Here is a 535,424-nt window from a genome sequence, read left to right on the forward strand (position 1 = left end):
TCAGACTTCTTCCATGATAGCTCAGAGCTCCAAGAGTGAATGCTCCATGAGACCCAGCTGGAAATCTGCAAGCCTTGCTATTAACCTAACTAGGAAATTCCATTTTCTTTTCTTGCAGTTTATACTGTCTTTTCACTTTTTATGGTGAATTTGATTGACAGAAGTTCTGAATTTTAATATAGTCAAATATATCGATCATTTCTTTTATGGATATTTTATGTTTGATAAGACAACTTCCTGACTGTAATGGGCTAAAGATATTTACATAAAATTTTAAAGTTTTGCTCCTGACAATTGTGTTCTAAATTTATTTTAGTTCATTTTTCTGTATGGTGTCAAGTAAGGATCCAATTTCAATGTTTCCAAAGGAATGCCATTTTTTCTAGCTTCTAGCTTTCCACACTAATCTACCACATCAACTCTGTGATATGTCAAAGTTATATATATGTGTTGATTTCTTTATGAACACTTTTTTCTTGTCTCTTACAGTTTCTATTCTTATGCTAGTACCACACTGTCTTAATTATTTTTGAGTTCTTAGTAAGTTCTGATCTGGTAGGATAATCTGTTCCCATTCTTCTACAGAAGTGTCTGTTATTCTTGGCCTTTGAGTCATTTGAGTAAAATTTAGAGCACTTAGCAAAGTTTGACAAAATTTTGGAATTTGAGTGTAATTATATTGGGTTTATTTCTGGATTCTCAATTCTCTTCTTTGGTCTATATGTCTATCATCATACCAGACTGTTTTGATTACTTTAGCTTTATATTTTGAGATCAGGAAGCATGAATCCTCCTACTTTGTTCTTCTTCTTCAAGATTGCTCTGGCAATTTGGGGCCCCTTGAAATTCCATACAAATTTGAGTGTTGGCTTTTCATTTCTGCAAAGAAGGCTGTTGGAATTTTGAGTGGGATTGCATTAAATCCATAGATTGCTTTAGAAAATACTGCCATATTAAAAATCCATAAACATGGACTGTCCTTCCATTTATTTAGGTCTTCTTTAGTTTCTTTCAGAATGTTTTATAGTTTTCCATGTACAAGTCTTTCACTTCCTTGGTTAAATTTATTCCTAAATATGTTATTCTTTTAGATGCTATTGTAAAAGTCATTATTACCCTAATTTCCTTTCCAAATTGTTCATTGCTGATGTATAGAAATACAACTAATTTTTTGTGTTGACCTTGTATCCTGCCACTTTGATTAATTCATTTATTAGCTCTAGTAACTTTCTTGTGGGTTCTTTGGAATCTTCTATATATATATAGGATCATGTCATCTGTGAAAAAAGATAATTTTACTTCTTTCTTCTTGATTTTGATATCTTTTATTTCTTTTTCTTGCCTAATTGCTCTGGCTAGAACTTCCAGTACAATATTGAATAGTAGCAGGGAGAACAGACATCCTTGCGTTGTTCCTGATCTTTTTAAGAGGAAAGCTCTCAGTCTTTCTCCATTGAGTGTGATGTTAGCCCTAGGTTTTTTGTAAATGCCATTTATCAGACTGAGGAATTTCCCTTCTGTTCCTAGCTTGTTGGGATTCTGTGTGGTGTGGAATCACAGTACCAAAAAGCAATTTGGCCTTTGGGTCCTGATTCCTGAGTCCCCCTGGGCTGAGCTTTATCTGGGTTGGCTGGGGAGCCCCACCCAGTCTGACCTTTACCAGGATTGGCTGGAAGGCCACACCCTTTAGTTGACTTTTACACAGATTGGCTGGGGGACCCACCAGTGACTGATAAAAACCCTAGAACAGGAGGTTCAGATGGGATCTCCTGATCAGGAGAGCCAGGAGAGGAGTGCAGCGTTGGACACCGGGTACTGTGCTATGACCCCACAAAACTGGGTGCGCCTGTGATGGTGAAGGAGGCAGCTACTGCAAGGGTATTAGAAGAAGCAGAGAGGACGAGCAGACCCAGACAGTGGAAGCAGAGTGTAAAGGCCAAATCCCAACTGAGAGCTCTAACTCTCTGACAGCTGGGGCACCCTGAGCAGGAGGCTGCCAAGCAGGGGGCTGCCCATAGAACTGAGCTTTTCTGAGCATTGTCCTGGAGGTAGCCAGGAGGGGCTGAGAGCCAGCTGAGAGGAGCAGCCAACAGCCAAGCCTGCTAAGTAATGTCACTGAGTTTCCTGTTTTAAAGTTTCCCGATGGGTGAGAATGAATGTCAATTTTCAGGAAGGGTTAGTGGGTTCCCTGTGAGACATAAGTGGATCCCCTTGAGAAGTTGGGGCCCCATGGTGGGACCCCTCCCAAACCTCATCTTATGCATATCTTCATTTCTGTTTATATCCTTCTCTGCTATCTTAAAGTTGTTACTGAAGATATAGTCTTTCTGTGAGTTCTCTGTGACCATTACAGTGAATTATAGAACCCAAGAGAGAAAGAGTGCTATGAGGAACTGCTGGTGTCCAAAATGGTGGAGAAGTTGGACAGCAGCGGGATATTTGACCTCTGCTTCATAAGAACCACCTTTGTCCTGATTCTTATGGTCAGAGTCATTATTTCAGTACCATGAGTTGGAATCAACTCGACGGCAACGGGTTCGTTTTGATTTTTTTTACCACGCCATTTGCAAGTTAGAGAGTTCACATGATTCCCCTCACTCCAGATTGGTCACAAATTAGGCAGTTTCTGAATCTCCCCACTTTTAGACCAGCAGGCCCCACTTACTACTTTGATCCATTCAGACCCTGCTCAGCTGTGCCATTAATCTGTCTGTATACACATATGCCAGTTGCCTCAAAATTACCAGTAGCAATAAGACTGCTAGGATGAGGACTCTACTATCCAATCTGATTGGGTTGCACACACAAAGACACTTTCCAAAGTGTTGGCAACTGAAAGCAGTTATTATCCTTCCTAGAAGGTAGACAGTAAATAGCAGGAACAGATTTGAGGTACACTGGCCCACTCCACCTTGAGTACCCCACTTAGCATCATGAGAGGGAGCCACTTACGCCTAAACAGGGAACTGCTCACCCTTCCCAAATTACCTTGTCCATTTCTGTGGCACTGGGTAGGCACACCATAGATCAGGCGTCAGCAGGTGTGTTGTCAGGTGCAGCGTAGCTGTCTTCATTCTAGCTCTTGCTCTCACCCTGTCTCTCTCCAGGGTTTTTCTTGGCTGGGTCTGGCTCCTCTATGCTCTCCAGCTCTCGACCAGCAGCTTTGGGACAATTCTGGGCCAGTTCTAGGGTTAAGCCAGCATTATGACAGTTGTTGAGGCAAAACTCTTTTATGGGCAACCCCTATATGTTGTATAGCCAAAGCTCTGAACCCAACCTCTTGACTCAGGACAAGCCCCCCTCTCTTGGCCCTTACAACAGGCTCCCTCTCAGACCATAAACGCTTGGCTTTAGGGTTACAGCTGTCAGCACAGCCACGGCATCTGCCACTGCCAAAGGCAGGCCAGCTTAGCCTCTGTGCCACTTGCTCTGCTCAGGCATCCACTGATGTGTTCCAGGGCTGCAGCTGCTTCCCCTTTACAGCACATCCAGCTCTGTTGGTGACCTCCTGCCTGGGGGTGCCCAGCTCTACTCGTGGGCTGACTTTGCCCACCACTGCCGTCTCCTCCATGGGCCAACTTGCCTACTGCCATCGTTAGCAGGCCACATGGCTCCCGCAGCTTGCACTGCACCGGCCTTCTCTGCCACTGGGCCACCCTGAGCCTCTGGATCTCTTGACACCAGTTCTGCTGCTGGGCCATTCTGGCCTTTCAGGGTTATCAGTTCAGTGTTACAGCCCTTGACCTGTATTATAACTCCTTTATTTGGGTCTAGGAGTTTCTCAGCTCAGGAACCCTGGCTCCAAAGGACAAGCTCCTCTCCAGGCTCTTGTTGATCAAGAGGTCCCCAAAAGGTCTTAAACGCTAGCAAGCAGCCATCTAAGATGCATCAATTGGTCTCAACCCACCTGGAGCAAAGGAGAATGAAGAACGCCAAAGACGCAAGGTACTCATGAGCCCAAGAGGCAGAAAGGGCCACATAAAGCAGAGACTACATTAGCCTGAGACCAGAAGAACTAGATGGTGCCCATCTACAACTGATGACTGTCCTGACAGGGAACATAACAGAGAACCCCTAAGGGAGCAGGAGAACAGTGGGATGCAGACCCCAAATTCTCGTAAAAAGACCAAACTTAATGGTCTGACTGAGACTAGAATGACCCTGGAGGTCATGGTCCCCAGACCTTCTATTAGCCCAAGACAGGAACCATTCCCAAAGCTAACTCTTCAGACAGGGAATGGACTGGACTATGGGATAGACAATGATACTGGTGAAGAATTAGCTTCTTGGATCAAGTAGACACATGAGACTATGTTGGCATCTCCTGTCTGAAGGGGAGATGAGAGGGTAGAGGGGGTCAGAACCTGGCCGAATGGACACGAAAAGAGAGAGTGGAGGGAAAGAGTGTGCTGTCTCATTAAGGGGCGAGCAATTAGGAGTGTATAGCAAGGTGTTTATAAATTTTTGTATGAGAATCCGACTTGATTTGTAAACTTTCACTTAAAGCACAATAAAAATTAAAAAAAAAAAAAAGAGGGCCCCCAAAAACCTCTGTGACATTGGCTTTCCTAGGAGGATCGAAAACTGATCAATCCTTTAGTGAGAACTGTAAGCCACTTAGGTGGATAGCAAACCAACCAATCCTCTCAGGTGGGTTGCAAGCCCTACCAATTATTTTGGAGGAATTGCAAATCCAGGGCCAGATTTGCAGTTCAATCGATTTCAATAAGAGAAACCCATTGCACCACAGATCCTGTCACATACTTTCTCTGCATCAATCGAGCTGATCATGTGGTACTTTTCCATTGTTCTACTAACATGGTATATTAAATTGATTGATTTTTCTAATCTTATGTATTTTTTTCTACTTTTGTATTCCCATTAAGTTAAAAAAAAAAAAGAATACTTTCAATAAATAAGTGAATGAATTAGAGAACTTAAATGTTAAGCAAGGTTATGGAGTACAGCTTTCTGATCTAAAACATTCTAGCAAAATTGTTGAAAAAAATAAAACAATCATATGCTTTCAAAAGTCCGAAAGATGAAAAATAGTGATAATCATAATGATTAGAACTTATTGAGGTCCTACTATGTGTGAATCCACAAGGTGTTCCTTAGAAACCATACGGGGCATATTTACACATTTCTTAAAGAGTTTTCAACCCATGGAGAATCTTCCTGTTTTGGCCTTGCTGGTTTGCCAAGTGGGTGCCATAGGCACTGTTGCTCCTTGGAAACCAACTCTGTCCTACAAGGTCACTATGTGTCAGAATCGACTCGATGGCAATGGATTTGGGTTTTATGGGGTTTTTTTGGTACTAAGTGTGGAGCACTAGGGTAGAGCTTTCCATGAAATATTTTATTTACTCCTCTCAACAATGTTATGATGAAGGTATTTTTGCTTTCATTTTATAAATGATGGAATTAAGAATCAAAGAGATTAGGTAACTTACCCAAAGTCAAATAAATTAGATGAGGAGTGAGGTTGCAAGCCCGGGCAGTTTGATTCTATCCAGAACCCCCACACGCAATCACTATGTCTCTTTGGTAGGCTTGGTGGTGTGTCTTTCTCATCCTTGGGAAATCTCGGTTGTTTAGTGGTTGCCAATACCTGAAGTAAGATGATGGAAACTTTCTCTCACAAAGCAAAACAATATCCTATTCCCTCTCCTCTTTTTCCAGAGTTGAGTTAGGAATTTATGTCCTCAAAATCATTGCAGAATGGGGCTGAATTGATAATAACGACCTCAGGCTAGCCTTTTATCCAGGATCCTCTGTCTTAGTTTCCTAGCACTGTTAGAACAAGAACACCACAAGTGGGTGACTTTAAAGAACAGGAATTTATTATCTCACAGTTTGGGAGGCTAGGGGTTTGGCAGAGGCTCTAGGAGAAGATCATTCCTTGTCTCTTTTAGTTTCTGGCAGCTGTAGGCATTTGTTGGCTTGTAGGTGGATCCTCACGTGATGTCTTCCCTCTGTGTGTCTCTCTGCCCATTTCTTATCAACACTCAGAAGGGATTAGGTTTAGAACCCACCCTACTCCAATATGCCCTCATCAATATAACAAAAGAAAAATCCTATTTCCAAACAGGGTTACATTCACATATACAGAGGGGACATATCATTTTGGGAAACACTATTCAGTCCTTAACAGCCTTTAGGGCAACCATCTAAAGGTCTACAATCACCCATTTAAAATGGGGCATTCCTTCATGCTATGCCATGTATGAAAAGGAGATTTCACTTTACTTGGTATTCTATGGAAAGCTGGCCCCTGTTACTAGATGAGATAGCTAAAATTTGCCAACTGCATACTGTCCATTTCCTTAGATTTATTAATTAATTATAATTCAAACATTATAAATATATGACGAGGAAGAATGATTTGAATGACAACTCTTCAACAGGATTTACAAGGCCATACAAGATCTGGCTCTGCTTTCCTCTTTATCCGTACTTCTCCCCATTCCCTCATCAATATCTCCATTCAGATGGGCTGACTCCAGCTTTCCAAACCTGCCATGCTCCAGCTCATCCCAGGGCCTTCTCACATATTGTTTCTCTCCTCTTGGGGCAAATTCCTACTCAACCTTTGAAGCTCTCTTTGATGTCGCTTCTTCCCAGAATTCTTTCAGAAGCCTAAAAGGCCCTGAACTATGGTCACAATCCACTTTACAGTGTTATCTTACTTTTTAAAAGTGAATGTGAACCAACTTATGTATGCATTTCTTAAAGAGTTTTCAACCTATGGAGAATCTTCCTGTTTGGGCCTTGCTGGTTTGCCAAGAGGGTGCCATAGGCAACTGGACCATGATAGAAGCAAAGCAGGCAGGAGCTGTCATTAATTCACATAATGTTAAAACGGCATGTGTAAATTGAGTGCTAACTACGTGCAAGGCTCTGTGCTGTGTGATTTACGTATTCCCTCACAATAACTTTCTAAAACAAGTACGATTATTTTCCCTAAGTTAGAGATGAAGAAAATGAGCTTTATAGAGTTTAAGTAACTTAGAAAATTGCACAGTTAGCAAGAGACATAGCCAGCATTTCAGCACACATCTATTACTTTAGATCCCATCTTGTGTTGCTAGAACTTCCGTAAGCAGTAAGAAAACCTCATGAGGAAAGGCTGAGACCAAGCCACCGTGGAGATGCCTCTGCTCACTTATAAGAGATTCCCAGACCCCTCTGGGTTTTCTTTACACTCCTATCTGTAACCATGATTCTAGTTAATAAAGGGCTTTATGCAAATTTTCTGTATCCAGTCCTAGGACAAGGAAGATGCTCTTCTTACCCTTCTACACCCTTCTCACTTCACTCCCTGGCTTTCCGCCTTCTGGGCCTTTCAGGGCCAACCCTGCCCAGCTCGCAGAGATCACTCCCGGACAACCGGCACAGGGTGCAGTATCTGAACTCCTGTGATCCTCGGCCTCTTTCAACTCCTAGGAACCAAGGAACAACACATGCTAACAGCCCACTGAGCAGGACCAGCGATGGACTTCCGGCTCCACCGGATGTGCCCGGGGCTACTGTGTGTAACGTTTGCCCGCCATTTTGGACTCATCCCGCAGAGTTCCCGGAGGGACCCTCCGTAACCTTCAGTGTGCAGCTGTGGCTGGAAGCAAATCCAACCAGCCCCTAAGTGAGGCTTTTCGTGGAGATTCAAAGAACTTTATGCCTATGTAAACTTCCTTGAGTCGTTTCAGGGTGTCACTTTTATCCTTTTCTGGAACTCAGGTCAGTTAAGACAGGCCACCCCAACAGCTATTCCCACATTCGCGTAGAAAATGGTTTTCCCCCTTTAATGATTCTTTATTCCCTTAATGATGGCCTATTGTTTTCTTAAAACATTCTGGGGGGTAAACATCCTGAGGTGGGTTTATTTTATAAAATAGTTTAAGGATAGGCCATCCCTGAGGCCAGTGAAGATAAGTGACTTGCTGAAAGGTATTGCTGAATTAGAGACCTAGGAATTAGCATCCCGAGGGCTTAATAACAATAGCCAAGGCTCTCCTAACAATGCCCTGAGGTAGATTCTATTAATATCTCCATTTTATGGATGAGGAAACTGAAGCTTAGTTTAAGTAAAAAGTTCAGAGTTATTCAACTGGTAAGTACTACAGCCAAAATTTCAGTGCTAGACTGTGCTTACACCAAAGCTCTGCCTTGCTTCTGGGCCTTCATATTTGCTCTTCTGTGTGCCTCAAAAATTTGTTGCCACTCCTTTCCAGGCTTATTCTCACATATTCTTTAGGTCTCAGCTTTTTAATCCCCTGCAAAGTGTTCCCGGGCTTCCCAAATCTGGCTTAGATGCTTCTGGGCTGGACTCCTACCACCTCATATTAGTACCAAAACTGCAGTGGAGTAGGGTGTGGTAGGTTGTAGTTAAGAGAAATTCGTTACTTTAGAGAGCTTCTTTGTTTCCTTCTTTTCTCTCTCTCTTTCACTGAATCAGACACACACAGCGGTGCTTTAGAACTTTTCATTTAAGGGCATTTTCTTTTGGCCAGAAAAACTATTAAAATCTTGGCTTTTTTTTGTTTGTTCATTTTCTAATTACTGAGTAATGAGATGACAGAACCCTCCTTATCCCACAGCTAACAGGATGCTGGCACATGATAGGAGTTTAATAAATACTTGTTAAAAGGATAAGTAAATGAATGAATTCTGCACCCTACTCCCCCGCCAACTCTCCTCTATCACTCATGCTTTCTTTGTAACGAATGATATTGTGGAACCAAAAATTACTCTAACTCAGCTTGTTGTTGTTGGGTTGTTGTTGAGTCAATTCCAATTCATGGCAACCCTATGTGACAAAGTAGAATTACCCTCATAGAGTTTTCTTGGCTATAATCTTTATGGAAGCAGATCACCAGATCTTTTCTGCTATGTAGCTGCTCAGTGGGTTTGAACCACCAACCTTTCAGTTAGCGGCCCAGCCAAGTACTTAACCATTGCACCGTCAGGGCTATTTGCTTAAACCTTAATAAATTGTATATTAAGTGGGAGTTCCTGAGACCACAAATTGGCTCTCAGAAACAGACAAAGTCCAGTCACAAGGGAACTATTCTCTGTTGAAGGAACATGTCTTGAATTGAGTTCCTTCTAACTTGGGTTTACAGCTTCCAAATACCATTTAATCATTCAGCAAATGTGTATTGAGTTCCCAGCATGTGTCAGGTATCAGGCACTGTTCTAGAACCTAGGGATATAACAGTGAACAAAATCCAAGAACCAGTCATTTTACTGGAAGGAGAAAATCAAGAAGTACAGAAGATAATTTTAAACTAGTTAAACCAGACCAGTTGCCATCAAGTCAATTGTGACTCATGAAAACCTTATGTGTATCAGTAGAATAGTGCTCCATAGGGTTTTCAATGGCTGAATTTTGGGGAAGTAGACCTTTCTTCTGAGGCATCTCAGGTTGGATTCACCCTTCCAATCTTTGCACCCTTCAGGGACTCCAGTCTCAAGTGCATGGTGTGTTTTTCAGTCATTGTGCCTTTGCTCACCTGGAATAACTTAATCATACTGAATTATTGTTTTCATGTGCCCCTGAGTGCTTTGGTATTTTATATTGTTGCACCAATATTTATAAGAGAATTTGGGCTATGATTCTATATATATTCAAAATTTTTCTAATAATTTAAAAACCTTGCTTTGTTATGATTAGTTCTGTTGTCGTGTAATTTTATAGTTATGTCCGTAGTTGTAATCATTTTCTCACTTTTAATTTTTAGAGTTTTTCTTTCTTTTTTTATTTTTTAAGAGACTAAGAGCTATATTCCTAGTCATTGTATTTTTTATTTTTCCATCTCCTCATCCCCCCTCCCACCAGCCCCCGGTAATCACTACTTTTCTCTTGTCTTGTTGGATTTGCCTATTCTAGATACTTCATGTAAGTGGGATCATACTGTATTTGTTCTCTTGTGACCTGTTTTACTGAGCATAACATTTTCAAGGTTCACCTATGTGCTGGCATCTATCAGGACTTATTTCTCTTTATGGCTGAGTAATACTCCATTGTACATATATGCCACATTTTATTTATCCATTCATCGGTGATGGACACTTGGCTTGTTTCCACCTTTTGCCTATTGGGAATAGTGCTGCAGTGAACACTGGTGTACAGGTTTCTGTCTGAGTCACTACTTCCAACTCTTTAGGGTGTATTATCTTCTCTTCTTTACTGTCTGCCAGAGATGTATCTACTCTTCTCCTACAAGACAAGTTTTGGATTAATTTCTTGACCTATATTTTTCTGCTTTCTAATTTATTTTGTCTGTAAGTGTTCAGAAGTTGTTCTTCCGCTTGTGGTTGATTTTATTTTATTTTTGTTGTTTTTGTTATCCTTATTAAATGAATTACCGAATTTATTTGTTCAGTCTTCTATAGCAGTGAAAGGATTTGATTTTGAATTCGCCTCTGACTAAAATTTGCTTTACTCTCTAGTACTTGGATATGTGTGTAAGGGTATATACAAGTCCCGAAAATTTACACACTTCCCTGGTATTAAAAGGGAAAGAGAACTTTGCTTCCCTACTTGCTTTTCTTTTAGCATTTCCTTTAGAAAACGTGTATTCGTAAATCCTTTGAGATGTACATAAATCTTTTTGAAGCTAAATAAACCTCTCACATTTTGCATTCCAGGACTATCTTTCTTGGGGGCCTTGGAGCCACCTCTAAAATGTGAACATGAAGAAGGAAGGTGACCTGTCTCCCTGTCTCTGTGGGACTTTAGACTAAGCACTTGGCTCCAAGCTGTAACTGCCTACTTAACGAAAAGATAGGAGAAGTTTTATATGTTCCTTTGGCTGAAGGCAATTAACGTGTATGTAGAAGATTGTATCTGCCTGGCTGTATAAAACGATGAGCTTCTTTTCTGTCTTTGCAGCCTCTTAAGCGAGCTACCTGTGATGTGTATCATGGTTTGGTTTCGTGCTTATTCAATAATAAAACCATTTCATTCTTTTTTACATTTTGTGGAGAGGTTTTACTGAGTTGGCAGGAGATTTTATTTTTAATTATTTCCCCAACAGTGTACTTCTGCTGTTTTATAAGCTGTTTGTTGTTGTTATTCTTATCTGAACACTTCTGTGTACGTTAAAAATCAATCTCAGAGTTGTATGTTATGCTCTTAATCTGTCATTAATTGTTACAGTCCAAATTTTTGAAATCTCTTAAGAACCTCTTGAAAACCTTGTGGGATTTCCATGCAGGAGACCCGGGTCCGATTCCCAGCCAGTGTACCTCATGCACAGTCACCATCCTGTCAGTGGAGGCTTGCGTGTTGCCATGTCGCTGAACAGGTTTCAGCAGACTTTCCAGACTAAGATGGACTAGGAGGAAAGACCTGGTGATCTACGTCTGAAGATCAGCCAATGAAAACACTGTGGATTACAGCAGCCCGATCTGCACCCATTCTTGGGGATGGCGCAGGACCGGGCAGTGTTTTGTTCCTTTGTGCATGGGGTCACCATGAGTTGGGGGTCGACTCGACAGCAGCTAACAACAGCAGTGTAGTTGCGATTGAGATTTTATTGTGATGATAATTACATTTTCCAAGTGGGTGTCACTGGCATGTACAAACACCTTTGATTTCTGCATGTCGGTCTGTGTCCAGCAGCCTCCTGAGCTCTGTCTTCTTCTGTGGCTTTGTCTGTGATTGTCTTGGATTTTCTATATAAAGTATCATATTATCTGCACGTACTGGCAGTTTTGTTTCTTTTTTTCCCATGTTTATTCAGATTTTTTTTTCTTATAAAAGTAGATTGACAGGGCACTGTTGAATAGACGTAGTGATAATGGCTTTTGAGTTAGTTCAGGTCCTCCAGGAAGCAGACATCATGACAGGAAAACATGCAAAAATTTTATTAGGGGACGTTCAGAGGAGAAACAGTGGGAAGGGAGCCAGGAAGACATGTTGAGCCATAAGACCACAAAGCAGGTTTGACTCTGAGTGAAGGTTGTGGGGAAGGGCCCTAGACCACTGTACACTCTCTAGAAGGCTCCGCAAAGCTATCAGGGAGTCCTCTAGCCAAAGCTGACTGTCCAGGAGTGGCTTGTGTCCAAGGAACTGGCCTGCCTTCATATCCCTGCCACATTCAGTCATTGGAGAAGAGCAGCAGCGGGAGGCGTAGCCTTGTCCCAAAGGCTGTCTCAGAGTTTTAAGGGTAGCGTAGTCAATTGTGTAAACCCTGGTGGCATAGTGGTTAAGTGCTATGGCTGCTAACCTAAAAGGTTAGCAGTTCAAATCCACCAGGTGCTCCTTGGAAACTCTCTGGGGCAGTTCTACTCTGTTCTGTAGGGTCACTATGAGTTGGAATCGACTCGATGGTGATGTTGGCTTTTTTTCTTTTTTTAGTCATTTGCACTCCCTGGGCTGGAGGTCTGCAGAGCGCAGTCTCATGTGACCACCACACTGTAAGATCATTTGTGACGTCAAAGAGAATGCTTATAAAATAGCACCGCTAAATACCAGGTTTGGAAACATCCCTCTTTTTCCTTATTTGATTTTCCTGAATCTATGAACACGATTACATTAATGACGAATCATGCCAATGTTAACCACTCTTGCATTCCTGATGTCAGTCGTACTTGGTACTTTTTTTTTTTTTTTTTTTTGAGGAATGTTGCTAGATTTGATTTGCTGGTACATGATTTTGGAGGGTGGCAGGATGTGGGCCCAGAGAGGCTAAGAGGCTAGACCCTACGAGGGCCACCTCAGGGGGGCATTGCATTCAGAGGGAGAATTTTAAGCAGGGAAGTAACACAATCTGACTTAGATCATAAGAGGTGCAAGGTCAGAAGCAGGGAGACAAATTCAAAGGCCATTGCCGTAGTTGGAGGAAGATGCTGATGGCTTGGTAAAGGTGAGGGTGATGAGACATGGTCTCATCTAGATACACCTTGGAGGTGAAATGAGCAGAATTGATGTGGGGTTTGGGGACAGTGTCCTTAGTAGGTGCACATGGTGATCTTGATGGCAAGGGACAGAAATCTGGACCAAGTCAAAGTCTCCAAAGCCTAGCAGGAATAGATCTAAACCCTGAGGTTCTGGGCTCCATATCACCTCATCAGTGCATGAGGGCTCACAGTCTCATGCTTGCAAGACCAGCCTGTGGGTTCTTCTCACAAATGGAGGGTGGAGCCTGTCTCTCAGTCCCCTTACTCATGTGATGGATGCAAAAGGCTTGGGTGTTCCAAGCTGGTCTGGGAGGGTGCTGAGCAAGAGGAGGTCTGAGAAGGTCCACCTTATTCTGCCCCAGGTTTGTGGAGATGAGCACCCCAGCCCTACCCACGCTGTTGGAGCTGGCAGCCCACCGCCTGTTGAGCAATGAGCCTTCTGCTCCACCTGTCTTGCAAGAGTTCACAGTCGACCTCTTCCCACCAGTGCTCACTGCTGCCTTTGCCATGGGACACAAGGAGGCTCTGAAGGCGCTTGTGCAGGCCTGGCCCTTCCCCTTCCTCCGACTGGGCTCTCTGATAGTGCAGTGGCCCAACCAAGACAGCTTGCAGGCTGTGCTTGATGGGCTGGAGGACTCCCCTGTCCACAAGGCTTGTCCCAGGTAAGGGGGGGTGCTGAGACCAAGGCATGGGCACAGGGAGCCAGAGGGAGACTGGGCTAGGACCCAGGGGAATATGGGGTTAAAGTCGGCTAGGGGCACAAATGAGGCATAAGTGAGGAATCTATAAGGTCCCTGGGTGGTGTAAATAGTTTGCACTCGACTATTAACCTAAAGGTTGGCAGTTCAAATCCACCCAGCAGTGGTATGGAAGAAAGGCCTGGCAATCTGCTTCTGTAAAGATTACAGCCAAGAAAACCCCATGGAGCAGTTCTACTCTGTCACACATGGGATAACCGTGAGTTGGAATCAACTCAAAGGCAACAGGTTTTGTTTTGTTTTTATGAGCTTCTGGGTTAATGGTTGATGATATAGTTGATGAGGATAAGGGATAGGGTTTTACCTTCTGGGGATAGGGGTACAGGTGGTGTGAAGAATGGAGACTCAACAGGATCCCAGATAAGGAAGGGAAAAGCCATTTAGAGAGGGGAGGATAGGTGGGCTGATGCTGGCATCTGGGAGCCAAGGGCCAGGATCCTGTTCCTGGGACTCATCTTACCCTGGCCTTGCAGGTCTCCCCCGGATATCATTATCTCATCACTCCCTTCTACTCTCCACAGGAGGTCATTGCTGAGGGTACTGGATTTGACACTGGCCTTTGAGCAGGTCCAGTGTAAAGGGGCCTTTGAGGCCTTGGCCAAGTTTCCATTTTGGTTACCATCCACAGTCAAGGCTGAGATGCCAGAGAACATGGCTAAGCCCAGGCCAGTGGAGGGCGTGAAAGAAGAACTTCGGGGGGCCCAGGAGCCAGTGGAGTTACACGTCGATCTTTTCCTAAGAGGCCCTTTCAAATTAGATGCATTCCTCTGTGGCCTCCTGGCCAAGGTGGAGCAGAGCTGTGGGTCCCTTCGACTCTGCTGTAGGAAATTGCACATTGAGGAAATGCCATTCGATAGCCTTGTGGGAATCCTGAAGACACTGGACCTGGATTCCATCCAGGAGCTAGAGGTGTTTGATTGGTTCCGGGCACTGTCAGAGCACAGCCTGTTCGTCACCCAGCTGGGGAGAATCCGCAACCTGCGCAGCCTCAAGCTGGCCTACTACCACTGGGCCTTCCCCCCAGAGGGCGAGCAGTCCTCCATTCACTTCCTCTCCCATCTCAGCCAGCTGCACCACCTCCAGAAGCTCCACCTGTCTTACTCCTACCTGTCAGGCAACCTGCATCAAGTGCTCAGGTGGGCAGGGTCCCCCAGAGAATCCCTGGAATGTGCCAAAGTCAAGTCTGGGCAGGGAGCAATATAGACGATGGTACCCATTCTTAACCCCTCATGGAATCTTGCATGTAGACTGGGAGCCTGGGGTCAGAGGACACTGAAGGCTGGATCTGCTTAGGAAGACAAAGATTTGTTGGGAAAAAAGTTGCATATGTTTATCTTCTCAACAAATCCTTTGGGGCACTGCTGAGTGCCAGCATCGTGCTGGGCCCTGAGGAACCACAGACAACATGGGCTGCCCTGGAGAAGGGCATGAGGGCTGTGGCATGACAAAGGAGGGAAAGGAGTGTTTCCCTCCATGTACACCTCCCAGTGGGGGGCATTCTGTTTACCGGGGCCTGAGTGGTAGCTCCCCAAACCCAAACCCTAGCAATAATAGGTACATCCTAGACTTCTATGGTCAAGCCAAGGTCCGCGATCACCAACAAAAGACAAGACTCACAGGCCGTAGATGGAACAATGCTTTACTCATATAGAGAAGAGACAGAACAAGGTCAGTTTCACTAGTGGGCACAGGTCCCCACACTGCCAGTGGGTCACTCCCTGTAGCCCATGCAGGGTGGATGTTCTGCACACACACCCATCATGCCACAAGTGAAGGACTCCGTTCCCTCCCTGATGGGAACAGATATAGCAGTGGGGTTGGCCAGGTGCCATGTGACACCATACATATAAGGAGAACAAAGAGGTACTCATTAGGCCAGAAACTAGGGAAGGACTCTCCCTGAGAAGGAAGGAGAAACCAAGATAGAGCGAGGCTCAGCATCTAGCCTCCATTTTCAGGGAATGTTCCAGGCCCAAGGATTTTGATTATGCAGCCTGGTGGGAGGCACAACTGACTGTGCTCACAACACTTATCGAATAAGTTCTTCTCATCAAATAAGCAGCAATATTGGGTACCTATGAAGTGGGTCTCCATTTCACCAAAGAGAGACTTAGAAGGCTTCAGTAGGGGATGAGGCCAGTCCTGTGGCACCAGGGGACATGCTCCTAAACCCAGAGGTAAATGGCTCCTCCAGATGAGCTGCCTTAGGACAAGCCCACTTGGGCAAGCAGGTGCTCCCGATGGGGGCTGGGGCCCTCCCCTGAAAGCCGCCCTCTCTCCTCAGCTGCCTACAGACCCCCCTGCACACCCTGGAGATCCGTTCCTGCACACTTCTAGACACTGATGTCACCTTCCTGTCCCAGAGCCTTCATGCCACCTGCCTGAAGAAGCTGGATCTGAGTGGCAACAACCTGTCCTACATGGTGCCAGGACCTCTAGCGGCCTTGCTGCAGGCAGTGGCTAGGACATTGCAGCACCTGGACCTGAACCACTGCTGGCTGAAGGACACCCACCTACAGGCCATCCTGCCCACCCTGTGCTGCTGCGTCCACCTCAGATCCCTGGGCCTCTCTGACAACCCCTTCTCCCGGGCCAGCCTCCTGGGCCTGCTGGAGTGCACAGCCTCACTGATGGAACTGAAGCAGGTGCTGTACCCCATCCCTGTGGAGTGCTGTGCCTACGTACATGGCCTCTCATGGGGGCCCGTGGACAAAGGGAAGCTGAGCGAGGTGCAGGTCGAGCTGCAGGCACTGCTGCAGGCCATGCAGCGGGCTGACATGCAGTGGAGACCCCCGCCACCCTCACCCTTGCCTGGGACTCTCGCACAGCCTGAATGAGGGCGGGAGCAGGCCTAGGGCTGGGGGCAGCTGGGAGCACTGGGAAGCAGACCTCCTCCTGGGTGCACACTGTCTGATGGGTGCTCTCACATAAAGGACACTTCCACGGGGCTGCCTTATGCTCTCCTGTCTCCTGCATCACCGCCCTTCCTCAGCTCAGAGCCCACCTGGCATCACTCTTCACACTGTGACTCCAACTGTGTAGCTACAGAGACTCTCCTGAGAGCACCAGGCTTTCCTGGCCACTCGCTCTCTTTCTCTTCCCTTTTGCCTCTGACCTTCCCTATGTACTGGGGGTTAGAGCAGCTCAGGGCTGCCAAGAGACGTGGCACTCGACCCCACATGCCCACAGTCCATCTGCTGATGGTCACTGAGATGGTGCTGGGCACAAGTGCTGCTGTCCTAGAGCTGGGCAGGCAAGTGGCACTGACATAAAACCATGCCCCACACCAAGCATAGGGCGACAGCCAGGGAAGAATCCACAAAGCAGAGCCGAGGCTAACTCAGCACAGGGGAGCTGGGGTGAGGCATCGTGGGAAAGGCAGCGCGAGTGAGTGGCTGCACTTTGGGTCTGGGCTTAGCCACAGAGAATGGAAGGCTAGGGACCCACCCAGCACCATGTAGGTGGGATGTGATCAAGGCTGAGATGGATGGAGAAACGGGAGCCAGGGGCCAAGATACACACCAGAGGCCCACTGACCAGCCTGGGTCTAAAAGGACACACAGGGCCAGTGGGAGCCAGAGAATGACACTATGTGTGGGGGGATGAACAGGCGTGCAGGCAGGTGGGCAGCCCCATGAGCTGCAGAAGGCACCAGGGCCTGCTTCTCTGGACTAGGCTGGTGTTAGCATCTTTTTTCTCTGTCCTCACTGAGGCTCAGTCTTAGGCCTCTGGCACAGCCTGTGCAACTTCTGGAACCAAAGGTGGGGAAGGAAGCCACATTTAGTGGAAAAGGTCCTCCCAGCCATCACTCACTGGGCTCTATCTTGCTCTCACGAGTAGGCCTTGTACCAGATTTCTCCCTTCCTCAGCTGCCTTGAACCCAAGTTAGAATAAAGCCCAGTAGATTCCGCAAGTGATTCCTATACAGGACGAGGAGAGGGGGCTGTGCTTGGGACACAACAGTGGCAGTCCTTGGTACACCCACTGCAGAGTTCAGCCAAATGTACAGTTAGAGGGAGCACAGTCCATGCAAGACTGCCGCCCTTACTCCTGACATCAATGGCAAATTCAAGAAGTTCCAAAACCACCCTCAGGTTTGGTAATTCCCCGGACAGACACAGAATTCACTGAAGGCTGTCCTACTCTCTGTTAGGGTTTATTACAGAGAAGGGATGCACCCAGGGAAGGAAGTATATAGACAGAGTCCAGGAGAAATACCAAACACGGAGCTTCCATCATCTTCTGTCTGTGGAGTCATGGACAGCGTTAACTCCTCCTGGCCACAACCTGCAACAGCAAGCAGGGAGTACTGCCAACCAAGGAAGTTTGCCCGAGCCTCGGTGCTGAGTTTTCACTGAGGTTCGGTCACATACTGCCTTTGTGACTGACCTTTAGTCTCTAGCCCTTTTGGAGGTCAGGCTGATACCTTTAGTCTCCGTTCCCTCTGGAGGCTGGAATGGATTCCACATGGCATCAAGTCGCCATCATAAATCTTGTTATACTGTCTGGTGGCCAAGCCCCCCAGGAAAACAGAGCCCCTCGTACCAGGCAGGACATTCCAGGGGCCTAGAGACCACCTCCCAGTAGCTGAGGACAAAAGGCAGGCCTGTCTTTGGGTGGCTTGATGCTTTGCTGCACACCCACTCTCTTCCATGCCCCAGCATCACATGCGGAAAGCCAGCTCAGTGACCACAAACAGCAGGTGGTCGTCAGCTCCATGTAGCTAAGTGCCTACTGTGCAACAGAGACTTTTACAAATGCTGGAGATAGAGCAAAAATAAGACGAAGTCCCTGCCCTCTTGGAGCCTGCACTCTATAGTGAAAATAAACAGGGTCACAAGTGAGGGGCATGTTTTCAGGCCATGATGGGGCCGTGGTGAAAGGAAAGGCACACACTTCTGCAGCAGTGGTAGAGGGGATGTTTGAGATGGAGAATCGGGCAAGGCCCGTCTGGGCAGAAGAGACATTTGAGCAGAAATCTGAATAGGGGCAAACACTCCAGGTAGAGGAGCAGAAAAGTGCAAACGCCCGGAGATGAAGACCAACTTGGCCTGTTTGAGGAGTATTGTGACATACAAAAATAGACTGGGTGCTTCAGGCACATCTGTGCTCTGCTGACAATTTAAATGCTACCCCAAATCTTGACCATTGGTAATTGCTTCTAACCCCATACAATTTGCCCCTCTCTGGGTGTGGCCACATTCATGTTAATATCAGGCGTGATAAAATCCCATCACTTCCTATGGACCTTCTGGTGACATGTCTTCCCAACGGTGTGTCAGGGCACTGGTACCACCGGGCCCGTGTCTAGTAAACCTTGGCTGTGCTGCCAACTTTCCTTTAGACTTGCTCCCCTCCTTATCCTTTCTGGTCATGTTCTCTTTGTCTGAGTCAGTGCTCCTGTTTAGTCAGATACTGAAGGATGCTTGCTTCCGGAAGTTTCTGTACCAGATTTCCTCAAGATTATGAGACCTTGCTGCTGCTGCACTGAGGTAAGTACCATGTATCACTAGACAGTAAGGACAGGGAGGGCAGATCCTTCTGTCTGTTTCAGCCACTGCTGTATCTGCAGTGCCTGGAACAGCTAGTTGCTCTTGTCAGGTGCCATCAGGCTGGCTCCGACTCATGGTGACCCCATGTACAACAGAATGAAACGTTGCCCAGTCCTGCACAGTCTCCACGATTGCTGGCACGCAGCCATTGTGTAGCGCCTTCAATCTAGGGGGCTCATCTTCTAGCACTCTATGAGACAACATTCTGTTGTGACCCATAGGGTTTTCCTCACCTCACTTTCGAACTAAGTCTACCAAAAAAATCCACTTTACTAAAACTTCGGAAAAGTAATTTTAAGGTCTGCACAATATTCCATTGTATCAGCGTCCCCAGCCATTTAAGAATTCCTCTAGCACTGTTCAGTTAAAAACCCGTGCTCGCCAACAGAGAACCCCTGAGGGAGCAGGAGAACAGTGGGATGCAGACCCCAAATTCTCATAAAAAGATCAGACTTGATGGTCTGACTGAGACTAGAAGAATCCCGGCAGTCATGGTCCCCAAACCTTCTGTTGGCCCAGGACAGGAGCCATTCCCGAAGACAACTCATCAGACATGGAAGGGACTGGACAATGGGTTGGAGAGAGATGCTGATGAAGAGTGAGCTACTTGTATCAGGTGGACACTTGAGACTGTGTCGGCATCTCCTGTCTGGAGGGGAGATGGGAGGATAGAGAGGGTTAGAAACTGGCAAAACCGTCACGAAAGGAGAGACTGGAAGGAGGGAGCGGGCTGACTCATTAGGGGGAGAGTAAGTGGGAGTATGGAGTAAGGTGTATATAAGCTTATATGCGACAGACTGACTTGTAAACTTTCACTTAAAGCACAATAAAAATTATTTTATTAAAAAAAACAAAAACCAGTGCTCTCTAATTCGATGGCCGCCTGTCACGTGTGACTGTCAAGCAGTTGAATTGTGACAGGTCTGAATGGAGACGCACTATAAACGTGAAATACACACTGGATGCCAAAGTCTTATAAAAAAATGTTAAATATCTTATTAATATTTCTTACATGATTGCATATTGAAATAATAATATTCTGGATATACTGGGTTAAATAAAATAACATTGTTCAAATGAATCTTATCTGTGTCTTTTTACTTCTTTTAATATGGCTTCAAGGAAATTAAAACTTATACGTGTTGCTCACATTTATAGCTTGTATTTTAGGTCAATTAGGCAACACTAGGAAACCCTGGCGTAGTGCTTAAGTACTACAGTTGCTAACCAAGAGGTCAGCAGTTCAAATCCTCCAGGCAGTCCTTGGAAACTCTATCGGGCAGTTCTACTCTGTCCTATAGGGTCGCTATGAGTCGGAATCAACTCGATGGCAGTGGGTTTGGTTTTTTGGTTTAGGCAACACTAGGGAGCCCTGGTGATGCAGTGATTAAGAGCTTAGCTGCTAACCAAAAGGCTGGCAGTTCAAATACACCAGCTGCTCCTTGGAAACGCTCTGGGGCAGTTCTACTCTGTCCTATGAGGTTGCTATGAGTCGGAATCGTCTCGACGGCAACGGGTTTGGTTTTTTGGTTTGAGCAGCACTACTTCTGGCTTAAATAAACCATAAATAACAAAGATTCATCTTTGTTGCCATTTCCATTCTTTAAAAAATTTCCCCCTTGGTAATGAGTTTTCTCCTTCAAGCTATTAATTAATATGGTGACTTCATTATAAATTTCTAATGTTGAACTATTTCTGCAGCTGTGGAATTGAATTCATTTGCTGGTGTTGTGTATTATTCTTCTAACAGGCTGCTGGGTTCTAGTCTCACTGTTATTAGGATTGTTGATGAGAGGGTTTTTTTCCCTTTTCCCCTTTTATTTACTAATGTTGGAGGCAGTGATGACTCAGTGGTAGAATTCTCACCTTCTGTGCAGGGGACCTGGGTCTGATTCCCAGCCAATGTACCTTGTGAGCAGGCACCATAGATTACTGGACAAGCCAGGTAAGCACAGGCTTACCGGTGCCCGTGCTTACCTTGCTTATTGGGTGATCTGTCCCTGTTGGCAGTATTGCCACAAGACTGGCCTCTGCACTTAGAAAAATTAATTTTTCAAACTTCACATAATAGTGAAGTACTTGATTTACAATTTCTTTGCTGGTAAGCACTTGCTTACCTTGCTTCTTGGGTAATCTGTCCCTGCTACCACCTGTCAGGAGAGGCTTGCATGTTGCTATTATGCTGAACTGGTTTCAGCGGAGCTTCCAGACTAAGAGGAACTAGGAGGAAAGGCCTGGTGATCTACTTCCAAAAATCAACCAGTGAAAACCTTACGCATCACAATGGTCTGATCCACAACCAGTCATGGGGATGGAGCAGGACTGGGTCGCCATGAGCGGGGAAGTGGTGGAGGACTTCTCAAAGGCAGTTCACAACAACAATTTATTGATGTATTAGAATACAATGAAGACTTGGGAGCCCACTGACTAGCCTGAGATCTCCGGCAAGAACAATGACTTACATCACCTTTGTGCTCCGCTTCAGTCTAGCCTCTACCTCTCCACCTGCAGAAACCTCTGTTCGGAATTTTGTTTACCATTCTCTTCTTCACCACAAATGCACACGTGTGTCTAAACCCTGTAATGCATTGTTCCATTTTAATTGTTTTTGAATTTCACAAAAAGTTTATGAAGCTATGTTTATAGTCTTGGGACTTGCTTTTTTCACTCAGCGTATTTCTGAGACTCATCTCTATTGCTGCTTGTACAGCATTCGTTTTCACTGCTGAAAAAGATCGTCACGTAAATTCAGCCTGTGAATTATGCCATTAAATTCATTCTCCTGTCCACGAGCATTTGGGTTATTTCATGTTTCTGGTTACTACAAACAGTGCTGCTCTGAACAGACTTCTACCTGTCTCCTGGTCTATATATTCAAGAGTTTCTTCTAGATTTGGAGCCCTGGTGGCAAAGTGATTAAGCACTTGGCTGCTAATGGAAAAGTCGGCAGATTGTACCCACCAGGCACTCCGAGGAGAAAGATGCGGCAGTCTGCTTCCGTAAGAATTTAAAGCCTTGGAAACCCCATGGGGTAGTTCTACCCTGTCTAATAGGGTCACTCGGAGTCAGAATCGACTTGCTGGCAATGGGTTTGGTTTTTGGTTTGGTCCCAGATTTATATGGAGAAGTAGAACAGCCGAGTTGAAGGTACCCAAATATTTAATTTTGCCAAACTGTTTTCCCACGGGCAATGTATAAGAGATCCTGATGATCTCTTCAAATCCTGTTGATTTGCCAACAAGTGGATATAACACGCTATCTCACTGGGATCTTTATTTTACATTTCCCTGTTCATTAATGAAGTTGCACACTTCTTCCTATGTTTATTGGGCATGTTTATTTTATCTGTGAAATGCCTGTTCATGTCTTTTGCCCGTTTTTCCACTGAGTTATCTTTCTCTTGTTGATCTGCAGGGTTCTTTATATATTATGGATACTAATCCTTTTGAAAAAGTAAAGAGGGCTCAGCCACAGGGCTCCCTGCCAGACAGCACAGGGCAGTTGTACAATGTCGCAGGTTGACTAAGAACACTCCTGAGACACTAGGGCTGACCTCTCAACACTGCTCTGGGTCCAGGCCTCAGATCCTGGCCCCAGCTCTGTCCCATAAACCCCTGTGCTGGGTTAAAATTAGCAAAAGAGCTCCAGTGTTGCAGCTCCACCAACCGCTTGCACCTCTCAGATCCAACCTTAGTTCTGGCCACCAGCCTGGTCCTCTGATATCTGGGGACTGAGTACAGATAACAGGGTGGCAGGAATGGAGATGGGAAGATCAGGAAGGAAGGGGTGGTGCTTGGATGGCAGTGCAGGGAGGAATAATTGGGTCTTAATTGCATATTTGTGTTGTGGTGGCGGTAAAATATATGTAACATAAAATTTACCACTTTGAGTACATTTTGAAGACACTGCTGGCAGGATTTGTGGTTGGGTAACACGTGAAACCACCACCTGTCTGTCAGTGCATGGGACTGTGGTGGCTTGCGTGTTGCTGTGATGCTGGAAGCTATGCCACTGGTATTTTAAATAGCAGCAGGGTCACCCACGGTGGACAAGTTTCAGCAGAGCCTCCAGAAAGATTAGAAAGGCCTAGTGATCTACTTCTGAAAATTAGCCAATGAAAACCCTCTAGATCACAACAGAACATCGTCTGACTCGCTTGCTTTGGACATGTCATCAGGAAGGGTCAATCACTAGAGGAGGACATCACGTTGGGTGAAGCAGAGGGCCAACAAGGGTGAGGAAGACCCTTGGTGAGATGAATTGACGCAATGCTGCAAGGATGGACTCCAAACATGCCGGCAATCGTGAGGATGATGCAGGATTGAGCAACATTTTGTTCCATTGTACATGAGTTTGTCGTGAGTCAGAATCAACTACATGGCAGCTATCTTATCTCTGTAACATGTGAAAGAAGGAGAGAAGTCCAGCACGCCTCCAAGATGTTTGGCCTGAGCAGCCAGGAAGATGGTCTTACCATTTTACGGAAATGTGGAACCTTCCTAGGGGAGCTTGAAGCCAGGCCTCGGGAGTTCTGTCTTGAAAGCAAAAGCTCACTGTGACTCTTAATTTCTGGTATTTTCCAACCTTAATTTGACCATAAAACTTTTCCTTTTCCAAAGCATCTCTCAGGGTTAGTATTCCAGTAAAGGCAATTGAGGAAAGTATCTACATAAAACAAAGGAAATCTGTGCCTGTGTTATTTAAAAGATACCAAAATGAGGTTGGAGCCCTGGTGGCGCAGTGCTTAAGAGCTTGGCTGCTAACCAAAATGTTGCAGTTCGAATCCACCAGCCGGTCCTTGGAAACCCTATGGGGCAGTTCTAGTCTGTCCTATAGGGTCGTTATGAGTCCACATTGACTGGACAGCACATAACAAGAACAAAATGAGGTTAGGAGTCCCTGGGTGGCACAAATAGTTAAACACTTGACTACTAACTGAAAAGCTGGTAGTTTGAACCCACTCAGAGGTGCCTTGGAAGAAAAGCCTGGTGACCTGCTTCTGAAAGGTCACACCCCTGAAAACCCTACGGAGCACTTCTATTCTGCACACATGGGGTTGCCATGAGTCGGAATGACTCAATGGCCACTAACACAATAACGACAAAATGAGGTTTTGAGAGATATTAAGCCTTCCAAATCCTAATGTTCTAACACAAAAATCACTTTTATTTTTCAATGTGTCTTCAGATACATTTGTCACAGTTCATTCATTCATTCCACAAATGTTTTACAGCATTGAAAGAAGCCTGCTGAACACACATCTGTAGTTTTTAATGATTTCAATTAACAGCATGTGTTTTCATGTTTATTATCCAATGTTCTTTGTAATAACTGTCATTAATGCCATTTGAATGGGATGGATGGGCTTATCGACTCGATGGCACTGGGTTCTGGGGATGGGCTTAGGGAAAGATTTGGGAACCCCCGGCAGATCGGGACAGAGAAGGATGGGGCTGAAAGTTTGAGGACCCCCTAAGGACTGCGCCGGGAGGGAATAGGGCAGAGAGTTTGGGGACCCCCTGAGGACCACGGCGGAGAGGGATGGGGTGGAGCGCTTGGGGATCTCCTGAGGACGGCGGCGAGGAGGAGGAGAGGTGGAGGGTTTGGGGACCCTCAACGGATCACGGCAAAGAGGGATCAGGATGGAAAGTCTGGGGATCCCCTGCCGATCGATCGCGGCGGGGAAGGGGCCGGCCAGGCCTGGCTGTGCTCCCGGAACGCGCGGGCTGCGGAACCCGCTGTATAGGCCGTGCGGCCGCCGGAGGGCAGACGTGGAGACGCTGTCAGCGTCCGGACCGGAAGTAGGGTTGCGGCGGGCTGCCCCGGGAGCACAGCGGGAGCTGGAACCGCGGCAGGGCTGTGGGTGAGCGGCGGGCGGCTGCCGGGGGCGCAGGAAGGCGGGAAGCGCGGACCTTTTCCGGGCGTGGTTCCTGGGCACCAGGGGCTCGGGAGCGGGGCTCGGCCCGGGGTCTTTGCATTCTCACCGCTTCTCCCTGGCGAGGGTGACCCCCTCTCGGGGCTTGCTGTGGGGGTTCAGGGAGGTAGGGACCGGCCAGCGCTTCGCTCAGTCTGTGCGGATCAGGCGCTGCGTGAACGCTCTTCGTGGGCTCCTCCAGCAGCCCTTTGAGGTGGGCTCTGTTGTCGGAATCGCACGGTCGGGGCCACCTCCTGGGCGCCCGACTACTTGAGGACGCCCAGGCGCGGTTCTTCAAGCTGTTATCCATAAACAAAGCAGGGAGGGTACTTTTGTGAACAAATTAGGTAGAATCCCGGAGCAGTAGCTGTTCACCGAGTGATAAAGGAGGACCATGGCCTCGTCTTGCCTCTTTGTCGGTCCACCTTTGGGAACAGAAGAGGCCAGCCCAACGTGGGCTTAATGGCAAGTGAGCACTGGGGTTCCTAGAACCTTAGCCAAGGCGTTGAAATATAGAGGTCACCCGATAGTAGCTTGAGCTGTTCTGAACCTCAGGTTAAAAAAAACTGCAAGACTTGGTTATAGGCAAGATTAAATAAAGTAGTGTTTAGAGCATGCCTGATACAGACAAGGAACTTAGGAAATGGTCATTGCTTTCCCACTCTTCCTGATTCCACAGGTATTTGGTGAAGTTACTGAGGCGGGAAACCCAAGGGCCGTTAATGTTGTTTGGGCCACGGTGAGGCCTCCACTCCTGAGCTAAGTCCTCTTGTTTGTAAGACACTGACATAAAAGAAAATTTCTGCATCTTCGAACCATGTCTCCCAAAGTAAGAACACACATACCATTGGTGGTATTGTTGTTTGAATTGACAGGGCAATAATAGGCTAACTTTCTCCCTGTTTAATTTGCTGTCAGTCTTCATGATTAGAGTCCCAATTTGGCGTGTCTGCCTTCAGCACCCCCTTTGTCGCTGTGTTGTTACTTGCTGTGGAGTTGGCTCCGACTCGTGGTGACCTTATAACACAAGGAAACAATACCTGGTCTTGCACCATCTTAGTGGTGGTATGTTTGAGTCCAGTGTTTGGTTCTTATGTCAGCCCATCTCATTGAGGGTTTTCCTCGTTTTCACTGACCCTCTGCTTTACCAAACATTATGTCCTTTTCTAGCAATTGGTCTTTCCTGATGACGTGTCCAAGTAAGCAAGCTGAAGTCTTGCCACCCTTCTAAGGAGCATTCTGTTTGTATTTCTTGTAAGACTGATTTGTTTGTTCATCTGGCAGTCCACAGTATGTTCGATATTCTTCACCAACACCACAGTCTGAATGTATCAATTCTTAGATCTTCCTTTTTCATTATTGAACTTTCACATGCGTATCAGGTGATTGAAACGATCATGGTTTGGGTCAAGTGCACTTTAGTCATCAAAGTGACATCTTTGCTTTTTAGAACTTTGGAGAGGTCTTTTGCAGTAAATTTGCCCAGTGCAATGCATCATTTGATTTCTTTACTGCTGCTTCCATGGGCATTGATTGTTGATCCAAGTGTTATACATAGGATTTTCACTGGCTAGTTTTCTGAAGCAGATTGCCAGGCCTTTCTTAGCACTTGCTGATTTCCCTTTTTGAAATGAGGACAAACTTTTGGCAGGCAGCAAGATCAACCTTGACTTACCATGTAGGTTACTGTCAAGAAAGCTATTCCCGGCCATGGATTACAGGCTTTCAGTTCCTACAATGCAGTAAAATTTTCTTTTTTATACAGTTAAACTTTAAAAAACCTAAAACTTAAGTAAATAATAATTTCAGTAAGGCAAAAGTGTGACGGCGGTATATAAATGAATGAAGGTTGAGAATCATTGCTTTTAAAGAGGTTTTGTTCTCATTGCCTTCCGTTTTGAAAATGGAGATGTGCCTTACTGGAAAAATAGGAAGACCTCAAAATTTTAAAGTTAATCAGTTAAGTCTGCAGAAATCTTTTGAAAGATGAAAACTGGCGCCATTTAAAAAAAAAAAGACCAGGTTGGAAGTGAGGAAGTCTGAAGTTTCAGCTCCAACTCAACAAACTTACCAGGCTGACCTTTGGAAAATCACCATCTCTAAGTCTTAGTTTGTTCTTTTCCTTCAATGAGATGGTTGTACCAGACTATCCAAGGCCCCATTTGCTCCAGGATTCAATAATTCCGTGTTCTTAAAAGAGGTGACATTTTTTCCTAAAATCAGTGATACTCAGAACATGACAAAATACTCATGCTATTGAAATGCATTTTACCCTGTTGAGCTAGAATTTGTATTTTTTTAGGGCCAAAGCTACTGAACACAGGCACAGGAAAGCTGCTGAAGACAGGCACGTGTCCGAAGTGGAATAGAGGGATAGACAGATGATCTGATGGATGGGAGGTGGCCTGACAGGTGGGCAGGCAATCTGATGGGTAGACAGGTGACCTGATGGGTGGACAGGAAGACTTTGACAGGTAGACAGGCAGCCTGATGAGTGGACAGGTGGCATGACAGGTGAACAGGTGCTATGAAATTGGGACCGATGTGGACATGTGCGTTTGTGTGGACTGCCTAAGTTTATCCCTATTCCAAGATAAATAAGGTAATCCCACTTTAAGATGCACAGACAAAATGTTTCTATCTAAAGGAACTTATTAGTTTTTAAATTACTGAAAAACTTTGGGATTTGTAGGTTGAAGGGGAGTAATGAAGATGTAAAACTTCTACGAATTTTGAGGCCATAGGAAAAAAGAACACTGTGAAAAAGGGACTCTTTGCAATACTCTTACAAATTTAAAGTTAGCTTTTAAATTGTAGAAGTCTAAAAAGGCACTTTATGATTAGCTTTGCAATAATATACATTCAGTCATTCATTCCACTAGTACTGACTTACCACCTACTGCTCACCAGTAGAGCAAACAAAACAAAGCCCTGTGTAGAATAGTGGTAGTAGTAATAGTAGCGTTAGAACCTGTCTGGCTTCAAGGGGGAATAATGACCCAGATCAGCCCAAAGCTGATTCCTGTGAGGTAGAGGGGAGACGAACCTCCACCCTCCAAACTTTTTGCCACTTCTGACAACAGCCGTCCCTCCCTTGACACTCTGTACTTCTGGGTTTGATAATTCCTTGCAGTGGCCACACAGAACTCCAGACCATACTTCTGGGTTTGATAATTCCTTTCAGTGGCCACACAGAACTCACAGACCATACTTACAGTTCAGTGGTTAATAAGAAAGTAACGGGGTACAACTCAGGATCAGGAAGCATGCAGGCAGAGTTTGGAAGGCTCCCCCAAAGAGGAGAGCACATCCTTCCTTTCTTCAGTGCAGGACAGCTCTCAGCACCTCTGGGCCCCCTGAGAACAGGCCTCTCTGCCTTAAGCTTCTCTGCCACCAGCTCTGACGCCGAGCCCCTTCCAGGTCTGTTGCTGTCTTCAATGTTACAGCCCTTGACCCAGGTTACAGCTCTTTTAGGAGGTTCCTTGCCTCTTCTCTCTGCTTTTCCCTTCTCCCTCTTTTCTGCTGCTTCTTGCTTTCTATCTTCCTGTTTCTTTCTGTCTCAAAAACCTCAGCGGGGTTGCCTGCACATATGTATATTTATATGTACAACTCCTTGTTAATTTCAAGGCATGGCATCTCCCACCAGGGCCACACACTAATTCCCTCTAAGTAGGCCACAGATACTTTATTTACGTGGTAGGCTATAGTAACCTCATCTGCATAATCTATCGACCAATCCCTGGAAGATGCGTACCAATCACAGGGCAGTCTGCAGCCCAGGCCCAGACAAAAAGCATCAAACATCAGGTTGTTTACAGCTTACCCAGGGAATGTCAATCAACCTGGACAAAGTAAAAAACCCTCTGGGGTGGAAAACTAGGGCAAAGGTAACTTCTCAGTGTTTAGGGAAAAAAACATCTCTCAAACTTTTTCCAAAGAAGGGAGGCAAAAGGCAACGTAAAGGAACTCATTTCACCATACCCCTGCTCACCAGGAGCTTAAAAACCAAAACCAAACTGGTTGCCCTCAAGTTGATTCTGACCATAGCGACCCTATAGGATGAAGTAGAACTGGCCCATAGGGTTTCCAAGGAGTGGCTGGTAGATTCAAACTGCCTACCTTTTGGTTAGCAGCCAAGCTCCTAACCACTGTGCCACCAGAGTTCCTTGGACACACACACACAGATTGAAACTGTATCAAGCACAGTGGTAAGTGTTCCAGAGAAAACAATGTTGCTATTTTATATAGAATGCTCACAGAAGCAATAGGGAGTAGATTAGCACTTGGCTTCTGCAGCGAACAGGCCCAGGTTCAAATCTATGGACCGCCTCTGGTGCTCTGGTCTCTCTGACCCCCCAGTTTCCCACTACATACCTGCCGTCACAGTACAATGGCAGTGCCTCTCCCAAGGACACTGGAAGATTACCTAGTGCCTGGCTTGTCATCACTACACCATAACCTTGTGATCCAGAAGTGAGAAAATCTGAGGAAACATTTTAGTACAAAACATTTTTCTAACTTTGGAAACGATGGGAACTCAAAACCCTCGCCTAACAATCTCCTTTTGCTGCCGGTTTTCTTTTTTGACTGCCAGCTTCTCTGGGTGAGAGGAGAATCAATGGGCCTTCTTTGAACCTTACTCCTGGACCACCAGCTTTGGTAGAACCCAAACTTCCTGGAATGGAGAGCTGAGGCCAGGTAAAAACAGATTTTTCCCTTCAACCTTGACCTTTGGTTGTTCATTTGTTCACTCAGCAAACATTTCATGAGTGCCGGGTGCCATAAATACAACAGAGGACGAGGCACAGTCCACTAAGGGGAAAGGCCAATGAAGCCAGGTATGGTTCTCAGGGTGGGAATCAAGCTAGGGGGTCAGAGCAAGACTTCTGGGAAGAAGTGGCACCAAGGTTTAGAGGGTCCTAGACGGAGTGCCATGACACATACAAATGAGGTGGAGGCATTTGATCCCAAATTCCAGGAGTAGGGGCACACAGCAGGGCGGTGAGAGGTAAGGTGGGACTGCAGCCTGCAGATTGCCAGTGCTATGACGAAAAGAGCAAATTTTGATAGGGATGGTGTTGAATCTGTAGATTGTTTTGGGTAGTTTTGACATCTTAACAGCAGTAGGTCTTCCAATCCATGAACACATTTATGTAGGCTTTTTTATTAAGAGAAAACACGTTATCGATCTCATCGTGGTCCTGCAGTCCTTTAGAGAGAGGGACAGGTTGACAGCACAAGTCAGCTCTTGAGCTGCTTCTCCTGGAAATTGTTAAGAGTAATGGAAGCCTCTTCAGTAAAGGTGGTCTCATTGCATCCTTCTGAATGACGCCTTTCTGTTGTTGTTAGGTGCCATCAAGTCAGTTCCGACTCATAGCGACCCCATGTACAACAGAATGAAACGTTGCCTGGTCCTGCGCCATCCTCACAATCGTTGGTGTGCTTGAGCCCATTATCCTAGCCACTGTGTCAATCCATCTCATTGAGGGTCTTCCTCTTTTCTGCTGATTCTGTGCTTTACCAAGTGTGACGTCCTTCTCCAGGAACTGATCCCTCCTGATAATGTGCCCAAAATATGTGAGATGTAGTCTTGCCATCCTTGCTTCTAAAGAGCATTCTGGTTGTACTTCTTCCTATACAGATTTGTTCATTCTTTTGGTAGCCCATGGTACTTTCAATATTCTTCACCACCACCACAATTCAAAGGCGTCAATTCTTCTTCGGTCTTCCTTATTCATTGTCCAGCCTTGGCATGCATATGATGTGATTGAAAACACCATGGGTTGAGTCAGGCGCACCTTAGTCTTCTTTACAACACTTTAAAGAGCTCTTTTGCAGCAGATTTGCCCAACGCAATGCGTTTTTTGATTTCTTGACTGCTGCTTCCATGAGTGTTGTTGTGGGTCCAAGTAAAATGAAGTCCTTGACAACTTAAGTCTTTTCTCATTTATCATGATGTGGCTTACTGATCTAGTTGTGAGGATTTCTGTTTTCTTTATGTTCAGGTCTAACCCATATGGAAGGCTGTGGTCTTTGATCTTCATCAGTAAGTGCTTCAAGTCCTCTTCACTTTCAGCAAGTGTCTTAGTCATCTAGTACTGCTGTAACAGAAATACCACAAGTAAATGGCTTTAACAAACAGAAATTTACTCTCTCACAATCTAGTAGGCTACAGGTCCAAATTCAGGGCATCAGCTCCAGGTGAAGCCTTTCTGTCTGTGTTGGCTCTGGAGGAAGGTCTTTGCCATCAATCTTCCCCTGGTTGAGGAGCTTCTCATGTGCAGGAGTCCCAGGTCCAAAGGATGCGCTCTGCTCCTGGTGCTGCTTTCTTTGTGGTATAAGGTCCCCATGTCTCTCTGCTCACTTCTCTGTTTTATATCTCAGAAGAGATTGGCTTAAGACACTATCTGATCTTGTATACATCTCCTCAATATAACTGCCACTAATCCATCTCATTACATCATAGTGATAGGATTTACAACACACAGGGAAATCACATCAGATGACAAAATGATAGACAGTCGTACAGTACGGGGACTCATGACCTGGCCAAGTTGACAGATTTTTTTGGGGGACACAATTCAATCCATAATAGTAAGCAAGGTTGTGTCATTTGCATAATGCAGGTTGTTAATGAGTCTTCCTCCAATCCTGGTGCCCTGTTCTTCTTCATATAGTCCAGCTTCTCAAATTATTTGCTCAGCATACAGATTGAATAGGTATGGTGAAAGGATACAATCCTGACGCACACTTTTCCTGACTTTAAACCAATCAGTATCCCCTTGTTCTGTCCGAACAACTGCCTCTTGATCTGTGTACAGGTTCCTCATGATCACAATTAAGTGTTCTGGAATTCCCATTCTTTGCAATGTTATCAATAATTTATTATGACCCACACAATCGAATGCCTTTGCGTAGTCAATAAAACACAGGTAAACTTCTTTCTGATATTCTCTGGTTTCAGCCAGGATCCATATGATATCCCTGGTTCCACATCCTCTTCTGAATCTGGCCTGAATTTCTGGCAGTCCTCTGTAAATACACTGCGGCAGTTGCATTTGAACTATCTTCAGCAAAATTTTACTAGCGAATTAATGATATTGTTCAGTAATTTCCACATTCTGTTGGATTACCTTTCGTGGGTATAGGCATAAATATGGATCTCTTCCAGTCAGTTGGCCAGGTAGCTGTCTTCCAAAATTCTTGGGATAGATGAGTGAGTACACATAGCACTGCATCCGTTTGTTGAAAAATCTCAGTTGGTATTCCATCAATTCCTGGAGCCTTGGTTTTTCCCAATGCCTTCAGTGCAGCTTGGACTTCTTCCTTCAGTGCCGTCAGTTCCTGATCATATGCTACCTTCTGAAATGGCTTAACGTCAACCAGTTCTTTTTGGTACAATGACTGTGTATTCCTTCCATCTTCTTGTGATGCTTCCCACATCGTTTAATATTTTCTGTGTAGAATCCTTCAGTATTGCAATTTGAGGCTGGAATTTTTTCTTCAGTTCTTTCAGCTTGAGAAATGCTGAAACCCTTTTGGTTTTCTACCTCCAGGATTTTGCACATGTCATTATAATACTTTACTTTGGTCTTGTTGAGCCGCCCTTTGAAATCTTTTGTTCATCTCTTTTACTTCATCATTTCTCTCTTTTTTGCTTTAGCTACTCAGTGTTCAAGAACAAGTTTCAGAGTCCCTTCAGGCATCCATTTTGATCTTTTCTTTCTTTCCTGTCTTTTTAATGACCTCTTTTTTGCTGTCTTCATATGTGATATCCTTGATGTCATCCCACAACTTGTCTGGTCTGGTCAATAGTGTTCAACGCAACAAATTTATTCTTGAGATAGACTCTAAATTCAGGTGGGATATGCTCAAGGTTGTACTTTGGCTCTCGTGGACTTGTTCTAACTTTCTTCAGTTTTAACTTGAACTTGCATGTGAGCAATTGATGATCTGTTCCACAGTTGGCCCCTGGCCTTGTTCCGACTGATGATATTGAGCTTTTCCATCCTGTCTTTCCACAGATGTAGTCAATTTGATTCCTGTGTATTCTGTCTGGCGAGGTCCACGTGTATAGTTGCCATTTATGTTGGTGAAAAAAGGTATTAGCAATGAAGAAGTCATTGGTCTTGCAGAATTCTGTCTTGTGATCTGTGGCATCGTTTCTATCACCAAGACCATATTTTCTAACTACCAATCCTTCTTCTTTGTCTCGAACTTTCACGTTCCAATCACTAGTAATTATCAGTGCATCTTGACTGGATGTTTGATCAATTTCAGACTGTGGAAGTAAGAAAAAAAAAATTTTTTTTTTTTTTTTTTTTGAAATCTTTAGTTCCTTGATCTTTGGCCTCAGTGGTTAGTGCATAAATTTGCATAATAATCGTATTAATTGGTCTTCCTTGTAGGCATATGGATATTTTCCTACCAGTGAACTTCTAGATCTTGAAATGTTCTTTTCAATGATGAATGCAAAGCCATTCCTCCTCAATAGTCATTCCTGGCATAGGAGACCATATGATTGATTCAAAATGGCCAAGAGCAGTGCATTTCAGCTCATTAATGCCTAGGATGTTGATGTTTAAATGTTCCATTTCATTTTTGATGATTTCCAATTTTCCTAGATCCATACCTGGTACATCCCATGTTCTGATTATTAACGGATGGTTGCAGCTGTATCTTCTCATTTTGAGTCAGCAAATGAAGGTCCTAAAAGCTTGGCTCTATCCACTGAAGGCATTGGGACTGGGGTTTTTATCCACGTCGTTAAGGTCAACTGTACTTTGAGGAGGCAGCTCTTCCCCAGTCGTATTCTGAGTGCCTTCCAACCTGAGGGGCTCATCTTCCAGCAGTATATCACACAGTGTTCCACTGCTATTCATAAGGTTTTCCCTGGCTAATTCTCTTCAGAAATAGATCGCCAGGCCCTTCTTTCTAGTCTGTCTTAGTCTGGAAGTTCAGCTGAAGCCTGTCTGCCATGGGTGACCCTGCTAGTATTTGAATACCAGTGGTATAGCTTCCAGCATCACAGCAACATGCAAACCCCCACAGTACGACAAACTGACAGACACGTGGGGGGATGCCTTTCTAGCCCTACTTTATCTTTCTGGTTTTATTTTCTCTTTGTGTTTAAATCCCTTGTCTTAGTTCTTTTTAATCAGTCACATACACATATGGGACTAAATGTAAAAGGTGCGAAAGTGAATGTGGTGAGCATAAGGCTCCCTCAGCCCTGATCACCATACCCTGACCGCCCGCCACACTCGGAGATGCTAAATGTACGAGCGTATGCGTGCGTGTACATGAGATCACAGATGGCGCTAGCTTTGTACGTATCGTTCCACACCTGCCTTGCCTCATGTCATTTATCTCAGTGACCTGATCCATGATGGTACTCCCTGAGCAGATGCAGCCCTTTCTAACTGCCATGGGGTATTCCATTATGTCGATATGCCATGCTTTTATTTAACCAATTCCCTAATGATGTGTATTAGCCTCCAGTTGCCATCTAGTCGATTCCAACTCATAGTAACCCTGTGTGTCTCAGTAGAACTACGTTCCACAGGGTTTTCCATGGCTAATTTTTTGGAACTCGACCAGCGAGCCTTTCTTCCCAAGACATCCCTGGGTGAACTCGAACCACCAACCTATCGGTTAGCAGCCAAGCATGCTAACTGTTTATACCATCCAGGGACTCCCATTGATGTGTATTAGGTTGTTTCTAATCTTTTATTTTTAACAATAATGCTGTAGAGAATTCCCTGGTCATGTGTTTCATCATGAGCCGAGCTGTGTCCGGTCCATGGTCACCCCAACAATGCCCTTGACCTCTTTCTCCGGGTTCACTGTGCATGTGGACAGTCTTGCTAGTGCCTGGCCGCTCACTTCCTTGGCCTTCTGTCCTCCTTTGACCTCATCCTTCACCCGCCTCAGATCCCTCTCCCAGGGTCAGCCCTAGACTTGGCACTGCCACTGCCTGAGCCCCTCTATCATCTCCACTGAAAGCACCTGTCCTCTGACACTTATGTACTTTGACCCCCACTCCCTCCCTCTTGTACCTCATTTCCTATAATTTTTGGATCCCACTGGAGCATACCTTCTGTGAATTCTTCTCCATGTCTTCTCCTCCCCTCTCACCCAGCTTAGAGTGAGAGTCCTTCATCATAATCACTACTCTCAACTCTTGCTCCTTTCTCCCTCCCTCATGCTCACCTGGCAAATCCCATCCCAGCTAACTCCAACTCTCCATCTGCTGTGGGCTTGCACCAAGACCAACATGCAGCCACACCAGCCAGCACCCCTGTAAGCCACCACCACTGCTGCCCAGCAGGCCCGGTCCACTTCGCTAGTCCATCTGTTCCCACAGCCCTAGAGGACTCCTCACACTTCTCCCCTCCAAAACTTCCAGGACCCACTGTTCTTTTTGTGTGTCTGTGTGTGTTGAAAATGTCCGTAGAAAACGTTTGCCAATACAGCAGTCTCCACATTCCCAATTCAGTGACACTGGTTACATTCCTCACGTTGTGCCACCGTTATCACTGTCCTTTTCCATAATATTTTACCACCATTAACATGAACTCAATGCCCCCCAACAAAAACTTCCCCTTTCCCCCTCCCTCACACCCCTGATAACCATTAATAATCTTGATTTCTATATATTTGCTGGTTTCATTTACGTAAAATCATACAGTATCTGTCCTTTTGCAACTGACTTATTTCACTCAGCATAAGGTTTTCAGGTTCATCCACGTTGTGGTATGTGTCAGGACTTCATTTCTTATTCAGCTGAGTAATATCCCATTGTATGTATATGCCACATTTTGTTTATCCATTCATCTGTTGATGGACATATCAGTTGTTTCCACCTTTTAGCTGTTGTGAAAATTGTTGCAGTGAACATTGGTTTACAGGTTTCTGTTTGTGTTCTTGCCTTCACTTCTGGGTATATACCTAGGATTGGGATTGCTGGGTTATATGGTAGTTCTGTGTTCAACTGTTTGAGGAGCTGCCCAACTGTTTTCCACAGTGGCTGCACCATTTTACATTCTTACCAGCAATGGATGAGCGTTCTAGTTTCTCCACAACCTCACCAACACCTGTTGTTGTTTTTAATCATTGCCATTCTAATGACTGTGAGGTGGCACCCACTGTTCTGCTTTTTGATTGGAGAGTTATTCAATTTACATTTAAGGTAATTATTCCAAAACAATTTTGAAGAACAAAGTAGAAAACCTCAGACTTCTAACTGCAAAATACATTATACAGCTATAGTAATCAACACAGCTTGGCATTGGTTTAATGATAGACACATAAACCAATGAGATAGAATTAAGAATCCAGAAATAAATCCAAACATCTATGATCAATTGATTTTTGACAAGTGAGCCAAATCCATTCATTCATTGGGGAAGGAAGTCTCTTCAACAAGTGGTGCTGACAGAACTGGATTTCCACATGCAGGAAAATGAAACAAAATCCATACCTCATGTCACACACAGAAACTAATTCACAGCAGATCGAGGACCTAAATGTTAAATCTAAAATCATAAAGTTCTTGGAAGAAAATTTTGGAGCACAGCTTTGGGACCTAATTTTTTCAATTATAGATTATCAAATACATCTAAAGTAATTACCGATAAGACTGAGTTCTGCCATTTTGCTATTTGTTTTCTATGTGCCTTATACTTTTTTGCCCCTTATTTCCTCCATTATTGCCTTCTTTTGTGTTTAGTTCATCTTTTGTTGTCAACCATTTTCATTCCTTTCTCATTTCCTTTTGTGCATATTTTTTAGATATTTTCTTTGTGGTTACCATGAAGATTATATTTAACATCCTAAATTCCTAACAGTTTAGTTTGAATTGATACCCACGTCAATGAAACATGAAAACTCTGTTCCTGTATAGCTCCTTCTGCTTTTTATGTAGCTATTGTCATAAATTACATCTTTATACATTGTATGCATAATAACAGATTTGTCATTACTTATGCATTTGTCTTTCAGATCATGTGGGTCATAAAAAGTGATGTTACAAACCAAAAATGCAGTAATACTGGCTTCTATACGTGCTCATGTATTTACCTGTAGAGTTTCACATTACTGTCTAGTACCTTTTATTTCAACCTCAAGGCTCCCTTCAGCATTTCTCAGAGTCCTTGGATGGTTCAAATGATTAGTGCACTTGACTGCTAACTGAAAGATTGGAAGTTCAAGCCCACCCAAAGGCACCTCAGAAGAAAGAATTGGCAATCTGCTTCCAAAATATCAGGCACTGAAAACCTCATGGAGCACAGTTCTACTCTTAACACGCTGTCATGGATTGAATTGTGTCTCCCAAAAACATGTCAACTTGGTTAGGCCATGATTCCCAGTATTGTGTGGCTATCCTTCTTTTTTTTATTGTAATTTTATGTTAAAGAGGATTAGGATGGAATTGTATTAACACCCTTACTAAGGTCACAGCCCTGATCCAATGTAAAAGAAGTTTCCCTAGAGTGTTGCCTGCACCGCCTTTTATCTTAAAAGAAATACAAGGAAAGGGAAGCAAACAGAGAGTGAGGACCTCATACCACCAAAAAGGAAGCACCGAGAGCAGAGCATGTCCCTTGGACCCAGGGTTCCTGTGTGGAGAAGCTCCTAGTCCAGGTGAAGATTGACAAGAAGGATCTTCCTCCAAGGCCAACAGACAGAGAAAGCCTTCCCCTGGAGCTGATGCCCTGAATTTGGACTTCTAGCCTACCACACAGCGAGAAAATAAATTTCTCTTTGTTAAAGCCATCCACTTGTGGTATTTCTGTTATAGCAGCACTAGATGTCTAAGACAAACCCATAGGGTCGCCAGGAGTTAGAATCATCTCAACAGCAACTGTTTTTTTTTACTGGTAGGGCAGATGTAGTGGTGATAAACTCCCTAAGTTTTTGTTTATGTGGGAATATCTTAAATTTTCCCTCATTTTTGAAGGACACTTTTGTCAGATACAGAATTCTTGGTTGATAGTTTTTTTCTTTTACCATTTTAAATGTCACCCCACTGTCTCCTGGCCTCCATGATTTCTGATAAGAAATCAGCTGTTAATCTTATTGAGGATCCCTTGTACATGACTGGTTACTTCTCCCTTGCTGCTTTCAAAATTCTCTCTTTGTATTTCCAGAGTTTGATTATAATGTGTCTCAGTGTGGATCTCTTTGAGTTTATCCTATCTGTAGCTCATTGAGCTTTTTGGGTGTGTAGATTGCTGTCTTTCATCAAATTTGGGAAGGTTTTGGCCATGATTTCTTCAAATATTCTTTCTGCCCCTTTCTGTCTCTCTTCTCCTTCTGGGACTGCCCATAATATATACGTTGGTTCATTTGATGGTGTATGACAAGTTCCTTAGGCTCTGTTTGTCTTCATTCTTTTTTTTTTTCCTATCTCCTACTTAGACTAGACAAATTCAGTTGTCCTATTGTCAAATTTACTGATTGTTCAACCAGGTCAAATCTTCTGTGAACCCCCCTAGTGAATTTCTCATTTCAGCTCCAGAATTTGGTTATTTTAATAACTTCTGTTGCTTTATTGATATTTTCATTTTTTTCATATATCATTTTCCTAGTTTTCTTTATTTGTATTTTCCTTTAGCTCTTTGAGCATATTTAAGACAATGGTTTTAAGACCGTTGTCTAGTAAGATCAATGTCTGGGCTTCCTCAGGAATAGTTTCTGTTGCTTTATTTTACATGTAAGTGAATGAGCCATACTTTCCTTTTCTTTGTATGTATGCCTTGTGATTTTTTTGTTGAAAATTGAATATTTGAATATTATAGAAAAATAACTCTACAAATCAGAGTCTCTCTCTCCCCTAGAGTTGCTCTGTTGGTTTAGTGACTGTCTTAGTTATCTAGTGCTGCTATAACAGATATACCACAAGTGGATGGCTTTAACAAAGAGAAATTTATTCTCTCATAGTCTAGGAGGCTAGAAATCCAAATTCAGGTCACGAGCTCTAGCGGAAGTCTTTCTCTGTCTTTTGGCTCTGGGGAAAGGTCCTTGTCATCAATCTTCCCTTGGTCAAGGAGCTTCTCAGCTCAGGGACCCCGGGTCCAAAGGACCCACTATGTTCTTGGTGCTTCTTTCTTGGAGGTATGAGATACCCCCACTCCCATGTCTCTTTGCTCACTTATCTCTTTTTTGCCTCAGAAGAGGTTGACTTAAGACACAACTAATCTTGTAGATTAGTTGTGTCTTAACATTAACATTACTGCCTCTAATCCTGCCTCGTTAACATGGAGGCAGGATTTACAGCACACAGGAAAATCACATCAGATGACAAAATGGTCAACAGTCATGCAATGCTGCGAATCATGGCCTAGCCAAGTTGACACACATTTTTGAGGCACATAACGCAATCCATAACAGTGACTTTTCCAACCTAATAAACTTTGGTCTCTATGCAGTTGCCTTTCCTAGTTATTTTATGTAAGTGAGATCATACAATATTTGACCTTTTATGCCTGACTCATTTCTCTCAGCATAATGTTTGCAAGGTTCATCCATGTCATAGCACGTATCAGAGCTTCATTTCTCTTTATGGCTCAGTAATATTCCATTTTATGTATATACCGCATTTAGTTTATCCATACATCTGTGGAAAGTCACTTGGGTTGTTTCCATCTTTTGGCTGCTGTGAACATTGGTGTACACATATCTGCATCTCTGCCTGTAAGTCTCTTGGGTGCATATGTAGGCGTAGAATTACTGGGTGATATTGCAGTTCTATGTTTAACTTTTCAAAGAACCACCAAACTTTTCCATAGCAGCTGTACTATTTTACATTCCCACCAGCAATGCACAAGGGTTCCAGTTTCTCCACATCCTCACTAACACCTATCGTTTTTCTTTTTTTGTAATGGTAGCCATCCTAGTGGGTCAAAGTCATTCTTAACTTGCTATTCCATATCCCACATCCAGCCCATCTCCATGCTGTCGACTCTGCCTTCAGAAGCTACCCAGACCCTGACTTCTCACCACTTCCTGCTGCCACCAGGGCCTAGCCACTGTCCTTGCTGGGGTCCCTTCTATGAGACAGCCAGATCATCCCACTCCTGTGCAAACCCTGCACTGCCTCCCAGCCTTTGCAGAGCAACCCATGGTCCTTTCCACAGCCCTGAGGCCCTGCATCCTGTGTCTCTGTTCTCTCCCTGGCTTGTTCCCTCACTCAGCTCCACTGATTGCCTCGCAGGTTCAAACACACCCTTGCCTCCCCTGGTCTCTCTGCCTGGACACTCTTCCGCAGCTGCCACAAGACCCACTCCTCCCTGCACCTTCTGACCCTGCTGACTTGGCCCTACCTGGTGTATGTTGACCAGCTGCCCCCACACTTCAGTGTGAATACCGGAGTACAAGGACAGGGAAGTGCCCAGGGCTGGGCTGCCTGTACCCTGGGCTGTTCCAGGCTTGTCATAGGTAGTGAGTGAATAATTGAGGAATGATTGGATTCATTCCTGAAAGTGGAATGGCCAGGGGTGTGCATTTGTAGTTGCTCCAGGTCAAGGTTGTACCAGTTTACTGGCACCAGGTCTACCTGCATTTGCCGTTTTCCATACCTCATCCACTCCATGTTCTCAGACTCTGGATCTTTGCTAGTGTGATAAGTACAAACTCACTTTAGCTCTAATTTGCCCTTGTTTTAGGAATGTTTTTGAGCACCATTTCCTATTACAAAGGGCTAATTATCTTCTTATACAAGCCAGTTACCATCGAATCAACTCTGACTCATAGAGACCCCATGTTTGTCAGAGTAGAACTGTGCTGCATAGCGTTTTCAATGGCTGATTTCTTGGGATTAGATTGGCAGGCCTTTCTTCCAAGGTACCTCTGGGTAAACTAGAACCTCCAACATTTCAGTTAGTAACCAAGTGCTTAACCATTTGCACCTCCCAGGGATTTCCATTTCATATTACAAAGAAATAATTTCCTCATTATATTAAGGCTCCTAAAAATCAATAAGAGAAAGAATAATTGGGAAAAAAAATGGGTTAAAAATATGAATTGACGCACATAAAAAGACCAGACTTAATCGTCTGACAGAGACTGGAGGAATCCCTGAAACTTTGGCCCCCAGACACTCTGGTAACCCAGAACTGAAACCATTCCTGAAGCCCACTCTTCAGACAAAGATCAGACAGAACTATAAAACAAAAAACACATGTGAGGAGTGTGCTGCTTCGTTTAGTCAGGTACAGGAGACCAAATGGGCAGCTCCTGTCCAGAGGCAGGATGAGAACCCTGGAAGGAACAGGAACTGGTTGAATGGACACAAGGAACCCAGGGTGGAAAGGGGGAGTGTGCTGTGACTTTGTAGGGATTGCAACTAATGTCACAAAACAATGTGTGTATAAATTTTTGTATGAGAAATTAACTTGAGCTGTAAGCTTTTACCTAAAGCACCATTAAAATATGTATATATATGAATAGATAGTTCACAGAAAAGGAAACCAAATGCTTTTAAACATGAAGAGGTACTTCTGAGTTTTGAATGATGTAGGTTTATTTTCTGTATTGAGATTATTTTAAAAGTTCATGTTTTCCTGTAGTGTTTTGTTGTTGTTTTGTTTTTTTTTTACTCAAATGTCTGCTAAATCTGGAATATGTCTTGGTAGAAGATGTGAACTAGAAGTCTAACTTTTTTTTCCAGAATGTTACTCAGTTGTCCCAATACCAGTATTTTTATTTATTTATTTATTTATTTTAATAATGCTGTATAAAGGAGTCCCTGGGTAGAGCAAACAGTTAAGTGCTTAGCTACTAACCGAAAGCTTGGTGATTTGAATCCACCTGGAGGTGCCTCAGAAGAAAGGCCTGACAATCTACATCCAAAAAATCAGCCATTAAAAACCCTACAGCACGTGACTCTACTCTGACATACATGGGGTCACCATGAGTCAGAATGAACAGCAACTGGTTTTTTTTTTTTTTTTTAATATTTATAAGCATCAATTCTATATTTACAATGATCAGAAAGAGAGGAAGGGTTCATATGTTTTCTTTACTCAGCCAGCAGGTATTGAATGTCACGTGTCAGACACAGAGCCAGTTGTTGCAAATGCCTGCAGTGGCTCAGATAGTAAGCCACTCATGCTCTCACGGGGAGACAAGACAGAACCTGACTGTGGCCTGACCTGCAACGGGTTGTAACGGGTCCATTGCAAGAGCATTGGACCCAGAAGGAAGCAATTCATCCTACCAGCGAGTGTTGGGAGAATTCTTTAAAGAGGAGTTGGCGCTTGCGCGAGGCCTTTGGACAGCTGAGTTTCGTTCTCCAATCATGGTGGGCATGCCAGGCAGAGGGCACAGAGGCCAAAAGTATTTTTTCTGTAGATGACAGTGTCCAGTTTAACTTGGCCAGAGTACAACCTGCCAAGTGAGAGGTTGAATGGTGGGGGCGACAGAAAAATAGATTGGAGCCCTCTGGGAAGGCCTTGAGGGCTTTGTTGGGGACTGGGTCCTCCCACCCGTGGCTCTTAGGCCAGACTGTGTGTCAGAGCACCCTGGGGCCTGGCCTGGATACCTGCGTTTTGTGAAGGACCCAGCACATCCTAATGCTCAGCCCAGGGGTCAACAGGACCGATGCTGTCCCTGTCCTCCCCACAGGGTGAGTTCACTCAGGTGGAAGGACGAGCGCCGGCAGGAGGGCCAGCAGCTGCCCCATCCCAGGCCTGTTCGTCCAGATCCAAAAGCCCTGCCTCTTCCCAGCATGAACATGGGGACAAAATTGAGGTCATTGGGCCTACCTCTAAACCAAAAAGCCAAACCCATTACCATCAAGGTGATTCCAACTCATAGTGATCCTATAGGACAAAGTAGAACTGCCCCGTAGGATTTCCAAGGCTGTAGTCTCTACAGAAGGAGCCCTGGTGCTTCAGTGGGTAAGCGCTCAGCTGCTAACCAAAACAGTCAGTGGTTGCAACCCCCGCTCCGCTCTGCGTGAGGAAGATGTAGCAGTCAGCTTCCATAAAGATTTACAGATTTGGAAACCCTGGGGCAATTCTACTCTGTTCTATAGGGTCGCTATGGATCAGAATCAACAGCAATGGGGTTTGTTTTGTTTTTTTAATCTCTACAGAAGCAGACTGCCACATCTTTCTCCCTGTGGAGCAGCTGGTGGATTCGAACCACCGACCTTTCGGTTCGCAGCCAAGCTCATTAACCACTGTGCCTCCAGGGTTGCCTCAGCGTTCTCCAAATGAAGTCAAATTCCCTGGGTTGTCTTTGAACTCGGGCCATTATTTGTACGTCAGATGTCTTCACAATTTTCTTACTTTTCTTGGGGTTTTTGTTGTAATTCAGTCTTCCCCTTCGTAGAGTAGGCTTGGTTGGCAACACTGCTGTTTTCTGAGTCTTGTCTTCTCTGTAGGAGTCGGAGTTGGCAGTGGTGCTGCAGCCGGAAGAGCAGCCTGTGAACGCTTTCCTCACTATTTATCCAAAGCTGGAGTGTGAGGGCTGAAGCCTTGGTGGCTCTAAGACAAGATGAAGACAGTGTTCATGGTTGCAGAAAAGCCGTCCTTGGCCCAGTCCATTGCCAAGATCCTCTCTCGAGGTAGGCAGACCACCCTGTTATTGTTGTTGCCTCATGGTGACCCCGTGCACAGCGGGCCGAAATGCTGCCCAGTCCTGTGCCCGTGACTGATTGCAGATTGGACCATCGTTATCCACAGGGTTTTCAGCAGCTCATTTTTAGACCACCAGGCCTTTCTTCCTAGTCCACCTTAGCCTGGAAGCTCTGCTGAAACCTGCCCACTATCATAGCAAGACTCAAGCCTCAACTGACAGACGCTGGTGGCTGCGCATGTGGTGTATTGGCCGAAATTGAACCCACTTGGGAGGCGGGAATTCTACTACCGCACCCCCGCTGCGCTGCTCTCAGACCCATCCTAGCCTGTGCTTGTTTTAGTCTGTAAGCCTGGCCATTCCTACTTCACGGAGTATTTCTTTTCCCAAAGTACAATTCCACTGCTGGGGCAGATTCAGTGTAGGTCGGCAGACACTAGTGAGGCCTCTTGGTATGAGTCAGTGTGGGAGGCACTTCCCGCCCCAGGCGTGTGACCTGTCAAGCACATGCCAGGGCTGGGTTCCTGAGAGAACAGGCCCAGCTCACAGTGTAGTGGAGGTGTAGACAGGTCACTGTAAGTGGGCTGGGCCACAAACTATAGAAACTAACCTGGACAGACTGAGGCAGAAAAGGAAGTGATGGAGGAAGAAGACACAGCCCAGGCTGTTCCCCCATCTGAATCTGATTCGGCCAGTGCCACTGGTACTGTCACCACTGGGCACGCGCCACTATCCCCTGGACTCTTGACTCTGCTGTGGCTGCGCCACTAACCCCAACAGCACCTGTACCTTTACACCACTCGGGAGGAGCCAATGGGCCATGCCTTGGCCTTTTGTACTCCTAGAGCCCAGGGAGCTGGGAGAGCGTGGCTGCTCCTCACACCCACCTTGGCACTGGGGTGCTTGATGGTGTCCTGTGTCCCATCCTGTTTTGGACTTCCCTGTGGACAAGAAGGGTATTTAGGTGCTGGGTACCAGAAATAGTAGGCATCGGCCTTGGCCTCACCTTGATCCAGTGGGTGGGAGAAAGGACCCCAGTACAGTAGGCTGAGAAGTTGGGGTCCAAGACGGGAGATGAGATGGGGCATGGGATCCCAGTCCCTAGAGCAAACACCATAGGACTGGATAACCAGTGACGTTTGAGTGAAGGGTGGAGAATGGAATCCAGAGTGAAAAGAGCAATGGAGAGAGAGTGAGTGTTTGCTCTTTTGCAAAAGTTGGGGGCAACTTGCTCCGAGCCCACCCAGAATGCTGCACAGTGAACCGAGGAGGAGGTCAGTGGCCACTCTGGGGCGGGAGGACTGGCCCTCTGGAGGCGGTCTGGACTAGGCTGCTTCGGTGTCCACAGCTCAGCTGGGGTCACTGTGAGCTGCTTCTTCCCAGGGAGCATGTCTTCACACAAAGGGCTGAATGGAGCCTGCTCAGTCCACGAGTACACCGGGACCTTCACTGGCCAGCCAGTCCGCTTCAAGATGACATCTGTCTGTGGTCACGTGATGACCCTGGATTTCCTAGGTGAGCCCCCCACCCCTCTCCACCCCTGAGGGAGCCCCGCATGCTGCTCCCTGGGTGTCTTAGGGAAGCCAGGGAGGGCTCCGGGCAGAGAGTTGTATCCAGAGCCATGAGTTCCAAGGCCATCAGGTCATAGAGCAGGGATTCAGGGTCCCTGGGTGAGGTGTCCATTACCTAGGCACCCAGGGTCCCAGTCCCCACTGTATCCCTCCATCACCGCACGGGCCCATGCATGCCCTCCTGTGGAGACGGGGGTGGTGGTGCCCACCTCAGGAGGGGCCTGTCCTATGCAGGTGTCTGGGGGAGGGCCACGCTCCTGCTGAGCGTGGCTGTTGTCGTATCCTTATTCACTTATTTCCTTCAGAGGCCCGGGCTAATGGTCCCTGGGTCTAGAGGATGAATCCCTGGTTGACGAGAGTATGCCCTGGGCTTGGGCTCTCGCTCTGCCAGCTCTTGCCTGGGGTCAGGGTCCCATGACTGGGCCTCCACAAACCCATATTTTGTGTGTGAATTCCATCGACTTCCCAGGGTTGGTTGAGGGTTTGGTGTGAGGGGAAGGGCCTGGCGCACAGGAAGGCCTCGGTAGTTCTTGCTGCTAAGCGATGACAGCAGTGACAGTTGTGTGGCCAAGCATTGAGACCCTGAAGTGTAGCACCAGTTGGCAAGTGGGAAGTCAGAATTTAAACTCGGCTCCATCTAACTCCATTGTCTCAGGCTACAAGAAACAGGGCCTAAAAGAAATCCAGAGGGCAGAGAAAGCAGGAACGTGGTGTTAAGTGCAAAAGTAGCTGGGTGTGAGGCCTGAAGAGTTTGATCCTCCATGGGGTCCACTGAGTGTCTGCTGTGGGCTGGGCCCAGTGCTGATGTACTAGAGAGTTACAGGAAATCCAGGTTGGGAGAGAAGACACAGGCATGGGTGGGGTGATTAGGTGCTCTGGCAAAGGAAGCCAGCCGGAGAGGTGGTGCTTCCAGCCACAGGAAAAGTTCCAGAAACAAACTTGCAAGTAGCAGCTCCTGCCCAGAACATGCTTGGCTCCTGGGATGGCTGTGAGGTGCAGTGTCAGCCCAGCAGTGGAACAGAAGGAAGGCATGGACTTCCTGAACTCAAGTCCTGGCTCTGCCTCCAGCCATCTGGGCAACCGTGGGCCCATCACTCTCCCACCCTCCCTGTCCTTGTTTATGAAATGAAAACACTACCACCCTCCTCCTCAGGTTGTAAGGTTGTGAAGCGAAGCCTGAGTAGGTTGTAAGACGGGTGACTCGGATGTCACTGTGGCTCTGCTTGCAGGAAAGTACAACAAGTGGGACAAAGTGGACCCTGCCGAGCTGTTCAGCCAAGCGCCTACGGAGAAGAAGGAAGCCAACCCCAAGTTGAACATGGTGAAGTTCCTGCAGGTGTGTGGGGCAGAGCCAGGGGACAGGCATACCAGGGGGCAGTGAGGGTAAAGGTCCCTGCCCACCTTTACTTAGGTACCACAGCCCATGAGCCCTTCCTCCAACTTAGACCAGTTCCAGTTGTCATCGAGTCAGCTCCAGCTCATGGCAACCCCAGGTGTGTCAAAGTGGAGCTGTGCCCTGTAGTTTTTCAATAGCCAAATATTTAGAAGTAGGTTGCCAGCGCTTTCTTCCAGCGTACCTCTAGGTGGATTCAACCTCCGTTCTTTCAGCTAGCAGCTGAACATGTTAACGTTTGCACCACCCGGGGACTCCCCACCTTAGACGGGGAGCTCCTCTTCGAGCAGCCTCTCAACCTTTTCCGTGAGTGCCCCGTACTGGCCTGTGAGGCCCCCTCCAGGCCTGCTCCTCCGCCCGTCACCATCGGGGACCTGGCACCGGTGTCACCCTGTTTTGGAGAGCAGGGATTCCACTTTAAGATAGAGTTTGTTTTCCAATTTTAAAACAAACACATGCTCATTATATAAAATTGGGAAAACAAGTAAAGGAGAAAGAAGAGCAGCCTATCATCACACGGCCCAAGACGAGCACTGTTAGCTTCGAGGGTTAATTCATTCCAACCCCTTTTCTGTACAATGTTTTCTAGGGTTAAGATCGTATTGCATAGATTTTTTTTTTTTTTTTTTGAGTCTAAAACAGCAATTCTGAACTCAGTTCATTCTGAGCGGAGCAGCCAGCCCGGCGCTGCCTGGAGCCTGTGCTGGGCGCACCAGTTGTTACCCGTTGCTGTTGAGTTGACCTCAGCTCGCTGTGACCCATGTGTGTCAGAGCAGAACTGTGCTATGCAGGATTTTCAGTGGCTGATGTTTCAGAAGTAGATCGCCAGGCCTTTCTTCTGAGGCACCTCTGGGCAGACTTGAACCTCCAACCTTTCTGTTAACAGCTAAGCACATTAGTTGTGTGTACCTCCCAGAGGGCGTAGTCCTCCTAATGAGACCTGGGGCCGTGGTCTGCTGTCTGTCCCGGGTGGGGCCTGGGCTGCCGGCTGGCATTGCTGGGGTGTGGGCATGAGGACTTGTCACACGCTGATCTTGTGTATTGTGCAGGTGGAGGGCCGGGGCTGTGACTACATCGTGCTGTGGCTGGACTGTGATAAAGAGGGCGAGAACATCTGCTTTGAGGTGAGCGCAGTGTCCAAGTTCATCCTTACGTTGAAGCCTTTCTGTCACCTGCCCCCAGCTGACTCTCGAGGTCACATCATTCCTGGGGCCACAGTAGGGAATAAACTGTGTTGGCTTGAGAGCGCCTCTTCTCTCCTTTGTTCTGGAAGCCCTGTAGACGCTAAAGTGCGAGCACTTGGCTGGCATTGATTAAGTGTGACTTCACTCATAAAACACTGTACAGGTCAGTGTAGAAGGGCAAGAAATGTTCTAGGCTGATGCAGAAGGGTTTCTTGAGAAGAGGGTTGGTTTCCAGAGCCTGGGGCCCAGCATGATGCCTCTCCAGTATGTTCCGCAGATGCCGATGGCAGCGGTTTCCTTCACTCCTTCAGAAAGCCTCATCTCTCTCACTTCCTGCCTTCCCTCCTCTATCCTATCACCCTTCCCTAGGGAGCCCTCCCCGCAGGGAAGCAGGAGCATCGCTGTGAGCACCTATGCCTATGCTCCCTGGGCTGTGGTGCCATCCCTGGGCCATGACTGTGGTTTCCTCACCTGGTGCCTCTCAGGTGCCAGCTCCTTACAGTGGCAACTATGGCTGTGTGCCCCCACTCACACAGGGCTGCATGCCCTCATGTGCTCACGCAGGGCTGGCACACCCTCACACAGGGCTGGCACACCCTCACACACTCACACAGGGCTGGCACACCCTCACACACTTACACAGGGCTGGCACACACTCACAGGGCTGGCACACCCTCACACGCTCACACAGGGCTGGCATGCCCTCACACCCTCACACAGGTCTGGCACGCCCTCACACACTCACACAGGGCTGGCATACCCTTACACACTCACACAGGGCTGGCACATCCTTACACACTCACAGGGCTGGCACACCCTTACACACTCACACAAGGCTGGCACACCCTTGCACTCATACAAGGCTGGCATACCCTCACATGCTCACACAGGGCTGATACACACTGACCCAGGGCTGGCACACCACTGAGACTCAGCAAGTGTTTGTTGAATGGATGGAGGCCAGCACAGATCCAGTGGGGCAGGGACCTTGGGGTGCCCCACTTCCAGGGCCGCACCCTTAGCAAACATGTTCCCACTGGGCCCTGTCCTGGACACTCCCCTATCCCGGCAGGATGGTCCCTCGTTGGAGCCTCTGTACTGGGCGTGGAGAGTAGGGTAGCACATGGGCCATTCACCCCAGACTGAGGCCACTTCTTACCATAAGGAAGCTGCCTGATCGGGTGCCCACGGTGACACCCCTCCCACCACGTGGCCACCTTAGTGACTCAGTTCTGGGACCCCACAGGCAGCAGCAGCATCCATCTGCTCCTCCCAGTCCCCACCCACAGCCATCTGCTTTAGCCATGAGCTGCCAGTGCCCACTCCCCAGCTAGGGTAGCCCTGCTACCTCCCCACCCTTCTTGTCCCATCTCTGTTCCTCCTCATCCTCTTTTATTTCCTTGTTCCAGTGTCTTACAACCTGCCCTCCCCTCTGAGCACCCTCTTCTAGAAGGCAAGGAAGTGGGTCAGGTGGTGGGTTTGGCAGTATGAGGCTCTGGTGCCCCTAGCAGCAGCATCTCCTGGTTTGGTGGGAAGAGACACAAGAGTGGAGAGAGGGCAACAGCTTGAGGGGCAGGAGGACAAAGCAGGTGTTTGAATGAGTCAGTGGGCAGAAGGAAAGGAAGCCGTGTGCGGGAGATACTGTGGAGAGGTGAGGCTCCTGCAAAGAGGGGGAGAGGGAAGGTCTGCAAGGTGGGGGCAGGGCCACACACGGTGGAGGGCTCCACCTGCACCAGAGTCACCTCACGACCGGAGAGAGGGAGCGGGAGGCAGGTGGCTGATGCCGAGGTAGAATGACAACAGGTTGCCCCCGCCAGGTCCTCGACGCAGTGCTGCCTGTCATGAATAAGGCCCACAGTGGTGAGAAGACAGTGTTCCGGGCCAGATTCAGCTCCATCACAGACACGGACATCTGCAATGCCATGGCCCGCCTGGGCGAGCCCGACCACAATGAGGCACTCTCGGTGGATGCCCGCCAGGAGCTGGACCTGCGCATCGGCTGCGCTTTTACCAGGTGGGTGCCCCCAGTGTCCCCACCCCCCATAGCCAGAGCTGTGTCCTGTGTGCCCCAGCCACACCAACCTCCCAGCCAGAACCCTGGGTACCCCAGCTGCCCTGCCACCCCAGCCTGAATGAGCCCTAGGTACCCCGGCTGTTGCCATCCCCCTAGTCTGGACGAACCCTGTGCTCCCTGTGCTCCGTGACCACCCCCGTAGCCAGAGCTATACCCCTACATGCACCGCCCTCCAGCCAGAGCTGTGCCCTGTGCCCCCTGCATGCCCCGCCCCCCAGCCAGAGCTGTGCCCTGTGCCCCCCTACATGGCCCGCCCCCCCAGCCAGAGCTGTGCCTGTGCACCCTCACATCCCCTCCAGCCAGAGCTGTGCCGTCTATGGTCCCTGGGCTTCTAAGAGCCCCTGATCAGCAACTATGTGCTAGGCACAGTTTTCAACATTTTGAAGAACCTAAAGAAAATTGTATATTTAGCTGAAGTAAGATCGCACAGGGGAGGGGGTAGGGAGTGGAAGGTAATAAAAGGGGTCCCTGGCCCCAGATGGTAGGAACCTCTGCCCTTCTCTCATTTTCTTTGACATGCCCACGCACACGCCAGTGGTTCCTCTCTGCCTAGATTCGGCCTGTCCTCTGTGGAGGCCGCTCGGTTTCTGGTTGCTGCTGACGCCATCTTCTAAGCAGGAAGCGGCTGTTGCCTGCCTCCTCCCTGCGCCCATAGCACCAAGCCTGGCCTCGCACCAGCCTGAATGGCAGCATCTCAGTAAATTCATGACCAGATCTCTCCCCCATCTCTCCTTCTAGGTTCCAGACTAAATACTTCCAGGGGAAATACGGTGACTTAGACAGCTCTCTCATCTCCTTCGGCCCTTGTCAGACTCCTACCCTGGGGTTCTGCGTAGAGAGACACGATAAAATCCAGTCCTTCAAGCCGGAGACGTACTGGGTGCTGCAGGCCAAGGTTTGCTTCCCATTCCCTTTTGTTGCCGGGCTCTCCAGGTTTGAGGTGTGGGTTCTGAGAGCCTTCATCAGCAGTATCATCATATAATTACATCATAAAATTGGTAACTGATGTTTATCAAGCTCCTTTGTGTACCAGGTACTCTGCATGCATTATCTCATTTAATCCTCACAGCAATGTCCCCATTTTATAGCTGGGGAAACTGAGGGCTAGAGAAGTTGTAACTTGCCCACATAGATGCCAAAGCCAGGATTTGAATCCAGCTCATTTGGTCAACATGACAACAGAAGTGCCCCCACTGCTGTGTGATGGGCGTTCTGAGCACCATCCCCATGGCTGGTGCACCCTCCCTGGGCCAGGAGTGTGGGGACCCCCAGCTTTCCCTCCTCTGTCCCTGTACTTCACTGCCTACAGTCCCGGAGCCAGGCGTGGGCCTGGTGCCCAGCACAGAGCAGACTCAGACCTCACAGGCTGAGAGAAGGCCTTTGAAACCATCCCAGCCTGTTCTCCTCTGAACCCCCAAAAAGAAGTAGTGTCAGAGCAGCTGCCAGCAGGCATGCGCCCAGAGCTGTGCTAGTGCTTGGGGATGGCAAGCGTGCACTGCAGGCCCTACCATGTGGCAGCACGTGTTGATGGCCACTACAGGGCACAGTGGGACACAGTGAACAGGAGTCCATAGCTGCAGTGAAGCTAAGTGTCTGCATAACAAATGGGGGGTTGAGGCCCGTGGGTCCCCACCTTCTCAAGTGTGAGGCCCCTTTTGTCTTTAGAAGTGTTTCTTGCCTCCACATGGTGGTAGCTATATTTTTAATATCCGGTGATTGAGGTCATACCCAAAGAAAGAAGTACTGTGAGTTCACCAATGCTTTAAGGCTATTATGTGTTCCACCACCACAGCAGCGTCCACTCCCTCTTGGAACGTGGCGCATGAATCTGGATGTGGTCACTTACCAGCTCCCAGGGCCAACTCCACGTGCCCTCACAGCCCCCAGGGCCGAAGGCACAAATGTGGACATCATGCATGGGAGGGAGGCAGAACATTGCCTGCAGGGGCCCAAGCCAAGCCCCTAGCCTTCGTGGGGACAGCAGGGCTGAGCTAGCCCTAGGCCACTTGAACTTGGATTTGTGAGAACATGCTCAGCTCTGGAGGGGAAGCAAGGCCACCCAGTGGGGTCCAGCCCGCTTTTGTGTCCAGGCCCAAGAACGGGACCGAATGTTATAGGCCACTGGTTTTCAGACTTTAAAAAAAAGTTTTAGTACCCTCTTTTCAAATAAAAACCTCCATGGGAGCACCTTGTAAGATTTAAAACCTAAGATGGCACTGCCCTGGTTGACACAGGGTTGGGGGCCCTCTGGGTGGGGCCTCACCTAGTGCTAGCTATGAGGGGGGCGATGGGCAGAGATGGCACAGAAAGGCTTGGACGCTTCCAAGGATAGCCAGCCTTCACTTCAGGCCACTCCCAGGAAGACCTGCCTGGTTTCGAGAATGGACCTATAGTGAGAGCAGCTCTCTCTTGGGCAGAGGCTGGGCCTCAGCTTGCGGATCCACGCTCCTGCATAGATGTAGCCACGGGACACTAGAGGCTGGACCAGATGGCCCAAAACATGGACCACCTGCATCTACCCCGTCTCGTCCCTGGCACTGGGAAGTCACCTGGATACTTTTTCTCACCTCTCTTTTTACCCTTCTTCCTCCAGGTGAATGCTGATAAAGACAGAACTCTCCTTCTAGACTGGGACCGAGTGCGAGTGTTCGACCGGGAGATTGCACAGATGTTTTTAAACATAACGAAGATGGAGAAAGAAGCCCAGGTGTGCCTGCCGTACCATACCTGTCACATTTCAGCTTTGGCGGGGGGGAGACTTGGGAGCCTCTGGCTGGAGGAATAGCTCGTAGCCCAAGGCCACATGTTTCTTCCCTTTCTGAAACACAAACATCTTTTGGGAAGAAGAATGGTTACTCACATGTACCCAACACAATGTTTTTGTTAGTTGCTGTCAAGTTGCCTGCCGGCTCATGGCGACCCCAAGTGCGATGAAACAAAATGCTGCCTGGCCCTAAGCCATCCCCATGATCAGTTACAGATTGGACCGTTGTAATTGATAGGGTTTTCACTGGTTGATTTGTAGAAGGAGATCACCAGGCCTTTCTTCCTACTCCATCTTAGTCTAGAAGTTGTGCTCCAATCTGTTCAGCATTATAGCAACCAGCAAGCCTCTGCTGACAGACAGGTGGTAACTACATGTGAGGTGCATTGACCAGGAATCGAACCTGGGACTCCCACATGGAAGCCAAGGATTCTACCACTGGAACACCACTGCCCTCACCCAATACAATAGCTACAGTGTATTGCATACCTGCTCAAGACTAGGCACCATCCCAAACCTGTGACCCTGCTGGTCCTCCTACCCTCCCTGTCCATGTGAGCCAGTGGGCATGGTCTCCTTTTGGCAGGACTCCACACAGATGTCACTGCTTTGTGACATGTGAGGGTAACAGCTGTGGAGGGACCTCTCACACTGCCTCACTTGCCCAGAGTCCCAGCCAGCAAGGGACGGATCTGGGATTCCAGCTTCATGGCCTTCTATGGCTTTCTGTCTCTTACTCCCACCACCGTCTGTCAGCTTGAGTCGCCGTGAGTCAGAGTCGACGCGACAGCAACTGACATGCCTTACTTGGGTGGGGTTTCTGTGAGTTAGAAGGAGCTGCCTGGCTGTCGGGCGGGGCTGATGTGGCCTGCACAGGGGTGGCTGCGCAGCTAGTGCACGTCTGTGGCCATCAAAGCAAATGCCCTGCAGCCGTGAGAGCGGCCAGGTTCCTTGGGGCACAGCCTGGCCGCCTTCGGTTCCTTCCCTGCCCTCCTCAGGCCTTCCTTGGGTGCCCGCTCGCCCACCCAGAATGGCTGCCATTTCAGCAGTATTCACATGTACATGTACAGTGACGTCAATTATGTTAATCGTGTTCAACCATTTTTCCATTACCTTTAGCAGAAACTCTGTCCCCAAAGCATTGTGTCTTCGTTTCTCCCTCCCCCCAGCCCACCCCAGTAACAACTCTGCAGTCCCATCTCTGGACTCCTCCTTATTCCTTCAGGTGTCCTCTTTCCCTGGAAACTGTGCCCCCACAGCATTGTCACTCTTTCCCCTTCCTGTTGTTGTTGCATGCCATTGAGTTGATTCTGACTCATAGCAACCCTATAGGACAGAGCAGAACTGCCTCATAGGGTTTCCAGTGAAGCGGCTGGTGGATTCAAATTGCAGACCTTTTGGTTAGCAGCCTGAGCTCTTACCTGCTTTACCACCAGGGCTCCTTTCAAATACCCAGTCATGTCTTTAGACCACTGTAAGAGGCAGGGAGGCCAAGTGGATGAAGCCAGACCTTTTGCCCTCATGATGGATCCTACCCTCTAGGTGGAGGCCACCAGCAGGAAGGAGAAGGCCAAGCAGAGGCCCCTGGCTCTGAACACTGTGGAGATGCTCCGGGTGGCCAGCTCTTCTCTGGGTATGTAGGGACACTTCTCTGAGGTCCTGAAAGACTTACGGTGCAGGTACACGGCCTTGTTCAACGCCAGTGCAGCAGTTGTTGACACCCAGGGTATGGGGCATGGAGCTGACTGCTGGCTTCCACTGAGCCCCACTCCTCTGTGCTTTGTGAGGCTTTGAAGGAGCCTGAACCCTGTGTAGATCGCATTTGTCGTCAGGTTCCGGAGTAAAGCCAAACCTATTGCCGTCATCGACTCCAACTCATGGCGACGCTATGTGTGTTTGAGCAGAACTGCTCCATAGGATTTTCTTGGCTGTAATCTTCATGGAAGCAGATCACCAGGCCTTTCTTCTGTGGAGCCACTAGGTGGGTTTGAACCACCAACCTTTCATCATTTAGCAGCCAAGAGTAATCTATTTGCACCACCCAGGAGCCCAATTCTGGAGTAGGAACAAGTAAATGTGAACAGGAGAGAGGATTCCATTTCACAGAACTGTTGGTTAACACTCAACAACTTCTTAGGATTTATGGGGGGAAACCCAGCCTGTGTCAGATACTGTTAAAGATAGAAATGACTCATGTGAAGACACAGTGGCTGTGGCCAGGACTGAAGACCCAGGAAATTGTCTGGCAGTTTGTGTCCTTCCCCTTCATGGGCTTTTCTCACGCAGGCCCTCCTGTGTCCCTCATTCCCTTGAGTCCCCCCAGGGGCATTTAAGCTGTGGGGGTCCCAGCTCTGCAGCCAAAGTCTACTGCAAACCCTACTTGGCCACTTCCTTCCTTATCCCTGGAACCTCGTGCGAAAATGGGGCTGATGGTGGTTCCTGTCTCTCTGGGTGGCTGTAAGGGTTAAATGATGTGAAACAGTACTTCCAGACAGTGGAAGACTGCAGTCATTTAAAAGGAGTGAGATAGAGCTACATGGTGTCATCCCCCACCCATCTGTCAGTTTATCGTACTGTGGTGGCTTGTGTGTTGCTCTTATGCTAGAAGCTATTCCACTGGTATTTCAAATACCAGCAGGTTCACCCATTGTGGACAAGTTTCAGCAGGGCTTCCAGACTAAGACAGATTAAGACAGACTAGGAAGAAAAGCCTGGTGATCTACTTCTGAAAATTAGCCAATGGAAACCTTATGGCTCATGATGAAACAGTACATTTTAACAGTAGCAGTGATAATGTTTTTTAATCCCTAAGAGGGGCACCTGCTGTGAGACCCCAGAGCAGCATCAGTAGGTACAAGGAAGAGGGCCCAGCTAGGGTTGGAGGCCAGCGAGCAGGGCCCATCTCCTGTGGTTGGCTGGGAGCAGGGTGGGTGCCATCTTAGGGTCTTGCCTCCACAGTGCTGAGAGGGCCTGGCCTGGAGAGGTGGGACCTCTGACCAGATGGCAGCTTGTGATGATCGTGGTAGTGGCACCTCTACATTCACAGCCAGGCCTTGGGGGCTGTGGGTAGGGTCCTGGGAGAGCGGCGTCAATAGAGGGGCTGGGTGCAGGCTCCTGGCCATCCCTAGCATCCAGGCCAGCAGAGGCCTCCGTCTCCTGCAGGCATGGGGCCACAGCACGCCATGCAGACCGCAGAGCGCCTCTACACACAGGGCTACATCAGCTACCCACGCACTGAGACCACCCACTACCCCGAGAACTTCGACCTGAAGGGCCCTTTGCGGCAGCAGGCCAACCACCCGTACTGGGCTGACACGGTGAGTGGGCTGGGCCTCAGAACCCCTCCAACCACCCCTCTGGGCCAAGGCAGTGAGCAGGCTGGGCCTCAGAACCCTTTCAGCCATGTGGCCAGACCCAGAAGTGGCAGTGGTCCCCCTCCTGGCAGGAGAGCAGTGAGTCTAGGATGAGACATTACCTGGTCCTCTCTCCACAGGTGAAGCAGTTGTTGGCAGAGGGGATCAACCGCCCACGGAAAGGCCATGATGCTGGCGACCATCCCCCCATTACCCCTATGAAGGCGGCCACAGAGGCTGAATTAGGTATGAGACACGCAAACATACACACTCAGGCTTCCAGGGAGGCAAGGGGTGCGGCCACCATCAATGGCGCCAGGCCCTGTTGGCTATGCAGAGAGGTAGGAAGGCTAGCGAGGGGCCAGGATGGCTGCTGAGGGACAAGCACGAGGTTTGCACCTCCCACTGCCCACAGCAAGGGAGACGTAGACAGGAAGAACACAGTGGAGTGCCACTGGACAGTGGAGGGGAGGACACGGCCCCGAGAGCAGTCCATCTGGGAGCGGGGTGGGAGGCTGTGTGTGTGGAGGGGTGGGCCATGGTGGCAAGGAACCTACGCAGCACGGAAAAGTGGCTTTCTTTTTCTGTGCGTGTCCCCTCTTCCTTCTGGGGCTTTGGCGCAGGCCTGGCTTGACCCCCCATGGAAGGAAAGGGTGAAGAGCCACGAGGGCCTCCAGCCAGGCCCCATGACTATGTGGAGGGCACCAGCACCCTCCCGGTTGCCACTGCAGTCACTCCTGTCATTGCAGGGGGTGACGCATGGCGGCTGTACGAGTATATCACGCGGCACTTCATCGCCACGGTGAGCCATGACTGCAAGTACCTGCAGAGCACCATCACCTTCCGCATTGGTCCCGAGCACTTCACCTGCTCTGGGAAGACCGTCATTTCACCAGGTGACACACGCAGACTGCACGTCACAGGCGGGCAGAGACCTGGGGGTGGGGCAGAGGCCTGCCAGGCCAGGCCCAGACCCTGAGGGACAGCACTCTCTGCAGGCTTCACAGAGATCATGCCCTGGCAGAGCGTGCCCCCGGAGGACAACCTGCCTACCTGCCAGCGGGGTGACACCTTTGCCATCAGTGAGATGAAGATGCTGGAGAAGCAGACGAACCCGCCCGACTACCTGACAGAGGCCGAGCTTATCACGCTCATGGAGAAGCACGGCATTGGTGGGTGTCCCCGTCCTGCACTGCTTCCAGCAGGCAGCCCCTTGCCCGAGCTCCTCCCAGTGGGAGCCTGAGCTGCAGGCTCCTGTGCTGAGGGCCACTCACACTGACCCACCCCGGGGGCAAGGGCAGCCCCAGAGGCCACCTGACTCATTTACAAGGGGAAACCCCAGAGTCAGTCGGGACCTCCCAAGACTGCACAGCAGCCAGGCCTGTCCCCTCTCATGGGAGCCGCTTCAGTCAGAGGCGCAAAGTACCTGCCCCAGGGACAGCACATCCCCACAGTGACAATCAGTGTCCCCATGCAAGTGGGTGGCAGATGCATGCTGTCAGCTCCCACCTGCAGTCAGTTGCCTGTGCGTGCATCTCCAGGGGAGATGGGCGTTACAAGTCCCTGCCTATGGGCCATGACTGTGGCTGGGCATGTCAGTGGGCATGGAACTGGCTAGCAGGCCCTCTACCTAGTGGCACTCCCTGGGGGGTACTACTACACAGTCCCTGACATGAGCCTCCTGGCCAACCTGGCTGACAAATTCTGGAGGGCTGTGGCCACAGTGGGTTTGGGACAATTAGGGCTGTTGCACGTGGGCTCTGCCCACTGTTTATTGGTTGTGTAAGTAAACTTGGCGGAGCACCTCCCTTTAATCTGGGGTCCTGGTAATGGGGCCTGGGTGGGAAGCAGGGCCTGGGCCTGAGTGTGGGCGCTGCTCCCCCAGTGCCTCTGGCCTTTCTTCTGTCAGGGATGGCCCTGCATTTTTTAGGGATCCATGTCCATAGTCCAAGCCTAGTGACCAGCATGAGCTGCAGTTGTGGCTGTGACTGAGGATGGCACTGGGCACAGCGATGTGGGGTTGTGTGAGAAGGGGCCATCGGAGCCGCCACTCAGGGCTGAGGCAGAGCCACCCACCTGCCAGGTGCGTCCCACTGCGAGCTTTTGGCCCCCAGTCCTTCACATGTGAAGGCCTAGCTCAGAGCCACCTGGCAAAAGGTGAGAGGATGGCATCACGCACTGGCGCACGGCAAACATACTGTGAGCATTTGTCTCCTTTTCATCCCCTTGAACGCAAATCATGGTCTTCAATTCTGTCTTCTCTGCCAAGAAGCAGCTCCCTCAGGGTGGGGTGCAGTGTTGACAGCATCATGGGGACCTGCCCATGGTCATGGGGACCCTGGAGAGGGTTGGCAGCAGTGGGTCAGGCTACCAGGTTTGGAAGGGGAAAGCTTGGCAGCATGCTGGGAATCTTTCTCCACAGTCTTGGTGTGGGTCTGGGCCAGAACCAGGAGATTTTGGACGGTTTGTGGGCCCCAGGGAAGGAGAGTCCCAGACTCAGCTTCCATTTCAACATGTGGTCCCTCACCCTTCTGTGTTTCTAAAATTACTGGCCAAGTAGTTCAACTCCATTTGGGTTTTAGATGGACATTTGACGTCTTCACAGATGGGGCATGGGCTCCATGGCAGTGCAGCCAGGTGGGCTTGTGGCCAGCAAGCACCTGACCCAAGGACGGAGACGGGCAGCAGGGACCCACGGGGTCCGAACAGCCGCAGTCAAGTTGCTGCCATGTCATGCTGTCAATGCTGCTCTTACAGCCAGGGAGGCTCAGTGCCCAGTCTCCTGGGTGACATCCTCACAGAGGCAGCAGCCCAGGTGGTGAAAAGACTGCTTGCGGTGCCTGGGAGCCCTACCCTCCCTCAGCTACACTGGGTGTGGGGGCAGGGGGTGGAGGGGACATTTATAGGGCAGAGAAGCGGGGACGAGCCATGTGTGCAGCTGCTGGGCCACAGGGTCGAGGCAGAGAGGCCATGGACATGGCACTGACCAGACTTACGGGGTGAGCTCTGTGACCTTGGCCACGTGACCTAACCTCTCTGAGCCTCCACATCCCATCTGTAAATGGGAACAAGCACCACTGCTGTGCGGGTGGTTCTTGAGGTCAGCGAGACAATGATGAGCACGCTGCACAGCGTCGGGGTGAGGAGGCTGGGCACAGGGGCCCTCGGTGGGGGTGACCCTGAGCACATGGTCTGACGGGCGAGTGGGAAGGCAAGGAGGACCAGGTCTTCCTTGGGTGTTCCAGGGACGGACGCCAGCATCCCTGTGCACATCAATAACATCTGCCAGCGGAACTACGTCACTGTGGAGAGCGGGCGCCGGCTGAAGCCCACCAACCTCGGCATCGTCCTGGTGCACGGCTACTACAAGATCGGTGAGTCAGGATGTCCTCCCCCACCTCGGGCTGGCCCTCTCCCTGGCTCTCCCGACGGGCACAGCCTCACCATCCCCCAACCCCCAGTGCCAGGTACTGCACCAGGTGCCCCTGGGGCCTGCCCAGAATAGGGCTCAATGCATGTGATGAATGAGCCCACCTGTAGCAGGCACCTCAGCAGGGGCCAGGCCTGGCGTCCTCACCGCAGTGCTTGTCTCCACTCTGTCCCCGGGAGGGGTAGAGGAGTGCAGGCTTGGGCATATCTGTGACACCGCCCTTGAAGGCCCCTCTGCACAGGACTCCAGTAGGAGGTCAGGAAAGCCCTGGTGGCAGCATGGCAGCCAGCCTGGTACCGTCCAGCTCTGTGGGCAAGAGGCCCAGGGGAGCCAGGGGACTGGCCAGAGCTGGAGGGGGAGTGGCAGTGGCCTTTTCCCTGCCTGCTGGGGCCACAGCCGCTCGGGTCCAAGCTCCCGCCATGCCCTGGTCCCGCCCGCAGATGCAGAGCTGGTGCTCCCCACCATCCGCAGCGCCGTGGAGAAGCAGCTGAACCTGATTGCCCAGGGCAAGGCTGACTACCGCCAGGTGCTGGGGCACACCCTGGACATCTTCAAGAGGAAGTTCCACTACTTCGTCGACTCCATCGCCGGTAAGGCCTGCTGCTCCATGCCCCTTCCCAGAGGTCCCTTGGTCAGGCCACCCTGTCTGCCCCTTGCCAGACAGATGGGGATGCCTCACTGCTGGTCACTGTCAGGACCAATGCACGGCAGTGTCCATGGCACACACAGGGCTGGGCTGGCCCAGGGCATGTGCTTCCAACGGGCTGCTCTGCCGTCCTGTCTCTGGCGGCAGAAGCTCCACTCTGGTGGGGGGACTGTGTATTCCCTGAGTGGACCGTGCATTCTTACCCACGGGACTGTGTACTCACGCAGGGAGACCGCACGCCCACCCTCGGGGATTGTGCACACCCACCCATGGTGACTGTGTACTCATCCACAGGACCGTGTGCACTCACGGCAGGGTGCTGTGTATACTCACCACAAGCACTATGTATATTCTGACTTGCCCAAATAGGCGAAGGGTGGAGGGTGGGTAGGAGCTTTTCCTTTCCGTCAGCGCAGTCCACTGAGCATCGTCAGAGAGGTGGGAAAGCTCTCCTGACAGCTGTGCCCAGCATACCTGAGCGCTAATGTCAGCTCTGAACCTGGAGGCCCCCTTTCCCATGGCAGGGCCTCACGGCTGCCTTTCCTCCCTGGCTCTGTTTGCTTCCAGGCATGGACGAGTTAATGGAAGTGTCATTTTCACCCCTGGCCGCCACAGGCAAGCCCCTCTCCCGCTGCGGGAAGTGCCACCGGTTCATGAAGTACATCCAGGTGGGTGGGGGCAGCGATGACCCCTCTGGCCTGCAGAGCTCTGACTACACAGACTTAGCAAGTCCTGGCCCCTTGAGGCCTCTGCTTCCTCTTTAGTCATCCAGGAAGAATGTTCCTTTTCCTGGTTGGCCCACAAGAGTGGTCGGAGGCCTGAAGCAGCCTTGCCCGTAAGCACCTCCAGGAGCCCCTGAGCTATTAAACCACCTAGAAGCACATCGCCCCTTAGGGGCTCAGACACGTAGACGCACATTGTCTCCCAAGGGTGCCTAAGCTGTTAAACCACCTCGGCGCACACTGTGCACTTTCAGCCCCGTAGTGGATATTAATGTACATGCATGAGTTCCCTTTCTGCACGAGGTGGGGGGGCAGGGGCCCTGAGAACGCAGGCTGGGGGCCTGGCCTGAGAGTCTTCGGGGCAGCATACCAACATTAAAAAGGGGGTCCGAGTAGGGAACACCGAGCAGCCCCCTGCCCTAACTCTGCACGTTGCCCTCAGGCCAAGCCCAGCCGCCTGCACTGCTCACACTGCGATGAGACCTACACCCTCCCCCAGAACGGCACCATCAAACTCTATAAGGAGCTCCGGTGCCCGCTGGATGACTTCGAGCTGGTCCTGTGGTCGTCAGGCTCACGGGGCAAGAGCTACCCGCTGTGCCCCTACTGCTACAACCACCCGCCCTTCCGAGACATGAAGAAAGGTGAGCATGTCCTGGGCCTCAGCCACCCCCAGGTATCTGCGGTCTCTGCAGCGCCAGCCTGCCTAGTACCACGCTGGCCCAAGGCAGAGGGCTGCCCCTGCCCACCCTCTGAGTGCTCACTGGAGCAGAGCCAGGAGGGCACTGGCTCGGGCACTGGCTCAGGCACTGGCTGTCAGGCCACCACTCTAGCCAGGGGCTAATTAAGTGGCAACTGGTCTCTGTATATGCTTGACATCCGGGCCAGGGCACGAAGTGCCCACCTGCTGCTGGGGCACATGAGAGTGCAATAGACCGGATGTCCACCCAAAATTGGATTCACTGTAGTCAGTGCCCATGGCCCTGCCATTCTCCTGCTCCGACTGAGGGTGTGTGGTCAGGCAGTGCGGAGGCCACACCAGGGCCTGAGGCCATTCAATTCCCCACCCCCCACTTACAACCGAGCTGCCCCTTTGCACTCGATGTGACCTCTCGAGTGTCATCACCCCACATTGCAGGTGAGGAGCCAAGGGCTAGTGAGAGCCGGGCATCTGCCCCAATTCACGGGGTGGGGCAGGAGGAAACAGCGGGGTGGGTACTTGGGCACTTGAGCGCCATCGTGGGTAGCACGGCCTAGGTCCAGGCTGCCAGGTAAGGCCCCTCCCTAGTGTCCTAGTGAAGTCACTGAACCAAGCCTCCAATTTGATATTAAAAACAAAATTTATTGAAGGAACGATACACAGGAGAGTACACCTTCACTTTGGCTCTAAGGGCACGCCCTGCCTTACTGGAAAACAAAGAGTTATTTAACAAATAGAGTGAGTACAGGTAACAGTTTCACAGCAATGGCAGGAAAGGAGGTGAGCTCTGCAAGAGTGGCAATTAACTGAAACTTTGTTTACATCAGTTTCTAGTCTCAACACAAATCACTAGTACTTGATACAATTTAACTAAGGCAGTATTTCTAAGGTGAAAAGTAGAAACAATTCCAACAAGGAAGCTTAGTGATATGGAAGCTTGGTGATGCATTTGCAGCTTGGCCAACTTAGTTGGAGTCTTTGGGTGCAGAATTGACCATGAGTCAGGAAAGTGTAAGTAAACTCTGCTAATTTAGCTGAGAGAAAAAGAGATGAAGCCTAGGCTCTTGCTGAGGAACTTCTTTTCAGGTAGGTAAAACAACACGTTTATCTACAGGCTCTAAGTTACGTTAACAACTCAGTGAAGGTTTTGCTAAGGCCAGCTGTGGGAACACTCTTAACAAGCACGACTGAGCTGACTGAGCTTTGTTTTTCAAATGACAGACTTTACCCAAAGTCAAATGTTATCGTGAGAGTAGAGGTAAAACCCCCAGGTTAATTTCAGAGTGGAGTGCTTAATTTCAGTTCCGAATTCCCCCCCAATTTTAGACCTACTGGCACCTCAAAAATTGAAAAGTTCCTCGCACACTACCCTCTAGCAGCTTCCAGAGCAGCTGGCCCTTGCATGTGACCCAGTGGAGCTGATGGTCACTGTGAGCTGCGGAACCGCTGCGGAACCACAGCAGAAGGACTGAGGGACTGGTGTTTGCCCCGGCAGGGTCCTGAGGGTGAAGGAGACTCCAGAGAAGCAGAGATAGGGGCTGTGGCAGGATCTTCCAGACCCCAGGGCCAGGATGAGCAAGGATCTCCCCAGAGTAAGGCAGAGGAGCACTTTCTGCTGGGATGGAGGACCCTGGAGTGTTGAGATGCTAAGAGCCACCCCAGTGGCTGCGGTGGGGAGGGCCGGCGGGACAAGGCCGGAAGTACATTGCAACCTCCCCATCCACAGGTATGGGCTGCAACGAGTGCACACACCCCACCTGCCAACACTCGCTGAGCATGCTGGGTGTCGGGCAGTGTGTGGAATGTGAGAGTGGAGTGCTGGTACTGGACCCCACCTCAGGCCCCAAGTGGAAAGTGGCTTGCAACAGGTGCAATGTGGTGGCGCACTGCTTCGAGAATGCCCACCGCGTACGTGTGGCTGCTGACACCTGTGGGGCCTGTGAGGCCGCCCTGCTCGACGTGGACTTCAATAAGGCCAAGTCCCCACTGCCCGGCGGTGAGACGCAGCACATAGGTTGTGTCTTCTGCGACCCGGTCTTCCAGGAGCTGGTGGAGCTGAAGCATGCAGCGGCCTGCCATCCCATGCACCGTGGTGGCCCGGGCCGCAGGCAGGGCCGAGGGCGGGCCCGTGGCCGGAGGCCTTTGGGGAAGCCCAGCTCCCGGCGGCCAAAGGACAAGATGTCAGCGCTGGCTGCCTACTTCGTGTGAGGGCCAGTGTGTGCCCTGGTCCTGGGTGGGACAGCTGCCTCATCATGGTTGTCCTCTGGGCACTGAAACCATTAAAATACATTTTTTTACCCTAGAGCAAAGATCCCAGGCCTTGTGCTGGTCAAAGCTCTCAGAGACTTGACTCATCCCTGGGGCCTGTGGGGCCCTCCTCTTCCTCCTTCCCTGCCTGGTCTCCTTCACTCCCCTCTCCCCCTTCCCTGTCCCTGCCTCTCCCTGTATCCCAAGCACAAGTCCTTCAAGCCTCCTGCTCCATCTGGCACAGGTGGTGCCCACAGGACGCCCCACATCTGGAGGCGGAGTAGATATGGTCAGCAGTTCAAAGTATATTCAACCTGTGGCCACACGTAGGAGGCCATGAGAGTCATCCCCCCGAAATGTGTTGTGGGAGAGAGGCCCAGCCAGGAAGGACCCTCTTTGGACAGGCTTTAGGAAGCCCCTTGCCTTCTCTCCAGCTGCCTGTGTAGCCTTCAGCCCTCTAGACCCCCATGGTTTGTGCTTCTAGTTCCCAGCTCCGTAGCTCAGAGCAGGCGCTATCTAGGACCCCTGCACAATAGTGTGAGCCAGGCTCTGGCAGCTCTTGGGGCCTCTTTGGCTCCCGTTCTCACAACAAGGCCATTGTGTTTTAGACAGGGACAGTAACGTACAAGAGAGAGTGCAAGGGTGCCCCTAGAAGCTGTCACGTGCCAAGTTTAGGAAAGACCTGTAAGCCCAGCTGGCAGTCAGCTGTCATCTGTGACCACTACCCCTTCCCATGCTCCCCACTCCGGCCACAGCTGCCTAGGGCAGCATGCACTGTCCACCTCCACCCATCTGTGCTTCACCCTGTGGTGGCAGGAGTACGGTCCTGTGGAACCCCTGTGCAAACATCCCGGGACACCATACACAGCCCCCCTCTTGGTGCAGGCTCAGTTTACATACAGCATGTGAGGCTCTGATGAGAACTTCAGTAAATAAACCAATGTGCACACTGTCACCACCAGAACCTCTGCCAGGGCCAGTGAACATCCCTGGTGCTCCCTGGGACACCATTTGGGAAACCGCTGCAGAAACAAAGAAAATATGCAGTGAGACCGATGGGTATCGCCTGGGGAAGACCACCCCAGGCTAGCTCCCTGGGAAGCTGTGCTGCAGCCAGGCTGACAGGAACTGTGCACCTGGAAGGTCTGGGGGCTGAGCTTCTCCAGGTGGGGACCCCTCCTACCATTCCACCCCTCCAGTCAGATCCCAGCACACAGACCAGGCCATGCTCAGGAGTGGGGAGGGTCCCCGCACAGGCTGTGACTCTGCAACCTCATGGCCATCACTATCACACATTGAGGACAGAAGGGCCTGGCCCCAGGACCCTGCAGTGAGGCAGCCAAATAGGCAGTGGAGTTAGGGCTTTTCGGGACTCAAACACAGACATCACATTCCTAACACCAGGATTTGGCCACGAGCAGGGCTCTGCATAAAGTGTCCATCTGTCTTTCTCTGCCACTAGCCCTCATGTAGGAGTCCTGTCAGGGCCCTTGGCTGTCAGATTGGATTCTGCACTCCTGGACCCTTCCATGTACATCACCACAGCTGCAGGCACAATAAGGACACAGAAGAGGTGGCTCAAGCCTGAAGTGCCTCAACAGCTGTGTTGGCCGTGCCTTCTCGTGCCCTGGGGTCTGGGGAGGGCGGTGACTGCAGGCCACCTGCTGGAAGAGCCACAGGGTGAGCCCTCCAGACCAGGCCTCTGGTCTCATGGTAGTTGGATCAGCTGGACACAGACTGGCTCCCTTAAGAGAACTGACCCTGTCACCTGAGGTTCTGGCACTCTGGTGCTGTGGGTGCTCCTATGTGTTTGCTCAGTTGGGTGGAGCACTCCGTCCCGGGGCTGATGGGCAGAGGAGGCAGCTGTGACCTGCAGATATGAGCCCCCTCTCCAGCCCTGCCCCAGGTCAGGCCTTTTGTGACCTGGAGGAAGCAGCAGCCAAGGGAGACCCCTGGTGCCCTCTAGAAGGCGGCACTGCTGCAGGCGGAACCAGGCCTGCTCACACTGTAAGCAGCCCTGCAAGTCAGGGGAGGGGTTGACAGCTCCTTCCCCCGAGGTCACAGCCATCATTGGTGGTTGGAAAGCCTAGAATGATGTGAACCATCTCTACCTGACTCTATCTGGCAGTGTGTGAGGGGATGGAGGAGGAAGGTGTTGGTGATGGCCAGAACACGAAGAGCGAGCCAAGGACACAGGGCAGGGTTTGAGGATGGACATTCAGACATTCTGAGTCTGAGGGAGTTTGGCAGAGGGGGTGGGGAAGAGTAGCATCCTTCAGCTTGGAGCTGAGGGCTTAGCACAGACTTGGTGCCCAATGGGCTGTGACGGCAAGAGACTCCTTCCATGAGGGTGTGAGAGGTGGAAGGGGTGACCCCAGGCATATCCTCTGACAAGGGGTGAGCCCCAGAGGATGGCCGTGCCTCACTGAGCCATCATTGCTGAGCTGAAGCCCCAAATGCAGTCCGCGGTGTGGGACAGCCCCTGCTGAGGGGGTGCAGGTGTGCCACCTTCCGCTTCACTTCACAGTGGGCTAGGCCCTGTCACAAGTACCACCTAACTAGAGATGAGGCTCTAACTTTCCTTGAACCTCCCACACACACACACACACACACACACACGCGCGCGCGCCGACATTCTGATGCAGGCAATATCCAGGCACACTGAAAAACACTGCCCGAGGCTCTCACAGCACCCCTACGAGATAGGTTGCTTTTGTCTCCACTTTTCTGGTAAGGAAACCAAGGCTCTGCCGAGCGGAACAATATGCCCCAGGTCACAGGTTATAAAAAGTAGCCCCAAGCCTTGCTCAGGGTCATCGCTCTGACAGGAGGTTGCAGGATCTTGGAAGGGGTGAGCAGGAGAGTGAGGTGAGGCCACCTGCTTTCTAAGCCCAGACTTCCCCTGCCCTTCAGATCCACCCTCACTTGGATGATTTCCTTTAGCTCTGCCAGCTGCTAGTCCTCTAGGTTCCTGGCTTCACCGAACAGTACTGGCTCCTGCCAAGTAGACCCTTCTTGGTGGCGACCCCCTTTGTGTCAGTAGAACTGTGCTCCATGGGGTTTTCAGTGGCTGATTTTCCAGAAACTGATTGCCAGGTCTTTCTTCCGAAACACCTCTGGGTGGGCTCGAACTCCAGTCTTTCAGTTAGCAGTGAGCACATTAACCACTGCACCACCCGGGGACTCTAGTGTAATTACAAGGGTCCTTAACAAGGGAGGAAACCCTGGTGGCGTAGTGGTTAAGTGCTACGCCTGCTAACCAAACGGGCAGCAGTTCGAATCAGCCAGGTGCTCCTGGGAAACTATGGGGCAGTTCTATTCTATCCTATAGGGTTGCTATGAGTCGGAATGGACTCGAGGGCACTGGGTTTTAACAAGGGAGGAGGGATTCAGAATAGGCAACCAGAGAGATGGCAATGTGAGAAGGACTCAGAGACACTGCTGGCTTTGGAGATGAAGAGAAGGGCTACAAGCCAAGGAGTGCGACAGCCCCTAGAAGCCAGAAAAGGCAAGGAAACAGGTGCTCCCCTAAAGCCTCCAAAAGGGAATCCACCACCCCCCCCCCAACCCACACACACACACCTTGACTTTAGCTGGGTGAGACCGGGTGAGAATTCTGATCTACACAACTGTAAAATGATAAACTTGTGTTGTGTTAAGCCACTAAATATGCGGTGATTTGTCACAGGAGCAATAGGAAACTAACGCAACCCCCAAAAGTATGGGGGCCCCAGGCCCTGGGCCTACTGGACCTTAAGTTCCTTAGCCCGGGGCGGCAGGTTTGCAATCCTGCTCTGCCATTCACCAGGTATTGACTTGTGCAAGCTGCTTAATCTCGGGGCACTGAGAAGTAGGGATCACGGCCGCTCCCCCTCAACCAGGTCCACTCAGCGGCGAGTGGGGAGCCTCCAGCACCCGGGTCGGCTGCCCCGTTTGGCGGCGGTTCCGCGCGACGCTCCCGGTGGGGACCACCAGGGGGCAACAGAAGCCGGCCCCGCCCGGGGCCCTACCGCGCCTGCGCGCGCCCGCCGTGGCCGGGACGGGAAGTGGGCGGGGCCGGCGGAGCAACTCGCGGCGCGGAGCCCGCGGAGCGCAGGTGAGGCCGTGGGCCTGGGGTGCGGAAGCTGGAGCGGGGCTACGGGGGGCTGAAGGGCCGGAGTCAGGGTCCGGGGCTCCGTGGGAGGCTGAGCATTCCGGGGGAGCGGGATGGGGAGGCAAGGAGGCCAAGACGGGGCCAGATGGAGGCATCCAAGAGTCCGTGGCGGGGATGGGGCACTGAAGAGCGGGGCGAGAGCCAGGGGAGCTCGAGGCGGGGAATTGGGGAACCGGGAAGCCAAGGGCGCGGAACCAGGGCTCCTCGAGCCGGCGGGGGCGTGACCGCGCCCAGGGTCAAGCGGGAGACGAGGGCCGGAGGCCGAATGGGGGACCTGAGAGGTGGCGCGCCCCCATTTGCCTGGGGGCTGGCCTCTCCCATCAGCATCTGGGCCGGACCCACTGCCCTGACCCCTACCCAGCAGCCCCTGCACCATCACGGGTCCACACTCCTCCCAAAGGGGCCCCCTTGCGTGGCTCCCCAGTGTACATGAGGCGTATGTCCTAGTTTAAGGGAGAATTGATAAGGGAGAGGCCCATGCTGCGAGATGAACCAGCCCCACCGCTACAGCTGTGTGACCTCGAGTGAGCCCGTTAATCTCTGTGTGAAAGAAGGAATGTCACCTAACTAGGCATGTTAGCGCAGTTAGTGATTGTGGACTCCTGCGCACCTATCCCCACGCCCCCTCCCTGCTGAATTCCCTGGAACTGGTCCCTGGGCTGGGCTGCGCTGGGCTGGGCTGGGCTGGGCTGGGCTCCCTCCACGGAGAATAGAACGTGAGGCTAACTCTGAGCTCATCTCCAGCTACTTCTGACCTTTATGCACATATCCGCCTATTGTCAAATTCCACTCTTTTCCTCTTGTAATCAAGGTGGAAGTGACAAAGGCGCTAATTCCGGTGGCCAGAGAGTCCACTCCCACTCTTGGCAACCCCCTGTGTGTCAGAGTAGAACTGTATTCCATGAGGTTTCCAGTGGCGGATGTTTCAGAAGGAGATCACTGGGCCTTTCTTCTGGGGCACCTCTAACCCATTAACTGTCTACCCCACCCAGCATCCTGGCTTTGCCATTTCCTATCTGTGATCTTTAGTGGGTTATGTACCCTCTCTGAGCCTATCTTTTCAGCTGCAGCATGAGTGTGGGAAAGTAGTTCTCAGCATGGTTGTGTAAGGTAAACAAAAGGAATGCCACCCAGAAAGCTGTAAACTTGTTTGCAAGTTCATTTTTAGAATTCCTTTGAGAAATTGCCTGCAGGCAGCTCTGGCTTTAAGACCTGTCCCTACTGTCCACCATGTTCCCTGAACTATTTTAGCTTCCTCTTAGAAGGCGACATCCATGAGTGGTGCAAACAGTTAACATGCTTGGCTACTAACTAAAAGGTTGGCAGTCTGAGTTTACCCAGAGATGCCTTGGAAGAAAGCCCTGACGATATGCTTCTGGGAGGTCAGAGCAGTGAAAATTCTGGAGCATAGCTCTACTCTGACACACATGGGGTTGCTGGGGTAGGAGTCGGATTTGGGTCTGGAGGGGAGTGGGCAAGAGAGGTGGAACCCAGACGATCCTGGGTTTCTGCTTGACGCTCACTAGCCCAGGAATCCAGAGGGTGGAGGCAGCCAGTGAGGGCAAGGAGGCCAGCTTGCAAAGGGCAGTGTAAGTGCCGAGGCGGTGGTTGGCACCCGGATGGGGGTTCTGAGCTAGGAGAGGAGGCCTGCTTTGTGGGGTGGAACGGAGGGATGGAGTTGCACTTTCGGGTGTGGAGGAGCAGAAAGGGTGAAGGGCTCTGCGTGCCCCATCCATCTCCAAGCCTCAGCATCATCTCCAAGGTGTCCTGGCTCTTGGAGTGTCTCAGGCGACGCTGAGGCCTGGCAGCAAGTAAGCCCTCCGTGTTCCTAAGGATACAGGGACGGAGGAGCCCAAGGCGGGAGCCGGGCCAGCAGTGGGGCCACAGTCTGGGGGCCACCCCACCATCTTCAGGGCTTCTCCCAGCCAGGGCTTAGCACGCATGCGCAACTCTGCCTATCGGAGAGGATGTAGCAGGCTTGGTCATGTCCCCAATGCACTCCTGCTGTCCTGGGGCAGCCCTCTGCCTCTCTCCCACCCACCCTGAGTCCTGCAGGGCTCTCGGGGGCCTAGGGTGCCTGTCTCCTCCCTACCAGGCCTGTCTCCTGGTCAGCTTCACCAGCTGTTTCCACTTGCCAGCCGTGTTGCTCTCTGCCCAGGCTCCTCTCCTTCCCTGGACCTGTCCTGGAGCCCTGACAGGTACCCCTTCTTCAGTCCCCCTCTGGTGGCCCAGTGGCATCTCAGAGCCCTTCCGGACCTGGGTCCCTGGGAGCAGGCTGAACGCCTTCACTTGCGGTCAATAACCCGGCCCCAGTGACCCACTACTGCTCCACCTCCGGCCCTCTGCTCCCTCTATACCTGAAAGCCCAGCTCCCTTCCTCCATCCCACCGCTCAAAGGCGGCCTCCTTTCCTAGCTCAGAACTAGCTCAGAACCCCCACCAGGGTGCCAGCCACCACCTCAGGCATTCACACTTCAGGAAGTCCCCACGGCCTCTGCTCCCATGCGACTTCTCAGGCATTCACTTCCCCTCTCTGGCCTGGGTTGTCCCCACTGCCTGCTTGTGAGCCCCCTCCCAAGCTATGAGGGAGTGGGCTCTGCCCTCTGCCTTAAGGTCTGGCCTTAGCTCGGCGCCTGCGTGTTTTGCCCATGAGAGAAGGAGAGCAAATAGGACCCATGCCCTCCGTGCTGCAGAGAGGTTGAAAGAGCTGGGTGCCATCTTTGGTGTTTGCTGACTCTGATGTTTCTCCCTAGAGCAAGGCCAACTGGAAACCCGCCCACCCAGCGCCAGCACAGGCGCCCAGGATGCTTTCAGAATGGCCTCTGGTGCCCCACAAGAGAGCAGCCAGAGGGCCAGTGGCTCAGAGGAGACCCAGGGGTTCCTGGACGCCTTCCTGCGGGACTTCCCGGCCCCACCAAGCCCAGAGGGCCCTCTCCCATGGAAGGCCCCAGGGATGGTGCTGAGCCAGGAGGAGGTGCAGGGTGAGCTGACTGAGCTGGCACTGAACTTCCTGGGCAGCAGGTAAGCCAGGCACCCACTCATGAGGGGTAGAGTGGGCCGGGCCTCTCCATCCTGCCAACCTTGGCCATTCCGGCTGTCATTGGGCACACTTGGACCTGTGCCAGCTCTGTCACTGATGTTCATTTTGTCACAGCGCTGAGCGGCAGGGACTACTGACTCATTTTACAGTCAGGGAGACAGAGGCTCTGGCAGGTTAAGTCAGAGTGGTGTTGGGTCAGTCTAGGAGCACCACAGGCAACATGGCCCCCCAGGCACCATGGCCATGAGTGGTGCACCCTGATTTACAGACAAGGAAGCAGAGACACAGAGAGGTGACACAGCCCACCTGACAGATTTCAGGGAGATCAAGAGTAGGTTGTCCGCAAACTGCCCGTGCACTACATCCTTCTGGGCTGGTGTCAGGGGAGCCCCTGCTGGGCCTGTGCACCCACACTCAGTCCGCAAGTGTTACCCCCCAAGAAAGATGACAGCAGGCCAGCCCTTTTCTGACTGTCACCCAGACAGCTTCAGGGCCTCGGAGTTGGGCCATTCCATGTGGCACAGGCCACACGGAGTCCTGGGGACCTAGTCCCTCCCAAGGGGGTATGCCCTGGCCCCAAGTCCCAGCATCACTCTCAGGTCACCTGCAAATCCCCTAAAGCAGTGATGTGGCTCTGGCCGTGGCTGGTCTAGTGCTTTGTACACTGGCCAGGCCAGCCTTCAGCCTGTCCACAGATGCCAGTGCTGCCCGCCTGCTCCCTGTACACTGGCGCCTCAGTGTCCCACAGTGTGTGTCATCTCCGTCCGTGCACACCTGGATGCCTGTGTGCAAGAAGCAGGAGGCCCAACAAGGAAAGACTTGCTGTCCCTCTGCACAGCATATTAGCCGTGCCATCCCCGTGGCACCACGCCCTTCACACTGAGCTCAGCTCTGCAGGGCCGTGTGGCGGGGATAATGACGGGCTCATTTGCCTGTTTTGTTTTGCACTGAGGAACTATTTGTCAGACAGCCAGTGTGTGAGGCAAATCCCCACTCTGGTGAGGCAGCGTGCACCAGGCCCCGGGGCTGCCATGCTGAGTGTGTGGAGGTGGCAGGGGCAAGGAGGGTGAAGAGGGAGCGGCTGAGGTGGGCAGTACTTGGGAGGATGGAAGCGCCTTCAGGGCCCTGGTCACACTGCAGCCCCTGTCTGGACCCTCAGGGAAGATGAAGACCCATCACCCCATTGCTACTGTGGGGCTTGAAGGCTGTGAGGGAAAAGCCAGGGCCAGTCAGCACCCCAGGGTCTCAGGCAGCAACAGTGGTCTTTATTAGGGCCATATGGACGGTACTGTGTCCACTGGAGATAGAGGCCAAGACAGGAGTCACAGGGGCAGACCTGCCCTGGGGGTGGCAACGCTCAGGGCTGGCTGAGCCTCTGGGTGGGCAGCTGGAGCCTCAGGGGGTCCCCACTCCCAGGAGGGCAGAGCGGATGGCGAGCAGGAAGGCGTGAGGGGGGAGGGGTCTGGGGCTTTGCCTCACAGAGTGCAGATGGGAGAGGGGTGAGGCAAGGAGGGCGAGAAGGAGCATGGCCCAGGCAGTGGCAGCAGCAGGAGTGGATGACCTGCCCCCGCTGGGGTGGACTGGGCTGAGAAAATGGGTGTCCTCCCAGAGGACTGCAAGGGGCATGGGCCCCAGTGCAAGCGGGTTTTGGTTATGGTGGGGGTGTTGTTGCGAGCAAAATGCCCAGAACAAAGAGGACTTGTGTGAGTTGGAGCAGGTTCCGCGAGGAGGCGGCAAGCCAGAGTCTGGCTGGGACAGAGCTCCAGGCCTGAGCCCAAAGTGATGGGGTTGGCAGAGAGCCCGGTCAGGCCCAAGGGGATAGTGCCGCTGCTGGCCATACCCAGCGCCGGGAGCTCCCATGGGCTTCTTGGACCCCGAGGGACTAGAAACGGTCCATGAATCCACTTAAAGCACCTTAAAATGTAGTGTTCTAAAAATCTCATATTTTCCAGCCTTCTTAGCGGACTTAACTTTCAGCGTTTTTTGTTCCTTTCTAGCGTTATTTTTTGCACACAGACAGGAGTTTTCATCGGTATGGTCATGGCATAAACATGTGAGCGTGGCATGTTGTCTCACAAGCCCTTTGAGTGTCCATCCATGCTAACAGGCTCCAGCTCGTGCCGAGCTCGTGCCAAGCTCGTGCCAGCTTGTGCCAAGGGTGCGGTGGTGCGCGGGTGTATGGTCCACAGACTTTTTGCAGATGACAAACGAAATGTTCAGCAAGGACATGCAGAGGTCAGATCGTGAGTTCCGGCCGTGATGGCTTGAGTCCTGCCTTCTCCTCGTGGGGTTAAGGGATTTGTGTTACACCCTTGGGTTCCTCAGCAATGTGGCCTCACACCATGGTTATTTATATATGTTTCCACCTCCTTGGAGGTCCCCTCTGTGGGCAGGACGAGGCTTCACGGTCCTGCGGCCTTGCCCACATGTCGACATTTACTGGAAAGTCTCTTGGAGGTCTCTGGGAGCCCCACCCTGGAGGGACCGGAGTGGGGCTGCTTCTCACTGTGCAGAGACCAGGACAGGCGGGACTCTCAGGTGCTCCAGAGTTGATGAGGTGGGTGGGGTGCCCCAGAAGCAGGATGCGGGTGGCCCTGGCCAGCATTGTCAGGGTCTGTGCAGCCAGAAGCTGACCCCAGCGGCCGGGGAGGGCAGCAGGAAGCTGCCTATGACCTCACAGGATCAGGCGTCACCTCCTCCTGCTCTAACAGGAAACGCCAGCGGTTGTCACTGCTGGGGGTTGGTGGGGAGCTCATTTCTCATGTCCTGGCTGGTTGTCAAAGACAGCTCCAGAAGGTTCTCTCATTGAGTCACTCTCTCATTCATAGTGGTGGATTCTTGAGACCTCCCGTAGACACACCACAGAGAACATTAGCCCCCAGGGGATGTCACCTGGCCCTTCTGGGCTGTTGGAAGGTCCCTGCCGGCCCTGGGCGTTGGGGGCAGGCACATGGTGAATGAGGCCATCCCGGGGGGTGGGGATGCAGGTGCGTCCTGGAGAGTGTAGGGGCACCAGGAGGAACATCAGGGAAGGCTTCATGGGGAGGTGAGGGGCCAACCGGATCTGGGGGTGCAGGGTGGGAGCATGTAGAGGCTCCGGGTGTCTTGGAATTCCAGATAGTCCTGCCCCCTGGCTGCTTCTCAACCACAGCAGGGTTCAGCCCCACAACTTCCTCCCCTGACCTGGCCGCCCCTTAACCCGCAAGCGCCTCTCTCTTCTTAGACTGTCTCCTTGCAGGATTCTTCTTCACTTCAGCTTATTCCTCCACCTGCTGCGGGCTTCCCCCCTGCTCCTCTGGTGACAACAGTGACTCCTAACACAAAATGCCACGCAGCCATTCAGCTTTGTCCCGCGTGGCCTGCCGATCAGGTCTGAAACAGTGGCAGAGTCTTATCTGGGGGGCCACTTTCCTGGTCACCTCGTTTCTCTCACTGACCCCTCTGCTTCCTTTTGTCTCCTGGGGCTCACCTCCCCGCCCCCCCCGCCCCCCCCCCCCCGGCTTCCACTCCACCCACGCCTGCACTGGTCATTCCCCAGCCCCATCTTCTGTCCGGACCATGCCTCAGCCTGCCTCCTGGACCTCCCCACGGTCAACGGGACCTGAGACTCATCAGGAGCAGAGCTTGTCACAGCGCCCTCAGCCGCCCCTGCCGTCCTTCCTCCCGTCTGGTTGGCTGACTATGCCGCAGCCTCCCCAGTGCCGCCCAACTGGGCCTCGCAGTCTGTCCCTCATACTGCTTTCCTCTGTGTCACCACCACCCACCAACGTCCCTGCAGTTCCTCCTCAACACTGAGGCCAGAGAGCCATAGAAATGCTGAGCGGTCCTGTCACGTTCTCCTTCAAACAAGCAAAGTCGGTGGCGCTTGATTGCCAGGAACGTGGCCTGCCACCCTCTGCCCGCCGTCCCTGCTCACAGTGCCCCCTTGCACCAGCCGCCCTGGTGACCTGCTTTGTCAGGGACCTCTGGGGCCACATAGACTGCTCCTATTGCCGGACCCTCACCCACTATGCAGCCTGGTGTACATGAATGCCCTTTAAAGTGCAGGCCCCATCTTCTCGAGCCCCCCCCCCCCACTCCAGCTCCCCAGTACCCCTTCCCCAAGCCCTCAGGACTCCCCTCTCCCCTCCCCAGCTCCCCAAACTTCCCAGGCCTCCCCTCTACCCCCACCCCACTACCCAAACCATCCAGAGCTCTTCCCCGCCAGCTCCCCAAGCCTCTGAGGCTTTCTAAGCCCCTCTCTAAGCTCTCTGGGTCCCCCAACCCCCTTAGGGCTCCCCTTTCCCCCTAGCCCAGCTCTCCAAGTCCCTGGGGCTCCCCAGCCATTCTCGGTTACTCTCCCTCCTCCTCTCCCTATGGCCTGTGGAAGAGGCTCTGTGACCAGATTGGAATCCAGGTGGCCTGCTTACCTGTCCTCTGGGTCAGTGGAAACAGTTCACATCTTTGTGGCACCCTCCCACCACGCCCAGCTCCACACTGGCCCAGTCAAGGTTGTTGTGTACATGAACATGTGTTCTGCTATGATGATAGCCACAGTCACCTGCGTGTTGTGTTCCTGTCCTGACTCCCTGAGGAGCAGAGGCTGCGCGTGTCCATGTGGGTCCCTGTGCAGTGCAGATGGGATACCCTGCCTCTGGAAGGGGCTCCCTGAGGGGAGAGGGCAGGAGGGTCTTTCGGGGAAGGTGGTTGTGCTCCTGTCTCACGTCCTGTCCTGTCCTACCTTTCGTCCCTAGGAGGGCTCCGCCGGTGCTGGCCTCAGCCCTGGCCTATGCGTCCGTTTCCCAGCTGCTGCAGATGGATCTCTCAGAGTTCAGGAAGCCACCCGGGCACGAGGAGGAGGAGGAGGGTGACGAGGAAGAGGACAAGGCCCGTGTGACCCGTGAGTCCCTTTGCCTCTCAAGTGGCCCCAGGCTTGCCAGGCCTTGTTGCAGAGTAGACAGGACTGGAAAAGCCAGACCAGGGGAGGCCGTAGGGGGGACACTGGTTTTGGAGCTGTCAGGGCTGACTTGGTCTCCACATCTTTGTCCTGTTGTCCTAGTTGAGGTGCGGTTGGGAAGCCCATGGATCAGGGGTGCAGGGGGGCTGCTCTGAGGGCTTGTGAGCAAAGGGAGGAGGTGCAGAGGGTGCAGCCCCCATGCTGATGGCTCACAAGTGGCAAGGTTGCAGGATGGAGGTACAGAGAGCACGACTCCGCATGTGAGGCCAGCACGGTGAAGCACAGACATGCATGGTCAGACTCAGCCATGGCACCGGAGTGCAGTGAGCGCAGGCACCCCTGACATCCGCTCACTCCTGTTCCAGAATAGCCCAGAGCGTGAATAATGCTTTTCTCATTCTCCTGTGAGGAAGCCAAGGCGCTGACTCACAGCAGCGAGGCTAAACTCAGATGCCCTTTCCACTCTGCCCCAGCCAGCATCTGCCTGGATGAGTGAGGCCAGTGGTGTCCTGCCAGCAGGTTTGCGGTGGGTGGTGTGATGGTGCAGCTGTTGGCATGCAGGGCACACACCTTGCGGCCCCCACTAACCCAAGTTGGGACCGTGAGGCAGAGGCAGTCAGCAACGTCCCTGGGTGCTGCTCCAGGAGGGAGGGCTGGCCCCCAGCAGCATCTCCTGAAGGCTACCGGTGCACAGACACAGAGTTAGAAAAACCCAGGAATCCGTGGAGCCTGCAAACCTGCAGAGCCAGTACGTGCCTGTCGAATCTCATCATAAAAACATCAGGCTCTTATTTCACGCGTCTTTGTTTCATTCTCCTAGTAATTTGTTCTTATTGTACTTTGTAAAAGCGTTGGTCCATGTTAGGAGTCCCTGGGGGGTACAAAATGGTTAAGTACTTAGCTGCTAACCAAAAGGTTGGAGGTTCCAGTCCACTCAGAGGCACCTCAGAAGAAAAGCCTGGTGATCTTCCAAAAACTCAGCTGCTAGAACCCTCATGGAGCACAGTTCTACTCTAACTCACGTGGGGCCGCCATGAGTTGGAGTTGCCTTAACGGCAGCTGGGTTTTAGTTTTGGTGCCTGTGGGGCTGGAAGTGCAGAGAGTGAGGGAAGCTCGGCCCAAGGACCATGCGGAGTTGGGGGAAGGTCAGTGCGGAGGCAGCCTGTGACGACATCATCACTGAATATTCCTGCAGTGACAGGTGCAGCTCAGGGCACAAACAGGGCTGCATGGCAGTGGGGTCTGGAGGCCTTGGATACAGAGTCGGGGTCTGGGGCCCACTGAGAACCACGTTCACCCTGTCTGCGGGCTGTGCTGGCCTCTGGGGTATCACAGGCCCCAGCAGAGGTGCCTGACTTCAGTAGGTGCCAGGCCCATCTTCTTCCCGTGCCCGCCCTTCTCCCCGCTCCATCCAAGCACAGTACACAGCATCTTGGGTTTCCTGGAGTCCGTGGGCGGCTACAGGCCTTGGTGACAGGCAGCCATTGTTCTCTGCAAAGCCAGCAAGATTCCTCCTAGCAGTGCTGCTCCTTGGCTCCACAGCCAGAAAAAGGGAGCACCCCCTTCCTAACCCTCCCCACCTCGCACAGGCTGATTCCTCTGCCTGTCCAGACAGGAAATCAGGGTCACCTGCTGGCCAAAAGGAAAATTGCACAGCTGACTTTGGGCTTCTCTAACTAGAGGAGTCCCTGGGTGGTGCAAAAGGCTGAGTGCTCTGCTGCTAACCAAAAAAGTTGACAGTTTGCACCTTGGAAGAAAGGCCTGGCGAGCCAAAAAAAAAAAAAACAGCCATTGAAAATGCCACAGAGCACAATTCTACTCTGATATACATAGGGTCGCCATGAGTCGAGTCAACTTGAAAACAACTGTTTTTTTGGTTTTGTTTCGTTTTTAACCAGAGGAGACCTCCACTTGGAGTCCCCAGCTGGCTTATGAGGTGGGGAGGGGCAAGCTGGGAAGGAATTTGCAGCTTACCCCTGCCATGGAGGCAGAGGCCAGAATTCCTGATCCATTAGTGGGAGGCCAGATGCGGTAAAACCTGTTACCCTTCCTAAGTCCTGTTAGGAAAACCACCGCCAAAGGGCGAAGAGCCCTGACTGGAACCTCTGTGCGGAGCCTTGTCTCTGTGCAAAGGCCTGAGGAGCTGGGCTGGGCTGGGCTTTCCCTTCTGCTGCTCAGGTTCTGACTTTTAATTGCCCTTTGCTTGAGTAGAGAGTAGAGTTTAAACTCCAGGATGGAAATAGTGGGTGATAGCACTGCCTAAGGCAAGAGAATAGAACAGCCTCCGAGTCACAGGGCTGTGGGTTTTAGGCCTGACGAGAGCACAGAGTTTGGCTTTCCAGAGGGAGAGTGCTTGTGGTCCTTGCCTGCCTTGTTTTCCTGGGCCCAAGTGATTGGAGCTTGTCCGGCTGATCCAACTGTATATGTCATTTCCTATCCTTTTCTCACTTAATAGCATGGCGTAAGCATATTACATGCTTTTGTTGTTGTTACTGTTACTGTTAGTTGCCATCAAGTCAGCTCCAACTCATGGCTACCTTATGCTTGAGTCTGTGGTTGTGGCTAGTGTGCCAATCCATCTCATTGAGGGCTTGCCTCAATTTTGCTGACCCCCTCCTTTATTAAATAGGATGTCCTTTTCTAAGCAATGGGTCTTTCCTGATGATGTGTCCTAAATAAAAGAGCTGAAATCTCGCCATCCTCACTTCTAAGGAGCATTCTGGCTGTATTTCTTCTAAGATTTCTTCATTCTTCTGACAGTCCATGGTATATTCAGCGTTCTTTGGCAACGCCACAATTCAAAAGTATCTGTTCTTCTGTCTTTCGTTGTCCAGTTTTTGCATTTATATGAAACGATTGAAGCTTGGATCAGGCACACGTTAGTCATCAAAGTAACATCTTTGCTTTTTTTTTCTTGGTAATACTTTATTGTGTTTTTGGTGAAAGTTTACACAACAAATTAGGCTCCCATTTAACAATTTCTATACATATTTTTCAGTGACATTGCTTACATTTTTTACAATGTGTCAACATTCTCATTATTTCTGTTCTGGTTGTTCCATTTCCATTGTTCTAGTTTCCCTGCTTCCTCTTACCTTCTCATCTTTGCTTTAGGTTAAATGTTGACAGTTTGGTCTCATACGGATGATTTTTTTTTTTAAGGAGTACAGTACTCACGGGTGTTTTATGTTTATTTTATGATCCAATCTGTTATTTAGCTGAAAGCTGACCTCCAGAAATGGTTTCAGTTGAGTTTAAAGGGTATCTCAGGGTAATAGCCTCAGGGGCTACTCTTGTTGCTGGGAACTCCAGCTTCTGCTTGGTGCTACTCCATAGGGGCCAAAAAGACAGAGATCGAGTTGGGCAGAACGAAAAGCAACTTTATTGATTAGCTAAGCAGGGAGACAGTGGGGCTGTGAGCTATCCGAGACTGCCTTGTGGGCAGCTTGTTGAGGCAGGTTTATATAGGCAGGATCAGTTTCACAATACAAAATTGAGCCCGTGCAGGTGCAGAGTGTTTTAGAATGAGTAAGCATTTTCCAAGGCCCAGGTCTAATTCCCTGCGCACGAAGAAGTTAGCCATTTTTGTTCATTAGCATGTTAGCTTTCTACCCAGGGATGAAGAATTTACCATGCATGAGGCAGTTAATGAGCTAAAGGTCATCTGGAGTGCCAAGAAGGGGGACAAGACCAGTTTTAGTGAGCCGTAACTGTTTCTGTTTAAGAAGGTTCTGAGGAGAAAAGAAAGAACGCCAGGAAAGGGCTGGATGAGGGGCTGACTTGAGGTTAAGAAAAAATGGCTCTGTGGCTCTAGCCCTGTATTATTCTGGTCTCTACTGGTCCAGTAAGTCTGGCCTTTTTTAAGAAGTTGAGTTTTGTTCTACACTTTTCTACCAGGACCAGGTCCAGGACCATCTATTGTGTCCCTGGTCAGAATAATCAGTAGTGGTAGCTGGACACCATCTAGTTCTTCTGGTCTCAGGGTAGATGAGATCACAGTTCGTGTAGACTATTAGTCCTCTAGACTATTTTCTTCTTTGAGTCTTTGTTTTCCTTCTTTCTCTTTTGCTCCAGATGAGTAGAGAACAAAAGTTGTATCTTAGATGGGTGTTCACAACTTTTTAAGACCCCAGATGCTACTCACCAAACTAGGATGTAGAACAAAAACTTTATGAACTGTGTTATGCCAGTTGACCTAGTTGTCCCACGAGACTGTGGTCCTAAGCCTTCAAACCCAGTAAACCAATCTCGAGAGGTGTTTATGTTTAGGAAGTACCTGTAACTCTACCTTCTATGTGCTTTATTATGTATATTAATATATTTGCAGCGCACACATACATGTATGTACATATGCCTACAGATACACTATACACGCACACATATATACACACATATACTTCCGTAGCTACATATATGAATATGTATTTACTTACGTAATCACACATGTATTTTTGGTTGCAATTGCAATTGTTGCAAAATTATATATGTTATTAAAAAAAAAAACCAAACCTGTTGCCATCGAGTCAATTCTGACTTATAACAACCCTCTAGGACAGAGTAGAACTGCCCCATAGGGTTTCCAAGGAGCCCCTGATGGATTCAAACTGCCGACCTTTGGGTTAGCAGCTGTAGCACTTAACCACTATGCCACCAGGGTTTCCTGTATATGTTATAGCATTTACCAAAAAGTTTCTTATTCTTGTGTGTTTCTTGGTGTCATCATTTACCTTGGTCAGGTTGCACACACTTCACCCACATTCATTATTGGCTTTCCCATCACCACAAATAGCAAAGCCTATTACCTAGAGAACGATTCCCCTTTCTCCCCCTCCTATCCATGGTAGCCACCAATGAACGTTGATTTCTGTATATATACTATTCTTGTCTTTTTATAAAAGTGGGGTTATACAATATTTATCCTTTTGTAATTGACTTAATTCAGAGTCTAATGTTCTCCAGATTCATCCATGTTATATTTCAAGAACTCATCATTCTTCTTTGTAGCTGTGTAATATTCCCTTGTATGTATGTACCACATTTTATTTATCTGTTCATCTGTTGATGGGCACTTAGGTTGTGTCCATCTTTTTGCCATTGTGAATAGTGCTGCAGCGAACTTAGGTGTGCGTATGTCTGTTCGTATCACTTCTGTTAGGTCTCTTGCGTATATAGCTTGGAATGGGATTATTGGATCATAAGATTGTCCTAGTTATAGTTTTTTTGAGAAAGTGCCATACTATTTTCCATGGTGGCTGTACTGTTTTACATTCCCACCAGCAGCGTATAAGGGTTCCAGTCTCCCACATCATCATCAGCATTTGTTGTTGTCTGTTTTTTTGATCAGTGCCATTTTAGCAGGGGTGAGGTGATATCTTTGCATCTTTCTAATGGCTAATGATCGCAAACATCTTTTCATTTGTTTCTTGGCTGCTTGAATGTCCTCTTTGGTGAAATGTGTGTTCATGTCTTTTGTCCAGTTTTTAATCGGGTTGTCTTTTTGTTGTTGGGTTGTTGACGTTTTCTACATATTTTAGACATTAGACCCTTATTGGATATGGTGTCCCTGTAGTTTTTTTTTAAGTCTGGAGGTTGTCTTTTTACTCTTTTGATAAAGGCTTTTGATGAACATAAATATTTAATTTTTATGAGGTCCCAGTTATCTAATTTGTTTTCTGCTATTCTTGCATTTATACTTGTGTTCGGTAGTTTATTTCTTCTAAAGATTAGGTCCCAGAGTTTTGCCCCTAAGTTTTCTTCCAAGAACTCTATAGTTTTAGGTTTAACATTTGGTCCATTTTTAATTAGTTTATGTGTGTGGTGTGAGGTATGAATCCTGTTTCATTTTTCTACAAGCAGAATACAGTTTTGCCAATACCATTTATTAAAGAGACTGTTTCTTCCCCATTGAATGGATTTTGACCCCTTGTTGAAAATCAGTTGTCTGTAAATGGATAGACTTATTCTGGGTTCTCAATTTTATTACACTGGTCTGTGTGTCAGTTGTTGAGCCAGTACCAGGCCACTTTGATAATTGTAGCTGTACTGTCTGTTTCGGGGTCGGGGAGTCTGAGGCATCCTACTATGTTCATCTTCAGTATTGCTTTGCTATTCATCGCTGCTTTCTTTTCCATATGAATTTGGTGATTACTTTTTCCACTTCAAAAAAGAATGTTGTTGAGATTTGGATTGGGATTGCATTGTATTTATCAATCACTTTGGATAGTATTAGAGCCCTAGTGACGTGTTGGTTAAGAGCTTGGCTGCTAACAAAGATGTTGGCGGTTTGAATCCACCAGCCACTCCTTGGAAACCCTACAGGGCAGTTCTACTCTGTCTTAAAGGGTTGCTATGAGTCGAGATCGACTAGACGGCAATGGATTTCCGTTTCTCTCTCTTTTTTTTTTTTTTTTGGTTGGGTAGTAATGACATTTTCACAGTATTAAGTCTTTCAATCCATTAGCACGGAATGTCCTTCCATTTAGTTTCTCATAATGTAGTAATGTTTTGTAGTTTTCATTGTATAAGTCATCTACATCCCTAATTAGGTTTATTCTTAGGTATTTTATCATTTTGGGGGCTGTTGTAAATGGTATTGCTTTCTTGATTTCCTTTTTGGAATTCTCCGTTAGTGTAAAGGATTCTTGTATGTTGATCTTGTCTTGTACCTTGCAACATTGCTGCATTCTTCTATTAGACCCAGAATCTTTCTTATGGAATCTTTGGGATTTTCTGTGTATAGAATCATGTCATCTGTGAATGGGGATAGTTTTACTTCTTCCTTTTTGATTTGAATATGCTTTATTTCTCTTTCTTGCCTGATTGCTCTGGCTAGGAGTTCCAGCATGATATTAAATAAGAGTGGTGATAATGGACATCCTTGTCCTGTTGTCAAGGGGAAGGATCTCAGTCTTTCTCCGTCTAGAATAATGTTGGCTATTGGTTTTGCGTATACGCCCTTAATTATGTTACAGAATTTCCATTCCTTTCCTATTTTGCCAAGAGTTCTGTTCTCTATGTCTATGATTTTGTCATTTCAAAATTTTTATATAAATAGGATCATTCAGTTGTAACCTTTGAGACTGGCTTTTCCCTGAGCATTATTCTCTGGAGATCCACCCAGGTCGTTGCACGTATCAATAGTTGGTTCCTTTTCATTGCTGAGTAAGGATTGCCGCCTTCCATGCAGAAGACCCGGGTCCAATTCCCTGCCAACGAACGTTGTGCGCAGCCACCACCCATCTGCCAGGGGAGGCTTGTGTGGTGCCCTGATGCTAAACAAGTTTCAGCGGAGCTTCCAGGCTAAGTTGGGCTAGGAAGAAATGCCTGGTGATCTCCTTCCAAAAATCAGATCACAATAGTCTAATCTGTGACCGTTCATAGAGATGGCTCAGGACTAGGTGATGTTTCATTCTACTGTGCATGGGGTCGCATGAGTCAGAGACCAACTTGACAGCAGCCAACAACAACAGTGTCCCATGGTGCGGATGCAGCGTTAGCCTTTCACCCGCTGAAGGACAGCTGGGTTATTTCCAGTTTTTTACTGTTACAAATAAAGCTACTGCAAACATTCGTGTGCAGGCTTTTGTGTAAACTCAAGTTACCATTTCTCTGAGATAAATGTCCAGGGGTGCAGTTGCCGGGTCATTTGATAGTTGCATGCTCAGTTGTAAAAGTTGTTTAAAAACAGTTTCTTCATCAAGAAAATAGATCATAATTAACTTATCGCACTATCGTTGGGTGCGTGTTGTTTCTAATTAATGCACAATTATTAATAATTCTGTAGTCAATACTTAAATTATTTTTGCATTTCCCGTTACTTTAGGGTGGGTTCCTGTGAGTGGAGTTGCTCCATTTCAGGGTATCTTAGTTTCTTTGTCTTCTGTAACAAATATCATAAGTGGATGGCTTTAAAGAACAGAAATTTATTTTCTCACAGTTTAGGAGGCTAAAGGCCCGAATTGAGGGTGTCGGCTGTAGGGGAAGGTCCTCTCTCTGTCAGCTCTGGGGGAAGATCCTTGTCTCAGCACTTGTAGCCCCGACATTCCACAGTTCCTTGTTGATCCACACATGGCATTTATCTTCCCTTGTTTGTGCTTGTTTGTCTCTGCATCTCTGCTGCTCTTTAGATCACTCAGAAGAGATTAGGTTTAGAACACACCCTACACTGATATGACTGCATTAGCATAACAAAGAAAACCCTCTTCCCAAGTAGGATCACATCCGCGGGTATAGGGGTCAGGACTCCAACTCTCAATTCTGGGGACACAGTCCAATCTCTAACACAAGTGGAAGGTTCTTGGTACACATTGCCAAACTGGTGTTTTAAGTGCCGACGACACAGGTTGTCTTGGTTTATCCAGTTGGTGGCTCAGAGGTGTGCCCACAGATGATGCTGCCTGGCTGGGCGGGGCCCGTACGGGCCTGTGCTGGGGCTGTCTAGAGAATGGGGGGAGCGGGGAGAGTGGCGGAAGCCTGAGCTCACTCTGGTAGGCGCTTTTCTAACCATCCCTCATCGTGCCTGGCAGTGCTGGATGCCGGGGACCTGGCACGGAGCTTCTTTACCCAGCTCTGGAATGTGTGTAGCCAGTGGCAGAAACAGGTGCCATCAGCTGCCAGTACTCCCCAGCGACAGTGGCTGGTCTCTGTCCACGCCATCCGGAACACACGCCGCAAGATGGAGGATCGGCATGTGTCAATGCCGGCATTCAACCAGCTCTTCGGCCTGTCTGTGAGTACTCCCCTCCAGGGCACAGGGCCGGGCAGGGGTGCATGGGTACAAACTGCGTCCCCAGGACTCGGGTGCTCGGTGGCTTGCAAGACACTTCCAGGCCAAGGACCTGAAGAAAAGGGAATGGTTTGCCCAAGCCTGTTACTAGGGAAGGGCCCCGGATGCCATGTTCCCTTGGTGGGTGATTGTGAATCCCACTTGGTCCCAGCACTGGGAGCTGTCCGGGGCATCTTCCTCACCCTACACCCCCAGCAACTCTGTGCAGACAGTGAGACCGAGGCTCTGAAAGCGTTGTCCTTTTCTGAGCTCTCCTGTCTCCTAAGTGCTGGAGCCAGGCTGGCCTATCGGATCCCAGAGGCCACACGGATTCTCCCAAACCCTGTACCTCCTGGGCAGCTCTCGGTCAGGGTATGAGGCCAGCAGGTTTGAAAATCCCACCACCTTCCCCACCAGGACCCTGTAGACCGTGCCTACTTTGCTGTGTTTGACGGTCACGGAGGGGTGGATGCTGCAAAATTTGCTGCAACGCACGTGCACGCCAACGCTGCCCGCCAGCCAGGGCTGACCCTGGACCCTGCAGGTGCCCTCAGGGAAGCCTTCCGGCTCACCGACGAGATGTTCCTCCAGAAAGCCAAGCGAGAGGTGAGAACCGCAGGCGAGGGCACTTGGGGACCCATAGCACCAGGAGAGGCTCAGCCTCCACAGAGGGCAGGAAACCCCAGTGAATCACTGCTGGTGACCATGTCGCTCCTGTTCTCACAATAAAGGGGGCTCCTTTTTAACTTGAGTGGGTGCAGCACAGAGCTTGCCCCTGATGTAGAACACCAGCCCCTCAGCAGCCTGTACCTGCCTCGCTGCGTGGGGAAGGCAGCCCCACCTCTACTTTTCGGGGCAGGGTCCCTGTAGGCCACTGTCGTCCACTGGGAACATTCTGTCCCCGGGAGTTACAGCCACCTCAAGAAGAAGCAACGTACTAGGCCCCTCCTGTGTGAACTTGCCTGAGCTCACCTACCTGAGTAAACTCACCCCCTTGAACCTTAGCCACACCCACAGAATTGCATGGGGTCCTCCCAGTAGCCCTGTGAGGTAAAATACCAATATCCCCTTCATTTTAAACATTGTGAAACTGAGGCTCAGAGAGCCTAAAAGACTTGTCTGAGTTGATGCAGCTTGTCAGTAGCAGTGACTGGATCAGACCAGATTGTGACATTCGAGCCCGAGCTGTGAACAGGCAAGGGCACAGCCGTCATACGCCCAGAGCTCAGATCCTAGCGAAATCCACAGAGCCAGCTTCTGCACCTTCACAGACAGCTGCATATGGCACGTAGAGGTGTATGGGGTGGGGAGACCAGTGAGCAGCTGACACCTCAGCCCCCCTGGCCACCAGCGCCCCCAATAGGGGAAGAAAGGCTCTAGACTTGGGGTACCTCTGGGGTAGAGAAATGTTTCTCTGAAACAGGCATTTGGTTTTGTTTAGGTTTTTTCTTTTTTTTTTTTAACAGCTTATTGATACATAATAAACCGTACATATTTAAAGTGTACAGTTTGATAACTTTTGACTTATGTACACACCCAATGACTGTGAGGATGGTGCAGGACCAGGCAGTGTTTTGTTCTCTTATACGTGGGGTTGCTATGAGTTGGAACCAACCCAACGAGCTCCTATCAACAACACACGCAGAAGCCCTCACCACAATCTAGATTACAAACATATTCGTCACCCGCAAAGGGTTCTTCCTGCCCCTTTGCCATCCCTCCCCATGTGGCCGCAAACCTGCATTCTGTTACTGTAGGTTAGTTTGCATCTTCAGAGTTTGATGTTTTGTGGATAAACTTTGTGGATAAGAATCAGCATGAATCCAATCCCCCAAATGTGGAGATTTATGCAGTCCCTACGTTCCAACTTCTCCATCATTTCTCACACCAGCTGCCTCACGTGGCATACTCTCTCTCTGACCTGAGCCACCTGGAGCTAGGAGAGATCTCACAGGTGAAAAGCATTCTGTTTTTAAGACTGCCAAGTAGATACCCTCACTTTCACCTGCTGGCTTCCCCGTCTTTGGGTTTGATGATTTGCTGAAAGGACTCACAGAACTCACGGATAGTATTATGATTATAAATTTATTACAGCAAAAGGATACAAATCAGGATGGTCATAAAGAAGAGACATAGGCAAGGTCTGGGAAGGTTCTCAATGTGGTTACCTTCCTTCACCAACCAGGAAGCTCTCTGAGTCTTCAGATTCCAGGCTTTTATTGGCCAGCCCTGCATGGTAAGCTAAATCATGCCTACTAAGGCTAGTTGGTATCAGCCTTCCAGGTGAGTCTTTTCTGGTCTGGCCAGCCCCCACTCGCCAGCACAAATCCTCAGGTGTGGCCTGGAAGTCTCAGACCAAGGCACCCCAGTTACTCTATGTGTTATTTCTCGGGAACCAAGGACAAAGGCCACCTTGCTTTGCATAAAGTAGAATTCTTTGCCCCACAGATGTGAATGGAATCATGCAAAGTGTGCTCTTTCTCCGTGCAGCAGGATCGATTTTGAGACTCACCTATGCTGTCACAGGTGTCAGCAGTCCCTCCCATCTGATTGCTGAACACTGGTCCAGTGCCATGCAGGCCGGGTGGGTGTGTGCAGGAACTCGCCCATCCTCAGCCCCAAGTACCCTCTCTTCCTGCAGCGGCTGCAGAGTGGCACCACAGGTGTGTGTGCACTCATCGCAGGAAGCACCCTGTACATTGCCTGGCTTGGGGACTCCCAGGTCATCCTGGTGCAGCAGGGAGAGGTGGTGAAGCTGATGGAGCCCCACAGGCCCGAGCGACAGGTAAGTTGCTCCACCACTGCAGCCCAGGGCAGCATGCAGGTCTGCCCTGAGTGCCCATGCTGGGTCCCTAGCCCAGGGAGCATGGAGGGAGCAAAAGGTCAGGAAGCCAAGTGTTTGCTGGGGCAGATGAGAGGGTAAAAGAGGCCCTGGGCCACCTTCCCAGGAGGCTGCTGGCACTCCTCCAGAGGGAAGGGCTTCCTGCCAGACTTGAATGACTAGGGGACCCCTAATACTTGAGGTGTCAACAGCCAGCATTCTCAGGTGAGCCATTCCCAGAGCTCGGTGTGTCGCCATGACCATGGCCCCTCTGCCCTGGGGCAGCCCAGTGAATGGAGTCTGTGTACACAGCCTTACCACGTATGCAGGGCCAGGGGCAGCCGGCCACACTCAGGCAGCCGGGAAGGAGGTGATGCTAAACCTAGGCAGGAAGGAAGCCACCACACAGGGACCCCAGGACTCTCCGGAGGACTTCAGCAGGCTCTGTGCCCCCACAAGGCACACACCAGCCAAGCCTCGGTGTCGTCACCCGAGCCTGAGGGTGATGTTCCTATCTTGGGCCCCATCTCACAGAACTGTCCAGTCCCTTTGTTTCCCAAGGTCAGACGGCAATAGTTTAGACATCAAGAAGTGCCTGTGTGTCTCCCCTGTCCTGCTTTCTTCACCCTGCTCTGCCCTGGCTTCTCCCACTTAGCTGTGTGCTTGACGGATCGTTTGCTGTCGACATGTCAGGAGCTTCTTGGCGTCCATTACACAAATGCACCAGGCATTCACGTGCCAGTCAATCCCTTGTCTGTGAAGATTGACATTTTTTCTGGTCTTTTGGTACTAAAAGCAGTGCAGCACTAAATAGCTTTGTACAACATTGTGTTGTTCAAGGTCAAGTATATCTGTAGAAGATACACATTCCTAGAAGTGGGGCAGCTGGGTTGGAAAGTATACACATTCATAGCTTTGAAGGGCTTGCCACGGCGCCCTCCTTAGGCTGTGCCAGGGTGATTGGTGCCGGCATGGCCGAGAGCCCATTTGCCTACAGCCCTACCCAGTGTGTTGTCAGCTGCAGGGTGTCTGCCCGTCTGAAAGGTGAGAATGGCATCTCGGCCAGTGGTTTAGTTTGCATTTCTCTTACTCAGCGAGGTTGAGCATCCTTCCGAACGCTCAAGGTCATTATCTTGCCTACTGCTGTGAACTCTCTGTTCCTGTCCTTTGCCCATTTTTTCCATAAGCCATGGCTCTTTTTCTTACCAATTTATGGGAGTTCCTGGGTACGGTAAACGGTTTATGCACCCAACTGCTAACCTAAAGTTTGGTCGTTTGAATCCACCCAGAAGTGCCTTGGGAGAAAGGCCTGGCGATCTCCTTCCGAAACATCAGCCAGTGAAAACCCTGTGGAGCACAGTTCTACTCTGCACACATGGGGTTGCCTTGCGTTGGGGTCAACTCGACAGCACCTGATTTTCTATAGATTAGGGAGGTTGGCCCCCTGTCTGTGCAGTGATTTCCAGATACTTTTCCCCAGCTTGTCACCTCTTTGTCTGTGTTTACGGGATTTTGCCATATAGAAGTTTTGGGTTTGATATAGTTGAATCGAGCAGTCTTTTATTTTGTGACTTGTGGATTGGGAATGTCCAGCAGGAAAGAGCAGGCAGCAGTCATGGTAACAGTCTAGCACAATAACATCCCTTGGCTTAGTGGCATAATTCACAGCCTTTGCTACATGTTATTCCCCATTGCACAGAGGGGGAAACTGAGGCTTAAGAAGATTAAGTTGCCCAAAGCACATGGCCACCCCTGCCACCACTACCACTGAGGGACTCACCACCTGGTCCCTGGTAGGCCCTCTTGCCCCAAGACCTGTGGTCAGGTGAAATGTGGCCCAAGTTGGGGTTAGATGCCAGCCACTGGCTCTGTGCTGCACTGGCTCCCACCTGTCTGCTCCCACACTTCAAGCTTAGTGCCCAGCGTCTCCCCTGAAGCCCAATGGGGACTTTTCCCTGGTGGCATTTTCCAAACACTGCCTGAGCTCCACCTGTGTTCAGTCATGGCTCCATTCTCCCCAAGCTTTGGGCTCCTCCTCCTAAAACAGGGCTCCTGGGAGGTTTGGGGTGTGGACCAAGTGGGCTGATGCATGTGGTGGGTTGAGAGCAGGGCCTGGCACAGGAGGAGCCCACGAGGGTCCTTAACCTGCAGCCACACCAGACTGCAGAGACAAGAGCCCAGCTCGTGTAGGAGCTGCGACTTCTGCTTCTCCCACTCTGACCCTGCTCTCAACCATCACCTGCACAGACCCAGCTAAACATTTACCCATAACAGTGGTTACGAAAGCAGGGAAGCTGGTCCAACCTATCGTTGTTAGTGCATCAAGTCAGCCCCTGACTCATGGCAGCACCATGGACAACAGAACGAAATGTTGCACAGCCCTGCACCGTCCCCATGATAAGTTGTGGATTGGACCATTGTGATCCAGATGGTTTTCACTGGCTGTTTTTCGAAGTAGATTGCTAGGTCTTTCTTCCTGGTCTGTCTTAGCCTGGAAGCTTTGCTGAAACCTGTTCAGCGTGATAGCAGCACGCAAGCCTCCACTGATAGATGGGTGGTGGCTGCGCATGAGGCACCTTGGCCGGGAATCAGACCAGGCCTCCCTCATGGGAGGTGGGAGTTCCACCACTGAACCACCACTGCCACGCAGGAACAAGCTAGTGAGCAACAATAAAAGTCAGTGTCCAAGAGCTGCTGAAATCAGTTCTCAAGGAATATATAGGGACCCCCGTGTCCCATCCTACAGCTATTTGAGCAGTCTGTCCTTCCACTGGATTCAGTTCCAGCCCAGCAAACATTTAGCACCTACTGATTACAATAGTCTGATCCACAGCCGATTGTAGGGGTGGTATAGGATTGGTCAGCGTATCGTTCTGTTGTGCCTGGGGTCGCTATGAGTCAGGGCTGACGTCATAGTGGCCAACAACAACATCATGTGCTGTGCCAAGGCAGTAAGATAATAAACTAGGACTACCTTCCTCCTTCTGGTGATGCTCAGTCTAGTAGGGGCAGCGAGGCTGCCACGTGAGGGTGTCAGAACCTGGGCCTGCAAGTGCTGGGGAAAGATGGGAGAGAGAGAAGTGAACTGAAGTGAGGCATGTGGGAAGCTGCTCAGCAGCTGCCGAGTTTGATGGCATGTGTGACTTCAGAGGCTGGGTGGCCCAGGAGGAAGATGCAGGCCAAGGCTCAGGTCAGGGCATGAGGCAGCGCCAGAAGTGTCTGAAACGATCAGATCCCTAGAGGTTGGATCGAGGGTGAAGCCAGGAGAACCCCGTGGGCTGTGTTGTCATGGGTGATCTATGACAAGGACTGGCCTGTGAAGCCAGCAGCTCAGGGCTGACATTGGGCAAGGGGGCAGGGCTGAGAAGGTAGGTCTGGGCCGAGGCTCCGTTGTTGATGGAGCAGACGGGGAGTGTGGGCCAGTAGGAAACCAGGAGAGGCTTCCAGGAGGTCCAGCAGCCACAGTGTGCTTCGGGCAGTGCGCCGGTGAGCCAGGTCTTGAGCATGTGTGTGAGGTGTGTGTATGGAGTGCGTGTGTGTGTGGTGTGCACATGTGCTTGCATTGTGTGGTATGCATATGTTTGCTTGCGTGAGCTATGGGATTTGTGTGTGCGTGTGAGTTGTGTGATGTGTGCACGTGCGTGTCCCTCCATCTGGCTGCGTCTGCCCAGCCCCGTCCCCCTGCCAGACTTCCAGCCTTCTTCTTTGCCTTCCCCCCTTGTGCTGGTCCTTCCCTTTCTCCATCACAGCTCTCAGACCGCAGTGGAATCCCAGACCTGTAGGGAGCCTCCCTGGCCATGCTGTCCTGCCCCCTTCACAGTGTAAGAATGCCCTGCCCACTGAGCACTGCTCTGCAGAGGGTCTGGTGAGAGCTGCCCCACAGGCCACAGCAGGTGCTCAGGCTGTCTGTGCTCTCCCACCTGTATTCTGGTCCTTCCCTCCCCAGCCTTCTCACAGAGGAGGCCCAGCCTGGGGCCAACAGCCCGTGCCTCTGCCCCGAGTAGGTGGGGATGGGGGTGTAGAAGTGGGTCACATCCGTAGAAACAGGCATCTCTTCAGGTGAAGGGCCCACCTCTGTGGCCCGAGAGTCTGCCCAGAGGACATTGCCCCCTGTGGCACTGGGAGGCTTCTGGTTGAGGAAGGGGGTCTCTGACCTCTTGGGCAGCTGACCCCCAGCGGGAGGGCAGGCACAGAAATGAGTACCTGGGATCACCAGGTGAGACTGTGCTCCTTTATTTAATGAGAAACTGACAAGTAAGAGGCATGAGACACGCCCACCTCTAGCAGCTCCAGTGGACAGGGAGATGCCTTGCCCCAGGGAGCCTGTGGGCCATGTTCTGCTCGAGGGTGCCGTCGTTCCCACCCTTCAGGGGGATTTGTATGACCAGAAGTTTTTGGAGGAACTGACAGCCACGTCCAGCCTCTGTCCTGGCCTCGCTGAGGAAGCTCTGCTGTCCTCGGCAGTGCGCCAAAACCATTACTCAGGAGGAGCGCGAGTTGAGAAGGAGGGAAAATGAGCAAGCCCAGGGCTGCTTGTCCGGGGCGTGCTCAGGGTTTGCCAAGCCTTGGCCTGTGGCCACATACATGTCGTGCTTCACCATGTTGTCCAGCAGCTTGCAACAGACGGCAGTTATCCTCATGTCAGGGGTGGAAGCCGAGGACCTGTTGTCTGACTCTAGGGCTCACACTCTTTCTGTGGCCTTGGGAGCATTTCCCCGACAGCTCAACAATTACCGCTCGGCTATTAACCCAAAGTTGGCAGCTTGAGTCCACCCAGAGTCACCTTAGAAGAAAGGCCTGGCAATCTACTTCTGAAAAATCAGTCATTGAAAACAACCCTGTGGAGCACAGTCCTACTCTGACATACGTGAGGCTGCTGTCAGCCTTTTTTTTTTTTTAATGTTCAATATATTTTGAATGTGGTGACGCAGTGATTAAAAGCTCAGCTGCTAACCAAAAAAAGGTCAGCAGTTGGAATCTACCAGCTGTCCCTTGGAAGCACTGTGAGGCAGTTCTGCCCTGTACTATACGGTTGCTATGAGTTGGAATCGACTCGATGGCAATGAGTATGGGTTTTTTATATATACATACATTTTACCAAAATAAAATAAATTTTTTTTTAAAGGTTAGGTGTCCAACTCTCAGCAGTACCCAGGACATGTAATAAGCACTAACTCTGTGCCAATATGTATTAAATATATTGATATCATATATCATGTTTTATATATATTTCTGAGTCCCTGGGTGACTCAAATGGGTTAAGCACTTGGCAGCTCAAGTCCACCCAGAGGCACCTTGGCAAAAAGGCCTGGCGATCTACTTCCGAAAGGTCCCAGTCATGAAAACCCTATGGAGCACAGTTCTACTCTGAGACACATGGGGGCGCCTTCAGTCGGGGTGGGCTCTACAGCACCTGGTCACTGGTTTTCAACACTCCTCAGAGGTACAGTCGCTGATGGCAGCGTGTGTTTATGTTTGTGCCACGATTTATTTAGCTGTTCCTAAACTGAAGAACACTTAGATTGTTTATAATTTCTCACCATTTTAATAATGCATAATTTGGGTGCATCTCTGGACCTCCCAACTGTCTCCCAGTGCTGTGGTTTTGAGCATTGTCTTAGAAACCGGCTTGGTTTTTCAGTCTAGGCAGCAACATGGCAACACCCCTGACTCCACCTTTCTTCCCACAGGACGAGAGGGAGCGCATTGAAGCACTGGGTGGCTTTGTGTCCCACATGGACTGCTGGCGAGTCAACGGGACCCTGGCCGTCTCCAGAGCCATTGGTAAGAGGGCATGGGAGCTGACCATGACTCCCCCAAGAGCGTAGGACAAGACAGCAATGCATGCTGGGGAAAGATTTGTGATAGACTAGGTATCTTAGTATCCTGGGGCCGCCATAACAAACCACAGCAAACAGCGCAGCTGAAAATAACAGAAATTCATTCTCTCACAGTTCTGGAGGCCAGAAGTCCAAAATGACAGTGTCACAGGGTTGGTTCTCTGGAGGCTCGGAGGGAGCATCTGTGCCGTGCCTCTCCCCCAGCTTCCAATAACTACAGGAGCTCCTTGGCTTGTAGCTGTATCACTCCCATCTCTGCCTCATCTTCCCTATGTGCATGTTCTCTGTGCTCTAAATCTCTCTCTCCTTATAAGGACACCACTCCTGAGATTTAGCGCCCACCCTAATCCAGAGAGCCTCACCTTAATGTGATTACATCTGCAAAGATCCTGTTTCCAAATGAGGTCAGGTTCACAGGTACCAGGGGTTAAGACTTCAGTGGATTGTACTGGGGGACACAATTCAACCCCCAACACTAGGGTTATGTTATAAATCAAATTTGGAAGGGAAATCTGGCAAATGCCTTAAAAACGTTGATCTCACACAAATGTAGTTTGAATTATAAATTATCTTTTCATTAAATGCAAACAGAAATCTGTACACCAATGTTCATTGTAGCACTTTTCACAATAGCCAGAAGGTGGAAACAACCCAAGAGTCCATCCAAACACAATGTGGGATGGCCATACGATGGAATATTACTCAGTCATAAAGAGAAATAAAGTCCTGATGCATGCATGCCACAATGTGGATGAACTCTGAAAACATCGTGCTAAGGGGAATAAGTCAGGCTCAAAAGGACAGATATTGTGTGATTGCACTTGTATGAAATATCTAGAATAGGCAAATACCTAGAGAACAAAGCTTATTATCTGTCACCAGGGGCAGGAAGGAGGGGAAAAGGGAGTCTGCTTAGGGGACACCGCGTTTCCATCAGTGGTAGTGGAATAATTTGGAAATGGATAGTGGTGACAGTTGTACAACATGATGAACGTAACCAATGCTGCTGAAAGGTATGCGTAAAAAATGTTGAATTGGCAAATGTCATATATATTTTTACCACAATAAAACAAATTAAAAAAAAAAGTTTCCCTCAGAAAAAAATCTAATAGGAAACTCTTGGCTAGCTACCGTATGTGTTGGGAACTAATTTTTTTAAATAGTCCATAAATCAGGCTTTCCCCACCCCATCCTGTTTTCTCTGTATCCTCTCACTGTAGGTCCCTCAGCTCAAGGCCCAGCAAGTACACCTAGAGATCACCCTCTTCCACCATCACCCCCTGGATTTGGCATCTGTCCCTCCCATACACTAGAGATGTTCTGTCCTTGCCAAATGCAGTGCCTTCTTCACAGCCCTTCTTCTTGCTGCTTCCGCCCTGTGTCTCTGGACACACTGGGAGCGAGAGGCTGGGAGGATCTGGGCTCCCGGGCCACACCGTGACACGGACTTCATTCCACAGCGAGTGGGCAGCAAGGGCAGCTTCCCACGAGGGAGTGACATGGCTAGTGAGCTGCCAGCCGCTCTGGCACTGTCAGAGGCGGGCACGCATGGGAGGAGGGAGACCAGCAGGAGCCCTGGGATCCTGGGTCAGGGCAAGGGTGGTGCCCACGGAAGAGGAGGTGAGGAATGGCGGCCCTTGCTGAAGGCTATGTGGGGCCTGAGGGACAGAGAATCAGGAAGATCCGTGTTTGGCCTGTGTGCTTGGAGGGGTGCCGTTGTCTGAGTTGGGGAGGCTGCAGACAGCAGGTGTTTGAGAGGAGAAGCGAGGGTCCTGGACAGGCTGGGTGGAGTTGTCATCCGGCATCCAAGTGGAGCTGTCCGCTGAGCAGTGGCAGGGTGGCAGGAGCGTGGGGACTGGGCTGCAGGCAGTGACTGGAGCACTCAGCTTGAAGGCAAGGGCCACTGTCAGGGGGCCGTCCTGGGCTCCACACAGTGTCCTCTCCCTCCGCCCCTTTTTTCCATTCCACATTTATTTTGGAAACTGAGGAAAAAGAATTGCTGTTCCCATCCATGTGTCGGCAAAGGGTGTGGCCCAGGGCGTGGGGAGCCAGACAAAATACATAGCCAGCAGATTTCAGTTCTGAAGAGTCAGCTTCTCTCAAGTCCAGAGGGCGCCTATTCCTGAGCTCACCCTGACTGCTTTCAGGCTCCAGCTCCACTGGACGTGAGGAAGTGATTTTGTGGAGCTGAAATCTGCCCAGGTCTCATGTCCTTACCGGATCCTGTCGAGTCGACCCCGACTCATAGTGACCCCATGTGTGTCAGAGTAGAACTGTGCTCCATAGGCTTTTCAGAGTCCGATCATTCAGAAGCGGATCACTAGGTCTTTCTTCCAGGGCACCTCTGGGTTAGCAGCCAAGTGCGTGAACCGTTGCCCTACCCAGGGACTCTAATTGCCCTCCGGGACACCAGAGGAAGCCTGTCATATCACCCCATTCTGCTTTCTGCATAGCAGTTAACACAATATGAAGCCATCTTTTTCATCTGCAGTCTCTCACTGAATGCTCTGTGATAAACAGTGGTCTGTGCACCTGCAGGGCACCGAGTGGGTGGGGGACAGGACAGGAAAGAAGCGGTAATACATCCAGCCCCTGACACCAGACACTGTTCTCTCCCATACCTAGGGGATGTTTTCCAGAAGCCCTACGTGTCCGGGGAGGCGGACACGACCTCGAGGGAGCTGACCGGCTCAGAGGACTACCTGCTGCTCGCCTGTGACGGCTTCTTTGACTTCGTGCCCCCCCAGGAGGTCACTGGCCTCGTCCAGAGCCACTTGGCCCGGCACCAAGGCTGTGGGCTTCGTGTTGCTGAGGAGCTGGTGGCTGCCGCCCGGGAACGGGGTTCCCGTGACAACATCACCGTCCTGGTGGTCTTCCTCAGGGACCCCCAGGACCTGCTGGAGGACGGGCTCCGGGAGGTGAGGGATTCGCCCTCTGACCTCTTGGAGCCTGAGACCAGCACAGCCCAGAGAAGCTAGGGGGCCTGAGCCCTGTCCCCCTGGCCCCACCCTGTGACTCTTCCCCGTGGTTGGTTTAGGAAAAGAGTGGGGAGGGAGCCGCCATGCAGTGCATTCCCCAGGACCCCCGCTGCTGGAGGCGCTTGCGTCATGCCTGTCCCAGTGGCTGTGGAACTGCATCACGTTTTGGGGGGCGCACCCCATGGGGTAGCCACCAATCTCAAAAGAAAACCTAGGAAGAGATCTCACCAAAGAGAAGCTGAGTGGCAAGTGGCTCCACACTGTGCTCCCAGCTTCTATCGAGGGCGGCAGGCACGTGGGGCCATCCAGGCAGGGTGTCCAACACAGGTTTCTTGCGTGCACCCCCACCATGGCCATGGCTGAGGGAGGGCTCTTTTGGCACATATGCCTGGTGGTGGCCTCTGGTTGGCTGTTCGCGCTGGCTTCCCAGAGAGGAGACAGTGTCCCCACTGGGAAGAGCAAGTGGCTTGCAGCAGCCTCGGGCCTACGGGGCCTCTGGTCCCCATGCCTCCTCCGTAGTCAGCCTAGGAACCAGCGACATGTGGGTGTCGTGTGTGTGTGTGTATGTGTGTGTGTGTTGTCCAGGGGAAAGTCTTAACTCAGAAGCAGTATTTCAGGTTTTGTCTTTGTCTGTGCCAAGGTGACCTGTCGTGTCATATAATTTAAGCAGAACTCAGCATTTATTTTATTCCTCAGAAAACTTACGTATTTACCTTTTTCTTTTTTTTACACTGTATTTAGGGGAAACTTTTTTGCAGTGTTACCGAACTTTTTTTTCTAAATCAGGATCGAAACAAACCTTTTCCAGGTGGTGTTGATAAGCCACTCAAGTGCCTTAAACAGCTTCCGGTGGGGCTGAGACTGCTGGTCTGGTGGATTCCAGTCGGCCTGGTTAGGTTTTTACAGCAGCAGGACTCCTGTTGTAGCGCGTGGTTTTAGCCAGGATTCTTTACGGTGGAGTTCCTTCTGCCTCTTTGCGATACACCATGGTGGTTAGCCGACAGGCCAGATGCCCGCAAGTGCAGTCCTGAGTGGCTGGCAGGAGCCAGCGCTGTCACAGGAGGCAGGGAATGTGGGTTTCTGGGGTGACCGCGGCCCCCTTCGGCCCCCCAAACTCTCTTGGCCCTACTGCTTGTGTCCCCGGCTGGACCCCAGGCAGAAGGACCAAGTTCTGTGAGGGGGGCTGCTCTAGGTTTCTCCCACAGCTGTTTGACTGGAACGTTCCAGAATTTCTTACATCACCGTGGTTGGTTTCATTGGGAAATACGGCTTAGGATACTCTAGCAAGCCAGGGTCCAGCCTGTGGGCCTCTGGCTCTGTGTGGAGGTGGCACAGATGCCGCTGAGGGTCCTGGCAGCTCCGGTGGGTTCTGGTTCCCAGTTGTTGCCCGACCCCTGGGCTGCAGCCCCTCATTTCTCCCTGGGGGCTGGCAGCCGTCCTGCCTTGCTCTGCCCCATAGCTGACCAGCACAGGACATGCCCTGACATTTTCGTAGCTTCTACCTTTCACCAGCTGTGAAGAAACCTCATGTTTCCTAGTGCACCCTAGGATCCGACGAGGTCGGGGTGACTCGGGAAGCACACAGAGTGAATAGGATGTACATGCAGTCAGCAAGTGGCTATGCAAGGGCTCCAGGGAGGTTTCAGAGGCTACCAGAGGGACAGGTGGCTCTGGGAGAGGACTCAGCGGTGGGCAGGGCTGGGATGTGCAGAGTGACTTAGCTGATGCTTCTGGAGTGTTAGGGGAGGGGAGGCTAGAACACCTTGGAGGCATTTGGAGTGCACCCCTAGACAGTGAGGCCAAGGCAGGCTATGCAGGGATACTGGTCCCAGCTGCCCCTGAGGGACCCCCGGAGAGGAGGCGGCCAAAGTGGGAGGCTTCACCCAGCTTCCAGGAAGGTGAACAAGGTCTTTGAGAGCCTCTCCTGCCAGGTGGGGGGCATTCGCTCCTCGTTCCTGTCAGGCTGACAGAGTGGGCCTGACCACTGAATGCCTTGCCCAAGGGCTCATGATAACAGTACCTTCAACGTAGATCCAGTTAGCTTGGAGAATGCCTGACCACCTGGACCAGCAAGGCACTGCTTGGCCTAACTTGGCCCCACTGCCTTCTGGGGCTAGAAGCCAGGGCTCCATGTCCTCTCGCAGCACAGTGCTGGGCCAGGCATGGTGACGAAGCTCCGTCCCCACCAGCCAGCTTGTCTGCTGATGGGCGTGACCTTGACTGGGGAGCAGTCAGGCTTCTGCTTTTCTCTCTTAGCTCATCGTGTTCCTTGTATTGCTGCCACAGTGGAGTTGCACCCCGGGGAGGTTTGAATCACACCACTCAGAGAAGATGTGGTTTGGTTCACGCCCTGGCCCAAGGATCTATCAGGAAATGGCCTCAGCCAGACAGGGAAGCCCCTTGTCCAGGCACCATGGGGAGGTGGTGGCCAGCTTGGCAGAGGCCTTCTGCTGCCCTTGCCTTGGGGTGGGGGTGGGTATTTTCTCCCTCTGCAGGGGCTGGCCTTTCCCATTTCAGCCTGGGGGTGGGTGGAAGCCAGGTGTTTTCAGGGCCACTTCCTCTTACTGTAGTCCAGGCCCTCCAGGCCACGGATATCTTACTGTAGGAGCTGAGCCGTGGGTGCGCCTCTCTAGGCCTGAGTTTCCCCTTTGTAAGACTTGGAGGTCACAGAGTCTGCAGCAGCTGCACCTCCTAGAATTCCAGAGGTGCAGAGGCCACTGGGGCAGAGCCTGGGGGTGTTCCCTCCCCCACCCCAAGCAGGGAGGGATGATTAAGTATTAGTGTCTATTCTTAAAGTTCAGTGGGTTGGAGAAGCTACAGATGCCAGCACCTTATATGGAATACAAAAGCTGGAGAAACAGGGCCCTGCTCTTAAAAGTACAGCTGATTCCAGAGAGTGAAGGCTGCAGGAGTGGGAGGTGTGGGCAGCTAGCAGGGGTGAGGCTGGGGGGGCAGGCCTGCGGGGTGCCTATGGGGCAGGGCTCTGCTGGAAGGCTGTTCTAGTTAAGCTTCCTAACCTCCAGGAAGCTGGAGTCAGATGCAGGCCCCAGCCTAGAACTAGGAAATAGGGCTGTCTCAAAGGGGGCAGAGCGGTCTTGTGTGGGCTCCACGAGGTCTTGTCCGCCTTGGGAAGCAGCCTCAAAACACTGGCTCCAGTTCTTGCCCCCTCCCCTGCAGTGTATGGGGCATCCCGGCTACCAGGAGCCCAGTGGAAGCAAATGGGCCTGTGTAGTCCGCTCTACTTTTCGTTTGATTTTGTCTCTGAAGCCAAAGTGGGGCTGTGAGGGGGTGGGTCTCAGAGTTTTCACCTCTCCTCTGCAGCACCCTTCCACACCACACCCTGAGCTTTGCCAAACATGCCGAGCTTTGCCAATCCATGCCCCGGCAGCTGTGCCGGTTTTTCTGTGCCATTTCAGTGGGTTTCCTAGGAGCTGTGTTCCCATTTTCAGGGACAGGTTGGTCCACAGGAGATAGGCAGCGACCTCCCAGGAGGCCCACTGTGCTGAGTTAATAAACTGAATTCAAAAACCCTGCCACTGAGTCGTGCCTTCTCTCAGCTCCGTGCGCTGGGCCCCCTCCTCTCCCGGGGTGTATGAAGCCGCTAGGCTGCTGGCACCAGCTCACAACAGGGTACCTTTCACAGGTGCAGCCTGAACTCTGGAGGGTGCTCTGTGGAGGCCCCAATGCAGGAGCCAGCCACCGCTCTTGGGCCCCAGAGTGCACCAGCCCTTGAGGCAGGAGGAGACAGCGGGACTTACCACCGAGGATATGGACCCTCCCAGCCCCCTTGACAACAGCACCTGTGGAGACAGTCCCCCACAAACAAGCACCAAGCATCACTGCCACCATTGGCTTCACCAGTGCATGTAGGGCCATGCTTGCCATCCACATGGGCCAGCAGCCTGGAGCAGGGCCCTGGGGAAGGGCACCCTCCTCCAACTTGGGGCAAGTGGGGAACTCAGACTGGAGCTCAGGAGAGAAAACCCACAAGCAAGTTGGACAAGATGTCACCGCTGATCATTTCTGAGGGTGGGATTATGGGTGATTTTTTTATTCCCTTTAGGCTTTTCTTAAATTCAAATTTTCATACAATGTGCATGTTTAAAATGGTCTTACAAAAAGACGAAGGGGGGTTAGGCTCAGCAGCAGAGGGAAGAGCGATGCCTGGCAGTGTTCTGGGTGGACGGAGAACTCAAACCCCTGCTGAGAGTGAGCAGTGTGGCAGGTGAAGAGGCAGCAGGGTGGCGGGGGCTCTGGTAGGAGGGTGGGGGATTGGAGAGGCTGGCCTGCCTCTACCTGGTCAGGGCTTCTGCTCCAGCTAAAAGGGCCTGGGAGCAGGGCCTGTGTGTCCCCTACTGACCAGAAGAGGTGGACCTCACAGTGGCTGGCCAAGCACTGCACGGTGCCTCAGGCCATCACATCAGCTGGACTTTAAGGGAGCTCCCCGCAGGGCCCACACACCTGCCCCTGGCCCCCAACCAACGACCTTCAGAAGGAAGTCCCTTCTTCAGGGCATGCGCTGCAGGCCTCCAGGTGTCCTGGGAGGTGTGGATATTTTGGCATCTTGTCCAGAGACTGCAGAGGCAGCCAGTCCTCTAGCAAACACTGTCCAGAAGCCGGAACTGGAAGTGACAAAGGCAGCAACGCCCAAAGCAGGAGGCCAAGCTCAACGACACCGCAACAAGGTGGGACTCAAGAACATGGGACACAGCGTCCTGGGCCAGCAGGTCCCCCGTTGTCCCCAGTCACAGGCCTGGGCTGGAAAGTGGGGCCTGTCCATGCCCTCACCTCCAGCATCCACCTTCTGGTCCTCTGTGCCTGGGCTCCTGTCTGGAGCAGAGGCAGGAGACCCCTGCCGGTGGTCCTCGCTGACTTCTCCGCAGGGGACGCGCGCAGAACGGCCTGCGCAGCCAGCAGGTGGGGACCGGCCCCGACGCCGCCCTGGCCTTGCGCCTCTCCCGCCGCCGACCTTTCTCATGTGTGGGCCGGTCTGCTCAACTCCTCTCAGCCTCCCGCTTACCCTGCCCGTGGGCCGAGCATGGTAACGGCAAATGGGGGTCACTCGAAATCGCCCCGCCGAGGGCCTGCCGACTGCTGCCACGGCCGGGCGTCTGCTCCCATTTTGTCGGAGGGGCGCAGCCTCGGGAAGCCCTGGACTCGCTCCAGGCCGGTCGCCTCCGCGTCCAGCTGTCTGCCTTCCCCCGGCTCCCTCTCCCCCTCCCTCCCGGCTCCCCCCTTCCCGGCCTCCCTTCCCACCTTCCCCCGCCCGCTCCTCCCTTCCCATCCTCCCCCGAAGCTCCTAGCAGTCTGCCCAGCACAACCTCGTTTTAAGTATATGCTGTCTTGATTGTTCCCTAATGAATTGGCTGGTGTCTGAATCTCCCTGACACAGCCAGATGGTGACTCTGCTCGCCCCAGCTTCCCCGCTGTCACCTATCAGGGTCACTGGGGGAGTGGGGCACGCACCTGTCAGACCAGGCGGTCAGGATGGCAGTGGGTGGCCCTCAGCCTGGGCAAGGGCGCTGGAACCCGGGATCCGAAGGTTGGGCAGAGCCAGAGAGGCCGAGGCAGGAGTCCAACTGAGAGGGTCCAAGCCTTGCCCACACTCCCCCCAACCTCCAACGTGCCGCCATCCATCACTCAAGGCTTGATCCTCACGGTACAGCACATCTGGGTGGGCTCTTACCACGTTTAAGATAGGAAATATATGACACAAACACGAGAATCTATGTAATAGGTAAGATATAATGCCTAATAATTAAACAGTCTGACCACCCAACACAAAAATAGTGTTCCAATAATATCAAAGCCCTGTGCATAGCTCTCTAAGAGCCCATCCCTCTATTTACTCCCCCACCCCAGTAACCCTTACCCTGACATTTTTAAAGCATTCTATAGACGATTTCTTTATAGACATACCACATATGTACAGATCCCTCAGTTAGCTGAGTCTCAGTTAGCTGGCGCTGCTGTAACAGAAATGCCACAACCGATGGCTGTAAAGAACTGAAATTATTTTCTCACAGTTCTGGAGGCTAAAAATCCAAAGCAGAGTCTCAGCCCTGTTGATTCTTTCCTCGTCTGTAGCCCCCAGTGTTCCTTGGTTTCTTCGCTTGTAGAAGACCCTCATATGGCAATCTGTCTTCCCCCACGACTGCTTCTGTGTCTAATCAACCCTCTTTATAACCCAGCAATGAATATATTTAGGACCCACCCTCCACTGACATGCCCTCATTAACGTATCGAAGAAAACCCTATTCCCAAATGGAATTACATCCACAGGTATATGGGTTAGAATTTACAACACATTTTTGGGGGGGGAGCACAATCCAACGCATAACACCTACATACTGTTAGTTTTGCTTGTCTTTTAGCTTTGTGAAAATGGTGTTTTACTGTCTGTGTGTTTTCATCACTTAGCATCATGTTTCTTAAATTCACCCATGTTGTGTGGGTTTCTGGCTTTTTGCAGAGACAGCTGCTACAGACATTCCCAACAGGTCTGCCAGCACTAGTGACAAGACTGTCTCTAGGGTACACACAGAGTGAAACCACTGGGCAGGGTTAGCTGCACGATTTGTGGGACCCAGTGCAAATTAAAATGATGGTGGCCCCTTGTTAAACTATTGGAGTCCCTGGGTGGCACAGATGGTTAAGCACTCAGCTACTAACCGAAAGGTTGGCAGTTGAATCCAGCCAGAGGTGTCTTGGAAGAAAGGCCTGGCGATCCTCTTCCGAAAGGTCACAGCCAGTGAAAACCCTATGGAGCCCAGTTCTACTCTAACACATGAGGCCGCCAAGAGTTAGAATCAACTTGATGGCAACTGGGTTTGGTTTTTGTTAAATCAATAGAAATTTCAAGATGGCAATAGCAAAACATTAAACCATGGGTGGGCCTTTTTCTGTGGGGCTGCCCTGTCACTAAGCCCTCATCCCCACCCTTTGAAGTCATGCAGAGGGCTTGTGCCGTTCATCTGCCCTCTAACAGTGCATTGAGTCTGCGGTTCCATGCCCTTACCAGCAGTTGGTTCCATCAGACATTTAAATTATTGTAATGCATGTAAAATGCCATCTCATTGTGATTTTAATCTGCTTTGCCGTATTCAACCCAGAGGGTGTGCACAATTATGTGTCTATCCACTACTCACTTATCAACATGGTTATGTTCCAAACACCATGCTGTTATGGGAAAATCAGCATTATGCAAAAATGGAGGCTGACCACATCAGATCACAAAATGGAGGATGACTACATCATTATACAACTGCCAAACCACTGAGAATCATGGTCCAGCCAAGTTGACACATAACCTTAACCATCAGAGCCAGTGTTACTCTCACCTTGCACCTAGATGTTTGTTACTGCCATATGTTGTTAATGCATAAAATAGTCAGATGGTAGATTTTTGACTATTGTCGTAAATGCAAAGTGTCGGATATTGAGACAGCTGATAAGTGAGGAGTAGGTATATTGACCACTGGGTGATTTTCTAAAGACCAGAGTTGGATTCTAGTTCTACTCTTGCTCCTCAATGACCACATGGGCTTGGGTAGGTCATTCCCCTCCTGGGCCCTTGTTTTTCTCACCTGAACAGTAAAGATACACTGTTTTGTCATTCTCTGCTACTAATGAAAAGGTTGATGGCGCAAATCCATCCAGAGGCAACGTGGAAGAAAGGCCTGGTGATCTACTTTTGCAAGATTATAGCCAGGAAAATCCTGTGGAGTACAGTTCTGCTCTGTAACACATGGAGTCACCATGACTTGGAATCAACTCAATGGCAATGGATTTGGTTTTGGTTTTAAGATTATGGTAGAAGTCCCTGGCTGATGCAAATGGTTTGCGTGCTTGGCTGCTAACCAGAACGTCAGTGGTTTGAGTCCACCCAAAGGTGCCTTGGAAGAAAGGCCTGGCATTCTACTTCTGAAAAATCAGCCACTAAAAATCCTACAGAGCACAGTTCTACTCTGACACACATGGGGTTGCCATGAGTTAGAACTGACTTGACGGCACATAAGTGGACAAATATACATAGAAATATATATGTTCTATGCACACATTTAAAAAGTTAAAAGGAATTACACTACAATGTGATTCATAATTACCGCCAGGTGGTTGAATTTCTTTTTTTTCTGGCATATGAAATTTATTACTACCACATTTTTTTCATCAAAACTTATGATCTTGGCTTCTCCTTTCTGCTTTGTATAAGACCAAAAGAGAGAGATTGGATACTTTGACAACCTTAAAGCAGACTCCAGCAATGTCACCAACAGCATGACCTTTGTGATCAAATCCAGTGACCAGAACGCCATCTTTTTCCTTGATAAAATTCAGGCAACCATCATAGCATACAAACGCTGTGATTTTCTTGCCATTCTTGTCCAGCTGGGCTCTTACACACTTCCTGATGGCAGAATTTGGCTGTTTGGCTTCAGCTCCCACTTCTTCCAGCACATTTCCTTTTGCATGGGAAGCGCCTCCAAAGGGGTTGGCCTTTAAGGCTGTGCCCAACATGGGCTTTCTTGTACTGTTTATCATGCCACTTCTGGTGGCTTCGGAGCTTCCCGGTAGTTCAAAGACCTTGACACTTACCCACCCTGCTGGTGCTGCTGGCCTGAGCAGAAGAAATCTATTGTGTTTTTTGTATTACTTTCTGTGTTTTCCAAATTTTTATAATGAGACATTTTAATTTTAAAATCAGAAGAAAAAAAGAAAGCTTTAATGTTATTTCAGGAAATGAAAATATATTCACGCATTCACGAATCCTTGCTGAGCGCCTGTTTCAGGTCACAGGCTGATTTTAGATTTTGGGATTGCGAAATGCTGTGGCCGGAGGCCCCTCCAGGGGGCCATTCTGCTGCAGGCAAGGACAGCCTCCGGTTCACAGGCCAGCAAGTGAGGGGATGACCCCACGTGGTGGGCAAAGGTGCTTCCTCTGCGAAGGGAATTGTGTTGGAGGCAGGCCCAGGAGAGCTGGGGATGAGTGGTGCAGGGTGGCAAGCTCGGGGACAATTACAGGAGCAGTCCAGACCACATTCTAAGCCCATTGACAGCTGCTGCCGGGCCGGGCCGCAGACCAGCTAGCTGAGCGAAGCTTCTCAGAGTTCCCTTTCCTGCAGATGAGAGGCCAAGGACACCTCTGATCTGGGAGGGATGGCAGACGCCTGGACTAGAGGTTTCAGTGGGTCAGAGGGCCTACCGGACTCCCCCAAGGGCCCCTTGAGGAGCCTGAAGCTGGGGAACCAAACCATCTGGAGGTGGATCAGAGCCCCATAGAGTGTGTCTTCTGTTTATTCGATTAGCGAGCGTCACGTAAGACCCGTGCCTGCCTCAGGAAGGGGAGACAGACCCACAGAACGAAGAATCCTGGGAAGAGCAGTGAGTGGGATGGTGGGTACCGAACCAAAAACCAAACCAGTCGCCGTCAAGTCGACTCCAACTCATGCGTGTCAGCGTAGAACTGTGTTTCATGGGGTTTTCAAAAGTAGATCACCAGGCCTTTCTGCATAGGTGCCTCTGGATAAATCCAAACTTCCAGCCTTCTGGTTAACAGTCGAGCACATTAACCTTTGCACAACCCAGGGCCTCCTGGGCCGTGGATGGAAGTGTGGATAGAATCACAGGTGAAGACCACGTGGCATTTCATAACTGGGAAAGGGGCTTCGGAGGAGCATTCTGGGCAGAAGGGACAGTGAGCAGGAACGGTGCCCTTCTGCTCTCTGCGACTGTGGCTGTGGCACTTCACCCCCTGCAGCTACATCTCAGCAGGGCCTGTGGGCACTCAGAGGGCACCAGGCTGGAAGTGCAAGGAAGCCCTGGGCAGGACACACTGGGAGTTTCTATCTTTAAGATGCTCCAGAAAGGGCAAACCTAATTGTGATCATTAAGGTCCTGTGTCAACTTGGCTGGGCCATGATTCTCTGCGGTTTGGCAGTTATGGTATAGTTTGACAGTCGTATGATGATGTGATCACTTCCGTGATGAGACTTGATATAATGGGATCAACTTCAAGGTAGAGATCTGCTGTGAATAGCCAATCAGTTGAAAGGGAGCTTCCTTGAGGGGGTGTGACCTGCATGGAATATAAGTGGGCTTTCAGGGGAGGCTCTCAGTCTTTTGCTTGCACTGCATCCTGCGGCTGGCTTCTGTTTGTCTGGCCTCTGGTTCTTGGGACTTTGAAGACTGTGAGTCAGAGCCCTGCTGTCTGACTGACTTGCGGATCTTGAGTTGCTCGAAACAGACTCTTGGGAACAGGCAGAGTGGTTAGGAGAATCTGAAAGGATGAAAGGGAAGGCTTCTGAAGAGGTAACAAGCAGCTGATCTGAGGGTAAGCTGTGAGGCCGCCACAGAGAGGACGCCAGTAGACTAATGGCGGGGGTAAGGGGGGAGCCATGGTTGTTAGAGGTCATGGCTGCAGACCAGATGCCTGTTCTGAGAGATGATGACTCTAAGCCAAGAGGGTCACAGGGAGCTTGGATGAACCCTCGAGGAGTTGGGGAGGGAGCTAGCACTTCTTGAGTGCCTATTGTGTGCCCTGGGTGATGCAAACAGTTAACACGACCAACTGCTAACCAAAAGGCTGGAGGTTCAAGTCCACCCAGAAAAAAACAGCCATTGAAAACCCTATGGAGCATAGTTTTACTCTAGCACACATGGGGTTGCCATGAATCAGGGTTGATGAGTTGGGGTTCACTCAATGGCAACTCTTTTTCTTTTTTCTTCTGATTCTCTGCACCAGGGCCTGGGCTAGGCAGGCCAAGACTCATTCAGTTATCACTAGAGCCCTGATGGTCATCTTGATCCCTGGGCAGAGGGGGAGGCAGGTACTCAGGGCGAGGCAGCCGCTCAAGGCCACCATGGGCATACAGCCAAATCCAGGAAGTCAGAGCCAACCACTGCCGTCTTTGGTCAGCAAGCTGCGTTGCCAGGAAACCTCGGGGTAGCAGGTATGGCTTGTCTGTGTGTGCTGCGTGTGAGGAAGGTGCTTGGCTGCCAGTGGTGCAGAGTCAGGTTGGAAAAAAATCTGTTGGAATTCAGACGTCTGTGTGCGCTGGTAATGAACCTAACGTGCTTTACTGAAACCTGACATCTCAAGAGATGGACACTGGCTTAATTTAGTAGGTAAATGTGGTGTCAGCAAAAGATGGGAGAGTAGGGAGCATGTCCCCCCGGTGCGGTTGGGACAGGGGTGTGGCATGTGGATACTGATAAGCAGACCAGGGGCCTTGAGCATCGCACCCAAGGTTTGTTCTCTTTTCTGCAACAATCATAAGCCCTGAATGTCCCTGCGAGTGGAGGGGGAGAAGGAATCACATTCATACCTTAGAAGACCCCTCTGTGGTGGGTGGATTGGTTGAGACCATTAGGAGAGAGTGCTTTGCAAACTGTCCACTAGACCAGGCTGTGTTTGCCCCCCATGCCCCTTAGAGTCCTGGTAGGAAACAAACAGCACATGCGAATCAGACAATTTGAGTTTAATAAAGCAACTGTTTAGTAAGGTGTATGGACCCTGTTGGTGCAGTGGTTAACCTCTTGGCTGCTGACTAAAAGGTTGCCGATTGGAACCCATCAGCTGGTCCGCAAGAAAAAGATGTGGCAGTACGGTTCCGTAAAGATTACAGCCTTGGAAACCCTACAGGGCAGCTCTAAACCAAAAAACCAAACCCACTGCCAGTCAAGTGGGTTCCGACTCATAGCAACCCTGTTGGACAGGATAGAAATGCCCCATAGAGTTTCCAAGGAGCGCCTGGTGGATTTGAACTGCAGACCTTTTGGTTAGCAGCCACAGCTCTTAATCACTATGCCACCAGGGTTTCCAGAGCAGTTCTGCTTGGTCCTAAAGGGTTGCTGTGGGTTGGAATCGACTCCATGGCAATGGGTGGGTTGGGTCTCCTAGGATGCGGGGGAGGTAAGCCACAAAGCTTGGTGCAGTGCCCATCCAGTGACAGCAGGGGGCGGTGACCCTCCCTATGCACAAGGATGAGAGGAGGAGCAGTGTGGAAACGGCCTCTCCCAGGTGCTGTGAACTTCATTGAGGCTTGTGGCCAGCCAGGTGCAACCCTGCAGGGAGGGAGCGAGGGGATAAATACCCTGAAATAACTCCTCTTCCACCCTGCAAACTCCTTCCAGCCTTCCATGGTCAGGCTCAGCCAAAAATCCAGAGGGCCAGCAGCTGCTGGTGTACAACAGGGCTCAGAGGGTGGACAGAGGCTTGAAGGGCAGATGGAAGGCAACTAGCCCAAATAAAAGTTACCTTTCAGAAAATGCTTGAAAGTAAAAGGATACGTTGTGTACATTCTTAATGGATTCGCATGTGCCTATTTAAAAGATTAGATTCAGATAGACATAGATGGCTATTGTGGAGTTGACTCCGACTCATGGCAACCTCACATGTAACAGAATGAAATGTTGCCCAGTCCTGCGCCATCCTCACCACTGCCGGTATGTTTGAGTCCATCGTTGCGACTATTGTGCCAATTCATCTCACTGAGGGTCTCCCTTGCCCTTACTGGCCCTCTGCTTCACCAAACATGATGTCTTTCTCCAGCAATTGGTCTGTCCTGATAATGTGTGCAAAGCAAGTGCGTTGGACAACATTCTATTGTTATCCATAAGGTTTTCATTGGCTAATTTTTGGATGTAGATCGCAAGCTTATCTTCCTAGTCTGTCCTAGAGTGGAAGCTCCACTGAAAGCAGTCCACCATGGGTGACTGTATTGAAATGAGTTCCTTTATGTGACCTTTTGCCTTGGTTCTTTGGAAAAACAGCTTGAGAGATTTTTCCTCTAGGCCCTGAGGAGTTACCTTTGCCCTAGTTTTCTACCCCAGAGGGATTGTTACTTTTAACATTTCTTGGGCAAGCTGTAAACATCTTGACTTTTTGTCTGGCCCTGGGCTGCAGCCTGCCCTGTGATTGCTATGCATCTTGCAGGGATTGGTCAATCTACTATGCAAATAAGGTGACTACAGATTATGAAAATGAGGTGACCATAGCTCACTACACAAATGAAGTGTCTGTTGCCTACTGAGAGGGGATTGGTCAGCTTGTGGCCCCTTCTGGGAGAGGCCATATGTTGCAATTGACAAGGAGTTTTGTATATATATGCAGCCAACCCCACAGAGGTTTTTGAGACAGAAAGAAGCAGGAAGACTGGAAATGGGAAGAAGCAGAAAGGAAGAAAGAAGAGAAGCAGCAGAGAGAGCGGAGGCAAGAAACCTCCTAAAAGAGCTGTAACACAGGTCGAGTGCTCTTAACAACTGAAGACAACAAGAGGCTCCAAAGGGGCCCAGTGGCAGAGCCGGTGACTTCTGGCCTGTAAAGGGCCAGATGGCAGAGTTGGTGGTAACAGGCAACAGGGCTGAGAGAAGCCTGTCCTCAGAGAGACAGAGGAGACCTACACAGCTGAGAGAGCTGTCCTGCACTGAAGAGGGAAGACTTGGCCTGCATGCTTCCTGACCTTGATCCTGAGCTGTAGTCTGTTGATCCTGGTCCTGAGTTGTACCATATTACCTCCTTAATAGCCCACTTAACTATAAGTATGATCTGTGAGTTCTGTGTGGCCATTGCAACAGATTATCGAACTCAGAGGAGAAATGGAGAGTGCTGTGGGAGGGATGACTGATGTCAGAATTGGTAAAAAGTTTGGAGAATGGAGGTATTTCTGACCTCCACTTCCTGGGAATCAGCTTTGAGCTGATTCTGGTCATTACCCCCCTGAAGTTAGACAGGTTCTGACATTAATACTACTCCTACTGGCATTTTACAGTAACCCTGCTGGTATTTGAAATACCGGTGACATAGCTTCTAGCATCATAACAACGCAAAAGCTACCACAGTGGGACAAACTGGTGGGTTTAAAAGATTGCAGTAGATTTATTATGTTCAGGCCTGGAAAAAAAAGCCATGAAAATATATAGAACTATCCTAGTTTGATATTTAGAATTATATAAATATATATGTGTGTGTATTTCTAAAGGCATGGGAAAAGTCTTCTTAGCTCTTAGAGATGGAGTTGGAGCAGGGACTATGGCCATTCATGCTTTACTTATATGCTCTGCATTATTGGTATTTGTAAAAATAAGCATGAATTATTTTTGTGATTAAAAACAATGGTAAAGAAGAAGAAGAAAAAAAGAAGGGTTATTAAAAATCACGGGAGTGAATGGGCTGAGGAAGAGGCTACGGCAGGGAAAGCCATGACAGACACCTGCCACACAGAGGCCAGGCAGGCAGCAGTGAAGACTGAAGGAGGAAGGGAAAAAAGGAGAGAATGGAAGGTTTTGTTGCAAAGTGCTTAAGACCTTCCTTCGCATCTTCCCTCTCTTTCTCTTCCTCTTCCTTCCCTTCTCTTGAAGATAACAGCATGGCTAGGAGCCAGGAAGGCAGGTGGTGTGCTTGAGAGACTGGGTGCATACAAGAGGATTGAGCAAATAGGTAAATATATGGAGACTAATGGGAGCTGGGTTTCTCACTGTCGGAGAAGGGAATTGCATATAAGGGAAGGAGAAAGTCTAGAAAGAATCCTGAGGAATTGGAGATAACAGTGTGAACTCTTGTTTTATACATATATTTATTGTTTATATAACTCCTCACTTATCGACTATCTTGTATTCTGACATTTTGCAATTAGAGTTATAGTAAAAAATCTACTGTCTGACTATTTTGCTCATTAACAATGTATGTCTGAAGGTAACAAACACCAAGGTGCGAGGCAAGAGTAATGCTGCCTGTGATGGTAAGGTTATGTGTCACCTTGGCTAGGCCATGATTCTCAGTAGTATGGCAGTTATGTAATGATGTAATCGTAATCATCTTCCATTTTTGTGATCTGATGTGGTCATCCCCCATTTTCGCATAATGCTGACTTTCACATAAAAATCTGGTCTTTGGAACTTAACCATGTCGATAAGTGAGGGGTGGGAATATGTTATATAACATATATAATGTTTATGAAACATAGCGTATTGGGCAAATCTGTTGCAAAAGCCTCTTTAAGGTGTTAAAAAGCAAACATGTCACTTTGAGGGCTAAGACACGCCTCACCCAAGCCGTGGTATTTCCAATTGGCTCATACGCATGTGAAAGCTGGAGAATGAATAAGGAAGACCAAAGAAGAATTGATGCCCGTGAATTATGGTGTTGGCAAAGAATATTGTATATACCGTGGACTGTCAGAAGAACAAATCGGTCTTGAAAGAAGTGAAGTGAGAGTGCTCCTTAAAAGTGAAGATGGTGAGACTTTGTCTCACATATTTTGGACATGTTATCAGGAAGGACCAGTCCTTGGAGAAGGACATCATGCTTGGTGTGTATTATGTAATTTATAATGTAAATAAAACATACATGTAAATACACATATACATATTGCAACCCTAATACCTTGCAACATGTTTTCTTCTGTTCAAAATGAGTGATTGAGAGCTTGACATAACTAACACCATGATGATGCTCTAAGTAATCTATAAGCATTTTCTATTGCACCAGCTGCACTAGTCTCTTGTAGAGGCGAGCAGAGCCCTCTTGGCTTCTGCGGCCTTGGTCTCTCTCCTCTTCTTTGTTCTCTTGAGAAATGGCCTTCAGCCTACAAGACGACCGCTAGGAAGGCTGCCTGGAGCTTTTGATCTGCAACTTTCTTTCTTGCTCTTATCTCAGTCAGAGTGGACTTGGCAGGCCAGTTCTGCTAGCCAAGAAATTCTTATGTAAGGTTTTTTCAGCCTGTTACAAACATACAGATTAGAGACCAGATGTCTGACCTGCATATCTTTAGTTTAATAAAGAGTTTCTTGTAGTTGTTTTGTGATGTATACGACCATCTGTGGGCTACATGATTAAAAACATTAGGTAATTCTTGCCAAAATTATATATAAGCTCTGATGTAAAAATTGCTCTTTGGGACTCCATAAAGGCAGCCTGTGTTGCTGCCGGGTCCCCGGTGATGTATACATCTCCTGAATAAACTTTCTCACTCTTTCTGACTTGCAGTATGTGTCATTGGCTCACCTGCTCCAGAGCACAGACCCTAATCAGGTAACAATATATGTTATATGTTTTTCCCATATGTCTGTGGGTTTGTTGTGCTGTGGTGGCTTGTATGTTGCTGTGATACTGGACGCTATGCCACCTGTATTTCAAATACCAGCAAGGTCACCCATGGTGGACACATTTCAGCAGAGTTTCCAAACTAAGACAGACTAGCAAGAAGGACCTGGTGGTCTACTTCTGAAAAAAATGACCAGTGAAAACCTTAGGAATACCAGCAGAACAATGTCTGATATAGTGCTAGAAGATGAGCCCCTCAGGTTGGAAGGGACTCAAAATATGACTGGGGAAGAGCTGTGTCCTCAAATGAAGTGGGCAGAATCAAGCTTTCGGAATCTTAATAATGTAGATGAAATCAAACTTTTGGGACCTTCATTTGTTGAGGTGGCATGACTCAAAATGGGAAGAAACAGCTGCAAAAATCCATTAATAACTGAAACATGGAATGTACAAACTATGAATCTAGGAAAATTGGGAGTCATCAGAAATGAAATGGAATGCTAAAGATTGATATCCTAGGCATTAGTGAGCCAAAAGGGACTGATATTGGCCATTTTGAATAGGACAATCATAAAGTCTACTATGCCAGGAATGACAAATTGAAGAGAAATGACATTGCACTCATCATCGAAAAGGACATTTCAAGATCTATCCTGAAGTACAAGGCTGTCAGTAATAGGATAACATCCACATGCCTACCAGGAAGACGAGTTAACATGACTATTATTCAAACCTGCACACCAACCACTAATGCCAAAGATGAGGAAATTGAATTTTTTTACCAGCTTCTGCACACTGAAATTGATCAAACATGCAATCAAGATGCATTGATAATTACTAGTGATTGGAACGGGAAAGTTGGAAACAAAGAAGAAGGATTGGTAATTGGAAAATATAACCTCGGCAACAGAAATGACACTGGAGATCACATGATAGAATTTTGCAAGACCAAGGGCTTCTTCGTTGCAAATACCTTTTTCAACAACATAAAAGGCGACTATACACACAGACCTCACCAGACCGAATACACAGGACTCAAATCACTATATCTGTGGAAAGAAATGATGGAGAAGCTCAATATCATTACTCAGAAGGAGGCTGGACGCCAGCTATGGAACAGACTATCAATTGCTTATAAGCAAATTCAAATTGGAGCTGAAAAAGTTTCTTAGATGGGTTATTTGCTTCCTCTCCTGCTTTTCTTTTGTCAATTTGGCCAGTAAGTTGTCAATTTTATTGATCCTTTCAAAGAACGAACTCTGGTCTTCTTGATTATTTCTATTGCTTTTCTGTTTTCTATTTCATTTAATGATACTCTAATCTTTGTTTTTTCCTTTCTTTTTCTGATGACTATGGACTCCTCTTGCTGCTCTCTTTCTGTTTGTTCAAGTTGTACGGTTAATGTTTTGATTTGGGTCCTTTCTTTTTTTTTGAAGTGTGTGTTTATTGCTGTAAATTGCCCTCTGAGCCCTGCTTTTGCCGTGTCCCAAAGGTTTTGGTAAGATCTTGCAATGGATTGAATTATGTCCCCTCAAAATATGTGTCAACTTGGTTAAGCCATGTGTGGTTGTCCTCCATTTTGTGATTTTCCTGAGTGTTATAAATCATAATCTCTGCCCGTGGTTAAAAGGATTGGGGTGGGAAATAACACTCTTGCTCAGGCCACATCCCTAATCCAATATACAGGGATTTTCCCTGGGGTGTGGCCTGTACCACCTTTTATCTCTCAAGCGATAAAAGGAAAGGAAAGGAAGCAGAGAGCTGGGGACCTCATACCACCAAGAAAGCAGCACCAGGAGCAGAGCGCGTCCTTTGGACACAGGGTCTCTGTGCCTGAGAAGCTCCTGGACCAGGGGGAGTTTGAGGGCAAGGAATCTTCCTCCAGAGCTGACAGAGAGAGAAAGCCTTCCCCTGGAGCTGACACCCTGAGTTTGGACTTGTAACCTACTAAAAAAAAACCTACTAGACAGTGAGAAAATAAATTTCTCTTTGTTAAAGTCATCCACTTGTGGTATTTCTGTTATGGCAGCACTAGATAGCTAAGACAGATGTATTTTCATTCTCCCTTCATTCTAGAATTTTTCTTATTTCATCTTCGATTTCTTCTGTTACCCAGTGTTTTTTAAGTAAGGTGTAATTCAGTTTCCATGTATTAGATTTTTTCCCCTTGCTCTTCCTTTTATTGATTTCAACTTTCATAGTCTTGTGATCAGAGAAATGCTTTCTATTACCTCAATATTTTGGATTTTATTGAGGCTCGCTTTGTGGCCTAAAATGTGGACTATTCCGGAGAATGATCCATGTGCACTGGAAAAGAATGTATACTTTGCCGCTGTTGGGTGTGTTCTGTATATGTGTATGAGGTCAAGTTGGTTGACTGTGGCAATAAGATCTTCTGTACTTTTACTGACTTTCTTTCTATTTGTTCTGTCCTTCACTAGAAGTGGTGTGTTGAAATCTCCTACTATTATTGTGGTACTATTTCTCCTTTCAATACTGTTAGAGTTTATTTCATGTATTTTGACACTCTGTCATTGGGTGCATACGTATTTATTATGGTTATGTCCTCTTGGTGGATTGAGCCTTTAATCATTATATAATGTCCTTCCTTATCTTTTATGGTGGATTTTGCCTTAAAGTCTCTTTTATCTGAGATTAGTATTGCCACTTCTGCTCTTTTTTGATTACTGTTTGCTTGATAAATTTTTTTGCATCCTTTGACTTTTAGTTTTTTTATGTCTTTGTGTCCAAGGTGTATCTCTTGTAGACAACATATTGATGGGTTGATAGGTATGTGTTTACTGCTGTCATTTTGTTGTTCTTTTGTGTGTGTGTGCGAGTGTGTGGTGTTGATAGTTTCTTTGTTCAGCTTAATTTTCTGTGCTGATTCTGTTTGTGGGTATTCTTTTCATTTCTTTCTTTGTTGATTTTGTGATTATTGAGAACTTATGTTTTTCTTTCTTATTTTGGTGAGTAGATTTGTTAACTTTCTTTGTGGTTACCTTGAAATTTACCTTTATCTTCCTAAGTTTAAAACAGTCTTTCATTTCTTGATATGCTTTGACTTCCTTTTCATATGAAAGTTATTGTTATGGATTGAATTGTGTCTCCCAAAAAACATGTGTCACCTTGGCTAGGTCATGATTTCTAGTGTTGTGTGATTGTCTACCATTTTGTTATCTGATGTGATTTTCCTATGTGTTATAAATCCTACCTCTATGATGCTAATGAGGCAGGATTAGAGGCAGTTATGTTAATGAGGCAGGACTCAATCTACAAGATTAGGTTGTATCTTGAGTCAATCTCTTTAGGGAGATTTAAAAGGCAGACTGGAATAGAGAGACATGGGGACCTCATACCACCAAGAAAGTAGTGCCAGGAGCAAGTGTGTCTTTTGGACTCAAGGTCCTGCACTAAGAAGCTCCTAGACCAGGGGAAGATTGATGACAGGGACCTTCCTCCAGAGCCGAGAGAGAGAGAAAGACTTCCTCTGGAGCTGGTGCCCTGAATTTGTACTTTTAGCCTACTAGACTGTGAGAAAATAAACTTCTGTTTGTTGAAACCATCCACTTGTGGTATTTCTGTTATAGCAGCACTAGATAACTAAGACAGCTGTATAGCTACACCATTTATTCCCCCTTTTTGTTTTGACGTTGTCATCACATACAGATTGATGTCTCTGGTTCCCTGTTTTCAGTCTTTTAGCTCTGTTTTAATTTTGGGAATTATCTGGGTTGGTATCTGGCTGATGCTCTCCTATGTCCTAGTCTCATGTTGCTGGTTCTCTGTCCAAAAACAAAACAAACAAACAAACAAAACCCAAACCTATTGTCATTGACTTGATTTCCATTCATAGTGACCCTATGGAATGGAATAGAACTGCCCCATAGGATTTCCAAGAAGTGGCTGGTGGATTTGAACTGCCAACGTTTTGGCTAGCAGGCGAACTCTTAATTACTGTGCCACCAGGGCTCTCTCTGTCTAAAGGACTCCCTTTAAAACATTTCTTATACCTATACAAAGAAACCTACAAACTACTAGTGCGAGAAACTAAAAGGGACCTACGGAAGTGGAAAAACATACCTTGCTCATGGATAGGAAGACTTAACATAGTAAAAATGTCTATTCTACCAAAAACCATCTATACATACAATGCACTCCCGATCCAAATTCCAATGACATTTTTTAATGTGATGGAGAAACAAATCACCAACTTCACGTGGAAGGGAAAGAAGCCCCGGATAAGTAAAGCATTACTGAAAAAGAAGAAGAAAGTGGGAGGCCTCACTCTACCTGATTTTAGAACCTATTATACAGCCACAGTAGTCAAAACAGCCTGGTACTGGTACAACAACAGGCACATAGACTGGTGGAACAGAATTGAGAACCCAGATATAAATCCATCCACATATGAGTAGCTGATATTTGACAAAGGCCTAGTGTCAGTTAATTGGGGAAAAGATAGTCTTTTTAACAAATGGTGCTGGCATAACTGGATATCCATTTGCAAAAAAATGAAACAGGACCCATACCTCACACCATGCACAAAAACTAACTCCAAGTGGTTCAAAGACCTAACATAAAGACTAAAACGATAAAGATCATGGAAGAAAAAATAGGGACAACGTTAGGAGCCCTAATACAAGGCATAAACAGAATACAAAACATTACCAAAAATGACGAAGAGAAACCCGATAACTGGGAGCTCCTAAAAATCAAACACCTATGCTCATCTAAAGACTTCACCAAAAGAGTAAAAAGACCATCTACAGATTGGGAAAAAATTCTCAGCTATGAAATCTCCAACCAGCACCTGATCTCTAAAATCTACATGATTCTATTAAAACTCAGCCACAAAAAGACAAACAACCCAATCAAAAATTGGGCAAAGAATATGAACACGCACTTCACTAAAGAAGATATTCAGGCAGCTAACAGATACATGAGAAAATGCTCTCGATCATTAGCCATTAGAGAAATGCAAATTGAAACTACGATGAGATTCCATCTCACTCCAACAAGGCTGGCATTAATCCAAAAAATACAAAATAGTAAATGTGGGAGAGGCTGCGGAGAGATTGGAACTCTTATACACTGCTGGTGGGAATGTAAAATGGTACAACCACTTTGGAAATCTATCTAGCATTTTCAGAAAAAGTTAGAAATAGAACTACCATACAACCCAGAAATCCCACTCCTTGGAATATACCCTAGAGAAATAAGAGCCTTTACACAAACAGATATATGCACACCCATGTTTATTGCAGCACTGTTTACAATAGCAAAAAGCTGGAAGCAACCAAGGTGTCCATCAACGGAAGAATGGATAAATAAATTATGGTATATTCACACAATGGAATACCACGCATCGATAAAGAACAGTGACGAATCTGTGAAACATTTCATAACATGGAGGAACCTGGAAGGCATTATGCTGAGTGAAATTAGTCAGATGCAAAAGGACAAATATTATATAAGACCACTATTATAAGATCTGGAGAAATAGTATAAACTGAGAAGAACACATGCTTTTGTGGTTACGAGACGGGGAGGGGGGAGGGGGGAGAGGGTTATTTACTGATTAGATAGTAGATAAGAACTACTTCAGGTGAAGGGAAGGACAATACTCAATACACAGAAGGTCAGCTCAACTGGACTGGACCAAAAGCAAAGAAGTTTCGGGGATAAACTGAATGCTTCGAAGGTCAGCGGAGCAAGGACGGGGGTTTGGGGACTATGGCTTAAGGGGACTTCTAAGTCAATTGGCAAAATAAATTCCATTAAGAAAACATTCTGCATCCCACTTTGAAATGTGGCATCTGGGGTCTTAAATGCTAACAAGCGGCCATCTAAGATGCATCAATTGGTCTCAACCCACCTGGATCAAAGGAGAATGAAGAACACCAAGGTCACACGATAACTATGAGCCCAAGAGACAGGAAGGGCCACATGAACCAGAGACTTACATCATCCTGAGACCAGAAGAACTAGTTGGTGCCTGGCCACAACCGATGACTGCCCTGACAGGGAGCACAACAGAGAACCCCTGAGGGAGCAAGAGAACAGTGGGATGCAGACTGCAAATTCTCATAAAAAGACCAGACTTAATGGTCTGATTGAGACTAGAGGAATCCCAGCGGTCATGGTCCCCAAACCTCCTGTTGGCCCAGGACAGGAACCATTCCCGAAGACAACTCATCAGACATGGAAGGGACTGGACAATGGGTTGGAGAGAGATGCTGATGAGGAGTGAGCTACTTGTATCAGGTGGACACTTGAGACTGTGTTGGCATCTCCTGTCTGGAGGGGAGATGGGAGGGTAGAGAGGGTAGAAACTGGCAAAATGGTCATGAAAGGAGAGACTGGAAGGAGGGTGTGGGCTGACTCACTGGGGGAGAGTAAATAGGAGTATGTAGTAAGGTATATATAAGTTTATATGTGATAGACTGACTTGATTTGTAAACTTTCACTTAAAGCACAATAAAAATTATTTAAAAAGAAAAAAAAAACATTTCTTATAAGGTTGGTCTGGTTTTTTACAAATTTCCTTAATTTCTTTATATCTGGAGCTGTCCTGATTTCTCCATTGTATCTGAGGGAGAATTTTGTTGGATATGTAATTCTAGGCTAACAATTATTTTCTTTTAAGGTTTTACATATGTCGTCCCATTGCCTTCTTTCCTGCATGGTTTCTGCTGAGTAATTGGAGTCTTATTGGTTCCCCTTTGTAGGTGACTTTTAATTTTTCCTCAAGCTTTCAGGGTTCTTTCTTTGTCTTTGGTTTTGCTAAGTTTGATTATAATATATCCTGTAAGTGTCTTGCTGAGCTTCTTCGATAGGTATCTTCTCGTTTTTCATAACGAAGGAAAATTTTCTGTCAGCAAATCTTTGACAATTCTCTCTGTGTTTTTCATTGCGTCCCCTTGTTCTGGAACTCCAATCATGCACAGATTTTTCCTCTTGGTAGTGTGCAACATAATTCTTAGGGTTTCTTCATTCATTTTTCTGATTTTTCCTCAAACAAATTGGTGGCAAGGGATTTGTCCTCAGTTTCACTAAGTCTGTCTTCTAGTAGTTCAATTCTGTTCCTATATCCTTCTGTTAAGTTGTCTATTTCTGAAATTTTGTTGTTAAACTTTTGGATTTCTAGTTGATGCTTTTGTATGGCTTCTAATTGTCTATTTATTTTGTCATTTTGTTCTTGTATTGTTTTCCTGAATTCTTCTATTGTTTTGTCTGTGTTTTCCTTGATCTTTTTCTTGATCTCTTGGAGAACCCTGCATATTAGTCTTTTTAATTCCTTCCGCGTAGTTTCATTGCCACTTCTTCCTCTGAAAGGTTTTCTGGTTCTTTATTTTGGTCACTTCCTGGAGACATTTTGACCTACTTCTATATGTAATTTGATATCATCTGTTTTTTTCCAAGGCATCAAAGTGTTATTATATTTTTTTGATTTACTGTATGTTTGCTACGTTTTGATATATCTGAGTAAGTGGGGCATTGGTGCTATTGTGGTCGCTAGTCTGGGCACACTGGAAATCTCACCTCCTGTCTCTGTGTGGGTGGGGTAATGACTGGGTATGTGAGCACTGTTCTCTATTTTCTGGTCTTGTGGGGTTGCTGAGGATGTAGCTGATGTTTCTGGTGAGATGATGTGTCTGTTCAGCTGGTCAGCTAGGCATAGGTGCAGTGAGCATTCTCACTGATTGCTGGGTTGGGTGTTTTGTGTATGCACTGTCGGTTGCTGGGTATTCTGGTTGAGGGTGCCCAAGTCATCATCAGTGTGTGGCATGGAAACTCACCAATGGTCCCGGGCAGTCCAGGCTTGGTAGGAATGGTCAGAGCAGGCATGAACCTCTGGTCTTAGGAGCATGATTCAGGGGGTAAAGCAAGGGGAATGCTGCCAGTCCATGGGTGCCTGGTTGGAGGGCATGTCCCTGTCCATTAGAGTGCACCATGGGGGAGGGTTGCCACCAGTCTTCAGGCTCCTGGTGAAGATGGCTGGGGGGAGTGGGAGGTGCCACTTGACCACGGGTCCTGGCAAGGGTGGCTGGGCATAGGAGTGCATGGGTGCCTCCACTTGCCAGGTCAGGGAAAGGAAGGAGGTGGGTGATAGGCATGTACACATGCAGGCATGCAGTCGCTGATGCTTGTCTGGTGGGGGGGAGTGATGAGTGGGATGGCTTGTGAGTGCATGCGCATGTGACCAAGCAGGCAGGAAAGCCAAGGTGGATGGTCCAAGCCATGCCGAAGTGGCCTCCTGGGACTCGGTGGGATGGATGGGTAAGATGGGTGGGGCAGGCAGCTGAAGCTGTGCCAGAGCGGCCTTCTGGCTTTCAGCAGGACAAGACGGACAGGAAGGGAGGGCAGGTGGGCAGGTCCATGCTGGAGCAGCCTGCTGGCACTTGACGTGGTCAGGTAAATGGGAAAGGTGGGGTGGCGAGCCAAAGCTGAGCCAGTACAGCCTGCCGGCACTTGGAATGGTCAAGCATGTGGGAAAGGAGGGGCAGATGGCCGGGTCTGTGCTGGAGCAGCCGGCCGGTGCTCAGCTTGATCTGGTGGGCAAGAATGGCAGGGAAGGCAGCTGTGTCTGCATAAGAGAGGCCTTCTGGTGCTTGGTTTGAACCTGCAGGTGACAAAGATAGGCGACCAAAGCCATGGCGGTGCAGCCTGCCAGCATATGGTACAATCAGGCCACTAGTTGGAGGGGGCAGGTAGCTGTGTCCATGCTGTAGTGCCCTGCTGGAGCTCAGTGAGGTTGAGCAGGCAGGAAAGGCAGGGCAGGTGACCAGGTGCAGGGAGAAAAAGAGGGGTCTCATACCATGGTCCTTGGCAGTCTGGGGAGCAGGGATGGGAGGTTCGTGCCACTGTTTACCTTGTTTCACTCCGTGTGTGTCTTCTAAGTTTCTCTGTGACCTGATGGGAATTCCATTGCTTCTTGCCCAGGATCGCTGCTGTCTTTGTCTCCAGATGACCACATTGTGCCGGACAAGTTAGCTAGGCACCTCTGCTCCATCCCTTCTTGTTTGCTGTTTTCAGTCACTTTCTTCTTCCATTTGACGTTCAATTTAGTTCTTTATCCCTTAATTTGGTGCTCAGGGTTCCAGGATTGATATCTATATCTCTTTGACTAGGTTTTTCAGGCCTTTGCTGCAGAGAGATAGCATGGTGCATCTGAATAGTCCACCATCTTGATTCTTCCCCTGAAGCCAAATTCTTGAAGATAGAACAATAGAAATTATACGATCTGAAAAACAGAAAAAGACTGGAAAAAATGAACAGAGAGCCAAGGACTTGAGGTACAAAATGAAAAAGTGTAAGATTTGTGTTACCAAATTCCAGAAGGAGAAGAAAAAGCACAGAGTGCAGAAAAGAAATATTTGAAGAAATAATGGCTGAAAACTTCCCAGATTTAGTGAAAGATATAAACCCGCAGATTCAAGAAACTCAGTTAAGCCAAACAGAATAATCCTAAAGAAACCTATTCTAAGATACATCATAATCAAACTGCTGAAAACTAAAAACAAAGGAAAAATCTCCTGAAAAGTAGTGGCAAATAATGTGCCTTACTTAAAGGGGAACATTTGAATGACAACAGATTTTCCGTCAGAAACCACAGAGGCCAGAAAGAAGTGGAATTTTTTTTTTTTTTTTAATAATTGTGGTAAAATATAAATAACATAAAACTTTCCATTATAACCATTTTAAGTATACAATTCAGTGGCATTAATTACATTCACAATGTTGTGCAACCATTGCCACTATCTGCTTCCAAAACTTTTTCATTGTCTCAAACAGCAACTCTGTACCCATTAAGCTTTAGGCTCCTGACACTTTTGGGATCCACACAGGAGACTGGATTATTGTCAGGGCTGTGGAGAGTGACACACATTCGAAGCAGCGCAGTCAGCCAGCATCTTTGACTTGAGCATGACTGTTTGTTTCCTACATGGGTCAAAATCCGATGGACAATAGATTTGGTTGCTATACAACATATGCACTTCCCTCATTTATGTCAGCAATTACCGAACCCTTCCAAACTGTTTCGAAGCCCTGACATTTGGGCTGTTTCCACCTTTTGGTGATTGCGAATAATGCTGCTATGAACATTGGCTTAGAAGCATATGTTTCAGTTTCTGTTTTTAATTCTTCTGGGTATATACCTAGGAGTGAAATTGTTGGGTCATATAGTAATTCTATGTTAATTTTTTTGAGGAACTGCCATAATGTTTTCCATAGTAACTTAACAATTTTACATTCACAACAACAATGTATGAGGGTTTTAATGTCTCTACACTCTCACCAACACTTCTTATTTTCTGAATTATTTTTGGTTGACAGCTGACCTCTTAACCACTGTGCAGCCAGGGCTTCTTAAAACCAAACAACAAACCAAAACCCAAACCAGTTGCCATCGAGTCAATTCCAACTCATAGTGACTCTATAAAACAGAGTAGGACTGTCCCAAAGTATTTTCAAAGCTGCAAATCTTCACAGCCACCACATGTTTGCCAGTTTGTCATACTTTGGTGGCTTGTGTGTTGCTGTGATGCTGGAAGCTCTGCCACCAGTATTTCAAATATCATCAGGATCACCCACGGCAGACAGATTTCAGTGGAGCTTCCAGACTAAGACAGACTAGGAAGAAGGACCTGGTGGTCTACTTCTGAAAAAAACTAGCCAGTGAAAACCTTGTGACTAGCAGTGGAACATTGTCTGATATAGTGCTGGAAGATGAGCCCCTCGATTGGAAGGCACTCAAAATACGACGCGGGAAGAGCTTGCTCCTCAAGGTAGAGTCAAACTTAATGACATGGATGGAGTCTAGCTTTTGGAACCCTCATTTGCTGATGTGGCACCACTCAAAATGAAAAGAAACAGCTGCAAATATTCATTAATAAATGAAATTTGGAATGTATGAAGTATGAATCTAGGAAAACTGAAAGTTGTCAAAAAAGAAGCAGAATGCATAAAGATCGCTATCTTAGGCGTTAGTGAGCTGAAATGGACTGGTATTGGCCATTCTGAATCAGACAAATGTATGACTGTCTATGCCAGGAATGACAACTCAAAGAAGAGTGGCATTGCATTCATGTCAAAAAGGACATTTCAAGATGTATCCTGAAGTACAGTTCTGTCAGTGATAGGATAATATCCATACACCTACAAGGAAGACCAGTTAATATGACTATTATTCAAATTTATGCACCAACCACTAATGCCAAAGATGAGGAACTTGAAAAATTTTTACCAACTTCTGCAGTCTAAAATTGATCAAACATGCAATCAAGGTGCATTGATAATTACTGGTGATTGGAATGCAAAAGTTGGAAACAAGAAGAATTGGTAGTTGGAAAATATGGCCTTGGTTATAGGAACAACACCGGTGATTGCATGATAGCATTTTGAAAGACCAATGGCTTCTTCATTGCAAATACCTTTTTTCAATAACATAAATGGCGATACCTGGACCTCACCCAGTGGACAAAACAGGAATCAAATCCACTAAATCTGTGGAAAGAGATGATGGAAAAGCTCAATATCATTTGTCAGAACAAGGCCAGGAGCTAACTGCAGAAAAGACCATCAATTGTTCATGTGCAAGCTCAAGGTGATGCTGAAGAAAATTAGAACAAATCCACAAGAACCAAAATATGACCTTGAGTATGTCCCACCTGAATTTGGAGGTCATCTCAAGAATACATTTGACATATTGAACACCAATGACCAAAGACCAGATGAGTTGTGGGATGACATCACGCATGAAGAAAGCAAAAAGTCACTAAAAAGACAGTAAAGAAAGAAGACCAAAATGCATGTCAGAAGAGACCTCTGAAACTTGCTCCTGAACACAGAGTAGCTAAAGTGAAAGGAAGAGTTGACGAAGTAAAAGAGCTGAACACAAGATTTCAAAGAGCTGCTTGAGAAAACAAAGTGAAGTATTATAACAAAATGTGCAAAGACCTGAGCTAGAAAACCAAAAGAGAAGAACACACTTGGCATTTCTTAAGCTGAAAGAACTGAAGAACAAATTCAAGCCTCAAGTTGCAATTCTGAAAGATTCTATGGGCAAAATACTGAACGACACAGGAAGGATGAAAAGAATACACAGAATCACTGTACCAAAAAAAATTCGTAGACACTCAACCATTTCGGGAGGTAGCATATGATCAAGAACCAATGGTACTGAAGGAAGAAATCCAACCTGCACTGAAGGCATTGGCGAAAAACAAGGCTTCAGGAATTGAAAGAGTACCAATTGAGATGTTTCCGCAAACGATGCAGTACTGGAGGTCCTCATTCAGCTATGCCAAGAAATTTGGAAGACAGCTACCTGGCCAAGCGAATGGAAGAGATCCATATGTGTGCCCATTCCAAAGAAAGGTGATCCAAGAGAATGTGAAAATTATTAAACAATATCATTGATATCACACGCAAGTAGTATTTTGCTGCAGATCATTCAAAAACGGTAGCAGTAGTATGTCGACAGGAACTGCCAGAAATTCAGATCAGATTCAGGAGAGGACATAGAATGAAGGAATATCATTGCTGATGTCAGATGGATCCTGGCTGAAAACAGAGAATACCAGAAAGATAGTTACCTGTGTTTTACTAACTATGAGAAGGCATTTGACTATGTGGATCATAACAAACTATGGATAACATTGTGAAGAATGGGAATCCCAGAATACTTGTGTTCACGAGGAACCTGTGCATAGATCAAGAGGCAGTTGTTCAAACAGAACAAGGGGATACTGTGTGGTTTAAAGTCAGGAAGGGTGTGTGTCAGAGTTGTATCCTTTCACCATACTTATTCAATCTGTACGCTGAGCAAATAATCCGAGAAGCTGGACTATATGAAGAAGAATGTGGCATCAGGATTGGCAGAAGACTCATTAACAACCTGCAATATGCAGATGACACAACCTTGCTTGCTGAAAGTGAATAGGACTTGAAGTACTTACTGATGAAGATCAGTATGGATTACAACTCAACATAACAAAAGCAAAGGTCACCACAACTGGACCAATAAGCAACATCATGATAAGTGGAGAAAATATTGAAGTTACCAAAGATTTCATTTTATTTGTGTTTTAATTATCTGGTGCTGCTCTAACAGAAATACCACAAGTACATGGCTTTAACAGAGAAATTTATTCTCTCACAGTCCCGTAGGCCAGAAGTCTGAATTCAGGGCATCAGCTCCAGGGGAAGGCTTTCTCTCTCTGTCGGCTGTGGAGGAAGGTCCTTGTCTTCAATCCTCCCTTGGTCGAGGAGCTTCTCAGGTGCAGGGACCCCAGGTCCAAGGGATGTGCTCTGCTCCTGGTGCTGCTTTCTTGGTGGTATGAGGTCTCTCTGTCTCTCCGCTCACTTCTCTCTTTTATATCCCAAAAGAAATTGGCTCAAGACACAATCCAATTCTATAGATTGAGTCCTGGCTCATCAACACAACTGCCACCCACCCCCCTCGTTAACATCATAGAGGCAGGATTTACAATGCATAGGAAAATCATATCAGATGGCAAAATGGTGGACAATCACACAATACCAGGAAACATGGCCCAGCCAAACTGATACACACATTTTTGCAGGATACAATTCAATCCATGACAGCTTGGATCCACAGTCAACACCCATGGACACAGCAGTCAAGAGATCAAATGACGTATCACGTTAGGCAAATCTGCTGTGAAAGTCCTCTTTAAAGTATTGAAAAGAAAAGATGTCACTTTGAGGACTAAGCTGTGCCTGACCCAAGCCATGATATTTTCCATTGCCTCATATACATGTGAAGGCTGGACAATGAATAAAGAAGACCAGAAAATTGATGCCTTTGAATTATGGTGTTGGCAAAGAATATCGAATACCATGGACTGCCAGAAGAATGAACAAATCTATCTTGGAAGAAGTACAGCCAGAATGCTTCCTAGATGCGAGTATGGCAAGAGTTCATCTCATGTACTTTGGACATGTTATTGGGAGGGAACAGTCCCTGGAGAACGGCATCATGCTTAGTAAAGTAGAGGGTCAGTGAAAAATAGGAAGACCCTCGAAGAGATGGATTGACACAGTGGCTGCAACAATGGGTTCAAACATAGCAATGATTGTGATGGTAGCACGGGACCAGGCAGCGTTTTGTTACGTTGTACGTAGGGTTGCTATGAGTCGGGTACTCAAAGGCACCTACCAACAACATAACAAATCTTTACTGAAGTGAACTACCACATTTTTCTTCCCCAGAGGGGCTGATGGGTTCTAACCACCTACCTTTTTGTTAGTAACAGAGTGCTTAACCACTGTACCACCAGTGCTCCTAAACCAAACAGTAATTAAACTTAATCAGTAATGAATGCCTGCCTGGAGCATTATGCTTTTCTAAAGAACTATCTATAAGGAATCAAATTGACAATGGCAACTGGAAAGATTTAACAGGAAACTTAGAGGGCAGTGAGTTTATGTTAGTGAGGAAGGAACAATTCAGAAAAGGAAGGTGAGAATGTACAACTGGAAGAATGTAATCCATGTCACTGAATTGCGCCTGTAGAAATGGTTGAATTGGTGTATATTCTGCTGTGTATGTTCTCAACAACATCAATAACAACAACAAAATAAAAGAATGTATTAAAACAGGAAAAAAAAAAAACGAACCTATGGAGCAGTTTTACTCTGCACACATGGGTTCACCATGAGGCAGATGCATCTCCATAGCAACTAACAAGAAGTCTAACCTTGGATCATCTTCTTTTCTGACATTTTAATTTTGCTTATGTTTATGATTCTTTGTTGTTTCCTTTCCATTTAAGATTGTAAGTAAAGTGTCCAGTAGACTCCCTGGCACATAGCGAGTGCTCATGATTTTTGCCATATGAATTACATTTTTTCCTTTATTAATAATTTTTATTGCGCTTTAAGTGAAAGTTTACAAATCGAGGCAGTCTCTCACACAAAAACCCACATACACCTTGCTACACACTCCCAATTACTCTCCCCCTAATGAGACAGCCTGCTTGCTCTCTCCCTCCACTCTCTCTTTTCGTGTCCTTTTCACCAGCTTCTAATCCCCTCCACCCTCTCATCTCCCCTCCAGGCAGGAGATGCCAACATAGTCTCAAGTGTCCACCTGATCCAAGAAGCTCACTCCTCACCAGCATCCCTCTCCAACCCATTGTCCAGTCCAATCCATGTCCGAAGAGCTGGCTTCGGGAATGGTTCCTGTCCTGGGGCAACAGAAGGTCTGGGGGCCATGACCACCCAGGTACTTCCAGTCTCAGTCAGGCCATTAAGTCTGGTCTTAAGAAAATTTGGGGTCTGCATCATTTTTTTCCTTTTATCTCTGGTTTTACATTCTACAGTGACTGCTTTAAAAATTTTAACTGAAAAATTATATTATTTTGAAAAATAACTTTTGTCTTCAAAGACTGAGCACCTTGCTTTTGCTACCCTCTTTCTTCCTTCCTGGTTTTCATGACAATAATTTAGGGTTAAAAGCCCTACGATTTAAAAAAAAGAAAAAATCCTTTCACAATTTCTGTCTTTCAAATTGTTTGTTACCATAGCAACAACAATTATTTGGACTTATCAGCCTCAGTCTCTGCTGAGAGGTGTTTTTATTTACTTATTTCTCTACCTTTACATAGTTTCAAGGGTCATTGCCAGTTCTTTCTCTCTTTTCATGATTCATGTCTCAGTGACTTATTGTACAATTCTGAGCAATTTTTGCAGAAAAGGGACTTAACTGCATAGTGTATTAGTCAGAACTCTGTGGTTTCAAATGGAAGAAACATCTCAAATTGTCATCAGGAATTTATCTCCATCTCTCAACTCGACTTTTCCTTGTCACTTCTTCATTCTCAGAAGTTGTTTCTCACATCATGGCATGTTTGACCCCATATTCATAACCACTCCCCTAGCACCCAGCAGAAAGGGAGCACCTGTTTCCCAATAAAACCAAACCAGTTGCTATTGAGTCGATTCTAACTCATGGCAACCCCTTGTGCATCACAGTAGAGCTATGCTTCATGAGGTTTTCAATGGCTGATTTTTTGGAAGTAGATCACTAGGCCTTTCCTCTAAGGTGCCACTGGGTGTTATTGGAACCTCCAGCATTTCAGTTAGCAGCCAAGGGACCCTTTCCTATTAGTTTCTGCAAAAAGTCTGGGGTTGAGCGTCATTGACCAGGATCAGATCACACGCCCATCTTTTAAACCAGTGTCTATGACTCTGATTGGGGAGTCATGAGTCACACGCTTACTCTTGGAACTTAGGGGTAGTGTTAGCCTTCCAAACCACATGAGAGTGCCTAAGAGTCAGTTCACCAAAGAAAAATTCGGTTGTTGCAGCCAGGAGGAGGAATTGATGCTGAGCAGGCAAAAATAACAAATGTCCATTGTTTTTTAAGATTCTGCAGATCTGTGAATTGTCACCACTCTAGAGATATAATAAAGAAGACATTCAGATGGCTAGCCATCCATCCAAGCTAGACCTTATACTTAGATGGTGGCTTAGCATGGTCTCACAGTGTTCTAGAGCCTGGATCTCACCTTTGCACTTCAAAAATTTGTTGTTGTTGTCACCGTAGCTAGATCACTGTTCCCTCTGGGCCTGGGTCATGCTAATATAACTCAGTAACTGTATACCTAAACTCCATCTTAGAATGAATAGTAACTGCCACAGACCTGAACAGGGCTGTCTGTCCTCTGGTCAGCACATGCTCCCTGTCAGAAAAGCAGAAGTGAAGCCACTTGTGGGTTGCTTAGTGCCAATGGAACCTGGAGAAAATTAGTGTATCACAGTTGTATCATGCCATGATGGTGTGGTAGTTTAAAACATGTCCATAAATGCTGGAAGAGTACAGAGAGAGCATGCTACAGGGAGAGAGATCTGTATGTGCAAAGACCAAAAGGCAAGAGAGAAGTTAAGACTAAGCTAGCTTGACAGGAGCATCGAGGGCAGAGAGCAGAGAGTAAGAGGAGATTAGGTTGGAAGGGTGGTCAGCAAAGGCCTCACTCTGAGTGTAATGAGGAGCTATCGACTTGCTCTAAGAAGGAGAGTAACTGGTCAAATTTCTTACAGAAAGAGCTTTCTAGATAAAGTGAGGAGAAGCAATTGGAGATGGGCAACCGTGAAAGCTGGGAGAGGAACTGAAAGGCGGTTGCGATAGCCTAGGTGAGAGAGCAGAAGAGAGAGAGTATGAAGCTTTAAACAACATAGAGGCAGTGGGGATGAGGCGGCTACATTTAAAACAGTGCTTCAGAAAGTTTAATAATATGTGAACAAATCACCTGGGAGATCTTAAGATGCAGATCTTGATTCAGTAGGTCTGGGGTGGGACCTAGGATCCTGCATTTCTAACAAGCTCCCAGATAATGCTGATGTTGCTGGTCTGGAGACCACACTTTGAGTAGCAAGGATTTAAGGAACCTTAAGAAATAGAATTTACGGGAGTGTGTTACCAGTGGGATGGAGGCGTGGCGGGGAGCGGGCGGGGGAGTATTCGAAATAAGGTAGAATGAGTTGTTGAAGATAACGCCCAAACTTCCAGCTTGAGTGTCTGGATGGAAGGTGATGCTATTTGTCCACAGGCACAAGCTGAGGAACAGGTTTGGGTGGGGTTGATAATAATGACTGATAACCTTTATTGGGTACTTACCATGTGCCAGGCTGTTTACATACGTTATTTATGCTGCACAACAAATTTGTGACGTACAGGTACCTCTTAAGTGAGAAAACTAAGGCCAAGGTCCTACAGATCCTAAGTGGAGCAGTCAAGATTCAAACCCTCCGGCAGTGTGAGTACACAACTTGTGCAGTTACCCAATGGCATTTTGGATATGTGGAGCTGAAGCACCTTTCCCACGTGAGGCGTCACATCAAACTGTCCAGTGGGCAGGTGGACAGGATGACCTGAAGTTCAAAACAGATATTTTGAGCAACGGGGATATTCTGGGAGGAATTAAGGCAAAGGAGTGAAAGAAATCATCCAGGGAGGGTATGTAGGGTCACAATTTACCCCTTTGGGGGTGCTATCAATCTTATTCCTTTTTTTTTTTTTTTTTTGGCGTTAATATTGCAGAGGAGGAATCTGAAGAGAAAGTTTTTAGCTTTTTTATAACTTTGTTTTTTGATTGGATGCTGTGTTTGTTCTTTACACTTGAAATTTAAGAATTTTTCCAAATTGTCTTAGAGTTCGTTTCTGCTTATTAGTTTTTCTGAATCCCAGTGAACTCACTTCCTTTCCGCCTCAGATCTTTTCAGTTATATTAATTTATATTACCTTTTTTTTTTATTAATGCCTTTAATTGATTTGTTTGGTCTTCTTTTGGGGGATGCCTATAGTTTGAATCTCCATGATGTTCTCCACCTCCATTATTTTCCCTCTTAAAGAATTTGATTCCTGTGTTCTGTATTTTTGAAAATTTTCTTGAGCTTATCTTCTATCTTGCTGATTTGATTTTGTGCACTGTCAAGTCTATTTCTCATTGCTTTGGCTGTGTTTTTTTACTTTGGTTATTGTGGTTTGGATTTCATGGTACTCTCCATTTATCTTGGCCTGTTCTTCAAAAGATGGAATGTCCCCTTCTAATGAAGAAAAAAAACTAAGTGTTTCCTAAAATTGGGTTCTGTTTCATGGACTAAATATATTTCAAAACAGAAATTTTTGGCTTTAGCACTTTATTCCTTTTCTTGCCTGCGACAATCTTTTCTCACAGAGTTAAAAAAAATTGTTTATTCAAATTTTGAGATTGACCAGTTGATCTTTGCTGATGTGTGGAAGTCCACAGTTGGTGGCTCTTGGATTGCATGTTGGCTTGGGAAGTGATTCAGAAGCAATGGATTATCTTCTCACTGTCTTAGCTATTCTTGGCTTCTACCTGCTTCAGGATTCCAATTTTTATTTTCCAATCGCTGGTGTTTGTGACTATCTTTGAGCCTCAGTGTGTCCGTCTCATTTTCTCTAAGTCTTCATGTTTTGTTTTTAGCATTTCCATCGTTGGATGTATATTTCTGGGTGTCCGTCTACCAATCCGGGTCTCAGTCTCTAGAGGCCCAGTGTCTTTCTCTGATGTCTCAACCCCACTACTCCCTAAGCCCTTACTCTGTTTTATATTTCTCCATAGTACTTATCCCAATGTGCATATTACATATATTTGCATGCCTCTTCAGTCTAGAATATAACCTCTATGAGGGTATACTTTTTTTTTTTCAGTGCCGGATCCCCAGGAGCATGGTAGGTGTTCAACAAATATTTATTGAAGGAACCTCTGTCTGACTCGCAGATCCTCTCAGAGTCTGTCGTTTTGGTCTCACATTTGTTTTACACTTTCTCAGTATGTAAATGTCTCTTTCCATCTCGGTCAGGCCTTTCAGTTTCTGTCCTTGCGTCGAAGCCTCTAAATTTGTGTGTGGGCTACAGATTCGCGGCCTGTCCCAAGCCCGGCGATGTGTGGCGCGTCGTCGGGCCTCATGCGCTGTCCCGGGTTGTTCTCTGGTTCTGTCAGGAACCCCCGCTGCAGGGCTGTCTCTGCTCCTTAGCGTCTCTCCTCACGCTCTGTTTTGTAGGACCTCTCCCGACGCCTCCTTCTCCTTCGGCGTCTCAAGGGCCGCCTCCGGCGCGCAACTCCCCCACAGCCACACGTGACCGCGCCGGCGGCGCCTCCACAGCCGCCGCAGTGCTCCGCCCTAGCCGGTCGCTTTCGCCAGCCACGCACGCCCCGCCCCCTGGCCGCGGGGAGCCAATCCGCGCGCACGCTGCTTGGCCTCTCCCCGGCGCCCTCCTCGGCGCGCGCCCCGCCCTCCGCCCGCTCGCCTGCCCGCCCGTCAGTCAGGCAGTCGGTCTGAGCGGCCGTCGGCTCTCCAGTTCGCCTGAGCGGCGGCCTCCATCGTCCTTTACGGTCAGCGGCGGCAGCTGCACCGGCTGCAGGCGGCCCCTCCGGGAGGCGCGGCGGGAGCCGAGCGGCAGCCGCGGAGCGTCGAGTCCAGCGCGGCGGAGGCGGCGGCGGCGGCGGCGGCGGCCCGGCAGCCAACATGGCGGCGGCGGCGGCGGGCGCGGGCCCGGAGATGGTCCGCGGGCAGGTGTTCGACGTGGGGCCGCGCTACACCAACCTCTCGTACATCGGCGAGGGCGCCTACGGCATGGTGTGGTGAGTGTCCGCGCCTCCCGCGGGCCCGGCCGCCCCACCGGCGCGGACACAGCGGCGGCCTCGCCCGCCCTCGGCCTCTCGTGCCGTGGCGACCCCGACCCCGGGCTTGGTCGCGCGCCGGCCGGGGCCTGGGCCCGGGCGGGGCCTGGGCGTTGCTCACGGCGCTTATCTGGCCGGCCTTTGCTCGCCGAGAGGAGACGGGGGGCGGAGGCCTGGAGCCCTGGCCCCCCGGACCCGGCGCAGCAGCGGCTTTAAAGCCCGGTCCCCAGGGAAGGGACGAAAACGTCGCCCCTCCCTCCGTCCCTCCCCAGTTTGCTCGCCTCGTAGCCTTCTTTTTGACGTTCGATTTTAAAACCGGGAATTCCTTCCGATGCTTGTCAGTGGAGGTGGCGGTGGCCTTGAAAGCGGTTCGCCTCGGCTTGTGTGCAGAAAACCAACATAATTTATGATTTTTCTTCTCTTGCTTCAGTTTTCCACGAACGGCCTTCATGAAATATTTTCAGTGGTGCTTAATGGTGCTCTCCTGCGCAGGCTTTCTAAAAAGCATTAGTGACACCAGTGTGGGTTATGGAATATTTCAGTTCCTAAGTTTTAAAATGGATTTTGATATCGTACTGTTAGCGTTTCACGAAGGCCAAGTCAGCCTCGCCCTCTTGATCTATTAAAGAACCTTTTGGAGTTGGGCCTAATTTGACGTTTTTTTTTTCATTACCCCAAGTGCGCTCTCTTAACTGCACGAATGCATCGAGCTGTTTTAGCAAAATGACTGGGCTTTTCTCGTCAATATTTTAGCGGTCAGTATAAATATATGCAGCCTTAACGGGGTTCTCGTAGAACCACGTATAGTCAGTCTCCTTCATCTTGATCCAGATCCCTCAGAAACGTTTGTGGAATGAGAGGCTGTGTTGTTTTTATTAGCCCGAACTAGCTGTAGTGTTTTGTGCTGAGGAAGACTTGTAGAAGTGTAGCCTTCCTTACACCTAAATCTTCTTGTCTGTGTTTATGTTTGATGAAGAAAGCAAACTGGTATTTATTGAACACTTTGTGGCAGGTATTGTGCTAATTACTTTATCTCATTTTATTTGAACAGCCACCTTGAGAGGGAGGAAAAGGCAGCAGTATCCGTCTTTCATAGGAGCGCCGGTGGTGTGGTGATTAAGCACTTCGCTGCTAACAGAAAGGTTGGTGGTTCGAACCCACCAAACCCTCCAGCCACTCCACTGGAGAAATATCTGGCAGTCTGCTTCTGTAAAAATTACAGCCTTGGGAACCCTATGGGGCAGTTCTGCACTGCCTTACAGGGTCACTGTGAGTCGAAATCGACATCACACAGTGGGTTTGGGGTTTTTTTTTTGCATCCCTCTTTCAGGTGAGAATGCATTTCTAGGTAAAGTCAGTTACGAAGGTCATACAAGTAAGGTGTCAGACTTCAGATTCAGTCTGAGATCCAATTTCAAATGCTGCTGCTCTTTCCATTGCACCCTGCTTCCTTAAATAGTATTATTAATAATTTCAGAATTCTAGCATGTTTTACTGTTACCAGCAAGTCTATTTCTGAAATGTATTCAAATTTGAATGATTATAATTTTAGAAATGACATAGGGGCCATGTTTTATGAAGTTACTTAGCTAGGTAGAAAGACTAGTTAAAATTATTTCTTAAGAGACTTTATTGAATCTTGAATATCTTCATTCTCTGCAGGAGCAAAATGCTTCACAGTATATAACTGCGAAAGTTAACATGAATTCATGGGGTTAGGAGCCAAAAAAGAAATTAAATTAGGTCAGGCCTAAAAGAAATAAAAAAAAAAATAGGGCCCTATAAAGTACTGGAGTCTGCCCACAGCATTACGTCTGTGTCTGCATTTCGCTGCCATTAACACCTGCTGGTAAGTGTGCCAGTGAATGTGTCTCATGAGAGGCTCAGAATTGCCGACCACATCCTTTGGCCCTTCTTTTTAAAATTCACTCATCTAAAATGTGGACTGGAAAATCTTTACATTTCTGTTGAAAGTTATTTTTCTACCTGATAAAATTTTTATCAGTTTGAATACGATTTAACTATTTCTATCGCTGCTGTTGTCTTGTTTGACCTTCCGAGTTGTCATTCAAGTGAAATATTAAGTCCTCTTACTGTGACTTTCCTTTCCTAAGTAAAACTCAAATATAAATAGAATTTGAATCCTGGGTCTTAGCTTTTTACCTTCAGGTTGATAAAATACACTAGTGAGAATTTGATTTTCTACACAGCATATTATTAGCATATAATAAATGTTGATTAACTGTTGGGTTTGTGGAGGGTTTCTTGGTTGAAATGTTAATATTTGAATAGTGATCTTTTAAAAAACCTAATGTTCCAGAAGGATTTTTGGGTATTCTTTAGCAGTTTTTGTCATTTCCTGAGTCAGGTCATTAGGCATTGTGCCTGTTCTGTGCAGAGCCCTTTCCTAATAATTGTGTGGAGGATATAAAGATGGAAGAGTGGGATTTGAGTTGGGCCTTTAAGAGTGGGTGTGATTTTGATAGGCAGATAATAGGAGCAAGTGACAGCTTGAGCTGCAGAATCTAATCCTGGAAAAGTACTACTTAAGTGGCAAGCTGTGTAGGACTCTGAAGGCCAACTGAGTTTGACTGTAATTTTGTGTAACTGGGAAGCATCACCATTTTTAAAAGAGACAGTCACATAGTTAATTTTGATTTTGGAGGGGATGATAGAAAAAAACTGGAGTGGGAGAATCAATTAGGCTGTTAGAACCATTTGTTGTTATTAATTGCCAGTTGAGTCGATTTCTCCTCATGGCGACCTTGCGTATAACAGAACAAAACATTTGCTGGATCCTTGCCATCTTCATAATTGTTGGTATGTTTGAGTCTGTTGTGGCTGTTATGTCAGTCTATCTCCTTGAGGGTTTCCCTTGTTTTCATTGGCCTTTTACTTTACCAAATATGATGTCCTTTTCTAGTGATTGGCCTTTCCCGATGACAGGTCCAAAGTAAGTGAGTTGAAGTCTCATCATCCTTGCTTCTAAGAAACATTTTGGTTGTATTTCTCGTAAGACTGATGTGTTCATCCACAGCGCATATTCAGTATTCTTCGCCAACACACAGTTTGGACATATCAGTTATTTTTCTGTCTTCAGTTTCATTATCCAACTTACAACCATTTACTACCACCACGAGTTGCCATCAAGTCAGCTCTGACACATGGTGATGCCATGTGTGTTAGAGAGTAGATCTGTACTCCATGGGTTTTTCAGTGGCTGAGTTTTTGCAAGTAGCTTGCCAAGCCTTTCTTCCAAGGTGCCTCTGGGTGATCTTGAACCTCCAACCTTTTGGTTAGCAGGTCAGCGCATTAACTGTTTGCACCACCCATCTGGAGATGCAGTACTACGATGGCAGAGGAAGGTAGCAGATGGAAGTGAGAGACCTGGTAGGGGTAGACTCAGTAATGGGGGCTCTCACCAGAAAAGTGATAGATTGTGGCAAATATGGGTAGAATCAGGGAATAATGAGGCCTTAAAGGGTAAGATGCCAAGAGAGGTGGGATTTAGATTTGAGAAGAATTTCTGAGACAGAACAAGACTGGGTTCTATGATTGATTAGATATGGGCGTTTTTGTTAATTCCAAGGCTTGGAGCTTGGATGGTGGTGATGCCATTATCAGAGAGAAGGAATACAGGAGGCAAAGCAGGTTTGTCAGGGAGAAATCCTGAGTTCTGGTTTGGACTTGTTAAGTTTCTGGTGCCTGTGGGCTATTTAAAGAATATTGAGAAGGCATCTTGAAATTTATAAGAGGGAAGCTGGAGGTGAAAATTCATGTAAACAGTGATTGAAGTTTTGAGTGGATGAGCACAGATTCTTATTTGGGGTCATTGGCTAGGTGAAATTGCTGTTAGAAGTTTTTGTATGTTCATTCTTTTGGTAAACAATACATAATGTTCAATAGATTTTCAGAGAGGTCCATTATTCCCAGAAAGGTTAAGAACCACTGAGGTAGAACAAAAAGACCAAGGAGGTAACTCTCGCAAAAAAAAAACAAAACATTTTAAGAGGCAGGTAAAAGAAGAGGAACCTGAAGAGGACTGCAGTATTGTATAAGAGGAAAATGGGAGGGGAAAGGAATGAGAATAGAGAAATGGAAGCCATATGTTTGATCATCTTACTGCCTAAGATAAGAAGGATCTATTTTAGATAAATTGAGTTTGAAATATTGTTTCTGAATGTGACAGAGAGGTCCTGGGGTCATCCCCATAGAGGTATTAATTGAAGCCTTGAGAGTGGATGGGAAGAGGAAAGATCTGAGAAATGAGTCAAATGAATGCCTGCCATTATGTGTCAGTGTAGGGCAAGTTAGGAGAGAGGGCAGAGGAAGTCAGAGACTGGAGACCCAAGAAGGCACATACGTTACCAAAGGAGCCAAGGGAGATGGGCAGTAAGGGACTGGTATTGAATACTATGGAGGGAGGGCAAACAGAATGAAGCTGAAGACAGGCTGCTCTTGGATTTGTTGATTTTCAGCTTTCCTAAAAAACAAAACAAACAAACAAAACAGATGGTTCCAACCAAAATTTCATTGTGATCATATTCCCGATGATATAATATTGTGACCTATTAAAGTTTTTGTGATTACGACAGGCCAGTAGAACTACCATTTATTCAACACTTTTTTTTTCTTTGTAAATATATTAACTCTAATTCTCTTAAAGGAAACAATGGTGGTATGGTGGTTAAGAGCTACAGCTGCTAACCAAAAGGTCAGCAGTTGAAATCCACCAGGCACTTCTTGTAAACCCTATGGGGCAGTTCTGCTCTGCCCTATAGGGTCACTATGAGTTGGAATCGACTTGACAGCAATGGGTTTTTTAATCCTCTTGAAACGAAAAACCAAACTCACTGCCTTTGCAACCTTATCCTCTTAACCACACTGCAAAGATGATTACCTTTTTTTTTTTAAACTTACAAGGAAACTGAGATACAGAGAGGTTAGTTACCTTGCGGAAGGGCATACACTAAGGAAGTGATACAGCAGCCCAGTCTGTCTGATTCCTAAGTAATACTCACCAAAGATCAGAGTTGAGGAAATAGATGCTTTCAGCAACAGAAAGGATCTGTTGTCTCCTTTTCTTTGTATCACTTTTAAGCCTTCTTTTAAACCTTCCATGCAAGATCATTCACTCAGAAAACATTGACTGAGCAACTATTGTGTGCCAGGTTTCACATGGTCCCTGACGGTTAGTAACTCTTAGTCCAAACGGTGGGATGGAGTTGAGCGGTAATGCAACGATTATACCAGTGTTATACAGGAGGAATATGTGAAGTGGCGTTAGAAAAAGAAGGCCTGAGTGACATGGGAGCTGTCTTTGTGGGGTTTCACAAACTTTTCAGCAAGGTGTTGATGTATGACTAGGAACTTGCCTTTGAGAGTGCGTTTTAGGCTGAGGGAAATGTACGTGGGAAGGCACAGAAGTATGAAAACAGCACATAAGGTTAGCGAAACCACAAGTTGATCTTGTAGATGAGAGAGTCATTGGATTTTATAGTGTTGCCTTCATTGTCTTATACTTTCTACCCACTCTTGCTACTAGTGGTACTCTGTGGGGGTGATTCTACCCTACTCCCCCTAGGGACATATGGAAATGTGACGGAGACTTTTTTTTTTTTTTTTTGGTTGACTTGCGGGGGTGCTATGGCCATTCAGCATGTATGTGGGGGAGGCAGGCATGTTAAATGGCCTGCAGTGCATGGTGCAACCCCTCCATAAGAACTGTCCTGCCCAGAATGCCAGTGGTACACCCCCCTACCTGAGAAACATTGGGCCCTATTCAAGTTCTTCCTCTGAGACTCATCTCCTCCGTAAACTTGCCCCCCTTTACTCCTGCTGTAGCACTCCCTCTCTTGAACTCTACTGGGTATTTGTACCACCTGTTTGAAAGGCAGGAACAGCAGTGGTATATATCATATATGAAGGCCTGGAGACAGAGATCTGGATTCATATTCTTAGTTTGGCTTGCTGTTAATTTAACTGTTAATAAAGAAGTCTCGTGTATTCTTTGGGGCTCAAAGATAAGGAAGCCAGCCTACACAAGCAACAGAAAAATGTTTTTGAACAGTGTAGAGTACAAGAAAAACTCAGAACAAAATTAAGTTTTATATTATTACCATACATAATGTGCTCCTGATAGCAGCTTATAACTGATATGCCATTCCCATGAATTTAATTTGTATAATCTAAGTTCTCAGATATTGATAAAAAAATTTTATGAAAAGCATCCAGTTGAGCTTCCTAGGAACTGTATATAGTTTATTTCTCACCTTGCTCACAGTAATGTACCCATTCATTAAAAAGCAGCTCTGGTTCCCCGGCACGCATCCAGCGCTTCCTGTGTCCCTGCCTAGCCCTGATGCTGTATTTCTCCCCTTTGCTTTTCTCTCCTTCACTGCTGGGGAGAGGTGCCAGCGCCACATCCAGAAGCTATGTGCTGTTTTCTGCTGCCACTAGACAGGCCAGCTGGCCTGAGCTGACTGCTGGAGGGCTTTAGGCAGCAGGAATGGCCCATGTGGTACCACAAGGAAGGGAGAAGAGATTCCAGGAGAATTCTGACCCCAGGCTTTCTGGAATTCCGCGCACAACTGCAGGGGAAAGCTTATAGGCAGCTCAACAAATTTATGAGCTTCTGTTTCATCGTCTGTAAAATGAATGTGTTGAGCTATGACTATAATAGTTTCCTCCAGGCTCCTTTCAGAGGGGCTTTAGGCCTTTACCCCAAATGGAGAAACCTGTGTAGCACATCCTCTCCCCTAACTGATACATTACCTCTCCCCGCTTCCTTCCTTTCCTCTCTCCTCCCTCCCTCTGTTTTTTTCTTTCTTTTTCCCTCTCACGTTTCCTCCTTCTACCCTTCGCCCTCTTTCCTTTGTTTTTTCTTTTTTTTTGTCCATCTATCTTCATATGTATACCTACTGGGATTAGCAGGGTAAGAGTTTCTTTGGGAAAAAAGTTCAATTGCTTAAAAAACATTGGGAAACCATTGGGATAGATGTTCTTAGATTCTCAGTCTTATGGTAAGCTCTGAGTCCTGAACTGATGGCCGTTAGGAGCTGGGAAGTGGAGTATAGGGGTGTGGGGGTGTCTGCATGGGATAGGCCATGACCAACTGGCTAACATTAGTGCATGCCTGCCTTGCTATAGGTGCTGTGCTTTCAGATTTGTTCTCATTTAATCTTTTTTTTTTTTTTTTTTATAATTGTGCTTTAAGTGAAAGTTTACAAATCAGGTCAGTCTCTTCTACAAAAATTTATACACACCTTGCTGTATACTCCTGATTGCTCTCCCCCTAATGAGACAGCATACTCCTTCCCTCCACTCTTATCTTTTTGTGTCCATTCGGCCAGCTTCTAACCCCCTCTGCCCTCTCATCTCCCCTCCAGATAGAAGATGCCAACATAGTCTCACGTGTCTACTTGATCCAAGGAGCTCATTCTTCGCCAGTATCATTTTCTATCCTGTTAAGTCCAGTGCTTGCCTGGAGAGTTTAGCCCTCAGTTTTGAGACATTTTTTTTTTTTTTTTCCACTGTCCAGATGAGGTACCCAGGGCTCAGGTAACCTGTCCAAGGTCACACAACCAAAACTATAAAGTAGATCTGAGATTTGTATAGACTCCAAAGACTGTGACCTTTTTTTTTTTTTTTTTAAATACTGTAGACTTTACTCTGTTCTACGAAGCTACCTGGAAACACACTTCCTACAGCCTGGATTCTTGAATATGTTGGCATTAAAGTGTAAAATGATGACTGTCATAGCAGATGACATGGGCCTGATGAGGAGAGTGGAAGAGGGAACAACTGAATACTTCAAAGGGTTGAGGGAAGTAGGGTTTAAGCAACTTAGTTTTTATCAAGAGGGTAGTGTTGATATTTTTTCTCACCCTTCTTACTTACCTTCACCAATTCCTTGATTTCCCTTCCTTTAATAAACATTGTTAAATACCAGCTGTGTACCTGTCCTGTATGCTAGATGGTAGAAACACAGTGGTAGTAGTCCTTACTCTCATGGAGTTCACAGTCCAAGAGGGATGTAATAACCTTTAGTGAGTATGATGAGGAGCAGAATGTTGCCAGAGGATATTAAAGGTGGCTCTAAGATAGTCTGCGGAGTAGTCCGGAGAGTTTCTAGGTGCAAGTAGTGTTTAAGCTGGAACCTGGAGAGTGACTTGGAACTAGCTGGAGTGTTTCAGATTGTAGATGTACAAAAGTAGAGTGGGGGAAACCTATTAGGAAGTATCTGCAGATGAGAGATTGTGGTAGCTTGGACTAGGGTGGTGGCAGTGGGTCTGGAGAGAAGTAGAATCATGGTTGTACGTTACAGAAACCTCCTGGAACTAGCTTGAGTAAAATGAAAAGTTCATGATTAAGATCTGGGGGTCTTTGTCTAGATACTCAGGGACAGGAAGTATAGTTAAAGCTTCAGGTGTGGTTGGAGCCAGGAACTGGAAAATAGTCAGACCAAGGCAGTTACTTTTACATTTATAAAATCTTTTTATGTGCTGTTTCTCTGCATAGCTGGATTTTTTTTTTTTTTAAACCACTTTTTACCACTTCCCCATGCACTCGGCCGAACATAGCTGGCCCTAGCTTCTCGAAGGTATGTGCCTTCAGTTCACTTGACAACCAGAATACTCTTGAGTCCAGTTTCTGGGAGAGGGAATCTGACCCAGCTTGGGGTAGTGTCTACCTCTGGTCTCATCAGCTGAGGCCCAAGGTGGGGTCAGTTAATAAGGCAAGGCATCTCTAAGGTGGCCAACAGATGCCTCTCATTGACTGCTGACTGACTAGTTTAAAGTTCTTAATGCCATTTCCCCTGCTCTTCTCCAGAGTGAAACTGTTCCCTGCTGGTGGAGCCTGTGGAGAAAGGAAGGAAGGAGAGGACTGGAGAAACAGCAGGGGCCAAAGGGCTTTGGGTTGCTTTTAGGTCTGTTCTGCCTTTCTGTTTCTGTCAGTTTGGGGTTATAGCTAAACTGAATGTAGTATTTAAAACAGAATGCATTCTCATGGCCCCCAGACTTTCTGGAGCCATGGAAGTTGGATGAACCCCTGAAACTATTGTTCTGAGATAATCTTTAAACCTTAAACCAAAAAATCCCCTGAAATCTTCTTAAAACAAAACAGTAGTCTAGCTTAACTAGTGAAAAATGCCTGCCTTCAGCATTATGCTTTTTTAAGAACTATCTATATGGGATCAAGTCAGCAGCAACTTGAAAGATAGGAAGCTTAGGGGGCAGTGAGTTCATGTTAATGGAAGAGAAACAACTCAGAAAAGGAGGGTGAGAGTGGTTGCACGACTAGAAGACTATAATCAATGTCACTGAATTGTACATGGAGAAGTGTTGAATTGCTGTATGTTTTGCTGTGTATATTCTCAATAACAACATAAAAAAAACCCCAAAATGCGTTATCTAATATTCGGTACATATATAACATTAATGATATATATGTGAGTTGTGCAGCCTAACAATAAACACCTGAGAACCCACCACTCAGTGAGTGAGTTCTCAACCAGATTTTCTTAGACAACCATTACTGTGTCCCTGGCCACACCACAGGGTTTTGTCTTCTTTCTGGGAGTGTGTATGGTAGAGTGAGTGAGAGCATGAGTTTTGACCATTTATATACCTGTGTGCAAGTTTCTCAACCTGAGCCTCGTTTTCTCACCTGTAAAAAGGGATAATGATACCCATCTCTCAGTGTTACGAGGATTAAATGAGATCGTGTACATGACACAGTGGCTGCAACAAGAGGCTCAAGCATAACAACTGTGAGGATGGTGCAGAACCGGGCACTGTTCCGTTCTGTTGTACACAGGGTTGCTATGAGTCGGAACCAACTCGACAGCATCTAACATACAACAGCAACGTGAAGTGCGCTTAGGACTCAATGCCTATTTATGCCGTTAATGTTATTACCTTGAAGGAAATGGACCCAGTAAGACCTGGGCCCTCCATAACCTCAGTCTCTTTGAATATCCCCCTGGAACACAAAGCAGCATGTGTAGAAGTAAAGATACTAGACCTTGGAGCCAGACAAGTTGTGCGTTGAACTCTAGTTGCATGATCTTGGGCACTGGCACTCCCGTTCTTTAAGAGTCACAGCATCTTTTCTGTGCCAGGCCCTGGGCCGTTTTCCTGCCCTCCCTTAAGAGGGTTACTATGTAGTGTTGAAGACAGACCGATAAGGAAGTAAATGACTGTGTAAGGTGGTATGTGCTTTGAACAGAGTAAAAACCACAGTTAGGAGCTGTTCAGGACAGAACAATTAACTCCGCCTTTGGCTCCCAGTCACTAATTAGTTCATCAAATAGTGTATGTACAGGCACTGTTCTAGGTGCTTGGACATGAACCATCTAGCTCTCAGGGATTTTCTAAGCTGTGGGATGCCTGGCAGAATGGGAGTGGCTTGAAGAGAGCGTGGTGGGGGCTGGAGAGGGTTGGAAAGGCCTTGGGGACCCTGGGACCCTGGCCTTAAGCTCCTTCTAACGAGTTTCCCTTTATTTCTCTTTTTGTAACACTTATCACAAACACAGGTCTAAAATACCTTTTTCAAAGTCTGTTAGCATGTCATTTAATTTTAAAAGGTCCTTTCTGCTTTTCTGCATTTGAATTGAATAAAAACTAAAAAGAAAGTAGCTTATGCACAAACCTATTTTTTAAGTGAGTTATTATTGCTGTTGTTATTAAACGGACACGAATCACCTCTGACCAGCTCCTACAGTAAGCAGATCATATTTGTTTTCTTTCTTTTTTTTTTAATAATTTTTATTGAGCTTTAAGTGAATGTTTACAAATCAAGTCAGTCTGTCACGTATAAGCTTATATACACCTTACTCCATACTCCCACTTACTCTCCCCCTAATGAGTCAGCCCTTCCGGTTTCTCCTTTCGTGACAATTTTGCCAGTTTCTAACCCTCTCTACCCTCCCATCTCCCCTCCAGACAGGAGATGCCAACACAGTCTCAAGTGTCCACCTGATACAAGTAGCTCACTCTTCATCAACATCTCTTTCCAACCCATTGTCCAGTCCCTTCCATGTCTGATGTGTTGTCTTCGGGAATGGTTCCTGTCCTGGGCCAACAGAAGGTTTGGGGACCATGACCGCCGGGATTCCTCTAGTCTCAGTCGGACCATTAAGTCTGGTCTTTTTATGAGAATTTGGGGTCTGCATCCCACTGTTGTCCTGCTCCCTCAGGGGTTCTCTGTTGTGCTCCCTGTCAGGGCAGTCATCGGTTGTGGCCGGACACCATCTAGTTCTTCTGGTCTCAGGATGATGTAAGTCTCTGGTTCATGTGGCCCTTTCTGTCTCTTGGGCTCATAGTTGTCGTGTGACCTTGGTGTTCTTCATTCTCCTTTGATCCAGGTGAGTTGAGACCAATTGATGCATCTTAGATGGCCGCTTGTTAGCATTTAAGACCCCAGATGCCACATTTCAAAGTAGGATGCAGAATGTTTTCATAAAGCCATAGTCCCCAAACCCCCACCCTTGCTTCGCTGACCTTTGAAGCATTCAGTTTATCCCGGAAACTTCTTTGCTTTTGGTCCAGTCCATCTGAGCTGACCTTCTGTGTATTGAGTATTGTCTTTCCCTTCACCTAAAGTAGTTCTTATCTACTAACTAATCAGTAAAAAACCCTCTCCCACCCTCCCTCCCTCCCCACCTCGTAACCACAAAAGCATGTGTTTTTCTCAGTTTATACTGTTTCTCAAGATCTCATAATAGTGGTCTTATACAATATTTGTCCGTTTGCCTCTGACTAATTTCGCTCAGCATAATGCCTTCCAGGTTCCTCCATGTTATGAAATGTTTCACAGATTCGTCACTGTTCTTTATCGATGTGTAGTATTCCATTGTGTGATTATACCACAATTTATTTACCCATTCATCCATTGATGGACACCTTGGTTGCTTCCAGCTTTTTGCTGTTGTAAACAGTGCTGCAATAAACATGGGTGTGCATATATCTGTTTGTGTGAAGGCTCTTATTTCTCTAGGGTATATTCCGAGGAGTGGGATTTCTGGGTTGTATGGTAGTTCTATTTCTAACTGTTTAAGATAACGCCAGATAGATTTCCAAAGTGGTTGTACCATTTTACATTCCCACCAGCAGTGTATAAGAGTTCCAATCTCTCCGCAGCCTCTCCCACATTTATTATTTTGTGTTTTTTGGATTAATGCCAGCCTTGTTGGAGTGAGATGGAATCTCATCGTGGTTTTAATTTGCATTTCTCTAATGGCTTTGTTTTCTTTTTTCTTATATCTGTTCCCTAAAATAATTTTTGAGAATTTGACGCCATATCATAGTTCTTCCCTCATTTAGGAATTATATTCTATTGTAAGAGAAGCTGTGGTTGACAAATAAAACTTGATGGGGCACTTTAAGCAAAAAATTAATAGTTTACTTCTCAGCCAGTCCAGTCTCTACACAAATTCAAACTTTTTTGTTTGCTGCTCTAATTTGCAGTGCTGTTAATTATAGCATTGATGGATTTGTATTTCTAAGCCCAGTGGCTTGCAGAGCCTTTTGCCCCAGGGATTGGAGGGTTGGCTGATGAGTGAGTGGGCTGCAGAGCCTTAGAATTCCCTTCAAGGCAGATGAGGGCCAAGGCAAATTTGAGAGAAGATGAAAACTGCAGCTCCTGCCAGTTAATAAAGTCCCACATTTTACAGTTTGGACTTTAATATGGGTTAACAAGCTTTTTCAAAATACTCGTATCCCCCTTAGAGGGTGAAGCCTCATTCACTTTTTTTTTTTCAATTGTGCTTTAGGTGAAAGTTTACAGAGCAAATTAGTTTCCCATTTGATAGTTTGTACATACAGTGTTTTATGACCTTGGTTTCACCCCCCACAGTGTGTCAGCACTCTCCCCGTTTCTGCCCTCCTTTCCCCATTTTCTTTCATCCTAATTTCCTGCCCTTCTTGCCTTCTCGTCTTTGCTTTTGGGCAGATAATGTCCTTTTGATCTTGTATAATTGATTGTCCTCTGGGAATGACTTCACTTCCAGGTTGAGAGGGTAGGGTGTCTTAGGGACCATAGTCTTGGGGGTTCCTCCAGTCTGTCAGACCAGCAAGTCTGATCTTTTTTGTGAATTTGATTTTTTTCTACAGTTTTCTCCTGCTCTGTCTAGGACTCACCCTCTGTTGTGATCCCAGTCAGATCATTTGGTAGTGGTAGCCAGGTACCATCTAGTATTTCTGGCCTTGGTCATGTAGGCTGTGGTTCATGTGGTCCATTAGTCCTTTGGACTCATTGCTCCCTTGAGTCTTTGGTCCCCTTCACTCTCCCTCCCTCCAGACAGGAAGAGACCAGTGGTTGTATCTTAGATGACCACTCACTCACTCACTCACTCACTCACTCACTCACTCACTCACTCACTCACTCACTCACTCTTTTATACTAGACTGATTATGATTATTTTTTTAATCCTTTCTATTCTAATTTTTAAAATATTTTTTATTGTGCTTTAAGTGAAAGTTTACAAATCAAGTCAGTCTCTCATGTAAAAACTTACATACACCTTGTTGCCTAGTCCCAATTACTCTCCCCCTAATGAGACAGTCTGCTCTCTCCCTACACTTTTTCATGTCCATTTCGCCTGCTTCTAACCCCCTCTACCCTCTCATCTATCCTCCAGGCAGGAGATGCCAACATAGTCTCAAGTGTCGACCTGAATCCAAGAAGCTCACTCCTCACCAGCATCCCTCTGCAATGCATTGTCCAGTCCAAACCATGTCTGAAGAGTTGGCTTCGGGAATGGTTCCTGTCTTGGGCCAACAGAAGGTCTGGGGCCATGACCATTGGGGTCCTTCCAGTCAGACCATTAAGTCTGGTCTTATGAGAATTTGGGGTCTGCATCCCACTGCTCTCCTGCTCCCTCAGGGGTTCTCTGTTATGTTCCCTGTCAGGGCAGTCATCTGTTGTAGCCAGGCACCATCTAGTTCTTCTCGTCTCAGGATGATGTAGCCTCCTGTTCATGTGGCCCTTTCTGTCTCTTGGGCTCGTAATTACCTTGTGTCCTTGGTGTTCTTCATTCTCTTTTGCTCCAGGTGGGTTGAGGCCAATTGATGCATCTTAGATGGCTGCTTGCTAGTGTTTAAGACCCCAGACACCGCTCTTCAGAGTGGGAGGCAGAATGTTTTCTTAATAGATTTTATTGACTTAGATGTCCCCTGAAATCATGGTTCCCAAACCCCTGCCCCTGCCACGCTGGCCTTCGAAGCATTCAGTTTATTCAGGAATTTTCTTTGCTTTTGGTTTAGTCCAGTTGTGCAGACCTCCCCTGTATTGTGTGCTGTCTTTCCCTTCACCTAAAGTAGTTCTTATCTACCATCTAATTAGTGAATACCCATCTCCCGCCCTCCCGCCATCCTCTCGTAACCAAAAAGGAATGTTTCTTCTCCAGTTAAGCTATTTCTCAAGTTCTTAGTATATAAAAAAAAAGACTGATTATTATTATTTGTGAATTGACCAACCAGCAAGCAGAATGAGTCTGTCTCTAGCCTTCTTCTGTTTTTTTTTTTTTAATAGCTTTATTGGCGTACCATAAAATCCAGCCATTGCAAGTGTTCCATTCGATGATTTTTAGAAAACTTAGAGTTGTGCATCAGTCACCACAATGCAGTTTTAAAAACATTCCTACCACCCCAGAAAGCTCCCTCTTACCATTTGCAGTCAGTCCCTACTCCTGCTCTCACCCTTAGGCATTCACTGATCTGCTTTCTGTTTTGCCTATTCTAGAAATTTCATAAAAATGGAATCATATCAGATACAGTTTTTGTATCCGGTACTTTCACTTGTAATGTTTTTGAGATTCATCCACATTGGGAGATCAGTAGTTGGTTGCTTTTTTTTTGTCAAGTAGTAATTAATTGGATAGCTGTACCAAATGATGAATATTTGGAATGCTTCCAGTTTTTGTCTGTTATGAATAATGCTGCTGTGAACATTCATCTACAAGTCTTTGATACATGTTTTCATTTCTCTTGAGTTAGATGACTAGGAGTGGAATTGCTGGATCCATATGTTAAGTGGTGTGTGTGTGTTTGGGGGGAGGTGGTGGTAAAATAATCTTACTTTAAACTGTAATGAGACTGCTACTTAATTAATTGAACAAATATGAGTACCCTCTGCCCAGGCCACTGTTCCATCACTGGGAATGCAGTGGTAAACAAAACTAAGTCTCTGCCCTTGTGGAGCTTGCTTTTCTGTGGAGAAGGCAGGCTGTGGTGGTGAAGTGCTCTGAGGAAAAACAAAATGGGTCAAGGTTGTAGAGTGGAAAGGAGAGAGAATTTTTTTTTTCTGTGATAAAAAAAAAAATTAATGCTGCGTAGTTTTAAAATCTTGAAGCACTGAAATGTATAGAAAACTTGTAAGTACAGTACAAGGAAGTTGCTTTCCCTGCACCATTTGAGAGTAAATTGCTGATACAATGCCCCATCTCACCTGAAATACATTTGTATATTTCCATCAAAGAAGGACACTCTTTCTTGGGGAACCATGATACAGTCATTGCCATTAGGAAATTAACATCGACACATTAATACTCTCCACTCTTTCTTTTTTTTTTTTTTTTTTTTACTCTTTAGATTCCATTCAGAAGTCTGAACTGGATTATAGTCACATGTTGCATTTAGTTGGCATGTCTCTGGTCTCCTGCAGTCTGGAACAATTCCTCAGACTTTTTTTTTATTTACTTTCATGGCCTTGACACTTTTGAAAATTGGTGGGTTTTATCTTTTTAAGAAACCGTCAGACTATTTTCCAAAGTAGCATTTTTCGTTTCTGTCAGCAATGTATGAGGGTTCCAGCTTTCCACATCCCTGCGAGCTCTTGATTTTGTCAGTCTTTTTGATTATGTCTGTGGTTTTTATTTGCATTTCCTTGATGACTAATGATGATGAACATTTTTATGTGCTTATTAACCATTCGTATATCTTCTTTGATAAGGTATCTAATCATATTTTTTGCCTGTTTTTCAAAATCCTCTTTTCCCATTTGACTTTGATATACATAGTTAAGCACTCACCAGATTTTCCTTTAGAGCAGAGATAGCCAAGAGTTTGATGCATAATTCTAATCTACACATGAGACAACATCAGACAAACCCAGTTTAGGGACGTTCTACAAAATAACTGGCCTGTGATATTCAAATATGTCAAGGCCATGAAAGCCAAGAGAAGGCTGAGGAATTGTTCCAGACTGAAGAGTCTAAAGAGGAGAACTAAATGCGATACATGATTCTGAACTGTCATAATTGGCGAAGCGGGAATGGAGTCCGAAGATGAGATGGTAGTCGTGTGTCAGTGTTAATTTCTTGATTTTGATGGTTGCATTGTGGTTATGGAGGAGAGTAGTCTGGTTTTGTTTGTAGGAAATGTTGGGGGTATTAGGTATTGGGGGAAACGAGGCATCATACTGGCAGACTCACTCTCACACACTTCAGGGCGTAAAAATTGGTTGTACTGTTTTTGTAACTTTTCTGTAGTTTATGATTTAGATCCTTTCTGCTAAAAAGTCTCTTTTAGGAAGGCACTTGCAGGAGGGTGTGCCGGAATTTGGGGTAAGGCATCTGACAGAAAGAACACTGGCTTGGGAGTTAGGAGACCTGAGTCTTGGTCCTGCCACCACTGACACATTGCCTAGGCTTGTGGAAGTCACTTTCCTTCTGCTGGTTTTCGTGTTTCGCACCTGTAAAATGAAGGGATTAGGATGACCTCTAGGGTCCCTTCTAGCTCTAGTGTATTGTTACTGCCCTCAGGGACATTGCATGAAATTTACGCATATATGTATATATACATATATGTATATATATATATGTACATACGCATATAAGAACTCAGGTATAGATTATGTTTCACTGTTTCTGGAGAGCTGCCTATTTTAGTGTAATTTACAGGAAACCTCTGGATAATTATTATTGAGATACAAGAAATGGGAAAACTTTAGATTAAAAAAAACTAGCAAACTGATTTACTTTAATGTTAAAAGCCTGTAAAAATGGTGTGGCGGGTGTGTCTGACCTCCTCTAACTTCACAAGGGGGAGGAGAATCAAGATCAACAACCCAGAGCTGGTTCTTCATGAGCCAGAGGTCAGACGTACCTCTACCCTCCAACCTTTTTACCAATCTGGCATAATCTGTTCCTCCCAAGGCACTCTCTACTTTCTGCTGGCTTTGATAATTCATTGCAATGGTCACAAAGAAGTCACAGGCAGTGCTCACACTTACGGGGTTTATTAGACGACTAAAAAAAATCCAAATCAAACCCACTGCAGTTCAGTCGATTCTAATTCATAGCGACCCTATAGCACAGGGTAGAACTGTCCCATAGGGTTTCCAAGGAGCGGCTTGTATATTCACACTGCTGACCTTTTGGTTAGCAGCTGAGCTCTTAACCGCTGCACCACCAGGGCTCCATTAGGGGAGTAAAAGTTTACAATTCAGGATCAGGAATGACTTGGGATACAGTTCCTTGGTCAAGACAGCTTCTTGGCTGTGCCCACAGGTAGGCCTCTCCCTAGCTCTTACCAGCAAGTGCCCAGGAGCACCCGACGTTGCCAGTAACACTCGGCCCAAAGGCGCGCAGCTCTCCCGCTCTGTAGATTGGCATGCCTAGCTTCGCTGACAAGTGCCTGGAGGCAGTCCACTCCACCAGGAAGCCTCCTGCCCGAAGGTGCTCAGTTCTCTCACTCAGTGGGTCAGCATTCCCGCTGTAACCGCCCTGCTGGGAAACCCACTACCGTCTCCCACCAGCCTCTCGGTACTGCTGCCACAGCTTCTAATCATTTTACACTGTATCCGATATTACAGCTCTCTCTGTCTCCTGGGCCTAGAAGGTTCTCAGCACAGGGAGTCTGGGTTCAAAGGATGCACTCCACTCACGTCTCTTCTTCCTTGGTGGTAGTGAGGTACCCTCTGCTCTGGGTTTGACTCTCTTTTAAGCCTAGCAGGGGAGGAAAACTGACCCAGTCCCTTCATACACCTTATTTGCATGGTCCCATCCACACAGGGGTTCCACACACTTCATTTGCATTATTAGCAAGCTGTCCAATCCCTTGGTAGGCCACAGGCATGTTATTTGCAAAAACCCAGAAAAACCCAGTGCCATCGAGTTGATTCCAACTCATAGCGACCCTATAGGACAGAGTAGAACTGTCCCATAGTTTCCAAGGAGTGCCTGGTGGATTTGAACTGCCGACCCTTTGGTTAGCAGCTGTAGCACTGAACCGCTACTCCATCAGGGTTTCCTGTTATTTGCAGAGTCCTACTCAATCATTTTGTAGCAGTCACAAGACCATGGTGATAAAGGCCATATAAAAGGGATTCATCGCATTGCAAAGCCCAAAGCTAAACACTTGAGGAAAATGACTGTATATTTAATGCTCTGATAGTAAACTTAGAATTTCCTATTACTGCACCTAAGTAGGAGCCCTGGTAACGCCCTGGTTAAGCACTCGGCTACTAAGCAAAAGGCCGGTGGTTCAAATCCCCCAGCTGCTTTGCGGGAGAGAGATGTGATAGTCTGCTTTGGTAAAGATTACAGCTTTGGAAGCCCTCTGGGGCAGTTCTCCTCTCCTGTAGGGTCACTGTGAGTTGGAATTGGCTTGATGGCAATGGGTTTGAGTTTTGGTTTGGTCCCAGAGTAGTTCATTACTTCAAGGGATTAGATTATTTATTAGTAGATTATTTGTTTCCTAGTGACTGGAATGAGTGTTAATGCTGCCATGTTGGTATTGGGGAAAAAATACATAATGAAAATATAGTTTCAGAGAGGAAAATACTTGAATAGAACCAGTTAAAAGTAATCCCGGAAAGGAAATAACCAGGTACAGTACTATTTATAGAAGAAAAAATTGCAGCTGCACAGCTAAAGAAAATAAAGCAAAAAACAATTACTTTCCCAGTTAAGTCTTTCCCACTGAACAAAATAGAGAGTAAAACATGTAGAATTCACCTTGGCCACAGAGTTTGAGTCAGTAGCTAAGTCCTGAGTACTGCTGCTTACTGCTTTGATTTGTTGTTGTTAGGTGCCGTCAAGTTGATTCCAACTTCTAGGGACCCCATGTGTGCAGAATAGAACTGCTGCATAAGGTTTTCAAGGCTGTGACCTTTCAGGAGGAGGCACCACCTCTGGGTGGGTTCGAACCACCAACGTTTTGACTAGTTGTTGAGCCTGTAACTGTTGGGTCTTCATTGAAGCTTTCCTTCCCTTTTCAATCTATTAATGCTGAGCCTATCCTCAAATAAACTAATGCCTTTCCCATTAAATCAACTTTGTTTATATCCCATAGTTGAGACAGACCTCCCCCCCAAAAAAGATATATGTGTAATATTTATATATACATATCAATGTACACGTTTGCCACAAGTTTCTTTTTACTGCAGGACCATATATACATATACAAATATTTGATTTTATGTTTCAGACCAGTGAAAATCCAGTTGTTAGCATGCTAGATTAAGACTGCCCCCAAGAATGTTCATTACCTAATTGAGCCATTCTACTTATCAGTATGAATTGTTAGTTTTCAAGCATTCTTTCAGGACAACCCTGATTATTTATCATTCATTCAAATGACAATAAAAGTGATATTCTTCAGAAGTGTTGTAAATTCTTTCTGTTTTTAGTCCAAGGGGAGCTGGAAGGAAGAGGCATTTGTAAATCTGTGTCCATGCTGACATAACTGCCAGGAACAGTCATTTATCCCATGCCACCAAGAAAGTATAAGACAGAGATATCCACGAGAAAGCCAAAGTTTTATAGTAACTTTAGGGGTGCTTCTGGCTACCCCAGCAGGGCAGAATTTAGCATTCAAGAACTGGTAAATGTGTGTCTAGCATCCTAGAATTTAATGCTTACTTTTAAGGGTTGAATCGTGTTCTCTGTTGAAATCCTAACCCCTGTAACTGTAAATGGAAACCTTGATGGCGTAGTGGTTAAGAGCTATGGCTGCTAACCAAAAGGCTGGCAGTTCGAATCCACCAGGTGCTCCCTGGAAAATCTGTGGGCAGTTCTACTCTGTCCTATAGGGTTGCAGTAAGGCGGAATCGACCCAATGGCAATGGGTTTGGTTGGTTTTGGTTCCTGTAAACAGTAGTCCTGGTTGGGCAGTGGTTAAGTGCTCGGTCAGTGGCTTGAACCCACTGACTGCTCTGCGGGAGAAACATGTGACGATCTGCTACTGTAAAGATTACAGCTTTGGAAACCCCATGGGGCAGTTTTACTCTGTCCTATGGGGCCGCTATGAGTTGGAATGATTGTGATGGCAAAGTGTTTGGTTGTGGGTATTTTTTTGTGTGTGTGTGTGAATATGACCCTGTTTGGAAATAGGAGGTTTCTTTTGTGTTAATGGCGCTATACCAGAGCAGAGTGGGTCCTAAACCCATTCACTTTTGAGTTATAAAAAGAGCAGAATAGACACAAATATCCATGGGGGTAGGGGGAAGATAGCCAACATGAGAAGACCAGTCTACAAGCAAAGGAGTGCCAAGGATCGTTAGCAGACACCAGACACTAGGAGGGAAGCTCACAAAAAGAATTGGTAGGCCTGAGACCCTGATTTGGACTTTTAGCCTTCAGAACTGTGAGAAAATAAATTTCTGCTCTTTAAAGCCACCTACTTACGGTATTTCTATTATAGCAATGCTGGGTAATTAAGGCACTTACCTATAAAAATGTAAAGTTGTAAGATATTTTTGTCATGTATGGTTCCTGACTTCAGCAGGGAGTCTAGTGTTTCCCCATTAAGTAAGACGTTGGTGTTGGGCTGAGGTATTTTATTTACTTCCATCACCTCCCATTTTAGTTGTTTTAACATAAATGGGTAAATTTCATCAAATGTGTGTTCTGTCTCCATGAATTTCTCTCTTTAGCAATACTAATATGAGGATTGTATTAATGGATTTCCTTTGAACCCGTACATTTTTAGACTAAACCCTGCTTGGCTATGTTGTAATCTTTTTTAAATGTGCTGTTGAATACTATTTGCTAATATTTGAAGATTTTTGCATTGATATTCATTAAGTGAAATTAGTCTTTTTGTACAGCTTTTGTCAGGTTTGGGGTTTACTGTTACACTTGTTTCCTGAAATGAATTCAGGAGTTTTTTTCCCCTGTGTTCTTAGATAGCATTTAGCATTTATTTTACAAACTAAACACGCTCATGTAACCAGCCAGCATTCAGGTCAACAATCAGAACCCTAGCATCCCAGAAGTCCCCATTGCACTCCCTTGCGGTCCTCGCTTTCCTAAGATAGCCTCCGTTCTGACTTCTAATAGCATTGATTCATTTTATTTTGCACTTCATATAAATAGAATTATATAGTATGCTTTCTTTTGTGTTTGGCTTCTTTTACTCAATGCCAAGTTTGTACGGTTGTGGATTGTTCACTCTCATTGCAGTATAGTATTACATTATATGATTATTCCACAATTTATTCATCCATCCTGCTGTTGATAAGCATGTGGGTTGTTCCCAGTTTTGATCATTATGAATAGTGCTACCATGTACATGTGTACATGTGTTTTGGTGAACATATGTGAATGTTTCTATGAGTATATACCTAGTAGTGGAACGGCTGGGTCACAGGATATGCATAGGGATTCACTTTAGTAGGTATTGGCCGGTTTTCTAAAGTGGTTGAATCAAATTACACGTCCATGAGCAGTGCATTAGACTTTAGGCTGCTCCATGTCCTCATCTACACTTGGTATTTTCTGTCTTTTTCATTTTAGCCATTCTGGTGGGAGTAAATCAGTATATATTAGGTGTTTGGTTTTTATTTCCGTGATGATTTTAGCTTTTTGTTATGTTTATTAATCATTTGGCTATTTTCTTGTGAAATGTTGAAGTTTTTGCCAAATTTTTCTATTGAGACTTCTGTCTTCTTTTATTGGATTATAAAAGATCTTCATATATCCTGGATATGAGTCCTTTTTTGGGGATTGTGTATTACAGGTATCTTCTCAGTGCTATGAATGCCTTTTTATGCTCTTAATGGAGTCTGATTCATTTTTAGATTATAGTTCTCTAGTGAATTTTGTCATCTATTTTCTTGAACATGTCAATCACAGCTATTTTAAAGACCATCTTTGATAACACTGATAATTGGGTCATCTATAGATCTGTTTTTGTTTATTTTTTCTCTTGTTCCTGTTTCTTTGTAGGTTTGGTAATACTTGAGCGAATACTAGACATTTTGTATGAAAACAGTAGAGGCTGTGGCTGACGTTTTTCTCCAGAGGGTTCACCTTAATCACCAGTAGGTAGATAGAGTGAGAACAGATCACTGTAACCCAATCAGAATGAGCTGATTTGAGGCTTGGTTGCAGTTTTTATATGGCTTTATCTAACTCCATTTTTTGGTTCTGTTTTGCTCCTAGAGTGTAGCCATCCATGGATCCTAAATGAGAGCCTCAGATGTTTACTAGGGCTTTTAACCCTGATGGATCTCAAATTACAATTTCTGTCACTTTAATACTGTAAGATTGCAAGAAATTCTTTTTTTCAGATAGCTTTTTGCTTAACCTCATGTCCACGATTTTTAGGTGTGATGAATCAGGCAGAGTTTTGCTGAACTTCTGGGCTTCCATATTGCTGGAAACAGAAGTTTAGAGCATTTTCTTCATTATCATTCTTTTTTTTCTTTTGGTATAATACCGTGTGTATTTTTGGTGAAAGTTTACACAGCAAATTAGATTCCCATTTAACAATTTCTGTATATATTGTTCAGTGACATTGGTTACATTTTATACAGTGTGCCAGCATTCTCACTATTTCCATTCTGGTTGCTTTCTTTCCATTAATCTAGCTTCCCTGCCCCCACTTACCTTCTTATCTTTGCTGAAAGGTTGGCGGTTTGAACCCGCCAGCCACTTTGAGGGGAGAGATGTGGTAGGCGGCTCCCATAAAGATTTACAGCCTTGGAAATCCTATGAGGTAGTTTTACTCTGTCCTATAGGGTCGCTATGAGTTGAAATCAACTCTGTGGCAAAAGGTTTGGATTTTGGAGAATGGATAAAGATTGCGAGCATCTTTTCATGTGTTTGTTGGCTACCTGAATGTCCTCTTTGGTGAAGTGTCTGTTCATGTCCTTTGCCTGTTTTTTTTTTATTGGATTATTTGTTGTTGAATTGTTGAAGTTTTCTATATATTTTAGGGATTAGACACTTAACAGATACGTCATTCCCAAGGACTTTTTCCCAGCCTGTTATGTTCTTTTTTTACTCTTTTGATAAAGTCTTTTGATGACCATAGTATTTAATTTTTAAGACACCTCAATTATCTAATTTGTCTTCTGTTTGTGCATTTTCTCCATTTGTGTTTATTTAGGTAGGTCGAGTATTTCTAGAAATTTGTCCATTTCTCCTAGGTTTTTTAATTTGTTGGAGTATAATTTTTCGTAAGATTCTGTTATGATCCTCTTTATCTCAGTTGGATCTGTTGTAATGTCACCAGTTTCGTTTCTTATTTTGGTTATTTGCATCTTCTCATTTTTTTCCTTTGTCAATTTGGCTAGTGGTTTGTCAGTTTTATTGATCCTCTCAAAGAATCAACTTCTGGTCTTGTTGGTTCTTTCTACTCTTTTCTGTTTTCTATTTCATTTATTTCTGCTTCGATCTCTATTATGTCCTTTTTTCTGGTAACTTTGGTCTTCTTTTGCCCTTCCTTTTCTGTTTGTTCAAGTTGTCAGGTTAAGTTATTGATTTTGGACCTTCCTTCTTTTTTAATGTATGCATTTATTGCTATAAATTTTCATCTGAGCACTGCTTTTGCTGTTTCCCAAAGAGTTTGCTATGTTATTTCATTTTTTTTTTGATTGTAAGTATTTTTAAATTTCACTTTTGATTTCTTCTGTGACCCAGTAGTTTTTTAGTAATGTCTTACTTAGTTTTCATGTATTTATTTTCCTTGCTTTTCCTGTTATTGATTTCTAGTTTTATACCATTATGGTCAGGGAAGATGCTTTGTATAATTTCAATCTTTTTAAATTTATTGAGACACGCTTCGTGTCCTAAAATATCAATTGTAGAGAATGTTCCATGTACATTGGAGAAGAATGTGTATTGTGCTGCTGTTGCATGGTGTGTTCTATATATGTCTATGAGGTTGATTTGATTAGTAGTGTTATTTAGGTCTTCTGTATCTTTGTTGATTTTCTTTCTAGTTGTTCTGGCTATTGTCAAAAGTAGAACTATTATTGTAGAACTGCTTATTTCTCTCTTCCATTCTGTTGGAGTTTATAAATTTTGGAGCTCTGGAATTGGGTGCATATTTATTATTGTTATCTCTTCTTGGTAAATCGACCCTTTAATCATTATATAATGTCCTCCTTTGTCTCTTATAATGAACTTTGATTAAAATCTTCTTTTGCCAGAAATTAATATTGCTACTCCTGCTCTCTTTTGGTTACTGATTGCTTCATATATATATATATATATATATATATTTTTTTTTTTTTTTCATCCTTTGATTTTTAACTTATTTATGTCTGCATCTAAGGTGTGTCTCTTGTGGACAGCATATTGATGAGTCATGTTTTTTTGTCCATTTCTGCCATTTCATTTGTTGACATTCAATATGATTATCAATAGGCATGAATTCACTGCTGTTGTTATACTTTTTTTCTGTTAACAGTTTCTTCTTAATTTTCTGTGCGGAGTTCTTTTTGTTTATGAATTTTCTTTTCCTGTCATTTGTTATTCTTATTTTGTGTTTACTGAGTCTTTTTAATTTTCTTCTTTATTTTGATGAGTAGACTTATTGATTTTCTTTGTGGTTACCCTGAAGTTTACTTTTATCCTCCTATATTTAACACAGTCTTATATATTGAAATTGCTTTGACTTTATTTCCATACAGAAGTTCTATAACTGCACTGTTTTTCCCCCCTAATTTCACCCTTATTTGCAAAAGACAGTTTTGCTGAATATATGATTCTTGTTGACAGTTTTTTACTTTCAGGTCTTTGTATATGTTATCCTGTTGCCTTCTTGCCTGTATGATTTCTGACAAGAAGTGAGCACTTAGTCTTATTGATGCCCCTTTGTAAGTGATATTCGTTTTTCATGAACTGCTCTCAAAGTTTTTTCTTTGTCTTTGGTTTTGGAAAGTTTCATTATGATATGTGTTGGTGAATTTCTTTTGGGATCTATGCCGTACGGGCTTCATTGAGCTTCTTGGGTGGAAACCTTCTTGTCTTTCATGATATTTGGGAAGTTTTCTGCTATCATATCTTCAAAAGTTCTCTTTGTACTCTTTTTTTCTCTCTCTTCCCATTCTGGAATTCCTATTATATGTAAATTATTCCTCTTGATGGTGTCCCATGTAAACCTTAGGCTTTCTTTATTTTTCTTCACTCTTTTTTCTGATTGTTCCTCAAACAAATTAGTATCAAGGAATTTGTCATCTATTCCTCTGATTCTTTCTTCCATTGGTTCATTTCTACTTCTATGTCCTTCCATTGAGTTGTTTCTTTCTGATATTTTATTGAGAGTATGTTCGTTTCTTTTGCTCTAATTTTTTTTTTTTTGGTTTTGTTTTGCTGTATCAGGAGCTTTGCTTCTTCTTTCTCTTTAGAATGCCTTTCTTCCTTTCTATTAATTGTTGTTATTTTGTGGAACTGTGACTTTGGTGGTGTTGGTTGACTGGGTGTGATTTTCTCTCACTAGTTGGTATGGTGAGTCTCACATCCGCGTGAGTCCTCTGTTGTTAAGCATGTGTGTCTTCCCTTACAGGATTGAGTGAAGGTACAAGAGCAGGTCCCTTCCCTTATATGAGGCAGCAGGTGTTGGGTGGTCAGAGTTCCTCCTCAGCTCTTGTGGGACAGTGTGATCCTTCTGTGTTGGTGCTAGCAGTTAGTACATCTATTGGAGAGTAGGGCAGGTCGTCTTCATAGCCTCAGGAAGGCAGTGCTACCCAAATAGACAGGATAGGCCCTCTGTGCGTGCACGAATTGGTGTCTCAGTAGGTGGTGGGAGATCAAGGGCTCTCAGTGCATGTGTGGTCGGCCTGCAGGAATTGGCTGGGTTTGGTATGGGTGCTGACGCAGGTGGGTGGTCATTGGGTGAGGGCACAGGGCTCACCCGTTCATTGTTGGGCAGGGGCACAGTTGATGCCTGTTGGGATGCGCCAGGTGATTGCTGATAAGGGGGCGTGCCTACTGGGCCATGCTGTGTGTTCATTGGAAGGGTGCATGGGGACGTGCCTGCTAGCACTGGGCTAGGGTGTGGGGCATGCCTGCCAGTTGCTGGGTGATGGTGCGGGGTCCATTTCTGGTCCCAGTGCAGGCGTTGGGGGGGATCGCACCTGCTGGTCTCTGGACTGGGGGTAGGGTGCGTGCCTAGCTATTGATGGGCAGGGGCGTGCCTGCCTACCACTGGGCGGGGGTTCAGGGATTGTTCCCGCCAGATACCAGGTGTGTAGCTTGGAGAGTGTGCCTGCCTGTCACTAGGCATGGGTGCAGGGATGCTCCTGCTAGGCTGCACCAGGCTACCAGTGCTTGACCTGATCAAATGTCGGGGAGGCTGGCTGTGTAGGGGACCTCTAATTGTTACTCTGTGGTTTTAATATTCAGTGGGTGTTTCCTGTGCAAATGGTCAGGCACTGCCTCTGGTAAGTAGGCTCACCCCTAGTTCCTGGCTCCCTCCCTTCTCTGTGGTAGTCAGTATCACTGGTGCCCTTGCCCACCTTCCTGTACTTTCCTTTTTTAGGTGTGGCTTATGTTCTGCTCACCTCGTTTCATTCTAGGTTTGTTTACACAGTATCTCTGCCTCCTATTGTGAATTCTGTAGAGTTGCCTTCTTGTACTCCTCACCTAGGAATGCTGCTTGCTTTGTCTCAAGATGGCCACACTCCTCAGGGCCAGCTGGCAGAGCATTGCTGATCCTTAAATCTCCACATCTGCTATTTTTGTTCAGTCTCTTTTTCCATTTGGTGCTCGGTCTAATTCCTCAGTCTTCTTTTTGATGCTCAGGGTTCCAAGGTTGCCATCTGTATCTATTTCACTTGGTTTCTCAAGTCTTTGTTGTATAGGGATACTGTGGTGTACCTATCTAATTCGCCATCTTGGAGTCCTCCGTTTTCGTATCATTCTTGCACTTACCACTATGTGTTGTTGTTAGGTGCTGTCACGTCAGCTTCAACTCATAGCAACCCTATGTGTACAGAACAAGATGTTGTCTGGTCCTGTGCCATCCTCAAAATAGTAGGTATGTATGAGCCATTTGTTGCAGCCACTGTGTCAATCCATTTTCACTGTGGCCAGACATATATTCTAGTGATTGCCTTTGCCTCTCCAGTAACCTGGAATGTTGGAACTGGAAGAAGTCTTAGAGACCGTCTTCAGGTTGTCCGGTGATTGTCAACCAGGGAGATTTGTAAGGGATGCTGTGAAAACTAGAACACTGGAAAGGAAGTGGACTTATTTTTCCTGTTTACTCTAAGAACCTGAACTTAGAGTACTTTTCATTTGTATGCACAAATTGCCGATTTCTGGTGATCATGAACTTTGTCTAATACTGTTCCTTTTAGGTTTGGAATTTTCAAAAATGGGGGGAAAGTTATATTTCCAGGCATGAGTAGATGTCTGGGAAATAGAGTTGTGGATGTTAATTCGATGACTGCTTAGCAACAATCACTATGTAAGGAACTCTGTATTGTATTATAGAATTAGTAAGATATGGTCCCTGTCTTCAAGGTCATTCCATGGACTCCTTGCACCTGAGTTAGAGAGGTCTCGCAGAAACTCTGTGTAATACATTCAGAGTTGCACTTGGAAGCTCTTCTACGCTAGCAGACCCCTTCAAAGCCTGGGTTTCCCTCTCAGGCTCCCTTCATTGCTGTAGCTTTTTTGTACTAATTCCAGAAAGGCCCATAAATGCCACCAGGAACCCTGAAAGCTACCAGTTACAGGTAAACATTAAACAAGGGAAAAGTAAATGGAGGTGGGCAGGAGGATATTTCAGTTTCTGTGGAGGGGGGACTGGCTTATACCTTTGATTACATATACAAGAGTTAGGATCCACACTTGGGATAATTGGAATAAAGATCATGTGAAAGTAGATTAATAATGCAAATGCTGTCTTTTATGTCATGCTTTATACTTTCTTTGTGGTAAAAATATGTATATCAAAACATTTGCCAGTTCAACAGGTTTTACATGTACAATTCACTGACATCGATTACATTCATCATGTTGTATAATCATCACTACTATTGCTTTCCAAATTATTCTACCACCATTAATAGAAACTTGAGTGCCCCCCAAGCAGTGACTTCCCCTCTGCTCTTTATTGCAGCCACTGCCAATCCATCTCATTGAGAGTCTCCCTCTTTTTCACTAACCCTCTACTTTATAGAGTATGATGTCCTTCTCCAGCAATTGCTCCCCCTTGATGATGCATCCAGAGTAAGGCAGATGAAGTCTCACCATCCTTGCTTCTAAGGAGCATTCTGGCTGTATTTCCCCCATGATGGAGATATGTTTTCTTTTGATAGTCCACAGTATATTCAGTATTCTTCACTAACATTATAATTCAAAGGCATCAGTTCTTCTTCGGTCTTCCTTTTTCCTTGTCCAGCTTTCGCATGCGTATGAGGCATCTTAGTCATCAGAGTGACATCTTTGCTTTTTAAGATTTTAAAGAGGCCTTTTGCCGCAGATATTCCCAGTGTGATGTGTTACTTGATTTCTTGACTGGTGCTTCCAGGGGCATTGATTATTGATCCAGGTAGAATGAAATCCTTGACAATTTCAAGTTCTTCTCTTATGCCACCATTACCACTGTGCTTTCCCATATTATTCCACCACCATTAGCAGAAACTCAGCACCCCCTAAGCAATGACTTCTGCTTTCCCCCTCCCTCGCATCCTTGGTAATCATTACACCCACTCCTCACTTAGCAACGTGGTTAGGTTCCAAAGAATAGGCTGTTATGTGAAAATTGGTGTTATGCAAAAATGGAGGATGACCACATCAGATCACAAAATATTATGTGGGACATATATGTCCCTTTGGACCCAAGAGGTGGAAAATGTAGGTGGCCAGACATATATCGTTAATGTGTTAATGTGTACAATAGTTAGACAGTAGATTTTTTACTATTGTTGTAAATGCAAAATGACAGATAACGAAATAGTCAATAAGTGAGGAGTAGGTATTTAAAAAAAAAAAAAAAAAAGGTATAGTAAGCTTTGGTCTCTATACATTTACCTATTTTATGTAAGTGGGATTATACACTGTTTGTCTTTTTGTGACTGATCCTTTATACTTTTAAGATTGCTTTCATGTCTACCATAACATATTCACAATTTTGTAGGATAGGTATCTCTGTTAAGCACATGGGGAAACAGACCCAGGTAAGCGTGGTGGCCTGTCCACAGATATAACAGTCAGCAATTCAGCAATAATCAGGACTGAACTGGAGGATTTTTTATCTGAGAAGTCCAGCAGTGAGAGACAAAATTGATGTAGGAGCAGCCTACTTTTTTTTTTTTTTTTTTTTAACTGATGGAGAGATCTCTCTGTGTTTCTGTAGGATATATTAGCAGTGTTAGAAGAGACAGTTGTGGGAGGAAGGCCTCAGGGAAGGAAGAAGGAGCAGGCCACTGGCCTGTACTGAGCCACAGTTGTCTCTATTGCTGTTGTGCATGTTGTGGTCTCGGGTGTGAAGGCAAGAGGAGCTGTTCTTCCTGAGCTCAGGGGAAGAAAGCAAGGGTGCAGAAGTGACCAATGTCTCTGTAAAATCTGGCCAAGATTAATGTACGCCAGGTGGCCTTTGCTTCTGCGTGAAGGAAGAGGTGAGGTTGGGTATCTGCCAAGAGTGTGTGAGGGATTAAGGGCCTGGAAAGTGTGAAGAAAGTTTGGGACAGCAGTTGTACATTTGAAAGTCAACTAGAGCTAAATCAAAGGACTGGCCCTGCTCCTTGTTGGTCCTTGAGAGTGGGGGCTTTGTTCCCTGCCGTGTCCCCAGTACCTGGTACACTGACTGCTCAGTAAATATTTGTCTAATCAGTCAGATGAAATAATACCAGCGATGGTACCTTGAGGCTGGTCAACTCTGTGCTGTCCTCAGAGTTTTCACCTTCTCCTATTTCTATTCATGTCTCTATATTATTTGAATACATGAATGAAAGAAGGAGTAAGTTCCTCACTGAACTATAAGCCTCTTTAAGAGCAGCAGAGAACACACCTCATTTATCAGCATAGAAACTACGTTTTAAATCTCAGCTCTGGCACTGATAGATGGGTGACTTAGAGCACATCATTTAACTTCTCGGTCTTATTTTACTCTTTGGTTGAGACTGGTATCATGCCTTTAGTGTTGAAATGACTACCTTAACTGAATCACCGTATAATTCGCTGAGCAGTTTTTCTTGCATTCCGATATGGGCTAGAGAATAAAACACTGGACCGAATGACCGCGGGAGACAGGCTGGCAGGACTCTGTGTGAGCAGGTAACTTCGCGGAGCTCGTTCCTTGTAGGGTTGTGTTGTGTAATCAGTCAGCCCTGGATGCTTGGCAGCTAAAGTAGAAGTGACTCATTCAGCAGGCAGTGTTTTAAGCGCTTTTTGGGATAAAAATATGATTAAGACACAACGCTTACCTTAGAGGGGCCATTAATAAATATGGTACGGAGCTTACAACTTTGAAGTCTGTGTGTTTTTCCCCTCTCCAGGTATGCCCTTTGTTCCTATAAAATTACTCTTAAGCCATGTGTTCATACCGTATTACCACTGTTAATGAATTAATGACATTAAACATCACGAATTAAGGAACATTTTATTTTTATTCCCATGTGATAGGTTTTCCAGTTATTGCCAAGATTGTTGTTGTTAGTTGCTGTAGAGTTGACTCCAACTCACGCTACCTTATGTATAACAGAATGAAAACTTTGCCCAATCCTGTGCCATCTTCAGTATGTTTGAATCCACTGTTATGGCTGTTATGCTAATTCATCTCATTGAGGGTTTCCCTTGTTTTTGCTGACCGTGTCCTTTCCCAAACATTTGCTAAGGCTACCTGTTGCCATCAAGTTGATTTCCGACTCATAGCGACCCTATAGGACAGAGTAGAACTGCCCCATAGGGTTCCCAAGGAGCAGCTGGTGGATTCGAACTGCCAACCTTTTGGTTAGCATCCAAGGTCTTAACCACTGCGCTACCAAGGCTCCTGTTTGCGAAGACTAGACTTTGTAAATAAATAATACTCATCATCTCATATAACATTTATGATGAGTGGCAGAGTCTGTACTACACCAGTTACAAACAGGATTTGTTTGATTGTTGAATACTTTGGGGAAAAGCTCTTTTTAACAGTTAGCAGGTGAGTCCGGGGGAATTTCCATTTTCCTCAGCCTTGTGAAGGAAACCCTGGTGGCGAAGTGGTTAAGTGCTACAGCTGCTATCCAAGAGGTCAGCGGTTCAAATCTGCCAGGCGCTCCTTGGAAACTCTATGGTGAGGTTCTGGTCTGTTCTATAGGGTCACTATGAGTTGGAATCAACTCGACGGCAGTGGGTTTGGGTTTTTTTTCCAGCCTTGTGATGGGGGCTTTAGCAGCTGCCTGATAGTATTTATTTCAGGTGTAGGCCTTATGGCAGGGCATACAGCCTCCCTGAGAACAGGGAAGGTGGAGTGGAGGGAGCAGGGGAGAGGACAACCTGCTTTGTTTGTGCGGGTTGGAGAGGTGATTTCTTCCCAAAGAGGTCTCAGAGAGAATTTTCTGCATATAAATCGTTCTTCTCTTTGTTCCTAGAGTTAATATGAACTTGATTTTTTTTGTAATGGTTTTAATGTGTATGATGAAACTACCAAATTGCTTTGTGGTGTTCAGGTTTTTTATGAGAGACTTGTAGCTGAAGAAAAGCATATTGATGATGGGTTCAGTTATTATTACTAATAGCAATTATAAAGAAAACTTTAACTGTTTAAAAATGTTTTCCTGAAATATGCATACAGCAAAATGCATGTATCTTAGTTGTTCAGCCCAGTGAATTTTCACAAACTAAACGTACCTAGGTAGCTAGTACCCAGATCAAGAAACAGAATATGATCAACATTCCAGAAGCCTGCCCCTGCTTCCTTTCAGTCACTGCCCGCCCCTCACCTACCAGCATAACCATTATCCTTACTTCTAACAGCATAGATTCATTTTGCCTGGTGTTGTATTTTATATAAGTGGAATCATATGGAGTGATTCTTTTGTGTCTGGACATTTCTTTCCCGCAGCTTTGTGAGAGTCATCCATTTTGTTGTATATACTTGTAGCTTAACGTTACTTTTTAATGCATACTGCTGACAGGCTAGGAAAGGACTTTCCTCATTTTCTGTAATTGGCCCTGTGGCTTTGCAGCACTGTTAACTCTCCTGTTCTAGAGAGAAGTCTTTCACTGGTCTTAATACTCTCTCCATTCCTTTTATAGAACTGACACCTGCAAAGTTTTTCATTATCGTTTTTCCTGATTTCATTGCTGTATTCTATTAATAATATAATCTGTTATTGTGTAACAAACTACCCTATGATTTAGCGGCTTAAAACAACAACAAACCCTTACTATCTCACAGTTTCTGTGGGTCAGGAATTCAGGAGGGGCTTGCCTGGGCAGTTCTGGCTCAGGGCCTCATGAGGTTGCAGTCAAGATTTCAGCTGAAGTTGCAGACATCTGAAGGCTGGGCTGGGCTTGGGGATTCATTTCCAAAGGCTCAGTCACACAGCTAGTAAGTTGGTATGGTTGTCGATGGGGAAGAGAGCAAGCCTCAGTTCCTCCCTCTAGAAGCCCCTCCACAGGCTACTTTTGAGTATCCTCACTGCATGGTGGCTGGCCAGGCTGGCTCTAAGAGAGAGCATCAGGCGGAAACAATCTTTCTGTGACCTAGCCTCAGAAGTTAGACGGCATCACTTCCACCACATTTTATTTGTTAGAAGCAAGTCACAAAGTCTGACCTGCATTCCAAGGGGAGGGGGTTTTTTGGAGGTTAGGGAAGTCATCTGTTTTATAGACTGCTATTTTTTTTTTTATCTAGTGGAATTGTAGCCAAACCCAAAAACCAAACTGTTTTGTCGAGTTGATTCCAACTCATAGTAACCTAGTTTTAAAACTCTTTTAAACAGAATAGTTGTTTTAGTGGAAGAGTTGGAAACTAATGCCCACTACCGCGGTACTGGTTGTAACAAAGCTGTGTTAAAAGGAAAGTCTGTTGTTACAGCGCAAGGGTAGTTAGTATTATTTTATTTGTATACTATATTTATAAATACCAACATTGTGAGGGGAATAGGTACCTGGAGCTTAATGTTCAGTGATTCTGTCTTCTGTAATCATTTGATTGCTATGTCTATTCCTAATTAATCTGACCTGTTTTTTAAAAATACGCTAATAATTCTTTGGGTTTCAAGCTCTACTGTATGTATGTGTACATCTAAATATTGAGCTACATACACTCTGACTATATCGCCAGGGCTCAGCAGAGCTATAAAATGATGCAACTCAAGTAAATTATCAGATGGATCAGAAGTATACACTTGCTGCACTTAGTTGGGTTTTGATCATCTGCAGTGTGCTTCCTGGTAGCCTCTGCGCTCTGCTGTAACCAGAGAGCCTTGCCCTTTGCTGAAGACCAGAGTTCCTTTTGCCCTTCTCCTGTCTCTGCCACTTTATCATCGCCAGACACATGCCTGTACCCAACACATCTGCAGTACTGAGTTCTTATTTCATTAAAATCAGAAGGTGGTGGTGTTAGGTACCATCGAGTTGATTCTGACTCATAGCAACTCCATGTGATGGGGTAGAACTGCTCCATAGGGTTTTCTTGACTATAATCTTTATGGAAATATATTGCCAAGTCTCTCTCACAGAGCTGCTGGGTGGGGTTCAGACCGTCAACTTTTCATTTAGCAGCCGAGCACTTAACCATTGCACCACCAGGGTAACCTGTTGCCACCAAGTCAATTCCGACTCATAGCAATCCTATAGGACAGAGTAGAACTGCCCCATAGGGTTTCCAAGGATATAATCTTTACAGAAGCAGACTGCTGCATATTTCTTCTGTGGAGCGGCTGGTGAGTTTGAACTGTTGACCTTTTGGTTCGTAGCCAAGCACTGTGGTTCCAGGTTTCCTTACCACCAGGATTGGAGCCCATTAGCACTGGAATCGATTCTAAGGGTGGAGACTGATTGTTCAGGCGAAAGTCTCATACAGGTCTACAGTCCCTTAATCACAGTTCAGGTTTTCAGAGCTTTTTGGATTTCTTTTGTAACACCTTTAGGGCAAAACCTGACCTGAACTGTCATGAGGCTATTTATAGTCCTTATTTTTCCCATTTGGTGTGATTATTCATCTGTTTTGCTGCAGAAATTTCAGTGTGTGGGATTGCTGGGTACAGCAGCACCAGACCTTGCCAGGGATGTTGTGTGATGCATGTATATGCACTGTATTACCTTTTTAAAATGTGAAAAATATTAAATTCCGAAACACCCCTGATTCCAAGGGCTTCAGGTAAGGACTCATGAATTCGTTGTTGTTGTTAGGTGCCATCAAGTTGACTCCAACTCATAGCTAGCTACCACATGTATAAAAGAACAAAACATTGCCCAGATTTACGCCATCCTCACAATTGCATGTTTGAGCCCGTTGTTGCAGCCACTGTGTCAGTCTATCTCATTGAGGGTCTCCAGCTTTTTCACTGATCCTCTACTTTACAAAGTATGATGTCTGTTATGGATTGGATTGTGTCCCCCCAAAATAATGTACTGTGTGGTTGTCCTCCATTTTGCGATCTGATATAGTTACCCAGTGTCTTGTAAATCTGACTTCTATGGATGAGGCAGGATTAGAGGCAGTTACGTTAATGAGACAGGACACAGTCTACAGGATAGGTTGTATCTTGAGTCACTCTCTTTTGAGATATAAAAGAATCGAGCAGAAAGGAAAGGGACCTCCTACCAACAAGAAAGAAGAGCCAGGAGCAGAGCATATCCTTTGGACCTGGTGGGGTCCCTGTGCTGAGAAACTCCTAGACTTAGGAAGATTGATGACAAGGACCTTTCCCCAGAGCTGCCAGAGGGTGAAAGCCTTTTTAAGATTTTTTTTTTTTTCGGTTTGGTGAAAATACACTCAACAAAACATACACCCATTCAGTAGTTTCTACATTTACAGATCAATGCCATTGGTTACATTCTTCACATTGTGTCACCATTCTTATTATCTCTACCCATATTGTTTTCATTATCATTAACTTTTACTCTCTGTACCCCTTAAAGTTGTCATCTGTGCTTTAGAGTCATTGTTGTCGTTTGATTAAACCAAAACCAAACCCAGTGCTGTCGAGTCGATTCCGACTCATAGCGACCCTGTAGGATAGAGTAGAGCAGTCCCATAGAGTTTCCAAGGAGCGCCTGGCGGATTTGAACTGCCAACCCTTTGCTTAGCAGCCAGGCTCCGTTCATTTCTTCCGGTCTCATGGCAAAGGAGGTAGTAGTTCATGGAGGCAATAAGATCTGTAGACCCTTTCTTTCTACTATTCCAGGGTCTCCTTTTTCTTCTATTGCTCTAGGCAAATAGAGAACACTTGTTGTATCTTGGGTAGCCACTTGGAATCTTTTAAGACCTGAGGTGCTGCTCACCAAACTAGGAGGTAGAACAGAAACTCTATTAGGCCAGTTGACTGGACAGACTCAGGAAGCTGTGACCATAAAAACTTTGGAACCAAGAAATCAAATCTCATGAGGTGTGTTTAGTTGTACCTAAGTAGTATCTACAAGTGGCCCTTCCCCCTTTTGGGCTGGTGGTGTTGTAAAATTATATGTAACATATTTACGATTTTGCCTTTGTTTTTCCTCTGGCACACAGCTTAGTTTTATCAGTGATATTAGTTAGGCTGTATAATCATTACCCTTTAGCACCAGTTTCCCATCACTGTAGATAAAGCTTCACTGTTTCCCTGGGAATGATTCCCTCTCTCCCTCCCCCTTCCCACTCCTGGTAACTACTAGTAACCTTTGGTCTCTGTATATTTACCTGCTCTTGTCGTTTCATATACGTGATACTATGTAATGTTTGTCTTTTTGTGATTGCCTTATTTTGCTCAACATGTCTTCGAGTTAATTTGTGTGGCAGTGTGTTTCAAGACTTCAGTTTCCTTTCAGGCTGAGTGTGGCAGTGTGTTTCAAGACTTCAGTTTCCTTTCAGGCTGAGTAAGTAGTCCGTTGTGTGTATGTACCATATTTTGTTTATCCATTCTTCTTTTGATGGGCATTTGGGTTGTTTTCACCTTTTTACTGTTGTGACTACTGCTGCAGCGAACATCCGTTGCCATCGAATCAGTTCAGACTCATAGTGAACGTAGGTGTACGTATATCAGTTCCTGTCGCTACTTTTAGGTCCCTGTGGTGCTGTTTAAGATTTTAAAGAGGTCTTTTGCCACAGATTTGCCCAGTGTAATACATACTTTTCCAGAACTCAGTACAGTTTGTAATCCTCAAGTAAACAATATAATTTGAAAATTCATGTCAGTTTTTCATTGTGGAAAATGTAGAAAAGTACATATAACATAAGAAACGTTTACCTATAACGATACTGGAGACCCTGGGTGGTGCAAACAGTTAAGCGCTTTGTACTAAACCAAAGATGGGTGATTCAGATTGACCCGGGGCACCTTGGAAGAAAAGCCTGGTGATTTTCAATAAAAAGATCACAGCCAAGGAAAACCCAGCGGAATGCAGTTTTGCTCGAGACACATGGGGTCACCATGAGTTGCAATCAACTCAACAGCAACTGGTTTATGTCTGCTACCAACATCCTGGAACTGTTTTCCCTAATAAAATTGGGGTTATGTAATTTGCTATTCTGGTTCTTTCACCCAGTGTTATATATGTATTCATTTTCCAGGCTATTAAACATTCTTTGAAAACAATCACAATTTTAATACCATGTTGTCTGTCATTCATACATTTAAAAAAACAATGTATTTAAGTGCCAAAATAAAAAGGGTATAGCTTTTAAAAATAAAATTTTAATTTTAAAGTAGTTTGGATTTACAGAATTGAGAAGATAGTACAGAGAGTTCCCGTATACAGGTATCATCTGCTTTTCAAAAGTTCACTTTATACCGCTCTGCTTTTACAGAAGATCTTCATTAGTACCTGCTTTTGCTAAGGGAGGGAAATCAGAAAAGGATTTTCGCTTTTACGAAAAAAGGCGAAAAGTGGAAACAGCATTCAGTATTTGTTTTGCAGCGAGCTATCAAAGAGACAGAGTGCACCCTGAGAAGGGAGAGTGGCGTAGCCCCCACCTTGAGCCTCAGGCCCTTCCCCAGCTCCCTGAGGGTGGGAAAAGGACAGCGCAGTGGGTCTCCAACCAGCTCTTCCCACCCATCGACCCCCTCCCTTCCTCCAGCACACTCCTTCCCCACCGCACTTCTTTTGTGCACTTACCCTTTCTCCCTTTCTCCAGGATCCTGGTGGGGCATGATCCACTGTCTGCAGTCTCCCAGAGAGCCTGGACAGGCAAGCTGGGGAGGTAGTCTTCACCCTTCTCTCTAGGAGAGGAAGTCTGCAGCAGAGGCACCCCAGAGCTGAGGCCAGTCCTCCCCTTCCCCCCTCCCCCGCCAATAGCGTGCACCATCTGTCACCTCTCAGCCTCTCTCTGTGGGCCTCAATTCTAGGTGCTGTGAGGGTGGGGGAGCAGCTGATCTGGCCTCTCCATCCTGGCTTCTTCCCAGGTGCCCCTCAGCCTTTGTCCTTGCCTCACCCCCTTGCACCTAGCCGTGGCCATCCCTGGGCTGTCGGGGGGTGCCTCGTAGTCCCTTCTGTAAGGCCAAGATGCTGGACACTCTGATGAAGGAGATGGGGAGAGTGGTGACCTGGGGGGTGGCAACTCTAACCTGGGAAGGGGATGGCCCTCAGGATCTGTGTCCTAGTTAAGGGATGTCTCTATCCTAACCAAGCTCCTTCCCTGGGAACTACACTAGGCATCGAGCCGCCATAGCTTTAAGTTGTATCTGTGAGCATTTGTGCTTTATCTTGTTTTATTTATCATATCATACCTGCTTTTGCTATAATGTTATTTTAGGTTTTATGTGTTATTTGATATGATTTGGTAGGTTATTTTTTGGGTCTGGGAACACCCAAAAAATTTTCACATGTAGATTAATGGTAGTTGCTTCTTCAGTTTACGCCATTTCACTTTACGAAAGATTTCATAGGAACGCTCTACTTTTGGATAGTGGGGGAAGCTTGTACTCCATACCCAGTTTTCCCTATTATTAATGTCTTATATTAGTATGGTTCACAGTAAATGAACCAATATTGATAAATTATTAACTGAAGTTCATTTTTTTCAGATTTTCTCTGTTTTTACATCATAACCTTTTTATATTCCACTTATATTACATTTAGTCATTGTGTCTCTGTAGGTTCCTCTTGGATATGACAGTTTCTAAGCCTTTCCTTATTTTTGGTGACCTTGACATTTTTGAGGAGTTCTTGTCAGGTTTTTGTAGACTGTTCCTCAGTTGAGTTTTGTCTGATAGATACATATTTTGTTTCATGGTTATACTGGGGCTATGGGTGTTTGAGAGGATGAACACAAAGATAAAATGCCATTCTCATCACCTTGTATCAAGAGTACATACTTTGAACATGACTCAATGTTCATGTTAGTTTTGATCAACCGGCTGAGGTAGTATGTGTGTGTTAGGTGTCTTCATTCTGAAGTGGCCCCCCCCCCCAGCTTTCTGTATTGTACTCTTTGGAAGCAAGCCATTAAACATAGTCCGCACTTATGGAGTTATGCTATACTTCTTGAAGGTGGAGTATCTACACAAAGTATCTGGAATTTTTCTGCACAGGCGATCGGTCTCTTCTCATTTATGTATATCAGAATGAACTCATGAATATTTACATTACACTTTGGGTTACAATCTGACACTATTTTGTTGCTCAAATTGTTCCAGCTTTGGTTATTGAAAGGTCTTTCAGTTGGCTCCCATGAACCCTTGATGACATACCTACTTTGTTATTTATTTATTTATTTAGTACCTTACTTTCTGGTACTACAAGAGGCTCCAGGCTCATCTTGTGTATTTTCTGCTCCCAGGGACTTAACTTGTTTTAGCAGCTTACCAAACCAAAAACCAAACCCAGTGCTGTCGAGTCGATTCCAACTCATAGCGACCCTATAGGACAGTAGAACTGCCCCATAGAGTTTCCAAGGAGCACCTGGCAGATTCGAACTGCTGCCCGTTTGGTTAGCAGCTGTAACACTTAACCACTATGCCACCAGGGTTTCCTTTAGCAGCTTATTGAGATATAATTCACATACAGTATAAATCACTCATCTAAAGTACACATTTCCGTGGTTTTTAGTATATTCACAGGTATGTGCAAATATTACCACAGCCAATTTTAGAACATTTCCATCACTTCAGAAAGAAACCCCTATACCTATCTTCCTCCTGTGTTTCCCTCATCCTGTCTTCCCCTCACCTTCCAGCCCTAAAACCAAAAAAAAAAAAAACCTGCCGTTGAGTGAATTCCAACTCATAGCAACTCTATAGGACAGAGTAGAACTGCTCCATAGGGTTTCCGAGGAGCGCCTGGTGGATTTGAACTGCCAGCCTTTTGGTTAGTAGCCAAACTCTTGACTGCTATACCACCAGAAATCTTTCTGTCTCTGTAGATTTGCCTATTCTGGAAATTTCATGTAAGTAGAATCATAATATGTAGTCTTTTATGACTGGGGTCTTTCACTCAGCGTATTGTTTCCAAGGTTCATCCATGTTGTAACATGTATCAGTACTTTATTCCATTTAATGGCTGAATAATATTCCATTGTATGCATATATTGCCATTTATTTATCCAGCTTGGATGTTTGACTTGTTTCCCCCTTTTGGCTGCTCTGAATAATGCTGCTGTAAACAGTCATGTACAAGTTTTTGTGTGGACATGGTTTTCATTTGCTGTTTAACTGATTAACGAACCGTCAGACAGTAGTCCAAGGTGGCTGCACCATTTTACATTCCCACTAGCAGTCTGTGAGGGTTCCAATTTCTCCACATCTTGGCCAACACTTTTTATTACGTGATATTTTAGTTACAGCCATCATAGTGGATATATAGGTGGTATCTCATTGTGGTTTTGATTAGTGGTCCCTGGTGACTAAGGATGTGGAGCATCTATCATGTGCCTATTGGTCATTTGTATATCTTCTTTGGAGAATATTTGTTCAGATCCTTTGCCTATTTTTAATTGGGTTGTTTGTCTTTATGTTGTTGAGTTATGAGAGTTCTTTATTCTAGATAGAAGTCTCTTATAAGACATATGATTTCCAAATATTTTCTTCTATTCCGTGGGTTGTCTTTTCACTTCCTTATAGTGTCCGTTGAAGCACAAAAAAAAAAAAATTTTTTTTTTTTTTGGTGGCGGTGTTGCTGTTGCTTTTGGTGTCATATCTAAAAATTCATTGCCAAACCAAAGTTATGAAGATTAAGCCCTATGCTTTTTTCTTTGAGTTTATAGTTTTAGCACTTATATTTAGGTCTTTGATCAATTTTGAGTTAATTTTTGTATATGGTGTGAGGTAGGGGTCCAACTTCATTCTTTGGCAGGTAGCTATCCAGTTGTCCAAGCACTGTTTGTTGAGAAGACTGTTCTTTCCCCCAGTGAATGGTCTTGACACTGTTGTTGAAAAAAGTTGGCCATAGACACAGGAATTTGTTTCTGTATCATCAATTCTCTTTTATTGATCTGTATGTTTGTACTTAGCCGGTACCACACTTTTGATTGCCATTGCATTGCAGTAAGTTTTGGAATCAGACAGCGTAAGTTTTGTAACTTGGTTCTTTTTCAAGATCTTTGGCTATTCTGGGTCCCTTGAAATTCCATATAAATTTTAGAATCAGCTTGCTAATTTCCACAAAGGAGACAGCTGGGATTCTCATAGGAATTGCGTTAGATCTGTATACATTTGCAGTGAACGATCCAAAAATAAAGAAAACAATTCCATTCACAACACCATCAAAGAGAGTAAAATATTTATGGGGAAAAGTCTCATGCTCATGTATCAGAAGACCTAATATTGTTAAGATGGCAATACTCCCCAAATTGATTGAATCTTTACGGGAGCAGATCACCAGGTGTTTTCTCACATGGAGTCACTGGTGGATTCAAACCATCAGCCTTTTGACTAGCAGCTGAGTGCTTAACCATTGCATCACCAGGACTCCTTCCATAAAGATTACAGCCTAGAAAACCCTATGGGACACTTGCACTGTGTCACATGGGGTCACTATGAGTCAAAAATTGACTGAATGGTACCTAACAACAACGATAGGGAGAAAACATCCCATTTTTCATCATTAAGTGTGATGTTTAAAAGAAAGACAAGCAAAACCATTGCTGGTGAGTTGATTCCAACTCATGGTGACTCATGCATTCGAGTAGAATTGTTCCATGGGGTTTTCTTGACTGTAATTTTGATGGAGCAGATTGCCAGGCCTCTCTTCTGCAGCACTGCTGGGTGGGTTCCAACTGCCAACCTTTAGTAACTGATCGCAGACCACTTGTGTCCCCTGGGACCTATAAGTATGATGTTAATTATGGGCTTTTTCATAGATCCCCCCTTTGAGGAAGTTGCCTTCTATATCTAGTTTGCTGTGTTTTTTTTTTTAATCATGAAAGGGTGTTGGGTTTTGTCAAAATTTTTTTTCCTGCTTTATTTTTTCGGTTCTTGAGAACATTTTTCCTCTTTCAGATTTTGAGGACTTACGTATTTATGAAGAACACAGCTCTGTCACTTACAATTGGTAATTGGTCAGTTAGAGCTCCTTTGCTTCTATCCCCCAACAGAAACTAGAGAATTCTCAGGAAAATGGCCTTTGTCTTCACTGCAACTTCCAGACACTGTTTCCAGTTCTAAGGCTCAACTATTAAATGGCCTCCTAAGTGACTAGGGATTTGTACAGGATTTCTTTTTTATTTAAAAATTATGTTTTTATTTTTCTGACATCATATTGGTCAGTTTTATAATAAAAGATTTAAAAACCAACAAAGAGAATCCTTTTGCTGTAAAACAGTTACTGAAAAGAGGTTTTGTTTTATTTTATTTTTTTTACCCCACCCAGTGCTTTTTCATTGACTAATCTAGTCTTGAACTTTGCCTGTGTCCTGCCCCAGAATCTGAAAGAGAGGAGAGCCTTTGGGCTTCCCTTTCACAGCCAGAACCTCTCAGGATTGATTGGTCTCTCCTGCTCCCCTCTGCCTTCTCATACTCTCGGGCTGGCCTCTTTTGCTTACCGCATCAGACCGCAGAACCATGCCTTCACTCCGCTGCTTGGGCAGAACTCAGAACCGATGCCATGCACGCTGCTTCATGTGCTTGGGCTTCCTTGATTTGATCGTTCTGTTTTGGTGGCTTTTTCCTTAAAGCCTACCCCTCCCCCCCATCAAAGATTTTGTTCTTTCTGGAGCATTTGATGTTTTAGACTACTACTTTTTAAAAAGTATCTCCACTTCTTTGCTGAAACAAACCTGGTTTTCCCAAGTCTTGGACCCTTTGTTCTTAGTTCTTTGGCCCTCTTCTCTTCTTTCCATACAGTCTCTCTGGGTGACCTCATCCAAATTCCTGTCTTCAGCTACTGATTAGGACTGATGATGATGACTCTCCCATCCTAAAAATAAAACAAGGCCAAACCCCAAATACCCTTCCACGCACTACCATCCTTCTGTCTCTTCCAGGTCACTCCAGATGCGTTGGGGGCAGTTGTCTGTTCTCTATGCTTCTACCCTTCTTACTCTGCCCTTTTCTGTGCAGGATCTTCCTTTTTTTTTAAATACTATATTTTTGTTTTATTTTATTATATTTTAATACTATATGATTATATCCAATTTTGTAATGTTTTTATATGTCTGTGAATCCCACATGTAATATCAGCATAACCTTAAATTTTGTTAAAAACAGGTCACTTACATAGCTGTGCCCCACATTTTGGGCATTTGGATTGCTTCATTTTTTTCCCACCATTTCTAAGTGATGGAACTCCTCTTTGAGTAATTTTCTTGAAACCTATTTCCTAAAAGCAGAATGACCAGGTCAAAAATACAACTTTTGTAGTATGTTACCAACCATATTACTCTCAGAAGCAGTAGTTGAATTTATGCTGCTACTGTTGATCTATAAAATAATCTTTATTTGGTTTTCCTGTTCCCTTTTGCTGTGACAACGTGGTTTTATCGTTTTACTCATAAACAGATGTGAGATAGTAGCTTGGAATTGCAGGTAGAGCCTTGTAGTTGTCTAGTTTTTGGTTTATTTGTAAGGTTAAACTTTTTTCTAAGTTTTACTTGTTTGTCTGGTGTTTGAACTATGTTCAGATTTTTAGACCATTTATCCATTAGAAGTTGGGCATTAATCTTGATTTTCTGAAAGCTTTTTTAATATTTATATAACCAAATTTATTGATGCATGGTTTGCTTCAGAATTGGTGAGATAATACTAAGGCTTTCTTTTGGTTTAGCCTTTAAATTTGTCTGGAAATCAGTTGTGTAGGTTCTCTTTTCACCTTGATAATGCTCTTTGATGCACAAAAGTTTTTAATTTTGATGAAGTTCAGTAAATAATTTCTCATTTTGTTGCTCATGGTTTTGATGTCATATCTAAGAATCCATTGCCTAATCCAAGGTCTTGAAAATTTACCCCTATGGTAGCTCTTACATTTAGGTCTTTTTATTTGGAAACTCTATGAGGCAGTTCTACCCTGTCCTATAGAGTAACTATGAGTTGGAATTGACTCAGTGGCACTGGGTTTTGATTGTGGTAAAATACGCATAACAGGATGTTTGCCATTTTAACCATTTTTAAGTGTACAGTTCAGTGACATTAATTGCATTGACCATGTTGTGCATTCATAACCACTATCCATTTCCAAAAGTTTTTCATTGCCCCAAACTGAAACTCAATACCCCGTAAGCAATAACCTCTTATTTTCTCCTCCTCCCAGTCCCTGCTAACCACTAATAAACTTTTATGTCTGTCCATTTGCCTATTCTAGATATTGGTCCTTGATCGATTTTGAGTTAATTTTTGTACATGGTGTGAGGTAGGAGTTCAGCTTCATTCTTTTGCATGTGGAAATCCAGTTGTCCCAACATTATTTGTTTTCCGCATCAAATGATCTTGGCACCTGTGTCAAAATAAATTGCTATAGATGTATGAGTTTATTTCTGGACTTTCAGTTCTATTCCATTAATCTGTATGTTTCTCCTTATGTCAGTTCCACAGTTTTGATTACTGTAGCTTTATGGTAAGTTTTGAAACAGGAAATGTGAGTCCTCAAACTTTGTCCTTTTGTTTTGTCTATTTAGGGCCAGTAGTTTGCTTTATCAGTATTTATTAGATTGCTTTCTACATTGTCTAATTTCACATGAGTTGTCATATTAAACTTACAGATATTTACTTACGTCTCCTTGACTCTGTTCCGTTGGTCTGGTTTATTATTTTTAACAACCTGGCTTTGTAAAAAATTTTACTATTATATTCCCAGGTATCTGGAAACCCTGGTGGCGTAGTGGTTAAGAGCTACAGCTGCTAACCAAAAGGTCAGCAGTTCGAATCCACCAGGCACTCCTTGGAAACCATATGGGGCTGTTCTGTTCTGTCCTGTAGGGTCGCAGTGAGTTGGAATTGACAGCAATGTTTTTTTTGTTTGTTTCCCAAGTATCTATTTTTAATACCTTGAATCCTTGTTGGTTTTCCTACTCTGGTGGCCAAGATAAAAAGTATCATCAGGATGCCATTTATCTCCCTCTCTTTCATCCCCAAACCTTGAGCCTTTTTGTTTCCCTGCCCTGTGTTGGTTGCTATTAGCCGTCTAGAGTGAAGGAATCCCTCAAGTTGTATTTTTTTTTTCCTTTAATTATTTTTTTGTGTTTTTGGTAAAAGTTTACACACAAATTAAGTTCCTATTTAACAGTTTCAGTACATATTGTTCAGTGACATTGGTCACATTTTCTATATTATGTCAACATTCTCATTATTTCCATTCTGATCCGTTTCCATTAATCTAGCTTCCCCCTCCCGCCGCCCCCCAATCTCATCTTTGTTTTAGGATAAATGTTGACTGTTTGGTCTCATACAGATTTTTTTTTTGAAAGGAGTATAGTACTCATGGGTGATACTGTTTATTTTATGAGCTAACCTGTTATTTAGCTGAAAGGTGACCTCCAGGAGTGGTTTCAGTCCAAAGTTTAAAGGGTATCTCAGAATGTTAGTCTCAGGGGTTCCTCTAGTCTTTACTGGTCCAGTAAGTCTGGAGTTTTTTAAGAATTTGAGTTTTGTTCTCCAATTTTTTCCCGTTCTATCTGGGACTGTCTGTTTTGTTTCTGGTCACAACAATTGGTAGTGGTAGCCAGGAACCATCTAGTTCTTCGGATCACAGGGTAGAAGAGGCTGTGGTTCGTGTAGGCGGTCAGTTCTCTAGACCAGTTTCTTCTTTTAGTCTTTGGTATCCTTCTTTCTCTTTTGCTCCAGATGAGTAGAAACCAATAGTTGTATCTTAGATGGTCACTTGTAAGCTTTAAAGATCCCATATGCTACTACTTACCACACTAGGATGTAGAACATGAACTTTGTGGACTGTGTTGTGCCAGTTGACCATGTTGTCCCATGAGACTATGGTCCTAAGCTTTCAAAGCCATCAAACCAATTCTCTGAGGTGTTTGGTTATGACTGGGAAGTATCCATGGCTGTGGCTCCTATGTGCTTTATTATATATATGAATATATATGCAGCACAAACAAGCATGTATATGCATATGCCTGTGGTTGCACCAGAAACCCTGGTGGTGTAGTGGTTAAGTGCCACAGCTGCTAACGAAAAGGTTAGCAGTCCAAATCCACCAGGCGCTCTTTAGGAACTCTATGGGGCAGTTCTCCTCTGTCCTGTAGGGTCGCTATGAGTCGGAATTGACTTGATGGCAATGAGTTGGTTTTTGGGGTATGGTTGCACCTATACGTGCATACATATACATACACATATGCCTTCCTGTACACAAATATGCATACATATCTCCCTATGTAACCACTCACTTATTTTTTGGTTGTTACTGCTATTGTTTCAGAATTGTATATGTTATAGCATTTACCAATAACATCCTTTATTATTATGTACTTCTTAGTGTCATTGTTACCTTGGTCAGGTTGTGCACACTTCACTCACATTCAGTATTGCCTTTTGCATCACCAAAAATAACAAGTGTCTACTGTCTAGAAAGTGATTCTCCTCCCTTTCCCTCCCATCTCTGGTAACTACCAAAGAACGTTGATTTCTGTATGTGTACCTACTTACTTTTGTCTTTTTTTAAAAGTGGGATCATAAAATATTTGTCCTTTTTTGACGGACTTACTTCACTCAGCATGTCCTCCAGATTCATCCGTGTTATGAGATGTTTTGCAAACTGATTATTCTTCATAGGTGTGTAGTATTCCATTGTATGTATATATCATGTTTATCCGTTCATCTTTTGATGGGCAGTTAGGTTGTTTCCATTTTTTTGCTATTGTGAATAATGCTGCAGAGAACATAAGTGTGCATATGTCTATTCATGTCACTGCTATTAGTTCTCTAGGATATGTACCTAGGAGTGGGATTGCTGGATCATAAGGTAGTTCTATTTCTAGCTTTTTGAGGATATGCCATGCTGTTTTCCATAGTGGTTGTACCATTTTACAATCCCACCCGCAGTGAGTAAGGGTTCTAGTCTCCCAGCAATCTTACCAGGATTTGTTTTCTGTTTTTTTTATCAGTGCCATTTTTGCAAGAGTGAAATGGTACCTCCTTGTAGTTTTGATTTGCATCTCTCTAATGGCCAGTGGTTGTGAACATTTTTTCATGTGTTTGTTGGCTCCTTGGATGTCCTCTTTGGTGAAGTGTTTGTTCGTGTCATTTGCTTGTTTTTCAATTGGATTGTCTTTTTGTTCTTGAGTTGTTGAATCAAGTCAGACTCTTAAGGTTAGCACCTGAAATAGCAGAAAATGAAAGGAATTTTTTTAAAGGCCATGCTTGTTTTTTCTTTTTTTTTGGAGATATAATTCACATACCAAAAAATTCACCCTTTTAAAAGGTTACAAGTTGTGTAACCATCACCACTTCCTAATTCCAGAACCTTTCATCACCCCAGAAAGAAAGCCATTAACGGTCCCTCTCCATTCTCCCCCCATCCCCTAGCATTTTTTTTTTTTTTTTTGAGGAGCGTGTGCCCTTTTTACAGTAGAGAACCTGTCCTACTTGATCTTGTAACTCTTTGGAGTGTGTATGTGCTTTTTTGCATTCTTCCTTATCTTTCTACACGCAGTATACTGTTGTGTTATCAGGATTTACTTTCCAGAGTCGTTAATTGCTATTTGTTGTTGACACTATGAAATTAACTTGGAGAATGTCATCTTTACTGATTTTTAGTTGAGTTCAAGGGTGTGTGTCTTTTTTTTTCTTTCTTTCTGCATTCTCCAGTCTTTTAATTTTTTTTCCTTCTTGTTATTTAGATTTTGTTATTTCTCCCTTTTCTGAGCCTCTTCCTCTTAGGTTTAACTCTTACCAGTAGGCATACTCTGTTCTTCCCTTCTTGTCAATGATACCCTTTTTTGGTTTGTTTTCAAATCCAAAAAATATTATTTGATTATTAGCTATGGTTTCCAAACGGTTACTCTTTTAACTCTTTTCTGTGGCCCATATTGTAGATTCATTACCTTTATCTGTTTTCTAGCTCTGATGGTTTCCCCTGCATTGTCTTCTATTTAAACTGCCTGGCTTCTGTCATTATTATTGTTAACCATCTGATGATTGACATTCTGATTGGCTCATTCCCTTTTTTTTTAATCCCGTTTCTGCTGTTTGCTGCCTCCAGAGGTATTTTAAATTCTTCTCTAATGTGTTATAGTTCTGCAGTTACTTATTCTGATCTGTTCTTATTTCTCATTCCTCTTATATTTACCACTTTCAGCATACTTAGCCCAGTTCCATCTTTATCTGTCTCCCTTTTCAGACTTTTAGATTCTTCTGCCAAGGCTTCTCCTTTTGTCCTGGGCCTTTATAATTTGTTTTTGGTTACTGCTCCTAGGCCCTGGGTTGCCCTTTAAAATTGCTTGCTGTGCTCCTTGCAGTTGAGTCTTATCTTTGTTCCTTGTTTGTAACATGTTTGTTTATTTTGCTGTGTTATGCAGGAGGAGGCATTCTGTACCATTTGTCACTTAGCTGTCTTCCCAAAGTTATGTAAGATATTGTGGACACATTCTTGTATAATGGAAAGAACGCTGAGTTCAGAGGAAAGACCAGGGGTTGAGCCTAGCTTTCTCATTGGGTGTCTTTGTCCAAGTCTGTGGTAGCACTTTAACTCTTTTGAAGTTTTATATAGTTGTCATGTTCTAAAATGTTAGCATAATTTTTATATTTAATGAAATGTAAGGAAAATTAGTTTATAGTGATCAGTAGTGTCGTTGGCATATCAGTAATAAGAAATGAGATTGTTGGGGATAGGAGTCTGATAAAATTGTCTCCTAGGTGGCAACAATATTGTTTGCATTTGTGTTGAATTTATGAAGTCATTTCACAGATACTTAGTCATTCTCCCAAATGCCTTGTCCTACAGGTAAGAGATAAGTATTGGTTCTGTTTAACAGGGAAAGATTGCGGTTCAGCAAGGTTACAAGCACAGAGTTGTGACAACACAAAAACTTGAATTCAGGTTTCAGGATGTCTAAGACCAGTGCTTTTTCTTTCATAGTAGGGGTTTGTAACTTGACTCAAAATAAAACTTGAGTAGTTTTAAGGGTATTTCTTCAGATACATGTCACTCTGTCACTTGCACTCAGTAGGTTTCCTGTAGAGAGGGAAGGCGGAGTTTCAGCAGTTGTCCTGGAGACCCTCTAGTACTCAGAGCATTGCAAGGGCAGTGTTGGAAGCACAGCTGTTATCTGCAGGAGGTGGAAAGTTGCTATGTCACCACTGTCTCTGGGAGTATTTCTCTCTGTGTAGGTCTTTGATTGTGTTTGGGAACAGATGTCTTTATTGCACAAGGCTGAAAGCAAGGGGATAATGTGGAAAGAAAAAGAAAGGAATTAGATTCAGAAATAAGATTTCCACAATAACTTGAGCAATGAAAAATTTGAGTGATTTCACAAAAACTCATAATTCTGCCTGACCAGTAGCCTACGGAATTCTTGTAAGCCTCTGAAGTCCTTTGGGGACCCTTTGTGTATACTCTCAGATTATTGAAACACAAAACTTCAGCTCAGAACAGACAAGTAGGCCTTACGGAGACTAGAGGGAGGAACTGAAAGGTCATCAGGCACGGAGGAGGCATTTTTGTTGTTCTCTGGAGCAGCAGGCCTGTTTTCTGTGGCTCTCTGTCGACTTCTTACTTCTCTTTGCAGAGTGAAGTCTGGGTGTATATAGCCCATCCCAGCATCCTCAGCTCTCCAAATTGACCTCACCCTACAGCCTGGTGTCTCTGGAGCCTGACCTGGAGGCTCTGATCCCAGCTGCAACTTCTCTGGTGAGAGATGCTCCCCAGTCAGCCATGGCCAGGAGTAGCAAGTAGCACAGACAAAGCAGTGGGGCAAATTCCTGTGGGTAAGGGTGATGTGGGCTGGGCAGGTAAAAGGGGTCATCACAGAAGAATCACCTGGGAGGAACTCTGAACAGAATTCCAGGCTCCAGCCCCACAGGTTTTGTTCAGTCGGTGTGGAGTAGAAACTGGGCACCCACACTTGTAAAAAGCTCCCTGGATAGTTGATGCCTACTCACATTTGGAAATCACTTTACTACAATACATAAATCAGTGCATATTTGTATTTGCATAAGAAAATAATGGAAGAATAAACAAGAAACTAATAAAAATGGTTACCAGCAGGTTGGCTTGGGTCAGGGATGGGAACAAGATATATATACCCCTTTCTATCAGGTTATGTTTTGTTATTTGGTTTCTCTCTTTTTAAACTTTCAACCCATTAAAAAAAAAAAACAAAAAAACACTCCGGCTTAACAGTTACAAAACAAAACAAAAAAAACCTCATTTTACAAAAATTGAAGATATTGAGGATTAGAAAGTTGTCAGCCTCTTTATGTGGCCAGGTTTCTCATTTGTGGAGTAATTCCAATTCTTGATATTATATAAATGTAATTCATTTTTCCTCAGCATAATCTTATAGAACTCTGTATTCGTTGACAGGAGAAAGGGGGCCCAAAGGGAAATTGGAAGAATTTGTGTTCTCTTGTCTTTATTCTCTTCTGCAGAGAGGGTTCTTACATAATAGACTAAAACCATGAGATATGGACCCAGGACAAAATGGGCTGAGAAGAGGTTGGAGCAGTGGTTCTCATTCTTAGTAGTACATTAGGACCACCTGGGGTTCTTAAAAAAAAAAATCCCGGTGCATAGACTGCACCCTAACTCCGTTGCCGTCAAGTCAATTCCGACTCATAGTAACCTTAAAAAAAAAAGAAAAACAACCTTATAGGACAGAGTAAAACTGCCCCCAAGGATTTCCAGGGGGCAGCTGGTCGATTTGAACTGCTGACCTCTTGGTTAGCAGCCGAGCTGTTAACCGCTATACCACCAGGGCTGCTTCCTAAGCCAAATAAGCCAATTTCTAGGCAGGGTGGGCATTTTTTAAAACTTCAATTGCAATGCGTAGCCAAGGTTAGAGCAACAAGAAATTTACTACCATTATAGCTTTGCCCATTTTCTTCATTTTTTTCTTTTTTAATGTATGAATCAGTCGCTAACATTTATTGAACATATGCTTTGTGCCAGACACTGAGTGTTTTATGTCTTCAGTTTATTCCTCCACATCTTCGCTTGCTGTTACCTCTTTTTACCACAAGTTAACTTTGTTCCTTTTAAGTCTTAGTTTCCCTCCTTTTCATATCCTTCCTTCCTATTCCTGTTCCTTTTTTTTTAAAAAAAATTTGTTACGCACACACATATTAATTATGTATGTATGATTTTTAACATGAGCAAATCGTTTTTATTAACATCTTATTTTTGAGATAAATTCAGACTTACAAAAAAGTTTCAAAGATAGTACAGAGTTCACATAGACCCAGCTTTCCCTAATGTTAATGTCTTACATAACCATAGTACAAAAATGAAAAGCAGGAAATTAATTAAACACAGATCTTGTTTGAGTTTCCCTGTTTTCCCACTAATGTCTTTTTTCTGTTCCCAGATCCAGTGTTGCATTTAATTATTGTGTCTCCATAGTCTCCTCCAGTTATAACTTGTCTTTGGGCTTGTCTTTCAAGGCCTGACACTTTTGAAGAGCTGTTTTATACCCTGTCACTCAATTTGGGTTCATCCGATATTTTCTCATGATGAAAAGTAGGTTATGCATCTTAGGCAGAATAGTTTGACAGAAGTGATGTTGTGCCCTTCTAAATGCCTCACATCAGAAGGTTCATAATGTCAATTTTTTTTATTCCTAGAGATGTTTAAACTTTAATCATTTGGTTAAGGTGATGTCTGCCACGTATTTGCACTCTGAAGTTATTATCCCATGATGATTAATAAATATCTCAGGGGAGATACTTTGAGACTGTTTAGATGTTTCTTAAATTTCTCATCCATCCTTGAATCTTGTCTGAAACAATTATAGACAGTTCCCAGGTTATGAACATCCCACTTATGTATAACCCATAGTTATGAACCAACCCTTGTAAAGCCTATTATGTTAAAAATTCAAGGTACACACAGTGGTTCATAATAAGAAATGAGCACTACTTTGCAATGTGCATCAAAACATTATTATTACTGTATTATGTTAAAGATGTTTTAGTGTATCTGGAAGTATTTAATGTTTTTTGTGCATATAAAGTACACTATATACTATATACTAAGACAAACATTTGACTAACGAACCGTACCTAACTGTTCCGGCTTATGTACAAATTCGCCTTAAAGACAGGTCTAGGAACAGAACTTGTTCATAATCCGGGGACTGCTTTTATTGTGGTGTTTGCCTAATGCTCATTTTTCTATTTTCCTCATTCTTTCTGCATTTATTAATTGGAGTTCTTCTGTAAGGAAGAGCTGTCCCTTCTCCCCCATTTACCTATTTAATCAGTTGTCATACCAGTATGGACTCATAGGTATTTACTTTACTCTATAGGTTATAATTCAGTACTATCATTATTTATTTTGTTGCTCAAATGGTTACAACTGTGGCCTTTGGGGAGTCCTTCTGGTTGACTCCAAGGCCCTTTCAGTAAGCCCCCATCCTTTTTGAGCACAGTCTTAACTTTCTGGTATCACAAGATGCCCACGTCTCATCTTGTATTTTCCTTGTCCCAGGCCTGGAATTAATCCCTTTTCTAAGGAGCCTTGGTTTCTTTCATTGGAGAATGGTGTTTAGAAAAAAAGATCTAGGTGATGTGTTCACTGGTACTGGGGTGTTGTTGCTTATAAGTTTTCTCAGTGGACAAAGCGAGGAAAATATGTTTGTATACTAATCCAAGCTTCTACATGTCTGTATTTCTGTATCTATCTGTTAGTATGGGTCTGTCTATATACATGTTAAAAACTATGAGTTCATACTGACACCTCTATTTCTAATCAACTTAGTTTATTTTAGCCTTCCTCCTTTCTCATTTGTAATTCTTCTGCCAGCTTAGCTTTTATTTTTCATTTGTTTACTTCTACTCTATGCAGGGAGCCCTGGTGGTGCAGGTTAAATGCCTGGCTGCTAACTGAAGAGTTAGCAGTTTGAACCCACCCATTGGCTCTGCAGGAGGAAGACCTGGCAGCCTGCTCCCGGAAGGAGTACAGTCTAGAAAACCCTATGGGGCAGTTCTACTCTGTCACATGGGGTTGCTGTGAATCAAAAATCAACTTGCAGAGGAAAGGTCTGGCAATCGACTTCTGTAAGATTACAGCCATTGAAAACCCTATGGAGTGCCATTTTACTCTGAAACGTGGGGTTACCGTAGGTTGAAATCAGTTCAACTCAGTCAGTGGGTTTGGGTGTTTTTTTGGTGTGACATATGATTGGTTCACAGAGTCAGAGCTGTACAGAAAGATGTATCCAGAGCAGTGCCGCTCCCTTCTCACCCTCCTACCCCTTTCCCACCCACTCCCTGTGGGTAGCCAGTCTCTAGTATCTGGTTTATTTGTGCTATATTGTGTAAATAAGCAGATGCATCTGTTTTTTTCTGTATCCCCTACTTGTATGAACGATGTTGCTGTTAGCTGTTGTTGAGTTGATTCTGACTCCTGGTGAGCCCATGAGCACAGAGTAAAACTGCTCCACAGGATTTTCAAGGCTGTGACCGTTTGGAAGCAGATCTCCAGGCCTGTCTTCCAAGGCACCTCTGGGTGGGTTCGAACCGCCAACCTTTTGGCTAGTAGCGCCACCCAGGTAGGCATAGTATAAATCTGTTTCACACTTTGCTTTTTTAACAGTGTATCTTGGAAATCACTCCGTAACACTTAAGAGATTTTCCTCATTCATTTTTTACAGCCATATACAGATAGTCCCCAGATTTGAATGAGTTTCATTCCTAAGTCTGTCTTTAAGTCAAATTTGTAAGTTAGAACAGTTTGGTATGGTTTGTATCTAACGTTAGTCAAATATTTGTCCTAGTATATAGTGTACCTTTCTATGCATTAAAAACATTAAAGAAACACTTCCAGATATGCTAAAACATCTTTAACATAATAATATTTTGATGTGTCGCAAAGTAGTGCTTGTTTGTTCTTATGAACCATTGTATGTACCTCGAATTTTTAATATGATGGACTTTACGGGGTTTGGTTTTTAACTAGAGGTTATACGCAAGTCGGATGTTCATAACCCGGGGACTGCCTGTAGCACTCCATTGTGGGGGATGTACCATATTTTATTTAACCTCTCCCCTATTTAGGGCATTTCAGTATTTTGCAGTTACGGATAATGCTGCATTTGTATCTTCATATCATTGGAAGTGTTATCTTCAGGATAGATTCCTAGGAATGGGATTGCTGGCTTGAAAAATAGGGACATATATATAATTTTGTTAGGTATTGACAAATTTCCCTCCAAAAGAGTTGTGCATTTGATATTCCCACCAGCAATATATGAGTTATTTGCATGCATATATTTATATGTGTGTGTATATATATAATTGCATATTTTTTTAAACATCACATACACATGGATGATTATCAAATTTTGCTCAGAGTCGTCGTCTTTTCCTTGTCTACGTCCTCTTCTATCAGGATGGGTTGTTTAAAAAACAAAATTAAAAACTTTAACTGCAGAAACTTCTTTTATAATATTTACATCATATTTTATTTTTTGTTGTTGAGAATATACACAGCAGAACGTTCACCAACAATTTCTATTTGTACGATTCAGTGACGTCGATTACATTCTTCAAGTTGCACAACCATTCTCACCCTCCTTTTCCAAATTGTTCCTCCTCCATTAACAAATTCACTGCCCCCTGAGTTTCCTATCTGATCTTTTGAGGTGCTGTTGTCATTTTGATCCCATATAGATAAAAGAGCACAATACTCAAGGCCATCTAAGATATATCTGTGGGTCCCGTCCTGTCTGGAGCAAAGGAGAATGAAGAAAATCAAAGACACAAGGAAAATATTTGTCCAGAGGACTAATGGACCACATGAACCACAGCTTTCACCAGCCTGAGCCCAGAAGAACTAGATGGTGCCCTGGCTACCACCACTGATCACTCTGTCAGGGATCACAGTTGAGGGTCCCACACAGAACGGGAGAAAAATGTAGAAAAGAATTCAAATTCACCAAAAAAGACCAGACTTTACTAGTCTGACAGAGACTGGAGGCACCTGTGAGACTATGGTCCCCAGACACCCTGCTATCTCAGAACTGAAGCTACTCCCGAAGTCCACCTTTCAGCCAAAGATTGGACAGGCCCTATAAAACAAACAATAGCACACATTAGTAATGTGTTTCTTATTTCACTCAAGTATACAAGACCAAATGGGCAACACCTGCCCAAAAGCAAAGATGAGAAGGCAGGAAGGGACAGGAAAACTGGACAAATGGACATGGGGAACCCGGGGTGTAAAGGGAAAGGGGAGAGTGCTGACATGTTGTGGGAATTGGAACCAGTGTCACAAAACAATTTATGTACGAATTTTTGAACGAGAAACTAATTTGCACTGTAAACTTTCACCTAAAATGCAGTTTAAAAAAAGGCACAATGCTCAAGGCAGACATTCTTTACTAGTTAAACTGTTGTTTGATTTTAAGATGACTTCAGGGAATATTTTTGGTTTCGTCTTTAAAGATTATCTCAGGGTAGTAGGTTCGGGAATTCATCTAGCCTCAGTGGCTCCAGAAAGTCTGGATTCCATGACAATTTGAAATTCTAACTGCAGAAACTTTTTAATGGAAAGAAGGAAAATTAGTTTTTCAGAGCTAACTGGAGAGTTTCTTACTGGCATTTTAGAGTTATAATTATATATTCCATTTTTCTACTTTACCTAGTTTAGCATCTGTTATATAACATCCCCACCACCTGCCTAGTTGTGCAAGCAGCTCTTTTCAGTTTAGATAATAATACTGTGTACCTCAAGTTTGAACAGTTCCCCCTCCTTAGAGAGTCATTTTCCACATGTCTGAAGCAGGTGTTAGTATTTCTGACAGGCAGTTCACAAGAGACCTTCATGTTTCCTTTAGGTTTCAGTGATGGGGGCCTCCCCCTTTGACTTGATACAGCTTACAAAGGCATGCAAGGATAAAACAACAAAAAGAAACCAAACCCATTGCCATTGAGTCAATTCTGACTCATAGCAACCCTGTAGGACTGAGTAGAACTGCCCCATAGGGTTTCCAAGGAACGGCTGGTGGATTTGAACTGCCAACCTTTTGGTTAGGAGCCAAGCTCTTAACACTGCACCACCAGGGCTCTCTTATGAAATAAAGCTGACTATCCTATTTTCAGACCCTAGCTCTCTACCCTCCCACCTGCCTTCCCCTGTGTACCCGGGCTAGAGACCCTCATCTTTACAGACCTCTCTGGCCTTGCTTCCATCACACCCTTGTCTGGCTTCTCTCTGCTGACCTCGTCGCTCTGACCCTTGATTCCCTTCTTCTCTCCACCCTCACGTTACAGGAACCCATCTGTTGATTTTAGCTGGTCTTGCTCCTAGGCAGTGATACGTGCTGGAGAAACTAACTCAGTTAGGATGGTTGGCATTACTAAAAATCTCTGCTGGACCATCAACATGATCTTTTTACTTATCCCCATTCAGGTCCCTGTCTCACCTCCCCGGTATCTGGTTTGCCTTTAAGCCCACTCTCCCTACACCTCATTTATAGCACACACGGTAAAACCTGCAAAAGCCAGAACCTGAATAAGGCAGAAACCTGTCATAGAAGGAAAATTCAAATATTTTCTGCTAATAGAGCGTAGTAGAATAGGGGTACGATTGCACTCTGTCAAAGGCAGAAAACTTGAAAGACCTGGAAAATCAAGGCAGTCCCATTGATTTCCAGCTCTCACAGGTTTTTGACTCTTGTTTCAGGGAGGCAGGTTTTGACTTGTCCTGAGCACAAACATCTAAATAGACTAATTTGGAAAACAGTACATTTTCTTCATCATTATCATTATGATTATTTTTATCTTTGCCTTCACTGTCTACCTTCTTCAACTTCTTTTCAGATGACCTGCCAAAACCTAGCTCCTGTCGCAGTACTCTGTTGAGTACTAGGGGCAGTTATGAGCCTAACCTTGGTTCATCACCACCAAGGAGGCAGGGCCAGTGGAGGACTATTTCTTGCCCCTTCTGTGGTGTAGTGGTTAAGAACATGGGCTTTGGAGATCAGCACACCTGGGTTTGAATCGTAGTTGTAGCTACTAGTTGTGTAATCAAGGGCAGGTTAATTGACTCCTCCCTGTCCCTCAATTTCTTCATCTATAAAATAGGGCTGTGGTGAAGATAATATGAAGGTTGTTTCCAAAGCTCTTAGCACTGTGTTATGTGCTTAATAAATGATGGTAATTAAAATTAACAAGATCTTTTCTAATTTTCGTATTCTGTTTGAGGCCCAGAGGCACATGGAGCTGTCCATGCTCCTGTCCTGGAACACTTGGCCTTGGAGGAAACGACGCTCTTGGTCTTTGTTAATATTACTTCTGGCTGTTGTCATAACTCAGCCAGTGCCTCTCAGCTAGTGAGGGATAGGACCAGAATTTGAACCTAACCTGACTCTTAAAAAAAAAAAACCCACCAATTGCCATTTGAGTTGATTCTGCTTCATGGCAGCCTCGCGTGTCAGAGTGAACTATGCTCCATAGGGTTTTCAGTGGCTGATTTTTGGGAAGTGGAGCACCAGGCTTTTCTTCCAGGTGCCTCTGGATGAATTCAACCTCCAGCCTTTCAGTAGGCAGCCGATGATATTAACTGTTTGCACCACTGAGGGACTATTACCAGAAAGACTGAAGAATGCGCATATGGCTATCCAAACTTGCTCAGGCTCTGGACTCTCCCTATCTTTTCTGGAGAGGTAACAGCATTAATGACATCAGATTTTACGACGTGATACCTATACTATACTGGAGCATTGATTCTTAAAATAATGTAAAATGCAGTTGGCCCTTTGTATTCTGTCAATTCCTCATCCACAGATTCAACCAACTGTGGATCGAAAATATTCAGGGAGGGAAAAGTTCCAAAAAGGAAAACTTGAATTTGCCATGTGCTGAGCACTACAGTGAATCTGGGAATGAAGTGGTGTGCAGGCGTAACCTGCTATAACCTCACGCCGTCTCTCAGATCCTCAGTCTCCCTCCAGCACTCATTGTTTGAGCATCATGCACCTCGCATCTCCTTCGTTGGCTACTTGTGTTGTGCGCACCCTTCGTTTCTGTGAAAAAATGGCTCCTAAAAAGCAATGAGGTGGTCAGAGCAGTCCCTCAAAGGCTAAGTGTGAAGCATTGAGAAGAGAGAGAGGAAGGAGATTAAGGCTAGTAAGAGATGGCTGAAGCTCTGGTGGTAGTTAAGAGCTGGGCCGCTAACCAAAAAGTCAGCAGTTTGAATGCACCAGTGGCTCCTTGGAAACCCTGTGGAACAGTTCTACTCTGACCTACAGATAGATTCACTATGAGTCAGAATCAACTTGAGGGCAGTGGGTTTTAACGGATGGCTAGTCTAGGTAGTCTAGCGAAGCGCTACAGCCTCAAGAACTTAAAGACCTTGGACAAATCAGCATCAGCTGATGCCCCGGCAGCACGAGCTTCCCTGAAGAGCTCGAGAAACTCAGAAAAGCTACCTTCCAGAGCAAGTATTCAGTTATGATGAAACAACTATTTATGTAGCATTTACATTGTGTTAGGTATTTTAAGTAGCCTAGAAATGATTTAAAGTGTACAGGACGATGTGAGTAGGTTATATGCAAATACTATGCCATTTATATAAGGGACTTGAACATCCTTGGGTGTTGGTATCTGCGGGTGTCCTGGAACCAGTCCCTCATAGATACCGAAGGACAACTGTAATGCAAAACATTTACTATTACTGGAGTAAGTTTTAAAGCTAAATTGACTTTAGATTAGCTTTTATTTGTTCGATTAGTGGTTTAGACCCTCTAAAAAAAAAAGCAAAAAAACCTTTGTACTGGCTTTTTTTCTATTAGTGAATTATGAGAGAACCAAGCTCAAGTAAGAAATACATTTTCTCTTAAAGTAGTCATTGGTATTATCTACCTACTTATTTTTGGAACATTAATTTGGATCAGTCAAACTAACTTAGCATCTGAAGACAAGTTAATTTTTATCTTTGAAACAAAGTACTGTAGTTTTGTGTTCAGATAATTAAAGTTCACCAAAATGGGTAGCTTAGAGAACAGCTTAATAGCTTTCTCTAAAAATAACCCATTCACAGTTGATAGGTAGCATTTTAGTTGCTTAACAACATGTACAGTATATAGTACTTGTGCATGATATCTACTTTATTTAGACAGATTTTATTGTCAGCAAATATTGAGCCTCTGCTATATGACTGTATTGTACTGATAGAAGTTTGGGAAGGATGGGGAGAAAACCCAAACATACCAGACGTTTTATATCAAAGCCTTAGAAATCACTGCAGAGGTCTGGACATTTATTCTAATGATACTGCCATTGCGCAAAACCTATTTGGAACAATTCCCCTTGGAATTACTTTTATATGAGCCTATGAACCAAGGAAGAAAATCAACCCTGTAATTTTGTAGTACAGCTCAATTTTTTTTAAATCACCTTTTGAGATACAATTTATATACAATAAATGTGCCGTTTCTGTGTGTGCAGCTTAATGAATCTTGAAAAATGTATATGCTTGTGTAACCACCACCACAGTGATGGTGTGGGACATTTGTATCACCCCAAAAAGCTCCCATGTTACCCTTTACAGTTAATCTTTTCCTCAGATAACTATAGCGTAAGAATAGCATCAGCTGTAAAAATGATGTGGCAGCAGCGTCCTTTTCGCCTGACTTGATAAGGGGAAGGAAAATCAAGATCATCAGCCCAAGGCTGATCCCTGTGGGGCAGAGGTCAAACATATCTCCGCCTTGAAACCTTTTTTTCCAATTCTGACAGCCATTTCTCCTATAGCACTCTCTACTTCTCTGTTGGTTTTGATAATTCATTGCAGTGGCCACACAGTTATGGGGTTTATTAGGGAAGTAATAGGTTGTAACTCGGAGTCAGGATCAAGAAGGATATAGGCAAAGTCTCCCTTCTTTAGTGCAGGACAGCTCTCTCAGCTTCTCTTGGCCCCCAGAGGATAGGCTTCTCTCAGCACCACCCCCTCTTGGCCCCTTCAGGACAGGCCTCCTTTCTTGGCCTTTGGCCCCTACTTGGGCCTACCCTCTGCCCTGCTCGGTCAGGTGTTACCAAGCTCTTTAGCTCCACCGTTAAGTGCCCAGAGGCACCTTATTCTGCCAGGAAGCTTCTTGCCTAAAGGTGCTTGGCTCTCCCATTTCGTGGGTTGGCATACCCACTGTGCCATCTTGTGCCAGTCTCTTGGTTTTGCTGCCACAGTTTCTCTGCCAATGCTCCTCACCATCTTAAGCCATCTCTGGTGTTACAGCTCTCCGTCTCCTGGATCTAGGAGGTTCTCAGTGCAGGGACCCAGGATCCAAAGGACACACTCTACTCCCACCTCTTTTTTCTTGATGATAGTGAGGTCCTCCCTCTGCTCTAGAATTGGCTCTCTTTTTAAGCCTAGCAGAATGGCAAAACTGACTAATCCCCTCGTTAGGGTTCCATATACCTTATTTACATGGTCCTACCCCCACGGTATTCTGTGCACCTTATTTGCATTGTTAGTAGGCTGTCCAATCCCTGTGGTGGGCCACGAGTACTTTATTTGCATAACCGCACCCTGTCATTTTGTGGAAGTTACAAAACCGTGGCAAGAAAGGCCATGTAAAAGTGATGTATTGCACTGCCCACAAGTAAGCTTTCTATTACTGTAGATTAGTTTCAACTTTTCTGTAAATGAAATAGAAAAGCATGTACTCTTTTTTGTGCCTGGCTTCTTTCACTTAGGATACTGTTTTTCAGATTCATCCTGTGTGTGTATCAGTAGTTGTTTCCTTTTTATTGCTGAATATTTCATTCATGTATGTAAGGTACCACAGTTTTACCCTTCCCTTGTTGATAGATATTTGGGTTCCCAGTTTGGGGCTATTATGAATAAAGATCCCACAAACATTTGTATACAAGTCTGTGTGGGCATATATTTTCATTAAAAACTCTTGGGTAAATACTTAGAAGTGGAATTGTAGGGGTTGCTATGAGTCAGAATTGACTTGACAACAAGGGTTTTTCTTTTTTTTTTTTTAAGTAAGTGAAGGTCCCTAGGTGGTGCAAATGGTTTACACTCCACTGCTAAGGTTGGCTGTTTGAACACACTCAGCGGTGCCACAGAAGAAGGGCCTGGTGATTGGCGTCTGTAAAGATTACAGACAAGAAAACCCTATAGAGCAGTTCTACTCTGTAACACATGGGGTCGCCCTGAGTCAGAATTGACTCAACAGTAGTGGGTTTAGGTTTTTTTTTTTCTTTGTGTAATAAATGAGAAGACAGTAGGGGGTCAGTCGTAGATTCTTGTCTTCCATGCCGGACACCTGGCCAGTGCACCTCAAGCACAGCCACCAGCAGGCTGTCAGTGAAAGCTTGAATGTTGCAGTGATACTGAACAGTTTAGTGGGGCTTTCAGACTATGACGGATAGGAAGAAAGGCTTGACGATCTGCTTCGGAAAATCAGCCAGTGAAAACCCTGTGGATCACAGTGGGTGGTCAGATCCCGTTGTGCGTGGGGTAGCCATGAGTGGGGGCAATTCAAGGCCAGCTAACAACGACGACAACATGAATGTTTGACTTTTTAAGAAACTGCCAAGATGTTTTCCATAGTGGTTGCACCATTTTGTATTCCCACCAGCATGAGAGTTCCACTTTTGTACACCCTCACCAACTCTTGGTGTGGTTGGTTGTTTTTATTTTAGCCACCCTAATTTTTTTTTTTTTTTTAATGGGCATGTGATTTTAATTTACATTTCCCTGATGACTCATCAGTCATCTTTTCGTGCTTATTGTCACACAAAAAATGTCTGTTAATAAAAAAATTTAATAGACTACTTTTCAGATCCGTTTTCTTTAGGTTTACAGGAAAATTGTGTAGAAAGTACAAAGTTCCCATATATCCCGGACACACTTTTTGTCCTGCTAGTAACATCTTGTGTTTGTGTGGTACATTTGTTGTAATTGATGAGCCAATATTGATACATTTTTACTAACCAAAGCCCATAATTTACCTTGGGTTGCACTTTGTGGTGTATAGTCCTGTGGGTTTTTCAATGCATATTGTCATGTACCTATTTTTAAAATTAGATTGTTGAATTCTTATTTTGAAGTTTTTAATATAGTCTAAATATAAGTTTTATGTATTGCAAATTTTGCCCTGTCATCTGCACAGTTCATTTTTGACCCCAGTTGGCATTCTCTCGCTTGCTCACTGGCTGGGTCACCAGATCCCACACAGCAGCCTTTCCTTTCCAGTCTTGCCTTCTGCGCCCACATCTCTGAATGTTGCATTTCCTGGAGTTTGAACCTGGACCCTCTTCTCTTATTCTGTGTTCATTTTCTCCCTGTGACTTTGGAACATCATTAGTTGCCCGTGTCACTCCAGATTTATGCCCCAGTACCCTGAACTCCAGACATGTGCGTCCCATTGTCCTTTTGACCACTTCCTTGGTTATTTCAGTCATCGCAAACTTAAAAACTTGCTCCCAAACGGAGATTATGTCATAACCCCCGCCCCCGTCTGTTCCTTATCTTAGTATATATCTCCACAGTCGTCCTAGCTACTCTTCACAAGACTTTGTTACCTTTTTTATTTTCTATATCCAGTCCATCAAGTCCTTTTGATTCATCTTTAAAATACATTTTTGTTTTTTTTTTTTTTCTGTCTCCCCTGTGAACGCTGATTGACCACTGTAAGAAGTTTTTGTTCTGTTGTTTTAATTGTGTCACTGCTATTTCACAGTGCCTCAGGCCTGGGGTGCTAAATGTCCTGTGGTGGGTGGTACAGTTTCACACTGTGAAGACGACCCATTTAAAATATTCGGTGCTTATCCAAGCGGCTGTCATCTCTCGCCTGCACTATTGCAGTGCCACCTGAATGGTTTCCTTTTCCTTTTTACGATTTGTTTTTTATATCACTGCTGGAGAGATCATCTAAAATTATAAATTGGGTCCTTTTATTCCCCAGCTTAAAGTGGAAGTGCATTTAAGATCAATCTTAAATCCTTAGCACAGCTGCAGCTCATCCTGTTTCTTCAGCCGCATCCTGAGCCAGGCTGTCTCTGCTAGGTACACTCCAGCCACAGCAGTCTTCGTTTGGGTCCACAAATACTCTGGCCCAACCCCTCCCTGCTTGTCTTCTCTGCCACCTCTCAGCCTTGCTAATTCCTGCTCATACATCAGGTTTCTGTTTAAATGCCACTTCCTTAGAGGAGGAGCCGTCCCTGAGCCCCTAATTTAAGCCACGTTCTCTAGTTATGCATAGCCATGTTAATTATATCATTTGCATTTTTCTTTAGCAGCCGGCATAATTTATATGTTTATAATAAACCCAAAACCCACTGCCTTCGGGTTGATTCCAACTCATAGTGATCCTATAGGACAGAGTAGAACTGCCCTATGGAGTTCCCAAGGAGTGCCTGGCGGATTTGAACTGCCAACCTCTTGGTTAGCAGCCGTAGCACTTTACTACACCACCAAGATTTCCTATATTTATATTTCCTATATGAGGAAAACCCTCAGTGAGATGGGTTGATACAGTATCCAAAACAACTGACCCTGACACAGCATCAACGGTGAAGGTGGTGCAGGACCAGGCAACATTTTGTTGGCTGTGAGCCTGAGTCAGCTGCACTGTGCCTAACAACAGCATATACAGATACAGATACACGTGTGACACATACACATGTGCGTATGACTCTTCATGTCTCCCCCACCTTAGGATGTTTATGAGGGCAGGAAGCGTTTTATTTTCGTATCCATAGTACCTAATACAGCATAAGTGATTAATAAATAGTTGATAATAGTTGACTGTAACATTTAATGTTTTTTATTCAGTATGCTTGTGTTAAGATCACAAACTGGCATTTCTTTCTCTTGAATACAAACATCTGTCCTTGTTTCCTATCTCTGTCATTTCCACTGAATCTATAAATTGCTCTTATAACAAAGGTCCTAAATCGTTTTTGTGCCATGAATTCCACATGGTGAAACCTTGACTCCTTCTCAGTTTCATGTTTTTAAATGAATCAAATAAAATATGTAAGATTTCAGAGAAAATCAGTTGTATTAAAGTACTGTTTTTAAAAATTCAGAAAATAAATCTGTAATATATGTGGTTCTTTGCTGTAAATAACAAGATAAAGCAGCAGGTTGAACAGCTACTGTAATGTCAGAGTGGTGATGCATGTAAATGATATTCTCTGACTTACAGCTGTAGTTTTCTCAACTGGTCTTCCTGTTTCTAGTTTTAGCCTCATTCTATAGGCAGTTGGAGGGCAGTGATGGATCGGTGGTAGAATTCTCCCCTTCCATGCAGATGACCCGGGTTCAATTCCCAACCAGTGCAGCTCAAGAAAAGCCACCCTGCCCCATCTGTCAGGGGAGGCTTGGGTGTTGCTGTGATGCTAAACAGGTTTCAGTGGAGCTTTCCAGACTAAGACTGACTAGGAAGAAAGGCCTGGCAATCTACTTGGGAAAGTCACCCAATGCAAAGCCTACGGATCACAACAGCCTGATTCTTGACCGATCATGGGGGATGGTGCAGGACTGGGCAGTGTTTAGTATTGTTGTGCATGGGTTACTGTGAGTTGGGGGTCAACTTGATGGCAGCTAACAACTGTAGGTAGTTCTATACCTGTATTTCTGACTGGGTCACACTTATGACCCGAGGATTTCCTAATATTGTCAGAATAAAGTATGGATTTCTCAGTCTGATGTGACCTTTTGCCCTTCTCATGGACATGTTATAAACTCCAGCCATATGAACTACCCAGCACTTGTATTTAGACTTCCATGCCTTAGCTCCTCCTTTCTCATGAACTGCCTGTTAAAATCTTGCCTGCCATCTAAGCCACAGTTAACATACCACCTTTTGGAAGAGGGCTACAGATAATGTGAATGCATAAATGATTAATATTTAAAAGTTCATTTTGACCGTAGTTTGAATGTCAGTTTTACATCAGAGTAAAAAACAGCAATCTATAATAATTTTTATAGGTATATGATGTATTTAAAATAGCCATTTTTTGTAAAACAGAGAAAACCCTCTAAACTCCTAAGAATTCAGTATCTTTTATATTTTAACGTACTTTGATTGCTACTGAGTACTTACCTGCCTCCTATACAATACACACGAAAATAGAGCCTGGACATAGGAAGAGACAAGACTTGGAAGTAGTACTACATGAGCCACGTTCACAATTGTTGCTTTTTGCACAATAGGAAACGTGGCCTTGAAAGAAGGAGATGTGATTAGAAGTGGAAGATGTGAGCAGTGTTCCATATAAGCCAGCGGGGTGGAGGAGGCTCCTTAGATCCCACAGCATGGACTGCTTGTAGAGAACACGCTGGCTTGTGTGGAAGTGGAAGTGCAGGGATCAAGTTGGTGCACCGCTTTCTGAGAGGGTGTGGGTCTGCTCTCACCAGAGAGTGGTAACAGTGCCGAGCGCCAGCTTTCGGGCCATAGATAGGTCCGACAGTATGTAGAAGGAAACAAGTACATTCAGGGTGGTAGGGGGAGGCGGAGGACACGTATGTATGGGGACTGGTAAAAGAAATACTGTTGGTTTGAGATTACAGGAACTGTACCACAAAAGTTGTTGTTAGGTGCTGTTGAGTCGGTTCTGACTCAGAGAGACCCTTTGTTCCACAGAATGAAACACTTCCAGGTCCTGCACCATCCTTACAATCGTGGCTTTGTTTGAGCCCATTGTTGTAGCTACTGTGTCAGTCCATCTCGTCCAGGTTCTTCCTCTTTTTTCCTGACCCTGTACCATACCAAGCAGGATGTCCTTCTCCAGGGACTGGTCCCTTTTGATAACATGCCCAAAGTATGTGAGATGAAGTATCACCATCCTCATGTCTAAGCATTCTGGCTGTACTTCTTCCAAGACAGGTTTGTTTGTGTTTCTGGCAGTCCATGGTATATTCGGTGTTCTTTGCTAGCACCATAATTCAAAGGCATCAATAATTCTTCGGCCTTTTTCGTTGTCTAGCTTTCCCACGTGTATGAGGCAATAGAAAATACTGTGGCTTCGGTCAGGTGCCCCTTAGTCCTCAGAGTGACATCTTTGCTTTTTAACACTTTAAAGAGGTCTTTCACAGCAGATTTGCCCAGTGCAATGTGTCGTTTGATTTAACTGCTGCTTCCATAGGTGTCGATCATAGATCCAAGTAAAATGAAATTGTTGACAACTTCAGTCTTTTCTCTACTTACCATGATGTGGCCTATTGGTCCAGTTGTGAGGATTTTTGTTTTCTTTATGTTGAGGTGTAATCCATAGGTGCTTCAAGTCCTCTTCGCTTTCAGCAAGCAAAATTTTGTCATCTGCATATCTCACGTTGCTAATGAGTCTTCCTCCAATGCTGATGCTATGTTCTTCTTCATACAGTGCAGCTTCTCAGATTATTTGCTCAGCATACAGATTAAGTATGGTGAAAGGCTACAACCCTGACACACACCTTTCCCGGCTTTAAACCACGCAGTATCTCCTTATTTCTGTTGGAACAACTGCCTTTTGGTCTATGTACAGGGTCCTCGAGCACAGTTAAGTGTTCTGGAATTCTCATTCTTCGCAAGGTTATCCATAATTTGTTATGATCCACACAGTCGAATGCCTTTGCATAGTCAGTAAAACATAGGTAAACATCTTTCTGGTATTCCCTGCTTTCAGCCAGGATCCATCTGACAGCAGCAGTGAAATCGCTTGTTTCCCATTCTCTTCTGAATCCAGCTTGAATTTTGGGCAGTTCCTTGTCGATGTACTGCTGCAGCCACTTTTGAATGCTCTTCAGCAAAATTTTACTTGCGTGTGATATTTAGGATAGTGTTCGATGATTTCCGCGTTCTGTTGGATCACCTTTCTTTGAAAAGGGCACAAATATGGATCTCTTCTAGTCAGCTGGCTGGGTAGCTGTCTTCCGAACTTCTTGACGTAGACGAGTGAGCACCTCCAGCGCTGCATCAGTTTGTTAAAATGTTTCAGTAGGTGTTCCATCAATTCACGGAGCCTTGTTTTTCCCTAGTGCCTTCAGGGCAGCTTGGACTTCTTTCAGTACCATTGGTTCTTGCTCATATGCTACCTCCAGAAATGGTTGCCTGTCAACCAGTTCTTTTTGGTACAGTGACTCCGTATATTCCTTCCATCTTCTTTTGATGCTTCCTGTATCATTCAGTATTTTGCCCATAGAATCCTTCAAAATTGCAACTCGAGGCTTGAATTGTTTCTTCAGTTCTTCAGCTTGAGAAATGCCAAGTGAATTCTTTCCTTTTGGTTTTCTATCTCCAGGTCTTTGCACATGTCATCATAATACTTTACTTTGTCTTCTCAAGCCGCCCTTTGAAATCTTATGTTCAGCTCTTTTACTTCTTCATTTCTTTTGCTCCCCTTAGATACTCTGTGTTTAAGAGCAAGCTTCAGAGTCTTTGGTCTTTTCTTTCTTTCCTGGCTTTTTAATCGACCTTTTGCTCTCTTCATGTATGAAGTCCTCCCACAACTTGTCTGGTCTTTGGTCATTAGTGTTCAGTGCTTCAAATCTGTTCTTGAGATAATCTCTAAATTCAGGTGGAATATACCCAAGGTCACACTCTGGCTCTCATGAGCTTGTTTTAATTTTCTTGAGCTTCAACTTGAACTTGCATATAAGCATTTGATGGTCTGTTCTGCAGTCAGCCCTTGGGCTTGTCCTGACTGGTGATACTGAACTTCTCTGTTGTCTCTTTCCACAGATGGAGTTGATTTGATTCCGGTGTATTCCATCTACTGAGGTCCACATGGATAGCTGCTATCTGAAAAAATGTATTTGCAGTGAACAAATCGCTGGTCTTGCAAAATTCTGTCATGCGATTCCAGCATTGTTTTATCACTAAGGCCATATTTTCCAACTACTGGTCCTTCTTTGTTTCCAACTTTTTGCACAAAAGTAATGCTATTCAAATTAATAAGGTCTTAAGAGTAAAGTTTTTGAAATCCTGAATTCAGCATGGTCCAGCTCAGGCACACCCAGCACATGGCTACACTGGCCACCTGCACACCCTGCAGGATCAGTTTGTTCTCGGTGGATCCTGGGACACGAAGGGCTACTGATGCTCTGTGGAGGGTGTGGCTAGATGAGGGCAGCAGTCCCCACAGGTGTCCTGGTCATTTCCATCTCTGTGTTTCCTCTTGCTTCACTTAGTGCCCATGCTTGTCTGTCAAAGCCTGCTTTCAGGGTATGGTTTATATGCCTCATTTCCTTATTTGGAATTAATATATCCAAATACCCAACTCCTTTGTGTGTCAGAAGTGCTTTACCAGAATAAAAGGCAGTATACATTGTCTGTTCCTGTCTCCTTCCCTCGCTTAGTTGGAAGCTTCTTAGGAGCAGTGTCATGCTTTGTTTTTGCCACCAGTCCTAACAAAGTCGCACAAGTGGGAAGTGCTTGATGAGTGTCTTGACAAAACCACAGCTCTGGCATCACTCTGAAGTTGTTGTGGAAACCCTATGAAAACAGGAAATGAAGTTAGTTTAGCATGACTTGTTCATAATTGACTCATGCTGGTTCCCTTTTCTTCCCCAAGTGATCATAAAACATCTGTTAAATGATCTACTCCATTATTTTATGAGCTCCTACTTCCACATTTACTGGTCAGTATCTTTCTGGAATCTGTTGAGTCCCACCACCCTAGCCCTGAAATTAAGACATAGCTAAGGAGCCCTGGTTCCTTTTTGTTGTTGTTTTGAACTGTTTTTATTAAGAAATAATTGTTATACAGTAAACCGTACATATGTAAATGTGCATTTTGACAAATTTTAACATATGCACTCCTGAAATCACCAACACAATTAAGGTAATGATTCGTCACCTGTAAAAGTTTCCTCACTTGCATTTGTAATCTCTCCCTGCCTTTAGCACTCTCCCACCCCCTCTTACCCCTGGCTTAGGGCAATTCTCCTGATTTTCTTTCTGTCTCTATAGATGAGTTTGCATTTTCTATAAATGGAAGTACTTTTCTTTTGGTCTGGCTTCATTCAGCATAATTATTTTGGGATTCATCTGTTGCTTATATCAATATTTCATTCCCTTTTATTGCTGAATAGTAGGAATTTTGAAAATCGAGATAAGATATATGCACCTCTAGTCTTGAGCTTGCCCCATTCCCCCAAATTTATGATTCTGAGGATAGAATTTATCTGGGATTTGAGGTCGTGCTCAATATCATTGAGCTCTTCAAGGGCAGAGTATTATTTATAATTTTGACAGCACATAACAACAGCAGCAGAAGTATTAGAATAGTCCTCAGTAGATAAGACTTACTGAACCAATGCTGGATAGCCATTTCCCCCCTTGATTCAATTAAAAAAATAATAATATACCCAATTCCGATAAAAAGTAAAATGTATTTATTTTATTTTATTTTTTGAAGAAGTTTCACAGCTTTTAAATCAAAACCATATAAAGAGGTACACAATGAATGGTTTTGCTCTCCTCTCTGTCCCTGTCTGTCCCGTTCATGCCTGGCATTGTCCCTCCCTCCACCACCAATCATACTACTTTGTCATGTATCCTTCTAGAGTTCCTTTATGCAAATATTAATCTACTTTATTTTTTATCACAAAATAGATAGCATACCATACACTGTTCTGGACCTTGCTGTTTTTTTCCCCACTTAATATTAGATCTTGAAGATGTTTCCACATCATTCCTTACTTCAGCTGTGTGTTATATGGATAACCACTCTCCTGTTGATGAACACTTTTTAAAATTAAACTTTTAATATTTTGAGATAATTGTAGATTGACACATAAGAAATAATACAGAGAGATCTCAGTTCCCCACAGTTGATAGCAACTTGCATAACTATAGTACAGTATCACAACTGGGAAGTCGACACACCAACCTTATTCATGTTTCACAAATTTATAAGCATTCATTTGTGTGTGTGGCCAGTGAAAACCTTACGAATAACAGCAGAACATCGATAATAGTGCAGGAAGTTGAGCCCCTCAGGTTGGAAGGCACTCAAAAAATGACTGAGGAAGTAGTTGTTGTTGTTAGGTGCCATAGAGTCGGTGCTGACTCATAGTGACCCTATAGAGTCAACCTTAATGACAGGGATGGAGTCAAGCTTTTGGGACCTTCATTTGCTGATGTGGTACGACTCAAAATGAGAAGAAACAGCTACAAACATCCATTAATAATCAGAATGGGGAACATACAAAGTACAATCCAGGAAAATTGAAAGTCAAAAATGAAATGGAATGCATAAAACATCGATACCCTAGGCATTAGTGAGCTGAAATGGACTGGTATTGGCCATTTTGAATCAGACAATCATATGGTCTGCTGTGCCAGGAACGACAGACTGAAGAGGAACGGCATCTTGTTCGTTGTGAAAAAGAACATTTCAGGATCTATCCTGAAGTTCGGAATCGACTCGATGGCACGGGGCGGGGCGGGGGGGATCCTGAAGTACAGCGCTATCAGTGACAGGATAATATCTATACATCTACAAGGAAGACTAGTTAATGCGACTATTATCCAAATTTATGGACAAACCACTAAGGCCAAAGATGACGAAATTGAAGATTTTTACCAACTTCTGCAGTCTGAAATTGATCAAACGTGCAATCAAGATGCATTGATAATTACTGGTGATTGGAATGCAGAAAGTTGGAAACAAGAAGAAGGATTGGTAGTTGGAAAAAATGGCCTTGGTGATAGAAGTGACACCAAAGGTCACATGATAAGAGTTTTGTAAGACCAATGTCTTCTTATTCGTTGCAAATACCTTTTTTCGGCAACATGAATGGTGACTATACACATGGACCTCACCAGATGGAATACACAGGAATCAAATCGACTGCATCCGTGGGAACAGACGATGGAAAAGCTCAATGTCATCAGTCAGAACAAGGCCAGGGGCCAACTGTGGAACAGACCATCAATTGCTCATATGCAAGTCCAAGTTTGAAGTTTAAGAAAATTAGAACAAGTCCAGGAGAGCTAAAGTAAGACTTTGAGTATGTTCCACCTGAATTTAGATACATCTCAAGAATAGATTTGATGCATTGAACACCAATAAAAGAGATTGGTCTTTGATTTTAGTTTTACTTACTTTCTATCATCCTCAGTTTTTATTTATTTTTAAATACAGTAATGAGTTTAAATTTAAATTATAGTAATGAGTTAGGAAGCTGTTCGTATTTGTTTTTAACATTGAACAAACTATGCTTTGAATTGTTGTTTCCAAAAAGAGCAAGTTTATCAGTTAAGAAAAAAATATATATATATGTATTTTAAGATTAACCCATCCAAAGGCTGTATAGTCACAAATTAGATTAAGATCCCAAACTGTACAAGAGACACATTTAAAGCAAAAAAAAAAAAAAGAGATGTACGGCCAGTAGGGGGTAGCAGTAGGGGCTAAGTAAAGATTAAACTCTTAAGTGAAAAAGAAACCAGTTGGTAATGTCGAAATGATTTTAAAACAGAGACAGTTAAGAGAGACCACAAACTCCATGATAAAAGTTATCCCAATAAATTATATTTGCCAGGTATCGGAACAATAAAATACATAAAACAAAAATGAGAATTCCAAGGAGAAACTAACAGATACAGAGTTGTTGGTGACAGATCGTAAACTCTTTGTGATCAGTTCTGTGATAGTTTATGTAAACAAAAAAAAAAACAGCAAAATGAATAGGCAGAACAGAACAGACCCAGGTCCATCCTTCCATTGTCAGGATCTCACTTTCTTTTCAAGTGTAAATGGATGGGGATGGTCTCCGCTACCTGATTTAAAAGGAGCTAGTGATTATTTATTATATCATCTCGTGTTGATACCATCAGGGGCAAGCTGACCATAAAGTCTCCTACCCCCATGACCTTATTCTTATAAGCAGATTTATGGCTGTGTTTGACTACCGTTCTCCAGTAAAACTAGAAATTTATAATGTTAAGTTTAAACCAGTATTTTCCATCTATTTTAATCTGTGTTCTCTCGATGAACTCATGGATTTTCTATGATTTTAATTACCCCAAAAGCATTTTATTTCTAAAAATATTAGTAATTTGAAAATCAGTGGTGTCGACCTTCATACAGCAGACCAAAGCAAAATACTATTTGAATGGTGATTCCTTTATTTAAGAAAACATACTTCATTTTAGAGTATTTCAAGGCAGCTGTGTAAAATGTATTAATGGTGTTGTGGGAGGACTGAAGAGTATGACAGAGTTTCTCTCAGAGCACAGTCTTGTGGTAGAGTCAGACAGATGCCTCAGTAATTCCGGTAATACAGAGACTGTTAGATAAGATTACATAAGCATGAACGTTAGAATAAAGTTATTTTACTGTTCTATATTTTTACTACTTACCCTGAAGAAATAAGAAGAGCTTACTCTCAGCAGTCTCTCATGGCCTGCCATATTATTTCATTCCTTTGGTCAGTGGAACAGATGTTGATATTTCTTAATATGAAAAGCTCTTATAGAAAAGATTTTAATAGAATATTAATCATAAGAATAGTAATAATTATGATTCAAATCCACCATAAAATTGAAAGTGTAATTTTTGTTACTATTTCTGCTTGGTATTCTATTAAGTCAGACCTAAAGGACAGCTTGGGAAGAACTGAGGCTCTCTGCTATGGTTTGGAGTCTCTGGGTGGCACAAGTGGTTAAGTGCTCAGCTGCTAGCTGAAAGGTTGGCAGTCTGAACCCACCTAGAGGTACCTTGAAAGTAAGGCCTGGCGATCTGCTTCTGAAAGGTCTGAGCTTTGCAAATCCTATGAAATGCAGTTGGAATCAAATCGATGACAAATTAACAACAAGAACAACATGTTATGGTCATGAAAGTATTTTTGATGAATACTTTATAGGCTTTGTTAGGTTCCTGTCTTTATTAGCTGCTGTCGAGCCAGCTCCTGTCTCATTGTGACGCTGTGCACAATGGAATTAGACTGTTGTGATCCACAGGATTTTCATTGGCTGATTTTTTAGAAGTAGCTCTCCAGGTCTTTCTTCCTAGTCTTTCTTAGTCTGACTACCCAAATACCTTGGTTAAGTTTCTTGAAAAAAAAAAAAGTAGTAGTCGTGTCATATTGCAAGTAAGAGAAACAAAGTTGATGCAAGCAATCAAGATGTCCTCTTGCATCTGTTTTTGTTAAGAGATTTTGTTAAGATGCAGTTAATGGTCAATTTGAATGTTTCTGCTGAGTCAGAGGAATCAAATACAGTTGTTGTTAGTTGCCTTCAGGTCAGTTCTGACTTATGGCAACCCCATGTGTGCAGAGTAGAACTGCTTCATAGAGTTTCTGAGGCTGTGACCTTTCAGAAATAGATCACCAAGCCTTCCTTCCAAGGCATCTCTGGGTGGGTTAGAACCTTCAACCTTTTGGTTAATAGCCAAGTGCTTAACTGTTTGCACCACCCAGGGACTCCTAATACAACAGTAGGAAGTCGTTTGGAGGCTGAGCTGATTACGCTCCCCAGAAGGTGGTTGCTGTTTGAAGCAGGGCAAAAACCGTGTGTGGGGGGAGTGTGGGGGATAAGAAATCTGTTCCTAGGTTTATGACAGCGGGCATCCACCCAGTTAACTAGACACTCATTTGAGTTTCAGTACATGCCAGTGTGGGAGCCCTCCTTCGCTTGAGGCCTGTCTGTGGGTAATGTCCGTGCTGCCTTCATGGGTCTGAAATAAGTAGTACACAGAATGTTAAAAATGTACTACTTTACCAATTGTGTCTTTCTGCCAAGATGTTGGGAGGGCTGTTTTTAATGCCATCTCTGTCTCTCTTTTTAGCTCTGCTTATGATAATGTCAACAAAGTTCGAGTAGCTATCAAGAAAATCAGCCCTTTTGAGCACCAAACCTACTGCCAGAGAACCCTGAGGGAGATCAAAATCTTACTGCGCTTCAGGCATGAGAACATCATTGGCATCAACGATATTATTCGAGCGCCAACCATCGAGCAGATGAAGGATGTGTATCCTTTCCAGGCAACAGACTCCAGTGCTTGGTCATCTTGTTGAATAAATATAACTTGAAATTTTCTGAACTTATCAGAGTGAAGTAAGCATCTTAAGGGGAAATTGGAATCTGCTTGCCATTTACTATAATGTTTACATCATTTAAAGCATTTCTCCGATTCATTCTATTAGTTGTCTGTATTATCTTTTGGGCACATCCATTATATTCTCTGTCAGTTTCAATACGGGTTTCCTCTGAGTGTAGTTATAGAAGATCTTGTTTAATACCATTTTCAGTCGTGTTTGTTTCCCATTCAAGGTATGGTTTATTACAGATGAGAAGAGGAAGGGGCAGTGGACTAAGAAAGAGGCTGCCCTGGTTATCTACCCGGTCAAGTGCAGACTGTCGTAATCTTAGACAATGTTACTTCACCTCTTTAGATCTCAGTTTCCTCTTTTAAAGAGTCTTGGTGGCACAGTGGTTAAGAGCTAGCTATGGCTGCTAACCAAAGGGCGGCAGTTTGAATCTACCAGCCGCTCATTGGAAACCTTATGGATCAGGTCTGCTCTGTCCTGTAAGAATCACTATGCATTGGAATTGACTCGATGGCAACAGGTTTGTTTGGTTTTTTTTTTCTCATCTTTAAAAGTAAGGAACTGGACCTTCTTATTTTTAAGGCCCACCAACTTCTGAAATTATAGAAGTAACTATAATTTAGAAATCTGGACTAAGCGGGCCTAGGAAAGGCTATATTTGAAAGGTGGAGGCATTAAGTATACTGAAGAGAGTAAACTGCAGAAGAGAGAAGGTTGTCTGTTCAGGGTAGTACAGCATTCCTACCAGTTTGCTCAATTTGCATTCTGCCCCTCCAGGGAGAGGCAGCTCACTGTCTCTAGGCAGCCCTTTCCATTTTTAAACAGCTGTTACTAAGTTGTGATATTTTAAGTGAAATGCCTTCTGCTGCTACCACCTGGTGGTCCTGCTTTACCTTTTGCCATGAAAATCAAGTCTCTTTCAACCAGACTTAATGATCTGACTGAGACTGGAGGAACTCCAGAGGTCATGGCCCCTGAACACTCTATTAGCCCAAAACTAAAACCATTCTCAAAGGCAGCTCTTCAGACAAAGATGAGACTGGATTATAAGACATAAAATGATACTGTTGAGGAGTGTGCTTCTTAGCTGAAGTAGACACATGAGACTAAGGGGGCAGCTTCTGTCTGGAGGCGAGATGAGAAGGCAGAGGGGAACAGGAGCTGATTGAATGGACATGGGAAATACAGAGTGGAGAGAAGGAGCATGCTGTACATGGTAGGGAGAGCAACTAGGGTCACATAACAATGTGTGTATAAGTTTTTGTATGAGAAACTGACTTGTAAACTTAAAGCACAATAAAGAATATATATAAAATTTTTTAAAAATCAAGTTTCAGAAGATAGTTTTTGAAGTTATGTTTCCTTTGAATCTCATGATGCATCTCATCTGCATGAATCTGTAGAAGACAGAACAGTATTTATACAGAAATGAATGAAAGAAAAGACAATGCTAATGAAATATTATGGTGAAGTTAAAAGCTAAAGGCCTGTATAATTTAACTTCTGTAAGAAAGAAGGTGGCCATAGCTAAACTTCTAGGTGCTTAGGTACATAGATAGGCAGGAAAGCAAGAGGAGTCAAACTAAAACTAGCACTATACTTCCCATTGTCATGTTTTTTTAGGGTCTTAGCATTAATTGAAGAGTCAAGCAGATAGACTGAGGTTTGGATTTAGTAGCAATGTATTTCTAAACCAAACATTTTATGGTTGGTTTTTGAGGCAATAGGGCAAAGGAGGGGTGACAAGGGATGAAAAGAACAGTGCCGTTGTAAGTTGTTGCTAGACCAAGGAGTTGTTAGATGCTGTTGAGTCAATTCCAGCTCATGGAACCGACATGTTACCGAGTAGAACTGCTCCATAGGGTTTTCTTGGCTGTAATAATGGAAACAGATCTACAGGCCTTTTATTCAGCGGTACCACTGGGTGGGTTCAAACCACCAACCTTTAGGTTAGCAGTTGAGTACAAACCATTTGCACCTCCTAGGCATCTGGGCCAAGGATAGGAGTATATGGTGCTTACTGGCCAATATCCTTACCTAGCGCTTTCCAACAGCCTTGGAGGGGGCTTGTTGATGGTGGACAACTTGGAGACCAAGAAGGTGAGATTGGCCAGTATTTCTGTAATGGCCTGTTTCAGATCTCAATCTAGATCACATCAGATCAGGGAGGTATAATGCCTTTTGTCTCACAAGACCTGAAAAAGAGTTAACTACTTCAGATTCCTTCAGTGAAGGTATACCCAGTTTTCAGTTTCTCATTTCCTTCTCAGGCCTCATGATGTAATAACAGACCGATTGGGAAGAGGATGTGTTTTGTTTTCAGTGCTTTACTAAATGTGATCAGCTATTTGGTGTGTTACCTTAACCTGTCCAAACAGATATATAGTACAGGACCTCATGGAAACAGATCTTTACAAGCTCTTGAAGACGCAACACCTCAGCAACGACCATATCTGCTATTTTCTTTACCAGATCCTCAGAGGATTAAAATATATCCATTCAGCTAATGTTCTGCACCGTGACCTCAAACCTTCCAACCTGCTGCTCAACACCACCTGTGATCTCAAGGTCAGCCAGGTTATTTATTCTTCAGGTGATAATTATTGGAAAACTCATTTACTGAGGCATATTTATATTTATCCAGCACTATGTTTATTATTCTTACTTAAAACTACACCAGAAATACATGAAAACATTTTTATGGAGAAAGGGTAAGTAAAAAATGCTAGTCCTCTTCATTTCTTCTCTACTCCATTACTCCTTCCTCTCCAGAGGTAACCACTGTAACAAATTGATGTTTTTTTCCCCCAGGCTTTTTTCTTTGCACTTCCATGTGTACTGTTACATATGTAAATAGGGTCATGTACAATATATGTAAGTTTAAAAATTACGTGTTTCATTGGTGATTATCTTTAATACATTTTATCAAGAACCACTCAGAAAACAGAAAATTTAACCTCACTGATGTTTATATGTAATAAGGCATTCCAGATAAACGGGAAGAGCCCGGATCCCCTACAGTCCCCAGGGTTCTCCCGAAAATATGTAGCGTTTATATAGTTTAATAGGCAGCAGAGCTACATAAGGAGGGCGATCTAGGGATGTGTGTTACGTGTGAAGAAAGGACGTGGGTTCAGTCTAATAAAGTGCACACGAATTCAAGAAGACCTAAATAAATGGAAAGACAGCCTATGTTCATGGATTTGGAAGACCTGATACTGTTAAGATGGCAGTACTTTCCAAACTGACACGCAGATTCAGTGCTGGCTTTTTTGCGGAAATTGACAGTGTGATCCTAAAATTCATATTGAAACTCAGGGGACCCAGAATAGCCCAAAAGGTCTTGAAAAAAGAACAAAAAAGTTAGAGAACTCACACTGCGTGATTTCAAAACTTCTTAAAAAGCTGCAGTCATCAAGACAGTGTGGTAATGGCATGAAAATAGACAATGAGAGCAGTGGAATACAATTGACAGTCCAGAAGTACACTTACGCATTTATGATCAATTGATTTTTCAGTAAGGGTGCCAGGCCAATTCAATGGGGGAAAGAATAGTCTTTTCAACATATGGTCTGAGAATGAGGTTGAACTTCCTCTTTACACCATACACAAAAATTAACTCAAAATAGAACATAGCGCTAAATTAAGAGCTAAAACTATAACATTCTTAGAAAACGTAGAAGTAAACCTTTGCAGTCTTGAGTTAGGCAAAGACTTCTTAGATATGACACCAAAAGCACAAGCAACACAAGAAAAAACATACTGGATTTTATCAAGATTAAAAACTTGTGCTTCACGTCACTAAAGAAGACATTCAGGTAGCTAACAGATGCATGAGGAGATGCTCATGATCATTAGCCATTAGAGAAATGCAAATCAAAACTACAGTGAGATTCCACCTCACTCCAACAAGGCTGGCATTAATCCAAAAAACACAAAATAATAAACATTGGAGAGGTTGTGGAGAGACTGGGACACTTATACACTGCTGGTGGGAATGTAAAGTGGTGCAACCACTTTGGAGATCGATTTGGTGCTTCCTTAAAAAGCTAGAAATAGAACTGCCATACAATCCAGCAATCCCACTCCTTGGAATATATCCTAGAGAAATAAGAGCCTTTACACAAACAGATACATGCACACTCATGTTCATTGCAGCACTGTTTACAATAGCAAAAGGATGGAAGCAACCAAGGTGCCCATCGACAGATAAATGGATAAATAAATTATCGTATTGTCACACAGTGGAATACTATGCATCGATAAAGAACAATGATGAATCTGTGAAACGTTTTATAACATGGAGGAATCTGGAGGGCATCATGCTGAGTGAAATTAGTCAGTTGCAAAAGGACAAATATTGTATGAGACCACTATTATAAGAACTCGAAAAGTAGTTTAAACAGAGAAGAAAATATTCTTTGATGGTTACAGGAGTGGGGAGGGAGGGGGAGGGGTTTTCACCAATTAGAAAAGTAGATAAGAACTGTTTTAGGTGAAGGGAAAGACAACACACAATATAGGAGAGGTCAGCACAACTGGACTAAACCAAAAGCAGCAAAGTTTCCTGAATAAACTGAACGCTTCGAAGGTCAGCGTAGCAGGGGTGGGGATTTTGGGACCATGGTTTCAGGGGACACCTAGGTCAATTGGCATAATACACCTATTAAGAAAACATTCTGCATCCCACTTTGGAGAGTGGCGTCTGGGGTCTTTAAAACACTGCCAAGCAGCCATCTAAGATGCATCGGTGGGTCTCAACCCACCTGGAGCAAAGGAGAATGAAGAACACCACAGACGCAAGGTAATTATGAGCCCGAGGGACAGAAAGGGCCATATAAATCAGAGACTACATCAGCCTGAGACCAGAAGAACTAGATGGTGTCCAGCTACAACCGATGACTCCCTGACAGGGAACACAACAGAGAACCCTGAGGAAGCAGGAGAGCAGTGGGCTGCAGACCTCAAATTCTCATAAAAAGGCCAGACTTAATGGTCTGACTGAGACTAGAAGGACCCTGGAAGTCATGGTCCCTAGACCTTCTGTTCGCCTAAGACAGGAACCATTCCCAAAGCCAACTCTTCAGATAGGCATTGTTTTTTTCTTATGGGATAGAAAATGATACTGATGAGGAGTGAGCTTCTTGGATCAAGTAGACACATGAGACTATGTGGGCAGCTCCTGTCTGGGTGGGAGATGAGAGGGCAGAGGGGGTCAGAAGCTGGCTGAATGGACATGAAAATAGAAGAGTGGAGAGAAGGAATGTCCTGTGTTGTTAGGGGGAGAGCAACTAGGAGTATATAAATTTTTGTATGAGAGACTGACTTGATTTGTAAACTTTCACTTAAAGCACAGGAAAAAAAAAAAAGACTTGTACTACAAACTAAACCATCAAGAAAGCAAAAAAAAAAAAAAAAAACCCCACAGAATGGGAGAAAATACTTCCAAATCATATCTGATAAGAGACTTGTATCTAGAATATATAAAGAGCTCTTACAACTCATTAATAAAAGATAAATAGCCCAATTTTGGGGGCAAAGACTCTGAGTAGACATTTTTCTAAAGAAGATGCACAAATGACCAGGAAGCACATGAAGAGATTGTTGACATCTTTAGTTATCAGGGAACTGCAAATCAAAACCACAATAAGATACCATTCACATCCACTTGGATGGCTATAATAAAAAAGTCAGATAACAGAAGTATTGGTGAGGATGTGTAGAAATTGGAGCCCTCCTACACTGCTGGTGGGAATGTTAAATGGTGCAGACACCTTGGAAAACAGTGGGACAGTTCCTTAAAATGCTAAATATAGAGTTAACGTATGACCCAGTCATTCCACTTCTAGGTATATACCCAAGAGAAATGAAAACATGCATCCACACAAAAACTTGTATGTAAATTTTTATAGCAGTATTACTCATAATGGCTAAAAGGCGGAAACTGTCCAAATGTCCATCAGGTGATGGATAAATAAAATGTGGTGTATCCATACAATAAAATATTATTTGATGATGAAAAGGCATGCTCTACTGATAATACCTCATGGGTGAATCTTACAAACCTTATGCTAAATGAAAAAGTCCAGCCATAGAAGACCACATATATGATTCTATTTATATGAAATGTCCAGAATAAGCAAATCTATAAAGACAGATGGTAGATTAGTGGTTGCCTAGTGCTGGCATGGTTGGAGGAGGAATGAGGAGTGCTGATGCGTACAGGGTTTCTTTTTAGGGTGATGAAAATATTCTAAAATTGGATTGTGTTGATGGTTATACAACTCTGTGGATATAATACTAAAGTCCACTGGATTGTACACTGTAAGTGGAGTGAATTGAATGGTATGTCAATTATATCTCATTAAAGCTGTTTAAAAGCATATGGATGTATAGCTGTAATTGTTTTCTTTGATTTTGGTTCAACAGACATTCTTGTGAGAATCCCTGTAAGGTATGCCAGGCAAGTGAGATGGGTATCTGCCCTGAAATCTGAAAACTGATAGGTTAGAGATCCAGTAGGGCAACAGATGTTTATAATAAAACGTGCTATAACTGAGATGCTGAATAGAGTGCTGTGTGAATGCAAAGGAAGGGAAGGGTTCGTTCTGGCTAGGCATTGAGGGGCATCAGGAAAAAAGTGGTGTCTGTGCTGGCCCCCTAAGAATGGGCAGGCTTTCAGTAGGCAGGTGGCTGGGTTGGCCATAGGGTGTTGTAGACAGAAGAACAACAGAAATAAGAGTAAGAGGTAAGAGATATTACATAAAACAAGGTGTCCTCCTAGGTGTGGATGCAGCATTGGGTGAGTGATAGGGAGCCATTGATTATAAGGTGGAGAGAATGGTTGGAAGAGGATCGCTAGGAGCCTTGTGGAACTATCTAAAAGAGGCTATTCTGTGGTGGGTTCTGTTGTCAGGTGGTCAGCTTATTGCACTCTCATTGGATATTTGAAACAGGATGGCCGATATCTTGTGAGGTGTTGTGCAGGATTCCTTCTTGGGTTGTTTGGATTCTCTCACCCATAGGAGCTTTCTGATTCATGTACTTTCCACATGGAACGTAGCCTGACAAAATAAGGGTCTTAGTCATTTCCCATCGATCTGTGCAGGTAAAAGCCAGGCTGGATACAATGGATTAAAGCTGCCTTTAGGGATGGCCGCCCTGCTTCTTTTAGTTTTTTTGGTTTACCCTGCTTCTTTGGCTCTTGATGGTTTTTTTTTTTTTTTGAAAATGACGAATATTTTTGTGTCTTAGTGCTTTTCTTTTTTCTTTTGGTTTCTTATCTCAACCCTGTTATTGTAAATTGCTTTTGCTTGTTTTTAGAGAGACATTCTCGATGAATGGAAACCTTAGTGGCGTAGTGGTTAAGAGCTACAGCTGCTAACCAAAGGTCAGCAGTTCGAATCCACAAGGCATGCCTTGGAAACCCTATGGGACAGTTCTACTCTGTCCTATACGGTCACGTTGAATCGGAATCGACTCAATGGCAGCAGGTTTTTATTTTTTTCCACTCAGTGGATATTTTAAGTAAATAATGTTCCTGCAAAAAGTTGATCCTTATTTTTGCTTAAAACTGTTCATTTTTGAGAATAAAAAACTACTTTTTCTAGGGCCATTTTACACATCAAAATTTACATCCACACTGATAAATGTGTTACTGGCCATCTGTATAATTCAGGCATTGTTTTTAAAACCTTTTTTAACACACAGAGGCAGAAATAAAACAGGATATTTTAAGTGCTTTAGGTAGATAGTTGCTATGGAGCTGACTCCAACTCACGGCAAACTTATGTACAACAAAACTAAACATTGCGTGCTCCTGCATCAACCTCAAGATTGCCGGCATGTTTGAGTCCATCATTGCAGCTGTCATGCCAGTCCATCTCACCGAGCGTCACCCTTGCCCTCACTGGCCCTCTGCTTCACCAAACGTGATGTCCTCCTCCAGCAATTGGTCTCTTCTGATGACATGTCCAAAGCAAGCAAGCTGGACAGTGTTCTGTTGTGACCCATAAGGTTTCCATTGGCTGACTTTCAGAAGTAGATCATCAGGACTTACTTTCTAGTCTGTCATAATCTGAAAGCTCCACTGGTATCTGTCCACCATGGGTTAACTTGCTAGTGTTTGAAATACTGGTGGCATAGCTCCTAGCATCACAGCAGCACTCACGCAACTACAGTACAATGCCACCACAGTACGACAAACTGATAGATGGGTGTTGATTTAGATGTTTATAGTAGTACAGCTCACCCACATGTGAAATGTGCGTATGCAGTGTGCATCATTCGTGTGGTATATATTCAGCAAAGAGCCTCATTCCAAAGATAAGTACAGTGTGTCGCCAAAGTCACTGACTTGTCATAGTGAGCATGTCCAAAATGCAGGGCAGGGTACGTGGCAGTTCAGTATGTACGAATGAGAGTTGAGAGAGTGCCAGTGGGAAAGAGAGTCTTTTCCATCCAAATTTTGGTCACTGTCTTGTGGGGACAGTGATGCCTGTCCCATGGACCCCATGCCTAGGAAGTGACCAGCAGCCTTACTGAACTCTTGTTGTTTAGCTCCTTTTGAATATTCAATCAGGCAGTTGTGTCATTTTTTTTTTTTTTCACCCATTGGCTTCTGTGTTGCTAGAATATTTCCTACAAGCATAGAAAGGTCCGAAAGGACTGACATCAAGGGGCAGTAGTGTGTGTAGAGTTTGCCTTTTGGCAGCACCAGCTTCCCCCTTACACCCACATTGACGCCCTTCCTACTCAAGCTAGAGGTTGAAAAGCTTTTCCCACATCTCAGGGGTGCAGCCCTTGGTGGACCAAAATCCGAACTGGGAGGGTGAGGAAGCGCCCTTCATTGGTACCTCCCATCAGGCCTCTGGGTGGAGCTCCTGTGCTCTTGTAGCTCTTTGAGGCCAGGCACATGGTCTACCCCCCACTAGCCCCTGCCTCTCTGGGAACCAAGGAAGTCATGGCTTTTGCCCTCACACCCTGACCCACCATGTCCCCTCCCGCCTCTATGGCCACCATCTCTCATGAGGCTGCTGGACAACATTTTTACACTGAGCCATCCTTCTATGTCCCTGGGTGCAAACAGTCTGTACCCGACTACTAACCTAAAGATTGGCAGTTCAGACCCACCCAGAGACACTGTGAAAAGACCTGGTGATCTGCTTCCATAAAGATTACAGCCAAGAAAACCCTATGGAACAGTTCCCTGTAACATGTGGGGTTGCTATGAGTCAGAATCAACTTGATGGCAACAGGTTTGGGTTTTGGTTTTACCAGGGGAATTTGGTCTATAACTGCTTGTGCCCTTGCTGTTCGTTAGACTTCTCCACAGAAGTCTCAGTAGGAATTGCAGGATGTTAGAATCACAGTGCACAGGGTTCTGGTTGTACCCGTAAATTAGGACCCTGGAAGATACAAAACTAAACATGTCTGTTTTATGCATGTTTCAAATTTTTATGAAAATTTGAGGGTACGTGGCCCAAAAAGTAGCCAAGAAGAGGTGCTGAAGTTTATAGCTCATTTTATGTTTCTTATACCATATCCTATTTGTTGGTATTCTTTTGTGTGGAATTGTACTATTAATTACTTTTTTATTTTGTAGCCTTAGCAGTTTATTGATTGATGCCAAGTAAAGTTGGTTCATCTTTGATGTTGTGTTAAGAGGAGTTTACAAAAAAAATAAAAAACCATGTGAGCTTTCCGTTGATGACCATGAAATGAAATCTTTTTAAGGACTTTTTTTTTTTTAATGTAGCCAATGTTTTTTTCAAACCTGCTGGTTCTGTGCCATGTACTAAGTGTAGGGGATACAATCAATCAATAGTGGACCCTTTACACCAACTCACTACTCTGAAAATTGGTAATTAAAGAGAAAGAAACATTTCTGTTGTCTTTCCAGTGGATGTGTACATCAGGGTAAACAAATAGATCCAGCTGATAAATGATGGCTCTGCTTTTAAAAGAATGTCAGCTAATAAATACAGGAGTAATGAAAGTAGGAAAGGCTACCATTTTGCAACCCCCAGTGAAATAATTGATTTCTACAGTTTCATCCACACATCCCTGCTCAGATTCCCCTGTGCTGGGCTACTGTGCTGCCTTCCCACGGAGGCTCCCTCTTCACCACACCCCCCAGGAGACACTTTTGAACTCTCCTCAGAGGCCACATCCCCCACCTACATCCCAGCTAGGCTAGGCTGCTGCGGCTCACCCCACCCAGTGGCTTTTATACTGAGTTATCCCTGGAGGGAAGAGATGAGGAAGAGCAACAACACATTTGGTTTACTTTTAAAGAAATAGATGTTTTGCAGCCTTCAGAGTGATAGAGTAAGTTATCTTTCCTGGTGAAGGAATGCTGTTCTGATTTTTTAATTTTTCCTTCTCCCTTAATATTTGCCAGTTTGAAAAATTATAATTTTATTAACGTGATTAATAATTAATGTAATTTTTTAAAATTCTGGTAACTTTATACCCTGATCACTATTTTTAAAAAAGATTATCAATGATTTAGATATTGTGGGAGATGGTTGTTCCAGAGTCTGTGCCCATTACTCCCCCCCAAGTTGTTTTGCTTCCTCTAAACATTTAAGTAAGGCATTTATTCAGCAGATGTTGAATGCCCGCTATGTACATGACACGTAGGAATAAAAAGCAGATCGGGTGCCTTTTCTCATTTGCACAGTTAACTGTCAGTGTGTGGTATGTACTCGATGTAAGTCTAACAGAGTACTGTGGGAGTTCAGTGAGCAATTAATTCTTGGGGGTGGTGTGGATTCCTGGGAAACTTCTGAGAAGAGGTAACCTTTAAGCTGGGTATTGAGGCGCGGCTTCTGCGGAGGTTCTGTAGGCTGAGAGAGTACAATGGCTAGAGTTAGCCATCAGAGCTCCAGAGGACACAGGATTTTCTCAGCACTCATCCCTGTGAAAAGTGTGATCCACATGCAGAGTGGCCGAGTAAGTGGAGTAGCAGATAAGGCATTTGTTCCTTTGAAGGTGCAGTATATATTTTGAAGTCTGTCAGAAGACAGGGAACTCAGGTATGTGCAACTTTTCTTGACTGGATGGTGATGCCAATGGCCAAGACTGGGAAGGCTAAAGGAATACATTTGTGATGTGAATGGAATCTTTCTGGATTACTGAATTAGCGTGCCTATAGGACATCTACACAATCATTACTGTCCAGAAGGGCTCCAAGTCTCTCGGAGAACACGTCTCTTACAGACTTGTCCCTTCCTCCTCATCCTGAGTTCAGGTCCTTATTATTTCTTAGCTGAATTAATGTAGTAAACCTCCAAACGAGCGTGTCTTTTTTCCAGTCTACCATCTACCCCGACCATCTTTAACTTGTCCCACTCTTTCTTGGGTTAGTTCCTTGGGGGCCAAGGAGTTAAAATATTTTGCAAGATATATGGGACTAAATACATTATAGTTGTATCTTCTATACTTTGGAGTCTGTCAAGATTCTTGGCACATAACAGCAACAAAGTATTACGTGGCCAGATAGATGAAAGGCCAGCAGGTACTTTTGTGTCAAGAGAAAATTAGATGCTGGAGATTTTTTAAGTGTGCTTTCAGAATATGAAAAAAGAATTAAGCTTTGGGAATGGATTTGACTCCGTGGAAGGGACAAGTCTTTGGAAATGCTTACCACCATGGCATAGGTGAAAGAAGAGCGGGAAGTGAAGTCTGAGAAATAGAAGGGAGGTGTGGGTTGAGGAGCTGATGGGGGGAGCAGTGGTGATCCAGGAGAACCAGCAGGAGGCCCTCCTGGGTGGTGGTTGGCAACCTTGCTGGAACAGTTTTGACAGGTGCCCTTAGGGGGATTGCTATGGGCTGAGTAAATTATGAAGGTCGCAGTGCCTCTTGAAATGTGTCCTGTTAAAGACTTCCCAGCCTGTAGGTTGTTATGGCTGCCCATCAGGTTGTCGTCAGGATGAAATAATGATGAACGAGTTTGCCAAGTTCCCAGCATTGCGTCTGCCACCTAGTAATGGTAGCAACTACTTCCTGTCATTATTATTGCTGTCATCATTTTCCTTTGGTTGATGTTTTGATATAAGATTGGTTAGACTCTCTAAGAATGTGTTCCATTTTTCTCTCTCAGATCTGCGACTTTGGCTTGGCCCGCGTTGCAGATCCAGACCATGATCACACGGGCTTCCTGACGGAGTACGTAGCCACACGTTGGTACAGGGCTCCAGAAATTATGTTGAATTCCAAGGTGAGGACCAAGTTTGTAAGTAAAGAAAACAAGGAAGCAAAAGAATGTTAGGTGTGTGTTGCAATAAGCCTCTCTCTGTCCAGCCTCTGTTCCCATTTGTATCTTGGCTTGGCCCATCTGGCAGGCCCAGGTCTGCATGTGCTGTCTGGAAATCTCCTTGCTCATCAGTGAACTTCTTGGCCCTGGGTTTTAGCCTCTCCCCCTCAGCTGAAGTAGTGCCGACATTTACAGAGTTGGAGGGTGTGCTTTTCTGTGTGCCAGCTCTCAAGTGATCTGTGCCCCAGCCCTCAGTTAGCTTTCCTGAAGTCCTGTCTATGGCAGCTTTCATCCCTGGTGTTGCTGCCGCCACCAGGTACAGACTGGATTTATGCTAGAGGTTATCCAGTAGTGTGTATTTCTTTGAGCATGGACCAACTCTGTTCTACACAGGTCAGATTTATCTGATACTGAAAAATATCTCTTCAGCAAAATTACAGTATAATTTGTTGTACTAGAACAAAACAGAGGCATGAAAAGAATATAAGCTGCTAAATGTACTTTATAGATTCTTTGGAAATTGTATGGTAGTCCTGCTTCCAAATGAAATGTATTTTAGAGAGTGCGTTCATATTACACATAAACTATTCTGACAAGTTCTGAGCTCTGTGTCTTGGTTATAAGAAATGATCGAGTAAATTTAGGAAAGCAAAAAAAAAAAAAAAATCAAGTATGACTTCTTTGTTAAGTTTATGAGCCAAGTGGCAAAAATTGAAGACCACTATGGAGACTGAGATCAGTATTTTTAGTATTTTATTTGCTTTGGCAAGTAGTATGTGAATAATGTGTCAGAAGTGGGGAGTTAGTACATGTGACGTACTTCCTAGATAAAGAACATGCGATTCTGGAATTAATTTCCATCCACCATAATGTAACATTAAGATATGTGAGAGAAGCAATAAAAACAGACACTGGCCTCTGTATCTAGGACCCATAACCCAGGAGCAGTCCCAAGAGGCTGCATGGGAATGGAAGAAGCAGGTCTAGTTGGCACATAGGCCTCGTCCTCTTCCTCCCTCCTTTATGGTAGACAACTGTATGTACAGTAGTTGCTTTGGTGAGGAAATGGAAATTGTTTGAAGCAGTTATTGTTGATATCCGACATTGGTTTAGTTATGAAAGTAAAATTCCATTAAAGTGAATGCCATTATCAAGAAGGAGTTCATGTAACAGATGTTTCAAAGGAGAAAATGCTGTGTTAGTTCTCTTCGGTGTTACAAATAATTCCCCACGGCAGCTGCTTTCTCTGGAGCGTCCACGTCCACGTGACAGCCATTCCGGCACAGAGCCAGTGCGTGCACACGCATGGCCTGTGGCAGGGGAGAACTTCAGCTCGTGCAGCCTCCCTTCGGACTTGAGGTGTACCCTTGGCTTCTGTCTCAGTCCCCCCAGAAAAAGCAACATGCAGCGTGGGCTCTGGACTTCCTACTTGCAGATTTGCTATAGAGAAAACCAATGGTTAATCCTATTTTTTATTTGCAGCACCTCTGAGAATGTTGTTTTCAGCAATGTATTAATTTTTTTCTTTTCATTAATTTAGAAAATTTCCAGTCCTGTAGAATTGAGGGTACAATGAAAACCCATATACCCTTTACCTCTATTCACTAGGCGTTAACAGCTTACCGTTTTCCTTCCCCTTCCTTCCCTTTCTCTCTGTCTCTCTTTCTGCTGTCCATCCCCTCCCCACTTTTTTCCATCCTCCCTCTGTCCGCTTCTCTCTCTCCTTCATTCCTCTCTTGTTTCTCCTTCTCTTCTCCCCTCTCTCTCTCCCCTTTTGTCAAAGCATCTGACACTTCGCCAACATAAACCAGCACTTTACCCCTAGAGCCTTCAGGCACACGTTTCCTAAAAGAAAAGAAGGGGTGTTCTTTGCCATAGCCACAGTATCTTTAGCATGCCTGAGACAATTAGCATTAATTTAGTGACATCATCAGCATATTTCCCGAATGTTGCCAGTAGTCCCCCAAAAAGTTCTTTACAGCTGTTTTTGTTTTTTCAAGCCACCGTCTGATGAGGATACATGCATTGCACTCGTCTGTTAGGTCCCCGTCGTTGCCTCCAGCCTAGAGTAGCCCTCCCAGCCCCATCTTCTGCATGGCGTGGATACTTTGGAGAGTGCAGACCTGTCGTTTCACAGAATGGTTCACATTCTGAATTCTTCAGACTGCTTCCTCGTGATGAGGTTCAGGTCACACATTTCTGCCAAGAACACCACAGATTCCGGGGACCATGGGTATGGATGCCATGTTTTCCAGCAGCCTTTCACCCAGTAGTTCAGCATCCCCTGGTGACCCCGGCCTGTATCAGTTATTATATTGGGGCGTGCAAAATGGTGCCATTTTAAATTTCTTGTTCCTTTTACATTTATTAGCTAGCATTCTTCCATGAAGAAGAGCTTTCTCTCTTTGCCTTTATCTCTCACCTTTGTTTTTAAAAACACTGTTATGGACTCATGGACTCTTTTTTAATGTGCTGTCCATTATCACTATTGCTTATTTTTATTTTTTGGATACAGATATTGTCCCAGTTTTGGCAAGCTGTTGTGCTGTGTGTATATGTATTCCCATCATTTTATTTTGAGAGACTTTTCAACCTTCTCAAACCTTCTGGCCTCAAGACTTCTTCAATCTCTTAAATAATAATAATAATAATAAACCCATTACATGTTAACGTAAATATGGTATCTTTCAAAAAATCGTCTTTATTTTCCACAAAAGCAAAAACACCACGTTTTATTGAGAAAAGTGGCATTGTTTTATATTTTTGCCAATCTTGCCTAATGTAAACATCTGGATTCTCATATTTGGTTCTGCATTCAGTCTGTTATGATATTTTGTTATAGTCGAGGTTAATGAAGAGAACCTGTCCTCACACATACAGGTAGTTGGAATAGAGAGGAGCAGTTAGTAGTCTTCTCAGCTACTTATGGCTGTTCTCCCTTGATGCTACACCAAAGCTCAACAAGTGGTAATTGCTAAAGGTTAATTGCTGTGTGAACTCTGAAACCATGTCAGTGAACCTTAGTACTCTGTTAGATTAAAATCCACCTGGCATTCAGACCCAGGCATAATTTTGTAACATCAGGCACTAGTCATTTGGAAAATATTGGTTCATCGAATAATGCGTATCTTCCAAATGTCACATTTCATTTACAGCATCATCTCATATCACGTAGCTTCCAGGAAAATCCCCTGTACGCTCGACAGAATGAGTGAAGAAGGTAAACAACAGATTATAGTAGGGGCCCTTGAGGATGCCTAAGGGTCTCTAGACCACCCCTGGAAAACTGCTGGGCAGAACTCTTATGTAACCCTTAGCCCATAGAGGAGTGTTTCAGTATCCCCAAGGGACATTTGACAGTGTCTGGAGACATTTTTGGTTGTCACAACAAATCCTACAATACAAAGGATAACAGCCCCACCACAAAGACTTTTCTGGCCCAAAATATCAGTAGTGCTGAGGTTGAAAAACCCTGCCTGTAAACAACAATATTCTCTAACATGACCCTAGTATACCTATCCAAAGCAGGAAATTTAACACTGATACATAGTTCATATTCAAATGTTGAATATTGTCTCAGTAATAACCTTTATAGCTTTGCTCACTCCGGTTCAAGATCACACATTGCATTTAATTGTCATGTTTCTTTAGCCTTGGGTGGTGCAAATGGTTTGTCTACTAACTTAAAGGTTGGCCTAAAGATTGGCGGTTTGAGCCCACCTCTTGGTGCCACAGAAGAAAGACCTGGTGATCTGCTTTCATAAAGATTACAGCCAAGAGAACTCTATGGAGCAGTTCTATTCTGTAACACATGGGGTCTCCACAAGTCAGAATTAATTCAGCAAGTTTGCTCTGTTTGCTTTGCTTTGGTTTTTTGGTTTTTGATCTGGAATAATGCCTCAGCTTTTCTTGACCTTGACATTTTTTGAGTCCATTGCTATTGAATCAGTTCCAACTCATAGTGACCCTAGAAGAGTAGAACTGCCACGTAGGGTTTCCAAGGCTGTAACCTTTATGGAAGCAGACTGGCACAGCTTTTGAAGAGTACAGGTCAGCTGTTTTGTAGAAAGTCCTGCAACTGTGTGTCGTGTATTTTTTGGCATGAATACCACAGAAACAATGCTTTGTTCTTCCCAGTGCATTATATCAGAAGATACATCTGGTTTCTGCCAATATTGGTGATGTTCATGTCGATCTTTTGGGCAAGGTGGTATCCCCGGATCGCCACTGTAAGGTTACCATTTCACCCTTTGTCATTAATAATTTGAAGGGAAATATTTTAGAGACTACATAAATACCCTCTATATCAAATGTTCACCCACTAGTTTTACCATCCATTGATGATTTTATAACTCTTCCATTCTGCCTGTATTTTAATTCTCTCTATTTATTTATTCACGATTATTTTATTCAATGAGTTATACCATTCCTACCATATATATTTTGATGCTCAAATTGTCCCAGTTTTGGCCAGTGGGTGCCCATTCTGACATGTTGCCATTAATGTTGGACGTGTCCTTTCTTCTCACAAGATGTTCCCAAGCTCACCTGGGGCTTTCTCTGTCACAGACCCAGAGCAGTCATTTCTCCAAGGAGCCCTGGTTGCTTTGAATGATTTCTTTTTTTATGTGTTGTAAATTTTCCCCTTTATTTAGCTTTCACCCAGAGCAAAAGATATTTTAGATTTCAAGAATTTTAGAAGGAATTATTTTAAAATACAGTCCTATTTTACCATAACAGTAGATGTGATTATTGATTCTTAGTTTATTTTCCAGAAAAATTTCACTGTGTTTCCCTTAATTTTACTATACTATACCCTAAGTGGCACAAAAATATTTTTCCGCAGCTATTCTCCACATTGTTTCTTCCATTCACCAGTACACCTACCATTTGCCGTAAACTTCAGCTTAACATTTCTTCAAGAAAAATCTTTGCACTGTTGTGTGATTTAGACAAGATAATTATTCCCCTGCCTTTTAACAGAATTCCTTTAAAATAAAAAATTATACCTGAAAAATGAATAGAAAAAGAAGACGAGAATATTGAAAATAAGGATGGTAAAATATGATGGAGCCAGTACACATTTTCTTTTCTCAGAAATCAAGGCTTTCAACCTGACTTTTTTTTTTTTTAATGATTAGCAAAATGGATGAAGATATTCTAGAAAATAGGAGTGCCCCTTTGTTCTGAGTTGATTTCCAGGTTTTAAAAATGAGTAAACGGGCCACAAATTCCTGAAAGCATGGTGTGGGGACAGTGTCTGACCCCTTCTAACTTCACAAGGGGGAAGGAGAATGAAGATCAACAGCTCAAGGCTGATTCCTGTGAGGTGGAGGTCAGACATGCCCCCTCTCTCTGCCATCTTTACCAATCCTGACACCAACTCTCCCTCCCACAACACTCTCTGCATCTCTGCTGGGTTCCATAATTCATTACAGTGACCACACAGAACTCCCAGACAATACTCATGATTATGGAGTTTCTTAGGGAAGTAAAAGGTTACAATTCAGGTTCAGGAACGCTCAGGATATAGTTTGTCCATGAGGACAGCCTCTTCCCAGCATGCACACAGGCATGTCTCTCTGGCCCTCAGTCTCTGCCCAGCTCTGGCAAGTGTTACAAAGCTCTTTTAGCTCTGGCAGTTCAGTGCCCAGAGGCACTCTACTCCCCCAGCAAGCCTCCTGCCCAGAGGCACTCAGCTTTCTCTCTCCATGGGCTGGGAAGTCCACCATGCCATCTCTTGCCATCATTTCTCTGCCACCACTTCTTGAGCTCTCTCTCTCTGTCTCTGTCTCTGGTTCCAGGAGCTTCTCACCGCCATTTCTCTTCCACCGCTTCTCTTTCTCTCTCTTTCTGTCTGTTTTCCTCGTTCCAGGAACTTCTGAGCGCAGGGATCCCAGGTCCAAAGGATGTGCTGTCCACCCCTGGCTGTTCTTCCTTGGTGGTGGTGGGATTCTCTCTCTCCCACCTCTGGGATGGCTCACCTAAAGCCCAGCGGGGTGGCAAAACTGACCAGTCTGTTTGGTGGACCACAATTACCCTGTGTGCACAGTCCCGCCCAGTGACTCGGGTGGGAATTACAAGACCACAGCAAGAAAGGCCACAAAAAAAACGATGCATCACACTGCACTGTTACTCCATTTTCTTTTTCCAGCTCCAATTTATAAAGATTCTAGTTCTTCCTCTCAAATGGCTTGAAAAAAAGAATGATGTATGCCTTAGAAATTCTACTTTAATAATAAGGTAGTCAACATTGAAGGAAGCAATAAAACCAAGTTATCCTGGTTATTCAGGATCTTATAAGAAATTCAAATTATCATTTGTTTATCCTTGATATCTTTGTGTATTTTTGAATTATGTTGCCAAAGGAAAAGCTAAAATTCTTAGCAGCTCTGTGCCTGTCATGTAGGAAAACCTCACTGTGTTATGTAGCAAGATGTTATTCATGACCTTTTCTCCCTGCAGGGCTACACCAAGTCCATTGATATCTGGTCTGTTGGCTGCATTCTGGCAGAGATGCTCTCCAACAGGCCCATCTTCCCTGGAAAGCACTATCTTGACCAGCTGAACCATATTCTAGGTAAGGTTGCCAGCCCTTAGGGTTGATTCATTGAGTTTGCCTGTCCACAGCTTCTATCAGAACCACCTTGTTAAATTAACAAGCGCTCTGAAACCCTTACCTAGGATAGGCATGAATGTTTAACCCTCCTCGATTTAAAAACTTTAAGGACCCTTTAAAACCTTGTTAAAGAGGGATAAGCACTGGGAGGTGTTCAGTTACGCGGGTTCGTTCTGTCCTTTGCTGATGATGTGTAGTAGGTTTACCTTGGTCATGACACTTAACAGCTAATTACTTTATCTGACAGGTATTCTTGGATCCCCATCACAGGAAGACCTGAATTGTATAATAAATTTAAAAGCTAGAAACTATTTGCTTTCTCTTCCACACAAAAATAAGGTGCCATGGAACAGGCTGTTCCCAAATGCTGATTCCAAAGGTAAGCATTAAACCCAGACCCAGTACCCAGTGCCGTCTTACGTCATTTAATACTCTTTTTGGGCTTAACCCTTTGTTTGTTTTATTTGTTAAATTGTAAGGTAATTAGCCTGTAGCTCTTGCATTAATGACTGGAGAATGCTTTCTTTAGTGCTCACTATTGCTTCTTTCCCTTTCTTACTTGGGAGCAGTGGCAGTAGGATAAGAGAGATGTCTGCAAGTGACTGTCTGGTCTTCCATCTTTTGGTTTCTTTGCTGCTTTGTAACTTGGATTAAGTTCACACTTGTAAGATTCGGAATTCCAGGAGCCTGCAAAACAGAAATTACCCCCTTTTTTATCTTATCATTTGATTATTTTTAAAGTCAGGCTTATTGAAGGATAATTTACATACAGTAAAAAAATTTTTTTTTTTTTTTTTAAATACACCTCCTTTAGGTGTGCAGGTCTGTGAGCTTAACAAATGTATACAACTGTGTAACCACCACCATAATCAAGATATGGAGTCTTTTCACCATTTCAAAAAGTTCCCTAGTCTCTGCAAATCACTGACCTGATTTGATTTCTGTCCCTATGATTTCTCCTTTTCCTGAGTGGCTTATAAGTGGAATCTCACTATGTGTAGCCTTTTGAGTCTGGTTTCTTTCACTCAGCATAATGCATATGTAATCCATCCATGCCGTTGCATGTGTCCTTTTCCTCAACAAATGGTACGGGGATGATTGGCATCCATATGCAGAAAATAAACCTTGACCACACTGCACACCTGATACAAAAATTAACTCCAAATAGAACAGAGAACTAAATATAAAAGCAAAAACTATTAAACTTTGAGAAGAAAACAGGAGAGAATGCTCGTAACATTCGGTTAGAAGAAAATTTCATAGTTATAACACCAAAAGCACAAGGCATAAAGGCAAAGGGTGATAAAATGGATTGTATTGTGTGATTTTTAAAGTTAACTTTGTTTAATAATTGTATTAGCTTTTATTCCTATTTAACATTTATTAAATATATTAGAAAAAGCTTTTTTTTTTTTTAACTTTATATTATGATAAAACTGGTAGGCAGTATATTGGCTCTCCCCAAACATATCCACATCCTCATCTCTAGAACCTCTGGACATCTTAAGTTATATGGTAGAGGGGAATTAGGGTTGCTAATCAACTGGTTTTAAAATACACCTACTCCTCACTTATCAACTGTCTCATTATCCAACATGTTACATTTACTAAAATAGTAAAAAATGTAGTACTGTCTTGAGTATCTTGCCCACTAACAACATACATCTGGCAGTAACGAATAACCAAGCTGCGAGGCGAGACTGTGATGGCTAAGTGTCACCTTGGCTGGGCCATGATTCTCAGCTGTTTGGCAGTTATGTAATGACATAATTTGGCCATTGCGTAATGATGTGGTCATCCTCCATTTTGTGATCTGATGTGGTCATCCTCCGTCTTGTGATCTGCTATAATCATCCTCCATTTTGTGATCCGACAAGAGCAGCCAATCAGTTGAAAAAGGAGTTTCCATAGGGGTGTGACTTGCAGCCAGTATAAATGGGTGTTCCAGCAAGGGTCACTCTTGCTCTGGATCCTGCGTCAACCAGCTGTAGCTTTACAGATGATTCTGAAAATGCAGGAAGTTTATCATTCAAAGGTTTTATGTCTAATTGATTTTGTTGTCCTGTACTGTGATGATTTTGTACCGTATTTTATTTAAGTTTTTATACACAATAAATGAACATTTAATACATTGAGTTTCCACTTAACTTTGAAGTGTGTATTAAGTCAAGAGTCAGTCAGGAATCATAAGATTAAGACAGTTACATTTGTTTCAGGTCATCTCTTGCACATTAAATATGGTAGGCTAAAGTAAACTCTCAAACACAGTCTTGATAAGGCCTAGGCTACCCTAAATTTTGCATAATGCTGCATAACAACCTGGTCTTTATAACCTAACCATGTAGATAAGTGAGGAGTGGGTGTAAAGATTATCCTGGATTACATGGTGGGCCCAGTGTAACCACAATGTAATCTCCTTAAAAGGAGAAGAGGGAATTGGAACAGGGTGCTTGCCAGTATCTTGGTGCTTGTCTTTCCATACTTGTTCAATGCATACGCACAGATAAAATGCATATTTTTACCCAAAACTTACTTTCTAAAAATAATTATTAAAAAAATTAACATCTTTTGGTAAAAATTTTAAAAATCGTAGAAATATTTAAGAAGTTGAAATTCTTTTAAAATTATACTTGAAAAGTCACTATTAACAGAATAGTGTCTTGAACACCTTCCTTGTCAGTATACATAGATCTGGCTTATCCTTAATGTTTTTTTTAACTTTGACAACTGTCTGCTTAGATGTTAAATTTGTCTTATGTATTGCTCCAAGTCAAGGTTCAGAAACATTTGATTGTTTAGAATTGAGTTTCTTTTGAATATAGGAGGAACTATATCTTTTAACATCTGTGATACGAAGGTAGTATATTATTGGAGACAGTTTGGAAGAATAGGTAAGAGAATAAGAAATACTCTTAATTACACGGATTCCAGAATAACAACCTTTAACATTTTGCCATACCAGGGTGCGCATTTTTGCCTACCTAGTTGTAATTTTATAATTATATAATCTATTCTCATTGCAGGAATTGTTACTTAGAACTTCACGTGCATGGCACATGCTACTGATTAAATTGATTTATACACTATATTGCCCTACAGATGTTCACTGAATTTTATTTCCTAAGTTCCCTTTTTAAAGAGTTATATATGTAAGAAGGGGCCCTGGTGGCACAGTAGTTAAGAGCTTGGCTGCTAACCAAAAGTTTGGCAGTTCAAATCCATCAGCCGTTCCGTGGAAACCCAATGGGGCAGTTCTGCTCTGTCTTATAGGGTCTCTGTGAGTCAGAATCGAATAGATGCCAAAGGATTTGGTTTGGTTTTATACATAACAAAACTGCATACTTAAAACTTCATGGAAAATAGGCCTACTCTCAGGCTTCCCTTTTCTGTTTGTTTCCCTACTCTCTTCTGTCTGTAGTTAGTTATGGTTTGTGTCAAATCACCTGTAAGTTTTTTGTAGCTTATTTTTCTTAGGTCAAGGTCGTGAACTTTGAGGTTGGTTCATTCAGATAATAGCATCACTTAAATGCAGGAAGTTAATTTTTTTTAAATAAGTTTTTTTATTGTACTTATTTTTTTTATTAAGGGTACGAAGAAGATTCCTGCTTTTATTAAAAATTACAAATAATGACACTGTCACATGGGAGTAGTGTGACTTGAATGTGCTTAATTTAGGTTGGAGCACACTGATTATTCTTCATTGTGTTCAAGGGTACGCTGTAGATTGTGCTTATTTCATAAATACTTGGTTTTAATGGCTGTCATTATTGAAAAAAAATCTGAAAGCAATTTTTTGATGAGATTTGACAAGATTTTTCCCTTCTTTCTTGACGTCACACAGTTGTTCTTTAGAACTAGAACATTTTGCACTTAAAATTTTTTAAAATGTGTCCAAGGCCCACTAAAATTCTTCTTAGGAGAGGTTTTTGAACAGCTCGAGACTTCTGTTCCCAAGTTTTAGAGGCGGTAGAGAGAGTTACATAGGTTGTACACATTAATTCTGGCAACAGAATCCCATAATGATGGAAACTTTTCCAAATATGCATTTTCAAAGTGTTCTTCCCAAGGCTACTTCTTTCTTTCAAAAACCACTTACTTTCCCACTGGGTGTTCAAAGGGCCTTTCTCTGATAGTCAGGCATGTGGAGACTGCAGAGAGCCTGCTGGGGGAGGAGGTGTTGGCATCTCCCTGCAGCTCTTTGTCCACTGGTGCTCATATTTTTAGTTCTATTTTCAATCTGTGGTTTTTGCCGGACTTTTTTCTTTTTTTTGCATTCTTTTTATTGAGGTAATGCGTATATAACAAAAATTTTATTGTTTTATTAACTTTTTAAGTTTATAATTCAGTGACATTAATTACAATCACCATGTTCTGCTACCATCACCACTATCCACTTCCAAAAGTTTTTCATCACCGCAAACAGAAACTTAGTATTTATTAAGCAAAAACTCCCATTTCTCCTTCCCCCAGCTCCTGGTAACCACTAATAAACTTCTGTCTCTATGCATTTGCCTATTTTAGTTATTTTGTGTAAGTGGAATCATAAACAATACTTGTCCTTTCGTGACCGACTTATTTCAGCATGATGTTTTCAAGGTTCATCCATGTCACATGTATCAGGACTTTGTTTCTCTTTATGGCTGAATAATGTTCTATTGAAAGTATATACCACACTTTGTTTATCTGTTCCTCTGTTGGTGGACACATGCATTGTTTCCAGTAAGTTAATTTTGAAATGCAGGTATTGAGTAAATGTAATGAAGATGGGGGAAAGGACTATAAATAGAATAAGGAAAATGGAGCAATGGGGGTTGATTGTGCAGGGGTGAGCGGTAGTAGAACATCATGTGTTAAGAGCAGCCAGACCTCCTGGTTTAGTCGACAGCCCAGCTACTTACTAGCTGTGGCCTTGGACTGACTACTTAACCTCTCTGGGCCTCTGCTCCCTCATTCCATAGTGCCTGTGTCACAGTGTTTGAACACTATACCGCTATCTTTTGTAGGTCTAGATTTTGAGATCTCAGACTTTTTCATTTATATCTCTTGGAGATCTTTCCATATCTGCAGATGTTAGGAGTGTCTACATAATGTTACCTCGTGGAGGGGACTCATAAGCATGTTGAACCAGTTTCATATTGGACATCGAGATTCACATCTGTTATCTATTGCTGCATAACACACTGCTCCAAAACTCAGTGGCTTAAAGCAGCCACTGTGTGTTTGTTCATGAGTCTGTTGGGCTGGATGCAGTTGGGTGTGGGTCTGCTGGCCCTGCCTGGGACCAACCATGCTCTGTAGTGTTGGTGGCTTGCCTGGGTTTGAGTGGTCTGAGGTGGCCTCACCATGTCTTGTAGTTGGTTTTCCTCCATGCAGTTGGCTGTCATCCTATAGTAGGCAGAACTGGGTTTCTCACAATGGAGGACACGTTCCACAAGCAGAAGCTACAGGGTTCCTAAGGCCAGGTCTCAGAATAACAACACTCTGCCAACTTCTCTTGGCCTAAACAAATCAGAATCAGCCCAGATTCAAGGGATGGGAAATAAGTTCACCCGTTGATGGGAGGTGCTGCAAAGAATTTGTGGCCATGTTTAATCTGCTACCAGTTGTTTCTCGTTTTTTATGCTAACATACTTACATTCACTCATCTATTAAATAGATTGTTCCGTGCCATCAAGGGTCCTAAGGCCCTGAACATAGAATAGCCAACCCATTGCCGTTGAGTCGATTCTGCTGACCTTTTGGTTAGCAGCCAGACTCTTAACCACTACGCCACCAGTGTTTCCAGGAACTTGCCTGCAGGGATTTGTATGAAAATGCCATGAAGAAATGAATGGAAGACTGCAGGGAGCTCAAGAGCTTAAAACTCTTCAAGCTGAAACACTGGAGCTCTTAAATCTGTTTAATGATAGTTCACAGAAAAGGAAACGTTGATGTCTCTTAAATATAGCAAAACGTATTCGTTTTTACTCATCATTTGAGATAATGAAAGATAGAAGGTCAGTAATTCCTTTGTTTTTCATTTTCCCATTTATCAGAATAGCAAGCATCAAAAGGTTTGATAACCCACTGTATGGGCAAGGCTGTGGGGAAACAGGCTGTGTGCAGAGATGACTGGTGGCATGTAGACCAATCACGTCTCTGTGGAGGGCAGTTTGGCAAGTCTGTTGCATGTCTTTTATTCCAATAATTTCACGTATTGAACTTTTTGGTTTGCCAACCAAATGGAGAGGGGAGTGGCATTTTAATTTGTTTTTCGTTAAGAGTGAGGTTGAACATTTTGTTCACGTTTGTTGGAAATCTGATTGCTGAGTTCTTCGAACCAGTGGTATTGTCAATTTTTTCTTCAAAGGAGTCTTGCTGGGAATTTTCTCCAGAAGGACTCTAGTGAGGGGGAAGGAATGACTGTTACTCAGCAGATGGTGCTGAGGTAGTGGAATATCTATTTGGAAGAAAACCAGTTTAGATCATTACTCACACATCAAGATGACTTTCAAAAGAATTGATGATTAAATACTTTTTTTTTTTTAAACTATACCATTAAAAACTAGCAGTATTTAGAGTATTCAGTATTTTTCTGATCTCTGCAAAGCTTTGAAAACAAACATGAAGGAATGATAGATTTGACCACGTAAGAGAAAGGTTAGACAGATCAAGGAGTCAACATAGATATAAGATATTCCAAATTCAATGGCATGGGGAGGATCCATGTCTTCACTGTCACCATGACGAAGACAGTACAGCATAGCTCGTGTGGGCTTGACTGGCTTCTTGAGGTCAAACCCTGCTGTGCCACTTGATGTCTTTACTTCAGACAAGTTATTTCAACTCTCTGTTTCACGTTTTCCTCATCTCAGAATTGGAACAAATTGTAGTTCCCACCTCTAGGGCAATCAGGAGTGTTAACTGAATTATTATTAGCTATAAAAAAAAAAATTTTTTTTTTTTTATTAATGTTATTATGCACAGGAGTCCCTGGGGGCCACAACCCATTAAGAGCTCAACTACTAACTGAAAGTTTGGCAATTTGAACCCACCCAGAGGCATCTTGGAAGAAAGACCTGGCAGTCTATTTCTGAAAGGTCACAGCCTTGAAAACTCCATGAACACAGTTCTACTTTTCACACAGGGGGTCGCCATGAGTTGGAGCCAACTCAACAGCAACTGGTTTGGTTTTGGCTTTTTAATATTATGCTCATTATTATTATTAGTGTGGAAACCCTGGTAGCATAGTGATTAAGTGCTGTAGCTGCTAACCAAAAGGTCAGCAGTTCAAATCCACCAAGCGCTCCTTGGAAACCCTGAGGGGCAGTTCTACTCTGTCCTATTAGGGTCGCTATGAGTCAGAATCAACTCAATGGCAGTGTGTTTCAACGGGTTTATAACAGGGTAGGGAGAAGTCTTAAGGCCTCAATGAATAAATAGAGGACAAAAACACAATCCACAGGAAATACTGAGATGAGAACTACAGGAGGAGCAGTTTTGGGAACAGTGATAGAGAATTTGGTCTTGGTCGTGTTAAATTTAAGACATCTGTTAGGCATTAAAAACAAATATTAGTCACATGGTTGAGTGAATTATGATATAGCCACTTAAAGGAGTATTTTGTTACTATCGTTAGGTGCTGTCAGGTTGATTTCAACTCATAGTGACCCCATGTGACAGAGTAAAACTGCCCCATAGGGTTTTATCGGCTGTAATCTTTACAGGAGCAGATCGCCAGGTCTTTCTCTCAAAAGAGCCACTGGGTGGGTTTGAACTGCCAGCCTTTCAGTTAGCAGCCAAGCACTTAAACAAATTGTGCCACCAGGGCTCCGTTAAAGGAATATTTTAATATAAAGCTACTAAAAGTTGTGGTGAAACCCATGTGAAATTGTTCACTACAGGTTAGTAAGTATGCATGAGTAAGCCCGTGCTTTACCTTGCTTATTGGGTGATCCACCCCTGTTAACCAGTGAATACCTTATGGATCACACTGACCAACATGTTTGCTTGGGACACATCATCAAGAGGGATCAATCACTAGAGGAAGACATCGTGTTTGGTAAAGTAGAGGGAAACTCAGTGAGATGGGTTGCCACAGTAGCTACACGATGGCCCTGAACATAGCGGTGAACGTGAGGATAATGCAGGACTGGGTACATCTGTGTCTCATACTGTTGCACATAAATTGTAATGAGTCAGAGTTGACTCAACAGCAGCTGTGTATCTATCTATACTGTTTTATTACCTACAGACAGTTATATTTATAAGTCTGATACTTGGTTGAGAGTTTTAGGCTAAAGATAGATCTGGGATTATTTAATACATGGCATTTTAAGTCACGCAAGAGGTTGAGAAGATATCACAATGAGATATGTAAGAAGCTGGAAAACACAAACCTTCAATCAGCTGTGGGATAGGAAGAGGGACACTTGAAGAAGAATGGACAGAAAAGAGCCAGCATCATGGGATTTCTCGGAAGCAGAAGATGGTACTGTAAGAAAGCGGGCCCGTTCCACATGTCCATGAAGCAGAAAGGTCTAGGTTTCCCCGTTAGCAGGTTGCCGGTGACCACGCAGGAATAGTTGAGACAGTGAATATGAGTGGGAAGTTTCAGGTAGAAAGTAGAGACAGAAATAACTGGTCCAGATGAGGGGAGAGGGTTTGTGGTCAGCCCCCAAGTTGCAGAGGATTAGCTCTGAGCAGGGAAAGGACCTCCTCTTTCTTGGAAAATGTGGGTAAGTATAGAAGTGGATCAGGTGGGTAGGGCATCCGGGAAGATCACAGTGGTGGTCTCAGTCTTCTCAGCACCCTCAGTAAGATCTGTTGAGAGTAAGTGGGTCAGTTACCAGGAAGGATGTGATTCAGGTGGTGAGAGCTGTGAAGATTGGAGAGAGAATAGAGGAGTGGCCTGACCAAGGATTCCCTGGAGCTGCTGAGGGCCGAGAAAACCAAAATCAGACCAGTTGCCAGTGAGTCAATTCCAACTCATAGCAACCCTACTGGACAGAGTAGAACTGCCCCATAGAGTTTCCAGGGAGCGGCTGGGGGATTTGAACTGCCGACCATTTGGTTAGCAGCCGTAGCTCTTAACCATTGCACCACCTGGGCTCCTACTGAGGGCCCAGAGGAGGTAAAAACTGTTGTAGCACAACAGTTCCCGATGGTTTGCTCCCTAGACCCCAGAGAGTTCCCAAGATCCTTTAGGGTGTCCATGAGGTTAAAACTATTCTCTCACTATAATACTGGGACGTTATTGATATTTCTCTCTTTTGACATCTGCACTCATAATGCAAAGGCAGCGGTGAGCAAAATCTTAACACAGCTCAGTGCGGTGGCACCAGGCGTCCGCGTGGTCGTTGGGTTCTTCACTTCCACGCACTCAAAGTTGAAAACAAACACCAATTTCATTTGAGAGTGTCCTTAATGAAGCACTAAAAGTTAGTCATTTCATTAAGTCCAAGCCTTGAGTAGACATCATTTTAATGTTCTGTGTGACAGAATGCAAGCACACACAATATTCGCCCGCATCCTGAGTGCAGCGGTTTCCTTGAGGAAAAGCACTTGTGTAGTAGTCTGAGTTGTGAGCTGAATTGGCAGTCCTTTTTTTTCATCGATCCTCAGTTGTTGTTAAGAATGTCAAGGGGTCCTGAGATGAAAGTTTGAAGTTTGCGGCTGCTGTTGCAGTGGCACAGCTTTCACACCAGGTAGGCGAGCAAGGGCAAGCCCTCACTGGCTGCTAGCACAGCCACTAGATTTGAGGATGGACGTGACCGGCTGCACACTGCTCAGGGTTTTGCCGGACAGGTGCGATGGACCCAGAGTGCTGTGGAAGTCAGTCAGATGATCTGCCTCTGGGATCTGGGCCAGGACAGGAGGGAAGCCATGGACAGTCTCGGGGTCAGGTTGCTAAGCTCTTTGAAGTTACAGAGAAGGGTGGGATCCTGGGGGTGCCAGAGAGAATCAGAGATTTTGGTCACATGTCATCCTTGCCTCCCAGCCTCATGGGGAAAAGAAAACTTCCCTCCAAGTGAGCTCACCGCTGCTTAAGCTCTGCGTAGTAGTCCTGCGCCTCAGGCCATCTGGGTGGCCCTCAGGCCATCTGGGTGGTGCTGCTGATTGCTCTGGGGATGGGAAGGGGGATCAGCTTCCTGCAGCTGCTTCACCCCTTTTCTCCTGCTGGAGCTGTGAATAATGCAGAAATAGCACTTGCAAGAAAGGAGGCTGGAGAATCACTCATTTTTCAAGGAGCAAAGGAAAAGCTGTCTTCCTTTGAAATTTTTCTTTTGGTTTAAAGGCCTGCAATTTAAGAAACTAACAGATCTGTTTTAGAAATGCTTAAGCTGCGAAACGTCCCGTTGCCTTGATGTGCTTCCTTAATACCAACGAGATTTGGGTGGAAGTACCCCCCCCCCCAAAAAAAAAGATTAGTATCAACACTGGTAGAAGTTGACTGTGGCCAGGTCCCCTTAGGCTTTTCCTGGCACAAGTGGTATCTAACTAGACAAAAGGTCAAGTGATCTTTAATCTCCTCTCAATCAAATCCTTGAGAAAATGTCTGTGAGCTCTTTTTTGGGGAGGGGGTTGGGGCTAGGGAGTGAGGCAGGCTTTATTACCTGTGTTAGAGCAAAACAAACCTAAAGCTCAGTGAGGGGTAGGTCGCATGTTTGACACTTACCATGTATTCTGTAAAGCTGACACATGAGTTGGAGGTATTGGGTTCTTGACCACGTGTCACCATCCTAGCCCATCAGAGGCCTCCTCCTACCCTACCCTGTGTCCTGGCTGTAGACTGAGTACTCCCTCTGCCGCCCACACACTGCTTAAGGAGCCCTGGATTCCTCAGAGTCTGCTCTGCTCTGAAAAGGTCTGAAGTTATTGCCTGTAAATTCAAATGTCATTGTTCCATAATTTCTTAAATACACTAGTGAGTATGTATTGAAAAGATTATAAATTGAAAGCAAAAATAAATTTAAAAATGTAATTCTTAGTTATTGAAATTCATTATATGTTAACTTTTCCATGGATTAGGTTTTTTTATTGTTGTTAACTGCTATTTTTTACACTTACCCCTGTGAGAAAGGTTCCCTGTCATGTGGAATTTCTCATCACATCCACCATGTGGTTTCCCACATTTATAATCCTGTTGTCTTGATCAGCAGTTGGCCCAATGGTGGCATGCAACAAGGGAGATCCCCAATGAGATCCAGAGCTGAGGATGAGAGCAGGTGTGCACAAATGTGTGTGCGAGTGCTTGCACGCACACACACACACCAGCCACCCATGCCTCCCCTCCCCCTCAGTGACCTCAGGCAGCATGTGCTCCTTGGCTCCCCCTGGTCCTCAAGGTTGACTCATGGGCACATGAGCACTTGCTTCTCATGGTTGACAGGCCTACTCTTCAAGGTTCAAGTGATACTTTTAGTGAGGAAATGACTGAAACTTAACGTATTCAAAGTAGTAAGCTAGATGCGATTTCTTAAACCAGTCATGAATATTAAGTTATACCAAATTTTGTATTTGGTTATTAAATGATGCCTTTTATTTTTAAAAAATAAATCTGCTTTTATGGCTCAAAAGCGTATGTTAATTTTGTGGATGAGGTTGATGTTGCCACCTGCAGGTAACCTAATAAATTACCACTGTAAGAAAAGAGGCTTCGTTAAGCAGATGCCAGAGGGCTTTTGTGTTACCTGTTTCATCTCTCTTTGTTTTAATGTCACTATATTCTCTAAAAATGTGTGTTCTTTTTATTGACTAGTAGTTTTTGAGACTTGTAGTAGGTTTTCAGACTTGTTCCTTGTAGCCCTTAGATTTCTTAGCGGTGCCTTACAGGCCGTGAGCTGGGACTTAAAGGAGGATGGGGTAGCCCCTTTCTTAGACTCCACTTAGGATTTAATTTGAAGAAAGGACAGGATGCTTTAAGTTAAAACCCCTGGTCTGGAATAGCAAGGTCCCCTGAATAGCCAAACCGGTCTTGAAAAAGAAGAAAAAAATAGAAGGACTCACACTTCTTGACTTCAGACCATACTGTAAAGCTGCAGTAATCAAAATAGCCTGGTACTGGTATAATGATAGACATATAGACCAATGGAAAAGAATTGAGAGTCCAGAAATAAACCCATAAATCTATGGTCAATTGATTTTCAAAAAGGGTATTAAGTCCATTTAATGGGGAAAGAATAATCTCTCAGTAGATGGTGCTGGGACAGCCAGATTTCCACATGCAAAATAATGAGGTTGGACATACAGAAAAATTAAAATAGATCAAGGGCCTAAATGTGAAAACTAAAACCATAAAAGTCTTAGAAGAAAATACAGGGGTAATGCTTCAGGACCTAGTTTGTTAACAGTGGATCCCTAGATGTGACTTCAAAAATGCGAGCAGCAAAAGACAAAACAGATAAATTGAACTTCATCAGGATTTTGGAGAACCATGTATCTGATAAAGAGTTTAATATCCAGGGTATATAAAGAACTCCTACAACTTAACAAAAAGACAGTCCAACCAAAAAATGAGCAAAGGATTTGAATAACCTCACCAAAGAGGTTATACAGTTGGCTAGCAAGCACATGAAAAGATGTCCATTGTCATTAATCATTCCCATTTTCCCATTGAGTCAATTTCAACTCACAGCAACCCTATAGAATAGAGTAGAACTGCCCCATAGGGTTCCCAAAGCTGTAAATCTTTACAGAAGCAAAGTGCCACATCTTTCTCCTGCAAACGGCTGGTAGGTTTGAACCTCTGACCTTTTGGTTAGCAGTCAAGCGCTTTAACCACTTCACCACCAGTGCTTCTTCATTAGTCGTTAGGAAGATGCAAATCAAAACCACAGTGATGCAAATCAAAACCTCGTTCCCACTAGAATGGCTATGATGAAAAAAGGTGGAAAATAACAGATGTCATGAGAATGTGAAGAAATTGGAACACTTACCCATTGTTGGTGAGACTGCTGTGGAAAACAGTTTGGCAGTTCCTCAAAAAATTAAACATAGAATTACTATACGACCCAGCAGTCCCGCTCCTAGGTATATAGCCAAGAGAATTGAAAGCACAAATACAAACAAAAACTTGTACATCAGTATTCATTGTAGCATTGTTCACAAAAGCCAAAAGATGGAAACAAACTAAGTGTTCATCAACAGATGAATGGATGAAATGTGGCACATACATACAGTGCAGTTTTACTCTGCTGTATCAAGAGAAATGAAGTCCTGATACGTGGTGCAGCATGGATGAACCTGATGCTGAGTGAAGTAAATCAGTCACTGAATGAATAACGTATTTTATAAGGATCAGCACAAAGCTGGATCCTATAAGGCAGAGGTTAAAGATGTCCCAAATGTCCAACATTTCCAAATTGATGTACCACTCCATCATCTCTAACATCAACTACTCCTCCCTCCCCCCTTCCTGCAGTACTCTCCCTTCTTTTAGTTCCATAATTCACGGCAACAACTCACAGAACTCACAAACTGCATCAAGGAAATGGCTCACGTGATTGTAGAGGCTAGCAAGTCTCAAATCTCTGTGTCAGGTGTAGGCTTCTCCAGACTCACGTGACTGCACAGGCCAGCGAACCCAAATCAGCAGGCCAGGTGACAAGGCTGCTGGCTCATAAGGCTGCAGAATCTGGCGAATCAGGTCAGATGATAGGCTGCTGGCTCACAGGGCTGCAGAGGCTGGCAAATCTCAAAATCGGCAGGTGGGACGGCAGGCCGCTGGCTCAAGTCCCAAGAACTGGAGGTCAGACAGTGACGAGCCAGATGCAGGATCCAGTTACAGAGAGAGAGAGAGCTCCACCACAGCACCCACATATATGCGTTGGATGCGGACCACACCTCAGGGAAGGGCATGACTTGAATAAGGGTGTGGGACTGGTGTCACGGACTCCTGCAAGGCTGACTCAAGATATAGCCCACACTAATCCTGCGTCAATAATATAGAGGTTAGAATTTGAAACACATAAAATGGAGGGTAATTACATCAGATCACAAGGTGGAGGACAGCCACACGATACTGGGAATCACGGCCTAGCCAAACCAACATATAACCCCAACCATCACGAGTTCCATATACCTTATTTGCATAGTCCCACTCAGTCATTGTGTGTGGTTCGCAAAGACCATGGCTGGAAGGACCATATTAAGTGATTCATTGCACAGCAGTAACAAAAGGACATTGTATGATCCCACAAATATGAAATAGGCAAATGTATAGAGACTGAAGTTTATTAATGGTTGTGGGGTGGGGGAGGAGAAATCTTAGCTTTAGAGACACTGAATTTCTGTTAACGGTGGTGGAAGAATTGGAAATGAATAGTGGTGATGTTTCCACAAGATGATGAACCTGAGCAACGTCATTGAATTGTACACTTAATAATGGTTAAAATGGCAAATGTTTTGTTATAGTTTTACCACAATAAAACAATTTTTTAAAACCCACCGGTCCAAGCATCATTACATTAAAGGAGACCTAAGATAGTTTTAGAAGAACCCCCTTTTGCTACACCTCTTTGCCAGAACAATAATTATTTTCTACCATGTATTTCATCATGATAAATGGACAAAACCACCACGTGTCAATCAGCTTGTCGTACTGTGGTAGCTCATGTGTTGCTGTCACACGGGAACCTTTGCCACCGGTATTTCAAATACCTGCGGGGTCACTCTTGGTGGACAGGTTTCATTGGAGCTTCCAGACTAAGATAGACTAGGAAGAAGGACTTGGCAGTTTACTTAAGAAAATTGGTCAGTGAAAACCGTATGAATAGCAGCCGAATGTTTTCTGATATAGCGCCAGAGGATGAGCCCCTCAAGTCAAATGCACTCAGAATATGACTGGGGAAGAGTTGCTTCCTCAAAATAGAGCTGACCTTAATGGCGTGGATGGAGTCAAGCTTTTGGGACCTTCGTTTGCTGATGTGGCACAACTCAAAATGAGAAGAAATAGCTGCAAACGTCCATTAATAAAAAGAACGTGGAATGTACAAAGTATAATCTAAGAAAATTGGGAAGTCATCAAAAATTAAATGGAACGCACAAAAATCAACCTCCTAGGCGTTAAGTGAGCTGAAATTGACTGATCTTGGCCATTTTGAATCAGACAGTGATATGGTCTGCTATGCCGGAAATGACAAAGAGGAATGGTGTCACATTCATGTCAAACCGAACATCTCAAGATCTATCCTGAAGTACAGCACTGTCAGTGATAGGGCAATAGCCATACACCTACAAGTAAGACCAGTTAATATGACTATTATTCAAATATATGCACCAACCACCAGTACCAAGGATAAAATCGAAGATTTTTACCAACTTTTTGCAGTCTGAAATTTACCAAACATACGGCCAAGATGCATTGATAGTCACTAGTGATTGGAATGTGAGAGTTGGAAACTAAGAAGGATTGGTAGTTGGAAAATATGGCGTTGGTGATAGAAACAATGCTGGACATTGCATGACAGAATTTTGTTAAGACCAGAGACTTGTTCATTGCAAATACATGTTTTGAACAACATGAACGGTGACTATACAGTTGGACCTCACCAGAGGTAAAACTCAGGAATCAAATGGATTACATCTGTGGAAAAGGACAATGGAAAAGCTCAGTATCATCTGTCAGAAACAAGGCCAGTGTTCTGACTGCAAAATAGACCATCAGTTGCTGATATGAAAGTTCAAGTTGAAGCTGAAGAAAAGTACAAGTCCACAAGAGCCAAAATATGACCTTGAGTATATCCCACCTGAATTTGGAGACCATCTCAGGAATACATTTGACACATTCAACACTAATGACCGAAGACCAGACAAGTTGTGGGATGACATCAAGGACATCATACATGAAGAAAGCAAGAGGTCATTCAAAAGAAAGAAAAGACCAAAATGGATGTCAGAATACTCTGAAGCTTACTCTTGAACATAAAATAGCTAAAGGAAAGGAAGAAATGGTGAAGTAAAAGAGCCAAACAGAAGATTTCAAAGGGCAGCTCGAGAAGACCGAGTAAAAGATTATAATGAAATGTGCAAAGGCCTGGAGTTAGAAAACCAAAAGGAAAGAACTTGCTTCTTGGCATTTCTCAAGCTGAAAGTACTGAAGAAAAAATTCAAGCCTTGAATTGCAATTTTGAAGGATCTTAAGGGCAAAATATTGAATGATGCAGGAAGCATCATGAAGCAGATTGAAAGAATACGTAGAATCACTGTACCAAAAAGAGTTGGTCAACATCCATCCGTCTTAGAAGGTGTAGCATGTGATCATGAACCAGTGGTATTGAAGGGAGAAGTCCAAGCTGCACTGGAGTCACTGGTGAATAACAAGGCTCCAGGAATTAAGGGAATACCAATTTAGATGTTTCAGCAAAGGAACACAGTGCTGGAAGGGCTCACTGATGTATGCGAAGAAATTTGGAAGACAGCTTTCTGGCCAGCTGACTGGAAGAGATCCATAGTTGTGCCCATTCGAAAGAAAGGTGATCCAGTAGAAGGTGGAACTTACCAAACAATATCAAAAGTATTACACGCAGGTACAATTTTGCTGAAGATCATTCAAAAGCAACTGCAGTAGTACCTTGACAGGGAACTGCCAGAAATTCGAGCAGGATTCAGAAGAGGCTGTGGAACGAGGGTTATCACTGCCGATCTCATTAGCATCTTGGCTGAAAGCAGAGAATACCAGAAAGGTGTTTATCTGTGTTTTATTGACTATGCAAAGGCATTTGACTGTAAGGATCATAACAAATTATGGATAACCCTGGAAAGAATGGGAATTCCAGAACACTTAGCTATGCTCATGCGGAATCTGTACATAGACCAAGAGGCAGTCATTTGAACAGAACAAGGGGATACCGCTTGATTTAAAGTCAGGGAAGATGTGTGTCAGGGTTGTATACTTTCATCATACCTATTCAGTCTGCATGCTGAGTAAATAATTCAAGAAGCTGGACTGTATGAAGAGGAACACGGCATCAGGGTTGAAGGAAGACTCATTAACAACCTGCGATATGCAGATGACACAACCTTGCTTACTGAAAGCCGAGAGGACCTGAAGCACTTACTGATGAAGATGAAAGACTACAGCCTTTAGTATGGATTATACCTCAACATAAAACAAAAATCCTCACGACTGGACCAGTAAACAACATCATGATAAATGGAGAAAAGATGAACGTTGTCAAGGATTTCATTTTACTTGGGTAAATCTGCAAAAGACCTCTTTAAAACATTAAAAAGCAAAGATATCAGTTTGGGGACTAAGTTGAGCCTGACCCAAGCTATGATACTTCCAGTTGTCTCATATTCATGGGAAAGCTGGATAATGAATAAAGGAGACCAAAGAGGAATTGATGCCTTTGAATTATGGTGTGGCCTAAGAATATTGAATATATCATGGACTTGCTGGAAGGACTAACAAGTCTGTCTTGGAAAAAATACAGCCAGAGTGTTCCTTGGAAGTGACGATGGTGAGACTTCGTCTCGTGTACTTTGGACATGTTATCTGGAGGGATCAGTCCCTGGTGAAGGACATCGTACGTGGTAACAGTAGAGGGTCAGTGAAAAAGAGAAGACCCTTGATGAAATAGATTGACACAGTGGCTGCAACAATGGGCTCAAACAGCAATGGTTGTGCAGATGGTGCAGGACTGGGCAGTGTTCCGTTCTGTTGTACATAGGGTCACTATGAGTTGGGACCAACTCGACGGCACCTAACAACAACAGCAACAACCATGTATTTCTGATACCTACCTCTGATAACTAAATGCGGAAATATTTCATCTGCATGTCCCTTCACCCTTGTCTCAGCCACTGTGAGCCATGCCCTTTGATCATTCTTATGACTTGAGGTAGTGCCTGGACATGAGCTCCCAGAGGCCAGTAGGGTCATCTCTTCATCATCCACCCCTCCATGTTCAGGTGGCCCCAACACTTGCCCCCACTGCTACATTCTTTACGTGGAAGAAATGTTCAGGTGCCAACCTCTGTGGGGAAAAGAGGACTTTCAGCCTTAGGCCTTGGAGAAAGACTCCAAGTTGCTTAGTGGGTGGTGGGGAGTGATATACCCTTGACTCCCAGTCATGTCTGGGAAGGAGGAGGCATGCAGTGGGGCCGAGGTCAGGTGACTGTTTTCATCTGTGACCCAGAAACCTAGGCTTTGTCTGTATGCTGAGAGAGACACTGACTATTGCAAACATGATTTTGGAGTTGATTTGGGAGAAGTATATACGTGAAGTCTTTGTTTCTGCTGCCAACAAAGCAAAGCAGTGATCTAGGAAAAGCTCAGGCTTTGAAGGAAGGTCTGGGTTTGAGTCCTGGCTCTTCTACTCTCCAATTCTGTGGACTTTAGCTGATCCCTTGACCTTCCTGAGCATTGGATCTGTGATTGTCAGAAGGTCAGTCCCTACCCTTTCAAGGTCACAGGAGGCACAGAGAGTTGATTGGCACTGCTGTGCTGGCTGCTTTCCCTACGGGATGCTTAGCTGATTGCTTTGTGAGGTTAGTTACTTCAACAGGGATGGAAAGTGTTTAGGTGACTATTCCTTCTGCTTCTCACCACTGCAAATCATTTCTCTTTGTAGCTCTGGACTTACTGGATAAGATGTTGACTTTCAACCCTCACAAGAGGATTGAAGTAGAACAGGCTCTGGCCCACCCGTATCTGGAGCAGTATTACGACCCAAGTGATGAGGTAAGAGCCGTGCCCTGGCCACTTCTTCAGGGATGTGAAGCTGATTGACAGCTGTTATCATCGTTATTTCAGTTATATAACATTACATTAGTTTGTGGGCATTGAAAAATCAAAATATAAATAATGTTAATGGATTGATTCATTTCATTTTTTGTCACTGAGTATTTATAGGGGTTCTTTGATGTAAATAGATACATATTTAAATGACTTGCTGATTATTCATAGAATATTTGTCCATGGTGAAAAAAATTAATTTATAGAAAAACATAAGATTCTTTTGTAATCTTGTTACACGCTAATTAAAATTTTGGAGTATTCCCTTCTCAGTCTTTCATTTCTCTATCTAAATTTTAAAAATAAAGTAGGGTTTACCCTGAGGGAGCAGGAGAACAGTGGGATGCAGACCCCAAATTCTCATAAGACCAGACTTAATGGTCTGACTGAGACTAGAAGGACCCCGGTGGTCATGGCCCCAGACCTTCTGTTGCCCCAGGACAGGAACCATTCCCAAAGCCAACTCTTCAGACATGGATTGGACTGGACAGTGGGTTGGAGGGGGATGCTGGTGAGGAGTGAGCTTCTTGGATCGGGTGGACACTTGAGACTATGTTGGCGTCTCCTGCTTGGAGGGGAGATGAGAGGGTGGAGGAGGTTAGAAGCTGGCGAAAAGGACACAAAAAGAGAGAGTGGAGGGAGGGAGTGGGCTGTCTCATTAGGGGGAGAGTAATTGGGAGTGTGTAACAAGGTGTATATGGGTTTTTGTGTGAGAGACTGACTTGATCTGTAAACTTTCACTTAAAGCACAATAAAAATTATTTTAAAAAATAAAGTAGGGTTCATTCTTTTGGTACAAACATGAGCATTTTCCCGTGATACTAATCTTCTTTGCATGAGATTAACCTCATTTTTGACAGCTCCATAATATATCTTCATATAAAGATACTGTGATTTATTTAATCAAATGCATTTATTTTAGTATCATACCCCACCCCATCAGTTTCAGGCAAATTTCATTATTTGAACATTCAGAGACTTGAAACATTTGAAGATTTTTCTAGGATTTCTAATAAGTTCAGAAGAACACTTGAAATGGATTCTGTTGCTCTCAGACCGTTTTTGAAGCACTCACGAGAAATGTGGTTCAGGAGTGTGGGTGCGTGCTTACTGTCGTCGTCCTTTTCTGCTGGACGTCAGGCCGGTTGTATAAATTTCAGGATGTAAGCCACAGTTATTTTATGAATCAGGGAATTATTGTCCTAATCCTCACAGCATTTGTCTGTGAAATGTTTTGTTTTCTCTTAAAGCCTATTGCTGAAGCACCGTTCAAGTTTGACATGGAATTGGATGACTTGCCCAAGGAAAAACTCAAAGAACTCATTTTTGAAGAGACTGCAAGATTCCAGCCAGGATACAGATCTTAAATTTGTCAGGTACTTGTAGCTATAACCCATACAGTAAACCTCAACAAGGAAGAGAGAATATAAACTAAATGATATTAAAAAAAAAAAAAAAAAAACAGTATATTCCTGCTCAATGGAACCTAGCTTTAATAATTACTGATTGTTTCATAATTTAATACTGGAGAAATCAGACTTTGTTTTTCACCAGCAGTTTGTATTTTGCTGTAGATTACAATGACATGACGTGACATGACATTGAAGTAGCAATCTTTATAATAATAGCTACAGTGGGACTTTGGTGTTCAGTCACAGGGTGACTTACTAAGACAGATTGTTGTGGAAATAGACTAGTGGAAACAAATTTGAGATCTTACTGAGAATTTTATTTACTTCATACATTTTAGATACTCAAAAATGTTAACATTTTTAGGGGCATAGGAATTTTTTCTAAGCATTGAGAACCTAGAATTGTATTCAGTAAATAATACCATAAGTTAAGTGCATATATGGTACCAATCAGGACAGAGAAATAACTGATATTAGGTGTTGAAGAAGGAAAACAAGCCAAACTGAAAAGGGAGGACGATGGAGATGAGAGAGAAAATCATGTAAGATTTTACCGAGGAAATCTGCAAAGAAGGGAAGTTGGAAGTACATCATCCCCAGGAGTAGGGAAGAAAAAGGGCTAGTGTCACACCAAGACACAGATACTTATAACCTACTTCAGGAGCGCAGTCCTAGTGTACGCAGAGGGTGTTTAACCCTCATGCTTGCCAGGAAACACAGACGTCTGATTGCCTTGCTCTCCCCAGGGAAGACCCCCGGCCTCCTTCACAGACCATGGGCATTTGGGCCTCAGAAACCCAGGGCCCTCTCCAGAAGCTTTCAGGCAGGAACATGGCTACACAACTGAGGCCGTGTGCGATAGGCCCGAGCACTGTTCCACTTCAGACGGGGGGATATGGGCAAGCAAAGCTAGGACAGCTTTGTCAAGAGGAAGCTGAGCTGCAGCCGTGGCAGAAGGACTGACAGGAGCCTGGGCAAAAGCTGCACAAGCCCAGACCATAAGGTGGAATAGGAAATTGGACAATATTGGTAGATCAAAAAGCAAGTGTTCAAAAAAAAAGAGACTGCAGATCTTGACTTCGGTGGATGTATGGCAAGACGAGGGAGAACAGGATTTGCATCAGAACTCTGAAAACGAACGGTGATGTAGAGCTAGGACAAAGACTGAAGCAGTCGGTGGGAAACTCCTTGGGGAGACCCAGCACGGAAGAAGCCGGAGGCATTCTCAGACAGGCAGCAGTGTGTCGTATGGGGTGTAGATAGGCAGCCCAGGTAGGGTGTGGACATGCAGCCCAGGCTGTGCTGAGGTAGCACTGGGACAGGGGGCAAGTGGGTGGGGTTAGGGTATTGCCATGCAACAGCAGTTTCTGCAGGCGTGCTCATTTGGAAGTTTCTTTCAGCTCAACCCTGACTCCATTCTCTTTGGCCTTTTCATTATTATATGTGGAATCTGGAGGCGATGGCTCAGACTGAGGGGTGGTCCCTGGTTGACTCTGTATCAGTGTCCCCAATGCACTCTAGGGGTTTCACACAGAAACCACGGAATTGATCAGAAAGTAGAGAAGCACTAGACAGCAGAAAGGGGGAGTGGGTGACTTTCAGGTGGGTAACTAGAGGAGGTTGCCTCCTGTCTCCAGCTGAAAGTACAAAGGGGAAAATGATGTGAACCAGGGTACTTGATTACCACATAGTGAGGGTACTGGGATGCCTGCTGTCACCTCGGTGAGGGGAGCCCAGGAGGACTGCCCCTGACATGGTGGCACCCAACGCCACCGCTATCAGGTGCCTCTTAAACCCTCCTGCAAAGCCAGGCTCTTCTGGAACCTGTACCACACGTGTCACAGAAGCAGAAACAGACAAGAAACATGCCTTTTCCTACCAGTGCCTTTGTTGGCAGAATCTAACCAGAAGCCAGCTGCTGAGGAAGTTAGCAGTGCAGCTTACAGGCTTCCTGTTCCCTGTTGTTAAGAACAAAGGACAAAAGAAGGGTGGAAATGAGCTGACAGCCGTGCCAGCCCAACTTGCAGAGGGAGAGCAGTCCACAGGCAGAACAACTGTGCATACGTTCCATGTAAAACACCTCTGGGCTTGACATAGCTGTCAGTTTTGCATCCTTCATTCACTCACCATTGAGCACTTCCTGATGCCAGCAACACGGGAAGCAAAGGTGAATAAGACCCAGACTTAGCTTTCCAGAAGCTTGGTAGCAAGAAATACGGAAACCAGCAAGGGACGTGGGGCAGTGTTCCAGGTGCTGGGCCAGAGGTGGGTGCCAGGACACAGTAGACCCCCGGGGAGGAGGGGCCCATTCTGTGTTATAAGGGCCAAGGGCTGCAGTGTGCTGGGCAGGACTTGGAGGAAACAGTGGAGACTTTCAGTTGAATCTTGAGAGCAAGTGGATATTCGCTCGTGGGTGAGGGGAACGCAACCATGGGGAACCGGAGAACCTGGGTCTGAGGAGGCCTGAGAGCAGCTGAGCCCTGGGACCACATCCACATCCAGGCCTTAGGAAGAAGCCAGGACCTCTCCTACCAAATTAGGTTGCTCTGGTGGCACTAAGGATGTGGAGCCTCAGGGAGCAGGGGCCACGGGAGGGCGGGCGGAAACCAGACAATACAAAGGGAACCCATGAGGTGAGGTGACCCCTGGAGTCAGTGTAATTGGGCAGGGTCCAAAATCTCTCCCAAGGCCCGTCCAGCTCTGAGACCGCAGGGTTGAGGAATCATTTCCAGTGGAGAGGTGTGGCACAGACTATCACCTCTGTGTTTTAGCTCCTCATTTCAGGGACATGCGAGGTACACGGTACTGGGTTTCCAACATTCTTGAAATGACACCGTTCTGCTATTCTGAAATTGAATACACGCATGCTCCTACCACCTAAATTCTACAGTTAACGTCTTCCTGCCTTCTCAGATACCTAATTTCTTCATCTACCCATCAGTCCATCTTTTTTTTTTTTTCCCCCATGCATTTCAAAGTAAGTTGCTAACATCCAGACTGACTTTTGTAGTTAATCATCTAGAATATTAGTGAGTCCAGGCAGATGGGGCAGGGAACCAGCCTCTTCCACAAGCACTTCATTCTATAAAGTCAGTACACTTCCTGTTTTTATGAGCAAGGGAAAGGAAGATCTAAGTGTGTAACCAATGTGCTGAAGACTATGCAACATCAAGGGCACAGCTAGTGAAAGAGTCCAGGCCTTTTAAACCCAGAATTCTAATCTCTCCATGTGGCCTCTGACTAGATTCGTTGCTTGGGAAGGGTCTAGGGAGTCATTCATTGTCATTTGGAGCATTGTTACTGAGTTCTCAGCTACAACAAAGAGATGAAAACAGACAAAAAAGCCAGTTGCCATGAAATGGATGCCAATTCACGGTGACCCCACATGTGCAGAGAGTAGAATGCTCCATAGGGTTTTCATGGCTGTGGTGTTTCAGAAGCAGACCTTCAGGCCTGTGTTCCAAGGCTCCTCTGGGTGGGTTCAAACTGCCCACCTTTCGTTTCGTAGCCCAGTGCCTAACTGTTCGCACCACCCAGGGACTCCTAACAAAGAGATTAGAAGTTGCAAATCGGAGTGCCTGGGCTATGCAGATGCTGCAATACATGGGGACATTCTAGAAAGGTGCAGTAGAAAAGAACTGGAAAACACACTCACATGGGCCCATGGAGCCTGGCCGCAGGGCCCTTTGGTGGAGAGTGGCAAAGACTGCTCCAGAGGAGGCCCTCAGGTCACCCTGCTTGCCAAGGAACTGGTGTCATGGTGTCCATAGTGTGGTCCTGAGTTGTCTTGGCAGTTCTAAGTATGTTCAGTATACTGTTTAAGGAGATCAGTTGTAGTAATGTTTCCGTTGTGTAGTTAATAAATTTTAAAGACACACAGTGTTAACACTTTATGATAGGCCTTATCCTTACCTAGACAGCTCCATAGTTTCCTTCCCAGGAGGCTGGTGAAGGTGGAGATAGGTGCCTGCCCTTCTTCCTCATCTGCCTGTTGGTGAACTTCCTTAAGTGGGGTATTAGCCTCTTCTTCCCTTGGTTTCATTGACAGTGAAAGCATTTTAGGGCAGCTTCCATTTCCTGCCTGTTGACCATGGTCAGCCTGCTGGATGGGAGCCATTTCCCCTCTGTGAGCACCACCTCCACATCCCACCTCTGAGCTGTGACACCTGTCCTCCTGCTCGAACTGTTGAGTGATAGATGGACCAGAGGTGTCAGAGGGCTTAGTAACTGATCAGAATGGCATTCTGCCAAGTCGTCATCCAGCAGACATCTCACACCAGCACAGGTCCTCCGAGGGCAGGGACAGCTCTGTTTGTCTGCACTTTGAGGCAGTCGGTCACCTGGGCTTCCTCGTCAGAACCACAGAACCGAGAGCATGGTAAGAGTGACTACTTTTTCACTTCTCCCCAAGACGGTGCACCAGCAGCACAGGTCTAGATAGGCAAGGTAGCAGTCATTCACTGCATACAGCGCGTGCCTTATGCTCCAGTGGGAGGACCACTCACCTGTAAGCAATTTAAGTCAATTTGGCTTGGTAGACGGGTTCTCCAAATGAAAATCAAGGCAGTAGGAGAATGACGGGAAGGCGTGCGCTTGTATTGTGAAAGTTGCCCCCATGGGCCCTGCAGCCGTGCACAGACATATGGAGAATCAGGTGGACCCCTTCGAGGTGCAGAAAGCGAGTGTAGGCCAGTGGCAGCCTGCTGCCTTCCTGTGCACCAGCTTGAGGCCTGGAAGGAAATTCGCTGTCAGGTCACCTCGGACCTGGGCAATCAGAGCCATCTTTCCCCCAGGGACAACACTGGGGCTTCTGCCTTCCCAGAACCCCCACTGGCCTCACACTTCAGCCAGGACCTTGTTTTGCTTATTATGCTTTTTTGTTCCGTAGAGAAAAGTCAAGCCTCATTAACAGCATGTCCTCTGCTGCCTGTGCAGTCCACGTTGTCCCACCTGGTCATCCAGAGAGGAGACTTGCTAGGAATAGGAGGAGGCAGACGGTGTGTCTGTGTATAGATATATTGTTTTATAGAGACCTTCAGGCTATGGTTTTGACCGCTGGAGTGGTCAATATTATATAGTTCATAAAAGGCACCTCAGGAACCTTGAAGCTAGCCTGGCTGGGTGTGTGGGCTGAGTGTGTGTGTCAGTGTCTCCCCTGTGAGTGCTGTCAAAACAACCTCTGAGCATGTCCAAGGGGAGGTACCTGCCAGGTGAGGCCAGAGTCCAAGTGGTCCCAAGAGAAACGACCTTTTGGCCTGAGTTTTTTTTCCTGTTGCTTTTGTACTTTTCAGCTCTCCTGATGCTGGCATTGTCGTACTGTGGTTCGTTCTGACCCGTGGGTGTATTCTGTTCTGTCTCAATAGGACAAGGGCTCCGAGGACTGGACGTCTCAGACATCGATGTTCTTCCCAGTTCTTGACCCTGGCCCTGTCTCCAGCCCATCTCGGCTTACCCACCTTGACTCCTTTGAGCCGTTCAGCGGGACGGTTTCTGGTAGTTGTGGCTTTTATGCTTTCAAAGAATTCCTCAGTCCAGAGAATTATCCCTGGTCCCTGTGTGTGTCACCACCGGTGACGTGCGGCAGTATGTACTCAGCACACCGACTGCTTACCGTTGCTTTAGTCACTAATCGCTTTCTGGTTTGAAAGATGCAGTGGTTGCTTCCCTCCGCCCCCAGCCCATTCCTCCACGCGCCTGCTGACCCGGTGGTCTCCCACAGGTAATGGTGTCCAGCTTGGCACTGGTCACTGGCGTCTCACTGTACAATAGGGAAGGCTCCTACTAGGGCACTTTAAGGCAATGACGGCCCCATATTTGCACTGGACTTTGGACTATACTGTCTCCCAGGGCAAGCATGCATATAAACACCTCGGGTGATGTCGCAGGCGGCAGCAAGTGCTCCTGGCACGGGGATCCCCGGGGGGACACTTATCAGCTCACTCTCCTCACACCACGTTAGCCACCAACATACTGAAGTTGTGTGCCACTTGCCCAGCTTTTAGAAGTCAACCATTTTCCTAGATAGAAAGGAATAAGTGCCGCACCTAGCATTATGAATTTCCCGTGATCACCTGTACCATTTATGGAGGTAGAACACGTGCCCAAATGTGTGTTACATGCAGTGCTGAGTGTTTGCAAGACTTGCAGAAAGAGTTAAAGCAGCAGCTTCACTCAGCATCTGGTGAGCGCTGCACAGGGGTCCCGACACCCTGATGTGGGGGTGTCTGGAGAATTGGGGAGCATGCTAATCCGAATGTTTTGTGGCGACGTGCCACATGCCCGCTATATGTGTCCCCCCGGGCCCCTCCCCACAGTGTGGGTTCAGTCACGGCTCTCATCGCCTGCGGATTCAGCAGGGGGACCACTGCGTCTTTCAATGAGAAAGTGTACAACTCTTTCCTTCTACAGCATGTCAGCATCTCAAGTTCATTTTCCAACCTACAATATAACAATTTGTAATAAAGCCTTCATGAGCTCGTGACATGAAGCACTGTTCTGTCATCAAGTATTCTCAAGCGTTTCTGGTTCTGCTGAGTTCAGACCCTCCGACAAAGCTAGCACTAGTCCCGTGTGCGCTGTGTCCACTCCTCCCTGACACTGTGTGCTGTGGAGTTGACTCGGTATTCTGTGCCCATGCGGCACCTCCTCCCAACTCCCCCACTGCTCTCTGTGGTGAGAACTTTGCCTTGTTCAATAATTACTGTACCCTCGCATGACTGTTACAGCTTTCTGTGCAGAGATGACTGTCCAAGTGCCACGTGCCTATGGTTGAAATGAAAAATCTATTGTTACCTCTGAGTTGTGTTCCACGGAAAATGCTACCCAGCAGATCACTTAGGAGAAATAATTCTATTTTTAGCTTTTCATTTCTCAGCAGTCCTTTTTTCCTTGTTTGATTTTGACAGCAGTGGAGAATGAGTTATATAAAGACTGCCTGCTAATATGAATAGAAATGCCCTTGTAACTCATGGAAATAAATGTACATCTGCTCTCTTCACGTTCATGTAAGATTCAGTGTTGATTTCCTCTGGCTTAGGGTGTGAAGGGCCCGTCAGGTTCGGCTTGTGCTTTAGAGCAGAAATGCCCATGGGCCTTCCTCCCCTTGGGGGCAGCCCAGCCTTTTCCCTCAGCACAGCAGAAGCAGTCCCGACCTTCTGTATTCACTTCATAGATCTAACATGTTCTGTCCTGCCCTGAGGAAGAAGCCCTGGCATCCTAGGTTGGGGTCACTGCTTCTGTTTAAGGAGGGCTTCCCTGTATCCCCAGGCCACTGCCTGCGTCACCCAGCCCCGATGTTGATGCCCCCCCGCCCCATACACACACACACCCCGTGGCTGAAGAAGGCTGCCTGGCTCATCCTCAGAGAGCAGAGCCACAACTGGAGGCTTGGTCCTAAAACACACGACTTTCATTTATTTCCCTGCTCACAGCTGCCCTGTGAGGTCCACACGGCATTGACAGGATACAGGGACTTGACTGTTATTTGATACATTGAAAACTCAGTTTTCATCTTAAAAGGAGCATTGGCAGTTTACTTCATTATTTTTGTTTTTTAGTACTTTCTTTTTAAGTGGAATGTCAGTGTTATTATGACATTAATTTCACAATACTCTTTTAAATAGAAAGCCATAGCCTTGGCTACTAATACCTGGGGGCTGTGGCCTCTTTCCCTCCCCCTTCTTGGTACTGTGGAGTCAGACTGGCCTGAAACCACTAACTGCATTCTAGAATCACTGTAACCATGAGTCGTGAGCTTTCTATTAATCATGTCAAACGTAATTTAACAGGCCAGAGAATGGTCCCCACCCAGGTACCTGTGAAAAGTAGTAGCTGTTACGTGTGAACGACTCATATTGGCTCTTAATCCCTTTCTAGAAATGTACAGATGGGGTCATCCAGATGCACATTGGTGACACTGAACGCCTCCATTACCATTGCGCTCAGACAAGCGTTCAGACACATGGCTCTTTTGGTGTCTAAAATGTAAGCAAAAAATTCCAGTTGAAACATTCCAACCCTTTCATTTAGTATGGAGCAAAAACATCCAACGAGCAAGTGAGAGGATTTGAGAGAGTTCTCACGCTGCCTCTGTGCCAGCCACAGGGTCTCAGAGCTGTTGGAGACACACAGGGCGCGTGATGCTGAGTAGGAGTGTCCTTGCACTTATGTGCTGCGTGTAGTGCAGGGGGGTTGCAGGTGTAGCTGATGGCTGTGGCAGTAAGTCAGCTGTCGGAAGCCACATGTGGCTCATTAGTGGCTGTCCTTAAGGAGCCACAAAGGCCGACTGTCCATGCTAATATCTTGACCCTTCAGAGGAGACTGTTGGATCTTTATTTGCTTATATGTTACTACGGTTTTTAAATTGATAACTTTTATATGGTATGGTAACAGTATGTCAATAAACACGTACATATGCACACATGCTTTGGGTCCTTCCATAATACTTTTATATTTGTAAATCAATGTTTTGGAGCAATCCCAAGTTTAAGGGAAATATTTTTGTAAATGTAGTGGTTTTGAAAAACCTGAACAATCCTTTTGCTTATACATTTTTAAAGCATTTGTGCTTTAAAGCGGTTATGCTGGTGTTTGAAATACAGCGCTCCCGCAGTGCAGATGAGAAGCATGAACAACAGAGTAAACACGTGGCTTCTCTGCCCGTGATCCAGTGCCACCTGATGGATCAGAGAAGACTAGAGCCAGCATATTCTCAAGGGTTGCACCAGGTTTCCTTAAAGCTCGTTGCCTTTTTTTTTCTGTGTGTGTGTGCTGTTTCTCCGTGTAGAGCACTCAAGAAAGTTCTGAAACTGCTTTGTAACTGCTTTGTACTGTTGGTGCCTTCTTGGTATTGTACCCCAAAACTCTGCATAGATTATCTAGTATAATGGTAAGTTAAAAAAATGTTAAAGGAAGATTTTATTAAGAATCTGAATGTTTATTCATTATATTGTTACAATTTAACATTTATTTGTGGTATTTGTGATTTGGTTAATCTGTATAAAAATTGTAAGTAGAAAGGTTTATATTTCATCTTAATTCTTTTGATGTTGTAAACGTACTTTTTAAAAGATGGGTTATTTGAATGTTTATGGCACCTGACTTGTAAAAAAAAAAAAAACTACAAAAAAACTTAGAATCATTAAATTGTGTCCCTGTATTATCAAAATAACATAGTACTGTGCATGTATAGTTTAATTGGAATTTCATATGTGAAAATATGAAATTATCTATTCCTTTATTACAACATTTCCCAAATAAGTGTGTCTTCCTAATTTAACTGCTTATAGTGATTAGTGAGAGAGTCAGAAACTGCTGCTCAGAGGGCCTAGGGGTGGTAGCGTTCCGCCAGGTTTTGCCAGGGCGTTCTTTAGACCTTGTGTGTGGTGGGGAAAGGAAAGCAGTGCTGGGGTCCTGCTGCGTCTTTGACCATCAGTAGCCCCAGTGCTAGGGCAGAGGTCTGAGCAGCCCCTTTTTTCAAAGCAGGAAGTCATGAATGTATTGGGGACCCTTGGACATTTGGTTCTCATCAACATTGGACATTGTTCAGTGACTTATTTACAAGACCAGAAGTATTGGAAAGTATTTTGGTGTAGCGTTGTAGAAAGAGCACAGGCTTTGGGTCCATAAAGTAGGTTTCAAACCTGCCCCTGTGCTGCCAGCTGCAGCTGGCATTGGGTGGTCACCGCACTGCCCTTCCATCTCTGCACTTCTGTCCCCAACTGTGAAGTGGAGCCAGTACCACTGGCCTTGCCTATGGTGAAGGTTATACAGCTCGTCTAGCATTCAGCATAGTACTCAGTAAACGGCCAGCCTTCCTAAATGTGCTCTTTTAAACTGTTGTACGATGGCACTAAAGGTTTGCTACCTGAAGTAACCGCTTTCTGTTAAGTTGGAGAAAGGAAGACCTGTCAGAAACCTTCAGAGGAAAGAGTTGGTCCAGCCTGAACTGGATGTTTTTGATGGGTATTTGAAACACTTTTGAAGCATAGAAGCTTGATTTTCTTTGCTTTCTCTTTGAGAGATTAACATCTCCACTGTTTCCAAGTCCTGTAGAAAGGAATTAAGATAATTTTCCTTGTTCCACATGGAAGTCTGATTCGCACATTTTTCTAGGTTAATTTTGAGGACTGCTTACTCAAGCAATGGCAGTACAGGCCACCGGCTAGTTGCTTAGATTACTGTGTTTAATCAGGACCCAAGCATCTGGAGCAAGCTGGCTGGGAGGAGGAGTAGAAAACACAGCTGGGCATGGGGCAGAGGGCTTGGGTGTGTCCACAGAGGCGAAGGCACGGCCTCTGGGCATCAGCATCTTTGAGTCTGAGAGGAAGGAGCCTGTGAGGGGGCGAGACACACTGACTTGGGAGGGTGGGGCTGGGCCGAGGGGCCAGGGGAGGGCACGGCCAAGGGGAGATAGAGCCTCCTCTAAAGCTGGCACCAGGGATGGCTAAAGGCAGTTCATCGTCTAGCTCGTCTATCTCTCGAGGAGGAGATGGAGTGAGGCCATGCTTCATGAGGCATCTTTTCAGCTGAAGGGGGGAGACAGTCTCTGCCAAGGATGAAGAAGAGCCGTTATGCAAGCACCAGCCCAGCCCGAGAGCCAGGGCACTTCTCCTGCGGCGCCTTCGATAGCTGAGCGGGTTGGCGGGGCTGGGCCAAGCAGACCTGAGCAGGAGACAGGCTGAGAGACCGAGGGCAGACCATGCAGGCTGTGCTGGGAGCTGGATGGAGGCAGGCACATGGGCGTGTGTGGGGGCAGTTCACAGCATGGGGAGCAGGCGTTGCAAGGAGGCGTGGTGGGAGAGGTATGTTGTCAGATTCCGGTCAAGTCCAGCCTCTTTGGAAATGGCATTTTTCTCGGTGTATCATGAGTTGGAGGTGTGTCATGAGTGGGGTTTACTGAAGGAGAGCAGAGAAGGGCTATGCTGGGGAACCAAGTAAGCGTTGAGAGGTGTCACCATGTAGGCACTAACCTGAGGTAAGGTGGCAGCACTAGCAAGGATGGAGGAAAAGAAGACACTCCAACTTCTGTTGCCCAGTGGAAGAATCAGTCATGGGGATCTCCGCTTAGCATCACACTGACTTTGGGTTTGGTTCCATCCACACTGACCGAGTACCCTCTTCGGGGCCACATCAAAGACATGTCCCTGTCTTCTAGACAGCCCCTAAACATGTGAGTCTCAGAGGGGAGGGGATGAGAGGGAGAAACCTACCACACAGAGACCAAGAAGGCGTGTGTTGAGTAGCTCCATGGTTGGTCTGTCTGTGGGTCCACAAACATGGATTGAAAAGCCCAGTGATTACAGCAGGAATGTGAGAAATGACCATTCTACATCTACGGGCAGACTCGAGTCTCTGAGAGCATGAGGAAGGTCTCTGGGCTGTCATCCCCTTCACGTGGGCTTTGAAGCCACCACAGAACCGGGGGCATGCACAGAAAGTAGGCGGGAGGCCTCGTGTTTTGACATTAAATGCATTGTTCATCACCTGGGAAAATCCTATTTTCTTCTTCCCTTCCTCCTCCATTTCCTGGCTTGTACTTGCCTTTCCAAAATCAAGTGCCGGGAACCCTTAAAACAATGCTCAGAGTTCACCGTGAGGCCCACTGGCTGTCCCTTTACTGACTGGGCTGGCGAAAGAAGCCCAGCTCCAGGGCTCAGAGCAGCATGCCGGGAACAGGCCAGGGAAAGAGATGTCAGGGATGCAAACATTAGGGCATCATCCAGTGGGGAGCGGGGAGGGTGTCCTGAATTCCTTGGCCAGACGGAGCAAGACCGGAAGGTAGCAGAAGCCTGCTGTCAGCTTTGGAAAAGGTGGGTGGGGAGAAAAGGGCTGAGGGCAGCAGCCTGAGGGGGGTACATTGTGCAAAGCTGTTAGGCCCAGGAGGAGACAGGGAGGGAGGTTTTGCAACATTGTGAAAACAAGGAGTCTGCACAGATGGGCAGTGCAGTGGGAGTAAGCCGGCTGTCCTCCAGGCACTGCACACTGAGGCTGGTGAGCAGTCAGGCTGGGGCCCAGCAGCCACGTCACTCTTCCCAGAGGCCTGGGCCCCGTTTTTTTTTCCATCTCATCCCCAAAGAATGCTGTTACTTCCTTTCCAGAGGTGCCACTACTACCTTTTGGAACGCTCATGTCAAGTGTTACCATCCCCTGGGCATGGGGGTGGCTAGACTTCATCAGCTAGGAAACAGGGTTCTAAGGTGGAATCCCTACACAGGAGGCAGGTGGTTCTGCAAGACCAAAGGGAAGACACCATCATGGTGAGATGTGGACACAGCACGAAGAAACTGACACTGCTTTGGAAAAAAAAAAAAAATGCTTCCGAAAGTTTTTGCTGCTCTTGTACACCACAGAGGAGTTTTCAGAGTTTTAGCACAAGTACCCTTTCATGAAAGGAAATCTGTAACAGTTCACCTGCTCTGAGTAAGCATGGCTGAGAGGCCCAGCACCCCACCTGTCTACCTCCAACAGAATCATGTGACATTTCTGCCATACAGGAACCCGAAATGCCAGTAAAACAAACCATGGAAAAGCAAACACCGAAAGAAAAAGACTGCAACTGAAGAAACAGATCAAGGCCACAGAGAACTGACATGCAACAGTGGGGTGGCTAGGGGGCAAAAGGGTGGCCCAGGGGAGGGGGTCACTGTCAGGTCACCAACTGGAGGGCCTGATGAGTTCCCCTGAATGCTGGTTGAGTAGGTGAGGTAAGGTCATCCTCTTCGTTTAAAAGGAAATAAGAAATTGAGAGACCGAAGTCATAAAGGGGGAGGCAATGAATGATGAGAAAGATGAATTTCTAAGCCAGCAGATACTCAAATACCCAATATTGATCTCTGTCTCATGTGCCAAACCCACAAAATGTGCTTCAAATTTTGCAGTCAGTGTAACATCAGGCTGCCCTTATGGGGCTGACAATCTGGCAGGGACCCAAACTAAACCCACTGCCATCATGTCAGTTCCGACTCAGCAACCCTACAGGACAGAGTAGAACTACCGCATAGGGTTTCCAAGGCTGCAAATCTTTACAGAAGCAAACTGCCACATCTTTCACCTGTGGAGCGGCAGGTGGTTTTGAACTGCCAACCTTTCGATTAGCAGCCAAGTGGTTCACCACTGTACCACCAGGGCTCCTTTCTGGCAAGAAAGACAGGGATAGAATACACAAAGAAGTAACTACACATCGAAGTGCTTAAAGGAGAACAAATGCAGAAATGTGTGCGTACAGCGTGAGGTAGAGACACAGACTCTGCAGAGCTAGGAAAGGCATTTTGACCGCTGGATTGAAAATAAAAACCCATCAATCTGTCTCAGTCAAGGAAGGAAATGCCTGGCCAAAGCAGATTTCAAAAAGGAGAGAGCTGTGCTTCCAGCGCTGGCCTCCTCTGATGGGCAGGTGACTGGGAGCAAACGCTGGGACCTGGCACACTATGCCACTGGACACATGACCTGTGGCCTCCTGTGACGGGCAGGTGACTGGGAGCAAACACTGGGACCCGGCACACTACGCCCCTGGACGCGGGACCTGTGGCCGCCTGTGACGGGCAGGTGACTGGGAGCAAACGCTGAGACCCGGCACACTACGCCCGTGGACGCAGGACCTGTGGCCTCCTGTGACGGGCAGGTGGCTGGGAGCAAACGCTGGGACCCGGCACACTACGCCCCTGGACGCAGGACCTGTGGCCTCCTGTGATGGGCAGGTGACTGGGAGCAAACACTGGGACCTGGCACACTATGCCACTGGACACATGACCTGTGGCCTCCTGTGACGGGCAGGTGACTGGGAGCAAACACTGGGACCCGGCACACTACGCCCCTGGACGCGGGACCTGTGGCCGCCTGTGACGGGCAGGTGACTGGGAGCAAACGCTGGGACCCGGCACACTACGCCCCTGGACGCGGGACCTGTGGCCTCCTGTGACGGGCAGGTGGCTGGGAGCAAACGCTGGGACCCGGCACACTACGCCCCTGGACGCGGGACCTGTGGCCTCCTGTGACGGGCAGGTGACTGGGAGCAAACGCTGGGACCTGGCACACTACGCCCCTGGATGCGGGACCTGTGGCCTCCTGTGACGGGCAGGTGACTGGGAGCAAACGCTGGGACCCGGCACACTACGCCCCTGGACGCAGGACCTGTGGCCGCCTGTGACAGGCAGGTGACTGGGAGCAAACGCTGGGACCTGGCACTCTATGCCCCTGGAGGCAGGACCTGTGACCTCAGGCTGGGAGCACGCACCTCATTTAAAGGGGAATTCCTGAGTGGTGCAAGCAGTTACTGTGCTCAACTGCTAAGCAAAAGGTTAGCGGTTCAAGTCCACCCAGAGGCACCTCAGAAGAAAGGCCTGGTGATCTTCAAAAAAAGCAGCCATTGAAAACCCTGTGGAGTCCAGTTCTACTGATACACATGGGTTTGCCGTGAGTCCATGTCAGTTCGACAGCAACTGGTTTGCTTTGGTTGGTTTTCACCAAGAATGGCCCCAGTCGTGAAAATTAATCCCTTGAACTGTGTACTGTGCAAACAACACAAAGAACAGTTAATAAAATAGGAAGCGGGGACGAGGGTAGAGAAAACGGAATGCCTTTGCCCCTGACTTACTTCCATCTTCTGTGTCACGAAAGATGGAGACGTCAGAGAGTAAGCACACTTCTGTGGTGCCGCCGAGGGCAGTGGACACAACTTCACCCTGGCTCCAGGACACAGGCTGGAAGGGTGACAGGGGCAAGCTGCAGCATAATTCTGCCTGACTTCTCTCTAAAGGAAAAGGAGGACCTATAATGGACTTGGAGACCCTGGTGGTATCGTTGTTAAGAGCTACAGCTGCTAACCAAAAGGTCGGCAGGTCAAACCCACCAGGCGCTCCTCAGAAACTGTATGGGGCAGCTCTACTCTGACCTATAGGGTTGCTACGAGTCGGAATCGACTCGATGGCAATGGGTTTGGTTTTGGTTATAATGGAGTATTAAACCAGGAAGGTTCTGAAAGAGCAAGTCAGACCCAAGGTATTTCTTCCTGTTTTTTAAACCAAAAAACTCAAACACGCTGCTGTCTTAACAGATGCCGAAGCATGGTGACCCCATGTGACAGAGAACTGCTCCACAGGATTTTCTTGGCTGTAATCTTTACAAGACCAGATCGCCAGGCCTGTCTTCCAGCACCCAGTGGATTCGAACTGGGAACCTTTCGGTGAGTAGTCAAATCCAAACCGCTGGTGCCACCCGGAGCTGGCCACCAAGCAGACACCGGAGATGCTGCATGTGGACTTCAGCAGGCGTGTGCCCTGATGTGATGGCACTGGGAGGAGGGCATCGCAGCCACCGAGCTGGCACACCTTTCTGACGTTGACGCGCTGGAGACAGGGCTGCCCTGTCTGTGCAAGTTCCCTCTGCTTTGAAGGAAGAACACGCTATCATTGAAGTAAATGCCACCACACCTAAGATCAGAGAGCGCAGGGTCTCCATGGAAAAGGATCTCTGACCAGAAGACAGACACACCAAGGCCAGCCCCCTGCGCATTGTGCCCTGGGAACTGGTCCTGGCAGCCAAAGGAGGCTGGCAGGTCTCCGTGCAGACGTGCCCAATGAGCTGTGACCGGGGCTGGGGCAGATGGCAGAGCTGCTCGACGGAGCCAGGGAAATCAGGGGTGTGGTTCAAGTCCTGATACCTCACTCTGTGCCGATGCCAGTGCTATGCTCCCCGGTGTCCTGTGTGCGAGGACGAGGACGCGATGCAGGCAGGGAGGGTGCCCTGTGTGTGCGTGTGGTGTGGTGTGGTGTGGTGGGTGGGAGGTGTGTGTGTGTTGTTGGTTTTGCTTTTTGTTTTTCCTTTAAGGTAACAGGTGTGCACTTCTGGCTCTGAATAGAAATGGAGGACGAGGACATGATGCAGGCTGGGAGGGTGCCGGGTGTGGGTGTGGGTGTGGGTGTGTGTTGGCTTGGTCTTTTTGCTTTTTGTTTTTCTTTTGAGGTAACAGGTGCGCTCTTCTGGTTCTGAAGAGAGATGGAGGCTTCGGGATTGCAAACAAACGCCCTCGGCCCGGCCTCAGGCCTCCGCACGACGACTCCAGGCCCGGTCCCCGCCTGCAGCCTGGGGCGCCGCAAGGCCCACTTAACGCACCCAAGCGCGCAAGCGAAGGCGCGTACGTCCGCGCGCGGTCTGAGGCCCCGCGGAGACGCTGTTCCCCCAGCGGCTGAGACTGAATTCGCCGGCTGTGGCCCCCACTGTGGCGCCACTTTTGAAAGAACCCGGAGGAAGCTGGAGGAGGGGCCGGCCGGGAGCGGCCAGGCAGGCTGCGCTGCAGCAAAGCCCTCCTTCGGGGTCAGGGCCAGAGCCACCCCCTGAGAGCCGCTCGCCAAGGTCCGCGCCGCTCCCCCAGCGTGCCCCAGGTTCAGGCTGCACACTCCTGGGACTCTGGGAAATTTCTAAAACGCAGTACAAATACTCTGGACAGAAAGTTACGTGGGGCGGTTCAATGCTTTGTATTATTTTGGAAGGAATTCCTGGGTGGTGCAAAGACTAAGGCGCTCAGCTGCTAACCAAGTGGTTTGTGATTTGAATCCATCTAGAGGTGCCTTGGAAGAAAGGTCTGGTGATCTACTTCCAAAAAATTAGCCATTGAAAACTCTATGGAGCACAGCTCTACTCTGACACACGTGGGGTTGCCATGAGTTGGAGTAGATTTGTGGCAATTGTTTTTTTTACTGTTATTATTATGTACATAAATGTACAAATATACGTAGAAATGTATATACACACACATTTAAAAGGATGAAAGGAATTACACTACAGTGTGACTCATAACTGGTTTATTACTTTGGTAACCCAAGGAGGGGAATCATTAAAACTAGAAAACATTAGAAACTAGAAAACATGTGGTGTCTTGTGGAAGATACTGTTTCAAATTACAAGTGGATGGGCTGCATTAAAAAAAAAAAAAAAAAAAAGCCAAACTCATTGCCGACGAGTCGATTCTGACTCATAGCACCCATATAGGACACAGTAGAATTGCCCCATAGAGTTTCCAAGGAGGGGCTGATGAATTCGAAGAGTCGACATTTAGGTTAGTAGCTAAGCTCTTAACCACTGCGCCACCAGGGCTCCACCACTGCATATACCAAACCAAACCCAGTCCCGTCGAGTCGATTCTGACTCATAGCAACGCTATAGGACAGAGTAGAGCTGCCCCATAGAGTTTCCAAGGAGCGCCTGGTGGATTCGAACTGCCGACCCTTTGGTTAGCAGTCTTAGCACTTAACCACTACGCCACCAGGGTTTCCACCACTGCATATAGGCACTAAAATTCCAGAACATTCCTTTTTACAAGATTCTTTCATTTTACCTGTTTCCATTAATGCCTTCTTCTGTTTGTGCTGCCGAAACTAGACCTTGGGCTGTATTTAAGACTGCATTCCACTTCCCAGGACTCTAATATATGCATTGCATCTTGAAAGCAATTAACATGCCTTTGTCAAAATCTTCTGGGGTCAATAGGAGCCCCATAAAACTCATGGGTGATGGTTATCAAATCTCCTTAGTCATTTCTAATTCCAGTGAATCCCCCAAGATCTCTCTTCATCAGATCTGACAACTCATCCACTCTTGATCACACCCTATTTTTTAAGACTTTTTTTTCTTTTTAGTATAATTTTAGATTTACAGAGTAATTGAGCAGGGTCCCATATACCCATCCTGCAATACACCACACCCAAACTGTGAGGTACTCACGGGTCATTCCAGATTTCTAAATAGCCAGAAGACCATTAGAAAAAGGGGACCAATCACTAAATGTGATTTCTCCGTGAATATCACGTCCTTCCGATCAGAACCTAAACACACATTAGCACACAGACAGTAGCTTTTATTACTTACAAAAAGAAGCAGACAACATACAATAAGCAAAGTCTCCCCTGGATCAAAAGCTGTCCAGGCAGAGATGGAAAATTTCTATACGCGCCTCACTTTGGTAGATGAGTGACACAAGGGGGACAGTTAGTTACATGACGGGTCAGTCCCCCTGACTTATGGAAGCTGTTCCAGTGGAGTTAGAGAACTCTTCCATACATGTTTCCATTCTGGTGAAGGACACAAAAAGGGGGCCTACCTCCTGTCAGTCCACCTGGCCAGGTAGGCAGGTGGTACAGTTACTTTATAAGAGAGTATTCCCAATTCCTCCTACTCATCCCATAACTCTCACTCTCAAATTAGTCCACACTCAGACTCCAGTAATTTGTCAAAATTACTATTTAACTGTTTCCATCTATTTACGGCTTCAACCACTTCTGCTCCTGGGAAGATGTGATACTTTGTAGTCACCTGTCTCCCCAATTTTTGGGTGGTGGTTTGTCCTGTGACCTCAATTCTCTGATGGATTTTTAAAAAGTCATTGATTTTCAGTTTGTTCATCTTTTTTCTTGTGAGAGAAGTGATGATTTCGAACCTCTTTACGTGTTAGAGCTGAAACTGGAAACCAATTCCAACTCATAGCAACATTATAGGGCAGAATAAAACTGTCTCCCATAGGGTTCCCAAGGGGCAGCTGCAAGATTTGAATTGCCCATCTTTTTGGTTAGCAGCTGAGCTCTTAACCACTGTGCCACCAGGGCTTTCTGAAACTGGAAGTCATCCCTATATCTTATACTTTTTACCCAATGCCTTGTATGACAGATGCATCTAGAAGGGCAGGGTTCTCATCAGGTGTGGTTGAAGAAAACCATTTGACTCCACTGTCTTGGACAAAGAGGAGGACTACAGAGAAGTATCTCCAGGGCCACAATTTACCAGGGTCAACACAAGCAGCAATGAAGAAGGGTGTCATGTGTGACAGGAAGAACTGGAATTGATAAAACATCTTTCATGGATGACTGATAAAGATTTATTTTATAAAATACAGTAAAACCTGTGAATGCTGAAACCTGTGTGTCTTAGGCTGGGTTCTCTAAAGAAGTAAAACCAGTAAAGGGTATAAATATATATAGAGAGAGAGAGAGATTTATATCAAGGAAACAGCTCACACGGTTGTAGAGGTTGGAACGTCCCAAATCCGTGGATCAGGATAGAGGCTTCTCCTGATTCACAAAGCCATAGGAGCTGGCAAACCTAAGATCAGCAGATCGGAGAGCAGGGCCCTTGCTCGTAGGCTTGAAGATCAGTGAAGCCCAAGATCAGCAGGCAAGACCACAGGTAAGCTACTAGCTCAAGTCCCAAGAACCAGAGGTCAGGCAAACAGAAGCCAGCTGCAAGATCCAGAGCAGGCAAATCCAGAATGCCCACTTATATTCAGATGCAGGCCACAAGCCCAAGGAAACTCCCTTTCAACTGACTGGCTACTCACAGCAGATTCCATCATGGGGATGATCACATATCAAATCTCAACAGGGAAGTGATCACAGCATTAAACAACTGCCAATACACTAAGAATTATGGCCCAGTCCAGTTAACGCACAATCTTAACCATCACACTGTATAAGGTAGAAGCCTGTCAGAGAGGGAAAATTCAAATATTTTCCACTAATAGTGATTGAAAAGTGGTTAGATTGCACCTTGTCAAAGGTGGAAAACTTATGAAACCCACAAAAACAAGGCCATCTTGCCGAGTTCTGACTCTCACAGGTTTTACTGTATATAAAGAATCACAAATATACAAAAGCAGTGCCTCATTGCCAATAGATGGCCAGTCAAAGAATACTGCCTGCTTACATGGGAAAAAACATTAAGTGCCATTAGTAACATCAACAAAAGAGAAATTACAAAAGCCAAATGTTGTGAATTTGTAAGGGAAGATGTCTCCTATGCCATTGCTAGCAGTATTGTAATGAGTACAGTGGAATCTGGCAGCATGACTGGAATCCATCAAAAGATGTGTTTTGACTCAGTAATTTCATAACTGGGACTTTTTCCCATGACAGTAATTCAAAAGAAAAAAAGCCACATGTACAAAGATATAACAGCATTATTTGGCGACCTGGTGGTGTAGTGGTTAAGAGCTCAGCTGCTAACCAAAAGGTCAGCAGTTTGAATCCACCAGCCACTTCTTGGAAACCCTATGGGGCGGTTCTACTCTGTCCTATAGGATCGCTATGAGTCAGAATCAACTCGACGGCAACAGGTTTTTTTGTTTGTTTGTTTGTAATAGTAAAAAGGATGTAAATAGCCTCAACATCCAAATTAGAGAAGGTCTAGTTTAGCAAACGTAGTGTCATCGATTGAATTATGTCCCCCCAAAACATATGTCAACTTGTCTAGACCATGATTCCCAGTAGTCTATTTTATGTGTTGTAAATCCTAAAACCTCTATGAGGTGGGATGAGAGTGGGGTGTATCTTGAGTTACACCCTTGCTCAAGTTACTGCCTTACTCAAGTCACACCTTTGCTTGAGTCACAGTTTTTGTCTTACAAGAGATAAAAGGAGAGAGAAGCAGGCAGAGACGGGAGGGACCTCAGTACCACTAAGAAAGAAGAGTCAGGAGTTGAGTGGGTCCTTTGGACCCAGGTTCACTGCGCTGAGAACCTACCTAGACCCAGGGTAGGATTGATGCCAAGACACATGGAGATCTCCAAGGAACCCCGGGCCCACAGATGTTGAAAGGAGACAAAGACCTTCCCCTAGTGCCAACAGAGAGAGAAAGCCTTCCCCTGGAGCTGACACCCTGAATTCAGACTTCTAGCCTCCTGAACTGTGAGAGAATAAATTTCTATTTCTTAAACCCATTCACTTGTGGTATTTCTGTTATAGCAGCACTGGATAACTAAGACACTTAGCAATTCCATACAACAATTAAAAAAGTGTTTTAAGTTTCTCATATTACCTTCCCTGTGCTGTTATTCTTCCCCCAACATGCAAATGTGAGTCACACTTCTGAATTAGGTAGCTTTCTGCCTATTCTGCTGAACAGATGTGGCCTGTTCTCTTGTCCCACTTGTCAGGAAGTTCCTGGGGAGCATGCTGTTTGACTTGTTCCTTTTTGTACACCCACCACCTATGTCAAGTTCTGGTGCACAGAATGACTCCAAAGCCTTGGTGTTCAGAGTGTGGAACGCAGACCAATACCATCACTATCACTTGGAGCTTGTTAAAATGCAGAATCCCAGGCCCCCACTAGGTGGTATCATACCAAAGTCCATATTTTAACAGGATCCCCAGGTGATTAATATAACTTTTGAGAAACCCTGTGTGTTGGATTAATAACCAAACCCATTGCTGATTCCAACTCATAGCGAATCTATAGGACAGTAGAACTGCCCCATAGGGTTTCCAAGGAGTAACTGGTAGATTCCAACTGCTGCCCTTTTGGTTAGCAGCCAAGTCCTTAACCACTGCGCAATCACGGCTCCATTGGATTAATGGCTACTCTTAAAACACAAATTCCCATCATTAGTTACAGTCGTAAGATATGTTGAGTCCTACTTCTGGAACCTGTGAATGTGACCTTTTTTGGAAATAGTCTTTGTGGATGTTGTGATGAGGTTATACAGGATTAAAGTGGGCCCTAATTCAATGACTGGTGTCCTTAAAAGGAAAGGGAAATTTAGACACAGACACAGAGAGGTGAACACTGTGTGAAGAGAGAGGCAGAGATTGGAGTTATGCAACTGAAACCAAGGGACAACAGAAGCCAGGAGAAAGCTGGAAGAGACAGAGAAGGATTCTCCTCTAGAGCCTTCAGAGAGAACATGGCCCTGCTGGCACCTCAATTAGAGACTTCTGGCCTCCGTAACCGTGAGAGATGTAAATTTCTGTTGTTTTAAGCCACCCAGTTAGTGGTACTTTGTTACAGCAGCCTTAGGAAGCTAATACAGTTACTATTTCTAATTAAGATGTATACTTTATTTTTTCTGTCTCACTGTAGTAGCCTGGTCCTTATCTTCTTTTGGATTCTTCATTTGCAAGAAAAATGGAGAAATCTCCGCAGCAGTTGGCAGACTCCAAGGACAGCTGGTACCATGGCAACTGCTTCCATCAATAACGTAATTTCATCTCTGCTTTTAATCTTTCTCTCTTCAGTCCTAAAGATGGAAATTTTCTTAATTTGGAAAGAACAGAAGATGACTTGTGGTTGCCATGTCAACAGCAAATGCATACTAATAGGCTTTAATATCATAACAGAAACTATTAGGGAATCATAGAATTTTAGAACTCTAAAGACTGTCGAGAACACCCATCCCTTCCCCTGACTTGACAGATGAGAAAATTGAGGGCCAGAGAGGTTAAGTTCCCTGTTGGCTGCACAGCAATTCTTCCAGTGTGTGTTGAAATTGCACTTTGGAAAACTGACCAGTCCTGGTCAACCCTTGAATTTAAGGTGGGATTTTGGAATGGAAAGAGCGTTTAAGAGAATTGCTTTAGGTGTCTGTCTAACCCCCCAAATCCATCACACTAGACTCCTTTGGGGGAGGTTGTCTGTGCCGTGTGCATCTCTATGCTCATAGCCCCCATTCAGGTCCCAGTTCAAGCATGTCACTCAACAAATTATGTTGTGCTGTATGGGAACTGGAGAACCTCTGACAGGCCCTGGGAAAATTGCAATTTCATATCTTCTATATTCTTATCCATTTTTGGAATATATGTGTTGAACTTTGAATCAATAAACATAACACGGGTTTTCTGGTAGTTTTATAATGTGATTGAATACAAGTCCTGTCTTCTCCTTCCTAATTTGGTGTCCTGGGTTAAGGCTCCTCATTTTTATTCCTCAGTGATGTCTTTTCCAGTGCAGAGGGTTTCTGAGAGGAAACAGCTGGGCATCAAGAGGAACACTAACGTTTCTTGAGCGTGAACTCTGTGTCAGGCAATTCAGATCTCATTTAATCCACAACCACCTGGCAGAAGTCATTCACCCCACAAATGTTCTAGTCACTGGAGGTTCAGCCAAGAACAAACCAAGTGCCTGCCCTCACATACTAGTGAGGGGAAACATAATAAATCAAACAAGAAAAAGCAGAATGTTGAGGTGATGGTGAAGGTTAAAGAAGAAAAAGCTGAGTGGAAAAGACAGGGAGTAGGGGTTGAGGGGTGCTGGTCTCCACAGCACGGAGGGAGAAGGTGGCTCTAATGAGAACAGATTTGATCAGAATCCTGAAGGAAGAGGTATCTGGGAGAGGACACTTCCAGCAGAGAAAACAGCAAGTGCAAAGTGTCTGAGAAGGAAACATGCTTGACAGCTTAAGGAACAGCAAGAAGACTGGTGTGTCTGGGGACTACGTGGTAAAGAATTTAACCTTACCCAAAAAAGGAAGTTTGTTCTTTCCCCAAGGCTTCTGGGGGGTAATCTCTGTGTCCTTGGAATGTCATGCTGACAAGACTGTCTTTGTTTACCTGGGGGCCTTGAGTCATGTGGATAGTTTAACAAGATGGAGGGTAGTCGCACCAGATAGTATTTGAGGTGGAAGTGACCACACCAGAAAGACCAACAATGTGGTTTAGAGTGGGGGCTTTAGGTCATGCTCAGAATCGCTAGAGACTGAAGACTGAGATTAGCTATCTGGACAATCAGTCCTGCTTAGGTAATGGAGCTCCAATAAAAACTCTGAACAGCGAGGCATGGATGAGCTTCCCCAGTTGGCAGCATTCCATGTGTGTTGTCAGACATCAAAGCCAGGAAAGTAATGTGTCCATGATCCTGTGGGGAAGAGGGCAGCAGAAGTTCCTATTTGTTACCTTTCCTAGACTCTTCCCTATGTGCTTCTTTCCTTGACTGATTTTAATCTATATATTTTCTCTGTAAAAAATCATAACTGTGAGTATAACAGCTTTCAGTAAGTTCTGTGAGTCCTAACAGTATTCTTGGGGACTTCTGAACTTTCAGTTGATGTCAGGAGTGAGGGAAGTCAGTGGGGACACCTGAATTTGCAGTTGGTGTCAGAAGTGAGGGTAGTAATGTATGCACTGTGCCCTCTAAAATTCTCAGATTTGGTGTCAGAAGTGGGATTATCTAGTATGACCCTGACTCACTGAAACATATGGCTTGGGAAAAAGAAGTTTGACAGGACAAACTATGATGAACTTTTGGTTCCTGGATGGCCATGGGGTCATGCATGGTATAGAACTGCAGCCCTGTTGCAATCAGTTAACGGAGATAAAAGTTACCAATGGACTTAGAAAGGATGGATCCAGCTCCCAAGGAGTTAGCTCACTGTATGCATAAGGAAATACAGACTAACAAGGCACAAGCGAAATATTCAATCCCTTGGTTACTGTTATCTGTAATAGCTAAAATAAAAGTAAGGGAAAATCTCAGAGTGGATCCTGATGTTGGGCCAAGCTCAGATTCCAGCTGGTCTGAGCTGTGTTACTAGCTTTAAGGCTGCTGCTACCAAAGGCAAGTTAAGCTGAAAAACAGATAGCAAAGAAGTTTTAAAAACCCATTGCCATTGAGTCTATTCCAACTCATAGCTATCCTACAGGACAGGGTAGAACTTCGCAATGGGGTTTTCAAGGACCAGCTGGTAGATTCAAACAGTCGACCTTTTGGTTAGCAGCTGAGCTCTTAGCCACTATGCCACCAGGGCTCCGCAAAGAAGATTAGAGTGACAGAATAAGAGGATGGGGAAAATGGAAGGGAAGATTCAAGAAACTTGTCCCAGAAGGGTGGAAATTTTTTAGTGGTTATTAAGAAATGGGATGAATAAAGCAAACATTGATGTGTGCAAAGCAAAGGTCTTGATGCATCAGTGTCAGAGGCTGAGTGGACAGATGAGAGCCCAAGCTGATCCCCCAACATTGAAGAGTCCTAAGTTAATCTTCTCTATTTTTTTTAAAAGCCAGAAGGCAAAGGTGACTATGAGATGCCTAACAATGGTCCTGAAATCTAATCAAGATATGAACTGACAGAAGGACCTGAGTTCCTTGGCTCAACCCCTGACTTGGGATTCAAGGCTATGTGCACATAAATGACAAATGGTCAGGGGATGGAGAAGAGATGTTGCTGGGATTCCTTGACTAGTTGCTATTGGGCTTTGACTGAGTGTGCCCCTATTACTGAAGGATATAGAATAACCCTGAAACTTGAAATATCTAAATAATGTCTTGAATGATGTCAGTGAAACTTTAATAAGAAAGGCAATGCACAGGAGAGTTCCATAATAAAATGAAAATGCTTTGTGCAGGAACATGTTACTGGGGGAATGTAAAAAGATACTCACCATATTCATGAACAAGCAGCCTCTTTTCCCCCCAGGAATGACTTTGGAACCACCTGAGGAGATGGTGGATCCTATGACCACTTGGGCCATTTGGATGGTATCCTATGAACAGCTCTTGATTGATTAACAAAGAGCTGGTTGGTTTATGGATGGCAGTTCCAATGGGAATGGACACCATTCTGTTTAGAAAGACACCACTCTGATTGAAGAAGATAAACAAATCAGCTCATTGGGCTGAATTGCATGCTGTTTGCCCCTATGTTTGGATTTTAACCAACTCATGGGTGGTGGCCAATGGCCTGGCCATATGGTCAGGCAGATGGGGAATGGAAAACTGGACTATTAAAAGAATACCCATATGAGGCACAGCCCTGTGGGAATTTAAAGGGATGCATTAAAGTAGGGCATGTTGATGCCCATCAGAAGAACCCCCATCCAAAATCAAAAGATAATTGGAAATAGCAAGTGCACATCCTGGTGTGTTTGCTTGAGGTGGTTACCTGGGTCCTGTCAAAGTGTAAAATAACAAAAACTCTATAAGGAGAGAAATGATAGAATTTTATTGAGGATTTTTTACAGCTGAAGCTGGGGTAACACTTGGTAAAATACCAAGTGTGCCAAACACCTAAAAAGGAGAGAGTTTTATATGAGAGGGCTGGAGGTTACACATGAATAACAAGTAAACCTTTCATAATATCGATTAATCTATTTTCCACCACAGACTTTCTAGGAACAAACTGTGTAGGCAATTTTCTGAAAAAAATCTTATATAAACATCTTTTGGGAGAACATTGTTATTCCTTTTCTGGAACATTCTTACCATTTGCTTAACCATAAATCATAACTTTGTCATACATTACCTACAAGCGTTCTTTCTGAGAACAAAACAGTTTTATCATAGTCTTAAGTAAGCATAACCACATACTTGTTCACTCAAGGGGAGGTAGACATATTCTGAAAGCAGAAACAGAGATCTAGGGCAAAATGGGGAGTCTGATTCAGACTTGTGTCAGTCACTTTAGTCATGCCAACCACCTCAGTTTTAAGGTGCTCTTACACAGCCCCCAAAATGAGTAAACATGAGGGACAGAGATGCACCTTTTGTGACACAAAATCCCAATGTTAATGAAGTCATATCAAGCGGAGTAGGGTGGACCTAAACCTAATCTGTGTAATAACAAGAGAGACAGAGACTGCAGGTAGCTATGGGGCAGATTCCCCAGAGGGAAGCTTGACTGGCAAGTCGAGCTAATGCTGGTAACCCTGGATGCTACAAAATGGGCCCTGACAGGAATAGACACTTACTCTGCACTGGGCTGTGCTTACCCGGTTTTATGGATTGAGTTGTGTCCCCTCAAAATATGTGTTGAATTCCTGACTCTTGTATCTGTGAATGTGATCCTGTTTGGAAATAGGGTTTTTCTTTTGTTATGTTAATGAAGTCATACCAAGCAGAGTAGGGTGGACCTAAACCTAATCACTCTGAGTTATAAAAAGAACAGAGAAGACACAAATACACACAAACATGGAGGGAGACAGACACCATGTGAGGATTACCTATAACCCAAAGAACCAAGGAATGCTGGGGGCTACTGACAAAGAAGGAATCAAGATGGTTGAGACCCTGATTTGAACGTTTAGCTTCCAAAACTGTGAGAAAATAAATTTCTGTTCTTTAAAGCCATCTACTTGTGGTATTTGTGTTACAGCAGTACTAGGTAACTAGGACACCTATCTGGTAATAGGTGCAAATGCTCAGACTACTACAAGATGACAGAATTGTACCATTTTCAACCACCAACTCACATTTATTCAGACTAAGAAACACATTGGAACCCCACAATGTCCAACAATGGCCAAACAGATATCACATCAAATGGACATATTATTCTCAGAGTCATGGTTTGATAGAGAATTGGAATGGACAACTGAAATATTCATTGTTTAAAACCCGAGGAAATAAAGGCATAAATGGCTGATTTACACACTGTCTTAGTTATCTAGTGCTGCTGTAACAGAAATACCACAAGTGGGTGGCTTTAACAAACTGAAATTTATTTCTCACGGTTTAGAGGGCTAGAAGTCCAAATTCAGGGCACTGACTCTAGAGGAAGGCTTTCTATCTCTGTCAGCTCTGGGGGAAGGTCCTTGTCCATTTTCAGCCTCTGTTTCTCAGTGTGGCATCTATCTTCCACCATCTCTGCTTCCTTGCTTAATGTGCTCTTTTATATCTCAAAAGAGATTGAACTAAGACACACTCTACACTAATAGTGCCTAATTAACATAACAAAGAAAACCCATTCCCAAATGGAATTATATTCTGACCTACAGTGATCCTATAAGATAAAGTAGAACTGCCCCATAGTGTTTCCAAGGAGCAGCTGGTGGATTCAAACTGCCGACCTTTTTGTTAGCAGCTGTAGCTCTTAACTGCTATGCCACCAGGGTTTCCACCACAGTTATAGGGGTTAGGATTTACGTTACATATTTTGGGGGGATACAATTCAATCTATAACACACACCTTTATGAGTGTTGCTCAACATGAAGGATGCCAAGGGATGGTCCCCATTAGATAGACTCTTCTGCTTATTTGAGGGATCTTGGGAATAGGGTGTGGGGGAGAGTGGTGGTAAGACTTTTTCCCCACATCATCTTAACTTTCTATTTTCCTACCTAATGCAGTGCAGGTATTTGAAACTGCAGGTGTTGAAAGCAAGGATGATTCCTAGGCAAGAAACTGTAGCTACACTTTTAAACCTTTATGTCAGAATTCCTAAGGGCCTGATGCCTTCGCCCTGCTGCCGGATGGAAACCCCAGGTTTTGCTCAGTGCGACATGTCACAGCCAAGAAACGAGGCCAGGGTGGGAGATCAGAAAGCTGTCTTTATTTCGTGGTACAAGGAAAGGAAGAGTTGGGGCTGCTGCCTCCACCACTGCTCAGCGAGGGCGAGAGGGAAGGTTACTTTTATGGGATTTACAAGCAGGAAATTCATACAAGTTACATCAGTAACGTTCCTAATCATACTGCACAGGCAGAGTGGGGTTTACGTATAACTTCATGGATGGCACGTTCAGAAAATGGCAGTTAAACTCCACCCAGAGGCAGGGAAGTTACTATGTATGAGGTACTTAATGAGCTAAAAGGTTATCCAGAATGTCAACATGGTGCCTAAACTGGTTTCCGCCCATTTCCTCTAGTCCTGGGCAGCAGTTAAGGAAAGGGGAACCAGGATGTTAATATAAAGCCACGGGGAGTGTCAAGCAAGGGAATCAGGATGGGTCGTGTCAAGCAAGCTGATTGAGGCGGTGGAATTTGCCACAGCCTGGGGACCTGTCTTAGCCCCAACTGGAAAAATTAGGCTGGACAGTGAATAAAACTGTATTGCTTAGTTGTTGAGATAGTCCTCCAGTCTGTACCTACGTAACCTAACCCTACGTGAATGTGAGTGGACTGAGGGGGAAGCACTTGCTAGACTAGTACTGCTGCTGACAATATAAATGCATTTTTTACTGTGGGTTATACAGAGTTGAAAGGTGCTAGTCAGTGATCAGTAGTGGAGTCAGTATCTGGATCAACAGAGAACAAAGTCCTTGCAAGAGAGGGACCAATGAGCTGACAGGTCAGGGGTCTGCAAGGATTGGGTAAGAGTCGTGCAGATACACCCATCATTCAGACCCTCCAGTGATGGCTGTGCCTCTGAGAATGATGGTAAAAGTCATTACACAGGTAAGATAGTGAGGCTGCTGAGAAACTTTTCAGGGATGAAGAGGTCTACAGAAATAACCTAAGCGACCAACCACCACAAGTAGTTGGATACTTAGGTATATTAAGTTTAATATTATGCAGTCACTAAGAATATTTATTAAAACTGTGCAATAACTTGGGAATATACCCCCTCCAAAAAAGGAGGATACAAAATTATGTAAACTTTTGATCACATCAAAATTAGGACTTTTTTTTTTTTTGTCTCAACAAAGAATAGCCTGAGAAGGTTATTTCCAATATCTAAAACAACAAAAAAATATGAATGTTTAAGATAATCAAAGGAATCCTGAAAATTCACAAGAAGAAAGCTGGAAATTGAAGGGTGTGGACGAGCAGTTCAGGAGGCCTGAAATGGTTGCAAGCCCACGTGGAGACGCTCAAACCCACTAGTAAAGCTCACCTGGAAAAAATGCATCTTAAAACATTCAGATCCTACTTTGCGGCCAGCGACTTGGCAAAAACTCGAAAGCCCGGTAGTATCTAGTACCTAGGTGTTTGTGGACGCAGGGAGTCGGAGGGATCAGTGGAGAAAGGGCTAAGAAAACTGTGACAAGTGTGTAATATGGATATCCAGCTGAGTTCCAAGTAATGAATTAGATGCACATCCAGCGACATGGAGAGATCTTTTAAGTGTACCCAACCAAAACCAAGCCCATTGCCTTCCAGTCCATTCCAACTCAGTGGATTGTAAAAAAAGAAACAGAAACCGCGTACAGAGCGCTAAGGGGTATACAACTACTGCAGTTATATATATTGTGACCTCAACTGCGGAGTTTAAAAACCAATCTATAGGGCATATGGCACCGACAAAATCATGACATTAGAGGCGTCCGAAGACCTGAGGTGGGCTGCCTGAGGGTCGGAAACGCTTCCCGAAGATGGGGCGTTCCATCAGGTTCGATTTGGGGGTTCAGGAGCAAAGCCAGGGTCCAGGTGCAGATGCAGGGCTTCTCCGGTGGAGCAGATCCTGGAAGTCGCCTGCAGAGATCAGGGGTGGCCGGGAGGGGAATGGCGCAGACGACCATCGCTGCCGGGACCTGGCCGAGGAGGGTCCGCCGGAAAGCCCGGGCCCGCGCACGACCGGCTCCTTCAGCCTCCTGCCTCCACGTCCCGCGGGCGCGCCCCTGCTCTCGCTCCCTGCTCGGAGCCCAGCGCTGCCCGAGGGGCGAGCCCCTGGGGCAAGGCGGCACCGGTCACCCGGCCTGTCCTCGGGCCGATGCGCGCCGGGACCAGCGAGCAGTCTTCCGGCTCCCAGGGCGCGGGGTTCCCACGGCCGGAGATCTCCGCAGGCCGGGGCACCCCAGCCCGCGCCGCCCGCGCTTGCGCAATGCACTCATTTTCCGGCCCGGCGCGCGCCTGTTGTCCCCACGCTCCCGCCCGTGCGCCCCTGCCCGTGCGCCCGCCCCTGGTGCACCGCCCCTCCACCCTCACAGGCCGGCTCCAAGGCTACCTTGCACCGCCGGCCAATGGGAGCGAGGCGCGCCCCTCGGCACGTGCGCCCCACCCCGCCTCCGGCTCGAGCCGGCCGAGCGCGCGGACCGGGCTCGGGACTGGGGGCGCGGGCGCGGGCGGGGGCGCGGGCGGGGGCGCGGGCGCGGGCGCGGGCGCGGGCGCGGGCGGGGCGCGGGGACAAGAGCGCGCTGATTGGCCGGCGGCGCTCCGAGGCCGTTAACGGCGGCTGCCCGGCCGCGGCTCCAAAACAAAGGCCGCGCCGGGCGGGGGATGCCGCGCGCCCCGCGGAGCCGCCAACGGCCGCAGCGCGTCCCGGGCCGCGCCGGGGCCGCCGGAGCCGGGTTGCGCTGACCGGGCCGGGCTGATGGGCGTGCGCGCCGGGCGCGGACCGGGCGGCCGTGAGTACCGGGCGGGCGGCGCCGAGGGCGGGCGCGCGGGGCACCTGTTGGGCGTCCCCAGGGGCAGCAGGCCGGGCCACAGTCTGCTTGTTGGGGTTCTTGCATTCTCACTTTGTTTTAGGGGGTTCACTGGGTTTGAGAACAAACCATAAAGCTTCATCTTTGATTTGTTTTCCTCCATGCCCCCCGCCCCCCACCTCCGGGCTTGAAAGATTTAGAAAGAATTAGATGCCCAATGATTACAGATTTTTCCCTCTTTAAAAAAAAAAGGGGGGGGTTGCAGTTGATAAAAGGAAATGAGGACAAAAGAGGTCTCCTAGGGGGAACTGGTTTCAGGTTGCCTTCATCAAGGTTCTGATGAACGTGAATTGTATGCGTTCACCACTTGTGGCTCGGAGACTGCCAGAAACCGCCTCCCATACCGGCCTGTGATTGACATCGTTGATTTCAAACTATGTGGCGGATTCTAGGGTGGGAGGAAAGTGAAGTTCCATTTTAGATATTTAATAGCCATGGAGTACATCAATTTCCCCATCATAAGCATTTTCTGCTTAGTTGTATTTGAGTAGGAAAGCACTCTTTCCGGAAGTACACACCTTTACCTGCCCCTTCCTTCGGTAGAATGTTAGTTTCCTCATCCCCCAGCCCCTCATTGTCAAACTCCTTCCCAAGCCTCAAGATGAGGCTTACTTCCTCTTTTTTTTTTTTTTCACCTGAACAAGCTGCCCCCTCCCCTCACCTGTCTGCCTTCTAGGCTCTGCTCTGTTCTATGTAGATGTCTGTCCCTGTGACCTGTATACTAGCGGGAGCTCTACTCAATCTGGTGTCATTTTGTCCTATAATCATGCCATACCCCCAAGCCCCACTGTAGAATGTTGATGCTGAGGACCTCCAAGACCCCTGTGCTCAGCCCCCTTGCATCCCACAGGGCTAGGGTATCTTCTACTTGTGGGTCTCACTCTTAGATTCTGGGGATCCTTCAGGGCCAGGACCATGAGCACAAGCAAGTAGCACAGCATCCGGCCCATGCTGGGTACTTTAAAAAAGCTGATTGATCCTGATTACCCATCTGAGCAATAGTCTTTCTGTTGTTTAAGCAGGCATCTTATTTTGGAATAATGTTAGCTTTCCAGAAAAGTTGCAAAGATGATACAGTTTCCTCACCCAGTTTTCCCCATTGTTGACATTCTACCTTGCTGTGGCACATTAAAACTCAAACACAGAACTGCTGCATTCTTTTAACTAAACTCCGGATGTCGTCTTTCCATTTTCAAAGCACTGAAACTTGTAAAGCACTGTCGTCATGTTGAGAGCAGTGTGACTCCTGCCTGTCCTCACTGAGTCCCATGCCATGTAAAGGTGCCAGGATGGGCAGCCCCATGGGTCGTTTTAATATAGTCTTCTCCCTGAAAGACTGAAAAATGAAAAATGGTTTAAAACATGAAGTGACAGAAGGCCCCTACTTTAAAACCATCCTCTGACATTCTTAATTAGAGATTTGTTTCATTTTATGAATTTATAAAGAATAGCTGGTGCAGTGATTAAGAGCTTGGCTGCTAACCAAGAGGCCAGCAGTTTGAATCCACCAGCTGCTCCTTGGAAACCCTATGGGGGAGCCCTACTGTGTTCTATAGGGTTGCCATGAGTTGGGGTTGACTTGACGGCAGTGGGTTTGTTTTGTTTTGTTTTTAGTTAGCTCTATAACCAGAGAAACCCCCAGGGAGTGGAGATTTTGACAAGGGGTTTGGAAGGCAGTCGGAGAAAGTTCTGAACAGCCCAGACGAGGCAGGCTGAGGGTTCTGGGTGTCTGGAGGGCTGTGGGGGACCCCTGGGATGGAGGCAAGAGGAGCAGACAGCTCTTCCCATGGAGCCACATCCTCCTGGGAAGCCATCAGTAGCAATGGGAATATGTACTCTTGGGGTCGAAGCTCTGTCCCATCCATGGTTGAGCGCGATCCTCTAGCACCTTCCAAGCCAGTACCAGGGTCCTGGTGGCGGTTTGTGCTGCTGTCGAGACCACTTGTTAGCCCTCTGCCACACTATAATGATGACTGTCTGCTGGTCACTGTCGGGTACTTGTCAGCCAGCACCTGTAAGGCACTTACCTGATAACCTTGTTTGATTCCCTGGACCTCCTTGTGACTTGAGTATTACCCCATTTTGCAGATAAGGGAACAGAGCAAATACGAGGTGCATTTGAAATCAAATCCCAGGAAGCTGCTCAAGGCAGGTGAGACCCTCTCGGCTTTTCTCTTGCCCAGCCTCATTGTGTGCCCTGTCCTCCCAGCGTTGGCACACACCCTGAGCCTGGCCACTTCTGGGTCCTCTCTGAGTCTCTGCCTTTCCCTTCCTTTGCCCAGCACAGGGCTTTGAATGTTCGGTGTGTTTTACTTAGCATGTGATTTAATAAAGTCATGTAAGACGGTGAATCTCTTCTTTCCCTTCAGTCGGGTCTAGCTCTAGTACTGGAGAACAAGGGCGAAGTTGCAGGTATGGATCCTGTCTCTTTCCCCTTCCTGTTGTTGTTAGCAAAGAGGTCCTATCTCACCTCCACTGGGATGTGTCTCAGTGCCAAGGGCTGTGGGAAACTTTGTTGCCAGGGGTAGAAATAAAAGAGCATACTTAGAAAAGAAACTGTAATGTATATCCGAGAAGGGGGAGGAGAGTCAGGATCAGCACAAAGCTATTTCCTTGTCGTGGCCACGCAGAACGCACAGACCATACTCAGGATTATGGAGTTTATTAGGGAAGGGAAATAACTGGCTATAGCTGAGGATCAGGATCAACTTGGAGGTAACAGGATACAACTCAGGAGGCAGGAGCCAGTTCTTTAATCAGGACAGCTTTCAAACAGGAGAGTTGTCAGCTCCTTCCTGATGTGCCCACAGGCAGACCACGCTTCTCGGCTTGGCTAGCCTCCTCTCAGCCAGGCCAGCAGGCTCTCCTGTCAGCCATGCTGGCCTCTGCCCTGCTCGATCAAGTGTTAGAGCTCTTTAGCTCTGCCAACAAGTGCCTGGACCCACCCCGCTCACCAGCAAGTCTCTGGCCCAAAGGCACTCAGCTCTCTTGCTCCGTGGGCTGCCAAGCCCGCTTCAGCTGCCTGTCTCCATGGGCTGGTAAGCCCACCGTAGCAGTTTTTGGCCAGTCTCCTGGTTCCCGCTGTCTCTCGATGCTGCCACTTGTGCTGCTGCTTCACTGTCTCTCGGTGTGCTCAGTGTTACAGCTCTCCCTCCCCTGGGTCTAGAAGGTTCTTAGCACAGGCCTCCAGGTCCAAAAGACTCCTCTCCAGGTTCTTCCTCTTGGTGATAGTGAAATCCCCCTCAACCTCTGTGAAACTGGCTCCTTTATAAGCCTGCTCTTCCCACCAAGACTGGGAACTGACCAATCCCCTTAGTGGGCCATAGTCACCTAACTTGTTTAGTAATCAGCCAGTCCCTACAAGGGTTTCATGCACTTTATTTGCATAGTAAACTCTAATTTCTGCAAGGGTTTTCTGCACCTTATTTGCGTGGTAAACTTTCCAATTCCTGCAAGGGTTTTCTGTACCTTATTTGCATAGTGAACTGTCCAATCCCTTTGCAGGATTGTGGCCTAGGAGATCATCTGGCAGAACTACAAACCCAGGGCCAGAAAGGCCGTATATAAAGAGAAGCTCATTGCACTGCAGAAACCAAAACCAGACCCATTGCTGTCAAGTCGATTTTGACTCAGGGTGACCCCACGTATTACAGAGTAGAGCTCCTCCATAGGGTTTTCTTGGCTGTAATCTTTATGGAAGCAGATCGCCAGGCCTTTTTACAGTGCCTCTGGGTGGGTTGGAACTGCCATTCTTTAGGGTAGTAGTCAAGGGCAAACGGTTGGCACCACTCAGGGACCTAGAAGGAAGGCTCAGTGTGAAAATGTTGTCCAGCAGTCTCATGGGACACGATGGAGGTAGAGGCAGGAGGGGACATGGTGGGCCAGGGCTGAGGGCGAAAGCTGTGGCCACCTTGGTTCCTCTGATAGGCAGGGACTGGTGGAGGGCATACTGTGCCTCACAGAGCCACGAGAGGACGGGAGCCGCATCCAGGGGCCTGATGGGAGGAACCAGTGAAGGGAGCTTCCTGCCCCTCCCAGTTCGGCCGTTGGTCCACCAGGGGCTGCATCTCTGAGATGTGGGAAAAGCTTTTCAGCCGCTAGCTTGGGTAGGAAGGGCATCAGTGTGGGTGTAAGGGGGGAGGTGGTGCTGCCAAAAGGCAAATCGCACCCACACTACTGCCCTGTGATGTCAGTCATTCTGGACCTTTCCATGCCTGTGTGAGCATGTGTTTTGGGGAGTGTGTGAGTCTTAACAGTCCGTGCATACACTTGGTGTGAAATTCAACAAGTATGAAAGCAAGCCACCGTCCCTGCCATCCTCATCCTCATCCCCACCGGGGCCTCACCTTGGGCATGTTTCCTTTTTTTTCTCTTTTTTTAGTGTGCTTTAAGTGAAAATTTACAATTCAAGTCTGTTTCTTATACAAAAACTTACACTGTTACATGACCCTAGTTGCTTTCCCTACACTGTGACAGCACACTCCTCCTCTCCAGCCTGTATTCCCCGCGTCCATTCAACCAGCTCCTGTCCCCCTCTGCCTTCTCATCTCCCCTCCAGACGGGAGCTGCCCACATAGTTTCATGTGTCTACTTGATGGACATATTTCTGATGTGTGTTAATCTGCACCTTTATTGGTGCATTTCACCAGGCTCTGTTGGTTAGACTTCAGGTTGTTTCCAACCTTTTGTTACTACAAGCGGTATTGTTACAAACATCTTTTATCCATTATTTTGAAGAGGCGTGAGTCCTCGGGAAAGTGGTACCCGGGGTCATGGGCGTGTTAATGGGTATTGCTGGGTTGCCAGGTTGCAGAGTGCCCTCACCAAGGTTGGGATCCACTTAAAAAAAACAACCTGCTGGGCGTAAGGCAGCTCTCAGTGTGACTTCAGTGTGTGTGGGTGGGTGAAGTGGAGTGTGTGCCTATGGGTCTGCAGGCCCAGGGCCCAGGTGTGGACTCTGGCTTTGAACCCCTGAGCTACAGTGTTCTCACTGTGCAGCCGACCTCTCTGGGCCTCGGTTTTCTTGTCTGTACAATGGCCCTATCGGGAGCACACCCTCTTGGGGTTGCTGTGGACTCACCTGATCCTTGCACAGTGAGCTGCTTAGAATGGGCTGGCAGCAGCTGTCAGGATCACAAGAGCCTTGTCTTTCCTTCTTGAGCTGACGGTTTTCCTGCTATCCATTTTTCTGTGATAGTGGCCTTTTTAGATGACTTTTGTTTTCAACTTTTTAACTCCCAGGAGTGAGTGGTAGAAGAGATGGACCCCGAAGCTGGGCATCCCAGCCTGTGGGGGAAGGGAAAGGGCCCGAGAGTGAGGATGGTGTCAGAGGAGCTGCCTCTTGTCCCTGGAGGTGTGGAGGAAGCGGGCCTCGATGTCCCCTGTATGGGGTGGAAGAGGCCAGGCTACGCCCATGCCACCTGCCTGGCTCTGTTTTCTTCATGACCTTTCACTGCACGTGGCAGAGGCCTCTCTCTGAGCAGTGTTTGCATCCTGCAGGTCCCAGAAACTCTGCCCACCAGGCATGCCAGTGACTTAACTGCCAAGCCCAGCTGGTGCCAGCTCCTGCCTGACCTGGCAGTGTCTGACACGATGTACTCGCTTTCTTAGAAGCCTTTGTCTGGCTGGCTGGTGCCAAGACTGTCTCCTTTACTGCTCACGACAGCCTCTGGACTTCAAGGGGTGAAATGGTGGAGCTGGACTTGAACTCCTGGGTTGGGTGGTGCTGTCCTGTAGGGAGCCAAGTGTGCTCTTCCCGGCCCAGGATGAAACAAGAGCTGCTGCCTAGAACCTTGAGAGGACCCCTGGCACCTCAGTACTTAGGTCCGGTTCCTTAGAATGGCAGATACCACCTGGTTTTCCTGGCCCACTGCTCCCCGACCCCCCACATGGCTGCATGCCCACCCTCCAGGCTTCAGACTTGGTCGCTAGCCCACAGGGCCCCCCAACACCCCATTAGGTTTCTCCAGGCCCAGTCATCAGTCCCCTCCTCTGTAAAGTCTCCGTGGTTCTATCCACTGACACTTCGGGCCTCCTTGAAGAGCAGCTTCACAGGCGTCGCCTCATGGCCTTTCTCCCTGACCTGTCGGGGGACACTCACACCCTGGCCACTGGGTTTTTAGTGAATGGGTATTTGCCTTGGTCTCCTGGGGCTGCTGTAACAAAGCTCCACAAAATGGGTGGCTTACAGAACAGAAATTCATTGTCTCTCAGTTCTGGGGGCCAAGAGTCTGAACTCAGGGTGTTGGCAGGACCAAGCTCCCTCCAGAAAGCTCCAGGGAGAAGATCCTTCATGGCCTCTTCAAGCTTCTGGTAGCCCCAGGTGCACCTGCAGCATCACTCTGTCTCTGCCTCCCTCGTCATGTGGCGTCTTCCCTCTGTGTCTTTCTCTGTCTCTTCTCCTCTGTTATCAGGTGTAAAAATGGTGGTCGTGTCGGACCTCCTCTAACGTCAGGGGGATAGAAGAGAATCAACATCAGCACCAGCCCAAAGCCAATTCCTGTGAGGTGGAGGTCAACCTTTTTGCCAGTCCTGACACCAGCCCTCCCTCCCGCGGCACTCTCTACTTCTCTACTGGGTTTGATAATTTGTTGCAATGGCCACATAGGCTCATAAATCGAACTCGTGATTATGGGGTTTATTAGGGAAGTAACAGGTTACAATTCAGGAGCAGGACCAACTTGGCAGTAATAGGAACAACTCAGGATACAGTTCCTCCATCAGGACAGCTTCTTCTTAGCCATGCCAATAGGCAGGCCTCTCTCCTGGCACTTGGCCCTCACTCTCGTCCCTAAGTCTCGACCTGGCCTCTTCCCTGCTCAGGCAAGTGTTACAAGGCTCTTTAGATCCACTGATGAGTGCCTGCAGGCAACCCGCTCTGCCAGGAAGCCTCCTACCAGAAGTTGTTCAACTGTCTTGCTCTTTTGGTCGGGGAGCCTAGCCTGCTAGTCCCATGCTGCTGCTGTCTCGTGCTGTCTTCAGTGTTACAGCTGTCTGTCTCCTGGGTTTAGAAGGTTCTCAGTGCAGGAACCCTGGGTCTAAAAGATGCACTCTGCTGCTGGCTCTTCTTGACAGTAGTCTCCCTTCAACCTCTGAAATTGGCTCCTTTTAAGCCTAGTGGGATGGTAAAACTGACTAACCCCATACAAGGGTCCCATGCACCTTATTTACATGATCCCTGCAAGAATTCCATGCACCTTATTTGGATTAGCAAAACTGCCCAATCCCCTCCGTGGGCCACAAGCACCTTATTTGCATAGTCCCACCCAATCATTCTGTGGAGTCACAAGCCCATGGCTAGAAGGGCCATATTAATGCAATTCACTGCACCACATAAGGACACCACTCATATTTCATGAGGACCCGGCCTGACCTAGTATGGCCTTGTGTTAACTGATAACATCTTCAAAGACCCTGTTTCCAAACAAGGTCCCATCCACAGGTACGGAAGTTAAGACTTGAACATATCATTTTGGAGGGCACAGGTCAATCCATAGCAATATTTTTGTACTTCTTACTTATTGAAAATTAAGGGGAAAAAGTTTTAATAGAATTTAAATTTGAATTTTTGTTTAGTATTTACTTTTTTGTAAAAACTACAAGCAGATAAGGGAAGAGGCCTGACACGGTGGCAGGTCTGGTCCTGAGCTCGACCCTGAGCAGCTGGGGCAGGCCCACCTCCCAGAGGTGCCTGTTGACAGCTGAATGGATAAACAAACTGTGGTACATACACGCAGTGGAATACTATGCAATGATAAAGAATAACGATGAATCCATGAAACATCTCACAACATAGATGAATTTGGAGGACATTCTGCTGAGTGAAATAAGTCAGTCACAAAAGGACAAATATCATGTGAGACCACTATTATAAAAAAACAAGAAAAGGTTTACACAGGGAAAAAAAATTATTTGATGCTTATCAGGGATGGGAGGAGGTGGAAGGGAAAATTACTAACTAAATAGAAGACGTGTTAATATTGGTGAAGGGAAAGGCAATATACAATCTGGGGTAAGTCAACACAACATGACCAAGGCAAAGGAAGACATGCTGAGAGGAACAAGAATAAAGTGCAACTACGGTAATTACAATAGCGTAGACAATCCCACAACAATATTATAAACAATAATCTATGAATGGTTACATAGGTAAATACATATGCTAGAGAGGTGTGGGAGGGTGTAAGGGAGCACACTCACCTGCAGATATAGGTTTGGTTGTGACTATTTCTACATACATGTAGGTGTTGCATGTATATTAATATAGACAATAGAATACACAAGGGGCACAGTCATGGGAACTTCTTAGACATAACCAAACACCTCAAGGGACAAAGTTCCTAGGCTTGAAGGCGCAGGACCATAGTAGACTCGAGGGACATCTACGTTAATTGGTACAACATAGTTCATAAAGACAATGTTATGCATCCTACTTTGGTGAGTAGCATCTGGGAAATTAAAAGCTTTTGAGCAGCCATCTAAGATACAACTACTGGTCTCTTCTTATCCAGAGCAAAGGAGAGTGAAGAAAACCAAAGACTCAAGGGAGCAGTTAGTCCAAAGGATTAACGGACCACATGAACCTCAGCGTACACGACCCCGAGACCAGAAGAACTAGATGGTGCCCGGCTACCACTACTGACCACTTTGACTGGGATCACAACAGAGGGTTCCGGACAGAGTGGGAGAAAAATGTAGAACAAAAAATCAGATTCACAAAAAAGACCAGACATACTGGTCTGTCAGACACTGGAGGAACCCCCAAGACTATGGCCGTAAGACACCCTTCTGACCTGGAACTGAAGCCATTCCTGGAGACTACCTTTCAGCCAAACAATAGACAAGCCCATAAAATAAACAGTAACACCCAAGAGGAAGGAATGTGTTCCCTAGAACAATCAATTATAAGAGATCAAAAGGACAACTTTTCCCAAAAACAAAGATGAGAAGACAGGAAGGGGTAGAAAATCCAGATGAAAGGAAACTGATAACCAGCCCAGGGTGGAAACGGGGAGAGTGCTGACACACTGAGGGGAATTTAACCAATGTCATGAAATACTTTATGTACAAACTATCAAATGGGAAACTTATTTGCTCTGTAAACTTTCACCTAAAACAATAAAAAAAAACTAAAGAAGTAGGGTAACTGCAAGGTATGGACATGGGCCTGATTCACACTCTCTTAAAATAATTCCAAACCCACTGCCATGGAGTTGATTCCGACTCATAGCAACCACATAGGGTTTCCAAGGCTTGTAATCTCAGTGGAAGCGGACTGCCACACCTTTCTTCTGTGGAGCAACTGGTGGTTTTGAACCATCATCCTTTAAGTTAGCAGTCAGTTCAACTACTCCTTCTTAAAAATAATTAAACATGCTTATTTTAGGAGAGAAACTTCTAGAATCTAGAAACTTGTTTTTTGCTTTAAAAAAAAAAAAAAAACCGCATGCCTCTATCTCTTTGGGAGGGTGGTAGCTGCCCTCCAAACTGGGGAGCACGTTGTCCCCACAGGCAGACATGAGTCACCTGGTGAAGGCAGAGCATTTGCCTCTCAGTTCAAGATGGCGCCCACCTTGCCAATCGGTTTTGTAAAAGCCAATGGTAAGTTGATTGTTTGAAAACTTGGCCCTAATGCGACAGTGGATGTCTAGTTAGACCCCTGACAGTATGGCCCCCAGACACCCTGCTAACTCAAAACTGAAGCCACTCCCAAAGTTCACCTTTCAGTCAAAGATTAGACAGGCCTATAAAACAATAACACATGGGAGGAATGTGCTTCATAGATCAATCAAGTATTTGAGACCAAATGAGCAACACCTGCCCAAAAGCAAAGACAAGAAGGGACAGGAAAATTGGACTAGTGGAAACGGGGAACTCAGGGTGGAAAGGCGGAGAGTGCTGACAGATTGTGGGGATTACAAGCAATGTTATGAAACAATTTGTGTATCAATTTTCTAATGAGAAACTAACTTGCTCTGTACACTTTCACCTAAAGCACACTGACACAAGAAGCCTACTTACAGCACAGCACAGCAGATTCCAGTGACCACAGGCCCTGGTCTGGCTGCTGCTCTGCCACGACGCCCTTGAGGAGGGGCCAGAGCCAGTGTTGCCGGTGTATGACCCTCGGATGCCATAATTAAAAAATAATCTTTGTAGAAAAGGAATAAAGACCAATAAAACAGACATCTGTGTACCTTTCACTGTCTTAACAGCAAATCCCCCAGAAGACTTAGTAATTTCTCCCCGTAACTGTTTCCTCTCCCCCGCCCATCGCCAAAGTAGAGGTGCTCACGTGTTTTGCGTGTTTGTTCCTTGTGGAAGGGACGAGAGAATAAGTGTCCTAGCGCTACTGCAAGGGACCCGCCTCAAGGCCTGGCCACAGTTGTTTTCCAACTGAATTTTGACTTCGGCCTGCCCTGAAGGCTAAAACATTTCTCCAAAAGACACTGCAGCTAACCAGTGTAATGATAGACACTCATGGCATTTAGAAACCCAAAATAAGTGGAAAAGAAGTCCCTGGGTAGTGCAAATAGTTAACACACTCGGCTGCTCACTGAAAGGTTGATGGTTGGAGTTTGCCCAGGGGTGCCTCAGAAGAAAGGTCAGGTGATCTACTTCTGAAAAATCAGCAATTGGTGGTAGAGGGGGAACCCAAACAGAAAACTCTTGGCAAGTTCCACCTTTTCTGTGCTGTCCCATTAGATGGTAACTGAGAGTTATAAATAGGAGGTGTGACCCTTTCCCCTATTATAGTTATGGATACAAGTGATGCCACTTGTTCAAGAGCTATGATGAGTGTGGAAGGCAGTTTCTGTAGTTCTCTACTGAGGTCATTTCAAGCCGTGTTTCTGCCATAAAGGGAACTCTGCTAACTCTAAAGACACACACAACCAGCTTTTGAATAACCAAAGATCCTGTCTCTCGTACTTTTAGTGCCTTTGTCAAAAGGAAGTCTGGGGAACAGAGAGAAGAGATAAAGCAAGTTTATTCATTTAAGTCTTGTCTGAATACAAAGAGAGAAACTTGGGTGAAGGTATTAAAACAGATTCAACATGATATCAGTAAGGAGTGATGTCAGAAAGAAAATCATTGCTTTTTAATGGTCATTACCAACTAGCAGAAAGTGTATGGATTTGAAGAAGCTGTTGACAAGCTCTCTCTTGTGATGTTCTTGTAGACGTTATGTAGGAGGTGGGCGGACGGAACAAGGTGGAGCTGGGATTGTGACTGGGAGAGCTGGTGCATGCCGGTGGGGACCTAAAGGACACTTGTCACCGTGACCTCAGTGGGATGTGTCACTATGTTCATCAAAAATGGGAGGATGCTATGATTCAAGGGCCCAGCAGGTCGGATATAATCTAATAAAATGTAATAACTTGCAGCTAAATGTGAGACCTTGTCCTTCCTTAATTCTGAAAATCCCAGGGGAAATCAGGATGGACCCAGCGTGACTTAATAGCAGCTAGGAGGAAACCCTGGTGGTGTAGTGGTTAAGTGCTACGGCTGCTAACCAAAGGGGTTGGCAGTTCGAATCCGCCAGGCACTCCTTGGAAACTCCATGGGGCAGTTCTACTCTGTCCTATAAGGTCGCTATGAGTCGGAATCGACTCAACGGCACTGGGTTTAGTGGGAAGGAGGGTTTAAGGTTTTGGGGATCACTAATTGAGAATGTCCAATGTAATCAGACTTCTTCAGAAATACCTTAACACTTGGTTGTGAAGACCGTATATCTGGAAAAGAGTATGGGTTTTGTAATGGATTGGATTATTCTCCCCCACGATGTGTGTCAACTTGGCTAGGCCATGATTCCCAGTATTGTGTGGTTGTCTACCATTTTGTGATCCGTTGTGATTATCCTATGTGTTGTAAATCCTAACCTCTATGATGTTAATGAGGCAGGATTAGAGGCAGTTGTGTTAATGAGGCAGGACATGATCTACAGGATTGGATTGTATCTTGAGTCAATCTCTTTTGAGATATAAAAGAATCAAGCAGAGAAGAGAGGAATCTCATATCACCAAGAAGTGCATCCGTTGGACCTGGGATCCCTGTGCTGAGAAACTCCCAGACCCAAGGGCAGGTTGATGACAAGGACCTTACCCCAGAGCTGACAGAGAGAGAGAAAGCCTTTCCCTAGAGCCAGTACCCTGAATTTGGACTTCTAACCTCCTAAACTGTGAGAGAATAAATTTCTGTTTGTTAAAGCCATCTACTTGTGGTATTTCTGTTACAGCAGCACTAGATAAAACAGGTTTCATTTTAGAAGATAAGTGTGCCAAAATTTCCTCCACCAAATCCTTGCTCAAATGCTCCTCTCTGTTGGGAATTGTACCCAGCTATTAATTTTTGTTTATGATATGAAATTGGACCAACTTCATTTTCTTTTCCTACGGATACCCAATCATCCAGCACCATCTTGGGGGAAAATCTGCTCTTTTCCAGTGAGCTGTAATAGCAGGTGTCCCTGTACTCACAGGTGTGTTTCTGGGCTCTCTCATTGTATTGACCTATTTTATGGTCCTGTGCTAGTTCCACACTGTCTCGATGACTCTAATGCGAAATGACAAGACTTGCTCTCTGGTGGAGCAGGCGCTCCCATCTTGTTCTTCAAGAATGTTTGAAGGAAAAAAAAAAGCGTTTTGGCTGGCTTTGGCCTTTTGACGCATTGAGGATAAGTTTTACAATCAAGTCCTTCGTGCTCACTTGTGTGTATGTATACACACATACACAATCTGTTTGCATTTAATTACAAAATTTGGAGAGAATTTGCATCTTTTTAATATCTTGCAGTCTTGATCGTGGCATATTACTCCATTTATTTAGGCTTTCCTTAATGTCCCTCGAAGTTTTAGAGTGTACTCTGTAAAGGTTTGCATGTGTTTGAATTTTTTCTTAGACACTTTGTATTCTCACACTATTGTAAATCGTGTCTTTATTTTTTCACCTACATGCTGATAAAGAGAAATGCAGTTGAGTTTGTACATTAATTTTTTGCTTATTGATTCTGATATACCTGTAAATTTGTTTGGATTCTTCTGGGTATGTAAACATTTGTAAATAGTGACTTTTCCCCCTTATAGTCTTTATACCATATGTCTTTCTTTCTTTTTTTTTTTTTTTGCTTAACCGAGCTGGCTAGGACTTTCAGTAAAGTGTTCAATAGAAGTGTTTTTGTAAAGGGCACCCTGGCTTTATTCCTTAAATTATTTTCCCCATTCTAAAAGAATGTTTTCTAAGTTTTACCCAAGTATGATATCTACTATAGCTTTTTTTTTTTTTTTTTGTAGCTACCCCTTAACAGATAAGGAAGTTCCCTTATACTCTTTGTATGCATGGAATTTCTTATTTTTAAGTCATTAATGGATGTTGAAGCTTCCCTCCCCTCCTCCCCCCCCCATCTACTGAGGTAAACAGATTAAGGGAGAAAAATAGGTGGTAAATTTTATCTAGTTTTATTAAAACTAAATGTTTTAATTTAAACCAATCTTGTATTCCTGTGATAAACTCAACTTGAACATGGTGTTAGATTCTGTTTAGTAATATTTATCAGGATTTTTGCATCTTGATGCATGGGGAGATAATTATAGCAAATTCCATTCTTCTACTGTCCTGGTCGAGGTTTGGTGTCAAGATTAAGCTAACCACGTTAAATGAATTGGCGAGGACTCTGTCTTTCTCTTTTTGGGAAGAGTTTGTGTCAGATTTGAGTTATTTTTTCCCATGAACGCTTTGTAGAACTTACCAGTGAAGCCATCTGAGACTGTAGATTTGTGCGTGTGTATGTGTTGGGGGAAGAAGCTTTTTACCAGTAATTCAATTTCTTGAATGTTTACAGGATTAATCAGGTTTTCTATTTCCTCATAAGTCACTTTTGATAAATTATATTTTTCTGGGAATTTATCTGTGTGGTCTGCATTTTCAAATATATTGGCTTAAATTAATCACATCCTCTTATCTATGAATCTGCACTAAAGAAAGGTAATATTTCTTTTCCATTTCTGATCGCTTATTTGAATCCTTCCCATCACCCCACCCTCCCTCTCTGTTTCTGTCTCTCGTTCCCCTTCTCCCTCTCTCCGTCGATCAGTCTTTCCAGAGGTTTGTAAATATTATAATCTCTTCCAACTAACTTTTGTTTGTTATACCGTATCCATGTTTTTCTTTCTGTTTCATTATTTTTGGATTATAATTATTTATGTGTATTATTTATTTCATTCTTTATATTTTGCTTCAAGTTGTGTTTCAGTTTCTTTTCTCACTTCTTGAAGATGGATGGTTAGCTCATTAATTCTACCTGTCTTATTTTCTAGCATACATACTTTAAGATTATACATTTCGCTTTAAGTACTAGTAAATTATTTTATTATCATTCTGTTAAAAATACTTTCTAATTTCCATTATTCTTTGACCTGTAGATATTTGGAAGTATATTTCTTAATTTCTAAATTATGAGGATTTTTCTAGTTATATTTTATTATTGATTTCTAACTTAATTGCATTGTGGTCAGAGAATATATAGTGATGTCAGTCCTTGGGAGGGTCTTGAGGCTTGTTGTATGGTCTACTTTCGTAAACGTTTTTGTGTTTTAAATGAATGTGGATTCTGCAGTTCTTGGATACAGTTTTCTACAAATCAGTTAGGTTCAATATATTCATCACATTGTGCAAATCCTCAATGTCCATGCTGGTTTCTTTTTTGTGTTGGTCTACTCTATCAAGCTACAGTGTTATAGTAAATTATCCTGTTGTGATTATAAATTTATTTGTTTCTCCTTGTAGCCCTGTGAATTTTTGATTTGTATGTTTTGAGGCTGTGTTATTGGTTGCATAAGATTTACACTTGCTGTTTATCTCCCTGCAAGCTGAACCTTTTATTATTATAAAGTGACCCATTTTATCTGTCTAGTAAAGTTTTTTGCCTTAAAGCCTATTTTGCTTGATATTAATATAGTTGTAGCATCTTTCCTTTGCTATTTGTATGGTATATCTTTTCTATCCTTTTACTACTTTATTGTGAATTGCATATATCTGAGAAATACACAAAAACAAATGCACTACTAACAAATAATTATAAACCATATGTCCATGTCACCACCACCCAGGTTCTGTCCTTATTGTTTCAACATTTTGCCTCCTTGTTTTTTATTATTTTTTATGATTCATTTATTTTTTGTTGTTGCTGAGATTGTGTCCTTATTTTTAAGATGTGTCTCTTGTAAAGAACTTATAAATGGATTTTTTTATTTAGCTAAAATTCACGTAACATACAATTAACCATTTTAAGGTGTGTACAATTCAGTGGCATTTAGTGTGTTCACAATGTTGTGCCATCAGCACTTCTCTCTAGCTTCAAAATTTTTCATCACTCCAGAAGAACACGATGTACTTATTAAGCAATCACTCCCCATTTTTCCCTTTCCCCATTAGATTTTGTTTTCCGATCTAGTCTGAAACCTCAAACGTTAATATTTAATCCATTTATATTTATTGTAACTATTAATATATCTGGGTTTAAATTTTCTTTCTTTGTGTTTTCCATTCCTTCTATCATGTTTCTTTTCCTTTCTTGCCTCCTTTTAGATTGACATTTTGGCATTACCTTATATTTCCCTTTGCTGGTTTGGAAGTTATATACTTGTTTTCTATTCTTACAGAAGTTTCATTAGAAATTATAACATTTATTCTTAATTTGCCAGAGTATAAATTTAATCAATACTTTGATCTTACTTTTTTGGACATTACAAGAACTAGAAATTTTATCTCACTTAATCTTTCATCCTGACTTTTTGATGTTGCTATTACAATTATTTACATGGACCAATAACATGAAATTTGCCTTCTAAATGGAGGGCGCGGAGAGACTGAAGAAAGGGGTAGGCAACTCCAGGGTGGCAGCAAAGGAGTTTATTAAGGAGACTTACAGACAAGGTGAGTCCTGGGCAGCTTCAGGACCAAAGCGGATCTCTGCACCCCACAGTGGGAAGGCAGAGGTTTTATAGTGGCAGTGGACAGTACTGGTTACATACCAGGGACTTACTTAAGGGTGACTTAGCAAACTGTAGTGAACTAACAGACCACATGAGGGCATTCATGTTCAGTCTCTCAAAGTCTGTTTCCCCTTCAGTCCACCCCTTGAGGCCAGCTCCTAGAGTCTGGTACGTTACCCCTCTTGTACCATAGTATGAGAAACCCCCACTGGACACAGATATAGAAGTGGGGTCAGCCAGGTACAGTGTGGTGCTTTCGCATGTGCAAGAGACAGAGATAGTTACTGTGTGCCCAGAGCAAGGGAAGGCTTCTCTGATAAGGAGAAGGAACTGGGAAAGAGAAGGCAACCCAATTCCCAGCCTCCTTATCAGAGAAGTTCTGGCCTAAGGCCTTTACTTAGGCAGCCTGCATGGGAGGCATAGAGGCAGACCATTCCCCAATCTATCTATATATATAAACCAAAACGAAACCCATTGCCTTGAGTTGATTCCAACTAATAGTGACCCTATAGGACAGAGTAGAACTGCCCCATAGAGTTTCCAAGGAGCCTCGTAGATTCGAACTGCCGACCTTTTGATTAGCAGCTGTAGCTCTTAACTACTGCGCCACCAGGATTTCCATATACATACGTGTATATATATACACACGTATGTGTGTGTGTGTATATGTATGTATATGTGTGTATATATATCCACAAGACATTGTAGTCCTATTTTCCTACATATATATATATATGTATAGCCACAAGACATTGTAGTCCTGTTTTCCTACATATTTTCTCATTTTCTGAATTCTCCGTTCCTTCTTCCTTTAGGGTCTAAAATACAGACTTTGTCTTGGTGGTGTTTTTCTTCTGCCTGATGCACACCCTTGAACCTCCTTTAGTAATATTTTGCTGAAGTCAGAATTTTTAATTGTCTGGAAGTGTCACTTAGCCTAATCCTTGAAAGATATTTTCGCTAGATATACAGTTCTGATATAGTAATTATTGTCTTCCAGAACCTTAAAGGTACTTTCCTCTGTCACCTTCTGGGCTCCATTGTTCCATCTGGGTAGTTGTTCTGTGGAGAAGGTGATCTTTTTCCCTCTTCTGGATACTTTTAAGAGTTTTCTTTTCTTTGTCTTTGGTGTTCCGAAGTTTCATCATGACGTATCTAGGTGTGGTGTTATTTTTATTTACCTGAATTGAGATTATTTGGCTTCTTAAATCTGTGGATTGTCTTTCATCAGTTCTCTAAAGTCCTTAGTCATTACCTCTTCAAATAGTGCCTCTGCCCCAGTTTCCTCTCACTTCTCCTTCAGTAAGTCCAAACATCTTCTCACTCTTTCCTTTGGGTCTCTTAGTTTAATATTTATATTTTCACCTTTCTGTCTCTCTCTCTCTGCCTTATTCAGAATAATTTGTTCTGACATATCTTCCAGTTTGTTAATTCTCTTCTCATCTGTGTTTGGTTTGCTGTTAACTCCACTGAGTTTAATGCTGTTTATTTCTTACAAGTTCTATTTGTGTTTTTCCCCAAATCTACAAGGTCATTTTTTTATAGTTTGCTGTCCCCTACACGAGGAGCCCTCATGGCACAGTGGTTAAAGCACTTGGCTGCTAACCGAAAGGTCAGCAATTCGAACCTACCAATGGCTCCAAAGGAGAAAGATGTAAAGACTTACAGCCTTGGAAACCCTACGAGGCAGTTCTACTCTGTCCTACAGGGTCGCTGTGAGTCGGAATCAAATCAACAGCAGTGGGTTTGGTTTTTTGGTTTTTATCCCTTACGTATATTCTCAAGCTTGTTTATTTCTTTAAACTTGCTAAGTAGAGGAGTTTTGTAATCCGTGTCTGATAATGAAAATTCTGTAGGTCAGTTCCTGATGCTTGTCTCTGCCTGTTCTTGTTCATGGTGCCTTGTTTCCTTGAGTGCTGGGTTATTTTTGCCTGAGTTGCTCATTGTCCTTGAAAAATTACTTGGGATTTTTCATGAAAGATACCATCCTCCAAACTGGATTGTGCTGGCTTCTGCCAACTGTCTCAGGACACTGTCACCCTGGAGCCACTTTAAACTAAATTCACCACTTGTGCATTTTGGGTACTTCCTCACTGTTGTGAATTTGGGCTGTAAACCCAAGTGAGGGCTGTCTTATGACGACTTCTCAGGGACACCTGATCTCAAAGGTGGGCTCACTTCTGAGGGGCTGCACTTGCACTGCACACGGGTACCCCCGTTAGACCCTGAACCACAGGCCAACCTTGGGCCTTTAAAGAGATGTTCAGGTTTGCTGGATTTAGGTAAATGCTTTCAGGGAAGGAGCATCTGTTATGTTCAGCTCACTTCTCTGGTTCCTGCTTTTCCTGAGATGGGGTCTAGTTGTCCCTCATTGTCTTGTCAGCACCTTGATGCCTTTAAGAAAATGTCTTTTTATCTCATCAGAATTTTTAGTAGTTCTCAGTGGGAAGGTTGGTCCAAATACCTGGCCTATCATAGTTTTACAAATGGAAATTGATTTTTAGTAAATTATAAACCATCTTTTTTTTATTTACCTTTTTGTCTTTATATTTGAACTACATTTCGTAAGCCGCACATTGATAGCTTCTCTTTTTAGTCCAGCTGGACTTTTTCTTTTGGAGAGCTTGAGACCCATTAATATGTACACACATACAAATTAATATATACACATGACACATATATCCATCTATATATGATACAAGTAAGTAATAGTGGTCTCAAGTTTCCTGAAGTTCACATGCACACATACTTGAATGTGGTGAGGGTAAGATGTTGTACTGAGCTCAGGAGCAAGGCCCCCAGGGGATGACACGTACTTCTGTGAACATGGTTAACGGTGGCCTGTGGGGACAGAGAGAAGGCTCATGTTCAGGCTGTGTGCAGGGGCACGCTCTGCAGCCACACCAGAATCAACCCACTGCTGCTGAAACTCGGTTTTTAAAGGAATTGATCACATTCAGATGGACATGCCATCCTCCAGGGCTGCCCGTGCCTGACCTCTGCTCTCAGGTTTGGGGAGATGACCGTCAGCTGTGGGTTTGTCCTCAGATCAATTCTAATTGGTGGAAGTCACACATACACATTAAAGGTGATATTTTAAATTATGACAAGTGTGCTTCGTTGTTGTTCTTGTTAGGTACCGTCGAGTCGGTTCCGACTCGTAGCAACCCTATGGACAACAGAATGAAACACTGCCTAGTCCTGCACCATCCTTTCAATCATTATGCTTGAGCCCGTTTTTGCAGCCAGTGTGTCAGTCCATCTCATTGAGGGTCTTCCTCTTTTCCCCTGACCCTCCACTTTACCAAGTGTGATGTCCTTCTCCGAGGACTCGTCCTTTCTGATAACACGTCCAAAGTATGTCTCACCATCCTCGCTTCTAAGGAGCATTCTGGCTGTACTTCCTCCGAGACAGATTTGTTCATTCTTTTGACAGCCCATGGCATGTTCAACATTCTTTGCCAACACCATAGCTCAAAGGCATCAATTCTTTGGTCTTCCTTATTCATTGTCCAGCTTTTGCATGTAGATGAGGCGACTGAAAACACCATGGCTTGAGACAGGTGCTCCTTAGTCCTTAAAGTGACGTCTTTGCTTTTTAACACTTTAAGGAGGTCTTTTGCAGCAGATTTGCCAATGCAATGTGTCATTTTATTTCTTGACTGCTGCTTCCAGAAAACATGAGAATGCAACAGTGTGGCCCAGTGTACAGCACACATGGTCAAGTACAAAGACAAGCAAAGAAGGAGAAAACAAAACCCAAGGGAGGTGGAGCCAGGCTGTGGGGCTTCACCGTCCTAGGCGGCAGGCACATGGGTGTTTGTGCTCTGCCTTTCAGATGTTCACAAGCATTGCTTTGTGCCTATTCAAAACTTACTGACAGTTGTAAAAGGTGGCCATCTACTGAAGATGCCCTGTACTCAGAGGTGGATGGCCTGCCTTGGCGGGTGGAAGGGGCCTGGTGAGGCTGTGGCGGAGCCGGGAGGACAGGGTCTCCTGGTGTCCTCGGGCAGGGCTGGGCTCCGGCAAAGGTGCAGGAGTGGAAGGAGGCTGATGGCTGGCACAGGTTGGCATCCAGGGGGTGGTTCTGACTTGCAGGCTGGACACCCGTCCTGAAGCAGGATCAGGAGCACCATCAGCCCCATGAGCACGTGAAGAGCCCACATCCTCTTGTGTGGCAGGTGCAGTGGCGTCCTCAGAGGTGATGTGTGTGTGTGCTGGGCGGGGATTTGGGAAGCACTGATGGATTGCTGGCTTGTCACTGGGTTGGAGAAGCCTGACATGCAGTTGGGAATGAAAACCTGGCGCTCTCGTTGAAGGTTGGAAGGAGAGAGGAGCTGAACATCAGTTAAACCGGGAAGGGGGCGGTGGTGAAGCGGGCAAGCAGGTGGAGCAGGCCTGGGAGCTCTCAGCGCGTGTTCCTTTTCCCCCCTCCCAGCTTGAGTGTGGGGAGAGGCCTGTCTTTTCTGCTTCCTCTGAAAGAAAACCCCGGAGCGCCCAGCCTTCCTGCAAAGCATCTGTCAGGAGGAGGCTGGGCGGGAGCTGACATCACTCAGAAATGGCGGCTTCCATTGCTGCGCATTACAGTGCCAGGATCTTTTATGTCCCCGAGTGCCTTGTTTTTTTTAAAAGGCATGATAATTTCTTAGCAATTGCTCAATACATAATCTATCACTTGTCTTCGGAAATGTCATGTGTCTCCTGAAGCCACACGTGTGTCAGATGCGTTTGAGCAAATGTTTTCCTCAAATTATTTGTAAAAGTAGCTCATGTGCTGCTTCCAGCTATGTCCAGGGTGGCAGACAATCATTAGGTCAAAGTTCTTTTTAAAAAAGTAATTTTCAGACTTTTTTATTGTGCTAAAATACAGATAACATAAAATTTGCCATTTTAACCATTTTCAAGTATACAATTCCCCGGCATTAGTGACATTCACCGTGTTGTGCCACCTTTACCTCTATTCCAGAACTTTTTCATCACCCCAAAGAGAAATCCTGTGCCCAGCCCCTAGCAAAGCCTAATCTACTTTCTGTCTCTATGAATTTCTCTGTTCCAGGTATTTCATATGAATGGAATCATACAGTATTTGTTCTTTTCAATCTGCCTTCTTTCACCCTGGAGCCCAGGTGGTACAGTGGTTAAGCATTCAGCTGCTAACCAAAAGGTCCACAGTTTGAATCCACCAGCTGCTCCTCGGAAACCCTATGGGGCAGTTCTACTCTGTCCTATAGGGTCACTATGAGTCGGAATCCACTCAATGGCAATGTTCTTTTTTCTTTCACTCAGAATGATGTTTCTAAGGTTCACCTGTGCTGTAGCACCCATGATGTACCAGGTTGTGGTATTATGGCTGAATGATATTCTGTTGTATGTATGGACCATATTTGTTTATACATTCATCTGTTGATGGACACTTTGGGTTGTTTCCAGCTTTTGGCTATTGTGAATACACCTGCAATGAACACTTGTGTACAAGTATCTGAATCCCTGCTTTCAGGTGCCTTGGATATATACCTAGGAATGGAATGTTGGGTCATATGTTAGCTCTGGAGCCCTGGTGGCACAGTGGTTAAGAGCTATGGCTGCTAACCAAAAAGTCAGCAGTTCGAGTCTACCAGCCGCTCCTTGGAAACCCTATGGGGCATTCTACTCTGTTCTATAGGGTCGCAATGAGTCGGAATGACCTACTGCAACAGGCTATGTTAGTCCTATGTTTAACTTTTTGAGAACTGCCAAACTGTTTTCCACAGCGGCTACACCGTTTTTGTATTCCCACCAGCTATGCCGCAGGGTTCCCATTTGTAAATATTCTTTTTATATAAAATTAATATTAAAGAATTTATAACTTCTAGCCCAGTCCCCTGCTCTGAAGTCTTCAAAACCCATCAATCCTGGGTTCTCCCACCAGAGGCCTATCTACAGAAAATCACGCCCATGGCAAGCACTGAAATTTCACCCTGCCCAAACATATGACACAGTCCCCGCTGCGGACCCCTCAGGTGAGTGCTCAGCGGGTCCTGCACGGCTCATGGCCCCACAGCCCCGTGAAGGTCATGGCGAGGAGGCTGCAGGTGTGGCCCTGGGAGCAGTCTCGGGATGGCGCCCCACCCCTGCCGGGCCTGCAATGCCCGCTGACCTTGGGCGCTGACAGCAGGATCGGGCACCCACTCCAAGAGGCAGGGGCGCCTGTTTCTGTGGATGGGGGACTGCGAGGTGGGGTCACTGCAGAGTAGGGCTATGGGCATCCCCCCGAGGGCGTGCCAGACCACGGACAGTATATGTGGCGTTTGGCATACCGGGTTAATAGAAACTGCTTGGTATCACTGCCCCAACACCCCTTCATGTGGCCCTGGAACGCACCATACCTGCCATATCTTAGATACACTAACTCCGCCGCCTGTTGCAGCAACTCAGGCCACAGCAGCATGGCAGCAGCCAGGCAGCCAAGCGTCAAGAAGGCTTTCACTGCTGGCCATGCCCCTGTTCGCTGCCAAGATGCCCAAGAGAAAGTTTACCTTGGCCAAAGGGGTAGTGAAAAGGAAGCCCAAGAGGAGATCATTGAGTTGTCAGCTAAACCTGCTCCTGTAAAAATGGAAACGAAGCCAAAAAAGGCAACAGGAAGGGCTGAATCTTCAGACAAACTGGTGCAGACCAAAGGGAAGAGGGAGCTGCAAAGGGAACAGGTTGAAATGGCTAACCAAGAAACCCAAGATTTACCTACAGAAAATGGAGAAACTAAAGACAGGAGAGTCCGGCCTCTGAGGAAGCAGGAGAGGAGGCCTGATTCATGTCATCTACCACGTTTTATCAGTGGTCCTTGCATCTCCCTTCTCGTACAATCCAGAAGAACATTTTTGTCAACTGTTTTGTAAATGAAAGTTTTTTAGTGTCTCTAGACACATGTTTAAGAAGGAGGGAATCACACCTCATGCTATTTTTCTTCTTCTTTAAATTTTATTTTGTTGTTGAGAATATCAGCAAAACATACACAAATTCAACAGTTTCTACATGTACAATTTAGTGACATTGAGTACATTCTTTGAGTTGTGCAACCATTCTCAGCCTCCTTTTCTGAGTTGTTCTTCCCTCATTAACATAAACTGACTGCCCCTTGAGGTCCCTATCTAATCTTTTAAATTGCTATTTTCAATTTGATCCCGTATGCAAACCTGTTGCCATTGAATAGATTCCAACTCATAGCAACCCAATAGGACAGAGTAGAACTGCCCATAGAGTTTTCAAGGAGCGCCTGGTGGATTCGAATTGCCGGCCTTTTGGTTAGCAGCCGTAGCACTTAACTATTACACCACCGGGGTTTCCTGATTCTGTATAGATAGCTCTTAAAAGGGCATAATGCTCAAGACAGATTTTTTTACTAGTTAAGCTAAACTATTTTTGGTTTTAAGATGACTTCAGGGGATATTTTTGGTTTAAGCTTTAAAGATTATCTGGGGATAATAGTTTCAGGGGTTCATCTATCCTCCATGGCTCCAGAAAGCCTAGAGTCTCTGGGAATTTGAAATTCTGTTTTGCATTTTTACCCCTTTCGATCAGGATTCTGCTATAGAATCTTAGATCAAAATGGTCAGTAATAGCAGCTGGGCACCACCCAGTTCTGGTCTAACGGTAAAGGAGGCAGTTGTTCATATAGGCAGTTAGCCACACATTTCACATCCTCCTCCTATTCCTGGCTACACCGCATCCCATTTTTTTTAAGTGTAAATGCTTTTTTTTTGAAGAGATGAAATCATTTCCTTGCTGTTTATTTTTTTGGTACAACCAGAAAATAGTGTTGAATTGTGGAGGTTTTGACTATCTTTTGGGTATCAACGTGACATTCTATAGGTGAAAGGGGGACGTTTTGTATCCCGTAATAGAAAACACAGTAAATGGCAATTTGGAGTCATGCATTTATATGTCTTGAACATTTTAAATTACTTCTATTTTTCTGTTATTTTTTTAGTAGAATTGTTTCTTAAAGAAAACCTCTCCCTCATCAGTGGCTCCCCCGTCAGAGCTGTGTGTGCTCTATGACATCTTTGGTTTTGGTAGTCCAGTTTTCCTAATAACATTGTTATGTGCTGTGAAAGGTTGGAAATTTGGAAAGAATTGGAAATTGGTACTTGATAGCCTCAAAAGGAAAATTTCCCTCCAAATTTTAAAGTTTGGAAAGCCATTGGAATTTAGAAAAGAATTATAACACATGACTCTTTAGATTTTTGGTACGAATGTTAAGAATTGTGTACAAATTGTTCAGAATGTCTTTATACTGATCCTCAAAACAACCAGTAAAATATCTATTCTCAAAGAATAAAAACAAACAAAAAACATGAATCCTAAATGTAGATCCTTTGACGTATCTGTCTCTTTTTAACCCATGGTTTTGTCTTTATTTGCCGACAGGTTGTGACATTTTCTCTCAGCCCAGCTGTGTGGACAGCGCCACACACGCTCCTGAACAACGACGGCTCTTGCCTGCATCTTGCAGTGTTTCTTCTGTCAGAGAGCCCAGCAGAGTTGCGATTCTTCCAGTGCCGGCCCTGAGCTGAACGAGGAACGCCCAGCGGAGATGGTAAAGATGACAAAATCCAAAACCTTCCAAGCTTATCTGCCCAACTGCCATCGTACATACAGCTGTATCCACTGCAGGGCCCACCTGGCCAACCACGACGAGCTCATCTCCAAGGCAAGTGGCTGTGTCAGACGTTAAGGCAACACCAACACTGCCGGGAGTGTTTGTCATCCTGGCACCTTGTTCATAGACGAGTGTTTAGCCATGATGTGACTTCCATGTGTGGCACTGTCTGGGACCTAAGGTTACTGTGTTCTAAGAGTCTAGGGCCTTCTGATTGAGTGTGGTCATACCTCAATCTTGGTCATGATCTTTACACATATGGGTGAATTTTTTGTAATTTTTCCTAGTTTTTCCCTGGTTTAAAATATCAGTGGTAAAATGATTCTGAATGAAAAAACGAAACAAAACATTAGATACCAAAGAAAACAATTCATGTACTGGTTCTTTTCCAAGCAAGTGCAGTGGTTGGTTTGCTTGTTGTCAAGTTTCTGTGAGAGTTGCCACTGTGGCTTCATAGCTGAGAGGCGCTCAGGGCCCAGGCAACACTGGTTGATTCTGCCCCAAGAAGGGAGGGAAGCCGCACCTCAGCTGCATATTAGGAAGGCTGTTTCCTCCTCAGGACAGGCCAAGGGGCTTGAAATTCAGCTGAGGACAGAGGGGAGAGGGGAGAGGGAAGGCCGGTACTGAGATACTCCAGGCTGGTGAGGCTGCCCAGGGCGAGAAAAGCTGCAAAAGGAGAGGAGCTACTTTGAGAAAGCTGAGAGGGGCTGTGGGCTGGCAGGTGGCCCAGGGCTTAGGCAGGGCTTGAAAGAGGGGACGTGGTTTGAATCAAGGAGGAAGTGCTGAGGTGTGTGGGATGTGAGGAGACCTGACTCCCCACATGAGGGCTGAAATGGGAGGGTGGGCCTTTAGCTGGGAAGCGGGGGAGGATTCCAGAGGACCCAGTGCAGGCCCAGGAGGGAGTGTCGTAAAGAAGACCTAAATATATGATAGAAATGAATATTGGGTTTTATAGATAACAGAGAGCATGTAACTCTGCCTTCAACCAATACTTGATTGGATATGCTCAAAGGGGAATTAGGATTTGCTGGAAAGAAACACAGGCTTTTTATTTCAAGCCTTGCGTGTATCAGGGGCTTAGATGGAAAACCTGAACCCCACCCAGTAAATTTGCATTTGAAAAGATCTGCAGACCTACCCAGAACTGCTGAGAGAACAGGAGATTTGCATTTGAAGGAAAGACCTTCAGAAAAAAAAAAAAAGACTCTTTCCTTTTTGAATTTCAAGCAAGCTGTTTGGATGCTTGGAGGCAGGAAATGTCATTGCCTATCAGAAGAACACCTTTCCAGGACTGGAAGTTAGAGGGAGCCAGCAAGTAGACAACCCTGCTTGTGGTGACCACCTGGGGCCACTCAATGACTGGAAGTGGCCGAGGTGCAGCAATGAAGAAACAGGCTGAGTTTGGACGTGTTGCATTGGCACCCACTGACCTAGCCCACAGAGGTTGAGGATGACAGAGAGAGAAGGGGCTGGCTGGTCTGAAGTGCAGGGAGGTGTGTGGACTCCTGAGCCTGCAGCTGGTACCCATTGACCTAGCTGGGATGGCTAGGGATGAGCTGACGAGAACCTGACTGAAAGAAGAGAAGGATGTTTGACACTGTGAGCTGGTATGGACTGCTGCAGTTTGATGGCTTGCTCTGGACCAGACCTGGTTATGGATGCAGACGCTCAAAGGTCCAACCAGAAGATTCTTCAAACCAAGAAGCATGTTGTGTCTCCTCAGAGTACTGTTTTGGTAGGGATGGGTGATTTAAATATTGGCTGCCTAAAATAGGGGGAGAGAAAGGCATGAATTGGCTGGCTTACATGCTTTCATGGGTGCCATTGTTGTTGTTAGGTGCTGAGTCAATTCCGACACATAGTGCCCCTGTGTACAACAGAATGAAACAGTGCCCGGTCCTGCACCATCACAGTTGTTGTTATGCTTGAGCCCATTGTTGAGCCACGGTGTCAGTTCATCTTGTTGAGGGTCTTCCTCTTTTTCGCTGACCCTCTACTTTACCAAGCATGATGTCCTTCTCCAGGTATTGGTCCCTCCTGATAACATGACCAAAGTACATGAGACAAAGTTTCATCATCCTTGCTTCTAAGGAGCATTCTGGCTGCACTTCTTCTGGCAGTCCATGGTATATTCAGTATTCTTCATCAACACCATAATTCAAAAGCATGAATTCTTCTTCGGTTTTCCTTATTCATTGTCCAGCTTTTGCACGCATATGAGGCAATTGAAAATACTGTGGCTTGGATCAGACGCACCTTAGTCCTCAAAGTGTCATCCTTCCTTTTCAACAAAAATGTCAGCACTCAAAATGAGGATCCTCACTGAATAGTTTTCTCTTTTCCTTATGGGCCAGGGCAAGAGAGGGTAGGGGAAGATGTTGATAGGATTATATGATTTAGTCGTAAGTGTTGATTGTTAACATGGTTAATTGTAATTATAAAAATTGTAATTTTAAAAGCTCTGAGTATGAAAGAGTGGACTAATGGGGAGGCACTGTAACCAAACGCCACTCGGGTTCTTGTCCTGTCTTATTAGCCGAGTGAAATAAGACGGACACTGATTTCAATGGAAACAGAAAGTGGCAAGTTTATTGTCTGCACATACAAGGAGCACGTGGAGTCTAGTGACCTTAAGGCCACGTGCTCCCTGACTAAGTGGGCTGTGCAGCTTTTTGTTTCCAGTGGCTTCAGGGGGTTGGGTTTGGTAGGTACCAGGAATTTACTGCCTTTAGCCCTCCCATGCCGATATTTGAGGAGGAGGGTGTCAGTTGAAGGATTGTGATTCCCATCCGTGTGTGCTTCAAGCTGTAACTAGGGGTACTCAGTGGACAGAGCCACCACCTGCTGCGACTTCCTGCTCAAAACAAGCTTGTAGTTAGCGAGACAAAGAGAGGGGTTAAGGGGTGTTGAGTGGGGTTTTCAGTATGACAGAGCAGCCTGTTTGAGCACTGCTGGACTGGAGTCCAGTGGCCAGACTGAAAGTCCCTTAAAGGTTTTGCTGTGCTGACACCTCATGAGGCTTACCGCAAGGAAAAAATCTCTCTGTTAAATTTTATCAGAGGCCAAAAAGGCTGAAGCCAAGATGACTTTTGGAGAGCCTGACCAGATCAGATGGACACCTGCAGCAGACCGGAATGGCTGGTACCTGAGTAACCTCACCCTGAGGACTCTTTTGCAGTACTGAAGGACTAATTGTTAATGATTGTTTGGGACTGGTAAAATGATTGGGAGGGGGACGTTAATCCTTTAACTATGGAAGGGCCAATGGCTAGAAGAGTCAGGGGGTGGCCTATGGTGCACTGCATTACTTAATATGGTCCTTCTAGCCATAGTCTTTGTAACTCCCACCAAATGACTGGGTGGGACTGTGCAAATGAGGTGCTGTGGCCCACCAAGGGGATTGGATAGCTTGTTAATAATGTAAATAAGGTGCATGTCACCCTTCTGGGGGTAGAACCAGGCAAATAAGGTTATGTGAAACCCTGACAAGGATTGGTCAGTTTTGCCATCCCACTAGGCTTAAAATGAGCCATTCCAGAGGCGGGAAGGGAGGATCTCAACACCACCAAGAAAGGAGAGCCGAGATCCCTGTGCTGAGAACCAACTAGATCCAGGAGAAAGAGAGGGGAGCTGTAACACAGAAGACAGAGAGAGGCAGCAGAGCCAGGGCAGAGAGGGAGAGCTGAAACACCAGGGATGGCAAGAAACAGAAGCAGAGAAAAGGCGGCAGCAGAGGCAGCAGAACCAGAAGGCCAGCAGGAGACACCGTGGTGGGTGTGCCAACCCATGGCTCAGGAGAGCTGAGCTCCTTTGGGCAGGAAGCTTCTGGATACTTATTGGCAGAGCAACAAGAGCTTTGTAGCACTTGCCCAAGCAGGGCAGAGGCCAGCTGAGGGGCCAAGAGGCCAAGGGCCAGAGAGAGGCCTGCCTGCAGCGCGGTTGAGAAGAAGCTGCCCTCATGGAACAGCTGTATCCTGAGTGTTCCTGAACCTGAACTGCAACTTACTTCCCTAAGAAACCCCATAACTGTGAGTATGGTCTGTGAGTTCTGCGTGGCCATTGGGATGAATTATCAAACCCAGCAGAGGAGTAGGGAATGCCATGGGAGGGACAGCTGGTGTCAGAACTGGTAAAAAGGTTGGAGGTGATGGCCATATCTGACCTCTGCCTCGTAGGAACCAGCCTTGGCTATTGATCGTGATTCTCCTTCCCCCTTGTGAAGTTAGAGGCGGTCAGATGCCCTTGCCACACCGTTTTTACACCGTGTTAGCAGCATACAGCTCACACTCAGTGAATGCCCCCTGAGGAAGCCTGTGGTCTGGCCCATCCCCTGAGGGTCTGTCTCTCTCCCGCTGTCAGGAACCTCGAGCTGGTTGAAAATAAAGTCCATCAGGAAGGTATGCTTTCCAAGAGCCTCTGCTTAGGCCTCTCAGTCAGCTCAGTGAGAACATTTATCCCTTGAGTGTTAACTAAATGATGGTGGGAGGTGGTCTCCTTCCTGTTCGTCGTCTGAAATAAACACCGTCCAGCAGGCCAGTTTCTACTCCCCTGTGGCTTCTGTGATTCCTTGGTCCTCTCAGAAATTTCAGGTAAGATGTGGAAGTTCCTCACACCTTGGTGTTTTGGGATGTTGTCTAGGCGTGCTTAGTGTGTACACAGCGTTGTCAGTTCATGGAGCGTGGGGCCGCCAGAGCCCCCAGGCAGAGGGTATGTGGCATAGCAGTGACACGGTAGCCTGCCTGAGTGGGTGACCCCGTGAGGGCTACCACAGACGGCTCTTTTGACACACACCGGGCGTGTCCTGATGGGGGGGGCGTAAGGAATTTGAGGTGCCTCTTTCAAAGAACCCCAAAACCATTAAACTCTTTTAAAAAATTATATCAAGAGAGGAAGCCTACAAGGCAGTCAGTGGAAACTGTTATCAGTCATGACACTGAAAGGTCATTTCAGGATGGAAAGAACGCAGGGAACCTCGATTCTCAAGTACAGGGGTGCCTGGAGGTCCCAGACCTGGCATTTCAGCTTAGGGGAGAGATGCCCATCCTGAGCTGCTTGTTTTTCTGCTTTGCATGATGTTATTCCGTGTGGAGGGGCTCACTGAAACTACAGAGAACTCCTATCACATAAAGCAGAGTCCAACTCACAGGAGGCTGAATGCCCCATCTCGACAGGCTTGTCTAGCCCTGGAGTCTATGTTTGTCCCTAACAGGATCTCCTGGCCCCAGGAGCCTGTCTTCCTGTGAGGCAGCGCTGATGGTTAGACTTTATCCAGCCCAGGGGTTAGCAAACCAAATATGGCCTGAGACCGGCTTTTCTGAAGTTTAATTGGATCACAGCTACACTCACTTGCTTATATACGGTCCACGGCTGTTTTTGTGTTCCACGCAGTTGAGGAGTTGCAGCCGAGACGTCAGGCACTGTGAGGTCCTACAGTCTGGCTCGTGACAGAAGCCTGCTGTGCCTGCCCTAGCAGGCCGGCATCTGGATCCAAACCACGACCTGATCACATCACTGATCACAACCCTGTCTAGAAACAAGGATGTGCAAAATAAGTGAAAGAATTAGGAGACTCAGGCTGATAAGGATGTGTGGAATGTCTTTAAGATGATATTTATTATCCTGAACACTAGTCCTGGAAAACTACTTCTGGGATCAGCTCTTTCTAAATGCGAGCGCCTCACACCCGGTGAGGTCACTGTGTCGGAACCCCGAGGCCCCACCTATCAGTGGCTTAGAACAAAGGCTCATTGTCGCTCAGGTGGGATGTCCACCATCAGTTGACTGGAGTGCAGCTTTTTTCATTGTCAAAGTAATTCCTGCCCATCATCACAAATGAAAATAATGTGTGGTGTAAAGCACGAAGTGAGAATTTCCTTTTCCTCCTGCCTCATCCCAACTCCATCCCTTAGTGGCACCACCTTTTTTTTTTTTTTTAATTTTGTTGTTGGTGAGAACATACACAACCGAACATACACCGGTTCAACCAGTTCTACATGTAGAATTCAGGGACGTTGATTGTGTTCTTTGAGTTGTACAACCATTCTCACCCTCCTTTTCTGAGTTATTCCTCCCTCGTTAATGTAAACTCACTGCCCCCTAATGTTCCTATCTCATCTTTCAATGTTGTTAATTTGATCCCATATAGTTATTAAGAGAGCACAATGCTCAAGGCAGACATTTTTTACTAACTAAGTTAAGCTATTATTTGGTTTTAAGAAGACTTCTGGGAATACTTTTGGTTTAAGGTTTAAAGATTATCTCAAAGCAACAATAGTTCCCAGGGGTTCATCCAGCCTCTATGGCTCCAGAAAGTGTGGAATCTATGAGAATTTGAAATTCTGTTCTACATTTTCCCCCTTTTGATCAGGATTCTTCTATAGAGCCTTGAATCAAAATGTTCAGTAATGGTAGCTGGGCACCATCCAGTTCTGGTCTCATGGCTAAGGAAGCAGTTGTTCATAGAGGCAATTAACCATACATTGCATTTCCTCCTCCTATTCCTGACTCTAAGGAGGCCTGGTGGTGCAGTGGTTGAGTGCTCGGCTGCTAACCGAGAGGTCGGTGGTTCAAACTTACCAGATAGTCTGTGGGAGAAAGTGTGACAGTCTGCTTCTGTACAGGTTACAGCCTTGGAAACCCTGTGGGTCAGTTCTACTCTGTCCTGTAAGATCACTGTGGGTTGAAATTGACTCAACAGCCATGGTTGGCTTATTCCTGACTCTTCTCTGTTGTTCCAGGCAAATAGGGACCAATTGTTGTATCTTGAATGGCCTAGTGCAAGCCTTTAAGACCCCAGGAACTATACAACAAACTAGGAGGTACAACAGAAGCACTAAACACGTTATTAGGCTAATTAACTGGGAGGTCCCATTAAATCATGATCCTAAACCTCCAAACCAAGAAAACAAATCCCATGAGGGTATTTGGTTGTATATAAGCAGCCTCAGCAGCTATTCTTTTTGTATGTGTGTGTGTCATTGTAAATATGTCTATCACACGACTTTTGCCAGTTCAACTTTTTACAGCTGTACAACTTACTGTCACAATTACAATAACTGGCTGCAATCCTACCCTTAATCAATGACATTTTTCCATCACTATAAACCGAAATTCAGTGCTCTGTAACCAATAACCCCCTTTTTCCTCTCCCTCTTGCCCCTGGTCACCACTAAGAAACTTTGGTCTCTGTACATTTGCCTTTTCTTATTGTATAAGTGAGGTCATAGGGTATTTGTCCTTTTTTTATTGTGCTTTAGCCGAAATTGTACAGCTCAAGTTAATTTCTCATACCAAAACATATACACATGTTGTTTTGTGACATTAGTTGCAATCCCCAAAATGTGACAGCATGCTCCCACCTTCCACCCCGGGTTCCCTGTGTCCATTCAACCAGTTCCTGTCTCTTCCTGCCTTCTCATCCTGTCTCCAGACAGGAGACACCCATTTGGTCTCATGTATCTGCTTGAACTATGAAGCACAGTCTTCATGAGTATTATTTGGTATTATAGTCCTGTCTAATCTTAGTCTGAAGAGTGGGTTTTAGGCATGGTTTTAGTTCTGGGTTAGGAGAGTGTCCAGGGCCATAGTTTTGAGGGTTCCTCCAGTCTCTGTCAGACCATTAAGTCTGGTCTTTTTACGTGAAATTGAGTTCTGCCCTGCACTTTTCTTCTGCTCCATCTGGGACTCTCTGTTGTGTTCCCTATCAGGGCAGTCACTGTTTTTTTGATTGACTTATTTCACTCAGCATAATGTCTTCAAGCTCCATCCATATTGTAGCATGTATCAAGACTTCATTTTTCCTACTGGCTGAGTAGTATTCCATTGCATGGATGTGTACCACATTTTGTTTATCCATTCATCCGCTGATGGGCATTTATGTTGTTTCCACCTTTTGGCTATTGTGAATAGTGCTACAGTATACACTGGTGTACAAGTATCTGTTTGAGTCTCTGCTTTCAAGTCTTCTGGTAGTTCTATTTGTAGTTTTTTGAGGAACTGCCACACTGTTCCCCAATGGCTGCGCCATTTTGCATTCTACCACCAAGGAATAAGGGTTCCAATTTCCCCACATCCTCACCAACCTGTGTTATTTTCTGTTTTTTTTTTTTTTTTTTTTAATCTTAGCCATCCTGTTATTATTAGGTACCATTGAGTCAGTTCCAACTCATAGCAATACTATGTACCACAGAACGAGACACTGCCCAGTCCTGCCCCATGCTCACAGTTGTTATGCTTGAGCCCCATTGTTGCAGCCACTGTGTCAGTCCATCTCATTGAGGGTCTTCCTCTTTTCTGCTGACCCTGTACTTTACCAAGCATGATGTCCCTCTCCAGGGACTGATCCCTCCTGACAACATGTCCAAAGTATCTAAGAGGCACTCTAGCCATCCTTGCTTCCAAGGAGTGTTCTGGTTGTCCTTCATTCAAGACAGATTTGTTCCTAGTGGGAGTGAAATCGTATCTCTTTGTGATTTTGATTGCATCTCTCTGATGGCTAATAGGAAACCCTGGTGGCGTAGTGGTTAAGTGGTTAAGTGCTACGGCTGCTAACCAAAGGGTTAGCAGTTCGAATCCACCAGACGCTCCTTGGAAACTCTATGGAGCAGTTCTACTCTGTCCTACAGGGTCGCTATGAGTCGGAATCGACTTGACGGTACTTGGTTTGGTTTTGGATGGCTAACGACGCTGAGCATCATTTCATGTGTTTGGTGGCTGTCTGAATGTCCTCATTGGGGAAATGTCTATTCAAGTCCTTTGCCTGTTTTATAATGGGGTTATTTGTCTTTTTGTTCTCAAGTTTTATGTATATATTGGTTATTAGGTTCTTATCGAATACATGGTTTCCAAAGATATTCTCCCCATTGGTAGCTTGTCTTTTCACTTTTTTAGTAAAGTCTTTTGATAAACAAATGTTTTAATTTTTATGAGGTAGTGGCATCACTCTTAGTACTTTGGTATATGTCATCATTTTTCTTTCCTTTGATGCTAGAAACACATTTTCCACTTTAAATGGAGGGTTTTCACAGCACTTTATCTTACAGCTGACTTTTCTTCCCTTAACCCTCTTCTTTGAAAGCTCTGCGTGCCCACTGTGCAGGTCTGCTCCCATCCACTGTTAGTGTCTGTGTGAAGCCGTGCGTGGGAGCGTTTTTCTATCTCACTTTCTTTGCTACTACGAACCCTGGGACAGTGGCCATTCTTGCCACGTTTCCTTACACACTCAAGCTTGTCTGTTCTCACAGTAAGTTCTTAGAAGTGGGGTTTCTGGGTCAGACAGTGAGTGCGTTTTACTTTTTGAGAGACATTGCCCAATTGTGTTCCCATCCTCACAGTCTCCTGCACTTGAGCTCAGGTGACAGTTTTGCATTTCCTTGATTGTTTTTGAGGTCAGTCATGTTGTGTTTGGTCATTTGAGGCAGGCACAGGGCAGAAGAGCCCCTGCCCATGTGGCATTCTCTCGGGCCCTAGAAGAATGCGTATTGGGAGAGATGAGTCTTGGGACTGCCCCACTTTTATCCAGAGGCACAGTGTCCTATTCTGTTCATTTGAATTTTATCATAGTATTTTAAGAATACTTGGACATACCCTCGAAACTCTTGTCCTGAGATAATCCTTAAACCTTAAACCAAAAATATCCCCTGAAGTCTTTTTAAAACCAAATAATAGTTTAGCTTAGCTAGTAGAGAATGCCTGCCTTGAGCATTATACTCTTTCGAGATCTATCTAGATGGGAGCAAACTGGCAACAGCAACTCAAAAGATTAGATATGAACCTTAAGGGGCAGTGAGTTTATGTAAATGAGGGAGGAACAATTCAGAAACGGAGGGAGAGACTGGTTACACAACTCGAAGAATGTAATCAGTGTCACTGAATTACACATGTAGAAACTGTTGAGTTGGTGTATATTTTGCTGTGTATATTCTCAACAACAACAAAAATTAGAATTTACAAAAAAACAGCTTGAACATACTGTGAGCTATTTCTTAGCTCGTAATATTTTCCTTGGGCGAGTATGTCCCTAGAGGCACGTTAGGAAAGGCTAAGTCATTTACTCCAAGGACAGTACCATCTTGGGCTGTGATTTTTTTTGGGGTGGGGGGAGGGGATAGAAAAGTATGAAGACTTCATCTTGCCCCCCCCCACCACATCTATGTGATGCATCTGACCTGCTTTAGAAGGGGCAACAGGAGCATTTTGAGGGACCTGTAGGTTTTCAGGGGAAGACAATCTCTTTTGTGATACCATCTTATAACCTTTCTAATTGGATCCAGTCTTTTGGCCTGATGAAGCTCACGCTTTGAAAGCTGGTTTTGCTGTGATTTTACAACAATGCCAGCAGAACGTTGAGGCTGCTGGAGTCAGCCGCTTCACTGCCTTGGGATGGACGCCATAGCACTGGCTCAACATAATGGCTGCTTCTCGTAGGATGGGGTTGTGGGCTGGTGGCGCTGAGTCTCTGCTCTTTCGTAACTTCTTCCAGACCCATTAAACCAAACCCATTGCTGTCGAGTCAATTCCGACTCATAGTGTTGCAGGGCAAGGCTTCCCAGCTCGGCACTAAGCCTGCCTAGGTTCTTGCCTTCTTTTTACCAAGAATGACCAGGAGAGGCTCAGAGGTTCCACACGAACAAAGATTTATTAGTGGCAGAAAGAAGGCAAAGGCTCTCGAGGGAGAGACGAGAGGGGTTTCTACCTACGCTAGCCTCTAGTCTCTTTCTGAACAAAGGATTTCCTAGGATTTATAAAAGTTTTTAGGTGGGAAAACGGCATCATCTTTATTCATTAAATGGGTGGAGATTTCCAGGAGAAGGGGAGGGACTACGAAAATCAAATGCCACGCAGTTAGAATTCAAGATGGATTTCCTCACAGAGGTTGCTGGAACTAAGATGGAGTCTGTCACAAAGGCTGCCAGCATGTGGAACAGGACTTATTCTGGAATGTTGTGCATGCGTGATGCCTCTGGACCTTGGTTCGAGTCCCGGTGAGGGATCACTGCTTATGTTTGTCTCACGTGGAAGGTCATTCATAGGCCACGTTGATCTTTACTGCGCACGCTCGGCACCTGGTGGGGACTTAAAAAACCACCTTGAAGAAGTAGTTATCTACTTGATTAGTCAAGGACGTCTGTTAACGGAATGTGGAAAGAAAAGATTAATTATTCAGAAAGAAATACATTCTAACAACCCATGGCGGGGTGGCGGTGAAGCTTGTGCGTGGGCTCCGATCCAGGAATTTAGGAGTATTGAGCCAGAATTCCTCTACCTCAGCCAGTCTGATTCCTTGTCTGTCTCAACAGTGAGCCTGTAGGACGGAGTAGAACTGCCCCGGAGGGTTTCCAAATAGCACCTAGTAGAATAGAACTGCCGGCCTTTTGGTTAGCAGCTGTAGCTCTTAACCACTCCCAGTAGAGCTAATTAAGACACTGAACAGTCTCTCCGGGAGCTCCAGGGTGTGGTTACTTCCGGGCTCGCTTCTCGGAAGGAAGCTCCTGTGAGATGCCTGTCCTGAGCTCAAGTCCCAGGGCCCCCAGGCCTGTAGCTGCCCACCCCCACCCCCACCCCCACCACAGGGCACTGTGTGTCGCACTCTGCAGAGCAGCCCTCAACTCACACCGAGTTCCCTTCTTGAAAAGCACGGTTTCTCCATTTCCATCCCAAGATGCACAACTCAGGACTAAATTTTGTCTCACTGAGCAAAATCTTGTAATAAAACATTTTTCTTCTTTGCAGTCCTTCCAGGGAAGTCAGGGACGAGCCTACCTCTTCAATTCTGTGTGAGTATTCCTGGTCAATACTCGCATGGACAGGTCACACTCACTGTTAAATACACATACCTCTTCTGTACATCCATTTAATTGGTTGGCTATTCACAGCTGGATTGTGCAAATACACTCCGTCAATGATGTGAAAGAACTCTAGGTTTGCCCATAAAAGCATAATTCTTGTATCCGAGAATTTAATCTTCCACACACATTTTGGTTTAATTGATTCCTGTGTGAGACAGGCTTTGGTTTTTAGTGTACTCGGCAGAGCTGCAGCCATCTCCTCACAGTTGTCCCCTCCTGGGATTCTCCTGGGGAAATAAAAAGCAGTTTGATCTCATAAAAGGTGGTAGTGGGCAGAGGGTGGGGGAGGCAGGGAGTTAAGAAGGAACGGTGCTGGCTTCTGGAAAGTTCCGGTTTCTTCTAGTAAAGGATGGGCTCGGGGAAATTAACGCCACAGATTGGAGGCAGGTGGGAGCGAGTCACACCCCCACAGGCTGGGTGGGGGTGGGGAGTGCTGCTGCCTGCCGTGGGGTGCCCGTCCCTAGCACTGTCCCGCACCCCTTCTTCTCTGCAGGGTGAACGTGGGCTGCGGCCCCGCCGAGGAGCGAGTTCTGCTCACGGGTTTACACGCAGTGGCGGATATCTACTGTGAAAACTGCAAAACCACCTTGGGCTGGAAATACGTGAGTACCCGTCTTACTGTAATATGTCACAGAACGCACCCATTTACTATAATAAATAAAACATGTTACAAACAGGCACAAAATTAACACACAAAGGAGTGAGCTCTCCCACTGACATCTGGTGGAGTGGAACGGTCAAACAGTACATCTTTTACGATAAAATTTCTTTAAGCCAATTAAAAGTGTATCTGATCCCATGGGCACACCTACATTTTCATGAACAAAACCAGCATCTGGTGGAGGGAGCCGCCCACTGTCTGCAGACATGGCTGTCCCGCCCCTGCTGCTTGGACTCTCAGCCCCACTGAGCGAGGGGGGCCCTGAGGCCCAGCAGTCAGGCCCAGCCACCTTGGGGAAATGCCATGGCTGTGCCTGTGGCGTTCATTTGCAATAACAATCCCAGCAGACCCTCTTGCAGCGCCAGGTGCCTTGGGCTCCTGGGTCTGTTTAGGATCTAAAGATAGGATTCAACCCCCCTCCTGCCATGGGCTCTTACTCCTTCCCCCCTTTCTCCTGCACCTTGCGTGGGGTGCGACCCCCCACCCCCACCAGCTCCATCTCTCGAAAGCACAGAGGGTCTTCTCATCCAGAGAGAAGCTGCCCTCTTGGCTGCCCTCCTCCTCCCCTGCTGCCCAAACTTGACGTTACTGCTCTGCCCCTTCACCCCCCACCCCCCACGCACTGATACTCTCCGAGGCCGGGTCCTCATTGCCAAGGCCACGTTTCTGTGTGGTGCGCCTGGAACCTGCAGCGGTGGCCTGGAGAGGCACCTTCTGCTTGGAACCTGTCTTCTCCACCTCTCTGGCCACCTAGCCTCCTTTGTCTCCTTCCGGTGCCTTCAGCCTCATGTGGTTCCAACCACCTGTGTGTTGGCATCTCCCAGACTGTCCCTCCAGCAAAGGCTGTGTGTCCAGGGCCTCCTGGCAGGCCTGTGCACAGAGCGGAAGTTGGGGGTCGGGCTGGGTGAGTGCCCCCTTTGAGAGCCCTCCTGCCCTGGCCACCCGGGGCCATCTGTCTGCTTGCTCGCTCGCTCTCAAATTAGGTATGAGGTGCACAGTCTACAGTGGGAGTGTGCCCACAAGGCCTGCCTGTGCCCTAACCCTCTCACCTGGGGTCCCCGCATCCGCACCAGGTGCTGCCCACCTGTCCTTGCAGCTTCTTCCTTTACTGCAACGCTCTTTCCTGTCTGCTGGCCTGAGGTGGTGAGCGCAGTAGGCAGGGCATGCCAGCATGGGCTGTACACATATCCTGGAACAGCGTGACAGAGGGAGCTGGGGACACCCTGCCCGTCACAACTCACCCACGAAGGTTTCCCCCCGAAGGGCATTCTGTCCCTCCGGACACCTCTGGCTATACGTGTACGTGTGTACTTGCTGTCAGTCTCCTTTCAGACGGAACTCCTGAAAGGGAGCTTCCCCCGCTTTGCACCTCCGCAGCTGCCCTACACATGAACAGATTCAAATCCATACTTCCCCACACATTCAGTCATAATTAAGGACACAGAGTAAACCCACACTGACTGGATGGCACTGTCCCCTAAGCTGTTCTCCCTCTGGGCAGAAGATGAGTGAGCGCTCTCCACACTGGGGAGAAGGAAACGGGAACACACACGGCAACATCTGTGTGCAGATAACGGATTGCGCGCTTCTTTGCCAAGAGTATAGTAAAATTGAAAAAATGAAATAGATTCTGTCCTGACACCTTCTCTCTCCACTTTTTTTTTTTCTTTTCCCCAAGGAACACGCCTTTGAGAGCAGTCAGAAATATAAGGAAGGAAAATTTATTATTGAGCTTGCCCACATGATCAAAGACAATGGTTGGGAGTAAAGCGAGGCTTGTCGTGCTATTTGAATGCCATTTTGTGAAAGAGCCTGTGAATGTACCGGAGACCTGGGGTTGTCCTGGATGACACTGTTTCTTGAACTTTAAACCTCACAGGCGTCTGTGCCGGCTCCTTGGGTAAGGCCCACCCTCCGATCTGTTCTCTTCATGTACATGGTTGTTTCTGAAGTTTTTCAATGACCCCTTTCTAACTTCTCAAGTTCCAGAGAAAGAATTAACCAACTGGTGACTTACCTGTCTACTTAATATCTTCACTGTCTGTAGGGTGGGGCCTCTTTAGAGAGCAGTGCCTCACCCCTCCCTTTTTCAAGTGGTGGTATCTTTTTTTTTTTTAATTTTTTTGATTTACAAAACTACACATTGCTTGTTCCTCTCACAGATGAACTGTTAAGAGCATTGTGTTCCTTTAGGAATATTCTAGAGAAGTCAATGAATTTACACATCAAGAGGGGTTTTTAAGCCTTGTTTGAAAACAGGACATCCCTGGTAACACTTTACATAAGCTGCAAATAGGGAAGGGTATCTAACGGGAACATTGATTTAAGCCACTGGATTTCTTATCCCGAGAGCAGTGGATCAGGTGTCAGAGAGGCAGGGCGTCTCCTGTTCTCAGCAGTGGCAGTCTTTCCAGCTTCTGATCCCAGGCCCACCCTGCCAGTGGTGACAGGGGCTCCATGGCAGGGAACTGCTTTGCTCCATGTAGTTAGGCTTTACACGCCGCACAGAGCAAAAGTCGATTTCATGTCCCTGATGAAAAAATGATTTTTGCGTATGAGAAAGGCCAGAACCAGCAGAAAGAACTTCAGCTGGAAATTGAAGATTCCTCTTGAGATCGGCCAGATTGTTTTCAAGTAGTTCAAAAAAGGTTAAAATTGCAAGATAGTTTAAAGTTTTTTAAGTGATGCAGTCTGGTTTGCTGGGTGGGCTGTGCCCCTCCCCTCTCGCCTGGCTGTGCTAAGTGGAAGAACACGAAGGGTGCTGTCAGGGCCTGTGGTGGCCTGGGCCTCTGCAGGACGCGGCACCACGCAGGGTAGTGGATTTGAGACTCCCCAGATAGTGCCTAGCCTGCCTCATGGCTGCCAGGCCCACCGCCTGTGCAGGGGGGCAGGAGAAAGGTCCTGGAGGCAACCCAGAAGGAAATGTAGCAATTTGCCAGGCAGGGACTGAGGGGCAGAGCCTGCCACAGTAAGAGAATGGCCTGCAGTCTGACTCTAACCCTGTCCTAAATCCAGAGCAGGGCTCTGCAGGTGCTGAGTGCTATGCTGGCTTGGCCTCTCACCGCTGGAGCTTACCTTTGGGCCATCCCTGCCCCACTCTGGGCCCGGTGGCAGTGAGGTGACATCCTTGCTGGCACAAGCCCTGACAGACACATGAGCACAGCGCCTTCATAAGCTCATTTCCCCTGTAGATTTAGGCTCTCCCAGCATGGTCTGTATTTTTCCAGGTCGTTTACAGCTTTTAGAGCACGCATCCACTCACCCAGTGGCACTCGCTGCCCAGGTCTGAATCTGAGGACGCCTGTCTTGTAGACTGCCACATGAAGTCCCCAACTCTGGCTTCAGTGTTTAGTTAAAACCTAATGGGGCTGAAAGACATCTTGAGGGTTGGGAACTTAGCTTGAGAACTTAGTTGTCATTCCACTTGTGGTTCTTGGTTCCCTTTTACGCGTGGGAGTTTGCCTCAGCCTTGCTGGAGGCTCCTAGAAGGGTGGGACACAGCCGGGGTTGTGTTGACACCGGAACCACTGGGGGGCGTGAGGCGGTCGGATCCCCAACCTCTGCTCCGGAAGTGGGTTCTTAGATTGAAGAGAGACTTTTGTATATACTAAAATTATATTTAAAGTTTTATATGTTCTGAGCGAGTTTACTGCTCCTTCTATTTGAGCACTTTGGTTTCTTGTACTGTTGTCTTTTGTGGTGGCATTTGAAGTTTTTTTATTAGCGGTCTTATTATTTTGTATTTTTTTTTTGTCATTGATACCAACAAAACTTTTATCACTTTTGTGTTGGTCTTCTGCAAAATACAAGCTCCTTTCAAACCAAATGAACTGACCATGAGCTGCTTCAGGGAAGTGATACTCACCAGCTACAACCAGATGTGCTGGTGAACTGTGCTGGAATGTTCCACCCTCTTAAATTCCTGAACAGTGAATATCATCCAGTGAATTTTATTTATTTAAAATATTTTTCCTTAAGACAGTGGGAGGTGATGCCAGGGTTATAAAATATGTCATATGTAACAAACTAGGGCCATGTTCTGGGAGAGTGGGTGTTTCAGGTTAGCTTTGTCGCTATTTTATATATACATAGTATTTTTATATCTTCATACTTACTCTTGATGGCATCTGTCAGGTTTTAAAAAGGATCAGAAATGGACATTTTCTCAAAAAACCTTTTAATTTACCTGATGATCTCACCAGGTGCTTACAAAATCAAAGTGGTTTAATATTTAGAAAACTACAATTTAAGCTCTGAAACGAACTACAGAAATGCAGACAGCAAGGCTCCTGGTGCCCACTGTCCTCTGCGCTGAGGCCCCAGCCCTTGGCCTGGCAGGGCACGCGTGGGTGAGGTGCTGTGGCTCCGTGGGCCTGCCCTGGAGGAGCGGCTGGGAACAGCAGCCAGATTCCTGGAGGCTCGCCTCACGGCACAGGATTGTGGAACATCACCATGGAGCGCCACCGTGTCCTCTGGCCGCACGGCCAGGCCTGTGGTTCTCTCTGTGTCTATGTGACGTTTAGAAATAAAGCTTTCAATGGTCACCATCTCTGCACTCTGGTGCTGCCCTGCCCTCCTGTTGCACCACAGGGGCAGGTCACCCCTCTGTGGGAGCCACGGGCGCCTCAGGCCCAGCACGCGTCACACCAGTTCCTGCCTCAGAAGCACCATCTCCAAGGCTCAGAGCTGTCAGAGTCTAAACACAACTGGGGCTGCGGTCTGGCTGGGCTGCTCACCCCGTTCCGTCCTGCAGGGCCAGTCCACCCTCCACCTGGGTGCCTGTACACACCTCTCAGCACGGGCTGGTCTCCGCAGTGTGCGCCCACACTCCCTGGCCTTTCCAGGACCTCCAGCCCCCCGCTTGCACCCCTAAGCTACTGCATGCACCTGACCCCCAGCTACAGTCTCACCCAGCCCATCGCACGTGTGACACGGGCTCTTGGGGGCAGTGCAGACTGCACACCTCCCACAGGTGTTACCCAGACGTCTGTCTGAAGGTGGTCCTTGAAGTCCCTGAGGACATGGTGGGTGTGGGAGCCCAGACCACCCCTCTGCAAAGAAGCTGGCTGGGGTGCAGGCTGGAGCTGGCTGGCTAGGTGAGGCGTGCGGAGCTTGTTCTTGGTGTGATGAATGGCTTGAAACACGGTAACAGAGGTGTGTCTCCTGGGACTGCCTGGCGGCTGTGCAAGCGAGGATGAGCAGAAAAGAGGCACGAGTGAGCGGAGACTCTGCTGTGCTGTCCAGGGAGGGGCACAGGGCTGGCACAGGTGTCTGCAGCAGAGATGGAAAAAGCAACGAGAACCAAGACATGTTCTGGAAGCAAGAGCTGTCAAGACTTGCAAAGACTTAGAGGTCTTGGGAGAGGGAAAGGAGGAAACCAAGAAGCAAGTCAAATTTCAGCTTGATGAGCTGGGAGGTGGCAGGGCCTGCTGAGGGTGCTGGTATGGGCAGGGGGAGGTCAGACAGCGCAGTAGGGAGGGACATGCTACCCCTGAGGTTTGATGCTCTTACAGCCTTGGGGCTAGGAAAGATGGGCCGGGTGTTCCAGGATGAGTTCGCAGCGCCCACTGCCTCAGGACAGAGGTCAAGGGAACAGAGCCAGGTTGGTGTGAGCTGAGGAATGAACCGAAGCGAGGAAAGGTAGGCAAGTGTAATCCTTCTGAAGATATTTTACCAAAAAATGGGGGGGTCAAAGGAGGGCTCTGGAAGTTGGGGGCATGACTGCCGCTGGCCCAGCAGCATCAGAGCAAGTGGGGAAGCAGCAGCGCCCAAGCCAAGCGATAGCCGAGCACACGCGGGGTGGTGTCAGAAGTGGTCATGCCAACTCCCCAGGGCTCTGCCCCATCCTCCTCCAGGACCAGTAGGAGCAGGAGGCTGCACCTGGCATGGAGGGGTGTCTTGTGACTCAGGCAGAGTGGGGCCGTGCATGGAGCAGCACAGGCACCCACTGGACAGATGAGGCATGAAGGGAGGAGTGGTGGGAGGGGCGGCTGTGGCGGCGCGGGGCCGGTGGTCACTGCTGGGGGCACTGGCCTGGGCGAGCCGGACAAGCAGGAATAGAAACGGGTTCTGAGAGGCGCACCAAGGGTCTCGTCCAGGTTGTCAACTGCACTGCCACTTGAAGCACAGGAGGCTGCTGACAGAGGCCACGCTGGCCTGAGTGCTCAGCTTCTGATTCCTGGGGTCTGAGAATCCTTTTTAACAAGTCCCCAGGTGATGCCACGGGCCCAGGAACTGACTGGGTACACAGACCAGCCCTGAGATGACAAGGGTATGGGGGTAAGAAAACGCCCACACCCCTGCTGGGAGACAGCCAGCACTCTGCAAGGGTGTGGGGAGGGGAGGCTGGGTTCCCAAGGCCTGAGTGGCTCTCAGCAGAGGGGGTCTGGGCAACAACAAAGCTTTATTGAGTCTCTGCGGGAAGCCAGCCTTCGGAATGCAGAAGCTCCAGGTCGGCTACCAGGAGCTGAAGTCCCCAAAGCCTCTGCTGGGCCTCTTCTTAGCTGCGGGGGCGGCGGTGCTAGTGGATGGCTCTTCCTCTGCTGCCCGCTTCCTGGGAGGATAAGAGCCAGACTCTGCTGCCATCTAGGTTCCCAGGCCCCAAGCTGGACACCACATCCACCCCCCTGGCCCCCTCACCAGCCCCACCCCGTGGAGGCAGCGGGCATAATGTGTGTCCCCACGCACACCCACCTGCACACCCTATCCAGCCCTGCTGGAGCCTGCCTGCAGTGAGCCCTGCCTGCAGTGAGCCTGTCTGTACTGAGCCCTGCTTGCAGTGACCATGCCTACAGTGAGCCCGCCTGCAGTGACTGTGGCACAGAGCTCAGACCTTATGCTGCTTCCTCCCCATTGACCAGGCCAGACTCATGGGCATCAGGAATACTGGTGGAAGGACACACCCAAGACACTGGTTCCCAGCCCCACTCACGTGGCCTCTGGGCTGATGTACTTGCCAACCCCCTGGCGGTACGCTTGGGGTCCAGGGCTCCCCAGCTGGGGCTGGCTTGTCTTCACAGTGGTCTCCAGGGCCTCCTCTTTCAGCTGCGTCTTCTTGCGCTCCTCAGCAATCTGTGGGGAGCAGGACATGGCTGGGCCAGGGCCAGCACGGCTGGGCAGTACCTCCTTGGACAGAACTCGGACTCACAGGTACATGTGCCCACCCCCCCACCCCAATAAGAAGGACTCACCCATGGTCCCCCTGAAAGTGGCAGCCCTGCACCCCTCACCTGAGCATCAGCCTCCTCATAGGGGTCCACAAACACTGTGGTGGACTCGATGCGGATCTCCTCCTAGTGACAGAGTGGCAGAAGGGAAAGGGCACTGATCAGGGCCAGCAGGCTCCTCCACCTCCTCCCTCAGGGGCCCAGGCCTGAGGTTGCAGCCAGGAGGGAACAAGAGAGCCCCTTGGCCCTCCCCAGGCACATACCTTAGGGCGGTCAGTTTTGGGGTCACTCTCCACGTTCTCCATGGCTGTCAGTGTGTCGAAGCCTCCAACAACCCTGAAGCAGGAAGAGGTGAGGTCTAACCAGGCACCCCTAGGCCAGTCCCCAAGGCATTCCAGGAAGAGGCACCTCACATGGATGACAAAGTCGGATGGGCAGGGCTGGGCTGGGACAGGGTGGCATGACAGCCCCACCATCAGCAGCTGGGCTATGAGCAGGGAGAGGAGGGGCCAGCAAGCCGGGGCCTGTGGGCCATTTCTGGCTCCTGTGTTTTTGTAAATAAAGTTTTATTTGCACAAAACCACCCCCATTTGTTTACACTCTGGCTGCTTCTGTGCTACAACAGCAGCGTTGAGTAGCTGTGACAGAGATCAGAGGGCCCATCTGGCACTTTACAGAAAAATTTTGCCAACCCCTGGACTAGAAGAAGAAAAAGACAGGGTGCAGTAACATCAGAAAGAGGGCCCAGGGGAGAAGGGAGGCTGGGCACCAAGAGCAACTGGCCAAACAGGGCTGGAACTGAGTCTTGGAGAGCCAGCCTCACCCCAGCAGATGCTCCAAACCCCTTCTCCTGCCACAGCCACAGCCTTCAGACAGAGTGACAGTAACCACGGCAGAATGGGCGTGAGGCTCCGGTCGGGGAGGCAGTGGGGAGACCCACCGGAGAGAACGCCCTCAGAGCTGCTGCCCTGCTGACGGCCCAGGCACCATGCAGCTTCTTACCGCCCAAAGATGGTGTGCTTCTTGTCCAGGTAGGCACAGGAGCGGAAAGTGATGAAGCTGAGGAAGGAGGTGAGAGGGTGAGGTGGAAGCACGTGGGACCCCGTCCAGCCTGCCTAGGTCCTCCCACATCCCAGAGCTTACTCTAGAACCCAGAGCTTACTCTAGAACCCAGAGCTTGCACAGGCGGACACTTGTGTGTGGCTTCCAGCCCCCACCCAGGGCAGGCCGCCAGATACTCCAGGCCTTGTGCGCCAGGAGAAAGCCTAGCACGGCCCCAAGGGAAGCAAGCAATGGGAGGTACTGTGTGTCTAGGCCTGCCCTCCCCCGGCCACAGCTCACCCACCAGCAGTACCCCATGCCCAGAGCCAGTGGCTCATCGCCCAAGCTTGCCCAGCACAGGCTGTGGAAAACAGGAAAAAGGAACAGCCTAGAGACAAGTGGGTCAAATTCTGGCAAAATAAAAATTATCCAGCTGACCCAAGGAGTGAAGCCTCCACTAAGGAATCGTCATGAAAAACTGACAGGAGATGCGAGAGCTGTCCTGGACCAGAGAGGGCTTCTTGGCCGAGTTCCCACTAAGTTTCAATGAGCAGCTGGAGCCAGTGTCAACTCTCCCAGGCCACAGGAAGAATGCCAGCCCCCAGTCGCTGCATGCAGGCAACGTAACTCTAAACTAAGGCCGGACAAAGCCAGTGTAAACACCCAGCCCCAGCTCCCGCCATACAGACAGTGGCCGGCACGCTAAACACCAGAGCAAGAACCCAGTTGTGCAAGAGTGACCCACCAGGGGTCAGTCCAGGAACCCAACTCTGCTACAAAACTGGAAAATCTACTCAACCTGGTGGCTACACCCACAAACCCAAGGGAGGAAAAAGCTGACGTTCGCACTGACAGATGCTAAAAAGGGACCTGAAAACCCAGCAACCTCTCCTAAAACAACAGGCCCAATGACAAACGTTCTCAGGTGGCAAAGGAGCACTTCCCCGGAGAGCAGCAGAATGCCCCCTCCCGTGACCCAATGTGGCCCAGGATGTGATGGTGGAGCACGAGGAAAGAGGAGAGGACCCCATCTCACTGAGGGGCTGGACTATCTAGGGAACCAGGAGCTCTAATAAAAGCTTCTGAATTATAACAGGATTTGATAACTGGCTAGATGACACAAGCAGTCACCACTTAGAACTGGAATGGGGGGAAATCCATTTACGATAATATCACAAACTATAAAATGTTAGAGAGCAGCTTTCTCCAGGAAGGCATCGGACCCACGCGCAGGGAACTATCAAATCGCAATAGATATAAAACCCACCGGAAGAGAAAGTCAGCCCTGATCTTTGATTGAAGATGTAACATATGTATCTATTCTTCCGAAATACAGATGTGGTGTAGTTCCAATTAGCAACCCAACAGAACTCTCAAAGCTTTAGATAAAGTGATCTTACAGTTCACATTAGAGGATAAACAACCAAAAAGAGCCAAAAAGTGTGAAAATGAACAGTGAGTGGGGACCTACCCACTAGAACATACTGCAGAGAGGGCCGATACAATCAAATAAACACAGTCTGGTGGAGGAACAGACAGGAAGAGCAGTGGAAAAGAATTAAGTCCGGAATTAGATCCCAACTTACATGAGAAGTTAACATATGCCTGGAGAGGAGGGAAAGAGGTTCTCCTGGCATATCTGCTCGAAGCAGAGTCCTGTGCAGCAGAAAGTTCTCAGCAGGACACCTCTGCTTTAGGATATACAGGATTCACAGGGCCTGGCTCCCTGGAAACTGTCCCCCCAGACAGGTGGCCATGGTGGATATGGAATGGAGCTCCCACTGTGGGAGGCAGCCTGCACACCTTGCCCATCACTCTGGGTCAGAGAGCACACGGCCATGTGACAGGGAGCAGGCACCCCTTGCCTGTGCCCACCTGTGTCACACTCGACCACGGAAGGACCTGACTGACTCCACAACCTGATAACCTGTGTTAGTCAATGGCGAGGCCAAAGTCAATGAAGAGAAAGATGGCTTATTCTCTGAGTGATGCTAGCAGAACTAGCTACCCATCTGGAAGAAAACAAAAATGCTTTGCTTATCATATGCAAAAATACTGGATAAATATGTAATACAGAAATTAAGATCTTCCAAAATTCCAGAACACATACAATTGACGTGGGGAAGCTTCTTAAATCAACTGAAAACTCAAAACTATTAGAGAAATATATTTTAATATGTAGTATTTAAAAAAATGGTATCTTTCTAATTAAATTTTAATATTTGGAACACAGATAACTAACCTACAAAGTCTTAAAAAAAAATACAAACCACTTAATAAAAAAATAGAGTTGACAAAAGGACAGGTAGACATTGAAGATTTTTAAACATCAAAGAATGGAACAGATGAGATCATAAAGCTCCTAAAGGAGGAATGTACCAAGGCTGACCGAGAAAGGAGCAGAAAACCTAACTAGAGCAAAAACCGTGAGAAGAGCAGTTAAACTGCACACATACACACACATCCCTGTACACACACACACGCACACGCCTCCACCGAACAGAAGACTTTATAGGTGAATTCTACCATACAGTCAAAAAAGAGATCACCCCACACCATTCCGGAAAATACGAAACGAGGCTAATATAACGTGATGTCAAAACCAGACACAGATAACACGAGAAAGGGAAGAGGCCAACTTGGGAACACAGACACCCAACTCTTAAATAAAAGTGCTTAACAAGCCAAACCTAGTGAATTTACAAAAATATACCATAACAGAGGTGAGCTGCAACGTATTTTCTGACGCTACAGCTCACAGGAGGGCTGGACACTGGAAAATCTTTAATGCCCTAAGAACGAACACTCCCCCTCACAAAGTGCCCACAGGCATGTGGACAGCGGCGCCAGGGCAGCTGGCTCACGTGTGTCCCCCTCAGCTGTGACCAGGGCAGGACAGGCCTTCCTGCCCACAGGGCTCCCTCCCGGCCAGGCCTGGCTGAGCCTTCTTGCGTTCTCCTCTCCCAGGGTCAGCCCTGCGCTGTGGTCTGAAGGTGGCCTACCCACTCCTGTTCCCTCCCCCGTCACCTCCACGGGCGCTGTCTCAGTAAATCTCCTGCCTGTTTTATCCTGGAATCTGTTCTCAGACACAAGCGCTATTCATCACAGCCAAAGACTAGAACGATGTCCATCAAACATAAAATGTACAAACTGTGCTGTGCTCACACAGACACTGGGCACACCCCAGCCCTAGGGGAGACTGCCACGGCCTTCCCTGAAACCTCCGAGAGACAGGGTGCTGGGATGGGGACGGGCTACACACTTCAAGTGGACATTCCAGGATGCCAGCACCACCTCCACCAGACTCCACTTCTTTCTCCTCAAACCTCCTCATGCCGCCTCAGTCTTACTCCCAACTGCTGCCTCCCGTCTTCCCCCAAACCTCCATCTCAGTCATCCTGGGCCCCACCCACCCCTCATTCCCAGACTTCCCTCCTTGGTTCATGCCTCCCTCAACCTACTGCTTTATAATGACAAACATGTCCGGGGGCCCACGGCACCTTAAAAATAAGCAAAAAGAACCACAAGACCCTCTTCAAGGCCACATTCATCCCCTTGATCCCACTGTCCCCAAAACTGTCCTCAGTGCAGTCATCCACACCTACAAGTGGCCCAATCTTCCTTCCCTGACCCCTCGCATGCAGTGTTCTGCCCTTGCCCTTCCTCCTCAGCCAGCATGTTCCACACTCTTCCCCCCATGCCCTTTCTTGGGGGCCCTGCAGCCCCTAGACACCAGGGATGCCCAGATCTTTGCTTTCAGCCCATCCTCGCTCTCCTAGGTCAAAACGTTGACCTGCTGGGACAGCTCCAGGTGGGTGTCTCATAGCTCCTGACAGGTCAATGTTCAAGACAGAGTTCTTGGTAACCAAACACCTTCAAACACCTTTTCTGGGTTTGAAGGCTTCGGACCTTAGTCTCATGGGACAACTCAGTCAACTGGCATCACCAAGTTCATGTCCTGCATCCTAGTTCGGTGAGTAGTGTCTCGGGTTTAAAAGCACATGAGCAGCTATCTAAGATACAACTATTGGTCTCTACTTGTCAGGAGCAAAAAAGAAAGGAAACTGAAGTCTCAGAGAAGAAACTAATCTGTAGGGCTAATAACCTATACAAGCTATAGCCTCTTCTATCTTGAGACCAGAAGAACTAAATGGTGCCTGGCTACCACTACCAACCGTTCTGATCAGGCCCATGACAGATAGACTCCAATAGAAAAGGAGAAAAACGTGGAAAAAAACTCAAATTCTTAAAAAGTCCAGACTTACTGGACCAGTTAAGACTAAAGGACTCCCTGAGACTCTTTAAACTCTGAACTGAAACCAACCCCTGAGGTCACCTTTTAGCAAAATAACAAATTGGTACACAAAGTATATTATCCGTAAGTATCGCCAAACCCGTTGCCGTCAAGTCAATTCCGACTCGTAACGATCCTATAGGACAGTGTAGAACCCATGAGTACAGTGTTCCATTAAAAAACCATCTATGTGAGACCAAAAGGTCAACAATTACTCTAAAGCAAAAATGAGAACGGACGGGAGCAGGGAAACTAGAGCACTGGAAATGGAACAACCAGAACATAATTAAAGAGAATGGTGACACGCTGTGAAAAATGTTAACTAATGTCACCGGACAATTTGTGTAGAAACTGCCAAATGGGAACCTAACCTGCTGTGTGAACTTTCATATAAAACATTATTTTAAAAAAGAAGAGTTCTTAGTCTCCTCCCCCAGTGTTCCCATCTCGATAAATGGCACCATACCCAGCTGGCAACCCTGCCTCTGTCCCCATGGTCAACCGTCAGGTTGAAGCCACCTACCCCTCTCCACCTGCCTGCCCCCACCCCACCCTGGGCACCACCGCCTGTCCTGCCATCCCCCCACCCTGCCTTCACTCTCTGCCCTCCCCGCCAAAGCTATACATCCATTCCGTACAGCAGCTGGAGCCTCGGAGAACACCATTCTCCTCCACTGAAAAAACTCGTCTTTTCCCTTGAAGCCCTTCTGTGTTCAGGTACTAAGAATCAAATTCAGACCTTTCCCACAGCACCCCTGCTGGCACCCTCTCCTGCCAGTCTGCCTCCCGCACTCAACCCTCCCTTCACATGGGTCTAGATTCAGTGTGTGAAACATGTGAAACTCTCCATGTATGGTCCCCTCCCCTGTACACACACATCAGCCACCTCCTCCAAGAAGACCCTTTCAGTCTCCCTGGTAATTACTGACTTCCTCTTTCATAAGGAGCCCTGCTGGCACAGTGGTTGAATGCTCAGCTGCTCACCCCACCAGCTGCTTCCCGGGAGACAGATGTGGCAGTCTGCTTCTGTAAAGATTACAGCCTCGGAGACCCCGTGGGGCAGTCCTACTGACATATAGGGTCACTATGAGTTGAAATCAATTGGACAGCAACGGTTTTTAGTTGTTGACAGGAGTCCCCTGGGTGGTGCAAATGGTGAATGCCCTCGACTGCTAACCAAGAGGTTGGAAGTTCAAGTCCATCCAGATGTGTTTCGGAAGAAAGGCTTGGCAACTTACTTCCGAAAAATCAGCCACTGAAAACCCTGTGGAGCCCAGTCCTGCTACGACATGCGCTGGGTCGCCGTGAGCTGCATTCGGCTCCGCAGCAACTGGTTTTTGGTTATTTCATAAGCACACATCACAACGTGTAGCACTGTCTGTGGACTTAGTCTGCGGTGCCCCCTTCAAATGCAGGTGCACATGCCTAGCACACACGGCAGCCTAGCACACACGGCAGCGTCCGTGTCATGGGCATATGGAAATCTCCCTTGGGTGTGCTGCACGCGTTCTGAATTGGACTCACGAGAAGCACAACCTCTAGGGCAGAGCTGCAGGGCTTTGGGACCACCCCCCACCTTACCCACCATGCCACTCACAACTGAGACTTGTTGGTGTTGGGCCCCGAGTTGGCCATGCTGAGGATACCCCGGCCCGTGTGGGAGAGGTTGGGCCGGAACTCGTCTTTGAAAGGCTTTCCCCAGAACGACTCTCCACCTGGAAAGGAACAGCAGGTTGGCAGCAGGTATCCTCGAGGACACGAAGAGGGAGCCTCTCAGAAGGCCTTCTCAGGTACCCCCTCCACAGGCTGGGTGTCGACCTCATGCCAGACACGCTGCAAGGGGGTGGTGTTATGGATTGAATTGTGTCCCCCCAAAATATGTGTTTTAAATCCTAATCTCTATGCCTGTGATTATAATCCTATTTAGGACTAGGTTGTCTTTGTTACGTTAATAAGACAGGATAAGTGTAGGGTGTGTTTTAAGTCAATCTCTTTCAAGATACAAAAGAAATTAAACGAGCAAGCAAAAGCAGCAGAGATAGGGGACGACAGATGTCAAACCACATGGAGATCTCTAAGGAACCAAGAAGCAGAAGCTGAAGAGACAAGGACCTTCTCCCAGAACCGACAGAGAGAAGGCGTTCTCCCAGAGCCAGCGCTCTGAATTCAGACTTCTAGCCTCCTAATCTGTGCGAAAATACATTTCAGCTTGTTAAAGCTATCCGCTGTGAGATTTCTGTTATAGCAGCACTAGATAGCTAAGACGGCAGGCAAGCTCACTGTGCCTGGCCCACCACCTGCCTGCCAGCTGCCCCCTCAGCAAGTTCCCCTAAAATGACTGGCTCACCCCTAAGCAGGCTTGTGTCCATTTCAGTGCTTTTTGAAATTTGTTCATTTTTTAGCATTTTTAAGAAGCTTTACATTGGTCTCAAGAGCACCTCCCTTATAAGAGCTTAAGAAGCAGTGGCACTGAGGAAGAGGGAGCTCAAGAGCCACGCACATGCTCCTGTCACATTTCAAACACATGGCTTTTGGTTTCCTAGAATTCTGCTTATTCTTAACGTTGGCACCTGCCTCCAGGGAACTCAGGGGGAGAATGATAGAGTCCCTAAGGAGATCAGACTCACGGCGGTCGGGGGCAGCATAGCTCCAGAACTCTGTGCTGAGCCCCATGGAGCGCCAGGCACTGGCTAGGTGAGCACAGGCAAGAGCACCTGGTGGGCCTCCAAGGCTCATGGCACCCTGTCGCAAACTCCCCTGGCTCTGCCCAGCCCCTGCACCCTCACATGGGAGCATCCTTGTGTGGGGCCCAGCCCTGAGGACAGAACTTGAATGGTCACAGTTGCAGGTAGTTATCACTCACATGGGAGTGCTGGAATGGCCCTGGGACAAGCAGCTGACAAGCTGAGGTAGGCTTTAGGAAGCAGTAGAGTAGGGAACCAGCCGGGTCTAGCCTCCCTGGCTGGCTCCCTCTTGCCCTGTCAGGTAGCACTGTGCCCTAGATGGTGGTGGCAGCCCTGCGGCCCCCGTGCAGCCTGGCTCCTTTGCCGTCAGTCGGCTGACCACAGACAGGGCCCTGGCTCTCCCTAGGCCTCAGGGTCCTCCTCTGTTACACAGGATGCATCTACCCACCTCACCTGGGGGCCGTGTTTAGATGGTGGTAGGATACTGGGGTGCCGCAGCATTCCTGGCTAGAGCTTGCAGGATGCTAGCACCCAAGCCCCATGGGAGTGCAGCTGGGGTGGGTGGGTCTGGGAGGCCAGACTAGCTCAGTGTGCTCATGCAGTGCTTTCTCAGAACTACGCCCGCTCTCCCTGCCAGCCACTGACGGCAAAGAGCAGGACGGAATGGACCTGGACTCTGTGGAGTGGCCCACTGACACACCCCATCTCCCACCTCAACCCCCTGTACAACACGAGAGGCCTGGGGGATGTGCTTGGGGGCTCAGTGGCGGCTGAGCTGTGTCTGACCCAGGTCTAGGTATATTCCACACCAAGCTCGCACTGTGCACCCCACCCTGCTCCCTTGTGCCGAACGGAGCAGCCAGAGTAGCCCAGGGAGGAGGGTCAACACCAAGACCTACCCGTGCCAGTGCCAGTGGGGTCACCCCCTTGGATCTGCAGGAAGAACAAGTGGCAATGAGTAAGCTCCACCTTCCGTACAGAGGCTCCTGACCCCTGGCCCCTCCTACCCGCTGGGGCTGACCCTCGATGAGCCATTCCCCACTACCCTCCCTTCCAGGGGCCGCCAGCTGCCCTATTTCCTCCCCTCTCACTGAGGCCCCCGCCCTCAGGGCTGCCCACTGCCCAGCTCCCTGCCCTCAGGGCTACCCACCGCCCAGCACTGACATCCACATTCATGCAACCTCCTGGTTTGACTGAACCAGAGTCCCACTTGTCCAACAGGCCCAACGCGCTCTTGGTGAGGACAGGGTCCCTCCTAGGCACCTCGCTGAGCAGACCTCCAGGCCTTGCCCTGGCCGAGTGGCCTGGCCCGGGTGCCCCTGGGAGGGGTGGGGAAGAGCCAGCCCAGGTCCCTCTATGCCCTGAGCACGTCTGCAGCTGTGCCAACCTGCACCACTCACCACGAAGTTCCTGATGGACCTGTGGAAGATGGTGCCGTCATAGTAGTGCTTCTTGCAGAGCCTGATGAAGTTCTCACAGGTCTTGGGCGTCTGCAAAACAGCCCAGGTGCTGCTGTGAGGAACGCAGCAGTCGGAGAGAGGCTCCAAGTGCCACCCGGCCCTCATCACGAGGCAGAAGACGGCCACTAGCAGCCCTCAGAGCCCAGACCCCAGCCAGTCCCACCAGACTAGTAAGACGGGCCAAGAGCTCAACAATGAAGCAGCACGTGGAGCACCACGAGAAGGCACCAGAGTGCAGCTATGGGACTACACCCAATGTGTGCATGCACCTGCCCAGGAAAGGTCCACAGGAAATGCCCCAGACTACTAACAGGTCTCCCCAGGGTGGGCACTTCCCTGATCTAGACAAGTGGGATGTTTTGTAAGCACACACTTCCATTCCATATCGACAATGTGGCTGCCAGATGACCACACAGAGCCCTCAGAGTTCGGGGAGTGGGCCGTGGCTTGCCCTCCCAGGGACACCGGCCTCCCCAGCCCCGCTGGGCTAGCCCTGCACCCACCAGGTCGCAGTGCAGCTCCAGGTTGAGGTCACCCCTGTTGGTGTGGAGCCGCACGTAGCCCTTCTTCTTTACAAACTGGTAACGCAGGACGTCTTCATCGATGGCGGCTGCAAACAGAGGACCTGAGCTCCCCAGCCTGCTTGTCACCCTGAGGAAGCCCCATCCCATGGCCAGGGGTCCAGACTTTGGACAAACAAGTTCAGGACTAGCTAACATCTAGCCTGGGAAGGGGCCTGGCTTGGAAAGAGCCCAGGGTGGGAGCCCACGGGTCTGCCTGGACCTGCACAGGCTCAGCTGGGCAGCACGGGGCAGGACAGGGTGAGCCTGTGGGCACCGTGAGCTCAGCAAGTAAAAGAGGCTCCTGGAAAAGCCTAGAAGTGGTGGCGGGGGTGGGGGAAGAGGAGTGTAGGGGTGAGAAGGCTTAGGGCTCAGATGGCAGGGAACACGGCAAGAAGGGCACTTGGGGACAAGGCCAGTGGCAGCCTGGGCAGATCATGTGCAGAGATGGGACCTCGAGGCAGGGGCCCCGAGGGGCCTGGCCTGGAGCCTCTGTCAGGGAGGCCCCCTGCAGGCAGAACAAGACAAGGAGAGGGCCTTCTAGCTCCATGCCTCCCCAGACACAAAGCCCACGTACAGAGGGCCTGGCCACCCTGGGGTGACAGCTGGCATGAAAGCAGGTGCCAGGGAGGAAAGGAGGCGTTTGCCTTCTGCTCTCACACCCTGTTCCACTGCAGAGCACAGGGCAGCTACCTGCTTCATGCGTTGTCTCTGGAGCCATGGCGGTGGAGGTGAAGGAAGCGCTGACCTTCCCAGTGGAGTAGTGGGCCTGCAGAGAGAGTCCGACCAAACATCAGCAAACTGGGAGCCAGCCCACAGGAGGGTGTCCGGCCCTTCAGCACGTGCTGTTCCTGAGGCTCAGAAGGGCTCCTCCAAGAAGGCTCCCTTGACCACCTTCCCGGCGCCCACCTCCCCAGACTCTTCCGCCGACTTACGGCGTTCAGCTTGTCCACTTTCTTCTTCTCAGGGGCCTTCATGGTGGCCGCCAGAACCTCGTCCCCTTTGAACTCCTTGTAGAGCTCCTGCAGGGTCTCCCGGGTCTCCGCGTTTGTGTTTTTCAGGTAGTAAGACGGGTCCTGTTTGGCTTTTTCTTCATCTGCAAAAGAGTGCAGAGTGGCCCTGAATAGCCAAGCCCCAAGCAACTCACCCAGAGGCGTGTGACAGGGACAGACGACCAAAGCTGATGCAACAGGTGACACACAGGTGGGCTAGACTGGGGCAGCTCTGCCCTGGGAGGGCCCCTCACAGCTGCACTCCTGCTGTAGAGACCTCACCTGCCACAGCCAATGAGGGCAGGTGCTCTGGGGGGGACAGGGGATGACTTGTGTTCCTTCTTTGTATTTATCTGTGTGTTCCAATGTTTTTACAGTACGCTTTGCTTTTGTAATTTGAAGAGTCATCTTCATTTAAAATAAGAAGTGGTTGAGGCCTTCCCAGATGTAGAATGCCCATCCCTGCCCACCCAGGAGGGGTGTGTGTGCCTGCCTGGTGCTGAGGGCTTCACATACCCCACCCGCTGGGTCCCTCCAGTCCCCTTTAAGGACTAGCTGTCCCACGTCACGTCAGACTCCCTGACAGGCGGGTTCGGCCAGGGCAGCCCAGCCAACCTCAGCAATGACAGCTGAACCCCATTTTGGAAAGTTGGGGCCATCTAAGCCTGGGGGGGTGCTCGGTGCTCCAGCCACCAGGAAGTCACACCCGTCACCCGGCTCAGCTCCAGTCTGTACGCACCTGGGTCTATCATTTTCATATTGTTCTTTACATGAAAGAAGTTGGAGACGTTAAATTTGTCCAAATTGGTGGGATCCTGTGGCAGAGAGGAAACATGGAGCAGAGTGAGTCCGGCATCGACTGTGCCACAGTCCCTGCCAGCCAGACCCCAGCACAGGCTGCAAAACACAGGCAGGCCAAGGGGGAGAAGGAGGCCAGCTGCTGCCCTGAGGCTCCCCTGCGGGGGAAAGAGGTGCTGAGAGCCAGGTGCAGGACTCTGTCCTGGGCAGGTGGTAGAAGGACACGTGGGGTCAGGTGGAGGCGGTGGCACAGACTAGCTGCTCCTCAAACTGTGTCCCACCTGGAACACAGCTGACCAGCTCCCCTTGCTCTTAGTTAGCCACGGGACGAACCGAGTCTTGGCAGAGGGCATGGCAACTCCTCACACGGCATGGTGACAGGGCCAGCTCCCGGCCTCCCCACCTCCAGGCCACCTGTGCAACACCCCACATTCCCTCTTCCCCAGGCCGCCAGGAGAAGAGACCCGAGCAAGTGTCACAGGCCCTCAACATGGTGAGCCCACCGTGTTCCAGGGCCATGGCAAAGAACCTGGACTGACCACCAACCAGAACAGGACAAGCCGCAGAAGGGACTGCACCTCCTGGGCGTCTCTGTGCACTGGGCCTTACCCATTCTGGCGGCCCAGCCAACACTCCTCCAGATGCCCGACTTCCTAAGTCAGTGTTCCTTGGTTAACTCACTCATGGTCAACAGACACCCACAAACTAGCCCTGGGCCCCAGCCCCTCCCAAGGAGGCCAGAGGAAGGCCAGGCCTGCCAAGTGGCCATTCTGACACTGAGGTGTCTCTGGGCAGAGATGGCCCTGACGCCGCTGGGGGTTAGGGTGTCCAAGGAGTAGGTGTGCCAGACATGAGGAAGCAGGTGCAGAGGCCCAGTGTGACTGACAGCAGACGGTGGGGTGCAGCCAGCAGAGGGCAGCTGGGGAGCTTGGTGGGGTCATCTTCCCTGCAAGCAACTTCTGCAGTGGAAGGGGACACATAACCTGAAGGGTGATGATGTCCTGCCGGGAGAAGGGCTCATCGGTCAGCAGGTCCCGGAAGTTCTTGGCCTTGATATTCAGCTGCTCCACTGCCTACAGCCAGGAGGAGACCTGGGTTATGGTGCCGCCCCAGACTCCGCACAAGAGCCTGGAAGTGGGGAGGCTGGGAGCCGGCCATGTTACGGTGCTGTGTGAGAGGTTAGGACGATGATAAGGCAGCCGGGCACACACCACAGGGCTCTCGGGAGAACAAACTCCCAACAGTGGCCCCACAAAGCTCTCCCCGGAAGCTCCTGAGAGGCACAGATCAGTAAACAGGCTCACAAGGCCACTTCGTCACCCATTTCCAACTTTATGAAGCAGCTCCTGAGCGCCAGGCCTGGTGCTAGGACGGGGGCACGTGGCTAAGGAGCAGAGAAGCCTTCCTCACAGTCTAGTACAGCTCCTGCTCTGCCGGTGGGGGCGCTACATTTAGCCTCCCACCCAGCGCAGAACCGCAACACATCAGCAATTCACACCCTGGGGCCAGACCCACCTCGTAGGCATAGACATTGCCCGTCGTTTTGATGGCCACGATGTGGGTGTTGTTGGTGAACACGGTGAACAGCACAGGGCAGTGATATTTACCTAGAAAGAAGGCACAGTCAGTCCATGTCTCCCACCTTGGCTTACCACATGAAACCCAGCGAGCATTAAGGAAAAAAGTCCAAATGAAGACCACTTCGGGCCAGTGCAGGTGAGAACTCGGCCTGGGTCTGTGAGACGGCCCCAGGCAGAACTCCTGTGCCTACATGCCCAGAGCTGAATGCCAGAGGGACAGTCAGCTGCTCAAGCCCTTTCTCTTAACCATTAGTGTACCCCTATTCATTCTGCATGGAAACCCTGGTGGCACAGTGGTTAAGTGCTATGGCTGCTAACCAAAAGGTCAGCAGTTCGAATCCACCAGGCGCTCCCTGAAAACCCCATGGGGCAGTTCTAGTCTGTCCTATAGGGTCGCTATGAGTCGGAATCGACTCAATGGCAATGAGTATCCATTCTGCAAAACCTACCCCTGCATCTCCTTTCTGGGAAGAGTCTGCTCTGTGTGGCCCCCAGCCCACCCCTTAGTGATTACCGCCCCTGGCCTCCTCGTCTTGAAGTCTTGCCCGCCTCAGAAAACACACATCCAGCCTTTTAAGGTCTTGTCCTAGAATGTTCTTTCTACCTCTCACATCCACAGTCAACTCAGCAGCTGACCTGTCAGCTCTTCCTTCAGAACACACCAGAACCTGCCGCTTCTCAAACTCCCCCCTCACCCCAACCCCTTGCTGGGTCGATAACCTTGCTAGCTGCTCTGCCTGCTGCTGCCCCTACAGCCAGAGACCCTGTGCAAATGTTAAGTCCCAACAAGTTAAAAAAAAAATAAAAAAGAGGGGGGGAGAGTAGGGAGATCTTATAGGTTAAAAATCTGTAATAATTTTATACATTAAGAGACTCAGAGATGCTATCAGCCACACGCACACGCACCTATGCAGACTTTGTGGAAAGCCTGATTTGAAAACTCTAAAAAATTATAATTACAAGAATTTGAACACTTACTGAATAATTGATGATAGTAAGAAACTCCTGTTAATTTTTTTAGATGCAATAACGATACTGTGTCTTTTTTTTTAAGTCTTTATCTTTGGAGTCCCTGGGTGGTGCAAATAGACAGTGCTCTCAACTGCTAACCAAAAGGTTGGAGGTTCGAGTTTACCCACTGGTGCCTAAGAAGAAAGGCCTAGTGATCTACTTCTGAAAAAAGTCATTGAAAACCCTATGGAGCACTGAAAACGGACACACAAGGGGTCGCCCTGAGTTGGAATCGACTCGATGGTCACTGGTACAGGTATCTTTTAGAGATACCCACCGAATCTAAGCCTGAACTGATACCATGTCTGGGATCACTTCAGAGCCATCCTCAGGGGTGCTGACAGGGTGTACAAATAAAGGCAGGCCACAAGGCTGGATGATGGATACATGTCGGGGGGGCACATTATGCTATTTCTACTTTCATGTTTCTGAAATTTTCAATTAAAAACAAAGCAAAGAGGCTGACTGCTGGGTCAAAGTTGTTAAAAAAAAACAGAAGTCAAGTCAGCTCTCGCCTCTCCTCTCAGAGGTTCCTTGTGTGGCCCCCCAGGCCCTACAGGACTGCTGTGCTCCCTGTCCCATCCTGACCTCTCTAGCTGCACCACCTGCTTCTGCCCCTCATGCACACTATTCTAGAACACTGGACTCTGGCTATGCCCAGAGCACACCACCTCAGGGCCTTTGCACAAGCCGTTTCCTCAGTCCAGAATGCTCTTCCCTCAGATGTCCATACCCCTACTTCCTCCCTCAGGCAGATTTTTGTTCCACTGCTGCCTTGTCAGCAAGTCCTCCTAAGGGCCTCTCTGCCCTTACCCCTTTTCCTTTTGTCCCTGGCAGAGTCAGCACCTGACATATCACTGTGGACTGTCTTTTGGTTCCCCCCCACCCACCAGGACGCAGGCTCCTTGCAGGGACAGAGTGTCTGTTTTGCTCTCTACATGTGGTAGCCCTCAGTAAATATCTGCTGAAGGAGACACAGCCCATGGCCCTCCTGAAACTACTGATCACTGAGGGGTGAAGGGACATGAAGTTTCTTTGTCACCAAAGCTCACACACACTGTCACCCTGAGCCCTGTGCTTCCTGAAGATGTAGTCAGATGTGGCCCGGCCTCAGTGCTTCAACATCTCCCCAGAACACTCACCACCAGGGAGCACAGCCAGCCTCCTAACCATGCACACTCACATGGGCATGGCCACAAAGAACCTGGAACAAGACCAGGGTTCAGGGCAGCTCAAGCAGCTGACCAACAAGATCAGCAGGGGCACATAGGGGGCATAAGGCACGGGGACTCCAGGGCTGGGCTGGGGCTTTACGACCAATGGTTGAGAGAAGCCCAGCCCAAAGGCCTCCTGCCAAATCCGTCCAGACCACGTACCCACTGCCTGGCTGCCTCCCTAAGCCTGTGTAACTCGGCCAAAGCAGCTTTAGCCTCCAGCGATGAACAGACCACAGCCTCTGCCTAGATGTGGCCTGTGACTCACAGGGCCCAACTGCCCACAAAGGATGTGGTGGAAAGAAGCCCCCAGCACCCGAGAGTTTACCCCCGACTTGTCCTGGCTTCAAATTACCTGGACCTTTAGGAAGAAATCATGTTACACTTTTTTTGGGGGGGAAACTAAAAGTAAGTGCCCAGCCTGATCAGAGAAGAAAGACTGACTCTGTACACAAACGTGGGCAGCAGGGGCCCTGGGTTCTGCGGGCCAACCCTTATCCTTAAGTTGGCTGTGAAAGTGACGATGCAGTTGAACCATGTCCCCCCAAGTATGCCTTGGAGTCCTGACCCCCGTACTGTGGATGCGATCCCGTTTAGAACAGAGTTTTGTTATATTAATGAGGCCGTATCAGGTTTAAGACATACCCCGCGGTGGCATAGGGTATGTCTTAAACCTGATCGCTCCTGAGTTATAAGGAACTGCGTAAACCACAGACGCAGACAGGAGAAGATCCCACGTGGGGATAGCCGAGGGACTGAGGAACAGAAGCAGAAGGAGACAAGGATCTTCCCCCAGAGCTGACAGAAACAGAGAGCCTTCCCCTAGAGCCGGAGCCCTCAATTCAGATTTTTAGCTTCCTGAACTGAGAAAGTACATTTCTGTCCCTCAAAGCCACCCACTTGTGGTATTTGTCACAGCAGCACTAGGTAACTAACACAAGTGCTTACTCACCTTCATTGTTCTTCGCAAAATTTAGCTTAATCAAGGACCGTCCATCTAGTTTCTGGAAGAAGAAGGAAGAATTAATAATTCTGAACTGTATATTATGAATTAATAATTAATGCAAATAATATAAATAATTTAATAATAACAAATAAGTGACTGATATGAAAAAACGCCAAGGCTATAAAGCTGAGCGAAAGAAACTGGAAAAGTCTCTGGACATCTAGCCCTTTGCAGCTATGAATGGGAGGAGTGGCAGGTTGCTGCCCTGGGAGGCCCCGAGGCACAGCACTAGTGAGGATAAGGGCAGCCACGGACCAGTGGGCACAGGGGGGCTTGGTTATGCACCCCCCTGCTCTAAGGGAGGAGAGGTTTGTAAACACACAGACACCAGCTCTGTTCACAGGGGTGCCTCTGGGCTGGAGTATGAGGCTACAGGGAAGAGGGTTGTTTTATACTCTGCAAAGTCTAAGCTTTTTTCTGGTAAGCACAAATTTCTTCTGAAATTTAAAAACGGATGTATTTCTTAAGCAGGGTAGTGGGTACGCGAGTGTCCACCTTATTGTTCTGCTGTACGAATACTTGGGGAAAAAAAACATTAAAAAGTGAGAAAAAGAATAAATACACCAACATGCTGGGGAGCTGTGTATGGCGATGGGAAAGTGGGAGCCTCTATATGCAGGTTTCTGTAATATGTTTACAACCCCATATACTAACACAGTCACAGCGGCCGTGGTACAGGTGCTGAGGGTAGGCTAGGAGAGGTGTGAGAGACGGAGGAGGGAACACTGAGTGCTGTCAGCCCCTGGCTCAGGCCCCTGGCTGGCACAACCTCTAGCCCTGGATCTCCTAGTGTTGGGTGGGGGCAGGGAAAGGAAGACACCAGCCTTCAGCCTTCCTCTCCCAGACCTCTGGCCCAAGCCTCAGCTCCACGGTCCTCGTGTCCCAGCCCCATACGAGGCCCATCCCTGCAGGGCAGGCCCTGACTGGCCACATCTGCTCCTCCACAGCTGGCTGCATTCCAATTACTGCCCCCCAACACACACACACACACACAACTGTGCAGGCAAGGATCAGGATGGTGCAGCAGGGTCCCTGCCCTCAAGGTTGCTCTCACCAGAGAGTCCTTCTCCTTCAGGCTCAGGTACCCGAACACCACTCACTTCTGGCCCCCGAGAAGGGGCACAGGGCCAGCCAGCCCAGGACCGGTGCTCATGGCAGCCAACACCGCCAGGACCTGCCTCAGCAAGCAGTGAGAGGGGCTCTGCTGAGCCCACACATCTGCCAAGAGAGCCCTGAGCAAGGCTACGATGACAGCTTCATGGATAAGAATTGGCATAATGCAATCCCCCAAATGTGAAGACTGATCCAGTCCCCGCCTTCTCACTTCATCATCTGCCCCGCCAGCTGCCCATGCAGCATACTCTCTCTGCCCCGAGCCACCCAGGGCGAAGGAGGACCTTACAAGTTAAGAGGACACTGCCCTTGGGTTCGTTAATTCACCGGGTTACATAACTCACAAAAGATAAACTTCTGACTACTGGTTTTATTATACTAAGAAGGATATAAGTCAGGATCACTGTAAGGAAGACACATACAGGCGAGGTCGGGGAAGGTTTCCAGTGCAAACCTGCGGCATTTCAGAGAGGGAACATCACCCTTCCTTCGCTGACGAGGATCTTCTCCAAGCCTTAGGGCTCCAGGCTTTTATAGGCCAGTCCTGCATGGTTGGCTAAACCATGCCTCCTGAGCTAGCTGCTATCGGCCTTCCAGGTGACTCTTTTCTGGTCTGGCCAACCCCCACGTGCCAGCACAAATCCTCAGGCGTGGCCTGGAAGTCCCAGACCAAGGCACCCCAATTATTCCAAGGGTTATTTCTCCAGAGCCAAGGACAAAGTCCACCTTCCTTAGGATAAAATGAGGCCCTTTACCCCACAGAGGCCCTTTTGAGACCAGGCCAGGGAAGGGCAGCAGGCACTCAGTACAGATCTGCTGGACTGGCGAGGGGGCCTCTGCAGAAACTCATCCAGAAAGGGCCGCCAGGCAAAGGGGAATGGCAGAGCGTCAGTGAGGCGAGCCCACAACATGACCATGGTCCTGTCCCCGGGGGGCTGGCAGTGCAGAGCCACCACCATGACACGTTAGGAGCCCCAATGAACATCTGTAGGGCAAAGCTACCCAACCAACAAAAACCCCACAGTTGCGACTGAATGAACGACATCCACCAGGAAAGAGAGAGATGACAGGTGTGGACAAGGGCACATGACAGATGTGGGCAAGTAAACAAAAGGGAGACCCTCGAATGCAGACCATAGGGAGCAAAACCCACCACTGACAAAGCCAAGAGCAGAGCCTTAGAAGCAGAGGACCCCGCCTGACGCCTGGGCGGCTCTGCTGAGGCAGACACGCCACAAGGCCAGGGAAGACACACATCTAGAACTCAGGAGCAGAGAGCCAATCACAAAGGGAACAGGCCAGTGGCAGAGCCCATACTTCAGGAAATCAACAGAGAACGTCTCCCTGACTGAGGTCAGGACCTCAGCAGTGGCTCCTAACCGCAAACCTCACTAACAACATGGCTGGTCACTCTCACTCGACAGGGAGAGTAAGGATAGAGCAGACAACCAAAGGAGCGCGCTCTCCTTTAGGGAGGCAACACTACAGATGCCCATGGCAAACATCGGGTAGGAAAGCACAAAGACTGCAGCTGATCCGAGAATACTTGCCACAAGCCCAGCTCACCAAGTTTCTCATTTCCTCAAAGAGCCGGGAAAAGGAAACTGGTGAACCACCCTCCCAACCTGAAAAACATACACAGACTCCTACACCTGCCTAGCACATGACAAGGGCCGTGGACAGGCCTCCAGCCTCAGAAGCTCACAGCCACAGTGCTCTCTGCACTGGGCCCTCAGCCCCAGTGGATGGGCTGCTCAGGACCCAAGCTCTGTCAGTAGCTCTGGCTTTTCTTCTTGTTAGCACAGTGTGCCCCAAGTCAAAAAAAGTGGTGGATGAGTAAGGTAAATATAAACACATCCAACAAAGAGGGCAAAGCCACTGGGTAAAATACAGGCGTTCCCTGCTCTGCTCAGAGCTGGGTCCCTGAGACCCCGGATGGCTGAGAGAGTTCATGGCTGAGGAACTTCAGGTCTTGTAGGGAGGAACAGAAATTGTGAATTAACTTTTTTTACTAAAACACAAAAGAAACACCAAGTTGTTGTTAGGTACCGTCAAGTCAGTTCTGACTCATAGCAACCCTACGTACAACAGAACGAAACATCGCCCAGTCCTGTGCCATCCTTACAATCGTTGTTATGCTTGAGCCCATTGTTGCAGCCGCTGCGTCAAGAGCACACTAAATAAGGACTAAACCAACAGCATCTCACCACCCTGTGCTGGCAGCCAGGGTGCTATGCTCATCCACTCGCCACCTGCTCCTCCCACTTGAGCATCACGGCCCCGGGTTGCCTTGTGCCTTGCTGCTACCACAAGCCTGCAAACCAGTCCGCCTCTCCAAAAGGCCTCCGGGGAGCGCTCTCAGTCAAAGGGCTGACTGGGCCACGCCCAGCTCGCTGTCTTTAAGGCCAAGCCAGGCCAGGCTCCTGACCCTGGCAGACACGGCCCTAAGCCCCCTGGCTCAGGCCCTCTGGAGCCAGTCCCACTCTGCCCACCCCCCACAACCTCACCTTGCACCCCACGCTGCCCAGATAAACCCCGACTCTTCTCACACTGTTCTCTCGGCCTCACACATCTGTGTGAGTGGCCCCCACAAAGGGCCAGTGAGGGGGAGTGAGACCCCTGGTAAGACGGATTGGCACAACATGCCAGTGGTCGTGAGGGTTACACAGGACCAGGCAACGTCTCGTTCTGTTGTCCATAAGGTTGCCATAAGTCAGAGTTGACTCGACAGCAGCTATCTAGCTATCTATGCATGCCAATAAGAAGCTGCTTAACCTAACGTGATAAAAATACAAACTAAAATGATTTTTTTGCCATAAGATTAGCAAAACTAAAAAAAATAGATGGCATACGATGCTGTGGAGGGATTGGGGAAACAGGCATTTTTGTCTGCATGCTTCTGGTAGGAGTTGAAAATGAACTTTGGAAGGCAACTTGCCAAGGGCTCCCAAAACTACAAATGCTCCCCACCCTTAACCAGGATACTCATTCATGTGCCCAAGGGAACATGTGCAGGATATCCCTGCACCCCTCGTCACTGATCGCAAATGACTTAAATTCACTACGGGACCCCATGCAGAGGAATGCTGTGCGGCCTCAGAGAGCAAGGCAGGGCTTGACACATAAGCCTGCACTGAGCCCTGACGTGTGCTGTGGCCGCACGTGCAAAGCAAGGTACGGTGGGGTTCACGCAGGATGTCTGTGGCCAAGAAGGGAAGATACATACATGTATCCATACGTGCACATACAGGGAACAGTTCCAGAAAGGAATGGGTGTGTGAGGTGGGAGGGAAAGGAGAGTCCTTTCTCGCTGTGCCCCACGGATGGTTCTTCACCTTGTCTGGACACACACAAAGACCACGAGAACACAAGGGCAGGCACCGGAGTGCTTCCACCTGCTCAGCCACCTACCTCTCCGTTGCTAGGGTTGGTCCCGTACTTCTTAAGCCAAGGGAGGATGCTCCTGAGGGGAGGAGAGAACAGCAGGCATCGTGATGGCGGTGAGGTTCAGCCTGGGAACAAAACCTCAGTCCTGGAGAGCTGGTTCTGGGTATGAGACCTGGGACTGGCCTTCCCTCCACTTTAGTTCTGGTATCAGAAGGCAACTCGGAGAGCTCCTTTCCTTGTCAAAGAAAGCAGGGAACTAATTCTGGATCAACGGGCTTCAAAATATGGTCAGGGTTTTTCTACCACGCTTATGTATAAACAATAAAAAAAAAACTAGCCAAAAAAAAAAAAAGGACAAATAAATGTGATCTGTTCATACGATGAAATACTACGCCAGCATTAAAGATTATACCCTCAGAGAATTCTGAATGACATGAGGGCAAAAGCTCTCATCTTAAGCGAGTGAAAAATGTATCCAGAACGATCTTCATAGTATCATCTTAACCATGCTACTATCTCGTACAAAAAAAAAAAAGCAGCAGGGGGTGGGGGGGGTGGGTATAAATATTAACAGCAGTTATCCTAGATAGTGTGATTATGGTAAATTTTTCCTTCTTTCTTTGTACTATTTTCTAAAATGAGCCGGAAACAATTAGAGGGGCTGATATATGCTAGAACATAAGCCTGGGCGTAACGCTTCAAATACCTCCACCTTGATGATGGCTCTGCTTCATAAAGTGTAATGTATTCAGTTCGGTGCCATCCCAAAATGCCTAAGGGGGGCCCACTAGAATAATAACCCCCTCGTGCGGGGTCAACACCACTCCAGGCAGAACCAGCAGCACCTGTCAGCCAATGCTGCCTGCCCAGGGGTAACAGCAGCACTTATGCCAAGTCCCTAAGGCCCAGGTAGCCCCTCCTGGGTCCCCAAGAGGTCCACCCAGGGCTCCTGGGGCCACTGGAACCAGGGGTCTGGTGACCTAAGCATTGCCTCCTTTGGCAATGCCCAGAGCTCCAGACCCTCCAGCTGGCCCAACACCCTCTTCCTTAGTGGGTATCAACAACCTGTGTTTGTTAGACCAAAACGTGAGGGAACACTCACAGCAAGTCAAAGACGATGCCTTCAGGGGTGCACACCGGGTAGACGAAAGGCTGCAGAGAGAGACTGAGAAAGAACACAAGTCACTCCTGGTCAGCTGCTGGGCACCTCGTCACACAGAGGGCTGACCAGGCCACCGGCGGCTCCTCCCTTCTTCGGCCATTCCTTCGACAATCCCTGGGGTTCCTCACAGTTTGTGCTGGGTGCCAGGACCAGAGGTGACCCCCAAGTCACTGCTCTTCAGAAGCTCCAGGTTTATACTCCCAGTACAAACCCGTAAGTACAAGGCCAGGTCCCAGGAGACAAGCTGAGGGGCCCTTGGAAAGAAAGCAGCCAGATTCCTCTCCACGTGCTCTGCTGTGTCATGTTCTGGTTTTGTTACCATGTTCAAGTGCAAAAGGGGTAACTGGTAGTAGTCTCGGGGAGTGTTAGGGATTGAATTGTGTCCCCACAAAAAGATACGTTCAAGTCCTAACCCCCGTATGTATGAACATGACCTTGTTTGGATACAGGGTTTTCCTTTTGTTGTCAGTTCAGTTAAAGGAGGTCATGGAGGAGTAGAGTGGGTCCCCATCCTAATCCCTTCCAAGTGGTATCTTATAAAAGGGGGGGGAACAGACCTGGAAACAGAGTCACATGCAGGGGAAGACAGCGTATCTGTCTACAAGCCAAGGAACTCCAAGAAACGCCTAAGACTACCAGAAACTGAAGGAGACAAGGAAGGATCTTCCCCTAGAGCTGACAGGGAGAGAGTACGGCCTTGCTGACACCCTGAACTCCGACTTTTAGCCTCCAGAAACGTAAAACAATACGTTTCTGTTCTTCAAAGCCACCCACTTCGTGGTAATTTACTATGGCAGCCCCAGGAGACTAAGAAGGAGGCAAGACTGGAATTTGTTCTCCAAAACCTCACGTAGCAGGCAGGCCAAGCTCTTCTACTGAGGACAGCCCTCCCCCACCCCAAGGGATTCTGGGGTTGAGGGGCTACTGTGGTCTGTGGGTGCCTTGCCTGCCCATCCTCCCACGTTTTCCAGTTCACAGCAGTGATCCAAGAGGGAGGCATGTGTCTCAGGCAGGACATGAGTTCCCAGGAGCCCTCAGTGAGTTCTGACACATGAACCTGGGGTAGAGAGCAGTGTCGGCTCAGGACTGCCTCAACCATTTCCCATCTCGTAGAGAAGCTCTGCCTGAGAATGAAGCTTTAAGCTACAGAATCACCTTGCAGTCTGGCCATCATTCTCGGTTCTTTCTGGACCAACACCTTGGGCTAAGGAGTAGGGGCTGACCAGATGAGGAGGGACCACGGGGGTGGGGGCCGATGCCGACTAAGCCTCAGGAGGCCTGATGTAATCTAACATGGCCACATGCTGAGGCCAATAAAAGCCCTGAGCTCTGAGGTTCAGATGAAGCTTTGTGGTTGACAATCATACCCCGCAGAGGGTAGCATGTCCCTCCTGGGGATATGGAAGTGCCACACTGTGACCCCTCCCAGACCTAGCCCTATGCTTCTCTTCATTTGTACCCTTTTTTGTTGTAATCAAGTTGTAGCTGTAAGTATCACAGACTCCCCATAAGACTCTGTGTGTTGTTCCAGTGAATTAGCGAAGCCACAGGGGCAGAGAGCCAGCAGGGGCTGGTGTCTGCCTGTTTGGCATCTGAAAGCAGGTGTCCTTCTAACGTGAGCTGTGATCCAGCTCTGGGTGGCTGGGGTCACAGAGAGAGTGTGCCGCGTAAGCAGCTGGCAATGCAGATGGAGAAGTGGCAAGGTGAAGACTGGATCCATTTCCACACTCTGGGGACTGGATTCATGCTGATCCTGACTACACAGTTAGCAATGAAGGCGGGATTTCCTCACTGTGCCCCTTGTTTAGTGCAGACGCCAATGTGGGGAAAAACAGAGCCAATAGATGAAGAGAAACTGCACTCTGGTACCTCCTGGAGCCAATACCCTTTCCTCCTGCATGGGGTTTCTGCCACTAGTCATAAAGAACTCTGGCTGACCTGGCTTCTGGTTTGTACATCAATCACTTGTGAGTTTGGTCAGCACAGGCCAGCCCTGACAGCACTAGGGCCCTGGCACCATAACCAAGCAGGCTCCTGCCTCCAGGAAACCTTCTTTGGGCAACCACCTCCCTCTCTGACTCAACCATCCAGTCTGCCTTTAATAGTGGTGGTGGCGCTGTATGTGACTGACCCAGGACAGGTCACAGTACCAAAGCAAACTCTAAGCGTCATGATAACGCACATGTCATCTTCTTTCAAACATGATCTAAAGGGGCACAATTTCAAAACGTAAGTTTTACCCATAACCCAAGGTAGTTAAAAAATGGGCCACCCCCAGATCTGAGGCCCTTGGGAGAACTGAGAACCAAGGATGAAATCATTTCCACAGTTGTCATGAGACTACCCATCCTCAAAAGGCCCCCTACCCAATCTCAGTCAGACCACACTCCCCCGAGGCTGACAAGAGAACCTAAGAGACAGGCCTGGTAGGCATGGGGAGAGCTCCACCCAAGGGTACCTATGCCTCACCTGTCCCCCTTACCGATGGGACTGCCAGGCCCCCAGTTCTCGGCTGTAGCACTGTGGACACACCCCTCTGCCCCTTTCTCACGGCACTGTGGTATCTGGCTGACCTGCCTCACCCTGGTTGAGGCAGGTGCTGGCATCACCAGGAGAGCTTTGCCAGCAGGCACAGGTTCAGCATGCCCTGACCCATGGAATCAGACCCCTGGGGGCCTGTGTGGACACGCATGCTCCTCCGGGAGACCTTGCTCTAGGAGAGAGACCCTGAAGGGCAGAGATGCCATGGCTTATGCTTGGGGAAATGCAGGCCCAATGGGTCCACCCGGTCTGCCTACTCCCACAAGCCCCCTGGCCCTGACAGGGGCAATGTATTGGGGTTTTGGGGTTCACTTCACCTAGTCCTGCTTCTCCAACAGACCCTCCCTCTGTTCATGCACATAAGAATTAGAGCTGGAAAGAAACATCTGAAGGGCTCTGCATCTGGTCCCTCTCCCTCCCCACCCCACCAGTGAGCTGAGTTCTCAGGTAAGGGACTGAGGAGGCTCAGGAGTCCTGACTATTGCTGCTGCTGTTATTACCTAGAATGTGGAACAAAAGTAAAGCATTAGAGGCAGGGGCCTGGTCAGACAGCTGGGTTCAAGGCTCAGTGGCACTACTTCTGGTGTGACACCTGGTGAGGGGCTTTAGTCTTCAAAGCTTCAGTTTCCTCAAGCATAAAATAGGCTTAGCAATAGGATCTACCTACCTGAGAGGGCAAGAATGAGGTTAAAAGGACAACGCTTATAAGCATAAACTCAGAATAAGCAGAAAACACTTATCAGCTGTCGTCATCATTGGCTGCCCCTTCTCCCAGGGCAAGGAAGAGCTGGGTGGGGGGGACACAGATGGGCCCACATCTGGATCTCCAAGGATCAAATGTACTATCAAACACCTGAGTATTAGAAAATAGCTACAAGGGAAAGATCAACTTTCAAAAAACCTTACCTGCAGTGGTCAAAAGGTAAACGACGAAAATTTGTTTTGGGGATATCTGTTTGAAATAAAAATTTGGGCTATAAGCAAATTTGATTTATGCACTCTTACCAACAAACCAATTACATTTTAAGAAAAAGATCATTTAAATTGGAGTCTCTGGGAGGTGCAAACAGTTAATGTGCTCAGCTGCTAACTGAAAAGGTTGGCGGTTCAAGCCCACCCAAAAGTGCCTTGGAAGAAAGGCCTGGGGACCTACTGCTGAAAAATTGACCACTGAAAACCCTACGGAGCACAGTTCTACTCTGATACACGGGGTCGCCATGAGTCAGAGTCAACAGCAACTGGTGTCCAGTGAAAAGAGCACTGTCCTGATTGCTAATATGAGTAAAACTAGCACAGGCTTCTTGGAGAGCAAACGCCCATAACTGCAGGAATATTAGGACTGTGGCAGAAACCCAGCTGTGGGTGCTTAAACAAGTATGTGCCTTTTCCTCCAAGCTTTTTTTTTTTTAATGTACCTCATGTGTTTTGGTTATATCTATTAAGAGTTTTTTAATCCACAATCTCAATGGCTGTGATCTTTTAGAAGCAGATTGCCAGGCCTTTCTTCCACAGCACCTCTGGGTAGATTCAAACTTCCAACCTTTTAGTTAGTAACCAAGCACTTAACCATTTGCATGCCATTCAGAGACTCTGCTGCCTGGGTAGTTTGGGATATTATTCTTTTTACTCCTTATTAATTTGATAGAGAAAAAAATGCCATTTTAACCTACATTAAAAAAAAAAATTACTACTGAGATTAAACATTTTCACACATGTTTAGCTATATGTCCTTTTCTGAACTGTGTCCTCAGCCTGTCTACTGTAATTTCTACATTCTTAATTTTTACAGGCTCACTGCACAGTGATGAGATCATTCCTTAATTCCTCCCCTCAGAGGGAACTGAAAGATTTCATGCCTTACCTGGCTTCTTGCCACCATAGAAGTGAGTATACTCAGCACAGGTAATGTACCTGAAGAAGAGAGGAAATGTTACTACCATCAGAGGACAGAGTCTTTGGAAGTAAGTCATGACTTCATCATTTGCTCATTCAGCAAATGCTTATTAAACACCCACGTGCCAGGCACAGAATGATGACAGAAGAGACATGAGGATGCACAAGCTAACACAAACAGTCCTGCTTGGCTCTGAAGGAAGTTAGATGAATGTAAAACAAGGCCTAGCGAGGAGAAGGAGCTGGCCATGTGAAGATCTAGGCAACAAGCTTTCCAAGCAGAGGGACTAGCAGGGATATCAAACATAAAAGCACTGAGGCAGGGAAAAGCTAGGTGTGTTCTAGAAGAGAGGGGATGCCATGGGAGACAGTGTCTGCGGGAAGGTGTGAAAGCAGATGAAAACTGAGACGTAGGTGGTAAAGCTGAAAGAAAGCTGTTAAAGGGTTTTGAGCAGGACCTTGGTATCACCTACTGTAAGTCTAACAAGGATCACTCTGGGTACTATGTGTAACGGACAAGCAAGACAGGAAGCAGAAAATCCACCCAGGAGGAGGCTACCAAGGTCCAAGAAGGAGATGGCATAAATTCCACCTGGGTGGAAGGGGGTGGGTGAGGTGAGCTGGAAAGACTGGCAACTGACTAGAGGTGAGAGTTGAGAGAAGTAGCATCCCATCCAGCTCCCAGGCTTTCTGATCTGAGTAAACTGATTGGACAGTGGTGAGGCAGTGAGATAGGGAGAAAGAGGTTCAGTGGCTAGAAATCGAGTTCAGTATTGGACATACTCCATTTGAGGTGTCTGTGAGGCCTCCAAGTGGAGATATGGAGTAGGCAGCTATTGCCAAAACTGGAAAGATCAGCTTGTAGAAGACTGGGTGAGAACATCCACGGAAAACATACATGAAGAAGAAACCTGGTGCTCGCTGACCTACAGAGGTCTGGGAGAGAAGGAGGAGTCTAGCAAAGGAGACAGAAAAAGAGGCCACAGAGAGAGACTGGAGGAACTCCTGAAACTACGGCCCCCGGACACTGTGTTAACCCAGAACTGAAACCATTCCTGAGACCCACTCTTCAGATAAAGATCAGACAGGACTACAAAACAAAAAATAATACACCAAGGAGTGTGCTTCTTAGTTCAATCAGATACACAAGACTAAATGGGCAGCTCCTGTCCGGAGGCAAGGTGAGACCGCAGGAAGGGACAGGAACTGTTTGAATGGACACAGGGAACCCGGGATGGAAAAGGGGAGTGTGCTGTCACATTGTGGGGATTGCAACTAATGTCGCAAAACAATATATGTATAAATTCTTGTGTGAAAAATTCATTTGATGCTTTGAAGGCCAGTGTAGCAGGGGCAGGGGTTTGGGGACCATGGTTTCAAGGGACATCAAAGTCAATTGGCATAATAAAATCTATTAAGAAAACGTTCTGCATCCCACTTTGAAGAGTGGCGTTTGGGGTCTTAAACGCTAGCAAGCGGCCATCTAAGATGCATCAATTGGTCTCAACCCACCTGGAGCAAAGGAGAATGAAGAACACCAAGGACACAAGGTAATTACGAGCCCAAGAGACAGAAAGGGCCACATGAGCCAGGGACTACATCATCCTGAGACCAGAAGAGCTAGATGGTGCCCGGCTACAACCGATGACTGCCCTGACAGGGAACACAACGGAGAACCCTTGAGGGAGCAGGCGAGCAGTGGGATCCAGACCCCAAATTCTCGTAAAAAGACCAGACTTAATGGTCTGACTGAGACTAAAAGGACCCTGGTGGTCATGGTGCCCAGACCTTCTGTTGGCCCAGGACAGGAACCATTCCCGAAGCCAACTCTTCAGACATGGTTTGGACTGGACAATGGGTTAGAAAGGGATGCTGGTGAGGAGTGAGCTTCTTGGATCAGGTGGACACTTGAGCCTATGTTGGTATCTCCTGCCTGGAGGGGAGATGAGAGGGTAGAGGGGGTTAGAAGCTGACAAAATGGACAGGAAAAGTGAGAGTAGAGGGACAGAGCGGGCTGTCTCATTAGGGGGAGAGTAATTGGGAGTAAGTAGCAAGGTGTATATAAGTTTTTCTGTGAGAGATTGACTTGATTTGTAAACTTTCACTTAAAGCACAATAAAATTCAAAAAAAAAAAAAAGGCTCGACGCACTCAACAACAGCTGCATACCAGTATTAATGAGCTAAAAGATACATCAGGAACACCTGTCGCACTCATAATGCTAATAAACAAATGCCTTTACATAACCAAACAAAAAAAAATTCATTTGAGCTATAAACTTTCACCTAAAGCACACTAAAGAACGAAAAAGAGGCCACAGAAGAGAAGGAAAACAAAGAGCACCTGGTGTCCCACACACCAAAGAAGCAGCTTCAGAAGAAAGGAGTGGTCAACTGTGTCCTCTGATGCTGAGAAGTCCAACAAAATGAGGACTGAGAATTGACCACTAGCTTTGGCATCGTGGAAGTCACAGGGACCCTGACAAGTGCCGTTCTGGGGCAAAAACATGACTGTAGTGGTTTCAGGAGACGGCAGAAAACTAGTAGACACATACATTTCAAGTCTTGCGATGAAGAATCAAAAGAAACACGGTGGTAGCAGGAGAGGAACACGGGGACAAGGCAAGGCTGGTCTGTTTGGAACTGGGAGTCACTGCAGTGTGTGTGTGCGCGAACAGGCGTGAGGCAGCCAACCCCGTGAGCACGGAGAGTAGGGGCCAGAGGGACCACTTGCAGAAGCCCAGCGCCCCAAGGTGAGAGGAAGGCCCAGGAAAAAGCGGCATAGGGGTGCCGCTCCCGTTTGAGGTTCCACTTACATCTTGTCCTTCTGGTGCTGTCGCTTCCCCATGGCGGCGACAGACGGCAGCGGCGACTGGACGAGCGTGAGCGGGCACAAGAGACAGCGGACAGTAAGACCCCGATGCTTTAGCCGAGATCTATGACCAGTTCCGGGATCCGAGGTCCCGCCCCGGAAGCGAGCGCTTAGCATGCCGGGAAGTGTGGCCCCGGCGCGGAGCGCGCATGCCCAGTCCCTGAGCGTCCAGCTGAACTCACCCACTAGGGCGTTTGCGCACAGGGCGTTGAGATGCTTTCTACTCGAAGCCCTCTCTTTTGGGGGGCCTCTCTCCGGCTTGTCTCGCTTACCCGCCTAGCCTGGGCGCAGTCCTGCCCGGGCTCTCAGGCATTTTAAAAAGCCCATCTGGAGCCGCAAGGCCTACTCCTGTCCACACTGGCTGGCTAGCTGCTCACCGCCCGCCCATTCACCCACTCTCGTCGCTGCCTCCAGGCCCCTGTGACCCAGTGGCAGGTGGTCACCAAGCCTGGAGGCCCCAGGCCCTCACTGGTCTCTATTGACTCTTCCGCTGGACCCTTCCTTGCCCCAACCAGAACGTTTGTGTACCCCCATCTCATTTCTAGCCTCTGTTTATACTCAGGCACCGGGGGATCTTGCTTTAAAAATCACTTGTATCCCGTGACTACCAATGCTAAGCCTGTGCTCCAGACTCCTGACCTTTACTGGGTACCCACTGACCTCAAAGTTAAAATGCCTGGTCAAAGAAGAAGTCGCCATTCCCCACCCCCTCCCGCCACCGTCCCCCAATTCTGTTGAATATACCATCACCAACCCAGTCACTGGAAACCAGCTGTCCTTGCTTTTCTCATTTTACTGCTGGTTCCTCTAGGTTCCACTTTAACGACACCTCATAGAGACCTTCCTTGATGCCCCCATCCCAGGTGGCTGTCCCCAGACCTCTCCATTCCAGCTCCCATCAGGCTGCTTATCACAGTGTGTCAACTCGTAGTAATTCATCTGCGTGCTGGTTTACCCCCACCCCCCTCATAGACACACACTGCTTGGTTTATCTACAGTTCCAAGAAAGGTGTGGAGCACATGCAGGGGTTCAGCATCTGCTAATGTGCCTTCCTTGAAAGATATTTAGTGAGGACTCACGTTTCACATGCAGGTTTGGTGCTAAGGTTGGGAGTGAGGTGACAATTAGTCATACATCTTTGAAATTCCTTAGAAAGGTGCCAAGTTGTAAAGTGACACATCAGCTTCCTCCAGGGAGAAAACATGTTTCTAAATCTACGCACCAAGTAAGGTTTGTGTTTAGGGGCTAGGTGTAGGAAAAAGATGGTAGACATGCAGCTCAGTTGGGTCAAATGAGGCCCAACCAAGGGCACCACTCGTTCCTTGAACAAAGTGCATATGGCTGAGTTTTCACATTAGGGTACAAGCGATGAGTGCTGACCTGACCACCTACTGTATGCAGGCTCCGTCAAGGGACCTTGGGCTGGCACTACTACCCTGACCATCCCTTTGGGCTAGAGGGAGCACTAAACCACGCCGAGGGAGCCCAGCACCCACCCCAGCACAAGCACAGCACCTCCAAAGAATCTTTATTGATTCATCAGGCCATGTCTGTAGGGAAGTGGTTATGCGCTCCCGTGGTGGGGCACCGAGTCTGAGCTGCCAGGGTCGTTCTCTGAGTCATGGTCAGGTCTGCGTACCGGCTGGAACTTGAGTAGGACAGGTGGGGTGAAGATGGAAGCCTTCACGGGAGGGGATGGCATCTCCTCGGTGCTGGGGGAGCCACTACAGGTTGAGGTCCTGCACAGAGACATCCAAGAGATGCCCATGACGTGGGCCACCAGAACCCAGGACCATGTACCCTCAGCACCCTGCTGACATATTTCTACTTCCAGAAACCTCTCTTATGAATGTGTGTTCAATGCTGTTCATTGCAACAATCTCTTATGACTATAAAAACCTAGAAACAATCTAAATGTTCATCAATCAAAAAACCAGTTCCCATTGAGTCAACTCCAACTGATGGTAACCCCATGTGCGTCAGTAAAACTTGTCCCATAGGGTTTTCAGTGGCTGATTTTTCAAAGTAGATTGCCAGGCCTTTCTTCCCAGATGCCTGTGGGTGAACTTCAACCACCAACCTTTCAATTAGCAGCTAGCAGTTAACCGTTTATGCCACCCAGGGACTCTGACAATGCCCAAGAGTCCTTCACTTTTAAATTGTACTTTGTAGCAACACTGCAAAAATGTTCATTGTCACCCAGCAATCAGTCACCTTCCCCCTCCCAACCCCTCTTCTGATCTGATAGCCTATGAGTGCATAATCACATATAATCATATTTATAATTTTAATGGTGCATAATACTCCACAATTACGTGAATGTACTTTTGAGCAGCTTTGTTATTCACTTTTAACTGATGCTGCCATAAATACTTTTACACACAATGGTTTTTTCCCTTAATAATTTCCTTGGGGCCAGTTCCCAGGATTAAAAACACCAGATCAAAGAATGTGAGAACTTCCATGGCTCCTGATATGTTTTGACAGATTGCCTTTCAAAAGGCTCAAGCCTTTAATTTTGTGCTTCAGAAGACACCACCAAGAAAGTAAAAAAGACAACCTACAGAACAGGAAAAAATATTTCCAAATCATTTTTCTGAAAAGGGATATGTATCTGGAATATATAAAGAACTCTTACAATTCAACAATATGAAGACATACAACTCAATTAAAAACTAGGCAAAGGATCTGAACAGACATTCCTCCAGAGAAGATATACAAATGGCCAATAAGCACATGAAAAGATGATTCACATCCTTAGTCATCAAGGAATGTAAATCAAAACCACAAGGAGATACCACCTCACACCCAGCAGAATGGCTAGAATCAAAAAGACAGATAATAACCAGTGTTACCATGAGAACATAGAGAACTGGAACCTCACACACTGCTGGCAGAAATGTACAATTAGTACAGGCACGCTGGAACAGTCTGGCAGTTTCTCAAAAGACAAAACAGTTACCATATGACCCAGCAATTCTTCTCCTATGCAAACAAGGGCCACACAAAATCTTGTACATAAACATTCGTAGCAGCATGATTCATAATATCCCCAAAGTAGAAACCCAAAAGTCCATCAACTGATGGCCATTTATCTAACAGAATGTGGCATATTCATACCATACTATGGAATATTATTGGGCAATAAAAAGGACTGAAATACTGATTCATGCTACAACATGGAAGAAGCCTGAAAACATCATTCTGAGGTGAAAGAAGCCAGACACAAAGGACCACATATGTATGACTCCGTTTATACGAAATGTCCAGAATAGCTAAATCTATAGAGACAGAACATAGATTTGTGGTTCTAAGGCTGGGGGGATGGGGAGATGGGGGGTTGTCGGTGATGGCTAAGGGGTACCGGGTTTCTTTTTGGAGTGATGAAAATATTCCAAAATTGATTGTGGTGATGGTTACACTCCTTTGAAAATTAAACTTAAAGCCATTGAATTATACACTTTAAATAGGTGAATTGTATGGTATGTGAATTATATCTCGATAAAAACGTTTTTTACAAAAAGGACTATAGTGCCAAGCTACCGCCACTGATCTTTGTGACAGAGATCACAATAGAAGGTTCCAGACAGAGCAGGAGAAAAATGTAGAAAAAAATTCAAATTCACAAAAAAGACCAGACTTACTGGTCTGACAGAGACTGGGGGAATCCCTGAGACTATGGCCCCCAGACACCTTCTAACTCGTAAGTAAAGCCACTCCCGAAGTTCACCTTTCAGCCAAAGATTAGAGAGGCCGAAAAAACAAACAATAATACGAGTGAGGCATGTTCTTCTTAATCAAGTATAGGAGACCAAACGGGCAACACCTGCCCAAAAGCAAAGACGAGAAGGCAGCAAGGGGTAGGAAAACTGGACAATTGGAAATGGAGAACCCAGGGTGCAAAGGGAGAGAGTGCTAACACATTGCGGGGATTGCAACCAATGTCAGGACAACAGTTTGTGTAATAATTTTTGAATGAGAAGCTAATTCGCTCCGTAAACTTTCACCTAAAGCACGCACACACACAAAATTAAGTGATGTTGAAATGGCAAATGTTTTCTTATATATAATTTTGCCACAATAAAAAAGTCAAGTGAAAAAAAAAAATGGACTAAGCCAGCGTATAATATTTTCACAGCAAAAATGAGAGTCTCTTTCTAAAGCTTTGATAGCACTGGATTTTATCATTGTCTCTTTACTCTGGACTTTTTGATAGGTATATAACATACACCCTAGCAATCTTAATATGTACGTTTTCTGTAACTGAGGGAGTCAAAAACACCTTTAAAAGGTTGGCTTATCCTTCTGGTGTCCTCTTGGGTAAGTTTTCTGTTATGGATTGAATTGTGTTCCCCAAAACTGTGCTGGATACCTATACTTGTGGAAGTATCTCATGTGAGAATAGGACTTTCTTCATTATGTTAATGACAGCACATTAGTCTACAGAGTATTTTAAATCTATCACCTTAAAATTACAAAAAGAGCAGATTAGGCACAAAGAAGGAAGCTCAGAGGGGAAAATACAAGCCACATGAAGATTGCCAAGAAACACCAGAGAAGCTTAGACAAGGACTTTCCCCCAGAACAGACAGAGGGAGCCTTCCCCTAAAACTGGTGCCCGAAATCAGACTTCTAGTCTCCTGAACTGTGAGAAAACAAATTGTTCGAGCCACCTACTTGTAGTATTTCTGTTATGGCAGCGCTAAGAAACCAAGACACTTTTCTATCAACTGGGAATTTACAATCACCTTCACAGAACTGTGTGCGCTTCTGACATAAAAAGTTACCTGATGCAATGAACCAGCCATTCTAAATCATACTTTAGAATAACATTCGAGGACACGAGAAATAATATGGTAAGTGAAAAAAAAGCAGGTGATAAAACCCACATTTAGTAAATCCCTACTTCACAAAAATAATCATGTAAAAAAAATTTATACAATTTGTATATAAATCATTGGGCTGTTGGAATCGTTCCCCTTCTGTTGAGCTTTTGGGTTGGTCTGTGCCCAATTTCTCACCATTACAAATTCTAGGAAAGGTGAATGGCTTTTCTAGCACCCCTGATTTTGTCCTCAGGGCACTCCTGGAAGTGGAAGGGACAATCACAATGAACATCCTTCCAGCTCCTGTACGCACCATGATGATGCCTGTCAGATGGGGTTGGGTACCCAGGGGCTGGGGCAGAACCAGGACCGAGTTCAAGCCCAAGGAAGTCACAGAAGCAAGCTTACCAGGGGAAGCCAGGACAATGGAGCTTGTGAGCACTGTTTCCAGGCCTGTAGGAGAAATGGAAGCCTCCAGGGTTGAGGACCAAGGGAGTCAGATCGACCATGTGGCTGCAAGACGGGGCAGAAGGTGGCATGTCAGGCCCAGGCTTCCATGCTGACCCAGCTCCCACATGGGCTTTGTAACTCTGCCTTTCGCTACCCTGAGCCCCTTCAGCCTCAATGTCCACATCTACGAACATGGACTCCCCTTGTTGTGAAGATTAATTAAGAGGTGGCAAAGAAATGGCAACTGAGCCTGGCACAAAGGAGATGCCCCAAAATGCTCCTTTTCCTTCTCCCTCAAGCCCAGAATAAATCCTTTTCACCTCTTTGGGTTTGATGACAGGCCAGTCCAGTTTAACCTTACTTCAGAACTTGAAACTTCCACATTCTCCATCTGCAGGAAGCAAAGGACATCTTAGGCAAGTTCAGGGGCCTCACTGTGAAGAAAAACTCCTTATACAAAGAACTATGTGTTCTTTCCTTCATCCACCTAATACGTCAGACACACCCTGTGTACCCACCCGGAGCTCAGCTCTAGGGGTCCAAGGGATGGGATAGGCAGTGAGGGCTGAGGGAGGAGATGCTAACCCAGCCTAGGGGACAGACGGCTGCCTGGAGGAGAGGCCTGAAGTGAGACATGTAGGATAAGGGGAGTCAGGAGGTGCAAGCAGGTAGGAAGGACATTGCAGAAAAGGAGCCAGCATGGGGAGGGACACCACAGGGAGAAGCTGGAGACCTGGGAGGGGCCGTGGCTTCCACCTGTCCTTTGGGAGCACCAGGGTCTGCCTTGCTCAGGCTGAGGCTGGGGAGATGGAGCTCTGTGTCCCCAACTCCCACCTGCACCTTCAGCCTGAGCAGTCCCCTTTATTTGCTTTATCTACAGTGGTCCCACCCAAGACTCTGCCCACAAAGAGGATTCTGCGTGGTCCCAAACAGCATGGGGTTGTTTTGAGTTGGGGAGCCTAGAGTGGGGGGCACTCCCACTAACCAACTTGTTGGACAGTGGAGGGAAGGGGCCAAAGACCCTGGGCATAGTGTAGACAGGCGGTGATGGGGCCACCACAGAAGCCATGGTGGTGGCAGGTGGTGGCAGCAGCGGAGGTGGCAATGATGGAGGTGGAAGGCATGGGGAGGTCGCCCGGTCACGCAAGAGGATGGGTTCCAGTTTCTTCAGTTTTGGCTTCCTTCTCTTCTTTTTGGCATCTGTGACAAGAGGTGCCAGTTAGTGCCCACCTTGTGCCCAAAACCAGGTAGGGTAGGGGCCAAGCACAGTGGTACATGGTCAAGTTTTCCCACCATCCCTCCAACAAGGAGGGGAGGCAAGCCTCCCAGAGACTGCTACATGATAATGCCTATAGTCACTATTAGTAGGCGCCAACAAACACTGCCTCACTGACCCCACCACAGCCCCAAAGACAAAGGCTACTTTTTTCTCTACTGTACAAGTGGGACCAGAGACTCCGGCTGTACAAGGCAGAAGGAGGAACCATATTTGGGCTGTCTGATCCAAGGGCAACCTTTCTTGGGAAGTGATGGGTAGGTATCACAGCCAAGGAGGGGTGGTTTGGCCTGGTAGGGTCTGTCTGCTGCCCACCTCCTAAGCATGTGTCAGAAGCTGGTAACTTGGCCAACACCCAGTTGGGGTACCCAGATGCCCAACAGTGAGCCTACTGATAATACCATGTCTAAGGCAGATGGGGGAGAAGGGTCCTTCCTGTGAGGAAACCCAATGAGTAGCCAAAGAGTTGGGTTTAGGGAGGGAATATTTGAAGGGCAGGACCCTGGGGCCATCCCCCCATCCTCTCTCTGCCTTAGTCTTTCTCCTATGTTCAATTAGTCTGGCTATTTCTACCATTCAATTGATGTTGGAAATTACCAGAAAAGCAGTGTTAATGAGTTCCTCACACAGCCCAACAGAACAGCTTGTTTAGAATGATAATATTAACTATCACGGGAAGCACTGGCCTGGTGGCTAAGAGCCTATGCTCCCAAGCAACCCAGACCTGAGTCCAAGTCCAGGCTCAGCTGCTTATTATGTGACCTTGAGCATGTTGGCTGACCTCCCTGGGTGTCTTTTGTAAAACAGGGATAAATAACATGAAAGGTGCCTCTGGAGGCTGTGGTAATGGCTATGGGCACTATTGTTTCAACTACCAGATGAAATCATGTGAAGGGCTTACGTTCAGCTGCATGGAAAGGGGGAACCCCAGGCAATCTGGGCCTCCAAGGTGAAATAAGTACCCTATACCACTAGTGACGTGTTAACACGAAACACAAATGCAACAAAAGAATGAAACCTGAATCTCCTCAAGGTTTTAGAACTACTGTCCAAGAAACACAAGGAGAGGAGAATGAGGCAAATACTACCAAGAGAAGACAACAGCAATCTATAAAGTAGGACACCCCAAAGGACAACATACAGCTTTTCAAAAGTCAAGGAAAGAGAAAGCAACCAAGAGGGGTCATTTATCTCAAAAGGGACTTCAACACAAGTGACCATCCGTCCTCATTTGCCCAGGGCCATTTGGCTTACACCTACTGTCCCCACACAGCTAGCAATACTGCCCCTTTCACTCTCTTAAGTGTTCCAATGTGGACACAAACTACATAGTCACCGAATAAAAAGGAACTTAAAAAGTCCAACATCCAAACACAATGTGTAGGCCTCACTGGGTCCTGATATGACAGACCAACTGTAAAAAGAACTTTGTGGACAAACAAGAAGATTTGACTATGCACTAAGTAGCTCCTAATATGTCCAGTGTAGCAAGGACATGGAGACCTGGGTGATACAATGGTTAATGTGCTCACCTGCTAACTGAAAGGTTGGTGGTTCAAGTCCATCCAGAGGTACCACAGAAGAGAGGCCTGGCAATCTACTTCTGAAAAATCAGTCATTGAAAACCCTATGGAGCACAGTTCTACTCTGAGACACACGGGGTTGCAGGGAGTCGAAGTCAACTCAACAGCAACTGGTCTTTTTTTTTTTTTTTAACAATGGCATTGTGATTATACATGAACATGTCTATTTAGTAAGATGCATTCTGAAGAATTCAGTGGTGAAATGGTGGAATGTTTAAGATTTTTTTCTTAAAATACTTCAGAAAAAGAAATGGGAAGAGAGATGGAGAATGGATGAACTTGGGTTCACTACTCTATAGATTTGTGTACATATACGTTCACAATAATACTCACCTCACCACCACACCTAGTGCCGTCGAGTCGATTCCGACTCATAGCGACCTATAGGTACTAAATTATAAAAGCTCACTGCCGTAGAGTCAATTCCAACTCATGGCAACCCCATGTGTTACACAGTAGAACTGAGCTCCATAAGGTTTTCTTGACTGTAATCTTTACAGAACTAAATCACCAAGACTTCCTTCCACAGTGCCACTGGGTGCATTTGAACCGCTAACCTTTCAGTTGGTGGCCAAGTACAAAAATCTGCACCAGCCAGGGACCTATATTTTCACAATAAAAACTTTCAAAATAAACACTTTTTTTTTTTTTCAAGTGCCTAGCATGGGGCCAGGGACAAGTGGGCCCTGAGTCAGGCTGGCTGGTTACTTAAGCCAGGCACTGCCTGTGGCCCTTCACACACACACTCCAAAGCATCTGTGAGGCTAGAGGTGAAGGAGGGCTCTCTACTGGGAAAGGAGACCCAACTTGCTCAGGGTCACATAAACAGGAAGAAGCAGAGTCAGAGTTGCACTGTCAGGATGCATCCCTTTCCTGGTGAATGAAGCCTGGGCCGAGGGGCGGAAGATCCAACGGAGAGCAAAGGGAGCACCAGCTCAGCAGAGTCAGGCCTCACCCTGGGCGTACAGGTGCACGCGGTGGATGCTCCTCTTCAGGTGTTCCAGGCGCTGGTGCATCTCCATGGCGTCCATGCTATTGCAGTAGTTCAGCTCCCCCTGGACAGCATAGAAGAACTTGGCCTGTGCGGACCCCGGGAGAAGCAGGGAGGGAGGCAGGGAGCCTGCGGTGAGACACCAGCCTGCTCCCCAGGCTGCCCTACAGCCCTGAGGGCACAACCCCTGGGCATCTGGGCCTGGGGTTGGCGGGTGGGGGCGGGGCTAGGGGGGTGGGGGCGGGGGTGGGCAGCCCTCCCCTCCATCCCTCCCCTCCATCCCTCCATCTCCCTCCCCTCCCCTCTCCCCGCCCCGCGGGGCCCGCACCCGGAGGAAGGAGAGGAGCCCACGCTGCTCGCACTCATCCTGCTTGCCCTTGCGCACCACCCGCTCGGCCAGCGCCGGATTGCGGTCGATGCTACGGAAGAGTCGGCGCAGTGCGCGCTCCGTGCAGGTGGCCGCCTGCCTCTCGTAGTCCTCCTCAGAGATGAGCTGGCAGAAGGTCACGCTCTGAGGGAACTCGTGGTCGAACTCATCCATGGCCTCCATCCAGAGGGCTGCCTGCAGGTGGAGCGGCGTTGAGGCAGGACTCCCCTGGCGGCCACCACGGGTGTTGGGGGCCCTGTTGGGACAGCGCCTCAGCGTTCCGAGCCCGTCCGGGAGCAGGCTGCCAGGACGCACCGGCTCTCCCCACAGGCGTCGAGCGACCAAGCCCCCCTCCCTCCACGACTGCAGCCACCGCCACTCCCCAACCAGCTCCAGCCAATCACCCTGGAGACCAAGAGCAGGGACCAAGAGCAGGGACCAATCCCCAAGGAGGCCGGGGGCGGGGACCAATTCAGCGGGAGCCAATCCCTGCGCGACTGCCGCACGTGACAATGACCGCCGCTCTGGGCATGCGCCTTCACGCCTTCGACCCGGGCAAAGCCGGCTCAAGTGGGCTGGGCTGCAGCCAGCGTGAGCGGGTCAGGGCCTTCATCGGGGCAGTGGTCATCGTCTGCCGGCCTTGTCCAGCCCCTCAACTGCCCTCCGGGCCCTCCTGGGCCCGGGCTTCATCCCATCACGGACAGGCGCCCTTCCTAGCTTCTCCCTCACCCAGGCAACGCCCAAAAGACGTCACTGCCCCCTTTCACCCCTAGAGCCCCCCCCCCCCACTTTCCACCCTCTTCCTCTCAGGACCTAGTCTCCAGCTTCTCCTGCCTCTCCCCAGCTTCTGTCCTCTCCACCTCTTTACAACCATTTCTTGGGTCTATACTCGCAGTAGCCTCTTCACACACATCTCTGGTCCCTCCTCAGTGTTCTTTTCCTCATGCCCTTCCCATGCATCTTCAGAGGGTCCCGTCTTCATTTACCCACTCGTAGGGGTACGGTTGCTAACCAAAAGGTCGGCAGTTCGAGTCCACCAGGCACTACTGGGAAACTCTTTGGGGCAGCTCTAGTCATCCTATAGGGTCGCTATGAGTCAGAATCCACTCAATGGCAGTGAGTTTGGTTTTGCTTTTTTTTGGGGGGGGGGGCTGGTTACAACCCAGAAACTGACTTAACCATCCCACATCTTGGACCTCCCTAGAGCTCTAGATCCAAGTGTCCGTTAGGACATTTCTCCAGCATCTCAAACTGAACGTGTCCAAATTCACACACAGCCTCTTAAGCACGAAACCTGCTCCTCTCCCCTCTCCTGCTTGGCCAGCTGCTAACCCCAACATCTACCCCAGCCACTAAGTGGGGGTGCCTCCTGAACTGTTACCCCTCTCTGCTCCCCACCCCCATTAACCAGACTTTTCCCTTCCCACAGCGAAACCACCAGCCCTCTGGATGCAAGAGGTAGCACTCACCTCCTCCTGCCCTTTGAGATCAGACAGCAAGGTAGAGAGCCCAGAAGGACAAAGTTGTGGAAGACAAGGAGAAACATGGTCAGCTCTGTGCATCTTGCCAGGGCAGGCAGAAGCTTCATCAGATACACCTGGGTTCAAGTCTCTGTTCTGCTTCCTGCCTCCTTTGTGGCTTACAAAATAGAACTTGAAAAAAAAAAAGAAAAAATTATATATACGTTGCGGTTCTTAGGTGCCATCTAGTTGATTCTGACTCATGGTGACCCCATACGTTACAGAGTAGAACTGCACCACAGGGTGTTCAGGTGGCACAGTGGTTAAGCGCTCTGCTGCTAACCAAAAGGTCAGCAGTTCAAACCCACCAGCCGCTCCATGGGGAAAAGATGTGGCAGTCTGTTTCTGTAAAGATTTACAGCCTTGGAAACCCCATGAGGCAGCTTTATTCTGTCCTGTAGGGTCACTATGAGTCAGAATCGACTCAACAGCAATGGGTTTGGTTTTGGTTAATCTTAATGGAAGCAGATGGCCAGGTCTTTCTCCTGTGGAGCTGCTGGGTGGGTTCAAACCACCAACCTTTTGGTTAGTATCCAAGCAGTTAACCATTTGCACCAACAGGGCTCCATATACATATATATGTAAAACCAAACCAGTTGTTGTTGAGTCTATTCAAACTCCCAGTGATGCCATGTGTCAGAGTAGAACTGTGCTCCACAGGGTTATCGGTGATTGATTTTTGGGAAGTAGATCTCCAGGCCTTTCTTCCGAGGTACCTAAGAATGGATTTGAACCGTCAACCATTTGTTAGTAGCTACGTGTTTAGCCATTTGCACCACTCAGGGATCCATTAGTAAGGTCCTCTTTCACATAGCACCTTCAAAGGAGTCAATTGGACCTGACTGGACTCCCCACCCCCAGCCCCCCCCCGCCCCCTGTTATGCTGATAACCATACTTCACACTTTATACATTTATTCATGTTTTAAAAAAGTGTACTGTGCCCCTGCTCTGTCCCTGCCTGCAGGGGCACCTAGTCTAATGGGGATTTCAGTCACAGGGACAAGATTGAGATCCGGTAGATTCTGATGTGGAGGGACATTCAAGTGATGCAATGGAGCCCAGTGGAGGCTTCTACCAGGAGGAAGAGACACTTGAGTTTACGAGCCTCCCTGGGCATAGGGACCTCTAGCCAGTGTGCACAGAACCTGCACAGGGTGAGGGGTGGGTACCTCCAGCCACAGCCTTGGGATCGAAGAGTTGGGTTGGGCCAAGAAGGGGAGGAGCATGTGTCGTTACCCTTCATCCTCCCTATGGTGCCAGGGCTTCTACCCCCAAGGAACAGGCTTGAATGGTTGTCACTGGACACATGGGGGCCTCTTGCTTTGTGTTGGGTCATTGGTGCACAGGAATCCTGGGTCTAACGGTGGAAGTGACCAGGCTTCTTGGAAATTCAGCTCCAATTCCTCTCCACTCCAAATGGGAAGGGAGGGCGTGCTGAGTACCCTACAGTTCATCCTGCACGCCCAGGGTATATCTCCCTGTAAGAGAACAAGCTGCTATGGTTGGTGGGCACCATCTGCAGGCTTCAAATCCCAAGTCCACCCCAGAGAGTGCCACTTTTTTTAAAATTGTACTTTAAATGGAGGTTTACAGAACTAGCTTCTCATTAAACAGTTAGCACACACATTGTTTTGTGACATTGGTTAACAACCCCATGACATGTCAACACTCTCCCTTCTCAAACTTGGGTTCCCTTTTAACAACTTTTCTGTCCCCTCCTGCCTTCTTCTGGTGTGCCCTTTTAGTCTCGTTTTGTTTTATGGGCTTGTCTAATCTTTGGCTGAAGGGTGAGCCTCAGGAGTGACTTCATTACTGAGCTAAAAGGGTGTCCAGGGGCCATACTCTTGGAATTTGTTTAGTCTCTGTCAAGCCAGTAAGTCTGGTCTTTCTTGTGAGTTAGAATTTTGTTCTACATTTTTCTCCAGCTTTGTCTGGGACCCTCCACTGTGACCCCTTGTCAGTCGGTAGTGGTAGCCAGGCACTATCTAGTTATACTGGACTCAGTCTGGTAGAGCCTGTGGTACGTGTGATCCATTAGTCCTTTAACCTTTCCCTTGCGTCTTTAGTTTCCTTCATTCTCCCTCACTCCCAGTGGGGTGAGACCAGTGAAGTACCTTAGTTGAGTATCTTAGATGGCCGCTCACAGGCTTTTAAGACCCCATAGTCTACTCACCAAAGTAGAATGTAGAACATTTTGTTTATAAACTACGTTATGCCAACTGAGCTAAATGTATCCTGAAACCTTGATCCCCACAACCCTCAGCCACTCAAGGAGTTGGGATGTGTCTATGGAGCTTACACGACCTTGCTTGTACCAGTTGTGCTGGCTTCCCCAGTATTGTGTACTGTCTCACCCTTCACCAAAGTTACCACTTATCTATTGTCTAGTTAGTGTTTTTCCATCCCCATTCCCACCCCTCCCTCGTAACCCTCAAAGATTGTTTCTTTTTGTGTGTAAACCTTTTCATGAGTTTTTATAGTAGTGGTCTCATACCATATTTGTCCTTTTGTCATTGAATTATTTCACTCAGTATAATGCCCTCCATATTCACCCATGTTGTGAGATGCTTTGCAGATTCATCATTGTTCTTTATCATCGCATACTACTCCATTGTGTGTATACACCATAGTTGGTTTATCCATTTATCTGTTGATGGGCATTTGCTGACCCAGGGGAGGCTGAGCATTCTGCCTCCTAGAAGGCCTGTCTGCCTGAGGGATCTGCCTCACCTTCCCCTAGACCCCCACCTGGGAGAACATTCTCTTCTGGGCCTGGCCCTTCTTGAGTCTTTAAGGAGAACTGGATCTGGTTCACCTCAGGGCTGAGCTGGGCCTGAGCCAGGCCCTGAATGACCTTCCACACAAAGTCAAAAAAACAAGTTACTGTGAAGTTGTTTCCAACTCACGGCAACCCCGTGTGTATCAGAATAGAACTGTGCTCTATAGCACTTTCAATGGCTGTGATCTCTGGGAAGTAGATTGCTAGGACTTTCTTCCAAGGTGCCTTTTGGTTAGCAGACAACCACTTAACCATTTGTGCCACCCAGGGACGCTTTCCACCTAAAGCAGTGGGCCTCTATTTCTCCACAAGGCCCTGTCTAGGCCTGGAGCCCCCAGTCTTACCTGGGAAGTCAGCGTGGAATGAAACCCTTCAGAACAGTGCTTTTCTGAATCCATGGGCTCTGCCCCTGTGTCCATGCAATTACAACCCAGACAGAGAGCTGGGAGCCAAACCTGAAGGATCCATCTAGATCCAAACAGCCTGGAAGCCAACCAGTCCAGGCACTTACCATCTGGGCGTTCTCATTTCCTCAGCTGGGAAGTGGAAGGAGATGGCAAAACTCCCTCTGCCCCAGGTGCTGTGGGTGGCAGGTTGGGCCTGACCAATGCCCTTTCATCATTGCACTGCTTCCTAGCGGCCCACAGTAGTGCAACAGGGAAAGAGTGTTGGGCAGGCCAGCCAGCGCCTCTCCTGGTGAGCTGGTGGGCAGTGGGGATCCAGATATGGAATGCAGGCTTTGGTGGGGCGGGGCCTGGGCTTGGGGGAAGGGTGCCCTCTGACCCCGGAGGCCCAGGCCTGGCCAAGATCTCAAGTTTCCATGGAGAAGAGAGCCTGCTGAGCAGGGGGAGGGGAAGGCCTGCAAGACGGAGGGGCCTGGGCTGGGGAGGGAGAGGTGGCAACTGCTGGGGGGGATCCCCAAGGCTGGTCCCAGATGCTTTGACAATATCATTGCACTGCTTCTCAGCGCACAGTAGTGCAACCTCGTCAGAGCACCTGCGGCCAGAAGGTGGGATCCCAGCTCTCCCAATATAGGCAGGATGGGAAGCTCAAACAAGATGGGGCCTGTCCAGGAGATGGGGGCCAAAGGGGGTTTCCCAGCAGAGCTGCCATCCCTAAGGGAACCTCAGGACCCCAGGGCACGGGAGCCCTTACCAGCACACTCAGGACTGCGATCACGAGGGGACCTGGGCCAGCCTCTTGTGGGACAGAGAAACCAGGCTCCGGGATAGCTCAGCCCCGGGACAGGAGCGGATGGGCCAGATGGGAGAGGCAGCACACACGCAAAGGCAATGAGCCGTGCTCCCGCCTCATGCCAAGGCCACTCGGGCCGCCCTCGGCTCCGGGAGAAGAAAGGCAGCCCCACCCCAGGACAACGTGTCCCTGCCTGGCTCAGGCCCCCAGCCCCAGACCTTCTTTTGGGCACAGTGTCCTGCCCTAACACAGATTCTAGTGCCCGGTGGTCCTGAGCGGAGCACAGGAACGGGGTGGGGGAGTCCTTACCCTTCCCGAGACCCCGGGGGAAGTCTCTGTTGTACCTTCTCACATCGCCCTGCGGGGAACGGCTGCCCTGCCCACGATCCCCACCCACCCTGGATCCCGCTACTCACGGCCGAACACGCCTTCCGCCTAGGGGCGGGGCAGGACGCAGAAAGTTAGCTGGAGCTGGGTCCTGCCCGGTCGTCCGCTCCTTTGCGCCTGGTAGTCCCAGCGCCGACTACTCGGACCTCGTGGCGCCTTGGCTCGGCGGGCTCCATCTTTAACCCGCTGACAGGCTGTGGGGCCGGCCTCTGGCTTGTTAGCATAGCGCCGCGCTCATTGGCCGGCGCTGGGGTGGGGCTGAGGCCCCATCATGCCTATTGGCTGAACCCGGAGCGATTTCAAAAGAGCCTCTGGGCTGCGATTGGGCCCCGCCAGGCCGTCCGGACTCCGCAGATTTAACAATGAGTTCTACAAACACGCTCTCTCCATTCATAACTTATCAAAGGGGCTTTGCCCGCCTTTTCTCTGGGCCAGTGTCGCCAAGTTTTCCAGTGGCGCCGGCGAGAGCAGTGCGAAGCCGGGCGGGAGGTGCAGGGCCGCGGGGCGGAGCCCACCTGTGAGGGAGACACGACCCTTAGGAAATGCCCGGGCTTTGGCCCAGCTTTCCGCTGAGCCGGTCCGCAGGCTGCTTGCTTTGCCTGCCGAGCTGGCTCCCTGTGGGGTATTCTGCCTCGGTGGGCTTCCGGCAGCCCCCCTCCCCACCGCTCCGACCTGCAGAACCCGAGTGGAGCTTGCCAGAGGCCACCAGGGTAGGACTGGGCTGCGGAGACCCCACCCTGGGGCCCGCGGGGCATAAAGGATCAGTGGGAGAGATCCACTTTTCAGATTGGCATTCACTGAGCGCCTACAACTGGAGCCAAATATGCCACCGGCCCTCATACAGCTCCTGTGTGTGTGTGTTGGGAGTGAGGGGGTGCACATTGCCCCCTCCCAAGGCTGAGAGCAAATGTTTTTGAGGCGGGCAGAACTGGGTTTGAATCTTTACCGTCTGTATATAATAGCAGTGTGAACTGCAGCTAGTGTTTTTAGCCTCTCTGAACCTCGGTTTCCTCTTCTAAAAATGAGATGACAATCGAACCTGCTTCATAGGATTGTTGCCATGAGCAAATGAGATGTTGTGTAAATTATTAGCCCAGCTTGGCACTTAGTAGGTGTTCAATAAATGTGAGTTCCACTGCTGCTACTTTTTATATTTTTGGTCTTGTCCTGCATTCTGCCCAGAGCCATCCTTCCTGCCCCCATATCATGGGCCTTGGTTGCCCAGGGATTCGTAGGTGCTGAGCACTGTTGGGTTCTGCTCTTAATAAACACTCCTCAAATCATTTGGGGGATGGGGAGAGAAAGATAGAGACAGAAGCAGACTATTACAGTTCCAGGGGCTAGGGATGGACCAGGCGGATTTTCAGGGTGTATAGTATGGGGGCGGTGGTGGTTCAGTGGTCGGATTCTCATCTTCCATGCTGGTGACCTGGGTTTGACTCCTGTCCAATGCACCATGGCCACTGCCTGTCTGTCAGTGAAGGCTTGTATGTTGCCATGACGCTGAACAGGTTTCAGTGGAGCTTCCAGACTAAGACGGACTAAGAAGAAAGGCCTATAGATCTATTTCTGAAAATCAGCTACTGAAAACCCTATGGATCACAACAGTCAGATCCACAACTGGGCAGTCATGGGGATGGCAGAGGACCCAGCGTCATTTCATTCCTTTGTGCATGGGGTCACCATAAGTCAGGGGCTGACTTGAAGGCAGCAAACAACAACGGTCCACCCTTTTGGTGCCCCACCCACGTCCCTGCCAGCACCAGCAGCTCTGCCAGAGGCCTCTATTCTGGCTGTAGGAGCTCCTTATTCAGAGTACAGAGCAGAGAGAAGTGCCACAGAATAATTTCTCTCCCCGCCACCCCTCACCTGTGCTGGAGCTCTCAGCCAATTAGGAAAGACAGTTTGGTGGATAAGCACCCCAGCTTCCTCGGTTAGGATAACTTTGATGCATGTTCTGCACTGTGTTCCGGAGTTCCCCAGTGGGATTACAGTCCAGTTGCCCACAAGGATAACTTGCTTAATAATGCACCCTCATGACTGCTTTGCCTTCCCCTCCACAACCCATGTTTTCTTGGGATCGCTCCTGATGACTCTCCTTTCACTGAAGACTTTGCTACAGGGTCTGTGATGATGGGAGAGGATGCTCAAGAAGTTTGGCAGTGGAGGGACCAGGAGAGGGTCTGTGTTTGAACAGAGTGGGGGTGATGACACACAACCCTGCCAACCGTCAGGCTCCACAATTGGCTAGAGCTTTCTTACCATCGTCACCTTTATTAATAAGGTCAATTGATTTCTCAAATGGAAGAGGCTGTACCCACACTACTTCCACTTGCCATCCCTGGCCTGTCCTTGATTCTGTGTTCTATCCTCCTTCAAGGAAGCACCACCCTCTACCTCCAAGAGGTGGGTCCAGTTCCCACCTCCATACACAGCCACACCCTGGGGATGTTAGCAAGTCAAGGAAGTCTGCAATCTCCACCATCGCCTCTAGAGGTCACCTGCACACCAGTAAAGCTGTTACCTTATTAAAAACCAGTTGCCTCAGTCATTCTGACTCCTTGCAATCCGGTGTGTCAGAGTTGTGCTGTGCTCCCTTTTTTTAAGGATTGTCAGGCCTTTCTTCTGAGTCACCTCTGAATAGATTCAAGCCACCAACATTTTGGTTAGCAGCCAAGCATGTCAACAATTTGTACCATATTACCCGTTGGCGTCGAGTCGATTTTGACTTATAGAGACCCTACAGGACACAGTAGAACTGCCTCATAGGGTTTCCAAGGCTGTAATCCTTATGGAAGCAGACTGCCACATCTTTCTCCCATGGAGTGGATGGTGGGTTCGAACTGTGCTTAACCACTGCACCACCAGGCAACTGAAAATGCTGGAAGAGACAAGGATCTTCTGCTACAGCCAGCGTCCCGTATGCAAACTTCTAGCCTTCTGACCCAAACCAAACCAGGGCTTCAAATGCGTTCATCCTAGTTTGAACCCCTGCTGAGAATTTCATTTCCACCCCCAGATATACTGAATCAGGATCTACATTTTAACAAGATCTGCAGGTGATTCTTATGTATAATAAATTTTGAGACCCACTGCTCTACTCATGGTTCTTAGAATTGGTCCCTAACCAGCAGCATTAGCATCACCTGGGAACTTGCTAGAAAGGAAGTTCTCAGCAGGGGTTCAAAATGGAACCAAACCCATTGCTGTTGAGTTGATTCTGACTCATGGTCATCTGATGTGCTAATAAGTACAACTGCCCCATATGGTTTTCTTGGCTGTAATCCTTACGGAAGCAGATCGCCAGGCCTTTCTTCTGTGGTGTGTTTGAACCACCAACTTTTGGGTTAATGGCTGAATGCAAAATGTTTGCACTACCCAGGGACCTTCCAGCTTCCTGAACTGTGAGAGAATAAACTTCCGTTTTTTTAAACCACTCACTTGTGGTATTTCCGTTACAGCAGCACTAGGGGACTAAGACAGAGGGCATGGGAAGAAAAGCATCAGACAGGTTAGGGCCCATTCAGCAGTCAGTGTTAGAGCTAGATTTTGCACAAGAAGAGAAGTGAACCAGCCAAGAGGGACTGGTGCCTTGTGATCACCCCCAGGCTCACAGTGAAACGCAACCACAGACCAACATTCTTTAATAACAAAGGCACTTGAGGACCCCTACAAACCCAAAGTCCCACCAAGTGGCCCTGCAGATGCCCAGCCCTCCTGCCCTCCATCCAGGCATTCTCGGCCATCAGAGTTCATCATGCCCTGTAGAGGGTTCTGCACTAGGTTTGATGAAGATGCCTTCCATGGCCTTCCAGGTGTTGTGCGCGTTGGCGCTGGTCATGCCATGCACCTCCTGCTGCCCTCGGATAGGGCTCCCGTACTGCTCCCCTGTGACCGACAGGAACACCGACGTGCCCACATGCTGGAAGCGCACGGAAGCCTCTCGTTCCCAGTGCTGCCCCGAGCAGCGCACTGTCCACAGGTCCAGGTCATCACCCTCGCCGTCTTCCCCAAACGCGCTCACCTCCTATGGGGGAGAGGGGGCAGCAGTCACTGCAAAGGGCCCACTGAGTCCCCTGTGGCCTCTTGTCTTGCAGAGGCACTAACGCCCAGTGCACTGGGCCTCGGCCCTTCCCTGCACCTCTCTGAGCCTCAACTTCCACAGCTGCAACATCAACGCCACCACCTCCATCGGCCATGACCCTCTCCACAAACACACAGTCTCCTCCAACAGGTCCATGCATGCCCTGGTCACTGCCCTGTTGATGGAAGCCTCCTTCTCTCCCCCTGCTCCCCCATTTCTAACCCCTTCAAACCACCCTCAGCCTTAAAGCCTAATTCCCAGGCTGACAGTGAAACCAAAAAAAATCCAACCAGTTGCCATCGAGTCAATTTGACTCAAGACAACCCCGTGTCAAAGTCTCAATTGATCTCAAACTTTTTTTCTGTCACCTCCCCAAAGCACTCTCTGCCCATGCCCTCCCTCCCTGGGTCTGGAAAGCCCTTTTCTTCCTGTGGGCCCCAGGACTCCTACTCATCCTTCTGCCCCCAGCCTGATTCCTCCGCCCCTTTGGTGTTCTCCATTCCCCACCCCAAAGGCTGTCCAGACGGCCCTCCCAGAGGGGCTCTTCAGCCAGACCTGCTTCCTCTCTGTCTAGCCCCTAGGCTGGGAGCTCCTGAGGCAGGACCCGAGCAGAGCACCTCTGTGTCCCCAGAAGGGGCATTAAGCAAACATTTCTGAATTGAACTCCCATTTCGCAGAGGAGTAAACTGAGGCTCAGAGCAGTTAAGAGGAAGCACCCCCCACACACATACACACCAGGAGCCTTTCCTGGGGCCAGCCGGGCTTACCTGGTTGTTGGACAGCGGCGACGCGAAGTGGTGGGTATGCAGGTTCTTGCCAGTGAGAACGTGCGTGAGTCTCACCACCTGCCCACAGCGCACCGGGGCCCCGCGCGGGCACCCACCCTCCGGGCTGCCCCGGATCCTCCAGTAGCTGTTGGCGTCGTCCGACGCCTCCACGCCTGTCACCGACTGCTGCCCGCTGCCTGAGGAGCGATATTGCCTCAGTCCGGCCTCGCCGCCCCCCCCCCCACCCTGGGGTCCCTATCAATCCTGGACCTCCCGACCCTTGCCCCGGACACCATCAACTTCTCCCGACAACCCCAACGGCCCACCCTAGACCCCAGCCCTGGCCTCGGGTGACCCCTCCCCTGTCCTTTGGCCCGTTGTCCCCAACAACCCGCCCCGGCCCTTCTATCCCACGACCCCTCAAATCCCCGGCCCTTGACCCCGGACCCTCCGACAACTCCATCCCCCGGCCCGGCGTCCTGACGACCTCAGGCGCCCGGCCCACAGACCCCTCAAGCCACCGCGCCTCCGCAGCCCCAGCCCCAGGCAGCCTCCGACCCCGGCCCAGCGCACCGGATCCGTATTTGATGTCGTGCGAGTGCAGCCGCACCCGGTGGTGCGTATTGAGCAGCTTCAGCACTGACCCGCAAGTCACGAGCCCCGTGCCGGTCTGGGCGCCGCTGCCGCCCCGCACCACGAGGGCCAGCACCAGCCCGAGCAGGGCCAACCCGGCAGCCCAGCCCCGGCCCGCGCTCCACATCTCACCCGCCAGGCTGCGGCCGCTTGGCTCCGGCCGCTTCCGTCCGGGCACCGGCCAATCCCGCGCTGACAGCGCCGGCGCTTCGCAGCCAATCGCTGGACGGCGCGGCGCTCTTTCCGCACTGCCATTGGGTCGCAGTGGCGGGAACCGCCCCCAGCCAGCTAGAGCTGCGACTGGGAGGGCGCTGGAGACACGAGGAGGGTTTTGATTGGTCCACGCTTGCGAGGACCCACCAATGAGTGCACGAGGAACGGTGGCTGCGGCTCCAAACAGGAGAAGAACGCTGAGTCGAGTCTGAGTAGCGGATGAGTACCGCTGGATGTCCGGCTCGGCGTCCCAGGACCCTCTGCGGGCGCGTGTTACCGAAGCCCATCGATTCTGGCTCTTCGGGCCCTGAATCATAGTCCTTGGGCCCGCGGCTGCAGAGTCTTGAGGTCACTGGACATTAGATTTTTGTGGTCGCTAGGTCGATGGACCCCAAAGTTACTGAGTCACCTGGTCATTCTGTCCCTGGACTCCAGGATTAGTTAATCTCCCAGTCACTCAGTCATCGGCCCTCTCTGACACTGAGTCACCTCAGTCACTGAACTCTGGGGTTTCTGAATCCCCTGGGCACTCAGACACTGGTTCCTTGTCACTGGGATGTCCTTGCATGGCAGAGAATCTCACAGTCACTTGGTTATCACTTAGCAAGGAGGTGTAGTGCTGAGTGTAATGATAGGTTCTCACCAGAAAGCCCCAAAGCTGTCTCAGGAATTCAGGGCCCAAGGAGACCACGGGTCAGTGGGTACTAAGCCAATCCTGAGTGTCTGGCCAGTCCCAGGTCTCCTGAATATGCGGGGTTCCTGATCTTGCTGCCTTCTCAGAGGGCTGTCATCTCAGGGTGCAAGGAAGGAAAACTTAACACCACTGTCTACTTATTCATTCAAGGAACGTCCTTGAGGACAGACATTCCTTCAGGCCCTGTACTGGGGATGGTGGGAGAATTGACTCCGGGCTACATTACCCAATATGTTCACTAAGCATGCACTTGGGGCACCAGCAAAGTAGGGGAAAGTGTTAATATTTAATTAAATGCAGAAAAAGCATTCTGAAAATCCAAGAATATCCATCTTAATTACAACAACTTGTCATTTTGGGGTTTTCACGTTTAATCTTGCTTTTGTTTTTAATTACATGTGGGATAGGTCACCTTGATCTTTTCAGTGCTTTGTTGCTGTTGGTTGCTGTGGACTCAGCTCTGACTCCTTATGTGTAATAGAATGAAAACTTGTCCAGTCTTGCACCGTTGTCACAATCATTGGTATGTTTGAGTCCATCGTTGTGGCTATTATGTCAATTCATTTCCTGGAGGGCTTTCCTCATCTTTGCTGACCCTCTACTTTACCAAACAAGATGCCCATTTCTAGCAATTGGTCTTTCCTGATGATATGTCCAAAATAAGTCGAAGTTTCACCATCCTTGCTTCTAAGGAACGTTCTAAAACTTATTTTTCATTATTTTGGCAGTCCACAATATATTCAATATTCTTCGCTGGCACAACAATTAGAACACGTCAATTCTTCTATCTTCCTTTTTCATTGTCCAGCTTTTGCATGTGTATGAAGCAATTGAAAAGACCATGGTTTGCCACATCTTAGTCATCAAAATGACATCTTTGGTTTTTAACACTTTAAAGAGGTTTTTTTGCAACAGATTTTCCCCATGTGTAATATGTTGTCTGATTTTTTTGACGGTGCTTCCTTGGGCATTAATTGTTGACACAAATAGAATGAAATCATTGACAACTTCAACTTCTTTTATCGTGATGTTATGAGGATATTTTTTTTTCTTCACATTCAGGCATAATTCATACTGAAGCCTGGAGTCTTTGACCTAAGGTGTCTAAATGGCCAAAGGTCTGCTATGGATTTGGCAGACCCTGCACTTGAGGAGCTTCTGATCCAGAGTGGAGGAAGCTAAAAAACACACACACACACACACACAAGAAAGCTACTAGAACTAATAAACTAATTCAGCAAAGTGGCAGGATACAATGTTAATACACAAAAATTGTCGGATTTCTGTACATCGGCAATGAGCAAGCTGAAAAGCAAATTAAGGAAATAATTTCATTTACAATAACATCTAAAAGAATAAAATACCTAGGAATAGATTAACCAAAGAAGTGAAAGACTTGTACACTGAAAAGTATAAATCGTTACTGAAAGAAATTAAAGGAGACCTAAATAAATGGAAAGACTTTCTGCAATCACATCTTGGAAGACTTAATATTGTTAGCATATCAATAATACTCAGAAAGATTTATAGATTCAATGTAACGCCCATCAAAATTCAATAGCTTTCTTTGCAGAAATGGAAAAGCTAATCCTCAAATTTATATGAAACTGCAAGGGGCCCCAAATAGTGGAAGAACTCTTGAAAAAGAAAAATAAAGTAGGAGGACTCACACTTCCTGATCTCAAAACATACTATAAAGCTACAATAATCAAAATAGTCTGGTACTGGATATGATCCAGCTATCCCACTCCTTGGAATATACCCTAGAGAAATAAGAGCCTTTACATAAACAGATACATGCACACCTATGTTCACTGCAGCACTGTTTACAACAGCAAAAAGAAGGAAGCAACCAAGATGCCCATCGATGGATGAATGGATAAATAAATTATGGTATATTCACACAATGGAATACTACTTATCAATAAAGAACAATGATGAACCCGTGAAACATTTCATAGCAGGGAGGAATCTGGAAGGCAGTATGCTGAGTGAAATTAGCTGCAAAAGGAAAAATATGGTATGAGACCACTATTATGAGAACTCGAAAAATAGTTTAAACAGAGAAGAAAATATTCTTTGATGGTTATGAGAGTTCGGAGGGAGGGAGGAAGGGGGTATTCACTAAATAGATAATAGACAAGAACTATTTTAGGTAAAGGGAGAGATAACACACAACAGAGGAGAGGTCAGCACAACTGGACTAAACCAAAAGCAAAGAAGTTTCCTGAATAAACTGAATGCTTCGAAGGCCACTGCAGCAGGGGCAGGAGTTTGGGGACCATGATTTCAGGGGTTATCTGGGTCAAATTGCATAATAAAATCGATTAAGAAAACATTCTGCATCCAACTTTGGACAGTGGCATCTGGGGTCTTAAAGGCTAGCAAGCAGCCATCTAAGATGCATCAATTGGTCTCAACTCACCTGGACCAAAGGAGAATGAAGAACACCAAAGACGCAAGGTAATTATGAGCCCAAGAGACAGAAAGGGCCACATAAACCAGAGACTACATCAGCCTGAGACCAGAAGAACTAGATGGTGCTCGCTATAACCAATGACTACCCTGACAGGGAACACAACAAAGAATCCCTGAGGGAGCAGGAAAGCAGTGAGATGCAGATCTCAAATTCTCGTAAAAAGACCAGACTTAATAGTCTGACTGAGACTAGAAGGACCCTGGTGGTCATGGTTCCCAGACCTTCTGTTAGCCCAAGACAGGAACGGTTCCCAAAGCCAACTCTTCAGATAGGGATTGGACTGGACTATGGGATAGAAAATGATACTGGTGAAGAGTGAGCTTCTTGGATCAAGTAGACACATGAGACTATGTGGGCAGCTCCTGTCTGGATGGGAGATGAGAGGGCAGAGGGGGTCAGAAGCTGGCTGAGTGGACACGAAAATAGAGACTGGAGAGAAGGAGTGTGCTGTCTCATTGGGGGAGAGCAACTAGGAGTATATAGTAAGGTGTATATAAATATGAGAGACTGACTTGATTTGTAAACCTTCAGTTGAAGCACAATAAAAATTAAAAAAAAAAAAGAGACTTGCAAAACGTTAAAAAAAAAAGTCTGGTACTGGTACAATGATAGACATATTGACCAGTATAATAGAATTGAAAGTTCAGAAATAAATACATACTTCTATGGGCAAATGATTTTTGGCAAGAGGGCTAAATCCAGTCAATGGGGAAAGAACAGTGTGGTGCGGGGTGGGGGGCGGCTAGAGAGCAATCTGGGAGACAACGAATATGTTCTCTTGGACATGTCAATAGGCATCTCAAACTTGACATGTCCAAAGCAGAATTTTTTGGTCTCCTCCTTCAAACTGCTCCTCCCCCAGACTTCAGTAACTCAGGAAATGGCATTTCATTCACCCTTTGCTCTGGGATTTATCTCTTTTTCCTATCTCCCCATTCTCTCCTCCCCTCAGACACTGGTAACCACTAATCTTTTTTTTTTTTTTGGTAGGGGGGAGTTGACAACTTTACCTATTGTAGATATTTCGTATAAGCGGGATCATACAATATTTGTTCTGTTGTGTCTGACTTATTTCACTGAGCATGATGTCTTCAAGGTTCATCTATGTGGTAGCACGTATCAGAGCTTCATTTCTCTTTATGACTGAAATATATATATATATATATATATATATATATATATATATATCTCACATTTTGCATATCCTGTTGGTGGGAACTTGGGTTATTTTCACTTTTTACTATTGTGAATAATGCTGCAAAAACATCAGTGTACATGTGTCTGAGTTGATACTTTTAAGACTTTTGGGTATACCTAGGAGTGGAATTCCTGGATTACATCATAATTCTATGTTTAACTTTTCTAGGAACTGCCAAAATGTTTTCCACAGCAGCTGCATCATTTTACATACCCAAAGAATTCATCTTGGTTTCTTTTTCTTTACTTCACTCCTCAGATCAACAAGTCTTGATGGCTCTGACTCCAAAATGGATCTCGAAGGTGTCTCCCCTGCATCCTCCACCACCACCCTAATCTAGTCATCCTGTCTTTGCTCTGGATGTCTACCATTGCCTCCTAACAGGTCTCCTTGCTTCTGCTACTCTGGTTCCTCCAATCCATTCTCCATATAGGAAAGGGGTGATTCCTTAGAAGCATAAATCAGGTCGTGTCAGGCCCCTGTTGAAAGCCACCAACGGCTTTCTGTCATGCTTAGAACCACAGTCAGGTGAAGACATGTCAGGCAACTTTCTGAGAGCCAAAGACAAATTCTAGGTGCAGCTGAGACTCCAGACCAGGAATGGGTGAACCCAGTCTGGTTCTCCCTTAATGCTGGTGGGGCCTGGTGGCTTCTTATGGCTCTTGCCTTTTCCTGACTCCACCTCTCTCAGGCTCTTAGGGCTGATTATGGCAGCTCCAGTGCCCTCCACCATCTCTGGCCACAATTTGTCTTCAGGTTCAGACTCTTAGAAGAGTATCCGGTTGAAACTCTTATCTATTGCTGATGGGAATGTAAAATTGTACAGCCACTGTGGAAAACAGTTTGTTCCTCAAAAAGTTAAACATACAACTACCATATGACCCAGCAATCCCAACCCTAGGTAAATATCTGGAAGAATTGAATGCAGGAATGCAAATAGAAACCTGTACACTAATGTTCATTGCAGCCCTTTTCAGAAAAGCCAAAGGGTGGAATCAACCTAAATGTCCATCAACAGATGTTATATACACACTAAGGTATATTAAAAAAAACTCATCCATAAAGAGAAATGAAGTCCTGATGCATCCCATAACATGGATGAACCTTGAAAATATCATGCTGAGCAAAATAAGTCAGATGAAAAAGGACAAATACTGTATGATCTCACTTATATGAAATAAAGAAATATATAGAAAACAAAAAGAAGACGGAAAGAATACACAGAGTCACTGTGCCAAAAAGAATTGGCCGACATCTAACATTTCAAGAGGTAGCATGTGATCAAGAAGTGACTAAAGGAAGAAGTCCACGCTGCACTGAGAGTATTGGTGAAAAACAAGTCTCCAGGAATTGACAGAATACCAACTGAGATGTTTGAACAAATGGATGCAATGCTGGAAGTGCTCACACATCTACGCCAAGAAATTTGGAAGATGGCTACCTTGCCAACTGACTGGAAGAGATCCATATTTGCGCCCATTCTAAAGTAAGGTGATCCAGCAGAATGTGAACATTGTCAAACAACATCATGAACAACGCATGCAAATAAAATTTTGCTGAAGATAATTCAAAAACAGTTGCGGTAGTACATCAACAGAGAACTGTCAGAAATTTAAGCCAGATTCAGAAGAGGATTGCTGACGTGAGATCTTGGCTGAAAGCAGAGAATACCAGAAAGATGTTGTCATGGATTTATTTGTGTCCCCCCAAAGTATCTGTCAACTTGGCTGGGTAATGATACCCAGTATTGTGTGATTGTCCACCATTTTTGTCATCTGATGTGACTTTCCTTTGTGTTGTAAATCCCCCCTCTATGATGTTGATGAGTTGGGATTAGGGACAGTTATGTTAATGAGGCAGGACTCAATCTACGAGATTAGATTGTGCCTTAAGCCAGTCACTTTTGAGATATAAAAGAAAGAAGTGAGCAGAGAGACAGGGACCTCACACCGCCAAGAAACAAGAGGCAGGAGAATAGCACATCCTTTGGACCCAGGGTTCCTGCACTGAGAAGTTCCTCTATCAGGCAAGATTGATGACAAGGACGTTCCCCTGGAGCCAACAGAGAGAGAAAGCTTCCTCTAGAGCTGGTACCCTGAATTTGGACTTCTAGCCTCCCTAAACTGTGTGAGAACAAATTTCTCTTTGTTAAAGCCATCCATTTGTGGTATTTCTGTTATAGCAGCACTAGATAACTCTCTTAGCCTGAGTTCTCTAGAGAGGCAAAACCAGTAAAACATATAAATATATGTAGAGGGAGATTTATATCAAGGAAACAGCTCACACGATTGTAGAGGCTGGAATGTCCCCAAGTTCGTGGATCAGGATAGAGGCTTCTCCTGATTCACACACGAAGCCGCGGGGGCTGGCAAAGCCAAGATCAGCAAATTAGAGAGCAGGAATCTTGCTCACAGGCTAAAAAAAGACTGACGAATCCCAAGATCAGCAAGTAAACTACTAGCTCAAGTGCCAAGAACTGGAGGTCAGACAAAGAGAAGCCAGCTACAGAATCCGCAGTAGGCAAAAGCCAGAACATCCACTTATATTCGGATACAGGCCACACACCCAAGGAAATTCCCTTTCAACTGATTGGCTACTCACAGCAGATGCCATCATGGGTGTGATCACATATAAACACTGAGAATCATGGTCCAGCCAAGTGGACACACAGTCTTAACCATCACGATAACTAAGACAGAGGTTTACCTGTGTTTTTTGACTATGCAAAGGCATTCAACTGTGTGAATCATAACTAATGATGGATAACATTTCAAAGAATGGGAATTCCAGAACACTTAACTGTGCTCATAAGCAACCTGTACATAGACCACGAGGCAGTCCTTCACACAGAACAAGGAGATACTGTGCGGTTTAAAATCAGGAAAGGTGTACGTCAGGGTTGTGCCCTTTCACCATACTTATTCATCCTGTATGTTGAGCAAATAATCTGAGAAACTGAACCATATGAAGAAGAACGTGGCATCAGGATTGGTGGAAGACTCATTAACAAACTGTGATATGCAGATGACACAATCTGCTGAAATTGAAGCAGACTTGAAGCATTTAGTGATGAAGGTCAAAGTCTGCAGCCTTTAGTATAGACGACACCCAGCATAACAAAAACAAAATTCCTCACAACTGGACCAATAAGCAACGTCATGATAAATGGAAAAATTATTGAAGATGTTAAGGATTTCATTTTACTTGGATCCACAATCAATGCCCATGGAAGCAACGGTCAAGAAATCAAGTAATGTATTCCATTGGGCAAATCTGCTGCAAACGACCTCTTTAAAGTGTAAAAAAGCAAGGAAGACATTCTGAGGACTAAGGTGCACCTGACCCAAGCCATGGTATTTTCAATCACCTCATATGCGTATTGAATATACTATGGACTGCCAGAAGAACAAACAAATCTGTCCTGGAAGAAGCACAGCCAGAATGCTCCCTGCAAGTGAGGATGACAAGACTTTGTCTCATGTACTTTGGACATGTTATCAGGAGGGCCCAGTTCCTGGAGTGGGAGATCATGCTTGATAAAGAAGAGGGTCACTGAAAAAGAGGAAGACCCCCAAGGAGATGGATTGACACAGAGGCTGCAATCATACGCTCAAGCATAGCAACAATTGTGAGGATGGAGAAGGACTGGACAGTGCTTCATTCTGTTGTACACAGGATTGTTGAGTTGGAACTGACAGCACCTAACAACAACAAAGATTATTTGTGGTTACCAGGGGTCAGAGGGAGGGATAAAGGGGAAGTTTTTACTTAGGAGGCATTGAGTTTATGTTAGCAGTAGTGGAATCCTTTGGAAAAGGATAGTGAGAATGATTGCACAACTTGAAGAATGCAATCGATGTCACTGAACTTTACATGTTGGCAAATGTTTTGGTGTGTATTTTCAGCACAATAATAATAATAAATGCATCTGATGGGCTCAACTCGGATCCAGGGACTGCTCATGGCATATCAGCTGTGGGCCTGGGGAGGTATGATAGCCAATATCCAAACATGACCATTGACGATTCCTCCCAACCCCACAATTGCAAGCTGCTCCTGTATCAAGAGATGGTGTCCACTTCCTCTCTCTACTTGAATCTGGCAGGCATCTCGACTTGTTCTGACCAATAGAATGCCCAGAAGTGCCATTCTGGGACTCCTGAGCACAGGCGGTAGAGCGCCCATAGTTCCCACTTCTTCCCCTTAGAGAGCCAGCCACCTTGCTGTAAGGAGGTGAAGGCTAGACTATGAAATGGCGAGAAGCCACACAGATCTCAGGTGTTGGAGATGGAACCCTGGGCTGTTCCAGCCTCAGCCTCCACTCACTTCCCAGCTGAAAGCAGCCCCATGAGCAACCCCAGTCTACACCACGGCCCAGCTAAGCCTGTCTGCCTTATCTTTTCTTAATCAGAAAGAATCTTTTTGTTTGAAGCATGATAAAGTTTTGGCGTGCTTTGTTACCCAGCAATAGACACCTGAAACAGGATCTAAGGAAGGGTGACTCTAGAACAATGTGTCCCAGATAGTTCCTAGGCATGTACCTCTGGGGCTGGGGTGGGGGTACGTTGTCTTCCTCCTTGAGGAGTTGGCAGCAGGAACTGGACAGCTGGCCGGAAGCATGGCAGCTGCTGTTTCTCAGGCCTTAAGTCTCTCCCCTTGGCTCTTTTCTGCCAGCAGGATTTCTCTGCTTCTCTGGTTGGGGGACAGAAGATGGCTACTCTGCACTACCCAAGTTTGTCTTCAGCAATCAACGCAAATGGAACTAGAACCTCTCAGTCCACTGGAACTGCAGGCTTCAGTGAAGAATCTGACTGGCCTAGCTTGGAATAGGGATCCACTTGGGCCAATCGACTACGGCCAAGTGATAGGGCAATAAAGTATGAAAAGCGCTGCTGTGGCCCTACACTGCAGTGGTGGAGGTGGATGGCACCAGGGAATGAGCATTCTAAGCTGAGCTCCTGCTATAAAGGATCATTGCCTCGAGAAACCAGTCAAACCAGTTGCTGTCACGTGAACTCAGACTCACGACGACCCCATGTGTGTCAGAGTAGGACTGTGCTCCATAGGATTTCAGTGGCTGATTTTTTAAGAAGCAGATTGCCAGGCCTTTCTTCCGAAGTACCTCTGGGTGGACTCAAACTGCCAACCTTTGGGTTAGCAGCTGAGCGTGTTAACCATTTATGACACCCAGGGACTCCCTTGCCACAAGAGCTTCGTGGAAAAAAATGGGTCCCTAACCACCCACCTTAAGGCCCTGGCCACTGAGTAAGTCCTCCTCAAATGGCAGGCTGTGGGATTAGTGTTGAAAGGGACTCTCTGCCTGGCTCAGAGGGAGCTCTGTCATACTGTGTCCTCACACCTGGGCCACTGATCATGGTTAGGCTTGGCTGAGCAGACCTGGCTTCTATGCACAGGCGTGGAGGGGAAAGCAGGGGGAGGTTCAGCGTCCAGGGGAATGGGAAGAGATCCACTAGGTTTCCCCGGTGGCAGCCAGCACCCAGGAGGCAGAGTGGAGACCTTCCAGCATCCTCTCAGCTACTACCAAGGCCTAGCCATGCCACAGGCTGGTGGGGGGGAGAGGCTGGAAACAGGGCAGGACACAGGCTGCCATGGGAAGGCAGAGGCAAGGAGGGGGCTGGTGGCACCCAAAATCCACACATGGAGATCTGCCAACTGCTGCATCTGCTGCACCTACAGGCCCTCTAGAGAGAGCTGTCTTGTCCATAGCCGTGGCTGAAGGAAGTCAAGGTGCTAGCCACAGCTCAGCTGTTTGGCCCATCAAGCCAATGACCACAATGGAAACTCCAGATTCTTGGGAGGGAGCTGGGAAACATGAACCAGAAGATAAGTGGCTGTGGGAGCAAAGAGAGGGTGAGTGCATGTCCACAGGAGGAGGGATTGGGGACCCTCCTAAGAGGCTCTAAGGGTCAGGAAGATGAGAGTTGAGAAGAGCCACTCAGCAAGGAGGTCACAAGAAAGCAAGGTGCCAGGGGAGAGGGGCGACCCTGAGGTACCTGCGACATGGTGTTTGGGAAGAGGCTGTGGGACTGCCCACTGCCATGAAGCCCAGCCACAGCCAGGGCCTGGCTCACCGAAGCTGGTGCTCAATGGTAAGGGTGGAGGAATGAAAAGGGGGGCTAACTTCTCAGGAGAGGAACTGTGCCCCATAAGCTGTTGAACCTGTACTTAATTCTCCAGACTTGATGGAGTTAAAGAGGTTTAAACCATTCCACCTCAGGCACCTGCCCCTGCTGGAAATTTCTATCTCCTTTCACCTCATTGGAGCCCTGGTAGCGCCGTGGTTAAGAGCTCAGCTGCTAACCAAAATGTCGGCAGTTCAAATCCACCAGCCGCTCCTCGGAAACCCTATGGGGGCAGTTCTACTCTGTCCTATAGGGTTGCTATGAGTCAGAATCGACTCGACAGCAACGGGCTTGGTTGTTGACCTCACTGGTAAGCGCAAACATTTTTTTGGTCTGCACATTTTTCCTGCCTGCTTGCTCAAAAGTTTTAGCTCAGGCAGTCATCAGACCTTCTTGAATAAAAAAAAAATAGATCAGTTTAAATGTTCGGGTTTTCTGTATGTCCTGCTCTTGCATGACCTGATGGCATGTCAAAATATCTGAAAGACGCTTTACTTTGTTTTGCTTCTCTTTCTCTCTGCCTTTTACGTCATAAAAACGCCAGCTTTTCTCTGGTGGAGCGTGCCTCACTGAGACAGTGCTGCTGGTTCACGAACCTTTTCTGAAACCAAATAAACTTGTCAGAATTTTTTTTTTTTTTTTAGCAAAACAATGCTTTATTTCTCTTGTTGGCTTCCCTGAGGGCCTCAGCAAATATCCTCGTGGGCATTCCTGCCCGTCTGACCCCTGCTCAGTGGGCGTGGGCAACAGCTCCAGCGGAACAGGAGTAGGGAACGAGCGCTTGGTGTGGTCCCTGGGAGGTCACGGGGGGTCACCGTGACCCACCTTCAGGGAGCTGTTGACCTTGACCAGCACCATGGGCTCAGGGAGCCCCTGACACTCAGCCTTGTCCCCAGAAGAGCCCTCATCCTCGTCCTCATCCTCGTCCTCATCCTCGTCCTCGTCCTCATCCTCATCCTCGTCCTCGTCCTCGTCCCCGTCCTCATCCTCGTCCTCATCCTCATCCTCATCACTGCCCTCGATGATCTTACCATTGGCCACGTCCTTGGACTTGGAGGGGCTGGAGCCAACACTGGTGCTGGAGGAGACTGAGAGCTTGGGCTCCAATGGGCTGACGTGCTCCTCATGTTCTTCCTCCTCCTCCTCCCCCTCGGCAGTGGGCTTCTGTGGACTGAGTCGCTCCATTTTGGGGGGAAGGTAGGGCTCAGTGGCCTCATCCTGGTCAGTGGCGGTGGTGGGCTTGGGCAGCGTGGAGGGTGATTCAGTGGTACGCTGGGAGGCGCCACGCCGGGAGGTGTGGTGGGAGAGCTGGCGGATCCACTGGGCCTCCTCCAGCCTGCGCAATAGGCAGGTCCAGTCGATCTGCGAGGACAGGCGGATGCTGGAACCCTTCACCTTCTTGAAGCCCAAGAAGAGGTCTAGGAGCAGCTCGGTAACTGGGAAGGAGATGAAGCCGAGCTGCTTGTGGAGGCTCCTCTCAAACTTATACTTGCAGAGGAGCAAAGAGATGGCCTGGTCCACCAGGAAGCTGATGAGCTCCTCGTGCCAGGGGCTGGAGAAGTGGGACGTGGAGGACTTGGATGAAACGGAAGGCAGTGGTTTCTTCCTGGTGAACTTGAGATGGGGACTCTGCAAAGCAGCCAGGAAGGAAAAGGGAGAATGTCATGCCTCTGGCCCCGCCCCGTCGGCCCTCCTGAGACTCCCTCCACCACAGGCATGCCAGGATCATCACAAATGCCCACTTGTCATGCTAATGGTACAGCCTTGGCACGCCTACTATGCTGGTCACACTTGGCAGCTGAGTACTTGTTCTGCATGCCTGTCAACTTGCCTGCTCACCACACTGTCACACTTGTCCCACCTGTCAGTCTCGGTCAAGGCCAGTGGCCACAGTCACAGTGTCGGCCAAACACGCGCCCTGGCAACCCGGGCCCCCTAGGTTCCTGACAGTTGATGTTCCGGCCTGGCTGCAGAGGAAGGGAGCTTGCTCGGGCCTTGATGAGTGGCGGGGAGAGCTGGAGGGCTATACCAAGTCCCCCCACAGGGAAGTCACCTACCTCTTCCACACACTGTTCCCAGGCAGCTCCCCTGCATAGGGCAGAGGGGCTGGAGAGGCCTGTCTCAGGCAGCTGGTTTGGAGGACACTAGGCCTAGGAAGCAGGGCCCTACTCTGGGCTAAAACTATTATCCACGAGGGACAGGACGCTGTGTATGTGGGGGGCCTCCTAAATTCACATACAAAGTTTTAAAAAGTACCCAGAATAAAAAATAGCCTTTATTTGTCTTTGACAACCCCTGGCCGTAGCTTGGCCAGGATTCCTGGTCCCCTATCACCTTGTCCCCTGCCCAGGAGGTTTCCACAGTGCAGGGCAGGGACCGTTACCTGGGCACCCAACCAGGCGACAAGTGCTGCTAAGAGTGGTGGGTGAAGGAGCCCTCCCTCTGTAGAGCAGTCCCCCAGGCCCCCAGGCTCCTCTTCGAGGAGGTCACCTCTGGACACAGTGAGGTGGAAGATGGGGAGAAGCTGCCTGTCGCAGAGGGGCGTGGGGAGAGCGTGAAGAGATGGCAGGGAGAGACCAGTGGAGGAGTCTCCAGGGAGGAGAGGCGGGAATGGCTTGAGGACACATCCACCACGATCCCAGGGGCAGGCAGGGTGATGTGCAGGCCCCGCCAGGGCTGGGCCCTCTGGCTGGGACTTGGGGTCCCAAGGGTGGGCAGGGGTGGGTCCTGCTCTCTGGACTCCAGGTCAGGCACCTCATGCCTGGGGGATGAGGAGCCAGGGACCTTGAACTCCTCTGTGGGGGTCACCTTGAGCCTGAATTTGGTGGCCACCTGGGTGCCAGACACGGGAGATCCCCCTTCTTTTACTTTGCCCCATCCTCTGCCCTTGGCACTCTTTCTGTAACCCATCTTGGGGCTGGAGACCGAGGTGGGGAGCGACTCGTAGGGCTCCTCCTCTCCGTCATTGGGATCCTCGTCAGGCGATGATGGCATGGAGCCTGGTGGCGGCTCTGGCTCTGGTTCTGGGGTGGACTCGTAGGCCATCGGGAAAAGGGGGCAGCCGTCGGGGCGGCAGGCACCACTGAGCTTGTCCACGGCCTGGTGGATCACGCGCTGCAGGGCAGGAAAAAGGTGGTGCTTGGCCAGGAAGTCCAGTGTGTGATAGGGCTCTCGGGCAGAGCAGTAGGGTGGCAGGTCGAAGGAGGCTGGTTGGCTCAGCAGTGACTTCATCTCCTTGTTGAACTCCCGCTTGAGGAAGATGAGCTCCCGCTCAGTGGGCCCCAGGTCTGAGGCTGCGGGTGTGCCGGAGCCTGAGCCCAGCAACCCTGAGAACCAGGACGGGGGCTGATCTGGTGTCCACTGGCTGCTGGCCTGGCTGCCCATCGAGTCCCACAGCAGGGAGTCCCTCTGGGAGGAAGGTTTACTCTGGCCTTTCTGCAGAGAGAGGGGGACTCTGAGAGGCACTGGGGGCAGCCCCGCCAGCCCAGCCAGGGCCCTGGGTTCTATCCCGCCTGCCCTGGCCTCAGCCCCGGACCTCACCCCTTTGTTCTCCAGCCGCAGCAACCGCTTGAGGTTCCTCTCCAGCAGCAGTCTGTCTCTCATGGGGGGCAGGGGGCCCACACCATGGGCACCCAGGTCGTTGTCATGGCTGCGTAAGCCCAGCCCGCCAGCTGAGAGGCTGCTGCGGGAATCAGACCCAGAGCTGGAGCAGGATGGGTAGTTATTGAGGTGCCCGGTGCAAAGGCTGGGCCGCATCCGGTGCCGGTACACGGTACTGGGGCTGGGCCGGGCTCGTGCCCGCTGCCCCTTGCTATATGTTTCCATGGGGTCCTGCACCTCCACCAGGGGCTCCCCAGCTTCTGTCTTCATGGCCGCCACACGTTCCGTTGCCTCCTCCACCACTGTTTGCAGGCTGTCCAGCACCTGGCCCTTGACCAGAAAGTCCAGGAAGCTGCCAAAGGGCTGAGTGCCCCAAGCACTTCGGCGGTGGCCGCGGAGCACTGAGCTGCCTGAAGGGCCATACAGCGATGGTGGGTGTGGCTCATGACCCAGCTTGGAGGTTGGCCTCATTTCCGGGAACAGTGGCTTCCTGGGTGGCTGCACCTGAGCAGATGGGTATATCAAGGTGGGCAGGGATGCCCCACAGGGGGAGGACTGCAGGGGAGGGCCCTGGTGACGGGTGTGGAGTGTGCAGTGGGAGGAACTGCATTTTGCTCTGCCACTTTCAGGCTATGTGACCCCAGGCAAGCTGGCTCTTCTTGAGTCCAATTTCCTCTCCTAAAAAGTGGGGACTTAATTAAGGTCACACTGAGCTTCCCTGACACATACACTTCATATTGGAAGCCGGCTCCTTCTCTAGTGGTGTTCCTCCCAAACTATAAGAAGGCGCAATCAAGAAATCCTCTCAATCTCCTGGAGTTTTTATTCTGCCCTGTGTGTCCACCTGCCTAGTCTCCACTGCCGGGCTGCTCCTGTCACCTGAGGTCCTGGCCCCTCCAGTCCTAGTCTATGGCTGCTTCTCTAACTGGGGCCCTCTCCCTAAAAAGACCAGGGACTCCTCATCTGGGATTCCAGTCCACCTAGCCTCTCCCAGACCGCCGGAGATCTGAAGACACGGGGAGTGAGATGTAGGGTTACCAGGGGCCGGCTGCGGCTCAGAGGAGTGGTTAAGGCAAAAGGAGAAGACCAGAGGCCCAAGGAGGAGGACAATAGGAATGAAAAAGGGGGGCTGTGGTTTGGGACACAGCTGCCAGTTAAGCAGCCCAGGTCAACAGGGAACACATTCGGGGGCCACGGGTCCGGCGCCCTGACAAGCACACTTACCCGCGCCATGTAAGTGGTGTGGCCTGCCTCGTCATCAGCCAAGTACCCGGAGTGGTGGCGGCATCTGGCCATGGTGCTGGAGGCCGGCCCGGACCCTCGCCTCGGCTGGCTCCGGTTGCGCCGTGCAACTGCAGCCTCCTCTCTGAGCCAGGAGGGGAGATGGGGGTGTGAGGGTTCGTCCAGGCCTCCATCGGTCCGACCCTTTGTCCATCCGTCCGCCCGCCAGGGTAACAGTGGCCCTGAGGCCAGCGCGCGTCCCTCGCTCCCGGCACAGCTCGGCTTTCACGCGACTGGCCCCAGCTCTGCCAGGGACCCCCAGGCATTTGCAGGCCGCCCATGTGCAGCGTCATTGGGAGTGGGGTCCCAGAGGACTTCCGCGTCACGTCCGAACATCTCCGGGTCTGGTTTGGCCGGCCTTCCCTCCCTCCAGACCTGAGGCGGACCCGCTCACCAAAGCGCGCGCCTTGCTCAGCACCGGCTAGCGCCGTCCGCGCCCGCTGGAGCGCGGACACATAGTGCTGGGGCCGCTGGGCCACGGCTCTTTGCTCATTTACATGCTGCTTCCGGATTGGCTCACTTGGGACGGCTAGGCCCTCCGCACAATGGTGGGGTGGGGCCCTTCTTGGCTCCTCCCCCGCTTCGCAGCGCTCTGTCCCGCCCACATTCGCGCGGGTGTCAGGGCCGGAGGACCCAGTTGCCCAGTTGCACCAGGAGGGCCCCGGTAGTGGGGATGGGGGTTGGGAAGTGTTTCCCCAGGCAGGAAGCGAAGGGTCGAAACTGCCACCTCCTCTGGTTGATACAAGCACATTCCTCAGGTCTTACCTGCTGGCTGCCCTGACCCTCCTGCTCTCTGACCGCTCCCTGTCTAGGGCCTTCTCCCCACACCGAGTAGAGGCCTCGAGGGTCTGTTTAGGAGTCTCCCTGGCGCACGGGAAAGAGTCCCGGCTCTAAGTCACAGACCTGGCTTCAATTCCTGGCTCTACTGTTCCCACCAGGTGTGACTCAACCTCTCTGTGAATGGGTTGAGCTTCCCTCCACGTGGAAGTGTGGTGATTAAATTAAACCTTTATACAGCACACCCGCACCCTAATAGGACATCTTTACCTCCTTTTCCTGCTTTTCCCCTCTGCCTGCTAAATTCAGCATGTCACCTCCTCTGAGAAGGCTCCCCATCACCAACAGAATTCACCCCAAAGCCATGGGGTGTTACTTATTTTTTAACCAAATGGCACAACTTAGGGGTTCGAAGGAGGCACTCATTCCTAACACTTGAAGTGCCTGACCCAGTTGGAAAAGCGAAATAACAAACAGAAAACCAGTTTCTGTGAAGTCAGTTCCAAATCATGGCCACCCCATGTATGTCAGACAAAACTCCATAAGGTTTTCAATGGCTGATTTTTTGGAAGTAGCTCACCAGGCTTTTCTAATGAGTGCCACCGGATGGATTTGAACCACTGACGTTTTGCTTAGCAGAACAGTGCATTAACTATTTGCACCATCCAGGGGCTCCTCCTGAGGCAGTAAACTCCAAAACTCATTGCCCTCAAGTTGATTCCGACTCAGAGACCCAGTAGGTGCTCAATAAATGTCAGTTTCCTTCTACCAGTCTTCAGATCCCCAGTGCTTTTGGCTTCCATGAGCTCCCCATTGGAGAGTGGTGGTGGATGATGTCCCAAATTCAGTCATCTCTCTGCTTGAATATAACAGTCCTTGTGAAAGGGGCAGCGTGAGAAAGAGATTGTAGGGCCCTAACGTCCTGGGTATTGTAGCATTGTTTCTGCATGGCTTGCATAGTTAGCTTTTGCATACCCGGTGATGTTGTGATTTGTGGTTTGTTTCCTCCCTTCCCTCTCCCATTCTCCATGATTCTATAAAGTTTAAAATTAACCTGTGTTCTTCTTGAACAAGCAGAACAACGATCAATGAGATCTGGGATGAGATAACCAGACAATGGGGGCTCATCTTGTGACCAAAACCACGATGGCATCAGAGGACCTCTAAAGAATACCCACAAAGGTCAACATGTCTGAAATTTGGTCAATATGCCCCCCTCAAAGGGAAACTGCCATTCTCCAGATTCCTCAAGCCTAAACCCCAACCCTATAAAACCCTCTGGTCGGTTTCCAGCAGACAGACAGACTTTGGAGGAGCCCATTCCCCTCTGTCTCGTGTATACCGGTATACAATAAAGCCCTCTTGCTGCTTACCTCACCCCATCTCAGTATTAGCTTTGTGGCAGGCGGCTCGAATCCATGTTTTACGGTAACACTTTTGCCAAGACCTGGGTGAAGGACTCTGTGAGGCCTCTAATCCCAGTGCCCCATGAGTTGGGTAGTATTTAGTATTCTCCTGATAACCCCTCACTTAGGGGGCCCAGTGCAAGCCCAGAGCCCCCCAGGCCAGTCCTAGTTCTACCACTCCTGGCAGGGTCACCTCAGGCAACACACTGCCCATACCTGCGCCGCAGTTTCCTCATCTGTAAAACAGAAACATTACACAAATACCACACTTTATGTATGGAAAACAAGACAGCCACATTACAGGTAAAACTCTGGCTATCAACCATGGCAGTAAAGACAACTTTTCTGGACCACTGAGGAAAAATGAGATGATGAATATAAAAGCTGTGGCCTGGGGTTCAAGAGAGGGAAAAAAGTTGATGCTTTCTTAAAAGAATCATTGGTAATACGTATTTTCCTTCAGCTTCCCCTCCCATCACACCAAAAAGCAAATGTCAAACTGAAAGCACAAGTTTTACATAAAATGTTCCTTTTCTTGTAGTTTAGAAGCTTTACAAATAAAAGTCTCTTAGAAAAATCACAAGACAGGCAATTTGAAAAAGAACATAAATGGCTAATCATAGCCACTATCAAAGGAATGAAACCTTACAAGAACAAGATAGCATCTCTGTGATCATCCTTATCTTCTCAAAACTACACAAAAAATCCTTGGGTGGGGAGAAGAGGAATTGGGTGTGTTTATTTGCTTAGAGAAAATACTAGAAGGACACTACAAGTTAACGGTGGAGATCTCTGGGATGTTTTTCTTTAGTTTTCTTGTATTTTCAAATTAAACATCACTTTTGCAGCCAGGCAACGCCTCGCGCTGCAATAAAGAGGGACGAAGCAAGCCGGCTGGTCAGTGTCAGGTGCTTAGTACCTGCAGGTGGCAAGAACAAAGAGGGAGGGCGGCCTCGGCGAGCGCGCGTCGGGGGCGGGGCCCTGAGCTGCGTTCGGGGGCGGGGCCTAGGGTGTCCCGCCCCCTTCCCGCCGCTCCGGCGCAGCCGGCCCAGAGCGCTATGGCCCGGCCGCGAGTGCGGCTGGTGGTCACAGCGGACGACTTTGGTTACTGCCCTCGGCGCGATGAGGGCATCGTGGAGGCCTTCCTGGTGGGGGCAGTGACCAGCGTGTCCCTGCTGGTGAACGGCGCGGCCGCGGAGAGCGCGGCAGAGCTAGCTCGCAGGTGAGGGGCGGCCCCTACAGGGCCCGGGCGGGGCGAGGCGGGAACCTCTGGGCGCCCCCGCCCGCAGCCGTCTGAGCGCCCGCTCCGCTCCGCTCGCAGGCACAGCATCCCCACGGGTCTCCACGCCAACCTGTCCGAGGGCCGCCCCGTGGGCCCGGCCCGCCACGGAACCTCGTCGCTGCTCGGCCCCGAAGGCTTCTTCCTCGGCAAAATGGGATTCCGGGAGGCGGTGGCGGCAGGAGACGTGGCCTTGTCCCAGGTGCGTGGGCGCGGCTGCAGGGGTGCTCATAGGGACTCAAGGCCCGGCTCCGCGGGCCCCGAGAAGCCGTTAGGGCCAGGAGCGGCGCTGGCGGTCTGTCATTCACGCACTGGAGCAGGCACATAGAGAGGGCCTCCTCGGCAGTTCCTCCCGGAAACTCAGTGGATTTACAATCCTTCCCCTCCAGGTGCGGGAAGAGCTGGAGGCCCAGCTGAGCCGCTTCCGGGAGTTGTTGGGCAGGGACCCCACGCACGTGGACGGGCACCAGCACGTGCACGTGCTCCCAGGTGTGGGATGCTCCCGGGTGGGAAGTGCCCCGGGGGTGCAGGGGGGCTCCCAGGGGAGGGGAACATTGTCCCGGAAGGGGGCGGCTGCTCCCAGGCGAGGTGTTCCTCCCAGGAGACACGCTGGCCCTGACTTCTTTGCCGGCAGGCGTGTGCCAGGTGTTCGCCGAAGCGCTGCAGGCCTATGGGGTGCGCTTCACCCGGCTGCCGCTGGAGCGCGGTGTTGGCGACTGCGCGTGGCTGGAGGCCCCTGCGCGTGCCTTCGCCTGCGCCGTGGGACGCGACGCCCGGGCAGCCGTGGACCAGTTCTCCCGCCACGGCCTGCGGTGAGGCCCCTTTCCCCTCTCTCGACCTAGTGTCACCCATCGCGCTCCAGCTGGCTCCTCAGCTGATGCCCCCCGCGCCCGCAGGTGGACCGATGCCTTCGTGGGCCTGAGCACGTGCGGCCGCCACATGTCTGCGCACCGAGTGTCAGGGGCGCTGGCGCGGGCGCTGGAAAGCGTCCCGGCGGGCCATGCCCTGACAGTGGAGCTGATGGCACACCCCGGGTACCCCAGCGTGCCGCCAGCTGGGGGCTGCGGTGAGGGCCCAGATGCCTTCTCCTGTTCCTGGGAGCGGCTGCATGAGCTGCGTGTCCTCACTGCGCCCACTTTGAGGGCCCGGCTCGCCCAGGATGGCGTACAGCTCTGCGCCTTAGACGATCTGGACTCCAAAAGGCTCGGGGAAGGGACCCTTGGGGATGCCACTCTGGAGCCCTCCTTGCAAACTTCCTCACCCTGACTCCGATGGACAGCCAAACACTAATACTTCTTAGTGCAGAGGGTCAGAGTGGAGTCCCCACACAGGCCGGAACCAGGGCCTAGAGCTGCCATCTGAAACCTGCTCCCCGGCCTGGCGATGCCCCCTCAGTGACGGCCAGAGCTTCTGCGGCCCCTTCTGGCTGCATTTGGGGCGAGCCTGTAACATCTGGGTCTGGCCTGCGGAGAATTTGGTGCCCTTTTGGGTTTTAAACATCTTCATTGTCTAGGGACCATGGGTTGAGGTCACTGCATTAATAAAGTACCATGTGTTTTCTAAATTGTTGCTGCATGGCTTTGAGTAGATTCTGACTCACAGGGACCGTAGAGGACAGGGTAGAGCTGTCCCATAGGGTTTCCAAGGAGCGGCTGGCGGAATTGAACTGCTGACCTTTGGTTAGCAGCCTGAGCTCTTAACCACTTCGCCACCAAATTGGAGGAGTTTATAAACTGTGCCAGGAAACCTTCACAGAAACAAGAATGGACACAGAACCAACTCCCAGGTCAGTATCCCAGAGAAAATATCCAAGACTCCGCATGTCCTGCTTTTGTTCATGCTGAGGTTTTTCTCTTTTTTAGGGGGGCGTGGGGGTGGGGTGGGGTGGGGTGGGATGGGAGAAAATTATCTCACCAGGCTGCTTCTTGGGAGGCATATTACGTATCTCAAATTTTGATTTGAGACAAGTCACCTGTTCTAAATAAGCAGCCCTCTGTGTCCCAAAGGATAGATCCTAAGGGGTCCTTTAAGCTCATTGTTGTTAGTTTCCCTGGAGTCGATTCTGACTTGTGGTGACCCTGTGTGTTACGGAGTAGAACCCCATAAGGTTTTTTAGCTGTAATCTTAATGGAAGTAGATCACCAGGTCTTTTTTCTGTGGCGCCGCTGGGTGGGTTTGAAACACCAACCTTTAAGTTAGCAGTTGAGCACAAACCATTTGCACCACCTAGGAAACTCTGCTCACAGGAATGGATTAAAATTTTCTAGGGGGGGTGGTCTTCTGTGGACAGGGGACCCTGAGATTCCCAATTGGTCCTGGTGATGTATGGGTGGCCTGGGGTCCCAGTCTGGCTCTGGATCAAAGGCCCTGATATGGCAGATAGTCAAAGAGCGTTTTCTGGAGCACCGAGTCCTGCCCCACTGCAGAGGACAGAAAGGCAGATGGGACACCAAACAGTCCTGTCGCCTTGTCTCAATCTCAGGTTTATAAACTGTGAGGCAGGCACCATTGTCCCCATTTTACAGACCTAGAGGTAAAGATGGCAGAGCAGGGCTTTAACCTACTTGGTCATCTCTTTGACACACACTGTGCCCTAGTCTGGCCCAGGCACGTATCAAGTGGACGTTGCTGGCCAGGCAGTCTCCCAAGGTGTGACTTCCTGAAGGGGTGAGGGTGGGAGCTCCTTCCTGCCTCTACCCCTCTCCTTGACTGTGGATCCAGCCCCCTTTCCTGGCCCATCTTCCATCTTAACCTTTCCTTGACCTGGACTTTGCCAACCACAGTCCCTTCCTCCGGGGGCCCAGGCTGCTGGGAATTGGAACCACTGTGAAGTTGGTCCCTCCTGCTGCCTAGCCCTCACTCAGCCCACTGCAGGCTGACCACGCTCTTGTGGGCCATTGGCTGGAGCTAGGATGAGGGTTGGCCAGGAAGCAGCTTGTTGGCAAAGGCACTTCTCTCAGGAGCTCTGCTGTGGAGGCGTTCTGAGGGAGGAAGCAGCTTTCTGTGTGGAGCTTGAGCTTGGAAGAGGTGTGGGTGGGCAAAAGAGAGATTTGGGGTCTGTAGATGCCAAATGAAGCTGTGGGGTGGTTACAATCACCAGGGAGGGAGAGGTGAGTTGAAATGAGGGCCCAAACCAACCCTTGGAGCCATGAGTATTTATGAGACAGAGAGAAGGGGACATGGCCAGAGGTAGAAGAATCCAGCACCTGAGGCCCAGCTCACAAGTGAGAAAGGACGATAAAGAACTATTGTCTGGGTGGTCGCTGGATTGTCTGTCCTGGCCCCCACTGTGGACAGAGGCAAGGGGCAGTAGCAAGTCAGTTACTGTTGTCATCCATTCATTACTCATGATAGAGGGTTTGCTCTGCCTGGACACAGCCGGCCTGCAAGGGGATTACACAGGGACACATACAATGGGTATGATCTGGCTGCACAGGAGGAAAAAGGGAAGCATAGCACAGTGGGGGCCAGGACAGGTTGGGGAATGCGCTCTTGTCATGGCCTCTGTAGGGTGTTAGGGCTGGGCTCAGTGCTCCCAAAGATAGCTCTTTCCACTCTAAGCCTCTCTGAAGCCAGCATGGTTCCCCAGGAGCCTTGCTGGCTGTGAGGCAACCTTCCAGTCACCTGGGACAGGGCCACATACCAAGTCCCGCCCAGGCCAGGCGCTGCACTGGGAGCCATGCAGCTGTGTATCTATTCCCTCTCGGGTTGGGGCCATTTCCCCCATGTTGCGTGCAGGAAGTGGGGATACAAAGAGCCAGCCTAGTATGGGGCGGGAAGAACAGAGACCAAGCCGGCTTCCCTCTGGGCTGGGTTTGAGGGCTGCCTGCAGGGTGTGGCATGGAGGCACTGCCAGATGGACAAAGTGGAAACAGGGCGGGCCAAAGGGCCACCTGCCTGTGGATTAGGCAATGAGGAAGTGCTGGGCCCCCAGCCAGGCTGCAGCAGGCACAGGTACGAGGGATTAAGTAGACACATATTTCCAGATGTTGAACAATTAACAGAGGCATGAAAATGGTGGCTCCCACAAACAAGAAGTTGAGAGAGGGTCTTGTGGCCTCTTGTTTTGGCAAGATGGGGTTGTGGCTGCATCTGGGCTCAAAGAGCCCTACTGGAAGGATCTGTACTGTCTTGGCAAAGTCACTGTGAGCCAGTTTCCTCCTCTGTAAGGACAGGGATAACAGTGCCCACAGGGTTTTCTTGAGACCCACAGAGGATCAAATGCCAGGCCTGCGGCAAGCCACCCACTGGTGATCAAAGGCAAGGCCTCTTCTCTTTGCTCCCTTGTAAAATGACATCCTGGAAGGCTCTCCCCAGACTGCAGCCCTGGCTCTGAGTGTAGGCTGGGTTTCTGCTGGTGTCGAACTCCAGGCCAGAGGGTAAGACATGTGCCTGGCTGGGCCCTGCCCCCCGGTAGGTGCTGTGGTTGCAGTGTATTAGAAGACCGCCACTGGGAGATACAGGCAGGGTGCTGGCCTGGACCCTGACCTCAAGCACACCCTCCTTAGATCCATGACCTTGATCAAGACAGCCACCCTTCTGGAACCAGGGTTCCTACCCTGCTCAATGTGGATCATGTCAGTGTCTAGGGGCTGAAAGGTGAGAAGTGATGTGCCTACACGTGGAAGTATGTGTCCCAACCCACAGATACCCACCAGGTCCCTCTGCAGGCTCCAACAGAAGAGGCTGGGAAGGGAAGAGAGGGGCAGGCAGAAGCTCCCTAAGACCACAGGCTCCAGGCCCCAGGCCACAGCCCCCTCCCCAGCCCCCCAGGACACAGGTCCCTGGTGCCCCCCGCCCCAGGAAGAAAACCCACAAGGCCAATCCGGTGTCTGAAAGCATTTTTATTAAGGGCAGCAGAATTGGGATCGCAGCATCTCAGCCTATTCTCCACCACTGGGAGGGGGGGCAGGGTGAGACCCGGTGCACTTGGAGGAACCACGAGAACTCCTGAGTGGGCCGGCGGCAGGGGCTGCTAACAGCTCTCCCCTCCTCCAGAGGGCCAGTGTTTTGGTTTTGGAGCAGCCAGGGTTGCCTGGCCTTGCTCCACCCTGCTCCGAGGGCTCGGCCATAATTCAGCCGACGTACAGCTGGACAGGCAGGCAGCCTAGGCCCCAGGAGGGGCCATCCACTGACTTGCCATCAGACAGCCAAGCCTCTGCTGCTGGGACAAACCACGGGGTGTGAATGCCAGGGCTGAGTCCCTGAGAGGCTGCCGGCACAGAGGTCTCCTCCGTGGTGAGCAGAGAGAAGTGAGGTGGTGACAGGCAGGCAGGGCTACAACAGCATAAACACGAAGCGCTGGGACTGTTTCCAAGAATGGCAAGGTATCTGGATTCGGAGAAGCAACGAGAACAAATGGTGGCTTGTCTGGATAGCTTTTGACAGAATTTGGCCTTTTATTACAAATCTGAGTGTGAGTGAAATAAAGTCCACTTTCCCTTTTCTACTAATGAAGAGACAGGTGTGGAAATGCTGACCTGGTGCTCCTGCCGCTGCTGGGCACACAGGAGTCTCCAGAAACCTGCCCCTTGTGTACCTAGGACTTCAGAGGCTGGGTTCATTTACACCCCGTGGAGGTGCGTGCCCAGACAACTAAAGGACATATGCTGCCAAACTTACCATCACCGCTCACCTCTGCGCAGGTAACACCAAGATGGTAAGCCCTGGAACCATCTCAAGTTATAAAACTAAAATTAAAACAAAAAGCAAAGCATCTTTACACCATCTTCTCCACAGGACCTGGCCCCCCAAATGGCCAAGAAGGGCAGCAGCCAGTGGCCGACACAGAGTGGCTGACACCAAGCATCTGGACCACTGGCTTCCTCTGGGTGTCAGCGTGGTGAGTATTCTGTACTCTTTCAGGGGCAGTCCCACTTGCTTTCAAAAGACATGAACATTCAAATCTTTACAAGTTCATCTGATGATAAATTCTAAGGTCAATTTTTATTTCTACAAAAAAAGGCAGTCAAAACAATATAAAACACATTGAAAGGATATTACTGAGTGAGCTTCAAGTGGAGGTGGATTTCTGCAAACGCTGTGAGTCCAAAGGGTGAGGGAAAGCCATCTTGCTCCTGGGCTGGCTGGCTGGCTCCTAAGGGGTCAGCAGGCACGACGTCGACCCCAGACCAGTGCTGTCTAAAGCCAAGTCCCGCCAGTTCCGAGCCCGCAAAGAACCAAGCTGTGTGGAGGGAAGGCTGTGATGGGGCCGTTGCTCAAAGGTGGAGCGCAAGCTCCATGGCACATTCTGACGGAGCTCGGTGACAGATGCGCTGGGGATTTCACATGGATATTTTGGCTTTAGCTTCGTCTGCTAATGACCAGCTGGTCTTCCAAAAGGGCTGCAGTGAAGAGGGCTGACCTTCAGCCTGAGAAGCCTTCCTAGTGAGAAATTCTTCACACACATGAACAGCATCTTCTGGCTGGCAGGCCCACCCCTCAGGCACCAAAGACCTGCTACTGTGGGCTTCCCCCAGCAGGCCAGCGCCAGGCTGGGGTTCAATCACCACACAGACAGCGGGGTTTGCCCATTTAATCAACATTATCATGGTAACATTAGCCAGGGTTTTATACAATAGCTGGGCTTTTACAACTTTTTTCTTTAAGAAGTGTGTGTTTGTTTTTTAAATTTTTTTTTTAAGGATGCTATACACTGGAGTCAGGAGAATTGGAACTAACTTCCATACCAGGCAGTGCAACACGGAAGAAAAGCCAACAGAAATGCCAGCAGCGTCTCTTCTCCTTTGCAGAGGAGACAGGGCCTGGGTCTGGGGAAGTGAGTAGGTGAAAAATAAACTGAATGCAAGAAAGAGGGGGTTGCAAAGGCTTGGGGAAGAAGGTAAACGATGACCTTCCCCCCACCCCCTTTTTTTAAAACCTTATGGGCTATTGAATGTAAGCAGAAGATTTCTGGATAAATTTGGACAAGAAAAGAAACACCATTCTTTTGAAAAAGACTGAAGCAGTGATTTTTAAAACAAAGAAAGCAGAACTAGAACATCTTAAATTTTTAATCCTTTCTTTACAGGTTACCTAGACCACTTTTGATTAAGAAAACTGTAGAAAGTTAGTAACTGCCACAAGCGGACGCCAGGCGGTGGCACGCATCAATTCTCCACAGAGTCCTGCTTTGATGGGGGTCTGAATACACTGCTAGGGTCTCTGCTCACACTTGCTGGAATCAGTCGTGGCAGATTTTAGTCCACAGGTCGCTTTTCCCCATATTTCTTTGTAAATTCTTCAGCGTTCTTACAGAATTTTTTACGGTCCTTAGAGTACTCTTCAGCTAGGTCAGCCCGGAGAGGGTGCTCGGGCTGGGGGTCGTTCACCAGTGCTATGAGGGACTGGATTACTGCCGAGAGAAGGACAAGGCATCGGGGGTTAGCATGGTCTCAAGAAGGGCAGCTCATCCTAGAAGTGAAACTCTGATTTCCATACTGCTTTACATCTAAAGTGCTTTTCAGACAAAGCAACCTCCCATCCACCCAAAATTCTAACCACCGGAGCTCAACCCATCTTTCCTCTAATTAGGAGAAAGTGCTGGATGGCAAACAGCAAACACTACAGCGGAGAACTGTTCAGAGTGGTACCCCTCCTTCCTGACCTGACACCTGGGGTCTCTCTGCTGTGCTCCCCCATACACACTGACCATGCCTTCCCCATCCCCCCCGCCACATGTGTGCGCCGAGCTTCTCAAGGGTAGGGGCTAGTGTGTGTGCCCTTGCTCTGTCCCAGCACCATGCTTGGTTCAGAGCAATTTCAATGGAAGTTTACTGAGTGAGCACATGAACAGAGGGAGGCCTGGCCAGGCCCGCCCCATGTAAGAGCATAATGAGCCCATCCTGGAAGACCCATAGGAGCTTCTGAACCAACCACCCATCCAACTGCTGGTTGATAACCCCCACCAGCATCAGAACTGTCATTTCCAGAGGCAAACGTCACATGAACGGCTGAGGGGTGGTTTCTGCAATGTTCCCTGGCAGTGCATTATGTCCCAATACAACCATGTCCCAGAGGTGCTGGAAGAACAGCCCTGGGATGGAAGACTGCACATGCACGTGGGTGTGAGGACAGCATGGGAGGGCCAGGGGCCAGCAGCCAGAGGCCACATCAGGAGCAGGACGTAGGCTTAAGCCCTCTCATGCTCTTCCCTACACCTACCCTGACCCATAATGGGATCAGCACCTCTAGAATGCTGCCACCGGTGCTCCCACCTCTCCCTCTAGACTGCCAACACCAATTCCTTTACTGGGGCCATGCTTTTCACCCCACCATTACAAGGAATGAATTGAAATACTCATGCCGGCTGTGTCATGCACAAAGCCATCTGTAAAAAGCACAACCAGTCAATGGCACTGCTGAATGGGGGCGACAGCACAAAGTCTCCAGGCAGCCAAAGATCACCAGCCCCCAACTGTGCCTAGTAATGCTGAAGTGAGACAGGGCAGCAGACTGCAGTGAGCCCAGGTGAGGCAGTGGAGCAACGGGGAGGACAGAGTGGCCCATATATGGCTAATGGTCCTGGCTGAGTAAGGAAGACGGGCACCTGGGCAGGGAGGGGTGAGGCCTGGGAAGGGCGGCTGGGGCTGGGCGAGCAGCATGCTTCTCCAATTCAATCTGGGCAGAGATTACTGGGTCCTGTTGACACAGCCCCGCTGTTATTCTAGAGGAAACGGGCACCGGAAGTATATTTCTGTCTCTTTGAAGATTTATCCCTTCTCTTTTTCACTCTTGCCTAACTGAGCACGAGTCCCTGGGTGATGCAAATGTTTAAGCACTTGGCTGCTAACCGAAAGGTTGGAGGTTCAAATCCACAGAAGCACCTTGGAAGAAAAGTCTGGTGATCCAGTTCCAAAAGATGAAAACCCTATGCAGCAGTTCTACTCTGACACATAGGTAGTTGCCATGAGTTACAGTTGACTTGATGGCAACGTTTTTTTGTTTTTTGTTTTAAATCTGAACAGAAATGGTGATAAAGCTATCTTGTTTCTACTTTCCCAACTTCAACTCTTGGCATATCACTATTTGCCATATATCCACACATAGCCTAAATTAGTATTTACTTAATATACTTCTTTAGATCACCTCACTTTTTAATACAAGTACTTTAAAGAGGAAGAGAAATGTTGTATTAGTAATTCCAATGGAAAACTACTTTCATTTGTTTTTAATAGAAAGCCTGCATTGGCCATCCAAGGTTCAACCACTGGTCTCTATTCACCTGGAACAATGAAGAAGGAGAGTCAGGAACAGGAGGAAGAAATGGAATGTGTGGCTCATTGCCTCCATGAACAACTGCCTCCTTTGCTATGAGACAAGAAGACCTGGATGGTGCCTGGTTACCATTACTGAATGTTGTCATCGAAGATTCTATAGAAGAGTACTGATCAAGAGGGGGAAAAATGCAGAACAAAATTTCAAAATCTCATGGACTCCAGACTTTCTAGAGCCATGGAGGCTGGATGAACCTCTGAAACTACTGCCCTGAGACACTCTTTAACCTTAAAACAGAAACTATCGCCCTGAGATACTCTTTAACCTTAAAACAAAAATATTCTCTTAAGTCTTCTTTAAACCAAACAGTAGTTTAGCTTAATTAGTAAAGAATGTCTCCCTTCACACAAGGGCACCATAAGTCGGAATCGACTTGTGGCCACCCATCAACAATGAAAACTCTGTGGAGTGTTACAGTGGATAAATAAATGGATGTACTCTGCTCCTAAGTGTTCAATAAATACTTTATGTGATTAAAAAAAAAAAAATGAATGTCTGGATTGAGCATTGTGCTCCTTTAAAGAACTATTTATGTGGGATCAAACTGATAACAACAACTCAAAAGTTTAGATAGAAATCTTAGAGTTCATGTTAATGGAGGAGAAACAACTCAGAAGAGGGTGAGAATGGTTGCACAACTCAAAGAATATGATCAGTGTCACTGAATTATTCATGCAGAAATTATTGAGTTGGTACATGTTTTGCTGTATATATTTTCAACAAGAACAAAAAAATAAAATGAATTATAAAAATAAATTTAGAAGTGTACATAAAAAATATAGAAGGCTTGCATTAATTACTATTAAAGTAAGCACCCAAGAATCCCTCCTGTCCAGCCAGGGACGGTGGCCCCACCGGGAAGTAGCCCTATCTGAAGGATCCCTCTCACAGCATCTCCAGAAACTTGCTCTTGGTTCAGTGCCATGGCACATGGCAACGCACATACACTCAGTGGGAGGCTGTGTGGTTTTCCTCTCAGGCTTGGAAGCCTGAACCATGTTTGCCTTACAGCACAAATGGGGGCTTCCCAGGTTTTCCCTGATTAGAAATGGTTCTACCACCACGGGAATTACTGCTTCACCAGTGTTTCAGGAAGGGCACTGGCATACTGGCCAGGCACTTTGGAGGGGCGTTGTGACGAGTTCCCTGCTCCGTTATGGATACTCAGGCTCCCTACTTCTCCTCAGGATTGTGACAGTGCTTCATGTCTCAGTATAAAACCATTTGCTAATTATTAAAACTTGCTTTCTAAGAAGATATTCTGTTTGCGAGCTTGCTCTTTGTCTATTTAACCCTAAGAACTCACTTGCAATCATTTGGTCAGACGTAAACACGTTCAGATTTCTGTAGTGATGATTCTGATGAACATTTCATCCTCCTCTGTCCCTTTGGGTGCATTTCTGGCTCCTTGGCTGAGCTACAGTAAGCTCCAGCTCAGCTTAACTCATCTGCTAGTACGAACACTGAGAGCCTCCCCACCGCACCCCCACCCTAGAGCCTCAGGTAAAGGAAGTGTCCTCGTAACTCCTTGTGGCCCAGCAGTCTGAGGTTCGGGGCCTGCCAGGGCAGCCTGGCCTGGCAGGACTTCTCCCTCCCTAGCCACTTGACAAGGGACACTGGGAATTTGTGAAAAGGGCTGACAAGACACCCTTGAACAAATGTAGCTATCAGGCTTCCAACATAGACTGGGATTCATATAGAAACAAAAAATCAGGACCACCTTTTTCAAGCGTTTAGAAACATCAGCTTCTACCTGGCCAAGTGACAAAGGCCACTGGAGCTCCTTCTATTCTGACTGAGCGTTCAGCACGCCCTCCTTTCTGACTACTCAGCAGTGTGACCGTGACGTGTGCTCTTCCTCCTTTCACGATTATTTCACATGAGCGAGGCTCAACTTTTCTAGTGAAAGGCTTTCAACTCCACCTTCCAAGGGCTCCACCAAAGCTGTTTACATCAACCACTGCGAGCTGCCACCTGCAGCCTCTCGAGTCCAGCCTCACTCTCTTTGATCTAATCACCACCGCCAGCTGCCATCGAGTTGATTCCAACGCATGGTGCCCTCGTGTATGTCGGAATAGAACTGCGTTCCATGGAGTTTTCAGTGGCCGATCTTTCGGAAGTGGACCATCAGGCCTTTCTTCCAAGATGCCTCTGGGTGGACTCCAACTTCAACCTTCCAGTTAGCAGCGGAGAGTGCTAACTGTCTATGCCACCCAAGGACCCCTCACTGATCCTGAACAAATCTTAAATTGGTTCAGGCACTTACTTACAAGGAAGCCACCAAAATATGAGATTAGGATTTCACAAAAAAGCCCTGAACTTAAGAAATGAAAACTAGACACTGTCCATAACAGAGTCCAGTTACTTCCAGGGGACAATAAGGAGGCAGACCGCAATGCTAAATCAAATACTTTTCCTAGAAAAATATGCATGTGTGTATTCACACAGACTCCAGGATACTTGGACACACACAGCCACAGCCAACTTCGGGAATTCCAGGCCCCCTAAAGCCACTATGTCCTTCATCTGGGTATACATCCACGAGCCTGACTCTCACCCCTTCCCTCTCATCACGCACACAACCACGCTGCGCCACCACTCTCTGCTGCCTGTCACTGGGCTTTTGCTAGTGCCCTTCTTTTACCCTGGAAGGCCCTCTCCAAACTCTTCCTTCCTTCAAGTCCAAGTGCCAAGTGCTACATAAAGCCACCTTAAACGTGGCTCCCCTGCCCACCGTAAGCAGCCCCACAACCTGTCATGAAAACGTCTGGTGGCCCTAGTGCTCACCCTCCTCACTGCACCTGCCCAGCAAACCTCTGGGTGTGTCTGTCTCTGCATCCCCACTGGCCTGTGAGAACCCCAGGGCTGGGTACAGGGAGGGCCTCCACAAATCCCCGTGCACAGCCATCTCTTCACTGAGATATGCCGTCCTCACAAGGACAAGGGCAACACCGCAGTATGTCCTGCGTTCATGTGAGCTGACAGGTAGGATTTCTTTGGACTCTGATGTCCCATATGGCATCAGAAGGGACACCAGAGCTCTCTACTCCCCAGCGGCATCCCTAGAAGGGGTACCACCTAAGAAAGCCATACAGAGCATGTCTCACCTTGGTCGGTTTTGGTTGCTGGCTTCCAGTTTTCAGCACTAATTACTGGCAGACAGACCTGCCCCTTTTCGTCAATGTTCGGGTGATAGATCTTTGTTTTAAATGTGATCTTCGGTGGTTTGAATGGATATTCTGCTGGAAAGTTGATTTCAATTCTGAAGGCCCCCTTATCATATGGAGGGTTGTCCTAGAAGGAAAAAGACAGTGAAATAAACACACCACAGTTCACAAACCTGTATTTGAGAAAGGAATGTTCTATTTACATTTGTTACTTGAGAAACTAATTTATAGCAATTGAGGACCCATCACTTCCAGGACAATCCAACAATCAGTGTTTCTAGAGCAAGATGTCTGCTCAGCTGAGAAGGTCTGAGACAGCCATCCTGCTCTCAGAACCCACCAAAACCAAATCCGCTGCCATGGAGTTGATTCCAACTCGTAGTAACCCCACAGGACAAAGCAGGACTGCCCCATAGTTTCCTAGGGTATAATCTTTACAGAAGCAGCTGGCCACATCTTCCTCCCATGGAGTGGTTGGTGTGTTCGAACAGTCAACCTTTTGATTAGCAGCCAAGCACTGCAGCACTGAGCAACCAGGGCTCCTCTCAGGACCCACATCAGAGGTAAATAAAGCCCAGCCCAGTACCCAACTGGGCATGCTGATAAGCCTGAGAGGTGGCAAAACCCAAACTCTGGACAATTCTTTCTTCTCAGAGTGGCACCAGCCCAGACCCACATACCAGCACCCAGTTTCACAGCTGGACCTTGGGGAGCTGGCTGCCAGGCAGGGCTGGAGCCCTACCCCAGCCTCTAAGGATCCCCCCTCCCCGCCTCCAAAGGGGGTTTGCACAATCTGACAGCTCCAGGAGCCTCCAAGGGTTGCCCCAAGAAAAAGTGTCCTTTGCCACCCCCACCCCCATCCCCAGGGCTAAGCGAGGCTCTCCAGGGTCCTCCCAGGAGAAAAGCAGCCCCAGGCTTGCCAGGCCGCACCCAGCCAAAATAAATCCAAGCTTGGCAGAGTGCCTAGTCCGCTCTTGGCAGGCCCCACTGAAACCCTGCCTCTTAGGGAGATACAAATCAAAACCACAGTGAGATATACTACTTCACACCCACTAGGATGGCTATGATCAGGAAAACGAAAGCAAGTGTTGGTGAGGATGTGGAGAAAGAGGAACCCTCGTACACTGCTGGTGGGGATGCAAAATGGTGCAGGCACTTGGGAAAACAGTTTGGAGTTCCTCAAAAAGTTAAACACAGAATTACCATATGACCCAGTAATTCCATTCCTGGGTATACAACCAAAGAACTGAAAGCAGACAAAAGACTTGAAAGTAAAGACTCAGACAGGAGCACACCAATGTTCACTGCAGCACTATTCACAATAGCCAAAAGGTGGAAACAACCTAAATGCCTATCAACAAATGAATGGACAAACAAAATGAATGGAATACTATCAGTCAGTAGGAGAAATGAAGTCCTGAGTATGGATAGAGCTTGAAGACATTATGCTGAGTGAAATTAGTCAATCACAAAAGGACAAATATTGTATGATCTCAATTATATAAAAAGACAAGGAGAGGCAAATGTACAGAGGCCAAAGTTTTGGTTTATGGTAATGGAAAAATTGCACTGCATAAGGGTAGGGTTGCATGACCAATTTATGTAACTGCTGTCAATAAATTGTATACCTGTAAAAAGCTGAATTGCCAAAAGCTGATATAAGTATTTACAACAATGACCAAAAAAAAAAAAAAAGAGTAGCTGTTGAGGCTGCTTATGTACAACCAAACACCACATGGTATTTGGTTCCTTGGTTTGGAGGTACAGGGTCATGGTTTCATGGGACATCTCAGTCAGTTGGCCTAATAACATGTTTAGTGCTTCTGTTCTACCTCCTAGTTCCTTACATAGTGTCTGGGGTCTTAAAAGCTTGCAAGTGGCCATTCAAGGTACAGTTGGTCTCTATTCATTTGGTGCGAGAAAGGAAGGAGAGTCAGAAAGAGGAGAGGAAATGTAATGTGTGATCCATGAACAACTGCCTCCTTTGTTATAAGACCAGAGGAACTGGATAGTGCCCAGATACCATTACTGAACATTTGATCAAAGATTCTATAGAAGAATCCTGATCAAAAGGGGGAATATGCAGAATAGAATTTCAAATTCTCATGGACTGCAGACTTTCTGGAGCCACGGAGGCTAGATGAACCCCTGAAACTACTGCCCTTAAACTTTAAACCAAAAATACCCCCTGAAGTCTTCTTTAAACCAAATAATAGTTTAGCCTAACTAGTAAAGAATGTGTGCCTTGAACACTCTGCTCTTTTAAGGTCTATCTATGTGGGATCACACTGACAACAGCAACTAGAAAGATGAGACAGGAAACTTAGGGGACAGTGATTTTATGTTAATAGGGGAGGAACAACTTGGAAAAAGAGGGTGAGAATGATCGAACAACTTGAAGAATGTAATTGGTGTTACTGAATTGTACATGCAGAAATTGTTGAATTGGTGTATGTTCTGCTGTGTATATTCTCAACAACAAAAATAAATTATACATAAAAACAGAAGAATTGAAAGCAGAGACTCAAACAGATACGTGTACACCAGTGTTCAAAGCAGCACTATTTACAATAGCAAAAAGATGGAAACAGCTCAAGTGTCCATCAAGAGATAATGGATACATAAATTGTGGTTTCCCCAACAATAGAACATTTCTCAATTACAAAGAGGAATGAAGTTTTGATATACATTACATCATGGATGAATCTTGAAAACATCATGCTAAGTGAAACAAGTCAGACACAAAAGGACAAATATTACATGATCCCACTTACATGAAACAACTAGAACAGGCAAATGCACAGAGACCAAAGTTTATTAGTGGTTACCAGGGGTGGAGGGTGGGAGCAGGAAAGGGGAAGTTATTGTTTAAGGGGCACTGAGTTTGTTAAGTGTGACGAAAAAAATCGGAAACAGATAACGGTGATGGTTGCACAACATAGTGAGCATCATCTATGTCGATGAATTGTGTATATAAAAGTGGCTGAAATTATGTCACTAAATTGTACATGCAGAAACTGTTGACTTCTGCTGTGTATATTTTGAACAACCACAAAAAAATAAAATGATGAATGTTTTGTTATATGTATTTTTACCATAATAATAGTAATAATAATAAAAAGCCCTACTTCTTGAGTCTCAGCTTCACTGGATGCTCCCAGTACACCAGGCTCCTCTGCCGGGGAGCAAGGATGGCAAGCAACAGCTCTCAACCTCTCCCTGCTCTACTCCTGCCCGGGGGAGGACTGCATGGACAGTAAGATGAGAGAAGGCTGAGAGGAGGGCATGGGCTTGGAGGGGAAAGCAGGGCGCAGATGGTGGGCTGAGGGGCTATACCAGGCCTGCCTGGAGGGAAAGAGGGGCCAAGCTCTGGGGGCTGAACTACCCCTGGAGCAGCCAAATATGTTTTCAGTGGAGTAATTTAGGGGGAGAAAAGACCTGGTGATCTGCTCCTGTAAAGATTACAGTCTAGGAAACCCTATGGGGAAGTTCTACTCTGTCCTATAGGGTGGCTGAGTTGAAATCAACTCAACAGCATACAACAATCTGTGGGGAAGCTTGTCAGTCAGGTAGGTCAAGAGACTCGGTCAGGAGGAAAGTGGAAATGTTAGAGAACAGTACAGGCAGAGTGGCTGTGTGGAGGGAGACTCGCACACACCTACGGAAGACCTGGGAAGCTAAGATTCTTCAGGAAACAGATTTTCTAAAACACTGTCCAGAAGGAAAAGTGGCAGCCACCTCCTCTCAGGCCTTGTCCTGTCTGCCCCCGCTCCAAGCAGCCCTCCACTTATCTATAAGAGCTAGGTCCACTGTTACCAAGGAATTAGTGAGGTAACTGACAGACTGCTACTTTTATTTTTTAAAGGGAAACTTAAGTTTTTCTTCCCAAGTAAAAATCATTGTCATTTACGCTGCTTGAGCCATGTCAAAAATAGCTTTCTGTGACTTTTGACCGGTGAGATCTGCTAAATTTCTCCATTTATCACCCATGCCCAAGTGCTAGGCCCTGTGCTAGGACACAGTGGGCAAGGCCAGCCTGGTCTGGGAACACCTGTGAGTAGGGGTGACAGTAGTGTGCAACCAGAGTTGTTCCGATGAAGAGTGCTTGAGGAAGAAGGAATGAGGTCCTGTGAAGTGCTGGCCTAAAGCTCCACCAGTGAATTTTCAATACTCCAGAGCTGACCTTGTCATGTGAGAAGGGAGCTCAGAAATGATAAGGGACATTTATAAGAAAACATGTTTTGTTGTGGAAAAATATTATACAACTTCTCAGGAGTTTGCCCCAAACTCAAGATCAAGTCGCAGCATCATTTGAGCGTCAAACTAACCAATGACGTTACCATTTTGATCTTCACACATGAACCTGAGCAGTGCTTTTCTGTGAGTTATTCCTTTCTTTATCTACATGTCTTGTACTCCCTTAAGCTAACATTGCTATACCAAGGAATCCTTTGAGATGTAAAAGTAATTTCTTCTGATAATTTTACATGCTCTAAATTAGTTTGCGACCTTGAAGTTTCACTTGTTGCTTTCCCTGATGGTGCTGTGGGTAGATAAGCCAAACGCATAATTTTACAAACCTTGTTCAACCCATGGCAAAATTCCAAGAGGCTCTTTAGCACTTTCCTTTATGTAAGAAAGTGACTTTGGTTTTAAAGCTATTTTACAAGCCATACAGTAAGAAAAAGAAAAGAATCTATGCACCATATTTTGCTCTAAGAATCCAAACTTTTTCGCATTTGCTTCCAATCAAGTATGACCCCAGCAGAGTTGGTGGAGCATGTATTAGATGCTAGGTGCTTTTCTGTCACACCTTCGCTTCTGAAAGCAGCCTTCAGGACCAGGTGCAGTCGTCGCTCACATTAGAGATGAGACAAGTGAGGTTGGAGGTTGAGTGACTTGCCTAAGGTCCCTAAACTCGGGTTCCTCTCCTGTAACACAACCCACCGCACATGCAGGTGTTGATCTTGGCCATCCACACCACCCCTGTAGGCCTTAAGGGCAAATATGCGTGTCACACATCCTACTTGCTGTACTGGGACTAATAAACTGTCCTTTGTCCCTGAGTGTGAACTCTCGCGCCTTCTGCCAGGCTACCTTGTTAGCTTACAAATTGGGTAAAAATCTTAGCTCCTTCACAGTTCTTGACAGCAACACCCCAAGGCACAAAGCCATTCTGGGGCAACGAAGGCCAAGAGGAAGCTCTTCCACATATAGCACCAAACCATCTGGACTCTTTCACCTGTACTTTCTAGTTCCAACCCTGCAGTCAGATCTAATCTCTGCTCTCCACAGCAACCCTTCAAGAACCCCAAGACCCCATCGCAACTCATGTCTTCTCAGAGGGCAGACCTCCAGAGTCCTCGAAACACCCCTCAGAGGATACAGTGTGTGTCACTGCTGTGAATGCTTCCCTCTGAAGGTCCTTTGGCTCCAAAGGCCTGGTACCGGGCTCAGCAGGATCACTCTCCTCTTCCAAATACCTCCCCCATGATGCAGCACAGACCACAGAAGCCAAGGGGCCCCTTCAGTTCCATGACTTGAGCTGCTACCACAACATGCATGCTTCCTGCAGGGTGTGTGCAGGAGACCATCAGTATCACCAGCAAGGCACAAGCTGGCTTGATGGGGACAGTCTGACTCCTGGTTTGGGATCTAATGGACAGGCTGTCCCTTCTTGCCTTCCAAATGTCAGGCAAGACTGAAGGCTCTGCGTATCATATACCATGACACCTACTGTTTGCAGCCGTCACATCACCACCCTTTGGCTGTGGCTGCTTCTATGTAGTTAACATAGCTGAACTTTCCCCAACAGCATTCTTTTTTTTTTAATTAATTTTTATTGTGCTTTAAGTGAAAGTTTACAAATCAGGTCAGTCTCTCATATAAAAATTTACACACACCTTGCTATATACTCCTAATTGCTCTCTAATGAGATAGCACAGTTCTTCCCTCTACTCTCTCTCCTTGTGTCCATTCGGGTAGTTTCTGGTCCCCTCTGCCCTCTCATCTCCCTGCCAGACAGGAGATGCCAACATAGTTTCATGTGTCTACTTGATCCAAGAAGCTCATTCTTCCCCAGTATAATTTTCCATCCCATATTCCAGTCCAATCCCTGTCTGAAGAGTTGGCTTTGGGAATGGTTCCTGTCTTGGGCTAACAGAAGGTCTGGGGACCATTAAGTCTGGTCTTTTTACAAGAATTTGGGGTCTGCATCCCACTGCTCTCCTGCTCCCTCAGGGGTTCTCTGTTGCGTTCCCTGTCAGGGCAGTCACCAGTTGTGGCTGGGCACCATCTAGTTCTTCTGATCTCAGGCTGATGTAGTCTCTGGTTTATATGGTCCTTTCTATCTCTTAGGCTCATAATTACCTTGTGTATTGTGTTCTTCATTCTCCTTTTGCTCCACGTGGGTTGAGACCAATTGATGCATCTTAGAAGGCCAGGTGCTACCATTTAAGACCCCAGACAACAGCATTATTTAAGGAGATGGAAAAACTAATCCAACTTTATATGGAAAGGAAAGAGGCCTCGGACAAATAAAGCATTATTGAAGAAGAACAAAGCAGGAGGCCTCACACTATCTTATCTCAGAACCTACTATCCAACCATGGTAGTCTAAACAGCCTGGTACTGGTACGATTACAGACACATAGACCAATGGAACAGAATCGAGAACTCAGATGTAAAATCCATGCACCTATGGACAGCTGATCTTTAACAAATGGCCAAAGTCCATTAAATGGGGGAAGAGACAGTTTCTTCAACATATAATGCTGACAAAACTGGATATCTATCTGTAGAAAAATGAAACTGGACCCATACCTCACACCATACAAAAAACTAACTCAAAGGGATCAAAGACCTAAATATAAAACCTAAAGCTATAAAGATCATGGAGGAAAAAATAGGGACAACACTATACATACACACGTTGCTGTCACGTCAATTACAACTCATAGCCACTGTACAGAACATAGAAAAACTGCCCCATAGGGTTTCCAAGGAGCAGCTGGTGGATTCGAAATGCCTACATTTTGGTTAGCAACCGTAACTCTTAACCAATGCACCACCAGGAACAACAGTCAATCTCACCACCGTTGAGTCAACTGCGACTTACAGCGACCCTACAGGACAGAGTAGAACCGCCTCATAGGGTTTCCAAGGAGTGGGCTGGTGGATTCATCAAACTGCCAACCTTTTGGTTAGCACCCAAGCTCTTAACCACTTCGCCACCAGGGACGACAGTAGGGGCCCTAATATATGGCATAAATAGAACACCAAACATGACTAAAAATGCACACATAGTCGAAGATGACCTAGATAAATGGGAACTCCTAAAAATTAAGCACGTACTCAACAAAAGACTTCTCCAAACGAATGAAAAGAGATCCTACGGATTGGGAAAAAAAATTTGGCTACAACGTATCTGACAAGGGTCTAATCTCTAAAATTTATAGAAAACTTCAACACCTCAACAATAAAAAGACAAACAATCCAATTAAAAAATGGGCAAAGAATTGAACAGACACTTCATCAAAGAAGATATTTACACTAACATATGAAGACATGCTCGTGATCATTAGCTATTACAGAGATGCACATCAAAACTATAATAAGATACTATCTTACCCCAACATTACTGACACAAATTAAAAAACAGAAAATAACAAATGTTGGTGAGGTTGTGGGGAGATTCAAACTCTTACACACTGGTGGTGGGACTGTAAAATGGTACAACATATGGAAAACGGTATGGTGCTTCCTCAAAAAAGCTAGAAACAGAAATACCACATAATCCAGCAATCCCATTCCTAGGTATATACCCTAAAGAAATAAGAGCCATGACATAAACAGACATATGCACACCCATGTTCACTGCAGCATTATTCACAATAGCAAAAAGATGGAAACAACCTAACTGCCCATCAGCAGATGAATGAATAAACAAACTGTGTTACATACATACACACAGAATACTACGCAATGATAACGAATAATGACAAATTCCCAAAACATCTCACAACATGGACGGATTTGGAGGTCATCATGCTGAATGAAATAAGTCTATCACAAAAGGACAAACACTGTATGAGACTGCTATTATAAAGTAACAGCAAAAGGTTTACACAGAAAAAAAAAAAAAGAAAAAAACATTCTTTGACGGTTACCAAGGATGGGAGGGTAAAGGAGGGAAAATTACCAAATAGATAACACCAAAAACCAAACCCACTACCGTCAGGTCAATTTTGACTCATAATAGATAGAAGACGTGTTGATTTTGGTGAAGGGAAAGGCAATACAAAATATGGGAGAAGTCAGAACACGACCAAGGCAAGAGAGAGAACACGGAGAATAACGGAAGAACAAAAGGGCAACTGTGGAAACCCTGGTGAGGTAGTGGTTAAATGCCACGGATGCTAACCAAAAGGTCGGCAGTTCAAATCCACCAGGTGCTCCTTGGAAACTCCGTGGGGTAGTTCTACTCTGTCCTACAGGGTTACTATGAGTCGGAATCGACTTGACGGCAGTGGGTGGGTGCGGTTAACAACAACAGTACTAACGAACGATAATTTACAAATGGATACATAGGTAGATAGATATGCCAAGAGGTGTGGGAGGGTGTAAGGGAATATATCCACCGGCAGATGCAGGTTTGGTGGTGGGAATTTCTACATACATGACTATAGATCTTCCTCAATATAAACAACAGAGCACACAAGGGGTACAGTCAGGGAAATCTCTTAGATATAACCAAACACCTCACAAGATGAAGTTCCTAGGCTCGAAGGCGAAGGACCATGGACTCAGAGGACATCTACGTCAACTGGCACAACTAGTTCATAAAGAAATGTTCTGCCTCCTACTTCAGTGAGTAGTGCCTGGTGTCTCAAAAGCTTTAAAGAGGCCATCTAAGTTTAACTATTGGTCTCTTTGGAGACTAAAGAAAACCAAAGACTCAAGGGAGCAGGTAGTCCAAAGGACTAAGAGACCACATGAATCTCAGTCTACACAAATCCGAGACCAGAAGAACTAGATGGTGCCTAGCTCTGACTGGGATCACATCAGAGGATCACGGATACAGCAGGAGAAAAATGCAGAATGAAAAGTCAAAATCACAACAAAGACCAGACTTACTGGTCTGACAGAGACTGGGGAACCCCTGAGGATATGGCCCTAAGTCACCCTTCTGACCTGAAACTGAAACCATTCCTGGAGACCACCTTTCAGCCAAACAATAGACAAGCCAATAAAATAAACAATAACACTCAAGAGGAACGTGCTCCTTAGAACAATCAATTAAACAACACCAAAAGGGTGCTATTTGCCCAAAAGCAAACATGAGAAGGCAGGAAGGGGTAGAAAATTCAGGATGAAAGGAAACAGGAAACCCAGGGGAGAAATGAGGAGAGCGCTGACACATTGTGGGGAATGAAACCAAGGCCCTGAAACATTTTATGTATAAACTATCAAAATGGAATCTAATTTGCTCTGTAAACCTGCCACCGTAGAGTCCATTCAGATTCATAGCAACCCTACAGGACAGAGCAGAAGTGCCCTGTAGAGCTTCCAAGGAACGCCTGGTGGATTCGAACTGCCAGCCTTTTGGTTGCTCTTAACCACTATGCCATCCAGCAAACTTTCACCTAATGTACCCCCCCCCCAAAAAAAAAAAAAAGGGCCGAGCTTTCCTACCACAAGGGCACCTATAGAATCCACAAGGGCACCTATAGAATCCACAAGGGCACCTATAGACTCCACAAGGGCACCTATAGACTCCACAAGGGCCCAGACCCTTCCTGCAGGTCCCTGAGGGTTCAGTCGTTTGGATAAAGGGGAATGAGGTGAGATGAGCCACTCTGTTCTGAGGGTCCAGGCGGGCTTCTATGCTCCCAGGCCTTCATGATCCACTTTAGAATCCTGTCAGAAGATAAAGCTCACAGGCCTTCAAAGCATGGACTGTGTCTTCTTACCCTCTGTAAATTGTCTTTAAGTATTTATTCTAGTATCATTCAGAAAACAAAGCTTCCTGGTTACCTGAACTCCAAAATCTGCTTCATTAGCAGATTTATCTTGTGCTGACTTTGCTTTCTGAAGACTTCTTTGCACTGTGTACAACTTGATTTGTGGGACTTTTCATATTATACTTTTTGGGCAATGAACACTCCAGCACTAAAGAATTCAATCTTATTCCCTTTGAACATAAATATTAATAGGAATAAGAACTTTTTTTTCTTTTTTTTATTGTGGTTTAAGTGAAAGTTTGCAGAGCAAATTAGTTTCTCATTCAAAAACTTAATACAATATGGAAGGGAAAGAAGCCCCGGATAAGCAAAGCACTACTGAAAAAGAAGAAGAAAGTGGGAGGCCTCACCTTACCTGACTTCAGAACCTATTATACAGCCACAGTAGTCAAAATAGCCTGGTATTGGTACAACAACAGACACATAGACCAATGGAACAGAATTGAGAACCCAGACATAGATCCATCCACGTATGAGCAGCTGATATTTGACAAAGGACCAGTGTCAATTAACTGGGGAAAAGATAGCCTTTTTAACAAATGGTGCTGGCATAACTGGATATCCATTTGCAAAAAAATGAAACAGGACCCATACCTCACACCATGCACAAAAACTAACTCCAAGTGGATCAAAGACCTAAACATAAAGACTAAAACGATAAAGATCATGGACGAAAAAATTGGGACAACCCTAGGAGCCCTAATACAAGGTATAAACAGAATACAAAACATTACCAAAAATGATGAAGAGAAACCCGATAACTGAGAGCTCCTAAAAATCAAACACCTATGCTCATCTAAAGACTTCACCAAAAGAGTAAAAAGACCACCTACAGACTGGGAAAGAATTTTCAGCTGTGACATCTCCGACCAGCGCCTGATCCCTAAAATCTACATGATTCTGTCAAAACTCAACCACAAAAAGACAAACAACCCAATCAAGAAGTGGGCAAAGGATATGAACACACATTTCACTAAAGAAGATATTCAGGCAGCTAACAGATACATGAGAAAATGCTCTCGATCATTAGCCATTAGAGAAATGCAAATTAAAACTACGATGAGACTCCATCTCACACCAGCAAGGCTGGCATTAATCCAAAAAACACAAAATAATAAATGTTGGAGAGGCTGCGGAGAGATTGGAACTCTGATACACTGCTGGTGGGAATGTAAAATGGTACAACCACTTTGGAAATCTATCTGGCGTTATCTTAAACAGTTAGAAATAGAACTACCATACAACCCAGAAATCCCACTCCTAGGAATATACCCTAGAGATACAAGAGCCTTCATACAAACAGATACATGCACACCCATGTTTATTGCAGCTCTGTTTACAATAGCAAAAAGTTGGAAGCAACCAAGGTGTCCATCAACGGATGAATGGGTAAATAAATTGTGGTGTATTCACACAATGGAATACTACGCATCGATAAAGAACAGTGACGAATCTCTGAAACATTTCATAACATGGAGGAACCTGGAAGGCATTATGCTGAGCGAAATTAGTCAGAGGCAAAAGGACAAATATTGTATAAGACCACTATTATAAGATCTTGAGAAATAGTAAACCTGAGAAGAACACATACTTTTGTGGTTACGAGGGGGGGAGGGAGGGAGGGTGGGAGAGGGTTTTTTATTGATTAATCAGTAGATAAGAACTGCTTTAGGTGAAGGGAAAGACAACACTCAATCCACGGAAGGTCAGCTCAATTGGACTGGACCAAAAGCAAAGAAGTTTCCAGGATAAAATGAATGCTTCAAAGGTCAGCGGAGCAAGTGCGGGGGTCTGGGGAACATGGTTTGCGGGGACTTCTAAGTCAATTGGCAAAATAATTCTATTATGAAATCATTCTGCATCCCACTTTGAAATGTGGCGTCTGAGGTCTTAAATACTAACAAGCGGCCATCTAAGATGCAGCAATTGGTCTCAACCCACCTGGAGCAAAGGAAAATGAAGAACACCAAGGCCACACGACAACTAAGAGCCCAAGAGACAGAAAGGGCCACATGAACCAGAGACCTACATCATCCTGAGACCAGAAGAACTAGTTGGTGCCCGGCCACAATCGATGACTGCCCTGACAGGGAGCACAGCAGAGGACTCCTGAGGGAACAGGAGATCAGTGGGATGCAGACCCCAAATTATCATAAAAAGACCAAACTTAATGGTCTGACTGAGACTGGAGGAATCCCAGCAGCCATGCTCCCCAGACCTTCAGTTGACACAGGACAGGAACCATCCCCGAAGACAACTCATCAGAAATGAAAGGGACTGGTCAGTGGGTGGGAGAGAGACGCTGATGAAGAGTGAGCTAATTAGATCAGGTGGACACTTGAGATTGTGTTGGCAACTCTTGTCTGGAGGGGGGATGGGAGGATAGAGAGAGAGGGAAGCCGGCAAAATTGTCAAGAAAGGAGAGACTGAAAGGGCTGACTCAAGAGGGGGAGAGCAAGTGGGAGTAGGGAGTGAGATGTATGTAAACTTATATGTGACAGACTGATTGGATTTGTAAACGTTCACTTGAAGCTTAATAAAAGTTATTAAAAAAAAAAAAAACTTAATACACAAATTGTTTCATGATATTGGTTGCAATCCCCACAATGTGTCAGCACTCTCCCCTCTTTCCCTTTCCACCCTGGGCTCCCTGGTTCCATTCGTCCAGGTTTCCTGTCCCTTCCCGCTTTCTCGTCTTTGTTTCTGGGCAGGCGTTGCCCATCTGGTCTCATATATTTGACTGATCTAAGAAGCATGTTCCTCACCTGCGTTACTGTTTTATACGGAACAAGAATGTTTGGAGAGCTAGTTTTCAGGACTAAATTACCTTCTGAATTATGTCTAAGTTTAAACTCAAATTCTCCATTAACTGAATTCAACAAAGGCCTTTCCCCCTCTGAACTCTCATGGCCACATGTACCTCTCATGGCATAATTAATTCACTTTTCCCAGGAATGGGAGTAGCTTTGTTGTTATTTCTCATAAAAATCAGACCATTTACACCAAAAAGAGAAGTGTTAAAAAGTACCAAGTCACAAGCCATTCCTGCCTGGAGTAACCACCGTGAACCCACTGCTGAACGGCCAGGTCTCTCCAAGGCCTTTTCCTATCTATCATGACAGAAAGCCACACACCGCTTATATGTAGTTCACAAAACTGGAGCCATACTGCCTACACTGTTGTCACTGGCTGCGATGAAGTCAGCCCTGACTCCTGGCAACCCCATGCACAAGAGAAGCCAACACTGCCCAGCCCCGCATCACTCCCACCATCAGTTGCCGATGGGACCTTTGTGATCACAGGGTTTTCACTGGCTGAGTTTAGGTGCAATGAGCTGTCCAAATGAGAAAAACCGCTTCTAGAAAAGGAAGGTGAGAGAACTGAATTACAAACGTAGCTTCCTGCTACAGCAAGGTGGAAGGGAGCCTGGAATGCACTCCTGGAGGCAGGGCAAGAGTGGAGGGAAAGCTCTCTTCTCCATGACGGACCACCTCTAACATCGAGGGGCTTTCCAGTGTGCCTATTGCTGTGCCAAGTGCTTCTAATCAAGACGATCACATCAGTTGCCAGAGGCCAAGAGAAAAGAAGCGGGGGCACCCACAACTGTTACAAATACACGAACACCTTCCCAACTTCAGCAAGCTCTTAGGTTTTGTTACAAATGGAAAATTGAGGCAATAAAACTTTGTTCAATAAACTGAATTTTTGCTTTAGTGGAGGCTGTGTGCACTCAGCTGGATAGCTAACTTCTGCCAGGAGAGAGAGAAGAGGAGCCAGAGAGTGAAAGACAGAACCCCTGGCAGAGGAGCAGGCAACAAGGCAACCGCCAAGGCGAGCCAAGGAAAAACATACTTTTCTGTTTTCTAAAATTCAGCCTCTATTTTTGCTAAAACAACATCCTTTACTATAAAGCAATCCATGTGCATTGTAGAAAACGTGGAATGTGGCAGGCCAGGGAAACACACTGCCCCCGTAACCTCCCTGACAAGAGAACTGGGGCCTGAACCCTGGCCATCTTTGTTCTAGGTGGAAGTGCAGACAGACAGACGTACAGTGCCGTAAGCACCTTTGTTCCCCCCACAGCCTGTTGCTGACACCAGCAATGCTGGCGCGCCCTCCTCTCCCAGGTCTCCGTGATGGTTGTGACCGTTCTGTCTTGACGCCCCACCACTGCAGGCATGGACCCCCCTCACTGGCAAAGACGATGATGTCAATGAGCGTCTGCGGCAGCATTAATGACTCTAAATGGATATTTTACTAAAAAACAAAGCTGTCACATGCTCCTGTGATGGACTGACTGAATCGTGCCCCACCCCCAAACATGTGTTGGAATCCTAACCCCTATACTCGTGGATGGGATCCTGTTTGGGAATAAGGTTTTTTTTGTTACGTTAATGACGCCAAATCTGTGTAGTATGTCTTAAACCAATCTTTTTTTTTTTTTTTTAATTGTGCATTAGGTGAAAGTTTACAGAGCAAATTAGCTTCCCATTCAATAGTTTGTACAAAAAGTATTTCATGACCTTGGTTTCATTCCCCATAATGTGTCAGTACTCTCCCCATTTCTACCCTGGGTTCCACGTTTCCTTTAGTCCTGAATTTTCTACTCCTCTTCCTGCTGTTTTCCATGCGTAAACCTTTTCTTGAGTCCTTATAATAGTGGTCTCATACAGTGTTTGTCCTTTTGTGACAGACTCATTTCACTCAGCCTGACGCCCTCCAGGCTCATCTGCGTTGTGAGATGTGTCACGGATGGATTCATCATTGTTCCCTACTGTTGTGTAGTATTCCATTGTGTATACCAATATTTGTTTATCCATTCATCTTTTGATGGGCATTTAGGTCGTTTCCACCTTTTTACCATTGTGAGTAGTTCTGCAATGAACATGGGTATGCACGTTATCTATTCGTGTGACGGCTCTTCTTTCCCTGGATTATAGTCTTAGGAGTGGGATCGCTGGATTGTATGGTATTTTCTAGCTTTTTAAGTAGGTACCATATTGTTTTCCATAGTGGTTGTACCATTTTATGAATTATAAACTTTAAATGGGTGAATTATATGGTTTGTGAATTATATCTCAATGAAACTGTTAAAAAAAAAAAAATCAAAGCTAACTCAGGAGCAGTGGTTCTCAAGTGGGGACAGCGTCCTCCCTCCAGAGGTGTCTTCAGATTACTCCAATGACAAGAGTAGCCACTGGCATCTAGTGGACAAGACGCAGGGACAATCCCACACAAATAATGGCCCTCCATGCCTCTCATAATGTCATCTGCAATGCAACCCCAGGGAGAAACACTGTAAGAATCACAAATGCAATTTACAAACTGTTGGGCATTTAGCATGTGTAACAAATGGTGCTGGGGCCAGGAAGCAGGAGGGAGATAGACAATAAAGGCCTCTGCCTGAAGCAGGACCCGCCAAGATGGACATTCCACCCCACAGGTTATAAAGCAAAAGTCAGACTGAGGGTCCACACGGATGTCAGCGGGCACTGCCAGGCTGCCGCTGCTGTGCGCTGGCAGATCCTGGTTTAGTTTGCACATACACTGCTCTCCGTTATGAGCCAAGGGTAAATCTTGAGTAGTCTACTACGTGGTAGCTACCAGAAACATGAGTCATACAAACTGAGGTGTACACATTGGATTTTGGCCACTTAGTATATATATAAAAAAAAGAGTGCAAAACATCTCCTTAAAGCGCTGGATACTGGTGATAGTTGCACACCATGATTAATGCAATTAACGTCGCTAACCTGTAAATGTGAAAAATCTTGAATTGATAAATGCTATCTATCTTTACAACAATAAAAAAAGATTAAAAATTTCTTAATAGTTGTTCATATGTTAAATACTATTTTTGATATATTGAGTTAAATATTTATCAAGATTAATTTTTCATCTGCTTCTTTTAAATTTTTCATATAAAAAAGTATAAAATGGCAGCTTTTGGCTAGCATTATCCTTCTATTGGTCAATACTACCCATGTGGTACAGGGGGACGCCCCTGCCCTGGGTCTGGCTAATGAGATATGAAGGAGGTCTGTGGTGGGTCCTGCAATGGGTGACTTTGTTCTCAGTCCCACCAAAGTACATGGGTGATAAAATCACATAGAACTAAACCCACACACAAACGTGGACGTGTAAAACTGGTGAGACCTGAATCAGGCCAGTGGGTTGTACCAATGTCCACTTCCTGCTTGTGGTAGCGTACTAGTTATTATGCAAGATATTATCATTCAAGGAAGCTGGGTGGGGAGTATTACAGATTGGTCTCTATTATTTCTTACAACAGCACGAGAATCTACAATTATCTCAATGTAAAAAGTCCACAAAAAAAAAAAAAAGAAGGTGCGTAACATACGCATACAAAGAAGAGGGCCTCTCCCCACCCCCGACACTGCGGCGTCTACACAGGACTCCTGTGCTGCAGCAGTTCTTACAACTGGGCACAGAGCTAGACAGTGGACAAAACGGAACAGAAGATGGGAGAACACAGACGGGATGAATCTGCGTCCATGCTCACATGGTGGAGCTGCTGCGTTAGCCAACCCAGAGCAGCTCCCTTGGTGGTTTCCCTTTTCTAAGCCAAACTGTGTTGGGACCTTCCTTACTTGCCGTCAAAAGCATCCTCACTAGTAGGCAAAGTGACTGCAGGATGCAACTGCCTGAGGCCAGGGGATGGGGAGTTTCACAGAAGACTCAGGAGGATGAAGTCCCTAAGAAGGGGTATACATGGCTTTTTGAGCAGGAAGCAGCATGGTAGTCCCTGGGAAGACCTCTCTCCCACTGAAAATTAATAAACAGGTATTTAACTCAACGGTTAGTTTTGAGTATTCCAACCTCAAACCATGGACACTGGTAGTTCAAGTGGCAGAATTTGCACCTTCCACGTGGGCGACACGGGTTCAATTCCTGGCCAAGGCACCTCATGCGCAGCTATCACCCATCCGTCAGTGGAGCACTGCATGTTGCTACAATGCTGAACAGGTTTCAGTGGAGCTTCCAGACTAAGACACTAGGTAGAAAGGTCTGGCAATCTATGTCAGAAATAAGCCAATAAATACCTCACAGATGAAAATGGTCCAATCCACAACTGATCATGGGAATGGCACAGGACTGGGCAGCGTGTTCTTCCATTGTGCACAGGGGTTGCCATGAGTTGGTGGTAAACTTAACAGCAGACGACAACAACACCACAGCCTCAAACCAACTCAGAGTAAATGGGCAGGAGAGCACTGTACCATACAGCCTGTACCTGTCCAGGTATGGGAGGAGCTAATGGGCCTGTCCCACTGCTGCAAAGAACCTCAAGAGCTCTGGAGAGCAAAAGAGATGGAGAAGCCTCCCCACAGACGGGGGTGGCTGCAGTGTATAAAATGGGGCCACTCCCAGGAAGATTCTAGAAGGCTAACCAGCACCTAGTGTGTACAGGTATTTAAAGGTGAGCAGTGAGTGCCAGTGGCTGCTATGGTGGTCAGTGAAACTAGGTCGGGTCTGAGAAACTCTACCTCCCCTCCAGCAGGCTGGCTGGGGTGGATACCGGGGAGGACAAGGCATCTTCAGAGAACCTTCATTTTATTCTAAAAAACATCTACTGAAGCAGCCTTTGATACACAAGAGATACAAAGATGACTCACATGGTTTGTACTCTTCAAATCCAGAAGACTGTCTACAGCACTCACCACAACATTGGCTAAATGAAGTACTCACTCGGTACCAGGCTGGGAGGCACTGTCAGCTTTAGTCCTCCCAAACACTGCTCCATTTTACAGATGGGAAACTGAGGCACAGACAGCTGGCAAGAAGACTTACCAACACTATTTGAATGCTTTTACCTCTGCATGCATTATCTTCTCAATAAAAGGTAAAACCACCAACCACCACAAGTATAAGGTGAAGACGACAAAGCACAGGAGCAGCCCAGCGAGGAAGGAACTTAAGCCAGGACGGATCTGCAGTCTTAAAGTCTTAAGCAGGAATCCCTGGGTGGAGCAAATAGTTAAGCACTCAAAGTCAACTGACAACAACAAAGATCTAAGCATTCAATTCACAAAATGAGAAAAGAACAAAGAGCAAACACCAAGGGAGAGATCAGAAATTAGCAAATCAGAACACAGGGGGAAAAAAAAAGGCATTCTGACTTCTTGGTATATGATGAAACCAGTATCGCCATGTTACGAAAGCTCAACCAATCTCATGTGTGAGGGAAGATGCAAACACTTTAAAGATGAGTAAATTGAATGCAACGGAATATTGTTTTTTTTAAAGTCCATTGTGATGAAGGAATTAATCCAGAAAGAGAAGAGGGGTTTAATTAACAGGCACTTTGAAAACCCCTACTGTAGCACTTCAATTGACAATTTAATGAAATCCCCTCATTTCCGTTTAAAAAAAAGAAAAAATCTTTCAGATCAGAAATATTTGAATAAATAAAATTAAAAAGAAAACAGGTTAATATACAGAGTTCCTACAATTCAACAAAGAAACATACTAAAACCCTAATAAATGATATATGCTGAAATATATGTAGCTGCATCAAAAAAAAAAAACTTTTTTTGATGGATATATTTTTTATAACTTCCAGACACTATAACAAAATTAAACATGCAAATCAAAACAGAATCTTTTGTACCCATCAAACTGGCAACAGCGATTTCTTTCTGTAGGTTTGTCTCGCAGGCTCTGTTACATATCACCCAACAGTTTTCCAGAGGGGCTACACAAAATCCTCAATCTGTTGTTGTCAGGTGCCGTCCTGTCAATTACCTTTAAAAGCAAGAGCTCTGGTGGCACAGTGGTGAAGTGTTCGGCTGCTAACCCCTTGGCAATGTGAACTCCTCCATGGGAGAGATGTGGCAGTCTGCTCCATAAAGATTTCAGCCTTAGAAACCCTATGGGGTAGCTATACTCCAACCTACAGTTGCTGTGAGTTGGAATCGACTTGATGGCAATGAGTCTTTCTTTTTTTTTTTGATAACACGAGCATCTGATCTGCCAGGCTAAGTACTTCACATACCTGCTCTTAGCTATCTTTTGTAACAACTGCTGTTGTTAGCTGCCATCTAGTTGGCACCAGGCTCACAGCAACCCCATGCTCAACAGGATCAGACCATTATGATCCATAGGGTTTTTGCTGTTAATTTTCAGAAGTAGGTCATCAGGTCTTTCTTCCTAGTCTGTCTTAATCTGTAAGTTCCTTTGAAACCTGTTCAACATCATGGCAACACCCAAGCCTTCACGGAGAGATGGGTGGTGGCTACGCGTGGGGTATACTGGCTGGGACTCGAACCCAGGGCTCCTGCATGGAAGGTGAGAAATCTACCACTGAACCACCACTGCCCCTTACAACAACCATAGAGCTTAAATATTGTTCCCATTAGAAAGACGAGGAAACTGGGACAAACTGGGACTAATTGCATAAAATGTAACTTGCCCTGTGACCAAGCCAGGGCTAGGGTTCTGGCCACAGAGCCTAGGCTCTGAAGCACCTGCTTTAAAAATGCCCAGCACCTTCAATGACAGAGAAGGTTGCGTGGGGGCACTTGTGCTGGCAGTGCCCACAAGAGCACAAATGGGCACAACCTTTCTAGAAAATAATTTTGTTACATATATAGGCCTATAGATGGTCCCCTCCTTCCGTATGGTATAAACCTGGTCCCTAACAGCAAGAATATATTTTAAAATGAGAATCCAAAATAAACAAAGATCCATGCTACGATTTTCACGAAAAGATGTCCATGAATGAATAATTAAAAAAACTAAAAATAGCAACAATCTAAACGGGCAGCATTAAAAGAATGATTAAATAAATGATCACGGCCATTGAAAACCTGATGGAGCAGTTCTACTCTGTAACAAATGGGGTCACTGTGAGTCGGACTCAACTCCATGGCAAGGGTTTGTTTTTCTTTTTGTACAAACATGGAGTATTGTACAGCTATGAAAAATGGTCATGAAGAGTGCCGGTGCAACAACTACCTGAAGGCTCACCACTGTACTCCTAGTTCATTGAAAGGCAGGACCCAAAAGCTTATTGAATCAAATTTCTGGATGATGGAATTACAGTTAATATTTTCTTCCTTAGGCTTCATTCTGAATTTCAGATAAAAACCGAATAATGAAAAACTTTTGAAAATGGATGCGGTGATAGTTGTACAACGTGGTGAATATAATTAATGACCTTGAATTATACACTTAAAAAAGGTTAAACGGCCAACTTTTTGTTATATATATTTCACCAAAAAAAAAAAAAAAAGGCTATGATGGTCTTATCAGAAAAGCAGCAGAAAAATCCCATTAGAGGGGCATCGCTACAAATTATTGACCAGGCCTCCTCAAAACGATCATCAAAAACAAAGTCACAGGACTGATGGACCACAACTACCACAACCTCCACCAGACTGAGACCAGCACAACTAGATGGTGCTCGGCTACCGCCACCAACTGCTCTGACAGGGATCACAGTAGAAGGCCCCAGACAGAGCTGGAGAAAAATGGAGAACATAATTCTAACTCACACATACACACACATAAAAAAGAGCAGACTTACTGGTCTGACAGAGACTGGAGAAACCCTGAGTATGGCCCCTGGACACCTTATAGCTCAGTAATGAAGTCACTCCTGAGGTGCACCCTTCAGCCAAAGATGAGACAGGCCCATAAAACCAAACTAGACTAAATGGGTACATCAGCCCGGGGGCAAGGATGAGAAGGCAGGAGGGGACAGGAAAGCTGGGCATGGGGAACCCAAAGTCAAGAAGGGGAGACCGTTGATATGTCATGGGGGTGCCAACCAATGTTACAAAACAATATGTGTATTAATTGTTCAATGAGAAGCTAGTTTGTTCTGTAAGCCTTTGCCTAAAATACAATAAAAAAGTAAAAACAAAAAAAAAAATTCTATAAAAATAATTGTTACCTGTACATCAATGTTCACTGCAGCACTATGCAAAATAATCAAAAGATAGAAACAACAGAAATGCCCACCCAGAGATGAATGGATAAACAAAATGTGGTACATACAGACAGCCATTAAGAGGAGCGAGGTTCTGATGCATGCCCCAACATGGATGAACCTTGAAAACACGCTCAGTGAAATCAGTCACAAAAGGACAAATATTGTAAGATCTAACTTATATGAAATAGGCTAATGTTTAGAGACCAGGTTTATTAATGTTTACCAAGGGTGGGGCATATTTGCTGCAAAAGACCTCTTTAAAGTGTTAACAAGCAAAGATATCACTTTTGGGACTAAGGTGTGCCTGACCCAAGCCAGGGTATTTTCAGTTACCTCATATGTATGCAAAAGCTGGACGATGAATAAGGAAGACTGGAGAAGAATCAACGCCTTTGAATTATGGTGTTGGTGAAGAATATTGAATATACCATGGACTGCCAGAAGAATGAAAAAACTTGTCTTGGAAGAAGTATAGCCATAGTGCTTCCTGAAAGCAAGGATGGCAAGACTTCATCTCACATACTCTGGATAAGTTATCAGGAGGGACCAGTCCCTGGAGAAGGACACCATGCTTGGTAAAGTAGAGGGTCAATGAAAAAGAAGACCCTCAACAAAATGGATTGACACAGTGGCTTGATAATGGGCTCAAACATAACGATGATTGTGAGGGTGGCGCAGGACCAGGCAGTGTTTCATTCTGTTGCACACAGGGTTGTTATGAGTCAGAACCGACTTGAGGGCACCTAACAGCACCACCACCACCACCAGGGGTGGTGGGGTGGGGGTAGGGTGAACCATTGCTTAGGCAGCAGTTTATGTTAACGGTGGTGAAATATTTTATAAAAGAATAGCGATAATGGTAGCACAACATGAAAAAGTGTAATCGATGTCATTGAATTATGTATGCGGAAGTTCTGCTGGCAAAGGTTTTGGTGTATATATTTCCATCACGATAAAAAAAATTAATAATTGCTCATGATGGTCACACACGTGGTGAATGTAATTAATGTCACTGAACTGTACCATTACCATAGCTGAAATGGCAGATGTTTTGTTTTACATATTTTACCACAATAAAAATGTTCAAAAGGATAAACTTGAACTGCTGTGGTAAGTAATGTGTCCCTCAGATGCACCCATGCAACCTCCTCTCTAGCCTTCCTTTCCTGGGGGTCTCCACCGCCTCCTCTCAGACTGCAGCCAGCCAGGGAGCAGTGACTGAGCGACGCTCACAGACCAGCACTCTGCTGTAAAAGGAAGCTCAGCATGGCGCTGCTTTCACCTAAGGGAGTGGATTTCAGATGAGTTTAGGCTGAAGGCTTCCTGCTCACCCAGCCCCTAAGATGCCGGAAGACTAGAGGCCCAGGCTTGGGGTACAAGCACGGACCCAGGGGAGGCTGGTTGCCAATAACTGTTTAGCCACTCTAGGGAGAGAAACAACGCTTTCTGTAAGTGCTCCTCACACAACCCTGGGCCTTGGCGCTGACACAGAAAGGTAGTGAGAGGGAAGACTGAGAAGAAGCAGGTGTGGGGAGGCAATAGCAGCCTGGCCATGCCCTGAGTCTTAGCTTGTGACTTGTTCTCTCCGGGCCCAGCATCTTCAAACAGAAGGCAAGATGGGCCTGGACACCCTCCGAGCAGACTGTGGTCATACCAGGCAGTCTCCACCTTTGGCCTAATGAGACTATATTCCACTGGCTCAGGCTCTGCCAGGGTGACACCAGAGGGAGGCCTCAGTGGGCCAGTGCAGAGTCTCCGAGCCTTGCCCAACAAGTCTGACCTCAGAGTAGGCCAGCTCACAGTTGTAGACTGCTCAACCCTTATAGCTGCCATTTAAAACCATCCCATTCATTCTTTGAACTTTTCACAAGGTCCACAGCTAAAATGTTAGCTCCTTACGTCACACAAAATCTTAGAAAAAGGACAGGTGGTCAAATGGGCCTGGCCATCCCTCCACTCAGGACGTGACCAGCCCCTATAGCAGGCAAGGGACTTGGGGTCCCAGGCCACTGCTCCCACTCCGGGGCTTCGCCATCTGTGCATTGAGCCCCACCGCCTCCAGAGCAGAGAAATGCAGGGGACTCGTCTTCAGAACCAGATGGGAAGAGCTCAGAGTTTAAAATTCTGAGTATTTGCTAAAACACCACAAAGCATATCTTTCCTTTGTTATCCAAATAAGTATGAAAATAAGCTACAAATCTGATTTTTACAATCCAAGTTCCAGTGACTTTAAAAAAAGTCATGCCCTCATAATCACCACCAAGAAGAAAGCAGGTTCTATATTCCACTTTGGTCAAGCAGCAGACATGCCCACAAGAAAGCTTTTGTACCATAATGCAATAGGTATAAATTAGTCCAGGGCCAGGCAAAGGGAAAGTCTGAGACTCAGACAGGGAGAGTGAGGGTGAAAAGAACAGGTGGGAAGGGGAGTACTCAAGCAGAGGTCACAGCTATGAGCCTGGGTTACTAGAAGGCTACACAACGTGCCAGTGAGGCCCCACGTGGACAGATGAGGCAACTCCCGGAGAGAAGCCAGGAATGGAGCGTGGGCATCCCTCCCAAACAGCAAGAACCTACGGTGCTGGAAGCAGCAGCAACCCAAGAAACAAAGTCGAATGACAGAGAGACCAGAACAAGATCCATGTTTAAGAGCTAGGAGGCGGCAGGGCAGGGCGAGTGGCAAACCGATTACAGAACAGCTGGTGGCTGCGGCATAGCCAGGGCTTCAGAGGCACCAGAAACCAAGCCAGCAGACGCGAGCTGAGGAGGGGCACGTGTGCTTGGTGTGAAGGGGGTGCGCTGGTCTAAAGCAGTGTCAGGAGGTGGGATGTAAACACAGGACAAGCCTCTTGAGGGTGAGGAGATCACAGATGAAGAAAAAACAGGCACTAAATCAAGAGGGTCATAAGACCAAGGAGAAGCAGTTGTTAGGAGGGGACCCGAGCCTATCTGATGGCAGAAGCCTGAAAGATTAGGTAGGCCTGGAGTTGAGGGGGTAGACACTGAAGGCAGAAGCCCCAGAGAAGACCCTGGGGAGGGGAGCACGGGGGCCATTAGGAAAAGGTATTTGAGACGCATGGGAGGCACGTGTTGGAAGGCACCAGGAAAAGGCCTGGGACATGTGGAAGTCACCAGAAAAAAGCCTGGGACAGAGGCGTCCAGAGGGACAAAGACACAGATGTAAAACCAAGCAGAAAGCAAGAGAGGCTGAGACAAGACCCCGTCTCTAGAGAGGTCAGAGAAAGAACTCATTTTGATAGATGAGGCCAGGCATGCAGAAGCCAGAGAAGACAGGGAAGAACAGAGGACAGACACACACTCCTCTCCCCTGTGCTGATAATCTCAGATCTGGAGAGCTCGGAACCCCAGAATTTTAAAAAGCCAATGCAAAGACATGGTTCTCCTCATGAACCCACAGCTGTGTTTGCTAGCTTACAGCCCCAGAATGGTAACCCCCTCTTGTTCACCTGTTGGCTACCTATATTAAGAGCCTCCTATGAGCAGAGATAAGCCCAGCAGCACACACACACCCTTAAAGAATAATCTGGTAAGAAGTGTAAGTGTTCAATACTCACAGGAACAATAAGCCCTTGCCAAGTCAATAAATTAGCTTCATCAACCTGGATGTTACGGAAGTTTTTCATTCCACATTTGCGGATTTCTTCAAGCTCCTGTTGATTAACAAAGCATAAAGGGATGTCAAACAGGGGAAGGCACCACATAGTAAGACCCCTCCTGACTCCCTTGGTCTACTTCAGAAATTCAACTAAGTGACAGCACCGCTTATGATGAGGATGCTGATGACAGACTAGACTGAGCCTGATCAAGGTAAGGAGGGTTATGTTGTGTAACCATTCCCTCCATGAGGTCTTGGCTTGTTCCCAGGTCCCAGACCAAGACAAGCCCCCCGCCTCTAGGACCCACTGAACCTGACAGTGACAGTACTTCTACTGACCCAGACTGCCTCTCTTTGGGTCAGGGACCACCCCCTGCCTTCAGTCACCCTCAGCACCTGCACTGGGCAAGCACAGCAAGCACACAGCGGGTGCTATAGAAATGGGCTACACACCTGGCTTCTTTCAGCCAAGATTTCTTAGGTGCTGACTATACCTCAGACACTGAGATTACGAAGATGAATAAAACGGAACCAGGAGCAAGCCAGAGGCAGGCCCACAATGTTGTCTACCAAACACTGCAGTCCATTTCAGAGAGACCCTACCTCAGTATGGCACACAGTGGACAGAACGGCCTCCCAGTCTGGGGGGACAGAGTAACAGGAAACCTTCCTCAAGCCTGTTTCCTCAACTGCAAAACTGGGGACTAATACCCAGAGCAGCAGAAAATGAAGGAGAAATCACGTAGTGAGGAATAGAACCCTTTGCAAATATGAGGGGTTATTATTATACAGTCAACGCAGCAAACAGCACTTCATCCAGGAAGCACACCACCATGATTACATCAGGGCCCTGCCAGAGATGTCTTTAGTCTGGAATTCTCTGTCCCTTGTTTTTCAACTTGGCACCAGCCTGATTTCACCAAATGACATCTGTCATGGACTGAACTGTGTTCCCCCAAAATATCTGTCAACTTGGCTGGGTCATGATTCCCAGCATTGTATGACTGTCTACCATTTTGTCATCTCATGTGATTTCCTATGTGTTGTAAATCCTATCACTATGATGTAATAAGATGGATGAGTGGCAGTTATATTGATGAGATCTACAAGATTAGACAGTGTCTTAAGTCAATCTCTTTTGAGATATAAAAGAGAGGAGCAAGCAGAGAGACAGGGGGCCTCATTCCAACAAGAAAGCAGCACCAGGAGCAGAGTACGTCCTTCGGACCTGAGGTTCCTGCGCTGAGACACCCCCAGGCCAAGGGAAGGCTGATGCATCACAAGGACCTTCCTCCAGAGCTGAAAGAGAAAGCCTTCCCCTGGAGGTGGCGCTCTGAATTCGGACTTCCAGCCTACTGGACTGTGGGAGAATAAACTTCTCTTTGTTAAAGCCATCCACTTGTGCTATTTCTGTTATAGCAGCACTAAATGACTAAGACAACATCCAACAGGCACTGTAACTCAAGCCACCCAGCGTGCACTCACCCACCCGCATCCAGTTCTCCTGTCCCATGATACAACAGCCTCCTCCACGTCCCTCAGATGCCTTCTTGCCTGCAATCTCAGTCGCCTAGCTGAGCTCTATCTCCTCTGCCTCACTGGCCTCAGCGTCCTCCTCGCTAATCCACCCACACGCCCACTCTAGAACCGGGAGGGGGCCCACCTTTGTGTGGGGCTGCGGCTACAGTGACTCAGAGGCTGGGGATCGAACCCATGTCCGGCTCAAAAGACCCTCCGCACCCTCCATTCTCATCACGGCTGACACTGCATAAGGCACTGTGGGGAGCATAAAAGGTATAATCAGAAGCAGTGGTGGAGGGATGTGTTGAAAGCTATGCCGCATGCCAACCAGAGTAGGCCTAGAATGTACTGGATGAATGCATGAGAGAGGCCAACGGGAAACACTGGTGCCTTGGGGTGCAGGCAACAACCCTAGCTGCCCATCACAGTCACCTAGGCTGGGCCCTGGCCCCAGAAATTCTGGCCCAGCAAGTCTGAGGTGGAGCCAGAACATGGGGATTTTTAATGAGCTACAGAGAGAGAAGAGACAGCCACTGGCATGGAGGGAGAAATCCCATATCTAGGCACGAATCAGAAGGGCGGTGAGGAAGCTGCTGCCAGCAGCTCTGGTGATCCTGCAGTGTGGGAAGAGTGGCCTAGAACTTGAGGGACCACTCAACTTGTCAGCTGCCCTACGGACCTCCTGAAAGGCCCTGGACCCACCTGAACCACTCCCCTGGGGACTATGAGGTCTGGGCAGTTGGGAGGGGAAGAGCTCACATACCCACACTGCACCCCCACCCACCCCAAATAGAGGGCGGGGTGGGGGGGAAGGGAGAATAGAGAGGAAGAGAAGTGGGAGGAAGGAGGAGAGGGGCGAGGGTGGGAGCAGGGTGGAGGTGGGGGCGGTACAGAGACAGGCATCATGAAGTCCCAGTGCCACCAGGGCCAAGATCATGGTTGTACTCCAATACCTGCTTGGTGAATGGATGCAAAGCTTGAGCTTTAGGAGGAAAAAAGAATCTGGGATCCTATAAATAAGGTACTAAAGCTACACTTTGGCTTCTGGTCTGTGACCTAAAATACTAGAGTAAGATTCTTGGCTAGGGACAGAAGACATCACATTCCTTAAGGCCAGAGTTCTACCAAAAAAAAAAAAACCCCAGTGCCATCGAGTCAATTCCGACTCATAGCAAACCCTATAGGACAGAGTATAACTGCCCCAGAGTTTCCAAGGAGGATTTGAACTGCCAACCCTTTGGTTAGCAGCTGTAGCACTTGATCACTACGCTGTTACCAAGGCAAGAAAAAATGCTGTAACCAAATACAGACAAGAAAAAATACTCCGGGTAGAACTGTGAAAACCAGGCAACCAAAAAAGCAGCAGCAACACAAGGGAAAATATCCAATATTCGTTGGAGGAAAAAAATTTCAAATAATCTGTAAGTACATTTATGGCTTCAGAAATCCATACACTAATACTGTGAAGTATGGATAAGAAACACAAGAAGGTAAATTCCACAGTTACAACAATATGGCAAGATGCGACTCAACTGTAACACGGCAAAGCAAAGTTGTGTCCTGCTCAAGAACAAAAGGATTCCATCAACGCTGTGGAGGGGGTCCTTGAAGGGAACATATGGTACTTTAACATCAAGGAGGTTTCTGAGGATAGAGGAACAGAGATAAAGACACTTTTTTTAAGGTAGGAGTAAGCCATATGCACTGGCCAAATAGAAGAATAGGGTGAAGCTACAGACGGCAGAGCTGGAAGGCTCAGAGGTCAGGGTATCTGTGATGAACTTGCTGGTGAGGTAACTTCTCCTAAGACGGAAGAGGCCTAATTCTAATCAGCAAGGAAGTACTGATTACAAGGCTGAGGCGAGAGAAATCAAAGCCAACAAATAAGCAAACATCATGCTCAGGGAATGCTGGGCACCCAGAGGAGCGTTTCCCCATAGGATGTTGCCGCACTCAGGCAGGACTCCCTGCACTTGAGCATCCTGAGCCCTGCCCACTAAATGCCAGGTATTATGACACCACCCCACCCTGATTTCCCAACATCCTCTTGAGACCCGGTAGAGAACCACTGGCTCTACTCAGGGGCCAGGATGCTAAAAGTCCTGCATTGCACAAGACAGTCCCATGGTCCCACAGAGGAGAGTCGCCCAGCCCAAAGTGCCAACATGCCTCCACCAAGGAAAACAACATTTAGGAGTTGGATTCAAGTTACTCGGTGAAACGACAGGTTCCAGCTGAAGGTCTCAGACTCTAAAAGGCAAAATGACTGAAGAGATTTGGCAAATGCTCAAGCAAAATTGTGCCCCTATAATTGACAGTCATCCCGATAATGAAGATGGGAATGAAATTTAAGAAATCAATGCAAATTCACAGAGTTCACTTTTTAAAAGGCTGTTACAAAAGATGAAAGAAAGACCCAACAAAGAAAACACAAAGCTCTGGAAGAACAGAGTCTAGAAGACCAAAGCCAAGATCGACAGGCACTTGGAAAATATGCTCCCACCAAAGTTCTTTTCAGTTACCCACAGAGCAAGAAGAATGAGACCCAGGTCAGCTGCTGTCTGATGGTGTAACGCTGACCAGAGAGAAAGAATGCACACAAGAGAAAGCAGAACCAGCTAACTAGCAAGTCCCTCCTCTCATGGGGGAGCCCAGGCTTCTCTGCCCAGGGCAAAAGTGGAGTAGAAAGAGAGCCACGCTTCTCAAAACAAGGTCAACTTCTGAACCCGGAAGTGGATTTCAGGGTACCTGAGAGAACTTTCAGGAGGCCTGGTGGGGTGCCCAGGTGTTCTGGGGAGAAAAAGTACATCCACAAACTTCAGAGAGCCTGACACTGCAAGTCGTGGAGTGCAGCAACACGGACTAGGAGCTAGCAGCTCTGCAAACACTAACATGAGGTGAGCCTGGGCCCCGCAAGAATCCAATCCATCCAGGTCCTGTTAGCAGTGTCCACTTCTCTGAGAAGGGCCGGGGAAGCAGGAGACCACTCTGTCATATAATTCGTGTACGCCTCAAGGCTTTGGCCAAGTCTCTCTCTTTTTATTTTCTGGGGGGAGAGGAATCCAGGATGGGCCTGGAATATTGATGGTCTGAAATATCACTGAATACTCCCCATGTACAACCTAATTTGAGAACCCCTCAGGAGCCTCGTGATCCTTAACTAGTTTGTGCTCACGGTCCTCTTTTAAAAAAACCCAAAAGCAATGGACCCTTCACTCAAATAAAGTATGCACAAAGAATCTTGCAGAGGCCCACCCTCACCCATCCAAGACCTTTCGCACAGCCCAAATGAAAGGCGTGCAGAATCCCACAACGCTGGGGCAGAGCATCTCCCTCTAAGCAGGATGTTTCCCCATATCAGAACCTGCTCATCTTTCAAGGCCTATCCCAAATGCCCCCTCCTCCAAAAACACCCTGTGCCTTGACTGGCTGTGTGCTCTTTTCTCTCAAGAGCCTCTGTATTTATTGACAAGATGCAGAAACAAGGCTTGGTAAAGAGCTGGGGAGATGTCCAAAAAGCTGAAGAAGACGGCCTAAAGCACCCCTGGAGAGAGGTGAGCCCCTCCTAACAGCATGGATGCTGACAGTGTTCAGGAGCCAGACGCCAGGGAAGGGACACATGCTCACATGTCCTTGACAGCCAAACCAACGATCCAAATCAGAGAATGAAATTCTTGTGAAGATACAGTAAATGCCTGGATGTGGTCCCAAAGTATCACCTGTGCATCTAGTACAGGACACCAGACTTAGCAGCTGTGTGAAAATGGATGGGTGTTACCAACCAAAGGTTTGTGTCGTGTATAATGACCATGATGCCCTGAGATATTCAGACCCAAACACCTTGTCCAGTTCTGGGCACCATGTTTTAGAAGACCACCTCAAATGGAGGCTGTTCAGAAGAACCAGAACTGTGAGGAACATGGCCTACTAGGAAGTCATGAAGAACCAGGGATTTGGGGCCTGGAAAAAGAGATTTGAAGGTGACATGACAGCTATCTTCAAACCTTGACAGGGTTTACCTGTGAGACAGAAATTCAGCTTCCTAGAAGAATGAAGAAAAAAGAACCAGAGCCAGTAAGTGTTAGCTAACCCAGGCAGCCTTTGGCTAAGTGCCATTTACTGTGACCTGAGCCTTCTGGGCTGTCAGAAAGTGGGGCCCCTTCTGAAGTCAGTGCCATGAGAGCAGAGCAGAGCAGACGACGTATAGAGGAGCCATCAACAGCGCAAGGCAGGAGCTCTGCCCAGGTCAGATCAATGGTGTGCAGAGGGCAGGGGTGCCTATACAGCTGAAAAGGGCACATTCACTATTATCAGGTAACTTATTAAATGGGAGATGTGTCGTATCCCTAGAGGAACTCTAGAAAGTAAAGCAGAGGCGGGGTTAAGAGCTAAGAAACACTGCTCTAAAAGCCTTTAGGTCAGAGCAGAGGAGGCCGTGCAGACCAAGAAGAGGGCAACAGCTTCGTGGAAGAGACGCTCTAAGATGGGCCTTGAAGGATGGAAAACTGAACCACGGGAGAAGAGAATGGAGCGCCCTGTGAGAAATGCACATGCAGACACAGAGGGAAGAAGTCACCAGGTGTGAGAGCGAAGCGGCACGGAAACGAGTTTGGCTGGACTGTTCACTGACATTGGAGGACCGCCATCCTCAAGTCCTGGTCTCCCCACCAAGGTGTGCACTTGGAGCATTGTTCAATGTCGGGAAGCGGGGGGCGGTGCCTAGGCCCTACCTGGCCTGCTACATCGGAATCTCCAGGGCAGGGCTGTGCACCCTGCTTAAGATTCCCCACACAAATCCAACCCAGCTGTTCAGCAGGGAGAAACTGAGGCCCAGACTAAGTTAGCTTTGTTCCCACAGCAAGTAAACAGCTCCTTAAAGAGCTAAAATTATCCCCCTGGGCTAGGCACCAGGAGCCCTGGTGGCACAGTGGTTCAGCACTTGGCTGCTAACCAAAACGTCCCTAGTTCGAACCCATCAACCGTTCCACAGGAGAAAGATATGGCGGCCTGCTTCTGTAAAGATTACAGCCTTGGAAGCCCTATGGGGCATACCTACTCTGTCCTATAGAGTCCCTAGAAGTTGGAATTCACTTAACTGCAATGGGTTTGGTTTTTCTTTGTGGGGCGGGGAGGGGGCTCGGCCCATAGAAGCAATATGTAACAAATTCCTCTGACTGCCAAGGCTGAGGTAACAGAAACCTGGAAGTCATTCTCGATTTAGAGAAAAAAAAAAAAAAAAATCAGTTATGCTAATTGTGGCTTTTATACTTTACATGGCTTACTTCATTGTTCCCTATTCAGAAAATCCCTGCTGGCAATAAAATCAGAATATTTCAATCCCCAGCCATTCTCGTCAACATCTATCTTATGTACTATGCATAGAAATTGTATCTTGGTTTAGTAGGCAGTTGCTTAGACGGCTGCAGAATCAGCAGTGCACTACAAAGAACAGAGGCCTTAGGCACTAAGCACCTGGGTCCAACCCTTTACTAGAGATGGTCCTTCGATCACCTGAAACGCTGAGTCTAACCTGTAAGTGATATAAAAACTGCTTCACACAGCTGTACTGAGAATTATACGGAACACTGTGTAATACTTAATACCTACCACACAGGAGGTACTCAAGGTTAAGTTTCCTTCCCTTCCATAGTTGAATTAGCACATTTTTAAAACCTAAGATAGTCTCCAGACCAATGTGCATTCTCTATCCTACCTGACCTGACACAGACAAGACAGAGTATTGATGGCCTATGATTAGAGCTCATATGATGCTCAATTAGAAAAATGAATGTGCTTGGGGGTGCAGCGTAGAAAGTCAGTGAAAAAGAGGAAGACCCTCAATGAGATGGACTGACACAGTGGCTGTAACAATGGCCTCAACGTAACAATTGTGAGGATGGCACAGGACCAGGCAGTGTTTCACTCTGTTGTACACAGGGTCACTATGAGTTGGAGCCAACTCAACAACACCTAACAACAAGCCACAGTCTTCGTTATTTCCACCAAACGACCGGGTGGGGTTATGCAAATGAAGTGCTTGTAGCCTACAGAAGAGATTGGATAGCTTGCTAATAATGTAAATGAGGTGCATGGCATGCAAACCCTAACAAGGGGATTGGTCAGTTTTGCCATCCCACTAGGCTTAAAATAAGGCATCCCAGAGGCAGGAAGAGAGGGTCTCACCACCACCAAGAAGAGCCAGGAGTGGAGCACATCCTTTGGACCTGGGATCCCTGTGCTGAGAATCTCCTGGATCCAGGAGACAGAGAGAGCTGCAACACTGGAGATGGCAGGAGATGGCGGCGGCAGAGCCAGGAGATCGGCAGGAGATGGTGCAGTGGGCTTTCTGGCTCACAGAGTGAGAAAGCTGAGTACCTTTGGGCAGGAGGTTTCTGGCGGACTGGGGAGCTCCAGGCACTTATCGGCAGACAAAAAAGAGCTTTGCTACACTTGCCTGAGCAGAGTGGAGGCCGAGGGCCAGAGAGAGGCATGTCTGTGGGCACAGCTGAGAAGAAGCTGTCCTGACCAAAGAGCTGTCTCCTGAGTCGTTTCTCATCCTGAACTGTAACCTGTTATTTCCCTAGTATACCCCATAATCATGAGTATTGTCTGAGTTCTGTGTGGCCATTCAATGAATTATCAAACCCAACAGAGAAGTAGAGAGTACCATGGGAGGGACAGTTGGTGTCAGAATTGGTAAAAAGGTTGGAGGGTAGGGGCATGTCTGACTTCCGCCTCATAGGAATCAGCCTTGGGCTGCTATCTTGATTCTCCTTGCCCCGTGTAAAGTTAGAGGAGGTCACACGCCCCCACCATATCATTTTTGCAGGTGATAAACACAAAGCTTTCAGAAACAACCTAGAAAACAAGGCAAGGAATTGGCTCACAGCACATTATTGACCACTCCTCAAAGACTTCAGAGCGTCATCACCTTCAAAATCCAGTAAAGAACAGAGAGACTTGGTTGAGAAGAGGCCGTAGTGGCCTAACAAAGAGGTTGATTCCGATAACATTCTACAGGGTTTACGAATAACAGCATATAGAAGAGGATGAGATCCTCACAACATCCCAGAGGTAGGCAAGGCAGGCAGGTTAGCTCCATGTTACAGGTGGTAAAGCCGAGGCTCCGAGAGGCCTCACGGCACAGAACCTGTGCATGGCAGGCCCAGGAGCCAGAGACTGAAAGGCTCTTTCGTAAACATCTCAGCACCCAAAGCAGTGGGTTGGGGAGGTTAACGCTCCCAATGAAAACAGGCACAGCAGGAAGGGCCTTGTTTGCTCTGGAATAGCACTTCCCAGTATTTACAACAACAAAAGCATAAACGTATACAGCACTTGCCCTTCACAGCTTGTCATTAAGCACCTATGCTATGTCAGGAACACTTGGAGGCAGTGCCACAGCAAGCGAAAACCTGGCGAAGATGAAACTGGACACTTGAGGGCGAGTTACATAAACCTGCCTTAAAGAAGAGTCCAGTGTTTTTTACAGTTAAAGGAAGCCAAACGATCAAATACCCTCTGCACAAGCTGGTAGGACATTAATAATTTGAAATGGTGACTCCCTGCTTTTGTGACTGTATCAGTGACTAATTTTAAGAGAAATGCAAAACTTTCCAAACTTGCACAAGGACACAACAGGTGACAATGACACTCAATCATGACTACAATATAATTCAATACACTGAAATCCAAACATGAGGCTTTCGATTTAGAGCCCCTGAAAGTGATTCTCTTATTTCAATTATTACTCAGCAAAGGGAGCAGGACCCACACCAGCGCACCGTCCCTTTCATAGGTCAGGAATGTGCGGCTGTCTTGTATCTAGTTCTTATCACAACTAACGACATGTGGCCACCATCAGTTTCACTATCCCCTGTGTGGGAATCCAAACACTGGACTTCCGGCAATGGTATAAGTGAGTGGAAGGCAGGAATTAAGATTTGCGCCGAGACCCTGCTGCACTGCTTCCTGAGCAGGCCCCGTCTCAGGATTTGACTGAAGTGAATGCCCATCAGGACCCTAGAGGAATGCGCTGCCCACACACCTGGGGCAGGCAGGGACAAGGCTGTCTGGCCGCATGGCTGAGTGGTGTGCTGCGGCCCCTCCTGGAATGTGCACCAGAACCTGGGTGTGCCTGGCATTCCGGGCCTACATCCCACTCTCTAGAGCCCAGCACCCCCGCCAGACCAAGCTGCGTGAGAGCTGGGACTCAACCTCTGCAGGTCTGTCCATGGCAGCACCCGACCCAAAACCCTGCCACGAGACGAGGGAGCAGGGTGTGAACTGTCCGCTGTAAACCACGCGGTAGGTCCTTCTGAAAGCTTTCCGTGTACTGAGTTTTCAAAACAAGAGGTACACGGGCATTAAGCAGGCTTTTACAACACAGCTCCAAAAGGGCTCAGAGGCTGTTTTAACATTCGAGGCATACCTTCCCCCAACCCGTGACAGTCAGGGACACCCCCTCTTGACAGTATGGAGCATTGCCATGAGCGTTGGCTTTGACACTAGTGACTGCTTTCATTGCAAATGTGCCTGCTGGGCTAGGGGTTGTCAAAACAGCATTTCACCCCTCCGCTGAACTATGCTAGCAGGAAGGCAGAGGCACAACTTAAAATGAAGTACAGAGAGCTATCGTCAGTGCAGACCTGGACTGTTCAAAAACAGAACAAAATCCTGCCACCCACCTCACCTGCAATGAACATGCCTACTCTCCACCCTGCCCTCCCCGCAACACAAAGAACAACCATCTAAACACCAGAGCCTGACCCTGAGGGTGGGGAGGCCTGGCAGCGAGTATGACTCTGGCACTAGCCTGTGGGTGCCCCTGATGTCTGCTCTCTAAGGCCCCTGGAAGCTCTGGAAGTCTAAAGAAACTGTGGCAAAGGCCAGGAGGAAGAACTGAACAGCCACCAGAAGCAGCCTTTCTTAACTTCCTGCCTCCAGGCTGAAAGAGAAGAAAAAAAACAACATCATTTCTGGGACTGTAACTACTTATTGAAGAGTTTCCCTCCCCAAGCTCAGAAGTGTCAGGCGCCCTCCACAGCACTGTGCTCACCTTGGACAGGGAACAACCTCTGCACTGGACGTGCATTTAGGACAGAAGAGAAAACAGAGTGAGAATCTGAGACACGGGGAAGACAGATTTTGAGTCCCAGAATTTTTAAATTTTGTTGGAAAAAGTAAACCTTTTTCAATAAGGAAACTTTCAAACTGCGATCTCAGTAAATCTTCTACCAACCCTACAGAATAGGTTCTATTTCAAGGGGCAGGATAACACTGCTGTTAAGACTGAGGCCGCGCCTCAATCATGAGGTCCTGTCGTTTAGGCAAGCAGGCTGGCCCACCCTTACCTGGCCCCAACCCACCTGCTCTGCACCATCCCCTACCACTCCTCCAAACTCTCCCCTCCGGCCAGGTGGTTCTCCTCACTACCCTGGAATATGTCCTGCTCGCTGTCAATAACACCTACATTTATCTTGCACTTACTATACACCAAGCACTTTTCTAAGCAATGGATCTATATGAACTCTCATACACAGTGCAGTAACAAGGTACAGAGAGGTTAACTTACCCGGGATCACTCAGCCAAGACATGAAAGATCCAGGATTCAGACTCCACAACCTGAGCTTATAACCACTATGTTGCAGTCTCCCTCCCAATAGCTTTGAGCCTAGATGCCAAGCCCTGCCCTCTCCCGAGGGCTCCCAAGAACAGAAAGGATGAGGCTGGCCAGAGAAGGGCAGCACACACAAAAAAACCCTTCATTAGCCAGCCGAATGGACACGAAAAGAGAGAGCGGAAGGAAGGAGTGTGTTGTCTCATTAGAGGGGAGAGCAATTAGGAGTTTATAGCAATGTGTTTATAAATTTCTGTATGAGAGTCCAACTTGATTTGTAAACTTTCACTTAAAGTACAAAAATTAATTAAAAAAAAAAACCTTCATTAGTGAGTAGCCTGCTACTTCTGGGCACGACAGCTGGGGAGATGTCTGCTCCCACAACCTAAAGGCTACTGTATCTCTCTACCACTCTGTCCTTAAACCCATCAGCACTGCCCTCTGAGATGCCCCTTCTTAAAGGCTGATCTTCCGACAGCTAGCCGGAGACCTTGGCCCTGCCAGAGCAGGCTTCGCAAGAGAGAAGGCTCCTGGTTCTGAAGCCAGGTGCACTGGACATGCCCGCTTAAGAGTAAAACCAGGCCAGTTCCCCAGCGCTTCTTCTAGAACACACCTCAGGGGCTACTAAAACTCAAGGCAGGGGCAGCACAATATCAAAAGCTGGCAGCCACGTTGGTAGGCAGGTAGATGGTCTTTGAGGTTCCTCAGGACACCTCGGCTACTCACAGGTCACACTGGGGAACAAAAGTGACTCAGCCTTACTGGCTACCAGGTCCCTCTCCTCTTCAACTGCCCAAATTCCACTAGTCCTCTAAGGGCCAGGCCCAGCTCCATGCTCCTCGCCATCAGAGGACTTTCTCTCCTGGTACCTGTTATCCACCTGGCACACATCCAGCACACAGTGGACAGACCTGAGCACACAGGAGCACAGGCCAGAGGAGTAGCCCCCTGAGCTGAGACTTGAGGACAAGAAGTCACACTATTGCAGAGAAGAGACTAGAACCCCAGTAAAGAGACCTAGAGTGTGCACTGAATGCATGCTATGTTTAGGGGATTCCACAGAGGGCTGGGGAGGCCCGCTCCTGGAGGAACATGGAGAAGAATGTGGCTATTTTAACGCAGAGTCCCTGCCTCCTTCCTGGTCTACTGAATTCTGTTACGATCGCTGAGGGCAGGGGCTGGACATGTGTGTTTTTTCTAAAACTCCGCAGACAACTATGACACACTGCTGGTTAGGAACCAAGGCTTGACTGCCAAGGAGTAGAGAAACTACTGCAGGTTCTGATGCAAGTGTCCTGGCCACAAATGGCAGTGGACTAGACCAAGGGCATAGCAATGGGAATGGAGAACAGAGAGCAATGTAATCTGGCACTATCTGGGAAGCAGCTAGGTGGGAGGAAAGGTCCATGTGATGGACTGAATTGTGTGTGTGTGTGTGTGTGTCCCCCGACACAAATATGTCTTGCAAATCCTAGCCCATATGCCTGTGGTTAGAATCCCATTTGGGAATAGGCTGTCTTTGTTATATCTCTTTCAAGATATAAAAGAGATTGAACAAGCAAGCAGAGACGAGGTAAGACAGAGGCCAAGACACATGGAGATCTCCAAGGAACCAGCAAGCAGAGGCTGAAGAGACATGGATCTTCCCCCAGAGCCAACAGAGACCGAAAGCCTTCCCCTAGAGGTAGCTCCCTGAATTCGGACTTCTAGCCTCCCAAACTGTAAGAAAATAAATTCATTTGTTGAAGCCATCCACTTGTGGTGTTTCTGTTGGAGCAGCACTAGATAACTAAGACAGTCCAGGAGGACTCCCCCAAGGTTTTCCCTCCGCAACTAAGTAGACAAGTGGACCAGTACATAAGGCAAGAAGGGGGAGAAGTGTGGGGATGGGGGAGAGGCACAGGGCAATGAGCTTAGAATCAGATGCCTATAGGCCTACCAGCCATTCAAAGGAAAAAAATCTCCAGGGGGTTGGATACAAGAGTCTGGGCTCCGGAGGGATGTCTCCAAGGTTCTTTCAGCTGTAATTCCTCAATTACTATGGTAGCAAAGAAATTTGCAGTGTCTCTTGAACATTTAGTGATACTTCCCAATAGAATGAGGATACTTTCAATGGCCTGGTTAATCAAACGCTAAATCACCATTGTCTTAATTTAGGGAGTTTTAACAAGATCAGAACAGACCCAAGTACTCTGAAACAAGTGTTTCAGTTCTGGTATATACCTTGTAAGAATTGATTACTCTTATAATCTTATGATTATTGCAATAATTGAGTATAAGCTTTCTCAGCACCTGTAACAATGTTCTTTTAATTGAGAAACATTTACAAAGAACGTCTTTAAGAGAGGTTAGAACAGCCCCAAGTTACTGGGATGTACTTAGGATAAGAAATGCAGTGTTCTTTTCAATTCCCAAAAAGCCAGTGGACTGAGGACATTTACACTGGCCTAACATCATTTGTAAAACTCCCCTCACCTGACACAAACATACCACCATTCATACTCGTTGCTGTATTGTGTTAATTATCCAACCCCCGAGAACATAAACCTCTGCTCAAGAGCAAACTAGTTCATTGCTTAGTACAATAAGCTGCAAGAAACGAGCTGTTATTGAGCGACTCCTCCTACTCACTCGCATGTGATTAAGGACAAAGAGAAAGTACTCTAATTTGGAGTTCTGAGTGAACACTATTTAAATAGCATTAAAAGGTTGCTACAAATCTCGTTTCCTTACCTCAACACTTATACCACAATAACTAATAAAATGTCACTCCCCTCTTAAATCCACAAATTTCCCCCAGGAGCAAAGCCCTTCTGGGAAGATACTCAATGGGAGGGCCCTTAGGGGAAATGCGTGTATTTGTGATGCTGAAAAGAAATGATCAGAGGAACCCATTTCCCTTAGACACACCTACTAGTTTCACTTTTGTAGCTATTTCGCCTCCTGATCGATGCAATGGTTACAATCTGGTTGTTGCCATCAAGGAATGCTGACTTAGCCGCTTGGGAATTAAAAAGTATTTAATACATTATTAACATTGTAATTCCTAAAAAAGGTTCTGAAAAAGGTTAATCCTTTTGCCCAATGCCTTTTAAATTAAAGACTTTAGCATACTCACTGTGCCTAAAACAACTTCTCGGCCTGATATATGCAAATCACTCTACTTTTAATAATGTATTTTACACTATCCATTGTTACAAAGAAATCTTTGATTCAAAGTTCCTGGAAAAGATAGCTTGGGAAATCAAAAATGCTTTAAGATGTAATTCACTGGTTCATTCAACATCTGTTTGCTCTGCCTTAGGCAATTTTCTAGGCACTAAGTTCCAACCTGTCACAATCACAAATCCCTTTATTATTTCCACCTGGTGTATTGACTGTTAATCAACCTACATTAATATTTTTTCTGTTTTTTGGGTTTGGTTTGGTTTCAAATAACCACACTTAAACAGTGATGCTCAGAGCCAATGATCAATGTCATGAAACTGGTGTTCCTCCACAGAATTTAAAAACTTTCCAATCACAACTCAAGACACTGGACACGCTCGTCCAAGCAGCCCTGGAGTAAGCGATGGAGGCATCGAACATGAGATTCCGAGCCAAGGCTATCTAGCAGTTTATCTCTCCCCATCACTGTTTTCTACTCCACCTTAAGTAAACCTCTCAACCTGTCTAAACCCAAAAACCAAACCCACTCCCATCGAGTTGATTCCAACTCATGGTGACCCTAAAGGACAGAGTAGAAATGCCCCCACAGGGTTTCCAAAGCTGTAAATCTTTGTGGAAGCAGACATCTTTCTCCCTTGGAGCCACTGGTGGTTTTGAACTGTCGACCTTTCAGTTAGCAGCCAAGCACTTTAACCACTTCGGCACAAGAGCTCCAACTTCAACCTATCTAAGCCTCACAATTTCCTCATTTATAAAATGAAGGTGACGATAAACTAACTTTCAGTGTTGTTGAAAAGCCATGAAAGAACTTATGTAAATCGCCTAGCACTTAATAAGTACTCAATGTTCACTTCTTTCTGAGCTCCAACTTTTTAGAAACACAAAAATAATTCAACTCAAAAACTACAATAACTCCCCTCTCAAATCCCTAGGGGACTGAATCAGATCCTCCCCCTGGAGGAATCAGAACCTGGCAGGAAAGACAGTCTGTGTTAACACAAGTCAGATATGACAAGTGCTCCAACAGAAACATAAAGACAGTGCTGTGGTCACACAAAGGAGGAAACAACTCATTCTGGGGAGGGATGAGAGGGGGCAGGCCTCAGAGTAGTTAGCATTGGAGTAGAACCTAGGGCTTCCCTGGAGAGGATGAGAAAGAAGGGAAAGTAGCCTAACTCAAGTACAGCGAACAGTATGTACAAACAGAGTCCACATACCCCATAGCAGGTGGGTAAGAGCAGAGGGCTTCCGAGTCAAACAGAACTGAGTTTCGCAGCAGTTCCTGCGCTCTCTCCCCCTAGCTAGGTAACCTGGGGTAAACCATCTCTCTGTATTCCATTTTCTCACCTACAGGTGGGCAGACCTGCACAGAGTAAAATGGTAGGTACTGTGATTAGGCATGAGGTCAGCAGGAAACCAAGAGGAAGGAGGTCAGGCTAAACAGGTTGCTTTCTGCCAGCTCAAGAAGGGTCTTGCCTGCAAATTAATAATTAGGATTAAATGCTGGGGACAATAAAACCATAGAGGTTTTTAACAGGAGAGTGAAAGGATTAAATATTTGATTTTGGGTTTAGAAAAAGAATGCTGGTATCCATGAAGGGAGGGTCCCTGGGTGGTGCAAACAGTTTGGTCTTGGCTACTAACCTAAAGGTTGGTGGTTGGAACCCACCCAGTGGCATCGCAGAAGAAAGGCCTGCCAATCTGCTTACAGGGAAGAAAACCATGTGGTGCAGTTCTACTCTGTAATACATGGATTGCCCTGAGTCCACTGCAATGTTTGAGGGGTTTTTTTGGTCCATGAAAGGGCGAGTCAGGAAGAGGGAGGGGCATGTGAGTGATTTCAGTAATATTAGGAAGGAAAGCATGCACTCAAGAAATCTTTCCAAAGTAAAACTCACAAGGCTGGATGGCTGGCTGCACTTGGGGAAGAGAGTAGAGAAGTAAATGAATGGTGAGAGTTCTCTCATCTGGGCGACTGGTGGACAGAGAAAAGATGAGAGGTCTGGAGTGTGCTAACTGTTCTTTTGTGCCCACTTCCAGTACAGTTTTATAGTTAAATGTTCTCTTTAGTCCTTACTGAACACCAGAAAGGAAATGGTCCCTGGGAGGAAGGGCCCACAGGCTGTGACTCCCAAGTTCAATGTCTAGTTCACTCAAGCACTACTCTCTGCCCAGGACAACCTCTAGCTCTTCATTTCCCCTTAGGAAACCAGCTCCTGGGCCTTTTTTTTACTTCCGGCCCGGTGCCTATCACAAACACCGATGGGTCGGCTCCCGCGAACAGCGGCAAACCCACTGGCCAAAGAACCAGGTCTGTGTTTCTCACAAGGAAGCCAATTATCAAGGTGGCACCCCACTGCATTCAGGATCGAAAGCACACGTAATTTTTTATAAACTTTGACTTGTTTTGATTTGAGCGGCTGAAGACAACCCCCAGCCCCTAAAAAACGGCACTTCGCTTCATTAGGGAAAGCAGATCGGAATGACTAAGTAGTTGGATAGAAATGGAGATGGGGAAGGAGAATCGCGCCACGATCCGAGCCAACCCCACGCCTTCCTGGAGTTGGAACTTGCCGGGTGTGTGTGACTCTGCAGTCACAAGGCGACAGTTTCTAGAACCCAGTTCACGTTCAAACGACCCACCAAAAATTGCCCTAACTTTCGTCGCCCGGTCTCCTCCTTCCTTCCCCAGGCCAAGCCTCCCAGTCGCCCGACCTCCTGGGCTGCAGCTCCGTCGAGCCGGGATCGGAGCCCGACGCACTGGGCCCAGGGCGGGGCGGCCCCGCAGCGCGGGATCCCAGTCGGGGCTTCGGGGCTCAGGCCTTCCCCACGGGCGCCCAGTTTGGGCCTCCAGGACGAGTACCAAAAACACTGCCGCCCTGGCCTGGGTCGGGTAGAGTGGAGCTGCGGCGAGAGGAGGGGGCCCGACCGGCCTTCAGGCTCCGGGGGCAGGGTGGACTCCCCCGGCCGGGTACAGGGGCCGGCGGCGGCTCCCGGCGCGGCCTGGCGCGCCCGCCCAGGCTGCGGCCTAGGCGGCCCCGTTAGCTCCCTCTGCCCGCGCGGGGCCTGGGGGTCGGCGGGGCTACGCCGGGCGGTAGCCTGGCCGGCGGCGCACTAAGGAGCTTTGACCCGCCGCGGAGGCCTGGAGCCCGGGACGCCGCCCCCAACCCGGCCGGCGCCGGAGAATGGCCTTTACCTTCATCAGCCTCCTGCTGGCCGCCATCTTGGATCTGGTGCTGCTGCTGTCCCAGAATGCATCGCGGCCGGCCGGGCGGCTAAACCCCCCCTCACTTCCTGGAGAGGGGGAGGGGCGACGGGACGGGGCGGGGCCGGAACCTGAAGGTGGGGCGGTGCCGGGAAGTCCGAGGCGCCTACTGTGTGCAGGCAGCGGTGCGGAGGAGACCTTGCAGAAACACGGGTAAACTGCCCTCCGGGGGCGTCCAATCTGATAGCAGTTACAAACAGTGTCTGGCACATAGTAGGTACACAGTCAACATTCGTTGCATAAAATAATTGGATGCCCAAGATTATTTCAGGCACCGGTTAAGCGCCGTGCAGAAATGAAACTGGGTGGTACGATAGGAACTGTAATGACCTACTTTTCATTTGGACGTCAAGAAATCCTCACGGAGGCAATAATATAAATGATGTTAACAACACTTGGAATTCCTGAAGGAGCCCTAGGGGCTCAAACCGTTAAGCATTCAGCTGCTAGCCAAAAACTTGGAGGTTCCAATTCACCCAGAGGTGCCCTCCTGAGAAAGGCCTTGCTATCTGCTTCCGAAAAATCAGCCAATGAAAACCGTATGAATTAACAACAAAAAGACAACTCAGTCGAAAAAATGGGCTAAGGACTTGAACAGGGATTTCACCAAGGAATATATTCAAATGGCCTACGAGAAAAGATGCTCAACATTATTAGCCATTAAACCAAATGAAACCCACTGCCATGCAATCGATACTAACTCATAGCAACCCTATGAGACAGGGTGCAGTTGCCTCCATAAGGTTTCCAAGGCTGTAAAATCTTTACAGAAGCAGACTGCCACATCTTTCACCTGCAGAGCATCTGTTGAGTTTGAACCCCCAACCTTTTGGTTAGCAGACGGCTCTTTACTACATCACCAGGAATCCATTAGCCACTGTAAAAAAAAAAAAAAAAACAACTCCTTGCCGTGGAGCTGATTCCAACTCATAGAGACCCCATAGGACAGAATAGAGCCCTTATAGGGTTTCCAAGGAGTGGCTGATGGATTTGAACTGCTGACCTTTTGGTTAGCAGCCAAGCTCTTAACCACTTTGCCACCAGGACTCCTCATTAGCCATTAGAGATGCTAATCAAAACTACAAGGAGATACAGCCTCACCCGCTCTTAAAATGGCAATGATCAGAAAACAACAGGTGTTGGCAAAGTTGTAGAGAAACCAGAACCCTCATTCATTGCTGGTAGAATTGTAAAATGGTGCAGGCACTGTGGAAGACAGTTTGGTGGTTCCTCAAAAAGTTGAACATAGAACTACCATGTGACCCAGGAATCCCAATCCTAGGTATATACTCAGAAAAAGTGAAGACAGGAACTCAAACAGAAAGCTTTACACCAATGTTCATTGCAGCACTTGTCACAAAAAATAAATGGTGGAAACAAGGAAAATGCCCATCAATGAATGAATGGATAAACAAAATGTGGCATATACACACAATGGAACACTGTTGTTGTTGTTAGGTGTTGTCGAGTAGGTTTCGGCTCAGTACCCCTACGTACAAGAGAACAAGACAGTGCCTGGTCTTGCACTATCCTCATATTCGTTATGTTTGAGCCCATTGTTGCAGTCACTGTGTCAATCCAACTTTTTGAGTGTCTTCCTCTTTTTTTGCTGACTATCTAATTTACCAAGCATGATGTCCTTCTCCAGAGACTGTTCCCACCTGAAAACGTGCCCAAAGTATGTGAGATGAAGCCTCGCCATCCTCACTTCCAAGGAGTACTCTGGCTGTATTTCTTCCAAGACAGACTTGTTCGTTCTTCTGGCAGTCCATGGAACAGTCAATATTATTCACCAACACCATAATTCAAAGGCATCAATTCTTCTTTGGTCTTCTTTATTCGTTGTCCATCTTTCACATGAGATTGAAAATATCATGTCTTGGGTCAGACGCACTTTAGTCCTCAAAATGACATCTTTGCTTTTCAACGCTTAAAAGAGGTCGTTTCCTGCAGATTTGTGCAATGCAATATGTCACTTGATTTCTTGACTGCTGCTTCCGTGGGTGTTGGTTGTGGATCCAAGTAAAATGAAATCTTTGACAACGTCAATATTTTCTCCATTTATCATGATGTTGCTTATTGGTCCAGTTGTGAGGATTTTTGTTTTCTTAATGTTGAGATGTAATCCATACTGAAGGCTATAGTCTTTGATCTTCATCAGTAAGTGCTTCAAGTCCTCTTTGCTTTCAGCAAACAACGTGTGTCATCTGCATAACGCAGGTTGTTAATAATTCTTTCTCCAATTCTGATGCCCTGTTCTTCTTCATATAGTCAGTCCAGCTTCTCGGATTATTAGCTCAGCATACTGGTTGAATAAGTATAGTGAAAAGTTACATCCCTGATACATAACTTTTCTGACTTTAAACTATGCAGTATCCCCTTGTTCTGTCCAAACTACTGGCTCTTGGTCTATGTACATGTGCCTCATGAGCACAATTAAATGTTCTTAATGTTATCCCTAATTTGTTATGATCCACACAGTCAAATGCCTTTGCATAGTCAATAAAACACAGGTAAACATCTTTTCTGGTATTCTCTGCTTTCAACCAAGATCCATCTGATGTCAGCAATGATATCCCTTGTTCAACATGCTCTTCTGAATCTGGCTTAAATTTCTGTCAGTTCCCTGTCCATGTACTGCTGCAAATGCTTTTGAATGATCTTCAGTGAAATTTTACTTGCGTGTGATATTAATGATACTGTTCAATAATTTCCAGATTCTGTTGGATCACCCTTCTTTAGAATGGGCACAAATATGGATCTCTTCCAATCAGTTGGCCAGGTAGCTATCTTCCACGTTTCTTGGCATAGATGAGTGAGCACCTTCAGCACTGCATCTATTTGTTGAAACATCTCAATTGGTATTCCATCAGTTCCCGGAGCCTTGTTTTTCCCCAATGTCTTTAGTACAGCTTGGACTTCTTCCTTCAGTACCATCGGTTCTTGATCATATGCTACCTCCTGAAATGGTTTAATGTCAGCCATTTCTTTTCGGTACAGTGACTCTGTGTATTCTTTCTATCTTGATAGTTCCTGCGCTGTTCAATATTTTGCCCATAGAATCCTTCAAAATTGCAACTTGAGGCTTGAGAAATGCTGAGCGTGTTCTTCCCTTTTGTTTTTCTAGCTCCGGGTTTTTGCACATTTCATTGTAATATTTTACTTTGTCATCTCAAGCTGCCCTTTGAAATCTTCTGTTCAGCTTTTTACTTCATCATTTCTTCCATTCATTTTAGCTGCTCTGTGTTCAAGAGCAAGTTTTAGAGTCTCTTCTGACATCCATTTTAGTCTTTTCTTTCTTTCCTGTCTTTTTAATGGCCTTTTGCTTTCTTCATGTATGATAGCCTTGATGTTCTCCAACAACTCATCTTGCCTTCGGTCATTAGTGTTTAACGTGTCAAATCTATTCTTGAGATGGTCTCCAGATTCAGGTGGAACAGACTCAAAGTTGTATTTTGGCTCTTGTAGACTTATTTTAATTTTCTTCAGCTTCAGTTTCAATTTGCATGTGAACAGTTGATGGTCTGTTCTGCAGTCAGCTCCTGGCCCCATTCTGACTGATGTTATTGAGGTCTTCCATCATCTCTTCCAACAGATACAGTCAATTTGATTCCTGCGTTTTCCATCTGGTGAGGTCCATGGGTATAGTCGCTGTCTATGTTGTTGAAAAAAAGTGTTTGCAATGAAGAAGTTGTTGGTCTTGCAAAATTCTGTCATGTGATCTCCAGCGTTGTTTCTATCAAGGCAATGCTTTCCAACTACTTACTGATCCTCCTTGTTTCCAACTTCTGCGTTCCAATCACCAGTAATTATCACTGTGTCTTGACTGCATGTTTGATCAATTTCAGACTGCAGAAGTGGATAAAAATCTTCAGTCTCCTCATGTTCAGCATTAGTGGTTGGTGTGTATATTTGTATATAGTCATATTAACTCGTCTTCCTTGCGGGTGTATGGATGTTATCCTATCACTGACAGGATAGCTACTTCAGGATAGATCTTGACTTATTCTTTTTGACAATGAATGGGATGCCAATCCTCTTCAACTTGTTATTCCCAGCATAGTAGACCCCATGATTGCCTGATTCAAAATGGCCAATACCAGTCCATTTCGGCTCACTAATACCTAGGATATCAGCCTGTAAGCATTCCATCTCATTTTTGATGACTTTCAATTTCCCTAGATTCATACTTCCTATATTCCACGTTCTGATTTAATGGATGTTTGCAGCTGTTTCTTCCCATTTTGAGTCATGCCACCTCAGCAAATGAAGGTCTCAAAAGCTTGACTCTGCCCACATCAATAAGGTGGACTCTACTTTCAGGAGGCAGCCCTTCCCCAGTCATATTTGAAGTACCTCCCAACCTGAGGGGTTTATCTTCCAGCACTGTACCAGACAGTGTTCCACTGCTATTCATAAGGTCTTCACTGGTCAATTTTTTTCAGAAGGAGACCGCGAGGTCCTTCTTCCTACTTTGCCCACCATAGGAAACACTGCTGGTATTTGAAAAACTGGTGACATAGCTTCCAGTATCACAGCAAGGCGTAAACCACCACAGTACCACAAACTGATAGATGCGTGGTGGCATGGAATACTCCTCACACATAAAGTGAAATGAAGTCCTGATGCGTGCCACAATATGGATGAACCTTAAAAACGTCATGCTAAATGACATAAATCAGTTTCAAAAGGAAAAATACTGTACGATCTCACTTATATGAAATAAATATGTGGAAACCAAAGATTACTAATGGTTATCAGGGTGGGAGGGAGGAGGTAAGGGGGAGGCTTTGCTTACAGGGTAATGAGTTCACGTTAATAGTGGTTGAATGATTTGAAAAAGGATGGCGAGAATGGCTGCACAACTTGAAGAGTGTACTACTCAGTTACTGAATTCTGCATGTAGAAATTGTTGAGATGCTGTATGTTTATTATATGTATATTCATCACAATAAAATAAAAATAAAGAAAACCTACGGAGCGCAGTTCCACTCTGACATGCATAGGGTTGCCATGAGTTGGAGTTGGCTCCAGAGCAACTGATTAATCACTAATATTGGAATTATTAAGTGCCAGACCCCTGTCTAGTGCTTTATTTTTTTTAATCCTCGCAGCCGCCCTGTAGATGGTTACTTTCTTTCTTTTATAATAATATTTTATTGTGTTTAAGGTGAACGTTGACACAGCATTTTAGGTTCCCATGTAACAACTTCTACGCAAATTGTTCAGTGATACGGGTTCCATTTTTCACAGTGTGTCATCATTCTCATTCATTCTGTTCTGGATGTACCAATTCCAGTACTCTAATTTCCCTGCCCCCTTACCCTCTCATCTTTGCTTTAAAGTTATTTTTGACCATTTGGTCTCACATAGATGATTTTTTAAGGAGCTCATTACTCACAGGCAATATTCTGTATTTTATGAGCCGATCTGTTGTTTAACTAAAAGGTGACCTCAAGGGATAATTTCCATTTAAGGTTTAAATTGTATCTCAGGGTGATAGTCGCAGGGGAGGTGGTTGCTATTAACATTCCCCATTTCACAGGAAACAGAAGCACAGAGAGGGCCAGTGACCTGCCCAAGAAGCAGAGCCAGGCTCCTGTTCCTAGCTGGGCTACCAACTCCGGAGCCAATGCTTGGAGAGAAGGATGGGGAGGAGCAGCTGGGAGACTTGGAGGGAGAATATTCAAGCAGAGGGAAGGTATGTACAAAGGCCATGAGGCCCTCTGGGTGGCCAAAATGGAGTAAGAAGGATTAGAGAGAGCAAAGCTGGAGAAAGGGGCAGGTGACAGACTGTGGAGGGGCTAGTAGGAACAGGAACGCTTTGGCTTGTATTCTACCCGCTGTGAGAGGCCTTTGAGGGATGTGAGCAGAGACTACATGGTCAGATACGTGAAGAAGATTATTGGAGAATGAAGAATGGGGACAGTGGTGGCTCAGTGGTAGAATTCTCTCCTTCCATGCAGGAAGCCTGGGTTCCACCATTCCCAGCTAACACATCTCATGGGCAACGACAACCTGTCTGTCAGTGAAGGCTTGTGTGTGGCACACTGCTGCTGAACAGGTTTCAGCAGAGCTTCCAGATTAAGACAGACTAGGAAGAAAGGCCTGGTGATCTACTTCCAAAAAGCAGCCAATGGAAACCCTACGGATCACAGAGTCAGTCTGATCCACAACCAGTCATAGGGATGGTGAAGGACCAGGCAGCATTTTGTTTGTTGTGCATGGGATTGCCATGAGTCAGGGGCAAGCTTGAAGGCAGCTAACAACAGAGGGAGACAAGAAGAGGAACTGGGGGCGTGTGACTTGGAAGTCCTTTGCAATAATCTAGGCAAAGAGGTGACGGTGGTTTGATCTCAGGATGGTGGTGGAGGCAGAGAGAAGTGGACAGGTTTAGAATATGTTTAGGCCTTGTTAAGTTTTTTCTCCTTTCTAGGAACAATGGGTTTCCCATGAAAGAAGAGGAGCATAGTATATCCTAGAATATGGCTGACCTCCCACCCAGCCTCTTGGGATCCCAGGCTCGACGTGGACAAGAGGGGAGAAACTGGATGACAAGCCTCCTGTGGTCAAGGATCATGCCCGCCTTTTACCTGCCCCTGGGGCTGGCACACCACAGATGCTCAGTAAGCATTTGGTGAATGGACGGAGAATTCTCTCAACTCCTTAGAGTCATGGGGCGCTTGGAAGCCCAGCCTGAGGACCAGCTCCGTGGTCCCACTTTGTGCACGCGGCCTGGCACTTAGTGGCCCCAGGTCAGAAGAAGAACATGGCTTTGTTGGGAATTGCTTCCCTCTGTGCCGTTAGTGCTGTTAGCTGCCGTGGAGTCAGGAACCTATTCACGACTATCCCATGTACAATGGAAAGAAATACTGCCTGGTCCTGCACCAGCCCCGTGACCGGTTGTGGATTATTAGACTGTTGTAATCCACTGGTCATTGGCTGATTTTTGGAAATAGATCACCAAGCCTTTCTTCCTAGCCTCTCTTAGCCTGGAAGCTCCCCTGAAACCTGTTCAGCATCATAGCAACACACAAGCGCCCACTGACAGACGGGTGGTGGCTACACATGAGGCGCGTTGGCGGGGAATGGAACCTGGGTTCTCACGTGGAAGGTGTTATGGGTTGAATTGTGTCCCTCCAAAATATACGTCGTCAGTCCTAACCTTTGGGATTAGGTTGTCTTTGTTATATTAATAAGGCAGGATTAGTGTAGGGTGTGTCTTGAGTTAATCATTTTTTGAGACCTTTTAAAGGAGATTAAGCAAGCAAGTTAGGAAACAGAGATGGCGTAAGACAGATGCCAAGACACATCCAGATCTCCAAGGAACCAAGAAGCAGAAGCTGAAGAGACAAGGACTTTCTTCCAAAGCAGATAAAGGAAGCCTTCTCCTGGAGCCAGCGCTCTGAATTTGAACTTCTAGTCTCTTGACTGTGAGAAAATAAATTCCTGTTTGTTACAGCCATCCACTGTGGTATTTTCTGTTACAGCAGCACTAGATAACTAAGACAGAAGGTGAGAATTTTACCAGTGCCTCACGCTTCCTTCTATGGAGAACCCCAAAGGGAAAAGAGACCCCTGTCCTGAGGAATTCCAAGCCAGCTGGAAAAGCTCAATGTATACCCTCGAAGTGCTAACCTGGGAATAAAGGGTGGGATGGGGAGAGACCAAGTGCAGCATTTTTCATTATCCCCACCACTGCCGTGCAAGACGGCTCCGGGGCACCCACTTCGAAGGTGGAAAACTGAGGCTGTGGGCAGCAGAGAGCCATTGTTAAAGAAATGCATAAGAGTTGTACCCAATAGGCAAAGATAATAGAGATCAAAGTTCTGTTAGAAGTTACAGAGGCAGGTGGCAGGGGGTGGGAGTTATCATTTAGGAAACAGTGAGTTTTTGTTTTGGGTGATTGAAATTTGGGCAACCATCATGGGTGATGGTTGTGCAACATGACTGATGTAACTGATACCACCGAATTGTACATGTGAAAAATTGAGTTGGTATCTGTGTGTGTTATACATATCTATACAACAATTAAAAAAAAAAAAGTGCCCAGTCCCAGCAGAAGAACTGCCTGGTGGTTTGGTCCTTCTCCTGCTCTAACACCTTCATGGTTCCCTGTGGCAGACCTGGCTTCTGGGCCCGCCAGTTCCCCTCCACTCAGACAAACTCTGTTTATTCAGATCTGATCTATCCATGCCTCCCAATCAGAGTGGTCTCTTCCTCCTGGACTCTGGGCCTTCCTGCTCCCACTATCACACTCCTCTCCAATCAGCACAAGATGCTGGATTCTCACCTGCTAGGCCTCAGCCTGGAGCCCTGGTCATGCAGTGATGAAGAGCTCAGCTGATAACCAAAAGGTTTGCAGTTCAAATCTAACAACCGCCCCCTGCCTTGGAAGCCCTATGGGGCAGTTCTACTCTGTCCGATAGGGTTGCTATGAGTTGGAATCAACTCAATGGCAATGGGTAATAGTACTAGTAGCAGGCCTCAGCCCAGGTTTGGAGATGGTGATCCAAAGGCAGGCACCCACCCTCAAGGAGCTCACAGCACTGGGTGCCATAGAAAATGGTAGAGGATGGTGAGGGTTTGGTGAAGTATAGGGGCTCCACGTGGGAGGCCTGACAGAGGCCAGGGGAGCAGCCAGAGATGAAGGAGTCAAAAGGGCAGTGAAGATTGCAGAGACAAGAAACTGCTAAGGTGGGCATGGGCGATGGGCATTCACACTGGACATGGGCTGGCTGTATGCCCAGCACTGGGTGCTGGACCTGAACACCCATCGCTGAGGCTACTGAAAGCACAGGGCAGTGCTACAATGCGGGTGTGTGGCCTCAGTTCCATTTGAGAGCAGAAGTGGCTGGCCCCTCGTTGCACAGCTAGGAAGCAGGGCACCTGACAGGAAGCTTCTTTGCCTGCATCCCTCCCCCCACCGCGTGCCTGCACTTGTCCATGCTCTTCCCTTCCGTGATGGTGAAGGCTGTGTGTCAACTTGGCTGGGCCATGATTCTCAGTGGTATGGCAGTTATGATGTAGTTTGGCAGTTACGTAGTGATGTAATCACCTCCATGATAAGATCTGACATAATGTAATCTCCTCCATGATGAAATCTGCTATGAGCAGCCAGTCAGTTGAAAGGGAGCTTCCTTGAGGCTATGGCCTGCATCTGATATATATGAACATTCTGGCAAATCTCTCAGGCTTTTGCTCTTCTCTGGATCCTGCATTCAGCTCATCATCATCTGAAACTCTGGTTCTTGGGACTTGGGCCAGCAGCCTGAGGTCTCACCTGCCAATCTTGGATTCATCAGCCTCTGCAGCCTGTGAACCAGCCACCTGATGTCTGACCTGCCTATCTTGTTTGGGTTCATTAGCCCCTGCAGCTACGTGAGTCAGGAAAAGCCTTCAGCCTGCAGTCTGACCCACTAAGTTGGGGCTTTCCAGCCTCTACAGTAGCGTGAGCCATTTCCTTGATATAAATCTCTCTCTTTATGTATTTATATATATATATATATAAACCCATTGCCATCTAGTCAATTCCAACTCATAGCGACCCTATGGGACAGAGTAGAACTGCCCCATAGGGTTTGCAACGATTGGTGGTGGATTCAAACTGCTGACTTTCTGGTTAGCAGCCGAGCTCTTAACCACTACACCACCAGAGCTCTCTCTCTCTCTGTATATATCATGCTTCTCTAGAGAACTCAGCCTAAGACACCTTCCCTGGGAGGATTTGCTCTTCTCCCCATCTCCACCCCAAAACTCCTTTAGCCTTCTGGCATCCTTCAGTTATCCTTAAAGACTTGCCACATTTACTTAGAGAACACACTGTGTGCTGGGCCCCTGTGGAGTACAAATCACACCCCAACAGCTCTGAAGTCATTATTCTTATTCTCCCATTTACAGAGGAAGAAACTGAGGCCCAAGCAATCAATCAACTCCTTAGCTATCCAGGTGGTCAGAGGCTCAAGCCCAAGCCCAAGCCATCTCTTGGACTGTGAGAGCTAGACCAAGGTCTGGAGGGCGCAGCAGAGCTGAGGGACTCCTTTCCTCCCTTATTCCTTGTTTCTCTCCCTCTTCCTTTCTCTCTTTCTTCTTTTTTCCTCCTTCCTTCCTTCTTTCCCTTCCTTCCTTTTTTCCTTCTTTTCTTCCCTCTTTCCTTCCTTACCTTCCTCCCTCCTTCCTTTTTCCCCAACATCTTTCCCACCTTCCTTCCTCCCCTCATTCCTTCCTTCTTTCAGCCAACGAGCAAACCCCATTGGTACGCCTCAGTGCTTGGCTAATGAACAAGCACACCGCACCCAGCCCTGCCTGCCCTGCCCAGATTGGGTGCTCAATAAGCATTTGATCATGGATTGTTCCCTGACTTCCCAGGAGCAATGGCCACATGACTGGACAAATGGCAATTGCCACCTGTGTCGGTGGAGAGGGAGGCAAGACCTGGTCTTCAGGCTACAGAAGAAGGAGGATGATTGGAGTAGGCATGGAGCGGAGAGGATCAGAGATGACAGAGGAGGGAAGACAGGTCTGTCCTAGGTGGCTGGAGACAGTGACATGGCCAACAGTTCTGAGGGCATAGGGATTATAGTAATACTCAGGCCACCAGAAGCAGTGGCCAAGGCACTACAGTTTGGGTTTAGAGTCTAGACTCACAAGTTCTGGCCCTGCCCCTCCACAGCTGTGTGACCCTGGGCGGTGGCTTTGCCTCTCTGTGCTAAGGTTTATTCACCTGAGGAGGACAATGGCTGCCCCCCTGGGGTGTGGTGAGGATTCAGAGACAGAGGCATATGTCCTGGGGAGCTGGGCCGGTGCTTCTGGGGTGAGGCGCCAGCCAATGAGCAGGCCAGGAAAGAGACCCCAGTCAAGAGCTGGAGCTCCTCACACAAGCTGCTCTCCCCACCCAGAAGGGCCACAGCAGGCCACAGGCCTAGGAAGTGCAGGCACAGAGCAGCACAGCCCTCTCACCAAATATCTAGCCCCATCTGGGCACTAGGACCTGGGCATTGGGGAAGGGTGAATACAAGGAGGCTGGTGGGAGTTCTGGCTGGGGGACTCATCCCCTATGGGCTTTAGTTCCCCCACCTCCATTCAAGGGAAGACCTTGGTCTGAACACAAACCAAACCTGTTGCCATCAAGTGAATTCCAACTCATGGCGACCCCGTGTGAGACAGAGTAGACCTACCCCATAGGGTTTTCCTGGCTGTAATCTTTAAGGAAGGAAATAGCCAGGCCTTTCTTTAATGGCACTACTGGTGGGTTTGAAACACCAACCCTTACGTTAGTAGCTGCTACTAAACTGTTTGCACCCTCCAGGGGCCTTGAAGACCATGGCAGAACTGTCCTAAATATCAACACCATAAGAGGTATGGGCTATCCTGTACAGGGTAGATATCAGTTCAGGGCTGGTGCAGACAGCCTGGGTTCATGGGGCTATGGGCTCTGTAGCTCCCCTGTGCTCTGCCTGAAATCCGCCTTTGCTCCCCTGTACAGTGGTCATGCACCGTCCTCCCTTGACTCTAAGTCCATGTACCTCCTCTTCTGGGAAGCTTTCTACAATGTGACTCCTCTCCCCGTTAGCTTCATACCCCAGCATTCACAGCACTTGCCCAAGCTCTGATTTTATGTTTCTTTGTGATATTTGTGTTTCACCTTTGCGTTGTCCATTAGACTAAACTCCAGGAAGGCAGAGGTCATGTTTGGTCTGTTTACCTCTGTCTTCTTCAATCAGGTATTTATTGAGCACCTAAAAGCAAATATGTCACTTTAATGACTAAGGTGTGCCTGGCTAAGCCATGCTGTTTTCAATCACTTCATATGCATGTGAAAACTGGACAATGAGAAATGAAGACCAAAGCAGAATTGATGCATTCGAACTGTAGTGTTTGCAAAGAATATTGAATATAGCATGGATATCCAGAAAAACAAACAAATCAGTCTTAGGAGCAATACAACCAGAATGTTCCTTAGAAGTAAGGGTGGTGAGACTTCAGCTCACTTACTTTAGACACATCATCAGGAAAACCAATTGCTAGAAAAAGACATCATGTTTGATAAAGTGACAGGGTCAATGAAAATGAGGAAAACCCTCAATGACATGGATTGACACGACAGCTACAACAATGAACTCAACCATACCAACCTCATGGAGATGGTACAAGATCAGGCAACATTTCATTCTATTACACATAAAGTCACTATGAATCAGAGCCAACTCGAAAGCAACTAATGACAGCAACAACTACGTACCAGGCACTGTTCTAGACAAGAAGGAGACAGCAGAGAACAAATAGGAAACACATTGACAGAGAAATAAGGGCTGGCAGGGGAAGGATTTGAACCAGGTAGCCAGGATCCCATGGTACACGGCCCAAATGTCAGGGATTAGAAGCTGTAATGAGAGGCAGTATGGGGCACGGGGTGGGTGACGTGGGCAAACCAAGATGTGAGGGGGTTACCTTCTCTAAGGGTCAGCAGAATCCTGAGCGTCAAGGCTCAGAGCGAGTGTATCTATGTGTATGTAACGGAGAGGAGGGCCTCCAACCCAGAGATTTTCAAACTCATTTCTAGCAACACACCTCCTTATTAAACCAAAGTCCTCCTTGCTGTTGTTAGTTGCCGTCAAGTCAGCTCCAACTCTTGGCAATCTTATATATGTTGTTGTTGTAGGTATTCATAGCGACAACAGAACGAAACACTGCCCAGTCCTGCACCATCCTCACAATCATTGTTATGATCGAGCCCATTGTTGCAGCCACTGTGTCAATCCATGTCATTGAGGAACTTCCTCTTTTTCACTGACCCTCTACTTCATCAAAGCAGGATGTCCTTCTGCAGGGACTGGTCCCTCCTGACAACATGTCCAAAGTACATAAGACAAAGTTTCACCATCCTTGCTTCTAAGGAGCATCCTGGTTGTACTTCTTCCAAGACAGATTTGTTCTTCTGGTAGTCCGTAGTATATTCAATATTCTTCGCCAACACCATAATTCGAAGGCATCAATTCTTCTTCGGTCTTCCTTATTTATTGTCCAGCTTTCACATGCACATGAGGCAATTGAAAATACCATGGCTTGGATCAGATGGACCTTAGTCCTCAAAGTGACATCTTTGCTTTTGAACCCTTTAAAGAAGTCTTTTGCTGCAGATTTGCCCAATACAATACGTCATTTAATTTCTCGACTGCTGCTTTCATGGGCATTGATTGTGGATCCAAGTAAAATGAAATCCTTGACGATTTCAATAGTTTTTCCATTTATCATGATGTTGCTTATTGGTCCAGTTGTGAGGATTTTTGTTTTCTTTATGTTGAGGTGCAATCCATACTGAAGGCTGTAGTCTTTGATTTTCATCAGTGAGTGCTTCACATCCTCTTTGCTTTCAGCAAGCAAGGTTGTGTCATCTGCATATTGTAGGTTGTTAGTGAGTCTTTTGACTGTTCATATAGTCCAGCTTCTCAGATTAATTGCTCAACATGCTGGTTGAATAAATATGGTGAAAAGATACAACCCTGACACACACCTTTCCTGATTTTAAGCCACACAGTATCTCTTTGTTCTGTTTGAATGACTGCCTCTTGGTCTATTTACAGGTTCCTCACGAGCACGATTAAGTGTTCTGGAATTCCCATTCTTTGCAACGTTATCTATAATTTGTTATGATCCACATAGTTGAAGGCCTTTGCATAGTCAATAAAACACAGGTAAACATCTTTCTGGTATTCTCTGCTTTCAACCAAGATCCATCTGACATCTGCAATGATATCCCTAGTTCCATGTCCTCTTCGAATCTGCCTTAAACTTCTGGCAGTTCGCCGTCGATGTACTGCTACAACCACTTTTGAATGATCTTCAGCAAAATTTTACTTGTATGTTATATTAATAACATCCTTCGGTAATTTTTGCATTCTGTTGGATCACCTTTGTTTGGTATGGGCACAAATATGAATCTCTTCCAGTCGGTTGGCCAGGTAGGTATCTTCCAAATTTCTTGGCATAGATGAGTGAGTACCTCTGTTGCTACATCCATTTGTTGAACCATCTCAACTGGTATTCTGTCAGTTCCTAGAACCTTGTTTTTTGTCAATGCCTTCAGTGCAGCTTGGACTTTTTCCTTCAGTCCCATTGGTTCTTGATCATATGCTACCTCCTAAAATGGTTGAGCGTCAACCGATTCTTTTTGGTACAGTGACTCTGTGTATTCCTTCTATCTTCTTTTGATACTTCCTGCATTGTTCAATATTTTCTGCATAGAATCCTTCAATATTGCCACTCAAGACTTGAATTTTTTCTTCAGTTCTTTCAGCTTGAGAAATGCTGAGTGTGTTCTTCCCTCTTGGTACTCTAGCTCCAGGTCTCTGTACATTTCATTATCATACTTTACTTTGTCTTCTTGAGCTGCCCTTTGAAATCTTCTGTTCAGCTCTTTTACTTCAACATTTCTTCAATTTGCTTTAGCTACTCTATGTTCAAGAGCAAGTTTCAGAGTCTCTTCTGATATCCATTTTGGTCTTTTCTTTCTTTCCTGTCTGTTTAACGAACTTTAGCTTTCTTCATGTATGATGTCCTTGATGTCATTCCACAACTTGTCTGCTCTTCGGTTATTAGTGTTCAACGTGACAAATCTGTTCTCGAGATGCTCTCCAAATTCAGGTGGAATATACTCAAGGTCGTATTTTGTTTCTCGTGGGCTTATTCTAATTTTCTTCAGCTTCAATTTGAACTTGCACATGAACAATTGATGGTCTGTTCTGCAGTCAGCTTCTGGCCCCGTTCTGACTGATGATATCAAGCTTTTCCATCATCTCTTTCCACAGATGCAGTCTATTTGATTCGTGTGCATTCCACCTGTCGAGGTTCACATATATAGTCACCATATATATGGCGGAACAAAACATTGCCTGTTCCTGTACCATCTTCATAATGGTTGATATGCTTGAGTCCGTTGTTGTGGCTATGGTGTAGTGCCTTTCAAGCCAGGGGGCTCATCTTCCAGCGCTGTATCAGACAATGTTCTGTTGTGATCCACCCACAGGGTTTTGACTGATTTTCGGAAGTAGATCACCAGCCCTTTCTTTGTAGTCTTAGTCTGGAAGATCTGCTGCAAACTATCCACCCTGTGTGACCATGCTGGTATTTGAAATAATGGTTGCATAGCTTCCAGTGTCATGGCAATATTGAACCCACCACAGTAGGACTGACAGATAGATGGCAGAAGTCCTCCTTCAAACCCAATTAATGACACTAATGAATCACCTGCTCCCATTGAAGCAGGTAGTGGGCAATGTCTCTCCTTCAGCTCCCTGTACATATATCTCCACCTTTGACAGTCCTAAGATATTCTCAGGAACCCTAGGGTCCTAAGGAACCCAGTTTGAAGATCATTGGTGTAATCCATCCCTTTCATTGTATAGACAAAAAAGCTGAGACCCAGAGAAGGTGGCAACAGGGAGAGCTAATGATGTATCTCCTGTCTCCCTGTTCATGACTGTCTTAGTCTTCTAGTGCTGCTATAACAGAAATACCACAAGTGGATGGCTTTAACAAGGAGAAATTTATTTCTTCAAAGTAAAGTAGGCTAAAAGTCCATATTCAGGGCGTCAGCTCTAGCAGAAGGCTTTCTTTCTCTGTCGACCTTCTCATCAATTTCGGTCCCCCCCCCCCCAACTAAGACCTTCTCCATGCAGGGACCTTGGGTCCAAAGGACACGCTTAGTTCCTGCTACTGCTTTCTTGGTGGTATGAGGTCTCAGTGTCTCTCAGCTCCCTACTCTCTTTTATATCTCAAAAGATTGCCTCATCGTCTGGGGTCTTAAATGCTAACAAGCAGCCATCTAAGATGCAGCAATTGGTCTCAACCCACCTGGAGCAAAGGAAAATGAAGAACACCAAGCCCACATGACAACTAAGAGCCCAAGAGACAGAAAGGGCCACATGAACCAGAGACCTACATCATCCTGAGACCAGAAGAACTAGTTGGTGCCCGGCCACAATCGATGACTGCCCTGACAGGGAGCTCAGCAGAGGACCCCTGAGGGAGCAGGAGAGCAGTGGGATGCAGACCCCAAATTCTCATAAAAAGACCAAACTTAATGGTCTGACTGAGACTGGAGGAATCCCGGCGGTCATGCTCTCCAGACCTTCTGTTGACACAGGACAGGAACCATCCCTGAAGACAACTCATCAGACATGAAAGGGACTGGTCAGCGGGTGGGAGAGAGACGCTGATGAAGAGTGAGCTAATTATATCAGGTGTACACTTGAGACTGTGTTGGCAACTCTTGTCTGGAGGGGGGTGGGAGGATAGAGAGAGAGGGAAGCCGGCAAAATTGTCAAGAAAGGAGAGACTGAAAGGGCTGACTCAAGACGGGGAGAGTAAGTGGGAGTAGGGAGTGAGATGTATGTAAACTTATATGTGACAGACTGATTGGATTTGTAAACGTTCACTTGAAGCTTAATAAAAATTATTATAAAAAAAAAAAAAAAAAGATTGCCTCAAGACACAATCCAATCTTGTAGATGAGTCCTGCCTCACTAGCACAACTGCCACCCATCCTCCTTCATTAACATCATAAAGGCAGGATTTACAACATACAGGAAAATCACACAATACCAGGAATCATGGCCCAGGCAAATTGATACACACATTTTGGGGAGGACATAATTCAATCCATGACGATGACTCTTTTCCACATGTTTTGGGCACCGATGCCATGCTGGGCCTTATGTAGGGACGTGGTGGGGGCCAAAGAAGACGGCCTCTGCTCTGTGGGGCTCAGAGTGGTAGGGGTGGTAGGCATAAGTTCAGGATTGCCAGAAGCCCAGGGCCAGGAAGCCTAATTAACTCACCCACTCAGCAACATTCTGGAAGCTACTGACATGCCATGGATGGTGCACGCAAAGGCAGTTGCTAAGTGCTGACTGTGAGGTTCCCAGAGACTGACCCCACTGTCTGCATCCTCAGGGGTGACCTACCCTCCCAATCTGTCTGGGGCACAGCTGGTGAAGAAATTGAAGTTATTAAGGAGTTCATTCTAGTTGGATCAATAATCAAAGCCCATGGAACAGCAGTCAAGAAATCGAACAATGTATTGCATTGGGAAAACATGCTGCAAAAGACCTCTTTAAAGTTTTAAAAAGCAAAGATGTCACTTTGATGACTAAGGTGTGCCAGACCCAAGCCATGGTCTTCAATAGCTTCATATGCCTGTAAAAGTTGGAGAATGAAAAAGGAAGACAGAAGAAAAGTTGACACATTCTAATTGTGGTGTTGGCAAAGAACATTGATTACAGCATGGATGGGCAAAAGAATGAAAAATCAGTCTTGGAGGAAGTACAGCCGGAATGTTCCTTAGAAACCAAGAGGTGAGACTTCATCTTGCTTACTTTGGATATATAATCAGGAAAGACCAATCCCTAGAAAAGGGCATCATGTTTGGTAAAATAGAGTGTCAGCAAAAACGAGGGAAACCCTCAGTGAAATGGATTGATTCAATAGCTACAATGGACTCAGACATACCAATAACATGAAGATGGTGGAAGAATGGGCAACATTTTGTTCTGTTATACATAAGGACGGCAGAAGTCAGAGCTGACTTGACAGCAGCTAACAACAGGAATGAGGCTGCAGCAGGACATTCAAGCTGTAGAGCCCCACTGCCTTGAAGTGACAACCTAGCTGGGCCACAGCTGCCCACAGGCCCTGGCAAGCTATGCACTCCTGCTATCATGGTTTGAATTGTGTCCTCCAAAAACATGTGTTGTAAATCCTAACCCCTATACCTATGGTTATAATCCCATTTGGGAATGGGTTTTCTTTGTTATGTTAATGAGACAGTATTAGTGTAAGGCATGTTTTAAATCAATCTCCTTTGAGATAAAAAATATAAAAGAGATTAAACAAGCAAGTAAGCAAGCAGAGATTAGGGAAGAGAGAAGCCAAGCCACATGAAGATCGCCCAGGAGCAGGACCTCAGAAGAGACAAGGACCTTCTCCCAGAGCCAACAGAAAGAGAAAGCCTTCCCCTAGAGCCAGCATCTTGAATTCAGACTTCTAGCCTCCTAAACCATGAGAGAATCAATTTCTGTTTCTTAAAGACACCCCCTGTGGTATTTGTGGTATAGCAGCAGTAGATAACTAAGACACTCGCCAAGCCTGTGCCCTCTTCTTACTCAGAGGATAGGTTGGTGCTCTCAGGGCTATGGTGGAAACTGTGTGAGGACAGCCCCTTCCCGTGGCTACCAAGCTGAGCAGCCCAGCACAGCTCTAGGCTAAGGCCACCCTCGCATCATGCCTGTTCCCACCACCTCCCACCTTGCTTCTCAAAGAGAACATGTAGAGCCATAATTCTGGGTGTCCCTGTTACTCACCACTGCCCAAAGGCATCTCCTACAGCATACCAGGGCTCAGGGAGGCCCAGCTTGAGAAACATGAGTACAGAGGAAAGTACAGAGCCCAGAGGGCCACGTGCTGAGTGAACACACCATGTGCTTCTCTGAGCCTCAGTCTTCCTGCCTGCAAAATGGTACCAAGGTCATCTGCCTGTCTACCTGGGGGGTTACTGTGTAATAGAGAGAGCCTGTCTGACAGTAGAAACCCAGGAATATCAGTCACAGAAGAGGCTGTGTGGGGCAGGGAAAGTTCACATGGGGGGGAGTCTGTTGGTGGCTCAGAGCTAGATAGCCTCCTCAGAGCTGCAGAACCTAAGTTGTGAGAGTACCATAGAGAAGTAAAGGGTTTCTAATGTGAGGCCAGGTCAAAGTCTGACTATAGATGATCAGGACACCAGGAGTCCATCCACCATTTGGCACCAGGGGCAGGAAGGGCAGGAAGGAGGTTGTGTACAATCAGGACTAACAAGCGATGCAGATGGTCAGGCAGAGAGGCCGTGTGTGTGTGCATGTATGTGTGTGCTTGTGCTTGTGCGTGCACGTGTTCGTGCATGTGCGTACACGTGTTCCTGCATGTATGTGCACTTGTTCCTGCATATGTATGCATGTGTTCCTGCATGTTCATGTATGTGCATATGTGTTCTGCACCTCAGGTTCTACAGATGTCCCACCAACATCTCATTCTGGTCCAGCCTGAGGCCTCTGCCCCAAGTCCAGATGGGTGGGCCAGACCTCAGGGCTTCAGTTCTTGCTGCCAGTACAAGCCGAATACAGGAGGTAGGTAGAGCAGAGCAGGCAGTGCCCTCTGCTCTTCCTTCCACCTGGCCCTGGGTCCCTCTCCCACCTACCTCTCCTCAGAGCCTATTCTGGGAAAAGAAGCAGCCTGGAGAGTCAGGGAAGGCTTCTGGAGGAGGGAACTGCTAAGTCGAGCCCCAAGAACAAGACAAGGTTATTAGTAGGTGAGTGGACAGAAACAGGCATTATGCAGGACTCTCTGACCAGCCGGATGACCTCAAGCACAATTTTTTTTTTTATTGTGCTTTAGGTGAAAGTTTCCAGCTCAAGTTAGTTTCTCATACAAAATTTATATACACATTGTTATGTGACCCTAGTTGCTATCCCTACAATGTGGCAGCACACTCCTCCTTTCCACCCCACATTTCCGGTGTCCATTCAACCAGCTCCTGACCCTCTCTGCCTTCTCCCCTCGCCTCCGGGCAGGAGCTGCCCATTTAGTCTTGTGTATCTACTTAAACTAAGAAGCACACTCTTCACGAGTATCATTTTATATTTGATAGTCCAGCCTAATCTTTTTCTGAAGAGTTGGCTTGGGGAATGGTTTTAGTTCTGGGTTAACAGAGAGTCTGGGGGCTATGTCTACTGGGGTTCCTCTAGTCTCAGTCAGACCACTAAGTCTGGTCTTCTTACATGAATTTGAGTTCTGCACCGCAGTTTTCTCCTGCGCTGTCAGGGACTCTATGTTGTGTTCCCTGCCAGGGAGGTCACTGGTGGTAGCCGGGCACCATCTAGTTCTTCTGGTCTCAGGCTGATAGAGTCTCTGGTTTATGTGGCTGTTTTTGTCTCTTGGGCTAACATTTTCCTTGTCTTTGGTGTTCTTCATTCTCCTTTGCTCCAGGCATGTTGGGAAATTTATGCATCTTAGATGGCTGCTGGCTAGCTTTTAAAACCCCAGACACCACTCACCAAAATGAGATGCAGAACATTTTCTTAATAAACTTTGTTAACGAGCACAATTCTTGATCCACTGGAGCTTGAGGCTTCTCATATGTCAAATGGGCATAGGAGGTTGCTATGGATTGAATTGTGTCCCCAAAATATGTGTTGGAATTCTAACCCCTACGCCTGTGGATGCAATCCCATTTGGAAATAGGGTTTTATTTGTTATGTTAATGAGGCCATGGCAGTATAAGGTGTGTCCTAAACCTATCATTTCTGAGAAGCAGAAACAAATGAACACAAATGGTGATCCTGTCATGCCTGGATCACCAAGGGCCTGAGGAACGCCAGGGCTGCAGAAGCTGAAAGAGACAAGGATCTCCCTCCAGAGTCAGCAGAGAGAGAGCTTTCCCCTAGAAATGGCCCCCTGAATTCAGACTTCCAGCCTCCTGAACTGTGAGAAAACACATTTCTTTAAAGCCATCCATTTGTAGTATTTCTGTTAACAGCAGCACTGAGACAGAGGTTTAAATAAGAATGTATGGCACACACTTAGCACTGAGCAAGACAAGTGGTAGGTACTTGGTCCACCATGGTGTCTGCTCTCTTAGTGTCTGGAAAAGTAATGCCAGGGAGAAGAGCACATGCAAAGGCCTAGAAGTAAACAAGAGCCAGAGGGAGTCTTCAGGCGCCTGTAAGAAGGTGGCAGGGGCCCAGGCAAAGCCCTGGACAGAAGATAAAAATTTACACAGACCTCGATGCAGCTCTTACCTGACACCTGGCCTTGGGCCATGGAGTCTTTCCTGTTCTCCAACCCTGGAAGGCTGCGGCTCTCAATACATCCATGGTGCAGACAGTGGGAGAGGTGACAACCTGCCGTGGTCACCCAGACAAAACGTGGAAGAGCCTGGAAGGAAACTCAGGTCTCTCTGACCCTTCCCACCTGCCATGAGGACTCCTACCTCACTGAACCCTCACATAACACAATGGACTCTCAAAGTGGGAAGGGAACACACAGCCCAGAGTAGAGTGCACTATTAGCCCATTTTACAGATGAGGGCATGGAAGTGATACAGGAAGCTGAAGGGCTGTTGGACTCCAGAGGCTGACAAACCTTGCCACCAGGCCACACTGCCCCTTGGAGGGCTATGGAAGGCTCACTGACCTTGCTAACTCCAGGGAGGTGACACAGGGACTGGGCTGGGCACACAGGGGCCTTGGGCTTTACCTTACCGGAAAGCAGGCCAGACCGAAGAGTGAAGTGAACCCTGACGGTAAACCTGAGAGGCATAGCAGGTCTGTTTTCTCCCTTCCCTCTCTCCTCTCTGACTGGCAGTCCCCCCTGGGGACTCCATTTGACTCTCCTCTCCTTCTTCAGTTCCAAAATGCAAGGCTCCTTTCTGGGAGAAAGTCTGCCCCCTTAACACTGGGCAGATGGGATCAGTGTCCAGGGACGCTGGAGGCAGAATTTGCAAGTTCGAATCCCTACTCAGCTACTTCTGTGACCATAGAGAGCGCCATATCTCTCTGAGCTTCCTTGAAGGACATACAAAGATGAATCAAGAACAGGCAGGTCAGGGTTTCAGGTAACTTTTCCAGGCTACTGGGAGGGCAGGGGCCCTCCAAATACACCCACCCCAACCACCCTCCCTAGCGGAGGCCTCAGGTGGGGGCATTATCCTACTGTCCAGGCCAAACACACCACTTGAACCCCCTCCCCACCCCAGGCCAGGCCAGCCCCAGTCAGCTTACACTCCAGCCATGATCTTCCCTCACACAGCCCCTTTCTCCAGGTCCCAGGGGATAGGTCAGGGGCTTCCCACTGAGGGCCTTGGCCTGGAAAGGATTGCACAGTGCCTGGGAGGGTGCTTGGGACAGGTCACAAAGGAGTTGGTGCCAGGAGCAGGAAAAGGGGGAGCCAGAGGGCAGAGACCCCAGGCATCCCAGGAGGGAAACTGGCTGGATTGAGCCTGGGCATAGGGAGCCTGAACCAGGCTAGACAGACAGCCGGAAGAAGGGCGCAAGTCGCGCGGCCCTCAGAGGTGGGGAAGACCTGTCCAAGGGCGGAAGGGGCGCGCGGAGACCCACAGGGGGAGCCGGAAGAGGCGCGCGGGACGGTTGGCTGCGGCCCGGGCGGTGGCAGTTGGTGAGCGGCGGCCTCGGCCAGGTGAGGTCAGGCATCTAGCCAGGCCGCGGCCACCATGACCAAGGACTATCCCAACCCCTTGGGGGGCGGCCGCGCGTCACCCAAGAAGCCGGGTAGCCCGGGCCCGGCGGCAGCGGTGCTGGAAGAGCAGAGGCGAGAGCTGGAAAAGCTGCGGGCCGAGCTGGAGGCGGAGCGGGCGCGCGGGCGGGCGGAACGGCGGCGCTTCGCAGCCCAGGAGCGCCAGCTGCGAGAGGCAGGCGAGCGGGAGCGGCAGCAGCTGGCGGACCACCTGCGCTCCAAGTGGGAGGCGCAGCGCTGCCGGGAGCTGCGGCAGCTGCAGGAGGCAGTGCTGCGGGAGCGCGAGGCCGAAATCCGGCAGCTGCTGCGCTGGAAGGAGGCCGAGATGCGGCAGCTGCAGCAGGTGCTGCATCGCGAGCGCGACGGTGTGGTGCGCCAGGCCCGGGAGCTGCAGCGCCAGCTGGCCGAGGAGCTGGTGAACCGCGGCCACTGCCGCCGCGCGGGGGCGCCCGAGGCGGCGGCCGCACAGTGCCGTTGTCGCTTGCAAGACGTGTTGGCGCAGCTGCGCTGGGAGACCGACGGCGAGCAGGCCGCGCGCATCCGCCACCTGCAGGCGGAGCTCGACGTGTCGCGCCAACTCTTCCTCAAGTACATCCTGGAGCACTTCCCCTGGCGCCCCGCTTTGTCAGCGCCACCCGAACCCCGGGCCGTGCATGTCTCGGAAGAGCCGCAGCCCGAGGCCGCCAGCCGCCGCCCAGAGCCAACCTGTCGACGAGGATCACTTCACAGCTTGAGCACCGGCACCCGCGTGCGCTCCCGCTCCCTTGACTTGGTGCGCACTGCACGCTCCAGCTCCTCCGGTGGCCTGCTCCCCACGCGCGCCAGCTCCGTAGACTCCTTGTCCCCCGCGCAGTCCGGCTCCCTCGACAGCACCTGGAGTCGTCCCAAGGACTCCAAACCCGAGGAGCGAACCTCCTCCTTGCCAGATGCCTCCATCCCGGATTCCCCGAGCCCCCAGCCGCCGCCGCCGCCGCCGCCACCACCATCATCATCACCACCGCCCCCGCCCCCGCCCCTGCCACCGTCGGAGCACAGAAAAGCTGGTGACCCGCGAGGCGCGGAAGGCTCGGGGAGCCAGGCCTGCGAGGCCCTGACCTCCTCGCTGAGCTTGGACTATCCTGCGCTGGTGAAACGGAACTCGGAGTTGGCCGAGGCGCTGCACGTGCTGGCCCGCCGCTGCTCGGTCCTGAGCGAGGAGAACAGCCAGTTGCGGCGCGCCGGCTTCCCGGACCAGGCGGACGAGAAGGTGAAGCAGCTCAAGGTGAAGAACGCGAAACTGAGTGGCCTGGCGCGGCGCCTGGAGGACCGCGCCCGCAAGCTGCAGGAGACCAACTTGCGAGCGATGAGCGCGCCCGTGCCGGGTGAGAGCCGCGCAGACCTGGGGCTGTGCCAGGCCTTCGTGCGCCAGTGCACCCGGGACCTGGCAGAGCAGGCGAGCGCGCTGCAGGCCAAGGACAAGCAGATCGAGGAGCTGCGGCAGGAGTGCCACCAGCTGCAGGCGCGCTTTGCCTCCGGCCTCGCCAGCTCCCCGCTCCCTGGAGGCGGCGCCCCTGGCACACAGTTGCTCAGTGTCAGCGACTTGGACCGGCTGCTGCGCGAATCCCAGCGGGAGGTGTTGCGCCTGCAAAGGCAGCTGACGGTGCAACAGGGCCAGGGCGGCGCCCGGGCCCAGGCGGGCGTCCAGAGCGCACCCTGCGAGGAGGCGCGGCGCCAGGTGCAGGAGCTGGAGTGCGAGCTGGGCGCGCGGCGGCGCGAGTGCGAGGAGCTGGGAGCGCAGGCGGCAGCTGCGCGGCGACGAGGCGACGAGGCCGAGGCGCAGCTAGAGGCGGCGCTGCGCGAGGGCGCTTGGCTGGCGGAGGAGAACGCGCGGCTGCAGGCCCAGGCCGACTGTGTGCGGAAGGTGGAGGCCGAGAACAGCGACGTGCGCGGGCAGCTGGGCCGCGCGTGCCAGGAGCGCAACGCCGCGGGTCTGCTGGCGGAGCAGCTGCTTCAGCAGGCGGCGCGCGGGCAGGACAGGCAGCAGCAGCTGCAGCACGACCTGAAGAATGCCCTGCGGGACCTCCAGGCTGCCCGGGAGGAGATTCAGGCACTGCAGTGTCAGCCCCAGGAGGCCACCCAAGTCCCTAAGTCCCAAGCCAGGGGCAGCAGAAGGCCCAAGCACCAACCAGGGCTTGAAGACCAAGCACTCTCCCCGCCCAGCAGGGACAAGCAGAACAGGGAAGCCTCACCGCCAGAGAGCCAAGTTGCCCTTGGGAAGCCAGCCAGTGATCCCCAAGTACCAACCAGAGTCCCTGCTGACTGGCCTCCAGACTCTAGGCCCCAGGCCAGGAAAGCCAGCTCTAACTCCTCCTCAGAGATGGAGTCCATGTGGGCCACTGTGCCATCCTGCCCTAATCTGGACTTGGACACAGCAAGCGAGGTGGATGACCTGGAGCTGGACAATGTGTCCCCTACCCTGGACATAGGGGGCTTAGAGGCCCACACCACCTCCAAGCTCAAGATCTTCCTGGCTCGATATAGCTACAACCCATTTGAGGGGCCTAATGAGCACCCCAAGGGGGAGCTGCCCCTCACAGCTGGGAACTATCTGTACATCTTTGGGGACATGGATGAGGATGGCTTCTATAAGGGGGAGCTTGAGGATGGCCCACAGGGGCTGGTGCCCTCCAACCTGGTGGAGCAGGTCCCAAACAGTGACATTCTGGACTGCCTCCCCTCCAAGTCCCCCAACCTTGACCCCATTTCACTCCCAGCAGGGCAGGGCAGAGCTTCACAGGAAGACACGAGTCTCAGCTTGTTACCTGGGAAAAGCCAGGCTGCGGCAGACACGGGGTCATACCCGGTGACCAAGGTGGGCTCCAAGACAGAAGTGGCAGTGGGGATCGTGGATGCCACGATGGAAGCCTACCGACTGGGATTGCTGCAGCATGTGGGGGAACCTGGCTTTTCCAGAGCCCTTCTAGGGTGCAGGGGGCCCCTCTGTGTGGCCCCCATGCAACTAGGCCTGCAGAGTGTCACAGCCACATCTGTCGAGATCACCTGGGTCTGCAGCAGCAGCAGTCACCCCCACATGGTGTACCTGGATGACCAGGAGCACGCGCTGACCCCAGCAGGTGTGAGCTGCTACACCTTTCACAGCCTGTGTCCTGCTACCAGATACCAGGCACGGGTGGAGGTACAGTTGCCATGGGACTTGCTGCAGCTACCCTGGGAAACCATGTCCTCCACCATCACCTTTGCCACGCCCTTGGCTGGACCCCCTGACCCTCCACTGGATGTATTGGTGGAGCACCACTCCTCACCAGGCCTCTTTGTGGTCAGCTGGCTCCCTGTGACCATCGACTCAGCTGGGTCCTCCAATGGGGTCCAGGTCACAGGCTATGCTGTGTATGCTGATGGGCTCAAGATTGCCGAAGTGGCTGATGCCACCGCTGGGAGCACCCTGCTGGACTTTTCACGGCTGCAGGTACCCTTGACATGCCAGAAGGTCTCAGTTAGAACCATGTCCCTTTGTGGTGAGTCCCTAGATTCGGTGCCAGCCCAAATTCCAGAGGACTGTTTTACCTGCCACCGATTGCACAAGACCTCTCCCTCTGACTACACCTTTGGCGACCCATCTACCTGCAGAGTCACCTTCCCTGTCTGCGCTCAGAATCCATTACTAGCTCCTCTGAGTGCCAAGGCCAATCCCCACGCCCCCAGAAGCTGTGGGGGGCCGCAGGTGGAGTTTCTAGGAGCATTCCCTGAAGAACCCCCAAGGAGGTGGTCCCCAGTGCCCACACTGAGTTCAGAAGGACAGTGTCCATGTTCGGGGGCTAGCAGCCAAGCCCAGGGGCCCCGAGAGGCCTGGGAGGTCTGCAGGAAGGACCTGCTCTTCCAGAAGAGTGTCCAGGACCACAGGCAGCCACTACCCGGCAGCCAGGCTGTGGGGGAAGAAAATCACTACCAGGACATGGGCACCAGCAAAACCCTGGCTCCAGGACGCATGCATCCCTCTCCTGAGTGTGGGTCGATGAAAACGCTGTGTCAGTGCAACGCTTCCCTGGAGAAGGCCCTCAGGCAAAAGCAAGATGCCCAGATATCTGGCCCTGCCCAGCAAGGTGCCAGCCAGCAGTATGTATCTGACTGCCACAAAATGTTGGAGGAGAAGGAAGTGTGTGTCCACGCATGGGGCGCAAAGCCGCAAGGGCAGAGGGAGGCACTCAGGACTCAGAGTGGGCAAGGACAGGCATTGGGGGGCAAGCAACAGCACCAGATCCATGAGCCGAGTTCGGTGCTGTGTCCAGCTCTGTCCAGCAAAGTCATTGAGATGTCTAGGGTTGACCCCACATGGCTGGGGCAGGAGTCGGACTCTCCAGCCAGGGTCTTCGTGGCCCTCTTTGATTACGACCCCCTAGTGATGTCTGCCAACCCTCAGGCTGCAGAGGAGAAGCTGGCCTTTCAGAAAGGGCAGCTGCTGAGGGTGTGGGGGTCTCAAGACCCCAATGGCTTCTACCGAGGAGAGTGTGGTGGGCAGGTGGGCAACATCCCTGGGCACCTGGTGGCCGAGTCAAAGGCGGGTGTGGAATGGACCAATGGGAGGCGACATCTGCTGGCTCAAGGGCACTTGAGCTCTGTGGGCTCCTTCCCCATGGCTCAAAGGAACCCCAGGAGACTCCCATCATGGACCCCAAAGACCATGATGGCAGCTCTGGACTATGACCCCAGAGACAGGCAAGCGGAGGGCCGGGCAAAGGACAAATTGGCTCTGAGGGCAGGGGACATGGTCACAGTCCACGGGCCTGTGGACGACCAGGGATTCTACTATGGGGAGTCAGGAGGCCACTGGGGCCTGGTTCCAGCCCACCTCCTGGATTACATGTCCTTCCACACGGAGTGAGTGAAGATCCAGTCAGGGTAGAGCCTCTGGCTCCCCACTCCCAGACCAAGAAGACAGCAAGCACTTGGACCTTTACACTCCCCCCCATAGTCTCCATCAGCAGCATCTGCCCCAAGTGCCACAGTTCAAACCGATGGCCCTACCACATGTCCCCTTACCCCTGAGAATGGCAGGGCTTAGGTCCGAGTGGAGTCGTTTCCAAAAGAAAACAAAACTCGAAGCCCCAAGAGTCTGTTGGACCATACATAACGATAGTAGGTATTTTGAGAAGTGCCTTTGTCTGTGGTCAACTTGTGTTTTCTTGAGGAGTTTGACATCATTCATCCATTTCCTTGTATGAAAGTCTCAAGAAAAGTCTGCATCTTGAAAAAAAAAAAAGTGATCAGAATGTTATTTTCCTATCTCATGTTCAGCCCCTCATTAAAATGTTCTTAGAGAAACAATATTTTAGAAGTTAAAACACAAAGAAAACACAACCCTGTCTTCCCTGCCATCTCTCTTTTGTCCAGGGGCCTAGCTGGGGAGTGTAGGGCACCCCTGGACTCTTTGGGGTGAGCCCAGCTCGAGGTCTGCCAGCCAGCCAAGCTGCAAAGTGGCCACTAGCCAAGCTGAGAAGCTGGCTCCCAGGCTCAGCAGGGCCAGGCCTCCGTGAGGGTGTCTGTAGGCTGGCTGCGTCACTGTGAGCCCTCGGTGGCAGGAAGGGTGGATGTCTCTGGCTGGTGTCCCACTCCACATGGCTTTGATGGACTCTCCACCAGGAGCTTTGGAGGGTCCCCCCTCAAGGAGGGCATATCCTTCTTTGCCCCAGTTTACAGACGAGCCACCTAAGGCTCAAAGGAGCCCCCCTTGTCAAAGGTCACAGAGCTTGGGAGCTGCGTCCTCTCATGGTCTTCCCAGGCCCTCTGGGAGGATGGAGGTGGGAGGTCCAAGAGGGGCCGTCATCTGTCCCAGCTTCTGTTTGATGCCCAACAATGATGTCAGGTGGGGCATTTCTGAGTGGTGCAGTTCCTGGCTTAGTTATGAAGGGGGCTGCTGAGAAGGCTGCTGGCTTGGAGATGGGTCCCTGTGGAGGTTGTCTAAAGACCTCGGCATGTGTGCCTACTGTCCCCAGCTTCTTTAAGGAGGCTCCCCAAAGCTTGCCCTGTACTGGGCACCCTGGAGTCTCCATCTGATCCCCAGATCCCTGCATTGGCCCCTGGGCTGAGGCCTGGGGGTACCCAGCAGGGATTGCGCTGATAACCCTGGTGGCCATGGGGTGTTTGGGGCACGCCCCAACGTTCCCACCTACCGTCTTAGGAGTCCTGGCTTTGGGCTGCATCTGTGTTTACAAAGGCAGTGTGGGAAGACAGTGTTTTCCCAGAGCCAGGGCCCTGGGGGAAAGGACAGGAAGGGTTGGAGCACGGACCTGGTCTGTGGGAAGTTGGTGGATTGGGTCCCAAGAGTTCCACCACACTGTCCCTGGAGCTGAAGGCAGGAACAGGGAAGGGGCAGGACCAAGGGGTGTCTCAGAGTGGCACACTGGTGGTGCATTATCCGCAGAGACCACATGGGCTAATGGGGTGCGGTGGGTCTGTTCACACAAATTGACCGCTGTGAGCAGAAGGCAGCAGGCTCAGGAAGGGCGGAGCCGGCCTCGCTCTTCCCCGACTGTGGGCCTGGCTGGTCTCCTGGCAGGCTCAGTAACTCATCTTTACAGGTGGGAAAACGGGCTCAGGGGCTCTGAGCCACTGACTGAAGAAGGGAACTCCTGAGCCTCCACAGGCAGCCACTGCCTTCCTCTTTTTGTGCCAGTGACCCACAGCCCCAGTGCTGAGCACAGCTGAGAGCACCAGCTTTCGCCATTTTCAAAGCGCCAGACCTGTGGTGAGACCACGCCCAAAGAGGAGCCTGAGGACAGAGCAACAGGACAACTTCTTCATGGCTCATGGGTGCCAGTCAAGGGAGCTTGTGGACCACCCAGGGCTGAGGGGTGGGGATAAGTGTGATTCCAGAAAAGTAACTACAATCTAGCAGGACATTTGTTCGCTACCATTGAGCCACTCTGACTCATGGTGACCTCATGCACAAAAGAACGAAACGCTGCCTAGTCTCGCACCATCCCTATGATTGATTGATCTGTAGCAGATCAAACCATTGTGATTCATAGGGTGTTCATTGGCTGATTTTCTGAAGTAGATCTCCAGGCCTTTCCTCCTAGTCCCTCTTAGTCTGGAAGCTTCACTGTAACCTGTTCAGTATCATACCAATACACAAGCCTCCAATCACCGATAGGTGGTTGCCATGCACAAGGTGCCTTGGCTGGAATTGAACCTGGTTCTCCCACATGGAAGGTGAGAATTCTACCACTGCCCCCTAGCAAGAGACTGTTGTTGTGTGCCATAGAGCCGATCTCTGACTCACAGCGACCGTAAAGGCAGAGTGGATTGCCCGATAGGGTTTCCAAGGCTGTAATTTTTATGGAAGGAGATCGCCAGGTCTTTTCTCCCTCAGAACCCCTGGTGGGTTTGAATCTCCAGGCGCTTTAATCATTGTGCCAGTAGGGCTCCTTAGCAAGAGACTAGAAACTTGAATTCACGCACTCTCAAAATGAAGGACAACAGGGCAGGGCCTTGCTCTGGCTTGTTCACTGTCTGGCACACAGTGTTGCTGTTAGTTGCTGTCTTATTAACAGAGTGCTGCTATAACAGAAATACCACAAGTGGGTGGCTTTAACAAATTTATTTTCTCACAGTTTAAGAAACTGTAAGTTGAAATTCAGGATGCCAGCTTTACGGGAAGGCTTTCTCTCTCTGCCGGCTCTGGAGGAAGGTCCTTGTCTATTTGAGCTCCTGATCCTGGGCGATATTCATGTGTCCTGGCATCTCTCATCCTCCATCTCTGCTTCCTTAATCTCCTCTTTTTATATTTTGTAAGAGATTGACTCAAAACACATTTTACACTAATCCTGTCTCATTAACATAAAAAGGACAACCCATTACCAAATGGGATTATAGCCAAAGGCATAGAGATTAGAATTTACCACACATATCCTTTTTTTTTTTTAATTAACTTTTATTGAGCTTCAAGTGAACGTTTACAAATCAAGTCAGTCTGTCACATATAAATTAATATACATCTTACTCCTTACTCCCACTTGCTCTCCCCCTAATGAGTCAGCCCTTCCAGTCTCTCCTTTCGTGAAAACTTTGGCAGCCTCCAACTCTCTCTATCCTCCCATCCCCCCTCCAGACAGGAGATGCCAACACAGTCTCAAGTGTCCACCTGATATAATTAGCTCACTCTTCATCAGCATCTCTCTCCCACCCACTGTCCAGTCCCTTTCATGTCTGATGAATTGTCTTCGGGGATGGTTCCTGTCCTGTGCCAACAGAAGGTCTGGGGACCATGACCGCTAGGATTCCTCTAGTCTCAGTCAGACCATTAAGTCTGGTCTTTTTATGAGAATTTGGGGTCTGCATCCCACTGATCTCCTGCTCCCTCAGGGGTTCTCTGTTGCGCTCCCTGTCAGGGCAGTCATCGGTTGTGGCCAGGCACCATCTAGTTCTTCTGGTCTCAAGATGATGTAAGTCTCTGGTTCATGTGGCCCTTTCCGTCTCTTGAGCTCTTAGTTGTCGTGTGACCTTGGTGTTCTTCATTCTCCTTTGCTCCAGGTGGGTTGAGACCAATTGATGCATCTTAGATGGCCGCTTGTTAGCTTTTAAGACCCCAGACGCCACATTTCAAAGTCCACACATATCTTTTGAGGACACAATTCATAACAGCTGCTGAAGAGTGGTCTCCGACTTACGGCAACCTTCTGCATTAGAGAACAAACAGGTGCTTGGTTTTGTGCCATCTGCTTGACTTTTTATATGTTGGAGCCCATTGTTGTGGCTATTGTGTCAATCCATATCATTGAAGGATTCCATTATTTTCACCAACCTTCTACTTTACCAACCATGATGTCCTACTATGTACCAACTAGCACATAAAACCAAAAAATAAACCCGTTGCTGTCGAGTCAATTCTAACTCATAGCGACCCTAGAGGACAGAGTCGAACTGCCCCAGAGAGTTTCCAAGGAGCACCTGGTGGATTCGAACTACCAACCTTTTTGGTTAATAGCCATAGCACTTAACCGTTATGCCACAAGGGTTTCCAACTAGCACGTAGTATGTCCTTCATAAATGTGTGTTGGGTTCCTGAGTGGCATAAATGGTTTGTGCTTGGCTACTAACCAGAAGGTTGGGATTCAAATCCATCCAGCAGCACCACGGAAGAAAGGCCTGTTGAGCCGCTTCTATAAAGACCAAGAAAACACTATAGAACTCAGGTCTACCCTGTAACACATGGGGTCATCATGAGTTAGAATCAACTCTATGGCAATGGGTTCTACTTCACCAAAAACATGATGTCCTCATAGTAGGTCCTCAATAACTGTGAGATGGGTTAATGAATAAGCAGTTTGTTACTGCCCTCTGGCTGTCGGTCCTGGGCTAAGATCAGACCCCAGCCTGCACCCTGTGCGTGCACACTGCACACCAAGCTGCTCTACACACTACAACAGAGCAGTGGATTCTTGGCAGAAAGGAAGTCTTTGCTATTCTGACCACAGGGCCTGGGTAGGTACCCGTGGAGAGAAGGCCATTCTTCAGTGGGACAAGGATGTGGACAACAGTGCCAGGGAGGGGGAGAGCATCCTGGGCCACAGCAGAATCCAAGGTCCTGAGGAGGCATGAGGATAATGAGGCATTGCACTTTTGGGGGAACTAGGAGGGCAGACGGAAATCCTGGTGGCGTAGTGGTTAAGTGCTACGGCTGTTAACCGAGGTTGGCAGTTCAAATCTGCCAGGTGCTCCTTGGAAACTCTACTGGGCAGTTCTACTCTGTCCCATAGGGTCGCTATGAGTTGGAATCGACTCAATGGCAGTGGGTTAGGAGGGCAGAGGCATAGGAAGGGGGAAAGGGATTGGGGAAAGGTGCCCCCTCACTGGTGTGGGCGTCCTCTAGAAGGGCCACAAGGTGTGTCCCCGTGCTTCCGCATGCAGCCACCAGGGGGCAGACTGGATGCACCAGGGGATTTCTCCAGCAGGGACTGCACACCTGGGCCCACACCTGCCTGCTCTGGCCAGGAGCACCAGCATAGAAGTGAGCAAACCAAAACCAAACCCAGTGCCGTCGAGTTGATTCTGACTCATAGTGACCCTATAGCAGGAAGTGCAATTTTGACCTGTGGGTCCGAGAACCAGGCCCTGCCCAGCCTTGTCCTCCCCTCCCTCCTCAGAGCACCCTGAGGAACCCCCCCAAGTTACCCATAGGGGCCTTCCTTCCAGTGGAGCTGGAAAGGTGTCAGGTCTGGCAAGTCTGATGTCCCTCCTCACCCTTCTTGTGCCTTGCCCCCAAATCCTAGTTCCCAGGAGGCCTTGGAGAGTTTTGGTGCATCAATAAGGAAGAGTAAGTCCCAGTGGACTAGGGAGGCTAGCCATAGCATGGTGAAGCAGCTGGGCTTAGGAACCTGGAAGACTGAGTCTGACCTGCCAGTGGATAGCTGGGAGGCCTCCCTGAGCCTCAGTTTCTTCATCTGTGATTTTGAGAAGCTCATGTGTGCACAGTCTTTGGCCCAGGGCCAGGTATGGGCACAAGGGTAGGGGACTGGGTTCCCCTGGGGGTCCTGAGAACCTGAAGACTTTGAGCAGGGGCATGGTGAGGCCACAGGTCTAGTGAGGTGGGCTGGCTGCTGGAGGGCTGGGGAGAGGGTGGGGCAGGAAGGAGGCAGGTGCAAGATTGTGGGTGTGCCTGGCTGTGGCGACACACCAGCACACCCCCTCACCAGCTGACTGGACAACCAGGAGGCCCAAAGCCTGTCTGAACCTGCCTAGGAGGGGGCTGAGGGTGGTGGAAAGCTGGCTGGCCAGAGGGCAGAGAAGACTACCGAGTGGGCAAAGGTCCAGACAGCTCTGGGGCAAGAGTCACTGAGCCTGTCGCTGCTGCTCCATCGGCCCCTGCTTAGGGGCCTCTGGTTGGGGCAGGTCCCAGCACCTTCGTCAGCCCTCCCAGAAGAGATTTTATGTAGATCCTTTCTCATCAGGGTCTCTTTCCTTGCTCCCACTCCCAACCAGGTTGGCATGGGTCACCCCACTTCACAGACGAGGAGACCCACCTTCCCCAGGGACCCCGCCACACCCAGACCCCTGGGACCAGCCCATCCATCACTTTTACATTCTCTTTGTGACCACCCCCCCCCCCCACCTGCCGCTCCCTGATTAACTTCAGAGCCGTTACAGGAAATCTGGAAAAGAGCTCTCAAGAACACAACGTGAGGGACGTGATGAACGGCTCAGAGAGAACTCCGCTGCCCACTTGAAGCTCTTTGCCCCTTGCATACCTCCTTCCTGTCTCATCCCTGAGGAGGTCAGATTTGGGGGCTGGATAGGAGCCATGGGAGGTCAGGGGTTCTGTCTAATGCAGAATACACTGGACCGACCCCAGTCTGTGAAACCAGGCATGTAGCAGATGGAGCCTGCCCGAGGAACTTTCTCAAGGAAGGAGGGTTCCTGGGGCCATGATGGTACCAGCTGACACCCCAGCCAGCCTGCAGGTCCTGTCAGCCCCCAGGCTCAGCCCCTCTGTCCCTGCCCCTGGCAGCAGTGGAATCTGCAGTGGGTCTGCCCCCCCAGGGCTAGAATGCCCTGTGTGTGAAGGACCACTAATTGCCTCTGCCCAAGGGCTCTGGATTCCCCACTCCCCTAAGTCCCTGGCCTCTGATGTCTAGCTACAGGCTTGTGTGCCCCATTTTGCCCTCTCACAGGGCTGTGGAGTCCCCAGGTAAACTTCCTTCAAACCATCCTGACCTCCTGGCTGGCTGACGTCTGCCTGACCAGACCCCCAGGACATTGACCTTAGCCTGGGGGACCCCACTGGCTACACTCCTTGGGCAGGATGCTCTGGCCGGGGGACCCTGATGGTGGCTAGGCTCCTCCTGCTTAGCCTTAGAGTGGGGTGGGGGTTGACTCTGAATCCTGGCCTACCACCTCTTATTTGAGTGACCTTGGGCCTTTCCTTCACTTCTTGACCCTCTTAGTCTCAACTTCCTCTTTCCTAAAATTGGCCTTCTGGCTGTCCTGGCCCTTCAACTGCCACTCTAAGGTGTCCTTCAACACTGCCCTCCCTTACTGGATTTAGCTGCCCCTCCCACGTGCTGGGACAGCCCCCGGGCATTGTCCCTGTGCCCTGGAATTACTTGCTTACTCCCCCATCAGACTGTCTTCCTCCATGTTACACCTATAGTGAAGGGTCCGGACCTGGCGTGGAGCAGACATCAGCGTTTGTGCCCGGACCCGTTCCTGACAGGAAAGATTGGTAGATGAGAGATCACCCAAAAAAAACTGTTGTCCTAGAGGTCTTGTGGACCCCTCTCCCCAATGAGAAATGGCCTCTACTGAGCCCTCACCATGTGCCTTAGCTTACCTAATGCTCTTGGCAAGTATCCCAGACAGTGTCATTATGTCACCATTTTACAGATGGGGAAACTCGGGCTCAGAGAGGGGAGGTCATTCATCATGGTTGTTCAGCAAAGTGGTGGCAGAGTCAGGATTGGAGCCCAGGTGTGTCCCTTCTCCCATGCCCTTATCTGGAGGACCCCTCCCCCACCCCTGGGGCAGGGGCAAGACCTAGGTCTAGAGAAGAGGACAGAGGGAGGGACAATCAGGAATTCAAATTGGCAAGGCAGGTTGGGAGAGGGCTGGAGGTGTGGGGAGTGGCCTGCACTTAGAGCTTGGGCAAGGGGGTACTCAGAAAGCTAGCCTGGGGGGGTGGGGGAGGGCCTGCAGAGGCAAGCTTGAACCTGCTGAGTCAGCTGGGAGGTTGCTGAGCTGCAAAGGGACCAGGGGCGGTGGGCCAAGGGGCAGAAGCCAGCACTGAGGCCCCACCCTGGGACCAGCAGGATTTAAGGAGAAAGCAGCCTGGGAGAGGGCAGGAGGCCACATTTTCCAGAAGGAGGGAGTGGTTGGCCTCCACAAGGTCAGGCAAGATAAGGGCCCTGGGCCCAGTGGCCCCTGGTGACTGCAACCCAGACTGCTGCCTGAGGGGGCTTCCTGGTGCCCTGGCTCTGGGGGAGCGGCCCCTCCCCAGCCACCTGGGGAGGCCTTCTGGTCCTGGAATAGAAGAGGGCTCCTCGAAGAAAGCTAGGACATGGAGCCCTGGTGGTACAGCGGTTAAAAGCTCGGCTGCTAACCGGAAGGTCGGCAGTTTGGATCCACCAGCTGCTCCTTGGAAACCCTACGGGCACAGTTCTATTCTGTCCTATAGGGTCGCTATGAGTCGGAATTGACTCGATGGCAATGGGTTTGGTTTGGTTTAGTGCTCCTCCAGGAGTCCCTGGCTGGTGCAATGGCTAAAACATTCGCCTCCTAAACAAAACGTCAGTGGTTTGAACCCACCAGCAGCTCTATGGGAGAAAAAAAGACTTGGAGATCTGTCCCATAAAGATTACAGCCTAGGAAACACTGTGGGACAGCTCTACTCTGTCCTATAGGGTCACTATGATTCCGAATTGACTTGACACATATGACAACAGTGCCCCCCAGGAGCCCCAGGTGATGCAAACGGTGAATGTGCTTGGCTGCTAACCGAAAGGTTGGCAGTTTGAGTCCACCTAAAGGTGCCTCGGAAGAAAGACCTGTTGATCTACTTCAAAAAATTAGTCCTCGAAAACTCTACAGAGCACATGTCTACTCTGATACACATGGGGTTGCCACGAACTGGAAATGACTTCACAGCAACGGGTTTGGTTTAGGGTGGCAACGGCGGTTCAGTGGTAGAATTCTCCCCTCCCGTGCAGGAGACCTGGGTTGGATTTCTGCCCAATGCACCTCAAGTGCAGGCACCACCCATCCGTGAGTGGAGAATTCCATGTTGCTATTTTATGATGCTGGACAGGTTTTAGCAGAACTTCCAGACTAAGAAGACTAGGAAGAAAGGCCTGCCAATCTACTTGCAAAAATTAACCAATGAAAACTTGTGGATCACATTGGTCTGATCTTGTCACACATGGGGTCACCATGAGTTGGGGCCGACTTGGCAGCAGCTAGCGTCCACAATGCTCCCATGTCTGTGGAACTGGTTCAGTGCTCACCCCTCTGGAGACATGGAGAGCTCATGGCCCCCAGAGGTTCTTGGTACCCCAGGACCCTGTCCTCCACCAAGTGGTGACTGAGGAGAGGTCTGCTTTCTTCATGCTGGCCCCCAGCTGCTTGGCAGGAAGTGAGTTAGGGAAATGGAGCATTGCCTCACCCTCCATCCTGGGCACCTCACTGCTCTGTTCTCCCTGACCCAACCATCTAACTCCTGAAAGCTTTTACCTGCACCATTCATTCCTGGAATCACCTCTACCCTCACACAAACCAATGAGGTAGGTTCTGCTAAAGCCCCATTTCACAGGCAGGAAAACTGAGACCAAGAGAGGCTACTTTGAGGGCAGCTGGCTGGCCAGTGTCATGGCTAGGATTTGGGCCACACCTGTCCGTAACTAAAGTTCTGTTTCTCCTGTCATCTCTACCTTTCCTGTCTCAGAGGGATGGCAGGTCCTGTCCTTCACCCACCTATTCACCTAGGCCAGCACTATTCTGAGCTCAGGGGTCACAGGCTGAGACAGAGAGATGCAGAAAAGATCCTGCCAGTCTAATGGTGGAGGCAAATGAGAACCCAAGCACAAGTGGGGAGTGATTCAGGGGTCTGGGGGAATCAGAGGAGGGAGTTTGGGACCAAGTTAGGGGGTAGGCAGGCAAGAAGCCCAATAAAGGGAGACCGCATTGAGATTTCTATTTTTCTTTATCTCATAATAATTCTCCTTAGAAGAAAATAACCAAAGCAGCGTATAGATGCGACAATTCCAGCATTACAGGAGCAGGTTGAGTTGAATGCGAAAAGTGTCCTCTCACTGATACCCACCCGCAGAGATTCCTCCTCCTGGGGGAAGTCTCCAGTCCCAGCTCGCTTCAGGAATTTCCAAATATAGGTATGAATGGAAGCACATATATGGTTTCTAAAAACCACCCAAATGGCTTCGGGCATATTGTTCTGCAGCTTGCTTCTTTCATTTGGCAGAGCTCCTGGCCCACTTTGAACGTAAACCCTTTAACCCTTCTTGGCCCGACTGCCCGGTGCCAGCAGCGCTAGCTTCAGCCGCAGTCCCAGGGCGGCCTAGTCTTCCCTGCCACCTTGGCCCAGTGACCAAGTGCATTGGCTCCTCCCCTAACCTCCCGCACACATCCGACCCTGACTTTCCTGTGTAGTAGAGTCCTTCAGCCACTCTCATGGCCTTCAGGACAAATACCCCCAGCCTGGCCTGGGTAGATAACACTCCCACATCTGGGCTCCCCCTGCCTGGACCAGCTGATCCTCCTCTCCCCACTATGACAGGGGTGTTGTGATATCCTCATTTTATAGAGGAGAAAACAGGCTCACAGAGGCTAAGTCACATGGCCAAGCTGAAACCCCAGCCCTGCTTGACTCTTCTGGGTGCATCAAAGAGCCCACTCACCGTATGGAGACTTTGTACCTGATCCTCCACCTGGCATGACCCTGCCCCCCACTTGAGGTTGTTCTTGGACTGCAGAGCGGACAGTGGCCACTCCTGGCTCCTGGTGAGCTCACTGGGATGAGAGGAAAGGCTGAGCACGCATGTCCAGGCATCAGGAAAGCCCTTATTGGTGGTGCAGGGACCAGACCAAGAGTGAAGGGCTGCTGTGCTAGGAAGGACAGGCCAGGAAGGTGAAGCTGGAGCTGAAGAACTGGGTGCCAGGTGGAGGGCTCAGTGAGGGACCCCAGACCAGGGCAGCGGGCTCCCCTGTTTTGAACCTAGCAGCCTGCCCTCCCCTCACTATACCCCTTATGAGTATTCGGTTGGTGTTCCTCCCTTGACCCTGGGCTTCCAGGCCAGGAAGCGTGTCTGTGGTGTTCAGTAGCCAGGCATCCTCCTCATTTCTGGTGTCAGCAACTGTTGGTTGAATGACAGTCAGGTGTGTGGCTCTGCCTGGAGCTGGGGGTGACAGCAGAGAGGGGGCATGGCCTTTGCTTTAGAGAGTGTACAAGTTGGGGGTAATTTTCTGTAGATGATATTCTGTTTTAAGAGCTCACAGCAGTCAGAGAGGCCAGAGTTTGAGCTTGGTTGTGTGACCTTGGGCAAGTGACTTAGCCTCTGTGAGTCTCAGCTTTCTCATCTATAAAATGGGATCATCACAGCAACCCTTTCGTGGGGGTGAGGAGGATCCGTGGGTCCAGACGTGTAAAGTGCTGTGCCTATGCATAGAGCGGAAGGCTCCACATTGAGAGCCAACATTAGTAACCGGTTTTGGGGGAGGCTGTTGCTCTTGCAAGATTCAGTCTCCCAGGTGAGCAACTCAAAGGCCAGGTTTCTGGCAGTGTCACTCTGCCTTGTGTGTACCACTCACATTGTGTTACCTACAACAATGAATGGAGTCTTCGTGGTTTGGGGAGGAGCAGGTAGGGTCCGTGGTGGCAAGAGGGAAGAGGGGTCTGGAGGAAATACATCCATTCATTCATTTGATTTTTAATTGAGCAACCAACTTGGTGCCAGGCATGTGCTGGATACTGGGTCCACTATAGTGAACCAGTCTCCCTGCCCTCTCAGACTGTATTGAGGATCAGGGAAGACTTCCTGAAGGAGGTGATGTCTGAGCTGACTCCTAGAGCCTGAGTAGAATTTGCCAGGAAGAGGTAGGGAGAAGGGAGGAAGGCAGCCCAGGTAGGAAGAGCCCCGGGTGCAGATGCCCAGTGGTGGAAGACGAAATCAGGAGGTGTTATCCCACGTGGCTTGAGCCTGGGACGGAGAAAGGTGGGAGGGGATATGGGATGGGACATACTTATGTCAAAAAATTCAAATTTTACTGAGCATCCTCTATTTTCATTTTCTAAACAGGTAGGACTCTACCCTTCCGGGATATTTTAAGGTTTGTTTTCTTTTTTATTGTGAAAAGAGGATGAAGGCAACAAATGCAAATTAAAGAAAGGTGTAAAAAATAACAAATCAGCTGTATTCTTCTCCAGACACACCCTACCTGACAGACAATGGGAGTTACACTTGGCCGAGTGCTCCTGGGAGTCTGATTCCTGCATTTGCCTGCAGAGCCTCCTCTCGTTCAGTCCTCCCAGAGCTCCACAAGGCAGGTACCATTTTTATTCCCACATTACCCATGAGGACAGCCAAGGATAGAAGTTAAGTCCAATACTCAACAAACAGTCTGGAGTGAGTTGGAATACAAACCAAAACCAGTTCTAGGTGGTCTCCACTGCTCGGCTTTTGTATTTCCATATTACCTTCCACCCACATACAGTTTTACAGGGTTGCCATCCGCGAAAACATTTTGGAATCTTCTATTTTTATTTAATATTCTATCAAAAACTTCCCCCCCACCCCACCATTTCTAAGTTTAAATAATAGTGAGCTAGAAGAGGGGCGTAACCATGATGGGGTTTTTACAAAGTACCTAGCAGAAATGGGGCAGGGACTGCCCAATAACTGGGACAGAGATGGTGCGGGTCTGGCTCGCAGTGATTTGGAAATCGTTTTGTGGTTTTCACCCCCTTGGAAATGTTTTTTCTGATGTTACAAGGAATATGTACTAAGTATAGAAAATTTGGAATGTTTCAAAAAGTGAAATAAGCAGGAAAAAAGAAACTCACCCGTAGGATATAAATAGCTACAACGTTTTGGGAAAATAAATCTGGCAGTACCTACAAAAATGTAAAACGCACACGTATCATTTCCCTTGTGGTTTTTACTTCTGGGAAACTATTCTACACAAATAAAGGCAGGAGTATGTAAAGATATATATCCAAGGACACTTTTTAATTAATTATTTTTTTTTTTGGGTAGTATCGACAAATTGTAAATAACCTGAATAGCCATGAGTAAGGGGAAAGGTTGAATAAACTATGATACTCTCATTCTCTGAAACATTGGGCAGCTACTGAAGAATGAATTATGAATTCTCCAAAGAATGAACTAGAAAGATGATTGTGATCTATTTTAGGGGACAAAAAGCACGTGTAGTATAAGGTAAGTAAAAAAACTCACTGCCCTTGAGTGGAGTCCAACTCATAGTGACCCTATAGAACAGAGTAGAACTGCCCCACAGAGTTTCCAAGGAGCACCTGGCAGATTTGAACTCCTGACCTCTTGGTTAGCAGCCATAGCACTTAACCACTACACAACCAGGGTTTCCATAATGTAAGTAGTAAGATCTATTTTGTAACATGTGAATAGACACATGATGTTAGAGACAAGAGTGAAGGTACATGTAACTGTTCATAGTGCTTCAGGGAGGAAAGGTGGGGATTGGAGAAGAGGAAAAATTAGTACTTTTTTTTTTTTTTTAAATGTACTTTAGTGTAACTAGAATTGTTTCTACCAGCAATGTTGCTTTTGTAACAAACGCGCACCAAAAACCAATCCAAAACTATTGCTGTCAGTGGGTTCAGATTCATGGTAATGTCATGTGTGTCAGAGTAGAACTGTGCTCCATAGGGTTTTCACCTATGCCTTAAAATACACATGTAGGTTTAAAAAAAAGAACCCCAACTCCTAGAGAAAGCCTGTGTAAATATTTTGATGTCTTTTCTTTAGTTGCTTCTCCATGGATCAATATATACACATTTTTTATAATTTTTATTGTGCTTTAAGTTAAAAAAAAATTTTTTTTAAGTTAAAGTTTACAAATCAAGTCAGTCTCTCACACAAAAACGCACATACACCTTGCTACATATTCCCAATTACTCTTCCCCTAATGAGACAGCCCACTCTCTCTTTTCATGTCCATTTCGCCAGCTTCTAACACCCTCCACCCTCTCATCTCCCCTCCAGGCAGGAGAAGCTAACATAGTCTCAAGTGTCCACCTGATCCAAGAAGCTCACTCCTCACCAGCATCCCTCTCCAATCCTCCATGGATCAATATTTTGCATGCATTGGGACACATGATTTTATATTTTGCATTTTGGGGGCTTAATATCCTACCATTTGCACATTTCTAGGTCACAAATTGTCCTTATAAACACCATTTCTAGTGTCTGCTTTACATCGCTTCATGTGAATTATTGAACCAATTCCCTATTGTTGAACACTTCGCCGTTTATGATTTTTTTTGTTTCATTATTATAAATGACACTTGAATAAGCACATTAATTTTTAAATTCAAATTAGACAAGTAATTGCTGAGTGGCTATTAAGTCTCAGGTGCCTTGTAGGCAGTGGGGTCCAAGCTTATGCTCCAGCTAGGGTGACAATAACCAAACATGGTCTGTAAACTTATTTCCCTGGAACAGATTGCCAGAAGAGCAAGTACTGGTCCAAGGGGTATGGTCATTTTTAAAGATTTATGGCTCACATTGCCACATTGATGCCCAGGAATTTCGAGGCAATGTGTACTACCTCCCACAGTGTGTGTGGGAGAATGAACACCCACCAGACTCATGCCTGTGTTTGAAGGTTATCATTTGATTTTTAATTTGTCTGGCAAAAGAGGCATTTGTAGTTTTAATTTGCGTGTCTTTGATTAGTACACAGGTTGGCCTTTTTTTTCTTTTTTCAGTAGTTCCTGCAAATAGTGAGTCCTCTACTGAGCAAAATTTGTGGGATATTCTTTTTCTTCTTCATGGGTATTTGCTGTCTTCTTTTCCATCTGTTTTATTCTTACCATTTCCGGGATTTGTTTCTAGGCTTTCTGTTCTGCGTCTGGGTCTGTACCACACCGATTGGGTTGCAGTAGACTTATAATTTGTTTCAATGTCTGAAAGGGCAAATGCACCCTCCTTTTTTCTTTTTGTTCCCAAGGTGGTGGGTATTATAGCTGTTTTTTGGCTATTTTTTCCTCCAGGTGAACCTAGAATTTTGCCCTTAAGTCTTAGAAACGTCCGGTTAGAATGACATTAAACCTACACATTAATTTGGGCAGAGCCGTCGCATTCTCAGTGTTTGGTGAGGGGTAACTGAATTGGTCATTGCTCCTAACTTGAGCTAGAGGCCAACTTCCCAACACACATCCCAAATATGGGTTGCTCTAGGACTTTTGGGCTGTAACGATGGTGTGCTCCTTTCTCTGGCATTTAAAGTAGAGGGGATCCTGGAGTGACCCTCTAGAGAAGCGGCCAGGCCAGGACTCGCGGCCATCCGAATGACGGCCAGTAGTGCGGGTCCGAGGCAGCCAGATCAGGCGCTGCCTGAGCCCTGGGGCCTGCAAGAGGCCGTGGTCACCGGAAGGGGCTGGCTGAGCACTGCGTGCGCGGGACCTCTGCGCCCTGGGAGCAGGTAGGGCCAGCCCGAGGGACTGTGGCCCGGGCCCCGACGGGCGCTGGGCTCAGGGGCAGAAGGATCCCCCTCTCCTCCGGACTCCAACGGCCCGGTCCTTCCAGGACCCCAGACCCGAAGCCTACAGTCCCTTGGGGCTGCGCCTTGGAGGCTGGGGTCCCTGGGGGGGGCGCCGTTTGGGGACGCTGAGGGAGGTGGGGCGCAGGACTCTAGGGGTCTGATGGGAGGTCCGAGGGGTCAGGGTCAGGCTCAGGCTCAAAGTGGGGTCAGCCCAGAGTCTGGAGGCTGGGCGTGGATCTCTGGGGGACCTGGCTTCCTGTCCGGGGGAATCTGAGGTCCGTGAGTTTCGGGGCGAGTTCTGTTCGCGTCCCGAGTCCCGGGGTCGGGGTTCCGGCAGGCTCTGGGGTTTGGGGTCCCGAGCTCCTCCTGCGCGCCCCTCCCCCACGGCACCGTCGACCCCACCGCCCCGCCCAGAGAGAGGACCGCTCGAGACCCCGCCCCTGATCCCGCCCCCGGGCCCCGCCCCTCCGCTCGTCCATTCAGATGTGGGTCAGGGGTGAGCGGGCGGCCCTGACGTCACAAGCTTCCAAGATGGCGCCGGGCGGGCGACTGTGAGCAGCGCTCGGGCGCGCTGGGCGGGGAGCCGGGCCGGCGGCGGGCGGACGGGGCGGACGCGGGGCGCGGGCGGCGCTGAGGACGACGGGCTGCGGGCAGGGCCGGCCGCCGGCGGGCGGAGTGCCGCCGCCGACGCACACGAGGTGAGGGGCGCGGGCTGCGGGGCGCGCCCTCGGGGAGAGGGGCGTGGGTGAGCGCGCGCGGGCGGCAGGGCTGCGCGTGGAGGGCGCGCGTCCGCCGGGCTGGAGTCGCACGCGGGACCCCGGCGGGTCCCCGCCCGGCTTTGTGGCCCGGTGCCCCGCGGGCGCGGGCGGGGGAGCCCCGGGCACAAAGCCCCCCGGCCTCGGCCGGCCCGGGCGCGGGTCTGCGGGTTCGGCGGGCGAGCGGCGCCTGCTCTTTGTGCCTTTTCATTAGAGATCTAATCCGAACAGCGTCGGGTGAGCTGCGCTGCCTGACAGGCGGGCGGGCGCCCATTATGCAAACGGCTTGCGCCCGTGGCCGCCCCTCGCCGGGGGATTTGGCGATTTCCAGACTGCGGCCCTGCACCGCCTGCGGCCCCCTTGTCCCCTTCTCGCAGGGTCGGGCCTGCATGGGCCGCTCCCAAGAGGGCCAGGCCCTGCGGCTGGTGGGCTCACTTCCCTGCCCCCAGATCTCCTGTAGGCAGCCACTTGGCAGGAAGAGAGATGGGCTTGGGGGAGGGGGTCGGTTGGCAGGGGGAAGGGGCTGTAGGGCCCCAGACTGTCACTTTCTGTTTATCTTCCAAGATGGTTCATATTCACACAGGACAGGCTGGGGGGATGCCTCTCCCCAGGGAAGAGCGACTTATGGAGGGAAGGGGACGAGGCCAGATAATGCTCTGAGTGACCCCACCCAGAGCAGCATGGGGAAGGGAGCTCGGTACTGACCCGGCTGGCCTGGAACGTTTTGAAGTTATTTATCCGTGTCTTTTCCTATCTCCCCCACCCTCACTCAGTGTCTTTTCTAGTGGTAGTTGCCAAGCACATCTGGAAAGCTAGGTTCCCTGCCCACCCCTCTCAGCAGAAGGGGTGTAACCCTGGGAGGCCACCCCTCTGACATATGTGGGGGGAGGGGCAGAGCCCTTGCCCATAGGAATCTTGTGGGGTGGATTGTTGACTGATCTGGGGGTTGCTGTGCCTCTTGGGCTGGGGGAGGGGGAGAGCTGGCAGGTAGTGGAAGGGCCTCAGAGCTTCTAAGCTGAACTTGGCGCTGTTCTCCAGGGACCCTGGATGGAGAGATGTCTATGGACATAGCCTTTATTGCTTCCTGGCTCCTGGCTTCGCTTCTTGCCCTCCAATCCCATCTGCCAGGGTCTGAACTCCCAGGCCTTTCAGCAGACATTTTCAGGAGCCAGGCCATGTGGCCATTCTGTAGCTCTGGCTCAAGGAGAGAGAGCGTGTAAGCGTGGTGAGCAGTGTTGGTGGAGTGGTCTGAAAAAAAAAAAAAAGCAGATGGGCTGGCCTCGGGCTGGCCCCAAGAGACAAAGCTGTGTGGTGAGATTGCTGGTTTAGTGGGCTCTTAGCACCGAGGTGGGGGGGGGGGGTGGGAGGAGGCTGATACTGGGGGCTGAACTTAGTCCCTGGCCCAGGGGTTGTTCCAAGAAGTAGGCCCCCCTGCCTTCAAATGAACCTTTAGGTCCTGTGCGATTAAGCTTATTGTGAAACTCTCTAGGTCCCTTGGAAGGCTGGGAGGGGGCTTCCCACCTGCCTGCCTGCCTTGGGGGCCAAAGCCCTGAGGTTGATCTGCTTTTCGTTGGCCCCTGGCTTTCTGCTGGCAGGTTTCAGGGTGTTGCAGGGTGCCTGTTGATGGGGCTCTATGGCTGGCTGACTTGAGTGCTGGTGTACGCCCAGAATTTCTCCCTGCAGTGTTTTCCTGCCAGCTGTTGGGACTTGTAGATTACTCACTCAGCTTTTACAAGCAATTCCTGAAAAGAAAAATCCCCCTCTGGTTGCTGGCACTGCACAGAGGAGAGGAAGCAACAGCCCGAGGGAGCCAGGCCTCTAATTAAAGCAACCCTGAGATGATTGCTGCAATTGCTGGAAGGAGGATCGGAGGCCTCGCAGGTGGGGCAGCAGCCCTGCGTCCTGTCCTGCTGAGCGGGGACCTGCTCTGGGGACAGGTCAGTGTGATCCCGTCCTTGCTCCCTGCTCCTGGCCAGCATCCCAGCCTTCTCCGTGAGCTGCGGTCCTGGATTAATCCTCACGTAGTGTTTTCTTTCCATAGATCAGATTTCTCATTTTGTTAATAACCACGGCCTCCCAGCTACTTGAAGTCAGCTGTTGTGGCCTGGGAGCAACAGGGTTTTGCATTATTGAGCTGACAGGCCTGCTGCCTTCCTGGAGTCCTTATTGTCTGCCAGGGTCAGAGCCAAGGTGGGGGTGGGCTGGTGGGGACTAGTGCCAGTGTGTGTGACACTGGTGCCTTTTAATCAGCAGCTAGCCCTGGAGAAGGGCTGGCCGGGCAGTTCTGGAGAGTTCTGCAGAGGAGTGAGGAAGGAATAAAGTTCAGTTTACCCAGGGGACCTGTGGCTCTGCCCTTTTGCTTGGCCTCTTGGCCTGGAGCAGTCAGCCCCACCCCACTCCTAGTCTTGCCCACTGGAGCTGAGAGCCACTGTCCCAGATCTGATGGCCTGGGGGGGGAGGGGGCAGGGGCTCCTCTTCCTCCTGGGCAGGTCCTGCTGGCTTTCACCATCAAGGAGATAACACATCAGGTTCTTTTCCCTCCGGCTCCTTGGAAGCCCTGGCCCTGCCACTCACTCTCATGTGATCTCAGTGACTGTCGGTGCCTTAGTGCCTCCATTTCTCAGATGGGAGCAGAACTGAGGTTTATATCCACATATCGCTGCCCTGCAGAGCTCAGTCTGGGGAAGACAGACACGCAAATGATTGTGAGATGGCATGATAAGGGCTGGCACGGGGACAAGGGCAGCACAGAGGGCATGGTGGTGGCAAGGGATACATTGGTGTTACATACCATGGGTGGGGTAACACTGGATTCCAGTTGTGGAGGTGAGGGGCTTCAGCCAGGGAGTGACTGGATTTCATTCTAGAAGGTCAGTAGCTGTGGGAGGGTGGCCAGGGAGACAGTCGGGAGCACGATGCCGAGCCTGTGCCTGCGAGGCTGTGCGTTACCAGAAGCTGGCCCAGGGGCTCCTCTATCAGCTGTTCAACGAATGTTCCTGAGCACAAGCTTGGTGCCAGGCCCCCGTGGGTGGACTGGAACATGCCAGTGTCTGTCCTCGCGTACTTGCTGACAGAGGTTTGCCTCCTTTTGGCGGCCTCGGTTGAGCACACTACATGTCCTTGGACTGGGACCGGGAGGTGAAGTAACTTGCTGGGGTCGACAGTAAGAATCTGGCCAGGCATGAATGCGGTGGACACCAGAGTCCATGAGGGCGCCTAGTGCGGGGGCTGGAGAGGTTTGCAATCCCACAGGGTGGGAACAGCCCCCCGCCCATACACACACACAGAGCTCCTGGCTCCAGGTGAGGGGCTTCCAAACAAGCCTGTCCAGTTTGGCTCTGCCTGGCACTGCAGGGGTTTGCTTCCTGCTTGGATGGGCCTTACCCTAAGGGTTAGAGACCTGGGTTGGGGGAGGAGGGCCCCCAAGGAGGGGCTGGCCTGGGACTGCAGCTTGCCTTGAGCCCAGTTTTAGGCAGGAGTGGCAAAGCCAGAAAAGCAGGTGGGGGTTGTGCATGAGCCCAGGAACTTTATAAGGAAGGGGATGCCGCAGTCCAGGGAGTGGGCCAGGACAGGCCTGCCATTGCTGAGAGAGGCCCTGGGAAGGGAGTCTGGACTGAGTTGGAAGTGTAACCCCAAGAAACTGCCTGGGATCCTGTGCTTGTGAGGTTGGGGAGGTCTGCTGGGGTGGAGGGAGCTCCTCCTTGGGACTGTCCAATTTTCGTGTTTTTCATACCAAGACTGGTACTGGTCGCTGGGGCAGGGGTGTGTGGCCTTGGGGTTAGAACAGGGCAAGGTGGAGTCCTGTCCTGATGGGGGAGCCTCAGTCAGCTGCTTCGAGGCCAGGGGGTCTGGCTGCTTTTAGTGAGGGATGCAGCGCATAGTAGGTTCTTGTTTTCTGCTTGTGAGTGATTCACTTCCCAGAGTCACATGGTTGGGGAGAGTGGGGGAGGTCAAGGCAGATGGCCCTATCTGTCCAGCCCACAGGAACTGCAGGGGGGCTGGGGGAAGGCAGGGATCGGGTTTGGCCAGGGAGTGCTTCTGGAGGGTTCGGCCTGCATTGGAGATGGAAAGTCTGCTGTGCAGACTTGTCCCAGCAGTTCTAGACGTTGCCGCTGCCTCAGGCTTCCTTCCTACTTCTGCTGAGTAGGTGGGTTCTCCCTGGCAAGTTGGGGAGGGGCTTCTCCAGTGCCTGGAGGATAGCACCTTCCCATGGTGGAGGTGGGCCACCCTGGCGTGAACCCGACTACCACCACCCTTTGTCCTGTGACCACCCTGCGGTGAGCCTGACCCTCCCGTCATGACCACCCTGGGATGAACCCCGACCACTACTATCCCCCCTTCTCATCTGCTTGTTGAGGTCCTTGAGGGAGAGGAGCATGTGCTTTGCTGTGCCCTCACCCATGCTCTTGTTGAGTTTGCTCAATGAACCAGAAGGGAGAGAAGGCTAGGGGCTCAGTGGCCTGTTCCTGTGTGGACACAGTGGGGCTTTTCCGGGAGATGGCCCAGGCCACCCATGGCCCAGTGTGGGCTGTTCCTGTGTCGCTGGCCAGTGCCCCAGCTCTCAGCTTGGGCTGCACATTGGGATCTCCTGGGAGCCGGTCAGGCTGAGGCCCAGGTGGAGTCTCTGGTGCCAGGCCCATGCATTCGCATTTCCTGCAGCTCTTGAAGCGATTCCAGTGTGCAGCCCAGTTTGAGAACTGCTGTTCTAGTAGGTGTTGATAAACCTCTGTCTATAGTAGAATAAAGCAGGTGGTGCTGCTGCCTAGGTCAGCACCGGTATCCCCGGTGATGAGGGGCTGCTATACCTGGTTGGTGGCTTGCTCTGAGCCAGGACAGTCCGCAGTCAGCCAGTGTGTGCATTCAGACAAGCTGGCCACCGGGGTTTTAGATCAGCTTCAGGCACAGGGACTCCCCTTTTCCATGGGTGGCAATAGGAGGGACCTAGGCCAGCAGGCACTAAGGGGCTGCTCCTAGGGAGCCTCCCAGCACTCTCCACCCACCATGCTCAGTCCTGTGGCCCTGTGTCCTGGCATGGGCCCTTGGCTGCATTCCTGAGCCGTGGTTTGTGTTTGGGCTTCTTGTGGCTTCCTGACAAGACTGCTGTGGCCACAGCTTAGGGGTGATTGGGCAGCTAGGGGCTTCTGGGACCCATGCCCCTTCTGTTTCTCTTTGACTTCAAGGACCCTTGGAGAGAGGAGGAAAAGGCCGACTTCCTGGGATTTGCTCTCTGGGCATGGACAAGGGGCAGGGGAGGAGGGGAGGGGACCCTCAAGGCAGGGCTTCCAGTATGATCTGGCCTGGCTCTGCCACCTTCCTGGGACGGAACAACTGCAGTCCAGTTCATGCCCACAGGCAGACAGGACACAAGACAGCCCCTGCCTCCTCAGGGGCAGCTTCCTGCGGAGGCAGCTGGCAAGCTGCAGACGTGGGGTGGTATGGTCCTCATTTAATGTCCTGGCAAGGAGGTGTTACAGTTGAGAGGAGAGCAGGTTGGGACGCAGGGAGGTGGAGCCCAGAGTGACCTGGCAGGTGGGTCAAAGAGGAAGGTGGGGGTGGCCTCCTTGGCCCGCCTGTGTACAGCAGGGGTCCCATCTGGGGGGTAAGTGGTCTTGGGGTGGGTTTCTGCGTCCACTTTTTCACCATGGTCCCTCTGTCCCTGTAGACTTCACCCTTCCCTTTCTTAGAGGTGCCGATGGCTTCTAAAGGAACTTTAACGTTCCAGAAGGAACCCAGCCCTCCTCCCCACCTTGGTCTTCTCTCTGTGTGGGCCGGCAGCGTGGGGGGCTCAGCCACTGCCTGTGATCCTGGTAAGGAATAGAGGCTGTAGAACTCCTCCCAGCTGCAGAGCCTCCTGAGGCCCTTGGGCTGGCGCCAGCAGGTGCTTCCCTCTGCTGCCACGCAGCTCCAGCTCCGGGAGGAGCGGGTGGGCCGAGCAGTAGTGTGAGCCATGGCTGGTCCTGCAGCAGGGAACGTGCGCCCGGGGCAGCCCTGGTGCGGACCAGGAGAAGAGTTTCCAAAGTCCCACATTCCATGCGTGTGCTGACGCTGATAAGGGCGGCAGGGCTGGCTGGGCTGCTTTGGGCAGGAGGGGACTTTGACTTCACGCCCCCAGCAGCAGTGCTTACCTCCTGCTTCCTGATAGCACCCCTCCCCCACCGCTCCCACTGACCACTCTGCCCTGGGGCTGTGCAGGGCTGGGTCACCTCCCAAGTTGGTGTTGCTCCCTCAAACCAGTGGTGGCTTTGTGAGTCAGCAGGCCCCTGATTCATGGCGACCGGTCCCGCACCATCCCCACCATCCGTTGCGGGTTGGACCATTGAGGCCCATAGAGCTTTCGTTGGCAGATTTGCAGAAGTAGATTGCCAGGTCTTTCTTCCTAGCCTGTTTTAGTCGGGAAGTTCCACTGAAACCTGTTCAGCAACAAGCCTCCACTGACAGATGGGGGTGGTTCTGCATGAGGTGTACTGGCCAGGACTGGAATCTGGGTCTCTGGCACGAAGGCGAGATAATTCCACCACAAAACCACCACTACCCCCAGCAAGCCTTGTCTGAGCTGGGAGCTGAGCTGGTGGTTTTTTTTTTTTTTTCACGGAGCATCACTTTTATTCGGAGAAACAGCTGATGTAATGTGGTTATTCAGACGGCCTTTTCTTCAAAAGGAAATCCTGGTGGCATAGTGGTCAAGTGCTATGGCTGCTAACCAAAGGGTCAGCAGTTCGAATCTGCCAGGTGCTCCTCTATGGGACAGTTCTACTCTGTCTTATAGGGTCGCTATGAGTCGGAATCGACTCGACGGCACTGGGTTTGGTTTTTTTTTGTTTGTTTGTTTTCTTGAAAATCAAGTGAGCCTACCAGTTTAAGGGAAACAGTTGAGGATATTTGTTGCCCATGATAAATTTGAGCTTCCAAGTGAGAATTTGAATTTTGAAAATCTAGCATCCCTCATCAGGAGCTTGGCAGCTTCCCAACACTTTAATCAGACTTCTCTGATAAGATCTGTTGTGATGTTAACACATGTGATTTTTTAAAACACAGTATGGTGAAACACGACAACATTTGAAAGATCAGATTAACTCAGTGAACCAATATTTCCCAAACGATCGGTACCTAATATTGCAACACCATGCCTGGGTCCGAGTGCCAGGTAGACCAATAGACTTAGTATGGCTGAACAGGAAAATATCACTAATAGGATTCAGATTCTACATTGCAACTTACTACACAGAAACTACCACTTGTCCAGCTTTGGCGTAGTATCAGTGAAGAATAGCAACAGTTATCTGAAAAGGTTATTAAAATATTCTTCTCTCTGCATGGGGCCGGGTCTCTCCAGACTCCAAGCACAGCTACATGCGCGGGCAGAAGCAGAGACGAGATCCCAGTTCCTCTGTGAAGCCAGACTTGAGGGAAGTCTGCAAAAATCTAAAATAGTGCCACTCATTATTTTTTTTCTTTTGGAATTGTTTTTTTTCTTAAAAACAGTATTTATGTTAACACGAAATGGGTTATTATTGATATTTGAAACGATTTAAATATTTAAAAATATCAGTTATTGTAGTACAGTAAACGTAATAGTAATGTAATGCATAGTATCATCTAGTACGGTAGTATCTAAACCATATAAACAAAACCTCTTTGAGTCCTTATTTTTTTTGTGGTAAAAATATACTTAAAAAAAATTTGCCAATTCAACAATTTTTGCATGTATAATTCCATGACATTCTTCATGTTGTACAACTGTTATCGTGATTCTTTTTTGAATTATTCTACTGCCACTAACGGAAACTCAGTGTCCCTAACCAATAAGCCCTCTCTCTCGCCTCTTGCCCACCCCTGGTCACCACTAATAAGTTTTAGTCTCTATACAATAGCGTATTTCATGTAAGTGGGGTCATACAGCATTTGTACTTTAGTATCTGAGTTATGTCACTCAGCATGTTTTCAAGGTTCAGCCATGTTGTGGCACGCATCGGGACATTTCTCTTTATGGCCAAATAGTATTCCCTTGTATGTGTGTATTATGTTTTGTTTATCCACTCATCTTTTAATGGACACTTGGGTTGTTTCCACCTTTTGGCTATTGTGAAAAGTGCTGCAGCGAACACTGGGTGTACAGGTTTCTGTTGGTGTGCCTGCTTTCACTTCTTTTGGGCATATACCCAGGAGTGGAATTGCTAGGAATTTTTTTTTTTTTTTTTATGGTAGTACAGTTTCCTGGAAACCCTGGTGACATAGTGGTTAAGAGCTAAGGCTGCTAACCAAAAAAGGTTGGCAGTTTGAGTCTACTGGCCAGCTCCTTGGAAACTCTATGGGGCAGTTCTACTGTGTCCCATAGGGTCGCTATGAGTTGGAATCGACTTGACGGCAGTGGTTGGTTGGTTATGTTTCTTACTCATTTTTAAGAATGTCAATAGCAGGCCTTTGGGGCAGCTGACAAACAGGGCTGGGACCATGGGCGCTGGGCAGTTCTTCCCCCTTCATCCCCTGTTTATCATTTCCCTTCCTCCCTGTGGCACCTTATCTTTTTCAGTGTATGATTTCACCCTATCTCTTCTCTGCATTTGTTCTTTCTGGCTGTCATTTGCTCACCTGACAAACATTTACTGAGTGCCTTCTGCGTGCCCAGTGCGTGCTGGCTGGATGGGAGGAGGGTCCCTAACCTTGGGAGCCTAGGCAGTGGAGGTGGGTGGGCCGAGGCAGTTAGACTAGGGCTACAGTGTGTTGAGTGGAGGGGGAGAGGTGGGGGGGGAGGGTGCTCCCAGCCTCGGCATGGGGTGTGGCTGTGTGAAAGGGGCGGTGGCAGCCAGGTGGGCTGGGGCCCCTCTGGGAAGTGCTTTGCCTGCCCAGCTCAGGGGTGGACTTTATCCCAGGCATTGGGAGACCATTGAAAGCTTTTCAGTAGGGGAACGATTTGATGAGACCTGTGTTTGAGAAAGATAACTCACGGTGATCGGACTCTGAATCAGAGGGGCAGGGACCAGGCAAGGGCCTGGAGGGACTGGAGGGGTATGTGTTCTAGACATTGGTGTTTTCGCTTGGAGTAGCTTTAACTCTGCCCTCTCCCCACAGCCCTTGGGAGGGTTCCTAGGGCTCCCCTGTCAGCACCCTGGGATGGGCCCACCCACTTGCCTGTGCAGAGGCTTGGGTTGTATTAGCATAGTAATGTTTCTGGTGATCTCCTGTGGGACTGAACCCTCCAGAGTCTTGTTTGAGCGCTGTTGTGTTTGTGTGGTCTCTGCACTGGTCCTCATGGATCAGGTGACATTTCATGTGTGGAAGGGAGAGGCTCAGAAGGCTGCGCTCAGCTGTAGCCTCTTGGCCCTGCTTGCTTCGGGCAGGTGTCTGAGCCTGCCCTGTCGTTGGGGGCTTTCCTAGTGGACGAGGGTATTTACAAAGACAGTAAAATCAGAGTGTAACTCACGTGTATGCACACGTGTGCATGAACACATTTCAGACACCCTCGTTCCCTTTCCACCTCTGAACCCCAACCTGTGCGCCTCCCTCCAGAAGTCCCCACATGTGACCGATCATTAAGCGGCGTGTGGCCTGCTCGAAGTTTGGCTATGGTGTGCTCTGGGGGTCACTGGGCTGTTGGTCATGTGTGTCCTTGACACGGGGTTTTCCGAGGTCCCACTGCTCCACAAATTACCTCTTCTGGTGGCGAACAGCTAGGTTGTTTCCAGGTGTTTTGCTTTTAGTAGCTAGTTCTCGACTCTGAGCTGTACTTCTCCGGGCAGAGAAGTGCCTGTTTGTTTTGTTTTCTGTCTCTGAACCCAGTCCCAGCATGTCCCACAACCATTCTGCCCGCTGGGCCCCGCGAGTCAAACTCTGTGAGTGTGTGTTCTGAGTCTGTGGATTCCCCAGGCCTCCTCCCCTTCTGTCTTTGTTAGACCCTCTCCTAGTCCCTGTTGGGCAGGTGAAGCCTCCCTCTCCATAGAGCGTCCCCTGAAGGCCCAGGGGCTGCATCTGTCATGGGAGTTAATTGGCAGAGTCGTAGCAAACCCAAACCTGTTGTCGTCATGTCCATTCTGACTCGTGGTGACCCCATGTGTTACAGAGTAGAACTGCTGCATAGGGTTTTCTTGACTGTTTTTACACAAGCAGGTTGCCAGGCTTTTCTTCCACAGCACCACTGGTAGGTTCGAGTGGCCAACCTTTAGTAACCAAAAACCAAAACCAAACTTGTTGCCATCGAGTTGATTCCAACTCGTAGTGACCCTTTAAGTTAGTAGTCAAGCACAAACCATTTGTGGCACCCAGGGACCTTGGCAGAGAGCCATAGCTCTTAGTATTTTTCAGAGGAATTTCCTTATTTTATCCTTAAAAATGGCTTTGAAAAACTCCTGGATGCCCAAAGTGTCCTTCCCGGATTTTTCTCCCATTTGGATTAAAGCAACCTGATCTTGATCACCCTTTGGCTGTTTGTTTGAGGCAGAGGGGCAGTTGATGAGCCTGTCATCACCACACAGCTTGCTTTGATGCAAATTCCTGAGGTCCTTGCCTGTTTTCTTCTCAGCTTCCTCCCTTTGATAGGAAGACACCTTGGCCTGCCCAGGCCCTGCTGGGAATTCTTTGGTGGTCTGTTTACATCTCGCCTACGCTCTGCCCTGGGTTTGCCTTTCAGGATTTTGAGAACCTCTTCTTCTTTTCCGCCCAGGGGCACCTCGGAAGAAAGGCCTGGGAATCTACTTCCCAAAAACCAGCCATTGGAAAACCATGGAGTACAGTTCTACTTTGACACACATGGGGTCGCCATGGGTTGGAGTTGACTCAGCGGCAACTGGTTGTTTTGTCGTTTCTTCTTTTGAAACTCAGAGCTAGGCGTTAGCCATTAGGGCAAGTGAAAAAAAAATCTGGTTGGTTTTTATCTTTAGCAGACACCAATCTGTCCCTAATAAGAGAATTTCCCCAGTGTCCCTAGGTTTCCGGGGAGTTTCTGGCTGGTGCCTGGTGTGTGTGAGTACTTCTTCTCAAACTGGGCAGTCTGCACTGGGTGTCACCCCTTCCGCACCTGTCCTGTCCACCTGCCAGTTCTCACATTGTGATGATTAAATGTTATTTGGGGGCTCCTGAGCAGTTCCTGCTTAGACCAGGTCTGCTTGCTAATTAGAACTTGGTTGGATCTCCTTCCTTCCTGACGGTCTCTGCATTGTACTGAGATGCAGTCATAAACAAGGTGCCCTGAATGCTTCACAGGTAAACACACTGTGGAACGAGCATGCAGAGCAAGAACACAGCTGCCCCCAGTGGCCCAGGGTAAGCCCCTCACTACTGGCATTGTGGATCAGTGCTGCCTGCACCGGAACTTGTAGAAATGGAATCATACTGAAGAGCCTTGTTTCTTTCCAAAGTGGCATTTAGGACATTCACCGTGTTGTGTAGTCACCACCACTTTCTAGTTCCAGAATGTTTTCCAAAACCCTGTACCCGTCAAGCGCCCCATCTCCTCACTACCCCTAGTCCTGGGAGGCATTCTTTTAGTCTGTGTTTGGTGAATTAAAACCCCATTACAGTCTGGCACACTGTTTGTTTTGAGTTCTTCTAATTCCCCTTTAGCGTTCCATCTAGTCCTGTCTCAGCCAGGTGGGCCATGTCATGTCATGGGACAGGGCAGTGATCCCGGAATGCCAGCTTGCCTCAAAGCTTCCACCAGCCCATGGCAAAAATGTTGCTGAAGGGTTGTCATCGACCCTTTTTTGGGAAGGACCCTTCTACATTGAGAGGCGGTTCTTCCTGTTCTTTGGTTGTTGAAATGTTTTCTTTTATGAAGCAACGATAATAGGAGATGATTGTTCTAAATCTTTTTTCAAGTCTCTACTTGGAGTAAGGAGTCCCTGGGTGGCACAAACAGTTAAACACTCAGCTACTAACTGGAAGGTTGGCGGTTCGAATCTACCCAGAGCCACCTCAGAAGAAAAAGTCCTGGAAATCTACTTCCAGAAGATCACAGCCATTGAAAACCCTATGGAGCAGAGCTCTACTCTGACTCACACAAGGTTGCCATGAATCAGAATTGACTTGATGACATCTGGTTACTTGGCATAAGAAACTGTTAGTAACTATGTTGATGTTGATGTAGGCGCATGTAGCTATAAATTCCTCTCTGAGCACTGCTTCCGCTGCATTCCGTAAGCTTTGGTGTGTTGTACTTTCATTTTCATTTGACTCGAGTATTTTCTGCCTCTTCTGATTTCTTCCTTGACCACTTGGTTGTTTAATAGTGTGTTATTTCATTTTCCACGTATTTATGTATTTTCCACTTCCCTTTCGGTTATTAATTTCAAACTTGATTGTCTGGAGAAGATAACTTTGTGTGATTTCAGTATTTCTAAATTTATCGAGACTTTATGACCTAACATGGTCTATTCTGGAAAATGATCCATGTGCACTGGGGAAGAATGTATATTGTACTCTTGTTGGGTGGAGTGTTCTGTATGTGTCCGTTAGGTCTAGTTAGTTTATACAGGCAGTTATGAACATCCAACTTAGGACAACTCAACAACTCATACTTAAGAACGGACTGCCATGAAGCCTGTTATATTAAAAATTTTGAGTTAAATACAATGGTTCATAAAATGAATACAGGCAGTGCTTCGTAACACTCATGAAAACGTTGCACGGTTTGGAAGTGTTTAATATGCATAGAAAGGTAAAAGATATACTGTATACTAAGACAAATATTTGACTGATGGCAGATAAGACTGCACACGCCTGTTCCGACTTACCTACAAACCTGACTTAAAGGCAGACTTAGGAGTGGATCTCGTTCATAACTCAGGCATTGCCCACAGCGTTCACTCAGATCTTCTATTTCACTCTGAATTTTCTTTCTAGGTGTTGGGTCCATTATCGAAAGTGGTGTACTGAAGGCTCCAGCTATTGTAGAGCTGTCTATTTCTTTTAATTCAGTCAGTATTTGCTTTCTATAATTTGGGGCTGTGACGTTCACCCAAATAAAACCCACAGCCGTCGAGTTGAGTCCTACTCATAGTGACCCTGTAGGACAGAGTAGAACTGCCCCATAGAGTTCCCAAGGAGCGCCTAGCAGATTCAAACTACCGACCTTTTGATTAGCAGCCATAGCACTTAACCACTACACCACCACGGTTTCCGGCATATATAATTGTTACACCTTCTTGATGATTGACCCTTTTTCATCATTATATAATGTCCTTCTTGATCTCTTATAACAGATTTTAACTTAAAGTCTATATTGTCTGATATTGAGATCACAATCCCAGCTCTCTTTTTAGTTACTATTTTCATGGAATATTTTTTTTCTATCCTTTCACTTCTAACCTATTTGTGTTCTTAGGCCTAAGGTACTGTCTTCTGTAGACAGCATATAGTTGGATCATGTTTTTTTTTTTTTAATCCATTCTGCCACTCTCTGCCTTTTGATTGAAGCGTTTAGTCTTTTAGTTCATTTACAATCACTGCATTTACTGATAAGGAAGGACTGACTTCTGCCATTTTATTTGGCTTTTGTGTGTCTTATACTAGTTCCATATTTCTCCTAATACTACCAACTTTTAGATTGGTTTTGAAATTGTGAAGTTGGGTCATCGCTGTCCTAGAGCTTTGAGCTGGACTGCTGCATCTCCATAGCTCAGCTCTGATGGGTGTCTGCCTTTAGGGCTCAGTTTTCTCATCTGAGGGGCGTCCCAGAGGGGGTCAGGACGGTCATAATGATCCCATCCAGCAGGGCAGCCAAGGGTTCCCCTATTGCCCTCTTACCTTGTGTGTTTGGCTCCCCTCGACCTGCCGTGCCCTCACTGTGTGTCCTCCCTCGTGGAGCTGTGTGCTCTCCTGAAGCCTACACTCTGCTTCCCATCGCATTCCTTGCCTCGGACCCCTGCTTCTGCTGCCACTGCCTGCAGTCACCAAGGCTGTGCCCTGCTGTCTCAGGTTCCAGGTCAACCACTGGTGCCAGTCAGCTTCTGGACTTACTCCTGTGGGCAGTGTGTCTTCCTCTTGGGAGCGTTCTCCTCCCACCTGACACCCACCAATCCAGCAGTTGCTGCTTGCAAAGCACGTTACTTCCGGGACAGCACCAGCTGAAACCAGTTGCTGTGGGGTCAGCTCCGACTCATGGCAGCCTCATGTGTACAGAGTAGGACTGTGCTCTGTCGGATTTTCAGTGGCTGATTTTTCAGAAGTAGATCACCAGGCCTTTCTTCTGAGGTGCCTCTGGGTAGACCTGAACCTCCAACCTTTCAGTTAGCAGCAGAGTGCGTGAACTATTGCGCTGCTCAGGGACTCCTTCAGGACGGTAGAAAGCTTACCACCTACCCCACTGCCGCTCAGATCTCAGCCTGCGTTGGAATCACCTGAGGTGAGATCGTGGGTTCTGCTTTTTAGGTCTGGAGTGGCGCCAAGTGCTGACATTGAGGCTGTGGGACCTGTTAGGGTGCAGCGTGCTGGGACCGCTCTGCCTTGTGACTTACTTCGCTCCTGGAACCCTGCTGGCTTTTTGTCTACTAGGGATGGTAGGATAAAGTCTCCAGGAAGGTCTCTGGACGGCCTCTGGGAAGCTGGGCCCTGCTACCCCACCCCTCCACTCGCTCCTGCCAAGAGAGGCACTGGTCCAGCTGCCCGAAGGGTGGTCTCCTCTGTGGCCATGGCCTCCGGGGGGAACAGCAGGCAGCACCTAGCCAGAGGGCACCTGTTCTGGATTCTCAGCTCCTATGCAGGCCTGAGGCCCTCCAGCTCAGGTTAAGTACTTAGCTGCTAACCATGACAGTTTGAACCCACCCAGAGGTGCTTAGGAAGACAGGCCTGGCGATCTGCTTCTGAAAGATCACAGCCCTGAAAACCCTGTGGAGCAGTTCTGCTCTGCATACAAGGGTCACTGTGAGTTAGGAATGGCAGATTTCTCCTGCCCTGCTGCCTTGTTGGCCGGTTCACCCTGCATGTCTGCCTGCCCACCTTCCCCGACTCTCCCTGCCTCATTTCTCTGCTCTCAGTGAGCCTTTTATCGACAGCTTATGCTCCTCTTGCGGGAGAGTATGACGGGGGAAAGAGTTTGGAGGTGAGCAGAGTTTTTAGCCTCATCATCATGATCAGAAGTGGTTAGCCCTCTTCCTTGAGCTGTCCTCGCCTGCGGAACTCTTGGCCAGACTGTGCTAGGCCTTGGCCTTTCCAGGCCAGCCAGCCAGCTGCGGTTGCCTAGGCTTGTCCTGGCTACACACTGTGTTGGCACCAAAGCCAGAATGATGAGACGGTTGTAGGCCCAGTGGGTGGAGCTGTAGGCCTTGGGTGTTCTGGGGAGGTCAGGCTTGGGAGCCAAGGGGCTATGGACACAGCCAAGTGTTCTAGACTTTTCCTCACTATGGCGCAGGTAGAAAAAACTGTCAGTGGTCTGTTGATAGGATTTACTGGGTCAAAGGAGCGGAGGGATCCCTGCTTAGTGTGCAGGGCCCACAGACGGGACTTTGAGTGGGAGGGTTGGCCACGGGCTGTTCCCTGTCAGACATGCTGCCATTGGGTCATCTGCCTGGAGGTGGAGTGCACGTGGGGCAGGTTGTAAGGAGTACTGAGCAGGACAGGCCTCCAGCAGGCGTGGGACCTCCAACAGGTGTGGGGACCGCAGTGCAGGCTTGGTGAGGCTGGGCCTGGGGCGATGCTACCTCCATACTGTCTCAGAGTGACTCGGCAGGTGGCCCGTAGGGCTGACCAGGGCCCATGAACACTGAGTCTCTACCGCTCTGAATGGACCCCGAGTAGTTGTTTCGTAAAAGCTGCGTGGGCAGTGGGCTGGGCGCCTGGCATCCGTGGAGCCTGCTGCTTTCCAGGAGGACAGCTGGGAGGAAAGCCAGGAGCTGCTGGCCGGTGTCCAGGTCTGGGACTGGATTACATGGCTTGGCTTGCCCAGAGAGTGGATCCCCACCCACTGCCAGCCCATGCCTGGAGGGACAGGGCAGAGAGGTGACAGAGGGCACAGGGTGTTCCCTGACAGCAGCGGGCCAGTCTGGCCCCTAGAGCAGGCTGTGAAACACACTGCCCCGTGACTTTTGGCTGCCCGGGATAGAGGGGGGAGCCAGGCAGACTTAGATCCTCCATGTGCTCAGGAGAACTCAGCCTGGGGGGTTGTGGGTCAAGCCCCCACTGTGGACAAGCAGGCCAGGTTGCAGGTGTAGACTGTTGAGGTGCAGACAGAACCCCCACCCCCCACTGTGTACCACAGGTCCTGTGACCGTCCTTCACCAGAGTGGGGGCACAGGCGCTCAACCCCAGGGTGGGGAAAGTCCGGCTTCTCCATCTGCCACCTACTTCCTCCTGTGACCATAGGCAAGTTGCTTAACCCCCAAGAGCCTTAGTTTTCTCATCTGAAACTAGAGGTAATGATAACCTCTATCTCGTGGGCCTGCTGGGAGGATCCAGTGAGACCAGATCGTGTCCACGGAGTCCCCTCCACAGCAGTAGCCTCACGCAGGGCTGGTATGACCGCACATAGCTGAGGTGTAGGGCATGATGTGGCCTTGGCAGAGAGTGAGGGGGAGACAGAGAGAGAGAGGGGCTTACTGCCCTGTTCTAGTGGGGACAGCTTTGTGGAGGAGCCCTTGTTTAAGCTAGGAAGGGGAGAGGGGAGGACTCTGATGGGTCCAGGGTGCTGGGCTTGTGGCTCCCTGAATCTTGGACTTTCCTCTGCCTAGATATCCCAGCTGCTTTGTACCTTCCAGGCCAGCTGGCTTCCGCCCTTGAGTCTCCTCCTGTGGCCCATCCACCTGTCTGTGGGACCTGGGTGGAGGCACTGCTTGTGCGTGACCACCACTGGCAGCCCCAGCCTTGTAATTCTACCTGTTGGGGCTGCACCTGGAGCAGCAGTGACCATCATGGTGGTCGGGCTGGGAACAGCAGCCCTCTTGGGCCCCAGTCAGATATACTTAGACCCCTGTGTGTGGAGCTGCCTGGTGCTGGCCCCCAGCCCCACACTGCTGCCCTGCCTGGCACGGCTGTCCCTCCCGCCTGGCTGTGGAGCTCCGCTCAGGCGGTACGGCCCCAGCTGGGGGCCCTGTTTCAGTCTGTAACTTGTAGCAGAAATTCCTTGGCCCAGAGATGGCCGAGGTGCTAGGAGTCATCTCCTGGGGCTGAGCAGGCAGCACCATCTACCCTGTGAAGCGAGAGATGGCCAGGGGCGGATAAGAAGGCCCTAGGAGGTACGTGCAGGAGGCATACCCCTCCCTGAACTCTGTCCTTCCCTTTAGGTCCCTCCGCCCAGCCGCATTGGAATGGGGAAAGCTATCTGCTCTGACGTCAAGTCAGGATTTCAGGTGGGTGCTGAGGTTGCCTCGAGGAGGGCTTCATTCCTGCCCCACCCCTGAGGTCGGCCATTAAGTAGAAGGGGCAGCTCTCTTGGGGAGCACTGTTCCTGAGGGTCAGGACCACACCTGCTGGCTCCCGGGGGGGTCCCACTTGGGGGGCATGTTTTGAGTGCCCAGCCTCCTAAGGCCCAGGTTCTGGGCAGAAAAGTCCAGGCCAGGTTAGGGTACTGTGGTTAGAACCGGGGGGTTGGAATCATTCTCTTCAGTGCCCTGTTTGCTGCGTAGGAAAGGGTCACTTCCACCTTAAAGCTTCACTCGAGGCCTCTGAGGGGTGCTGGGCCAGAGTGCTCTCCTGCCCTTTGTGAGGAGCTCAGAAGAGGGGCCTCGATTTGGCCCAGTTCCAGCCATGTTGTGGGTCCTTGAGGCCATCTGGGCTGTCCTGACGGCCTCCTGGCTTGTGCTTGTTTGGAAGACATGGGTCAGGGACACACAGGGAGGGGCCCTGAGGGTTGGCCTGGGTCTTAACTGCCTGCTGGATACCACAGAGGACGTCCAGACCAGGGAGGAGTGGAAGTGACAGGGGCCTGCTCTCGCCAGATACTTCTGCCGCTATGGCCTACTTCTAGGTTGGGAAACTGAGGCTGAACAGCACACCTGGGTGGGCTGAAGGCTATCAGTGGGGAGCCGGGTGCTGCGTTCCCATGGTCACAGATGACACACCTGCTTCTGTGTCCTAATTCTGAGCCCTTTCTCACCCTCCGTACTACCCGCACACCACACCAGGGTCGCCCTGTCCTCTGGGGGTGTGCTGGGATGAATGCTGTGCTGTGGTATGCACAGACTGAGGGGCCCCCAGGCTGCATCTCTCGGAATGTCACTTCCCCCCTGCCTGTCACATGGAGATTGGCAGAGTAACTGGGCTCTCTGGGTGGCCATGAGGGATAAATGACAGTGTTCTGAAGGGCATGGCATAGGGTGCTGGGCCTGGAATACAGTGAATAAAACAGCTGCCGTTGAGTGGACTCTGACTCATGGTAACCCCCATGTGTGTCAGAGCAGAACTGCTCCACAGGGTTGTCAGTGGCTGTTTTTTTGGAAGTAGATTGCCAGGCCTTTCTTCCAAGGCACATCTGGGCAGCCACAAGCCACTAACCTTTTACCATTTGCATTGGGCATACAGTAAGTGTCCAATAAATGTTATCTGGTGGTGTTTTGGGGGAAGGAGGAATGCAGTGTTGCTGAGATGAGAACGTCCTGTAAGAGCCTTTGTTCTTTTTTTGTTTAGTTTTTTTTTCTTTTGAGGTGTAATTTACATACAATGAATTGCCCAGATCTTAAGTGCATTCCTTGATAAATTCTGACCAAAGCCACCACCTTAACCCATAGTCCTGTTAAGACACCGGTCACCTCAGACGTTTGCCACACGCCCCTTCCACGCCGTCCTCACCTCACTCCCTTGTGGACTTCCGCACCATTGCTCCCCGTTGCCTGTTCTAGAACTTCGGCTGAGCAGTGTTGTGCACCGTGTTTGCTTTTGAAGGATTCCTTCACTCAGCATGTTCTTGACATTTATGCACATGAATCCTGCTGTTGTTTTTAGGATGATAAAAGTAATTTATGCTGATTGTCAGCTCAAATATCACTGGAATGAACATGTGGAAACTATAGTTTTCCTGTAACTTTATCGCCTCCACCCCCAGAAGTGACCTTGTTTAACAGCGGCTGTACGTGCAGAGATTTCTTTCCCCCAGAAGAACTTGCCTGGTGGACCCTCTGGGGTAGTGGGGGGTGGGCCTGAACAGAGCCAGAGGGAGGCTTCAGAGGCTCTCGCCAGGCCATGCAAGACCTGCCTTACCTGTGAGTGTGTCTGCCCAGTGCTGGAAGGTGGCGGGGTGCCCCTGTCCTGGTCTAACCCCCTCGGTGTGGTGGGGCGGGAGGGGAAGAAAAGGAAGGGAGAACTTAATGAGGACTTGCCCCAGCTCAGGGTTGTAGCAGCCTGTGGGGTGGGTGGGAGGGTTTTGACATGCTGTAAACAAGGTGTGTGTCTGGCTCAGGACCTGGGAATCAGTGTTTTTCCCTTTTCCTTTCTCCATCCTTTCTGTGTTCAGAAGGTAGAGCTGACCCTCACAGTGGTGCACTTGTGTTCTAGCCCTTTCCCGCTCCCAATGGGGGACAGTGTGCCATCCTTCCTGAAGGTTCTGTCCTGTGGAGGGGCCAGATCTCCACCTCAGAGGTGTCCCTGGCTGGCTGGGCTAGCTTAGAACAGCTGTTCCACTCCCCTGGATCCTGGGCATTGCAGAGACGGTGTGCCAATGGCAGCGGGCCTGGCCAGGCATATGATCCTTGGCACTGATAAGCACATGGCCTGGGCCTGCTGCCAGGGTCTGCCGGGTGCCAGGAGCTGGTGCCAGGCAGTGTCCTTGTTTGAGCCTGTAGGTGGCTTCTGCCAGGGCTGGGCACCAACCCCTGTACCTGGTGGGGCATTGAGCTGCCAGCTTCTTGAGCCAGCCCCTGGCCATGCTTCTGGTCACCTGGCACTGGCCCAGGCTGTGGCCTCTCAGGGTATGTGCCCACAGTTCCCACACCTGGCAGAGAAGAGCAATGCTTCTTGGGGTCCTGACCCTGACAGCGGGAGGGGTCCCTCACTTGGGGTGAGGATGAGCCCTCAGTTGCAAACGTGGTGGTTGCCTAACTGGGCCCAGCCTGGGAGTGGACAGTAGGCTGGGTGGCATCACTGCTTGCTGTGAACTCCCATGAGGCAGCTCTCTGTGCCCCACCCAGTGGAGGGTGCCTGGAGGCCCGGCCAGCCCTGCCAGCTTGGCAGAAAGGTCATCCGAGGAGGAGACTGTTATGTCCACCTCAGCCTGGGGACCTGCCGCAGGATCCGTCCCTTCCTGCTGGGAGATCTGGTCCAGTCCTTGCCTCACCCAGATCCGGTGACTGCTGGGCAAGGCTGGAGGAGCACGCCCATGCAGGCACTCCCCCCTCACTGAGCTGATGAGGGGTCATGCCTGGTTCAGAGTCTGGCCCAAGCTTAAGGCAGGGCCCCTGAGAGGCGCTGGCGAACACTCTGCCTGAGGAGGTGTGTGTTGACTGAGGACCTGAGGGGAGCTGGGGGGCAGGTTTGTCCAAAGGTGTTGCTGTTGTGTCTTGTCTGTCCCCCTCTGCCCATCTTCACAGGCGGGGCTTCGCTTTTCTTCTTGGCTACGCACCTCTCTGTCCTTCTGACTGACTCTAGCCTCACCGGGGGTGGGGTGCCTGGGCTCTGTGAACGGGCCTTAGCCCAGGCCCTCACCCTTTAAACATGGATGCTCAGGCTCTGGGCCTGCAGAGCTGGTTTCAGGGTCTCCTGGCTGTTGGTGGGTCCTTGGGTTCCCCTCCCCCGGTCACCCTCTTTGAGCGCACAGCTAGCACTGCAGCCTCGGGATACAGCTGGCAGGCCAGGCTGAGGCCTCCCAGCCACGGGTTGGCCGGCACCCCGGGTCTGGTCACATTCCTAAGGGACATGCTGGGCCTCCCTGGCCCTGGGGGTGGGGTAGGGGGTGGGGGTAGGTAGGGATGGGCTCTAGGCCTGCTCAGGCTGCCTCTTCCGCTTGCTGGCCCAGGGAGCCCAGGCTGGTCTGTATGGGGTGAGAGGAAGCAGAACCTCAGCCAATGCTCTGGGGGGCGAGGGGCCCTCCGTCTGGCAGCAGCTGCCAGTAGCCTTGGTGGTTGGGGCAAGCCTGCAGGCAGTGAACCCTCCTGATAGAAGGGCCATGTGGCCCAGCAGAGCTGGGCAGGGGGCCGAGCCCTCAGGCGGGGAGGGGTGGGAGAGGGCAGCAAGGAGCTCCAGGAAGGGAAGGGGGCTGGGAGCCAGAGGCGGTTGAGACTGGTTCTTAAAAATATCCCTTTGCACAATTGGCTCCAATTTTGACCTTTTGTTATGTAAATGTGGCTGGCTGGGAGGGCCCTGCCCAGGCCTCCTGTCACCAAGCCTGCCACCAGCTTCTCAGGCCTAGAGGGCCCCAGGGTACCCCAAGTCTCGTGTGGGGAAAGGAGGGTGAAGGCAGGGCCTGCCCACGTTCCTTGACATGATCTCCCCCAGTCCTGTGCCCTGCAGCCACTGATATTTGCCCAGTTGTCCCTGGTGTCCCAGCCAGAGGGTCCTGGAGGTGAGGGCTCCAAGGCTACCAGGCTAGATGCCATCCCCACTGTGATACCCATCTAGGTGACCGTGTCCCTCTTCTTCCCAGGTGACCAGGCATTGATGCACCCCCAGGGAGGCCGAGCGCTCAAGGAGGCCACCCCCACTGGCTGCTGCGCACATGGTTTCTGGGCCCCTGGCACTCCGGTAGGCCTGGTTGGGGGGTGCTGGCTGGGAAAGGGGCGTGAGGGAGGGCGGGTGTGGTCCTGCGCCTTCCCCCCGGGCCTGCAGGCAGCCCTGCACAGCTCTCCTGGCAGCCCCGCACAGCTCTGCTGGCCTCTGTGGGCAGCCCTGACTGCTGCTCCTTTGCATACCTCAGCCTGCAGCACAATGTGCCAGGCCCAGGGCAACATGAGGGGCCCTTTCATGCTTGTGTGGGAGCCACGCCCTAGGCTCTTTGTCTCTGCCTGACAGAGTAGGGGAGTTGGGAATAGAGGAAACCCAGTTTCCCTTGAGTCCGTGGACGGTCCTGAGTTGCCTCAGGCTTGGCTAGCTGGCTGACGGCCTCTCCTGGGACCAGGGCGCTGCTGCCTCCTGCTGGTTGAGCTGTGTTACTTCTCAGGGCAGTGTGTACCCACGGCCCCACCTGGGATTGTTAGGGTTTCCCACTGTCTCTGCAAACAAGGGCAAATGTGGGGCAGGGGAGGGAGTTTGGGCCCTGGGCAGGGTTGGACGGCATGGCCCCTCCCAGGGCTCTGCTGGTGCAAGGCAGGACTGGGTATTCAGGGTAGGCCCTGGAGATCCAGGGTGGCAGCGAGGGTCAGAGAAGTTCAGGCACTTAGAAAGATGGGCCTTTGAGCGGAAAGATAAGGTGCCCTTGTCAGCTGTGTGGCATGGAGGGTGCGTCCTCCAAGAGGCCTTGCTACTCAGTTGTCAGGTAGCCATGAGTCAGGGAGGGCCTGGCACCCTGCCAGAAGGCTGCCTTCTCTGCCAGTCTCTTGCCTATGGACGTTGCCTGGGCGCTGCATGCCCTCATAGCCTGGACCCAGTGCCCTCTTTGCCGAGCTGTCGTCTCGCCAAGCGGTCCTTTGTGGCTCTGGACAGGGCACAAGAGTAGAACTGGGGGTGTGCTCCCTCAGCTGTGAGCTGGCTCAGGGTGCGAGGAGGGTTTTGAGCACCGTCCTAGGCACAGCTTTGGCCTCTTCCTTAGCATGTTTCCCTCCTCCCCAGGTGTCCTGGCCCTCTGCACTGGCCGAGCTGCTCTTGCTCTGCCTACTGTGGGTGCCCAGTCCTTGGTGGAGGGCCTTCTGCCCAGGCTGTGTGGGCGCTTGGTAAGGGTGGAAAGTGGGGACTCAGAGCCCCATCCCTGGGACCCACATGTTCACTGTTGCACCGGTGGCTCACAGTGTTTCCTATGGAGACCACAGATGCTTGTGTGTTTACTATTTAATGACTTCAATTACTGTCTGTGCCAGCCTTCTGGTGGAGGCCAGCTGGCCACAGTTCCCAGGCCCCAGTGGTGGCTGCCATTGAAAGGACCCAGGGCCCAGGTGGTGCCAGGGCCTTGGCTAGCCTAGCCTTCCCACCCAGCACCTGGAGGCCCCGGGCAGCTGGGGTAGCACTCCAACCTGCTCGAGGGCAGGCAGTGGCATGACTTCTGGCATATCTTAAAGCTTGGGGAGCCTGTAATGGCACCTTGGTGTAGAGCTGAGGTCACCCATTGGGGGTGAAGTCGGCCAGTAGGCCTGCTTGGTTTGGCCCACACGGTAGTAAAATAAAAAATGGGTTTATTTAGCATTGGCAGATTTCACATGACAATCTGGTTTCTGGCTTGTCTTGAAAGCCGGGAAGATCAGGCCCTGTGGGGCTCCCTGGTGCTTGGGGACAGTCAGCTCCTGCAAGATGGGCTTCTGCACTCCTAGCCCCTGCCCCCCCGGTATGCTTTAGTTATTGGCTTTGGTCTCCTGCTGGCTCCTTTGGGCATTGGACTTGATGTCTTTTGGCGGGAGGAAGGACTTGGACTTGGAGCCGAATTCCAGCTCATTTCCCGACTTGGAGCCTGTGTGACCTTCCTTGCTCGCTGCCCTGTATTCGAGTCAGTGCAGACAGAGCTGGTGCTGGCGTGGTGGCAGGTGCCTAGCTCCTGCACAGCAAGGGCAGTAGTATTGCCTCCCTGTGTGCTGTGACTGGGGTAGGGGTGGAGCCCCATGCAGTGCATGATTCGAGGTCAGGTCAGTACGGAGGCCCCCCGAACACCCCACCTGCCTTAGGGCTTTTGTACTCTTGTCCTGCTAAGCTAACCCGTGCCTGCCTGTTCTCTGCCCACAGGTGGTGCGCGTGGGGAGGGCGCGGGGACATGGGGCCCGACATGGAGCTGCCCAGCCACTCAAAGCAGCTCCTGCTGCAGCTGAACCAGCAGAGGACCAAGGGCTTCCTGTGTGACGTCATCATCATGGTGGAGAACTCCATCTTCCGGGCCCACAAGAACGTCCTGGCCGCCAGCAGCATCTACTTCAAGTCGCTTGTGCTGCACGACAACCTCATCAACCTGGACACGGACATGGTCAGCTCCACGGTCTTCCAGCAGATCCTAGACTTCATCTACACGGGCAAGCTGCTGCCCAGCGACCAGCCGGCCGAGCCCAATTTTAGCACCCTCCTCACTGCCGCCAGCTACCTCCAGCTGCCCGAGTTGGCAGCTCTCTGCCGCCGAAGGCTAAAGCGGGCGGGCAAGCCCTTCGGCTCAGCCCGGGTGGGGGCCACTGGCATGGGGCGGCCCCCCCGCAGCCAGCGTCTTTCTACCGCCTCTGTCATCCAGGCCCGTTACCCAGGGCTCGGAGACGGGCGCAAGGGGGCCCACCCCCCTCAGGAGCTCCCCCAGGCCAAAGGCTCGGATGATGAGCTCTTCCTTGGCAGCTCCAACCAGGAGGGTGCTCACGCACTGGGCCGGGCACTGTGTCCGGCTGGTGGGGAGGCTGGCCTGGGCGGCTGCAGCAGCAGCACCAATGAGAGCAGTGGGGGCTGTGAGCAGGAGCTGGGCCTGGACCTGTCCAAGAAGAGCCCCCCTCTTCCCCCTGCCACGCCCGGCCCCCACCTCACGCCTGATGACCCGGCCCAACTCAGTGACAGTCAGCACGGCTCGCCCCCTACAGCCCCCGTCCCCTCCATCGCCAACAGTGCCTCTTATACTGAGCTGGGGGGTGCCCCCGAGGAGCCCATGGATCTGGAGGGGGCCGAGGACACCCCCCTGAGCCGACTGGAGGGGCCCAGCGCCCAACCCCGAAAGAGCCTGCGGCACTCGGCTCGAAAGAAGGAGTGGAGCAAGAAGGAGCCCTGTGCCCCCTTTGAACGAAAGGAGGTGGGGCCCAAAGGTACCTGCCCTGGGGAAGAGGGCGAGGGTCTTGGGGACAGGGTTCCCAATGGCGTCCTGGGCAGCGCAGGTGGCCCCAGCGGGCCTTACGGGGAGCCCCCGTACCCCTGCAAGGAGGAGGAGGAGAACGGCAAGGACGGGAGCGAGGACAGTGGGCAGAGTGGCAGTGAGGGGGGCAGTGGCCCTGCTGGTGCTCACTACCTGTACCGGCCTGAGGGCTATGAGACGGTGTCCTACGGGGACAACCTGTACGTGTGCATCCCCTGCGCCAAGGGCTTCCCCAGCTCTGAGCAGCTCAATGCCCATGTGGAGACCCACACAGAGGAGGAGCTGTTCATCAAAGAGGAGGGCGCCTATGAGACGGGCAGCGGGGGCGCAGAGGAGGAGGCCGAGGACCTGTCAGCACCCAGCGCGGCCTACGCGGCCGAGCCCCGGCCCTTCAAGTGCTCCGTGTGTGAGAAGACCTACAAGGACCCGGCCACGCTGAGGCAGCACGAGAAGACGCACTGGCTGACGCGGCCCTTCCCCTGCAACATCTGTGGCAAGATGTTCACGCAGCGCGGCACCATGACCCGCCACATGCGCAGCCACCTGGGCCTGAAGCCCTTTGCCTGTGACGAGTGTGGCATGCGCTTCACCCGCCAGTACCGCCTCACCGAGCACATGCGCGTGCACTCAGGCGAGAAGCCCTACGAGTGCCAGCTCTGTGGGGGCAAGTTCACCCAGCAGCGCAACCTCATCAGCCACCTGCGCATGCACACCTCCCCCTCCTAGAAGCCAAAGACCGTCGGCCCGCTGCCAGCCCGCTGTGAGCCAGCACCGGTGGCCTCCGAAGACTCGCCACGGGGGAGCCACCGGAAAGGAAGCCGAGGGCAAAGTGGGGCGGGTGTCCGGTGGGGCTCTGGGCGCAGTCCCTGCCCGCCCCGCCCCCCCCCCCAAGAGCTTTAATGGACAGTGTATACCAAGGGAAGCAAAGAAGGGACGCTGATGGAACCACGCCCAGCGAGTCAGTCTACCTCCCCTCCCGCCCTGGTCACACTGTGGCCCGGCTGCTCTCCTGCCTCGGGTTTGGAGAAGGGCTGTGTGCGGGGAGGGCCTCCCTCCGTCCTGGGGCTGCCTGTGGCTGGGTGGTGTCTGTGCTGAGGCTGGGTCCCTGGCCCAGGGAGCCGGTGCTAGAGGGAGGCGCTCTCCCTTCCTGGAGCCAGGAGCACCCTGCCCACTGGCCCTGGGATAGTCAGGGTGACCCTGCCTACCTCTCTACAACTAAAGAGCCCTCTGGGGCTGGGTTGCTGTTATTCCTACTGAGCTATTCCTTTTCCCTTTTTAATTTTGTTTTTTTAAACCAAAACAGACAATAGTTTATTTTCTTCCAGGGCCCCTCCCTGCCCCCAGCCCCCAGGGCTGAACCTGGGTCTGCAGCTGGAATGTAACAGGGGCAGCTGCCCCTTCCTCTCCCCCTCGCCCCCCCTTTTCGTGGTAGGGCAAATCGGGAGCCCCCCCCCAGGCCCCAGAAGCCCTTCTTGCCCAAAGGCTTCCCTGGAGCCCCAGGCCCTGCCTCAGCCGCCTTGGGAGAGAGTGTTTTTCCTATAGTTTCCAAGGAATATTCTTTGTTTAGAGGTACTTGTTTTTTATTAAGAGAAAAACCAGTGTAACGTTTATGTGAATGTTTGAACTGGAAAGTCCGGGGTTAATGGGGGGTGGGCGTGGGTAGGCTGGACTTGGTACCGAGTCCTTGGTACTCTTGTTTTTTATTTTCTCTGTGTGTGTGTGTGTGTGTGTGTGTGAGTGAGTGAGAGAGAGAGATGTGCGGCCAGAGTGGACAGATACTTCGCTTTCCTTCCTCACTGAACAAGGTGGAGAGACTTCTGACCTTTTGCTACCTCTTGAATCCACTAGAACAATGTGTTGGTGACTGGCTGTGGAGGCCATGACTCTTGTGTTCCTCCTGTTAGTGCACTGGAGCCACCTGGCCTCCAACCAGGAAGGCCTGGGATTGGTCAGAGCAAGGGGAGCGCGGGCCGCGGGCCGATGGTCTCTGGGTGTAGGTTTCTGCAGCGTCACAGGCTCTTTCTGTGCACCCGTTTCTCCAAGCGCTTTGAGCCATGTCCACCTCGAGGGTGTTGACGTGCTACTGAGTGGGAAGGGCATCCACTCCATGAGCGCAGAGTGGGACCAGGTGCCACACCTTAGAGAGCACAGAGCATGAGGCCCCGCTCCGCAGGCCCAGCCGGCCCTGCAAGAGTTTGAGCAGCGATGTGCAGGGTGGGGTCTGCGACCAAAGTGAGGTGTGGAGTCAGGGGTGGTGGGGAGAACCTGCAGGCTCTGTTGAGGTGAGGACAGGAAGCTGCCCCATAGTCACTCATCTGGCGGGGGGGAGTGGGGTCCCGCCCTTGCCTCTCGCAGTTCCCCTTGGGCTTTCTCAGCCTCTTCGCGGGCCGGGGTGCCTGCGCAGGCCCAGTGGCCACCCCTCCTCCACACGCAGTTCTCGGCTGCTGGAGACGGGCGGCCAGCCTGCACTCTCTCCATTTTCCTTTTCTCTCTTTTTTTTCTTTTTCCTTTCTATTTTAAGTTCAGACCAAAAAACTCCGGAGTCATCCCTCCACCGACCCCCTCCACCCTTCAAAAGAGCCTCCAGCTGAAACGGAGCCTGAGTTCAGGGACCTCAGTGGCGAGCGGCGGGTCAGGGGTGCAGTGCGTGGCCCCACGGGCTCCGGGCTGAGCTCTCAGAGCCCCGAGCCGGCTCTTGTCCCCTCCAGGTGGGACACGGGGAACTGGGTCTCGGGTCCCAGCACGGGCGGGCAAGGATCTGGGTGGAGCATATCCTTCCGCTGCCGCCCCGGCCTCTGCCGGTCAGCACTTAAGCCACGTGACACAAAGTCTGTACGTACAAGGATTGTACGCAGGACCGGGTGCTCGCCCGCCCGGCCGGGGCCGCGCACTGCCAGGCGACTGGTGAGAGCAGGCGACTCATTCGCAGAACTTCAGGGACGGGGAGCAGAGCCCCCTTCACTCTACGACGTCTGTGCGACATAGTATTGTACCCACCTTAGTATTGTACCGAGCCTTTTCTGTATTTTAATGAGAAAGCAAAACACTAGTTTCATATTTAAGATTTCAAGGGTTTGTGGGGGTGGGGCGGGATGAACACAACACTTCATTTTGTCGTTTCCCTTTGATCATGTTGAGTGTGTGCCTGTGAGTGTGTGCGTGGAGATATGTTAGAGCCTCACGAGGACATTGGGCCGTTGGAGGCCAAGGGCGGCTTACACTTCTCTGCTTTAGTCACTTAATTCCTGAATGTTTCGGAAAAACAGGAAACAGAAAGTAGCAGATGTCATGTAGGAAAGAGAGGATTTAAAAAAAAAAAGCTCATACCCAAATTCACAAAACCTATTTTTTAAACCAAAGCACATTTTGAATGCGAATGGAACCTCAGTGGGCTCAGAAAAAAGATACTAATATATTTATCTCATTGTTTACATAAACTTTTACAGTTTCAGACCTCAGCAGCTGTAAGGCCAGTCCCAGTGAAGCCTCACCTTTTGCCGGAGGCCCTGAGGTGCCCCTGGACGGCTCATGGGCAGAGAGGCGACCCTGGGGGCCTGTGGAGTGGGCAGAAGCGTCCAGGAGTCGCCTGAGCCCTCATCCCCAGCCCGGGGCTGCTCCAAGCCCAGATGGCACCAAAGAGCTCGCCCGTGCTAACCAGTCCCTACGGCCTCCTGGTGGGACTGTGGCACCCTGGCCCTCTGGCGCAGGAGGGGTGGCTATCAGCTCTGGCCACAGGACCCAAGTCCGACCTTGGGCCTTGGGAGGGAGACGAGTCCTTCCTGCCTCTCTGCCCGCTGCTCTCAGGTGGGCTGATGCGAGGGTCCGCCTCAAGCCAAAAAGCCAGGACCTTTGCACAGCTCAGCCGACTCCAGCTAGTCCCCATCTCGGGGACCCCACGGGCAGCATAAGGGGCTGGCTGGGCCTGGCCCTTACCTTCAGACGGTGCAAACACTCTTAACAGTGTTGTTTTTGTATCAATATGTTTGTGCAGTGATGAATGTATTTATTTCTCAGACTTGGGGCGCGAGGCAGGCCGGGCTCTGCCACTTCCCGCTCCCGCCAGACCGAGCCTGCAAGGGCTCCTCCAGGTTTGCAAAAAAGGAACCAAGACAGGACGGACCTTTACGCAACCGAGACTCTCAGAGACCGCAGCATAGCCATACACCTCAGCCTGGGAACCGAACAGTCAGACTGCTGACCTCCATGTCCTCACGCAGCGTGTGTGTCCCGTCGTCTACCCCTGGGCTGGGCCACCCTGTCCGCCCGAGTCTGTGTTCACTGAACCTCAGGTTGCTGGCAGGAGTGTAACCTGGGCTGGCAGGCCAGGCCAGCAGGCCAGGCCAACAGGCCCCACCTGCTCTGCCCATGACTGTCCAGAGTTGGGGCGAGGCCTGGGCAGCAGGGAGGGCAGGGCTAGGGCTCAGGGAAGAGGAGGCTGCGTCTGTCCTGTCCCTGATGCTCTGGGACAAAAGAGGAAGGTGGAGTCAGAAGTCTCAGCCAGCCGTGCCTCCCCGAAAGGACCAAGGCCCTCGCTGGTGTCCCAAGTCCCGTGAATCTGATGCTAGGAGTGAGGTGGGAGGGGCCCAGCTGGAGCCTCAGTCTGACATTCCAAAGTGGGTGGGCGTGAGCTGTGAGAGTTGAGGCTGCCCAGGACCCCTTCCTAGGAACCCCAGCTTCAGTCACCCCACTATTTTACCAGGAGCCCCCCTACCTCACCTGCTATTTATTCTGTAATTTATTGACCTCAGATGCTGCACCACAGACCTCACCTGGGACAGGGAGGCTCCCAGGCCCCCCCCCACTAGGCGGGGCCCCATGGGGCCAGGTGCTGAGGGGAGCTTCTCTGTACCCCACCCATCACTGCTCTCCCCCACCAGGGGGCCCCAGGTTGGGAACAGACCCATTCACAAATACCTCGAGGGGGACGGGGTGGGGTTACAGCTGTTCTGTTTAATTGGAGCCGGAAAAGGAGTCAAGTCCTCCTTCTCCGGATGGTTCCCAGGAAGGGGGAGGGGCGCCCCAACTCGCACTCCTGTACTGGCCTCCGCCGCTGTCAGTCATCACGTCGAGTTCACGTCCCTGGAGTGTTTGGATACATTCAGGTCAGAGCTGCACCGCAGCTCCCCCCACGTCATAGAAAAGCAATTCTCCGACGACTGATCTCTCCCTCAGAAGCGTGCAGTCTTAATGTACAGTGACGAGAAACTGTTATTTTATGATCTTTTCATTAAAAGCTTGATTGAAAACTAGCTTGTGTTGGGCATCTGTGTTCTCCTGTGGCTCTTTTACACACTGCTTTGGAGGTCGGAGCCCGGACGGGCGGATTTCAGAGAGGGTGGAGCCTGGTCCTGGGCGTCGGTCCTGGGAACTAGCACCTTGGTGTCCGCATCGTTTTGGGCAGTGTTGGGCTGAGTTGGCTGGGGACGTTTAGTTAGCAGTGGCTCTGTAGACTGTTGTGGAGTAGATCTGGTGACTGGGATGAGAGGGAAATGTCCTAGGCTGGTCAATGCCCAGGACCCTCTGTTAGAGAAGCAGGTTTGGGGTTCAGGAAGGGCTGGAGGCAGAAGGAGGGCTGTTTTCTGCCCATGGCTCCTTCCTGCTTCTTGGCCTTAAGGTGTGGGAGGGAAGAAAGAAAGGAAGGTAACCACAGACTCCAGGGTCAGGGGGTAGTGGATATGGCTCTGGAGGACTGTCTCTTCCAGCCACCTGGGGTGGGAATCCCAGAATGACTGCAGACCCAGGAGGAGGAGTGGGGTTGGAGCCAGCTAAATGGCCAGCTAACTTTGCTCCCTGGCACTGTGGACTGTAGACCCGCGTAGTGGTTCCAGGACAGCCACAGATGAGCCTGGTGACCCAGATCTACTCCAGAAGAGCACGGGCGTCGCGACTGACTCTTGGTAAGTTCTGTTTAGTGGTTTTAATTTTTTTTTGTTTTATCAAGGTAAAACCTGAGCTTAGCTTAGACAATCACATGGCTTAAAACAAAAATCTCTTGTCCACCAGCCCACGTCATGTTTATGTGCAGCCCGCTTTAACTCGTGGCACTTTCTAGTGCCTTTGTCTCCAGGTTTCTAAATAATATTTTTATACTGCTGATTTTTATTCATCCTTTTGAGTTTTTGGGTTTATAATAGATGAGGATTTTAGTTCCTGTGTAACCTCTTCTCCTTGCCTTATATTCCCAAAATTACCAGGACATTTAGTTTAATCTAGGGGTGGGCAGAGTCTCCCTGTAGAGTAGCTGGATAGTAAATAACTTAGGCTTTTCAGGCCATAAGGACTGTGTGGTAGCTCCTCAACTCTGCTGTCAGAGTGCAAAAGTAGCCGTCAACAATTTGTGAATGCGTGGGTGAGGCTGTGTTCCAGTAAAGCTTCATTTACAAAAATTAGGGCAGGGTAGTTTGCCAATCCATACTCATTGTTATCACTATGTAAATGTTGACTGCTGAACCAGATGGTGTCCTGGGCCTTCATCTACTTTGTGTGTGTGGGTAATTTGTTGTTTTTCTTGAGGTTAATAATTATTTTTTCAGTTGCTTAGTTTGAATCTCTGTCTTTCACACAACTCTGTAAAATGCCTCCCAGGACAGTTTTCAGTGCAGATGTGCCAGGTAGTCATCTGTTGTGTTACTTTTTTCCTGGGGACATCCTTCCCGGAGCCTGCTGTAGTCCTGCACAGATAGCGGCTGGAGTTCTTCCTGACTTTGTCCTGTACCAGAAGCCCTGTTTGCTGGCCCCATGTGCTCTCTTTGTTGGATTACCTACTCATTTTGCCAGGACATTCCCTCCAGCACCACCCTGAGAAAGAAGACACAGTAAAAAAAAATTTTCTGAGCCTTTGATTGTTGAAAATGTCTTTAAAGGACACCGAATTGATAGTTGGGCTGGGTATAGAGCTGTAGGTTGAGTATCATTTTCCCTCTCAATTTCGAAGGTGTTGCACCATTGCTTCCACCTTCCAGTGCGATGAGAAAGAAGTCCAGCTTCCTTCTGAGTCTTGTCTTTTGTACGCAGCTGATTTCCTCTCTGGATGCTTTTAGGATCATCTCTTTATTTTAGATGGCTTCTCCATTCCTTGAACTAAGCACTTGATGGTTTCACTCTGGAGACTCATTCCCTTCACTGAACTCTTACTGGTTTTTAAAACATTTCAGCCATTATATTGAATTTCCAAGAACCTTTTATCTGTTTGTTTCTCGATCATTGTGTTTTGTTCTTTTTTCATGGATGCGATCTGTTGTCTGTCTAAGGATATTTTAGTTTTTGACATTTTCTTCTGTTCCCTTCATTGTTTCTAGTTTCCTCTTAGATCCCCCTTTTCAGTTTGTTTTTATCTTTTCCTGCAATTTTAGAGGCGTTCCTCAAATGTCAGGTGATTTTGACAGTTCATTCATATTTAAGGAGACCCTGAAAAGCTTCTGGAAACCAACCAACCACTTAAGATGTGTACATTTCATTGCACTCGTCTTTGCAAGGTGGGTGGAGGGAAATAAACATAACACTTTCATGCATGTTAAATGGGCCACAGTGTTTGCAACAGAGGGCCTCATTATGGGAAACCAGTCAGGAACATATAAGCACGAGAGCCCTGAAGAACACTCTAGATAAAGATGAGGGTGATTGAGATACTGCACTGCAGCCTGAGCTTAAGTCAGGGGTAGGTTAGGGAGTGCACTACCTGTCTGCCAGTTTGTCGTACTGTAGTGGCTTGCATGTTGCTGTGATGCTGGGAGCTATGCCACCAGTATTTCAAGTACCAGCAGGGTCACCCGAGAGTGGACAAGTGTCAGCAGAGCTTCCAGACTAAAACAGACTAGGAAAGAAGGCCTGGTGATCTGCTTCTGAAAATTAGCCAGTGAAAACTGCAGATCACAACAGAATATTTTCCAATACAGTGCTGGAAGATGAGCCCCTTAGCTTGGGAGGCACTCAGAATACCCAGTGGCTGCAACAATGAACTCGAGCATACCAACAATTGTGAAAATGGTGCATGACCGGGCAACATTTTGTTCTGTTCTTTTGTACATGGGGCTGCCATGAGTCAGAGCCAGCTCGATGGCTACTAGCAACAACAGGTTAGGGAGTAAATCTATAGTTAAAGATCAATGAGAAGTTTTGAGTTGTAGACCCTCAGCTTCCATTAAGAATGCGTTTTATTTTTTTGCACTACCTGGGGGCTCCCTACTACTCTTTCCCAAAGGTGTTTGAGGTAGGTGGCAGTAAAGGATTTCTGTGTTGTGGAGAATGTTTGAGCCAAGAAAAAGCACAGGGATACGAAAAGCTTTGCTGCCACATAGCCAGAAATGGTGACTGAGCATCATATTTGGCTCTGTGTTCCCTGGTGTTCAAAAAAAAAAAAAAAACCGGAAAAGTGGGGAGAAGAAGAGGGAGAGAGGTAGAGAAGAAAAGGTCAGGGGCAATGTGAATTAGAGGTGGTTTCCGCCTTCACGTGTAATGATGTGTCATGATTTCAACAACACGAAGGCTTTGCCCGATGCTAAATATTTCAACGACTGTTTCCCTTGGTCCCTCGTAGGAGCACACTTACCAAGTCGCACAGCAAATGCAGAAGGAAGCTTGTGAATGGCTCTTTCCCAAAGTGACCCGCACCGAACGCCAGTCATGTCGTTAAAGGGTCTCCGATGTTGTGCTGCAAAATGTGATTGTGATTGTGGGGTGCTGCCCCCCTCCACGGGGTGCCAAGTCCCTTTCCACAGTCTAAGAGTGGTGGACGTGCGGAAAGCCTAAGCTCGAGCAACCCCCACTGTGGCCCTGAGGTCCCCTTTTTGGGCAGCTGATTGGTGCTTGTCTGTCCACCTAGCCCAAGTGGCCTTGCCAAAGCTCTAGGCCTCAGGGAAGAAGGGCTGGGGCCACCAAAACTGCTCACTGAAGGGGAGGTCACTAGTGCATGGAGTCCGAGGGGTGGAGAACAGGGTGGAGGAAGGGCATTCTAGGCCAGGAGACACACGTCCACAGATCAGGGTGCAGAACCTGCACTGCCAGGGGCCAAGGAGGCTGCAAATAGCCCAGAGTGTGGGAGGCCTCCCGCATTGTACTGCCCATCCCCCAAAGGGAGCCTCTGCTTTAGGAGCCCAACGGCAGTGGTGAGGGCCTGCTTCTTAGGAAAGAACCCTCAGCAGGCGTTGGCAGGAGGCCAGCCTATCCACCCACCAGGTAGGGGCCTGGGGAAGATCCTTAGGATAAGTGGGGCAGAGATGCTGGAAGGCCGAGCCCTTAGCCATCCTGTGCCCCCTACCCAGAGTGGCCTAGCCTCGGGCAGTGCCACCAACACCCTTCACCCAGTGTTACGACTCTCACAGCCCTGGAAGGAAAACTTCAGCTTCAAACAACTTTGGTATCAACCGAATTTTTCTTTAAATGGTTGTAAAAAATATATAATACAACATTTGCTAATTCAGGGTTTTTCATGTGCACAATTTAGTAACACCAGTTACGTTAATCACGTTGTGCAACCACTGCCAATACCTGTTGCCAGATCTTCTATCACCATAAGCAGAAACTCAGTCTTTACTAAATGGTGACATCCCTGCCCCCTCTCACCTGGCCCTGCTAACGACTAATAAACTTGGTCTCTCGGCATTTGCCTCTTCTAGATAGCTCATATAAGTGGCATCGTGTAGTATTTGTCCTTTTGTGATTGATATACTTAGCATGATGTTTTAGAGGTCCATCCATGTCGTAGCATGTATCGGGACTTTATTTCTCCTTCTGGCTGAGTGTATTCCACATTTTGTTTTTACCTGTTCATCTGTGGATGGACGCTTGGGTGTGTCCACATTTTGGCTATTGTGAATAGCGCCGCGATGAAGGTTGGCGTACATTCAAGTCCTTTTTGGCAACAGCTAGCAAAGCTAATGGTCTGTGGGCCTCCCTGAAGTGCGACCTGGCCCAGCATAAAGGAGGGGGGGACTCATCGTAGCTTTTTGGGGTCGGAAAGGGATGCATCTAGGTCATCACCAAGGAGCCCAAACATCAGACCATGTTGTGTCCCGAGTCTCGAACTTGTTGCATGAAGGAAACAGTGCATGAAATTCCTGGGATCCCAGACGCCCAGGGAAGAGACGGGCAGATAAATCACAGCAGTCGTGGTGACAAACAGCCAGCCACTGCCCCAGGTGCTGAACAGAGTAACTAGTTGAGCTACCTCAATACTGCTGCTCTGAGGTACTAACTGAACCAGTTGCTGTCCGGTCAACTCCAACTCATGGCGACCTCACGTGTGTCAGTGAGTAAAATCGTGCTTCATAGCGTTTTCAGTGGCTGATTTTTTGGAAGTAGATTGCCGGGCCTTTCTTCCCAGGCACCTCTGGGTGGACTCCAACCGCCAAACTTTTGGTTAGCAGTGAGTGTGTTAATGATTTGCACCACCCAGGGACTCCGTTTAGTATTAACATGCCCGATTTGCCTGCAGTGGAACTCACCCCAGCTCTCACAGGTGGGGTTTAGAGCACCTGACAGATTCTGTGGTAGGGGAGATGATCACGGGGTTCACAGAGGCTTCCACAGCTCTGTCTGGAGGGTGAGAGAGGGGGTCGGGCAACTGCTTCTAGTCACGCCCTAGGTTTCAACCAGGTGAAACGGTCTGTGAGGTGTGGGAGACAGTGAAACAGGTTGCCTGCAGCCAGAAGCAAGAGGGAGTGGCAGGAGGCAAGGAGAGGGCCCTGCTGTGGCCTGAGGGCTGTGGAGGCCAAATTGAGGAGCTGGGCTTAATCCTGAGGGTGCTGCAGCCTTGCGCGGAACTTCCCCATGACTGCCACCAAGTGTGGGGACTCTGCCCTGGAGGCCCATCCAGGGTGGGCTGTGAAGCCACCAGGCCAGTCAGGAGGCAGTGGGCAGTGCAGGGAGAGGGAGCACAGAGAGCCATCTTGGGGCTTCTAGGCCCTCGGTGGGGTGGGGGGTGCTCCCACTGGCCCCTGCGCCCTGTGTCCGAGGGAGCGATGCCTCCGGGCTGAGGGGTGCCTTTCCCTCCCGCAGGCACCAGTGGCTCTGGCCTCCAGGCTCAGCCTCACTTGGGCACCAGCTCTGCCTCCAGCCACACCTGCCTCCAGCTCACCAATGTGTGAGTCCGCCAGCCAACAGCCAGACTTCTTCCCAGCAGTCAGCTGCCTTGGGATCTTCGCTTGCCGGCTGGTGTCTGAGTCTCCTGGTACTGCTGTAATGAAAACACTGTGGTGGCTTTAAAGAACAGGAACTTATTTTCTCACAGTTCAAGAGGCTGGAAGTCTGAATTTAGGGCACCAGCTCTAGGGGAAGGCTCTCTCTCTCTCCTATGGGGAAGGTCCTTTTCTTTTTCAGCTTCTGTAGCCCTAGAGTTCCTTGGGTCCTTGGCGATCTCCATATGGCATCTGTCCTCCCACATTAGTGTTGGTGCTTGTTTCTCTGTCTCTGCTCCTCCTTGTATCACTCAGAAGTGATAGGTTTAGGACACGCCCAACACTGATACGGCCTCGTTAACATAACAAAGAAAGCCCTATTCCTCCAAAAGAATTACAGCCACAGATATAGAGGTTAGGACTCCAACATACATTTATGGGTATAATTCGATCCAGAACAGTGCGTGTCCCTGTTCCGGTCAGTCTTCAAGCCTCTGTGCCCCCAGTGCTTCTCACCATGGTCCACACCCACAGCAAAGTCAGGTCGCAGGTCGGAGGCCAGACATGGGTGTTCCCCTCTGGGCAGTGGGAGGCACCGGAGCCCATTTTGGAATTCTGTGAGCAGCAGAACTAGGCTTCGAATCCTTGTTCCCTTTGATCTTCTTCCTGGCTCATGCCAGTGGACTGCAGAGAACACCCTGGAATCTACTGGGCAGCTGCCCAGCCTCTGTCCTTCAGCAGGAGGATTTGTTCAGGTTTAAGAGTCCTGGTGGTGCAGTGGTTAAGAGCTCGGCTGATAACCAAAATGTTGGAAGTTCAAATCCACTAGCTGCTCCTTGGAAACTCATGGGGCAGTTCTGCTCTGTCCTGTAGGGTCACTATGAGTCGGATCGACTCTATGGCAATGTTGTTTTTTTTTTTTTTAAGAATGAGCCTTGCTCGCTGGCCAGGACAGCAACAACCTGGGCTGAGACCTCCCCTTTGGCATGAGAAATGTGAGGAAGGGAGGGTCCACATCCCACAGGGAAGCAGGGGGAGGTCCTGGTCCAGAGTGAGGAGCTGGGTATAAGGCAGAGGAGCCTGCGGCTTGGCTATGCCTGCCTGGTCTTGATTCCAGCTCCTTCCAATTGCCCGGGCGATGTGCTCAGGCAAGATGCCACGTCTCTGCCAGAGGGCCAGGTGCTTCATTTATTTCCCTGGCACCTGGGTATGCGCCAGGTCCTCTCCCAGTTGCGCTCTGGCAGGGGAGAGAATGGTAAGTACAGTAAGAAAGCACGTGCTATTTTTTTTATGGTGGGCGGGGCTGGGTGCCATGGGCTCAGTAAGCAGCACCTTGAGAAGGGAGGGTAGCACAGGGGCGAGGCCTGAAGGAGTGAGGGCAACTCCGGGCAGAGGGAAGAGCAGGTGCAGAGGGCTCTGGGGCAGGTCCCAGGCTCTGCAGTCAGTCCTGGCTCTCCTGGGCCTGGGTGGCCTTGAGGGCTTGTACTCCGTGAGACAGAAGCTACCAGTGGGTTTGCTGGGTCCCTGTGGCTGCTGTGGGGAAGGCAAGGAGGGAGCAGGCAGACCGTTCAGGAGCTGCTGGAATGATCTGGACTGGTGATGTTGAAGGCAGTAAAAGAGATCAGAATTCAGCAATGGGTTTTTTATTTAAATGTAATTAACGAGCCCTAATCTGTCTCTGGCTGTGTGCCCACAGTCTTCTAAGTGCTCTGCAAATAGCAACTCATTCACCCTTCCAACCATCCTGATGAGAGATGGGTTAGTAGTTTGTGGTGGAGGAGCCCCAGGGTTTGCTGACAAGTTGGAGGAGAAGTGCATGGGAGGGCTAGGAAGCAAAGAAGCATTGAGGGGCCGTGGAGGGCAATGCAGGGGGAAAGCAGGGGTTGACTGTGGACACCTGAAGTGTGAGTCCCATTTCGGACACCTTAGTGTGGGGGTTTCTCCTCTGTCCTACTGGGTCGCTACAAATCCACACTGACTCGACAGCAGAGGTTAGTGTGGGGATAAAGTCCCTGGGTGGTGCAATAGTTAACATGCTCGTCTGGTTGGAGTCCACCCTGAGGTGCTTTGCAAGAAAAGGCTGGCAGTCTAATTCTGAAAAACCAGCTGTTGAAAACCCAATGGAACACAGTTCTACTCTGACACACATGGGGTTGCCATGAGTTGGCGTCGGATCTGCAGCAAGTGGTATTGAATGGGAAGTTGGATTTTTGGGAGGAGGTCCATACCAAGATGGGATTTGGGTGTCACAGAGGAGAGATGGCTAAGCCCCACAACACTGGATGAGCTCCTGAGAGGGGCAAGACTAAAGAGTGAGCCCTGGGAGGACCAGCCCCAGGGGGAGGGGCAGGAGGAGGCTGATCGAGGCCAAGAACTAAGTGACCAGGTGTAGCAGCATGGAGCGCCTTGTCTCCCTGGGATGTTGTGACTAAGGAAGCTATGTGTGAAAATATTCCTTCCCTCAGTCTCCTCCCCCCAGGACAAGGGGAGGGGGCTTCACCCAGGAGATGGAGACCACCCTCTGTCTCTCTCCGAGTGAGCCTGGTTCTGGCAGTTTCCCTGGTGTGGACCTCCCCTGGTAGGACAAACTGTAAAGAAGGTCGTGCTTGAGCACTCTCTGCCCCCGGGGTCTGCGGCCCCAGTTGGACCATCAGAACAGTGGCCAGGGACCCATCTTTGAATAACCCTGCCTGGGAGCAGACTCCTACCTAGAAGCCCCCCAAGAACACCTGCAGCAGGGTGGCTGGGCTAGGGAGCTGGGGAGGGCAGGCCTGGTGGATGGAGTAGGTGCCTCTGTAGATACAGTGAGGACATTGCTGTTCGGATTGTTGCTGATGTGAGCTGCCCGGACTCATGGTGACCCCATGCACAATGGAATGAAACTCTGCCAGGTCCTGCACCATCCCCGTGATCAGTTGTGGAGTAAACCGTTGTGTTCCATAGGGCTTTCATTGGCTGATTTTTGGAAGTAGGTTGTCAGGCCTTTCTTCCTAGTCTGTCATAACCTGGAAGCTCTGCTGAAACCTGTTCAGCATCATAGCAACAGACAAACCTTCACTGACAGGCGGGTGGCGGCTGTACCTGAGGTGCACTGCCCAGGAATTGAACCTGGGTTTCCTGCATGCGAGGCAAAGATTCTACCATTAAACCACCACAGCCCCCACATTCGGGGGTAGCTGTCATCTTATGTGTAAGTAGTGCCTGACTTACGACGGGGTTCCGTTCTGGTGACTCTGTCGTAAGTGGATTCTGACATAAGCCAAAGACCTCATTTTTTTTTAGTTTTTATTATGATTGCCTTTTATTATCAGTGGAAACCCTGGTGGCATAGTGGTTAAGTGGTAGGCTGCTAACCAAAAGGAAGGCAGTTCTAAGCCACGAGGTGCTCCTTGGAAGCTCCATGGGGCAGTTCTACTCTGTCCTATAGGGTCGCTATGAGTCGAAATTGACTCGATGGCAATAGGTTTTTTTTTTTTTTTTATATATCATCAGTATCTTTATAAATCATAACAATGAACATCTGCGAGTGAACTCTGAGAATAACATCAGCATATTACGCACTGAAACACTGTATTAATACATAGTACTAACAATAAGATGTAAAAAAACCAAAAACAAAACCCAGATGGTCGTAAGTGTGGTTCGTCATAACTTGACTAAGTCCTAAGTCGGGGACTACCTGGATTGCAGTACTTTTTCCTTCCAATTACAAATATTTATTTTTCTTACTATAAAAGCAACACGCATTGACCAGGGAGGATTCAGGGGGGAAGAAGCAAATACAATAGCTTGCCCTCTAACCTCTGCATAGGGAACTCAATCTCTAACCATGCAAACAGGGCTCTGAGACAAATGCATGGAGATCGAGGTTCATTAGCGGCTGTGGGGCTGGGGAAGGAGGCCTCATTGCTGAAGGGGTGCTGAGTTCCTGTTGGGGTGATGAAAAGCTTTGGAAATAATGGTTATGGTTATATAACACAGTGGATAAATGAATGCCACTAAGCTGTACACTTAAGAATGGTTAAAATGGCAAATTTTTTGTGATATATATTTTACCACAATACAAATTTAATAATTAAAAAATAATCCGGAGCAAATACGGCAAAATGTTAAGATTAGATAAAGCTGGGTGACATATACCACGTTAAAAAAAAACAGGTGCACCTTAGGGAACAGTGGGAACCCTGGCGGCACAATGGTTAAGAGCTCAGCCACTAACCAAAAGGTCGGCAGTTCAAATCCAGTAGCCACTCCTTGGAAACCCTATGGGGCAGTTCTACTCTGTCCTATAGAGTCGCAGTGAGTCAGAATCAACTCGATGGCAATGGGTTTGGTTTTGGTTTTGGGGGCAGGGAGTGTATGTGAATAGGGGAGAAACAACTCAGAAAAGGAGGGCAAGAATCGTTGCACAACTCGAAGAATGTAATCAGTGTCGCTGAATTGTACATGTTGTACCAACGGTTGAATTGGTGTTACATTTTGCTGTGTATATTCTTAGCTAACAAATTTTAAAAAAGTGCCCTGAGGTCTGCCAAACAACCATAGATTCTTTATGGTTCTCCCTCTTATTCAACAAACAGAAAATTGTGGTGTTCCTGACGCCCTATAGGTGTTCTCACAGGACTGGACACTAAATAAGAAGTCATAGAAACGAGAATGGAACCCCAAGGGACACACAGAGTAGGATGCCGCTCACCTAAGCAGCCCCGCAGCCAAGGGTCATCCTCATCCTTGCAAGTCAGAGACAAGCAGATACCTGCCCAGGGCCTTTCCTCCTGCACGTGCCACTCTCAGTCACCTGGGGGACTCCTTTAAAAGTGAGACACACAGAGGAGCGTCCTGCAGTCCTGCAGGTCCCCGCTTACCTCCAGTGCAGGAAGACAGGATGCTAGAGCCAGGCCAGGGACCTCCTTAGGGGGTTAGTGGTTGACAGAGGGGCCACTGGCCTTCCTGGGACTCTAGAGCTGTGAAGTCATCCGGGTACTTGTTATACCCACCCCCTATCTGCCAGTTTATCAGGCTGTGGGGGCCTGCATGTTGCTGTGATGCTGGAAGCTGTGCTACTAGTATTTCAGATACCAGCAGAGTCACCCATAGTAGATAGGTTTCAACGGAACTCCCAGACTAAGACAAACTAGGAAGAAATGACTGGAGATCTACTTCTGAAAAATCAGCCCATGAATGTCTCATGGATCACAACAGAATATGGCTCAACTCGCTTGTGTTGGACGTGTCATCCGATGGGATCAATCACTAGAGGAGGACATGACGTTTGGTGAAGCAGAGGGTCAATGAGCGTGAGGGAGCCCCTCAGTGAGGTGGACGGGCACAATAGCCGCAACGATGGACTCAAACACACCAGTGATCACGAGGATTACACAGGACCAGGCAACGTTTCCATCTGTCACTATGAGTCCGAGTCGACTTGATGGCAACTAAGAGCAACAACTTCTTACATAGACGTGTCCTTCCTGTGAAAGATGACTGAACCGTACACCTATATCATTCATGCTACTTATGAATGTTATACTTCATTAAAATCTACCAAATAAAACATCCATGCTGACAAAGCACAGAGCTGCCCTGGGCCTTGCCCGTGGCCATGTGTGGGGGCGCTAGGGGTGCAGACACAGCCAGTTCCTCACTTGGAAGTGAGCAAACACAGGTGTACAGTGAAACAGGTGGAGGAGTTTGCTGGTGCTGGAATCCCAGTGTGCCTTTGTGGGAGCTGGCCTTAAATGCATTCAGCTTGTTTTTATGTTTGTGAATTTTCATAATAAGATGTTGGGGAAACATGGCCTACATGTACTAGGGCTAATTTTTTTTTTCCCCAGTTGCCATGGAGTTGCTTCTGACCCATGGCACCCCCATGTGTGTCAGAGTAGAACTTCGCTCCATAGGGTTTTCAGTGGCTGTTTTTTCAGAAATAGATCACCAGGCCTTTCTTCCAAGGCACCTCTGTGTGGACTCGAACCTACAACCTTTCAGTTAGTGGCCAAGCGAATTCACTATTTGACCACCCGAGGACTCTAGGCTAGCTATTGTCAACTACAATTTCAAAAGTTCTAAAGGGTCAGGAACTGTCTCAGGGCGGGGCAGGTGGCGTTCTGCACCCCCTTCTTTCTCTGTGTCCACTGGGGGCTGGGTCTGGCCCTGCGGGAGGCCAGTCCTGGTAGGGATCAGAGGCGGTGCTTAGCCCATCCTGGCCGGCAGAGGGCTCCAAGGACAGAAGGAAATCAAACCCAGGTCCTGAGGATCAGGCAGAAATTGGCGAAATGAATGAGGGGGTTAGGCAGGTGCTCCTGTGAGCCACACCACACCTGGCGGTGTGCAGGCAGGCGGCTGGAGTCACCCACACCTCTCCCCGGCCTACCTGGGCCTCCTGGACGAGGTGAAGCAGCTTGAGTTTCACGAAGGGACGGGGCTTGGGTCAGGCACACATTAGTCATCAAAGTGACATCCTTGCTTTTTACAACTTTAAAGAGGTCTTTTGCAGCGGATTTGCCCAGTGCAATACATCATTTGATTTCTTGACTGCTGCTTCCATAAGCATTGATTGTTAGAATGAAATCATTGACAACTTCCACTTCTTCATTGATGTTGTTTATTGATCCAATTGTGAGGATTTTTGTTTTCTTTACATTCAGGCATAATCCGTATTGAAGGCTGTAGTCTTTTACCTTAATCACTAAGCCCTTCAAGTCGTCTTCGTTTTCAGCAAGCAAGATTGTGTCATCTGTATCTGGCAGGTTGTTAATGAGTCTTCCTCCAATTCTGATGCCACAGTCACCATATAGTCTGACTTCTTGGATCATACGTTCAGCAGACGGATTGAATAAGTAAGGTGAAAGAATACAACTCTGCTGCACACCTTTTCCAATTTTGAACCAATGTAGGAGTAGCCTGGATTAATGTGTTAAACCTGTTTGCAAACCAGAAAACATAAATGATAAAAACAAAAAAACCTTGTTGCTCTTGAGCCAATTCCAACTCATGGTGACTCCATGTTTTGCAGAGTAGAACTGTGCTCCAGAGGGTTTTCTTGGCTATAATCTTTGTGGAAGCAGACCACCAGGCCTTTCTTCTGTGGAGCCATTGGGTGGGTTCGAATCACCGACCTTTAGATTAGTAGTTGAGCACAAACCTTTTGCACCAGCCAGGGACCTAAAACATTAACAGGAGACCTAAAACAAGACCTATTAGAACGGGCAGAAAGGCTCTGGCCACAGGGCAGATGATAGAATATTGTAAACATGTCCATTTTTCTCTTTTACCATATGTATACTTTTTGGCAATCTAAATACAAATTCCAAACAATGTATTTGGGAGAATTTGACAAAGAGTTTATCTGGAAAAAGAAATGACTGGTCCAAAATCATTGCTCCCGTGGCCCTGCGCTGGGTCTGGGTATCAACGAAGAACAAGATCTGCTCCCTACCCTCAAGAAGCTTATGGTCTAACGTCAACCACAGCAAAAAAGCCCCCAAACCTGCACTTCTGAGGGTAGTCCATATTACAATGTAACCAAACAAACAAAGAGCAAACCAGCTGCCACTGAGTCAGTTCTGACTCATGGTGACCCCACATTTGTCAGAGTAGACCTGTGCTCCACAGAGTTTTCAATGGCTGATTTATTGGAAGTAGATAGTTTTTTTAGATCACCAGGCCTTTCTTCCGAGGTGCCTCTGGGTGGGTTAACCATTTGCACCACTTAGGGACTCCCGTCACAACATAAGTCTACAGTGATTCAGTCAAGCAGAGGTTGAATGAGAGCAGATGCATCGATTTGTGATGTGGGGGCTGAGGTGGGGGGCCCTCAGTGATTTGAAAAAGGGAATATCACGTGTGTTCTCTGGATTTGGGTCAACCTGGGCTTGAATTCAAGGTGGTGGTGGCACACGGATTTGGGTCAACCTGGGCTTGAATTCAAGGTGGTGGTGGCACACAGATTTGGGTCAACCTGGGCTTGAATTCAAGTTGGTGGTGGCACAGGTGCCTCTCTGGCCCTCGAGTCCCTCTTCTGTAAATTGAGAAATGAAGCGCCCCCTCCATGGGCTTGTGCAATGGAACCCCTGGGTGGTGCAAAGCGTTATAAGCGCTTGGCTACTGACCAGGTTGGCGGTTTGAGTCTACCCAGAGGCACCTCGGAAGAAAGTCCTGATGATCTGCTCCGGAAGAAATCAAGTCACTGAAAACCCTCTGGAGCACAGTTCTACTCTGACACACGCGGGGTCGCCATGAGTTGAGTTCGACTCAACAGCAGCTGTTTTTTCTTTTTTTTAAATGGGCTTATAAGGGTTGAACAGGTTGACTTCCTCGTATGCTGGCCCACCCTTGTCCCCCGCTTCCTGCCCCACCTGAATCCGTCTTCCACGTCTAGGGAGCCAATTCCAGCACAAGAGACGCCAAGAAGCATCTGCGTGAAGCTCCTCCCCCTGTAACCTTGCTACTACATAGCCTCGCATTTCTCTGCGTACCACCCAGAAGGGAGGGGACTCGTTGCTGAGTTTCTGTAACAGGTGATGGTTGTACAACATGATAAACATAATCAGGGTGACTGAATTATACATGTAACACTGTTGAATTGGCAAACCTTCTGTTATATAGGTGTATATATATATTACCCCAATTAAAAAAAACGAGCGTCTCATCCTGGCACCTGGGAGAAAGGCGCTCAGGCACCGGGTGTACAGAGGTTTGCTCTTAAGGAAACAAACTGGTGTGTTTAATCAGCTAGGGCTTACAATATCTAATTTTACAGTCCTGTGTTGTGAAAAGCAAGCAGGGAGGGGTCGGGGAAGACACCACGGACAACATTTACAAACTGGTGACAGAATGGGAAAAGAGAATTGCAATCAGAGAATTGATAACTAGAATATATGGGAAATCCCGGAGGCTACCATGAGAAAGACCAATAATCAAAGGGAGAAAGGGGCAAAGAGTCTGTACAACGGGGCACTTCCCAGGAGAGCCCATCAACACCCAAAGAGATTTCCAAGAAAAGCCCTACACTTCACAGCCTGCTGAGCAGCAGAAATGATGACCGTGGCTGACATCAAATATAAGCAAGGATGTGAGGGAACAGGGAACCAGCAGTCCATGAGCCACCTGGGACAGTGACAGTGTAAACAGTGAAGGGGCACACGCCGCCTCCATGACAATTCCACCTCACGACACAACCCAGTTGATGTTCCTCACGTGGAAGAAACTCAGTGTCCCCTAAGCAGTGATTCCCCTCCCCCCCCAGGAACCACTGATAAGCTTTGGTCTCTGCTCATTTGCCTATTTCGTGTAAGTAGGACCATATGCTATTTGTCCTTCTATGACTGACGTATTCGATCGGCATAATGTTTTCAAGATTCATCCATGTCGTAGCATGTATCAGGACTTCTTTTCTCTTTACAGCTGAGTAGTATGCCATTGTATGTATGTGCCACTTTTTGTTTACCCATTCATCTGTTGATGGGCATCGAGGCTGTTTTTTCATCTTTTGGCTGTTGTGAAGAGTGCTGCGATGAACACTGCCGTACAGGTTTCTGTTTGCATTCCTGCTTTCAATTCTTTTGGGTATATAGCTAGGATTAGGATTGCTGGGTCATATCTGTTTAGCTTTGTGAGGAACCGCCAAACTGTTCTCCACAGCGCTGTACCATTTTGCAATCCCACCAGCAATGGATGAGGGTTCCACATGGTGTCTTTTCGTTCCAAGCAAAAAATTTTCCCCCAGGCGAATTGTTGTAGATTGAGGTATAATAATTACAAAGAGTATAGAATGTATAGATCTTAAGTGCTCAGTTCAGTGAGTTTTGACTTCTGTCCACAATCTACCAATGTAACCAACCTCCTGATCAGGATAGAGTACTGTCCTCACCAAGGGGTCTTCTGATAAGCAGAAACTCCTACTCTTGATACAATCAAAGCCATCGACTTTCTCTTCACAGGTTGTTTGAGGTGTGTGTCTTGTTTAAGAAATCTTTCCCCAAACCTAAGCCCCAAGTCTATCATTTTGGGTTTCCCATTTAAGCCTCTAATTCATCTGGGATTACTTTGCTTAGAATTTGAGATAGGAATCAATTTTTTTTCTTTTTTATTCCTGAGTCAGTTTTCCCAGCACCCTTTGCCATGTGATCATGGAGATGACTCCCTCACAGCCACCCTATGCCATACTTCAGTCTTGTTGCCACTCCTGTTTGCTGGTGACCTCCTTAGAAGTGAGAATGTGCCCTAGTTCTGGCCCATGAGAGCTAAGGGAAAATCTATGGGAGATTTCTCAGCAAAAGAGGCACTGGAATAGACAGAGTTGCTCTTGCAAGTACCTCATGGTTACAACGTGGCTGCAGCAGTTCCAGGCATCACATGCAGATGACATGTGATAGAATCACATCTCATCTGATTTTTTTTTTTTTTTATGGAGAGGGTATCCTCCCAGAAACCCCCAGCAAATTCACAGGGAGAATTGTACCACTTACTCTCAGGGCTAGGAAAGGAAGCCCGTACTCCTCCAACCTCCATTCCACCACCCCCACCACCAAAGACCAAGACCTTTGGAAGAAAGCGATTTCTGGAGCTATGCTGGCAAGGAGAAAGAGGGGAGTAGCTTTAGGGTAGGCAACCAACAGTGTTTGCATACTTTTCATACACTTTTTTTTTTTCTTACCTCTTTGTGAGCCCTCCAGCACTCTGAGACATTAGCAGGGGATGCCATTGATTTTCTGATCTTTAACAGTCCTCACATTCCTGGAAGAAACTCTGCTTGGTTCCCATGTATCTTTTTTGACCTTTTTGGATATGGTGGAAACCCTGGTGGTGTAGTGATTAAGAGTTATGGGTGTTAACCAAAAGATTGGCAGTTCGAATCCACCAGGCCCTCCTTAGAAACCCTATGGGGCAGTTCTACTCTGTCATCTAGGGTCACTATGAGTAGAAATCAACTCGACAGCAACGGGTTTGGTTTTTGATATGGTAAGGAGCCCTGGTGACACAGTGGTTAAGAGCTCAGGCTGCTTACCAAAAAGTTAGCAGTTCAAATTCACCAGCCACTCCTTGGAAACCCTATGGGCTGTTCTACTCTGTCCTATAGGGTCCCTACGAGTTGGAATTGACTTGATGGCAGTGGGCTTTTGTTTTTGGTTTTGGATATGATAAAGGTCCCTGGGTGGCACAAACGGTGGACATGCTCAGTTGGTAACCTAGAGTTTCCCGGTTCGAGTCCACCCAGAGGCACCTCAGAGAAAGGCCTGGTGACCTACTTCTGAAAAACCAGTCATTGAAAACCCTACGGGGCACTGTTCTACTGTGACACGCGTGGGATTGCCGTGAGTTGGAGCTGACAGCACAGCAATGGCTTTGGTTTGGGGTTTTGGATTTGGTTAGCTAACAATTTATTTAGGATTTTTGCATCCAAGTTGGTAACTGAAATTGACCAAGTAATGGCAATTTTTAAAACAAGTTTACCTACAGTCTCACCAATGAAATTCTTGTCTTTTTCTTGTTGGCTTTACAGACCTCACCTGTGTACCTTAGTCTTAGTTTCATTTAGCATAAA

General features: G+C 47.7%; 13 protein-coding genes and 1 pseudogene across 32 annotated transcripts; 9 read left to right on the top strand and 5 right to left on the bottom strand.

The window, feature by feature from the left end:
- Positions 1 to 7,493: 7,493 nt before the first annotated feature.
- LOC126066075 (PRAME family member 20-like) lies at positions 7,494 to 16,501 on the top strand. The gene is made up of 4 exons (XM_049866897.1): positions 7,494 to 7,591; positions 13,269 to 13,568; positions 14,186 to 14,800; positions 15,949 to 16,501. Exons 1-4 carry the CDS (start codon positions 7,494 to 7,496, stop codon positions 16,499 to 16,501), a joined length of 1,566 nt encoding a protein of 521 aa, XP_049722854.1.
- An 8,521-nt stretch (positions 16,502 to 25,022) lies between these two features.
- Positions 25,023 to 63,937, top strand: TOP3B (DNA topoisomerase III beta). Of its 7 annotated transcripts, XR_007514920.1 has the most exons (21): positions 25,036 to 25,079; positions 25,810 to 29,828; positions 43,231 to 43,396; positions 43,522 to 43,704; positions 45,099 to 45,230; positions 46,516 to 46,622; positions 47,729 to 47,803; positions 49,681 to 49,877; positions 50,676 to 50,832; positions 52,531 to 52,644; positions 54,244 to 54,334; positions 55,864 to 56,018; positions 56,195 to 56,300; positions 56,804 to 56,950; positions 57,053 to 57,226; positions 59,300 to 59,428; positions 59,925 to 60,074; positions 60,698 to 60,798; positions 61,295 to 61,496; positions 63,048 to 63,144; positions 63,279 to 63,360. XR_007514920.1 is itself a non-coding variant. In XM_049866174.1 (20 exons), the coding sequence occupies exons 4-20, from the start codon at positions 43,635 to 43,637 to the stop codon at positions 63,758 to 63,760; spliced, it is 2,589 nt and encodes an 862-aa protein (XP_049722131.1). In that variant the 5' UTR covers positions 25,023 to 25,079; positions 29,725 to 29,828; positions 43,231 to 43,396; positions 43,522 to 43,634; the 3' UTR covers positions 63,761 to 63,937. The 7 variants fall into 7 exon arrangements, 6 of the variants coding, with proteins under 6 accessions (XP_049722131.1, XP_049722133.1, XP_049722130.1 ...); XM_049866174.1 differs by lacking the exon at positions 63,048 to 63,144 and having other exon boundaries at positions 25,023 to 25,079; positions 29,725 to 29,828; positions 63,279 to 63,937; XM_049866171.1 differs by lacking the exon at positions 63,048 to 63,144 and having other exon boundaries at positions 63,279 to 63,937.
- A 3,908-nt stretch (positions 63,938 to 67,845) lies between these two features.
- Positions 67,846 to 99,859, top strand: PPM1F (protein phosphatase, Mg2+/Mn2+ dependent 1F). Of its 3 annotated transcripts, XM_049866050.1 has the most exons (9): positions 67,860 to 67,895; positions 70,048 to 70,150; positions 70,705 to 70,972; positions 75,725 to 75,870; positions 84,453 to 84,655; positions 85,109 to 85,297; positions 87,333 to 87,476; positions 93,203 to 93,296; positions 95,978 to 99,859. In XM_049866050.1, exons 3-9 carry the CDS (start codon positions 70,767 to 70,769, stop codon positions 96,328 to 96,330), a joined length of 1,335 nt encoding a protein of 444 aa, XP_049722007.1. In that variant the 5' UTR covers positions 67,860 to 67,895; positions 70,048 to 70,150; positions 70,705 to 70,766; the 3' UTR covers positions 96,331 to 99,859. The 3 variants fall into 3 exon arrangements, with proteins under 3 accessions (XP_049722008.1, XP_049722007.1, XP_049722009.1); XM_049866051.1 differs by lacking the exon at positions 70,048 to 70,150 and having other exon boundaries at positions 67,846 to 67,895; XM_049866052.1 differs by lacking the exons at positions 67,860 to 67,895; positions 70,048 to 70,150; positions 70,705 to 70,972 and adding exons at positions 74,530 to 75,411; positions 75,522 to 75,587.
- A 32,305-nt stretch (positions 99,860 to 132,164) lies between these two features.
- MAPK1 (mitogen-activated protein kinase 1) lies at positions 132,165 to 254,006 on the top strand. Its single transcript, XM_049865089.1, has 9 exons — positions 132,165 to 132,513; positions 206,143 to 206,325; positions 208,783 to 208,972; positions 218,511 to 218,627; positions 225,129 to 225,243; positions 225,530 to 225,661; positions 243,840 to 243,949; positions 245,254 to 245,379; positions 250,779 to 254,006. Exons 1-8 carry the CDS (start codon positions 132,398 to 132,400, stop codon positions 245,368 to 245,370), a joined length of 1,080 nt encoding a protein of 359 aa, XP_049721046.1. The 5' UTR covers positions 132,165 to 132,397; the 3' UTR covers positions 245,371 to 245,379; positions 250,779 to 254,006.
- A 22,105-nt stretch (positions 254,007 to 276,111) lies between these two features.
- Positions 276,112 to 317,496, top strand: YPEL1 (yippee like 1). Of its 2 annotated transcripts, XM_049866020.1 has the most exons (6): positions 276,115 to 276,164; positions 278,331 to 278,394; positions 300,635 to 300,917; positions 312,597 to 312,640; positions 313,206 to 313,314; positions 315,052 to 317,496. In XM_049866020.1, exons 3-6 carry the CDS (start codon positions 300,801 to 300,803, stop codon positions 315,139 to 315,141), a joined length of 360 nt encoding a protein of 119 aa, XP_049721977.1. In that variant the 5' UTR covers positions 276,115 to 276,164; positions 278,331 to 278,394; positions 300,635 to 300,800; the 3' UTR covers positions 315,142 to 317,496. The 2 variants fall into 2 exon arrangements, with proteins under 2 accessions (XP_049721978.1, XP_049721977.1); XM_049866021.1 differs by lacking the exon at positions 278,331 to 278,394 and having other exon boundaries at positions 276,112 to 276,164.
- LOC126066076 (non-histone chromosomal protein HMG-14-like) lies at positions 298,727 to 299,015 on the top strand (annotated as a pseudogene).
- Positions 317,497 to 317,628: 132 nt separating the features above from the next.
- PPIL2 (peptidylprolyl isomerase like 2) lies at positions 317,629 to 350,232 on the bottom strand. Its single transcript, XM_049866018.1, has 20 exons — positions 350,090 to 350,232; positions 347,244 to 347,293; positions 346,289 to 346,334; positions 342,782 to 342,844; positions 341,704 to 341,755; positions 337,126 to 337,177; positions 333,884 to 333,975; positions 333,352 to 333,441; positions 332,310 to 332,385; positions 331,514 to 331,674; positions 331,272 to 331,347; positions 330,522 to 330,628; positions 329,959 to 330,048; positions 329,458 to 329,491; positions 327,472 to 327,589; positions 321,542 to 321,598; positions 320,803 to 320,875; positions 320,603 to 320,665; positions 320,305 to 320,444; positions 317,629 to 319,926 (listed from the first exon to the last, which is right to left on the bottom strand). The coding sequence occupies exons 1-20, from the start codon at positions 350,119 to 350,121 to the stop codon at positions 319,830 to 319,832; spliced, it is 1,569 nt and encodes a 522-aa protein (XP_049721975.1). The 5' UTR covers positions 350,122 to 350,232; the 3' UTR covers positions 317,629 to 319,829.
- Positions 350,233 to 351,659: 1,427 nt separating this feature from the next.
- On the bottom strand, positions 351,660 to 365,711 carry LOC126065945 (uncharacterized). 8 transcript variants are annotated; one of them, XM_049866586.1, is made up of 10 exons: positions 365,550 to 365,711; positions 362,397 to 362,638; positions 361,753 to 361,875; positions 361,109 to 361,291; positions 359,601 to 359,834; positions 359,237 to 359,360; positions 356,408 to 356,622; positions 355,743 to 355,813; positions 355,381 to 355,485; positions 351,660 to 351,885 (listed from the first exon to the last, which is right to left on the bottom strand). In XM_049866586.1, exons 4-10 carry the CDS (start codon positions 361,199 to 361,201, stop codon positions 351,711 to 351,713), a joined length of 1,017 nt encoding a protein of 338 aa, XP_049722543.1. In that variant the 5' UTR covers positions 361,202 to 361,291; positions 361,753 to 361,875; positions 362,397 to 362,638; positions 365,550 to 365,711; the 3' UTR covers positions 351,660 to 351,710. The 8 variants fall into 8 exon arrangements, with proteins under 8 accessions (XP_049722543.1, XP_049722544.1, XP_049722541.1 ...); XM_049866587.1 differs by lacking the exon at positions 361,753 to 361,875; XM_049866584.1 differs by lacking the exon at positions 361,753 to 361,875 and having other exon boundaries at positions 359,658 to 359,834; positions 362,330 to 362,638.
- Positions 365,712 to 369,147: 3,436 nt separating this feature from the next.
- SDF2L1 (stromal cell derived factor 2 like 1) lies at positions 369,148 to 371,166 on the bottom strand. The gene is made up of 3 exons (XM_049865841.1): positions 370,945 to 371,166; positions 370,372 to 370,568; positions 369,148 to 369,547 (listed from the first exon to the last, which is right to left on the bottom strand). Exons 1-3 carry the CDS (start codon positions 371,129 to 371,131, stop codon positions 369,266 to 369,268), a joined length of 666 nt encoding a protein of 221 aa, XP_049721798.1. The 5' UTR covers positions 371,132 to 371,166; the 3' UTR covers positions 369,148 to 369,265.
- Positions 371,167 to 382,398: 11,232 nt separating this feature from the next.
- On the bottom strand, positions 382,399 to 387,057 carry CCDC116 (coiled-coil domain containing 116). 3 transcript variants are annotated; one of them, XM_049865862.1, is made up of 4 exons: positions 386,556 to 387,057; positions 385,272 to 385,835; positions 384,540 to 385,166; positions 382,399 to 383,360 (listed from the first exon to the last, which is right to left on the bottom strand). In XM_049865862.1, the coding sequence occupies exons 1-4, from the start codon at positions 386,625 to 386,627 to the stop codon at positions 382,533 to 382,535; spliced, it is 2,091 nt and encodes a 696-aa protein (XP_049721819.1). In that variant the 5' UTR covers positions 386,628 to 387,057; the 3' UTR covers positions 382,399 to 382,532. The 3 variants fall into 3 exon arrangements, with proteins under 3 accessions (XP_049721819.1, XP_049721817.1, XP_049721820.1); XM_049865863.1 differs by having other exon boundaries at positions 383,284 to 383,360; positions 384,115 to 385,166; XM_049865860.1 differs by having other exon boundaries at positions 384,540 to 385,835.
- Positions 387,058 to 389,828: 2,771 nt separating this feature from the next.
- YDJC (YdjC chitooligosaccharide deacetylase homolog) lies at positions 389,829 to 391,854 on the top strand. The gene is made up of 5 exons (XM_049865909.1): positions 389,829 to 390,017; positions 390,117 to 390,276; positions 390,464 to 390,563; positions 390,709 to 390,886; positions 390,971 to 391,854. Exons 1-5 carry the CDS (start codon positions 389,854 to 389,856, stop codon positions 391,338 to 391,340), a joined length of 972 nt encoding a protein of 323 aa, XP_049721866.1. The 5' UTR covers positions 389,829 to 389,853; the 3' UTR covers positions 391,341 to 391,854.
- Positions 391,855 to 395,995: 4,141 nt separating this feature from the next.
- UBE2L3 (ubiquitin conjugating enzyme E2 L3) lies at positions 395,996 to 444,678 on the bottom strand. Its single transcript, XM_049865939.1, has 4 exons — positions 444,615 to 444,678; positions 427,072 to 427,167; positions 402,458 to 402,644; positions 395,996 to 397,428 (listed from the first exon to the last, which is right to left on the bottom strand). The coding sequence occupies exons 1-4, from the start codon at positions 444,639 to 444,641 to the stop codon at positions 397,274 to 397,276; spliced, it is 465 nt and encodes a 154-aa protein (XP_049721896.1). The 5' UTR covers positions 444,642 to 444,678; the 3' UTR covers positions 395,996 to 397,273.
- Positions 444,679 to 466,941: 22,263 nt separating this feature from the next.
- Positions 466,942 to 471,843, top strand: LOC126066077 (RIMS-binding protein 3C-like). Its single transcript, XM_049866898.1, has one exon. The coding sequence runs from the start codon at positions 466,942 to 466,944 to the stop codon at positions 471,841 to 471,843; it is 4,902 nt and encodes a 1,633-aa protein (XP_049722855.1).
- Positions 471,844 to 487,828: 15,985 nt separating this feature from the next.
- On the top strand, positions 487,829 to 517,997 carry HIC2 (HIC ZBTB transcriptional repressor 2). 2 transcript variants are annotated; one of them, XM_049867022.1, is made up of 3 exons: positions 487,829 to 487,903; positions 509,457 to 509,554; positions 511,676 to 517,997. In XM_049867022.1, the coding sequence occupies exons 2-3, from the start codon at positions 509,529 to 509,531 to the stop codon at positions 513,489 to 513,491; spliced, it is 1,842 nt and encodes a 613-aa protein (XP_049722979.1). In that variant the 5' UTR covers positions 487,829 to 487,903; positions 509,457 to 509,528; the 3' UTR covers positions 513,492 to 517,997. The 2 variants fall into 2 exon arrangements, 1 of the variants encoding a protein (XP_049722979.1); XR_007515003.1 differs by lacking the exon at positions 487,829 to 487,903 and having other exon boundaries at positions 509,127 to 509,554; positions 511,676 to 515,473; positions 516,212 to 517,997.
- Positions 517,998 to 535,424: the final 17,427 nt, after the last annotated feature.

Source organism: Elephas maximus, chromosome 22 (genome assembly GCF_024166365.1).
Source record: "Elephas maximus indicus isolate mEleMax1 chromosome 22, mEleMax1 primary haplotype, whole genome shotgun sequence".
Lineage (NCBI taxonomy): Eukaryota > Metazoa > Chordata > Mammalia > Proboscidea > Elephantidae > Elephas > Elephas maximus.

Coding starts and splice junctions, on each gene's coding strand:
- LOC126066075 (XM_049866897.1), top strand. CDS start 7,494: ATGGACTTCCGGCTCCACCGGATGTGCCCGGGGCTACTGTGTGTAACG. Junction 13,569..14,185: donor GTCCACAAGGCTTGTCCCAG/GTAAGGGGGGGT, acceptor TACTCTCCACAG/GAGGTCATTGCTGAGGGTAC. Junction 14,801..15,948: donor AACCTGCATCAAGTGCTCAG/GTGGGCAGGGTC, acceptor CTCTCTCCTCAG/CTGCCTACAGACCCCCCTGC.
- YDJC (XM_049865909.1), top strand. CDS start 389,854: ATGGCCCGGCCGCGAGTGCGGCTGGTGGTCACAGCGGACGACTTTGGT. Junction 390,564..390,708: donor GCACGTGCACGTGCTCCCAG/GTGTGGGATGCT, acceptor CTTTGCCGGCAG/GCGTGTGCCAGGTGTTCGCC. Junction 390,887..390,970: donor TTCTCCCGCCACGGCCTGCG/GTGAGGCCCCTT, acceptor CCGCGCCCGCAG/GTGGACCGATGCCTTCGTGG.
- SDF2L1 (XM_049865841.1), bottom strand. CDS start 371,131: ATGTGGAGCGCGGGCCGGGGCTGGGCTGCCGGGTTGGCCCTGCTCGGG. Junction 370,569..370,944: donor CGACATCAAATACGGATCCG/GTGCGCTGGGCC, acceptor ATCGCTCCTCAG/GCAGCGGGCAGCAGTCGGTG. Junction 369,548..370,371: donor CGCCGCTGTCCAACAACCAG/GTAAGCCCGGCT, acceptor TCTCCCCCATAG/GAGGTGAGCGCGTTTGGGGA.
- YPEL1 (XM_049866021.1), top strand. CDS start 300,801: ATGGTAAAGATGACAAAATCCAAAACCTTCCAAGCTTATCTGCCCAAC. Junction 300,918..312,596: donor ACGACGAGCTCATCTCCAAG/GCAAGTGGCTGT, acceptor TCTTCTTTGCAG/TCCTTCCAGGGAAGTCAGGG. Junction 313,315..315,051: donor CCACCTTGGGCTGGAAATAC/GTGAGTACCCGT, acceptor CTTTTCCCCAAG/GAACACGCCTTTGAGAGCAG.
- CCDC116 (XM_049865860.1), bottom strand. CDS start 386,627: ATGGCCAGATGCCGCCACCACTCCGGGTACTTGGCTGATGACGAGGCA. Junction 385,836..386,555: donor ACACCACTTACATGGCGCGG/GTAAGTGTGCTT, acceptor CCATCTGCTCAG/GTGCAGCCACCCAGGAAGCC. Junction 383,361..384,539: donor CCACCAAATTCAGGCTCAAG/GTGACCCCCACA, acceptor GCTGCTTTGCAG/AGTCCCCATCTCAAGTTCAC.
- HIC2 (XM_049867022.1), top strand. CDS start 509,529: ATGGTTTCTGGGCCCCTGGCACTCCG. Junction 509,555..511,675: donor TCTGGGCCCCTGGCACTCCG/GTAGGCCTGGTT, acceptor CTCTGCCCACAG/GTGGTGCGCGTGGGGAGGGC.
- TOP3B (XM_049866174.1), top strand. CDS start 43,635: ATGAAGACAGTGTTCATGGTTGCAGAAAAGCCGTCCTTGGCCCAGTCC. Junction 49,878..50,675: donor ATCGGCTGCGCTTTTACCAG/GTGGGTGCCCCC, acceptor CTCTCCTTCTAG/GTTCCAGACTAAATACTTCC. Junction 50,833..52,530: donor ACTGGGTGCTGCAGGCCAAG/GTTTGCTTCCCA, acceptor TTCTTCCTCCAG/GTGAATGCTGATAAAGACAG.
- MAPK1 (XM_049865089.1), top strand. CDS start 132,398: ATGGCGGCGGCGGCGGCGGGCGCGGGCCCGGAGATGGTCCGCGGGCAG. Junction 206,326..208,782: donor ATCGAGCAGATGAAGGATGT/GTATCCTTTCCA, acceptor CTGTCCAAACAG/ATATATAGTACAGGACCTCA. Junction 243,950..245,253: donor ATTACGACCCAAGTGATGAG/GTAAGAGCCGTG, acceptor TTTCTCTTAAAG/CCTATTGCTGAAGCACCGTT.
- PPM1F (XM_049866051.1), top strand. CDS start 70,767: ATGGCCTCTGGTGCCCCACAAGAGAGCAGCCAGAGGGCCAGTGGCTCA. Junction 75,871..84,452: donor GGACAAGGCCCGTGTGACCC/GTGAGTCCCTTT, acceptor CGTGCCTGGCAG/TGCTGGATGCCGGGGACCTG. Junction 93,297..95,977: donor GGCCGTCTCCAGAGCCATTG/GTAAGAGGGCAT, acceptor TCCCATACCTAG/GGGATGTTTTCCAGAAGCCC.
- LOC126065945 (XM_049866580.1), bottom strand. CDS start 362,386: ATGCTCCTCCCCTTCTTGGCCCAACCCAACTCTTCGATCCCAAGGCTG. Junction 356,623..359,236: donor CGTGCACCTGTACGCCCAGG/GTGAGGCCTGAC, acceptor CTCTTGTCACAG/ATGCCAAAAAGAAGAGAAGG. Junction 351,886..355,380: donor CATTGTCCTGGCTTCCCCTG/GTAAGCTTGCTT, acceptor GTCTCTGTGCAG/GACCTCAACCTGTAGTGGCT.
- PPIL2 (XM_049866018.1), bottom strand. CDS start 350,121: ATGGGGAAGCGACAGCACCAGAAGGACAAGAT. Junction 321,599..327,471: donor AACACCAACAAGTCTCAGTT/GTGAGTGGCATG, acceptor CTCCTTCCTCAG/CTTCATCACTTTCCGCTCCT. Junction 320,666..320,802: donor CCAAAACTGACCGCCCTAAG/GTATGTGCCTGG, acceptor CTCTGTCACTAG/GAGGAGATCCGCATCGAGTC.
- UBE2L3 (XM_049865939.1), bottom strand. CDS start 444,641: ATGGCGGCCAGCAGGAGGCTGATGAAG. Junction 402,645..427,071: donor GGCAAGGGCTTATTGTTCCT/GTGAGTATTGAA, acceptor TTTTCCTTCTAG/GACAACCCTCCATATGATAA. Junction 397,429..402,457: donor AGCAACCAAAACCGACCAAG/GTGAGACATGCT, acceptor TTCTCTCGGCAG/TAATCCAGTCCCTCATAGCA.
- LOC126066077 (XM_049866898.1), top strand. CDS start 466,942: ATGACCAAGGACTATCCCAACCCCTTGGGGGGCGGCCGCGCGTCACCC.